At 38.1% G+C, this 423010-nt stretch overlaps 2 protein-coding genes across 8 annotated transcripts; one reads left to right on the top strand and one right to left on the bottom strand.

Annotated features, from left to right (window-relative positions):
• The first annotated feature begins 8825 nt into the window (after nt 1-8825).
• DBX1 (developing brain homeobox 1) lies at nt 8826-23136 on the top strand. 2 transcript variants are annotated; one of them, XM_007425292.2, is made up of 4 exons: nt 8826-15573; nt 16162-16263; nt 18790-18989; nt 21571-23136. In XM_007425292.2, the coding sequence occupies exons 1-4, from the start codon at nt 15198-15200 to the stop codon at nt 21949-21951; spliced, it is 1059 nt and encodes a 352-aa protein (XP_007425354.2). In that variant the 5' UTR covers nt 8826-15197; the 3' UTR covers nt 21952-23136. The 2 variants fall into 2 exon arrangements, with proteins under 2 accessions (XP_007425354.2, XP_088001958.1); XM_088145832.1 differs by having other exon boundaries at nt 15562-16263.
• An 11782-nt stretch (nt 23137-34918) lies between these two features.
• On the bottom strand, nt 34919-342737 carry NAV2 (neuron navigator 2). 6 transcript variants are annotated; one of them, XR_015797036.1, is made up of 39 exons: nt 341434-342737; nt 255473-255590; nt 241413-241465; nt 224119-224191; nt 220107-220392; nt 217658-217726; nt 214100-214257; nt 189162-190299; nt 187004-187122; nt 182664-182772; nt 179011-179400; nt 151430-151552; nt 105396-105534; nt 97930-98221; nt 94951-95653; nt 93018-93485; nt 90545-90610; nt 88778-88822; nt 85826-85986; nt 84294-84482; nt 81038-81090; nt 80009-80032; nt 78239-78313; nt 76208-76291; nt 74564-74675; nt 73259-73404; nt 70591-70763; nt 66535-66688; nt 64787-64946; nt 64162-64262; nt 62042-62137; nt 57238-57406; nt 53047-53282; nt 52118-52272; nt 49713-49981; nt 48791-48909; nt 42306-42509; nt 39633-41057; nt 34919-38272 (listed from the first exon to the last, which is right to left on the bottom strand). XR_015797036.1 is itself a non-coding variant. In XM_088145827.1 (38 exons), the coding sequence occupies exons 1-38, from the start codon at nt 341689-341691 to the stop codon at nt 40932-40934; spliced, it is 7413 nt and encodes a 2470-aa protein (XP_088001953.1). In that variant the 5' UTR covers nt 341692-342737; the 3' UTR covers nt 34919-40931. The 6 variants fall into 6 exon arrangements, 5 of the variants coding, with proteins under 5 accessions (XP_088001953.1, XP_088001957.1, XP_088001955.1 ...); XM_088145827.1 differs by having other exon boundaries at nt 34919-41057; XM_088145831.1 differs by lacking the exon at nt 341434-342737 and adding an exon at nt 290067-290281 and having other exon boundaries at nt 34919-41057.
• Between the last annotated feature and the right edge of the window lie 80273 nt (nt 342738-423010).

The raw sequence follows: 423010 nt of genomic DNA, 5'->3' as shown, positions 1-423010 counted from the left end.
TAAGAAAAACATTTTTTCCATGTAAGCTGCTTGGTGCTGATAAATGCCAGGCCCATGAGCAGCAAGACCTCTTTCATCTATGACTTGTAGATGAGCGTGCATGTATTACCAAGATTAGGTTGGCTGAAGCCTGAGATCTAGCATCCCAGATTCCTGCTCCATCAACAGCCTCAGTGCCAGAACTGTCATAGTGGGAAAGAGAAATCAAGCCAGTGATTGCTCACTTGTGGTGTGCTGCAAGATTTGGTCTTTCTCCCCTTGCTTTTAAATAACTTTACAAAGCTACTAGGAAAGGTCATCCTTTTATTCAAGGTACAAAACCGTCCAAATGTACACTACTACCCAAAACCTTACAGGAGAGGTTGAGAATGTCTCGACCCAGTGTTTGGAGTCTGTGAAGGTCTGGATAGAACAAAGCAGGCTAAAATTTAACTTAACCATGTTAGTTTGTTTATTGGGCTTCTCTGACATCTCCAGTGTTGTCTCTTGATGGGATAGGATTGCATTGCCTCTGAAAGAGCAGATTTGTGATTGAGAGTCCTCTTAGACTCAACAGCTACTGTTAGGCAGGTGGAGGTCATGACAGGTGGGGGGAGCTCTTTGTCCAAGTTCAACTGGTACATTGGTTGCTTACCTGGAATGTGAGGATCTTGTAACAGTAACTCAAACCTTCATCACCACCTGTTTGGACTATTGCAATGCAGTGTTCATGGAACTATCTTTCAAGATCATCCAGAACCTTTAATTGATCCAGATTGTAATAGCTCAGGTGCTGGCTGTCACATGCTGCTCTGGATTCTGTACCGGCTCTCTGTCTGCTTCTGAGTTCAATGCCTTTAAAACCCTGAGTTCGATAACCTTTAATATCCTGCATAGCTTGGCAATTGCAGGATCATCTTCTGCAACCAATCTCAATCTTTTAACACATATGAGAAATGAAGGTTCACAGGCACTATTTTTCTGTTGGTATGCCTGCACTTTGGAATAGCTTCTCCCCGAGAATTTAATCCATCCCTGAGCTTTTATAGTAGACTTTCCATAGGCTATTAAAAAGAGAGCATTTTCAGACAGCCTTCAAGATATGTCAAGATGTCTTTATATTATTCTGTTTTTTAATATGGATGTTGTAAACTGCTGAGAGTCTCTTCAATTGTGGCAGGGATAAATCTATAAAATAAATAAATAAAATACATTTTTCTGGTTTTGGTTCTTAGAATCATTCATAAATTCTTTGATTTTCCTGTTTTTAAACTTACAGAATTGGCTACTGGCAATGTTTTTAAAAATTGGTAAAGTTCCTCTATTTTTAAAAAAGATTATGCACCAAGACAATAAGCCTTATTAATACATAACTTTATTTCTCAAATTTATCAGTCTTCCAGCTACATTTCCAATGCATAACGCCAGGGACATCAGATGCTGTTGGTTGGTGCCCCAGCAACTGTTTTGGAAGGTTATGGGAAGTTTCAATTTGACTAGATTTGGAAGGTAGACTTAGGAAACTCATGAAGAATTCCCATTTTCCCTTATCCAAGGAGTAGCAGCACCATATCTTCTCAACTTCTCAGATTGTATAATATGATGCAGGTTCTGTGCTTTAACCTAGGCCTGGGTAGGTCTCAACAGCTAGTCCAACATCTCTATCCTTAGCGTGATAGTCTTTAGATATGTTGTTCTATGAGTTACAGTTCAATATATCTGCTAGTTAGGAAAATTGGCCAGCATTTTTTGTCAAATTCACAAGAAACTAGAAAAAAATTCTAGTTTTTATTTTTAACTCCTTTATTCTTTGGAGAAGGGGGGCCAGTAAAGAACAAATAATTCAGAGTTTCTACCCTGAATTGCAAATCCTAGTGGAAGTTGCAGAAGTGGCCAGCTTGCCTATGAAATAGCAGTGGTCCAAGGATGCTAGCGGCAAGGATGAAGGGAAAAAAGAACATAAAGAAGAGCTAAAGCTAAATATATTTGGTGCCTGATTCATTATCTTACAGCATCAGTGTATAATACTGAGACTCTTTTTTGACAGATGACATGCTAAAACTAGAAAAATTAGTCCAAGATTTGCCTAAGAGAACAAGGCTGGGATGGGATCTGATACAGCCACTCATCTCCATGTCTAATATTTAATGTATTTATGGGCCACAGTCATGATACTCCTTATAAAGGAGAGGTTTAGTTGGTTCTTAGTGTTTTCCTGATTGTGCTATATTGTTTAAATGCATGAAGAAACTAGATGTACACTATATGAAATCAATGAAAAATAATATCCAGAGCCATGGAAAATGGGGGGGGGGGACCCCTCAAAGAAGACAAGAGAAACAAGTGAAGAAGTAAAGGGGCAAATTAACCAGCCTTGCAGTTGGTCTAGCAAAGAAACAAGGACAAAACTCCAGTGAATTACTTTTGACCTGATCAGGTCCTTCTGCTCTGTATTTGAGAATATGGTCGTTCAGGGCTGGCCAGTCTGAATGGAAGGGGTGGAAGCATGTAACTCTCCACTCCAGGTTTCCTTTGCCAAGTCTCGTCTTTACTGTTCTATCCAAGATCCTGTCTTTCTTTGGAGCAGGGGGGGGAAAGAAGAAAAAACACACCACACAGTTAACCACCTGTCAGGGCTGAGGATACAATAAGGCAGCCCCCAAAAGAGCTTTTCATGCATGCGTAATATATTTGTTCAGCTATTCACTTAATGAAGCTGATAAATGTGATGCAAAACAATAGTCAAGTTAATCTATTTAAGTAAAATGTTTTGAGACTTTCAGGCAATGTTAAGGAGGGTAGTGTATGCAAGCCATTTTCATTTCAATGCACTCATCTCCCCACTCGCCTTGGGGAATAGAAGGAGGAGGGAGTAGATTCAGACAACCTATGTGAATATAATTTCTTATAAATGTGTCTTTAATGGGTTTAATTCACCCTTGCCAGCTGTTTTTAGAGCTAGTTTGAAAGAGCAAAACAAACGTGCCAGGTTTGGAAAGCTAGTTAAAATTAGTTTCGGTCATTGGGGCCAAGCTATATTTCCTGCAAACCATCTGCTTGATTGGCACAATAGAAGGATTTTCAAGAGGGAAGAAAAGGTGGAGGAGAAGGGGGGGAGAATCTAGCAAAGCTCTGAACAACCCAACAGTTACTGCTGGTTGCACTGCATTCTAAAGGTGAATGCCTTTCGTGTCTTAATATAACATGTTCCATTCAGGCTTTAGGCAAAGTCTATCAGCATCAGCAAGGATGCTTCCAAAGGTGTTAAAACATACAGAGAACTTCCGTCTTCAACCACTCAGGGAAGCAAAGAAAGATAAATGTGGCCAAAAGCCAAAGAAAAGCCTGCCATCAACTGCATGATACATAGATCAAATTTTTAACTGAGTTTGGTATAAAATTCTGGCAGGTTAAGAAAATAAGCAAAATGTGCCAAACAGCCTTTTTTTCCCCACATTACAAATGGGTAAAGCTTCAACCTATTCTGAAGTATGTTTAAATGGACACTTTTGGGGTTTTTTTTTTTTAGTCTCACTTTTAGCTCACTTACATGCCCATCCCTCCCAAATAATAATAAATTCAGCTCACCAGTTATTAGAAACACAATGATCTATATACATCTTAGCCTACTAAAGTCACTGAACAATGGAATTCCAGTCATGGTGTTTCATAATCCCCAAAATGGTTATGTTTTCATAATTATGTAGATTTTCATTCAGCAGTTAGATAACTTTTAAAATATTCTGAAAGTCCATAGAGGCAAATGTTGTATGAATTAATCTTGTTCCACTCACAAGAATGAGCTTGTACTGGGGACTTCCACAATGAGGGTTGCAAAACAAAAACATAACACAAGCAAAATGGCATGCACAACCATGGATTGAAGCCTTGCCCTCTACATGTGTTAAATACCATAGGGCTTTGACCCACAACTGCATTGACTATTTTGCACCCCATGCTTGTGACTTCCAAGCATCTGTACAAAGGTATTATTCTGAGAATAAATCCTTTGGAGCTATGAATAAACATACATAGAGTTGCCTCGTAGAAGTCTTTTTTTCATAAAAGAAAAGAGTTTTCTGTATAAGCATTTGAAGAATCTTTATAGTCCATTATTTTAATAAGGACAAATTTTGTGAACAGTCTTCTATGATCTAGATCAGTGTTGTCCAAACTTGGCCACCTTAAGATGAGTGGACTGGCTGTCTGGGGAATTCTGGGAGTTGAAGTCCACTCATCTTAAAGCTGCCAAGTTTGGACAACACTGATCTAGATCCTTAGTTGCTCTTAGCCTATTCCTCCCCTCTATTTGATGTGCTTTGCACCATATCCTTTACAACTCTCCAGCTCCAGGAGCAGATTTTCAGGAAATTGGAAATGGGAGAGGTCAGTAGATCCCACTTAATTGGGTATAACCCATGTTTACTCTATGGACAAATGTTTACTATTTTCACCTATCATGTCTCATCATGTCTTCCAAGGACATTCCAGTAATTCTTTTCATCTTCTCCATCACCATATCTGTTGTCTTACCCTTCTATTTTCCTAAACCTTGCCAAGGACAGATGTTTTTTTAGACCATCGGTAACTTGCACCATATGCCCAAAGTACATGGCTCTGTGCTGTTCATTGCCTAAAAACCATCCATTTTTATTTGCTCTAGGAATCTTTCTCCATTGCTCAGCAGAAGTGCTATTTTCCTTCCTTGAATTAGCAGAAAACTATACTAGCTTGAAATTTGCTATTCCTATTGTAGATCCCTATGTTCCCTATCACTTCCACTCACTTGATTTCCCTGCAAAGTTATGGGTGATGAGCTTAATAGAAGCTGTCCTTGGACAGTGTTAGAATAAGTAGAAAATACTATATTAATATTGGTACAGCTAAGGATGATTTTAAATAATCTTATTCATTGGTGATGGATGATGTGATGTCAGGTTCAGCCCAAAGAACTACACAAGACAGTACAGATACAGTTCTATTGCATTTATTAGCTTCCACCTACAAGACAGAATCTCGCCAGACTGAATCTAAGCTTCCCAACCCAGCAAGCAAACACTGCAAATTCCTTAGGGTGGTGCCAGTCTCATCCTCTTCACCTTCCCACACTTACTCTGGGGGCTAAGGAAATGCTTATCTCCCCGAGCACGGCCCTCACCAAACCATTCCATCACACACATATTTTCCTGGGATCACCTAGTAAAGAGATGCCAGAGTGGTCCCATACCTGCACCAAAGTACCTTGTCATACTTGGCTGACACCTCCTTAACTGAAATGTATATTTTTCCTGTAATTATGTGGCTATTGTGCAAACCCAAGAAAAAACACAACTTCTTTAAGGAACAGCTGACAGGTGCAGCAAGGTAACCATGCAGTTCTGAGCACCTTTCCAGTTTTGGATTGAAGCACTGCAAATTTCTAAAACACACCTTAGGATCCAAACGTATTTCTTTAATCATCCACCCTAAACACATTACATCTGCTATGGAAATTACTTTTCTTAATCCACTTAGATTTAACTAAGTTCTGAAAGTATGGCTACTTGTTTCACCTGAATTTTTATGTAATGCAGGTTTCTCTAATTTTGTCCTTTTCACATGAGTTGGAATTTCAGTTCCCAAAATTCCCAGCCAGGATGGAGGGCCGTAGATCAAAGATTTATCTAATGGATATGTTTCTCTTCATGAGTGGATGCCAAGACCATTAGAAGTACTATGAAAAATTTAAAAAATACAGTGCAGAATGGAAATAGAGAAAAATCTAGAAAATCCAGAGAACCCCAGACAAGTTAGTTTCAGAAGAACCTTGAACTCATAACTTGAGTCACTGAGGTTACACCTGCCAGACTAGAGTCAAATAAGCACCAGTTAGACTGGGTTTGCACATTATAACTAAGCCATGAACTACTTAATCATGGTTTACAAAGGGTTGGGTTCCTTCAGTAAACTAAACCAAAACCAAGTCTTATGAATGGTAAATAAGACATAGCCCCCAACTTTCTCTCATCTTGGATGCTTTGCTGCAGTATTTTTATCCCTGCCTATTTACAGTTACATACCTTGCAATTTTTGTAAGGTACTCTGTGATATGTAGCCATATTTATTGTTATAGTTAAATAAAGTTTGTAAAATGTAAATGTTTTCTAAATAATTGTCCTTTGGACTTACTTCATAAATCCCTACTTAGTAAAGTTCATACTACTGTCTAGCTAGGTTGATGTGCTTGGGTTTATACGCAGTTACTTCCCACCCAATCATTTTAAAAATCAGGCTGACTGATGGTAATTTCTCTTCATAGCATTTATTCTTCATTCATTTATTTAATGCATATAGCAGCATTGTGGGAAAGCATTAAATAAAGTTATATATCCTCTTTAATATTCTTCTGATTCACAATCCTATGAAAATATTCAGTCTGAACTAGGTTGTACCAAATTGCTGATTATTTCACAGCTGAACAATGACCATTTATTCCAGTTGTATTCTGAGACCAAGAGAGTGTGTGTGTGTGATTTTATTTTTCTTAGAAAGTGCTATTCTAGAATATTTCTTTAATCTCAGAAAATTCCAAATGGCTACCAACTACAACAGCTGACTCTTGTCTTTATGCTTCCCTTTTTTATCTAATATTCTACTGTTTCTGTTTGTGCGTCTGCGGCTTTGTGATGCTTTTTCTCTGAAAAGCGATTAATAAATAGAATAAGTAAATAAATCAAGTGCATTTCTACAGAAAACACTTTTATGGTGTAGGCAGTTCATTACCCAAGAGCTTGCTTTATGTAAGATGTAACATTTTAAATTACCCTTAAAACAAGGGAGAGTGAAAGAAGCCTGCTAAAATTACAAATTTTGTACACATCCAGAAGACCAGCAGGGGGCAGCAAAGAGTTGCAGAGAACTCTACTGCCATTTAGGGGTCATTCAGAGTTTTGCACCCCTGATATATACTTTTATGGTTGATCAGTTTATTGATCAAATTGATATCATAGAATAGTTAACTTCATGTTTGAAATACAGTATCAGTTAAAAGTATTTTGATTATGTTGGGTGCATTGTTGTGAACAATAACACATACTTTGATTCATTAATGTGTTAAAGAGAATTACAGTGCATTCGGAAAGTATTCAGACCCCCCTCACTTTTTTCAATTCTGTTATGTTGGAGCCTGATACTACAATTGTTCAAATTCATTTTTTTTCTCATTAATCTACACTCAGTACCCCATAATGACAAAGTGAACACAGAATTTTAGAAATGTCTGTACATTTATTAAAAAGAAAAAACTGAAACATCACATGTACTTAAGTATTCAGACCCTTTACTCAGTACTTTGTTGGAGAACCTTTGGCAGCAATTACAGCCTTTAGTCTTTTTCGGTATGACGCGACAAGCTTTGCACACCTGGATTGGGGGATTTTCTGCCATTCTTCTTTGCAAATCCTCTCAAGCTCAATCAGGTTGGATGGGGACCATCGAGAGGCAGCCATTTCCAGGTCTTTCCAAAGATGTTCAATAGGGTTCAAGTCAGGGCTCTGGCTGGGCCACTCTAGGACATTCACAGAGTTGTCCCTAAGCCATTCCTGTATTGTCTTGGCTGTGTGCTTAGGATCGTTGTCATGTTGGAAGGTGAACCTTCGGCCCAGTCTGAGGTCCTGAGCACTGTGGAACAGGTTTTCATTGATATCTCTGTACTTTGCTCCATTCAGCTTTCCCTCAACCCTGACCAGTCTCCCAGTCCCTGCTGCTGAAAAACACCCCCACAGCATGATGCTGCCATCACCATGCTTCATTGTTGGGATGGTATTGGGCAGGTGATGAGCGGTGCCTGGTTTCCTCCAGACATAACGTTTAGAACTGAGGCCAAACAGTTCAATCTTGGTTTCATCAGACCAGAGAATCTTGTTCCTCACAGTCTGAGAGTCCTTCAGGTGCTTTTTTGCAAACTCCAAGCGGGCTTTCATGTGTTTTGCACTGAGGAGATGCTTCTGTCTAGCCACTCTGCCATAAAGCCCAGATTGGTGGAGGGCTGCAGTGATGGTTGTCCTTCTGGAACTTTGTCCCATCTCCACACAGGATCTCTGGAGCTCAGTCAGAGTGACCATTGGGTTCTTGGTCACCTCTTACTAAGGCTCTTCTCCCCTGATTGCTTAGTTTGGCCAGGCAACCAGCTCTTGGAAGAGACCTGGTTGTGCCAAACTTCTTCCATTTGGAAATTATGGATGCCACTGTGCTCTTGGAACCTTCAGTGCAGCAGAATTTTTTTTGTAGCCTTCCCCAGATCTGTGCCTTGCAGTAATCCTGTCTCTGAGCTCTGCAAGCAGTTCCCTTGATCTCATGGCTTTTGCTCTGGTATAGTATGCATTGTCAGCTGTGAGGCCTTCTATAAAGAGGTGTGTGCCTTTCCAAATCATGTCCAATCAATTTAATTTACCACAGGTGGACTCTAATCAAGGTGTAGAAATAGCTCAGCAACAATCAAGAGGCACCTGAGCTAAATTTCAAGTGTTGTTGCAAAGGGTCTGAATACTTAAGTCAGTGTGATATTTCAGTTTTTCCTTTTTTAATACATTTACAGACATTTCTAAAATTCTGTTTTCACTTTGTCATTATGGGGTACTGAGTGTAGATTAATGAGAAAAAAAAATGAATTTGAATAATTGTAGTATCAGGCTGCAACATAACAAAATTGAAAAAAGTGAATGGGGTCTGAATATTTTCCGAATGCACTGTATATGCACTGGAGATTTTTATAATTATTAACAATGGAGATATAATTATTGTTAATATTGTTATGTTTTAAAATATTGAACCACTGCTTGGGTTGTATGGGCTGCTTGGGAGAAAGAGTGATATTAAATAATAACACAGTCATTAGCAAATAGCTCCAAGGGACATGAGGCATATAGAAACTGAATAATTACTGTATTGTTAAATAATAATAATCATCAGAATTCATATTCAACCATTTAAATCAGGAGCTGGCAACATTACAAAGTCTGGGAGCTACAATTCACCTTCTCAAGCTCCTGAAAGGCAGCAGGAGGCCACTAGTGATGTGGTGACATGGTGATGTCATTGGAAAGGACAAGGTTGAAAACAGGGAAGGGAACTGGAGGCAAATGGCTTAGAGGGGAATGTAAGGGTGGGGGAATGGCTTCCACCCTCAACTCTTCCCCAAATAGGCCAAAACCAGCCCTGCCCTCCAGTTGTGATTTCAAACCGTACTGGCTGGTTTGGGGGACTCCCATTCTTACATATAATTTGTAAAAAAAAAAATGGTGCCACAAAAATGAGTCATTTTACCACAAAGTTTCAGCAGTGTGATCTCAGTGGGGTTGGAAGAACCCAATAAACCAGGGAGGGCATGTAATCCATTCCTGGATTAATAAGTGGTCAGAAAGTCTCTCTGGCAACTCTGGGCAAGGACATTAAAAAGATCCCTCATGGGAGCAAAGTCGTTGGAAAGAGGGCAGTGCAGCAAAGGTGTAGCAAACTCAGTGCTTAATTATCCTACTTTGGAGATGTTATGCAAAGACCCAGCTCTCTGGAAAAGGCTCCAATGCTGGGAAAGGTGGAAGGAAGGAGATGAAGAGGACCAGCAGTGAGGTGGATGGACTGAGTTACAGTGGTGATGGGTGCACCATTGGAAGATGTGAAAGACCAGGTTAGGGACAGATCGTCATGGAGAAAATCTCTCTATGTGGTCGCTAGGAGTCCAAAACGACTTGATGGCACGTAATCAATCGAACAACCAATCTGGAATGAACAGGCACTGCTTTACCGGTTGGTTTGTGCTCAAGCCTTGAACAGATCCTTCCTCCATCCCCTCAACCTTGAACTTTTTTAAAGCCCAAAGAAAGGGGCAGAGAGGGACTGTTGGGAAATAAATGCGAAGGTAAGGGCATCAGGGTGAATGAGGGGATGTGCACATCCTCCTCCCCACACAGGTCAAACGCCGGCATTCGTCACAGGGTTTAGAGGGAAAATTCTCCTCCTCTGAACGCCCAGTATCAGCGCCTTTGAATGACGCGTCCAAAAGATTCGCGGGCAGGACGCGGGCGTTAAGACCCTTTTTGGCTCCTTCGCCTGGCCTCCCCTTCCCTGCAACCTCCCTTTCGCCTGGGCGCTTACCGAAGGCCCAAAAAGCCGGGGCCACGTGTGTGCCGCAGCGTGCGCTTGACCAAGGCCGCCGGGAGGCAAATAAAAGCCGCGTCTCCGACGAGCCCCGCGGCGCTCCGAAAGCTGCCCCCGAAGCAGCCCGCGCAGACATCCGCTTGGGGCCGGCGCGTCCGGCTTCGTCTCGCGCTCACTTTAATCCCCGGGGCGGGGCAGGCGTTGCATTTCAGCCCATTGCCGTCGCCTTGGCTTCGGGGCCTTGGATGGAAAGTGGCGGGTCACCGGATCCCGGTGGCGTAAATTCGTGTCCGCTGGGATCTGCGTCCCGCCTCAGCAAACGCCGTTGGAGGAGGTTGCCGGCACCCGGCGTTACGCAGGGCTTTTCAGAGAAGTTTGACGAATGGGCGCAGGGTTAGCGGGTTGCTCGTCTGCGGCATTTCAGTCCGGCCTTACAGGATCCAAGTGAGGAGATGGCCTGTTCATGCTGCAGTTGAGTCCGGCTTTTATGTCAGCAAAGCGGCTTTCAGAATCAACGAGGGACCTCAACCTTCCTCCGTTAGAAATGGACCATTTGCAAACAACCCGAGTTCTCTCTGGAGCTGAGCTTAAAGGGCGAATTGTTTAGAGCTGAGCCGCCTGACAGACCCTCGGTGCCAGAATCGCAGTTAACGTCAATGCTCATAAAGGCAATCTGTTAGACCCCAGTTACTATTTATTAAAAATCCTACAAAGTCTGCTAGACAGACTTTAAATGTCCCCCCTTTTCTGCAGTGGTGGAAATAAAACCAGCATTACTATCTACCAATGAATAGGTATTTTAAGCAATGCCTCTTCAAATGCTAGTAGTTATGTATGCCTTACTCCAGTTCCTTCATCAGTTAAGCAGTTCTGTCTCCATGATCCTTAATAAAGATGCCACCTTTTTAATTCTCATTTTGGACTGACTTTAAGATGCTAATTTGTAAATAGCAGGGAAAAAAAGCAAGGTTTTATGATTTTTTTTTCATGTTAGTTAATTTATCTTTGAGCCTGGAAGGTTTGTGTGCATGTATACGTGTTATTGACTAGGGAAAAATTACTCCACATTCTTCCCTAATTTCATTTAAGCTTAGCCAAACTCCAGTGGCCCTTTAGGGAAGCATTGGGGAAATTATTAACCCTTGCCCCATACATAGAAGAGAAACCATCTGAAGTAGGCTTCAGTGCTTGAAATTATAGAATGGATTGATATTTTTCACTAAAGATTGGAAAACATCATTCCAAGAGTTATTTCAAACATCTAGCCACTCTGGCTAGTACGCAGATAGGAGACCACCAGGAAATCCTAGGGTTTTTGACTAGACTAGGAAGACAAATAAATGAATATATCCCAGACGCAGTGCAATGGCAAATTGTTTCCATAATGTTTCCAAGAAAATAGGCCAGGGTTACGGGCATGTTGCCTGGAAGGGAGCTTTACATTACTCTTTTAGGTATTGAGCCAGTGACTTCAGTGGTCAAAAAATAATGGAGAAAAATACATTGGGATGTAATGCACGTGGAAGAAAGTGGGTAACTGCAGAGGAGGCATTCAAGAGACATTCACATTCTGTCTTCAGGCTTCTCAGACCTCAAAAGATCTGAAGTGAAGGCTTCCTTTCCCAGGTGCGTTCCTAGCCTTCCAGTCATGATTAATCCAATCACATAGAAGCCTGTTCCTTTTGATCTGCAGCTAGGAAAGAAGGCCATGTTTGTTTTAATTTGATGTTTGATTGTTTGAGCACAGAACTGAAATCTGAGATTTGTAGGAGACTTAAAGGCAAGACCTTCTGGTTGCCTCTCTGTGCTGAGTTCCATGATTTAAAAAAAGGAAGGGGTTAAGGAGTTTCAGCTTCCATGTTTTCCCCCAATAGAAAAATTGAGGAAAAGTGTTGTGAAAACTGGGATCAAACCGAAAGGCAGCAACCTTTGACTTCAGGATATTAACCTGGAACCCCTCTGGGTAAGTGGTTGCAGACCTGCCTTGCTTTAGCTCAGTTCTAAGTACACAAGCCAAGGCTCTGTCGAGGCATGCCTTAGGTGGGAGAGGCAGTGTGGCATAGTGGTTAAGGCACCCGGCTAGAAACCGGGGAACTGTGAGTTCTAGCCCCACCTTAGGCACAAACCCAGTTGGGTCACCTTGGCCAGTCACACTCTCTCAGCCATAGGAAGGAGGCAAGGGCAAACCACTTCTGAAACCTTGCCAAGAAAACCGCAGGGACTTGTCCAGGCAGTCATCAGAAGCCAGGAGTCAGAATCGAGGCTTCTGCAGGTGAGGCCCCACAGTTTTACCCACCTGATGTTTTTTGCAAAACCTGATGGAACTAGCTCACTGAGGCAGAACTTGTCTTTTTCTTTTCACTTGGTGATTTTGTAAGAGTTCCTTCAAACTTCCAAGCCAGGGAGCATTATCCCAGCACAAACTCTGGTCTTCTGCAAGAAACACAATTCAAACTTCAGTGTGTCCATTCAATCCGAATTGGCTTCCTTTGTGCACATCTTAATTCCCTTTCTGTTTAAACCAAGCTACAGCAGATTTAATACAGAGAAAGCACCTCTTAAATAGGAAATCATTCTATGGTTTCCTTTTGGCCCTGCTATTTTTTTTAAGCTCTCCAGCCACCCATCCTGAGTGGGGGAGTTGATTTGGCAGGGGGGGAGCAAGGGGTGGAATAGTCTTTCCTTGGCTAATTCCCTTTGCCTTTTCTCAAATAACTTTTTGATTTGAGTCAAGGGAGAGGTTGAACAGGCGTTCTTTCTCCTCCTAATGTGATATAAATCGTCAATGCACTTTCAGTTTTCTTTCCCCCACCCCACGCCTTCCTCTCTCTTTCCTTTGAATGGTTAAAGCACCGACATGGAGATCATGACCATTAAAAAAAATCCTATCGGAGAAATAAAGCTGGTTAATAAGATTTTTAGAAGGGAGAAAGCTTTGTGCTCCCAAGTAAAAAAGAAAAAAAAAGTGTGTGTGTGTGTGGCGAGGGAGAACAGCTGAAGGTGACAGTTACTTCATGCTTAATAGGATCAGGGCTGCTTGCCTTAGGCTGCACGCTTCTGCTGGCTAAAAGTTCACCCCAGAAGAGGATGAATTGCGGGCTTTTAAAACATATGAAGTTTTTAACACATCTGTTACTTTTTGCAAAGGAAGGGGATTTTTTTAAGCCTTTGCTATGATTCCATGCAACGTTTGCTCCCCTCCCCTCCCTTTCCTTTCCTTTCCTTTGCTCTGCACATTTTCTCCTTCCTCCTCCTCTACCACCACCACTATCATGTCCACCTTCTCTTCTTCTTCCTCCCCTCCTCTATTTTTTAGAGAAATGATCCCCTGCTGTGGTGGAGACTTTTCAGTGGATAGTTAGGATTAAATGGTGTTTTCAGAAATCCTGCTTTAAAAAGTCATTTAAAACCGAGATAAGCCAAGTTAACTTTTGGGCTTGAGTAACAGGTGCACTAGCGAGCCTGTGCATGTTGACAAAAAACTAAAATTGCTGGGGGGGGGTTCCGATGGTGCTTATTCCTGGGAGGTGTAAGCAGGGTTGCAGCCAAATTTTTTGTGGGGGTTGCCTATGCTTAAAAAAAACAAAACCCAGTGCTGAAAGCCATCACTTTGTGACCATGCATGAATTTAAGTCAATTTGGTCCAGTTAAGTGGAAGCAATTCAAGCAATGGGACTTGAATGTCAGTGGAAATAACGTACCTTCAATAACATACAAAATATTGTGAATTATTTAGGTCTGGAGTGCAAACCAGATAAAACTATTCTTGCAGTTTAGCTAATCTTTGCCTGGAATCTATTCTAATAGGTATTATTATAGTCCATATTTTCCATATTAAATATGGGGTAAAGTTAACTGGAGGCTATTTTCTTTTTCCAAAAAAGCCTGTTATTGTTATTAGATAGACCATGATTGTTATTGGATTTTATTCAATTACAAGAAGGTGGAATATGAATCATGAAATAAGATTTTGGTTTTCAAAAAATAGGTGAAATTTCACTTTTCAGAGTTGAAATAGAAATAAACTGGTGTATTCATGGTCATAATTTTCATTATATTTGGAGTCATTGTTACTTTGGAGTTTAATCCATACAATACCCAGGTGAAAATAGATTTATGTTCTGTAGTCTTTCCCCAAAGCCAACAAAACAAATATCTGAGCTGTAGCCACTGTCTTTCGCAGAACACCTTCAGTTAACAACTGGTTGCAGCTCAGGACCCTGGACAAAGGAACAGACCTGGTTCCTATATCAACCTCCTCATCCACAGCAGAAACCTGACTTCATCTTGCCTCATTTGTACTCTCCATTCTTTAGGAAGTGCTGGGATAAGATTATATGAATATTTATTGTCTAATTTCCTTAGACCCAGTAACAGCAGAAAGGAAAACAGCCAGCGAGTACAGATAAATGTAGTGTTCCGCTTTTCTTGAATAATTCCCCCCTCTTTTTTCGTTAGGAGGTGAAATTTCATTGGAAACTTTTAAAAAAGGCATTTAATTAGTTGGGGTGTGTGTGTCCGTGTGTGTGTGTCAGTCAGAGTGCGCTGTGCTTTGGAACAACACACTGCCGCCGGCCGCCTTTGGAGCGACAGCTTTCCCAACGAGGCGGTCAATATGCAAAATTGATGACCGCACCTTCTTTGTGGCGGCCCATTGTGCGTGGGTTGCTTATGAAGGCTAATCCAATCATAAATTGCACCCCCGGACCAATGAGGGAGCCCCGAACGCCCGATGAATGAAACTCAAGTGGAGCACCCCATTGTTAGAGCTGTCACTTTTGAAAGCGCCTCGGCGGCGCTGACCACTATAAAACCCACCGCGCCGGAGGAAGGGCCAGGAGACCCGGGCCGACTCGCGAGGTGGATCTCTGCCGAAGAGGGTGGCCGTCGGGCAGGCAGGGATAGGAGGGAGAAGGGGGAGGGCCAGAGAACACGAGCACCGTGTGGTGACGACGACGACGACGACTATTATTATTATTTTTTGCAAGCGAGGTCTTCCCTCCGTTTCTTGGCAAAGAGGTTCTTCCCTCCACCCTCGCTCGCTCGCCTGCCTCCCACTCTTGGCGCACTCCCTTGCCCAGGCCATGATGTTCCCAAGCCTGCTCGCGCCTCCCGCCGTGTACCCGAGTCTCCTGCGGCCGACCCCGACTCTCACGTTGCCTCAGACGCTACAGTCCGCCTTCTCCGGCCCCTCCGGCTTCTTGGTGGAAGACCTCCTGCGGATCGGCCGGCCGGCAGGTTATCCCCCCAGAGGAAGCGCCCCGCCGCCCAGCTTGTCTCCCCCGGTTGCGGGCGCCGGCGCCGCCAGGACTGACGCGGCGAGCGCAGCCGATCTGGGGACTGCCGATTCCTCCGGCGCCAGGACCAGCTGCTCCTCCCAGTCGTCGGTCTCTTCCAGCGGGGACGCCACTTTCCTGAAGTTCGGAGTCAACGCCATCCTGTCCTCACCTCCGCGGACAGGTAAGTGGCCAGCGCGTCAGCAGCGCCCGCCTCGGCAGCGGACTTTCCCCTGCCTTCTGCAAAGATTGTCGGGAAAAGGCGCCGAGGGCCGGGGTGGGGGGAAATCAGGTGGGTGGTAGATGGCAGTGAAGGACAAGGACCGGTCTCGTCGAACACGTCCTCCAAGAGGGAAGCAGAAGGAGGGACTCGCAGCGTCGCACGTCATCAACCAGGTGGAACTGGGGCTCGTAAAAGAGCCCGGCGCCACCAAAGAGAGCAGGCGCGCTCGTGCCTCGGGAAGCGGCCCGCCCACGCAAAATGAACCAGACCGGGGAGGGAAGTCAGGCGGAGAGAATCCAGGACCTGCCGAAGTCTGCCAAGGGCCCCCGAATGCCAGGCGCCCGAGAAGCAACCGTCCTCGCTCCTCTCCTGCTTCCCGCCAGAGCAACGGGCTGGCCAGTGAAGGAAGCGGGATCCAGTGCATTGGAGGTCCGGAGGAGCAGTTCCGATCTCAGCGTTTCGCTCGGTTCTGCAGGAGAGCGGGGAAACGTGGGCTTCCCACTTCAGAAGCTCCTCGGGTCTTTGCTAATCCTCCCTTTCTTTCCCCAGAGACTTCTCCCGCGCTGATCCAGAATGTCCCCGTCAAGACCTTCTCCTTCCCCTACTTCGAAGGCTCCTTCCAGCCTTTTATTAGATCATCTTATTTCCCAGGTAGGTTTTGGGGCCGGGCGGGACCGGCTTCCTCAGCTGCCCGTTCCTCTTTTCGCTGGTCTCTTCGAGCTATCCAACTGCCCGACGAGGCACGTAGTGGTCTCGGGGGCGGGGAGAGGCTTGCATATGGCAGAGGGTCTTCCTAGTCGGACCTTAACACGATGCAAGCTGACCCTGCTGCGTCTGACACGTCTTTCTCCTGATCCTGGATTCCTGCCCCAGAGTCTCGGCCTAATGGCATCCCCGAGCCTACTCCTTTTGTTGTGAGGATTTCTTGAAATCGGCAACTTCTCTCTCTCTCGGAGGGGTGGGGAGGGGAGGGGAGAGGAAGGGAGGACGGGCCTCCGGTTCAGAGGTTGGACGGGGTACAACATTCAAGAATCAGTCGCGCCAATTTGATGCCCTATTTAGCACAAGCGGCGACTGCGTGACATTTTCCTTCCCAATTCCTTCCCCCGCCTTTCCCGGGACTGCAAATTAGCCGGGATGGTCACGGTCCAAGTGTGAGGCGCTTGATTTCTGACTGAGCTGCTGCCGGCCTTCCTTTCGGGGCGGTGGTTTTCCCACAGAGCCGCGGGCTTTCCCCCCGGTCGTCAACAAAAGTTTCAGCACCATGACCAATTTGGTCAGCTCCCTCCGGGCAGCCACACACAGACCTGGCGCTGACTCTGCCGTGCTGCTGATAGACATTTACCAGCCATGGGCTAATTTCCCATTAAGGGTCATTCGCTTTGCCAACGGTTTCACAAGACCTCATGGGGCGCGCCCTTGTTTGGGCACTTCGGTGTGGCCGGAGCCAACCTTCTTCAACCCTCCCCTCTCCAAAACTTTTGCTTCAGCTGAGTTATCACATCAAAGAAGGGCTTGGAATTGGGGTTTGTGGCACTGCAGAACACTGTAAAGCCAAAGCATCTAGAGCGAGATATATCTATGCACTTCCACCTGAGAACTACCATTTGTCCTGATACTTAATGTTCCTGTACCAATACAGCTCCCTTCTCTCCACCAAAGAAATGGAAATGCCTTTAGAGCAGCTAAGACTGCAACAAAGCTGCTAATCCGTACTTGGAAAGGAGGCCACTAAGAACTCACCAGTAAGGCCCCTGCTATTTCTCCCAAGGTTTTTTTTTTTTTTAAAGGCTTGAGAGATTTAAAAGAGATGACTATAGAGATGTCCCAGAAGCAATATTAAATATAATTATATATAATTATCCTTACTGAAGGATGCTGTACTGTTTAGGTTTTCCAACTTTATTTGTAACTAGAAACACACAGAAAGGGAGAGCTAGATACAGGATCATTCTCATACACTTCATATTATACTTTAGTCCTCCAAGCAAGGGTCATAAAGTTGCTGAAAATTCTGTATCTGCAATAAACTAGTTAAATAGCCAAATCAAATTAACTCCAGATCTTAGTTTTGGAACTGAGTAAAATTACGACTAAGAATAGCAGTGTTAATAAATATTGCTTCAACTGCATATATTTTGTTCCAAAAAGCCAAGAGCTCTTCCATTCATTCTCTTGATAATAGAATTTGCTTCCTTTCTCCAGCCCTTGAATGGCCCAACAAAAACAACTTGAGCTTTATATATAGCTTTTCATGTCCATTTAATGAAAATGATTTGGGGAAAGAGAAGACTGTGTCATCAGTATTCTCCCCAAGCAGCTTGGCATGCAGTTGTGTTTAGTTTGAAAGTGTAAATCTCTTTTGTTCCAATAATATATGGCTTTAGCTGCTTGTCCTCAGTCTTTTTCTGTTAGTTCATTACTACACAATTACTATTCATGCTTCATTAGAATCTCTGTTTCTCTTTGGGAGTTTTTCTTTCCACTTAAAGGCAAAACTCTGCCCTTTTTATCATACCAGTTCCATTGGGAACCAGTCAATGTGCTAATTAGCTGTTACTTTTCATGTCTTCAGAATGAATTCTACAAGTTTTGTAAGGAAGAGGGAGGAAAGATTCATATTTTCTTTAAAAGGATGAATACCAATTGATCAAAACTTTTATGTAAAAATGAGGGTTTTGTCCTAGCTTTAAAAGAAGTCCTTTACTTTACTTTGGGGTTTAATGACATGTGTGGCATTAAAAAAAAATCTTTTAATAAAAGTAAACACTTTTAAAAATACCCTTATTTTCTAGGTCTTTTCTTTTCCAGCCTCATATCTTTGGATTTGGTAACAAAACAGGCCAGCTGTAAATACATTCACTTGCTCTATTAAATGAAATCAGGTTACGTTTACTGGAAAGAACAGCAAGTCTGTTTCATGAATTTAGATTAATAGTTGCTGATCTGCTTGACCCAGATAAGTATGTGTAAAGAAAAAGAGAAGAAAGCCACAATGAGAGAGAAGAAGGGAAAACTAGTGGCCATATCTTCAGGCATGCAAATCACAGGGAGATTTGTCACTGATTTGAATAGGATACAGATGAACTGTTTGGGAACAGGAATATCCTTGGCTCCAATTTTTTTTTCTTCTTCAGCTGATTTAGCCAATAATGCTTATTCTTCTTTTTCTCACAGCTTCCTCTGTGGTGCCTATCCCTGGCACATTCTCTTGGCCCCTGGCTGCCCGAGGGAAACCACGCCGAGGGATGCTCCGCAGGGCAGTCTTCTCAGATGTCCAACGCAAAGCCCTGGAGAAAATGTTTCAGAAACAGAAATACATCAGCAAACCAGATAGGAAAAAACTGGCAGCTAAGCTGGGCCTAAAAGATTCCCAGGTAATTCTTTATCCTTCTATCCAGCCACATGAGCAGATTAATCTTTAGGCAATCCAGGCAATCTGTGAGTTGCAAAGGGCTGTTTCTTAATTTATAGCCTAAACCACCCAATTACAACACACTGAGCAACAAATTAGCCAATCCAGTTTGGCCTGAGGTAAGGTGGAAACCCAGCCAATGAGGTTAGTTTATTATTAAATGTTTGTGTGAAACCAGAAATGAGTGAATGGAGCAACAGCTTCAAGAGGCTGCCCTTAAACGGTGCTTGGGATTTGCAATTAATGTAAAATAAAGCATCTGGTGGAATACTAACCCATGCAAGTACAGCATGCATGCGACATACTGAAAAGGCTTACAGGCAGAATGGAAGGTGTTCACATTATCCCTTAAAGCCCTTAAACAGGGTTAGCATGACCTAACTTTTCAATGGGGACAGCAGAAAATTTAGGATGAGAATATTTACCTCATTAAAGGAATAGTTTTAAAAAGGGGTTAGCCACAGAAAAGATGCTTATGGGTGCTCTCTCTCGCTCTCTCTCGTTCTCTCTCCCCACTCAAATTCCTACCCTAGGTGGGACAGAGATACAGGTCTTACTTTCTTACTTTAGGGAGTCAGCAGGATCATTATAGGAGGGTCTAGTCCCTAAGGTGAAGTGTAAGATGAACTGGCAGGTAAAGAAGGGGCCAAGAACCTGTGACCTTCCAGATATTGTTGAACTGGGATTCCCAGCATTCCTTACCCTTGTCTGAGAAGGTGGGCTTAAGGGTACTGGAATTACATAGTTAAGGATTAGAGTGCAGCCGCATGGGCTTGTTTCAGTTAGAGGATGTTCCAACACCCAGTCTTAACTGACAACAGCTGCTTCTGAATTTTAAAGACGAATTTTGGTTAACACTTAGAAAGTGCTTGCTTCTGTGCCTGATCTTTTGTGCATCTCACTGGATAAGCAGCAGCAGAAGCAAATGAGTGTTGCCACAAAGCTAGGCTAACATAGCTGATGACTAGGGGTTATGGGAACTATCGTCCAAAATATCTGCAGGACATTAAGTTGCCAGCTCAGATCGTTCCTCATACAAGGTTGAGAAGTAAGACAGTAACTAAAGTAAAGCTGGAGAAAACATGCTGCAAAGGAAATATTCAGTAAATGTGGAGGAGCTGTGGGTAAATTCTTCCTTCTGTATGAGAAAAGTTCAGGCCAATAACTACTTACCATTAGATTTAAAATCCAAGGAATTTCTTCAGTATTATACAGACCTCAAGAGGCTCTCTTGAAAGCCCAAAACAACGGAAAAGATTTGGGATATGAATTTCATGAATCAGCTTGGAACTTTTTGTGGCATAAAATTTAATTTAAATCTGTACTGGTAAGCCATTGAGACATGAGCATAAAATAATTCCTATATTGGTCAAAAATTATACTATATTAGTTAAAATATTTCTGCATTGTGTTTGAAGTGCTACAGTCAACTTAGTACACTTTATCATCTCTGTTGAGAAGGCTCATTGAATTAGACAATCTAATTTGTTTGAGGAAATCAGGAAAATTACCATACTATCTTTTGTAATTAATTAATCAATTCTACTATAAGTTTCTTGTCTTTATTTCCCCAAACATATAAACTGTTACAGCACAAAATATTCAATTTTTCTTTCTGTTATCTGTCACATTTGCTGTAGTAAAATATTTGAAATTAATATACAGTTTTCATTGGATCAATGATACTTAAAAAGTTGGAAATTGAATTGGCTGAAAAATTAATTCAACAGGAAAAGTTGTTGGTTTATTCAGTGTGAAAGATTATTTTTAATTACTTTTCAGTTATATTAATAATATATTTCCTACTAAAAATTATTTTCATCTATTCAAATGTCTTTGAATATGGGTTTTTAAAAATTTTCTCCTTAAAAAAATAAATGTACCCATACAGCAGTATTCCTAGGTTTTATACACAAACACACACACACATAAATACACGTGCACACACAAACATACATACACACACACATGCGCACACATACACACACACTTACATACACACTGCCTATTTTATTTATTTAGGTTTTTTTTTCACTTTCTCCACTTATTATTTTCTTATTATTACTGATATGTTTCTTTAATTGAAAAGAAGAAAAACTAGACATATAATCCTAACTTTTCCTTACATTTCAAGTTGCTGCCACCTTTAGCAAGATTACAAGTCTGGAGAGCCAAATAATTGTCAGGCCTGTTACACAGTGTCATTAACAATCTGTAATACAAAAATCACAATCTCTTACATTCAGCAATGAGATATGAACTTTTGGACCACTCTGATGATTCTGGAAGAATCCTATAGATTTCCACAATGCTTTGTTTATACTGTGAAGTCATCCTTGGTGTATTTTGGAGTTGGAATCTCCCCAAGGGTATTCATTTGTATCAATCTACTACTATATAATGACCCTTTGGAGCTTTGAAAGAAGGGAAGGATCTCACTTCCTGAATGGTTTGGCCTCAGAAGAGTATTTCAAGGTTGATGCAAGTCAGGTATATGGTTATCTTGATCTTGATCTACCTTCTTGTATCTTTAAAAATTCTAGGTGAAGATCTGGTTCCAAAACAGAAGAATGAAGTGGAGAAACTCCAAAGAGAGAGAACTCCTGTCATCTGGTGGCTGCCGGGAACAAACCTTACCCACAAAGTTCAACCCTCACCCAGACCTCAGTGATGTGGGCAAGAAAGGCACTGGCGAGGAAGAGGAGGAAGCAGTATCCCCATTGTACCCAGCTAGCCCAAGGCATTCCTTAGCTTACCACCAGTCCACAGATCATACACATCAGAGAGACAGGTTGGATTCCCAGATGCTCCCTTCCCCCACACATTCCAGCAGTCCCAGTAAGCCATCAGACTTTTCAGACTCAGAAGAGGAGGAAGAGGAGGAAGGAGAGGAGGAGGAAGATGAGGAGATCACAGTTTCGTAGAGACCTTCTCATTATGAAAAAAGAGGACATTGAGGGTTGTAAATAAACTAAGGGCTACTTGATTAAAGAGGTAATATTTTTCCACATCCATGCATTTCACATGGAAAATACAATGCTTGTCATTCATCTGTAAGATTTCTGCATGTCATATACTATAGCTATCCTAGTTGTAAAACCTCAGCTTTTATATTTGTTATGTTCTTTGTCTAACCAGCCAGCATTCCTATTTTAGACTGGAAATTATATTCCCAAAAATTATTTAAAAACCTACTTGTCATTAAGTCTATGTGGATACAATAAAAAAAAACTCAGTTGTAGGGTGATACAGTAGAGACAATTATTTTACCAAAGGATTGGGGTGATCAACAATTTTCCCTGTGTCTAATATATGCCTTCTAGAGGTGTTGGTCAAGTTGGTTGAGAATGATAGGGAAAAGTATCCAACAATTCTAGACCGCACCAAGTTGGGGGAAGCAAACTTAGTGAGTTGACTGCTGTACCAAACTGCTCTGTCAGTGGGGATAAATTATTGACAGTATACTTTTCAAGTGAAGGCAGTTTTGCTGGTATGTTCTCCCCCACCCCCCCACCCCCCACCCCCCACCCCTTCCCCCCATTTTTCTTGATTTTCCAAGTGTAAACAGTTCCATGTTTATCTGTGAATGTCACAGGTATTGTCATCAAACTTTCCCCCTCTCTTCCCCAGATCTTTGTCTGCTTTTCCTCTTGTGCCTATTAAACATGTACATGTGGGAATAGGGACACGGATTTGCCTCTTTGATTTTTTAAATCAAATTTTGCTGTCTTTGCACAGCAATTATGAACTGTACACTATTTTGTATACTCATGTTGTAGGGATGTTTTATATCAAAGCTATTGTGTGTTTACAGATAAGCAGAAAGCTTTGTGTATTTGATTGTATATGATGGGAGGGGAGGACATTGGTTGTATATATCTGTGCTTTTGTAATTTTTTTTAAACTCTAAGAGGAGCTTAGATTTTAGCCATGTAACTTATATAAAACATTATTTTGTATTCTTACTGTGTACAGATTTAAATATGTATATTTTACAAATGAAGCAAATGCCTTTTTAAAAAAGTCTGCAAGGCTGAAAATTTTGATAGAATTGGAATGTTTTTTTAAAAGCATTCATAGTTAAGTATTCGCATCCTGTTATTTATGAAGTATTTGCATGAAGGTGTGTCCAGGCATGCTTATGTGGAAGGTACACCCACTAAAATTTGCTGTGTTGAAACTTTGCACGTCAGTAAAAGCTACCCTATATGTCTCCAATGCCAGTTTACTTTAACAAGCATGGGCAAGTTACTGGCTAGATGGTGGGTGTCAGCTGCAAATTGACAACTTTATTTAATTCAGAATGAACCGTCTGAAGATAGCAGAAGATGGGATGAGCATCTTGAAGGTCACAAAGATTCTTGTACCAGTAAATACCACTTATCTGTAGTTTATCTGTAAGGATGCAGTTACCTTTCATATACACACACTCCATTTCACAGATTAAGAAGTGAAATAATTGTTTGGTCTTGTCCTATTTGAGGACGACTTCTTTCCTATGGAATAGCTGCTCCAGCAAGAGGCCTTCAGTTAGGAAGATAAAAAGGATTGCTGGTGGCCTTGTGAAATGCCAATTATTAGTTTGCCATTAGACCAGTTTTACAAAGCAGTAGTTTCCACCACTGTCATACGACTCAGCAAATAAGAGGGAGGTATTAATCAAATAAATAAATAATAAGTAAATATCAGCATTATTCCCTGATAGCCTCAATTATAGTGATGAAACAAAAGAAACTTCAGGGTCAGAAGTCTTTAATTCAAGCAAACCTCAGTTGGATCGCAGTCTTCTGATTAAAACATAGGGCTGTGCAAAGCTTTGAGGCAATGTTGGAATTCAACCAAGCTTCAGCTGAATCACCCAGTCAAAGCAGATGTGTGAACCAAAGCAGCCCCCCCCCCCCCCGAAGCAGTAAATTGAATCAGTGGCCTTTGGAAAACTTGTGCCTTTTGAAATACTTTGCAGCTTCTGTGGTTTCCCAGCTGCTTCTGGGCGGGTGTCAGAATCCCATACATTGTGGGGATGTTGTGGGTCTGAGGAGGGCTCTCTGACACTGGCATGAGTAGCTGGCCAATGAGTACCATACCTCATCTATTGTGTGTGGCATGGCTAGCACTGCTTTGGGATTCAGTGGCAGCTTCTTGACCGTGGCCAGCAAGAAGCTTCACTTGGTTCTCTTGTGTGCTAACGGGATACCCAGTTGAGAGTTCAACTTGACTGTCAGCAGTTCGACTATGAGTTCAAGACCAACCATTCTCATACTTGCTCTTGGGTCAAAACTTATTTTGAAATTCTATGGCTGGAGCAGGTTTATGCCTAGCAAGGAGTGAATGGATGCCAGCAAACACTTGCAGTTGCTGGCCCAAACATTTCCTGGTTTTAAAAATAGCGAATGGCAAAAGGAAGTGAGGAGCAGCTGGCCCTTTAAATCACAAACCAGCCAGATGTGCCCAGAGAGAGTCACTGGATAAAGAAAAAGAAGGGGGGCTGGTGTGGGTCTTCCGGGCTGTGTGGCCGTGTTCTTGAAGTTGTGGACAAAAGGGTCACATCACCCTGGGCACAGAGAGAACTGCTCTTGTCTGTGCTCCTGCACTCTGAAGATGCCGGTCACAGGTGCTGGCGAAACGTTAGGAAACAAAACTTCAAGAACATGGCCACACAGCCCGGAAGACCCACACCAGCCATCGTATGCCAGCCGTGAAAGCCTTCGACAATACAAAAAGAAGGGGGTTCTGCAGATTTGAGGCGGGAAGACATTGGGGGCTTGGGGGGAGTTGCCGGCAATCTCGGATGTGAGGATTACCTCAGGGAAGGCTGGAAACTGAGGAGTTTTGCTTAGGCTAGAATTGCATTAGAGTTTTTTATATTTCATTTTCTCTCTTTTTTTACCCCGTGTTTTGTGTGTGTGGAGCTTTATCTTTGTCAACTTTAATAAAGTTGATTTTTGTTTGTTTCGAGGGAATCCTGGAGTTGACCAGTTGCCTTCTAGCACCCACCTCAGCTTGGTTGAGCTACAGACTCCCAAAGTTTTGTTTTATTTTATTTTATTTATTTACAAATTTATATATCCCGCCCATCTCACCGTGCAAGCAACTCTTGTTCGGTTTCCGTTCCTGTAGTTTAGCCTTTCCCCCTTCAATTCTCTCTCAGTTCCCCCCAAAGGTCTGGTGGAAAAATGAGAAACTGGTTGTAAAGAAGGGGTAGAGGCAGCAAAGAGACCTAAATTTCCTAATTTTTCATGCCCTGGTGCAAGATACCTCAGAACTGAAGCGCCCAAAGGGAGGGGCTGGTTTCACCCCAAGAGCGCCTTCATTATTCTGCAAAGCTACGCATGCCGCTTGCTCTCTGTCTTTTTTCTCTGTGGCCTACCTATTTTTGTGGTATTGTAGCTCAGCTGGGGGCCAGACTATTTCAGTAACCTCTGCTAACTAATCGAGAGTATTGCCAGAAAACCGTCACCCTGATACATGACAATCACCCATAATGTGGCCACGTTCTGCATAGCTGCTGTGGATGTGCAGAAACAACTGACTATCGCACGTGGCTGACATCGTCTTATCTGATTCACGTATCTTCTGTTATATAAGATTGAAATACAGACTCCATTACTCTAAGTACCATATTTAATAATTATTTGAATACTTTGGATTATTAGAACTCAGAGTACATTCATACAAATATTCACCTTTTCAGTTTATGACACCTATATGGAGGGCTGGTTGGGGTTTTTTCCCCCTTTTTTCTTTGTTGTATTTCATTTATATATGTTCTGTTTAACTGGTCACTGACCAAAATAAAATATTCTCTCTCTCTGTCTCTCCCTCACAATGCTGCCTTTGATGATGGATCGTGGGCAACTCTCCCAAGCACCCAGAGAACCCAGTGATCAAAGGCAGAAAAGCAAGGTTAATCAGTGGCCATATACCAGTGATCTTGTCAAGCTTGGCATTCCAATAAAGCAAGTGGAAAAGTGAGAACTTACTTTTCACACCATCTGAACTTTTTATTTTAGTGGGAGTAAGATGCTTTCAGGTTGGTTCAGCACAAGTTATTTCTTTGCTGCATAATTAGGAAGCTACTGCTTTGTTTTTTCTTTATCCCCACAAAAGGATTACTGCCCTTAAACTCACAACAGATCCAGCCGAAACTCTGCAGGGTTTGTGTTCTCCTGAAGGGTTTATCATCCCAAATGTTTTCATCAAGTTGGTTTGGCCTTGAATCACAAACTTGACTCAGATCACACCATTTTCAAATCTCAGACCTATTAAAAAGTAGTCTATCTCCTACAAACTTGAAGCGCTCCTTGTGATGTGGAAAATAATGTTGGCAACAATCACTTGGGTGAACTGCCCCATCCACAGTGATGTTGAGCCAAACAGGAATGACACAGTCTGAAAGAGCCACACTAGAGCCTGATGTCTTGCTAGATTCTTCCTTCAGAAGCCAATTGCTCTTGCCAGGTAAAGACAAAGACCTTTGGCCACAAGTGTCTAGATGGAAAAACTCAGAGACCAATAAGACAAGTGAGTTCACACCCATCTGAAGCCCCAAAGAAGGCACAATAGGACAAAAAGGCAAACGAGCAGATGGAATTCATAGCCAGGTTCCACATTAGGTATTATTTACTAGGTATGTGGAAAGCATTCAGAAGAAAAGTTTAACAAAGTGTATGTTGTTTCTGCCCACCTCACCAGATCCAACAGGGTGGGCATGTTCCTGGTCCTGTTGATTAAACCAGGGTTCCTCAGCCTTAGCAACTTTAAGATGGGTGGACTTCAACTCCCAGAATTCCCCAGCCAACATGGCTGGCTGGGGATTCTGGGAGTTGAAGTCCACCCATCTGAAAGTTTCTGAGGTTGAGGAACCCTGGATAAAACACCTGGTGGGACCTAGAAAGCATGTCTTTCCAGTTGCAGCCCCTGGAACACCATATCCCCTGAGGCTCATGGAGCCTTGACCCTACTACCATTTCAGAAGTCCTTGAAGACCTGAGTGTTTCCTTGGGTGTGGGATCTGTACATCAAGTGAGCCCATCACTGTGAGTTTGTGCTTTGTAATGATTGGAGTTGGGTCTGTCCTCAGCTATCATTATTCTTATTGTTCATTTTGGTCTGGTTTTAATCCTATGTGTGCCACCCAGAATTGCAATTGTGGAATGGGCAGCTGAATAAAATGATTAAATAAATACATAGAAGCATTCCTCCTCCCAGCCTTAAAACAAAGGAGTCCTTGGGAGACTTGTTTGACTAGTTCCAGTCCCAGCGGGCAGGCGGTCCTCCACAGCAGCCCTGCAAGGTGGCAGAGAAGCAGGTGCTTTTATTTATTTATTTTGTTTAGCAAATTTATATAGCCACCCATCTCACTGAATGTGACTCTGGGCGGCGTACGACCAGCAACAATTAAAACAATCTCACAACCATTAAGACACATAAATACGCATAAAGAAAAATAAAGAAAAAGCAAAATTGCAGGAGAATAACAACCAGCTAGGCACAATACAACTACCTCATAGGCTTCCCATGGGATCTGCAAGGTTGCTGAGAAAACCACTTTTTTAAGGGCTTTCTGGAAGGCTAACAGGGTTGGAGGCAACCTCACCTCGGGGGGAATGATGTTCCAGAGGGCGGAAGTTACTGTCAAGAAGGCACCTCTTTTGGGTCCCATTAGATGGAACTCTTTAGCAGATGGGACCCACAACATAGCCCTCCTGCTGGACGTGATGGGATGGATAGATGTAATTGGGAAGAGGTGATCCCTCAAATAACCTGGCCCCATGCCATGTAGGGCTTTTAAGTTCAGTAACAGCATATGAATTACACCTGGAAGCAGACTGGCAGCCAACACAGCTCATAGAACAGAGGTGTAATGTGTGCCATCCTGGGAGTGCACATAACTGTCCATGCAGCCACACTCTGTACCAGCTGAAGTTCTTGGATGCTGTTCAAGGACAGCCCCATGTAGAACATGTTACAGTAGTCCATTCTGGAGGTGACCAGGACATGAGTAACTGTGAGTAGAGCCACATGGTCTTTTTAGCATTTTAGGGATGGGGGGGAGGACTTCCTTTGCACTATCATGCTTTGCCAAATGCTCCCTTTTGAATACTTTCCACAACCCCATCATTTGCCCTATGGTGGGATGATAGCAATATCAGAAATAGTTGTCAGACAAGTCCATTGCTTTACAGCTATTTTGGAAGATTGAATTAGCAGCAAGCAGCAGGAGTATCTACAGGGTACAGTTAAAAAAAGTCAAGATGGCGGTCACGATAATTTCATCAAAGCTCTACCTGTTTTTTATGTGTGACACACCTGAAAAACAGGCAAAGCTTTGATCTGACAACAAATCTTTAAAATTTTTTTGGGGTAGATGATTAAGTTGAACCATAAAGGAGTCAATTGGAAAGAATTACATAAAAAGAAAACAAACCTACATATGCAAACCCAAATATTTATCTGTTACAAGGAGCCTCTTTCTTAGAAAAATGTAACATGTCTCATAAGGAGTAGGCATTGTTTTCTGTACATCTGTCGCCATTACCCTGTGCCTCCAAATTTTGATCAAGCCTCATGAGTGTAATCTAATGGTCCATCTCTAAAGAATAGACAGATTTACTTAATGTAAATGTCCTTCAGAAATAATCTGGGGTGGGGGTAAAAATGTTTTAGAAGAACTGCAACATTGACTTTGTACTATATGGGTCAATATGGACTTGGAAACATTTCTTCACAATCTTTTTCTTTATTAAACTCACCTCTCCCAAAAATCAAAGTACAAATATCAACTTCATTACTGTCCGTGATAAGTGTCACATGACAAAATTAAAAGCAGAAGAGCATCATACAGTGTAGAAGTTAAAAAAATAAAAATAAAAACAGTCAATAAATACTCAGAAAGTAAATCATTTAATGAAGTTAGACAAAATTTCTTATGAGAACCTTTCTTTGAATCTTCATCAAAAGACAGCCCATTCAAAGAACAAAATTTAATGCCAGCAAAGCTGAAAATTTGAAATGGAGCTGTCCTTCCACTTTTGTATAATATTCTTAGCTCCAGCCCATAACATGTCTATAACTCTTGATACGTCACATGATAAGGTGTAGGCTAGGAGAACATAGTCACCTTTAACAAAGAGCAATACTTATGTTATTTGAATTTCAGACCAAAATGTCACAGGAGCTACATATTGTTTATTTTAGTTATTTTAGTCATTAAACAAATTTATATGGCCACTCATCTAACCAGTGGAATCTCTGAGTAGTTCCATCTGACTGGATGTAGTCAGAGTCCTATTTCAATTCATTTGTGTTTGCTACCATCTGGTGGCCGGTTTCAATTAATCTGCCTTGTTAAAAAAATCCTCTATGAAAGATGCTCAGACTTGTAAAATATAAAGAAATTGGTAGTTTGATACAGTCAACATTAGTGGTTTTCCTATTGTAGTGGCTTATTTTGTATATTGATGTTATGCCTAATTTAAATAAGCAGTTCCAAATAATCCAGCTATGGGAAAGAAGAAGAAAAAACAACTGGTTCTACACATCTGAAGAACTGAAGTCCGAGGACTTGCTATCATCTAAGAGCTCAAATTATAAGTATATAGTAGCTTATTCCCTCTAAGTGATAAATACCAGCTACTAGAACAGCCTGAGTTGTGGAGAATGGAAGACTTGCATCTTCATTCTCTGACCGAGGAGGAGTTCCTTTCCAGGCAGCTGTGCATGGTAACAAAACCATCAGTCCCTCTGATTGGTCTAAGATGCAGTGGTCAGAAATTATAACTGCAGGCACAAACATGGTTAAACAGTGTCTCCTAACTGCTGAAACTGTGTCTTCTATTTAGAAAAAACCTGTTGGTAATAACTGAAAACTCAATAGGCTTCTATATAGTATTCCTTAAATTGCTAGTTTAAAATGGAGGGAAACCCAAGGTTTCTATCAGAAAGACTCCTGAGCTTTTTGCTAATAAAGGAAGTCAGTGGAATAACCAGGTTGTGAGCGAACCCACCTCTTCTCAAACACATCAGCAGAACTGAGTGCCATTCCATGAATGCTTTTGTCAAAGGTAACAATATTAGCAAAAGAGATTGGCAACTGTGGAAAGCAATCATCTTCTAAATCTGGGATTTTCCATTCTTAATTTTGGTAGCACTTTCCCATTCAAGACTGGTGGCAACTGTGGCAGGTGGCAACTGTGGCCAAGAAGCCCTTTGCACAGCTCCCTCTGCTATGCTAGTTGTGCCCCTTCCTAGATTGAGAGGCCCTTCAGATAGTCACTCATGCCCTAGTCACCTTATGGCTCAAATTATTACAACCCACTTTATATGGGGCTGCCTTTGATGAACTCTGAAGGTTCAACTGCTTTGAATGTGGTGGCATGGACAGTGATGGCCATGCCTTGCTATGCCCATGTGACACCCCTGGTCCACAAGCTGCACTGGCTACCAGTTTGTTTCAAGGTGCTGGTTATCACTATAAATCCTTACATGGCATGAGGCCTGGTTATTTGAGGGACCACCTACCTCCCACTGTCTACCTGGCCATTACTGGCTGACAGAGTTGGTGTGGTCTGGCTCACTTCAATTAAACAGTACCATCTATCAGGATCCAGGAAGTGTGCCTTTTCTGTCACAGCACCTGATTTCTGGAATGAGATCTCTCCTGAGATCTGCGTGGCTCCCACTCCGATGGTGTTCCAGAAGGCTGTGAAGATTTGGCTGCTCTCCCAGGCCTTGGGTTAGGGTGGATGGAGCCCCTTGTTGGATGTTTTTGTACTGTATATGTTTTTTGTACTGAGTGGCTGGATCCTACCTTGTTTATCTATTTTGTATTTTTTTTATCTTGTTTTTGTTATATTGTGAGCCACTCAGACTCAGTTCTGAGTCAGGTGGTACCTAAATCAAGATCAGTCAATCTTTCTTGTAAGCCACTTTTATATTGCCAAATGTCTCAGGTATACTTGGAATTGGTACAAAGTACAATGATGACAGCAGTTTTTTCAAGTTTGAATGCCCACCTATTCCCCTAATGTTTTTCATGATGAAGACATTTTGAAGTCTGTATATCCATTCCATGTATTTCGAGACACTATTTAGACCATTGTTCCAAGAGCCATCAAACTGGCATAACTCCAAATCAGTCAATTGTACAGAGGCAAACAATTAGGATAATGAAAAGTCTGATAAAGTGACCTTGAAGAGAAAAGGCAAAGCATAATGTAAACAGCCTTTAAAATAATCTCTGCTTGAAGCTCTCCCTGAAGAAGAGACGCCAAAGAATTATTTCAGTTTCTTACCAAAAATTTGACAAGCTGAAATTCTATGCAGGATCAAAATCTTTGACTTGGCTACATATAGGTGTTGCTTCACTGAAAATCTTACTATATCCTAGTTTGCCAGGGCAGACAAAGAAGAGCTACAGTAGAATTTAACCCAAGAAGCTCACCTATTGACCAGACTGAGGAAATTTGCTTGGAGTGGCTGTTGACTAGTCCATCGAACTTTTGACTTTCCAGCAGGTGGAGGCAGGGTCAGAAATCCTAAAGCTATTTTAGAATTAAGTGGACTGCAGCCTGGAGTATAATCTAGAATATTCTTGCCTGGAGTTATCATCATTCATGATCTGACAGATACTTCTTGGACTGTCACTGAAAAAATCCAAGATGAATATTGCGGAGACTGCTGATACCACAGAGCCCAAGGCTCTTTATGTCATCATGATCTAGCTCATGACTTCTTTAGACCAACCAGTAAAGGATAATTGAGAGATAATCTCAATTGACTCACAAGATCTCTTCGATATTTGGAATATTACTTGATATTAAAAAGATACGATTCTACCCTCCTGTGAGTCATAGAGCACTTTGACCTCATATAAGAACCAGAGAATTTGAGGATGGGCAGCTAGTTTGTACACACCGTTTTTGTGTTGTACTTGTTGTAAGCTAATGCATCCACCAAGAATGTGAGCATCAAGTCCAACTCCAAACCCTGGTTTGATTTGGAATGTGTTGTAGCTAAAGTGCAGTCAGTAGAAATGTTCAGGGAGACTATAGAGCTAGTAAAGACCATCATCTGTGGGAGCTGGTGTGTGATTTGAAAAAGTCTTACTTATCCCTGTTAAAGAAGTAAAAAAGGCAGTTCAGTTGGAAACTGCACTAAGCTAGCCCAAATGGACAGAAATAACAATTCTTTAGCATTTTGGCATCTGGTAGCTGATTCCTTTCCAAAACATTCTGCTGGCCAGCTAGTTTGATTCTTCCTGAGGTCTCCGTGTTACTCAGTGATGATCAAAATGATTCAAATTTTCGTGGATTGTCCTTAGCTAACAGCCCAGAGTGGCCACCTGGGGCCCTTACTAAGATCCATAAACTTCTCCTGAAAAAAGAGTGAAGCAACTGAGGGATGTGTTACCCCAGCTGAGCTCTTAAAGACAAATACTGATTAATGGGCCTCAGCACTGCCTTTCTGTACACTTTTATTGAACCCTCTCTCCAGAGTCAGAAACAAAAATATTTACTCCAGCCAACTAACTGACCTACATTGTGTGTTTGCTGCCTAGGAGTCTTCTCCCTAGTAAAATTTAACATCATGCTTTCTATATTACTGGCAGGGAGATATAACTAAACCCTGGTTCAGAACTAAATATGCTCCTGCTAATTGATAACATTAAGTCTGTTACACATGTTTTAATGTATTTTCCTTCTTCACTGACTCATGCTTATACTTAAGATCTCTTTGACAGAATGGACAAGAGCACTGTTTGTCATCCTGTCATATGATCACCCACATACAACCTGGGGAGGGATCTGGGAAAGGAACAAAGTAAGTTTCTTTTCTCACACATAACCTGTGTATGGGAAGAAAGTTGAAATAGACTAGGAAACTGGGAATGGTGGAGAAAGGAGATGGTTGGCAAGCAAAGATGGGATTAGGCAGGGATGAAATTCTGAATAGATGTGGATTCCAGGATGACTCAAACCCACTGAAGTGGAATTAGCAAAGGGCAGTGTTTCTTAAACTTTTTTCTCTCAGTACCCCTTCTTTAAAACCCACTTTTAAAAATTATGGAGGACCCCAAAACAACTTTTGTTTGTACGGGTTATATTTATCAATATTTACTGTATTAAAAATTAAAATTGAAGCATTTGCTGCAACTATCACTTCTCATGATTGTTTGATGGGATTTTAATATTGTATTATTTTTCAGCATAGGCTGGCAAATAATTTTGATTTCATGAACCTCTGAGATGGTCTTGAGGGACCCCCCAAGGGTCCTAGGACCACACTTTAAGAAACACTGGCATAGGGGATTGCAATGCAAGGAGGAAGATGCACAATTGGATATATCTACAGGTAATCCTGGCATAATGACCACAATTGGGACCAATGACACATCACATGACCACCACTTGCAATTTTACTGCCGGCTTCTCCATTTGACTCTGCTCGTTGGAAGCCGGCTGTGAAGCACACAAATGGTGATCATGTGACCATTGGATGTTATGATGGTTGCAAATGCCTGCTGGTTGCGAAGCGCCTGAATCTCGATCATGTGACCACAGGGAGACTGCAAGGATGCATCATAAAATTACCTTTTCAGTGCCATCATAACGGTCAATAAACAGGGCAGTTGTTAAGCAAGGACTACCTATACTGTGTGAAAATATCCAGAGAGAGAAGACAGTTTCAAGGCAGAAGAAAGGAGATCCACCTTTTGGTAGCCATATGAGTTTGCCTGCTAAATTTTAACCCTTTATTAACTTTTTGGGAAATTTAATAGCAGGTACATTTTAGGACAGGCACACTGTCATGTTGCCAGAAACAGGACAATTGCTGGCAGAGAGAGAGAGAGAGTTAAAGATTTAAAGATTAACTGTAGCACAGGAAAGTCATAAAGTAATGTACCACATTGTAATTTTGAAAAACTGACACAAGAGGAAGGGAACTGCAGCGTCTGTTTGTATGTGTTACTTGAATTCCACTTGCTTAGTTTCTGGCTGGAAAAGTCAGTTCAATGTCCTTCTATCCTTGTTATGCTAAGAATAAAGAAAAAAAATCAACAAGGTTCACAAGAAAGACCTTGCTTGTCATATTTTGTCTGATAAATCCTGAGAATGAATGACAACTCCATGTTTTGTTAAAATTGCTCTGGCTGGTTAGAAGAGGAGAAAGTGCTATTCCTCCTGGTCAATGTCTATCCAATTGTTTTTATCTTTCATATTGTATATGTAATATACTTCTCTTATTTTTTGCATATATGAACCTTGCAGATCGAATATGTATAAATGGTTGAAAAGCTATTCAATCTGTCTACCTAACTCATAATGATATTGTCAGAAAAATGTTTTCATTTCTTCAGATACAAAATGAATAATAAGCAATAATAGCAATACTGACCAGACAGCGGAGGCGCAAATTGGGATCCTGCCCCCCCCCCGCCCCAGTGAGTGTAGAGTTTTAAATTAAGGTTCAGTAGTTGTCATCTGTCCCTTGCAGCTGGTCATCTTACAATAGACTTCTTCAATCTGGGTTCATATACAGTAAATGTTGCGTTTCCGTTCCCTCTCAGCCTACATAATTGTGGAAATGAGACCACTTTGAGAAACTTTCCCTGATTTAATTTCTGTTCAGAGATGACCACATAAATCCTGCACAGACCCCATCTTCCATACATGCAGATGTTTCTTGGTGGATAAGGACCACTTACTTAGCCATTTTGACATTAATAGGATCAAAATAAAAATACCTGGATTTAGAACAGAAAGACATTGTATTGATGAACTAGAGACACTGCTACAGTCTTTTGCATTGTCATTTATATTGTGAATGAGCTATGCAAAATATGTTTCAATCCCGATGTAGCTTAAGGCAATAAAAATGGCAGCAAGAGCATTACATCTGAATAAATAAGCATCAAATTTATTGAATCATGAATAATTTAAGACTGGCACAATCATTAGCTTTATTCTCCATGACACAGGACATGGGTGGGAGGGAAGGAAGAGGGAAGGGGAGCCCAAGGGTGGTATGATCCAAAACAGGCCAGTTGCAGATTCCAATCCTAAATGGAAACATAAAATTAAATAGAGAGGAGGAGGAAAGGGATCATACTGTACACAAAATACTCAATTCCTAGTTTTTCTCTTTTAAAAATGGCTAGAAAAAATTCATCAAAATGCAGCACTTGTAATCAATTATTTACATTTCTATGTTACAGTGAAAAAAATGTACATCTTAGAGAACTTTTCTCATAAATGGTTCCACTGGAAACAACTAGATCAAAACAGCAACCTTCCATTTAATAGCCACATTTTTTCTTTCATTTTCCTTAAAAGAGAATTGCCACATTTAGACAAAGTTCAAGACACAAAATAACCAAAAAAAAAAAAAGTATTAACAGTACAGTATTTTAGGGTTGGATTTTTTTTGGAAAAATATACCAAAACAGGAGGTTAGCCAAACCCTCCCTGTCTCTTCATCAGCTTAAAACCAAAATTGCATCTAACATATGACATGACTTGCACAATTCTAAACAGTTGTGTAGCAAAGAGAAAACAAAGCTTCCAATTTCTAACTCAATGCGAATGTTGCATAGTCTTGTACTAAAACAACAGGAAATCATGCCAGCTTTGTGCACTGGGACAGGGTGGGTGGGGGTGGGGGAATAAAGAAAAACTGGAAGCAATCCGGACGAAGTATTTTGTCATTTTAAAAGGAAAAGGTACAGATTCACCTCAACTGAGCTAGTTAAAAAATGTGCGTAACAGGCAACCCTGCTTCCCGAAGCTTTAGAAGTTAGTTTGCGATAACTAAAAAGAGCAAGATTCCACATGAATTATTTCTCAGTAATCTAAGCAATTTCTATTAGAGATCAAGAAAAGTTCAAATTCTTTTCTATTTATGGCAGCAGAACAGCCAGCAGTGTTTTAGACAGACTCAACTAAATGTGTCAATAAATGAGGCTCTGGGGCTGAGTCACCTCAGCTGCCAACCTGAGTCATAATTTGAATGTCATTTTTGTCAGTCTTAATTCGAGCAAGCATTTCTTGTGCCACTCGAGGTAGCCATATATAGGCAAATCTTCAATGCAAGACCATTTATCCAATCATTTCACTCCCATTTTTTTTTTTTAAAAAAGAGCTTCCCTTCCTTCAAAATGTTCAGTTGAACTCTTGCCCCCAGTATATGCAAAAGAGAGCATTCATGCACAAGGAACTGGCTGGATCATGATCAATATGCAACCATTTCTTATAGAAGACATTTTGCATATTTTAAATACATTTACAGGAAGTCATGTTGTCAAAGAATAAGTATCCACACATTGCATCTCTATGGAAATCACTTGCAGCAGGAACTGGAAAGAAATACATAAGAACGAATTCTAAATATTTGTTTCAATAGATTATGATACAGTCAGATTTATACTCACTCTCCTGGCCATCATACAAATGATGTAACTAGATTGTTTGCTTATCCCACAGGCCAGTTGCCATTTTGGATCAGATGATCAGACTTCCTGAGTGTTTCTATATACAAAGTTGCCAATATTGGCAAATTGGTGCTCTCCAGGTAGATTAGCGCTCCCATGTTGTGATGACTGGACATGCAGGTAAGCTCACTGAATTCTAACAGAAAACACCTGAGAGGCTTCAAGATATAGTCATCAAGGAACCTATTATATTACAATCCTAGATTTGTCTGGAACAAATAGATAAAATCCCTTTTCCTAGTAGGTAAATAGCAGGAAAATGACACCTGCGTAGATGCTCCATAGAACGTGTATGTAATGTGTGACTGCTGCTTACTGACAGCATGGCAGCTGGAAAACTGATCACCACAACAGTCTTGCTATGTCCCTTGCCAAATGAAACAGAGAAATGCTATTCTCTTCCACTATCCTTAGGGAAAGTACACAGGCCATCTTCCTCCAGTGGAGGATTTTTCCCTCCAAATCATTTCCATAGACGGCAATTTCTCTTCTAATGGAGGGTTTTTCTCTAGTGGACCACTTTAGAATATAGGTGGGTCTCATGCTTGAATGCTCATTCAAATTCTACAGATGGAAAGTGTTCATAAGGAGAAGGCTAGAAAGAGAATGCTCTCCACATGAATGGAAATCAACTTCCTGCAACCCTGGAATATTTGATCAAGCGTTTTCAAGTTTGCATCTCATAGTTCTTGCTAAGAAAGCAGGAGGAGGGTGTTGAAGAGCTAGCTGTGCCTAATATAATAGTTGGATCACTTTAGGATTATGAATCACTCTGGTCTATTTTCAGTAATCTGATTAGAATTAGCATTAGACTTTTTTTTTCTATTTTGTTAAGAAAAAAAAAAATTCAAGAATTCGCACTTGATTCAACAGTTAACGCCCACTGTTACTTTGTTATACTAAGAAACACATATATAATGCTAGCAAGGTCACAAAAAGCTCAAAGGACAATGGGTTGAGTTCACTAAAAGCAGAAGATCATGAGGTATAAGAAAAGCTACCCATTCAGTAAATTTGTCAAGGTAGCAAAACCTTGTGTCTGTTGCATCATATTAATCCTATAAACACTACCTTAAAAATTGTAGCAAATATTCTACCTGCATATTTTAAAACAAAACAAAACATTTTCTTTTAGTCGTGATGCCATTCAGTGCCACAAAAAAAGGTCTGCTTTTGCCTCGACTGGATAAACAACATCCAATTAAATGTTGCTTAAAAGTTGATGTAGAGATCTTAAAAAGCTGTTTCCCTCTTTCTGTATCTCTTCCTTGATTTTTGTTACATTTAGAAACAAGGGGTATCAGATATCTTATTACAAACAATACCCACATCACTGTATTCCAAGAGATGACTTCTATAGCCCTGTTTTGTTTAGTTCTTTAAAAATCACAATCTACAACACTAATGGAATTAAAATACAACCATAGAAAGTCAGTAAGGCATCACTTTTAAAAAATCAGCACCCAAAGATAGCTGAAAAGGCTTGCATGGGTTTGTGTTTGTGTGCGTGTGTGTGCGCGTGTGTGTTGTTGAGAACCTCGGTTCTAGTTTGAGGTATAGCCTGAGACAGCTGACATAATATCAGCTATTGTTTTTTCAAATGACACCAGTTGGTGTCCACATTTTTGTGAATTTTCTCGTTTCCCAGCAGGAGCACCAAGCTGGCTTTACCACCACCACCCCATGAACGTTTCTTCTGTGCATTCAGAGATGAGGAAGATAAGGAGGTCCACAGAGTCATCATGTTCTCTTCTTAGCTATTAGTTTAAAAACAAATAAAAAAAGCTTTATAGAAAAAAACTTTCCTTTACTTCAAGTTAAGTAAAGACTTAAGACTTTACTTGGTTAAGTAAAATGAAGTAAAAATCTACCAATTTTTTTTTAAAAAAGAGGCAGTTTATTATTGTGAGAGATTCACTCATGTTCAGTCCCAATTTTTATATGATGGTTGAAGATAGCTATTTATCCACCTGTTCACATGCGATGACTCTGACAAGAAGATATTGATCCATATCTTCATATGAGATGATTCTCAAGCAATACCAAACTTTGCCCTAAGGAATTAGCAAAACAATCCTGTCTTTTCAGAGAGCTTTGAAGTTTGAACCTAAGGCACCATTTTCAGCCTTGCTGAGTGCTTGAATGAGAGGAGCCATTTTCTGACTCTTTCTCCCTTGCTGGGTAGCTTTTTTTTCCATTTTATAAAATATGTCTGACTGAAACGAATACAAGGAAAGAAATCCACACCAGTTCCTGAGCTGGAGGAGATTAACAGCCAATCTGGGAACTTGGAGGGCTTCAAATGCAATGGATCTGCAGCCCCGCTTGGTGTGCTTCCCTGCTCCACCTCCAGCGCAGTGCAGGCTATCCTTTCTAATAACATATTCCTACACAGGCCTTAGAGAATTTGTGGGGCGAGGAGCTTGGATTTTCTCTTTTTTCCTTTCAGAAAGGGAAAATGAAAGAGTGCCACGGTCCTGGGTATAGAAAAACATAAGATTGTATTCTTAAATACCAAATTTAACAGGCACCACACCTGTCATTCAAGTATTCTCTTTATATGTAGGATGTGCCTCCTAGATGCATTCTCCAAGTTATCATTTCTCCCTGGCTCCATGCAAATGCCTGCACATTCAGTGCAATCTCTGACAAAGGACATCCAGAGATAATTTCTGACTGCCATTTGAATATAAAGATGTTAGGGAGACAGGACCAGTAGGGCTTAGCATGCTAGGTGGGTAGCTGTTAGATGTGGTCCTCATTTACCCTTTGTGCAGAAAGGATGTCTGCAAAGGACAAGTAAAAACAGATGCCAAATATTTCCAAATATTAAAACAGCTAAATACCAGTAACCCCAAGAGACTTTACACTGCTCAATAAAATGGAAGCCTCTCATGTCTCAAAGCAAGCCATTTAGAAGAATGGAACTTTAGGAATAGATTGCTCTATGACATGAGGTCAAGGGGATGAAAGAGTAAGAAACTGTACTGCACAGTAGAAGAACGGAATAATCTTTTCAATCCAGAGAATTGTCGTTTCCAAGCTTTGTTGAACATTTGATATAATTATGGAATGATCCCAAAACCTGAATGAATGGTTTGAGGAAATGACACCCACATGTTATGTACTTGAGGCTGGTATCCACAGAATAGTTGGGAATCCAGGGACAGACAGACTGGTGCGTTGTTTTCACTTTTTACAAAGCACATCTTCTAGTTGCAGAGAAAAGCTGATATCCAGGTTTAAGAAGAAACTTGTCTCTTCAGCAGTAAGAATTCTGAAGCAAATATGAAAACAACTTTTAGCAGCTTGTTTTGGTCTTTCTTATACGTGTTGTTCCCATACTTTGGATCATGGCTAAAATACTCCATGATTGTTGCTTTAATTAACACTGGCAGCTTCAGAGTGATTTTAAAAGGATGTGCAGCTGCTGTGCTCAGAGGATTGAGCCCAATGCTTGGTTCTATATAAACAAGTGAAATAATAATAATAATAATAATAATAATAATAATAATAATAATAATAATAAAAAAAAAGGGTCCAGGGTCTCAAATTGGAGAAGACCTCTTTTTTGCATGTGTATATGTGAATATTTTAAACTTCCCTGTTTCTCCTCTCTTTGCCTTTTATGGAATGTTATTACCAAGGCAAGTGATTATTACAGCACCAGAATTATCTGAGGTTAGATTGAAAAAAAAGATGACTTGGAAAAATCAGCCATTAGTGAGTTTGTACTGAAGCAGCATAGCTGAGATCCACTCCCTTTTTGGACATGAAGTGGCACAATGCTTCTTGGGTTCATAACTTCGATGGTGAATGTTTTTTTTCATTTATTGCCTCCAACGCACTCTCCCCAGAGATTGTGATAACTAATGGAGTACATCGTATGTGAATTAAACACAATTCTCTTGCACCTCAGGTTTTCCCCTGCTCTCCTCCCCTGCACCCATGTAATGAAATCTACTCCAGAAGTCCCTCTAAATACTGGAGCAGGTTTAGGGGTAGGCGGCAGGGAATCAGAGATAATGGGAATCCACTCCACAAGCAGATGCTGTTTGGTCAATGGACAGACACAACTAGATAAGCACCATTGTTTTTATGAAAATAATGTGTTCAGTGTCGTAGGCATGTGAGCTCACAGCAATGTAAACTACAAAACAAAACAAAAACAAAATAGTGCAGTTCTTATTAAGGAAAACAAAACACGAGATATAAAACATCGGCTGGGTTGCCTGCACCCATCTTTGACACTGAATGGGGGAGGCAGAGAGGGTGGAAGAGACTGTATTGTTCTTGCAGCTCTAATACTGAGATGTCCTTCTGGGCCAAGGATCAATTCTCTCCATGGCTTGGTGATTCATTTTTCTAAGGGAGGCAAAGGATGGATCACTGGAAGCAACCATTTCTAGTTCTGATTCATAATGTTGACTCCAGGGATGAGTCAAGGATATCATCATGATGGCTATTGCTGTTGGAGTCACTGTCATAACTCTGGGGACTTGAATAATTAGCTGCCTCCTGCAACCTCATCAGCATGTTCATCTGGTGAAATACAGAAAGAAAAATATTACTTGACCATCATGGTCAGTTATCTCTCTTGGGTAATTGAAGCAGACATGGAGTTCATGAACTGCCCCTGCAATTAGCAATTTGGGCTGGTCTCAGAGAATACCAGGTTTCTAAAAAGACTTCATACTGACTCTGCCCATACAACTGTGAGCCTTTAAAGCAGAATTCCTCAATTTGGTAGGACCTGCCATACTACTCAACAAGCACAGGGAAAGTACTATACATTCCAGATTAAAACATACTGTATGTTAATGTCACAGAGAAATAGTTCCCCCAGTACTGTTATAGAAAGTAAAGAGACATGGCTTTAAGATTTAGTGAGATCATTTACATTCCAGCAAAATTCAATGATAGATTTTTTTGCCATCATGGACTGATTTGCTCTACCCACATGACAAACAAAATAGACTTAACCAGTTCTTTCCTAGGGTATATTGACTTGCACTGTAATAGTGGGGATAACACTGAAGTTAGACAGTATGGAAGAAATTAGCACACATTGGAAATCCTGGCTACTCCTGGTTGAATAAACAATGAAATCCAGTACTGTCAATCTTACACTGGAGGATCCACGTTTTAATCTCATGATGACTTTTCTATTTGTCACACAATGTAATTAATACAAAAGAAACACCCTGTCATTCATTTCTGGGCTTCAAACAGTACAGCGGTTCCATGGGAAGCCACAGAAAAGCAATTTCTACAATGGTGCTGGTTATAACATAAAATAGCACCATATACATGGATCAAGAGAAACAGACATAAGTCACTGCCTTGTCATGGAGATAATAAAGCAGTGTTTTGTAACAAATATGCTTTCCTATCAATTTTCAGTGGCAGCTGTATTATGTAACCTCCCTGTCCTCAGTTCCAGTCAATACATTTAATGTAACAAACATATGCAATTGTCAAGCCCTAGAGTCTGGATGAGCATTCTGGAAGGATTCATTTATTATAAATTTGAGTCATTAAAATGCTTGTACTAAAACATGCTTAAGATCAGTATAAAACACAGTATATAGAGCCCCACAATAAGTTCATTTCCATCCAGCATAATTCTAAACTCCTAGCATAAATCACAAAAGACTACTAGGCCCATTCTGAGTTTACCTTTAGAACATTTTACAAATTAATTCGGAGAAATAGCCTTGATACTTCACATATTTAACAATTTATGATTTAATATAACTTATATGAATAGTATTGTGCTGATAATCTCACCAGAGGATCTCCCTCAGCATCACTCGGTGGAACCTGTTTGCTGGTTGAACCTTCCCGTGGCATAGAATAACCATCAAATCCAACATCTTCTGGCCGCAGTTGCAGCAAAGGAGGCCACTCATGATGTTGCGGGGAAGCTGCCCATGGATAAGTGTCCATCACCCATTTGGCAGGGTCCTCCCATGGTGCTCTTCTACCATACAACTGCAAGCAACAGCATGAACCCATTCTTAATAAAAATACTTGATATTAAACTTGTTTTTAGTCATATAATGTATTCTATAGCAATGCTCTCATGTTTTAGCACATGATCAACTCATCTGAGGAATCTTCCAATCTGGAAAAATACCACAAACAAAAGCAACCAAGGGTTCTCCACCCCTACATTTCCCCCCTTTAATCACAAAAAGTACATTGTATTTTGAGACAGCTGATTTTACATGCAAAATGAGCTGTGATCAATTTTGAAATATTTGAGACACTCCTAGTTAGGATATCTGATCTAGCGCTAGTTCTGAAAGTTTTCAGTAGACTTCTAGAAAACCAGCTGAGTTGTAATTAAAATAGTAATCTGGTGACATATTCCTTTCTTATATAATTATGGACATAAAATTTACAATTTTAGCCTAACCGCTCAACATTGGAAGAAGTCTGATAGCACCTTTTCAGACCAATGAATTTTATTTAAAGGCATAAGCTTTCATGAAATGTAGCTCACTCAGATGCATGGAGTGTTGCAAAGTTAACGGCAAAGCATTACAGTGGAACCTCAGTTTACGAACTTAATTCGTTCCGTGATTCTGGTCGCAACCCGAAGCAAATTTCCCCATAAGGTTCAATGTAATTACCGTTAATCCATTCTGGCGTGGAGGACAGGGAGGCGGCTATTGCTTGGAGGGAGAGTCCCCCTCCCTACGACCACGTGTCAGGGGTGGAAAAATGGCCGCGGACCACATGTCAGGGGCGGAAAAATGGCCGCAGACCACGTGTCAGGGGCGGAAAAATGGCCACGGACCACATGTCAGGGGCGGAAAAATGGCCGCGGACTGTGTTACAGGAGGGAAAATGGCCGCGTATCCTGTTCGTACCCCGAGGCGGAGTTCGCAAACCGAAGCAAAATTTTGCGGCCGGAGCTGGTCGTAACCTGAAAAGTTCGTTAACAGAAGCGTTCGTAACCCAAGGTTCCACTGTATTTTAATCTCCCAGGACGTTCCATTATGGATCTCAAAGTAACTACTCTAGAACGAAGGAACTTCACTAGCATAATTCAATGAAAGACTGCTGAACTTACATACTGTACATCAAAAGGTTTCAGGCTATCTCAGAAGGTCTTAACAAATACAGTGGGTTTTTACCAAATTACAAATGTTAATTGATAAGGTGCTTGTACTCTGTCTCTCATGTAATTCACATCTGCATAACTAACATTCTTTCCCATTTCTTTCCATCTCATCTCAATTTAAAGCTTATATCAGTTTAGCCGCTCCTTACATTTGATGAAGTGAGCTGTAGTTCACAAAAATCAGTTCTTTCTGACTCTTCATAATTAAGGTATACACACCATGTACATGGGCATTTGTAAGAAGAGGGGGGTAAATGATGATATGTATATCATGTATGTCATCATGGAAATGAAACAACTTATATATTTACATGAAATATCATGACGTAAGTACATAATGATATGACATCATCATTTAGCTTCGTGACAGCTTGTTATGGATGACACTGACCATTGCAAACCTCTTAAATAACACATCAACAAATACAACAGGAAATAAAGAATGAAATGTACAACTGTAGCAGATGAAATCCCTGTCTGCTTTGATTTTTTTAAATCAGTGGATCTGAGGCTTCTTGAAAATCTATTGGATCCATATCGTTTGCATAAACTTAGAAGCCTGTGGTGTGGTTACATGTAAAATTTCCAGTTTAAAACAAGTATTTTTCTCTTTGAATATCCACTGTACACCCCAAATGAGAAGGAACAGAAACCCACTAGCAGATTGTTGCAACTCTCCTTTGTGAGTGGGGCTCACTGTCTTACTTTTCTCATTATCCTTCTTCATTTTTCCATTCAGAAAATGAAGAATGCATGAAGGTAAATGTTTCTATTCCTTCTTTGTTTACAAGCCGAGTATTTTCACAGCACTGAAAATTTGCAATTAAGTTGTAATCACAATCCTAGAGCTGGAAACACAACCAAATTTGTATTTTTCTTAAGAAGGTGTACGTACTATTTGTCCAGCAACTACCAATCAATGTCTTTTTACCCAGATTTGGTGTTTCCTTTGGTATGACCAGTGAAATTCTACTTTTGATCAGTAGAAACTCCTATAATAGTAATACTTTATGAAACTCTCTGAACTTTTACAGGAAGTCTGCCATGTGATCTGCTGCACCACTGTTGAAGAAATAGAAAACTAGATCTTTTAGTAAATATCATCTAGTAGAACCTTCCCTAATCTAGTACTCTTCAGTAACAACCATTGAACATGCTGGCTGGAATTACAATAGTTGTAGTCCAGTGCAATCAAATCAGATGCTAAATAATGTGTTTAAATTAAAAATTAAAGCAGTCCCTGCCCATAACATTTAATCCAATGTTGTGCCTATAATAATGGAAACTTGAAGAAACTTCCTAATAGGAGGAAAATAAAAGATGAGAAAGCTGCAGTCTCCTTCTTCTAACCAGAAGGTCTGCCATGAACAGAAAGTAGCATGACAATGTGGAGAAAAAAACAGATCAGAGGGTTATTACTGGGTTTTTAAAAATCTAAATTACTGGGGGGTTTTCCCCTTTGACCAGAAGGATCTATATTTTTGAATCTCTCTTCATTCAAAAGAAACAGGGAGGAAGGAGTGTTAAATACATACTTTATACCTTCAGCTCCTGAACAAAACTGGGATATAAAATGAATGAGTGAGTGAGTGAATACCTACTGCATATACACAGCTTGGGGAAAAATACATTCCTTTGAGACTGAAGAACAAGTTGGCACTTTAGATCCAAGCCACAGATGATAACAAAACACACATTCCAGGAAAAAAAATACTTTGCTAAAAAGATATAAATACATTTGACCAATGATTCCAATGATATGGATTATACTCCAATATATAGGGAGGAAGATTCTCCTCTCCTACCCATATTCTTAGTAAAATGTACATTCTAACCTGACAGTGCAACAAAGGCTTTGTGAGCAAATCTGTCCACTAGGTGTCACCATATCATCTGAAAGCAGGGATACTTAATCAGAGAAAGCCACCAATAAATCAAAGATCTGATGCTTCTTGGGTGTCCAGCAATTAGTACAGGAGAGTGGGGGGAAAAAAATATAAAGGCAGCCTCCCCCAACTTGATGCTCTCTAGATGTGCTGAACCTCAGGTCCAATCACCTCCAAAAAATGAAACCAGTGGTCCACCTTTGCTGATTGGGCACTATATGAGCTGTAGTGCAACACATCTGAAGAACAGCTGCTAACAGCTGAGCTAAGGTAGACAAATTTAAAAAATGCTGCCCTGGCTCTTCCTCTTTTTTTCCCCTTCTTTTGTAATGTCCATTTTATATTATCAGCCAGTTTTAATATTGATCTTTCTAAGATGTTCTGGAAAATTTTTGGCTGAAGACCAACACAAAATGCGTTAAATAAAAAAGGTTCTTTATTCCAAAGGCAAAGGCTGAACCTGCTAAGTCAAGACATACTACATTCAAACCCATTTTTTATGGCTCTGTAACAGGACTGTGCAAAGCTTCAAAGGGGCCATTTCCCTCAGGCAAGTCACCTGGAAAGCTCACCTTTGAAGCTGTTTCCTGAAGCATTGGAGCCCATCCACCCTCCCAATTCTAAAGCAAAGCCAAATGGTCTTGTTGCTTGGCTTCCCCTCACTTCAGAAGCCTCCTCCAGCACCTCCAATAACTGGAAGAAGCTTCATCATGCAGATGAAACTTGGAGAGGATACAAAAGGTCCTGGCAAGGACAGTGGCTCCAAGTGTTGCCTCCTGCACCTTTACCCAGTAACATTTATCTTAAATTTATCCTCCCTTCACTCCTGAAAAAAAATGTTCTGGAAATGATTTGTTGCTACTCTGGATGTTGCCAAAACCACTTCTGGTGATCAGGTAGTTAGTCTTGTTACAAATAGCAATGAAAGGAGTAGCAGACTGTGGGACAACAGCAATTTTGGGTATCTCTACTTCATTCTCAGATATAAGGAATCTTCTGGTGCTGATCTTCCTAATCCAGTGCCTAATATAATTGGAACTACAACTCCCTGAATTGTAGGATTTTCAACATGGCTGGAGCACAGCAGCTGAAAAAGATTGTTTCGGTAGATTGCTCTAGAGTTGAAGTAAGACTGTGGAGACACAGGGTAAAGTCTAGCCTCACCTTAAGAAACTCATTGGGTGATTTTGAGCAAATCCTTCTCTCTCAGCCCAACCTACTCACATTATTGTTATTGTGGGGATAAAATGTCTGGAGATATTTCTACCTTGAGGCTATTTCACATATTGATCAGAAGTAAAATTGGTCTTATACAGCAAAAACTCAATAGCTAATCTTAGTTCCCTGTAAGGTGAATATATGTGCTTGCAGATAAATGTTTGATACATTCATAGTTTACATTGTTTGGTGTGCAGTTAAAATCTTCAATGAATCTCCAAAAATGGAATATGCAAAGAGATCCGAAGACTTATTGAATGACAGAACATTAATATACTCAGGGACAGGTGGACAAATATTGTATATATCAAAGTTGTAGCTATGTTACATTTGTAATTGATACACATGCAAATATTTAAAGTTAAACTCAGCACTCACAGACTTTTACTGCTTGGAAATAGCGAAAGGCATTATTTCCCACTCAGTTTCTCTATATTCAGAACAATATATAGTTTATTAATGTGTAAATCACTATTTAATATGTCAAGAACTAATTTCTGAATCATGGGAAATTAAAATTACATTATTTCTCTTGCCCCATCTCTGCCCATTACTAGTCTTCTGTCTTAGAATCACAAGGTGGTAGCAAGGATATTAAAAATAACAGAATAAATTTATTTGTGATTGATACGATGCAAGGTTGGAGAGATAATGGAGGAGTTGGCAGATAACCAAGGTGGAGCCCAAGTCAAATGTTTATTTAAACTTTCCAATTTTTGCATTTCCAGAAAAACTCAAACTGGAGCAAGTGGGGACTATCACAATGGTCTGTTCATGGCTCAGACAGGATTCCTCATGGCAAAGACTATGTTAGATTCATCCAACAGTGATGTGCCCAAGGAGTCACTGAGTGGACAGGAAAAAGGGTGGGTCCTGCTCTTCATTTCAAAGTACAAGGTCATAAAACATGTTTTAAACACAAAAACCCTGGAGAGAAAGAGAGAACTGCCAAATGGAAACGGGTGCCAAAGATAATATTTATTCATTTGATAGTGCTATAGAGGAAAGTCCCTGCGGCACACAGAGAACCAGATTCTCTGCATCAGGATTATCATCCTGCTGTTGATGCAAGCTGACCCCAACAAGACCCTGAAACATTTTTTACTCACATTTGGAAAGAGAGCTCTGCCCTAGGACATTTTTTTTGAAAACTGCAGTTGCCCCTGAGCATGGCCCCCTGTGTTGGTGCAACCTGAATGTCTTCAGTAGACTGGTTTTATAGACCATCCTTGGAACTACTATCAACAGTCCACACTTGGGGACTATTGGTTAGACAGTATCAGGATGTCATAGCTTATTTATTCCAATATTTCCTTACATATTAATAACAGTGAATTCATGGCCTCAACTGTCAGGCCTTATGTAGCTGCTCCATCTACACTGAAGAGGAAGGTATCAGCATGCCCAAGGTATCAGCACCCCCAAGATATGCAGGAGTCCAAAATGAAATTTTTGGAGAACAGCCCTCTAAAAGGGAAAGACTTTCTGAAAATGGGCCAATGAGGACTGAGAACAGTTACAAATCAAGAGCACCAAGTTTTTCTATGATTAATGAACTTGCAAAGCAAGAATGGCCACCTCTGAGAGGCACATGGCCCTTAAATAACTCATTAAGCCCCAGAGCCCTCTAAGCAGGGCTGATATTTTCAACTCCATTTGAGAGAAAAATGGGGGATTTTAAGGGTAAAAGGGTAACTCTTATAGAGAAATAGCAATCCTTAAAAAAACCCCAACCTCCCATTTTGGCAGGCTTAAAATGGCAAAATCAGTGCCTTAAGCATCAGCAATGAATTTCTGCCCTTAACTCTAAACAAAACACGGAAAAGCAGATCCAAAAATGTTTGCTCTGCTGCCTCTAGAGACATGACAATTTTACTGGCCATATTTGTGGATGCTTTCAAAAAGGACACAAAAATAAAGCGTGGTCCCATGCCTATCATCAGGGAATTTCAGGGTTTTGCAACACAAAACCACAACCAGCCTGGAATTGTGCACCTATTTGCCATATTTATATCTCGGCCTTTGTAAAATGCCCTTACCTGTAGCCCTTCTCTGACGGCCTCCAGAAGATAGGGAACAATGGAGTAGTTCCACAGGTCAGTAAACCAAACCCTTGACCCATCCACATCTAGAGGGCAAGAGAGAAAGAGCCGTGGACCTGTGAAAATTGGGAGAAACATACAATTACAAGCTGATTATTTTCAGTGAGGAGGATCTGATAAATTTATTTTAACAATAATGTCACAGAATGACAGGAGAAAGAGAAAAAAGGCAGGGAAGACAGGGGAAAATACTTATTTATTATGAGAGGGTACTTCAGTTATAAGAAATGAGCAAGTTACATGTATCTACACTAAGTAGGGATTTATCAATCAACTACATTTTCTCTACAGCATCTTGAATGAATCAACATTTAAAAGTGAGTTTTTTCTTAATAATCAGATGATCTCTGATTTTCTATGAAAGTCCATTCACATTTTCTGTTTAGAAGAAGCCTAAGAAAGATTAGGACCCTTATTTATCTGTCCATTCAATATATGTGGCTGCCTATCTCACCGTAGTGATTCTGGGGTAGCTAACTGCAGCCAAAAATAAAAGCAACAGCAAAATAAAATATATAACCGGCAGCCAAAGTAAAAATCAGTCAGGCGACAATTAAAGTAACCACCTCACAGACTCTAACTCATAATCTGACCTCCATATCTGGGAACACAACTCTGTCTTCAGGGGACTGTGAAAGGTCAACAAGTTGGGGCTAGTCTAATCTCTGAGGGAATGATGTGCCAAAGGACAGGTACCATAACAGAAACAGATCACTTTCTGGGTCCCATCCAATGATACTCCTTAATTGTTGAGACCCATAGCATCCCTCTTCTGTCAGGTCCAATGGGACAGGTAGAAATGATAGGAGAGAGGCAACCCCACAAATAATCCCTGCATAAAGAGTTTTAAATTTCTCACCAATAGTAACATCTGAAGAACTGTGAGCTTCCAAGAACTTGTTGAGATGTTGCCAAACCTTGGGAATCCAGTCTACAATCTTAATTAATTCTGCATTTCTCATCCGCCCACCAATTTCTGTTTCAATGAGTTTTCTTCTCAAGAATCGGCCAAGAAAGCCCTTGACTGGCTCAGTGTGATTGGCACACAGGACCCATCTAAAGTTGTGGTGCAGCTGAAGGTTAGGTGTGGAGGATGTTGCTTGGTTCATTGTTCCAATGATGTAAGGACTATAGGAAAAAGGTTAGCCAGCATTTATTTCTAGAAAGTCTTTTTCTTTTTTACTTTAAATTATCATCTCATGTGCTTTTTTGCTTCCTACTCATAAGATGTGAATGGATTCTATCCCAGAGTTGTTGTGATGCTGCCTCCTGTGCTGGCTGAATTTCTGGAATGCTTTAGAACATTTTATTTGCTCTGCAGTGAGATGATCAGTTAAACTTTTGAAAAACATTTTAAAAAACAGTGAGAGGAAAATTAAAATCCTCATATACAGATTTAAAACAGGAGGGTTTCTAGGAGGGAAAGACAGGAAAAGTAGTTAGAATGCAAAGCAAGAATTTGAGAAACGAGAACATGAATGAAGTCTAGAGCAACCTTCCCCAACCTACTGCCCTTCAGATGTCCTGCTCATGGTAGGATTGGATATCCAATCTACCTGAGAGGTACTTGGTTAGGAGGAAGTTGGTCTAGAGCAGGGGATAGGCAACTATCTTATATATTTTCAAATTACTCCAGCCATTCTGTGCTGTCAATGAAAAAGGTTTGGCTTTTTTAAAAGACAGAAGTTGGCAGAAAGGGGCTGACAAAGACTGGTGTTTTTTATCTCCCCAGAAGCCTCAGTTAATATTGAATCTTCAAGAAGCTGGAGAAGTCTACATTCAAGCATATGAATGTTTGTTTCAGGGATCACCTATTTTTGTAGACATAGATAAAATGTAAAGCCAGGAATTTGCTCTAGCTCTTTTATTTCTGTTTGCTGTGTCTGTTGTGCTCTTTATGTCTATCAATTATAGAATTGAATGTTTTCAATCAAATCTCAGGGTATGTTCGTAAAAAATATAATTTCTCTTTAAAATTTCTTGTGATCTGTAACCTCTGAAACCTCTCCAGTATATTGTCTGAGATTCTGACAAAAAGCTTTGCATTTGTAGTATATTGCTATTTTGTCTAGAGTACTTTTTCTTTTAGATTTTTTAAAAAACTAATTTGCAGGCTGCTGTATTATCTTCTTCCACATGGAAGGCCTGCATTTTATATTTAAAGGGTTTTTTTTTTACATTTTATCTTTTTTAAGATAAGATCTTATCTTGATTTTGTTTATCTTCTGTGAGATTTGTTTATCTCCCAAAAGGGGGAAAAGGCCACTACACTAGTCACTACACTGCTATGCTATTCTATGTCATGGTCAGGAGGTAACCCTATTTCAAAGCATTTTGACCTTTTTAATAACCAGAAAAGCAGTGCAGGCCATGAAACCCAATCTCTTTTGCACATCTGAGTTTGGGGCAGATGCCAGAAGCAGCATCCACTGGAAGATAGGTGATGTCAGTGGGACTTCCAAGCCACTACCTCAAAGGAGGAGACAGGACCAGGGTGTGAAGACCCCAAAGGCTTCTGGGGAAGTTTGGGACTTCCAGCCCTCCACCCTATGATCCTCAACAATCCAAGGGAAGGAGAAAGTTGAGGTGTTTTCTTTTTTAAACTATGATATACTTATTGTAGAATTTGCACAGCAGCTTTTACATATTTCTCACCTCAAAATAGCAGGAAAGTATGCTGTCAATGTTCAGCAAGCATGGTCTGAGGGCCATAAGACAAGACTAAGGGACTGAATGCAACTGGAGTAACTTGTTACCCATCTCTAGTCTAAAGGATAAAACCTCCAGTTATTGGCTAGAAAATAGTGGACAGACAAGGGAAGCCTGGGAATGATGGACAGCAATAAAAGAGCAGCACAGTAAAGGGAGTTGAAATACTTTTTCCTGTTAATTTTTAAAAATTAAATTACAAAAACATTACAATTAGCTTTTCTTTTTTAAAAAAAACTTATGAGCTTTATTAAATAATTCACGTACAGTCAAATCTTTGGTTGCAGGATTTATAAATGTATGTAGTTTTACTGGCTCATATTCAGATAGAAATCCTACATGTTCACTTAAGGGAAAACCTGAATGCTTCCTTCTGAGTAGCAGTTGAACTAAAAATCAGTAAAATTTTACTATGATTTGTTTAAATAAACAATAGTCTATTTATGGGCACTGAAATTAATTAAATTACGGTTAAATTAAGGTTCAGAGAATAAGTTTGTTGGTGGAAAAACAGACTTTCCATCATGAAAGGCAAAGGTAAAACAATATTGTTACCATTTGTGGTACTTGCAGTTCAAAAGCCCATTGAAGATCTCTCCTAGGGAGCTGACATGATGTAAATTGTCCAAAATGATTACAAGAGGCATCTCCACTGCATTATTTTCACTACTACATTGGTCTGCAAGGTTGGAAAGGTATTGCCGGAGTTCCTGTAAAAATAATGCAATAGGAAAAAACTGGCCTGTAATTATGGCTTGGAGGTGATGAAGGCTGTTTGATTCAATTGTAAAAAGTCCTTTGCAAGAATACAGTAACAAACCACACAGCCACACAGTTCTTTAAAAAAATATTTTGAATGAAGTCTACAAATAATTGTTCAGGTAAGCTGGTTATCTTGTCTGAGACAATGAACAGTGTTCTCTTGCTTAATCCCAAAATAGTGACTCTCAGAGCATGTAATTGCTTCTCTACATGGTGCTGGGTCTACCTTGATTTCATTACTGAATAGGAGGCGGTGTCTAAAGAGAGAGTAGAGCAGGGCCTATGAACAGCAGCAATTATGAAAAGTAAGCATTATATACCAGGATAAGGGAGGAGACAAAAAGAGAAGTAGCTTTGGACAGGCTTGGAATTCCAAAAGGATTAAGACGCCACCAAGACATTCCACTTCCCGGAATGTCATTGTGCAGGTGGGTTTTGTGGAGTATTAGTACAAATTATCATTACAGGAGACAGTAGAGGAAACCCAAGAAGGCATTAATTAGTAACTAAATACCATTTCTCATTATACAGAAGGATTCCTCTTCCAGTCTCTAAGGCATACCAGAAGCTGTATCAACCCACTATTCAAAGAAGTGTTATGTGTATCTCCATTCTGGGTAAGGTTTAAGGTATTTCATTTCCTATGAAGTGTTTGCACAGGAAGGCAAATTATTTGCAAACATAAACAATATTTTCCCCAATTCAGTATCTGTAACACTCACCTTACTGGACTTATGATCCACATTAAAAGTTGCAATAGCACCATCAGCCAGCTCCCTGCCCTCTCTAAGGACCATATACTCAGACAGGCGATTGGCTAAGTATGTCTTTCCAGTGCCACTTGGACCAGATAAAATGATTCTCCTATGTTCTATCAAGAGTGACACGTAACGCTGTAGTATTGGCTTTGGGATCAGGGACTCAAACACCAGACCATCCAAGCTATTCTCTACGATACCTGTAATAATAGAAAACTGCAATTTGAAACTTCTACTTGGTTTCTAAAAGATTTATTATGCCCCTTACACAAGAGAGAAGTGGTACTATTTTCATATGTAATATCTTTGAACCTCCCCATCCCCAAGCACTTTCAATTTGTAGTAACATTTGTTAAATAAGCAAAATACCATATAATTCTCAAATAACATTCCTTCTTATAGAAAAGGAATGGAAAAAAGAAGATAATGCAATACAGTGGGGTCCAATGGAAGAGATTCTATTCAGCATCAACATTTTGCAATAAAGAACTTCAAAAAACTGCCATCTTGTAAGCTAGTGAATTGAAAACTTTTTATTTCTAGGTCTGGCTAATAAAATAAGTAGTCCATTTCTGTTGTCAAACAGTTTTCCCACATCGTTTTTAAGCACCAGATAGAATTCTCATGTACACATTGGGGTTATTTCAAGTGAAAAAATGAATGTGCAATTTCTTTTCATGAATGGAGAAAATGTACAAATTGAAAGTATCCATATAAGTCTTTGCACACTGATAATAACCAAGTAATCTTGGAAAGCATGGTCTGATCAGATATACTTTGAACTTCTCCATCAATTTCCTAAGTTATCTCAAGGTTAACCAAAGTTGCCGTCTGAGAAATAAGTATGTTGACTACCCAATGTATGTGCTGTGATTATTGGCCTTATCCATTTCTAAACATTCTCCATCATTGTGAGGACTAGGCATGCTGACTATGTAAATCAGAATCTCCTATCATCTGACAGATGGAAGATATGATTTTCCTATCAATATGTAAAACTAACATGAGTTACAACATACAGGTAGTCCTCGCTTAACAACCACACTAGGGATCAGAAAATTGGTCGTTTAGTGGGGCCGCCGTTAAGCGAGGACTACCTGTACTTTCTTTGAAGCGCATTTTTAATTTCAGCAGAGAAAATATTTCACCATCACTCTTCATACAAAATACAAACTATTGAATGAATTTTATGTTGTGTTTTACAATAAAAATAATTGGAACATGCAGCAAAATCTTCTTCATTCAGGGTTTCATTCACCCAGCAAAGGCTCTAAAAGAAAAAAAAAATCATTGTTTCCACTCCATGTCTACACATGGGCCTTAGTTTTGATTAAAAAAAAAAATTGGGAGAAAGCCTTTCAGGATTCCACCCCCCACCCCCCGTTTAATATATTTTGCATGTCTGCAAACCCTGCTGACTGATACTTCTCTCTTAATCCTCACTGGCCGCCTACTCATCAATATACATCATCTCAGTTTTCTATTAGAAGAAGTAATATCTTTTTTGGCAGAAAAGCTTCCACATACAAAACATTATGCAAGGTCAGCAGGCACAGCTGGCTGACACAAAAGAGAAAGCCAGCAATTCTTACAGGCCAGCAGATGCAACTTATGCAGAATGATTGCATGCACATAGATGTTTGACACTCAGGCAAAAATTATTAAGATTGAGCATTAAAGGAACAGTTGTACAGGTAGTCCCCAGGTTAAGAACGACTGGTTTAAGGACGACCCATAATTAAGAATGGAGTCTATTGTAGCAAAATTTGAGTTCAATACTCAATGATTTGAGTTAAATACACAATGGTTTGAGTTAATTACACAATACTACTTACACAGTATTATACATGTTCTGTCAGAAATACTGTTCCAACTTACATACAAATTTGACTTAAGGACAGACCTTGGGAACGGAACTCATTCTTAAACTGGGGACTACCTGTATATCTGGAGGGTATAAATATTTTAACAGCTTACAAAAAATGACTGAAAAATCAGTTTAGACCTTTCTTACAAAAAACTATCCTATTAACATTAACTCAAAATTGGCTTTTTTTAAAAATACAAACTTTTAAGCCACATCAGAATTCGTTACAGAGCAACAAATCAAGAAAAACTGAATAGCAATGATCTTTAGTGGAGGCACAGCAAATAATTTCCTTTTTCCTTGGTGACCACTGTTGGTTCTTGAAGATACAATTGTTAGAAGGCAATAAACCTATGCATTTTATTGGGAGTATTATGCTCCCTTATTTGCCAATGTTCATCAACTGTTACACTCAGAAGGCCTTTTTTCAAGTAACCCAAACATCACAGCAATGATATACATTATATAACACTCACGCACGCGCGCGCGCACACACACACAATATATAAATGCAAAGCTGTACCACAAAGCTACCAGTAACACCTTCCAATTTGGGATGGGGGGAGGGGAGGAAAAGTTCTTCCTATCACAGATGGACCTAGACAGCTATGTCATACATTCACTCTCTGTCATAGCCTGCACATATATAACATAATCCCAGTTCTTGAACTTAAGCTTTGAAAATTTTAGCAAATGCCATCAAGGTAGCTTTGTTGGGTTGCAAATGTGGGTCCCAAGCTCTATTGTTTTTGTTTATTTGATGAATTTCTCTTGAAATAGAGAACATTTCAATGATAAACGAATTACACAGGCTATCAAGAGCTCTACATAAAAAGGATTGTTCCTTTCGTTTTAATAAGTGGAAATGTTTTGTGCAATATCTACATTATTTACAAAGGTGGCTCTTGTTATTTGTGGTTTAACAATCACAGATAACGAAATTGTGGATAATGAGACCTTGACAAAAATGTACACATAAAATACCTAAGAAAACTCCAGAAGTCTTCCAAACAAACCTATGTGCCCCAAACTGTGAATACAGGTAGTCCTCACTTACCAACCACTTGTTCACTGACCATTTGAAGTTGTGATGGCACTGAACGAGTGGTACTTATAACCAGTCCTCAAAGTTCCAGACATTGTAGTGCCCCCCAGTCACGTGATTCGATTCAGGTGCTTGGCAACCAGCTTGTACTTAACAATGGTTGTGGCATCTCACAGTCATATGATCCTCATTTGTGACCTTCCCTGCCAGTTTCCCACAAAGTCAATGGGGAAGCCGGCAGGGAAGGTTGCAAATTGCTCTGTTAAGCCGCCCCCCTGGCGCTTGCACAGACCCGTACCCTCCTTCCCTTGGCCTCCCTGCACTCATGTTGCACCACAGCAACCCCCATCTCAATTCATGCAGGGCCCCACCCACTCCCTTGCAGCACCCATAGCTCCTTACTTGGGACTCCCACCACTTCCCGCTTAACAGCCCACGTATACCTTAGGGTTACAATGGCAACCCAGACTGCCTGGATTTCCGTCACTAAGTGATGTGGTCATGTGATGTTGTGCTTTACGACTGCATCACTTAGCAATGGCAATCCTGGTTCCAATTGCCATCATAACCTGAGGACTACCTGTATATGAAACTAGGCTGCAGATAACTTCTCCCCCCAGAAGTGATTAGCTCCATCCCTCTTAACAATCCACAAGTCCCTCAAGACCTGGCTATGTAATCAGCCCCGGGGCTCCCAGGGGACTGGGGAGATTTTACGATGGCTCTCTTATTAATTTTATCCCCTCCTATTTTGTGTGTTTTTAAAGTTTTTTATTTGTAATTGTTTTTATGTATTCTTTTTAATTATTGTAGACTTGTGTGAGATGGGTGGCTATAAAAATATGATAGATAAATAGATAGATAGATAGATAGATAGATAGATAGATAGATAGATAGATAGATAGATAGATAGATAGATAGATGAGAGAGAGAGAGAGATATCAATCGATCTGGACTTTATTTACCAGCCATGAATATGCAAAACCATGGCTAATGGAACCATGGCTAATGAGGCCCACCTGTATAACTACATGAACAGGAAAATGAAAGATTCACAGGAATGTGATTGCACTTGAAATTTCATACCAATAGTGGTATGCAACTGAAGGAAAAACAACTAGCCAAGAAAGAAAGAAAAAAAGTTAATTACATTCTCTTATATCCCCTGAGATTTCTCCAATGCTGAAATCTGGCAAGCCTGTAATTTCAAAGGGTTGTAACAAATACGTCACCTACAATTTACCTTTGATTTTCACAGAGATGGTATTGTTTTCACCAACCAGATAGCCACAGGGTAGCAGCTCAGGTGTTTCTGTGCTATTTGTGCGAACAATTTCCCCAATGCTGTATCCCAGGACACTGTCCGAATTCAACCCAAGTTGACTCACAGGATCTACATGAATGATGTATTCCTGGAAACAGAGAGCAAAAGAGAAAACTAATATATCTTAAGGGGTTTTGGCTTTAAGAACAAAACTTCACAATCAAGTACAATTCTCCTTTCAAGACAAATTAATTCCCATTATAAAGAAATGATATTTAGCAGATGATATTTCGGAAAAAGAATCATGTGCCATCAAGTCATTTTTGACTCCTAGTGACCACATAGATAGGTTTTCTCCATGACGATCTATCCCTAACATGTTCTTTCACATCTCCCAACAGTGCACTCATCACCACTGTAACGAATCCATCCACCTTGCTGCTAGTAGTCCACTTCCTCTCTTTCCTTCCACCTTTCCCAGGATTAGAGACTTTTCCAGAGTTTTCTCATAATGGGTCCAAAGCAGGATAATTTGAGCCTGGTCTACATGGATGTATTGTGACAAATATTTCCCAGCCACTAGGACTGTGCAAAACTTTCTGAGTGTACCTCAAGTAAGAACTCTGGGCTGATCTGTTGGATGATCCATCGGTTTGTTTTCTTGGCAGTCCACAGTATTCTCAGGCGTCTTCTTCAACACTAATGTTCAAAGGCATCAATACTCCTCCTATCTTGCTTCTTTAAAGCCCAACTTTCACTTCCATACAGTGTCACAGGGAATACCACAGCTTGCATGATTCTGGTCTTTGTAGATATAGACACATTATGGCATTTAAGCATCTTTTCCAAGGTCTTTGTGGCTGTTCTACCAAGTGCTGGTCTGTGATGTATTTCTTGACTGCTTCTTCATTTATTGTTGATGGTTGATCCTAAAAGGCAGAAGCTACTGTCATTGTGACAAATATTTCCCAGCCACTAGGACTGTGCAAAACCTTCTGAGTGTAAAATGTTCCATGCTTGGAATGGCTATTTTGATTGTTCCAAGGCTGAAGCAAAGCATTTCATGTTCAGTCTTGTAGTGCGCTCAGGACTCATTGGGGCACTTCATTACACATTATTGCTTTGATTTAAAAAATCATCCCACCTCCTCCAATTCACAGAGACTTGGAGAATGCATTAGCCAGTAAAATAGAAGGCTGGAGCTAGCTGAAAGAGAAGTGGAAGAAGTTAAAGGAGAGGTGAAGAGTTAAGAGCTATTTTAGACATCAGAAAAGATCCTGTCTATCTTACCAAGTATGAACTGGTGTTTTTAAATCTTTCACTATGGGAAAGTTAATGCTCAATGGGTACAATGTAATGTTGCTAGCACTGTCTGTTCTATGTGATTTTGTGGAGTTCTTGGTGCTGAGCTTGGTTGTTTGCTTGCAGATGTTTCATTACCCAACTAGGTAGCATCATCAGTGCTGGTGAGTGTGAGATTTACTTCCTCTTCATATACAGTAGCTTGCCCTGCCAGTTTTGGTGGGGAGGTGTAGTATCCTCCTAGGAGGTTCTTTGATTATAATGTTGTTTTCTGCCTTGGTTGTCTGGTGTTAGATCCCTGCTTATCTGAGTGTTGGCTGCTGGAGGGGTTGTGTTCTAGTCTTTTTGTTTTCTTCCTTTCTATTTTATTGTCTCTTTTGAATAGTATATAAATGTGGCTTATCTCTATGTTCTGTTGATGGCTGATTTGTCTGAATGCCAAGCTTCCAGGAATTCCCTAGCATTTTTGGATTTGGCTTGGTCTAAAATGTTAATAGTTTCCCAGCTGAAACTGTGGTTACGTCTGTCCATGTGTGATGAGATTAAGGAGTTTTCGTCATGTCTTCTGACTGCTAGTTGGTGTTCATGGATGCATTCTTCTAGTCTTCTGTCTGCCCTACATAGTGGCTGTTATAGTCCTTAAATTGTATCTTGTAGATTACTCCTGTTTTTTCTTCTTGGACTACTGGGTTTTTGTGGTTTGCTTAAGATGTTTTGGACGGCTTTGGTTGGTTTGTGTGTACAGTGATGCTGAGTGGCTATAGTAATCTGTTGGTTGCTTCTGAAATGTTTTTGATGTATGGGAGTGTTATCTTTTTCATAGGTTGTACCAGTTGTCTTGTAGCAGGTTGCATAGTCAGGCACTTTATAATATAGATGCATGGGTATCCATTTTGTTGGAAGAAGTTGTATATGTGGTCTGTTTCCTCTTTCTGGCATTTTAGGTTGCTGCAGTATGTTTGTGATCATCTGAATAATGTTCTTACACAGCTCATCTTGTGGGAAGCTGGGTTGCTGCTTTGGTAGCTGAGCACTTGATGAGTGTGGGTTGTTTTCTGATAGAGTGGGTTTCTAATTTGCCATTGTTTCTTCTGCTGATGAGGATATCCAGGAAGGGTAGTATGGTGTTGTTTTCTTCCCTTGTGAATTTTATTCCTATGATGATGTTGATTGTCTCATGTGTCTTCTCTAGTTGTTCCTTTTTATTATGATGAAGGTGTCATCTACATAACAGATCCATACTTTTGGTTCTATGTGTGGGAGCGCTATAGCTTCTAGATGCTGCATCATGGTCTCTGCTATGAATCCTGAGAATGGTGATTTCTGGATGTTCACCTGATTTGTTGGTGTATCTGTCTAGGTAGTGTAATGGAATGTGTAGTAGAGGCAAAGGCTGATGCATTCCATGAGAGATTTTCTTTTCAGCCATATTGCCAAATGCAAATGTGCACAGTGCATGTTTATTAAAGTGTGATTGTTATGCTTGCAGGGTATTAAGCTTGCAGGGTGCCATATACATTGTTTTGTTTGCTGAATTTTGGAGGGCGATTGCAAAATGCAAAAGTTCATGTGCATTATGAAGAAACTTCAAACCTACAATTAAAGAAGTATATTTTAATGGACATTATGTTATTCATGAGATGGGTTAATTAATCCATTGCTGCTCTTTTTTTTTTGCTTGACTTAAGTTCTGTGGCTATATTGCACAAGCATTATAGCAAATATGGACATTATGGACAATAAACAAATTATAAGATTAATTAAAAACTGGTGATTTTCCCAATTTCTTCAAAAACTTTCAATCAAGAAGCTTAATTAGGCATTGTCACCAAAAGTGGTGATATGTACAATTTATTTACAGCTTTATCAACATAATCTAGACAGATTGTAATTTTGGTAGTTTAATTCTACCAAACTATAGTGTGATCTGTGCCCAGGTAGGAAGCAGAACCCAAACTCTGCAGGCTAGATTGGAATGCCACCCCTACCCAACCTCCAAATGTGGAAGAAGGCAATGGCAAATCCTGGAAGAATGAAACATATTTTTCTACAACCATTTCAATCAGAGTTTAGACTTGATTTTGGTACCCAAACTGCCTTGGTTATTCTGCTGGATGATCTTTGGTGACAGGTAGATGAGGGGAGTGCCACCCTATTGATTCTCCGGATCTCAGCAGCTTTTAATACCATCAATCATGGTATTCTTCTGGAGAGGAGGTTCAAGTTAGGTACGGATGGAACAGCCTTGAAGATTCTGTTTATACCTGGATGGCTATCTCCAGAAGATGGCACTGGGGAGTTTCTGCTCATTCTCAAAGTGTTTACCCAAGATTCCATTTTATCCCCATTTATGCATTTGTGCTCCAGGATGAAAATAGAGGTAGCAAGTAACATTATTCACTCAAAACATTTTGAGTTTTGTTCCACTGGAATATGGATTAGTAAAAATGTTCTAAAGGAATATTCCAGATTAGCCTGATTTGCTTGTTTCATGCATAGATCTCTACAGGTCACTTATAAATGTAGCAAGATGAAAGTATGGTACGCATTATATATGAGAGGCAATATACCCATGAGTATCAGATTTTGGGAGAAAAAACACAGGAAATTCTACAGGCATCTGAAACTATGTTTCTAAGTTGATGATAGATTAAGTAGCCTCTCCCAACCTGGTGACATTCAGATGTGTGGGACTACATCATCCTAGCCAGCATAATGGAATTTGTTGCTTAATACATCTGGAGGGCACCATCATTTTACAGGAAACTGTATTAGATACATTGTGATCTAATATGTTAATCATTTCAGACTTTGGCATAATACCCAAAGCCATAAGAGAATTCCATGGTCTTGGACACGAGGGAGACTGGAGGTATCAGAAGAAACACGCAGTACAATGTTAGAACCAAGATACCAGCTGTGCTTTTTTGGGGGGGGGCATTTTTTTAAAAAAATATTTGAAATAGATCAAGGAGTCTGAATTATAATAAGAGACAACTATTATGTATTTGGTCTGATTACCTAATTGTGATCCTACAATATGCACAATGTAAATATGTATTCCTAATCTAAACAGGCATTATTTATTACAGCTCTTCTTACTCCAGTCTCTTTCCAGATGTGTTGGATTTAAATTTCCATCATTCTTAGCTAGCATGACCACTGACCATGCTGGATATGGATTATGTGTGAGCTGAAGTCCAACACATCTGAGTGTCAGCAGGTTTGGGAAGGTTTGTTTTATTAACTTGGTTTTTAATATCAAATCATCTCAAGTGTAGTAAACTAGTTCTTAGGTAAACTTTGACATAAGCAGTGGTTCTCAAAATCTTCTAAAATTAATCAGAAATGCTTATTGATCCAATGAAGAATCTGTAAATTTTCTTTTAGGCCTCAAATAAGATTACATACAGAAAATACTGACAAAGCTTTCAAAATATGGCACTGTTGTTAGGAAACACTCAAAAATAACATTATTTACCTTAAATAGTCTTCTTACAACACCATCAAGAACATCCCATTTGGTTTTTCCACTCACTCCTATACAGCCAATTAGGAACAGGCGAGGCCTAGGATCCTAAATAAAAATTGAAGTATGTTAAAAGGAAAGTGTTCAAACAAGATAAATTGTCTTCAATATGTTCACAATATTTTACTATGATCCAGCAGCATTGCTCCACAGTCCTGAACCAAACACTAGTGTAAAATATATTCTTAAGATTGCAAGATCTTTATATCAGAAAATAACTAAAATGGAGAAGAATGTTTTTGTTTGCAAACAATATTGCACAATTTCTTGTACAATTTTACATATCTTTGGGTCTCTCTTGTTCAACAGCTCACAAAATACTGTCTAAGCATCCTTCACTAGCATATATCTAGAGCCAAGGAATTGCTATACCCTGAAATCAGCATTTTATTGAGACTGGAACATTAGACCAGGATAAAATACAGGCAGTCCTTGGCTTATGACAACAATTGAGACTGGAATTTCCATCATTAAACAATGCAGTTGTAAAGCACAACCGCATCACTTAGCAATAGCAATTACTGCAGTCCCGGTTCTTGTCATTAACTGAATCTCACAGTTGTCAGGTGAAGCAACTTCCTGCCAGCTTCCCACAACAAAAGTCAGTGGGGACGCCAGCAGGAAGTTGCAAGTCCCAGGCTGGCAGGCAGGTAAGTGGCTGCTGCTGGGTGGGGGAGGGAGTGAAGGTGTGTGTGAGGAGGGTATGCAGGGGTGCAGGATAGGTGCCGTGCAAGTCGGGAAGGGCGCATGGGGATGCAGTATGGGTCTGAAAGGGTGCGCAGGGGTGCACGAGAGCTACTGTGCAGGCCAGGGAGGGCACGCAGGAGGTGCAGTGTGGGTTGGGAAGCATGCACTCGGGTGCGTGAGGGGTGCCACATGGGTCGGGGAGGGTGCATGGGGGTGTGCAAGTGGCCAGCATGGCATGACTGCAAAGGGGCTGGGGAGGGCATGTGGGTGGGGGAGACTTACCCCAGCAACTTGCAACCTTCCCTGCCAGCTTCCCCACTGATTTTCTGGGGAAGCCAGCAGGGAGGATTACAAATGGAAATCACATGATTGCAGGATGCTTGGCAACCAGTCGTAAGTGTGAACAGGTTGCCAAAAGCCCAGATTGCGATCACATGACTGCTGCAATGGCTGTAACTTCGGGGACCAGTTGTAAGTCCCTTTGTTCAGCACCATTGTAACTTTGAACAGTCGTTGAACGAAAGGTCATAAGTTGAGGACTACCTGTACTACTACTTCTTACACTGAAATCTTTTTGACTTAAGTCCAAAATAAATAATTTAGCATAAAACAAGTTCTATTGACAGAAAAGTCCTTTTCCTGTCCCCTTACATCTGATCTAGGTGTTGAATCACTTTCCCCGAAAATTCTTTAAGTTACTTTATAACTAGAAAAGAGAAAAGTCAGAGGACGTTTTTCAGTGTGTACAAGACAGATCTTGAAAATCTTTCCACTCAAAGCTATGCACACTTGGTTCAATTTCCGTTTTATTTATTCCAAATTCCTGAAGCACTAGGAGGTTTGGACTTCCCAACAATTAAAACAACCATGGCTGCTGGCATTAAGTCTAGACTAAAAGTCCAAGCAAAATCATACATCAGTAGCAGCAATGAAAGAGGTACAGTATAAGGGGAAAAAACAGGTACTAGTGGAACCCAGATCAGAACTGGCCTTTTGATAACTGAAGCACTTCTGGAATTATGACCTTTTCTTGCAGAGCTTTTGGAAACTAAGAGTGATTCTAATAAAAGAAATATTCTCTCTTTCAATTTATGGAGGCCATGTAGCATGAAAAAGGTGACAGTGCACTCAAGAAGTACTTGAAAAAGTGCTGATATATACCCTCCTTAACATCTTTCTCCAGTTATGTTTTGAGCAAGGAGGTAAATCTGGTTCTGAGGCAAAATAGGTTTTCAAGACCCATTTCACCACTGAAACTGCCTGTTGAACTGCTTTGGGATCCCTGGATGAAAAATAGTCTATAATTTAAATAAACAAAACCATAGAAACTTTATTTTTCTTAACAACATGATAAATCATCATGGACCAAAAACATTTGGACTCACTTCTTTCCATTTCTCTTCATCCTGAAAGCTGACAACTATTTTAACATGCCTACCACCTTCTTTCCGAGAAGAACCATCACTGGGGTCATCCAGCAGCATATCTGTCAATAGGAAGCACAGATTCTATCTTCAAATATTGGAAGCTATTTTTGATTTGGTTTTTGAGACTTTGACAAGCATCTTGTTCTAGTCATGATTGCTACTACGCGGACTAGAAACGTATTTATAACAGAAAGTGGGAGGAAACTGAGATTCACAAAATGTTTAAAGTGCCAACTTTTGTATTTTCAAAATTATGAAGCAAACCCTTCCTTGAACAAATGAAAATTCCCTAGCAACTTCGAATAGTTCTATAAGAAACAAAGATCCCATAAATATTAATGCAAAGTCTTCTCTTGAAAAAACACGTAACTCTGCTAAATGTATGCAATCAGATCACCAAAGGGGATTCAGTTTAGCTGAGGTCATAACTAGAATGCTATGTTCATATTCAGGATACAGAAGAACTAGCTCTATTACAGGAGAAAGATTTACTATCCCAATTCTTCCACTTTACCATCTTATCCATTAATTGAATTCACAGCTACAGGAGAAAACCTGCCTACTGGCTTTCATACATACTCACCAAGACTAGCTGACTCTGTGAGGTTCAGACTGTGCTGGGAGAGACCCATAGATTGCCTTGGAGATGATGAAATGAAAACTTGAGACTGGGCTCTACTACAGCTGCCTTGATTTTCAGACTTCAGCCGGTCATTTTCGGCTTTTAATTTCTCAATCTCACTCTGGATTTAAAAAAAAGGCAAACAGACAGTGAAGGAAATAGAAATACAAATATCTTTTGTTATTTCTGAATGTGATCAATATGTCATGGAATCATAGAAACATAGAATGTAAGTTTTGGAAAAAGCCATAGAGATCAGCGGGTCTAAACTCCTAGTAAGTGTACTTGCTACTGTATTATCCCTAAAGATGGCCATCCAGCATCTGTATAAACACTTCTACCAGCTACTACCTCCATCTCAAGTGGAGATAAAGATAATTACATACATATATACATGCAATACACAGATTCTAGTTGAGATTCTGCTTCCTTCTTTTGTACTTTCTTTCATTGACCCTATCCCAATGGGCTTTTTATTCCTCACCAAAAGATAAGGTCCATCCTCTCACTAGATACAGAGCAAGACTTCATGTTGAGTCAAAATGATGTGCTGTGTACACATCAAAGCTCTTCAAAGTTTAAAGGAGACACATTCCCCAACCTCTTTTAAAAGCAGTGGGCCAAATATCAGTTTTATTACTCCAGGTGCATAAAGGTTTGCAGCTTTTTGCCCCTTGGCTGAGCTGGGTTTTTAACAACCCTGTAACAAAAGTGTAGCTTTCTCAGTTAAATTTAAACCTGACATACAGATTGTTAAAGGTAGTGGTCCCTGCCAGAATCAAACTTAGAGTTTGTTGACAATACTGAAGTCATGGTTTCTCCCAGAAGATTATTTTGTTGCATTTCTATAACATTTTAAACAGATCCAAAAGCACGGTATCTGGAAAAGAAACACTGTAAGCCTTTCTGAAGGGAAAATTGCCCACAGAGGATCACATATTATTGAAATCACGATAGGTGTGGCTTTACTCTGTGGAACATAAAACTTTTTATATCCAAACTATTTTTCTCTGTTGCAGTTATACTTTCTGATGTTACCAGAATGCCTATTTGGATGCAAATTTAATTGCAAATTGTACCAAATAAAACCAATAAAGACGGTAAGATTGATTTATGAAACAAAATTTTTAAAAAATGAATGAATGTATAAGGGTGTGAAACTAGGTAAAGGAGGGGGCATACAATGAGTCAGCCCCACAGCGTCTTCAGTCCTCACACATTCAGTTGAGAAAACATTAAGTACAACTTTCTTGAGTAATCCAGGTCCCTGCCTTATTAGGTTCCCAAAACAGCTGCACAAGCAAACCTGACTGCAGCTTTCCCCTTCACACCTTCAAGTGGAACATGTGAGAGTTGGAGAGAGAGGGGGTAAGCTTCATGCATATTCCATCTTCTACCCACTTCCAAGCTTTTATATGTTCAGGCAAACATCTGCAGAGCGCTCGAGAAACATGTAGATGTAGGAAATCTATTTTCTTAGAGTATAATTTTATCAAAGCTCTGAAGAGTCACAACCCCAGAGAACCAAGCAAACACTTGCTCCTTATGAACTTCTGGATGGCAATTAGTGGCAACTGCAGCTTAAGGGCCTTATGTTAGCATTTATTTCACCCCTATTATTTTCACTCAGTGAAAAGCATAATGGAATACCAATGTCTTACCACAGCAGCTCTACTTTCTGGCTTCCTGGGTGGACTGCACATTCCTACCTGCATCCTGTTCATAGCTTCCCGGAGCTGATCCAGTTGATGAGCAGAGCTGAGGGCCTCTAAACGGATATCAGTCAGCTTCATCTCTTTGTCTCTCAGCTCATTTCGCAGCTGCATAACTGTTTCAGCTTCACTATCAATGCACTCTGAAATTCTGGGAGTTTATTAAAAACAAATAAATATTGAGATAAGAAATTGGAAAGTTTGAATTATGCATATTAGTAAAATTAAAACTTAGTTCCCTAGGTTTCAACAAAGCTTTTTTTTTTTTTTTTTTAACTTTGTGCCAATGATAAGATCCAGTGGATGTGATTATTTGAAACTGATATCAGAGCAGGACACAAATTTATCTTTGTGATCTATTCTTTAGCGCTGTGTGGTGCTTTGGAGTCAGCTGGAAGAAGTGTTCTAGAGAACGTTAGAATGTGAAAGGAGCACCCACATACAACTCATTTCCAAGACTGCAAAGCTGTACGGAATCTCCCTTCAGCAGCCACATAATCTGGGGAAAAGATGTGACTGTTTCAATGAGTCTCAGACAGGGGCTGTATTTGCACTATTTGTTCTGATCCACTGTGACTATTTAGCTTCAGTAGGTAACTTGCTGTAGTGATTCTGTAGAAAATCCATTTCACTTGAAAATCCCAAGTACATTAAGGGGATAGAAAAGCAGCAGCAGTCACTTGGAGATTGATGGCCTTAAAGAAAGATTTAGACTCAGCAGGTGTAATGCATAGCTGGGCCTCCCTGTACAATTCTAGAGGGCTTTGGAAACATACACCTTTTCAGACATAAAACATTCCTTTGCACTCTATACTGCTCAGGTTGAAAAAGAAAAAGCACCCTTTGTTTTCCTGGTATCAGCTTTCTCTCTTCCCGTCTCCTTTTCTTGCCTTACAAAACTAAATTCAATTCCTTCTCAATACCTAAAGGACCAGGAGCATCATTTGCTGGCAGTTTTTCACATATGCCTTTTGCAAATCCCTCCTGTTCAGTTTCACTTCTTTTAACAAATGTACAGCAGGCAAGAAACAACAAAGCAAAGTGAGAATTCTGAAGGAATCCTGGTGCAATTCAAAGAGTTTGGAATGTAACTTTGAGAATTCCTTAAAACTGGCCATCAAAGGAGAGGTGAATTTTTAAAGGACCCAAATTCTCCTACTGGGGTTCAAGTCCAAGCTGGAGTAGAATTTGCAGCTTCCCTTTGAGCGTTTCTGCCAGTCCTCCTCTTTTATAGACAGGCTGCTCTTGGCTTCACCTTCCATATCTCTGCGTTGAAACTCTGACAAAGGCAGCAGTAGCAAAGGAGCAGCAAAACAAAAGTGGGGAAAAAAGCAAACTTTTTCCCAACTCCTTTCCTCTTATTTTGTTTCATGGACAATTCAGTTGCAGCAATCCATAGGTAAAATACATTGCGCCTAAGGCTTGATTCACTGTTATTCAGCACACTGTAAAGGCAGAAAGTTGCCCCAAATGTAACTTTTTTGCATTTCTCCCCTCCCCTCCCCTTTTAAAGTCAGAATTGCATTTTTTGTAAGAAAGAAGCAGAGGCAGGAGAGGTGAGAGCAGAGATTTATGCTCAGTGCTCACACTGAGTGCTCACACACTTTATGCTAAAAGCAGGTGCCAAATCTGAAAGGATAGTTGTTAGTACATGAGGTAGGTGAATCTGAAGGGAAGACGGGCAAGTATTTGCAATAATAAAATGATTCTTATTAATGTTTATTTATTATTAATAATAACTGCTGCAGACCACACATAACTATTCCAAGACCAGAGAAGCCACTTTCATTGTCAGAATGGCATTCTGGTTATATTACAAAATCAACTGCGTATTTTTTTTTTAAGTTGAGAGTCACTATTGGACTTTGAGTAGCTTGCCAAGAGCTGTCCTCCAATCAGCAGAGTGGACACACACACACACACACATCCTGAAATTCGATTTAATTTAATGACAATGTAAATAATATAAGAGTTCACTGTTTTTTGTGATCTGAAGTTCCTGATTAGTGCCCTATCCTTTGAATAGTAGGGCAGAGATTTGTTCCTTTGCCTGCGTTACTGCTGGTAAGAATTTATGAGTTTATATGTTAGCAGCCTCTAGGCCATAACCTATGAACGTTTTTATCTTCAGAGTAAATCTCATAATGGATCTTGCTTCTGACAAAACGTGCACAGGATTGTGCTAGAATTGTCTTCTGCAGGTAACTATTCTGGTCTAGCAGCATCTTCACCTCAGGCACTCCTGTCTGTCGGAGGGCTTTTCCTTTGATGTTAAAGAAGGGAGCATTGTAAAAAACGCAGCTGCCCAGAGCCCAAAGATGGCGAATGAAGAAATCTTGCAGAGGAACAGAAGCACTTGCCACAGACTTAGGTGGAAAGCTTCTCATTAAGGAGCAGAAAGTGTTTTAATGTCATGACGGTAAAGTGTCCAAAGAATTTTGCATTTCCCCTTTACTCATTAAAAAGTAGTGCTTGTTGCTCCTACTACAGTGATCTGACCAATCAAGTAAAACTTGTAGGTAGAAAAATGACTGAATAATAACCACACACACTTGATTTAAAGCACGACACATAAGTATATGTGTCAGAAAACTGTCTTTTTAATGTGATCTTTAGAACAGAAATGTTATGGAGGCTGAATCTGGGAATTATTCTACTGCCATTGTAGAACTCTTCTGTTTTCTAATAACAAAACCCAGAAAACAACTAAATCAGTGCAGAAGCTGCAGGCAACGTAGCACTGTGCAATTTCCTTCCTTAGCTCTCTGTTGGCTGTTGACTCTTCAGGCACTTGCCAAAACTTGTCATATTCCATCACAGTTGGACTGATGACAGGAACCATAATGGCTTTAAGCATTACCTAACATTTTGGACTGTATGGACAGGGCAGTTCCAAAGTGATGAAAGTGAGATTAAGATAATTGAGCATATTAAGCAATGCTGACTGAAATCATAGTTCCTTGATTTATGAATAACATATAAATTTGCCTGAATTTGAATGCTGCTGATATCCTTGGTTTTCCATTCCCTACTTTTGTTGCATTTTATCATTTAGAGTAACCAGTAACATGGAACCTTGTTTAAATAATAAATGCTATATATGGGGACAGTACTAAAGTTTTGGAAACTATTTATATTCAATCATTTTTCTTCATTCCCCGCAAATACTTTTAGCAGCTCATCTGTTCCTTTAATAATCTAAACAATAATCTAAAGTGGCTGTTGGAAAAAATGTTCTCTCATCACCTCAGTCACAATTTCAACTACTGATCTGGTAATTTAAGATATTCCCTGAGGGAGAAAACTCCACTTTATAATGAATAGTCAGGGCAAATAAGGGAAAAGTCAAATATATTTCCACTTTATATTTAGACTCAATTTCAAAAACTGACATGTATATTATTGAAATATTCTAAATAGGAGGGTGTCATTTCTAAAACTCATTAAAAATACATTCTGAATTTTAAAAGAGAGCCATTTGCAGAAGTTCATGATTTGTGCTTCAATGCATGAAATGAAAATTGCCCATTATCAAATACAGAAGATGTCAGCAACTTCTGTTCAAGAGTTGTTTGCAACTACAGCACAAAAAGCAGGCATTTTATCAACTGAGAAGAATAGTGGTAGAAAAGAAGTTAAAAAATGATTGAATTTACTTTAGCCTCACAGCAGTTCAAGTGAGAGGAATTAGGCAAAGATTGAAATACATGCATGCGTTCTTCCCTGAAGTTAAAAGGAGAGATTCTTATTAAAATATGGCAGTCTTGAATGCAGCAGTTTCTTTATAACAGCACAGAAAGGTGAAAATGAAGGCTAGTGTTTTAAAACTGAGACAATGGTGAAAAAAGAATGAAGGAGCAAATACCAGAAGAGATACAAGGTAGAGATACAAGGTGGAAATAAACTGATGTGAAGAAGCAAAGAACTTATGATGAAGAAAATCTACTTGAACCTTACAGAAGAATCTCCAGAAAGATGAGACTTAAATTTGGTATAATGCAATGTTACAATATTAAGAGGAATATGAGTTTTTCGCTGGCATATTCAACTCACAGGGAATTGGAATGTGAAGTTCTCAGTAATGGCGTTGATACCAGTGTGCCGTTGTGTGGCAGTTTCGGTGAAGAAGGCAATGAGCAATCTGTCATCTCCTCAATGTCCGAATGAGAAGATGCTGACTTGGGGGATTTCTTCTTTCCAAAAGCTTGCTTGAAGGAACTGCGCAACTGAAAAGAGAACAGCAAAATAAACATATAATGGATCTGGGGGGAAGTGCTTTATGACAAGAAATGAAGAACAGAAGAGAAAAGAGCTAACATGCAACACTTAAAAAAAAAAAGTTACCTATGTAATTCCATTTGGTAGCAATGCAAACTGAACAACAGAAGTAATTTCTTCCTAATTGCTTTATATCTTGTTAAGAAAGGGCAGGATCTGAGTTGCTTTGCTGAAGAAAGTGCTGGTGATGACAAGAGCTGTCTGGAAGCATCCCCCCCCCTTTTTTTTAAACAAGACCTATTCCAAACCAAATTTTCATTCCAAGGACCATTTTATTAAGATGTTATGAGAGGCTGCAGTTATGAGGTGATACGGCTCAGACAAACACTGATGCAGATAGGGTTAATGGATGAGTTTAGCTTATGTATTTTAGTACTTAAGATATATCTTCCTTACCTCATTGACCTGCCACAGGAAGTGCAAGCAGAAAGGGAAGGGGAAGGAAAAAAAGACAACTTTTAACAGATAAAGCCAAAGACAGGGAAAGCACTGGGTTGCTCAGATAAATTTACCCCTCTTCTCCCCAAAAGCAGGCAAAAATAATTATGCTAGTCAATCTTTTCCTCACATTTTAATGTATGATTGGGATGTTTTGCACACCTAAATAGTTGACGTACAGGTTATTGTCCAAATGTATACAGTATTCTGAACTTCACCAAATCCAGCACAGGAGGATGCATATATTTTTACCTAAAAGCCCTATTATTTTTTTCCCCAAAAATGATTGTGGGCTTGGAAGGATTTATGTAAGTGACTGGAGATCCTATAAGGTTGTAATGTAATGTGTGCAAAGTTGTAATCATGTTTTCTCCCACACTCACCATTAGTTTAATACACTGAAACTGAATGCTTCTAAAAGTGCAAGCTTGATCTCCTCCATATCTTGAGAGATGGTACGGAGCAGGAAAAATAGGATCTTTGGGGACCTAATATTATGTACAGCAAAATCAGGCCTACATATATATCCTTCCCATTTCTCCTCCCCAACCATTATGGAAGTTATTCTCCACTCTAAGACATTTTGTATTTATTTGATCTCCTTAAACCTAAGGCAAAGAAATAATTCAAGACATGATTTTTTGGTAAATCCAGCTTTAGACAATCCCAAAATCTCCAAGTCAAGTGCCAAAGAAGAAAATATACATAGTCTAGTGGTAAAAGGTCTTCAAGTTAATACCAAAATCACACTTGTAATATAACTATTTTGAAGACCAAATTATATTGATAAATTAATTAGTGAGCTAAACAGGCTCTGCAGAATGAATGTTATTCAATTCTTGTTTGGATTTTTAAATGCATTTGGGACAGTACATGGTTTATTTGGACACAACTCAGAATCCTAACGTTCAAAATGGATTATAGGAACTAAGAGCTTTAGTTCAAACTACAACTACTTTAAAGATAGATATTTTGGCTTCATAATTCTTACAATGATTGCTAAAATAGGCCCCATGGGAACAGTGAACATAACTAATACTTACTCAAAAGCTAAACAACTTTATTCAATAAACAGATATTCTCTTATTATCAGAGACTGGCTAATACAGTGCATGCTATATAACCCACAACATGTTCTTGAGGCCACAAAAAATACTAGCAAAATTAAAATGGCCAAAATCTCATGAAATCATAAAATCTCAGAAGGTTCCAGTATTTTTATCTAAGACTTTGGGCAAGGTCATCAATATATCTCAAATTAAAATAGGGAAATCCTGGCAAGATTCAGCAATCTCTGAAACTTTGTGTTCTTTTCATGGATGATTATTATTAACTTTGTGGGGGACTTTCATTATACAAAATTGCATGATGGTGTCCACCACCTGAAAAGCCTGTCAACTTTTGTCTTACGTGCCACATGAACTGTTGGACATTTATCTTAGCCATGATTACAAATTACAATCTGTGTGCTAGATTGTATCAGCTGATTTGCATTTAAAGCAAAATATCTTCCTTCCATCTTTTGTAACGTAAACTTTTGAGTGTCTATGTCTGGGCAACTCTTCTCAAATATGTTACAGAAATTTAGATTTTCAATTTACATGTCTTTAGATTGCCTGCCCCCTCTATCCCCCTTCCAGGCACAATATATCTGGAGCAATATGCATGCCTATGGTACGTGACTATGTGTTTAACTCTTCCTTCACATGCTTTGCCAATCAAATTGGTTCTCTCCTATAGGCTGCTTTTGCCCACAGTATATAAGAATACAACAACGTGATTACAGAAAAACAAAAGGAAACCCCAGATCAGAGATGCAATCCTGCCACAGTTCTTATAGATTGGATTCAGCTGACACATAGTAAAAGAATCTACTGAATGCCTCTAATATATCATCATGGCTCAGAACAAACTTTTACCTAACCTACTTGGCTCCTCATATAAGATCTTTTGGCATATTCAAGGAAACATGCTTTATTCATTGGAGGATATTCTTCAAGCATACCCAGTTTTTTCTCTTCTTTTTCTTAGAGTCACACTCTATGTTGCTCCCCACACTGGAATGACTAGTAGCACTGTTAATGCTAGAAACGCTGTCTGAAGAGTGTTGTCTTCGGATCCGCAAGTCAGCGGTCTGGGCAGTTCCGCTTCCTAGATATTAATTTAAACATAGTTATAGACATTTGGAAATGACATTTGCCCTTCTTCCTCTACTCTGAATGTTTTCTATTGCTGCCCCTTATCACCTTATCCTTATTGTTTATACTGTTTTCTTCATAAACAGCCAAGCAGCTAGGACCTTACATTGTACTTTTTCAACAGATATTTCTATATCAAACCTAACTCAATTCCTCATCCACAATTGTCCACAATAGACAGTTGCCATAGCTGGATAATGTCATTACGGTAATCATAGAAAAAGAACAGGCCTTTTCAGAGGCATCTGCAGCTAGCCACGATGAGTCCAAAACGATGAAATGTCCTTTGTGACCTCACAATGCAAGCCCAGCCCTTTCATTCTTGGGCCATGACATCACATGCAAGAGATGGAATTTGTGTTGTGACACACAGTTTCTCACCAGCCTGCCTGCCAGTGAATGCCATATGTTAGATTAGAAAAACAGTACTAATTAAAGCGAATGAAGAAAGAGAGCAATTCTGATGGCTGTATAAGATTATCATAGTAATGAAAGGCAAATGGCAGTGACATGTCCATGACAGACTGTAGAATACCAGGCAGATAAACATGGCAAAGAGCTGCAAGACAATTTCTAATTATCTCCCCCTTTTGTTTTTCTTTTTGCAGATGTTTGTAGTTTTAACCAGGCTTAGCACCTGTCTGGTATTAGTGCAGCTCATATATCTGAATACTGTCTACTGTTAAAACTATGGTTTGTTTTTTTAATCTAAAACTATTTAAAATTATGGTATACTAATAATAATGCCATGATTTTAACTCTTAAATAATTCCGCTATTCTTTTTAGTGTTAAAAGGTATTAAGTAAGAATTTAAAGTTAATTTAAACGTAAATTAAATTACATTTTACTTTTTATATCCTGATTTTGTTTTTTAATTTCGGTTAGCCACCTGAAGTGCTCAGCAGGGTAAGTGTGCGGGTATAAAAAAATAAAGATAATTACTGATTATTAGCAAAGATAGGCTTCTTATTTTATGAAAGACACTTCAAAAATTGTTTGATAATTATCTGTCTCTGGGAAAGAACTTTGCATCAGCTATTATCAGGAGGATGAACGTCCTCAGAGTGCTACATTGTTATTGAAAATAAAGATTGCATTTTTTATTCTTTACCTTTGCAGGTGAGCTCAGGTGTGTTAATTACTCCATTAATGGCAGCCTGAGCAGCAGCATTTTGTTTCTTCAGCAATTCAATCGTTTTTCTTAACTCATTCAATTCTGAATCCTGAAGCATGAAGAAAACAAGCAAACAAGTTAAAAAAAAACACATTGAAGGTTTCAGTAAGAACAATTGATTAGCTGGAAAAATGTTTAGCACTCTGGTAAATCTGCAGCTGGTACCTGAGAAATGCCAGCTATCTGAACATCTTTCCAAGTGGCTAGGGTTTGTTGGTATTTTGATCTAATCGATCAATGATGGCTAGAGGAGTACTAAAGTACAGTACTCATCTCACAGAAACAGTTCAATTTTACATCTGAAATTATTTAATAGATTGGTTTGGCCATTCCATTCCTTCAATAATCATATTGTCAAGGAATCTGGGCAGTGGATCCCCTATACACTTGGAGGGCATCCAACTGGGTAAGGCTGGTCTGTTATCCATTATATATTTCTAGTACTTCCCTCAAGGTAAAGTGGCTGGATTCTAGCATCTCATAATCTATATTTTTATGTATTGCCTTTCCTGCTTCATGGAGCCTGTCTCACCTCTTCAACCACAGGGTGTACACTCATGGCTTTTTGATCAATATTGTTTTCGCCATGTGCCCAATCCATTGGACAATATGCATTAATCTGTCAAAGGTATTTTGTTTCCTGCACTCACACTGAGATGGTATAAAATTCAGTAGCCTCAACATTTATAAATTATATAGATCAGAAGGCATTAATGCTAAAGCATTACTCAAGTTTAAACTTTTAGGCACTTTAACCAAAGCTAAGGCTTCTAAATGTGTTGTTGGCTGCAATCACCTATTTGTTAGCCTTTACTGAATTCAGGGGGACTTTACATCTCAGCTGATAAGTCTAGGACTGGATTAGATGATTCTATCTATTATCCCAAATGAAATCAGAAGGAAAAAAATTAACACTAAAATTGACAAAGGAGTCACTTCTGAATACATGTATTATTTTTTATTTTTATCTTTATGATAGATCCACTGTTCTGTAGAAAATACTCGTGATCTAGGTTTAAAACATCTGTTTCTATATGATATGAGCAGATACAGGAAAACACTTTTCAAGTATAATATTGGCCTGATATAATCATTTAGTGTTGGTGTATTTCAAAGATAAGCAGATCTCTTCGTGCAAACTTTCTGAATAAGAAGCCATCTGGGAACTGCCTATAAGCTATTTAGCTACAGTTGAATGGGAAGCAACTGCAACAAACAAATTTATTTTTTGCTTTATTATTAGCCTAATATTTTTGCTCCCTCTCTAATGTACACAAGTCCTGAAATTTAATTTTCTAGAAATGGAGAGAAAGAATGTAAAGGTTAAAATATGGATTGTAAAAAACTCTGTGAATGGAAATTAGGAACATGGTCAAAAATCTCCTTTGCTTTTTCTTCCAGAAAAGTTTATACATTGATTACTAGCAGAAGGGCAAATCAGAATCCTAACCTATGCTTAGGGAAATTTTATTTTGCTTGTTAGCTTGATCTCAAAGTCATCATTTACAATGAACTCAATTTCAAAAAGTTGCTTTTGGAATCATTGTTCATGGATAACATATAAGGGAATGTCAAACTTGCCTTCTGTTCTGCAGTCATGGTAAGGCTTTGCAGTCTAATGGTCATGTTTCCTAGGCTCTGCTCAAATGCTGCCACAAGGTGAGCCTGTAAATTAAATTATATGATCCAGATGGTTATGAGATTGTCTGCTGAAAAATTTGTAGGATATTGCACAGCACACATGATGATCCACAGATGGTCCCACTATGCTACAGCTGTCCTTTACAAGCCCACCACAGATACCTGAGATGTGGGAAGCAAAATCAAGTATCTCTTTACCAACTAGCTGTACACCTCTTGCATACACAGCACCACCTGATCAAGGAACAAGGTGTTGTAAGTTTCCATGATTCCTTACATAGAACTGTGGAACCTGTTCCAACTAATGAGAGCCTCAGATTATGCTGTTGCATAGCTACTGATTTGTGCAGGATGCTGATCCTGGGTGTGTTATCTGGGGAATACTGGGAGTTGAAATCCACAGCTTAAAGTTGCCAATTTGAGAAACACTAGTCTAAAGGATGGCAGCTTTTCCTCCACCACAGCAATTTTTCCTATGATTATGTGGTACAGTAAGTCTTCTGCAGTCATCTCATCAGCACATCCAATCTATCTGTCCTCACATTCACAGTGAAAACAACCATAAAGGAGATGGAAACATTGGGATATGTGGCTTTAATTCCTCTCTGGCCACTATAAAAACAAGCCAGACTGAGACTGTGAGAAAAATGGCAGAAAATAAAACAAGCTTAGCACAGAGTACATGTATTATAAAGCTGAAATGTTTATTTAAAAAATACCGGGGCAAATCATTCCTGTTTGAAAAAATGTGCCAACTATTTCAAGTACTAGCAAAAGCTTTCAGTTCAAATAAAGAGAGAAGTGGGGGAGAGGCATTTAAGATGAAATCAAATTTCTAATTTTCATGATGTGAAGCCTAAAATATGTTTACTATTGAACAATTATTCCACCTGTTCTTCAAAAAAAAAAAATCCAGAAAAGATGTTCACTATCTTTTGAATAGCAGAAAGCTTTCTTAATAAAACATTCCTACTTATATGCTAAGTACGTGACTGAGCCTTACACCTAAGTATTTCATAGTAATATAGCAGCCTCAGTTCTGGAAAGCAAGGCATCCATTTGGCAGTTTGTGGGTGTGTGGAGTTCATATCCCAGAATTCCAGAGCCAGCATGGCCACTGATGGGAATTCTGGGAGTTGAAGTCCATATACCTGGAAGCTGCTGAGGTTGGGAAACACTGGTTTAGTGCAAAAGAGGAATCTTTTAAATTCATGACAAATATTAATCAAAATTGCATTATTTGCAGCAATTTCCCTACATTTAGCCATCCTGAGTACTATATACATACTTGAGGGGCAGGATATATATTTAGAAACCTCTTTTTGGATGGGTTGGTTTCATTTCCACACTATTTTATAGTCAGTCCCTTGAGACTGACATTATAAATTCTGATGATACAACAGCTGCACCAACTTGATCAAAAACCTAATCATATGTGGAATCTCACCTCCTTTTTTGCGAAAGAAAAATCACGTAAGCATTTTTTTACAGAAATTATATCCAATCTGAGTTATGTATACAGTAATGCACAGAATGTCCCCTGTTCATTTCAGAAGGAGCTAAACCATCCATTTTTAAAAAAAGGGATGATAGGCTTCTTCCATTACAATGAAAGGAAGAAAAAAGAAGAAAGATGACCCCAAGATTTTCATGTTTGCTTTGGAGCTACAGCAGTTGGAATGCATACAACATTTAAGATTAAAGTCAACACACAAAAATGTGTACTTTGAAAAATATAGGCTTCATACTGCCTAAACCTTTGGAGCTGCTGAAATGTTGCAATACAATCCTCCAAAAATATATTTCAAAACAATTAACAACCTTAATAAAAAAATCTAAAATGAATGTTACTAGTCACTGAAGGAACTTTCATTTGTTTCTGTTACGAATATAGCTATCTAAAGCTATCTTGTATTCCAGATCATTCATTACCATCAATTATCAGTATCTGTTTCTCTGCACTGTACTCACGTTGGCAGTCAACTGGGTTGTTAGAGCTGAAACTTTCTCCTGGGATGCATCCAACTCCCTCCTTAGCTTGCGAATCTAAACATTATATTTCAAAACATGGTTTTGTTTAACAACATCTTCACAATCGATATTGAAAAGCTACATTTTTAAAAATGAGAGAAAAACCCCATCCCATACAAGCTGCTATTTTAGAGAAAGATGAGTGATACACACACACACACACACACACACACACACAAACAAACAAACCCTAAATAACTTCTGGACCAAACTGAAGACACAACATTGGCACAGTTATAATGAAACCCATCATTATTGGCTCAACTACTACAAATAGTGCCTTCTCAGTCATGGCATCTATTTTGTGGAATTTCTTTTTGATGGAAATTTTCCATATTCACGCTCCTGGTCCTCTGGGAAAGCACTTACAATTCAAGTTATTTTATATAACTGATTTCTACTGTTATTTATTCTGTTGCTGTTTGTTGTTCTCCACTTAATTTACTGACCTGGTTCAGACATAATGGTGGACTAAAATGTAGTTATTTGTTTTTGACTGAATGTGATTTGTGAATTATAAAACCACTATGGCTTTTTCTATGAACCATGATTAAACAAACTATGATGGGTACTACATTTCAGCACTTTTGTCCATTTACTGATTTGAATACTTGTTTTAACTTTTATGTAAGCTTTTATCCGTATTGCTGTTAACTGCTTTCAGAAATATTTGATCAGAGAAAGAGAGATAGAAGAAGAGTCTAGTTTTCTAAATACTAGGTAAATATTATCTAAGTATTAGCAAATTGCACTAGTAGATCTTCCTAAGAATTTACATAGGAGTATAGCCAGCAGAAAAATTAATCATTATGATTCAGTGGTATTCAGGTTAAATTACATCATGCACTAGATTAGATTAAAAGTACTACTCACTCTCAATTCAGTCAATTCATTTCATACAAAATACACTGTCTATTGGCAAGCAACTTCCTAGCAGTTCCCCAAAGCTGTTCTTTATTTAAAATGCAAAGATAACATCCAAACAGTATTTCTACCCAGTAATGACTAGGCCCATGTAGTTCAGATCAGATGACTGGATACAGAGCAAAATTTATTGAGCATTTGAAAAATTAAGATATTCAAGCAAAATACAAGAATAATACAAATATTACACTGGTGGGGATGTCTCTCTTCACAAGTTACCGATAAATGTAAGCAGGTGCTTAATTGCAATATAGGTACTAGCTTCTGGTGATTCTTGAAAGATGGTTTGGATCATGATTGAATTATTGAGGGAGGTAGGGAGGTTTGGGAAAGTTTCCAGCAGGGAAAAGATAACAGAAAGAAACAAGCCAAGACTGAAACAAATCTACGGCGAGCTATGAACTTTTCAGATGTAATGGCCATTTTGATGTCCAAGAATTTATTTTAAGTCAAAGCCAATGAGATATGACTGTGGTGAAGGATCAATAGCAATGAATACAAATATGCAAGAACGTTTTGGATTTGATCCAGTTCATTCCTGTCCTTGAATCATTTGTACATGCAGTCATTCAGCGTGTACAGCATGGTGTATGGAAGGTAGTCCAATAAAGTTGGTGGAAGAGATTTGCATAAAGAGGAGCAGTAACAAATACTTCAAGAGGGCACTACATTAACATCACTGAATTTTAAAAACGGAGTCATATCATGCCCTCAGTTTCCCAAATATTTAAAAAGAGCACCTGCCACTGAATTTAGTAATTTTAAGGAAAACAAAATTCTCCTTACCTCTGATTGACATTTTTCTTCAGGCTGTGGGGGAAAAAAATGAGACCGCTGTTTTGAAAAATGCATTAAAATCAAAATTAAAATTAGGATTCATTTAATTTTTCAGCCTACCGATAACCATTTGACTATGTCCTTTCACTCAAAATACCTGATTAAATCTTTTGAGTCCAAAACATCTTTTATTCAGCTATGTGATAAAAGATGTTGTCCAAACCACATATTTTATTAATGTAACATTTAATAACACTCATGATGTGCAGTTTTATAATCTGAAAACAGGAACATCAAAATATCAGTATAAATAAATAATAAATATTACTGTACTCTATTCCATGATGTCAGTAAATGCAGCAGGCACAATAAAAAAAATAATATAAATACACTGTTAGAATTTTTTTTTCCTAGTCTTCATCTGCAAAAACCTGAGTTCATTGTTCTTTGTCTTTTTTGCTGAGTTGTTCCATGATTAGTTATAGGAATTAGGGCTTATAATCTACCAAAAAGAAATGTTGATTATTTTCTGCTCCAGTTCTGCAGTTATAGATTACTCTTCTAGTAAAAACAGGAGCTTATCAAATGGGATATGTTCTTCCTGACCAGCTGCAAGTTATGCTACACTGCTGGCCAACTAGCAGTGCATTTCTCTTAAAGAATATTTTTTGTAAGCTAAATACATCCACTTTTCATTAGGTAACATTTTATTTGAAATTGCTATATTGTATAAAACAAATAAAATAACTTAAGTAATTCCCTATGTGACTTCTGCTTTGATAATTTGAAGCCCAAGAGGACTTGTATTTGGCAGTTTGTAAACCACAGCTTCCCCATCTCCTGATTTCACAAGAATCTCCACCCATCTTATAGAAATCAAAGGATAAGGAGACAATGAAGCATGGAAGTTCCTTGGAGGAACAGATATTCCATTGTTCGCCCTAGCTTGAGCACATCGTTCTATTTATTAATGAATTAAATTTGTTAAATTTTTCTGCTGCTAACTCCACACAGACTGATAGTGGCTATGACACTCACCGTTGAGTAAATAGATGATGTGCTTGAAACCAAAGATAGAGACGAACCATGCACTACAGGAAAAATAAACAAACAAATTATCCATCTGACTTTTGTGTATACGACACAGTAACAACAGCAGATTATTACATATGCAGTATACATACTACGGATGTTCATAAGGGCTACGCATTTCATCAGCAGCCTAGTTAAAAATTGCATCACCAGTCATGAACATATTTACTGAACATAAATCTTTGCAGACGTATCAGAGAGTAAGCTGAAATAAATGGAAGCATTATACAGACCATAGCCCAAAATGATCTCAAATCAAGCTTTTAAAAATCATTATTTGGATGTAAGTATTTGCCTGCCTGCTGTGTTTCAAACATTGCAAGGTTATGATAGTGCATGGAAAATGAAACAGAAGATGATGAGAAGCAGACAAAGTAAAGGTTCAACTGACCAGTCCAGTTTCACCATATTGTTGGCCTGAAGCATAAACAGTAAAAGGGAGTTAAAAGATTTCGTAAATAAAGAAGATTGAATATTTTGGTGTGAATAGTTTAGGTAAAGACTCATTTAATTATAAGTCAGCATTGTAAGAGAAAGAACATTGGAATATATTTTGATATTTCTTAGGGAAAAAAAACTAGGAAAAATACATTTTTTGTCAAATATATTTACGAAATGGTTTACAAAATGTGGTTTCCTTTAAAAATAGTGTTAATATCTAAATTTATTTATTTACACTTAAAAAGACAAACAGAATGATTTAAAATAAATTTATCCAGCTTTGGTATCAAAACCTACTCAGAGCTACATGGTGCCCAAACTCTGTATATGTCTACAGTTGAAAATATATTGTATTATTTTCCAGAAACACTCTGCCTTCCTATATTACTGCTTTTAAAATGGACAGTCCCCCAGTCCTTGAAGAATAAGGCTATCTGCTGAATGAGGCAGGAAGATACGCTCTTTCTATATGGTCCTCCTGACTCCTCGTCTTATATTTCAATAGTTTACATTGCCAAGAAGCAGAGGCTGCATAGATCGCTAATTACCGAATGGCACACCATTTTGTAGGATAATCATTGCAAACTAAGGGTGTTGCTTTCTGATTGCCTTCCTTCTAAAAACACCCCCAAGTGTAATAGTTTAATAAACTATTAAAATAATAGTACAATAGCAACATAGTTGTCAAAGTAAGGCATCTGGATTCCTCACAAGAATTGTACAGAGCTACATAGTTATAGCTCTTTAGGAACTCAGTTTTAAAGGCATATTCAATATTTCATATTGAAACTGAACAAATGTCAACATACTGTATATAAAATCATTGGATTGTTAGCATTATCGGACAATGACACATGATTGCTATAGAACTATTTATTGTACAATATGTAAATATTGTAAGTAAATTTAAAAATAAATACCACCTTCAGCAAACATGTAAATAAGGCTGCTATATTTTATAAACCTAGTTATATAATGTACTCAAGTTTGCGGTAGTGACTTTATTCTGGCATGTAAGTTTTTTGAAATGTGGTTTTATAACATTTGAATTCTGCTTCTAGTAGACATTCCTAAATCATTTTAAGGGAGGTTGTATGAAAATAAATCACCTGCTATTGTTACAAATTCCCAAAAAAGAACAGTGATTTCTTGTACTAAGCAGCTTACTTTTACATTCATCAAATACCAAGAATATTTTACAACCTCTTAGTTGACCGAAGTGCTTATGTGTCTGAAAATCTGAATACCAAGTGTGATGCTTCTCTATTACAAGATTGCATATTGAATTATTCTGCTTTGAGTCTGATATTATCCTTGGCACAGAAAATATTTTACATTTCACCTGATATGCTTTTCATTTTTTTTTCTTTTATTAAATTTACAATTCTCACAGAATGCTAATTGCCAAAGAAATTCCAGCTAAAACATAAATTAATGGTCTCTGCAGTTTGTGGAAAAAGGCAAAAAAGAACTGTTCCGACCCACAAAGGTCACAATTAAACATAAAACTTAAGAACTATACTAGGAAAAGTTTGATCTTAAATTAGGTAATTAAAATCTCAAATTATTTTGGAACCTTCACAATAATGTTTTACCTCTAACAGAAACCAGACACATTTAGTCCAGCAACTGGTCACCCAGGTGCTGAGCTCAGTGAACAAGATACCAGTTTGAGTCAGCAAAAAAGTTTTTTTTCCACAGCTAGTTTTTAGGTAGTATAGCTGTTTCAGAGAAAAATCTTGAAAAACTACTTTTTTCCCCCAAGTGAATCATTATCACAATAGTAGGCACAACCAATTCACATTCAACTGATAGCAGAAGAAAAAAAACTGGGAAGGGAAAGATCACTAACCTAGGAAATTATTCTTTGATCAGTAAGTTTGGGTAAGAGACAATTACTGTTTTATGTGTCTAACTCAATATTTCCATCCGGGCCTTTTTCTATGCTACCTGCGAGCTTCTGTTTTAAATGCCAAGAATCTTTGCTCCCTGTCACCTTTACTGTCAGGCAACGTGAGTTGAAGGCAACTTAGAGGATGCTGTTGCTTCAAGGTGCTAGGATGCTTGAAGTGGTGAATTCCCAGTGATCTGCACTGCTGGTGTATGAGAAGGAGTACAGGACATGCCTGGTTCTGGGTCCAGGAAGAGTGCCAGAGGCCTTATTCCCCCTAGTTTGAGCTAATGCTCTACCAATTGCCAACAAGTTGTTCCACATTCCTGACTACAGTATACCTAATTCAGACTTTGAGGCAAAAGAGATTTCTCTATCTCTGCAAGAGAATTTCTAGATGCCCTAAAAAGGTCATTATTTGAAATTAGTGATATTTAGGTAAGCTCAAGGTAGGGGTAAGCAATATGGGAGGTCTGTACACACTGAAAAAGAGGCTTTATGCACTCAACCTCAAGGGCAGCATTAGGCTTTGTGGAGTATTTTACAGAATTTGATATCTAAAAATTAGATTTTTAGCTTGTTAATGTTTTCATCATCTTGATTAATTTGAACCATTTTTCAATTCAAGCAAAACACTGGCAACTGATTCCTACCCCATTTCTGGACACTGAAATTTCTTGAATTCAAAGCCCACTGTGTTAATTAAACAAAGTTTTGAATATGTGTTTTGTTGCCTTTTTTCTTTTCCCCATTAACTAAATAAAAATTTATTAACAATTAATAAACAATATTTGTCAAGTTATTTATGAAGTTCCTTCCCATATGCATACATGATCCAACTTTTGGAAAAAAATTAATTGGACCACTTACCCTCTTCAAAGCCATCCCGGAATGACCCAGAACGGCTCATTGTCCTGCTCTTTTCATCCAGTGACATTGAGCTGTTCCGGAACCGGGTGTCATTGTAAGGATCATAAGGGCCATCTGCGTTAGAAAGACTGTGTGTCCGTAGCATGGTTGGGTTGGATAAGCTCATTTGGGCTGCTGTGGTGGGGCTCGCTAGAAAGCAAACCAGAGACAGGAAATTCACATACATGCTACGCTACCATCACAAATAAACAAACCAAACAATTACTATAAAAGCAAGGTAGCAGTCTCTAACTATCTCTCTCTGCAAATTTGTCCTAATAAGTCCTGCCTTAATCAGATAGGTAGAAAATAAGGTCATGGAAGAATCTTCCACAACCATGCTTACTTCCAACCATATTACTATCTTGATTCTGAACAGAAATGAAGATACCAGAAGCAACTAAAATTCTGGTAGCATATACCACAGAGTTGCCAGGCACAAATCCAGACATTATTAGAATATCAAGTCAGTTGGAGTCATTGGAGAGGACACTCCCAAAGCTAAAACTCCTTGGATCAGAATCTTCTTTTTCCGCAAGAAACTATTAGTTTGTACCCTTGGGACTTTGCAATCTTCACTATCAGATAAAGAAGACAGTGTACCCAGAAAAAATAACCAAGCAAAACTCCAGGGACAAGGCAAGCTTGTGGGTATCATGGTATCAGCTTGCAACTGTTCATCTTCTGATCTTATTTTTGAATCCTGTTCAACTTTACTGGTACTAGTTAATAGCGGCTAGGGCTGTGCAAAATTGTATTGTTTTGCTTCACAGAGGCTCAACTCTGATCGCTTGAGGAATTCACTTTAAAACATTACCCAGATTCAGAAAAGCAAGGCATTCCAATGGAAGGCATTGAGATGGGTCTCTTTATTTCACTTGGCTGCTTTGCTTTGGTGAAAATGTCTTCTACTGAAGGCCAATGAAACAAGCAATTCAGCATGGTATGGCAACACTCACACAGCATCTAGACGCAGGATGTGCATCAAGGGGGAAGTTCACTGAAGCTTTGATCAAAACAAAGAATCCCTTTGAAGTTTTGTATCAACCTAATAACTATTATTCTTATGACTCTATCAAGGCAAGTCTTTATGCAGTGGTTGCCAAAACGTCTTAGATCTTAAGCTTTATGTTCATTCATAGAAGATAAAATAAATAAATAATTTTTAAAAACTCAGCCATAATGTGCGATTCTTTTAAACCAGGTTAGTGAATAGAGTGAATAATTTTTCAGATATAGCATAAACCTTGCATGGCTATAAAAAATGTTACATGCAAAAGCAGAGGGAAAACAAAAGTGCAAACTCCTGTGACACTCCAAAGTTCTAAGTTAGAAAATTATGAGCATAATGCCCATACTGGTCTGGTATGTTTCAACTGGCATGCTATGTCAGACATATACCAACTTATCAGTATCAATCACCAACTAATTTTGCATATTTTCTAACCAGCTGTACTTTTCAGAGTTGAAAGAAAACATAAAAGTTCACTCACCAAGCTGGGAGAAGTTAAATCTAGTCCCAGATGGTGATGTGATGCTGGAACCAGAAGAAAATGGAGAATTGACCACGGTATCCTGAAGACCACCTGCAGAGTGTGAACGTAGCCATTCTTTTGCTTCCTCTTGACTGCGAAGTTGTGATGATGGTGTATACCTGCACAAATTAAAATCAGGATTTACTTTTTCTCAGAAAAATCTAGCTTGACCAAAATACAGAAGCATATGGAGAGAAAAGAGCAAAACTGAAAAGAAGTCTATGCCTGCCAGAGGACACTTTTTCATGTCAGTAGAATTAGTCTAGCTGAAAGGCTTGATTTTGCACACATGTATCAACTTATGTCTGTGCAAGGAACCATGAAACCTAATGTGTGACCTAAAGCCAGAGCACAACGGAGAACAGAGATCTTCAACTTGATGCCCCCTAGTTATGTTTAAACAACCACCAATATTCACATTCAACAAGGCCAACAGCCACTGCTGCCATTACACGCTAATTTTTAGAGTTGTCCCAACATCCCCTTCTCTGCCACAGCACTCAACCTGGGGAACACCATTCCCCCTGAGGTGAGATTGGCCCTAACCCTGCTGATTTTCTGGAAATCCCTTAAAACTTGGTTTTGTCAGCAGGCTTCGGGATATCCCATGGAAGTGGGAAGCCCATGAAACAGCTATATTGTACATAAGATATTGAAGGCACTCTCTTATGGTTTTAGTTATATTTATGTTTTAATTGTTTAATGGTTTTAAAAGTTTTATTTTAATTGTTCTGTTTTTATTGTATGCTACCCAGAGTCCCATTCATGAAATGGGCGGCTGTATAAATTTGATAAATAAATAAATAAACAAATAAAATTTAAAAAAATACTTGGAGGTTATCAACTTGTAGAAAGGTGACAGGGGAGGGGAGGGGAAAAGCCAGACCTATGTCACTAAAGTAGTGCTGCTCAAAGCCTAAGACAAACTGATCTGCAAGAATCAAACCTGAACACCTAGAAAAAGAACATCTACACGTGCCTATAGATTTTGTACATATTGGGTTCATAACCTCAGTGATTACCATCATTTGATAATGACCCAGCAGCCTGCCTCAACCTTTTGCACTCCAGATACATACCGTATATACTCACAGTTAAACCGAGAATTTTAGGTGCCAGAATACACCCCCAAAAATGGCTAGGCTCATCTGCGAGTATATATGGTAGGTTTCTTCCTCAGCTTTTTAAAAGTACCAGTATATCCCATATATATTTGTGGATAAGCCCATCTGCAGATAAACAGACCCTCAAATTTTTAACCAAAATACCATGAAAAATGTGCCATCTGCAGAAAACATACGAATATTTCAAGGGCTGGCTTATCTGCCGATGGGCTTATATGTGAGTATCTGGTATTCTGACCAATATACTGGTCAGAATACCAAATTGGTGAAGACTGGATTAAATACATACAGGCATCTCACTGACTAATGTGATAGGTATCATTTTTTTTTTCTTCTTCCCAGTGGTAAAAATAAAACAAGCACTGCCAGCAAATGAATGTACTCTTTAAAATACCTCCTCTAAAGCACAAGCAGTTACATTTCATGTACAGCAATGGTATTAATTCCACTTTTTAACTTTCATGTTCCAGAGTGATCTAGAGATGTTCATCTGTACTTGGCAGTAAAGAACTAGGGCTACTATCTAGCGACCATCTAGATTTTTGCAGTCCAGATCTGCCAACCCTATTAAAACTGAAGATTTTGCAGTTGTTATTTCTTATCAGTTGACCTCTATTTGGACATGCTGATAGTGAATATGGAAATTGTAGTCCAACACATCTGGAGACTGAGGAAGTCTATTTGAAAGTAATTGAGGATGCAAATGACAGCACTAGAAATAGCAGTCTTCCTGCCATTATCCTCTATTTTCAGTAAAAGTTTCTGATGTGAAAAGTTGTTCATGTGTATTAAGAAACTGGGGCCATAAAGAGGCACACAAATTTTAGCACAATAAGCAAATGAACAAACTACAGATACCTACCTCCTTGACATTTAAATGTTTCAAGCTTAAAAAATGGTCTTCATTAATAGCTGGAGACATTTGATAGGCAGAGAAAATATTACAAACCAATTAACTTACACAATCTTAGCCCTCCCTTATTTTACACAGTGCTTTTAGCATCCAGCTCAGTGAGGCAATCAAAGATGCTGCAAATAACAATGTGTTTATAGCACAGAATAAATTGCAGCTATAATTTAAAGTCATCAGTTCAGTGGTTGTAAAAAGCAGCAGCACAATCTAGTCTAAAGTTGAACCATTTCAAGTTCAACAATATCTGTGGAATTAGTTTAGAGCTTTCAATTTGTGACAATCAGATTAATAAATCTAGTAAAGTTGTAAGTCTTCATTGAAATAAGAGAGCATACATTTTCAGTGTAATTTTTCTTGATATCAAATTGTCTATAATACGTAATTTAAAAAGATATATTTATGGAACGTCTGATAGGCTTGATTCGATTCTTTTTTTTTTTTTTAAGTACAATTACAGCTTCAGCTACAGTATAGCAAAATCTGCACTTTTAATGACTTCTCAGTTCCTCTTGATCTGCATTTCAGAAGTTAACTGTGAGAATAGCATCATCCAGTTACTATTTCAGTCATAAAAGCTGCAAATTATTGCTCACAAGTCAAGCTCGGTGAGTTGGTTTTTCAAAAGCCAGCCAGCTATAGTTACAATCCCTGCTCAAGCTGAGAAGCTATGAAAAGAAGCATGTAGGTGGGAAAAGAGAGTAATGACCTGCTTCAAGAGGACGGGGGAGGGAGGACAGGGAGGAAGAGACTGCAGCCACTCACTGCAAAGCAGAGACCACCACCAGCGCTACTGACGGTCACGAAAGACACACAGGCAAAAAAGCTCCAAAAACCACATGGAAAACTACTTATGCTATATGGAAACACCAATACCTGAGTCCTTTCTTAGGCAAAGTGTTCCTATCAAGATGTGGGTCGCTGTAGAAAAGTTAAAAGAGAAAGAACTTCAGAGAAGAGCAAAAAGGGAATATAAAGGTCAGTTTGAAAGAGAGAAGAACACACTATTAAACAACTCTATCTTAGTACTAAAAAAAAAAGAGATGAAGGCCCCTGCCAAACCAACATGCAAAAGCCTAACCATGTTTAGACTCTGTTATACAGGACATGCACAAGGGACCATGCTAGATGAACTCAAACCCAAGACTTTGAGATCTCATAGCGCAATTCAACCTTCCCTAATTGGAGTCCTTCAGATGGAGATTTAGGAAAGGCAGTCTAACATATCTGGGGGACATCAGATTTGGAAAATGGTAAATACTTATTTTAATGCAACTTTTCAGGCTCATTTGGAAGTTGGACTGACCATTATTCTTCGCATTTCTCTTTCACAAAAGTAACTGGGACAGCTCTTTTCTTAACATGTACATACTTCGAATGAATGTTTCTGAGTAAATCTATACTAGTCATCTCTAATGATAATGTTGAAAAGTTGCCTTCAAAAATATATTAGTACAACGCTGTCCCTCAATTCTAGTATAAAATACCAAGAAATCTTCCAGTATCAGATTGGCATTAATAATACAATCTACATTTTTTTAAAGGTCAAAATGTGGATGTGTTGCATGAACTACCAAAGAGGCATTTGGACATCTATGAGGAAGATTATTTATTTACTTTCAGGGAATAAGATTATCATTGAAATAGGCTATATTCAGATCACACTTGACTGTCCTCAGAAGCATAAGTTCTGCACAGAAACAAACTATGGTTATAAATGTTCAAAAGAGTCTCGTTCTGAATAATATCTGCCAACACTACAAATACTTTTAGTTTAATGAGGGAGTGACTAATGTGTTGATCATATAACTAGATATTCTGAGATGGAACTTGAAATGAAGTGCATCAAATGAAATAAGTTATAGTCTACAAAAGTGTATGCCTGAAAAAAATACATTCACATTTAAGATCCCACAAGATTCTCTGCTATTCTTGTTCCAATAGAGTAGCAATCACCTCTCTGGAAATCACTTAAATATGTTGTTTGTTAAACAATTAAATATCTCTGCTAATGAATTCTGAAACTTAGTAAAAAAGAGTTTTCCCTGCACTAATACAATTCTAGTGCAGGAAATACAGAGAATTATATTCATTCTACCATTATAATCAGTTACTAAACATATGGTAGGAATAGCACTTCCAGTGTGCTTTACTACATACTGTTTCCTTATATTCAGTTTTACAAGGAAGCACACACAGCAATATATATCAAAAGAGCCAAAGATTCCCAAAATTGACACTGATGTAAGCAACTTATTACAGGGACTAATTTCAGCCACAACAGAAGAGTTGGGATAGGGAACCAAGACAAAAGGTGAAACATCTGAAAACATGGGGGAAAGCAGCATGCCACCAGAATGCAGAAATGCTAGTGAGAGTTTACACTTCCAGTAAAAAGATGCAGAACTGCATAAGATCGTTAACTCTGCATTGTTGGAAAAACCTTGCTTTTGTGCAAACCTTCCTCCAAAATAAACTGTGACATAATGCTGTTAAATATACTCTCACTGGCATGTCTTTGAGTGACAGTTAAACACACCCCAGTGAAATATACACAGTCTTGCACAATACACTTTGGCTTCTTAAGTGTCACAATGAACCCTCCTGGATCTTGTGCATTCTGCTACTCTGTGACAGCATTACCTGTCCTGCCTCCTGGGTAAAGTATTTCTGCAGAATTTGGGACTAGCAGCAGGGGAAGAGAGAGGGCTAGAAGAAGTTCAACAAGACAGAAAAACAAAACAACAACAAAAAGAGAGAGGAATATTAGCACAAAAGGAAGAAAGGGAAAGCTGTTAGAAAAAAAGAATCCATCAAAGGTTGGCAACAGTTGTTTTATGTTGTGAAGCCACAGATCATTAGAAGATTTTAGGAACTGCCTAAGTTATTCAGCACGGTCAGGTCACATCCAAAACATTTCAGAATGACCCTGGGATTTTCTCTGGAAGAGAATTTAAGGTGATTGCCAACATCTTCATCTTGTACTTTCCAAGAGGATGCCACGCTGGCCACCAAAATTGACTGTTATGTATAGAGATGATTACCTTGGCTATGAAATTTGTTTTATGATTTTATATGGTTTTGTGTTGTCTTTTTAATAGTTTTTCCTTCTTGTATTGGTTTGCTGTTTTTATACTGTTTTTTAATTGTTTGGGAGCCACCCAGTCTTGTATGGAGATGGGCAGCTCTATAAGTTTAATTAATTAATTAATTAATTAATGTCCAATGGAGATTAATCTAATGGAGATCCTGAATAAATGGTTAAGCTACTACCATTGCATGTAACTATACTACTACAAAATCAAGGCAGCCTATCTGGCGTTCATTTCAAGAATACAACTATCGGATAGTGCAGTTTTGAAGACCCATCAGGCAAAGTAGTAATTTAACTGAATTTGGTATCTGAACACTTGGATTTATCTCTTTCTGGGATGCATATGAAAATTAGAAAGGTCAGATCAAGAAATTATCACAGTCATCTGAGCCACAGAGTGGGCAGATGTCTATATTCTGCAGAATGCACAGCACTACATTTGCTAAGTAAGTAACTGAAGCCATAGGTACAATAGTGGATAATAAACATGTTTTCATTATAATCATTAATGTTTAACTTCGCAAAGGAATATTAAACTAAAAAGTGAACGTGTTTGATTCCAGTGCTTCCTAGACATTTGATCTTTTATTTTAGCATCCTCTAAATTTAGCACTATTTATTTTCAGCATCTGTTCACTTTAGATATAAAAACTAATATAACATAGAGAAAAATGGAAATAAATGAACAGTGACAAAATTAAGGTTGCTTATTTAGCAAGATGTTCACATAGGAACAATATATAAAAATATGATAAAAGCACACGTAAAATGATATGCAAGCTTCTTTACTTTTCACAGATTTTTAAAATACAAATTAAATGGCAGAAGGGATTAGAGCAAGAATTGAATGAATTTAAGATTTTTTTTTTCTTTTCTCTCCTAATGAAAGCTCTTCTTCTAAAACTGGTATTTGCTTTGGCATCAAGAGTGAAGCTCTCCACAGAACAGAGAGCAGTTTTGGAGGATGGGTTTTCATCAAAACTGCAACAGTGAAGAAAGATAATTTAATTATCACCTCTCCCCCCCGCCCAAACTGATGCAATGTGCATGTAAAATATCTGTGCATGATACATGTACTTTGTTCTCTAGTTTTTCAAAGTACATTATAGTTATTATATCAGAAATATAGGCCAATGTTGTTATACTAGAAATGAATGGCTGAAGTTCATAAAACTATGGCTTCCCTGATATTATTTCATGAATTTGTGGTGAAATGAGATCTGAATCATAGTCTTCTCGTCCTATACCTCTCTTTTGGCCATTAGGTTTTGTCTGTTCTTATGCAAAGGTGGACAAAGTTGATCCTCCCAACTGTCCACTTTGCTAGCAATAAAAAGGCTAATGCAAACTGTAGTCTAACAATAGCTAAAGGGCCATATATTGTTCATTCTTGCGCTATGAATTGATTTCAACTACAATATTTGAGATTTCATTAACCCAGGGCTAGGAGGTTACTGTATGAAGATACCCTGGATGGAATCCAAGAGGAAGCAGAATAGGAAACACATCTGGCTAACAGACAAGTCAGAGATGCAGTATGCTTTAAACTGTGCCTCAACATGACATAAAGTGTGTTTTTTATAATTATCACATCATTTTGCTATATATATCCCAAACTTGTTAATTTCTTCAGTTTACACTAAAAGGAATCCAAGTTGCCAGGGGGCAATTTTTCAAGTTGTGCAGAAAGATATAGAAGGGTTTTGTTTAAAAAACCACAATTGCTGGAAGACCTCGGTTATTTGAAATTTCCAAAATGATGGAGACCAAACGATGTTGACTTCCATTTGACTCTCTATATTACCATATGTTTACACAAAAATAAAACACCATCCCTTATTTACCAAAGAGAAAAGTCAGTCTGAATAATTATCAGAGATTGCTACCTTTAAGAAGACTTGAAAACTATTGGTCTTATTCCCATGTATAGCAGTCAGGTTAAGATTAAGCTCCTCAATATACAAACCACAAACCAATAACTGGGGAGACAAAAACTATTGCTATCTTTTGAAATTTTCTCACCTTTCCGACAAGGTTGTCTTAACACTGTTGGTTCTAACAAAGGGAGTCAGCGAGTCATCCTTAGAAGCCGCAATCAAGCCACTGGAAGAATTGTGGTTCAGCCCACTTCCACTGCTGAGAGAAATATCAATGGATTCACAACTGGTGTGCAGGCTGCTGACAGACTGGTATCCAATCCCATCCTTGCTTACAGCAGAAGAACTACTTGGATTAGTACCCCAGGTCAAGCTGTTGGAAGGAGCTGAGTGAGCTGAACTGGGACTAGATGCTAATGGAGACTGGTTTGTATCTGGATTTTTGCAATAAAGAGGGCTACTACCACCACTGCTCAATATGCCACTGCCAGAAGGTGATTCTGGATTTCCTTGCTGGTTCATGGTTGCATGTGGGTTGGAGATTACTACTGAATTTTTCATGCTTTCTGCTGTTGTGATGGGAGGTTGTTTACTTGGCTTTCCACCAAAAAGTCTGAGGAAGAAAAGAAAAATAAAGAAATCAGGTATATACTAAAAGGATATTGGACTTTAAAAAAGAAAGGCTCTAGCATATATGAAAAAATTATCCTTAATATGATTAACATTAAATTATAAATTAATTTCTTCTTCTGTAAACATACCTCCTTCCAGGAAAATCACAATGAGTGTGTTGTACTGTGCTAAATTCATTTGGACAGTACATATATTGTCTGAGGACCCCTAAATGGCAGCAATGAAAACCCTTTCCTGCCATCTAGCCATCATCTCGATTTTTGCAGTCTAACTACGGTAGTTTATGGTAAAAAAAGGTCCTGAGTGACCTTTTGAATGACCTGAACTATGGTAAAAAAGGTCCTGAATGATATGTGACAGTTTCACATTCCTTGCATTTTCTCTGCCCATGTTTAGCTAGTCAGTACAAGCAGAAACAGTCAAAAAGTGCTCCAAGATTTTCTCCTGTATTACCTAAATTTTCGTTTTGATATTGCTATGAGAAAAATACTCAGCTATTCGTATTTTAGTGGTACAGGTAGTCCTCACTTAACAACCACTCATTCAGCGACCATTCAAAGTCATGAAGGCACTGAATGAGAGGGACTTACAACTGGTCCTTGTAGTTGTGCTTGGTGACTGGCTTGCCATTATGACAACGCAGCATCCCGCAGTCGCGTGATCGCCATTGGCAACCTTCACTGCCAGCTTCTGATGAGCAAAGCCAATGGGGAAGCAGCAGGAGGTCGCAGATGGTGACCATGTGAGGTCGTGCTTAATGACCGCACGGGATTTGCTTTAACGACAGCAACCAGAAGTGCTGGAACTGCCATTGCTAAGCAGCGTGGTCACATGACATCATGTTTTGCGACTGTGTTGCTGGTCCCAATTACCATCGTTATGCAAGGATCACCTGTATATATTTTATAGAATGTGACTACAATGTTCATAATGTTTATTATGTATCCTATATACTGCCGGAGAAGCTATAACTGTCTTTTAAAAGAAAGGCAGCATTTACCTAAAAAGAGCACATACAGTCTTAACCAGAAAACTCCTGGGCTGATACTAAATTTCAACAACATCCCTTAATGGCTCTGTTATAGTTACAGGTAAGAGTGAGAAAATATCTAACAACAGACCTCTGCCCCCTCCCCCCAATTATGTTCCTAACAAAATCATTTTTGGAAGAGATGACCTAGAATAACTTGATGTTCCTCACAGATTCTTACAGATCCTAGCAATCATGCATCCTGGAAATTACCAGAATTTGAAGTCTACCATATTTGGAGGATGTCAGGTGGAAAACAGTGTTTTGAATAACAGGGCATCTACAGATTTTTATTGACTGAAGTTTTTCAAAAAAAGTGTTTCTCTTCTAGACTTAGACATCAAGGGTAACTTCCAGAATGACTTCTTTCCATCTTTCAAACTCAAACTAATTCAAATGAAAAAGCTATAAATACCTGCGCAGTGTAGGAGAGGCGACATCTGGGTACTTTACTGCTTGCTGGTGAGTACTCTGGGATGAATTGGATGTTGTCTGAGATGAAGGGTTTGCTTTAACTGAATTACAAGAGACCACACTTTCATTGTCTGAGGAGATCCCTTTCTCTTTATCGGTCTGGTTTATTAAGCCTGGCAGAGAGCTCCCAAGGGCAACTTTTGTTGGCTCTCTTATTTTAGGAACAGGCAGGCCTGCAGACTTGCTGCTTATGTTGGAGTCTATGCTGCTGGTGCTAGATCTATTGCCAGCTCCACTTCTGCTGCTGGATTTGCTGGGACGGGGTAAACTCCGATACTGAAGATTGGTTCGGGTAGTAATGGCTAAATAGCCATCATCCTGATTTTGTGAGCCATCAACACTAGTCTTCCGACCAGTAGACCTACCCATGAGTCCAGATGACTTGGGGATTTTGCCCAGAGTAGCAGCTCTACTAGTAATAGTTGCTCCACTAGCTGTAATCATGGTGACAGCTACAGCTGACCCACTCTGCTTTTTAAATCCAAACATGTTTGTATTAGTAGTAGCGGTTCTACAGTTATTTGCGGAAGGCTTTTTTGATTCATCCCCACTGCTTCGCCCAGCATCTGAAGGGGAACGTTTAATGTTTCCAGATTTGGGAGAAATTCTACCCTTTTCTGAAACCTTGGCATCATCAGTTTTTCCTAGAGGAGGAGGAGGAGGAGGAAGAAGAAGACAATTTCAAATATTGCATGACTTCAAATATTATGCAGTAACATTCCAATATTTTTAAAATTATTTGTAAATCGTTAATACATCTGAGTGCCAGGAGAACATACTTAATATATTATTAAGTTTAAAAACATAACCACTTGAATAGATTAATAGATGGGGAAAAGTAAAGCTTCCAGACACTTTTAATTGACCAAATGCATAAGGTTGATAACATGACCACAGGGATGCTGCATGGGTTGTAAATGCGAGGACTGGTTATAAAATTACTTTTTCAGCACTGTTGTAACTTTGAACAGTTGCTAAATGAGGTGGTCAATAAGCGAGGACTACCTGTATGGAGGTTATCAGGGAAGGCTGCCTTAAGAAGTGGATTCTTGGGGTAGAGCACTCTTTGAGTGCCATGATAGGATACAGACAGGTCTTTCTCATTTCTAAAAGAAGGATTAAGAAAACAATGGAAAACAAAAGCAGATTTTTCTCTTCTCTATGCTTTGTCTAAGAAGCATATTTCTACTTTCCATTTATCCCATGACAGCAACCTGCACACTGAGGATCTATACAGGTAGTCCTCAGGTTACAACCACTCAAAGTTATGATGGCGCTGAACAAGAGGGGCTTATAACTGGTCCTCAGAGTTCTGACCACTGCAGCATCCCCATGGCCAAGTGATTGAGATCCGGGCACTTGGGTGCCCAGCTCGCAATTACGCCATTGCAGCAAGCCGCAGTCATGTGATTACATTCCCTGCCAGCTTTCCACAAGCAAAGTCAATGGGGAAGCTGGCAGGAAGTCAGAAGCTGCTCCCACTCCCATTGCTTTTTTGCCCATCCACCCTCTGTAGTGCCTGCCTGCGGCATCCCACCCCCCAGCAGCACCCGTGCACCTGCCTGCATTCTGTAGTGCCTGCCCATGGCATCTGCACACCCCTATGCTCTGTAGCACCTGCCAGCAGCACCCCCCGTGACACCCATGCACTCATCTACTGGCCTGCTTGCTTGGAACTCCTGCCTCTTCCTGCTTAACAACCTGCGCAGTCCTGGGGTTATGATGGCAACTGGGACTGCTAAGCAATGTGGTTACGTGATGTCATCCCTTACAACCACATCACTTAGTGATGGAAATTCTGGCCCCAATTGCCGTCATAACCCGAGGACTACCTGTATTATCCTCCTTACTTTGTTTGAACTGCTGTTATGACAAGTAGATTGTACGTTAAAGATCTACCATATTGAGTGTTGATGAGGGATATTGCTACCTAACTACATAGAATTAGAAATGAGAGTAAAGAGAACTAAGAAAGGTCTCCCTCCTCCACATAACTTTCAGGAAATCTGTGGTATAATTTAGCTAGCAGGGAGTGTTGGAAATCTCCCTCCCTCCCTCCCTTGTAAGTCTCCCCCACCCGTGTGCCCTCCCCGAGTCCCTCTGTGCTCATGCCATGCCGGCCACTCTTGCACCCCTGTGCACCCTCCCTGACCTGCACCACACCCTTGCACACCCTCCCCAACCTCTGTTGCACCCTCAGACACCCTCCCTGTCCCTCAGTACACCTCTTGGTCACCCCCTCACTCATTCTCCCACCCAGAAGCAGCTACCTACCTATCTGCCTGCTGGCCTTGGACTTGCAACTTCCAGCCGGCTTCCCCGCTGACTTTGCTTGTGGGAAGCTGGCAGGGAGCATCAGCAATCACAATCGAGTTTAGACTTCCTGCTAGCTTCCCTGCTGACTTGTGGGAAGCTGTTAGAAAGCACTGGAAATGACAATCACGTGCTGCAGCTGACTGCAGCAGCACGGTGGTGCTGAAGTAGCAGCAGCGCAGCAACACTGAAGCGGTCACAACTTTCTCAAATTTCAATCCCACAGGAGTAATGGGTCCTGGACATTCTGTAAGTTAGTCCATTTGAGTACCCTGGTTCAAAAATTGTTGCCCTATGATGTACCTTCACCCAGTTGAAGGTTACAAACAGACATGAGAGTTTGGTAGTATATAGATACATTAAAATGCCCTATTGATAAACACATTAATCCATGCAAGAAGCATGCATTTTCCTGATCGAATCTCAGTTACCAGTATCCCTTTAATTTGGTAAAGACAATCAGGAAAGAAGATTTATTGCTACTTTCCATCAAAGAGCAGCACAGATCAAAATGCAGTTTGAAATCCTGGCAGAAGAAATGTATTTTTTAACTAACAGCATGTATTCTTGGCCTGCACTGCATGGCTTTTGGCTGTGCATTCCTCACCTGTTCCAGGTGTCTTCAAAGTTCCTGAGGTGGCTGCTGTTTTCATCCTCGGTGTGGTAATGCCAACTTGAGCTGACATGCCCCGTCTCCAGGATCCCGTCTGTGAAATGACGATGTTCTTCCTTCCAGAAGTGCTTTTATCAGATTCATCAGACACATCAGAGGGATTCCTTCTCCATTTAGATCCAGACTCCATTTTTACACCACTGTCTGAGCCTCCATCTGATTTTTTGATTTCATCACCAGACCACAAGGAATTCCGCTCCACTTGGGAATGCTTTTCAGCGTCAGTCTGTTGGAAAATAGAAATTAATCGACTTACACTGCAAAAATTTTTCCTCCCATGATCCAAAATCAAATATTTCAACATTTCAATAATTCATACAGATAAGAGTTCTGGCTTTCCATTTTTGTAAAGAATAAGATACAAATCTACAAACAGAAGATTAAGGAATCTGTATTACATTTGTAGCACACTTAAGTCAAAAAAAGCAAACAAATCCCAAACCATTCAACATTTCATGAAATGAGACCAAGGGAAAAAAAATATATTAAAAGACCTATCTTGATGTTGTGTAGCTTCCTTATCCCTGTATTTTGCACCACACCTTTCACTGCAAAGCACAAACTCCTTCACTTCAAATATGTGTTGAGAGATTCTTCCTTTGTTCTGCCTTCCTATCTCTTTGCCGGCAATTTGATCTGTGGAGCATGAAGAGGCAGCTTCTCGCAGCACTAAAGATAAACGAGGCTTTCTGTTTCAGTCTTGCCCAAACTTCATCATCAACTCAGGTGAGAAATGTTTATGAGTGACAATGATTCACAACTCCATCCCACTAAATTTAATCACCTAGATTGCCTATTTATTCATAATTAAATTTATCACTCTGAATTTATGTGAGTGATTAGAGAGTCCTTCAAATATAGTAACATTCTATTTTTTACTTCCTTATGATGGTTACAAGAGAGACAACGAGCTGGGCTGTATTCTGTATCTGCCCTCTTTGTTTCACTTGTACTGGCTTTATGAACTATCTGAAATCATTTGCAATTCAAATCCCTGACATGGAGACTAACAACTACCAATGCCAAAACTAATTGAAAAACTGTGAACACGCTTACACATATGGGAACCCAAAAAAGGAGATGCTGAGGGATCCATGCTGTGCACTTTTTCTTCCAGCCTGGTTTTGCTGGTTATCTTTTTAATACAAATAAGCAAAACCTTCTAATGTTCACGGATTTCAAAGTGCAAATACTGAATAATCAGGCACCACATACAATTACAGAAATCAAAGGTGATGCGCTTTAATTCTTCAAATGGTAAATGTTTAGTCAGTTTTAAATCCAGGGTTGCGCTGATGGTGCCTTCAAATTTTCATAGTTCATTTATAAACCACAAAAGTGAATGGGGGCATTTTCTATAATTCTCAGCAGGGGTGGGAGAGCAATGCGATTTTTTTCCCCTCAAGGGCAAATACAGTAGATTTACTTCAGTTTCCCCCAAGCCTGATCTCCTCTAGCTATGTTGACTTAATTTCCAAAATTTGGCCATTAAGGAAAATTCTGGGATCTAAAGTCCATGTATTTGGAAAGCCCCCAGTTTAAGGAAGGTTAATTTATTGGAAGAGCAGCACCTTTAAAAAAATCTTTTGCAAAACCGTTCCTCCAAGCAGCCTGACAACCGGGGCTTTGGTGTAATACCCCACTACTTTAAAAGCACTACACAATCATGTTTGGATGCTATTTCTTTGCCATCCTAAAAATGCATTTAAAAAAAAACACTATGTCCACAGTTCAAAGGAGACTTAATGGGGAAAATTTGGAAGAGTACTGTGAGATTAAATATAAAGTAAAAGAAACCTTCTAAAAAGAAAAGCAAGGGGGATATGTCATCATTCTTGCTGCTTTCCAGGTAAAGCTCTCTGCCTCTCCATGGACAAATTTCTTTGGGACTGTCAAAAACCCACAGCTCTCCTCCTTTGGGCCATGTAGTTCTGAAGTTTTACAAAACTGTTCAGAGCAGAACTATGTGTTCTTTCTACATTTAAAAACAAGCATCTAGAATCAGAAATACAATTTCCGGTATTTTGCCTGGTTTCTGTCCATGCGTAGTAACTAGTTGGCCTGTATAAATGAATGCCTCTAGTCCTTATTGAACCAAAGAGAAAAGGCGAAATATGCAAATGACATTTTGTCCAGTCCCCCTTCTATTGTAGCCAATGAGACAACTCACTGGTAAGAGTGACAGTGATTTCCAGAAAAAAAGCTAGAGTCACGCTTCAATTTTCCTGAGACAGAACTTCTGTGAGCATTGCTCCTAGAAAACAATGAAGAAATCTCAGTTAAGGTGTACCCATGATTGCACAGCTGCATGCCCAGCTGCAAGGCCTAGAATTTCTCTCTAAGACTTTTGTCATGGGAAAAATGTGAAAACCATTACTCTCATATTGCCGTTTAGAGGGTTTGGCTAGAAGGCTGTTTTAAAGCAATGCTCAAGTACAGCTTATTATATTACAAGGGGGCAGCTGGGGGTGAAAGTATACTTATAACTCTCTCACAGCATATTACACTTCACATAAAGCGGTCAGGCTGAGACTGAAAGTATAGCATACACCAGTGTTTCTCAACCTTGGCAACTTTAAGATATGTGGACTTCAACTTCCAGAATTCCTCAGCCAGCCATGCTGGCTGGGGAATTCTGGGAGTTGAAGTCCACACCACTTAAAATTGCCAAGGTTGAAAAACACTGGCATACACCAATCCTGTAGTCTTATCCCATGTTATTAATCCCACTTTAAAGTTGTACGAGGGCAGAGAAGGGACGATTACCCGGAAAAGTAGCCCATCAGGATTCTACAATATAGTTCACTGTTGTTACACCTTTACTGCAGATTACTGATAGGCTGCTTACAATACAATAGAGTCCTCTCTTAAAATTGCAAGGCAAAAGTGTGACTGAAGTGCAGTGAGATTGCTAGATAAAATTTTTCAATGGAGAACATTCCTAGGGTACAATTACTAGCCTATTTGCCTTGTCTAAATCTTCCCAGACCTATTGCAGCAAACAGAAACCTTAAACTCCATTGACTAGTCTGCAAAAGTCTTGAATTTCAAAATAATGAAAAGCAGTCATATTTTTCATACAAAATAAAGGTATAAATAGTAGTCAATCTGCCTAATATGTGTAGTGTCTAATATGTAAATTAATATGTCTGGATCTGGGAACTGAAACAGGCAGTCCTACAGAGAAAAAAACTACTGGATGACTGATCTGAAGCAGGGAAACTGCAGGTTCAGAAACGCCCGTACTTCTCCATTTCCAGTTACTCATCCCAAAAGTGGCTTTTCCAGTTTATAAAAGCTGTCTGGAAATTAATCAACATATAACATCTGGCTTGCCTCCAAGAAACGGGTATTCTAAAATCAAAACCAGTAATGAAGGATGCTATGAAAATCACAGCTCTCTGAGCGCACATAGTACAGCTATCAATTCAGCTCAATTAAAACTAAGATTTGCTTTGTCAGTGCTTCATTGGTAGATATTTGGAACATGATGTGTATGCTCCTTGACAGAAGAAAGATAAACGTGCTATAAACGTGCTAAATAAAATTGTAAAAAGACATTGCTGAAATCTCAGATTCCAAAACAACGAGGGTTATGCAAGGTCTTGGATTCCATTCCCAAAAAAACGCTTTAGAAGGCGTGAGAGTGCAACAATCATAGCACCTGTTGGGAATTCCTTAAAGCAGCACGGCTTTTTCCCAGGATCCCATCCTGTGCACCCCAAAGCACTTTTTGGAGATGGAATCTGAAGTGTCACTGAGCAGCACAAAGCAGGTCTGGAAAACTCCTTCCATCTCTTCCCCAGCCATTCCAGATATGGAGTTAAATCCAAACGTTTCCACCCATGGATTAAAATTCTGTTGAAGAAAGCATTCACAGAACAACTTTTCCAGAAATGCGGGCGCTTTCTGTAAAAGGGATGAAAGTATTCGATGCAACCTATCTGTTCATCCTAAACCACATAATACATCTATACAAATTAAGCAAACTGAATAAACATGGACAGTTGTACCAAAGATGAAGGAATTACTTTTGGTTAATTTAGGGGTTTTAAATACAAAATATGAATTATATTTTGGCAGAAAGGTCAGAATGGTCAGCATCCAATGCAATCACTCTGTGAAAGGAAGCTCACAGAAGGGTGCCTTTGGTGAATGAGGCTCTTGTTCTACAAACAGAAGCTCCTTCGATTCGTGGAGCAATTGCACTGGACTCCATCCAGTTTAAAAAGTCTCTCAATATACATTTTCTTCATAGACACAGATTATTGTGTGGTAAGGAAAGCAACCACCACGTCATACATACGCAAGCCTATTTAACATAGGGTTGTTCTTTTCTCCCAGCACTCCACAAGGGACATTTTAAAAGTAGCATACCTCAATATCTTTGTTAAATAATAAAATACAGAGAACAACTGAAAGAAAGCTTGTTGTTATAGACTGTGATTTTGCAAGAAATCAACCTACAGGCATAGGTCAATCACCTCATTTAATATTTGAATAATAATTTAGACACATAGACTGACTTTCTTTCTTGGTATTAGCAAAATACTTGTGACTTTTCAAATCTAGCACACAGAGTATATGTAAAATTGGATTTGCTCCAGCTTTTGAATTCTGCCAGAAAGTGAGATGACTCAGTTCATTTATAATTAAGGCACACACATACAAAACCAAAAAACAAACAAAAAAAATATTTATTCCTAGTCCATTGCATTGCTTTTCATTTATAAAGACTAGATGGGTGGAGGAGAAATTCATGTGATTCACATTTTGATGTTAATTTATCTAATTTGTACTTCTTGAACTAATCTGTGAGTCTGAAGCTGTGATGTGTTTTTCTGAATTTTGACATGTGGTCCTCAAAATAAAAATGTGCACAAAAATATGACTACATGGGAGATAGCAAACAAGTTACTGTTTATGTATATACTTGTTTGGAGGGAGGGTGAAGTAATCTTTTATATTTCTTTCTCTTTTATCTTTCTCTTTTTCTTTCTTTTCTTTTTATTTGTAGGTATTTCAGTTTTGTATTAGTTTTTATATATATAAACTTTAATAAAAATATTATTAAAAAAAGAAAATAGCAAACAAAAATGGACCATTTTAGGAGAAAATACTTGCAAAAGTATGTATATAATGGAAAGCGCATAATAAAAGGATAACAGGAGAAATGTGCCTGAAAATAAATTTTGTGTAGACTTTAATAAGTCTGGCAGCACTTTTGTGGCTAACAAATGTTATTAAAAAGCACAGGCTTTTAATAAAATATGTAGTCAAAAAGGTGCTACCAGAATCCCCTTGATTTTTTGCCACCAGAGACTAACATGGCTCTTCTCCTACAACTTCTCCTGCCACAGTGAGAAATAATCAAGATGTGGTAATTTTTCCAATAAAGCAGATTCATCAACTGGACTGGTATGTTAATCAGAAAAAAGCTGATACCTTTTAGGGGTTCTCCTCTATTTGCCTAGAAAGGTGTGCTGAGAATTCTGGGAACATTATTTTAATCTTCTATAAATAATACTTATGGGAGGAAACACAAGCTGCAGCTCTAGATTTTTTCAATGTACAGGGAGTCCTTGCTAACAACAGTTCATTTAGTGACCATTCGAAGTTACAATGGCACTAAAAAGTGACTTATGACCACTGCCTGAAGTTACAACCATCGTAGTGCTCCCGCGGTCATGTGATCATGATTTGGGTGTTTGGCAACCCAGCTTGCACTTACAACAGTTGCAGATTCCCCGGGTCATGTGACTGACGTTTGCAACCTTCCCGCCACCTTCTGGCAAGCAAAATCAATGGGGAACCACATGATCAATTTAACAACTGTGATGATTTGCTTAATGACCACCACAAAAAAGGCCATAAAATCAGGTCCAGTCACATAATTTGCTTAACAACCGCATCACTTAGCGACCTAAATTCCGGTTCCAACTGTGGTTGTTAAGCAAGGACTATCTGTATAATTTTAAGGAGTACTTCAAAACCAAGGCACAGAGCATCAAGTTTAGAAGGTAGCATTAGCAATTTCAAATCCAGGCAATGAAACCCCCAATTTACAAACAGAGGCAAAACTCTTTCATGCAACCATGGCTGGGCACTCTATGGCAAGCAAACAAAGGGTATTATGATCCCTGCATTGGTGTACAAAGGCAATTTAGCACTTCACGGCAACTCTATGATACATTAAAAACTATTATTAAAGTAATTTTTTGTTCTAGTAACAAGGGGGGGGGAAGGTAGTGAAGTAATAACAAAATATTTATAAAATAGTAACAATTAGAAAGAGTACCCAATTTGACCCCCATTTGAAAGAACCCCCAAATAGATCCTCCAAAGCAATTTGTGTGTGCGCGTGCGTGTGTGTTTAAGGTAGACAGATGGGGTATGTGTGCATGCGCATAAAATAATTATATGTGTTATACAGAAAACAACATAAACAGAATATATATGTTAATACTTCTGAGACAGAAAATTACTAAAAACGTCTAAGTGATCTAAAATTCTTTACCATGTTATCTGTTGGTTAGGAATACTGAAGGTTTGATGAACGTGAAAGAAACATTAGAATATAATTTTCTTGTGAAAAGCTGCCAAAAGCTCCTTTTAACTTGTAACAACATGCAGATTTGGAAAATCGGAATATACTTAATTAAATAGCAAGTGTTCACATTTCCACTGAGAATGTAATAACATTTAAGCTTTTGTGTGACCATAATTAGATTTCTGTTCCTTAATGAATATATGTAAACAGTATGGTTAGTTCTCAAATATGAAGTGTCTGTGTGAGTAGGACTGTACTGTATATTTGTAAAAGCATTTAACACCATATTACTGAACTTCAGACATACAAGTACTGCTAAACATCGTCAAACTCTGCTCTGGAGTGTCTCTGATTTTTTTTTTCCTAAAGATTTGAGGATACAAAGGAGGCTGTCTGAGAGACACAATCCAATTCTTTCTGCTGACAGATGGATAGCATTGGATATAACCCTTCTGAACATGAAGGGAGCTAGTGACAGCACAATTCTAGTCCTGTTTCCCCTTCAGTCAACAGAGCTAAGGCATTCAGTAGTTTCTCTCTAATCTCAAACCCCCATATCATTTATTCAAACTTCGTCACCTGTTACAGCCATATATCACACAGTTGGCCATGTAAGCACATCAATGGAGACATTTTACAGCATTAAAGCAAGGACATTAGCACGGATAATTCATTATTCTAATTTGTCCCCTTCCCTAGAAGCAAGCATCAGATTTTTATAACTATTGTGGCTACGCTCAATTAATAAATGTATTTAGAAGTCAGCCTTGACATTCTGCAATTATTTATTCTCTTTAGCGAGTGCCTTCAACATTAGTATAAATTGCCTGAAATCTAAGAGAAACCTTACCTGGGAATCTAGGTTTTTCCGCGAGGATGCAGGGGTGTTGGCATAAGAGCTGATGGAGGAACTTGTATTAATGTCATCAGTGCTGAGGTTATCTATGGTATCACTGATACCACTGCTGACAGAACTGCTGTCATCCCAGCTGCACAGAGACAAAAGAATTCCCATAAAGTTAATTCAAATACTGCAAACAACCATCAGTACCCCCAAAAAGCAGAACATATTAAGATCCCATTGACTAAGACTATTTTCAGAACCTTCCAACACAATCCAGGGATATCCCTAGGTAAACATCTTGGGTAACTGCTTTTAGACATAAAAAAAAAAACAAAAAAACAAAAAAACGTTGCTTTGAAAGAAACACAGAATCATGCTAATACAAAACCTGGATGGAACAACAGAAGCAGCCAAAATTTAGGGAACAGTGAACAAAACCATTCTGGATTTGAAAATAGCTATCCAGAGGTCATTATGTCCTTATAGTATTTAATGAATTCTTATTTTAATTACTAATAACCAATAGTTTCCAAACTTTAAAAGTGCTTTACAAGGATTCACTGCATTTCTTGTTCTCATATTTCTGTGTGGAAGGCAACCATTCTTCTCAACAGGGAACAAAATTATGAGTTTATCATCATCATCATTATCATCAGCAATCCTGGAACATGTGCAAACCAGCTGTTCACAGGCTTGTCTTTGAGGCTGGGCTTATATGGTTTGAAGTGGCTGAATTTCTTCTGTTTTTGGAGGGGGAGCATAGTTTAAAATCTCACTGCCACCCCCCTTCCCTATTTGGAGTTCTCATAAAGTTTGCTGCTCTCTTATCAGCTGTTTTCCTGCTATTGTTGTATCTTAGTTATACAGCAGTATGTCTTTTATTATTCAGAAGATCAATTGTCGGTAAACCCTTTAATATTTTATTTAAAGACTCCACGTATAAAAATTTCTATTAGGAGGTACATCGAATAACCTTGATGTTTATTTACAGAATAAGACTTTACTTTTTTATCTCTTCTTTTAAACTACCAATTGTCTGTTTCCTTTCTTTTCCCTCTCTTTACTGGGTGCTCTCTCCAATACAAATTCTCTTAGTATTCTGCACTGCCTTCCTTATAAGGAAGTGTCTGGTTAACCCTTTACTTGCATTCCACCAAACAACAATCTCTCATGTCATCATTGGTTATTTAATTATATGGAAAATTATGGAGAACATTTTCTCTGTCTCAGTTTTACCAATGTTTTAGAGAAGCTTCCCACAATATACTATTAAGATAAATATATAAAGGATCATTATGCACAATTGCCAAGTGTGTTTGGTGCATGAATACCCACGTATTAAGGTTGTGATATTCCCAACCAGTAAGCAGGTTTGGAAAATATCATATATAGCAGGGTGAAGTGGTTCTTAGGAACTGGATAAGTGTGATTGAGAAACCAGAAGCTATCAAATGAAGCAAACTTTGAACTGCTTCAAAGAGGAACCCATTTGTGTTCCTCAGGGATGCCCTCAAAGTGCAGCTGTGTGGAAACCACCTTTCATAGATGTCCCTGACAGGAGAATCTGCCTTTTCATCAACTTTCTCAATATACAGACTTCTAAATTCAGGTGCAGTTGGCAGAATGTAATGTAGGAGAAGAGATGTATCCAAAAGAAGCCTGCTGGCCCTAATTGCCAAAGTTTTAACCAATGAACAATCATATCCCTCAGCTTTTAAATACCCTATTTTTTTCCTACCAAGTACAAAGGCAGGATTAGCATGTTCAAAACTACAAATGCAATTTTTCAATCCCCTGAACATGTGAATGTAGCCCAGAAAGTAATGCACGTGCTTTATCAGTTGCAGTTTTCATATTACATGATGTGCATTAGATACAACTGCAAAGAGAAATGTTTTGAAAAAAGAATGTAATATTTATACATTTTTCAGAGGCAGCCCTAGGGAATTATTAGGCACTCACCCAGCTGTTTGCAATACATTCTGAAATGTAGCACATAAAGAATAGCCAGAAAAAATGAACTCAGAAGATATGATCTGGGATTGAGCTGCACCAATTTCAGTCAGGCTATGATTTGGGTCTGACGTACTAGTTCTATTACTGATTCAGAATGCAAGCTCCTCTTTCTTGCACAAAAAAGTTTCTTCTTTCCCTTCCATTATTTGTGTTTCTGTTATAGTATTTCAGCGGTGGCTCACAGACTGAATAATATTAGTAGTAGTAGTAGCAGTAAGTATTATTTTTATATGCCGCCTGACACCAACAACTCTATAAAAACTGGGCTCCCATGACCATTTGCCAGAGGTAGCATTTGATTTTGATTATTATTTTTTATTATGGCATATTTTGTCAATCAGCAATGCAGTAGATTAAATATCTCCTGATTAAACAGATGTTTCTCTCATGTCTTTGAATTGAGAGAGAGGTACAGAGATCATTTTTTTCCTTAAGCAGCAAGTAAATCTTTCTCTTGGTACTACAAAGAAAAACTTTTACTGTAATATATCCTACCGAAGCTTGTGGGAGGTACAGATGACAAGATGTATAAAAGATCTATGAAAGCACATTCTCATCTTTTCAGTAAATGAAATTCAAAATGGTTCTTTAGGTAACTTCATTACAAAAATTAGTGTTGCTACTTCCATGCATCAGTATTTCAGTGGTTAAATTCTAAAGGTAAGGACAGAAAAGGGAAATACAACAGCTCTCCTAACTCTTGCATTCTAGACTCTGTAAGCAAAGATAAAATCGTTGCAATTTAGCTAAGACAATTAAAAACTTAATGTCAGCAAAAATCTGTTCAGCTGTAACTTCCTTTTACTCACTTGACCAATCAAATGAAATGTAAGTTGGATGCTGGAAATCATGTGAGTATTTAAAGGCATCTTTATTTTGTCTCGTATTCCATCTTAATGGAGAGGACAATTTTAGAAAGACTGAAAAAAAATGTTGGGATATGTTCCGACATTAAACTGTGAGAGGATAGATACAGTTTCTTCAAATGAATGTAATAAGCCCTGCACAAACTGTGCAACGTTTTCCATTTATAATTTATTAAGGCTTGATGATTTTAATATACTTATTGTCTATAAACTGCCTTGAATCTGTATGGAGTCAACTCTTTAAAAATATGGCAAATAAATAAACAAATAACTGGTGTTATGAACCAGGAACATAAGAAATCTCTTTTCACTCAAACTCTGAAGCTGATGTCAGAAATAAAGAAAAGAATGTGTGGTATGGACCGGCCTAGGTAACAATGGGAAGAGTCACAGATTTACAGGATCCACTGTCCTTTCAGGTTTCTAGCACATTCCAAAATTGGATTCCTGGATCTAGCAACTTTTGACAACTATTGTCTACAAACTTTCCTCTTCAGGGAAGGTCAGTGAACCCGTGGAGGGGTACAGCTACAGAGTTCCCTAGAAGAAGCAGATTATATAGATCCTTGTCAGTCAGGATTCAAGCTTGGTTGTGGGGTCAAAATAGCTTTGGTTATTCTAGTGATAACCTTTCCTGGTACCTTGGATGGGGGTAAGGCACCCCTCCCAATCCTATTAAACTCTCAAAGGCTTTCAATCAGTTATGGCGTATTTTTGTACCACCAGAGAGGGTTAAGGCTGAAGGCACTGTTCTGCAGGGATCCGGCTCCTTCCTGAGAAGGCAGTTCCAATTAGTGGTTGTGGGGATGAGAGATTAGCCTGGTGGCCTCTCTCTTGTGGGTTATAACAGGGTTCAGTCCTTTGCTTTTTAACATCTATATGAGGCCATTAGGGGAGGTCAACTGGTGCTGTGGGGTAAATACCATCAGTATGTTGATGATTCTCAAATTGTACATAACCACGCTAAGACTGGCTAAAGATGCCATAGTAGCTTTGTCTTGGTGCCTGGAAGCTGCTAGGATCTGGATTAGACAAAATAGGCTACGTTGAACCCCAGAAAATGGAGTTGTTTTTGTTCATTCCAGTTTTCTATCAACTGGAGGTAGCAAGTTTGTAACTTGGGGGCCATCCTGACCTCCTAGCAGATGGAGGTTATGACTAAGAGGTCATTTGGCCAGCTCTGCTACTGTGACTCATGATCTCATCACTATCTTGGACTACTGCAATTCTACAGAGGCTATCTTTGAAGACCACTCAGAAACTACAGTTGGTCTAGAATGCAGTAGTCCACATGTTGTCAGGCACTCATCACTATGATCACGTGCCACTTGTCCTGCAGACCCTGCCTTCGTTGCCAATAGGTTTCTGGGTATACTTCAAAATGCTGGTTTAGCATAAACTCTTTAATGGCTAGGCACCTGGGTACATTTGGGACTACCTCTTCTAACCCTATTTGACCTGACCAATAAGTCCCTCTCTGGAGAAAGCTCTGATGGTGCCTCATTTCTGGGAAGTGGAGCAGTTAACACCAGGAAGCATTTCTTTGCGATGGTCCCAGTTCTCTGGAATAGCCTTCCTCTAGAGGTGAGATTAGCTCCATTTTTAATATCCTTCCAGAAGCTTATTAAAACCAAGATATTCCAGAGGGCTTTGGGGTGAATTAGGATGCTATCAGAGTCATGTGATTTGGTTTTAATTTTAATTGAATGTAGTTTTCATTGCATTTACTGTGGACATTTTATTCTTGCTCTTTGACTGCTATGAACTGCCAAGAGTCCTGAGATGTGGCAGTATACTTAAATCTAATTAATCAGTCATTCAATCAATAAAATCTTAGGTTCAATGAAAAAAATAAAAAAGGCAGTTGTGGTGGCAAAAGACCAGCTCCCTAACTTCTATTTGCTGCCATGAGACCACCAAGATGCCCAATTTACCAGAGCTATTAATGTTGGAGTGCTATTTTTGGGGAAGTAAGATGGATATTTCCAAGCTGGAGATACAAAGTAAATGAAGGAGTTATCAACCAGCAAAGACTCAATATGACACCTCTAGATCTTATTCAGATTACTGTATATCCTATTTTTGCCCAAGAGACTTTTAGGAATAAATGCTGTTTCTCTAAAGATGCTCAGAGTAGATTCATTATAGTTCCTGGGACTTCAGTTAGTAAGGATTAATTTAAATTCCACTGATTTCAATTAATCTATTTCAACAAGTTTATTTTAAGCAGATCTAGGGATACGAGATCCAATCTCTGCAACATTTCTTGCAACAGCATGCAACATTTCTTTAGTTTATTAATCCTGCTTTAACACCACCCTCTTTCATTTCTTTAAACAATAGTAATTAGCTGTTATCAACCTCACAATAATCCCGCAAAGCAAGATTCAACCTCAATACTCTAAATACTACACCAGCCTAGTTCTTTTCTGAAAGCTTAACTATATACTGATTAACTATATACTGAAGGATTGTCCTAGGTTGGAGCAAGTTTACTTTTCCCATAATTCAACAGAAGAGTAAATGTTGCTGATTATATTCAGAGCAACTCCACGTACACATATATAATCATGAAATTCTATAGCTGATGTGATAATATGTTTAGAACTATGATATGCAAAATACATATTTCCTATAACATACTTACAACAGTAATTTTCAAAAGTGCATTGTTTCACAAATTCAGCATTGCTCAGTGCAGCCAACCTCGGGAATTCAGCCTCTTTAGAAAAGTAGTATAACAAAACCAATGCTTTTCAAGAATGAATGAATGAATGAATGTATATATGTACGCATGCATGCTTTTCTCCAACAGTCAAATGTTACTGCTCAGCATTGCTCGGCTATACAGAATTGTCAAAAGTAAACTTAATATTGCAAAGTCTCATTGTTATTTCTGAGAAATATCATTATTCTAATTATTTCTTTGAATTTGTCTACTAGAAATAGTCAGGTATATGTATTTTTCAGAAATTCTTCTCAACCAAGAGTGACATTCACGTGCTTTTAAGAGGCCTACTGAACTGGAAAGAGGTAGAAGGTATTTTCCTGTGTACCAACTAAGTAATATATTAAGAGTTTGAGTGTAACTCTCTTTGTAGTTTAAAAAAAAAACCCACAAAGGTTATCTTTCATTTCAGAGGGGAAGGCCTTGTGGCATTTACACTGGTAACTTTCTAAATCCCTTCTTTCTAAAACGGTTCATGCGGCATTTCAAACTGGGAATTTTCTTGCTAAATTCCCTTTTTCTAAAACATTAGCTATTAATTTCTTTTGGTGTAGAAACCAAACATCACAGAACAAAAGAGAATTCTTAAAGGAAGGAAAGGCCACAGAGCATGTTTAGTTGTACCATAAAACAACCCAGAATAGCTCTTTCCATTTTGTCCCTTTGGGGCTGCATCAAATACTGACATCATGGTATTAGGAATTCCAAGAACGATATGCAGCAATTGCATGGATTTATTATCAATACTGCGTCATCAGCCTGCAGGATAAATGAAGACAAGCTGCTACATGTTGAAAATATAAATTAGAGGCATAATAATTTCATCTCTTAAACCTCTGCATTGCCACAGTTTTAAAACCAGAAGTCCTACTTTGTTACCTCCCCCTATTTTATTAAAGTGTTTATTTTTTTTTCAAGCCAAGACTCAATTGATACACTTAATTAATGAAAGCTTTACAAGTGACAATCAACAGATGAACATGTAACAGCTTTTACATCACGCTTCTTGATCCTATTGCAAAAAGAAGCCCTTTTCCACTTTGGCTCTATATTGGTATTGCAGATCTTGAAGTAATAAACCCATCCCCAATATCACCACCCCAGTGATGGATCCTTCTTTCTGAGGTTTTCCTCCCAAAGAATTATTTGATCATCATGATTTAAGCATCTTACTCTGTCCAGCTATCTCCTCCTTAGTCCACTTCACCAATACATTGAATTTTGGTGTTGCCTGTGACAGCAAATGGTACTATCAACCCATTCATGTCTAAGGCTGATTGAAATGGAATTAAGATGGACTTTATCAATGAAAAGTGGATTAGAAATCCTACCTAAACTCACTCACTATGTACTGGATTGTGGACTATCTGCTACAAAAATGTAATGCTCATAGAATATGTTTCTTTTTTTTCCAGTTTATTAAGGAATTAATTCAGGGTGTTTAAGAAGAAACTTTTAAAAAAATCCAATAAATGAAGAATGCATTTGAAAATTGCTGAGTAGCAATAAGCTATTATTTTCCCCCATTATAATTTATAGTACAGTAAGTCCTTGATTACAACTCATTTATCAGCTGTCTTTTTGAGACCTCTTAAATCTTGTTCAGCCATAAACAAAATTAATAGTCTAAATGATATAATCTACAACCCAAAGCAGGACCATAATAAATAACAAGGAAGTGTGTTTTCACATATTTTAATCAATTAATTAATTAATTTTTATCTATTTTAATCATTATTTATTCTACTTTTGCTGTAAACCGCCCAGAGTCATCCCACAGTGAGATGGGCGGTGACAAATTTGAAAAATAAATAAATAAATAAGTAAAAACATAAATATAAAAAAAACAATAACAGACATGCCTACAGAAAAATTGTGACATTTTTAATGGGCACTTTTAAAAAAATGAAATGAGGACTGTAATGCCCTAAAATCTTTGATTAGAAGATGTATGTAACTCCCATAAGTGCCTTAACTATATTATACTGCAAATACCTATTAAGGGAACTCACTTTTAACAAAAATTAGGTGAACTCTGTTGGACTACAACTCCCATTATCCCCAGTAGATATGGAAGGCTAGCCTAAGAAATCAACCCCTTTAAAGGACAGGGAATAAAGCAAGTAAAGAAACCCAGGACCCAGCACTTTTGCAATCTCCAAGGCACTCCAACATCACACTTCTGAAATGTATTTGCAGAATAGCCATTATTTTATCTCTGCCCCTTTTAACAATATATCTGCATAACCACAACATCTCCTGCATTCCTTGGCAGTCAACCAACCAACCAACCAACCAATAAATAAATAAACAAATAAACAAACTGGTTAAAGTGTGGCCCTTGGCTGAAAAACAGGTTTCCCACTGCTGAGATATATAATGTCAAATCAAAAGATAGAATGAGCACAAAGCAACTGAAGAGAGATCAGAGCAATATACAAAGAAATCTTATCAATGTCATGGTAGCCATACAATTTCAGAACATAATTTAACAAAAAAAAACAACATACATACAAACTTAACCATCATGTTAAGGGCAAGCAACATTATATACAGAAAAAGAATGGAGACAGCAAACAAAGAAACTGAATACAGGATATAATAGAAAAGAAAATGTGACTATGTGATTTATAGCAACATCATTTACTCTACATCCTCATACCTTTCTTTCTTCTTCACTTTCACCATGTTCATAAATCCATTAATATAATGACTTCTGTTCTTTAAACTTCTTGCTTCTCGCTTGAGGATCAAATGAACTCCATTTAATTATGACTTCTTCAATTTCCATTCCTCTTGACCCATTCACAATTCTTTCACACAAGGGAAATTTGTCTTGTGAGTTGCTATTTAGTCATTCCCTTAAACCACCTCAATGCCATTTCCTTAACACTAGTCACTTATTTTTGTATTAAATCCACATTCATTCATCCATCCATCCATCCATCACCTATTTACTCCTGACCCGATCACATCTTGCTATTAGCCTTGATAGCAGGATGACTACTTCTGAAAGCCATCTGCTGGAGACTAGTAGGCTTCCTTGTGCAGTTGGTCAGCCACTGTGAGAACTGCTGGACTAGATGAGCCAAGGGTTCGATCCAGCAAGGCTTATGTTTTTTTGTTTTACTGCACACACTTAAGTAACCCATTCCCATATTACAGTGAAATCAATATGTTTTAAAGGTAATTGTAAACCTTTACCTGAATTTTTTATTTGTGAACCACCCAGGGTCATGGGGAGCCAGGTAGCATATACATTTAAATCAATCAATCATAAATATTTATCACTCTGCCCTATAACAAAAATTATTACCATTTTTTATTTTTAGAAAATAATTCAAAATAGCTAGCAAACAATTTCCCAAATAACAATGAAGTAACTGAACTATGGTATTTCACACCGTTAAAAGAAAGCAACAATAACTCCATTGATACAAGCTTAAAAATACGTTTCAGACCAGTGAAATAATATGAAAAAAACATGCCAAATATCCAGACAAAGTAACTTAAAAGCACTATTGAGCACTGCTCTCAATTGAAGTTTTTGTTGCTTTAAATTCCATCAGCAAACCAAATAATTTTAAAGTTGTACAAAAATAAGATTCATAATTACCCATTTATTACTGCCAAGACATTTCTCATTTTATACTATGTACTCCCTACAAGAACAACTTTTGCTTTGTTAAGCCTGATTGTCATGTTCAGATTTGCCAATCTTCTTCAACCTCTAAGCCTTCAGATGCTTTGGACTTCAATTCCCATAATTTCCAGGCAGCATAGTCCAAAAGATGGAGAGAGAGCAATTTTGAAAAAGCTGTGCTAATTTCACTTTCATTTATTTTTCCAGTATCTGTTGATCTATAATTATATCACAAGCAGTGGCCCTCCAACAACGTCCTAAAAGGTATATTAAGGCTATAGAGCATTAGTACCTCATAAGAGAAATAATTAAAAAATCTAGTTCAGATGTGCTTGGATTGCATCTCCTAAAATTTATAGGCAACCATGATCATGCTGGGTGGGAATTCTGGAAAGCATAATTCCATTTTGTTTGTAGGATGTCATATTAGGAAAGCTGGTTTAGATTAATTCCAGATTCCATTAAGCCAGTGTCATTGTGCTATACCTTTAAAATACTTATTTGGACATTGTAAGATTCTGTAATAACAGAAAATCCACTGCTATAATATCTCCGATAGGTATCCATCAGGCTCCTGTTTGAAAATCCGTAACGGAGAGTCTGTTACATTCCAAGACAGTGTTCTTCTGTCAAATGTCTCATATAATCAGATAATGTTTTTATTTGTTACAAATTTTAACTTGCTTTTCCTTTAGGAGCTCATGGCGCCATAAATCAGGAATTTTCAAACTTTTTCAAGCTGTAGAACTTGTTAATTAAAAAAACAAGCAAACCCTGGAACCCTGATCAAGGGGCAAACTTTAGAGATAGAAAACCATCTGAGTTTGGGTGAATTTTTTTTTTTTAGTTTTCATGGAACCTCCATCAAGATTTTGCAGAACCCTAGAGTTCCACCGACACTGTTTGAAAACCCTAGCACTGAGAGTTCTTCCCAGCCTATCATTTTCTCTAAACCAGTTCTGTAAGTTAAATATAAACAGGTTAAGTTGGCACGTAAAGAATGAATCAAAACAAGTACAGCCCCATTGGGTCAGCCCAAGACCCATCAAGTCCAGCATTTTGTTTCTTACAGCAGCCAACCTGATGCTGAGCTCTTGACCTGAGTCTCCTCAGTTCCATACCAATACTCTAATCATACTGGATGTATTCACATGGTATGCTAAAACAGACTAAAAGAGATTGAATAACTTTTCTTTTAGCATATTGTGGGTGCACAATGTCTTAGATTAGGGGTCGGCAAACTTTTTCTGTAAAGGGCCAGATCCCGTCTCGCCTCCATGGGTGCACTGGCAGGTCTGCAGGCCAAAGAGCATGGCAGCCATTGGATGGCACCTGCCCGTCAACAAGGAGGCCACTGATAGGCTGCTGCCACCACCCAGGAGACTCCAACCCCGGCCCCGGCTGGATTCGCTCGGCTGAGGTTGGAGCCTGGAGATTTGCTGCCTGCCAATTCTTAGCTTGTGGGCTGCACAAAAAGAGGCAGTGGACTGGATTTGACCCATGGGCCATAGTTTGCTGACCCATCTTAGTTGTTAGATGCATACAGCCATCACATTAAAGTATACTATGGTGTGTTTATTTGTGCATGTTACAAAAGGAAAGCAGTTTAAGTTTAAAAGATAATGTTTAGTCAAAATATTCTAGAACAGCATAAAGTTCTTTTATCTATTTAATAACCCTATGCATATTTGGACATGGCTGTAACACCTCCTGTATAGGCTAAACAGAGACAGCTTCTCCAGCCTTTCAACATAGGACTTAATCTCCTGGTTCTTCATGATCTTTAGATCAGTGTTGTCCAAACTTGGCCACTTTAAGATGCTCTCAGAATTCCCCAGCCAGCCATGCATCTTAAAGTGGCCAAGTTTGGACAACACTGCTCTAGATGCATTGTAGTTTGTTGATATCTTCTTAAATTACAGTGCCCAGAATTAAGCACATGCCTCACCAAAGCAGAATAGAATTACTACTCTGAAAAGCTTAGGGCCTGACTCTCTGAGGGCTTGCCTCTCTCCTATGAACCTGCCTATTTATTTAGATGAGCAAGAGGCACCCTTATGAAGATGTCCCCACTGCTAGAAGCTTGACTACCTAAAGTATGGGAAATGACTGAATAAAGGAATGAAAGTTCTTTTCTTGTGTGGTTCTGAGGCTATGGAATGCTTATTCCAAGAAAGTGTTTGGCTCCCAATTGCCCAGTATTTAGAAAAATGGCAATGATCTTGCTTTGCCAAGGTTCAGATTTTAATGCTAATTTTAACTGCACTGGCTTTACTTGGGTGTTTTATATTTTGTTTTATTCCCATATTATATAAGCTATATTGAATGCTTATATAAGAAGGAAGGAGAAAAGGAAGGACACAATTTGGACACTACATAATGTAGAATCACCTTACCCTTTTTAAGCATACTAGTAGCTGGCTTATGTTTTATGGTCGATTAAAACACCCACCTTCTTTTGACATATGCTGTTATCAACCAAGTATCACCCATCTTCAATTTATTCTTATTTTTCTTCTATTTCAATGCACATTTTACATTTAGTTCTGTCAAATTTGATTTTGTATGTTCTCAAATATATTAAAACTTGTTCTATCTTCTAGGTAATTAATTCCCCCAGTTTCGTGTAAATTACAAATCTGACAAGCATCCTTTCTACTCCTTCATCTAAATCACTTATAAGAATAAAAGCATTAAGCAAAGAATGAAATCTTGTGATATTCCATTTGTTAGTTTTCTCCAGATTGGCAATGAACCATTGATGAACACTTCTGGGTATGATCAATCAACCAGCAATAAATCCACTTAATAAAAGCATTGTTCAACCTAAATTTATCCAACTGCAACAATACTATGGGGGAAATACCAATTCTCAGTGGCTTGATATTTGATATAATCATGCTATTAAATTAGCTCTTTCCTTTCCGTATCATTGTTTTTTGTAATATGGCTTTCAGTGATGAATAAATTACTCGGTGCCATGACCACCCCCCCCCCATCCCTCAAAGACTCTATTAATTTATATGTTGACCTACAGTTTCACTTTGGATGACACTCTCATCTTTCTAATGGAAAGGACACACCAAAGGATTCCATCTGAATGAAATAAAGATTTCCCTCCAGCTACCATAACTGCTTACAAATGGAGGCATCCTCTTTGTATTACACTAAGTTTCTCAGACATCCTATGTCACCAGTCAGGATCTTCACACACATTAAACATACTATGTCTTCTTAAGCCAATGTCCAGGACTCTGTTCTCAAGAGTGCAATTACCTCAAAAGGGAATAGCATGAGGAGTATGTATGTACATATAAGTAGTGGTGGTAGGCCAAAAGTTCTATTTTGGTGAGAGTTTTTGTGTGTGTGAAAGGTTCTAAGCCACAAACACCTAATCCATACAATGAGGATAAAACTTCCTAGAGATAAAAACACAGAGACTAGTCTACTGTGGTTGTCAGAATAGGATATATCAATTTAAAAAAATCTTAAGAAACAGAACATTTCTCCAGCACTAAATAAGAATAGTGTACTAGTATTATATTATCCCCAATCCCAGAATGCCCAGGGATTCCCCAGCCTTTTTTCATGCTTCTGCTTTTCATACTTGTTGGATTAATCTTTAATTTCTACACCATCCATGGTATTACACTACAGGTAGTCCTCGTTTAGCAACTGCCTTGTTTAGCAACCATTTGGAGTTACAATGGTAATGAAAAAGTAACTTTATGACCAGTCCTTACATTTATAACTTTTGCAGGTCTGTAAAACAAAGGAAAGAGGAAGTATGATGATAAGCACAGCCACAGTCTCACTTCGCAACCGCTTCACATAATGACCAAGTTGCCGGTCCCAATTATGGTCGTTAAATGAGGACTACCTGTATAGAGTAAAGATCCTACTCGTGAAGAAAAAGATTTTCCAATGACCTAATGGCTAATAGTTGGAACAACTGAATCCCAGAAACTCTAGCTTTATAAGCTTTTGCTTCCTAATAATCAGTGACCAAACAATGTCTATCTCAGGCTCTGCACTGTGAACCAGATTCTCTTGATTAGTGAAAACACTATCTCTTGATCCTCAAACTCACTCTGTAATTCACCTTTGGACTCTGTTTCTGATCTTTTGGACTCTGATTCTGACTCTATTTTCAGTTGCATGTGAACTGTTGGCTCTTTTGCAGCCTCTGATCTTGCTATCAGCTAGATTGCTATATTACATTGTTGCCTCTGAGAAAGGACATAAATACCTCTATGTGATTCAACTATATCCCCAAGGGGGAACAAAGACAGTCTGAAAGGTGCTTCTGAAAGCATATGCTAAGGCTGGGGATAAAATGCTTCCAATTGATTCTAGCCCTTGAAGTTGTATAGTTCCAGTGGCCATTACTGTTTCCTGGTGCCTTAAGAATACTTAAATGCACTTCATGTGTATTATCAACCACCATCAAGTTGGTTGCCTATAAAGAGACATCTAAAATGTATCACACAGAAATGTACACCACATTCCTGTGATGACAGATGTACTGCAGTTTCATGAAGTATAAGCCAGGAGTCATGATGAAGCTTCTAGAGGGTAGTAGCTAAGATTCAAATCTGAAATACATTTGTAAACAGTTTCTGGACTTTAGATCAGAGGCTCAAACTGGCCTTAGTCATGTCTGCCTGAACATTCCCTGAAGCAATGTGGAGAAATTCAGCTCGCCAAACAAAATGAAAGTAAAAGAATGGACAAATATGAGCATAGCTCATGTTTGTTCTCAATGTTATCATTCATCACAGGGCCTGTGAGACTGCATTCGGATGCCAAGTGCCCATCAGTCTGGAAAACAAAAGATACCCTGAACTCTTCTATAAGCTCAGCACATTTTCTAAGTATGCAGAAGTGTGTGTGTGTGTGTGTGTGTGTGTGTGTGTGTGAGAGAGAGAGAGAGAGAGAGAGAGAGAGAGATTGAGGAGAGTTTTAGACATGTTTAAAAATAAAACAAAACATACTGCTCGGAATTTCCAGGATGGGATAGACAATATGATGCCCACCGACACTTTTAATAACACACGCCAGTCTAAATACTTGGGTGGTGCAATGCTTTGGACTCAGTCTTCCAAAGGCAATTTGGAACACACAGAAGCACATATGTAGCCTCTGTCTGCAACACCATAATGCAGCAGTTCCTTTTCCTGGGATTGTGTGGCAGCTGTGATCCCAGAAAAAGATCAGGTGTTCTAAGTGTTGCAGACAAGTGTTTTGTGAGCTTCCTCACACACTCTGAAGCACCTTTGGGAGACTGCATAAGCACTGTATAACCCTACTATGTACTACCCTGGTTTCAGTTGTGTTCATGTTATTTTAATTATAACAAAAAAGGGAATGAAGATATTAAATAGGAATCCTGGAAGCTGCAAAGCAAAAAAACCATGTCTCTGGAACCTATGTAAATGTTCTTATAAAATAAATACAGTGTTCTGCTGCAGTCTTCTTTCAAAGTCTTCCCATCTGTCCAGAAACTAGACAAAGGAAAAGACTTGATTTGTATTTGGGACAGGCGGCTTCTAGGAAGTCCTAGGATTCTAGACTAGACGGGAAAGTTCAAAACATGTCCCAGAAGAAGACAAGGGGCAATCATTTCAGCATTACTGCCATGAAAACTGCATGGCCATGTGGATAAAGACACCAAGAGTAGAGCTTAAGTCAAAGGAGATTTTACCTTTAATGTGAGCTGGCCTGAAGCATTCTAGAAGGCTAGAAAGGACTGTAGGAAGCAAGCTCACCTTCAGTTGTCTATTCTTATTCAGGACTTCCTGAAATCATAGAGGTAAGAATCATAGAGATAAGAAAATATTAAAGCAACCCATCTGTCATCTGGAGAGGGAATTCAAAATCTGAAATATATTCTAGAGGGTCACTCCTTTTTTTGTTGCTATTTTATAGATACTTGTGCATGTGTCTAGTGATCTATATGCTACTGTCCAATCACACCTATACTAAAATCCTGGAAAGTGAAAAATGCACAGGAAGGTTAAAGAAGTTCAAGCCCATAATGTAACATTTAAAGGGAGGCAGAGGCTCAGATGATTCTAGCAATTAAGGAGAAATTGACACCTAACCAAGACTCTACTCCAGTTCTGAGTGGACAGAAGAATGAGAGGGGAAGGAAAATAATTCATACAAGCAAGCTGAAAAACTGAGTAAAATAGTAAAAGTAGGTATAAATATAGGCAAAGGAAGAAAATCAGGAAGGCTTCAAGAGAACTGTAACTACACAACTATATCAGGGCAGAAATAAGCCTAGATTAAAGACTGCAAGAGATCCAGACTAGAAAAAGTAAACAGTGAAAGAGGAAAGTCACGTTTTTGATCTCCACTGGCAAAGCTTAGATTAGTTTTTGATACTTACTAACTAAACCTAACTTAGCTGGAGACACTATTTCTTTTTCCTATTATTGGCTCATACGTTAACTGTTGAAAAGGATCTAAAATCGCATCCCTTTCTATAGAGATCTGCTGAATAATCTTTTTACAATTATTAATATTATTTAATATTAATATTTCTTTCTAAATCACTAAGTACAACCAAATGGGTTTTTCGAAAGAAATCTGCCTGAGGCTTGATTCGTTATACCATACTCCTCTAGGGCATTTTTATAGAAGTAGCCAAGAAATACAAATGTCCACCAGATGGCAGACATGAGGTGAGAAGGAGGAAGGGTTAAGCTGTTGCTTGCCTCTCTTCACCATGCGGAGATGCACAGCTTGCACTGTCACCAAGGGATGGCTCCAAGCTTTTTGTAGCCAACAGATAATTGTAGAGCCTCCAGCTTAGTGCACAAAATTGTACTTTCTGACTTGGAATATTCTGTTAATGTAGCTTTACATAAAGTAGAATTAGTTTATCTGGTCGTGTTTCCTGTCTGGTCTACCTGGTAAAGCCGACATCAATCTTACAAGTTTGAAAGTACAATTCTCCCACTGTCTCCTTTACAGTCCGAGAACTTAGAAAGGGTCCCTTCTGAGGCTCTTGCTCTGCCGACTATGCAGCTGCGGGCTATGCTGTCTCTTATCTAACCATTCCCTAGGCAGCATCTCTTTGCCCCATCTCCCAAGGTCTTTCTCACATACCATTACAATGGGTCCCAAAGGCAACAGGATGGTTACACTTCTTACTGACATATCATAAAGCATGGTTGGTGTCCTCAAGCACAACCGGTCAAGATGTATGGTGGTAGAATCAAACAGATTTGTGGATATTCAGAGAAGAGCCCAGTAAGGTGGGTCAGCATTTTCCAAAGGTATGGATAATTTTATATAAATATAGAATAATTAATCAGCATCAAATCCATTAAGCATTATAATAATAACAACTGTTTTATAGGATACTGACCCAGAAGAACTTTGATGGATATTTATTAAGTCTGAGGCAACTATTACAAAAAAGAAGTTTACTCAATTGCTTTATGGTACACTGAGGTCACTTCAACCTATCCTGAAGTATCACTCTTCTATTTTTCACTCCTTTTATTACAGTATTTCTATATTAGCAGTGTTCACTAGATTGCCAAGCTCATTTCCACACACCCTTACATTTCCCCATCTTTGCTTCATCTACATAAGCAGCTACCTCAATAATTTAACTCCATACTTTTTAAAGGCCTTCCTATCACACAACCATGATGTCCAATTCTCAGGAGGACACATGGAGCCAACCTGAGGTCTGACGATTATCCTTGAATTAAAATGTGGAAACAGTGACATAGCTCCTGCCAGAGATCACCACAAATCTGTGACCAAGAATCCAGACATAGATACCATATCACTGTATTTTCAATGGCAAGCTGAAAGATCTGAGCAGGATAGATAAAGCAAACTGTAGTGGAGGAAAGCAGGTCTTAATCTCAGAGAAGGAGCTGTATAATGGAATGCAGCATAGTTTGAAAAACTGAAGCAAAAAAAAAAAAAGTCTAGAAGTGGCCATATTCCTATTTATCGCAACTGTTTAATTTGCAAAGTCTGTGCTATGTTTGTCATCATTTCATCACTTCTTCAGGACCACACAATAAATCTGGCACCAGATTTGTGACTTGAAATTAAAGTTGTAGCATCAAAAAACTACCTAAATAATAATCATGATATTCTGCATAATGTTATATATTCATGTGTGCTGATGATAATACACACATTGACAGACAACTGCAGAGTTTTCCCCTGGATTTGTAAATAAAAATTACTTATAATCAAAGTATCTCTGTTAGGTATGTGAACAAAAAAAGAAAAAGCACAGAATGTAAAAATATATTTCAACATATATTTGAAATTAACTTGCAGAAAGCAATGTGCACTTAAAGTATTTAAAAGCATACATGTCTCCCCAACTGCTGCAGCTGAGAGGAGAAAAATCATCACAGTGCAGATAGATGAGCTCATTCACATAAAAGTAAATGTTCAGAAACATAAAATTTAAAACAGGACATTTACTAAGCAAGGCAGAACTTTCCAATACAGATGAAAGGGATACTAACAATATACTTAAAAAAAATAAAAACTACCAAAACAAACCAACAAGTTGTTCCTTATGTACATACATTCAATTAGAAATGCAGAATGAAAGAAATTACAATGAACAACACAGCTGCCATTTGCTAAAGAAATGCACCTATCTCCTAAAACGTGTTATCACACTAGAAATAAAAAGAGTAAAAGTCAGATTTCATACTCCGGCTTAATTTCAAATCACTACAGATGTTTGCAGCCCTTTGGTGGGGAATTCTTATTTCGGCGTTGCTAGGATATGAACACCTAGAAACCTCTCCATGTTCTCCCTTCTCCCTTACTTTCTGCACGTTGATTTTACTTTCGGTAAGCCAACGACAGTCTTACCTTGCCGGGTCTCTTGGCCAAAGCATCTCTCCACTTTGCTGCCCATGAAGAACCCTAGAGAAAGGGGCCAGGTTTATTTTATAAGTTGACACCTTCATTGGGGTGCCATCAAAATACTCCACGCGGAGGAAGTGACAGGAATGAACAAGGCAAGTTTTCTCAATAGCTCACTCAGTGGCTCTGGAAGAGGCTGGGAAAAAAGCAAGCCAGCAAGAAGGTGAACACTATAAACAGCCCAGAAAGTAATTTGATCCCTCTGTGAAATTAACCTGTAAAGTGCCGAAGGAGAGTGAAATTAAGCCATTCTGGCATTAGGTTAGCTGGGAAAGCATTCCAGCATCCTTGGTTGTAAAGGGAAAGGTTGTGCAAAACTTTCAGATTAGATAGTTGGAAGGCCACAACACAAACAACCAGTGTTGTCACAACTGCATACCTCGGGCTGCTGGAAACCCAGTCATATGAACTCTAACCTACTTTGAGACACTTTTTAACACTTTCTGTTCATTTTATCCACTGCTTGCAGCACAGTGCATTTCCTTCACTTACACACCTATATTCACACTCACATGGAAAAATGATTTTGGATTTTTTTTTAAAAGAGGTTTTCTAAACAGAGACCAGATTGCTATCTTTGAATTCTCATTCTTTAGAATATACATTGCCCAAGTGATTTGAATCATGCTGTGTGCTCACCTTTTGTAAACACAATGTGTTACAGAACACATAATTATTAATTAAGAAATACAAACTTCACTATACAGAAAAAGAATGCTGACTTGATTTATATCAGGTTATGTATGTTTACAGGCTGGGAAAAAATGAGACCTAGTTTAAATTTGTTAACTTGCCATTCTCCTTATAAGTTGTTTTTTTTTTTTTGCTGGTCACATCAGCCAGACATTCAACTATAGTAAGAATTAAACCTATACATAAAAATCTGTTTCCACAGAGAGGAGCTTTTAGAAGTTCTGCTCAACAGAGAGTATCCACTAGAATTAATTTTATCAACTTAAGATAGAGGGATTCTATGTACCATATGTGTTCTCCTTCTGCATGAAGATACTAATCTGAATTTCTTTCCTATTAAATATAGCCCAATTCACTGTTTCTCTTGATGGAACAGTCAAATAACAACAAATTGATATTGATATGTTATCACCTTTAAAGATCTACATGGCACGGGATCAGATTATCTGTAGGACTGCCTCTCCCTGAGTGTATCTGACTGTCCCACTATAGCAGATAGGGCGGGTACGCTCCAGGTCTCTTCTTTTAAATATTGCCATCTTGTGGGTCCTCAGAAGAGTGCCTTCTCCACTGCAGCCCTGCCCTATGGAACACCCTTCCCCGGGAAATCTGACAGGCCCCCACCCTCTTAACCTTCAGGACAGCACTTAAGACCTGGCTCTTCCCCCAAGCATTGGGATAGGGTGAGGTCAGAGCAGGATGAGAATGTTGCATGTGGGAAGTGTGGTTGTGGCACCAGGTTTTTCTGTTTTTGGTTTTATAGGGTCTTTTGAGGGGCAGGGTGTCATTTTTATTGCTGTATATATTGTTTTATTTTTGGACTGTAAGCTGCCCAGAGTTTGCTTTAAGATGGGTGCCTATACAAATGTGTTAAATAAATAAATAAATAAATAAATAAATAAATAACAAAGATTCTATTGAAAATAAAACACAAGATAACAAAACACTGACTCTATCCATCAGTAACAAACATATCAAAAGAAAGCAAAGGTCTGGGTAACTGGCAAGCTAAATGACAAAACAGAATGATTGAAAATGCTGAATGTAATTTCTAAAAAGTTCCACAATGAGGATGACACAACCGAGAAGGGTAATACTCCAATAATAATCCCCATCTCAATTATTGCCCTTTTTCCCAGCCCCTTGCTGGGATTTTAAAAAAGAAAGAAAGAAAAGGAACAAAGCTTTTGTTTGTAGAGTGATCAAATCTCAGAATGAAGCAGCTGCAGGCAGAAGATTTAAATCTCTTCTCCCTTCACACAGTGCTCCCAACCCTGACCAAGCACTACATGCTCATTTGTGAGTAAATAAAACTAGAGGAAGAGCTTGATGAAAGTCTAAATGAATTTAAATGCACATGCAGAGAAATTCAGAAGACACTCAGCATGCAGGCGCAAAACATTATATATTGACAGTATAAATCCAGCTCCGATCTGAGGGACCTTCTTTTCTAAATAGAGTCTGCCTAGAAAAGCTGATGGGCCCATCCCTTCCCTGAGAGAAGTTAAGGTGACTTGACCTGAGTGCAATTGTTTTCTGCAATGGCGGTCTGGAACTTCTTGTTCTCACATGGCATCCTCCCTGTTGGTCTTCAGAAGGGACAAGTCTTCAGAGGCTCATAATTGTGGGATATTATGGATGGCCAAGTTAGTTCCTTAATTTGTATTATTTTTTATGAGCTACTAATAATATCCCACAGTCATTCGAGCTGAGTGATATGGAACTAGTTGTGATAAATAAATAAAATGTCACTTGAAGAGAGATGCTCCAAAATTAAAATTCAGTGCATAATTTACAACAATATTTTGTATTTCAGATATAAATCCCAGATCACCCACCCACCTGATATAACCTCCTGTCACACCATTCCACCAAAGAGAAATTTCAAAAAGATGGTAGTTCCTTAAATGCTCGCTTTAATATTTGCTGTTGCCAAGCCCTATTAATAAATCACCTAAGGCAGGTCCGCACAATTCCTCACAGAGTGCTAAATACAGCTACTGACCACGTGTTACAGTCTACTAGGTAATTGAAAATCTCCCTGTTATTGCAGCTTAGGACACAAAACAATTGAAATAGGTTTCCTGGGCTTCAAGCAGTTTTCTCAGCCACCTTACAATAGGTTGGATTTGAGCTGTCAGGTCATAAACTGCCCAGGGGAGACTTAAAGTACATTATAAGGGCAGGTAAAATATGATCTAGAGATGGCAGTACTATTTTTGACTTGAGTAGCAACAGCCTTTCACTGTAGAACAGGGGCTTTATGGGGAGGTCACAAAAGTCAAGACAGGGACCACAATCGCATGATCAAAGCCCTTTTTCCTTTTTACATGTGTAAAAACATGGATGTTTCCAAATGGAAGTTTTCTGAAAAAAATTAAAATAACTGAACTAATTAAAATAATAATGACTGCATTTAAACAAATTAGGAGGGGAAAAAGGAGTCCGGTCTCTGTATATGACTACATGGATTGTTGCCAAAAGTCAAGAATGAGTTGAAGGCATGCATACACACACACATACAGTATATAAAAAGCATCGATTTGAGAGGCAGGAAGAAGACAGACTTTTGTGGACTGGTTTGGTAGAAAATGAAGCTTTCAGAGTAGATTAAAATCCAGGCAGAGAAGAATTTGGAATCTTTAACTGTTGCCTCATATTCAAGGCATGCATTGTAAATTTCCCAATCTTGCATTTCTGTGCTGAAGCCAGAAGTCCTGGTAACAACAATACATGTACTTACAACTGTGGAATATTCCCCTTCTATTTTTGTAGGACTACTTTGTATTTATAGAATGTGGATGAGGGAAGACTAATGGCAAACTCCAAAACTTTAGGGAGATAGGCTATTACTAAAACTGCAGGAACCAAGGATTTTTCCTTTAATATTTTCTTGAAAAGACCAAATAACCCAGCAGTTTTTCTATTTTCTAACAAGATGTTCTGGAAGGGAGGGAGGGAGGGAGAGTTTGATTCACTATGTTCCCATATATTATTACTATAATCTTAAAGGTTGCTTTTACTCCCTTCTATTATCTGAAACTATAATGTTTGAACTGAATGCCTTAGGCTAGGATTAATAGTTACACTGGAAAATAAAGTGTGAATGCCAAAGCCTGATTCATCATATAGGTCAGAGAGCCGGGACTGGCTGTAGTTCTCCAGTGACAGTACACTGTACAGAGCCATCTTTACTCATTCTCAAAAGAGCCATGTGTTTTGCACCTATACTTATTAACAACACTGATGTGTTCTTCAGCTTAATGGTTAAAATGTAAGTTCTCCAATGGGTTAAAAAATACAGACTTTGGAGAAAAATGTGCTCCCCAACCCCTTATATAGGTAAGCGGTCAAATCCAGCACTTGCTTTTGCTTTCCTGCAGTCTATACTTTAGTGGCCACTGGGTCACCATAGCAACACGAAAGACTGCTTATTTAGAGGATGGTGGATGTGACAATTTGCTATTTTTGAATAAACAAAACAAAACAGAAAATCATAGACATTTAGAAAAGCCTCATTTAAAAACAGATGATTGTGTTTTTAGGATGAAAAGAGAGAGTGCTAATGAAATTCCTTCCTGCAGCTGGAACCATTATCTGCATTAAACTAGATTAGCAGTGTATATATAAAGACAAGTGCCGCAGCCTCCTGCCACAAATTTGGATAATGACAGAACTGGAGACCTTGTTAGTTGGGTGCGGGTGAGATGGGACAGCTATCAAAAGCACATTTTGCATGGTTGTGGAACATGTAAAAAGCCTTAGGTTCAATCCTGGGCGCTTTCAGGCAGGGATGGAAAAACCCCTGCCTGTAACCTTGGAGAGTAGCTGCCAGTCAGGGACTACATTTGCATGTATGCAAAACCCAATTTCTTTTAAACATGGCTTAAGGGCTGGGTTCATGCATAACCTTCAGCTATAAACCAGGGTACACATTTGCCTCATATATATGGCTTTCGCTTTACAGTCTTTGGGGGATTGGGGATTTAATTGATTTAATCATCTTGATGTTATTGTCATGTACTGCATTTTGTTTTAACTGTTGTAGGTGGCTTTGAGTACTTAAGTAGAAAGGTGGAATATAAATTGGATCTAGTTAAGCCTTGCAGGGGCTTAAAGCATTCACTGAACCCCCTAAAGCCTCTGGCGCCTCTCAGGAACGTATTGTTGATTTACCCACTTTTGGATGTTCACTCTTCACATGTTGTCAAAGCCTGGGGCAGCCCTCAAGCTGATGAAAGTTGCACGCCCCTGCCAAAAACCATGACTTACAACCCACAGCACCTGGATTCATACAACCAAATCAAACCACTTTATTGCATCTCATGAGATGTGAATCCAACAAGTACCTTTAAAACAGCTAAATGGATCAATGCTCTAATTCAAGGTCTTTTCCCAGGTTCCTAGCAGCTGCTCCATTCAAATTTGTTTTTACTATAGAGAATAATCTGTGTGCAGGAAACCTTGCAGGACAACATCCCCCCCCCCCATCCAAAATACACAGAACGGGCAACTAGTTTTGTGTTCTGGATGAGATAGCATGCCCTTCAAAGAAACAACTGTGTAGGGGAGTGCTCTTGATTTCAGTCTTTCATAGAAGACTTCAGAGGCAGCAAAGGCCTATTTCCAGTTGCTGAGTCAGCAATGGCTCTAGATGGACCAGTGATCAGTGCTCAAATGCCCACAATGTTGTATTAGTGCAATGGACTCTGTGTGGGGCTACCTTGAAAACAGTCAGGAATCTGCAACTGGTGCAGAATACAGCTGCTCAACTGTTAACTGGAGTGATTAAATAGGATTACATAATTCTGGTCATGAAGCAGTGCCCTGACTAACTGTACAGTGCTGGACCCAATTTAAGATGCTAACATTATTCTACAAAGCTTTAAACATCTTAGGACCCAAATACTTAAAGGACAGCCTCCCCAATACCATCCAACCCATACAATAAGAACTGCTTGTGGTTGGTTCAGATTACTGTGCAGAGGCCAGAAGTAGGGCCTTCTCAGTGGCAGCACCTCAGTGATGGAAATCTCTGGCTAGCCTCCACAGTGTCTTCTCTTAGATGACAAAGATGCGTATATTCAACCAGGCAATTATAGGATAACAGAAACTCCAGTACAGGATTGCCTTTTAGACTGAAGACTGCTTTTTCTCCAGATGAACTTTTTACATTTTTTGTACTTATTATTTGCAAAGACTGCTAGTTTTAATGCCAATGTTTTTTTAAAGATTGTTTAAAGATGTGTGAAAAGAGTGCTGATAATTAAAGCAAGATTTGTTGGTGGACTTTCAGAAAAGGGATGAGGTCTTTTCAAAGGAGTCCCATGTAAACAAGCTTTTAACTGTTGTAACAATCAAAGTTTTATCAGGAACATTCCAAATATTTATTTGCAATGCTCGTGTACCACCATAATTGGGAAATTTTTCTGTAGTAGAGTTTGCGTAGAATAGGTTGAACCACTTGAAATGTTTGAAAATATTTAAACTCACAAAATCCAGAAATGCAATTGTTCCCTTTCTAAAAAAGAAAAAAGAAAACCTAAAATGGAAAAAAAAATCCCTTCAGAATTATATTTGCAGGACCACACAACTAAGGAACAACAATAGCGGTAAAAGCAATCTGTATTACTGAAACTCTTCAACTACCTTCAGTGACAAAGCAAATTAGAAACAGCATCTTACTTACTGAAAATAACTGCATTGTTCATTTTGTGCCAGCCTCAAAGGCTGTCAAGCACAAACATAGGTTGGAATAATTCTTTGTTGGCTCCAATGAGTTTATTTTCTTTGTATTTATCTGAAGTTTGATTAATTTTTTGCAGTTCTTCAGTGCACAGAAAATAAACACTAACTTGATTTATCAATTTTGCACTTAATATTACACTAATAAGCTTTCAGAATCTAAGTGGGATTAGAATGCAAGATATATTATGCACTTCTTTTTTAAAAAGTTGAAATAGTAATCTAGCAAGATAAATTAATAAGTTCTTCATTAAGGGTTTGTTTCTGGATTTAAAATGGTAATCAGATTTAGAGATTTAGATTTAACATCATATATTGATTTACCTAAAGAGCAGCTGTTAGAAAAGGCTTTATATTGTGTCAAACATATCCAGTTGTAATGAAATCACAGTCAAATCAAAGAATCCTTGGTTTACCACTTAAATCTCTAGTCTAAGAATGTATTCAGCTCTTTGAAATGTTAATGAGACATGGATCCAGACTGCAGTGAAAGGAAATTGTAGCCCTTAACTTTATACCATTAACATAAAAAGTCAACTTAATACTTTAATTTCTATTGCTAAACTACAATGTTTAATGTCCACATGACGCCTGCATCGCAATCACATGAGGCTGTGAGAAAGAGATTTTTAATTTGCTATATTCACTTTGAGTTGTAACTTTTTTTAGACTACAGTAGTCCCTAGTTTAAGAATGAGTTCCATTCCCAAAGTCTGTCTTTAAGTCAAATTTGTATGAAAGCTGGAATAGTATTATTTTATAATATTGTATAAGTAGTATTATGTAATTAACTCAAACCATTGTGCATTTAACTCAAATTATTGCGTATTTAACTTGAGTTTTGCTACAAAAGGCTCCGTTCTTAACTATGGGCTGTCTCTAACCCAGGCGTTCTTAACCTGGGGACTACTTCCATCTAAATTGGCTTGATAATCCCACTGGATAAATCATAATACTTATTTGTTTATAAATGAGACACCATGTAGTACTGGGCTTAAGGTGTTGGACTAGAAACTGGGAAATACAGATTTAAGTCCACTCTCAGCTATGGATATTCACTTGGTGACTTTGGGTCAATTACTCTCTCTTGGCCCAACCTACCCTACAGAGTTGTTATTGTGGGGGAGAAATGGAGATGGGAATACAATTGCACATTGTCTTGACCTTCTGGCAAAAAGATGGGATATAAACTCTGAAAATAAACAAAAAAAGAAGTACATCAAGGAAACTTAGAAAAATAACTGGAAGACTATGTGAAACATGGATTACAGATTAATTCATGTTACTATTGCTGGCTAGGAATACCTTTTATGGGTTTATATTTAATCAGAACTACACAAAATTACACTAACCTGGTTAGACTGAATAAGGGAATCTTAAAATGGCTTGTAATTGTCAACTGGCACAGAAAGAGTGACATTAGGATAGTGGTGAGATACAGGGATTTTTAAAATACGCAACTGACACTGAGTAAGTTGCACTGTCTATTTGTTTCTGGATTCAAATCAAAATGCTTAAGTTCCCACAAGCAGCCTATATTGCTTAGGACTAGGCTACCTGACGGGTGGTCACAAAGTACAGGTCAATGATAATTTTTCTGTTGTGCATAGGACACAAATAATAGATTTAAATTACATGAAGATTCCAAATGAATATAGGAAAAACTTATCCACAATAAAAACAATTTAGGACTTGATCTCATATCAACAGAAGTGAGGGTCACTTTGCTGGCCATGTTCTATCACAGACTGGCCAGCTGTCTGTAGAGGTGCTTTAATTTGCATTTCTTCAGGGAACTAGATTCAATGGACTAAGTTACCCCTTCCAACTTTCAGACTGTATGCTTGCACTGAAATGAACTTCTACAAGCTTTTACAAATAAATATGCCCAAGCTTTAAAATCAGCATCTGAGATCTTGTTCACAGGCCTGCTCCCAAGATGCAAAATGAAACGAATCATTATTATTGTTCTTAAGCAAAGAAGAAATAAACATATTACAAACAGATAAGCAAATAACCAATATGTTCAACATACCTCACAGCATGGAATCAAGCTAGCTGGCACGGAAGCATCAACTAATGTTATTTCCAGTTGCCTATATCAAATGTCAGATTTAGTGAAAGAGTAAGAGTTAACAACGGTCAAATCCCTGTATCACTGAAAAGTAGTCAAAGAGCAAAGAGGGTGCTACAATAGTTTGAACAATACAAGAGAACATGACTCACTGCTTCAACTTCCCCCGTTCCACATGGGTGAAGCTGCTTGCTAACAGGAATTTTATGATAGCTTCCCTCAACACTGCTGAAGGGAGGGGACTGAAATGAATCAACGTCCACATTCTTTGTTCTTTCAAAGTCACAAGTTTACTCAGGCTTGTGAAGATTCAGAAACCCTTCCAAAAAGTTGATCTGACAATAAGTTCAATTGCAATTGCTGTTTGGTATCAAAAATATCCAAGCATTGTCATCTCATGTATAATTAGGAAATGAAGGTTTTCCAATCAGCCAATCAGCTGATACCAATTGAAATATAAGTAATAATAATTGTTGTTTTATTGCTATTTTGAAAACTGCTTTAAGAATATCTTCTACTTGGGATGGAACTTTGTTCTGAAAAAAGTACGGACACTATAAATAAATAAAGCAAACTGCAATCTTACACACACATTTACCAGAGAGTGGGGGGGGGGGGTTCATTGCACTCAGACATTATGTCTATAAAAATACCTATAGGTATGTGCTGTCAACCACTCAAAGGAGGTTAATAAAGGCTGCAGGTTGCTCCTTTAAAAAAAAAACAAAAAACCAAGGGTCATGATTGGTTTTTTTAGGGGCATACCTTTAGTGGCATTTCAAAAAGTTGTTGAAGCTACCACACTAATTAAATATAATTTCATTCAATTTTCATTTACATTTAATCATTAAATATATTCCCTCAGCAGGCCCTCACTCCCAGTATTTAGAATAGTTATTGTGTAGTTCTTTACTCAAGGGCAATGCCAAAGAATGCTCAAACTATCACACAATTGCCCTCATTTCACAGGCTAGCAAGGTTATGCTCAAAATCCTACAAGCTAGGCTTCAGCAGTATGTGAACCGAGAACTACCGGATGTACAAGCTGGGTTTCGAAGAGGCAGAGGAACTAGAGATCAAATTGCCAACATTCGCTGGATCATGGAAAAAGCACGAGAATTCCAGAAAAATATCTACTTCTGCTTCATTGACTATGCAAAAGCCTTCGATTGTGTGGATCACAACAAACTGTGGCAAATTCTTAAAGAGATGGGGGTACCAGACCATCTTACCTGTCTCCTGAGAAATCTGTATGCAGCCCAAGAAGCAACAGTTAGAACCGGTCATGGAACAACCGATTGGTTCAAAATAGGGAAAGGAGTACGACAAGGCTGTACTACTGTCACCCTACTTATTTAACCTATATGCAGAGAACATCATAAGAAATGCCAGACTGGAAGAATCACAAGCCGGAATTAAGATTTCAGGAAGAAACATCAACAACCTCAGATATGCAGACGATACCACCCTAATGGCAGAAAGTGAAGAAGAACTAAAGAGCCTCTTGATGAGGGTGAAAGAGGAGAGTGCGAAAGCTGGCTTGAAACTCAACATTAAAAAAACTAAGATCATGGCATCTGGACCCATCAATTCCTGGCAAATAGAAGGGGTAGAAATGGAAGCAGTAACAGACTCCATTTATTTGGACTCCAAGATCACCACAGACGGAGACTGCAGCCATGAAATTAAAAGACGCTTGCTCCTTGGGAGGAAAGCTATGGCAAACCTAGATAGCATATTAAAAAGCAGAGACGTCACCTTGCCGACAAAGATCCACATAGTCAAAGCTATGGTTTTTCCAGTAGTAATGTATGGCTGTGAGAGCTGGACCATAAAGAAGGCTGAGCGCCGAAGAATTGATGCCTTTGAACTGTGGTGGTGGAGAAGACCCTTAAGAGTCCCCTGGACTGCTAGGAGGTCAAACCAGTCAATCTTAAAGGAAATCAACCCTGATTGCTCATTGGAAGGATTGATAATGAAGCTCAAGCTCAGATTCTTTGGTCACCTAATGCGAAGAGAGGACTCTTTGGAAAAGACCCTGATACTGGGAAAGATTGAAGGCAAAAGGAGAAGAGAACGGCAGAGGATGAGATGGTTAGATAGCATCACTGAAGCAATGAACATGAAACTGAGCAAACTCAGGGAGGCAGTGAAGGACAGGAAGGCCTGGCGCGATATGGTTCACGGGGTCACGAAGGGTCAGACACGACTTAACAACTGAACAACAACAACAACAGTTCTTTACTCAAGCCTTTAAATAGTAATAGTTTTAATATTTGTGTTTTAAATTTGTATTTCCTTTTCTTAGATACCTATACCAAAGCACAACATAAATTAAGTAAGTAATAGACTGAGTCAACACACAAATGAGAATGGCAAGGCAGCTTTTTTAAAAAATGAGGGATCTGAAAATCAATCATCCAAAAACAATATCTGATATATTTATATCCTGCTGACAAAACAAAAGTTGGAAGAATCACAATAGTAATGATACTATAATGTCCTTCCTTTGATTGCATGAATGGAAATGTATCCTGAAGGAGAAGAAAAATTACCCAGGAAAAAAGATTTAAGTCCAGAGGCCACAGTAAACACAACATAGTGAGGACAGCCATACTTCCAGGCAAGGGTTCCCAAGCATGAAAAGACCATAGTTTATTACTCAGAGCTTCAGAAGAAAAGTGAAGCTAATTAAGTGGTGTATCATAGAATGATATATTTCTCTTTCTTCACTTTGAAATAGAATTGCTTCTCCCAAGAGCCTGAAACTAAAGCAATTTCTTATGAGATGAAGATGAGAAAACAAGGAATTGGGCTCCATGATTTGTTCAAAATTTATGGTGGTTTTAATTGTATTCCTTTTGATGTGGATAACAATATAAGGAAATTTGTTCTTTTAAAAATCAGGACAAAATGTAAAGATTTATTCATCCAGCCAAGCACTCAAACTTGAAATGGCATTTGTAACATTATTTGTTTATACTATTCCCACTTCAGGATTGAAAAATTAGGCAGACCTATAAAATGTCAGACAATGGGTTAAAAAATCTTCCTATTGTATAAAAAAACTAAATGTATAGTACACTATAAAGTTTTATGTTCCTTTTTTTTCAAAATTCCATCTAATATTCTAATTCTTCCACTTAAAATGGAATTGATACCTAAGATGTAATTAGCTTACATTTTAAACTGTTTAATAAGTTTATGTTATGCACATTATTAATGATGGATTTCCAAATTAATTATCTTGTATAGGGAGAAAAATGCTAATCTTCCAATTAACTTAGGACTGTCATATCTAGGCTGCAAAATCTGGAAGACCTCTAGACACCAACATAGCATGATGGCACGATGCAGATCTTTGCTGCCAGATATAGTAGCCCTAAATCAAATATTATTCTCACGCCTTACACAGCAACAATCCCTTGCCTTCTGTAGGTGTTAATATTGAATTACAGAAAAGGTTAGCCAAGCAACATAATTCTCTGCTTTTGCCTTTTGTTTCACCAATGAAAAAGTAGGTGGGACATATAATTAACATATATGTTATATTACATTATTGAACATATAGATTATCTAAGAAAGCAGCCATCTAAACCTGAACAGTCATAGACCATTGTGACTGCCTGCATTTGGGATAGAGTTTGGATTCCAGTGAAATGGTCTACAATAGAACTAAAGTATTCATAAAACTATCATTATTTAACAAAATGAAGCAGGTCAAAGAAAATTCATAGGGACTCATACACAGAGCTTTCTTTTGGAAATGAACTTTTTTTTTATTATGTCTAATCGCAACCACTCAGCCATGTGCTCCACAGATAAAAAATAGTTTCAATATTTATTTGACATTTTAAAAAATCTGCAGGATTCTCACATATCATACTATGCCTTTTTAATTTTTTAACAGATATTAGACTCCATCAGCTTTTGCTAACTTAAAGTTGTCCTTGGACACGATGGAATTCTAAAGGTTTTCCATATAATAAAAAGAATGCTGAAAGTATTTGTGACAGAGACATACACCTCCTACCCCACAAAATGAACATGATCCCCATGTATCCAGTGGGCATTAAAGATGTACAGATGTGTACACAATAGAGGTATATATTCATATGACAGGCATTCTTCACTGGAACCCAGTTTTTTTATACATGTAGGAAGATACATACCTACTTTTGGTTCTTTCATTTGGCAATGTGGGACTATAAAATTTGAACCTGCAGCGATCCATACATTTTTTTCAACCCATGAAAATGAGGATTGAGCAAGCCTTACTACATCCAGGTACCATCTTTTTCCCAATGTACAGTGAAGCCACTTTCATGTGAATCTAAAACAACTTTTGATCATGCAGAAAAATTAGGAGTTTGCACATTTTTCTTCTTTAAAAAGTTATATCACTACTTCTACTTTTCGATTTGAAGCAAGATGAAAAATGTATAATTCAAGATTTTGGATAGCTTCATTTCCTCCCTGTTAGCAAAATTCTGTCATGTCTGTACATGATATTTCCTTCTCAATGATACTGTTCTCACTCAAATTCTTTTGCAAGGTAATTAGTTTGAAACAACAGCCTTTTCATTTTGTCTCGGTGTCTTTCCTAGAGTTTTAGCAACTTATATAATGTTATATCTGTCCCTAACCTTCCGGTGGTTCAAGTTCTTAATGAAAGACTCCCAAATTCCCTACATATACCACAAGAATTGAAAGGGCTGCTTTAATATAACATCTTACATGAAACATACTAGCACTTACAGTATCAGTGCCATTTTGACATGTATGAATTGTCACAGAGAATCCCAGTCAATAGTCTCTGCTATTAGAGAATATTAACAGCCTTATAAGAATATCAACTTCATGGAGTGCTACTGGAAATATACCACAGCCTACAAAAATGATAGAATCAAATGCCTCGAATTTTCATTTCATGGTCAATAACTTCTTCATTTATTCCTTTGCACTAAGAAGAACCCTCTTATCAGGCATTCACATACCTTGTTTGAAGCCCAAACTGGCACAATTGCCATATATATAATTAGAAGAAAACACCTAATGGTAAATTCTGCAAAAATTCTGCAAAAAGTAAATGTCATAAATAAGATAAAAATAGCTAGTTTTCGAAATTTTCAATATTTCAGAACTCCAGAGAGAGCGCAACATGCAAGGTTCCAGCTGGACATCTCCACTGGTTTAAAAATGCTAGTTGTCATGCAATTTATGCTTCCACATCTGAAAAGAAATTTAGATATAATATCGCTGTAAAAAGGCCCACTACTGCAAAATTAATAAGGTAGAACTGATTGGGAAGATTGTTAGTGAGCTTCTTCCCAGGTATTCTACAGATAAGGAATAAAGATTTCTTTCAGTATTAAAACACTGGAAGATATCCCCTAGTTTCAACACAATTTATTATTGGCTTAGCAAAGTATAGCCCAGCAAACATGTTTTTTGTAACTTTTGTAATGCAAGACAACTTTTTACAGGTATCAGTTTATTTCCCAGAATTAAATGACAGTGCAAATCCACAGCTGTATTAAAAATAAACCTTACTTCATTGTTCTTTAGCAGTTGGAAAGAAAAAGGAATATCATTGTCACAGCAGTCAGACTAATCACTCTGGTTCAGTACAGGAAGAAAGAATTTAACAACTGAATGTTTATAAATAGACACCCTATAATAACAAAAGCTACTCACGCACCACAAAATTATTTTCTTAGTAATGTGAGAGATCTGCACTGGCCTATTTTATATCTAAATCTTGTGTATATAACAACGCTGCTTATTTATTCTGTTGTGTTTTTACATGATTCCTTGACCAGCTAGTGCCTGGAGGATTTAACTTGTTAACCTGATTCAATGTCACCTGACCTGCAAAATAAAGTGAACGTATCAATTATTTACCTTAGGAATGGAGTTAAATGTTTACTTTGGATTGCTGGGAGATAAATGTCCACCCCAAGCTACTCTCCCTCTTACTCCTTGTTAAATTGTTCACTCAGGCTTTTAACAAGTGCCATCATTTTAACCAATGGAAGCAATATGGTATTTGGGAAATGCAATCTGATAAATCTTAAAAGAGGCCAGGTAATCCAAAAGCCACTTGCAAGAAAATAAATTCACAATAATATGGCCGCTGTGCATATCAGTGCAGTACATTTCTCCTGAAACTTTTTGGGGTTTTAAATGGATTCAGTCCTGTTTCAGCAATTGACAATTCTGAGTTTTTATTAAAGCTCAGAAGGTTTAAGAGGTAGAACAGGTAAGTGCTCATCCCAAACTGCATTTTCCTTTAGTGTTTCGAGAGAAACTTTAATGAAACTGATACAACAGGGAGGCAAGCTGGCAGCGCTTTTTCTCTGTAATGATCCTTCATGAATGTGAAGAATTCTACTTCAACCACAATGTTAAAGCAAATGACTTTCTTCTTAAAGTGAAGGAGATATTACTAATACAGTATGTTAATTATCGACTCAAGTGAACATCACATTAGTCAGTAATAATAGGTAGCCTGAGAATCTATGCTAATATCACTTCTTGCAAATCAATACAATACAATACTTCTTGTTGGGATTATTATAATGAGGTGCCTCTCCTCTAGATCAGGCTCAAGACCGTCCAAGCATGGCTCCTACCTTCTGTGCTCTGCTTCAAAGTCTGCCATTTCCAGAAACTGTTGTTTTCTTCCACACTGGTCCCTCTATTGGATTAGTGGAAGAAGACAGTTAAGAAGGACCTTGTATGACACTTAGATAGGCAGGGCTCAATTTAGCAAAAGTTCAAGTGGGCCTTCCACTCATTGATGCACTTAACATTTGGGAAGATTTATACGTCATGTATACATTATCTGCATCTAAAATCTGCATTCAAGGACAGGGGGAAAAGCTTCATTTCTTTCCTTTCCTTTTTAAAACTCCTTTTTAAGGCTTAGTCTATTCATATACTGTAGTAGCATGCCAGGCTATTTAAAATTTAAAAATAGGAATTTTACTCTCATACTTGTAACAACTTCTGGGTCCCTTACCCATTGTTGAGGGTTGTGGCTTCAGAATCAGGGTGTACTTATAAGCAGATCAGAACTATTTTTTAAAACAACAAAACAAGATTCTAATGAAATTAAAATGCTTATATCCTGGCAATAAGTATGTACAGCAATGTACACTCAGAAAACAAGAAGGAGATATCCTTCTTCCTGGAATAAGACATCATGCCTGCTTCAATCTTGTGCACCCTTAAATCCACTGATTAAATAGCTTTATTTTGCCCACAAGGCAAAACAGAGCCACTATCTTATCATAGACAGAAACCAGAAAATAACAACTGTCCTGGAACTGGGAAAATTAGAACATTTGTAAAGAATGAAATGGTAAAACTTTGAGCTGATGGAGTGGACTATACCACTTCAGATGTAAACAGGAAGATACAATTTAAACTGACCTTTATAGGAGGATGGCTATCCTAATGAGAAGTAGGTTCTAGGCTTGATAATTTTCTACTTTTTAATAGTAATCTTCATTACATATGCCACCTTCCATTTGAAATGACAACTTTACTTTACAACTTCCAGATCTAAACTTTCCCATTTTGCAGCTTGATTTTGAAAAAAATCAATACATTTTTAAATTCCTGGTGGGTAATACATAATCAAATAAAGATGCTCCTATCTCTGCTTCTATTTGTAAAACATACTTTGTGTTTGATTTTGACAACTTCTGAGCAGAAGGAAAATTTTCCACGGAGGAGGATCTTGCAAAATTGTTCTTCTATTCTGGTCTTCTGTTGGTGGAAGACTACTAGATGCGAGGACCTTCAAAAAAAGGAGCCCTTTGTTTGTAAAAAAGATGCATGCTAAGCGCTGTTATTATATTTGAACGAATGAAGCCTTTCTGTTAATAAATACATATAGGATTGTTCTGTTAAGCTCAAGCTTTGTTATTTAAGGTTCTCAGGCAAGAGAGCCTAATTAGCATTCTGTAGTGTCACTTCATTGCTACAATACCTCTCCATTCTGAAATTTAGGAAATATCATAGACACTAATTCTGAGAATACAAAAAAAGCACTTGCTACTGTAGATAACGTATTTTATATTTGCAAAATGTCTGCACAACCTCCATACAAAAATGTATCAAGTTTTTAGTGCACAGATTTTGAGCAATATTTTTCAGCATTTTAGTCCTATTAACAAATAATTCCATATACTGGCTAAGGCCATCAGAGGAAGTCTGATAGAATAGTTATTAAAATAATAATGACTGAATTTAAATGAATACTATTTTGTTTCTGCTGACATTAGATTAAGTATCCTTGTTGTGCAGTGTCCAGTATCTTCTCTGTTGGGGTGGGGACAGATTTTGTAAAATAAATAATAAACTACTAAAAGTCTTAATACATAGTCAAACAGAAAGGATAATTTTGTGATTTCAACCCTAAGTATCTTGACAACTGTGTAATGGACCCATACTATTGAGAGTTACTTATATGTAACTTTGCTTACACAGAATAAATCTCACTGAAATCTGTAGGAACATCTTTAGAAGCGATATGCTTAAATTTTAAAGATTGGAAAACCAGAATTGTTAATTTCTTTGCCATTTTAAAAATAATGCCAATTTAATTTTAAAGGATTCAAGACAATATCCTTACTTGTTTTGTCATGTTCTTGGATTGGTTAATTTTCATACACACACAGTTCATATTCACATTTTAGTCTGAAATGCAAACATTTTGTTTTATTTACTGTTAAAATCTAAAAAACCTAAGAACAAGGGATAAGTATCATTAATACAAATTAAATCCATTAGTTATTGATTAATGTTTAGGATTAATTACTAACTTTAGTAAAAATTCTTCTTGTATGAAAATTATTAACAGTTTAGGTATAAAACTAATGTAAGTGCACTGAAGAAAGGGGAAGGAAAGGATGGCATGCAGTGAAACCTTTCCCATTCCTTCCATCCAAACTATTCCAATTAACTAGTTAATTCAAACAGAAAATAATTTATAAGATTATATCATTAGAGATGCTGCAATTGAACTGTACATAGCTTAGGAAAATAAAACAACCCCAAAGTGTACAAGTTACAGAATAGAGTAAAATTCTTTAAACTGAATACCACACCTGATCCCCAGGATATTCTAAGTACTGACTGAAATAACATTCAGTTTAAAACCTTACTCAAGTGCCAGAATGGCTTGCTCACTTGTCACCTATCAAACTATTCATTGACTATTCATATGCTGATATCAGTCTAGCCGACAGCAGTGTGATCATTACCAGAATGTCAGTAGATCTCAGTAGTCATTGCAAATATATCAGTCACAAGAGAAGTGGCCTCCTTTCATTCAACCAAATATCACACATGCTTTCCTGGAAGTTTCTGTCATGAAACCCTAGGACTAAGCAACCACCCTTGTCCCATTTCAGGATTCATTGATGCATATTCTCAATATGAAAAGTTGTCACACAAATGGAAGTCCACGGAATGAGAATTTGTAGGCTAGTGCTGTTCATATTCACTCCCTTTAATATTGCACAGCAATTCTAATAAAAAAGGCCTTAACTCCCACCGAAGGATACATTTGCATCTTTAAAATTCATCCTTGCATCCCATTAATTGCGACACATGTCATGTGGTCCAAGGAAGCAAAATTAAACAAAACTGCTTTATATTTTTCTCCCTCAGTATGTGGTAGGCAAGACCTAGCTGCAGGATTGGTCACAGTTAATACTTGGATAAAAATAATCTGGGAAGCTCAGGCCCATGGGCTAATGTTAAGCAGCTGCTCACAACCAAAAGAGCTAGGTTTTCATCATTCCATAAACTCAAAGTGAAAAAGGGGGGCTAGGTTGTAGAAATCTTGGCAAGTGGATATGTTTACTTTAGCACCCCATTTATCTCTTACAGGCAAGGATTCCTTGATCCTCTGGCTAACTACATACAGAGCAGAAATGGCTGTTTTCCCAATAAGGAGGAAATGTGCAGGTGTTCCACATTTGTAATAATTTGCAAACCACCATTCTCTTTCCCTGGCTCTGGCAAATCTATGAGAGCTAGATTGGGAAGTCAAAAAGCAACTCAGAAAAAGGCAATGGCAAAGCATTTCTGCATCATGCCAAATTAACTAACTACACAGGTATGTTCATATTGGTCAACCTGAAGGATTAATAACTTTTTTCCCTGCTTCCATCAGGAGATAAAGAAAAGGGTAACCACAGGAAGGAAAGAAACTTTTCTTTAGCCCAAAAGTAAGCTTCACAAGATTTCAAAGAGCTGTATCCTTACCCTGTTGGGAAGGTCAATATATTTTAACTAACTTGAATTTTTGGAAAATGTAAACTATCCTTGGGCCTTGAGGGAGAAAGCACAGAAACCTTTGTTTGCTCATTTTCTATCCCACCTTATCTCAAGCTGCAAAAGTCACACACACAGTACTCCCTCTTCTAGAATTTCCCCACAACAACATCCCTGTGGGGCTGAGAGACACCAGAAGCTGCCATGCAATTATGGGATGATCCCTGACCCCTTTTGCAGTCCCAATGCTGAGAGATAGGTTGGAATTTATCTTGCCCATGCCAGGAATTCCAGTCAACATAGAACAAAGAATGGGTTGGTACAGTCAAAACACACAAAAATCCCATTCATAAAATTAACAGTATCTTCTATTACTGTATTTCTAGTGCAGTAATTTTCAGGAACAGAAAAGGGTTTTTTATTATTATTATTGTTCTTTTGGCATCTGATTTTCAAGGTAAATGTTATCTTGCAAAGGCAGAGAAGGATTATCTCCAGGGCCTGAAGAAAGACCTATGTCTTTCTTTGGGAGTGGGGTTGCTTTTTGAGCTTGCTGATAAAAACCGAACCAGGCAGCTAGCAGAGGAGTGGGATTTACTGGGTTGAACATTTAAGTGGCCCTTTGATTTTTCTATTACAGGAACTCTAAATATTCATATAGTACAGTTTGAGTAGCTAATTTTGGATACATGTACTTTCCCAAGGACCAGGGTGTCAACAAATACTTGGAGACAAATGCCAGAAGAGTGGCCATGTTAATTTGCAAGAGTGAAAAGACAAGAAGTATTCTAGCACTTCAGAAGCTACCTAGTTTTAGAGCTATTTGGTTTTAGCCATCTGGCTTTCTTCCTCCATCAGAAAAGCAGAAATAATTTAGGGTTACAGTATAGTCTTGTTGAATTCATGGACCTAAGCACACTTTAAATGATTATATTTAAATGATGTTTATGTGGTAATGCTCTTTATTCTGACTAAATCTCGGTTATATATATTTTATGCATTCGGTGCATTTGTATCCATCTTTCTTTCATCATAGATCTCAAGGCTGCATACAAGCTATCCTTGTAAGTAATTCATCCAGATACTGATTAGATCTAGATTCTGCTAATTTACAAAAAGCAAAATATACCTTGCACCTCAAATGATCCCTCAAGATTAAACATTATTTTGTGTGTTACATTTAGATACTGTTCTTTTTCTAATCAGAAGAATGTAGATGGTCTCCCCTGCTCTCATTTTATCTGCATAACAAATGTGTATAAATTGAGAGAAATTTATATAGTTATACAGCAAGAGCTGCACAGTAGATTTGAATCTAATTCTTCTGATTCTTAGCCTGAAACTCATCCCGGAGACAGGCAAGCTAGTGTTCATTAAAAGTTTGGACTTCAGTTCCCATCTGCTCCAACCAACCTGACCAATGCTGAAGGAATGTATGCAGTCCAAAACATCTAGAGCAGAACTTGTTTTTTTAATTTGACAAAATTTGTGTGCATGTACAGTATATATTTAATAAACATATATGTTGTCCCAATCACAAATCTTGACAGGTTACATAATAAGACTGTAAACATAGTAATGATAAAAACAACCTACAGCAGATCAGAAAAGAACAAAGCAAAAATCCAATAACAGTCAAGACAACATTCTAAAGTAATATCAGGGAACCTTATCCCAAGGTTTTACATTTCTTAGTCTTTTCCAATTCAACATTAGGGATCATGAAGTAAGAACTAAAACAAGGGCTATGCAATATTTCTGATTCAATTTAGAAGAGCTATTTTGGAACATATGGAAACACAAACCCAGCTGTTTAATCCTGGAAAAAGATGTGGCTTCTTTAATAAGTTGTATACAGGTGCCACATTCACAGCATGTCCCAAGACACCTCTTCTGAATTGAATTCAACGCATCACATAGCCTTCTAATCGTTACTTATTAACCAGATGTTTATGCAGAAGACATATCTGTTTACATAAAGATACCTTCTAGTCTTTATTAGTTCCATAAACTGGTTGCTTTTGTAAAACTTATCAGAAGTATTTGATCATTTCTTTAGATGTAAAATTAAAAGAAAATGTATCATAACATTTTGAGCCGCAAGAATTAGTTTCACAAGTCTACACGATAACATGGTGACATGAATAAGAGTTGTTTAAATGAGCCCTACACATATCGCATATATTTTAAAATAAAGACATACTACTAAAGTTATTTGCTACATCCTCTAAGCTATAAAGATATGGACAACTTAACCTATCAGTTAGGATAATAAACACTTCCTGTCTTAAATCAGACCTGTAATTGCCATGATTTCTAAGGTCTTGATAGCTTTGATTTTACAGAAAATGAAAACTCTACTGTACAAGCTAACAATGCTGGGACGATCAACTAGTCCAAATGCTATACATTCCATTCCTTTGTCTGCATCTTGTTTGTGGATCATCTGTCTGCTTCACCTCACCCTGCTCTCTTATAAATGTTAATCATCTGTTGCTAAGTGGTTTTCATTGGCACTTTTCTAATGCAGGATCTTTTGTAGGCCATGCCCTGTCTCATTTAGATAATCATTTTCTCTCATGGAGGGATGCAGGCCTCCTAGAACTCCAAACCATGAAACAGTTTTCCAACTGCATGGTTATACCCATGTGGTAATTAAAAAAAAAAAAAGTTCAAACTATTTTTGGCTACTTGGCATCCTCTCAACTATAAACAATAAAGTTAAGTTTAAAAGGGGGTTCAGATACTAACCACTGTGAATGGCATGCATGCTTGCACACACTAAAAGACAAATGAACTACGGAGCTCAGCTGTTTTTGTGATGATCCCCATTAACCTAACAATCAGGCATTGAACTGATTTTCTACTTTCAGAGCTCCTGCTCTGCTGTAGGGAGAAATGCATCTTATAGGGGCTATGTTGGAGGCTAATATGATTAATAGCGAGAAATCTTCATTCTGTCTGCAACTTACAAGCTAAGTTGTAGCTTGGACATGCAAGCTAAGCAGTTGGAAACACTGCAGAAACTTCATTGCAAATATCTTAGCCAAAAATATTTTCTTTGTTACTGGGCAATGTAAGTCTTGGATTGTGTCTATCTTGGGGCATGTAGATTTATAAAGGTTTAAAAGTGGATGAAATATAATCTTTTGAAAAAGGTGAGGCAACCTGTTGCCATTTAGCTCTTTGAACTATAACTCCCCAAAACCCAAAAAGCTCTGTAGGAGTCCTGTGCCAAAACATCTTGATCAAGGGAAGGAAGCTCGAGGACATATTTGTCACACCTGGAATACTCTGACTACAATTACTTAAAATTGGTAACAGAGTTCCCTGACTTTTTGTGGTGGGAAATCAAAAACTGTACAGGAAGCTCTGAAATACATTTAAGCATTGTTAACACTAAAAAGTCCAAAATCCCACCTCCCAAACCCAGGACATTAAAACACACACCTACGCAAAATGATGGGGAAGGAGCTGATACATCGACATTGCCCACCTATGGTGGGCCTTAGGTTTTCCAAATATCTTAAATATGCCTCTAGAGAAGATAAGGATGTCTATTCTTTCTCAAAAACATTTTGCCATAATTTCAAGCACCTTCTCTCTTAATGCTTTATCTTGATCAGGAACATTGCTCTGACCTCATTCATGTGGAAAATTAAGTTGACTAATTGATAGTTTGCAGGGCTGGAAGTGAAATCTTACCAAGTTGATTGGAAGTGCAAGTATTTTTTTTCTTGGAAGTCCCTGGACATATTTCCCCTTTCTGACTGCCCTTTCACTTTATCATAGTTATTATTTTCTTCTTCACCTGTTCAGTGCATTCTGCACCTAATTCACCTAGAATAAGACAAGTTATTTCAATATTCAGTTTCCTCATTTCTTATTTGATTGCAGAAGGGCAATAAGTAGAGAGTGAGGCCCATTGATTGGTGGGTGACTTTACAGATGCCCAGAAATTCTGGCACATAATGCCAGCCCTGATAACAATATATGGCCTGCTGTTATAGAAGTTTAAAAATGTAGCCAAAATACCACTGAATAATAATTCAGTATTATTATAAGATCATTAAATGGGTGGGGAAATAAAATGAGAGTTGGAGCAAGGGATAGTTTTTATTACACCATTAAATGCCATTTTATTTATTAAAAGATAAGCATCTCCCAACATAAAAATGAAAGTTTTTTTTCCTTTGCCCCTGGAATAAAGCAAAAGTAGCCTAGACTCGTTTATAGTTCTTTGACAATTCTTTATAAATTACTTTTCAAATGCAAAATATTTTGTGCAAATGCACAATATGTATTGAGATGTTGAGTAGAGTGGACAACCTAGAAAAGGTGTTTTCAAAATTTTAATGCTGTGGAACCTGATAGTTAAAAAAAAATCACAGAGCCCTTGATCAGAAGACAAAGCTCTAGTGGTAGAAAATTGGCTCCATTTGAGTGAACATTTTTTCCCCTCTCACGGAACCCCATCAACCCATCCTTACGATATCCCACAAGGAAGCAATTTCTCTTCTGCTGCCACTGGAACCAGCTGCTATGGAAGGAATGGAACCATTGCAAAACAGTGCCTCCAATCCCCAATCCCTGCAGAAGGTGCAGAAGGAAACCACAGTTGATTGTATTGAAGGCAACTGAGAAGTCCAAAAGGATCAAGACATGTGCACTAGTCCCATCTAAGCCTCAATAAAGGTTATTCACTAGAGTGACCGATGCTGTCTCTGTCCCATGCCTGGGCTTGAACCCCCCTATAAAGCTGCAGATAATCTACTTCCTCTAGGGTGCTCTATAATTGGCCCCAAATTAACATCTCAACCATCTTGAGTGAAAGTTGGAGGCTTGCCTAAGTGGAGTCCAGACTTGAATTTGAGCTACTTTACCAACAAAATATTGTGCTAACTAGTCATGATGGCTCTTAACCAAAAGGGAATTAGCCACCCGAGGAATGGCTGCTGCATGTTAACCTGCCATTGCAATAAGGAAGGAGAAGAAAAATGCTTTGCTTCTCTTGTCACCATGGATTAGGCCCAAACCTGGACACATAACCATGCTCACTCAGATTCAGTATTCATCATTCCCACCTGTACTCCAGGAATTGCTTTTGCTATTCATTTTCCGGAGGTTCTCCAAAAATCAAGGAGCCCCTCAGGACTGGCAACAGGCCTTTCATCAAGGGCCTAAGACATTGCCCCTTGTCAATGGTGAACCACACCCTCAACTGCCTCTTTTGCCAGATTGTCAGGGAAATCCCCAAGCACCCACCAGAAACCAATTGAAGCAGACCATCTGAATGGGGGTCTGGCCCTATGGAGGGAATGAGTGGCAGTCAGTCACATGTGGACCAGGAAGTGATCTGACCATAACAAAGGGAAGATGGTAATTCCCCCCACATCCAGATCATATAACAGCTGCTGTGAGGTAAAGACATGGTAGAGACATGTAACTGTGTATAAGTGTTGGACCTGAGATTCCCTCAGCACAAGGTTTCTAGGGAGGCCATGAATTCCTGGGCTCTACCAGATCTGACACCTCCCACATGGAGGATGAAGTCCATCAATACCAACATGCGGGGGTCTCCACCACCAACTTGGCAACCAGATCAAGCAGCCCAGGGAGCGATCCCAAAGAACAGCAGGGCAGCTAGTACACCAAAAGCATATGATCAAAGTTTGTGCACTAATGAATCTTGAAATGTATTGCATCTCCAATATAGGAAGGCTATAGAGGTGTCTGCAAAAGGGGCGTCAAAAAAGTCAAATCGGTAGGTCAATATGTGACTGAAGCCAGCCCCCACCCCCGCTTTTAAATGCCTTATTCACACTATAAAAGGGGGCAGGTTTTTAATCACACAATTGTGTCTGCCATCTTGAGATTTTTTAATCCTTCCTGAAGACATCCCTCTGGACACCTCAAATTGCTTTTAATAAACTCAGATAAACCCAATAAACTCCAAAAGATCTTTTCACTAATTAATCTAGTTTTTAAATCATAAGAAAGATACTTAATATCTCTCAATACCTGAGACCATTGATTTAGTAATATGGGATACTTAAAATTGTCTATTCCAAATTTCTTGTAAATTATACAAATTTATTTTTGTCTTTTACTGGACAGTTGGTTTAGCCTCTATTAAAACCTTCAGTAGATTCAGAGCCACTGGGGTTTCTTAAGCTGCCAAAGCAGCTGGTCCACAACCTAGAACAGAAAGCAGCTTCTTTCTTGAAGTGGTTTGGGATCGGAATTTAGTTTCATACTCGGAGTCTTATGCAATGTTCTAGAATTAGGGAGGTATGTTTTCACACTCTGGATGTGTATTGTCATATGTGTAAGCCATGTGGACTCTCTTCCAACTTAAAACAAAGTCTCCTTTGAGTCAATCCCAGTGATGTCACAGACATGTCTGTGTTGTTTTCTTGGCAATAATTCAGAAGTAGTTTGCCATTTCTTTCTTCCAGGATGGCTTAGGACTTCCCAGTCTGGCCTACAGCTTTGGCTGTCTTGCAGTCAGCTATTAATCAGGTCTGTTCCTGCTTAGCTTTTTGAAATCAGCCACGTTCAGCTGAACGTCACTGCATTTAACTAAAAAATACTTGTACTTTTTCCGTTATGCTTATTGGAATTCTGATTTAATGTATCATAGTGGAATTAAAAGACTAAAAAAATCTCTCCTCTTCTATCAAAACATCATGAGGCTTTATACAAGCTATGGCCTTCTTGTGCACTAATGTTTACCTATCTTACCCTATACAAGTAGTTTTTAACTTATGACCATTCATTCAGCAACCATTTAAAGTTATAACAATGCTGAAAAAGGAGACTTACAACCGGTCCTTGGAGTTACAGCTGTCTCAGCACCCCGTGGCCACATGAACACGATCTGGGCACTTGGCAACCCATTCACACTTACGACTGGTTGCCAAGCACCCCACGATCATATGATTGCCATTTGCAACCTTCCCTGCCAGCTTCCCCAGAAAGTTAATGGGGAAGCTGGCAGGGAAGGTTGCAAGTCGCTGGGGTAAGTCCTCCCCACCTGCACACCCTTCTCAGCCCCTCTGCGCTCATGCCATGCTGGCCACTCACTTTACAACTGCATCACTTAGCAATATAAATTCCAGTCCCAAGTGTCATTGTAATTTGAGGACTATCTGCTTTTCTCAGCCTGGTGACTTCCATATGTTTTGGACTTCAAATTTCCAGCAACACAGAAGGCAGCAGACTGAACACAGAATGATTTAAGTAAACTCTGCTGAGTGCATTTATCACCATAATCATTTGAGCAATAGAAGTGCTAAACTAGGTAATCTACATATCCCTCCATTGCAATCCAAGTTAAATCTGCAATATGTGCATGTATTGCTCAATTGATTTATGTATACCATATGAATGCTTCTTATGCTACTCTGGTTTCTGCTATGTTCCATGAGAAATATATTTAAATAAGGCCTAAAATTGTACAAGAAACTGAACAGAAGTTTAGAATTCAAAAGGGTATTTTTTCCCCTCAACACAATTTTAAACTTCAGAGTTTGCATAGGGTTTTTCTGGCTTGAAACTAACTAGTAGCAATAGGATTTTCTCCCCCAACCAAAACAACTTCAGCACAATTACAATAAACCTTCTTATCTGAGTGTACGTGCAACTTCTGATGCTAAACCAACATCATGGATCAAACCTTCAAGTTTGTATTGTCTCTCCCCTGCCTCCTTCTTATTTGACTTACAAAAAGTAGATAATACATCTCCTTGTCTGCTTACATTCCAGCTGCAAAAGTTGTGCAGAAATCTTTCAGTAAATGTATTGGCTACATGAATAAGCTCTCTACTGACAGCTAATATTTGCATTTCACCCAACACCTTGTCTATGGTAGTATAAAAAAATGCCCATCAGACAAGAATAGATGTATTGGTGGATTAAATATGCTTTTACAACATGCAAGAAAACCACATGCTAATAAGGTTTTGTATCCCACAAAGCACATGACTATTATAAGAGAGGCCGTAGATTGATAAATGTTTTGCACACAAGTCTCAAATTCCATACAATTTCCTCAAACAAAACAAAATGCAAAACAAAACAAAAATCTTAGGCCACAGCTTTCTACAACCTGGCCCTGTCCAAATATATCAAACTACAATTTCCATAATTTCCAGCCTGGTCTCCCCTCACTGAGAACTACAGAGGTTGCAGTTCAACACAACTGGAGGACACCAGATTGATGGGGGCTGCAGTAGGCAAAGGTTTTACCTCAGTCCTAAGAGTCTAGAGGCCTGCTACTAATCAAAGGGAGCAATGCTAAACTAGACCAAGAAAGCAGCTTCATTTGTAAGCACACCCTGATGAACAAAATGTTTGTTATTTTTAATTAACTCTGCTCATGTCATGAATTCAAGCCCTCCTATACTAGCTGAATGTATTACTAATATGTCAGTCACAGTTAAGGCTTAATCCACCATTATGTATTTATTCCATGCCAGTACTAAACTGGAATTACTTTTGACAGGTACTAACCTATTATAATGAAAACAACAGAAAACCTGGATAGACTTCAAGGAATTTTGAATTTACAAAGGCAACGCCACAGTATTTTAAAATGGAAAAGGACTGTGTAAATTAACTCATTATGCAATAACTGACACACTTTTTACCCATGATTTGGTAAGACACTGATACATGTTCATATTAATTCTCTGATCACTGGCATGGGGGAGTAAATTTCCAAACATATAACTTATTTTTTTCCTGCTAGTCACGTCATCCAATCCAACACTTTTGTTGCAATTACATCTTAATTGCTTAGAATTTTGTTCTATTAGTAGTGAATTATGAACATGAGTGTTCAGTTGTGCTATTGTATAAAATATACTTCTGTTCGACTCCACTTGCTGTATCATGGTTCAGTTCCCATCAAAATATCTCAGCCAAACAGCAGAAACATTTGGAGTTCAATTCTGATGCCTTGCAACACTATTTTTGAAAGACACATTTTTGTTTTGTATCTGCAGTGAAATACATTTCAGACTGAAAAAAAATAAGAGAAACAGATCAGCCTACCTGTCTGCATCACCAAGACCCAGTGAGGTGTTGCGTTGCAAAGTTTCCCGTACAGCAGCCATTCCATCAGGAAGTCTATTTAATCTTCGAGTGTAAAGGCCCAATCCACCATCAGTCATGTAGCTGTAAAATAATAATAAAATAATAATAAAAAATAATAATAGCCTAAACATCTGGCTGACGTTGCAACCAACCATAATAATTGTAAAAAGTTAAGGAAACAAATAGACCAAAACAACATATACAGATCTAAATACTGTGGTTTATGTTGTACCACCTACTTAGGCTAACTCTGGCACAAACTGAAACACTGTTCTATTAGTTACTGTATATTCATTGTATAAAAATCTGTGGCTGAAAAATGAGAGTACAGCAGGATCTATGTTATCAGTAACATTTCCTACCAGGGAATGGGTTAGTGATTTTTTGCTTACTGTCTTAAGTTTGATATTTCCCTTCATAAGTAAAGAGATAAGAAATTTTACTTTTAGGTGAGATTGTTCTAGTATTGCAGATGTATATAAATTGGATTGTTAAAGTTTCCGTGGTAAACCTGCTTCTATGAAGTACAATATCTATCTATCTATCTATCTATCTATCTATCTATCTATCTATCTATCTATCTATCAAATTTATATCACCGCCCAACTCCCCCACAAGGAGGGACTCTGGGCAGTTCACAACAAAACAATTTAAAATCAGTAAAAACATAAATAATACAAATATAAAATACAATTATTAAATACAATAAAATCCAAGAGATGGTGATATTATTTCAGCCCGTGACCAGATAATATCGGTCAAAGGTAAGACTAGGGAACCAGCCAACCCCAAAACTGATTATTCCCATCCCCACCCCATGCGTGATGACAAAACCAGGTCTTCAGTTTTTTTCTGAAGTCTAAAAGTCTAAAACCTCACTTCTGGGGGAAGAGTATTCCAAAGGGCAGGGGCTACTGCAGAGAAAGCTCGCCTCCTGGACCCCATCAGATGAAATTCTCTTGCAGACGGGGTCTGTAGCATGCCGTCTCTGCATGACCGGGTGGGAGGGGTTGATGTGATGGGGATGAGACGGTCCTTCATATGACAAATCATTTCTCCTTGTAATAAAATAATGGTTATAACAGGGGCAATCAACTGGAAGCATTAGTGTTGAATTTTGCTGCAAAGGAATTATATGGTTGTTTTCTCTAATTTGGCTTATCTGTTTTAATTAAGATACAGCGAGCATTTTGCTCACAGTTGTAGCTGAAAGGAACTAGCTTCCAAGTTACTATTAAACCTCTTACTTGAGCACTGTATTCAGTGCCTCAGCTAATGGACATTTGGAAAATCAGTAGTCTCTGCTTTACTGCACTGCCTCCCTTATTGTTTCCAGATAGAGAAATAAGCACTGAAAAAGGCAATAACCTCATATTGTTTGAAAGAACCATTTCCATATGAATACTGGGTTACTAGGTTGTACTGATATTATCTGCAGACTCTGATCTACAAGAGGCTTTGGTTGTAAAATAGATAGATAGATAGATAGATAGATAGATAGATAGATAGATAGATAGAAAGAAAGAAAGAAAGAAAGAAAGAAAGAAAGAAAGAAAGAAAGAAAGAAAGAAAGAAAGAAAGAAAGAAAGGTGCCTGCCTTCCAGAATACTGTCTGGCATGTAGAAATTTAACAATCCTGGCCTAGGGGACACATCTCCCCAAAGGCCACTGAATGCAAACCACTCAGCCTTACCAGAACTACTGTTTACTTCTGTCAACAAGAAACAGTTCTTAGCAACTTAGCAACTCTTCAAAGAATTTTATCTCTTGTCTGCAGACAGCAGATAGGTGTAATTCCTCTAGAATGAACAAAAATAATGCCTTTTATATGTGAGTGTACACATACTTAACTCTCCCAATAATTGTTTAGTGCTACCCACTAGCAATTGTGGGTAAAACCAAACCAACTTTAACAAGAAAATGCTCTCACAGAACACTGATACTGGCTACAATTCCCAGTGAATTCCAGAAGTATCAGATACTAGTGGTATCATAGAGTGAAAGCCTCTTGAGAATTATAGAAGATCAGGAAATACATCAAAGTGGTTTCAAAACCTACTACATACAGGATTTTCAAGCCTGCTCTGCTAGAATTTGATAATAGTAAACGGAATATGTAACCCTACTGATATCTTTAAAACAATGGGCTACACAGAGTGGTTTGCTAAATCATTATATTTTGCTAATTTAATCTCTGATCTGTTTAAGTTGCTTTGTAATGTTACAGAGAAGATGAACCTTTATAGAAACATGTAGTTTATGTTTTGTATTTTTGTCAGCATGGCAGTTTGACTCAATTATCCATTTTGTTCCAGGAAAGGGGGAGTTTAAAGGCCCCAGGAGGACAGAGCCCAAGTTGGAGGAAAAAGTAGTATGTCCCTATGCTATATATGCCTTGATTGATTAAATTAAGAGATGACACATGGCAAACTCTATCTACATGACTTCAATGCAATTCATGGAAGTCTTGGCAGGAATTACAATCCAATTCAAAAAATCCCATCAAAACATAAATCAAATTAAAATATTAACTGTGCCCTCCTTTTTATAACTTTCTGCTGTAGTATAGCTTCCATAAAGCCTAACCAGATACCCTTAATTATTGTAAGTAGGCAGGAATCTCTATGACGTTCCCTATAGTTCCCTACCACCAATCCAGAGTTAGTTTATTTGTATGCTTTATTTTGTAACTCACTGAGTGAGTGAATAGGAAGAACATACAAGAGTTTGGCAACCCAGTTGGAAGAGGCAGACACAAGAGGAAGAGCCAGGGATGGGAAGATTGCTGATTGTTTACTAATGATAATTCATTGCCAACTGCTGCTAACAATTTCCTGAAAATAGGAAGTAATTATTCCATTCTACTTTGCCCTGGCTAGACCCCTTATAGAATACTGTGTCCAGTTCTGGGCACCATAATTCAAAAAGAACAGTGACAACTGGAGCAAATTCAGAGTATGGCTATCGAGAAGGTGAAGGACCTGGAAATGAAATCCTATGAGGAACAGTTAAAAGATAAGGATATGTTTAGCGTACAGAAGAGACAGCTAAGGGAAGCTACAATAGCAGTCTTCAAATATCTGAAGGGCTATCAAATGGAACAAGGGTAGACTTATTATTTCCTGTCCCAGAGAGCAGGTCTAGAACCAAAGAGTTGAAAGTACAATCAAGTAGGTTCAAGCTAGATTTCAGGATGAATTTCTAGACTGTACAAGCTGTCAGCCAGAGAAACATGAAGTGATTGTGAGGAGGCTGAGAAAGAAATGAGAGGAATTTTAGACAAAGACAACCAACAGATGGGAGATGAGTTTGTTAGTACTTTATTTCATAGGTGGCAGGGTTAATCTGGGCTGCAAAAAAACTAGGAAGAAGAGATTCAAAGAGATTCTGCCTTAATGAACTCACTAATGAAAGAGGGCAGGAGATTCCTATTGCATTTCCAAAATTCTGGACGTTATCTCTAATTTGTTCATTAAAACCCTTTATTGAAATCTGTGTGATTCTTGCTTCCTTGCTTGTGCCCTGAGGTATGGGGCTTGACAGAGCTCTGAAGCTGAATAGTCATGTATCAGAAATGGTGTAGTAGACCCAGCCCTGAGCATTAAGTTAGACTAGATGATCTCTAAGTTACTTTCCAATTCTTCTCTTTCTGTGAACTTATAACTACCCTCACATTTGAGGATTCAGTATTTTCAGTATCCCAGTTCATTCTGAGCTTGGCTCATAAATTGTTCTTTATGTCCTTTCCATTTCTTACGCTTTGGTTCCAGCACCAAAGTTCTATTCTCTTTTCCATCTGCGTCTGCTTGTTACTTTGTTTCCCCATATAGATCCGGATACAGCTTTCCTTGCTGATGAAATAATTACAAGCCTCTCTAGCTAGTCCCATATGTGGCAAAGCTAATATTAAAGTGCAAGCTTCAAGTATTGTGTTTTGCACGGAAAGTCCTGGATAGAGACTTGAGCAATAAAAAATAAAAACTGTTTTCAATAAACCCTCTATCCATTCTCACACCTTAGCGTGCACAAACCACTAAAAACTGGTGATACAGGATAGAAAGCAGTAAGAAACAGAAAACTCAGCAGCTCAAGTTAAACCAAAGGCCTACTGCTATTTTAGAAATAGTAGAGAGTTTTTCTAGATATGAACTAGAGAGCGAGCACAAAACCACTCCATCTCATTTGCAGATACACGTGTAGGACAGCTGCCTTTCTTCCTAAGAAGAAATGTATTTATTTTACTTTATTTTTATATAGCATTTTCAAGTGTGCAAAGTCCTTGACATTTTCCACCATTAGATAGGACTCCTGCGATACACTTGACTTCTTTCTTGTTGCCTTTTCAGCCTTCTCTTTATGGTGGGCTTCCTATCATTTTAAAAAATCACACTATAGTCTCGCTGGAATCACTTGAATTATTCAAAAAACAACAAATAGCTCCAGTTTTAATAGGACTAATAGTTTCATCAGCATTAAAATATAACTAAATTAGTCTAGATCCAATTATTATTGTTTAAGCAGCATAGCTTCAACAAATGGAGCTCCCACAATTATCTTCAAGTTTAAAAAATTTCACAGGAATGATTAGATAAGTTCATATTTCAGAGTAAAGGATAATAGGTCATTTCCTAATTCATTGCAAAATCCAAGCAGCAGACACTTTTCAGTGCCAATATTAATACTTGGGAATAGAGTATTTCTTACAGAATAGTTGAAATAATTAGTGACCTCTTTCATTATTGAATATTTTCACTTTTTTTTTTTTTTGAAAAAGCTCATCTGAACATGTTTGGAGTTTATGCTTCTCTATATTCTCTCAGATATACTACCCCAAAACCATATCAGTATTTTTAGCATATGAAGGTTAACAGATTGTAAATTGCCATCGTGCCAAACTTTTGAATGAAGTTTTCATCTTAAAAATAAAAGTGGAAGAGTAAAATAAAATATAGACAATTAAACAGACAATGAAAGAGAACTGAAAAGTTCTGAGAAGCTGCATTTTAGAGGCATTTTAAGTAATCTTAATAACCTTTATTCACACACGGTTTAAGAGATCATATGAAACTAGGTAGGCTAAACATGAAAAAAATGAAGTCCAAACATATAAATAATAAAATATTTTTTTAACTTATGCACATTTTTCTTAAATAAATGTTACAGATTTTAAAATCAACTACAGTTTAAATGACTATCGCCATAGACATTTAACAAAAAGATCCCTAAGCCAGCCTTCCTCAAACTTCCTGGGGCTACAAACTTCCCAAATGCATAGCCCAAAGAGTTTACAGTAGAATCCCACACTGGTCAAGTGCCAGATTGGGGAAAGCGGTTCTAAGTATACAGTATGGTGAAAATGTCCCGCGTGTCTCTGAAATTTGAATTCCCCCTTCTCTTCTGCTAGATTCTGTACAATTCAACAATACAATCCAACTATGCAACAAGCAAAAAGGAAAGAAAACAGTGAAGTTGATACCTTTGGCAAACGTTCAGTAAAATAACATACTTTACTAAGTCATGAATGAAGCGTTATTTCCTTTCAATCTTTCCGTTGCTGGTCTGAAAACACTGGCCAAATTATCTGAAGAGTCTGAAAATGCTCTTCAGTTCTGTAAAGTTCACTGCCATTTACTGACTTTTCTTTTAAAGACTCCTCTTTGCCAATGAGGACAAGGAGGAGGAAGAAAGAAGGTTTACTGTCAGACAATTTAAACACTGTAACTTCTATGCTGATCTTCTTGCAATAACTGGAAAAAATGGTGCTTTGTCCAGCATTGACCCCATTTCTACCTTTAAAAAAAAAAATCACTGAATTACACTGTCAGCTATAATAGATAACCTCTAACTATAATGCCCAAAACAAGATATAAACGTCACATGCAACAAGGAGGAAAAAGGAAAGTGCAATGGATGTAAGTCAGCTCTGAAAGTCTCTACTGGTGCAAGAACAATAAACAATTGCCCCTCTGGGGCTTCACAAAGAGGTTGCTAAGCTAGTTAAAACTAGGGACGGGACTATTCTCAGTTCTGCTTTGTCCATGGGGACAAGACACAATACTTTTTTCTCAACCGCATAAACAAGGAGTTCAGTTTCAATGGCAGTGACAGAAGCAAGTCTCAAATATTTCATTTATTATAACATTTGTTTGCAAGACATTACAGACATCAACCTTAAAATGGGAAAAGTAAATGCAGGCATTATGTAAGAAACAAGTATTTTTCAATGTGATTTTTTTTCAGTAAGAGAATAAACTTTAAAAAAGGATGGGCTAGTGAGTGTGTGCATGTGTGTGCATGCATGTAAGTGTGTACAGAGAGACACACAGACATTCCATGAATAGATTTGCTACCATCACTATATTCAACAGAGGTCTATAGTGAATCCTGACTCTGACAAATATCCTTTTTTGATAAACAAACTTTTCAATGCCTGTTTGTTGTAGTCAATTCTTACACATGTAGAAGCTGATACACTTAAAGTTCTTAGAAATGTAGCTCAAATATGGTCACAAAATTGAAGCAAATTAAATATTTTGAAACTCCATTAATTTTAGTACAATAACTAATAATATACCTTTCTCTTGAGACGTGTGGGTAGATTAGATAATGACAGAATTGTTCCTGTAAGATAGCATCTCCTAACATGATGCTAGGTTGTGTTAGACTCCAACACCCATTATCCCTATCAGGGCATTGGGTAGGGGAAGGTTGATACCATCTATGCAGCCATGTTATCTAGCTGGTTCAGACCAGTCCACACAAACTCCCTGTTAAATGTGCAGTGTCCTGCTGTCCTCCTTTTTTCTTCTTTCCTTTCTCTCTCCTCACATCTGCTATCTTTATGTTCTCCAGCCTTTCCCAATTTCAGACAAGAAGGTACAATGTGGTGCTAAAACAACCCCGTCCCTACAGCAGAAAGGTGGTGGTGGACATTCATATTTCCAAGAAGAGCATGTTACAGGTTCCGTCACCTAGGGAGCTACATTTGGCAGGCCCCAGGTCCCTGCGCTGTGGAATCTTCTCCACCCTGAGGTGAGATTGGCTTCATCATTGTTGAGCTTCCAGAGGTCCCTTAAGACTTGGTTATTCCAGCAGGCCTGGGCACACCCGGGGGCGGGGAAATTAGTGAGGTGGCTCCCTTATTTTTAACATCCTTTTATTCTCTGTTTTATTTTGCTTTTCATACTTTTAATGTATTTATTGATTTTTAGCTTTGTTGTACGCCACCCAGAGTCACCTGTGGTTAGATGGGCAGCTATATAAATTGGTTTAATAAATTAATAAATAAATGAGTCCCAGAGGGGTCTAGCAGACACAGGGAAAACAGACCAGATAAGAGCAGCATGAGGAAGAGCAGATGAATACACAGGTAGGAGCCAGCAATAGGAATTCAGGGAAGAGGGAACAATTTGGGTTCATGGGTATCTAGTGTTCTCCCTCCCCAGTGCAAAAATACAGTAACACATGTCACACAAACAGAGTGCCAGGCAGCCAAAATAAACTCTGTGCCTTAAAGCATCTCATAATAGCAAAATATGGGGCCTGAAGATTGGAGTAATGAACAGCTCTTGCAGGAGCAAACTCCTGCATGTGTACACCAGACATGACTGTACTCAGACTAGTACATCAGTGTGTACACAACAAAAGCTGTGTTCACAAATCAGAACTGGGTTGCTCCTAATTTAGATAACAATCCTTTATCTATGACAGAATCTTCTGGCCAGTCAGTTTATACATTACATGTATTAAAAATCTGGGGATGCAAAAAACTCCAATGAAGTGCATTTCTGTCCTGCCCTTCCCAGTCTAATAGGCAGATCATGTTCTATTATGTTATGCACTGAAAATATAATACTAAATTGAAAATTAATGCTGGATAAGTTAACACTGTGGTACAAAAGTTAATATCATAAGACTGTATAGTAGCCTTAAAATGACTTTTGGAGGAGTAAACAAACACTGAATTCAGTGGGACTTAATTTCAGAGAAGACAAAGATGGAATTCAATCCTTTAAATTTTTTCCTTTGTAAACATTTGTTTTACTTCATATTTTCCAAAGGTTACTAAAAATCATGGGTGGAGGGGCTTTAATGTAAACAGAATAATCATATTTTAGCAAATGACAAAGTTATCATTATTTGATTTGGGTTCTTGGTTCACCAGTCTGAGAATGTTAAGGATCAATTTTTAAACTATCCAGTCTCCAAGGAGTCAAACAGCAGCCATCAGCTATAATCTCGCACTCTCAAAACACTGTTCATGTCCCAAATATTAATTAAAAAAAACTCTCTATGAATAATATACTTTTCTATTTTTTTCCCCAGAACAAAGCCTCTGTGTATGTGTATGAATGACAAATGTTTAAGGAAAATAACAGTTGCTGAAAATGTTAACACAAAAGTCAAGAGACTTAAAATTCTAAAACAGGTGATAGGATGACATTGGATCCTGTTTTATATTGTATATATTATTATGCTACCATTTGTTGAATATTGGCTGTTCTGCTACCATTGTCTTAGGTTACAACACAGATAAAACCATTTGGAATTTCTAATATGGTACTGTATCATAATACATGGTAACAATTTATAATATAGTAAATTATCTATCTATCTATCTATCTATCTATCTATCTATCTATCTATCTATCTATCTATCTATCTATCTCTAAGAAACAATACAGGAAAGATTTCATATATAAATACAAATAAAGCAACATATAAATTCATGCTGGCCTGAGGAGAAGGGAAGATTTCATCCTGTCCCCTTTCCTAGAGGGAAGAATATTCACATTCATTCATTTGCAAATTGTATGAAACAAATGTGTGTTTTCCTGAGGAAATACATACTTGAAAGTATTTCTTCAAATGCCAGATTCCACAATATCATGCAATCACCTGTTTAACTGTTGTATAGAGGGAGTTCCATAATTTGGGTACAGTGACAGAAAAATCTCCTCTCTTAGGTGCCTATTAAATTAACTACAGGTAGTCCGCAGCTTATGTCCATTTGTTCAGTAAGCATTCAAAGTTATGGCCATCGCAGCATCCTCACGGTCACATGATTATGAGCTGGACACTCAGGTTCCTGTCTCACAATTACAATGTCACAGTGAGCCACAGTCACATGATCGCCATTTGCAACCTTCTCTGCCAGCTTCCAACAAACAAAGTCAGTGGGGAAGCCAGCAGGGAAGGTCTCAAGTCACTTTGGTAAGTCGCTCCTGCCACTTTTTCTCCCACCCACAGCACCTCCCCCACTTGCATGTAGCCTGTACCGGCCGTCCCAAGGCCTCCTCCAACCTGTGCACAGCCTCCCCCAGCCCTCCCAAGGTTTCTCCAGACACACGTGCAGCATCTCTGTGCTCCTTGCCTGGGACTCCTGCCTCTTCCCACTTAACGACCTGCGTGTCCTGGGGTTATGATGGCAATTGGGACTGCCCAGGATTGTCATTGCTAAGTGATGCAGTCATGTGACATCATACTTTACAACCACATTGCTTAGCAACCGCAATCCCAGGGAGTCCCAGTTGCTGTTGTAAGCCAAGGGCTACCTATACTTTAGATGATGGGACATAGAACAGGATCTTTTAAACTGTTCTTATAACTATGGATATTTTCCTATAAGAGGAAATGGATCTTCAGGTATTCTATTTTGGCTTGTTTATTTTGTCCTCTATTCTTCACAGCATTGTTGAACCCATGTGTGCCTCTCTGCAGATGTGTCTTCTCCAAGTTACCGATACTTATTTGTCTGTTCATTCATTCATCTTCTCCCTTCCCTCTCCTTATTCCTCCCATTTCCATTCTGTTATTCTTTCTTTGCATTTACTCAGGAGGAATCTGGTAGCACTTTCTCCAACTAACAAATGTTATTAACAGGTGTAAGGGTTTGTGAGCTGCAGCTACCATAGACTAATATAGTTCTCCTCCTACAATGTCTGTTTACTCAGTTTTCTTCCTCTTCCTTCTCCTACCTCATGTCATTCCACTGTCTTCCTTTTCATTGAATTCGGCAGCAACAGAACAGAAGCATTTCATCCTGACAGCTATTCACACAGCATAAGACAACTAGCAGCTGTATCTTGCAATGTAGATGGAATACTGTACACTGTAAAAAGACCCTTCTTGCCGGTGTTATATGGCCTTAGCAATTCCTATCAAGAATTGAGGAAACACCACAGACAATGGGTATATGAATGGACCAGAAACAAACAGGAAACCATGAAGGGAGCAGATGCAATAATGAAAATGGAGAAAATGAGTTTTCCATATTCAAAAAAGGGCATCCTTCAGTATAGTTCTGAAACAGACTAGTGCTATGATAGCAGTAAGACAGAATATACTCCACTTTCTTGGGGGAAAAAACTGTTCCACAAAAACACAACTGGAAAATTTTACCTGTGCTTTTCTTAACCTTGGCAGGCCTGCTAGAACAGAGATCTGTGAAATTCTAGTACAACTTCAAGTTCCAACAAGTACTGAAGAGGACAGTAGTTCTACATTTACTGCATTGTGATACAAGTTCCATGAAATCCTCAGTCACTACTATAACACACCATTCACAAAACTGATGTTAATTGTCAGTACAGGTGGTGGTCATAATTTAGTGCATTCCTGCGAATATCTAGCCTGCTTTATTTCTTTTACTCTTCCAGGTATGTGGTTGTAATATGCCTATAACAAACACAAACCATTCAAGGATAACATGAAATGCAAGGTTGTCAGTTTATTTTTAGCAGCAAATCAATGTGCAGCAATTAACATGTGATACTCATAACACTTTGTTTAATTTCTTGCTTATGTCTTCACTGTGTTGTACCCACCCAGAATCCACCTGGATCAGAGTAAGCTATAAATATTATAAGATAAATAAATAAAATATAATTATTATCTAGTAATTGCAGCAGAAAAAGATACTTCAGTAGTCAGTAAACAACTTCAAGAAACAGTCAAATAAATAAAATCATGATTTACAGATAATCCCCCAAAGAACAAGAAATGTAGCTTGACACACTGAGGAATTTTAATTAAAATTTGAGGGACTAAGCTGGTTAACACTTGTTGACATCTAGGAAATGTATACATTTACAGCTCCTCAAGATAGTTAAAATTTGGAATGGCTGAAAGCAACAGTTGGAGTTAGCTACCATTTCTTGAGTAAAACTGAAAAATTAAAATGATAGCCATTAATTTTAAAAAGTTCTGATTCGCTTTCTCTCAAATTATCACTCCAAATTTTATTCAATGGCTGTAATGAAATTCATTTTCTTACATTCAGCGTACTGTACAAATTTGGTTGATTCAATTGCTGTTAAAGCATTAAAAGGACACAAATGGAAATTCAACAGAATAAGCGCTAAGGAAAAAAAAATCAAGAGCCTCATTCCTAACCACAGGTCCGTTTTATTAGCAAAAGCCAACTGCTTCCGAGTTCCCTTGGTAACAAAAACTTTTGAACCTTTCTCCCATTCTGCCAACTGCTAGTGCCTTAAACATTTTGTTCCTTCCAAGCCTCCTTTGTAAGCAATACTATTTCTCATTATCATCATTCAGTGGAAAAGAGAACCTGAACAGAAACCTTTTCAAAAAAGAGATGAGAACAGAAGTTAGAATGAACTAGGCCTTCTCTTTAAGGATTATATGCCTTATGGAAATGTGTGGAGGATCCTTTGGTGGCCTATTGGGTGAAACTTGCTTTTTTCCCCCAGTTGCTACAGCACTTGAGTTTTGATTGATTGATTATTTATTTATTTATGGCCCTGTTGAGTCAGTCTTGACTTTCGGCAACTGCCTGGACAAGTCTCTGCAATTTTCTTGGCAAGATTTCAGAAGTGATTTGCCCTTGCCTCCTTCCTAGGGCTTAGAGAGAGTGACTGGCCCAAGGTCACCCAGCTGGCTTCGTGCCTAAGGCAGGACTAGAACTCACAGTTTCCCAGTTTCTAGCCTGATGACTTAACCACTATAACAATCTTACTAATTTATTAGTCACCTTTTTTTCTTATTATGTGTATTTTAACCATTTATGTTATACATAAAGATGACCATCCCTAGTACACTGAACAATGTCTACTGAATGTTGACATTGCTTTGCATTGTTCTCTCAATTGCTTTCAATAAGCCCTGATGCCAATTTTCAACCTCTGAACATCACTGATAAAACCATGTTGGCATGGTTGGCATGCTTCTTTGAAAAAGGTAAGTACATAGCTTAAGTAGTTGTAACTTAACTTCTTATAATAGAAATTCAAAGATAGAATGATTGAAATTTGGAGCAAGTAAATTAATTCCACTTATCAACTTCAGATTATAGCTCACAAGTTCCGAGGCTAACATAACCATCCAATGCTTAACTATTAGCTTGAATCATTTTATTTTCTGTTCACCTCAAAACATATTCAAGCAAAACAGTGGAAAACTGTTGGAAAGTCAGGGACCTAGCAAGGAGGAGAATATATGAAAATACTAGTCACAATGGCTAAGTATTACTCCCAGTATTAGAAAGCAGTATTCCTCCAAATTTATTTATTGGGAGATGCAGTACTTCACGGACATCCTGTTTATGGATGGAGGAACAAAATGATATGCTAGGTCTTATCTAGTACAATAGTAAAGTTAGCACCCTAGGATAGCACTACCTATACACTTCCTCAAAGAGATCATAACCACTGTGTCCACCTTAACTGTCTAAACAGTTAACACACACTATGCAATCTTATGTCAGATTATTATACTGTGTTGGGTTTAACTCCAAGTGACTGTGTGGTCAAATGCTTGCCATCCTGACCTGTTTTTTAAATACTGCCTTTTAACAGCCAGTTGACACTTTGTGCCAGCATTTGGGGGTGTCTCTGGCATTGTTGCCATGCTTGGACTTGAACAGCACTTACATGGAAGCATCATCTACATGAAGCAGCACCCCAGGCAGGGACTCCATGGTTAAGTATGAATCATGGTAGCTTGTAATGCACTCGCTCTGATGGCACAAATTATAGTGGCCAAGTATATATTACACACATGGTGAGAAAACACTAGGCTAAATAGACCATGATCTAACATATATGTTTAGTAGGATTAAAGTAGTCTTTGGTAGAGCTATTTTAGGTCATAGCTTTTAGATACTTATGTGTGAATTCATTTGGTTTCACAACTGGAATGCAAAACAACTTAATTTTAGTTTGGAAAATATGTGAGAACTTTATAGCAAAAATATATACTGGCTCTTAAAGCATCAGCATTTAAGAATTACGGTGTTAAAATACAGGTTAAGAAATAAGAACAAAGAACCATAATTTCTCTAGTGAAACTTTAGTTCACTACAGATTTGTTTTTCTAGTTTTTCTTTCTCCTAGATTAATGGTAGTCCCAAACCATGCATTTTATTCCCCTATTCTGTCCACCCATCAGCCTTAATTGACCACCATCTCTTGTCAATTTGATCTTTCTGGTCAAAGACTGAAATGCAAAGTCTAACCACAAGCCCTGCCTTTCAAGAGAAAACAAAGAAATGAATAACCAGTTAGCTAGGGTCAATTCAAGTTTCAGTCTGCACAAACTTGAACAGATGAGTGAAATCAAGTCAGGGTGTAACTCAGTCATAAGCTCTTATGTTGTGTTTTGTTGTAATGCAGCCAAAATACTCAATTAATGCAAGTGACTTTTTAAAAAAGATATATATGAACTCAAAATATCCTGAACATCAACTTCCCATCTGATTACAGTGTTCGGTACAATCAAACCATGAAAAAACCAACATGTAGTTATATTAAGCATGTTTAATGACACATTTTTTAACACATACATTCTCAAAAGCAGACTCTCTTTTGGAAAGGAGAAGCCTCTGAGGAAAGGAATGAGCAAAAATGGCTCACTAAACATTCTGATGGAGATAAGAGTTCTACAAGTTCCTTACATTTTCGGTGGGGCAGTCCCATTTCAAGCCAGCTCTTGGAAAACATTCCTGAAGCACTCCACACCTCCACTTTACAAGTATCTTAAATTACATAGGACTACTTGCCTTCCAGTATGAATCCAGACAAAGAGACAGCAAGCATGACTATTAACCACAGAGCTCAACAGCAATTTGGATTTGAAAGGGGAAAAATGATTTGGAGGTAACACACCCTACCTGTTAGCAACACCTTAAAGAAGCCACATTTGATTTAAGCAGTCATCAGCAAGTATGATGGGCATATCTACACTCATTCTGAATCACCTACAGTTTCACTGGCAAGATCAATTCTACTTAATTGGTTTCTATTCCAGCTATGAGGTTGGGCTCTCACATAACTGGACTAAACATATCCCTTAGATACATAGTCTCTCAAAATGGAGAAATTGCTCCCTTGCTATGTGTAAGATATCTCAGGGTTAGTGATCAGGGTTAACTCAGCGATCAGGAACAGTACTGGAAAATCAACAAGGTGATATGGACGTAATTATGTTTCCATAGTTCATTTATCACAAGAATTCTGTATATGAACCCAAGATGATCTTAGTTTGGTACTCAGTCTAACAATGTTTCTAACAGAAGCTGAATGTTGAAAACAATAGCATTTGGGAGCTAGCTTTTATTGATGCATTAAATATACACTAATGCATACATAATATAGAGATAGCTAGCTTAAGAGGAAAAATGTTAAAATATGTAATTAAGAAATATAGGCTGGATTCACAAATTGCAAATTGAAAATGTGGTTTGCTTTTTATGGGTTGGCATGTTTGATCAACATAATCATTATGGACCATAGAATCAAAGGTATTACTTACAATATGTTGTGTGAACTCATACATTATAGTTATTTAACAAGCCATGATGCAGTGTGTGGTTTAGCATAATGTATGAACTCAGTCTAAATACTGAAGTGAAACTTCTCTAAATTTTTCACTGAGTGCTATTATGTGATAGAGGCTAATACAATAACTTTGTCTAAAGTAAGAGCAATTTCTACATTTAATAAGAAATTTGAGCTAACAGCTTGCAAGCATATATAGCTTAGATGCAAGCTCAAACTTGCATCTAAGCTATATATGCTTGCAACCTGAAGACATCAGGTGTGGGCTGGCTAGCCCCTTAGAGGCCTGGCGTTTGCTGCTCTGAACCATTGACCTCCTGGACTCTTTCTACTTTTTTAGGAATTGTTTTGTATAGGTTTTAGGTTTTATGCAACTGTATTTTTATTTATTGTTTTAGTGAGTTGTGAGCCGCCCAGAGTCCCCCATTAGGGGGAGATGGGCGGGGATAAATTTAATAAATAAATAAATTAAATAAATAAACTTCAATTAAACTTACAAGTAAATAAGATGAGCTACAAAACCCACATATCCCAAATCCACATGGTACTTATTGCACGTTATCCATAAGTATGCTATGTCAGCTTGTGGCTTCTACTTAATATCCAATAGAAAGTAAATAAAAACATAGCGAACCTAAAGAATGTAGTACTTATGGCTGAAATAAAATGTTCACTAAATTGCAGAGCAGCCAGTGCAGTTAAGATTAGTTAGGGAGGAAAAGAACGTTAACATTTATAATTTTAAAGCTGATTAAAGAATGTGTTCCTCTCCCCTTTTAAGAGATGCACATGGGAAGATTAGGGGGGGAAAACTGAAATTTGTTCAGAGGCAGGGTTATATTTTCACACCCACTATCTTGCAGATTGCTTAAAATGCGAAATGAAGAGAATAGAAACTATTTCCACCCATCCATCTCTTGAATGGCTGGGGGCAAATAAACTTGCAGTGACCCTGGATAGAGGGAGGGAAGGGTTTTATCACATATTCATGGCTAAAGCACAGTTGAAATCTTAGGTATGCTAAAAAGGAAATAAGCAGCCTGGAAATGTTGAATCTAGTAAGGTATGCATTCAGCCAAATTTCACTGACTTAAGAGCTCTTGATCATATTTCCCTCTAGTGGACAAATTTAATATGCAATGGATAGATCTTATATACAAAATATTTTATATACAAGGCAACAGTTTAAGTCTGATACATTTCTTTTCTACAGAGTTATCCCATTGTTCCTACCCACAGAAACACATCCTGAAATTCCACAAACTATGCTCATGTCATCCTCAGTACATACTCCAGTTATTTTTTACTACTAAAGCATTCAGCATTTCCAGCTGACAGAGGTCTACCTGTGCCGGATACATGGGTATTATAGTTTCAGCTTAATTGAAGATTGTAGCTGCTTCCCGATATTGGAAATCCATGAAGACATTTGGGGGCACTATGCTGGAGAAGGTGATAGTACATACATAACTATTACTTAGGAGGAGGAACTATGTAACTGTGGAACTAGTACTACATAAATTGAAAGCTTCTGTAAACTTTATAGAAAATGGAGGGTGGTAAATTATGCCTACTTAACAACATCATTCTGGGGTGGTTTAGCACTGAGAAAAATCAGTTGGTGTTCTGCTTCACTATTTGCAAAATTGTAACATTCAGTATATTGGAACAAAATTGTCCTTCTGTTTGCCTCAATAATACTGAAAGCAGTTCAAACAAAAATCAGAAGAGATAACTTATAATTATTACTAGTCATCTTGAAATCTGGTAAAGTAAAGGTTTCCATTTTCTTCATTATTCAACTGGACCAAGCTGTGTTAGTATTCAAAACCAAGTTATATAATCTTACTGTGCTTTCTGAAGTGACCAGAGTTCATTTGTTTTTAAAACTCTTTAGGCCCTCTAGAATAAAAGCTGGAAAAGTTACAAAATTCAGTTTGGATTTGAATTGAAAATCCAGTTCAGCTTTCACTCAGTGTGGTGAACTTGTTATACCAGGAATGGTTACATTAATAATTGAAGTATGGATTTGGGATTAAAAAGGATAATACAGGAGTGAGCAATTTATACTTCAGGACTGCATGAAACTTCCAGTCCTTTTTTTTTTCTTCTGAAATTCAGAAGTGCAGCATGCAGAAATCAGATCATACTGTTCTGCTATTTCCTGGCCATACACCAAGCAGGAGGCACCTTTAAAAAAAAAAAAGCCATTTTGAGACACAAACATTGTAAAAAGTAGAAAAACTGCGTCCCTGCCAAATCTGTGGAAAAAAATACTGCTCACAATGGACCCACCATCTATATTATTTATATGATAACTCTATTTATTGTGACCCTAAACACCTCCCCACCATGATAATTGTGACTCTCAGTCATGAAAATATTGCCCACCAGAAATTAACTGAACCAAGTTAGTGGGGATATGAGTTTGTCTTTTGACTTAGAAAATTCTGCAATAGCCTTTCCTTTAGGCCAGAATACTTTGGGGTGATGATGGGAGTTTCAATCCAAATATCTAGGAATGCACAAGATGATTTTTAAAATATATGTAATAATTATTAATAACAATAAGATGCAACAATTAAATACAGTGTAATCATGGTATGTGCCTGACTTACTATCAATAATGTCATTGATATCTCTTCTCTTTTAAAATCCGAAGTAACTTGTACCAATTTCACAGAATGACCAAATGCATAAAAATCGATGCACAAATTTTTGCCCCAAGTGAAGAAAGATTATAGGAACTCTCAATCATAAAAAATGTACAACAAAATTTTCCAGACAAAATTCACAAATAGCACTCATCAATAAAGGCATTAAATACACATCAGTATCTTGTCATATTACACAATGCTCAAGAAAATCGATGCTCCATCTTGTTCCACTAGCCTTGCTGCTGTCTTATCTTCTAACTTATTTAGCCTTTAACTTATGACTAAGGTCAATAACATTTGCCCATTGACAGGACTCATCCTGTAGATTTCTGACAGAAGAGAGAATCATCCATCTAAAAATGAATGGGAAAAATATAACAGGTACAAGGCTGTCCACAAATATGCACTTGCAAATCCTTAAACAGGAATTCCCAGGTTCTTCAAAAGATAAAACAAACCTTAAACACAATTTAAACTATGTTAAACAGTCAAGACAAGTCAATAGCATTTTTCTGAAAATTAAATTGTCAGGTAAGTGAAGACAGTGGGAAGCAACTTACTAAATGGCATCACATGTGAGACTGAATTAAGAAAGTGAACCTTTAAACATTTCAATTTTACTTACTTCTATCCACCCAAGGAATAATAATGAAGCAATATACCATCTGAGAGCCAATCAATAACAAAATAAATTGGGAAAAAATTGAACACTTTTATCAGCTGAGCAGGGAAATAAGAAAACTGGTTTCTTCTTTTCCCCAAATAGACAAAAACTCTGATAATCTTAACAAAAATACTATCCACATTGTTTAAGAAATCAAAAGTCATCTAGAAAATTTGGTTACCTATCCATTTAAGGAATATCAATTCCGAATTTGTACCAAATCCATTAAATATTTAGGTATGTGTAGTCCTTGCTTAATGACCATTCATTTAACAATGGTTCAAAATTACTAGAGTCTCAGAAAAAACGTTGCGGCGCCCCCCCCCCATGTGGCCACATTTCAGGGACTTGGCAACTGGCTTGCATTTATGACGGGTTGCCAAACGCCCTGCGATCATGTGATCGCCATTTGCAATCATCTCTGGCAGCTTCTCCATTGGAAGCCAACAGGGAAGGTTGTAAGCAGAGGGGACGCAGCAGTGTGCAGTTACGGAGCTCAAATCTTCAGGATTTACGGTCCCTAGCTTCACACCACTGCGAGGTTTCCTCTCCCCTCTCAGCGCTGCACAGTTACAGACCTCAAATCTTCAGATGCTCCATTCAGCGCTGAGAGAGGGGAGGGGAAAGAGAATGGAGCGAAAGAAAGAGGACAGAACGAAAGAGTGACAGCTCTTTCACTCCTTCCTCTTTCGCTCTGTCCTTGAGTGCCTGGATTGCAATCGTTGGGCAAAGCAGTCACATGGGCATCTCGCTTAATGACCACTTCGCTCAGCAACTGAGATTCGGATGCCAGTTGTGGTCGTTAGGCAAGGACTACCTGTATCTTTACAGAAAATATAATTACCAATTAATGAGAGAGGATTCAGGTTTACGAATCTGGAGCTTTATCATCAAGCTTATCTATTGTCAAGTATTAAATACTGGAAGCCAACAAGTGGCTTAATTTTGCCGATTTGGGCAATGTTGGAATATACATATATAGCACCTTTAGTTGGACAGACACTATTAGGATCTAAATACAGTAGAACTCTAGTATCTGTGAAAAAGATAATGTCAGTTAGAAAGCTATGGAACGTAATTTCTACTAAAAACATTCTATCCTTTTTCCCATGCTAAACTGACTTTATGGGGAAACCCAACATTAAAAAAAACCCCAACATTAAAAAAGATGGTGATATGGAAAAATTGGATGGAAGGTGGGATATTAACTTTGGATCAACTGATAGATGATGAAGATGAATTGTTAACATATGCTGTGTTAAGAGACAAATATCATCTACCAGGTGTAACCCAATGGCAATATTAACAGCTATAATATTTAACAACATTGTTTGGACCAGCAGCATTTCAGCTTCTGAGACACCTTTTTTCGTTATTATGATAAAAGAAAAAAAAAAAGAAATCAAAAGTTTGGATTTTCTCTATATCCTTCAATTTTTCAGGACAATGCTTCAAAACATATCCTCAGACAAGAAAACTGCTTAGAAAATACAGTCCAACGAAGCATTCTTGATCTTCAAGAGAAACAACCAGACCTTTACAAAGCTTTTCTGCAAATATTAGAACACTCGATGTAAGAGGCAGTCAACTGATAGCTAGAGTTTAGGCGCTGAGGCAAGGAAGCACAGGTAGTTACCACCACTTGTTCAGCAACCGTTCAAAATTACGGCAGCGCTGAATGACGGGGACTTATGACTGGTCCACAATGTTGTAGCTGTCACATCTCCGCAATCATGTGACCATGAGCCAGGCACTCAGGTGCCTGGCTCATGATTACGATGTTGCAGCGAGCCACACTCACGTGTTTGCCATTTGCGACCTTCCCTGCTGGCTTCCCACAACCAAGTCAATGGGGAGGCCGGCAGGGAAGGTTGCAAGTCACTCCTGTAAGTTGCTCCTCCGCTTTTTCTCCCGAGGAGCTCTGCTATGGAGTATGAGTTCCCAGCAATCCTGTATTCTATAACACCCCCTGCCTGCACTCTGTAGCATGTGCCCGCCTGTACCACCACCCTGCCCATAGCCCTTGCCGGCCTGCCCTCACTCCTTATCACCTGCCCACCCCCCCCCGCCAGCCAGCACACACTGTCTATCACCCACCTACAGCACCCCCCCACCTCCTTGCCTGGGACTCCCACCTCTTCCTGCTTAACGATCTGTGCAATCTTGGGGTTACGATGTGTTGGAAAGAACATACTCATTTTATGATATTTTCCCTCACTCTTCTTTTCTCACAACTTGCCAGCTTTTCTCCATGATGCAGAACGTAACTGATCAACCATCTCTTTATTGGTTGGGCTGTGACTACACATACTTGTTAACATTTTGTTTAAAAATGTATTATTTTGCTTTAATTAAAGAATCTAATTTCATATATCTAAGACATCAACAAGGACCTCAGGTCTTAAAGGCAGAGACTTTAGCAGAGACGGCACCCAGTCTGCAGCTGGGGTGATTATACATTCACCCTTAACTTTTTCAGCTTCTAAGGGCTGTGGGATGATTGGTGCTGATCCACTGACTTAACCAGAATGGGGTGAGAAGAGATGAGAAGGGCATCAGGATGACACAGGGGCATAAAGCCTTGCAGATCTTTTTGAATATGCTCTTCACTATGAAAAAAGGAAGGGTAATATGCTTTCAAGTTGTGATTGGTGCTTGGTGACTACATGGAAAAATGGCAGTTTTCTTGGCTGTAGTATATTGGCTATTGTCATCTTCTGGGATGTTTTTGACTTCCTAGTCGAGCTTATAGTCCTGATATTCCCTGGTAACCTCCCATTAAAGTGCTAACTAGGCCTGATCCTCCTTAGTTTTCAAGCCTAGACAAGATTAGTGAGATGCTGCCACCTGCTGAGACATTATGAAAAGCAGATTCAAAAATTTACAAAATGAATTAGTACCCCTATTTTGACCATTATTTAAGAAAATTTTCAAAAAGAAAATTGCAATATCCAAAATCGACATTTTTATTATTGAAGCTTGGTGGTAAAATGTGGGCACTGCAAATTGGATTCTAGGGATTCAGGTGGAATTTAAAATCATAAATAACCTGTCCATAGACTATAGGAATTTGATATCATTTAGATATGGAAATCACCCTTATATTTTACAGGCAGTTCAGCTGCCCAACAGGCAGTTATACTTAGCTTTGTACTGAAGGACTAGCCTCAGTGTAAGAATGAATAGCCTGGCAATTAACTATACAGGTGAAACTTGAAAAATTAGAATATCGTGCAAATGTTCATTTATGTCAGTAAGGCAACTCAAAAGGTGAAACCAATATATGAGATAGACGCATTACATGCAAAGTGAGATATGTCAAGCCTTACTTTGGTATAATTGTGATGATTATGGCGTACAGCTTATGAAAACCCCAAATTCACAATCTCAGAAAATTAGAATATTACATGACATCAATAACACAAGGATTGGAAATAGAACAATATCGGACCTCTGCAAAGTATAAGCATGCATATGTACTCAGTACTTGGTTTGGGCCCCTTTTGCAGCAATGACTGCCGCAATGCGGCATGGCATGGATGCTATCAGCCTGTGGCACTGCTGAGGTGTTATGGAAGACCAGGATGCTTCAATAGCGGCCTTCAGTTCCGTTGCATTGTTTGGTCTCATGTCCCTCATTTTTCTCTTGGCAATGCCCCATAGATTCTCTATGGGGTTCAGGTCAGGCGAGTTTGCTGGCCAATCAAGCACAGTAATCCCATGGTCACTGAACCAGGTTTTGGTACTTTTGGCAGTGTGGGCAGGTGCCAAGTCCTGCTGGAAAATGAAGTCAGCATCCCCATAAAGCTTGTCTGCAGAAGGAAGCATGAAGTGCTCCAAAATCTCCTGGTAGACGGCTGCATTGACCCTGGACTTAATGAAGCAGTGGACCAACACCAGCAGATGACATGGCTCTCCAAATCAACACAGACTGTGGAAACTTCACACTGGACTTCAAGCATCGTGCATTGTGTGCCTCTCCATTCTTCCTCCAGACTCTGGGTCCTTGGTTCCCAAATGAGATGCAAAAGTTGCTCTCATCAGAAAAGAGGACTTTGGACCACTGGGCAACAGACTAGTTCTTTTTTTCTGTAGCCCAGGTAAGATGCTTCTGACGTTGTTTGTTGTTAAGGAGCGGCTTGACAAGAGGAATACGACATTTGAAGCCCATGTCCAGGATCCGTCTGTGTGTGGTGGCTCTTGATGCACTAATTCCAGCCTCAGTCCACTCCTTGTGAAAGTCCCCAACACTTTTGAATGGCCTTTTCCTGACAATCCTCTCCAGGCTGCGGTCATCCCTGCTGCTTGTGCACCTTTTTCTACCACACTTTTCCCTTCCACATAACCTTCTATTGATGTGCTTTGATACAGCACTTTGGGAACATCCAACTTCTTTTTGCAACTACCTTTTGAGGCTTTCCCTCCTTGTGGAGGGTGTCAATGATGGTTTTCTGCACAACTGTCAGGTCAGCAGTCTTTCCCATGCTTGTGATTCCTACTGAACCAGCCTGAGAGACCATTTAAAGGCTCAGGAACCCTTTGCAGGTGTTATGGATTCATTAGCTGATTAGAGTGGGACACTTTGAGCCTAGAATATTGAACCTTTTCACACTATTCTAATTTTCTGAGATTGTGAATTTCATAAGCTGTACGCCATAATCATCACAATTATACCAAAGTAAGGCTTGACATATCTCGCTTTGCATGTAATGCATCTATCTCATATATTGGTTTCATCTTTTGAGTTGCCTTACTGACATAAATGAACATTTGCACGATATTCTAATTTTTCGAGTTTCACCTGTAAGTGAAAAAGAATTATAAAATGAAGAGGAGCCATCTCGCATTCCATGTTTTCTGCAGCTACCACGTGGGCCACCAAGAAAGGTAAACCTTCCTTGTACTGTACTGAAGAAATGCAGTAGGGAACTAGAAGGGAAACACTATTCGCTGCCAACACTTTGCACTTCTAGGTGAGGAGATCATGTTTGTGTGTATCTACCCCAATCTATATTCACATGCAATCAATTGTGACAGCTGAATTTGTCTCAGTGCTAAAGAGAAAATTGAGATACAGAAACATCTTTATAATCTTTATGTAGGATGACTAATTGTGTTGGTCTTCAGTATCCATGATAAGATAACTCTCCAGGGTGAGTTAACTGATTTCAGGACAAGCACCTAAGCCTATTACATCTTTCAGAGACACACAAGGTCACAGATATTTCAGATAGTGACAAGCCAAGAAAAGAATAATTATTTCTAAACTCAAGATACCCTACAGGGCTGACTGCCAGAACTTTGCTTGGATAGACCTGGAAGTGAAGTTTCTACAACATTTCCCATGACCCAACATAGATGGGGGAGGTATAACAGTTTGTCTTGGCCACTGGATTTGTTGTGGCTGTAACAAATATTTTGGCTCTCTTTTCTATCTAATTGCCAGTAAAAATATAAGAGACTTACCATTCAGAAAATGACAGCGGAACACAAGTCAGTTAAACAAAGGGCATTCATACTGTAAACATATTATATTCTGAACACCAAGACACAGCCAAGAGTTGTTCTGCTGCTGCCTATCCTGAGCAGTTTTCATAAAGCACTTCCCCTCACTTTTTAAGTGCCGATGTCAAAGTGGTAAATACCACATTCAAAAATAAATTTAATTAGTCTGAAAAAAACTGGGGTAATTTTTTTTTTGTTCTTCACTTTAATGCAAAATGTTTCTGCAAATTCTCCTAGGCTAGGGTGTAGCTTCTTCTATCCTTTAAAGTAATGATTTATTGCGGCTCTTGCTTCATCCACTTTTCTCACAAGATTTCTAACAAATGATAACCACACATTTTCCCAGCTTAGAGAATGAGTTGGAGGTCAGACAAGGTATGTTAGTTACATTAGTAGATGGAGGTTGTTACCACTTTGTTTTCTTTCAAGTAATGTGGAACTTGTCACATAAATGGTCTTCTTTTGAACAAAGAGATCTCTACCTGTTGTGGTACACATGTTCTTTAACCATGTACATTATGAATCATGTCCAGAAGGAAGACAGTAAATTTGGAACCGAATAAAGATGAACAGTTGATATGTGTTTGGGGAATTACTACTGAATAGATAAAGTTTGTTCTGCATCTAAAGAAGGTCCACCTAATTCTGTATCATGTTATCAGTTGTGTCCCTACTTTTTCACCCGTTTTTTTTACCCACTTTTTAAAAATGTGAGGGTCAGGTAATTTGCTTTTCATTATTTTGAAAAGTATAGCTGTTCTACTGAATATTGATAATGTAAAGTTGGGAACTACTGAAGGCTACAGAAACAAAAACAAGGCCAAGAGCCCTTTGTACCCCAAATAGTGCAGGGCTGCTCATCACTAAATCTTTCTGGAAGATATATTTCTAGAGAAAAGAACATTATGCAACTTTCCAGGAGGAGTCATTTCTTCCTATTCTCTTTGAGTATGACATGTTAGATATTTTGCAAATGTATTTGCTGCAAAACAACAACAACAACAACTGTAAAACAGCTCTACACACGCCTAGGATTGTTTCCTTAACTACATTTAATTGAAAAGATGACTGCTGCCCAAATTAATTCCACCACAGTAAGAAATGTGGCTTCCTCATTTTCTCTTGTTTTAAATTATGGACATCTGGAAGGCATGAATCATAAAAGTGATGTTACAAAAACATCTGTTTGTACTGTGTAGACACTAGTCCAGTGTGATTAGGTGATTGCATTGTTTAGTACGTTAACTCCCTTTCCCTAGAGGCAAAACAGTTTATGTCCACATTAAATTTTGAAAATCAGCCAATGCTATCTTTACAATGACAGTAGCAGAATGCTGACTTCCTTTGGGCAAACATTAATATTAGTCCATACTCTAGTTATACAATCTAAAATCAACATTGCAGAATTTAGTTTTTTGTTCCACTACAAAATGTTTATACCATTGTTTGTAAAGAAACCTCACATTCAGGAATTCATCTTGACAGACAGAAAAGACTTGCCTATAATAAAGAACCTGCAGCTTTCTAAGGTAAATTGTAAATCCAGCCAGAGAAAGAGAGAATGAATGGCAATGAGCGTTATATTTCCTTGACCAGTTTTCCCAGCCAGCCAGATGTGCGGACTTCAACTCCCAGAAAGCTCCAAAGCTGAGATAAATCCTTTGGCTTGATCCCTGGGAAATTTTTGAGAAATGTATAGGCTAATACTTAACCCCTCAATCCCTTTCATATATGCATGGGATAACTGATGAAAGCTATACATTCTATTGTACCCAGAATAGCGTTTCTATCTAACCCACTCACAATCCCCCCCGAATAAAATAATATGCAATGTTCAATCATATAAGCCACTCTCATATCTAAAGTAACATTGTTACCTAGAATGGCAAAGGGATGCTTTACAATAATTATGTTTTTTGTGACCCTCAAAGATGTTGTTGGACTCCAAAACCTACTAGTTATTGTGGCCTACAATTATTATGGCCATTAAGATCAATGTGTTTTATAGTCTAACATCTATAAGCTTACAGGTGGCAATGTATATTTTATTCACTTTGCCTGAAAAAACAAGTTGTCTTTTCATTTTTTCATGGGGGTTAGGTCTGTTCAGGCCTATTAAGTCTTGAAGATTCAATGTTACTTATAAGTTAGGTACAACACGCCTTCAAATACCAGGTGCAGAGGAATAAAAGCAGCAAGAAGATATGTCTCCAGTTCATACTTGTGAGCACACCAAAAACTCACTGTGGCTGGCCACAGTGAGAAACAAAAGGCATCAGCCTGATCTAGCAGGACTTTTCTAATGTTCAAATATGTCAGCTATTGGATTTTACTTCTATCTAGTACAATGCTTATAGTTCCTACTAAGGAACTATACTAGGTGGAATTCAGTCATTAAAGAATAGGCTTAGTTATAAATGCTGTTTATAAGTATGCCCTGAGGACAGTTCGGCCATTTGTAAATGTCAGCAGCAACCTTCTTTTCTTGATTATTTCAATTTTTACATGAAACTCAAAGACAGAGATTCCATTCTGCCCTATTTCTTCCTAGCATTTTCTCCCACATGTGCAGGGTCCACTTTTTTCAGATCATCCAAATGTTGATCCGTTGGTTATGGTAGGAATTGACCAACTGGCTCGTCACCCAAGCCTGACATTGTGGGCTGAGAGAGAGTGACTGGCCCAAAGTCACCCAGATGGCTTTCATGCCTAAGACAGGACTAGAACGCAAAGTCTCCTGGTTTCTAGCCTGATGCCTTAACCAGTAAACCAAACTGGCTCTCCCCATTCTGCCCTACAATAACGGTTAAACAGAAGGAAATTCAGGGTTCAATGATGCAGGTCTATTAAGGAAATTGCTCACCACTAGATGGAGCTACAAACAAATAAGAATTGCTATAAAAATTAGAAAAAAGAACAAGAAGACCATAGGCAAAGATATCCTGAAATATAAAAGATAACCAACAATAAAAAAAAATCAATTCATCCATTCCTATTCTGATAGGAATATATCAGAATAGGAATGATAAAATAATGGAATTGTGTCTTACAAGGTTCCATTATATCATCTTATCCAAAATGGATGTGCACGTGACAACTTTACAAGCAAATGTTACAGCGCAGAATACAATAGAATGAGAGATAAAATATCTGTAATTCTGAAAAAAACCAAAAAAATTAAAAATGGTCCATCTTTAATAGGACTTCAATATTTCTGGCAATTCATATCACATCTCTCAGGGATCGGTTTTCTTCAGCTTATCCCTGTTCAAACAAGCCATTAATTTGTCCTATTCCCATGCATGTTTCTTGATATCCCTAATATTTCTAATGGGATATATTTAATACATACACACAATTTGGAAAGCAAATACACTCTGGATTACATAGTTTGTAAGAAACAAAATACATGAATAGTTTTTTTTAGCATATCCAGATATTAGACTATAGACAAAGTGATTCTTTGTTATATCTCATATTCCTCATGTGAATAGCTTTATTCGTGAGCTGAAATTTCTGCTGGAACTTGGATCCTAGCTCTTCCAACACCTAATATGTGCAAACACAGCTATTCTTTGATCCAAAGAATGGAAATATCTAGGAAAGAGGAGCCCATTACTTCTTTGGGTGCTAGTTTCACTATCATATTGCTCAGCCAAATATATACCTTGCTACAAAAGTCTATATGAAAAACTATTTTTATTCTGTTATCATCACAGCTGCTTTTTCTGATCCTTACTTCTGGAACCTAAAACCTGGACTATCTCATCAATAATCGTAAGGAGCTACCATATATTTGTCCAATATATTCTTAATATACTGCACCATTTTAACTATGTTTAATTGAAGGAGCTAATTTTGACTCAGAAGCAGAGTATAAATGTGATTTAAGTGACAAATAGCTTTGATTGTACTCACCCACTTGTAATATCATCAGTCCTTATATTTTTCCCAAGGACATCTCCATCACTCATATAACCTGTAGCATCCATGTTGATTCCTTCAAGATCTACTTCATCACCTCCTTTGTCTGTGATATCCATGTGGCAAACATTATTGTCCCGAGATGCTGGCTGTCTTCTCAATGGTGCTGAATACATGTAACGCCCTGGTTCTGCATTGATGAATCGGCTGGCATTGGCTCTCGGAGGATATCCATTACCCACTGATGGAGCATCGCCTGCCTGAAGACGGGGACTGGACTGCCCAAGTCTCCAAGATAAGGGTGTTGGCCTACCTGTCAAACTGAGGATGCTGCGTCCGCTTATTTCAGTGGTGACATTAGTATCAAAGGTGGTCTCCAAGGTGCTTAAAATAAGAAAAGATTCAAGGTATAATAATTTCAACAAATAACTGGATTTATGGAAAACGCTAGAAATATTTTATTTAAATACTAGATGTCTGCAATGAAAGAAAAGCAAGACAGTTTTTGTTTGTTTGTTTTCATCTTACTAATAAACTATGGGGCAGAGGAATATTAAACTTTCACTAAGGTAGGCAACACATTTACTCAAGACAACCTGCAGAGCTCTATTTAATACACTTGTATCCTCTAGATACAATCGTGTTATAGTACTTCCTTGATGAGACCATTTTTTAAAATATTTTTTTAATCCCACCTTTATTATTTTTATAAATAACTCAAGGTGACAAACATACCTAATACTTCTTCCTCCTCCTATTTTCCCCACAACAACATCCCTGTGAGGTGAATTGGACTAAGAGAAAGTGACTGGCCCAAAGTCACCCAGCTAGCTTGTTGAAGATGTCAACCATAACTACTCATTGTTAATAATTGCATTATATACCTATGCTATATAACTTTATGACTTTGTGGAACTCCAATGAATAAACTTATCAAAGTGCTCTCTGTTAGGCCTCTGCTGTCTGACAGGGCTCCAGCTTTTATTCAAGGGGAGGGGAGTAATGAGGTGTCACACAAAAGCATTTACAGGCAGTCCTCATTTAGTGACCGGCAACTCAGTCGTTAAGCAAAGCAATTGCTAAGTGAAACTGCAACTGTACTTATAATCTTACTTAGCTTTCCTTTGTTTTACAGACCTGTGAAGTTTGTAAATGTGAGGACTGGTTTGCAAACTTACTTTTTCATCACCATCGTAACTGTGAACAGTCACTGTATGACACAGTTGCTAAATGAGGACTACCTATACTGGTTTGGTCTGGCACAGCCAGAGGAGGCCACCTCCTCTTCCTGCTACTGGAGGTATCCTTTTTGCATCTTCTTTTGCCCAGAAGATCCTACGTCATCGCAAACCACCATTTCAGGTCATAGGCTAGGCCTAGCTCCAATGCTGTCCTGTCACTGTTTTGGCAGTTTTATCCATATAGGAGTGGTGGTTATGCTGGTGGAGAAGGTTGTCCTGCTAGCTTAGATTCTCCCTAAATGGCCAGCTTGGGGTAGAAACTGGAATACCCCCTTTGAAATGAGCAGGAGTGATGCTGGTGGTAACTTAGCACCAGGAAATTGAGACATCAATGGCCAGAGATCTGCATCTGGATACAGCAGGAATTGTATTCTCTCATTTTTTATATTGCAAGACACACTTCATTCCCTGCCAAGTTTGCTGTGGTTGAGCAAGACAGGTCACTGTTCCCTATCTTCGTCCCTTTTCTCTGAATCAGCCATTCTTTTGCAACCTAATGGCTGCCAAACACATGGAAGCCCCAAGTGAAGCTAGTCTCACCTCACCTGCTGTTCACTGGGGTAGGCAGAAGCAAGCTACTGGAAATTAATATAAAGGCAGTAGGGAGAATGAAAGAGGTCAGCCTGCATAACATGGAAGTACTGGTTAGTATGACCAGTGAGTGGGTAATAAAGCAGTGAAGACTCTGGAACAAGGAATGTTGGAATAGTCAATCTTGCAGCCACCCGTAGCAGCATGAGTAATGACAACATTCCAGCTTTGAGTGTACAAGTCTGCTTTGCAAACACATAGCTGGATTAGTGACTGACTGCTCTCTCTCTGTCTGGACAAACCAAAAGTCACCTTGTTCAGCCAAGGGAGTGAAACCCTCAATTTTTCTTGCAACCCCCCCGAGGGGTTTGAGACACATAATTTAAAATTCCTGCTTTACAATATTGCAGGTAGCATTTTCATGTCAATATGGGTGGATATCTGTTACGGTCCTAGTTATCTTCTGAGAATGGTCTTATGTGTGGTATTGAATGTTGAAAAACCGAATATTGAAAAAAAAGCCTAACAAGCAGAAGATATAGTTGACCAGTTGATTCTGGTTTATATTATTATGAATCCTAGCATTAGTAAAATCTTTAAGAAGGAACGCAGCTGCACCGAACACCACTTGCCTTGAGTATGGTAAATCTGGAACACTTTTCTTATAAAGGACATGCTCTACTAATACATTTCAGCCTATTATTTGTTTAGATTGACTGTTGCAACACCAGAACTTTGGTAGGCCTCTGAGTGAGTCTAATGATCCCATGATAATGATCATTAAATCCAACTGATTCCAATGTATTAAAATTTAAGGAATAACATTCCCATGCTGGAAGTTTATAACTTAACTAGGAGCTGAATTAACTGAAATTGTGATGAAGCCTTTCAAATAGTGAATTTATTTTAGGCTGGGTCTGAAGTCTAAAGAAGCTTCTTTTCTTAATTTTTTTGTAGTTATGGCAGAAGGCATCTTTGGAAATATCTTTCCTGAGAAATCCATTTGGCTTTGTGCTTCCAAGTTTTAGGTGGGTCTTAAGGACTTTTCAGTTGTGTCAGGCCCTTGTGTTACATTACTGATGACTTTTTTGTATTTTGTCTTTTATTTGTACTTCTGGAATTTATTCTAGTTTTTTAAAAATTAGCATTTTTTAAAAACTAGGAGGGCTTGAGTGAAATATGTGCGTTGGTGTAAGTATAACTCCACAGTTAAATTATACTACTTCTTTGTTGTGATTTCTTCCCAAGCATTTTGCTGATTGCCTAAATTGGTAATTTCATTATGTTCCATAATGTAACAATAGACAATTTTCATTTCTATTTGAAATATTACTAATAAAACTTTTGCACTGCTTTAAAAAAATATGACCATGCACAGCTCATTAATAGAATTATAAGGCTTTGTTTATCCAAAGGCCAGGTAGGAATTCAAGTTATGTGCCTTATCAAACAGGTCAAATGCAGTTCAGCTGCTTGTTTAAAGACAATAATGTAGATCTGGTTAAAATACATTAAAAGACTTTCAGAAGTAAACCTAGGTAACATTTTAAATAGCAACCTTTGCACTTTTGTTTCTATTCAAACATCACCGAAAAAATATTTAACAAATATTTTTCCAAGGCTCAGCTTTTATATACAGCCCTCTCTGAAATGGTTTCTTCCACTACCTAAACTTACTCTTCATTAATCTCAGTAATGCCCTAATAAGGTACAGATTCTAGTTTTTCACATTAAAAAAAAATAATAATGAAGTGCAGTGCATAGTCAAATTAATCTTTGCCATTAGTGATTCATAACAATCTCTCAGAGGCAGAAAGAGTCAAGGATAGGCAACATAGTTCTATTCCTTGTAAAGAAACAATTCATGCCTCTTACCTATGGGAGACCTGAGTTCCTCGTAAGCTAGACATGGTCTCTTCTAAGTTTTGCCGAAGATCAGCTATATTCTTGACAGTTCGTAACCTGCGGGTTTCTGGATCCTCCCCTATGGAAAAATGTAACTTTTAGGTAGAAGTAACTAGACTTTATCAGTACAGAGCACGCACACACAGACGCACGCACACTTCACAATTCCAACTCAAAAATAATTTTCTATTTTTATATTAACTAAGACCCAGACTCTTTTTTTTGTTTTAACTGTTTTTCGCTAGCTGTTGCTTAATCTTGGGCTGAATGAGACATGATAGTGTATTATCCATCTGATGAACATAGGTATCTCTTGTACACTAATCTGAATGATGTTTAAAATCCAAAATCATTTATGAATGTATTAATTTTATCTCTCTTTCACTATCTCAAAAGCAATCTCAGCCTCTCACTATTATGTTTGTATCCTAGTCTTATAATCAGTATATAGAAGTTCTAGAGGTCAACATAGGTTTGAAAAATCCTGCACATTCTCTATTTAGATTCCCATCTCTCCAAACACACACTTTCATTATCTCTGGAGATATCCAATGTACATCTGAAACAAATAAATCTCATTGTTTCTGAAGGAGTGGCTTTTTTAAAACAAAAGAGTATCTCTTAAACATCTATTAAAATCTACTAATCTTCATGGCAAAAACACGCACTGATTAAAGCTAGCTTTTAACATTCCAAAACCAAGAATGATCTTCAGGCAGTCTTATACTAGAATACAGGGCTCTGTAATTTCAGGCAGATTGGAATTTAACATTTAGCATAAATTTGAAATGGAAAATTATGTTATCTACCAGACTGCTTCCTCAATAGAAAAGTACTTGGGAGAACATAGAAATATTGGAGTGCAACAATCTGATAAGGATATCATATATGAGCTCTCTAGAAAATGAATGAACAAAGGATATCCATTTTAGAGTGAGGAATAGTGCAGGAATTATTTTAGTGCACCACTTAAAATTTATTTTTGAAAGGTACCTGCATGTTATAATCCCAGAAACAGATTACAGCAATTGTTCAATTTTATGTTTCCAAAGGGAGAACAGTCCTTGCTCCTTTACCTAAATATGCTTTAGTCACCTTCAGATCAAAGCATATCTCTGTCAGAAGTTTCATTTCATTCAAGAAGTTTCCCTCAAAGGTAAGCATGCACAGAGTAATAAAACCTTAGTCTACAAAATCTTTTTGAGTGATCATCATAACAGGCAAGTCTGAGCTCTGCATGCTTGGAAAAAACTCTTCTCCATACCACTTATTTCAATATATTTTATTTAATGTATTTTACCCTGCTTTTTGTGTGTGTGTATTTAAAATGCACTTAAAGCAGCTAACAGAAATAGAATACATTTTAGACATCAGTCAATCAGAAGTGTCAGCACCAATTAATAAAGCAACTGAATAAATCCAGCACAAGGCAGAGGAAAAAAGCCACAACTGCACCTGGAAATGGAAAGAAATGAGGCTAGATGAAATTTGGGCCACAAGTAATTCTACAAAGTGGGAGCAGCCAATGAGAAATCTACCTTCTGTGAATATACTGGCTTGGCTTCATAGGATCCAGGTGGGACACAAAGACTTGCAGACTAACCTCTTCTGCTCCTCTAATAGATTGAGCAAATTTGTGCAGGTGTAAGGATTCTTAAACACTTTGTTAACATTTGTCCTACATCCAATTTTAAGAAGAATTTTGTGAAACTTGAAAGGGCCCTTTGTGACCTTAGATTTGAAATCTTAGTAATGCTTTATTAAAAATGTTAATATCTCTCTTTTAAAAAAAAAAAAATCTAAGATTACTGCAGAGGAGACCGATAAGGAAAAGTTATAGTAAAGATATATTTGTTGGCAAAAATAGTTGCCAGTTTGAATGTGCTGATACAGTAAGTGCATGGTAGATTTCCGCTCACTTCTTCTGACTAAAGATACTTCTTTTTTTAAAAAAACAAAACTTTCTGGGATCATAGAAACTTTAAACTCAGTTTACATTCTATGCAAATTAGCTCTGCATCTTATAAAAATTAGGGATTTTCCTCCCTTGGCAACAAGAGCAAAGGGGTACCTGCTTGTTTTGCATTATTTGTATTTTATCAGTTGTCATGGTGCCTCAAAAGAGGAAATCAGATGGATATTTGATTTAAAAAGAAACCTAGAATAACATTTTCCAAACCTAGGAGTTTTACTTATCTCACTTGGAAAAATATCTTTGAGTTTAAAATTCCATAGTATCTCCTAGTCTTGGGAGTGGGGAAAAATATTCTTCCTTATTACATAAATATTTTCCATACCAAAGTACAAGACTTCCCTACTTTGCTTTTGTACTTAAATGGAAGCATCAGCAGGAGGTGGCTCTTGGCTGATTAGATACTAAGCAGGTTTGTTCCTGATTAGTAACTGGATGAGCACAATCTGGGAAGTCCAGGTTTGCAGGCTAGACTCAGGAGTTGAAAACGCATCCCAGAAGAAAGCAGTTGGATATCATTTCCACATCATGCCATTAAAACTGCATGGATGCCTCCATGTTACTCCATAGGAATCAAATTTGACTTATAGATGAGTGTTTTATAAAAAATAACTTTTGAACAAATACATCTTTCCAACCACTGAAAAGAAATATTATTGAAAGTCACAACTAGAGGCTCATGTAGTCATTAACTTAGGTCCATGTAATTCTCAGTCTAATGCCCTTTAGATATGTTGAAATGGCAACTTCTAAAATTCCCAGGGAATAGTGATATAACTTAATTTGTTGAATGTATCTCTTGTCATAGTTGGGTCAGCTGTAGAAACACCAAATCTCATTTGTTACCTTTAACTGCTTCTTCTATATTCATACATGTTTTATTAAAAGTTTGCTATTTAGAGAACTGCTGAATAGCACTAGCCACTTGTCTTCATAAAAATATTGTTGTTCAGACTTAACATTTGGCTGAATAACAATCTGTAGAATATTAAAATCTTTATTAGTGTTTATACATTTATAACCTGAGTGGATGATAAATTAGGTGCAACTATACAAAAACTGAACACTAGGATAAATAACTTATTGGATGGAGGATTAATTGTGAGAACAGAAATTGTTGGAAACTTTCCAAAATCTGTGTATCTTCTAAGCTACTAACCAGTCTCCTAAAGATGGATCACTCTAATTACCCAAACATGGAAAAACTAGTTATTAGAACGGCAAAAATAATCAAGTGAATATCATATGAAACAAACAGAACAATTCTGAATTTCCAGGCTAAATAACAAAACCAACCTTCTGAAAAATGCTCAGCACCAACTCTGATAAAAGCATGTTGAATAATTACTGTCTTTCCATGACTTCAGATTCAGAGAGTGCTGTAACTACCTTAAATTCATGACAAAGCATGGGGAAATGTACCCTCTAAAATATGTTGAGCTGAAGATACTTAAGAGTTTAGAGGTGTACAGATAAAACCTTGCTTCTACATGGCCACTTAAAGTTTAAATGTATATGACATTGCAGCCAAGTGAGAATATACTGCTTATAGCTTCAATAATTTTAGACTATTTAGACATTTCAGGACTTATGTTTATGATGGAAAGATATAAACTATTGCCATCATAGCTGCTTTTTTTCAGCATAAGAACTGTATTGAAGGAATATGAGCAGTTAGCATTATACAGTATATGGATTTTTAGATATACAGTAAGTTTGTAATACTTTTGTTATAAATGCAAAGTTTATAGTTAACTAGTTTCAATATAACATACGTACACTCATTTTAAGAATCCTTCACAGTATTAGGCCTTTAAAAACACAATTAACGTTTCAAGAATCCAAACACCTTAAATAGAATACACTATATAGACTTAAATATTGGAAGTTCAGGCAATGTTTACAGCAAGAGCCCAAACTCACAGATTTTTGTTGTTTTTAATTTTTTAAAAATAATTAAATAAAGCATTCTGAACATTTTACATGGAATCCACAATATTTATTCAAGGTAGAATTGACATTTAAAAGAAGTACAAGTGGGCATTTTCAAAAAGTTAGATATAAAGTTAAAAAAAAAAAAGCCCATAGAAAGAGACTTAAGTAATCCCGAAACAAATTCTATACACAAAATAATGCTTCCTCTTTTGACTTTCCTGAGTAAGAATCTGAGATTAGCAGCATCTGCAGTGAAGATGCTGAAAAACTCACTAAAATGAAACACCAGGAATAAATATGCATGCTGTCCTCACTCTCATGAAAGAAACTGAATCTCACTTAGCATCTTTTTTTATTCCTCTGATTCAGAGAGCCAATGCACTCAACACATCTTATCTCTTACCAGAAAGATCTTCTAAAATAGGCTGTCCAGTTTTTGTGCAGGGAGCAGATTCCATGCTTGTGCTCCCTCCTCCAGTACCGGACTCTGCTGTTACATTCCCCTCATTGTCTGTCTGGGATCTGAAGTGCAAAACAGAGGTAAAGAAATAGGAAAACACATTCATTCATTCGTTCATTCATTCATATGCCAAAAAGAATTCTGGCATCAATATAACAATGCTTGCCAGTCATTGTGTCTTCTCCACAGGATACACTAGCAGACTGACTGTACATAATTCATTAGTCCCACGTTGTGCTATGTCCTAGAAATGGAAACAGGCACTGAACTGTAAAAAATATGAAATATTTGCTGTCAAAAGGCCTTCAACTGCCATTTTGAATAACTTCTGTTCTAAATTAAGTTTTCAATCAGATCAACAGTCTATACTGGTGGCTCATCATCCAACCATTGTTGAGGGCAACAAAGTTCAATGGGATATAAATTATTAATGCTGGCTATTCTTTATATATACTTATTTATTTCATCTCTAACATATCTATTAGGGAAAGATAATATTTTACAAAAATTGCATGAAATTCTGCACCAAATATATGATTTGCAGATGGTCAGAACAATTTTCTAATGATTCTTTGAGAAATTAAGTGAAATGGAATATCATGAGAGATATTGAACACTGATACAAACTACCTTTTCACTGATTCATACCTCCCTACCCATTGGCTTTATAAACAAACAAAACTGAGTATGAATTTTCCATGTTCAAACCTGCATGCTGGATTTTATATTCCCTTGGGTGGCATTTCAATAATATAGTGGTGCTCTTATTTTCCCACCATGTGTAGTTTGGGCCATAAACACCATTCTTTCACAGAAATAGGAAGCTTCAATGCATACTTTTTTAGGAAAGTGTAGATAAAGAACACGAAACAACTCTAATCATATCATAGTGAAGGACCAATACCACTGTAGCTACTTGCATAGGAAATAGAATCACATGGCTTTTCATCTTCTATTTCAATACCATTTTGGTAGAATGTGTAAAAGATGACTATGGATGTATTCCTGTTTGTCTATGCTACGATGTATTAGTGGCTACTAATGATGGATAAAACTGGGCCGATTAAAAAAAGTGTGGGGTGAGATTTAGATGGTATTAAGTAATAACTAGTCTCTGCTGAAAATTAAGCTCTTATGATGGTCTTTTTTCCCTCTTAGAAGCATCTTGCATGCTATAGGCATAATATTTTTATTCAATCATGTAATGTATTGTATTAATTCATACCTCACCTCTTTGACTTTCTCCTTGTACATTTTCCCTTTATTCCCAATTATTTTTTTCTACCAAAAAATATCTACAAATACATGATGCCTCAGGCACACCAGGCAGGACTGAATGCATTTTTTTGGCCTCCAAAAATGTTGCCCAGCTTATAGCTTTGGTTGATGCTGGAATGTGGCAATTAACTGATTAGTTGATTCTCCTTGAATTATGTCAATGAAACCAGTGAAGCTGGCATCTACTTTTGACAAATGTATCAAGCCAGAATATCTCTATATATACACTATATAATTACAAAGAATGATTTTTAATTCTGAACCCAAAGCAGTTCTATATCATTAAGTTCTGGCACAAAGATAATTAAACCATGATTTTATAACATGAAATTATTATTTACATCATACATTATGGATGTTCTCTTTACCTATCACTTTATTATCTTTTTCATCTTATTCTCGATTAAAAGCAAAAAAAAGTGCAGGAAGAGCAGAAGCAGGAAACCTTTCTCTTATGTATAGTACATTACCCTCAGCCAAATGGTGCCATGTTTTCTCAGGTTGAAAGCTACATGTAAACTTTGACTGTTATGCCAAGGTCATGTTACAAACAGTAGCAGAGCTACAACAAAGATTTAGTTGGGTTGAGGTAAAAGCTAAATATTATATGGGGCTGTGATCAGCCAACTTTCCAAGGGCTGCTTGCACTCCCATGACCTCAGAATATGCACTGTCGCCCAAGGCTGTTTAAAATAAATAGCAACAAGCAAGTAAGCAATTATTATAGTTTTCATAGCCATCCTTGAAGACAGATACGCCAGAAAGGTCTGGTTACACTAGAAAAGTCAGACTTGACAACTCAAGATTAAAAGTAACTCCTTACCTGTACATGAATGGAGCTACTGTGGCAGTATTTGGATGGCTGTATTGCTGTTGCGGATGAGGTAGCTGAACACTCACAGTATTGCTTCCTGTTGTCTGGGTGGTACTATTTGTTGGCCCATTGACAGCATGACTGCTGCTGCTGGAACTTAAAGCTGACCACCCTCCCATTCCTCTCCCATCAGTGGAAGCTAAACTTGATGTGGAACTTGAATTCTTGCTATCTAGCTGTGCTTTTTGATGAGAGAGGCTGGAGACTGGCTTTGCGCTTCGGCTTCTTTCACCTTCCTTTGCAGAACAACTTGGGGCACTTGAGGATTTCCCTGTGGTGTTTTTCATTCCTGGTTTTGGTATTCCACTATGTGAAGGGGCAGCTGCTTCTTTCTTGGCACTATTGAGCTTTCCTCCTTTTGGGATAAAGCTTGCAATCTTGGAGGATTTTTTTGGCATTTCATTTACAGCAGGAGGGACCTGTTCTTCCTTTAGCTCCTCTTTCATGTCAGCTTTTTCTATCACAGAAGTTCTCTTTGTCACATCTTTGTTTTTTTCCTTTTCTTTCTCCTTCTCTTTTTCTTTTTCTTTCTGTTTCTCCTTTTCTTTTTCATTGCCCTTTGGGGAACTCTTTTTATTGGTCAGAGCTCGACTAAATGTTCGTTGTGCAATTCCCTTAAGTGCAATTTTGGGACTATTTGATGTGGGTCCTGGGGTGTTTAAGTTCCGATTTGCAGCCTCCATCTCTTCATTTTCTTCAAAATTTGAGAGGCCCTCTAATCTTTCACAACTAGTGTCCCGAGACCCTGGACATTCAAGAGATGACCCTACTGCTTTGGAACCCCCTTTTGTATTGAAGAGTTTCAACTTCTCCAGCATCGATTTCTGACCATTGGGAGTGGTTTTGATCATCTCTGGGAGAGGTTTGGGAGATTCCTGAACCTGCTGTTTTATAGTTAATATGGATGATGTGGTTGTGTGCTTAGCACTCAGTGATTTGCTGCGCCAAGGTTTAACTGCAGAATTGGGTTGGGGGATGGCTGAAGAGTTATTACAACTGGCAGCATTGTTGCTACTGCTGTTTTGAACCAAAGGGGGTCCATTTTCATTCATTCCTGTGGGTTGGGGGTCTAAACTGTCTGCTGGTTCTGGGGAGAGAAAAAAACAAAATGCAAGGTTGTTGACACTTTGGATTTGGACAAAACCTTCAGGTGAACATGATCTGCTTTCACAGTAGTTCAGTATTTAACGTATTTCAAAAATATAGAAATTACATTTTATATTCTATTATCTATCGATCGATCGATCGCACTTGAAATAATATCAGTTTTGGGGGGAGAGTAATATAATCAACTCCCTGGCAATTAAAATTGCTAAGGTTTTATTTTGTTTTTAATTGTAAGACTACTGGAGACTCCGTCTCTTTCTTACTACTCTGGATCACCCAATTTACATTTAGGCGTTTACCCAATTAGAGTGACATAGTTTGAAAGCTATCTAACCAAAGCTATACTTTAAAAAACAACAACATGAACTTAATGTGTACAGAAGCATCCAGCCTGACAATCCTGAAAAATGATTAATCGAAGAAACGGCATCTTGACACAATTCCAAATATAACAAGAATCAAACAAAACAAGACCAACGTTCACATACCACAATCGCCAAAAACAAAACAAAGCCCCACAACAACCAAACTTCAAATATCCATTAGATAACAACACATTAAATTTCATTTCTTAATCCACAAAACTAAAATTTGTTATACCTTTATTCTGACAAGAGTTTGTATGTGATCAATTTTACCCTAAACTGACAGCAGCTGCATTAAAAAGATGCAGCTGAAAATGTTTCCTCAATGAGTTAAAATCTCTTCTATGTTCCATTTCCTTGAAAGCATTTCATTCTTTTTTTTTTTTTTTTTTAGAGAGAGCGAGCTTAAAAATCACCCTTACTCACCTCTGGAGAGCCTCTTCTTTTCTAAAGCTACTCCTTGCAAACTTTCTCTTCTGGAGCTCTTACATCCCAATTACTGCAAATATGTCTTCTGTCAGACTGCTGATGCTTCCAATTAACTTTTGTCATCTCTCACTGTTAGCCTGCCCTGCAGCTTGCTGGGGATTAACGGCTTTTACCTGCTATCCTGGATCCTTTAGCAATAAACGGCAAATAGAGTTTCCTGTGTTTTTTTTTTAACTTAAAAATAAACAGCAACTGGCAGTGAACGTTTGCAGCAGTTTGGAAAAGAACTGTGAATGTCGTTTTCTGAATCACACACTGCTGAAGCCACAGAGTCTCTTTGACTTCACTTCCAACTGCTCATGGAAGAGACAGCTCTGTTAATCTCACCAGTATGATCTGCACCAAACTGCTTCATATTTCCAACACACCCATCTTCCTTACTTAGCAGTGATTTGGATTTTTAAGAGATTTCTCTTGCAGTCAGCCTACACTGTCCTAACTGAAACAGATGTATATGCTCATTTTATAGAGAGCAGGCATTGCTAGGATTGGAAGATTTCCAGAGTGTCATTAATTATAAATGATTAAACTAGATAATCTCTATTGCACTTTTTCCCTCCCTCGCCCACCCATCCCTTAAACTCTTATGCCAGAAGTTGGAGAAGGGAACCAACTCAGGTCTAAATGCCTCACAGCATGAACTAGATTTATAGATTTCTTTCTTTTTTTTTTTTTTTGGTATTAGTTAAATACCTAAGCAATCCCTTTTTATTTTGCAATTGGAACAGAAGTTCAGAGTCCACCAAAGGTCTGAATACACACTGCACCACGGTGCAGTCAACACATACAAATCAGTTCATAAGTTATGCTAAACATATCTGAAGAGCCAGATCTTAAACACATGATTTTGTACCCAACTGTATGTAAACATTAAACCACCTGTACAGATCAAGGAATTAATTCAATTCTGAAGCATCAATTGCAGCAAGGAAGAATTATTGATTCATTGATTTATGCAAAGTTCTGTATCCCATCCTTCTGATGCATATGGATCACTCAGCTACCTATGGAATTAAGATATTAAAGACTGGTTTGAACATTTCCAGAAAATGCTAAAATCTTTAGTCCTATAATTTTTTATTTGGTGTGTTATAATCAGTGGTGACTCCTGGTGACTGCCTGGACTAGTCCCTGCAGTTTTCTTGGCAAGGTTTTTCCGAAGTTGTTTGCCATTGTCTCCTTCCTAGGGCTGAGAGGGACTAGTCCAAAGCCACCCAGCTGGCTTCGTGCCTAAGACAGGACTAGAACTCACGGTCTCCCAGTTTCTAGCCTCGTGCCTTAACCACTACACAAACTGGCTCTCTTAGTCCTATAATACTTGTGAATAATTCCCAATTACCCCACCCCATCATACCTTTTATTATACAGTACTGTAGAATGTTAATTCCTTAAAACAGAAAAAGTTACATTCCCTCAGGGTTATTTCTGTGGGAAGCTCATGGTGATGGAGTTGCATAAAGAATAGCAAAGGCAATGCCAAATGCGAGGAGAGGCATTCATTTTTGGCATCCACTTCTCATTCTCCTAAATCACAAATTGCAGAAGTAGTAGTAGTATCTAGATGCCTGAAATGACTGATTGTACAGCACTTTTGAAATTAGACTGAAGATCATGTGCAACCAGGTAAGAGCCATATACAGCCCTTGGCAGAAAGTACCTAACCCTTACTTAAATAAACCCCCTATGAGCTGCATGTGGGAATCTGATAGCTCTAACTACAGATGGGATCCACAAAATGGAACCCATCCCTTCTCTGCCTCATTTCCAAATATGAATGTGGGACATCTTCATAGATATGGAGGCTGCAGAGGCGTCAAATGAAAGTTGACCTTTGTTATGGGTAGACTGCAAAACTTTACAGATAAGGCATTCATCTTCAGTTCCCAGTCTGGAGTTCCTGGGAGAGGAAACCCTTGTGTTAGGATTCTACCATGTACCTCCCTTATGACTGAATAAATGCTGATTATTATTTATAATGCTTTTTCTGGTCATTGGTCTTGGTCCTACCTCCGTGATTAAAGCATTTCATTTCCTAAAGTTCATTGCGCAGCAATTTCTTTCACTGTGTTCATCGTATCATCTCCTTTTGCAATGAGTAAAATTAATTCCCACCTGTCATCTTCCCTGAGGCAGTTTTGTTTCTTCAAGAGTGTTTGCCGACTTTAATCAACAACAAGTGAGACATGTTCAAATTCAAAATATGGTTAGGCTAAATAACCACTTTCTCTCCTCCTTTCAAAGGCAAGTGCTCAGCTTGGAGTTTATTTAATTCCCAGTGTTTCTGTTATAGATATGTTGGTGGTCCTGTTTGAATGCCAATGCACACTGTACCACAGTTAGCTTCAATTTCATCAGCTTCTGTAATATCTTCAAGCCTAGCCATTCACAATGAAACTATGTCAATAGTTTAAATTGTTCAGTGAAATGTTTGCGTTTGCACTATAAGAAGCACTGGAGAAAACGTATGTAATTTCCCATCATTTGTCAAGTTAAATCTAAACACAGGCTGCTTACTTACAGTTACCATTAGCTGTAGAGTTTTGTCAGAAATAAAGAAAATTAGTTTTAGAACATAATTCTAACTAACGTTAGTCATTGGAAAGAGTCAAAAATGAGTTTATAAACACTAGGGGATGAGGAGGGGGGGGCGGTGGGGAGAATCTGTGACCTCCCAGATAACAAAAGTTGGGAGACATTCTCTCCCTGCCCCCCACACAGAATCAGAGCAGGATGAATGGAATTAAGGACCACCCTATGACCAACATTTGCAAGTGTCAGTTAAATGCAGCTGGTCTGTCTGAGAGAAAGCAGTGGCTTCTAAACCTGCCTTAGAATCATATGTATGTATCTTCTCCTGGAACTATTCTCTTAAAGGCCCCAGAGTTATAATGAATCAAGGAACTGCAGTAAGTTTGCCTTTTTTCCTAAACGTGGTACTATATGACAATCTCAATCTGTATATGGTGCATTTGCATCCAAGAATAAACAGACTCCACATTAAAAATTTTGAGAATTCTCAGTTCTACAAATTTTATCTTACAGCAGTGAGACAGTGAGGGGTCTCCATGATGCTCCATGTAGCCTGTCAGTGTCCATGAAGAGTATGTGTGTGCCCTGGCCTCTTTCTGGTTGGTCCTGGAGACCAGGTGCCAAAAATGTGGGTGGTGTTGAATACTAGGAAAATCATGGATGAGGGACCACACAGTCCTGCCTAAGTGTATGGAGGCTGTAGGGGTCTGGATGGGGAGGAATAGCTACCTTGGGCAAGATTGAGTGGCTATGGGCTTGGGGACCACCTGATTTCAGAGATTTTCCATATATAGTTCTGGGTGGGGACATACTGCCCCAGTCAGAACTGGTACACAATCTGAGGCTTCTCTTGGACTCATGACTTCTGCTTGAAGAAGAGGTAGCAGCCCATGGTTAGGAGGTCTTTGCACAAATTCATCTTGTGTACCAGTTGGAACAGTCACTCATTCTTTCACCTGGATTGATGCACAGTGCTCCATCAAAGGCTCTCCTTGAAGACCATTTGTTTTGGTTTTTTTGAGGTATGCTCAAAATCAAAATGTTGCAATGTTGGTTTAAACTATTCTTTAATGCACCACCCAGAGACATTGAGAGCTTAATTAATAATTAAATTATTATTTTCTTTGACTAAATGTATAGTTTTAATGAGATGGAAGTTGCTTTCAAGTCCTCACATTCACTGACAACAACTGAAAAAAGTACTGAGGCAGAGGGGGAAAATGCACTCATTCTGACAGGGCAATTTGGAGCTAATATATTAAATCTACTAAAACATCTGCATGCATTTTACATGTATAACTTGGACCTGAGCTGTTTATTCAGAAAAAAGTAACCTTCATTTCGTTATCAGATAGGTTAAAAGGGTCTGGCCCTTCCAACAGCACTGCTTCTCTTATGTCCTTGCTGCCTGTCATAGTTGAAGAATGTGTCTGTAGAAGAAAACCTAAGTACTGAAGTTGTCCTGGCCCCCATTATACAATCTTGAGCTCTTGTCCCTTTTTTGCTCACCACTAGTGTTAAAATCTCATGTCCCAAATGTGTTTGTCCTCTGCAGACATAATAGATTGCTGCAATATCCTTGTTGTCATTACAGTATGCGTACATACATTTGCAGAGGTAAGTGTCAATCATCAAGGGATAATCTTATCCTCTAACTCATTTGGCAGGAAAAAAGTGTGAGACAGCTAAAATAAGCAGACGTGTGAAACTCATTGGTGGACAAAAACTTTTTGGCAGGCAAAATGGAACAAGAGCCCAATCTTGTTCAGGAAAATCTGATTAATTGCATATGAGAGAAGCAAAACAAGGGTGCTGAATTCAATATGACTTACATTTGTAGATGCACCCTGCAGACCATTACTGAAGATTCAGCAAAAGGGTTACAGCTACTCAAACAAAATAGCCAGTTGGCTTGCTTCTGCACCATCAATAGGTAGAATGGTCTTCTTGGCATAATACAGTGAGATGGGTGGCATATAAATTGGATTAATAAATAAGGCTTGACAGTATTCCATCCCCTTCATGGATCACTGCCTTGTCGTGGCGAAGGGGCTTGCGTAACTCAGTGAAGCCATGAGCTATACCGTGTAGGGCCACCCAAGACGGACAGGTCATGACAGAGAGTTCTGACAAAATGTGGTCCACTGGAGAAGGAAATGGCAACCCACTCCAGTATCCTTGCCAAGAAAACCCCATGGACAATGTTAAAAGGCTAAAAGATATGACGCCGGAAGATGAGCCCCTCAGGTCGGAAGGTGTCCAATATGCTACTGGGGAAGAGCGGAGGGCAGTTCCAAGTAGCTCCAGAAAGAGTGAAGCGGCTGGGCCAAAGCCGAAAGGACGTTCAGCTGTGGATGTATCTGGAAGCGAAAAGAAGGTCCGATGCTGTAAAGAACAATACTGTATAGGTACCTGGAATGTAAGAACTATGAACCAAGGCAAGCTGGATGTGGTCAAACATGAGATGACAAGTTTGAACATCGACATCTTGGGAATCAGCGAACTAAAATGGACGGGAATGGGTGAATTTAATTCGGGTGACCATTATATCTACTACGGTGGGCAAGAAACCCTTAGAAGAAATGGAGTTGCACTCATAGTCAATAAGAGAGTGGGAAAGGCAGTAATGGGGTACAACCTCAAAAACGACAGAATGATCTCAGTGCGTATCCAAGGCAAACCATTCAACATCACAGTCATCCAAGTCTATGCCCCAACCACTGATGCTGAAGAAGCTGAAGTTGACCGCTTCTATGAAGACCTACAACACCTTCTAGAACTAGCACCAAAAAAAGATGTCCTTTTCATCATAGGGGATTGGAATGCTAAAGTAGGAAGTCAAGGAGTAATCGGAATAACAGGCAAGTTTGGCCTTGGAGTACAAAATGAAGCAGGGCAAAGGCTAATAGAGTTCTGTCAAGAGAACAAGCTAGTCATAGCAAACACTCTTTTCCAACAACACAAGAGACGACTTGGACATGGACACATGGACATCACCAGATGGTCAATACCGAAACCAGATTGATTATATACTTTGCAGCAAAAGATGGAGAAGCTCTATACAGACAGCAAAAACAAGACCAGGAGCTGACTGTGGCTCAGATCATGAGCTTCTTACTGCAAAATTTAGGCTTAAATTGAAGAATGTAGGGAAAACCACTAGACCACTCAGGTATGACTTAGATCATATTCCTTGTGAGTACACAGTGAAGGTGATGAATAGATTTAGAGGATTAGATTTGGTAGACAGAGTGCCTGAAGAACTATGGACGGAGGTCCGTAATATTGTACAGGAGGCAGCAACTAAAACCATCCCAAAGAAAAAGAAATGCAAGAAAGCAAAATGGCTGTCTGATGAGGCTTTACAAATAGCTGTGGAAAGAAGGAATGTGAAAAGCAAGGGTGAAAGGGAAAGATATAAGCAACTGAATGCAGATTTCCAGAGAATAGCAAGGAGAGATAAGAAGGCCTTCTTAAATGAACAATGCAAAGAAATCGAGGAAAACAATAGAATGGGGAAGACTAGAGATCTCTTCAAGAAAATTGGAGATATGAAAGGAACGTTTAGTGCAAAGATGGGCATGATAAAGGACAAAAAAGGCAGGGACCTAACAGAAGCAGAAGAGATTAAGAAGAGGTGGCAAGAATACACAGAAGAACTATACAAGAAAGATCTTAATGTCCCTGATGTCCACCCTGGTGTGATCACTGACCTTGAGCCAGACATCCTAGAGAGTGAAGTCAAGTGGGCCTTAGGAAGCATTGCTAACAACAAAGCTAGTGGAGATGACAGTATTCCAGCTGAGTTATTTAAAATACTAAAAGATGATGGTGTTAAAGTGCTGCACTCAATATGCCAGCAAGTTTGGAAAACGCAACAGTGGCCACGGGATTGGAAAAGGTCAGTTTATGTTCCAATTCCAAAGAAGGGCAATGCCAAAGAATGCTCAAACTATCGCACAATTGCACTCATTTCACATGCTAGCAAGGTTATGCTCAAAATCCTACAAGCTAGGCTTCAGCAATACATGAACCGAGAGCTACCGGATGTACAAGCTGGGTTTCGAAGAGGCAGAGGAACTAGAGATCAAATCGCCAACATTCGCTGGATCATGGAGAAAGCACGAGAGTTCCAGAAAAATATCTACTTCTGCTTCATTGACTATGCAAAAGCCTTTGATTGTGTGGATCACAACAAACTGTGGCAAGTTCTTAAAGAGATGGGAGTACCAGACCACCTTACCTGTCTCCTGAGAAATCTGTATGCGGGCCAAGAAGCAACAGTCAGAACCGGTCATGGAACAACTGATTGGTTCAAAATAGGGAAAGGTGTACGACAAGGCTGTATACTGTCACCCTGCTTATTTAACCTATATGCAGAGTACATCATGAGAAATGCCAGGTTGGAAGAATCACAAGCCGGAATTAAGACTGCAGGGAGAATCATCAACAACCACAGATATGCGGACGATACCACCCTAATGGCAGAAAGTGAAGAAGAACTAAAGAGCCTCTTGATGAGGGTGAAAGAGGAGAGTGCAAAAGCTGGCTTGAAACTCAACATTAAAAAAACTAAGATCATGGCATCTGGACCCATCAATTCCTGGCAAATAGAAGGGGTAGAAATGGAAGCAGTAACAGACTTCATTTATTTGGGCTCCAAGATCACCGCAGACGGAGACTGCAGCCATGAAATTAAAAGACGCTTGCTCCTTGGGAGGAAAGCTATGGCAAGCCTAGATAGCATATTAAAAAGCAGAGACGTCACCTTGCCGACAAAGATCCGCATAGTCAAAGCTATGGTTTTTCCAGTAGTAATGTATGGCTGTGAGAGCTGGACCATAAAAAAGGCTGAGCGCCAAAGAATTGATGCCTTTGAACTGTGGTGCTGGAGAAGACTCTTGAGAGTCCCCTGGACTGCTAGGAGGTCAAACCAGTCAATCTTAAAGGAAATCAACCCTGATTGCTCATTGGAAGGATCAATAATGAAGCTCAAGCTCAGATATTTTGGTCACCTAATGCGAAGAGAGATCTCTTTGGAGAAGACCCTGATGCTGGGAAAGATTGAAGGCAAAAGGAGAAGAGGACGGCAGAGGATGAGATGGTTAGATAGCATCACTGAAGCAATGAGCATGAAACTGAGCAAACTCAGGGAGGCAGTGAAGGATAGGAAGGCCTGGCGCAATATGGTTCATGGGGTCACGAAGAGTCGGACACGACTTAACGACTAAACAACAACAACAAGTATTCCATACCAATTATTACAGATGAAATTTCCATTCAAATGAGAGCTCCAAAGAGACCAAGAGAATCCAGGAATATAGGATGGTCATCTTAAATTCAGGCAAATTGGTAGAAATAAGCTGCCCTGAAGCAAAATCAGCATGGATTCTCCAAAAGTAAATCTGCCTCACTAACCTTCTAGAACTTTTTGAGAATGTCAGCAGACATGTGGATGGAGGTGACCCCCCTGGCATTGCCAGCCTGAATATTTAAAGGCCTTTGACAAAGTTCCTCATCAAGAATTTTGAATAAACTTAGTAGTCAGAGTATAAAAGAACTTATCCTTTATGGATCGCTAACTTGTAAACATCAGAAAGCAAATCACCACCCAGAGTCACTTTTTAACGAGATGGATGGTGATAAATTTGATATATAAATAATGTTTTTAAAAAATAGCAGAAATAAATGAGTAGTTTTCTCAGTGAAGGAAAATGGTAAGTGGAGTCCTTCAAGGATATCTCTCGGGTCCAGTGCTTTCATATAAATAAATACGTTCTATGTGTTCTAGAACTGGGAAAACCTACATTCAAGTCTACCCTCAGCCACAGAAACTGACTTAGTAACTTTGGGCCACTCTTTCACAGCTCAACCCACCTCACTGGACTGCTGTTGTGGGGATAAAATGAAAGGAAATTGCCATGTAAGCCTCCCTGAGCTCTTTCACAGAAGATGGAATATACTTCTATAAACTAACAGGCAGACAAATAAATAATAAACCAGTTTGCTTCTCACTCTTCCTACAACCTGAGTTTGCTATCATACACAAGGGCAACTAGCTTTTTTCATTCCATCTTTTTTGAGGAAGCCTGCAATATTAATATCTACTCATTTATTACATAAGTTCAATACCAGTGGCCTAGGCCCATAAAATCTCAAAGTTAAACATTTATTGTTTCACTGATAGCAAGTTACCTCTTTTGTAAAGAAAAACTGAGAGAGAAATGCATTTGTTGGATAGTAAAATAATTTGGCATTACCAAGGACTATTCTTTTGTCTGGCCAAGTCAGAAGAATTCAAGTTTCCTTCTACAGCTTTATGTCTGGCATGGTTCATTCAGCAATAAAAAAAAAACTTGACCAAAAAAAATATCAACCTGCAACATCTGCTGCATTACCAAGTGATAAGTTAAGGCTGAGTGTAATTTGCATCTATATCATATATTCAGACATACCCAAGAATTTATTTATTGACTTGGACACCACCTGACTCCCATCACTTCTGGGCAGCTCACAGAATAAAAACCAACAACAATATACAAGCCAGATAAAATACAATGAACTGGCTCTTCTTCCAGGCTTTAGGCTAGGATTTCTAGGAGCGTGTGTGATGCTGTTGGCAAATCCAACAGCATCACACACGCTCCTAGAAATCCTAGCCTAAAGCCTGGGAGAAGAGCCAGGTCTTTAAGGTCCTCCAGAACACCATCAGGGTGGGAGCCACCTGGATCTCAGGGGAATCTCATTCCAGAGGGCAGGTGCCATGACAGAGAAGGCATACTCCTGGGTCCCAACAGATACTGCTTGATCAAAGGAACCCAGAGCATGCCAACCTATCAGATCAAACCAACTGGGCTGATACCACAGGAGATAGGTGGTCCCTCAAGTAACCAAGCCCTATGTCACATAGAATTGTTTTGGGAGAACCTAAAATAAATGTTACATTTTCAGTAAATAGGATGCCTCTTTTCTAATCATCAGATTCATCACAGTTGTAATTGCTTAAAGTTAACTAGTGTCAACATTAAGAACCGGACTGGATCAAAGCTCTACCTAGTCCAGTATTTCTCACATACAGATGTCTATGGGAAGCCCAGAAGCAGTGCATGAATACAACAATGCTTATTAACTCCTCAGAGAGTACCTCTGATCCTGAAGGTGATATATAACTACCCTAACTAGAAGCTATCGACAGAAGCTATTCTCCATGAATTTGTCTTTTTCTCCTTAAAGCCATGCAAGTTGGCAGTTATCACTGTATTTTGTTCTAGCGATTCCTGCTACCTAAATATGGACTTTGATTGCATCCAGGTTAGATATTACAGCATGTTTTTCATGAGAGTGCCTCTGAAAAGATTATTTGAACATTTCAGGTTCTGTAAACTGCTGTAACTAAAGTCCTGCCTAAGAATTTCTTTTTACATAACTCATTTTGACTTTGATTATAATACTCACTGGTTCTTGTCTATTTCCAAACCCATTTCAGAAATGCTGGTCATTTAAAGCCCTAAATCAGAGGTAAGCAACCTATAGCCTGTAAGCCATATCCCACCTTCCAGCATCCCATTTATAGCCCCATAGGGTCTTTATTGTATTTTGGGAATTGAGGATTTTTGGAGCTAAAATAAGTGTCTTAAAACCTTGCAGAACCTTAGGGCAACCACAATGTCAGGTTTTGTAACAGACTTGTCTGTAAATCTTGGTTCTCCTAACACTTAACCCATTATTGAGTAATTGGATTACTCAGGAGAAGGTTCTTAGACAAAACTAGACAACCCATGACCTGTTGGGTCATCGTTTCAGAGATATTTCGTTACCTAAACAGAGAAACAGAATGACCAAGGACAAAAAAGCAGTGGGAGTGGGAGCGACTTCCTACTTCCTGCCAGCTTCCCCATTGACTTTCCTTGTGGAAAGCTGACAGGGAGCATTGGAAATGATGATCACATGACTGTGGCAGCGCGGCAGCACTTAAGCAGTCACAACCTTGTCAAATTTAAATCACACAGAAGTAATGGGTCCCGGATTTTGGATGCATTCTGTAAGTTAGCCCATTTGAGGTACCTTGGTTCAAAAAATGTTTCCCTATGATACACTGTTTTGCCCAATCAAAGGTGACAAACAGACAGGAGAGTTTTAGTGGTATATAGATTCAGCTGAATTTCTTTTAGTAAAAACGTCAAATTTATAGAGTGTGTGTATGACTTCATTCTTGTCCACTGCAGTAACAAAAGTCAAAACCTTTACTACAGGGTTTAAGTTATACTTTTTTTCTCTCATGCCTTCCTGAATCAATGGATACGTGGCTGTTCTCTTAATTTTGGCAGACACCTGATCTATGATGACATTATGGTTCTTTCTTGAATGGGAACCATTGGTTCCTATTTACCAGCTTCATTCCTTATACCACTTCTTTATTTTTTCCCTTGAAATGGTCTTCTACATTTGGAGGTTACTTTCTTTCTCTTTTTGCTCATGCTTAGTTTAAGGGATCTGTCCGCTCCCTGCACTTCTAATTTTTCATTGGCCTATTTATCCCTCTTCCTGACACTGGGTGGCAGAAAGATGGGTGGGGAGAGATTTTTCTATCTGTTCTTCATCAGCAACTTCCACATTCCAGAATCCTCTCTCATATCTTCAGATTGGGTATCTCTGTATATCTCTCACTCATTAGTTGTGTATATCTCCCCCTAGTCAGAACTTTTGGGGAACAGAAGCTTGGTTTTGTGGTAAGGACAGGTGGCCTGAACTTCTGGAGTACTGCAAATGGAATTGTTGAAGATGTGGTACATCAGCATCTTCTGCCACTTACAAAGAATTGTTTGTCTTTTCAATAATTCAAATGTTCCAGTTAATAATTAAGGAGGGGCTGAGTGGCTTGAGATTTTGGGAGAAAATGGAAGCCTCTGAAGGGGGGAGGGTCATGAAGCATTTGGCAGCAGATGCAAGTTGTAGCCACAGGTGGCCTCAAATAGCAACATCTATGTAGAGGCAAGAACTGTGTTATAAGTGAATTCAACATAGGTAAAATATGCAAATTGTCTTCCTGACACGTCTCTGCTTTGCTATAATTCCTTTGTATCTAATCAGACCTGTGTTAATGCTGACAATCTCTGGATGGCCTGATGAATGGGTTAATCCTGTATTTCATCTGATACCTTTGTTTGAACTGGTCAGTTAAGTCTTTCATTCCAGCCCACCTCCTGAGCTAATACCTAAAACTGAAGCGGAATATTCCTATACTGAACACATACTTGTTGGAAGTGATGGATTTACAGTAGGCTGCAATTTACTTGATGGGATCCTCAGTTAGCCCTCAGTAATAGCACAAAATTAGGGCAGTTATAAGTCTGAATCAGAAGAGGGATTGCCCATTTTATAGCCCCCACAATCATTAGGCTAATTATAAAACTTACTAAGATTCAGTGAGTGGGAAATTGATCAGATCTCAAGAAATAGTTCAAATTGAGCAGGGAAAGAAATGCTTGTATTTAGATTCTCATTTTATTTGTCAGCTAAGGAGGCAGGATCTTGGACTTGGACTGATACGGGGACCAGCAGTTGTGGTATATTCTGTCTCGCCTGCTGATTTGTGATCTGGGATAACTGGTTCACCTGAGTTGCCACTTGATTCTAATACTGGAGCAGGGCACTGATGATTAATCAGCAGTTACCAGATCACAAAGGGTCTATAGCCATAGTTTAATCCTTGGTCTCTAAGCAAAGACCTTCCTCCTATAGTGATGTGAGTAGGAATAGCCAAATCTAGCTGTCAGGCCTCACACAAGGCTTGGCTGTAAATCACCAGACTCTTAATTCAGGAATTGGGTTACTTGGCAGACATGTCTTGTTTACAATAGTCTCTTTGTTGTAGACAAGAATAAAGCTACATGCACATAGATGATTTGCCCTCCAGTGGTATACAGAATCAAAGTTTTTATAAAGTCTGTACTCTAAGATTTACACTCTATCTTTTTTTTTCTCCCACATTTCTGATTCAATGGATACTTGGCCATTCTTTTGATGGCTTTAGAAGGCACCTAATTTATGTTGATGTAAGAGTTCTTGCTAGCCTAGGAAGCCCTGGGCCAGCTTAATTTCTTACACGTAACCCTCCTGAAAACTCAAATGTCCCTGAATTTTTCTCCCCCAATCCTGTTCTTTAAAACCAACCCTGGGTACCAAAAATCAAAGAAGCAACTCCAGAAAATTCCAACCCTGATGATGCTGTAACATCCCAAACCATGCTCTTTGCAGCCACTGAACAAAGCAGAAGGAGCAAATATAACCCAGAGACATAAAAGGATGTTCAACTTGGTCTTAAACTGTATATTCTTTTCCCACCCACACATTTAATCGAGAATCGCTCAGTGTAGCTGGTGGATTCACAGGAAACAGCTTGCCCAACAGCTTCATTTGCATCTTCTTTTTTCCTCATGTTATATGCACATAAAATAACAGTGAAATTATCTGCAGTAGGCTTTGTTTGGCAACTGATATATTAATGAAGTTATTTCTCTAGTTTTAAAATTTGTTCATTTGTTATCCTGAAGACAGATTATTTAGAAGAGAAAGGGAGAATCTAAATTGCTCTGCCTGTATGTGTACATCAGTAGCCTACTTTTCAGCTTCTGGGGTGCTTTTGAGTAGTGTGTATGTGTGTGTGTGTATGTATATATACTTGGCGATGTATGTATGTATGTATGTATGTATGTATGTATGTATGTATATACTTGGTGATATATATATATATATCACCAAGTTTTGGTAGCTTATAAATCTTTATGCATCCCATTCTAAAGATTTAGTTTTTCAGTCTCCTTTGTGGTCTTTTATAAGTTGTTAAGATGATGGCAGTTGAGAAAATTTCTGTTTCTTGACAATTGCCAGTCTGTTGAATAATCACATTCAAACATAATTTTGTTTTACTTTAATATTCCTTCAAGTTCATACCTAGTATGGTAGTCTTCCAATATTTCAGTTGCTATTGAAACGATAGCCTTTCTGTGTTTAAATAAGATGTCGAGGCATGATTCAAATGCCAAATTTAGCCTATTAAAAGCAACATAAGATTAAACAGCAGATGTACTGCTTGCTGTTTAATCCTGTCCACTAACTACATTGGGCCTCTAGATTTACTGTGCCCTGTGGCACATCCCCAAAACAAATAAACTTAAGTCTGACTCAGACAAGCCAACTGTGCTCATAAGACATGGCAAGTTTCATTTAAAAAAAACCCTGATAAATAACATAGAATGGATAATTGCATTTTTCAGCAGCTGATCACAACTGATCAACTTTTCTTTAAGGTGTCTTTCAGCTAATTATTGAGGGCAGTGGCCCCAAACCGCCCTCCATATAAGGATAAGGAACCTGACGCCTCAGGATGTTGTAGAAGGATAACTCCCTGCATCCTTCATCACTGGCTTGGACTATGCTGATTTGTAGTTCAGCAACATCTGGAGAGCCATACGTTCAACATGTCCTCTCTTTAAGATAGCTTCATGTTGTCTTCTCAGACAAAACTGAGGTCCCCGAGTTGTTCTGTGGCATTATTTAGGCTCAGTTCTGTTAATTCGAAAAGTAGTGAATGAAAATAATAAAAATTAGGAAGTTATCAGAAAAATATTTTTCAAATGGGAATTTTGACTGGAATACCTTACATACTATAAACTTTCCATATCAGAAAAATCAAGAAAGGTTCCCACTTTAAGGTTCTGGAAAACCTTTAAGAAAGATACCTCTGCCTATTTTGTTCTACTCTTTTTAAATACGGAAAACAGTCTGGTACATTTGAATTATTTTGAGTCCACAAAAATCCCCAATTTAAATCGTACTTTCTACAACCTTTAAAGTACATTATGTTTTGATGTTCGTAAGAGTAAAAATTTGTAGTCCAGTTCTACCACTTATCAAGTTGGTAGCTTCAGAACCAAAAATGGGGTTCTGAAAACATTTGAGGCTACTTATCTTGCTCATACAAGTGGTATTAAAAAGGAAAAAAACCTTGCATTTTAGATAACCTGTGACCCATTGGGTCATCATTGCACAGGTATTTCCTTTCCTAAACAGAGAAATAGAATGACCAAGGGCAAAAAAGCAGTGGGAGTATGAGTGATTTATGACTTGCTGTCAGCTTCCCCATTGACTTTGCTTTTGGGAAGCTGGCAGGAAGCATCAGAAATCTTCCTTCCTTCCTTCCTTCCTTCCTTCCTTCCTTCCTTCCTTCCTTCCTTCCTTCCTTCCTTCCTTCCTTCCTTCCTTCCTTCCTTCCCCCTCCCCCTTCCTTCCCCCTCTCCCTCCCTCCCTCCGTCATATAATAAAGGCTTGGGCCATTTGCCCTCCCCTCACAACCCTCAGGAGAGCCCCAGTGAAGCCACCGCCGCCTCCTCCTCCTCCTCCTCAGCTCACCTGCAGAACTGCCTGCCACAAAGGGAGCCATGGACCAGGAGGAAAACTGCACCCCCACTCCCCATTCCACCATGTCCCAAGGGCCCCCTCCCTTGAGGGACGAAGAGGGCTCACCCACCCACCACCCCCATCCCCCAGTCAGCCTATCTCACCAGTAGGCATCCAAGTTGCTCCCTCATCCTTCCCTCAACACCCACCGCTGTTAAGAGATTTAAAATAGTGGCCTCAGTTTGAAAGCAACTAATCGACACTCGCCCATTGGGCCTTGCTGCCAGCCCAGTGGGCACAGAGGAAGGCAGGAAAGAGGCCAGGGATATGCCCATGACAATCACATGATCTGGGCTGACCATGGTAGCACAGCAGCGCAGCAGTGCTGAATCAGCCACAAATTTCCCAAATTTCAACCCCATGGGAGTAATGGGTCCCAGATTTTTGATGTATTCTGTAAGTTGGCCCATTCGAGGTACCTTGGTTCAAAAATTGTTGGCCTATGACATACTGTTTCACCCAGTTGAAGACATCAGAGTTTTAGTGCTGTATGGATAGAGAAAATATTTACATTCTACTTTCCAATTTTTAGCACCAAGATTGCTGTCGAAAGACATTTAAATACAAATTGTTCATGGTCTAAATAGATTTTAGTTATTTACCAAATGTATACACGATCTCAATCAAAGACTGTAAGCACCCTTCTCAAATATACTTGAGAGCAAAGCTAAATACAGGCAATGGGGGTTGAAGTTATATAAAGCAATATATAAAATTATAATTATATAAAAACTTTTTTCTCTTGTATGGGTCCAGCTGAGGAAGATTTTATTATGTTTAGTGTTTTGGAAAAAAATACACAAGAGGAAAGGTACATAAAGCATATCCTTTAAACAACATTAACTTGTATGCCAATAAATTAGCAGATCTGGCACTTGCCTTCATCACAGTCTTATCCAAGACTGGTTTCAAAGGAATACTGTTCAGAGGGAAGTACTGTATGTAATGTCCACCAACTCTAAGGTTTCTCACTGATTTTTTTTCCCCTCCCATTGAAAGAGCCAGGTTCCATCCCAATATAATGCTGCCTGGGTAATGATTGTGGCATTTGGATCTTTGTGCACAAAATCAGTACATTTACACTGGAGACTTTAAAACTAGTGGGTCTTTTTGGCTTGAGAATTCCAAGGCCTGGAGTCTCAACACATCTAACAGGGTATACAGTGGGGAAGGCTGATTTTTGCGATGATGCTCCAGTGAAATTCCATAATCAGACTTCATATACTGTACACATGAATGCGCACAGAGTTTTGTATAAAGCAAATATTTTAGTATGAAATATTTTAAAAGAGCCAGACTACAACTGGCTGCACAGTTAAGAGCTACTTAACTCAGCTAGAGAGGCTCTTTTAAAGACTTCTCTGATTGCCAGATGCTCAACCATCTAGTATGCGGGAAAGGCCTTCTCCTGTGTGTTCTGCTAAGGAGAGGCATTTGGCTCACCCTCTCTCAACATTTAGGAAGAGAGAAAAAACATACATCTTCCGCCAAGTGCTTAATTTTTAATTTATTCCAACATGTAATTTAAATTCTGGTTTTAACTGTATAGCATTGTATAATTGATTTATTTTTTATTGCTCTAAGCTGCAATAAAAAAAGCTGTAGCTGGATAGAGTTTTGACAAGATCCTCAGAGAGAGAGGTGAGAAGTTTAAAGAACAAATTGCAGTGCGTAGAAGTGAGGATGATGTGCAAGGATAGAAAAGGATGGAAAGGATGACTGATGCCTCTTTCCTCCTTTCTTTTCCTCTGCCATGGTTGTCCCTTTGTCTCGTGCTGTTTTTATGTTTTCTGTATTGTTCTTTGTTTTTTAAATGTTTTAACAAAAGTAAACCCCCCAGAGTCGCTAGGTGTCAGCATATACATTTAATAAATTATTATTGTTGTTGTCGCACAGTCAGCCAGAAGTTTACACTGGATTTGGCATTTTTATCCACCTATTGAGTCCTTTCCAAGGACCTGAGATAGGCAGATGTTGTTGTTTGATGGGGTTATATTGTTGTTATTATTAGCGAATGGTGTTGTAAACTAGGTTAAACTATGTTTCCTTTCCTTTTTCTTATGTCGTGCCTTTAATTTCTTTGGTTACTATTTCTTACTCTTTTACTGTGTTCTCCATAATGTTGCTTATCTTGAAAAGACATAACATAATACGTATGTATATGTTACATTCAAAAATATCAAATTAATATTTACAAGTTTTCTAGTTTGTATTCTTTATTACAAAGGTTCCCCCCACCTCCGCACTTTCGCAGCACCTGAGCAAAAAAGTTTCACTCTGGAACTGCTGCTAGCTTTCTTCTCTTTGCTTCCAAAGCAGTGTTCACCGATAATGAACCTGAGCTTTATTTCATAGGCTTACTGAGTTTTGACAGTTGGGCAAACTATAGCTAGCTAATCCCTTTCAGTTACTGGGAATTTACTACCACCCCCTTCTTCAGCTAACACACTTGGCTTCAGTGCTACTGAATTTGGCACAGTCAAAAATCAAGTTTACTGATGAGCCGGCAGTTGGTCCAGAAAGGGTCACTATCTTTTCAAGATAAATTAAAGCATATCAGAGTTTTTGCTGGCAAATCACGTTAATGGATAGAGCACACAAGAGATCCTAATAAAGCTATCTATCTTTACAATTAACCATTTATACCATATATTTTAGGAAGAACACATGTATTTATCATGCAATTATGCCAAAAATCTTTTCTGGGAAAAAGTTAGGAAAAGATCAACAAAACCTGGTTACCAATCCTGAAAAATACAGCCTGCAAAAGGTCAACAAACTCAGCTCAACCACCAGGACACGTGAACAATTCACACAATGAACATGCTAATCACCCTCAGCAGCCACTCATTAACAACTCAACAGAAAAAAACCTGCCTAACCCCCAGGAAGGTACACACACATTCTGACACCAAAACAAGTAGCCACTCGTTAACCCAACCCCCCAACCCCCCCCTTCAGGCACCCTCACTGATCTCTATAAATACCCACAAAAGGGTCACCTCATCCTGGGCACAGAGAGAACTGCTCCTGTCTGTCCTCCTGCCCTCTGAAGATGCTGGTCACAGATGCTTGCGAAACGTTAGGAACCAAAACTTCCAGAACACAGCCACACAGCCCGGAAGACCCACACCAGCCATTAGGAAAAGATGTTAAAACATAGTGTAAAGCATACATTTTACATATAATGTATACATTATAATGCATATACAGATGGAGTTGGATGAAATAATCCTTGAATAAAGTTTAGTGAATTGATATTATTTCCTAGAGAAAAACACAACAGAATGGGATATATCCCTTTATGTGATATGGATATTTAAAAAAACAACAACAATTAGTATGGTATTTTTATATCTAAAGCGTAAAAAAGTCCTTTTGTACGGTGTTCTGAGAACTACAAATAGGGGGCAAGGGAGAGAAAGAGTGGATGCAGTCAGTACTGAACTTATTTTTTAAAAAAATTACTTAAGTTTCATATGTATTTGAAAATAAATTGTAATGACTGACATGATTCAAACTTACACTTACACTTGGGGTTGTACTGTTATGAAATTGTGAGTAAACTATTTGTGCATATTTTTATATTCCAAATTCTGGTTTTCAGAATATGAATGAACATATTCTGACCTTCAAAATTGTATAGGGGTATAAACTGGGCCATTCTTATGGCAAAGAAAGAAAACTAAGTACATTCTTCAAACACCAGTTTTCTCTCAGAAAACTGGTTGTGGATGGGAGGAATCAAACATTGTGAATAAAAAATATATTTGCATCAAAAAGATTGCAAGACTCTTTTATGTCTGTTTACGTGCAATTCAGAATTTTCCCAACTACATTAAAAAAACTTTAAAATTAATTGAAAGATACTATGCAACAGAATGGTATCTTAGAAAACAATTAAATACACTACATTGTCTTTAATAACTTGGTGTCCTCCAGAAATAATTTTGATACAGCTCCCAGAATTCCAGATGAAAAGGTCTTTGTCCATAACTGGGAATTCTGGGAACTGTTATCCAATACACTTGGAGGACACCAGATCGAGAAAGTTTGCCCTACACTGACTGATACAGAATTGAACTATTTCTCCAGATGTATACTGCCACCTGCAGGATTATTTTCAAGTCCAGATTATGAAGAGAAACATTCCAGACAAAATAATATTCCTCTGTTAAAGAACATTACAAGGACTTGTAACATCAGATTAACAATATGATTTTATGGTTAAGGGAAAAGAAGGGCTGGGGCACAACCAAACCAACCAATTATTGTAATTAAACAGGTAAACCAACTGGTCAGAATAAGCTTAAAACGGTTGATTTCAAAAATGATGTTTGTTAGTCCAGTTGAATGAAATATTTGGACATGCTATTGAGTTGTTTTGTAGTGCTTCGTTAATTTTTAATTTTGCTACAGTATTCCGAGAGGCACTTGTTCTGCAACTCAAACTATGAAAGGAACAGTGTTTCATGGGAACATACTTCTGAGATTGGAACATTTCTGTGTTTATTTAAATGGTTATATACATTCAGTGAGAAAAATCCAGTGAGACATGAGACACAAGGAGTTTTAAAGATAAATGTACCCTAAGAGATATAGTACAGAATGATGAATGTAAGGCTTCTGTACAGATAATACACGTTTATTAGATTATACAGAAATGTTTCAAGTAATTAAGAAGACTCCAGCATGGCCTTGTCCGAGGGCAGAAGTTTATGCCACAGTTTATTCACAGAAAACAGAAAAGAAAAAAAAACCCCAATGGATACTTTAGATAAGGATGCCTAAGTGGTAGTGACAATTCAGAAGTGAAGTGCAATGTTTAATTACACAGAAGCTGAAAGGCTGCAGCTGACATTGTAAGCCTGAATGCTTCATCATTTTCTTTATAAACCCAAGTGACCAAGATGTCATTAGAGCTGTGTTCAGTTACTGCCAATTATTAAAACAAACAAACAAACAAACAAACAAACAAAAACTCTTTAACAGGCCAAAACGTTCAACAGTTCACATCAGAAACTCAGTGGTTGAACTGCCCATTATTATTACAAAACCATTAATTATAGTGACAACGAATAGAACATTAGAAACTAAGGCAGGCTATGATATTGATAAGTTAAGAAATCAGTGCATTCAATTTCTACTCACTTGAATAGTGAGCAGTAATATAAGAGATGAATGCATAGACCACACTGAGCACTCACAACATTTTACTTCTAGCAAGATTTCAAGCAGTAAAGAGATAAGTTTTTCAGATGCCACTGTGTCATTTTTGTTAGGTTGTTCTTAGCCATGATGGTTAAATGCTGCATAAGCTAACAATTTGGCCTCATAGTTTAAGGAAGAATGACAAACTTCTGGTCCTCCAGTGCTTCCCACCCAACCCATAGAGCTTCTGATCTAGGCATATACCTTTTCTATTGCCACGCCCACTTTTTTTTTTTTAACCTCTCCATTCTACTTTTATTCTGACTTTTTGGTCTCATCACTGCTTTTATTTCTTTTTGAAGCTATATCAGGGCTTTTCATTAAGCTCCAGTAGTCTTATGGAACTTTACGCTGTTCCCATTATCACAGACAAAATCTACTCATCTAGAATTCCCATGTGACTAGAAGATACACCTTGACTGAATAAAAAAGATTAGAACAACTTTGTTACATCTAGGTAGAAATGTGTTTCACACTTTCTTTGTTATTTCTGTGTGCAATAATAATGCCTTTCTGAAAATTACTTCCAAATAGGCATGCATAGGATACTTTTATTTTTGAAGGTAACTATCATTGTGTGAGTAACTTTTTCAATTGTGTTTAATAAAACAGAAAGGGGGAAGATAGAAAGAATATATGCACATGTCGCCAAACCCAGTTGGGCAGTATTTGTATGCAGGCTAATATCTCTTTGTTATTAATGTCTTGATGAGTATGAGTTCTTCCAGAATTGCAACAAAAGCATTACCAGCCCAAGTACAAAGACACAGAAAATAAGAAAATAGAAATGATTCAATAGGAAAGAAAATCTGGCCTGAGAACACACAAGCTGAGAAGTTATGAATATAGATTTGTCAGGAACATATAACTTTTCAGTCCCACCACTGCTTTTACATCATGATAGTTATGAGTTCATTCTCCATGCTGGATTTTGGACCTTAATTTGGATGTTTTTGAAAATCTCATTTTATTGTATTGTATTGGTATTTTAATGAATTTGCTTTATTGTGAAAATCATTTCCAGATGCTTTGTGAGATAAATACATTAAATAAATATCTTTTTGTATCCTTTGAAACTACCATTATATCAAAGTTTATAAAACACTAAATCATATTTTACTATCCTTTTAAATTAAGTGAAAGGACCATTTTCAATAAGCTTAATACAACAGAGCACCTCTTAAGAATACATATAAAATCTGCATTCATGATGAGTTCTTCCTTTTTATGTAACAACAGAACACATTTACAGCTATCAACCCTGTACTCAATGATCCTTGAAATTAAATTTAAATCATGTACATTCAGAATCCTTCATCCTCTCCATGGAAAGTAGGGAGTAGAAGTCAACAGGCTGATTTATTATACGAAAACATTAGAGATGCGCTTGAGATGTTTACTTTTGTGGCTGCTCTTAATCAAGAATATGCAACTTCAAAGGGATGGATTTTCAGCTCCTACTTCCCTGGGGCTGATACTATTTTCTAAACAACAAAACAAAATTATATGGATGCCAGGGCAACACTGCTGGTGAGAAAGGTTACAGACTAACAAGGAATCTGCTTCAGTCATGGTGAATTGCAGCCATGGTTTCAAATAGAAGATGTTATATGCAGTGCATACCATCTGAATCTTCACTTATATCTTATTTTCTAGTATAAAAATAGAGCGCATGTGTAAAACAAAATCCAGAATTAGCAGGGCTAAGAATAGGAATAATTCCTTTTTAATCCCTTTAATGGAATCTCTAAGAACACTAACATAAGGAAGGGGTGCTTTCCTGTTCATTTGATTATATGAATTAGGCATTAATTTTAAATGCAAGTAATTATTCTCAATAGGCTCCCTTTTTTTGACAAAACAGCTTCTGAAATATGTAAATGAGGTTGCACATGTTTTCTATGCAGACCATCCCAGATGCAAGTTTCAGAATGTCCAGATAAGATTGGAAAACTTTCTAGCTAAAAACCTGGAGAAGTACTGCAAGATGGATTAGACAGAGCAAAGCTCTACCATGTTCGTTTAAGGCAGTTTCCTATGATCCTATATACTCTTTTTCCCAGTTGATACCCCCTCCCCCCGCACATGGCCCCCAAAACACATGCTTATTGTTACAAACTTTTGTTTTGAGTCCAAGGGGTTGTGATAATGTGGAGTGGAGAAGTATTCACCATGGAAGACAAAGACTGGAACAGAATACCCTATAAAATGGCCAGAAAGTAGATGTCATACTTCAAGTGGGAAAGGGCAGTCAATCAGGGAGAAGCAACTTCATGTCATTCTTCAATGCAGTGTTTCATTCTACATATGCAGCCAAATTCACCTAGTTGATTTCCTCTAATATAGATTAGAAGCCAACATTCCTTGATCTCTCAAGTTTTTGTACAGTCCCAACATCTTCAACATATGTGAAACATGTATAATTCAGTTCTAAAACAATACCTATATGGCAAATGTTGTGCCATCTCCTTCCTTATGACAAACAAACTTTTTAAACAAGAAAAATGAAAACAGGAAAACATTTAGAATTTCCACAATACCACATAAAGAAGGGCCTACTGGCAAAATGCAGTCAAATTAAGTTGTATTTTAAACATACTTGAAAATGATTAATTTTGGCTGAATCATGTCATTTATTTACAACCATTCAAAAAATCTGGTCAGATTTTTATTCAGTGATTGGGAATAGCATGTGTAGTGTATTAACACAAACTTCAGTTCACTCACCTTTCTCACTGCTACTTGCTAGAAGGGATGGTGGGCTTGTGGGTTTGGATTTGTCATAGTTGTTAAAGCTCTGGCTGCGCCGATTGTTCGAACTTGCTGGACCACGGGTTTTTACTTCGCTGCCTGCAGCTGAAACCCTCGTGGTAGGACCTGGAAGCCTGTTTTCAGGGTAAAAAGAAATAAGTAAACATGCTTGCTCTCAAAATGTAAATGGAGCTGATTTAAGTTCACGTCAAATTGGAGGGGGGCTTACCTCCTTTACAAAGACACCTGACCAAGTAAAGAGCTTATACTCCTGTATTTCTATGCAGTTCCAGTGCAAAGCCTTCCGTAACTAGTTAGATGGAGTCAGCATCCATGTCCATGCAAGGCATATATACCTTTTTCCAACCATAGGGGACCAGTTAGCCTTTTTCTGTCCATGTGTTATTGGTACTTAACATTTCACTGAATCACTAGGCATCAAAACATTTAAATCTAAATGTTTGATTCTGTCGTTATTGAAATATTCTGCTTCAAGGAGCCCCAGTTCTAAATAATGACAGTGATCACTAACTGATTTTAGTCTCCTTGAAAAGATCTTGACTTTGCCATATCACAGCTGGATTTGGATGGTGTGCCTATTTCTCATACGTATACATATATGCATGTGTGCGTGTGTATGAGTTTATTAGTGAAAAACTATAAATCATATCTTCAGAGACTGTGTTTCCTCAGTTTCTCTGTTCTAGTTATGACACATGATTGATGCACTAGCTACAAAACCTTTCCTGCACTGAATCCCAGAGAGAGGTATAGTTTCTGTATCTGGCTATGTAGGCTGCAACATGCCACACAGTCTTTAGTTACACTGATTTCTTCTCAACCTAAGTATATGCTAGATTACAAATGCAAGCGACAACTGAAGGAATCCTTATGTAAGTTTATATACCTATATGAACATTAACCAAAGACATGATGGATTATGTTGTCTGACTCAGAAATACTGAGGGAGAGAGAGATTGAGATTGAGATTCTGCCCCAAATACTAGATTCTAGAGTTGATATTCAGGGCTCTCGATTGAAAATATGCAGCACAATCCTTGGCAATTTGCTTTGGAATAAGCCACACTCAATTTGGTGTGATTCCCAAATATGTGTATTTATGATTGATGCTTTGATATTTGCACGCTTAATGTTCATGTTTTTAATCAAGTTACATAGAACAAAATGAAATGAGCAATATAAATCATGTTTGGTGCAATGCATCTAGAATTTCTACTGCAAAGGCCTATTATATAATTTCTATGTAACTCATCTTCATCTGGCAACAGCTTGGGTACTGAAGTTTCCAGCAGTTGATGCCTTTTTAGCAAGAAACAACTTATGTGTCAATGTTCTCAGGTATTAAAATAGCTTACTACATTTTTCTTACTTAATACAGAATGCAATGTTCTTGAGATATACCATAAAACCATCTGATTAGCACATTACAAACCTTTGTTACTCCAATGGCACTTTTATGACTCAGAAAAAGAAATGTTGGCAAGATTTCCTTCCCAACAGTTTCTAGAGTGTCCAGGAGGTGGAGAGGAGAGAAAAGGGAGGTAAGAAGACAGGTCAGCCTTAGAAGATGCATGCACATGCTTTCAAAGCTTACTGATTACATGTTCAAGCACAAATCAGCATCTTTAGCTCTCTACTTCCACTGACTACTGAAACATAAAACATGAGGCTTGCTTTTACAAAGATGAGCTCTTCTGTTTTCAAATGCTTCTGAAGAAGAAGCCAAAGTAAGGACAGTAAGACAATCATCAGAGAATTGTACGTGGCAATCATCCCAAATGCACACATGTAAACAGCCTTGGATACAGGAGACCCAAACAAAAACTACAATGGCGGAGTCAGAACAGACTTAGAAGGAAAGGAAAAGAAAAGAAGGCATTATTTCACTTTGCATGCTTTTGTGGGACTGGCATTGACAGAGCAAAAGCATTCATGCAGAGCTAGCATTGGCTGAAAGGAGAACAGATATTAATATAGAACTTATATTTATCCACCTGCCCATTATGTCTGTTGGGTATCTGAGAATACTTCTCCCATATCTATTTCTAATCATATGAACAGAACAAAACTACACAAGATATTCCTCCTCAAGGAACCCAAACATGGATAACCTCAAAAGACTGATATGCAGGTAGAAACACTGCCCAGTTTTGTTCAAAATTTCTACCAAAGTTTTCATTCTTGCTGTGGCTGCATTTCAGTTAAAAGAAAAAAATATTTATCAGGACCATTTCTGTACTCTCATATCATGTCCAATTTGACTCTAACTGAGCAAGACGTTTTGTATTTACAGAGCAGATAAGTATAATGGCAGTGAAGCAAGACTGATGAAGGAATGGATCACTTATTGTAAAATACTGCAATTTTCTGCACCAAAGAGTGAACAGACAGCTGAGAGGAAGGCATGTAAATTACAGAACAAAAGTAATGTCTTGCAGTTTGTGGACAAAAAGGCACAGCGTAATAGTGCATTCTATGATACAGATTTATGGAGCATTTCTATTAAAGTTTGTCACCAGAACTTTAATCTGTGATAAATAACATAGGCATTTCTAAAGATTAGAGACAAATCTTAGAGACATATGAATGGACTGAAAACCTTATTACTCATTCCCAGGCAGATTAGAAGTTTGCTATCCAGAAGACATCCAGAAAAAAAGATGACATGTATGACACTGTGTTCCATCACTTGACATAGGAGATATACTCACTGCTATTTGTTAGTGTTGAGGAAACTAATTGGATGTTAAAGGCATCAGCAATAAAGAGTAATTAGAAAGAAAGTTAAAACAGAGGGAAGGGTGAGATTAACAATTTTATGTCTTTTTCCACCATGGAAAATTGACAGCATTTACTTTGTCATTTAAGCCTGTTCAGGCGTAGATGATATGGCCTCCATATATTTGTGCCTTGGTGAGGGCAACTGAAATGCTAACATCTAGCTGTGTGGGAGGAGCTGCACATACATAAAAAGTTCCATGTGTTTGGGACTCCCATGGAACCTGACAGTGTGGAAGCATACATTGTGCCTCGGCGGTTCAAGTACCGATATCAAAGAAGATCCCAAACAAGTGTCTAATCCTGGGAATGGAACTAGTAGTGTGCCCATCCCATTTTAATAAGCTGAAACACAGATGTGAATCATATTTGACATAGACTGTTGTGTTACTGTTATGAATAGTTTTATCTGTCATCAATTAGATCTACCCATTTTCAAGCTATTATTAAATCTGCTCAGTATGTATTTATTATATTTATTATTTATAACTTAGTTTCTGAGATACGGATCAATAGAGACAAGATGCCAACAAGAACCCCTCTGTTCAGAGGAAGGGGTACGAGATTAAGGCAATCAATTAATCAGCTAGTATTAAATAAAAAGAGTTCTCTCAGGTTATTTTTAATATTTGGTTTAAAATCAACAGATAAGCATTGGTGAAGCCTGAAACATGCAGACTGGGATTTTTGCAAATGGGGTTATCCATGCTTTACGTCAGAGGAAGAAACGCTAACCTAGAAGTCTTTTTCTGACCGAGAGTGAATCGGATGATTTTGCTTTGAGATGAATCCCTGGGTGATGCACTGTACAACAAGAAAGGAAAAAAAAATTGGAAGATGCGAGTGAGTAAAGAAAAAATATTAATATAGAAAGCCACTGAGCTAAAAGATATGGAGAAACAATTTATCCAGATGTTTCCAAAGGAGAAAATAATTTTGCTCACCCCAGTCAAAGGTCTAGACATGGTACCTACTATAAGCTTCTATTTATAAAAGCAACGATAGTAAAGAGTTAGAACATGCAAATTTTATCACAATCAAATAAACTTTTTGCAAAACTTCACAGGTGAATGTACTTTCTGTTTTATACATTTCTAAAATGGTAAAAATCCCACAGGATGATATGATGAGACATGCCCCATATAACTGAGTACACTTTGATGCTTATATGAGAATAAAAATTTTGTTATTGTGAGAAATACCAAATTTCACCACATGAGGGTGCATGCTAAAGAAAGCTTCATCAAAAGGAATATAGAAGAGGAAAACCTCACCATGAAAAAAATAAGGAAAGCAATAGCATAATTCAATATTTATGATCCTCATATTTACTGAAACACACACACTTATTTTCATCACTTGCATTTTACTTTTTTTAATGACAATTTAATCAATAGAAATAGAATAAACAATCTGTAGGCTGTAAAGAGGTTTTATGGCTTAGTGTTTTTTTGTTACTGACAAAAATAGATATTGTGCTGTGCTGAAAATAATGCTAATTGTATTCCTTGTAGGAAAGTTTTTCTTATATGAAGACATACTTTGAATGTTTCAGAGGGATGGTACATTAAAAAAAACTACTTCCAGTGACCCTATTACAAGTATGTGTGAATGGGTGTGTACACACACACACACATCCATCAGGATCCTTTTCTTGAAAGATTCACCACTGTTCTCCAGTTAAAAAGGCAGGTATCCCCATGTTCTACACTTCGCTCTCCCCAACAAAGCTCATAGCTGTTTATAGGGAAAGGGAATGAGGAAGCAGCATGGGGCTACCATTCTTCCTTCTGTCTTGGCAACTGCTGTAAAGCATTAAAAACAATATTGAAAAATCCAATCATCTCCAGTCACTGGAAGATCCAATTACCTGACTTTAATGATGGCAAAATAAAGCATACACAGTTGTGTAAAGAATTTAACAAGGAATTCTCTTGTCAGTAACTGCAACCATATTGGAATTTGCATATAGTCATTCCAGTCCAATTAAGGAATACATATTTCTGGAAAGCAATTTCTGCACCTATTTCCATGACTGGAATCCCAGGCACATGTGGCTTTTGTGCATACAGGTCCTTCCCCTACAATCCAGTTGCCAAGACTGCACAAATGGAGCTCACTTGCAAAACAATAATTGCATGATCAGCTGTTCAGAGGGCAGGCCTGAATGTAGTTCTTCCCACCCTGCTCAATTGCTGAAAAGCTGACAATGTGATCAGAGTTTTTCAGTCTTCTAGTATATATTATTTTGCTCCATCTCCTTGCAAAATTGATGTGGTTTTCAAACTGACTGCCAGGATCAGAAATTCAGGTACTACTACAGTCTCCATGAGCATGATGGCACTAAATGATCCTTAAGGAGTATTTGAAATCCTCAGAATTACATACATTATTGTATTTAAAATAGAACATTCCACAACTTTAAAAAATTTAAAAGAACAAAATTAAAATGGTAACAATGGCTGAAAGTTCACAAGATCATCCTAGATCATGGAACTTTGGTATTCTTGCCTGAGACCACATAAATCTCATACAATAAGACAGAATATTCATGCAATCTCATGCTGAGATTTTTCAGGATTCATCAACCTTTTGAGATTTCTATCAGTCTGCATACTAGCAATTACAGGTGGTCCTCGTTTAATACCCACTTGTTCAGCGAATGTTCGAACTTGCAACAACGCTGAACGAGTGATACTTATGACCAGTCCTTGAAGTTCTGGCTGTCGCAGCACCCCTGCAGTTACATGATGACAATCCAGGCACTTTGCAACCAGCCTGGATTTCCAACCATTGCAGCATCCCACAAGCAAAGTCAATGGGAAAGCCAGCAGGAAGTTGGACATAACAGTCATGGGAGTTCTTGCTTAATGAACTGCACAGTCCTCACTTAACGACGGTAACCAGGGACTGGCACAACTGCCATCACTAAGCGGCACAATTACGTGACATCATGCTTTACAACCACATAGTTTAGCAACAGAAATTCTGGTCCCAATTACCGTCATTAAGCGAGGACTACCTGTACATGAACTCGTAAGACAATGGGCAGAGCTTGAAAATAATGGCTGACCCCCTTCCTTCTTATTAGGGGCATCTACTGTAGGTGCAAATGTACCCAAATAACTTGCTGTGAAACTCTTGGCATTTGGAAAAGGAAGGGGGGTTGAAGAAGGCCACTCACCTGGACTGCATTTCTGGTTGTGCTTTTAACTGAAGCTGTGGTGCTTGTGGGGGGTGCTGGCACTGAGTCTGAGGTGAAGCTGGCACCGGTGGTTGTGGCTGTAACTGCTGGTCTGGTGGTCCCACCTGGCTGGGGGAAGGAGAGCCTGCTTGCTGGGATGAGGTGGGCGGTTGCTGGGACGGAGAATGCTCTGAATGTTGCTTTGGGGACTGCTGTTGCTGCTGCTTGTAGCGCGACAGACTAAAGAAAAGGCCCAAGATGGCCTTTAAATTCCCATTCCTGATCTCTGAAAGGCAATTTCAAAAGAAGTATTTATATCAGCAACCAAGGCACTTGATTCATTTGAACAAATGTTTTGTTCAATATCAACTTTCTTTATTCAGCTCAGGCTCCCTGAAGACCCAACTGATCAAAATAAAATCAAAGAATTGATTAATTAAATTAGGTGTGCTGTCCCTTGCAGAAACAAAAGAATCCTCCAAGAAACTCAACCTTTCTTCTTTTTAGGTAAAGGGAGATACCAATTGCTTCTCGTGACCATGGTCCTCCAAGTAGCTTCAGTTCAGGATCAAGGCAAATAATTGTACACTCAATGAAAAAGTCAAGGAAAGTAAAAATCAGTGACAGAATCTGGTGTTAGGAAATAATGAAGTGCCATTCAAATTCTTGCCCATTTCTTTGTTTCCTTTGAGTCTTTTGTCTGGGTTATTTGTAGTTCCTAACTTACAGAATACACTGGGGAGCAAATGCCCTGGCCTACTGAAAACACACCTGGGGCAGCTGCAGAGTTAAGATCCCCACATATATGGAAGCCAAATAAAGCCACCCTGTGAGCATCAAGACATATTCTCCCATGACTGTATTCACCTCATACAAACATGCCACTGCCGAATGGCAAGGCCTGGTGTGTCTCCGCAGCAGGAGTGGGTCAGCCATCATGACCTTTTCATGCATACTTTCAACATGTGAGAGGGGTCATGTAAACCTCCAATAGTCTGGGGCTTGACTGTACAGGAAAATGCCATTAAGGACAAACGCAATTAAAAGCCTCAGTAACTTGACTCTTCAAAGGTATTAATAATAAATTTGATACCCCAAGATGGAAAAAGCAATCCGTTACTGGACTTTGTTGTGTGCTGGTTTCAGTGCTTCCAAAATAAACCATAAACTCTGCTTCCAATGAACTCTACAAATGTATTTCTTCTTCTCTTATCTCAAAAGATGGGCTGAGGTAATTTACCTGGCATCTTGCAACTGGACTTTGTACACAGAGGGCTCATCAAGCATGGTCTGAATTACTTCCTCCTACTACCGCCTTCTCCCTTTTAGGTCTGTTTAAGTACAGAGGCTCCAAGTTTCAACCCTGTGAGTGTATGACCTAGTCATTTCCATTCCGGCCACAAAAAAGGATTTGTTTTTTTGTTTAAAAAAGCTGAAAACAAAATACTGCCAGATGTCACAGTTTTTAAGGCACGGAGGGTTTCTTTTCAGTCTGGAGTTTGAAAACTTCCATGCTGTGAAGTTTCTGTTCTTTTGGTTACTTTGATTTCCTTTACCCCATTTTTAAATTTTAGTATTTGTTTTCTCCTTGAGGTATAAAACCACTCAGCTCTCAAGCAAGAGAAAAGGAAGACATGCAGGAAGGCCAATGGAGAAGCACAAGAGAGAGGTGGAGCAACCTGAACACAGAAGCTGTGCAGGCTTTGTTCAAAAATCTCTGCAACTACATTTGTGTCATTTTGCATTTAACCCCAAACAGAACGCTCGCCTAACAAACCACTCAGCTGTGAGTCATTAGATTCTGAGAATATAAAGACAAGTATTAATCAGGCTTTACTGGAAGCACTTGATCATTCTCCAAAGAGATGAACTTCATAACTTATTCAGAGAAATACAGAAATCTGTATCTTGTCATTCTAGGCTACTTTGAATGTAAATTTGAGAATCCAGTGCTATCTGTCCTTTCTGCCCACTCAGGATTTTTCCTTCATGCATAAATACAATCAACCAGAGTGGAAGACAGCTAGAAAAACAGTATAATTATCCCCAGTAATCATAGAGTTAATGCTCAGAGGCAAAGAATTCTGTTTGCAGGCTACCAGAGTGCCACAACCGAAAAAATAAAATCTCTATCAGCTGGGAGGACTTCTCTGAGTTGTGGATCTTCCCCTTAAGCATTCTGGCAGCTGATACCTACAAACATTCTTTCAAATTCACTAAGCTCAAGTGGCTGTGTGAACTCAATGGTAGAGAGGCTGCTTTTACTGTCAAGGAAACTATGCTACTAGTTTGGAAGGTAAAAGTGTATGGTTTGCAGAGATATCCATATCTCATGCAACTTGTCTCACAGGTAAATGACCAAGAAAAAATAGTCTCACCTTGATTTCCAAATCCAACCACTCCGAGATTAGTGAGAGAGATGTGAGGTAGAACATACAACAACAGATTTTACTGCCATTTAATTGAAGGGTTTTCTTTTAAACTGGTTTCCACTTACAAATATGCAAGTGAAAGTAAAAGTTCACCTTGGAACTGAGATACACATGCAAATACTTTTCAGTGTCAGCCCAATCACCTTCTGAGTACACAAAGCAGTCTAGAAAAACAAAAGCAGAGATGCTGAAAACTTGGGTAAAAGCCAGAGAATTTTACATAGAGTAAACCAGCCAACCAACCAAAGCAAAATATAAATTAAATTACCTTCAAAGTACAATGCATTTCTGGACCTAGATTATCTATGTCGGTGTAAACAGCCATTAATTTTGTCAAGGCAACATGGCATTGCATTTACAAAAATAAAACCAGCCCCTACTTACACCCATTATTAAAACTGATAGAAATAGGACTATATTAGATCCCAATAGATCTGAAGGTATTTTTAAGAAAAGGAAGCAGTAACTCTTCCCTGGTATAAATAAAAGGAAGAAAACAATGAAAGGACAGAAGTAGAATAGAGATGGAACAGAGTGAACTTATACCTTTTAATTAATGTGCATTCCAATAAGTTTAAAAAAACACACTTGTTATATCCAGCAGTCTTATCTAGTAAGAAAGAATGGGTGGGTCATAGCTCAGGGGTACAGCACAAGTTAGATTATATTTCTGTTTAATCCTGGCATCTACAAGTGGGGCTGGCAAACACTGTGTTCTGAAGACTACTTCAGACAGTTATCCCTAGTCACCATAGAAGATAACACTGAGCTGAATGGATTAAGATTTAGTATGAGGCAGCTGTTCTTATGAATGGCTTGGGTTTCTTCATTGGCAGAAAGTCCACAAATTGTCTTGTCTAAGTAAAATAAGGTAATTTGACCATTACTTAACATATTCCTATTGCTTTTTCTTCTACAAATAGTTCTTACATGGCTTCCTAGTCATTTTTTTTCTTATACAATAATTTCCCCCTTTTTGGCTTTTCATTGTGAAACATTTCATCTTATGATTTTCCACTGTTGTCATCTCAAAACCATTAGCCTCTTCTCTTGCCCTGACCATGTGACCGTTCCCCCTAAACGTTTATATCTCAAGATCTATGATGAATTTCTTGCACTTACCTTCAAAGCTTTTTTGGATTTTTTTGCTATTATATTGTAATCAGATTTGAATAGTGTGCCTGTTCAAAATCTTTCTCTAATCCAAACTTGAAGCCTTGAAACTAAGCTTTAGAAAAAATGGCCTGAATACACAGTCCTCCCATGTTTACTTAAATCTTCATCATGCTTTCCTCCTTCTGTTTCCCTGTGATGAATGTTGGATTTTAAATCCATTAGGGCATGGACTTCTTGCTATTACTATATAACACATTGATGGTGAGGATAATTAATAGCTATTATGACTTATATTATTATCATTACTATGATTTGCTAGTGTTAATCAGCATAAACCAGATTTCCCTCTATCTCATTAATTTTATTGCTGTTGGAAATCACTGTATGTTTTGAATCCCAAACAAAAATTTGCAGATAGAAAATTTCCCATAAAATAATAAAATTCACTATGAAATTAGACTTACCTTCTGCAGATAGTCCCTGTATGTTTATTCCTTTGGCAGCCAGAAAACTCAGGCACACATCTATGTTTTCAATCTTAAAAGGTCAGGGGTAGGGGAGGAGAGAATTTTTTAAAATGTGCTGTAATCAACTTGTATTTTCATTAAGTAGTGTACAAGAAATTAACTGGCTATGAAATGTTCATGCTGAGAAATGTTGCAGGAACAGAATTCTATTTGCATAATGGGATTCCTTATCTCATTATTGTTCTCCTATATCTACCAAAGTTGTTCTTGAAGGTTCAACCAATCCTTTGGAGCAGAGATGGGGAGAACAAGGACAGCAGTAGGCAGAGGAAGAATCCCTTATGCTGATACCATATGCACTTGGATTTTGCCTGTTGGCTACATATACTTAACATTTTGTTATTACATTTATATCCTCTTTTTAATTCCAAGAAACTACAGTAGCACAATATTTCCTGAATAGTTCACTGCTTACATTTTTGTGGATCAACATTCTTGTGCTTTGTTACTCATGCTGGAATAGAATCCATGTGTAAAACTTCTTGTAAATTGGATTGTCTTAACCACTATAGCTAAGGATTTAATTTTTGATGGTTTTCATGATATGGGAAGAATTGCTTAGCATGCACAGATTACTTCTTCATAAACATTCCTAGCAGTGCCCTACCAGCAGTACAATGGTACAAGCATAACCTTTCAGTGTTTCATGTCACTGTTTCCTGAAATTAAACAGTAACTTCATATTAGTTTGATATGAAAAAAATCACCATTACTCTGAAATAAAACATCAAGTAAAAATTTCTAGAAGTCATAAAAGAAAACAATAAAAACTGAACCAGAATCCAGAACATGTTTACCCGCCCAGCTGAACAACTGTTTACTCACACAATTATTGAAAAGCCAATTACTATTTCTCAGTTTGGATCTCCTTCACATCTAAGATGAACAGACTCAAATGGTTTATGTAAAATTTTAGAATTTTCTCCATGAAAACAGCAATGGAGAGGATTGTTTATACCTACTTCCTCACAGTGAAGAGTGAAAGACTCTTTTCCCATTCGCTTTTTTCTTTTGAAAAGGCATAACACTTCCAGTACCAGGTTTCAAAAAATGATTCTGAGATATGGTTTAAAATTGTATGAAATAATTACAACTTCAAATCAAAGACCAAAGAATGAAACAGAATTCACTCAACAGTCTTCTTTGATCGATTATCCAAACATGACTAGAACTATAGTAACACTTTGCTTCCTACCACCATGTAAATAACCATGATTGGTGAGGTCAAGTAATGACAGGCTGCAATCATATAATCCAGTCCACAGTGAAGCTCCTTCACTAGAACTACCAAGGCTGTTTATGTTCCATAACGTGATCAGAATCAAGGCTAAAATATATCCAAATTGGTTTAAAAATCTGGAATTGAAAATCTGTCACCTTATCTAGAACTTTGTTTAAACAGGAAAACTGGAAAACATTGATTTTAGGAATATGTAGGAAATGGAAAGTATGCTTTGTTTCAAACCTGAAACAGAAATCACATATTGGAAATTCTGTCCAACCATTTTTATTCAAGCCTGGTTAGGCAGAAAGAAACGTTTGGTTCTTCTGGGTTTCAGCCAAAACAAAATATAGGGGGATCCTAGAGTGATTCTTACAGGATGAGCAGGGCAACACTGCTGTGCCTCATCCCTCTCTTCCTTCCTCCTCTGCATGGGTTGCTAACTGGCCTGAACCTACCATCTTCTCAATGTTTTCCCTCTTCCTGCTCCCCCCGTAGCCACTGTCACCAATGTCATAATTCAGCATATCCCACGGGCCCACCCTCCCTGCACCTCCCCTGCACCTCTCCTTGTCTCCCCTCAGTTGCTGCTGCCACTAGTAATATCCATGCATGCTACTGCCTAGGAAACTCTTCAGCCATTGCTTTTTCTCAGTCTTCCCTCCCAAACTACCTCTGCCCAGAACAATCATATTTCAGTCTATATGGGGAACAAAACAATCCTGTTTCATTCAGTATATGGACCCAAATGTGCATATTTCAGTTTAGACCTCTCCACCAACTGTTTCACACATGGAACAGTTCATGCACATAAAGTTTTGCGGACCCCTTTGAATCCATAGCATTATTCCATAAGTCACATTACTGCCTTGTTGAGGACAGAAGGGGCTGACCTCTCCCCCCAAAAGAGGCATTATCTACTCAGACTGCTAGGACCTGTCTCCAGTAGGAAGCCATTGTGCTTAGTGACTATTAACAATTGTTATTCTTCTCCTATAGTTGCACAGAATCAGAGATGGACTGGACCATTTAGCCCATGCCCAGTAGAGGAACCCAAAATAAAGCATCTCTGACAGATGGCTGCCCATCCTCTTCCTAAGTCATCCAGTGGAATCCACCACTTCCCTGGGTAACTGGTGCCACTGACAAACTTCTCTTATTCTTACGAAGTTTTTCCTAATGTTCAATCAGAATCTTCTTGTGTGTAACTCAAGACTGTTATTTCATACCTGATACTCTGAAATGATAGGGAACCAGTCTTTTCTCTCTTCTGCATAGCACTTTTCTTTAAAAAGTGTTATCTTACCAACACTCATCTTTTCTCAGTACTATCTATATCCAGTTCCTCAGTCCCCCGGTCTTTCTCATTGCCTTTCACTGCATCTGTTTCAGTTTTTCTGAAAATACGGACATAGTTGAAGTGGGATTTGATCAGTGTAGAATACAAGGGAATTAATATTTCTGATGATTTCAAAATTATATTTTGATGTAGCATAAAATTGCATTTGACTTTTTACAAGCCATGTCACACCATTCATTCATTTTCAGCTTGTAATAACATTTCCAAGAACTAGTTCATGTGTGCTATTACCAAACCAGATAACCTCCACTCTACTCTTGTGCATTGAATTTCTACTTTCTAAATGAAAAAATTAGCAGTTGTTTCTATTAAAGATAGAAAAGGGGTATTAGCTATCTCACTACATTTTATTTCAACTGCAAATCTGATAAGTATTCACACTACTCCATACCAAACAATTAGTAAAATGTTAACTGAACCTTGCGGCATCCCAAATAATATTCAGTCCAGTTTGGTAAGGAACCACTGATCACCTGTTTTGTTTTCAAACCAGCTGTGGAACCATCTAGAGTGATAGATATGCAATCCATCCCATACTAAACTTGCTTGTGTAATCAGAATGTCATGGGATGCATTGTCAAATACTTGCTGAAATCAAGATCCATTGTGTCCCCATTGTCCTCATAATCTACTGAAAAAAATTACCTGATACAAAAAAATAAAATAGGATAGACAGACAAAACTTATACTTGATAAATCCATGCTGATTTCTAATTATCACGGTATGTTTTCAAGATATTTATAGATAGAAGGTTTTATGGAGTCCTTTGCGCCCTCTGAGCTTGGTTGTTTGCTTGCAGATGTTTCATCACCCAACTAGGTAACATGATCAGTGCTGGTGAGTGTGGGGCTTGCTCCCTGTTTATATACAGTAGCTTGCCCTGCCAGCATTGGTGGGGGTGTGGTTTTCTCCTTGGTAGTTCCTTGATTCGGGCATTGTTTTCTGCTTGTTTGTTTGCCTGGTGTTAATCCCTGCTTATCTGGGTGTAGGCTGCTGGCTACACCCTATCTGGGTGTAGGCGACACCCTTATCTGGGTGTAGGTTAATGGTTTTATGATCTGTATTACAGTCTTCTCATGTAGCAGTAACAGAATGTTAGGCCTATAGTTTCCAGGGCTCTCTTTTTTTCTGTCTTTTTTCAGAGAGAAACATTTGCCCTCCTCCATTCATTCCAAGTTTTTTTTCCTCCAACCCACACAGGATTCAGTTGAAAATCCTCTTTATCATATTTGACATGTTTGGGCCACAAGCTTTCTAGACTGAAGTAGTGCAGCCTATTCATTTTTACCTAATTCTGCTGCAAGTGCAGACCAGAATTATATCTTGCAGAATGCTGAATTACATCACTACCATTCTTCACATGATTTGGGGGGGGGGGCATATAGTGACCCAGCTTAACAGATCTTAACATAATGTTTTAATGCATTTTAAAAACACCCAACACTCTACAAATAGCCTGAAAGGACACAGTACAAAACTTGATCACCAAATTCTGAATTATATGTCAACTGACCTTCTTTTTTAGCTCCTTTTGATATGAAATAAAAATGCTATCTCTGAAGAAAGAATATTTCTTCCTGATGGCAAACAGGAAAACATTCAACTAAATGGTTTTTAGTTGTTCTACACAAACAAGTTCTTTGTTCTACTCATCTTTATCTACATGCACACAGGGATAGATTGTGATTGGTCACTTATAGCAAAGTTTCATCATTCAATATGTATTTTGTTACTGGCTAAAATTATATTTTGTAAAAAATGGTTTAATAGCAAACCTGGTTTATTAGCTTATAATGATAAGCTTATAATGATAATGATTAGCTTATAATGATAATAATAGTAACCTATAAAGATCTGCATTGGGAAAAACAATGCAAAATCTTTCTAGTTTAGTAAGTACATCTGGTAAATGCCACCAAAAATAAATAAATAAAGACTGGTTCAGGTCAAGCCAACATTATGTCAAAATATTAACACGCACACAATGACATCATGATGCAAACTCCATCCTTATATCCATGTCTCACCCAAAGACAAAAGTGGCAGGTTTTGCCTCATGATGCTTATTTCATTCCTTGCCTCTGCCACTAAAGACGTCTACAGTATTGGTAACTTCTTCAATCTCAGCCTCATTATTCATTCTCTTTTCTCATATAATTTTCTAGCACCTAAAACATGACAACTATAAAAGTCTCCTTAGAGTTCAGGTCAACTCCTGGTGCCTACATGGACCATGTAGTTTTCTTGGCAATGGTACCAAAGGGGTTTAACAGTCTCTTCTTCCAGTATGCTTTTTCAACTATGTAGTTTAGCCTAAGCCTTGAGGCTTTTTGTTGTCTCCTACCCACATGCTGACCAGGGCCCAGCTTGCTTAGATTTTTTGAAATCAGCCAAGGTGGAATAGAAGGTGCTACCTGCTGTTACAGAGGCAAAAAGACAAATTACTAACTGCAAAAAGAGATTGCTACAGAATGTTAGTATTGGCCGAGAAATACCAGGGTACAGTGGCATGCCCCAATCTTTATTCACTAACAGTCTATTTAGGGTCATCCTGCGCTAGGAGGAAGGGACTGCAGTAAAGGCCATCATCATCTATAACACATGGAAGATCTGCAAAAGCCATTTCTACAGTAGCCACCTGTATCTCTAGCACACTTAGAACACCATGCAGATCATATACAAGTCTCTTCCTGCCCTCTCCAAGTGTCAGGTCGTGACCTCATATGTTATATACCCTTCATAGCTATGATATTTCCCACCTGACATTGTGTTCTAATATGCAGTTTTGAATGGAACACTCTAATCAGAACATTACCTGGTTGTTTTCTTTTCATCCACTGAATGAAAAACAGAAGCAATTCTCAGACCTACCACTAACCAGAGAGCCAGTTTGGTCTAGTGGTTAAGGCGCCAGGCTAGAAAGCAGGAGAACGTGAGTTCTAGTCCTGCCTTAAGCATGAAAGCCGGCTGGTGACTTTGAGCCAGTCACTCTCTCTCCACCCAGCTCACCTCACAGGGTGGTGGTTGTTGTGGGGAAAATAGGAGGAGGAAGGAGTATTAGGTATGTTCACCGCCTTGAGTTATTTATAAAAATAATAAAGGTGGGATTAAAAAAGTATAAAACAAACAACCATTCATTAGTAGTTTAAGGAGATATGGGAATCTTTACAGAGTATGCAAATAAATTCAGTCCGGATACTGGTGAAGAAATTAAGAAAAAAAATTCAGCTGACCCAGAATGGGATACCATAGCAGCGTTTTAGATGATGAATTGGTGGTGGTGAATTAACTATTTCAAAATACAAGAACAAAGAATGTACTGGTGTGTATGTGTGTGTGTATATATTTGCATGTTCCCAAATATTTAATAGTTATAAATAGTACAAGTACACTTGGCTGGAAATTTAAAATTAGCATTTAATTTTGTGGTTGATATGAAAAGTACTGATTTATGTATTTGTAACTTTCAACCCCTCTTCAGAGTAAGACGTAAAAGCTAATTACTAAATCTTACCATCACATTTCTTCCAGGCACCCTGTTTTGGTTCATAATACTTGAGTGGAGCCTCCAAATACTTTATAAATCTCAGAAACACAGGACATCATTGAATGTTTGCTCTGTATCTTAGAGACAGGAAAAATACTATCTGTTGTAGCAGTTGTCATGATATCATTTTCCTAGGAATATCTAGCACAGCAACTTCATGTAAATTATCCCTGCTGAAGTAGGGAGATGAGACAATCTGATGGCTGCCTCAGGCATTTCACATATAACAATAGCAGCATTAAAGGTAGGAGTCTGAAATATGAGCTTTATTTATTCACTGTTTTCTGTATACAAAAATAATAAAAGTAATAATAATAATAATAATAATAATAATAATAATAATAATAATAGCCACAGAACAAAGAATTAGAATCACCATTAAACAGTTCCTGGCATTAATATTTTCATGTTTTAGCTGCAGTTCATAGCACAGAATGGAATTAAGATATGCCAAACAAAACTTTTTTTTCAACTCTAAAGCCTGAAGCATTAAAAAAGGTATAAAGCTGACTTGATCAGCCACAATGAAGAATAATTACCTCCTTTCAACAATCTGATGGCCACAAAGTCTTCCCAGATGATCTTACTGGGGAGGGAAACATCTTACTAATTAAATTACAACTGAACATTGGTTGCTGAAAACAGCAAAGTTTGTTTTGTCTCAGAGCCAGGCAACACTTTTGAATCTATCCTCCTAAAAGTGGCAATAGTGAAATACCACTGGCAAAAATATCTTTGTAGTTTGGAAACAGCTTGTGTTTATGATATGATATCGTTTAATGTCCCTTTAGAGAAAGAAAGAATGAGGTTGTTCAAGAGCTTTCTCTTGTTTCACAAAATTAAGTAGGATACCAACATATTAATATATTACTAGAATGTACATTATATAGAAAGAGCACAACATGGCAATCTCCAATTTGTGTCTGTTCATATTACCACTGATCTGTGGGCCCCTGTCAGTTAAACCCATATAGAGTTGTCATTACTGATATCGAGCACCAGAAGGCAGTACATGACCAGTTTCATCCTTATTTGGAACTCATCAAGTATACAGTATGTACAGTAGCTATACAGCCACTCCAACCCCTAGTGGTCAGCAGTGTTGCACAAAGGGGTGTATATGATCTGTATACACAGAGAAATGTAAAGAAATTCCCTTCCCTGAGAGAGGGAATGGAAGTCATAATAAACTTCATAAATAAGGGCATGACATATTTAACACCTGTACCTTCTGGTCTGAGAGCTTAAGAAAAGGAAGCAGGACCATTCTGCCATTCTAAAGATAGGATTATCATTTACAGTTGGAGACTCTCAAAAATCACGGTCCACAGCCATCTGTTAGGGATGCTGTAGCATTGGGTTCTTGCCCTGGACAAAGCATTTGATCAGATGGTTTCCAACATTACATTTCATGAGTGATTCGGTGCTTGTTCAGATGAATAATGCCCAGAGTCATTGAGAGTTGGGTGGCATACAAGTTTAATAATTATTATTATTCTCATCTATATACTACTAAAACTCTCATGTCTGTAACTTAACTGGGCAAAGCAGTGCATCATAGGGCAACAATTTTTGAACCAAGGTACCTCAAATGGGCTAACTTACAGAATGAATCCAAAATCCGGGACCCATTACTCCTTTAGGATTGAAATTTGGGAAATTTGTGGCTGCTTCAACACTGCTATGCTGCTGTGCCACCATGGTCAGCCCAAGTCCTGCCTTCCTCTGTCCTCTGCACCCAATCAGCTGGCAGCAAGGCCTGACAGGTGAGTGGTGATTGGCTGCTTTGGAAACAAGGCAGAAATTTGAAATTTTTTAGAGGCAATTTGTGTTGAGGGAAGGATGAGGGAGCGACTTGGATGCCTGCTGGGGAGGTAGGGCTGGCTGGGGGGTGCCGGTGGTCAATGGGTAAGCCCTCTTCCTCCCTCAAGGGAGCGGCCCTTTGGGACATGCCAGAATGGGGAGTGTGGGTGAAGTTTTCCTCACAGTCCATGGCTCCCTTTGTTCCACCTCCTCCCAGCGAAGTGGCAGGCAGTTCCACAAGTCAGCCAAGGAGGAGGAGGAGGAGGCGGTGGTGGTGGCAGCTTCACTGGGAGTCTCCTGAGGGTTGTGAGGGGAGGGCAAACGGTGCAAGCCTATATTATATATGGAGAGGGAGGGAGGGAGGGAGGGAGAGAGGGAGGAAGATTTCTGATGCTCCCTGCCAGCTTCCCACAAGGAAAGTCAATGGGGAAGCCAGCAGCAAATTGTAAGTCACTCCCACTGCCACTGCTTTCTTGCCCTTGGTCATTCTGTTTCTCTGTTTAGGTAAGGAAATATCTCTGAAATTATGACCCAATGGGTCACAGGTTCTCTAGTATAACACAAAGTTCTGAGCATACCCCAGTAATTGTCGTCCCACTGTGTATACTATGTCAACAGTGTTTAGAGATGAAGGTTTAGGGACTTTCCTGAGGCTCAACAGCAGCGTTTTTCAATCTTGGCAACTTTAAGATGTGTGCCCTTCAGCATGCTGGCTGGGGAATTCTGGGAGTTGAAGTCCACACATCTTATAGTTGCCCAGTTTGAAAAACACTGCTCTACAGTATCTGAAGGAAGGGGAATCTCTGCTGTTTAGCCATTGCTCTACACCAGCTCATGACTTGATTGTAGGCAAGATTTTTTTACAGCAGGAGTATGAGAAGTACAGTTGATCATCTCTCTAGAATTCAGCTCTCTTTTAAAATGTTATTTGGGATTGAGGGGTAATTTCAGGAGCAAAAGGGGTACCAACCAATCCCAAACCTTCCAAAAATCAGGCATACTTGGGTCCTGGTCCCACCTACTTTTGAAATACTGCCCCTTACGTGCTATGCAAAACTTAATGCTGGCTTTGAATAAATGGAAGTTGTGCACGCCTGTCTTAAAGCTACATATGCTATGTGTTTTTGCAAGAATGTGAGTACGTGAACATCAGTAATTATACCATTTTTATACTTTTTTTTTTTTTACACATCTGAGGAAAAAGTTCATGAATTATATGATTCAGCCACTGGTAGCGGAAAGCTATACTTAAAACTTACTCTGTTTACAATAATGTTAGTAACATTTCTAAAGTTTATGTTTAAGCCAAGTGAGCACCTGATCCAAAACAAATACAAGGAAGTTTGGTGATTTGCCAAAAGGAGATTCTATGTTTTCCTTTGTACAAATCTGGCAGCTTGTCCTGATTTTCAGCCACCTTTCTCATGTTCTTCCTGTTGCTGCTGAGGGCAACTTTTTAGGCAAAACAGAGGGAGAAGGAGAAATGTGAACTGAAATCAAAGATTTTATCCACACATAAATGAAAATGGCATCAAGGAACATGGAAACAATCAAAAGATGACCGGAATCAACAGGTTGTTTTGAATTTCAACACAGTACAAATCATCCTGATGCAGAACTATAAGCAGGTTATAATATCACAAGATACCAATGTTGACAAAGCTTGTAGTCTGCAAATGTTTTTAAGTTTCTAACAATTTATTTATTGTTTAAATCATCTCAGGAAAGTTGTTATTTATTTATTTATTTATTCAAATTTATATATGCCACCCATCTCACTGTACAAGAGTTATAAGAATTAAATACTGATCTGACCTTGAATATTAATGGGTAGCATTGGCATATAATTTTTTAAATAAAACTATTAGAACATCATCCAGTAGGATATATTCTTGCATGAGAATGAAGAGCACCACATTATTTGGTAGATTATATTCATGTAAAGTATGTCAAGGAGAATTTTCCAGGGGAATAAACTTATTTCAACCTGTCTCAACCTGGATCTAGAGCTAATACAGCTGTTTGCACTATAGCTCCCACCATGCATAAATGGTTGACTGAACATTATGGGAGTAGAAGTCTACATCCTCAGGGAAGAACAACTGTAAGTTGAGGAAGGCTTCCTGATCTGCAAAGCCAAACACCAAGTGCTAGCCCAATCAGAAATAACTTATGAATGATTCACAGAACCACTTACAACCATTGGTATAATAGACTGGATTCACTTTTTCAGCGTCCAAAATATTTTCCCTTTCTCCCCAATATCAGTTTGGTCTAGTGGTGAAGGCACCAGGCTAGAAAGCAAGAGACCGTGAGTTTTAGTCCCGCCTTAGGCATGACAGCCAGCTGGGTGACTTTGGGCCAGTCACTCTCTCTCAGCCCAACTCATCTCACAGCGTTGTTGTTGTGGGGAAAATAGGAGGAGGAAGGGGTATTAGGTATGTTTGCCACCTTGAGTTATTTATAAAAATAATAAAGGCAGAATAAAAAAATCTTTTAAAAACCCCAAAACCACTGGTTTACATTTGGAGAAAAGTGATGCTAAAATAGTAGAAGTGATTACCTCATACAGCAATCTAGTACATGATCAGGACAATGCCAAAAAAGAGAAAATATTCCTTTTCCTATTTTTCTTGTGAACAATTGTCCAAGGCCGTCCATCACTTCTAGTCCACAGACAGAAGCTACCCAGAAATAAGCTGCCACACACAGGTTGAAATTGGTTCAGAATTTCAGCTTACCTTTTAACCAGCCACAAGGTGAAATCCTGTCTCTGCTTGCCAAAGCAATCAAACCTGCCCATAGTGAATGAATAGCTGCCATGGCATTTCAATATGAATATAAATCTAACTTAACCTCTATCTAACCTCTAAGTACTTTTGAGAAATACTCTCCCAGATTTAGCCTGGGTTTCTATGCTCCCCTCTAAGAAAACAAAGTATACCTTCTTCAGTGACTACTCTTTGCTTCCTAGAACCAGGATCTCCGCACTTCCAGTCCAGCACTTTAACCATCACACCACACTGACTCTCTTTAAATTCTACGTGGTTATGAAATAAGTGCCAGAATATAATTCTGGCTGGAAATTCTGGATTCTTAATCTTGGGCAGGATAAATGATTCCCATTAATGCTTAAGCTCTGATTTCTATCTCCGATTACTCAACAAGGTGAAAGAAGCATATAGTTTCTCATGTAACAGAGCAAAACTGTCTCTTCAGCAAAATGTAATGAACTGGGGCTGAGGACCTGCCACTGCGCCCTGCTGTCTGGCTTACATCACTATTTCCTGACATGACTAGCTGGTTGGTTCCACCTGGTTTCTTGGTTGCTGTGTTGTTTTGGTAGCTGAGGCATTTGCCATTGCAAGGAAGTGACTAATCATGGCTGGGTTCTGGACTGCCTGCTCCATGTTTGACTGCAAATAATGGGGAAGGAGTTCTTCCAAGCAAGATCTTATGTTCAGTGTGGTCTGGAAATGCTTGCACTGATGCCATTTGTTGTCGAGCCTGGGGCCCTGGATGTGCGGTTGAGCCCATATCATGGCTGCGTGAATTGTTGCTACTTGCTTCCTTTCTCATGTAAGTTATTTATGATTTTGTTATATTGTTTATTTAGTTTATAAGCATTGTTTGACACCCAGAGTCTTGGTGGCCAAATCAATTGAATAAATAAATAATTTTTCCCACAGTAGCAATAAAAATGACATAAACCAGAATGGGTAAACTTGTAGTCCTCCAGATATTTTTGAACTACAAACCCCTAGCATACCTCATCACTGTTGGAAACTGCACTTCAGCACCATCCGAAAGGCCACATTTTCTGTATCTAGGCTTTAAATAGTATTTACTACCATTGCATCAACAGCAGTCATGCTAGCAATACATAGGGCCATCCTGCGCACAATACCTGATTTTGAGAAAAGACCTACTGACTCTGAAATCTGGGGCGCGGGGGTGAGTGGGCACCACATTGCTACTGTTCATCTAACTTCAAGGCAATAATTTAAATGTAAGCCAGGGCCCACCTACCTCGGGAAGTACAGTCCATAAAGATTATGATTATGATTTTCCTTGTTATGCATTTCTACAGAGGGTTTGTATAAAAGCAAGGCCATAAGATTTTGCTGATATAAATCCAACAAGTTCACTTGCTGGTAGCATCTCTTTTAGAAAAAGCATGGAAAAATACCTGGGCTTATACAGAGCTTGAGCCCTTTCCTTTTATAACAAGAGACAAATTATAGGAAAATGGGATGGAAAAATAAATAAGCATGAAACTAAAATAGGAAGAAATGTAGGAAATTCTCTTACAGTAAGTCAGACCATGGTATGTCTAGCTTAGTCCTGTTTACTGTGATTGGCAGCAATCCTCCTTGGCCTTGGCAAAAGTCTTTTCCAGCCATGAACTGAACCTGGGACCTAGTGCTTGGAAAACCTGTGTTCTGGCACTGAGCTATGGAAGCAAATGTGTCTTCACATCATGCAGTAGACATGTTTCAGGGAGCTTAGTTCTTCAACTCATGCCCCAGAGTCTTTGGAGACACATCTTCCTTTCATCCTTTCCATTAGCTAATCTGGACTAGTCCCAGAGTAACTAGCCAGCATGGTCATTGGCTGAGAATTCTGTGAATTGTAATCCAAAATGCAACACCTCTGGACAGCACTAAGGTAGACGCCTACCTTAAATGTCTGCTGCAACAAATATTAATTAAAACAGATGGCATCTAAACTGCTGTATAAAATGTAAGAAACATTTTAAATTTAAAATGGAGCTCAGAAGATTTCTGTTATATGCAGAGGGGGCATGTATGTTTTAATATTACTTACATCTGCGTAGGAACACAGTCTTGGATGTATATAAAATTCCAAAAACTTTTGTCTGAACTTTATTTGACTATTTAGTAAGAAGGAAAAGCCAAACAAAATTTTATCCAACCTTCCAAAAAAAGTTTGGGAAGAAAAATGTATTATTTCTGCCTTCATGAGAATACTTTCTCAAGAGTGACTCACTTTGAATATGCAAGTGTGAACAGTGTCAATACTGAGTATTCTAAAAATAGAGGGATATTTAAATAATCACAGCACCCTTGGTCAGAGAACCAAATGGTTTTGTATAAACAGCTCTGCTATTAAATCAAGTTTCCAATGCAGGGTGAATATTCACCAGCCATCTCATTGTAGATTGCTAATGGACACCAATGGTCATACAGTTCCCATTATTATAATCCATAAAGTAAAGCACCCACTCTGAATTTTTAAAGACTGTTCTAACTGTGTAATCATAAACCACTATTCCTTGTAGTTCTCTTGAAATTACAAAGAAGTGCAACCTTCACCTTTGTCAGAAAATGTACAAGTTTGAGGTTATGCTTGAATTCCTGTATATACTACAACTGTTAATCCTCTCGGTGCTTCCACAGGGTTAATTACTTTGTGTAGGATGAGACTGTAAGTCACAGAAATGGTAGCTGATCTGCTGCATTATTAAAAACAAGTTGAGAGTCACAACAGTGCAACCCACACATGCTGAAGAATTCTACCTCACAGATGGACATCAGAGGTCCTTTCTGCATTATTGCTGAAGTCTACTGCAGTCAAAGAGACCTCCAACGTAGAGCAAGAATGATTTGGGTGTTGGAAGCCACACATTTGTAAATTACAAACCATGCAGAAGAAAGGTGAAAGTTCTAAGTCTTTTCAAAGAAAAGATTTCACTTTTTTCCATCCAATTTTATACCCATTACACTTTACACTTAAGAATCAGTTCAACCCATATTTACCTACATCTCTTTATCTGAATTCTTAAGCATCTGTAGAAAAATGATTATGTATAGCCAGAAAATTCTACAGATAATTATTCCCCTTCAAGATAGCAAACATCATTCATACTATGAGGGAATTTCATAAGATTCTGGGCACTTCAACCCAACATTCTGATCTATGCTGAGCATTTTATCTGATAATTATATAGCTTAGATGGGATTTATTTAAAACAAGAGTTTTGCATGATGCCCAGAAACAAACAAACAAAATGAAAATAGGATAGTCTAAAAATTCTGCTGTTGAATAGTCCTTAATATAAAAAATTACTAATAACTTGCTGCCATCCCACTGCAGCAAGATCCCATTCAAGTGCAGATCCCATTCAGGTAATTTTTTAATAATATTTTAAAAGGATGGCTTTCCAGCCAAATTGAGATTAGCCCACAAAAGGCAGCTTCATACAAGCAACCTTAAAAGTCAGACACTCTGCAGAGAGTATGTCTTCTGAATAGCATATGAAATAGATAGTATTTTGATTCAGCACCTGTAAAGTAAATTTATCTACTGCACTACACCAGCATTTGTTGAACCATGGTTTTTTGAACCACCAAATCTAGGCTGCAATAATCTGAAAACCACGAGAAGGCAGTACAGAGATACAGAAATCTGTAACTTTGTGTCCATCCAGTGGTTGTCCAATTTTTTGCGGTCCAGATCTGGTAGACCTACTTTACATATAATGCTAACTATAAACTACTACATCTGGGTTCTCATAGCACACTAAACTAAAATCAAACAATCTACATTTGGCTTCATAATGAACTCAGTATGAACTCAGCCAATACTTCAAGGATTGTTTCTCTTTTCAAAGATTATTTAGTTGTATTTTCAAAAGACTATTTAAAGATCTCTGATAGTAGCTACAGATGTCCTCAATGAATTAAACATCTACAACATTATGATTTGTGAATTTATCCAGAAAGGAATCCCATTGAACTAAAAGTATAAATGCAAATAAAACTTCAAATGCAAGTCCCACTTCAACTGGTCCAGTTCATTGCTGATAGTGTTGATGGAAACTTTGTATCATAGATGCAATACCATTACTATTTAAATCTGCAGTAGTTCCGGATTTGTTCAATTTCTAAATGATGATCTTTTACCAAAATACGTAGTTTCCTTGTCCAAAGGGTAGTCATGTAACTTGGTCTGCCTATTCAGAATTTATCAGAAGATTATTCTCTGGTCTTGCCATAGGCAAGATACAGAACTGATCGCACAGCATCTTCTCTGTGGTGGCACCGAGGCTTTGGAACTCTTCCCTTCTGAGGGCTCGCTTAGCACCTTCCCTCCCAGTATTCAAAAATATTATTAAAACAGTCTTATTTGAACGTTTTCTTCATGCCCTTATTCCAAGACTCTTAAGCTACAAACTTTTCTGTTTAATGTTGTTTTTTACACTGAATTTCATTATGAACTGCCTGGTGGGCACCTATATATTACATATGCTGGTCTATGACGGTAATAAAGATTTGATTTGATTACATACATTAATAGTGCATTATATTATCTTTTAATATATTAATATTTAACAATTTAAAATATATTAATAAAATAATTGTATATATGAAGAATAGAAGGAAATTATATTATCTAAGACAATTGCTAACCACAGATTTAAAAAAAACTATTCTAAAGCTACATTTTTAAATATAACATCATGCATTTTTAAAACTATTTCTGCATGGAACCTGCAGTGCAAAAATGGCTGAGAGATTTGTATGTGTGTAGCTTCTTAGGTTGCCCAACAACTTACAAAGTCAGCTAAAACCTTGGTGTTAAGATGGCTTTTATTCTCCAATCTGAAATTCTCCTGAGAAAGTATATTTCAAAGGTTAATCCAGCTGGCTGCATTTATTCATGCTAGCTCTTGAAATCATTTCCGTGTTACATTTCAAAACATCCAAGATGAGATTAAAGCAAATAAATCTAGATGGAAATGAGAAGCCATAGAGAAGCCAAAGGCACCTTTCAGGACATCTAAGCCCAGCGCAGCACACTTTAGATTTGCCAGTTCACCGCAAACACCATGCAGCTACCACAGTTATTTCCTGTTCTAATGATAAGATAAACTTGTGGTTTCTTTGCCAAGGCTACATTTCTTCCTGTCTGTCTGATATTGTTACTTGGATGTCCCACTACTTCCTTCAGCTTCTTGTGGCCAATTGCTGAGCTCCTCCTTCTAATGCAGTACCGTTTATTCAAACTGTTTGATTTTGATAGCAATTGCATTGTGCTACCTTCTTTCTTTGTGTGTGCATGTGAGGTGGCACACACGCTTTAAATTACATTGTCTTAATAATATTGCCATTTTTCAGTGCACTACAGTCAAGGTAGAAATTGCTAAGACAGTGAAACCATTAGCTGAAGCCACTGAAAATAAGCACTGTTTGCTTTAGCTAGAACACCTCTGTGGGTGATTTACCAGAAGATGTTCCTTGTGACATTCTCAGCACGTCTGTATAAAAAACATATGTTGTTTGATAAAACACAAATCTGTGCATCACAGCCCTGATCTTGATCACACCAGCATGCACTTGCACTAGGATAAAATAAATCTGGATGGTTTGCATGTAATACACATTTCAAGGGTTATGCACTTGGCCTTTCTGTTAGCTTTTTAGAAATGGTACTTGCAGCTTTTGCAGACTTTGTGTGCAATATTTCCATGCTATTTTTAAATAAAATGCCTTCTGTGGCCACTTGGACATGTTCAGATTGCAACATAAGCAGTCCTGACATTGCTTGCTTTAAATTGCAATCAATTTATGAATGCTTTAAATTACAATTCTATGCTTATATGCTCAGGCATATGTTATTCTAAGCCAAATGAGATTTACTCCAAAGCAAATTTACAAAAGTTCTCAAAGTGTGCAGAGTTTAATAAAGACGATAATTTGCTATTGATATTTGGGAAATGTTTGGCTCTACTTATCCATTTACCATATTTTTCTAAATGTCAGAGCCTTATATTTACATCTCTTTCGTATTAAATCACATACATAAAAAGCTGAACTAGTACTGCATTTAACATTGCAACAAGTGAATATTATGAACATATCTATATCTATATGCATATTTCTATATATGGGTAACTATATGAATTAACAGATGTAAAATTTAGAGATGTTATAATAAACACATAATATGGCAGGAGTTGAGGCTATTTTGTCCTTTACTATAAACTGGCAGTTGCTATTTTTGTTGTTGGTTTTTGGGTATCTTTGAAGGCTGTTTCAGAAAGAAATATTGATTTATTAACTGTTAAATAGCATGATTCAGAACTAAATTCCACTGAGCTTAAACTAATTATATACTCATAATTTCTTCATGAGTATATTTATAATTCAGGAAAACTCAGCACAACCATATCTAATTTTACATCTACTGATGGCATTCTACAGTATTCATCAATCCATTTGTCACTTACCAGCAAAAAAGGGAAATTAAATTATAAAACAAAGAAAAATCTTACCATTTGAGATCTATTCTTTGGACAGCCATTGATGTCTTCAATCTTCTCATTTGCTAAAAATGAAAAGAAAAATAACATGAACAATACATGCGCACACACACCTACACAGAAACGAAATCTGTTTTAAAGACATCTGGTGCAGTTATTCAAAGCACTTGTTGCAACTAAACCAAACAGCCTAGAGTTGTGATTGCCCAATCAAAACAAATGTGTTAAACACCAAAAGTCATCCGGCTGAATATTTTCTCCTGAACCATTCCTCCTGAGACAGCTGGGGAAGGTCACTGCCATCTTAAAAGGAGACAACTGGGCTGACAGTTTTTCTTAAAGTGATGGGCAATCTTTAGCAGCCTGATATTTCAAATCTGAAAGCCACGTGCATGAGTGCAATGTGGGATTTTTATTTAATAAACTATAGATGTGTATAATCGAAATAACATCCAAAATTTACTGTATATGGTACTGACATTTCTAATGAAACATCTCCAAGGCTTCTCTACCAACCCACACATGCAAAGTGAAATGTGCAAATATAGTCCTGTGCTATGTAATATCATTGTGTGGTGCTCAGAATTCTGATTCAAAGGGATCCCATTTTCTCTAACCCAGCAGCTGTCTTAATTACTTTGCAGTGTTATATCAAGTTATTTTGATACTGCCTCTGCAGTGAAAAAGGAGTACCTGAATGAATGAATGAAAATAAAAGTTCATAAACAGAGACTACCCATTAGATCAAAGATCCAGTGCCTTGGCTGTCAAGACGTTGCTAAACTACAATTTTCAGCAGATCTTGCCTGCATGGCCAGTGATGAGGTATACTAGGAGGGCAGTACAGTAATAATTATGCAGAAAGTCACAGATTCCTCACAATACATTAGCCTTTAAAAACTCATCTAAGGCATTGCACATTGAGGAGCATTCATGTAAATTACAAGTTCATTGAAGACATGATTGCTGTTGCCTTTACAATGCTGGCCATATTCATGGATGGGTGCATACACAGATTTAGTAAGAAAAGAATCCTAGTACTCTGTATATAGGGCTCCTCTAGGATTTGGCAAATTTGGCTAATCAGGGTAACTCATTGAATTGAAATACCCAGCTACCTATTGTGTGTAGTCAGAGGGCTTGCTGGATTTAAGGTATAGGCCACTGGGAGTGATCCCATTCATACGAACACTGGCTGATTCATTTGGAAGGCTTTTGCAGGCCTCCTGTGGCAAACCTAACAGCTCAGCCAATAGCATCAAGATTATCAGAAAGGCAAACAGAGAGGCCAAAATGGAATTTCCTCATGACATTGGCTTCTACTCCTCAATTCCTCCAAAATGTTTTGAAGATCACTGCCTGATTAATTTTGCTCCTGTTAATCTTGGAATATTGAGAGCAGCAGGGAGCACCATCAACCAATCAGAACTCCCACCAGCTGACCAGTAGGAAAGTAAAAACATTATTTAGTCAGTGACTTGCCTCATGAGCTATGACAGTTCCTGGAGTAGCAAAACTCCCTTGCTCCCAACTTTTCACAGAAAAAGGAAATACAGGTAGTTCTTGACATATGACCCCAACAGGGACTGGAAAATTCATCATTAAGCAGTGTGGTTGTTAAGCAAGGCATCAAGTGACTGCACCCGATTTTGACTTTTTGGGGGCAGTTGTTAAGTGAATCACATGGTTAAGCAAATCACTGCAGTCATTAAGTGAATCATGCAGTTCACCATTGATTTTGTTAGAAGCCAGCTGGAAAGATCACAAATGGTGATCACGTGACCCTGGGATGCTACAATCGTAAATGCACACTGGTTGCCAAGCTCCTGAATTTTTAACATGTGACCACAGGGACACTGTGACACTCATAAGTACAAGGACCAGTCATAAGTCACATTTTTCAGCACCAACATAACTTCAAACGGTCACTAAACAAATGGTCGTAAGTTGAGGACTACCTGTAATACATTACTAATACCCCATCTCTCATATTCTCAGTACATGTTATGTATATTTGGTTATTTTGCAAAAAAAAAAAAAAAGATCCTAAATTGCTAGGAAAGAAAATCTGGCTATCAAGTTTTCATTTTTCCTGAATATAAATTGTCACTGAACTATGTGATAATAGCATTGCATCATAGTTTTGCAGCCTGGCACTTTTGACAATGGTTACAACCATGAGTATAGGCTGCAATATAGTGTCTCCATATGTGTGAGAAGAGAGGAAGAGAATAACTAAAAGGTGTGAGGCAAGGAAAGTCAAGTCAGGCAGTGCTGATTAACACAGTATAAATCACTATTATTATAAACTATAATAAATTAGGTCAACACTAGAATCTATTTTCTAATCAAACTGAAATATAACTCTAAACATTTAAAAACCCAAATTTAGGATGTAGTACAAATCCATAAAGTAAATTATAATCCAAGAATGCTTTCTCGTTAGAACTGAACTAAACTATTTACTTTTCTAATATGAAGTTATTTTGGACATCAAAGCATAACCCCATAACTTAATTAGCCATTTTCACAAAGAAGGGATTGAACAGCTTTTCAAGACAAGAGTTTGGTGCAAACTGCTTGTATAAGCAAGGAAAATCAAATCAGGCCGTCTTTTTCTTGAGGTATTCTGAAATATGGTAAAAATTGGCTAGAAGAATTCATTTTGAGTTTGCTGCTAAGATTGCTCCTGAACTTATCAAACGAATCTGAGATCCAGTAAGGAAAGGCAAGAATTGGCCATTTGATTTGTAGTTGGCTCAAACAAAATCATGTGGCTACCCAAGGAGGAAGACATTTGAAGAACACAACAGGCATCAGTGCAATTTACCACAAATGCCACAGATGGAAGGGCTTCAAGAATGGTAGGAATACTTACTCCAGTTAAATTGTAGATTTGATTTGAACCCTAGCCTTTAATGTGGCATTCCACTGGATGGCGCACCCTGTTTATTACTTTTACGAGAATCAGATAAAAATGTACAATACACAGTCAGAGCAGACCTAGTCTGTAGCTTTCAAACAGTCAATCAATATTATTATTTTGGTCTTTGACCAAATATAAAGTACAGGCCTATAAAATTGCAATACGCTTTTAAAAGAAAGATAAAATCTAAGCCTTTAAAACTAATAGTTAATTAAAATCAAGCTAATAGCTATGAGCTATAGTAAAAATGATAGAAAAACTACAATGGTATTCTATGTTCTTCACAGAACTAAAAAGCCAACTGAAACCTAAAAACAATTAAACTAAATATCAAAAACTAGAGCTAAAATACGATAGATTGTTTCAGAGCAGATTAGTGCTACTAGTCAATTCCTGCTGAGTTTTACATGCTGCCGAGCAGAATTTGACAAAACTGTAAATTACGGATGAGTTGCTTTCAAAAAGTGGAAAAGAAGCACAGAATTGATCTGTATAGCTTAGTAGTCTAAACCATGGCTTTTCAAACTGTACAAGAACTTGATGGGGTTCTGTAAACATCAAGGGGAAAAAAATTAAAAAGTTCATTTAAATGCAGCCAATTTTATATCACTAGAGCTTTGCTTCTCGGTCAGGGGTTCTGAGAATTGTTTAAATAACAGGTTTTGTAGTCTGAAAAAGTTTGAAAACCCCTGGTCTAAGTAAAGGGAGTAAAGGGAGAATTAGAAGGCTACAAGAGCCCATTGAGCAATCAAAAATGATGAGTTCAGCAGTTTCAAGTTTTCCATCATTGCAAGAATACAAATGTTCTAAAAGAGTTATCTGTATCTTCCACTAGTACTACCAATAGGAGATCACTGGAGTGAGCCAAAATGAAAAGCCTTTTATGTGGAGGTACTTCCAACAGCGTAAGAAGCAAGGTACATAACTACTGTACCTGTATTATACAGGTACAGTCATACCTATAACTGTGTACCTCAGGCTTCCACTGATCAGAAGATCTGACACAGATTTTGGCCTAATTTTATGCAACCCTCTAATTTCAGATTTCCTCTGCAAATAATTTAGATTTTTCACAAGTATAATCTGACCTTGCCTATTGAGTGCTGGGAGACAGGGAAGAGGAGGATAGAGAAGGAGGTGCCAGAATGAGAAAAATGAGGATATAAAAAAGAGAAAAAGGTAGATGTCAGAAAAGGCAACAAATTATTTCTGACCCTGGCTCTATTTACTCACACACCCTTGACATATGCCCCACATACAAGGAAATGTGGTCTTCAGTATTTTTTTAAAAATTGTTTGCTACTCTTAGTGTTAAGCTTCATACATCCCATTTGCACCATAACATAACAAAACAAAACAAAAAAACCAATGACCACCTTTAGTATTCAACTGAACAGAAAGACAGGACATTAATTAAATTTGAACAAACAAATAACACATACATAGATCCATACATAATGTTTGACCAACGCTTTGGTCTCCTACCACACTACATGCTACATAGATGCAAGCATAGTATCTGATTTAAAATATCTATTGACCAAAATAAGTATTTTTAAAACAGTAATTCCATGCATTCTCTGAAGATGAGCTTCTTGCTTCTTCCTCTTCCATGTCAAGGGAGCAAATTACATGGCTTAACTCCATGTGAAAGCAGAATGTGGAGTGCCATAACATTTACTTCTTCTGTATGGGCAATTTCAAAACTGGAAGTCAGCCTAAAGATTCTTGGTGACAGATACATTCCAAGACAACTAGCTTCTACATGGAAACACAAAGTATTAAGAGTCAAATGTATAGGGTAGAGCAAGAGAACTTTTTCTCCCCCGCAAACTACAGTAAAGTATTCCTTAAATATCTCTGCTGGGCAGCTGCTGGTTTACCAACTTATATATAGAATTCAAAGTTACCAGCAAACCAAATTCCTTTCAGCATACTGAAAGTTCAGAGGGCAGCAATGTCTATTGGTTGATATGATAGAGATCCTTTTGTAATGGGCACATGTCAGTAGCAGCAGCAACCTATCAATCCAGAAAGTGTGAGCAGCCTCCCAGAGAAAGAAGGCACTTTGGCAAATGATTCAATTTCATATTACACCTCTTTGTGGCCTATGCAGGAATTAAAGACAAGAGATCCAAAAGAACAAAGAATGAATAGTAAAGACTCCAAGACAAGCCAGTCTGCTCTGATAATACGCCTTGAATCTGAAAATATAAATAATAATATGCCATAGATGTAAAAAGAAAAACTGCATGAGCCAAACAGTGTGGGAGCTGCAAAGTCAGATAAAAGGTAGAGCTATCTATAAACCATGATTAATACTGCCCTGCTGGTTTCAATAAAGGTTGATAATAGCACATGCCAACGCTTTGAGACGTGGTAGCAGCTGAAAGCTGCCTTTTAGGTGTTCACCATTGAAAAATAATAATTACACCAACAGATTGGATTTCTTTCACCTCCCACCACTGTTTTTTCCCCTTTTTTGCACATTCATTTAACAATGTATGAATCAGTTAATCTATCTACCCTTGCATCCATCCATTCACCAAAGTGTCTGCTTGCTTATATGCACAACTTGGTCAAGACATTTATAATCACAATCTGATCCAGCCATACCATTGTTAAATTATTTTGAGAATAATTGTGGTTTTCATTTATAAACCTGATGAATCCAACAGGAATCCTGTTTCCCTGAAGTGACCAACTACATTTCAATGGGAAACCTACTAATGTTGCATTGAATCTTCTCATTGTCTCCTACTTTCACTGTTCAACAAAGTGGTATTTTGAGGCATCCTTTATTTGATGCTAGAGACAATATTTAGTCATCACGGCTTATAGCCATAGATGGTTTCCTCTTTCTTAAAAGTATCCTATTCCTTTTCCAGTCAGTCTATTGTAGTGAATTCCATATTTTAATATGTATTGGGTGAATATTTCGGTTATATTCCTTCTTCCTCCATTCAGCTGGCCTCACAGGTTTTAAAGAGGGAATAATATAACAGATCTTAAACATTTCTACCACATTATGTATATTTGAGATACTTCTATCATGTTCCACACTTAGTTACTGTAAACAAATCAACAATATTATAATCTTTCTTCATAAAGAAGTAGCTCCACAACTCTGATCTTTTAGAAGGATTTTCCAGGATGTATTGTCGAAGGCTTTCACGGCCGGCATACGATGGCTGGTGGGGGTCTTCCGGGCTGTGTGGCCATGTTCTGGAAGTTTTGTTTCCTAACGTTTCGCCAGCACCTGTGACCGGCATCTTCAGAGTGCAGGAGCACAGACAGGAGCAGTTCTCTCTGTGCCCAGGGTGATGTGACCCTTTTTGTGGGTATTTATAGAGATCTGGGGGGGGGGATTGGGGGGGCGTGGGGGGGTTGGGTTACTGAGTGGCTGCTTGTTTTGGTGTCAGCTTCTGTGTGTATCTTCCTGGGGATTAGGCAGGGTTTTTTCTATTGAATTGTTAACGAGGGGCTGCTGGGGGTGATTAGCAAGTTCATTGTGTGAACTGTTCACATGTCCTGGTGGTTGAGCTGAGTTCGTTGACCTTTTGCAGGCTGTATTTTTCAGGATTGGTAGCCAGGTTTTGTTGATTTTTAGACTCTCCTCTTTTTTATTGAAACTGTGCTGGTGTTTGTGAATCTCAGTGGCTTCCCGGTATAGCCTGGTATAGTGGCTGTTGGTGTTGTCCAGTATCTCTGTGTTTTCAAATAGGATTTTGTGTCCAGTGTGCTTGAGGGCATGTTCAGCTACTGCAGATTTTTCTGGTTGCTGTAGTCTGCAGTGCCTTTCGTGTTCTTTTATCCTGGTATGGATGCTGGGTTTTGTGGTCCCGATGTATACTTGCCCGCAACTGCATGGTATGCGGTATACTCCTGCGGCGGTGAGGGAATCCCTTTTGTCTTTTGCTGATTTTAGCACTTCTTGTACTTTTCTGGTGGGTCTGAAGAGTGTTTGGAAATTGTGTTTTTCCATCAGTTTTCCCATGCGGTCTGTGACCCCTTTGATATAGGGCAGAAATACTTTGTTGGTGGGTGGCTGTTTTTCTTCTTCAGTCGCATGTTGCTTTCTTGGTTTGATGGCTCTTTTTATTTCATTTTTGGAGTAGCCATTCGCTTGTAGGACCCAATTAAGGTGGTTAAGTTCAGAGTTTAGGAATTGGGTTTCGCAGATCCGATTGGCACGATCCATGAGGGTTTTGATAATGCCTCTTTTCTGACGTGGGTGGTGGTTGGAGTTTTTGTGCAGGTACCGGTCTGTGTGGGTGGGTTTTCTGTAGACTTTGTGTCCTAATTTGAGGTCTGGTTTGCGTATGACCAACATGTCTAGAAATGGAAGTTGGCCGTCCACTTCTTTTTCCATGGTGAATTGTATATTGGGGTGGACGCTGTTTAGGTGGTTCAGGAACTTCTCTAGGTCTTCTTCATCCTGACTCCAAATTGTGAAGGTGTCATCCACAAATCGGAACCAGACTGTTGGGGTAATGGGTGCGGTTTCTAAAGCCCGTTTTTCAAAATGTTCAATTTATAGATCTCTATAAATACCCACAAAAAGGGTCACATCACCCTGGGCACAGAGAGAACTGCTCCTGTCTGTGCTCCTGCACTCTGAAGATGCTGGTCACAGGTGCTGGCGAAACGTTAGGAAACAAAACTTCCAGAACACGGCCACACAGCCTGGAAGACCCACACCAGCCATTTTCCAGGATCTTTTAAAATTTTACAACCCTATATCCCATTCCCATTCATACTTCCAGCATGATACAGATATTAAGATTAACCATAGATCCAGGAAGACAAATGTAAATAAATTGTTTTTCTTAAAACAGATTTCCAATATAAAATCTTTCGGTAATGTTTAAAAATCCATTCTCTTTTTCCAATCAGAATCTGGCATCTGATGATATTGTGGAAGTCTTTAAAAACGTGACTGTTCTCTCAGGCCGTGGGGGAGGGTAGCTCTAGAACCCCTATCAGTTGTGTTTTACGGTATATAGACTGTGGTTTGTCCAGGCCCACATTAAAAAAAAACAATAAGAAAGAAATATAATCTGTTTAAGCATAAGCTACCTAGAGTCACTCTGGACTTGGGCAGCATCTAAAATTAGTATTCTTTTAAAAAGATTTGAAATTCTATTTTCGCTCAAGACGTAGCTTCTCATAGATATATGCACATGACATAGATGCCATGAGAAAGGTTCAAAGAAGATTTCAATGTCATATGTTGAAGAAAGTCAAAGAAATTATTGTTCAGTGGTATCTGCCATGCAATGTAGCAAGAGGAAACACAATGGGAAATGTGAGTAAATGCCAGTATAAGTCTTAGTAAAAACTGAAAACCACAATCAGAAGGCATACTGAAATGTTCTGTACACAAATTTTCTGCCAGTACTAACCCTTAAATAACTGTAGTCACGTATATAATTTTCTGAGAAAATCAAAACAAACCTGATTTATTTGAACACAAAGAAAGCTGTTCATTTAACATTAAAATATGTTGAATGGTTTTTCTTTTTATCAGGATGCTTTCAAACACTTGAGTAAATATAGCTAAAGCCCATTTCAATAAGACTGTACAGTATTTGTTTATTTAAACATTCCTGTACCCCTGTATACAAAGAGGAAAACACAGATCATATATAAATGAGAGCTCACTGTACTATGAGTTTAGTTGTTATGTTAATGACTGTCATTAGCATGCAAGTGAATTGAGCACTGATGTGGTAGAGGCCAAACTAGATGCAACACCCATTTGCACAATTAGCAACTGCATGAATGCTTTTTTAAAAAAAGTAAATTGCAGATGCAAGGAGCTCAGTCCAGTTCACGACCATGACATGAGAAGTGGGGGGGAGGGCTTTCATTCATAGCTAGGCTGTTACATGCATTGGGAAACAGATCTTTATTTGACCTGATATCACAATCTGTATTCACAGAAAATAGCAACAGTAATGTGAAAACCATGTATCTGTAGCACCTTAATGTTTTACATTGGTTTCTAAATACAGAATTAGGTCACTTTTTCCCAACCCTCCTGCAACCTTCCAGGTATCTTGGATTACCACACTCATCTACCTTTATCCAGTCTGACTAGAAATAATGGGACTTGTAGTGCAAAGGATCTGGAGGGTAACAGATTGGAGATGGCTGGATTAGACCCTAGCCAGGAGGATGTCAGAACTACTGGCTCTCCTCTTAGGTTCCTTAAGAAGGTGCGATGTTCTGATTCCCATTTTATCAGTTTCACAAAAGCTGCTGCTGCTGTCAGCATGTTTGTTACCAGTTCAGAAGTGGCAATGAAATTCAGTGTGCCTAGGGCTAGTACATTTGGGATGCAAATGACTACAATTGTTTGAGTGCTAATTTTGGAGATTAAAATAGGAGCAGGTGTGTTTAAACAGGGATTTCATTTTAAAAGCATTATCAGGCAGGGAGGGGAAGCAAAGCAATCTTAACAGGTTAACTGTTCAGAGCAGCTACACCCAACAACAGTAGAAAGCAGATTAACCAAAGAGAATCAAATCAAGTAGGCGGACCACTTCTGAAATCAATTTCTTTCACATCTTTGCTGTCTTGTTCGTTATATAAATTATTTATAGATTTAATAAAAATACAGTTTCATAGTACATAACTTGCCATAATCGTAGGATATGGAAGAGTTATAATTTGAATATTTGCATGTTATTTCCACACATGCACAAATACAACATTTATTTACATGTATATCTTACAAAGTAGTTCAGATCAAAGCAGTACAGGTAGGCAATCACTGTCCAGGGGTTATAGAAGGCCCCAAGTCCCCTCTCTCTGGCCCTCCAAGCCCACTTCTGACCATGACTGCTGAAAACTGATGGCACAGCTTCTAACCATTTTCAGAAGAAACAAATGAGGAATGTAGTACAAGCCCTAAAACATGCATAGAGATAGTTTGGTGTAGTGGTTAAGACGCCAGGCTAGAAAGCAGGAGCCTGTGAGTTCTAGTCTCACCTTAGGCAAAAAGCCAGCTGGGTGACCTTGGGCCAGTCACTCTCTCTCAGCCCTAGGACGGCAAACCACTTTTGAAATCTTTGCCAAGAAAACTGCAGGGACTTGTCCAGGCAGTCACCAGAAGTCAACACTGACTCAAAGGTACCGTGTAGATAGATAGATAGATAGATAGATAGATAGATAGATAGATAGATAGATAGATAGATAGATAGATAGATAGTGTGTGTGTGTGTGTATGTGTATTTGTATGTATATACATACATACACACACATACATATCCATGCATATCATTATTGACAAACAAAGAACACAATTCTTCCCCAGACTCCAGCCCTGCCCTGCCCACATGTGTATTCTGCTCCTCCAACCCTAACTATGTTACTTATTGCCCTTGACTATGAAAAGGTTGTACAGGCCTGCTGTAGGAGTTTGAAAGTTAATAACTAATGCTTTGCATTTCTCCCAGAAACAAAGCACAGTCTATGTAACACTTTCAGCATGGCATGATATAGTCTCTTTGAGTCCAAACTGGCTTCTGAGTTTTTTCCAGCTGAAGTTTCCAGACCAGATACAGACTCAAGCAGAATGTGTTCTAATGTTATATAGGTCACCCATAAATAACAATTACTTCTAAAACATGTCAACAGAACTTTACAGATTTGGGCCATGCACCACAGAGGGAAGAGAGAATCAAGTTGCAAAGGGCCATGACAGTGCATGAGGTCTTCCTATTTCTTTTTATGACATTTATGTGCCATAAAAGAAAAACATTAAAACTCTAAACAATTTGGAGCAGAATTCCCTGAATGATCATTTCCATTGTTGTCCTATTGATACTCCCTCTCCAAATCAGGAGTCTGGTAGTTCTTTTTCTCACCAACAAATTTTATTAAAAGACATAAGCTTACTTGAGTTTATTTCTTTTGATAACATCTGTTGGTCAGAAAAGGTGTTACCAGACTCCTGATTTTTTTGCCCCCATAGACTAACAAAGCTCTCCTCCAACAATCCCTTTTCCAAATGCTACCATTAAAGGCAACAACAAAGATAGAATCTTCTATGGAAATTTCTCCATTAATGATTAGACAACTACTTTACACTGTTTTCTGTGCCAGGCAGACTCGTTTTAAAGTTCCTCATCTTTCCAGGTTTTTCTTTTTTAAAATGACCTTTAAAGTCATTTGTACTGCATATTAATAAATTTAAAGTACACCCTAATTACAGGAGCACAGAAATAACATTTCATGTAAAAATCTGTTCCACAATTTCATTTCCCAAATCATTTACAGAAGAAATTGCACGTGGTGGATTGAGTGGGCATAAGAAAGGAAGGATTCAAATCAATTTGGCTTGTCCCATGTTAAAGTTCCTTCTTCTAGCTTTCAAGTCTGTGTCCAATTCCTGTCTCCTATTCATGACCTTCTGCAGACTCAGATATTTTTTTTAAAAAATGTTTCTTCTTCTTCTTGTGCCAATGCATCCAAATCGCTGTATAAAATGAAATCGCTGAATAGATCTGCTCCATTCATTTAAGCTTGTCTTAAGACGGAATAGTTCCTAGCTAATTTCTTGGTGGGATGATCAGGAAAATTAAAAGGATCCAATATGTCTTGTATCATGGATCTCTCAAATTAGACAGAGATTCTTTAACAAAAGCACTTTGAAAAACTGTAGTTTGTGTGCATAATTTTTTTCATTACAAATATTGATCACTTGAAATTATGAGTACGGTAATTAATCTATTATATGTTAGTAAATTTAAAAACTTGTAATAGAGAAAGGATAGTTAAAATGCTACTAATGTTAGCGACATTAGTTGCCGGTTCAGCCATGCTACCTTTCCCCAGGTCTGAGAAAGAAAGCAAGGAAGAAGGTCAAGATATGCCTTTCTGTGTGCTTCTGGCAGAAAATGTCAAAGTTCTTCCCTTGTTTATCGTTATTCATACTAGTGGACATTTTGGATATATAGCTTATTGCTATTAACAACAGCATATGGATGAACTACGAAAAGAGATAATTTATTTGACAAATTGACTGGTAAGAGGCCATCGCGTTCAAACCCTCAGGCTCAGTGCAAGAATCCAAATTAAACAATCCAGTACTGAGCCTCCACTTGAGCATATCCAGAAAAGGGGAGCTGATTCCTTCACTGAATGATTAGTTCCACTGTCAACTGTTCATATCTTTAGGAAGCTTTTCCTAACTTTCAATGAAAATCTGCTTTTGTGTAACTTAAATCCATTATCCAGCGGTCACATTCTGAATCCTGGTTTTCCACTGCCTCTTAGCTTGGCCATGATAAGTGCCCAAGCTAATTTAATTGATTTAGTACTTAAAGAGTACTATCATATTTTCCCACACTTTTCTCTTGCTACACTTTTTCTTCATAGGACATGGGTTTTTAGGTCCCTGCTTATCCTCAGTGTACTTTTCTGAATTTGTTCCTGTTTCTCTGAATCTTTCTCAAAGTGTGGTGGTGGTAGTGGGGTATGAATATTGTAGAATAAAGTGGAAAACTCTTAATTTACATCTTTTGGAAATCATACTTTTGATGATGCAGCCTATAACAGTATCAGATGTTCTTTTCTTTTCGCAGCCACATCACTCTGTTGAATCAACTCAATTTGCAACTGTTATTCCAAGACCTTTTCAAAACTACAAGTATCAGATGAGATTATCACCCATTCTATTCCTGCACATTTGATTTCTGTTCCGATTTTTCCCTTTCTGAACTCTTTTCCCCTACAATTTCAGGTTAATTCTACTTACTCTTTCTTAGCCGCTGCCCCCCCACCCAACGTTCAGTATATATTGGTTTTGTTTCGTTCTGTTCTCATATCTCCACTAAGCCACATTCTTCTGCTATCTTCCTTTATTTTCTTATTCAAATTGCCACAGAATCTACTTATTACTGTTCAGAAATTATTAAAATACATTTGAAATCTAAGATACAGATGACCACACTGAACTTTCGTTTCCTGTTAGTCTTCTTAATATTAAGAACTCCAGTATTATATGGTCACTTTCACTGAAAGTTCCCACTAGTTCAAATCTAAAACATATCACTTTTAGTCTGAGATGCATACTTGCTCTCAGATATGTAACTGTATTAAAGGTAACAGATTTCTTGGCCTTTTGTAGTAAAAAAAAAAGTTACATAAAACTATGGGGAGTCTTTAAATAAAGAGTAGATAAGGTATTCTCACAGACTTTTATATGCAATGCAAAAAGGAAAAAAAAGACATATTTTATCGCTCCCATATATATCTAAGACACAGTCATTCTGATTTAGAGACTTAAGACATCAAATCCACCAAATCCAATGAGAAAATTCTTTGATACTTGTAAACTGTAATTTTCAAATGTAACTCATTAGAAAATAAGAGGATCAATACTGCTGTGTGAAGCAGTGAGACTAATCATATTAACTGCATAATTCATTAAATTAAATTTAAATCTAATGTAAATGAAATTTAAATGAAAATGAAATGAAATCTTGTCCTTGCTCCATTGCTCCATTACTTTATCCTGATCCCATCTATTTTTGGAGTACTGTATATCTCCTAGCATGCAACTCAAAAGATAAGCGCCTTACCTTCAACAACAACAAGAATGAAAAGTTATGAGGCCTCAAATCCATCTGTAGTGTCTGACTGTAGCCTTGAATCCATATCCCTAAAGCTCTTCACATTTGTTTCTCAAAGAAATGATTAGGACAGTTACTTTAGCAGTAAAGTATTTTTAAAAAATCACTAGCTTATGAAAGCTGCATTCTCAAAGCCTGCACTTTATCCCTAGTTTCTAAAGTCAAGACTTCACTTAGGTAAAACATGAATGATTTCAGCTTCAATCAAAGGGAAGAGGAATCAAAAATAAATACGCAACACTGGGCAGTGTTAAAAGCCACACTGGGCAGTCGAAAAAAAATGTTAGGTAAAGTTTGTGGATCCTGTAATTGTTCTCCATAATACTCTGTATGATCTTTTAATAAACTTACAGGAACAACTATACCCATATATTTTTAAAACTCAAACAATTACAGGTTATATGTAATGTTGCACCTAGATGTACTTTAGTTTTTGGTCTGATAGAAGACAGCCTTGACAAAAACACTGCAACTATGCTAAAATAAAAGGTATAGTTACTCACCTACAACCTGGATGATTTCAGCCAGTAAAACTCCATCAGTCACATCTTGCTGCAGATCCTTTATTAAACGTTTATGGCCAGATTTTGCTAGATAGTGATTGGCCCAATCTGTATAAATCTGTGAAAATGAAAAGGAGAGCCAGGGTTACATATTAGGCACTCTGCTTTTTAAATCATTAATTTCTCACTTAAAATTAATGAAAGCAAGCCCCAAGTTTGGCAGTCTCTGGAACAAGTGGAACAAAGTGTTCCTCTTCTTTTCCCAAACCAGTTTGAAACAAAGTTAGCAACATTAAAATTCAAGGCATTGTGCTGATCAAGTATTCAGCTTATTATACCAGGGCTTTCTTGTATAGAGAAATTTGACATCAGAGCAGGAGGAAACTAAAGAAAGCTTCTAAACATGCTACAGTCTGAATGAATAAGTTACCAGACATGGAACTAAACAGTCTGCATAAGAGACTGGGCTGGATTTCTCTATTGATTCAACATTTTCCTTTTGTAACCCTACTGAGAAGCCATATCGATATTGAAACTTATGCGTGTGTGCATGTGCATGACGGTGCACATGTTTACGCCAAGTTGTAGATGTAAACAATTAGGGTAATTTAAATGGATACATTCTTTTAAATTGTAGTTAACAAGAAATGTAAATTACATTATCACTACCACATAGCTCCAGTTGACAACACTTGTAAAATGGGTATTCAGAGTAAGGTTTGTAATATGCAAAGTGTTTTCTTTCCAGAACAGCTTAAAAAGTCTATGTATCTTGACAATTTCTCCTCTGACAGTGTTTCTAAAGGAGGTGTACACACATACAAATGTGCATATATTTATACACAAACAATGTGCACGGGCATATGATTTCTACTTGAAGTTCGAATTCTGTAATACTTGTGTCAAAGCTGTGTTCCAACTTGCTTAACTAAATATAAAACGATGTTCTTAGAAACAATTAAGGGAAGCTAAAAGCACCCTCCTTGTATCCCTGAAAGCATCAATGCACCTAGAAACTCTGCACCCACTTCTAACTGAAATGGCAAAGGCTAATATCTTCATGCAAACAATTTGAAAGTAAACCCTACCATAAGCAATGAAAAGAGATTCTAAATAAAAATATGCGTAAGAGCAGCCTGTTTATGTCCTTACCTAGAGCATTTTCTCTTACAGCCATTCATTTTAGCATCTCAGCCAGTGCAAATATTTTGAAAAGCGTGCTGTAATTCTCACTTTAGATTACATGTTAAATCCACTTACTTTATTTATGACTTGTCAGCAACACACTCAATACACAGCTACAAATATTAGAAAATAGACTTCATGTAGCATGCACTTAAGTGGGTCAAAGTCCTGCACTAAAATGTGATACAAATTTTATATTAGAAACGTGAGATGGATCAAGCTGGATGTCACAATTTTTAAAAAATGCAATTCTTCTGATGGTGCATAAACTCCTCTTTTCTGATTTGTCAGTTACAGTTCTAGTCTGTGATTTCTATGAATATTACCAGACTGGAGTATTACCAAATGCTATAGAGAAATGTAAATATAAATACTCTTTAGAACCTTTAGACATACACTGGAGAACAATGACTCAATAACAAGTCATAAATTGGAAAGAGTTGAATGGATGAATGGTGTTTTCACTTGTGTTTTCATTATATTCAGTTATTACTTATTATTTGTTATATTTATATCCCATTTCCCTCCATATATTCAAGCTGATGTCCCATTTTTTACATTATCTCTCATTATCACTGTGTGAAGTGTCCTCTTGACACACCACTTTTACATCATTTTGGTATAAAATAATTGAAAAAATTGCAATGAGCACTTTTACCATCTAGTTAAAATCTCAGAAAGATAAATGCTCAACTGGTCAATTATGTTGCTTGGCCAAAGCAGAAGAATGAAAGAAGCAAGATGAATGATGATAAACAGATATGTTTTAGAAGTAAGATGTGGAAAAAGCAGCTTCTTGATATCTTTGAATATCAAAGATGTCATTACTATAATACATTTGCTGAAAGCAACATTACTCCACCATATGTTTATTTGAACCTGATAGAATTATATGTGCTGAAAGAAATAAATACACCCTGCATTTTTGTTTTCTTGCTCAATATTATGAATACTAAATTAGCAAGGTCATTTCTCATTTTAATAACTTCTTACTTTATATTCATTGCCAGGCCCCTTCTTATACATCAAACTAATTATGGAGCACAAACAGAAGGCTCCTTGCTGCTAGGGGTTGTAACTGCCACCTTGAGCTTTCCTCAGCTTTGCTTTTCACACCTAGGAGTTTCAACAGTATAGTCCCAACCCAGTTGTTTGAGATGGAAAGTGACAGCATACTGTGATTTCCAGGGTTCCCTCTTCCTCTAATAAATGAATCAAAAGCTACCTAATGTTTCAAGGGGCCTGCAAGATCAAACCAGCAGTAGAAGATAGTAACAGGTTAAGGAAAATTGCTATGTTGGTTTTCTTTAATATTTTTCCTTCTTGAAGCTGTGTATCTCTGAGCAAAAATATGATCTTTTGCAGAGCTCATCAGCATATGAAGTTGCCCCATAATGAATGACACTGTAAGTTTGTATCCATAGAAACTCTCTCTCTCAGCAGGCAATACTCCCTAAGTTTTCAGGCAGAAAAGTTTTCCAATAGTAGAAGCAGATGATTTTCGAATAAAACACATAATAATAAAATCTAGTAATTTTGCCTTACTAGATATGACAAAAGCAGTTCCCACTTACGGCTTGTCCCCCCCCCCGCCCCCATAGTTTCTTTCCTCAAGTGCTGTTCTCCATCACAATCAAACTCTGTTGATGAAATCATCCTCAGCTAGATTAGGAAGTGCTTGGGCAGAAGGGTGATAATTTGTGTATAGGGGGAGGCACAAAAACTAGAATTGTATCCAGGAGTGCTAGCCGGTTTGGTCCAGTTTGCAAGGACGGTTGTTATTTATGTATTTATTTTTTTAAACAGGATAAGGTCCCTCTCCACTCAACCTTGGCTAGGATGTGGCAGGCAACATGTTTAAAAGAGTGCAACAGCAGCAGCAGCAGCCCAGCCAAAGGCCCCTAGTGATGTCAGCCCAGAAGTGCTGGGAACTAAGTGTAAGGAGAAGTCCCACCCATCAGTGCCTGGAAAGCTAAGTGAGAGGAGGGAGGATTGGCCTTCTGTGGGAAATATCTCTCAGCACTTTGGTCTAACTGGCTCTCCCACTTACTTGCTCATGAACTGGTCCTTTCATTTAGAGGACTCTCCTATCTGTATCTCATGAATGCTACTGTCTGGTTTTGTATGAATACATCCAGAGATTTGAGGGTTTTTTTTTTCTTAAATTGGTAAAATAATTATATTTAAGAATTAGAAAACTGCTACAAGATCACAATTGCATCTAACAATTGCACGACGACTATTTTATATACAGACTTTCACATGCACTTTTCATATTTCAGATGTGAATTCAGGGCGTGACACATCAATACTGCTTTTGCAAATATAACCCAGCATTTTTCAGTTCATTGCTGAAACACTAAAGGTGGAGCAATCAAGGTTTTGACAGATGTCTTTGCAAAGTTAATACAAACAGGACATTGCCTGCAAGGAAAGAAAATAAGACCTGAGGAAGTAACTCTTTTCTAAAATTAGGAAGCTTAAAAACACCACAGTGAGGAAAATATGCAACTGTACTTATCAAAAGTGCAGTGTTGTCAAAAGCTTTGACAATCCAACGCCCACAGTTTGTGAACCCAGACTATGACAGATTAATTGACTTATTCACAAGAGGCAAGGAGGAGTTCTGTTTTGTGTGTAAAAGTTCCCATTGAAATTTGCTTACTAACCAAAACTTTTGTATGCACAATTTTGGAAAACCCAGACACTACCAACAATACAAGAATGGTTGCTAAAACTGATGGAAATGGCAGAAAATGATAAACTGACTTGTTTATTAAAAGAAAAATCAAATAATTATTACCTTAAGGAATGGAAACCATTGATGGACTATTTGCAAAATGCAGGCGGGGCGAAGCTTACATGGGGATTTGAAGATTAGATTATAAATGTAATGGGATATGTTTTGACAAAGAATTATTCCTATTTAATGCATTAAAAACTAGCACCTATGACATTCTTACTATTCTCAAGACCAGAGATAGATTGGAAGCTATCTATTTTTCATGCCTTTCTTCTTTTCCTTTACTTTATCTCACGTTTTCTTTTCCTTTTTCTTATAATTTGTATTTTTCATTTTCTTTTTCATTTCTGACTTTTAACCTTGTAATTTTAAATTTTTAATAAAATATTATTATTGAAAAAAAAGAAATTTGCTTAGCAACCACGGATATTTATCCTTGGCTTCACCATCTGACAAACTCATTAATTGGAATTTGAGATAAAATTTATTTGATTTAAAACTTCAGCTAGAGTGATTTCATAAATAGACAAGGAATCTGACAGCATAACATTCCTAAATATTAAATATATATCACTGTTGAGATCTAAATCGTTATGAAAAGGAGCAAACCAAATGATCCAATATGGCAAGAAATACTGCAGGTATAAATCCGACTCATGCATTGGGAAGAATAAGAGGTAGAACCTGGACTTAAAAGAATAATACAAGCAAATTCAAACATGCACCCCATTACATGCACACCTCGCTCTTAAAAAGCTGTCCAGCTGGGCTTCTAATTTACTAGTAAATTTTCAAGTGATGCTTATAAGCCAATACAGTTGTTTTGTTAAAATTTTAACAGTAATGTAAAAAACAAAACTAAAATAGAATAATGCATCTTAAACAATATTATTTAATGCTGTTAAACATATAAAGGGATAGTGCATATATAACATTCTCAGTTCTTCAACCCATGATTTCACATTTGGAGTTAAACAGCTATCCTTAACTATGGAATTTAGCAACCTGCCAGTATAATGGAAAAGACCCCTAAAGAAATGCATGCAGCTAGGCTTGGGGGAGAGAAGCAGGGAAGAAGACTTTCCCTTTTCTAATCCTCACTCCTGGAGGACCTGCTGGCGTGACTATAAATAGCCAGCCACTCCCTTTATTGCTTTTTTGGAGCACAAGCAGGAATATCAACCTTATGGAAGGTCTTCCAGAATACTGATATTCCCACAACTGGGAAAAAACAGTCTGCTGGGAAAGGTTCCATTTTCCTCGGTAGCCAAAGCAGAAATGGAGGTATAATGTTCTGTGGCCAGATGGGAGAAGTGAGTCCTGCCATAGGCCAATTGTAGCTCTGAAGGTCACTGATCTCCCTTGAGATCTTACTCCATGCAACACAGAATGTTCACGCAGATGACAGCTTATTCTATTTTCGGAGGAAAAACCCTAATTTCCTACTGTATCATTTTGATATGGCTTCATCCTGCCTCAGTGGCAGGTTGGCCTTCAGATGGAGGCTCCAATACGAAGACATGTCCTCAACAAATAGTAGGGGAATATCCTGGCATTGGGAATAAGAGGGTGTATGGACAAAACCTGACTGCTCGTTGGAAGGATTGATAATGAAGCTCAAGCTCAGATACTCTGATCACCTAATGCAAAGAAAGGACTCTTTGGAAAAGACCCTGATGCTGGGAAAGATGGAAGGCAAAAGGAGAAGGGGACGGCAGAGGATGAGATGCTTAGATAGCATCACTGAAGCAATAAGCATGAAACTGAGCAAACTCAGGGAGGCAATGAAGGACAGGAAGGCCTGGTGTGATATGGTTCATGGGGTCACGAAGAGTCGGACACGACTTAACGACTGAACAACAACAACAACATGGACAAAACCTAAGTGTTACAACACCAGAAGACAATATTGTGCTCATGACAGCATCTACATAAAAAACTCATAATTTGACCCTTTAAAAATAACAAAGCCAGCTGTTAAAAGCAGCAAAAAGGTTATTTTAAAAAACTCATAGAAAACCTTTGTGTTCACACACAACAGCTACCTCTAATAACATGCCCAAGTTCCTCACTGCACTTGTTTCACTGTCTGTTACTTACAAACAAAGCAGATATCTTTCTGCTGCTCTTCTGAACATACACTTTTGAAAATGAATCTGTGTCTGATGATATGGCTTAGGGAAATACTACAGTAACAGCTGGATGGTATATTTTTGGTTGCAAACACCATAATTAGAACTGGCCAAAGAGTATGCTTTTGAAATCAGCCAGAAGAAGAATCCCCCTCTGCATACTTATAGACAATCCATACGCTAAAATGCCATGCCTCTGATCTTGTTATCCAAAACCACCAGGGATTTTTGATATTCACACATATTTAAACTTAGCATCAGCAAGCTGAGGTGAACCTCACAAGAACATTCACATTTGCTGCTTGTCACAATCCAACCAAGCAAAAAAGTAACAAATAAGGGTATTTTTCCCACCATAGTTATTGCTTTTAATTCTTACTTTTTCCTAATTAATTTTTATTAATGCATTTTAAATTAAGTAAAATGCCTTGTGAAAGTACTGCAATGATTCAAAGGTAAGAGTTAGCATCATTTATATTTTTACAAGTTAGCAACTAACATCACTGAAGCAATGAGCATGAAACTGAGCAAACTCAGGGAGGCAGTGAAGGACAGGAAGGCCTGGCGCAATATGGTTCATGGGGTCACGAAGAGTCGGACACGACTTAACGACTAAACAACAACAACAAAACTATGGACAAATGATAAAAAATCAAGATAATGTCTTATTACTACATAGGACCAGCGTATTTTTATGGGCTAAAAGAGATTCCTGGGTATATAGTCTATACAAGCATTAGATGCACTCATTTCAAGCTATCATGCGGATGGTGTATTACAAAACTAGTAATTATTCTGACACGTCATAACTTATCTCCAGTAAAACAGGAACCTTTCAATGTAATCATATCATCCCAGAGGGCATATTTCCCTTCCCCTCAAAAAAACTTGTTACTGACATTGTTAATACAAACCTTCACTCTTCTGTCTTTCTATATCTTGCAATCTTTTCTAATTTCATAACTTGCATGCATTATAAAATAACTATAATTCAAATGTATTTGATAATATTTAAATAAGGAATTTTGGATATGTGTATCTAAGATGTATATGTACACATACCAAACACTGAAACATTTACAAAGGTTTGTTACTGAAATATAGAAATAGTTGAAGCAAACATCTTAGATCAGTAACAGCAAAATACTTACCTGAATAATTATTTCCTTGATCTTTAACAGCCTCATATGTTATGTATTTATAGCCTATATATTTTAAATGCAGCTTTAGCCCTTAAGTATCACACTGTAAACAAAGGAATCATCTGTAAAGATCAAGCACCCAAGCCACAAAAACTAAGATGCAAACTCTAAGAGCAGTCAATTGTGTAGATAGTAGCACTGCAGTAATCAATAAGAAAACATAATTGCTTACTCTCTTATACTGATCATAGGAAATTTTACTTCGTTCACAAGCTGGGACCCGGAAATTCATATTTATTGGCATAATCTCTAAAGTGAAGATAGAGCAGACTTTGGCGATGCAGCTTGCTCTCCTCTGTTAGAGGAGACACAGCAGAGGGCAAAATATATTCCAGCATGTGAACCTTGGTAGTTAATTTTAGTGGAGGTCATGCATGCACTCTGGTCAGATCTTCTTACCCAGGATGAGGAATGCCTTGCTACTTTTGCACGCCCACCCTAATACAGGTCACACATGGCTCCAATACCTCTGTCACCTCTTTTTCTGCTTTAGTATACAGTAATCCTGAGCCCCTTTTAAAGTTCACAAAACGTCAACAGTTTTGAGAAAGTATACCTAGGAAAGTAATAATTTCATAGCTTCAAACTACTATAACAAAAATATAAAGGATAGAAGCACCAAGATGCTATTTGAAAAAGCAGGACCTATTTATTTATTAAATTTCTATTTTAACTTTCCTCTCAAAGTGCAAGGCTTTGCATATGAAAGTCTCCCCTCATTTCCTCCTAATAGATATCATCCTATTAGATTGGTTCGGATGAGGGATAATGACCAAGATAGTCTGAGCTCTATGATCAGCCAGATATTTGAACCTGGCTTCAGTTCTAGTCTAACATCTTAATCACAAATCTATACTATGCTTTAAAAATGGGGGCCGCAAAGTTTATTTTGTTTCAGCATAGTAAGCTAGATTCACTGAGTTTTTCAATACAGTAATAGGATTTTATATATCCATCATTAAATCTGCTTTGTCCTATTTCCTAAATGCATAGCACCTTGCTTTACTCTACTGTACTCCCCCCACACTTGAAACTATCAGCAGAACAGCAGAATTTTCTTGCTTACAACTGAGTGTTCCCCAGTGACAGTAGAGTGATGGTGTTTAACATTAAGTGGCCACTTCAGTTGCCTGATAGCCAGAATACATTGTGTCTTCTATAAAATGCACAATATATTTTGAACTTTGGTGTTGGAGAAGATAATCAGGAAACAACACCAGATAAACTATCAAGGAAGAAACAATACCTTAATCAAGAAACCACACCACAACCAAGATTGGTAAGGCAAGCTGCTATATACAGTATGAATGACCAGCAGAATCCACTCTCCCATGTACTGATGTTACCTTGCCTAGTAATGAAACATCTGCAGGAAAGCAGTCAATCTCAGAGAATGCCAAGAACCCAATTAACCCAGTTAATTTGGAATGGGGTATGGGTTCTTTTGTTCTCGCTCTCCGGAAAATGATGTTTCTTGGCATCTGCCTCAGAACCAGGCATTCTCTGAGACAGTATGTTATAAGTAGCTGGGGCTGGCATTTAACTGATTTTCTTGTCACCTGAAGCTCAATAGGAGCTATCAGTATAGGAGTCTATCAATATAGGCCACTTCCATCAGACACACAATCTTCCACCGAAAAGGCCTCAAACCAGAAAGTTGTGTAATAAAAAATGGATGCAGTATATTCCCAGTGCAAGGAGATTATGATTGCCCTAACCACATAAATCATTCTACTAATCCCCATTCAAGAACAGGCAGAATCTCTATGCTGCTGTTCATAACCCACAACCATGATTTTGTCTTTAAAAATGTAGACAAAACATAGCCATATTTAGACACTTAAAACTGTCATTGAAAACAATGGGTTTAAAGTGCTCTGATTTTAACAGCAATATCAATAGTAATATTAAGAGTCAGCCAAATACTTCTAATACATATGAGTAGCTAATTGATTGCTTGAAACTGAACCTATTGTTCCATGTAAGTATCATTCTGAACACAATCTTAATGCTATTAATGCTAAGAATTTGTTTAAGTGATGATGTATGAATCTAGTTGTTCATCTTTGTCTAAAAGTCATTTGCATTTAAAAAGCTTTTAAAGATTATTTGTTCTAATTCAAATAATTTGCAATTGTCTCAAGGATGAAATTGAAAAATTTAAAACTACTTGTGTTTAAGCTTTCTCTGTGACGCTTATTACTATAAAATTTTAAAACAGAGTTTTGGGGTTGAACTGAGTTAAAGATATTATCTTCTACTGATAACAAAAACTGTAAAAAAAATCCCGTTTTACCTAACACATAAAGTTTAATCATTAAATAGGCATTACCATTTGCTTCTACAAAATGAAAGTTACTCCACAAATACGAACATGTAATTTAATTACTCTTCATTACTGATAGAAGATAATTGGACTATACTTTGAATGATGTGTCATATTCATTAAATAGATATATAAAACCTATCAACAGGTTATATAATGTCATTCAACATTTGCTATATTAGATCCATCATAAGTGCTACATAAACAGGTACTTCCATATTTTACCTGTATAAACATATCCTTTATACAGCAAACACTCAGGATTCTGGCCAGAAATATTATACTAAAATTGAAAATGTAATGTAAACTGCCCTTGGAATTAAAGAGATGGTGACTAAAAGAAAAAAAAGAAAAAGAAATCCTTTGGAATAAATTACTCGGAACAGAGAAACAGGGAAAGAGAGTGGTGCTTCATCCACCTCTAATTACATACCTCAAGTTCCAGGTCTCTTACAGCTGATTTACGTTTTAAAACAAGAAAAATACACATCATGCATAATCTGTTCTTAGAGTAAAATAATGAAAGGTTACTAGGGGAATGAAAATATACAAAGGGAAATTCTTTCAACTCCACCATGACAATGTATGGATATAACCCATTATAGCACGATAATGTGGGAATGTTAATTTAAGGAAATCCCACAGAATTTATCAAAATATAGAAGTATACATTGCAGCATTTGTATGAATCATGTAGGATAACCAGCACATTGATTTAAGTCTGGAAGGCAACAAGGATTTGGGAAAGATTTTGAAGCCTTCATCAAATGTAACCCAGGAAACTCATCTGATTAAATTGAGATGTTCAGTTCCAATCCAAGCTTCAAAATCTCATACATACCTCCTAAAAGTTCAGTAAGCAAGAAGGCTATCATCTTCAATATTACAATATTCCATGTAATATGAAGAGACATAAATTCTGCTTTCAGTCCAGATCAGCTCTTGGTGATTTCCTGAGAACTACCTTGACCACAGTAGTTTGCCACTGCTTCCCTCTGGGATGTTTTTACTTTACAGTAATTATTTTAACCTACAGCCCTGGTATTTCATGGAAATCTCCCATCTAAGTAATAAACAGGCCCAATCCTGTTTAACTTCCCAGCCCACCAAGGTTGGTCAGGTAGTACTACCTGAGACATGCAAGTACAAATGCAATTTCTCAATATTATGTTGCATTTGATCACTGTAACAATAACTGAATATTCAGTAAATCATGGCAGAGCTGAATCCTTGGAAAGGCTTGTGTGCATGCTCATATATGGCATACACCCTAAGTGCTTGGTTAAACTTACAAAACTAGTTTAATGAAAAGCAAGGGATGACTAAATGTTTCATAATGACATACGTTTAACAACAGAAACAAAACCCTCCTCGGGACATAAGTGGCATCAGTTCTACTGATGCAGTTACACTTTTTACACTTTGCATCCATTAGATACATAATTTGATACATCCTGTGTGTTTCTTAATTTTACATCAAAGAACAATGTTGCAGTCATAAATCTCTTTAGTTAGATTGTATTAGGTATGTCACACAAGTTTTAAAATAACGAAGTGCTAAATTAATTCCAAAAGTATAAAAGAAGTAATCAAATCAACTTGTCTTTGGCCATCTGTTTCAGAGATGTCAACCAAAACAAATAATCTACTAACTGATAACTTTCTAAATTAATAGTCTATTGTGACCCTGTTGTCAGCTCAGCTGTCCTACCTTCTGTGTAGAGATTTCTAAATGTAATAAATATCTAGCAGAAGTCTCAAATACAGACTGATGTTGTTTGAACACCACAGCTAGTGGCTTAAAAAAACAACAACAACAGGACTAAAGCCATGAAGAAAGTTAGAAAGTTCTCCAAATCTGGCAAATGTTCCCCAAATCACATTGTTAGTCGAGGATGGAAAAAACTTCTCAAACTGTATCCATTCATTATAGGTCAACTAGACAACCTGTGATCCATTGGGTCATCGTTTCAGAGATATTTCCTTATCTAAACAGAGAAAGAGAATGACCATGGACAGGTAAAAAAGCAGTGGGAGCGGGAGTGACTTCCAGCTTCCTGCCAGCTTCCCCATTGACTTTCATTCTGGGAAGCTGGCAGGGAGTGTCTCTTTCTTTCTTTCTTTCTTTCTTTCTTTCTTTCTTTCTTTCTTTCTTTCTTTCTTTCTTTCTTTCTTTCTTTCTTTCTTTCTCTCTCTCTCTCTCTCTCTCTCTCTCTTTCTCTCTTCCTTTCTTCCTTCTCTCCCTCCCTTCCTCGTCCTTCTTTCCTTCCTCTGTTCCTTCTTTCCTTCCTTCTCTCCCTCTCTTCTTCCCTTCCCCTTCCCTTTCCTTCCTGGTAAGTCTCCCACACCCGCGTACCCTCCCACAACTGAGTTTAAACTTCCTGCCAGCTTCCCTACTGACTGGTGGGAAGCTGTCCGGAAGTGTTGGAAAGGAGGATCACATGAGCACGGCTGACATGAGCATGGCAGCACTGAAGCAGCAGCAGCAGCAGCATGGCAGCACTGAAATAGCAACAACTTCCCCAAATTTCAATCCCACGGGAGTAATGGTCCTGGATTTTGGACACATTTTGTAAGTTAGCCCATTTGAGGTACCTGGGTTGAAAAACTGTTGCCCTACGATGCAGAGTTTCACCCAATTGAAGGTTACAAACAATCAGACATGAGAGGTTTAGTAGTATATAGATTATTTTACTTGTTTATTTCCTTTCAAAGAACAGTGGTGCTAATAGCTTATATTGGAATAATTTGAGAAAAGTGAGAAGAAATTATTTATTTAAGGAAATAAGCTGAAAAAGAAAGAAAGGTGTAAAAAAAATAATGAATATTCCTGAGGGGGCCCTGCAGAAGAAAAAGGCTGGTTGAACATTATTCTGCTCAAGTTGCTACCAATTAAAAATAGCACCTGCTTTAGCATAATTTCTGTTATAAAAGATAAACTTCTCCTAGATTATACAAGTCTTTTCCTTTTACTGTATGATAATGTTTTGATTGTGTTCTTCCCAGCATAAGTATCAGGAAGATACTGTCAGTTTGTTCTCTAAAAATCTAGGTTTTTATTCAGTTGTCAAAGTTTCAGAATAAGAAGGCTCTTTGGGAGCTTTCAGGACAGATACATACATATGTTACATGCGCATCAATATGCAAAATAGATCAACATACAGTAGTTGCCTGTATTTCTGGACTTGCTTTGGGGAGTTAGAACTTTCAAGGGAAGTTCCTGCACTTCAAAATTCTCAGGGAGGGAGGGAGGTCAGAAGGAAGGAAGGGCCTGCCTAACAGCATCCAAACACAAGTCCCTGATTATCTCTCTCTCCAACCATCCCCTCTGCATGAATTCTGAACACATGTTGAAACCAAAAACTCATTCAAAAATACAAAAATAGCTAGTTTAGCTAGGCTGACTGAGTTAATTTGGAATCCCCTGTGATAGTTTCCTTCTCTTCTCTTCTTTTGTATTCCGTCTTTCCCAATAAACTCTCTTTTATATCTAGACATTTATCTTCATTGGTTTAATAAGGGAATTCCTCATTAAAACCTTCCACATACATATTCAGGAAATGGTGTCCTGAAGATGTATTGTATTGTATTGTATTGTATTTATTTATATTTCAAATTTAGATACCACCCATCTCACGAAAAAGTGACTCTTGTATGCCTTGTTCACACAAAATCCTGATAGCACTATTGAGAAGAAGTCATGCCAGGACCTTTCTCAATCTTCTTTTGCTATGGAGCCTACATAACTATAGATTCCCATCTTTCTTGATGCAGTTCAGGATTCTACAAAATATTCCATTCACATCTCCTGATACAAGTTCCAACCTCCTGATTCTAAATGTTTTTCTCTCTAAATGTAGGGTGTCACTGAGAGTTGTGGTCTGTACAAATGATGTTATCATAAAGACTTAATAAAAAAGCAATATAAGCATTAAAAACCCTCTAGTTTTGAAAAAGGGTAGACTATTATATACCTTAAGACTGTATCTTATAAAAATAAATCATTAATCAATGTTAATCCATAGTGTTCAGAACATATACCAAAACTAATAAATTTTACTATGCCTCCATTGTCAGAAGCAAGCCAGTAATTCTTTGTAACCTAACAGTTACAGTACATTGCATAAAAAAAGTTGCTCATAGTGTTCTGTCACTCTAAACTTATGTTGAAGAATGAAGCAAACTTTTAAAAAAGGAAAACAAAACTAGATAAAATGGTATGCAAGACAAAAACAGCTGCCCAAAGGATCACAAAACAACTATTTGAATGTGAAATCCATACAAGTACAGAGAACAAAAGCTTGGTCCATTAAGCACTTAGGAGTCTACACTGATGACACCACTTAAAGGCTTTTTGTTGCTACTTTATAAAGGGGAATAATTCACTTTTCAATTAACAGGACTTGCTGTACATTTAAATAGTGTTTGGGACTGACATGGATATATGTAAACTTGCATGTGTAACAACAGCCAGAGACAGAGCTGTATAAAGTGACAGCAACAGAAGAAACCCATTGCATTATTTCCATTGTCGGTCTCCATTGCTCTACTTCTGCGATAACAGGTGTGTGCCTCAAATTACTTCGCACAAGTTTCATGAAATCAAATATGATACAATTATTTGTTTATTGATTCTAAAAGGAATCGCAAGGCTGAGCATAATTTTGCATGAATGAATGCCATGGTAAGCTTGTGATCTATGCAGCAGTTGTATGAACAACCAAGCAAATCAGTTACCCCCTTACCACAAACCTGGAATATCCTGGAATGCCTGCACTAAATTAAACGTATGACTGAGAGGAGTGAAGATCCCCATGGGAAAGATGAGCAAGTTTTAAGAGGAGTGTCTGTACAAAGAAGCTGGAGGAACTGAGCCCCCTCAAAGTCATTATAACAACTCAAGGGAATGAAGAAGGGGGGAAACAAGACATTAATATAAACTGAAATCATCCTCATCTCTGAGGAATTCTTTTATAATCACTATGGGTTTTGAACATTCAAAGTATTTCCCCTTCTCCTTTTCACACGGGCACTGCAAACAATAGCTTGGGGAAAAGAAAGAAGTACCCAGACATGACAGTCATTTTCATTTTGTCACAACTACTTCTTTCATGACCTATTCACTGGAAAGCCATAGCTTTACGTATAGAAATCATTGTGACTTAAAACAGTAGTAACTACAGTCTCACTGATTTCAGTGGCTTTATTTTCCCTATGACTTGTATACATATTACACTTATAACATAGTATATAGCTAATCCAGATGTTTCAGTAAACATGGACAAAGCCTCAGAGTTGTGATCCAGATTACATGTGCACTGAGGAGCTTTAATCCTTGTCTCGCCTAAATGCAAATTAATATCATAATGATTAAAAATTGCTAACAATTGAAGAGACATTGAGGAGTGCCATAAGAGGTATCATATTTTTAAGTGACTTCATAATAGGGCAGGAGTGAAAGCTTTTGGACATATACAGCAATCTATAGTGCCCTAACAAATGTATTACTAACTGGACATTTCTTACTGTAGAATGACTTTCTTCATCTGCTCTCTCTCTTAGAAATACCGTACCTCAAATTCCCATCATCCATAACCAACATACCTGATAGCAATGATGGGAGTTATAAGGCAACCTATTCAAATGACACTAGCTTGGGGAAAGGCTGGAATGGATACAGATCCAGATCATCACAGAAAACAATCTCATTCATCAATCAGTAACCGGATGCCAATAGCCAAACAGTGGATTCTTTATTGCTTAGAATTGTATATGGCAAAAGACCAAAAAAGATAATGAAGATGGAGTAAAATCCTTACTTTAAAAAAGGATGGTGGGGTAAATTTATAATTAAATCATTAACGTGTTTATCAACTTGGTAAATATGGAGAAGAATGTTACCCAGTCTAATTTAGAAACATCTTACTTTTTAAAGTAAATACTTGAGTGTGCCAGACAATTAAGCTGAGAAGGGTTATACAAACACACACAGTTGTTTTTTCCTATGAAGAAAAAAAGATGAACTGATAGAAACTGAATTCTGTCAATAATAGGACATCCCAATATTTATCTAAGCAGTTACAGTGTTTTTGGCCATGGGTGGCATGGCCAGCTGCTCTGAAATGACACAAATCAGTGATCAAAGCTGAAATTATTTTGGGAGCCAAGTCTTTTTTCAACTTTTAGATTGTTATCAGATGAGGAAGGGGGAGAAACAAGCTAATTTCCACAAGCCTAAAATCAGGAGGACAACAAAACAATGTTTATCCCAATCTGCATTTCAAAAGGAATTAAATGCCTATTTTCACATAAATGTAGGTATTTCAGAGCTAATACCAAGGTTATGAGAAGTGACGTTTTCAGCTTCTATGACAATATATATGGAATAAAGCTGTTCCAATCTAACTATGCTGAAGATCCCTCTCTCTATATAAAGTTTCTGTTAAAGCTGTTATAAGGCTTATTTTGAATGCTGCTACTAATGTGGGCTGTAGAGTCATATAAACCCAAGGGTTCAGTACAGCAACACATACTTAGCATTCCTATAAAAGGGTGGACAAGACAGAGACATTGATTTCTGCCCTAAAAGTGTCTAATATCATCTAGCTAAGTAAATATTTGAAAAATGTTTAGACCTAACAAGAGGCCCAACTGCAAGGCATGTAAATTATCAAACTGTATGACAGGCCCAGGAACAACATTAATGCTCTTTTTACTACCCTCTGTAAGGATCCAAGGAGCTGCCTTATAACTTCTTACCTGGGAAAACACCAGGGAAATTCTGATTTTTTTTTTAATGTAAAGTTATCAGATCAGTATCATTTAATTTCCTTGAACATAGCCAAATTTTGTTACGCTGCTTGTAAAATTAGACATACCTTGTTGCCTCCCAATAAGCCCATCACCAATTTAATATGCTTATCCTGTTTTGTTTTTATTTTATTGATGTGTTTTATATGTACCTCTGATCTGTGACCGTAATAAAATTCTCTCTTTCTGCTCTTTTTACCATTCAAGACGGATAGTCCACAGTGATCAAGAACCACCCAACATTTTCTGAGGTAAAAAGTGAGGTCACCTTTGAGTCCAAGTTCACTTCTCATGCCTTACGTGGATACATTCATGCAGTTTTCTTGGCATGTTAGGCAAGTGCTTTCACACTGCCTACTTCCAGGACTTTTTCACTTCCTACTGTAGCCTATATTCCTCAGATTTCCTGGTGCTTTTCCATCCCAGCTACTTTGGTTAAAACCTAAGCAAGATCAGACCTGCATACTAGCTGGATGGGGACCGTTAGGTAATTCAAACCTATCAGCTAAACTCCAAAGTCAAAAAAATATCCTGGAAGAAGGCAATGGCATGCCACTTCTATATTATGGCCAAAAAATCTACATGTATGTGTCCATGATGTCACCAGGGTCAAGCTCAACTTTTAGTGAACTCCCACATGTCCCTTTCCGTTTTCCTTTAAACATTTCTATTATGGAACTTGGAAAGACCCAATTCTTTATTAGAGATGTGCAGTCTCCTAAGAATGAGCAGAGAATTGGATTAGCAGAAAGCTATTGCTGTGCATTCAGCTATAAGTGACAAATGTTGTAAACAATGCTTATTGGCAGCTGGACCAACCGATTCCTTAGGAAAGGATTATGTACAATTAGCATCAGTTGTTTCTAAATAGACCAGACAATGGTCTGACAACCACCAATTGCACAGTGGTAACCAGTGTGGCATCTTTCCCCCTACCCTTAGTGAACACATTTTCCCATCAAGTTCACCGCCTTGGTCATTCACCAACAATAAAAGCAGCTTCATTAACAAAATTTAAGATGGAAAGAGAGAGCTAATGTCAGAGAAGCCCAACCATCTAAAGCCTTTTCATAGTCTTTCCCTTGCTATTAAATACAAGTAGAAAAGTCTTCACATTAGTCTTCCTCCTTTAAAGTGACTCTAATTTAATAGAGTCTTAATCTTAATAGGACTCAGAGGTGGTATTTGCAGCCAGCATTCAGTATGAAAAATATCAAAAGATTATTCTCAAACCGAGGATGTCAACCTGGTATTCTGTTTATAACTCTTTATTAAGCATATAACTACAAAGTCTGCATTCTGTTATGAAAAGTTAAGAGACTCTTAATATTACAGAACATTTATTGAAATATTATCAAATATATGCATGCTTTAACAGAAGTATAAGAGGTAGGAGGCAGTACCGTATTCTAAAATGACCAGACAGACCATTCCTAGTATTCACCAACTTAAACAGTTCACAACTTCAAAAAGGAAAGAAGGGAGGAAGGAAGGAAAATCGGCACTCTCAAAATAGACTGCAGTGATAATGCAGAAAGGCCTTCTCTTCTGATCCATAAATCTTGTCCTTTGGTAATGAAGTAAAGAACGCTAGGAAAAAATCCTTCTTCCATCCACACAAATACCAAACCAGCAAAACCAGTTATCTGCTACACAACTTCCCTTTATCCATTTATTTTGGGTTAGCAACTGAAGGAACCAAGGGAAACTGCTCAGAAACCAAAGGCTTCAGCTGCTGAACTTTTATACACTGAGCACTTGACCAGGATCTATTTTACAGTGAAAGGAATATCTATTGCCTCAGAAACACCAAACACTGATGCTCACTTCCTATGTTATCATAAACACTGCACCAGAGTTATTAAGCAGTTGAGGAAAAAGGATACCCATTGGCAAAACTACTTTGCTTGATGGTGGTAAAAGAGTAGTGGAAAAGCAATTAGGAGGAAAAAGGTGAAAGACCAGCTTTCACTGTAAATGTATCTTAACAAACAATGTGCAGTTTGGCCATTAATGGTTAAAAATGAACAAGGACAGGCAAGCTAGGAATTGGTAGGCAATTTTGCATTCCCATCTGTGTAGGTTGAAGACATATACCCATTTCGCAACAAAGAAGAATCAAGACTCGCATGCAATTAAGTAAAAATTAATTCAATGTTTTGAAACAACCATTCAAAACAGCTATTGACAAAGATGATTTGGGGTATCATTTTCAGAAGCAATGTAAGAAAACACAACAGGGAGCAAATTCTCTTCTTGCAATGCAGGCCAATAGTAATTTGTCATAAAACAAGAGCGGATGAAGTAGCACATAAAGCAAGAGAGACAAATAAGGCAAAACCCTGTTACAGCAGATAAAGTGGTTTATTAATCTCTGTAGGAAAATTCTTTGACATAAGTAATGTATCGTTTCTGGCAAACTGTTCAAGTTCAACACTGCTCAAGAATGTATTTCATGTCCTACTTGTAACAGTTCTCACTAATGCATATTTCTATGTGTTTAGTTGAAAACATGCCTTTTAAAAGCTCCACTATAATTAACCATATTAATGCCAGAATAGCATTAAAGTAGAACTATTCTACAATCTACCTCTCAAAGGACATTAAGGAAAAAAAACTCAATCGTTCTTAGTGTTCATATATATAAATATAGTCACAAAATCATGTAAAAGAGCCTTTTGCAGGCAGGTGGTTTATTTGCAATTATGGGAATTAAAGTCAAGATATGGATGGCACAAAATAGGGGGAAATATATTTCAAGTGCTGGAAGAAGAATAGCCTATCAAGGAAGGTGATTCTGCAACCCTGGCAATGCTTGCTCATGAATTCACCTCCCAAACAATGTTCATCCAGCTACCAAATGCATGTGAGAAATCTGTCAGGGGAAAAAATGATTCATCAAATCCTAAATATTCCACACTCCATAATCTTTTAGCCTCTTGAATCAATTCCTCTCTTGCAGTTTTAAACTTTGGCGGGCAAAGTCGTATTTAAATAGAACCATTACTAAATGATTCTTTTTAAATAGAATAATTATTCCTAAATAAGCATTCCTTCTTTGCAAGTTCTCCTCATTAACCCAGAAGGCTGATATATAAGTAAATTAGTGACATATTTTGAGCAGAAACGGTAGTCTTATATAACAGATCCCCCAGCTGCAGCAATGTAAAACTTTTCACACTGTTCCCAGGGAACATTCTGAAGTTCTGATTTGTATGAACAGAACTTAGCACTTTTTAACATAGGAATATAAATTTCCCTACTTTATGTATTCTGTCAGGAACTTGGGGTTCCAGCAAACAGAATGCATTTATTCTTAAACACAACATGGACTGTAGTGATTCCATGTGAATGGTATATGAAAATGCTTGCAATGGATTATCTCTTTAAAAATACACAGAGTGCAGCATTCTTTCATGACCCTGGCTGACATCCATGTGTAATCCAGACTTCTGTATTATTCCTCATCAATTAAGAAGTGATTTAATTCATGCCCTTACATTGCTTGAATATGCCATATTTAATTACTGTATATTTAGCAGCAGAAAAATGTATGACCCAATTCTACTGAACAGCACTAGAGGTAATGTAGATAAATATAATATATATACCACATAATAAATATTATTTAAATATTATACGGCATTACATATAATAACCCCTTCAGCATGCTAGTAATTGCCTGATGTTGACCATGCAATGATTAAGCAATGCAGATGCACCTTTGAACCAAAGCTATTTTTAGTGCAAGGTAGATTCTCTGTATCTATTTCATGATACAGATCCCTGTGTGCAAATCTTATTATTCTTTTTTCCTGGTAGGACAAAATAATCACAAGATATGACTAATGGTAATTCATCATTTTGCTGTACTTGTAAAAATATAAAGGATAACTAATGAGCTAAACAATTAATACTTCATCATATGGCTGAAGAAAGGCAAAAGCTATAAAACAACAAGGTAAGAAGACAAGCCTGCTTTCTATTCTTCATTTGGTGAATCTGTGGGTAATACAAATCCTGTCCCCTTAGTCCAAAATATGAATCCCCACCCCCCCAAAAAACCCCTTGGCTTGAATCATGCATTATCTTTTCACACAGAAAGTGAATCATATGGATAATTTGCAGTCACTGGGTAACTGTAGAAGGCTAATGTAAGAAGAAAGCTTATTTTCTTAAGAAAAATTGTTTCAGCTTTTCAGGGACTTTTCTAGATCCTGCTATCAGAATTTACTTACAGCTTCTTTGTCCCAATGTTCACCAGTTTTCCAGGGCTGTGATGTGTCAATCATTTCCATTGCATTTAGTGCTTACTCTCATGACCTGTCTCACCCATAATAGCTGCTTAAATCCATCACCCATTTTAGAAGGCTATGTTTCTAGATAAAACTTTACTCAGTTGTAAAGGCGCACACTGCTTCTCACCCTTATCATTTTCTCAGAAAGCTGATTTGGTACAGTAGAGAAGTTTCCCTATCCCTGGAGATTCTCATGATGCTAAAAATCCTTAAGAAATTGAGGATTCTGATACGGGGAATCTCAGCAGATAAAGTTCTCTGCTGTACAGTGCCTCTGTCCAAATGTATAGAGTGTATCCAAAGAACAACAAAGGGGATAATTAGTGCACAGAAATTGCAAACAATTCTCATAAACTAGGCTATATAATATGGTGCAAAATACCACACTGTGAATTGAAGATGAGAAGGAAACTGAACCCTAATACATAAAGATGAGTTCAAACATTTTGTTTATTTATACTGGACAAGCATATGACTAGCTCTAAAACACAATGGAAGAATTCAGTTGTTAGTCTGTGTCAACTAACTCCGCTTGTGCAGAGCAGCACTGAATAGCTCCCCAAAACAAATCCCATTTAAAAAAATGTGAGCAGGAGATAAATGATTGTATCTGGCAACAATTCATAAAATATATGCCAGAAATCACAACAATGTTCTGGCAACAGTGGAGAGATTCCAGTTTTGCTACCACAAGAGTTCACAGCTGAACAAGTTCCAACTTCATTAAAAGGAGAAATAGTTTCCTTTTTAATAATCATTATTCCTTAGTTAGTCCACAATAGCTTTTGCTGACAAACCAATTTAGTTGTAGAAAGAAACCTAATTTTGATATGAGCCATTGGCAAATCTGGCCAATCCCTTTATTCATAGCCCTCATAAGAAGGTGGAACAAGTTGTAGCATCACAATAGGAGAGATTCTCCCTTTGAAACCAAAGGGAAATAATTTCCACAGCATAGTTTTACTAGGGAAAATAAACCAGGAACCCATGAGTAGTTATTACAACACTTCTTTGAAAGTCAAACCATAAAAAGAGTAAGGATGCTGAGACTTGTAGCTTAGCCACATCTGAAAAACCACAGGTTCCTCATCCCTGATCTACAGGATTTTAAAATTCAATTGACTGAATACAGTTTACTACTAGGTATATGAGTTGAGTACTACAATGTTTCATTTACTGAAATGATCTCAGTTTCTCAGTACTGTATCACTCTTTTCCTTGTAGACTCAACAGATTAGAAAAAAAACAAAGCAGAAAGGGTTATCTGATACTTATTATATCCAGTTACATTAGTCATCACTCTTTTACTGATGTCAATGCACAGGGTTAATCAAAAAAGGCACAGGATGAGTTTCAGATTTCATGACTATTAAACCTTGTATCAAGAGAACAAAAGATCAGAAAGTTATTTACAGAAATATTTTACATCCAACACTGAGAAAAACAACACCCAAATAACATGTCATTCTTTGCAAATGTTCAAAGCAGAGGTCATAGCAACCTTGTTGTGGTCACACTAAAAAACAGAAAAATGTTGTTAAGAAGCATGTGGCTTAGATGGAATTTTTGACAGGGCAAAAGAGAAATTTCAGGTTTGGGTTGTCAGAACCCTTCGAAGCCACAGAGAGATAGGAAGTTTCCACCACTGTGGCAGGGGACCCTGCCAAGCACACCTTGTAGGGTCAGGCCCATGTTCTGACACCTGCATAAACAAGCCATCATAAGGGAAATGGGAACATGAAAACAGAATCCTGGGCTGGCAATATTCCAGGAACAGATTACACCTCCACAAAATGACTTGCGGTTGACAAACAGCCTGAATTTCAAATGAGTGTAAAACTATCTGCCTTATTTTGCTTAAAGAAGAGGAGCTTATTGTGCCAAAGAGCTCTTAAAACAGAAACAATTCAGCAAAAAAAGAGGGGGGGAGGGAGAGAGGGGGGGAGGGAGGAGCTCAAGATTACTTGCAGGACCACCTGCTCTGACAGTCTGCCCTGCCCTCAGAGATCAACAGGACTCCTTTTGCAGGCCTATCATGGATACATTCAACATCAGTAGCTTCATTCTGCTTTTTCTATGATTTTTCCCTATATTGGCTTAGGAGGAAGTTTAAAATATTTATTTCTACAAGGTCTCTTAGCTGGTTTGTTTTGTTTGAGATGTTACTATGCATCAATGTTTGCAAATGGTTTAGTACCGCAAGAAAAGGAGTGTGCACCATATACATTTTGAAATAAATAATGCAGTGCCGTTTTGTGAGCAGACTTAAGCTAGTAGAAATGGTCAAATTTCAGAGGCTATCAAATTATTACAAATAATTTGGACACTGCTGTGGAAGACAGAGCATTAAAATAGTATTTGTAAAGTGCATATAAAGATATATACAGTGCATTTGGAAAGTATTCAGACCCCCTTTCATTTTTTTCAATTTTGTTATGTTGCAGCCTGATACTACAATCATTCAGATTCATTTTTTTTCTCATTAATCTACACTCAGTACCCCATAATGATAAAGTGAAAACAGAATTTTAGAAATGTCTGTAAATTTATTAAAAAGAGATTAATGAGAAAAAAAATGAATTCGAATGATTGTAGTATCAGGCTGCAACATAATAAAATTGAAAAAAGTGAAAGGGTGTCTGAATACTTTCCAAATGCACTGTATACTATACTGTAAATAAGGGATCTGAGCTGACAGTAATTGGGCAAGAAAGATGTTATGGTTGCGATGCATACAAACATGAAAGTTCATATTAGAGGTATTTAGGCATCAAAAGCATAACTGCCAATATCATAGTGCCATTCCACAAATATATTTAAACCCTGTAATGTGAATGAAACAATTTCTAGTTTGTTTTTCTATTCATGAAATGGGAGAGATAAGCAGGAGTAAATGACCATGCTGATTATTCATTTGTGACTTATTAAGCCAGGATTTGTGGCTTAACATGTTTCCCAAAGGAAGTATTGCCCCTTTTAGATAGAAAACAAATCAATAGCATAACAAAAGTGATATGCTTTAAACAAACAAAAACCTTTCCTACTGATTTTAATTAAAGTTAGCACACCTTGGATTTGACCTTTTCACTAGTTTAATTTGTATATTAAACAAGTCACAGAAATGCCTTTCAAATTATATTGAGCTTAGACATAAGTGACATCAAGAGAACTTCCATACCACCACCATTCCTATTTCCCAGTCCTTCAAAAGTAATTCCAATTGTTATTTATGAAAATGATTCATGATTCTCATTCAATTTCACTGACCTAAAAGTAAGGAGCAAAGAATGTTTTTGAATCATTGCCCACCCTCACAGGCTTTGGAGTAACAAGAAATACAATCACCTTCACTGCATAAAAAGGGGATATAAAATAAATGGCTTTACCTCCCATCTATATCCTTATTTTACATTGTCTGCATCTGTCTGGCCATGTGGAAAAAATCTCAGCTGTTATAAGAGGCACTGTAGTTCAAAAGGTGGTTACCCCACCTTTGAATGACTTGAATCAGGAATTGTAGTAAGGCAGGAATACCTGAGATCCACAGAATCAAAGGGTGGGGGGGGGAATTACTAGTTTCGCTGCAAATGCATCACAGCTGAACTAGAAATAAATCAGCCCTGCAGCTGATATTGGTTGACACAATGAAATCACACAGGAGCAGAGCAGATTCTGGAGTGATGCAAAGAATCTGTGTTGAAATCTCTTAAGTCAGTCCAAATCAAACCTTTTTGAATCCACACAAAAGTTTTCTCCTGTTAATTTTTATATAGAAAAGCAGTCTTGACTTGTGATTTAGATGGGGAGTTTTCTGTTAACATCTACAAGCCCCCAAATAACTAAAACCTAGACTCTTGCCATTTAGCCTAAAGATTAGTCAGGAATTGTCAGCCTTGTGAATTAGACAAGACAGGAAACATGGCCAGATGAGCTAGTTCTACTTTATTGTAAGGTTATATTAACAAACTTGCAAGTCTGAAAGTATGTATCTCCCCCATCCCCTTTACAGCCCAAGAAACTAGGGACGGTCTCTTCTGAGCCTCTTGCCCCACCCACATTCCTGCTGTGGGCTTAGTTGCCTTTTATCTGACCATTCCCTTGGCTGCATCTCTTCAACCTGTCCCCCAAGGTCATTCCCACATACCATTACAGGAATACTACTACACTCCTGCCAACATATACTGTCATGGCTATTTGTGATGTAAGAATCTGGGATGAAGGGCTAATGTTTTTTTCATTTACAAAATGCATATGTGTGCACATATAACTCACTGCATATGTATTTTCAAATAATCAAAAAAGAATTAGTAAATTCAGAAATATTTTAAGCAGATACATACTAAACTGCATGTGCAACTGGGAATTATGTACTTTGTACCTGTCCTTAAGTACAAAGTAAAAAATGAGAGCTGGCCTTCAGGAGAAGCTTCAGTGTTAATCACCAAAGTCCTACAACATAAAGTTCTATTATCTATTTCACTAGTTCTTACTGTGAGACTCGGTATACATCTGAGAAGATCATCCTAACATCTTGACCAAAATACGTTGTCTTTTCAGGAAGACTGTGTGAATGAAGAAACTATGAAAGCTGGAAACCAAAAGTCTTCACTGTAGTTTGCTATACTATCTGCCTTTATTGCAATTAAAGTCCTTGACTTGTAAGCCCTTTGTCCCCATTGATTTAAGAGAAGTGCCATTTCTTCAACTGGCCACTCTATCAATTACCACTTTAAATCCATTGATTAAAAGACTAAAATTATCAATTTAGTCAAGAGCAACCTAAAGTGGTCAAGCTCAAACATGGTAGGAAATATAGCCCAGTTCTAAAACATTCTCAGATGTTCACCAGGGTACCATTTTTCTCCACCTAATCATCTCTTTGAAGTATAATTTTTACACTCTAGTGCCAATTCAGAAATGGACAGATAATTCACTCCAGACTTATACGGAATCCACTGTTTAGCCTCTTCTTGAATATAATAGTTTTTCTCTCCTTTGTGCTTTCAACTGCTGCTCAGCACACACACACACACAGATGTCTTGTACACTCAGATGGGGGCTTCATTCCCTGAAAGGTGCTGAATCCTGTGCTCTGATGGTATGGATTCCTGAAACACTACTACCTCACATGAATTGCATGTCATAAGGGGACTAAATAGGAGACTTCTGCTCTGTGCTCTGTTGTAGGTCAGTGGGTCTCAGTGGGGGTCATTGAACTCAGTGGGGTGCCTCTTGGAACTACACAGCAACAAAATCTTATATGTGAGGGATCATTTTTTAAAGCTGGGAAATCCAGGCTGTGATATTCTTATCCTAGGATTTATGTCTATTATCTACAACATTCTATCCTTCTTTTGCTCTCAAAGTTCTTTCCATGTTTGTTATTTTCTTGGCATCACTACCAGTGTTCTTCGTTTCAAATTTAGGCAGGAATTAGTCACTCCATCATCACTTTGCCCACTGGCAATGTTGGCCATAACAACCTTTTCCCAAAAGGATGCACTGTTCACATTGCAAAATCAGTATCCAGGATAGCATCTGAGTTTCTCAGTAATTGTGACAAAGACTGAAACAAACCTTTTATATTCCTCCTGTTCTAAACTTGAATAAATGTACTTGCTCTGCCTTCTTTTGCCTGATATTGTTCCATGTCTCTATCTACTTATTGTACCTCATCCCTAATTCTGTGCCACTACATTACTCTTGTAGTTAGGCCATCAAAGGTTATCTAGGGTTTGCTCCACTCTTTTAACAAATCATAAAATCCCATTTCATCTTCTTTTGTTCTGTGGTTGGTATTAGGAAAAGTCACCAGTCCTGAGTTAGGAGATATAATGCTAATCAATCGTTCTTCTCTCTTATAAAATTAAATTTTAAGAGAGTTATGACTAATAGGTCTCATTGATTTCAGTGTACCTACTTTATACAAACCTATTATCTGGCTCCAATCCATTACATTAACAGCTTAAAATAACCTTACCATATCACTTTAATGGAGTAAGAGCTGAAATGCACATTCACAAATTTGACAAGATTTCAGGGACTATGTGCTGTTGTGTGATGTTCTCTGTATGGATATTACATTTACTGTGCAAGAGTCTAACTAGCATTACATGACACAAAGTTGACTTCTGGGAAAATGCATCACAAACTTCAGTAAATATGCTGTACTAAAATGGAAGATAGTAAGGGGCAGTAATTGTAATGATTCACCTTGATGTCCTTTGGCAGTAGACTTTATTCTTAGCCATGAGCTGTACAAACTCCACAACTGCTGCCTCCATATTTCAATTCTTGTGCTACTTTTTAGGTAATGACATCCTTCACTTTTTCTTGGGATTTCAGAGTTATTTGAGTCAGTTCAGATTCTTGGGTAGGGACCCTTACATTTTTGTAAATAGAATTCTTCTAGTTAACTTACAGTTCAAGTGTGAAATTGTGTTGTGAGGCACTTTGAAAATAATTTGACAAGGTGCTTTGTACATATGGGAATGAAAACATAGCACCTGTTTCCAAATCTTTAAAGCAGCTATGTCTTTTCCTGAGATCACAGAGCTCCCTTCTGCAGCTGACACACAATGATAGGACAAGATACAGCTGCTTTAAATAGTTGCAATTAGATACAAAGTTTGTATCTGTGCCACCATGAAGCACCTTTTGAAATCCAAACTACTGAACCAGCATTAATGCACCTGTTAGTGTAACTGCCAACAGTACCAGGCCTTTAAATGCCCCAAACTCTACATACTTGCCAGCTAATCTTAAATTGGGTGCTGGCTATTTGGCTATCAGGTTATTTGTGTCTCCAAACAAAAGCTTTGGAGAATTTGTACATACTCCCAACAAGCACATAGTATAACAACTTTGGAATAATTTTCACAGTCAAATTTTCTGAGAGGAGGATAGTTTATTAAACGACGAGAAAGCAAGCATACATTTTAAGGTTTTTTGCCCTGTGCCCCTTGTATTTAAAAAAAAATCTTTTAATATTCAGTCAATAGCAAAATGCTTACCAAAATTATTGACATCAATAAAGCATGGAAAAAGCTGCAAGTGTATGCTCATATATATGTATAGCTAGTTTTGCTATTATCAGTAGTAACATTTTTGTTAAGACTGTAGCTCTTCATTATCCTTACAGAAGTACACCAAACAGAGCTACTCTGGGGGTGTTTTGTGTGTTGCAGTCAGCTGTTGTGACTTAACACATTCTCAGGACCACTTAGAAAAAAGGTGCAATGTAATGTATAACCAAAATTATTTTGCACAGAAAACTGAACTAGATCTGGGGGCTGAGAGAGGAGGAAAAAACCCCTTAGCACTGAAGTGGTACTTCTGCCACTGGAGCAGCTTGGCGGGAATCCACCTGTCCAGCTCCTTTAGACTTGCTTTCTATTTCCCAACTACCCTATAGAATTCTAAGGTTTATGTTAATGTGGGATAAGAAGATTCCAGACTGAAGAGGAAAGCTTGCTGTGCTCATTTGCATGTCAATAAACCCAGCTTGATTTTGCTTCCCGGTTCACAGCTAACTGCGAGCCTTGGGAACAAACAGAAAGGACTTGTTTCGCTTTGCTGCTACCTTGATCTTTGAAAGATAGAGGTTTCAATGGCAAAAGAAGAAAACAGTTTGCACCTATTTCCATCATACTTTTTGGAACGTGCCGTGCTATTAGCAGTTGGGGAAGAAGCCCAAGAGTAATTGCATTTCAGAGGGAAGCATAAATGCAGTGCTGTCTATGAAAATAGCAGGTTATCAGTATGATTAAAGGTCAGTTCCCTTTTAAAGACATTTATAGACACAAAAGGATCATTAAGTTTGCCTTTAGAATTTCTCCTAACCCCACCACCTCTTTTTTGAAAGCTTATCTTTCAACATGTAAGCTGATACAGATGATAACATGAACTGTGATTAATGTATATTTCAAAGGAAATGTGGCGCCTCTATACTCGAATCAATGTAATTATTTCTGCATTTAATTACATCATTTTCTTTAAATGCACATTTTAAATCACAAGATTTACAACAGAATATGAGTATGTAGAAAGAATTAGAATGTAGTCAGGATCAGAATTAACAACAGCATCAATAAGCTGCTAGCACTCATTGTTCATATACTGTTTTTTTTTTTTACACAGCCAATGACAAAACAATTCACAAAAACAAAAAGAAATAAATGATAGGTATTGTTACATAAATAGAATTGGGGAGGTGGAATGGAAGGTGTAGAAACACATAATTATTGGTGCTTGAAAAGGAGGATATGAAAATTCACAAAGAGTAAGTCTATTCAGAAACAATCTGCCATTGAAAAGTAGCTGCTGGGAAGAGACAACAGGAATGGAATTTGGCCCTCATACCCTGTTCTTGGCTTCCCAAGGCACCCAGATGATCACTGTGGGAACACGATGCTAAATTAGCCTAGTTTTTAATCTAACAAATGGACTCTTTAGTAGAATTCAGTAGAAGAAATCCAAAGTTAAAAGGAAAATCAGATCAATCAAAGCCATGCAAAAGTATGTTTTTTCCCTCCCTGACAGTCATTAGAACCAATTAAAAATAGGTCAAATCTTGTAAAAATACCACCATCACCGTCTTACCTATGAAGGATGCGATGAGAGCCATGTGATTGAATCCAAAATGTTGCATGACTAACAATCTCCCAAAAGCAATTTGTCGGGTGTAGCAGTATCAGTACAACTTCTGCTTGTAATACCTTAAAGCAACAGTACCTTTTTCTGAGATCACACTGCTGCTTTAAGGTGCAGGAAAAGTTGCTATTTTCACGCTTCCATGCGCCTCCAAAATACATTAAATCCAAAATGCTACACAGCCCTAGTTATTATCACTGTTAAACTGGGCTGCTGATTGACGCATTTATCACATGCATACAAATAAGACATTAAGGGCTTTCTGTAGCTCCCTATTCATTGCAGCATGGAGAAGAATTCCTAGGCTGCATAATATAGCTCTGCCTCTTACACAAGTGTCCATTTGGAATATGTTGAAAAGTGAATTGAAGTATGTATTTGAGTTGCTCCAAACAACACATAAGATGTGACCCTTGCATGGAAAAGTTCCATGTGCATACCTTGGCACAATCTTCGTAGTCCAGTATGACCTTCAAGAGAAGTCTGAAATCAGCTACTGTACTCAACATAAATTGTGATATTCACTATATAGAGATGATAGCGGATCAGACTTTCCTATGAAGGTCAGTGGAGGACTTTGAAACAATCACTGGCTTCCTTTAGATGCAACAGTTAGGTTTTGAATGACAAATACAAGCTTAAGAGAACTTCAAACTCATTCTTTTATTTTTTCCTACTGGCATGGTTGTACTTAAGAGTTTTCTATCAAGTTTTGACCCATCATTGTGACAAACTGAGATCATGAACATAGGTTTGAAATCAAATCATTTCCCCAATCAGAGTTACCAAAAAAAGTGTTTCATGTGATTGAATTTAACAAATTATCATGATTAATTATAATGTAAAATGCAAGCTTCTGATCTCCCCTCAGATGTATTGGAAGAAACCAGCAGAATTATAGAATCACGAAATTAATTTTAAACTATAATTTAACAAAATGGGAATACCAGGCCACTATTAGTTTATTTTGCTTAGTAGGGTTCTACTGAGGATAAAACAAAGTGTAGTGAAAGAGGGGAACCTTTTTATGCTGTCTTGATCTCTTTGGAAGCAAAGCAGGCTGTATATGTAATAAACAAAGTACAAAAAGAAACAAGATATTCAAATTAATAATATTTAATTTTTGTATCTGTTTTTTAAAAATTCAGAGAGAATTCTTGAGTAATGATCTAAGCAGAAAAATGGGGTAAAAGTTGCAAAAATAAAAAAGGAAAAACTTTTTAAAAGCAGAGAAGAGAGAAATAACAATAAATAGTCAATGATCTTGAACTCTTTTGAAAAATCAGTCTCCATAAACTGTCCTGTGATTACATATACCACAGTTTTTCTTTTTCCTTCTCTTGCTTCACCACTGTCTTTTTTCTGGAACCTGTGTTCCTCTTTCCTAGATATTTTTAGATGGAGAACAGGGTGGTAAACATAAAGGATTTCTCACTGTTTAAATGGTACAACAGTAACAGAAGTAACTCAGCTTCCTTAACTTACAGTGCTTAATTTAAATCTTTGCTTGATTTAGATGCACAAAGTTCTATGTGCATGATTTAAAACAAGCATTCATTATTACAAAAATAAAGCCTTTTCCCTAGAACATCCAATCTTTATCACCCACTAATGCTATCTACTTACTAAAAAGTGGATGGAGAAAAAAAAAATTCCCAAGGACTCCTGCCAAAGACTGCCACCAACACACTTAATTCTACGGTAAATCATCCTAGACAAGCACACCAGGTGCAACAAACTGTAGAAAGCATTTCTGTGAGCTTCTAGTTTCTCCTCTGTGCCTAATAAAATGAGAAAAAGCTGTTTACAACAGATAGAGCACAGTCAATGTGAAAGAGAAAAGGGACAGCAACACATTGCAATTTTCATTAAGACCAATAAAACTTTATCAAACCAACACTAGGTGGAATATTCACTATCCAAATACAAATGCCTGTAAGCTATTCAAAAGTAAGTTGTGTCTATGCACTATGTGATTCAGGAATGAGATATAAATTGAATAAATGAATGACCAAAAAAAAGTTTGTTTTTTAAGAAAAGAGTTAGCTGACACTCAGACTACCACTGGAGCTTGTTCATTGAGCTGATATGATGCCATGCAATGACCACAAATATTTTAATTGCTGGGCTTGGACGTAATGCTTTGGTGCATGTGGCTTTTTTCCACCTTTCTAAAAATGCAAAATAACTTCAGATATCTACTTCTAGACATGGAAGACCAATGAGGGGGGCACATGGAATCATGCACTGTTCATTCTTTGAACAATCATAGTTCCCTGTGGCTGATTTTCATTTTCAGAAAAAAAGCTGACTTATATAATCTAATTTACCCCTCAGAGAGGGAACATGAAATATTACCAGATAGTTTTCTTTGATGGAAATAAGCAGTCAATACAGCTGGATCTAAAACAGAACAATGGGATAGACAGAGTTTTAAAGAAGAAAGATTCTACAGGGACAATCTTTATATATTTTGAAAAAAAAGGTCTATGACCCCTTGCTGCAAAGCAAGGATGATTTGGAAACCAGAGAATTATAAACAGAAAATTCAGGAATGGCTACGGGATCCTTTCAAGATGCCTGCTGTAGTTTTAGAACTTTCATAGATGGAAAAATGCCACTAGATGCAGTCTTACCAATAGAAGAGAAGATGCAGTCTTTCCCATCACTTTGATACTGCGATGGAAAAAGCCACATGGTGATTTTTTGTTTTCCTATACAAATCAATATGAAAGTCCTTCCACAAATTTGTTCTGCAGAACTAATGAAATCCAATGGCTGGAAATAATAAGACAAACCAATTAGCTGGTCCAAACACGCTCACTTCCCTGGACATGAGACGTAAGCATGGTGGGCAGCAGCATCAGATGCTACACTAACTTGCATCTTTTGTGGCACTTGAAGTCTAGTGAGAAAGGTTGGCTGCTCAAGTTCTTCCATGTCATGTCCTTCTTAGATCCTTGCCCTAGGTGCAAGCTTTCATTCTTAGAGCTTTCCATGTTGCTGAGCTTGGTAAATATAGGATGGATAGCATCTATTTATTACTATCAAAAGGGATGAATCCATTATACCTACTGAGTTTACAGAACCCCACACAAAGACTAAACCAGTGCCTATTAGATATAATAAGCATACATGCACTGTCCTGTGACTTAGTACATTTTCTGACAGCAACAGCCTTAGATGATGATGATAATAATTTATTAAACATATATGTTGCCCAACTCTGGCCAGTTTACAAATTGTTAAAAACATTTAAAACAAGAAAACAACACAAAGCAAAATAGAGCAAAGATGGCAGAGATAACAAACCCTGATGGGAACAAAGAAAAAGAAGAAAAGGGGGCTTCAATCACGTTTGCCAAAGACTTAGGGGAAGAGCCAGGTCTTCAGGGTCCTTCAGGACACCATAAGATAGGGGCCATTTGAATCTCAGGGGGAACCTTATTCCAGAAGGCAGGCACTGCTACAGACAAGGTGCACATCTGGGTCCTGATAGGTGACATTGTTTAATTGAAGGAATCCAGAGCATGCCAACCCTGCCAGATCAGATCTATGGGAGACAGGCGGTCCCTCAAGCAACTTTGTTTTTTTTAATTCCAAAAGAAAAAAAACAAATTACAAAAACATAGTCAACAAATGAGCAACAGTCAAAAAATATGAGAGGAAATTTTCTTGCATCCTCCAATTTGCTTGTCTCTATTATGCTGCAATTACAGCCATTTGATTTATAAGTAAGCTCTATGGAGTTCACTGAGACATACTTTCAAGCTAACTACTTGTAAGTGTGCACTGTTACTATTAACAATCAGATCCTCAGATTGATTAGTATAATTTCACCATCTCTATGAGGTGTGATCTTAAGCATGTGTTTTTTGATCCCAGCTATTCAACCAAAACATCAAGAGGAAAATTACTGGCATTTTACCCACCTTTTAAAGCTTGTATCTCCCTGCTCCTTTAAAAAAAAAAAAAAAGCTGGCTCAGTTCCTTCTATGCACTACATGAAAATTCACCTTTGTTTGGGACCCATTCAAAAGTGACTGAGATGTTTATGTTTGCAAGAAAGGGCTTTCTATACACCTGCAGAGCCTATTCTCTCTGCTTCCTGATTTCCGGAACATAAGAAGGCCAACTACTGGAATAGCAGTCACCTCTCATTTCAGCATTCATAGGAACAGTTCAGTTCATGCCTGGATAACCCCCATGCTTAACATGCATCCTTTCCTGCCAACTCAAAAATTCAATTTTCCAAGAGGCACTCATGCATGTTGAATAAAGGCATCTTGATCTCCCAACCAGCTGTTTTATTCAGCAGTATCCTCCATACACTGATGCCTGTCCAAGTAGGACAATATTTTATAGAAGACAATTTTGAATGACAGCCATAGTTACACCGTTCAGTTAATACCCAGAAAATTATTTTAAGGTGCAAAGGATTCAACGGATTTCCCAGGCATTAAAATTTAGAGTCCCCTGACACTCAGACCAAATCCTTGCTATTGTATTTCAACCTCATCAGAAATGTATTTTAGAGCAAATGAGCACAGGAGTGCAATTTCCATTGTTTAAAAAATAATCCAATATATGGGTTAAACACACACATACACACTTCTTCAAAACAGAACAGTTGTTGCTGGCTTGTGTTTGGAAATCAGGTTTCCAAAAGGCGCTAATGTGCAGGTTCTCAACATGTTTAACCCACAATTGCAGTCTTGGCCTGGTTAACAATTTCAAAACACAGACAGATGTGGGAGTTTCCTGATGTGATTTGTGCTGGGGAATGGGAAACCCGCACACATTTGCCTGACCCAGGAGCTGCAGGTTCTTTCTAAAACTTTCCGGGCAACATGAACTAAGATGTCTGAAAAAGCAAGCAAGAAAAATTAGGCACCAAATCCATCCACAAGGCGGGTACCCAAATAACTGCGCCTATGGAATTACGATGAGAGGAAGCACGTGGAGGGAAAGCTGCAAGGGGAAAGAAAGAAGAAAGTCCGCGCAGTCCCAGCTACGCTTTGCTTCAACCGAGAAAGCTCCCGGCACAGGCCCAACTACTTAACCCAAAGGAGGAGCTTCGAGGAACCGGCCTCCGCTCCTCCGCTCCAGCTTTGGTGCTTACCAACTTCGTTACAGGCGCGACGCCAGCGGGAGCCGCGCTCCGTCTCGCGAGGAGCGCAAGCCGAACGCCAGAAAGGGCGCTCAGAGGCGAGCTGCTTTTGCCGTCCCGCCGCGGGGATCCTTACCAACTTCATGGTCAGGTTATTCTGCTCCCAGCGCCACAGCATCACACTCATTTTCCTCCACCAGAGCGCCGGCGAGCACCTGCCGAGGGCCAGCTAGGCTACAAGCCCATCAGCTCCAGGACTGCGTTGCCAACTCGGCCCCCCCTAATCCGGCGGCTGCGGAGAGCATCTCTGCCTCTTGCGCGAAGACCGACCTCCTCATCTTGGCCGTCTTTGGCGACTTAGGGCTCTTCCTCGCCGCCCATAGCCGGGCCTTTGATACGCGCGCGCCCTCCTTGTGCTCCCGCCGCCCTCTTGAGAGGCGCTCGGGAGAGGCAGCGGGACAAGGAAGTCGTCTCCCTTCGCCGCGGCCGCCAGCGCCTCGCAGATTGGGCACTCCTGACTCAATGGGCCGTTCACGGGGTCTGAAGAGAGTCGCGTTTAACCATTTCGGGGGCGGAGCCGGCCCGGGAACAGGGCGATCCTTGCAACGCGACCCGCCGCCATCTCCGCCACGGGCTCTTGCTACACAAGGTGCAGCAGGTGGAGGAGTTAAAGGCTTGTGGGGCCCGGCAGACATTCGTGCTTCAGCTGCATTGGATCGTGGACTTGGTCATTTCCAACCAGCATAATGGAAGCTGTAGTCCCAAGGATCTGAAGGGAGCCTATTGGGGAAGGCCCTTGAGGGCTGACCGGACGGAAAGGAAAGCTGGTGGGTGTGTAAAGGCGAGAGGAGCTTCACCTGCTTTCCTGCGTGAATATAGGCAAGTGGTCGGTGCTATCATAGCCTTGATCCATCTAACCCAGAATTTGTCTATTCCAGCCTTCCCCATTCTGACAGCCTCCAGATATGATGGAGTACAACTTCCATCATGCTAGCTGGAGATCTTGTCCAACACATCTGAAGAGCACCAACTTCCCAGAATCTCAGACAAAACTCTTGCCTCTTTTCTGTCTTTCTTTGCATGTAGCTTTGCTTGTTTGGTCAAACTTAAGACAGAATATATAGAAATACTACCACATTTCATTATGCTGTCTGATTTTTTTGTGGCTGAAAGCTCTGTCTTTTATTCTTAGGATCAGAGTTATATCTTCAGCAACAGTCCAGGTCTAAACACCTGTATTGCTACCAACAGCTGGCAGTAACCTCTCCCTCTGCTTTGGCTTTTAACATACACTGGCCCTGCCTGTGCAACACACTCACTCGTACTGACTTACTGAATTGCCTGATTTTGCAGGAGACACTGAAACATAAAAAACCCCTATGGCCAGATCCATACAACATACTGAGCCACAAACTAGCCAGTAATATTTTAGCTTAGCATGTTACATGAATCCAGATGTCCAGAATCTCAACTAGGGGAAGGTAATGTCAGAAGGGGGAGGACATTACTCAGGAAAACAGATAGGTAAGGGAATGGTTAAGGTTCGGATTTGTTTGTTTTTTTCCTTTTGGTATTGTTTCTCCAATACAATTCCTCTGGCAGAGTGAGTGCTTAAGTTTGAATTTGAGGCCTTGTCTGCTCCAGCCTTTGCACTGACAAAGGTCAGCTTTATACTTGCATGCAGAAAAAGAGAAGCACAGATGCCAGTACAGCTTATAGACGGTTTATCCAAGGGTGCAACAGATATAAAAGAGGTCAGGAAAGCATGCAGAGCGTGACTTGTGCCATTTTTTTCCAATCCCAACAGTGGCCAAAGGAGACATCTCTCTTTCCTTCTATATACATGTGTGCATGCATGCACATACAGGCATTTCCTCCCCAAGGACTAGTCAGAGTGTGTGCATCTGTGTTGCCTCTACATGTATGTATGTATGTATGTATGTGTTTGAACAAGACAGGATCTAATCCAGAAGGATGTGTGCATTATCTCTGTATGTGTATGCGTGCTGGGAAGCAGAGGGCAGGCTTTGCTCTGCTCTGGGTCACCTAACCTGAAGGGAGAACAGCAGGGGGCTGGATGGAGCGGTTGGCAGCATTCGTAGCTGCTCCCCAGCTGTCTCTCTCATAGGGGTTCACTGGGAAATTAATTTCCGAATATTTTTTCTTAGGTGGCCTGCAATCAGATCAAGCCCATTTTTTACTCTGATCTCTCTTTTGCTGGCTTCTCCCACCACACCAAACTGGGTTCCATTCTGGTTTGTTTGTTTTTTAGACAGTTATTCTGTTGATGGACAGACAGAATTCCAAGCCCTTTTACATCATTTCTTTCCAACATTCTGTTGGATTGGGGAGGAGAAAAAGAGAAAATCATTCACACTTCATCCCCATTATCCTTGCAAAGCAACCTTTAATTAAACTTTGTGGGAGAAAAATAACATTTTGCTTTTGGACACCTATGTTCCTAATCTAGTCATTTTCCATTTGCACAATGTTTCTTTCAATAAATCTTTGCACAACATACACAAACTGAAAAGATGTTGCTTTTGGTCCAACTTAGAATACACCACAGCAAGTGGCACAAGCACATGTCATGTTATGCTGGATTGAATGATTAGGTTTGATATTCCAAAGGGTAGAAATTATTGCCCTACATCCTACAACCATCTATACTTTCTTAAGATATATTTCAAGAAATGCACTTCTCTGCATCCTTGTTGCAATGCTTACTAAGGCTCCACGGAACTGGCAGGAAGTTTTTGATAAAGAATTAGCTAGAGGTCCATCTTTATCCAGAGCCATTAGTCATCTAGTTTTTGCTTCATCAGAGATTGCAATAGTTAACATAATTTATCCTAGAATACCTGAAGCTGATGCTGGTTCAGTACACATTCCAAAATAAACATAGCAGGAAGCTACCAATGGTCTTTGAAAGTATGGACCTTCTTTGCATGCCTTGGTCTAGCATTAATGTAGAAGGACATTCACCAGTTCCATAACAGAGCTGCACATGATGGCTTACATACAACAAATACTGGATTTACACACACCAAACCAAAACCAAGCAAACTGTGTTATAGCTTATTACAATGTGGACCTAGCCAATACAGGTAGTCCTCACTTAACAATGGCAATTGGGAATAGCCACTATGTTGCTAAGTAACATGGTCATAAAGCACAATGTCAGTGACCATGCCAAATTACGACAGCAGATGCAGCAGTCCTGGTTGCCGTAGTTAGGCAAATCCCACAGAGTTGCAGCATCCCACAGTCATGTGATCACCATTTGTGACCTCCTGCCATCTTTCCCATTGACACTGCTCATCGGAAGCTGGCAGTGAAAGTTGCAAATAGTAATCACATGTCCATGAGATGCTACAACGTTGTAATTGAGAGCTGCTTGCCAAGTGCCCGATCGCAATCACATGACCGCAGGACTCTGTGACAGCTACAACTACAGGAACCCGTCATAAGTCCCCCTTGTTCAGTGCTGTCGTAACTTTGAACGGTCGCTGAACAAGGACCTGTATTTTACTTTCAAAGGGTCCGCTGATTAGTTTAGTAAGCAAACCTTTTTGCAGCACCAGAGATAAGTGATTTTGTAGTTACAGCTTTAAATATGCAATGATAAATGCAGCACAAATATATCAGTGCTTAAATACAAGAAATCACAGTAGACTATTAATAGAATGACCTTTTTTCCCCAAGAAGAAAGATGCTTCAGTGACAGAGAAAACCCAACCCTTGCCCTCCAAAATTTTCCTAGTTATTTGGTACCTGAAAGACCACATTCAGGACACTCAACTACTATGAGAAAGGGTTGCTGCAAGTTGGCAGGCTTGTAAATTAGATGCATGACTTTCAGAAGGGTCAAAGGTAGCTACAATGAGCCAATGACAAATGAACACATAAATGAATGTGTGAGAGAGAGAGAGGGAGGAAGGAAGGAAGGAAGAATAGCTTGGATGAAAGGCCAAGTGGATTTCTAAGGGACTTATGTAAGTTCCCTTAACCACTGCTTACATAAGCTGCCAGGGCCTTTAGAGCTTTTTTGTAGCTGAATTTAACTTGTCCCTTCCACTCTGCTTTGGAAATGTGACACCAGTTGTTTCCGTCAGCTCTCTTGGTCCTGCATTTGAGATTCCCAGTTGTGCCTCAAGAAGATGCAGGCCAGAACACATATTTAGGAAAGGATGTGGTTCAGAGTTCTAAGCTATATTGTTTCTGAAGTCTTAAAAGTAACTCTCTGGAATTAACAGATGAAAGGAAGAGTTGGAATTGAAACAAGCTGGGTTCTCATATATACTAAATCATAATCTAGTTTGTCTTTGGCATAGCATATTGTGTGAACCAAGGAAAGTATGTAGACATAATGGCTTAGCTGAATGTGGGAACCATGTTTTTGTCTCCCTAAACAGACACCAATTCTATTACCAAGTCAGGCATAAATAATTAGATTTTATTTTGTCAGGTCTTTCCCCTCTATTTTCACCTATGAATCCCTATATGGTTTCACATGTCATGCTAAACTAAAGCTTAACCATTTTAATACAAATAGTCCCCAGGTTAAGAACTCCCGGTTTACGAATGACCCATAGTTAGGAACAGAACCTATTGTAGCAAAATTTGAGTTAAATACACATTGATTCAAGTTAAATACACAATGGTTTAAGTTAATTACACAATACTACTTATACAGTACAGTGGTACCTCGGGATACGAACTTAATGCATTCCGTGACTCTGGGCATATCCCGAGTTGGTCGTAACCCGACGCAAATTTCCCCATAGGGTTCAATGTTAATCCGTTCCGCCCTCCGAATTTGGTCGCACCCCGAAGCAAATTTTCCCATAAGGTTCAATGTAATTACCGTTAATCCATTCTGGCGTCCACGGACCACACGTGAGGGGCGGGAGAACGGCCGGGCGCCGCGCGGTGCGGCGGGAGAGTGGACGGGTGTGGCGCGGTGGGACAGCGGCCGGGCATGGCACAGTGCGGCGCGGCAGGAGAACAGCCGGGGGCGGCACAGTGGGGCGGGAGAACGGCCGCAGGCCACGTGTCAGGGCGGAAAAATGACCATACCCCAAGGCGGAGTTCGCACATCAAGGTAAATTTTTGCGGCCGGAGCTGGTCGTAACCCGAAAAGTTCGTTAGTAGAGGCATTCGTATCCCGAGGTACCACTATACAATACATTCGTATCCCGAGGTACCAGTATACAATAATACTGTTCTGGCTTCCACACAAATTCAACTTATGGACAGACCTTGGGAATGAAACTCAATCTTAAACTGGGGACTACCTATATACAGTGGTACCTCGGGATACGAACGCCTCTACTAACGAACATTTCGGGTTACGACCAGCTTCGGCAGGGAAATTTTACCTCGGGTTATGAACTCGCCTCGACTTACGAACCGGATCCGCGGCCACTTTCCCTGCTGCCACGCGGTCGTGGCTTCCTGTGGGCGAGGTTGTGGTAGCAAGGAGACATTCGGTGAGGCTTGTGGTGTGTTTTGCGGTGTTTTGCGAAGGTTTTTGGTTTGCGTGTTAGCATGGCTTCAAAGAAAATGCAGAGCAGGCTTGGCGGGAGTCAGGCTCTGAAGAGAAAATTGCCTCGGGTTGCGACCAAATTCGGGCGAAGGGCGGAACGGATTAACCGGATTTACATTGAACCCTATGGGGAAATTCACCTCGGGTTGCGACCAAATTCGGAGGGCGGAACGGATTAACCAGATTTACATTGAACTCTATGGGAAACTTTACCTCGACTTGAGACCAACTCGAGTTGCAACCAGAGTCACGGAACGGATTAAGTTCGTATCCCGAGGTACCACTGTATTCGAAGAATATTTTTTTTATTTATTGTGATTTTGCTTGCACGATCAGAGGTGTATTTGTTTTTTAATCTTCTGTTGACCTTCTACTAAATAAAGCATGTTCTCATGGAATCAATTCAGACAGACAGCTAGAAGTTATTGAATATGGAGTAACCAGCTCAAGTTTTACACACACACACCCCTAAAATTACTCCTGGAGAATTACTCCTGAAGTTCTTAAATGGGTTCTCCATCACTGGAGTCTTTTTGGTCTGGGATGGCCTGAGGATTCCTGCTGTGTACAAGGGGCTGAATTAGAAGACTTTCAAGGTCCCATCCAAGACTCTGATTCTGCATGACAAAAATCTGTAGACTGCTAATATTGTGGTGCATAAAATAACAAGCATGCAAGGCGTAGTGAATTGGATATAGCAAAAAGAATAAACTATATAAATCCTAATTTGCATCTATCACATTTTAAAATCGGCAAGGTTAGCATCCCACCAGCAAAACGGAGTCTGCTTTGGCCATATTAATTTAATGGAGATATTTGAATTCAGCTGTATTTTGACTTGAAGAAAGCTTTATTCTAGGAATCCCAGTAACACTGCCAGATGTAATTTCCTTTCCTTTCCTTTCCTTTCCTTTCCTTTCCTTTCCTTTCCTTTCCTTTCCTTTCCTTTCCTTTCCTTTCCTTTCCTTTCCTTTCCTTTCCTTTCCTTTCCTTTCCTCTCCTCTCCTCTCCTCTCCTCTCCTCTCCTCTCCTCTCCTCTCCTCTCCTCTCCTCTCCTCTCCTCTCCTCTCCAAGCCATACTGCTGTGAAGTTCTTTTCATCTTTGTGCAGAACTTCCCTTTTAAGGAGCTCCTTGAACAAACTGAGAGATAAGATTGAAAGGAGAGTTGGCAAAATCCTTCCTCTGACCTTTTGCCTCCTCCGTAAGCAACCTTTGGACAGCATTTACTTAAATGTTGGCTGTGTTGACTGTACAGAGACAAATGGCTACCATCCAACTTTACTTTAGAAGGGTAAAGAAATATAGGAATTCGCATCCATACAATTCTTTGAAAAATAAGATTATGCATGGATTTCACAATTTCTTAGTTCTAAAGTACTGATGCAAAGCAACGGGGTGGGTGGGGGTTAGTAGTGGGAGCTTTTTACCAGTATATGAAATGCATGTCCGGCTAAAAAGCCTGTTAGAGGTCCTAATGGGATGTTAATGGGCACTTAAATGTCCCAATTAATGTGCAAAATAATGCTCTTCTTCATTGATGGGTCTTCAGTGACACTGAAAACAGGTATGATTCCTGCATTCACTACCCTAATGAATATAATTTGAGCTCCCAAGGCACAAAGAATACTGTTGAGAACACAAGAGGAAACAGATGTTGGGAAAATTATGAATGAATTCAGAGTGCACAAACATTGTCAATGCATCAATTGCTACAGGGAAATCTCAGGAAAATCCATTAACCATTGAGCACTAATTCATTGTGTTGCCCTGGAAAATATGCATAACAACTACAGACTGGATGGCATTTCCCTGATCTTACTGGATTTATTACAATTAGTATGCCTTGTTATCACTTGAGTTCTCTAACTCTACTGCAGTTATTCAACAATATGCAGAACATGTTAATAGACCACTTTGCTGCTCATACTTGTTATGTGCTGGTGTTGATGCTATAGAATGTTGTTCTAAGCAACAGCATGTGTTTCTGAGAGAAAACTGGCTCTTTAAAACATTTATGGTAGTATAAAGCCTCCATATGTGTTTGTCCCATGAGAAGCAGCTAAAAGCTTATCTATATGACAGCTATTGTGTGTTTGTGGTGATGGTGGCAGTGGTGGTCTGGGTATTTCATGCAGAAGAAAAAGAGATGATTTAGAAAAATTGCCTAGAGAAGCATGTAACTAAGATTTTATTCACAGTCCCTGCTAAATGGGAAATATAAATTCCTTTTGGTAGATGGGTGGTTATATAAATTTGACAGATAGACACACAGACAATCTTTCTTCTGTTGTTGTTATCAACTTTCAAGTCAGTCTCAGCTCCTGCTGACTACACGGACAGATCCATGTGGTTTTCTTGGCAAAGGAACTTCTTCCTTAGGGTAGGAGAGAATGACTGGCCCAAAGTCACCCAGATAGCTTCATGCCGAAGGAAGGACAAGAACCCACGTTCTCCACTTCTAGTCCAGCACCCTAAACCACTACACCAAACTGGGTGAAAGAAGGATTTTCCCATTCACTTACAAGATGAATTATATATGGTAGCAGAATAGGCAACGTTTCAGTGGCCATGGGGATGCATATAATCTTTTGAAAAAAGCCAAGGGTCATAGTGGGTGGAGCAGTGCAAAGGTAAAGGATTGCATCATACGTAAGGGTGAAGCCAGGTTTTCTAGATACGTATGGGGGAAATCTTTGTTTCTTAAACTATAGTCAATTTCTATATACTATATACACAACAATTTTCAAAACAGTAGGGAACCATGCCACTGGTTTCAGGTAACTGGTCAGAGGGGCTGTAAGAGTCCTTGATCGCCTATTCTTGCACAAAAGTAACCAATATTAATAGAACCCAGTTGAAATTGTGATCCATATCCCATTTAAAAAATATCCAGTTAGGATTAGATTTCTCTGTTGCTGAAGAAAATGCCAATTCCTTAGGCATTAATATCTGCATTTTGCAGCACTCCAGGCGTATTGTCACTGTTAATTTCAATGAACTGCCAAAGCTAGTTATAGTTTCAAGAAATATTATACATTTAAAATATTGCTTCCATAGTAGATTTTAGGTTATGAATTACCAACTCTCTTTCCTGTCCTCAAATCTGGTTTCTCAGCATTCACAATATAAACTTGGAGCAAGCAACAAAATAGAATGTTATAGATGATGGATAAAGATCCAATAAACTATGTCCCAATTGCACCAAATACATAGTTATTTGCAAGCAATATTCTAAGGGAAATGTATCTGCTCTACTGGTTATACACACAGTTAATGGAAAGGTTGATTTATATGACAATTATAGCACTTCATGGCATGGGGCCGGGTTATCACATCAGCCCGCCCCATTAGATCCGGCAGGGAAGGCCACACATTCCAACGGCTGGGGACTTGCATTTGGTGGGTCCCAGGAGGCGGGCCTTCTCTGCCGTGGCTCCCTCCTTGTGGCACATTCTCCCCTCTGAAGTGAGGCTTGCCCTTTCCCTGCTGTCATTTAGGAAGTCTTTCAAGACCCAGTTATGTCATCAGGCCTGGGGGACTTTGGGAACCAGAGACATTTTTAGATGGCTCCACTGTAATTGATATTCTGCTGTCTCCGTGGGGTTTGTATATTTTAAAATCTAATTTTTTAAAAAATTGTTTTTATTTTAATAACAACTTTTTACCTTTTCATGTTTGTTTTTATCCACTTGTTATTTTATTTAATTGTTATACACCGCCCAGAGTCATTTTGTGAGAGAGGGGTGGCTATATAAATGGGATATAGATAGACAGATAAACAGACAGACAGACAGACTTTACATTTTGGGGAATGTGGGGCATTCCAGCTTAAGAGAACTCAGAGGACATGGGACATGATGGCTTTAAGTCTGTGAGCTGGACAGAGGCAAAATGCTAACCAGCTGAATTGCTGTAATTTGTTTTATATGGGGTCGCCCTTGAAGGCCTTCAGATGGTACAAAATGATGATGTGTTTACAGAACAGTTAAGGTATTATACTGTTTGCCAGCTGGTTTGCAGATGCAATTCAAGGTTCTAGTTCTTAAGTTTAAGTCCTATATTGGCTTGGGTATCTAAAAGATCACCTTTCCCAGAATGCCTGCTGAATGTTGCCTCTTATCAGGAAGTTCAGTGTGGATGGGGACGATGATTGTAGTTCTCTATGGGAACATTTTGCCCTCCAAAGTGTGGACGGCTCTCAGATTCGCAGTTTCTAGAAGTTTGTAACATTTTAGCTATTTCAGAAGGCTTTTGATGATTGATTAGTGTGGGGATATCAGTGCAAGGTTATTTAGATTCTGTATCACTACTAGTTGTAGTAGTAGTAGCAGTACATAATTGTTCTAACTTTTGCTTGTAAGCTGCCTAGAAACCTACTAGGACTGAGGCAGCAGATACATTTCCCAAATAAATCAATGAATAGCTACAGTTCTTCAAAGGACGGGAGGAAATTTAATAAATAATAAATAATTTAATAAATACATAATACATAATAAATAATAAATAATAAATAATTTAATAAATAATTTAATAAAGGAAAAAGGAAAAAGGAAAAGATAACAATTTTGGTGAGATGAAAGTACTATCATGAAAATGAACTTAATTCTCAGAAGAGTTGTTGGATGGGTGCAGGGCAAAATTTGGATAAATATATAAATGAATAAGATCAGTACTTATTTTTAAAATGCAAAATATTACATGCACATTATTTAATTTTTATTTTCTAGGTTTATTGATTTGTTTTTCTGCCTTATTCTATTTAATTTCCTTCAGAGATAGATACTCATATAGGAATAATTGTTGCAGCGTACACATGCCATTTTCCGTCCTGAGTCTTCCCTCATGCCATTCATCCTTATCTCCTTAACTCTCATCTGCTGATTGACTCCAGAGATGCTAATATTTACATGATGGTGTTGGATTTGAAAAACCTCCACCTCCCATTGAGTTCAACTGAACGAAAACAAAATAATACCTTTTAACCTTGGTGCATTCAGACTTCTGAATAGCAGACACCACTCCTTTCAGTACAAAATGTGATAGTATGATTGTAAATGCCATACCTTAGTACATAAGAATCCAGCATGCAGGACCAGGGAATTTGGTTTAATCGCATAAAAAAGGCAAAAGCATGCCTCCTTTATTCACATGCTTGCTAAACGCTTTGCAGAATTTGTCTTTTTCTCTCTCACACTACTTTGCCAGAAGTACTGATCAAAAAAGATTTCTTTGAGCATTTCAACATTTCTTACAAGCTGAATAAAAAAGGTGTAGCTAATTCAGGGCAATTATAAGCAGAAGATGGATTTTTTTTTACATGTGATAAAATGTAAATCAATGCAAATAATGCACAAGTTATTCTGTTTGACAGAAGACATACACATCTTAAGAAATGTTCTCAACGGTTTAAAATTTAATGCTGGAAATTAAATTTAATACTGGGAGGTATGAAAAGTGATGGGAGTGAAGAACAGCAGGGTGTGTAAAACCAACCAATTTAATGCAGTCCTTGAAGGTAACTCCATGCAATTTCTTGCATTAAGGAAAGTTATAGGAGAATGATTTGAGTTATTGCCAATGTTGAGTATCAATGCTGAAGGGGATGGAGAAGTGTGAACAAATCAGCTTGATGAGTGTCCTTGTTTGTTGACAAAGCTTCTGAGACTGCTTGAAAGGGCACTTCTAATGAATCAACAGGGCTCCACATCTGTTTTGATGTCTCATCATGGCTGAATCAGCTTCTGTTGTTTTGATGGATTTTCAGGCCATTCAATTTATTTTTGGTTGTTTATTAAAGCATTGTCTTGAAAACAGTCAATGTTCCCTTGGCCTTCTTATTATGCAGTAGTGAATCATCAGATTTAATTACTCTTATCATTCAGTGATTCTTGGGATGACATCAGCATCCTGCAAGCTGGACAGTTCCATTCACTTGACTTCAAAGATTTTTCTTCCTTGCTTCTTCTCATCTATTTCCATATTCAAAGATTACTCAGAGCTGCTGGTTGACTACGATGCATTTGCACAGTATTCTCACCCTCACTCCCATGGAGCAGATCTTTATGAAGATACATCTGAGACTTAAAAAAACCAATTACACCATAAAAAAGTTTGGTTTTGGAAGAAACAAGCCACTGACATGCTAGTAAATGATAAGATTCAAAATATGGTATCCTATTAATTTAAAAAATATATACTGATGAATGTGTACTGGGCCAAGATGTTAGTAAACACAGATGGATAAGAGGAGTATATTAAAAGTTTCATATCTTTGGGGTAATTATTGACCAAATTGTGGGCATAGGATCATAAAATTAACATCACTATCATTATCATAATCACACTCCACTTCTCTTTCTCCTCCAAGACAGCATGTATGAAATTTTCCCATTCTCTCATCAATTTTCATAGCTGTTTTGTGACATAAGTGGGTAATGGAGACAATGAATAACCAAGCTGCACATTCACAAATGTTTCAGGGAGCAGTGAAATCACACCCATTAGCTACTTACCTTGTATATGAACAACACAATCTGCCAATAATTTGTTCAACATCATAATGAAGGGTTTCTACATGTGTAGGACTCTTCCATGTGAGAGAGATCTTTGATTCAATGAAGATTTTATATTTGGCAGATTAAAGGGATTTTTGACAAGAGCAAAGAATAATTTTTAAACGTTATGTAAATAAAATATAGCAAAATACAGTTCTACCCCTTAGGTAACTTGAAGGGATTTGAATCTCCTTTATAAATAGAGAAGTCATCCTCCTCAAGTCATAAGAGAATATAGCATTCAGTTTCTTGTGAAGGGAAAGCAAAATATGTCCAAATAAAACTGAACATATGCCTACTGTTTCTCTTCTTGTCTGTGTTTTCAGCAACAAGGAATCTTAAAAGAAACTACCACAAAAAGTGCCCAGTATCTTTCTTACAGTTGTAATAGATTATTCTTAATATTTTACCACTGCCAGATACCTTCTTCATTTTTTCATTGTGCATGTTGAATGGTGGTGGGGCCACAATCCTGCCCTTGGATAGGATTAGGTTCTCATCCCCACTTTATGCTTATGTCCTGATCCATTTCAATCAGACAACATGCAAATTGCATATAAATAAATAATGCATAATAGACTACAGCAAGAGTAACACATAGGAAAGTCCTGCCATATCACCAAAAAGCCACTTGCCTATTTCTGGATCCAAGCCAATGTAATTAAGTAAAAGCAACTTCCAGAAACTTTAAAAAATATTTCAGAACTATTAGGAGGATTCATTTTATTTATTTAGAGCTTTATCAGAATCCCTTTCTTTCAATTCATGCTTAAGGTGGGCAGTAATTTAATACTGGCAGATGCTAAAAACCAGTTGCATTCTTCTTAGCCTTAATTAAAGAAACTCAATTTAAATTATCTTAAAAGCAAAATCACTTTCTTCCCCTCTGAAATAGTTTGCCCAATTACCTGACTATCACCTTCTCTATGTTTTCTTTTGCTTCAATTATATTCTGACAAAGCAAAGCAATTAATTCTAGCACGGCTAGATACACCATTACAGCAGTTTCAAACTATGTAACCCACCCTGCCTATTATCTGCCTTCATCCCCAAAATAAGCTTCTATCTAGAAACCAAGCATAAAACAAATATTTTGAGTTTAATCATTGGCAAGAGAATTTATGGGATCCTTTTAATGAACAAGATGGAATGACATAAACTGAGTGGTTAATATGACCTGATGATCAACATTTCATCAGGGCTGTCTGTCAGTAACTGCTTCTTTGAGCTCTTGTCAACTCAGGGTTGTGTCATCAGTGATAGCATCCAGCCACCTTGTGTTATAGCTACTATAGTCTTGTTCAAAGAATTCTGTCTGGGAAAAATAAATAGAGAAATAGTGTTTGGTGTTGATGCTGTTCAAGTAACAAACATATCTAGAACAGATTGCATTATAGGAAGAAAACACTGTTTTCATATTTCCAAAATACTTTCTTTTAGTCTTGATTAAATGTTGATGGTTAATAGTTAGGATTCAATGACTGTAGAGTGGGAGACAGCTATGAATTCTCTCTCCCTCCCCCTGTCTCTCTCTGAATGGAGAAGGGAAGTATGCCCCCCACGTGCACTATCAGGCTGGTGATAGAGACTTCTTTCACCACCACTCTCACACACTTAGTGGTTTGGCAATGGAAAGAACTCAAAGGATGCATTTCAGATTTGCATGGTTTTGGTGAGACTTTGGATCAGCCCAAACTCACCTTCCTCCCTAGATATGGCTTTTAAGTGAGGTAGAAAAGTATACACCTGAAATCAGCAGACACAACAAGGTTGTTGGAAGGCAGAGGCATTTGGAATGGAATAGAAGACCTTTTGCTTCTTGTGTTAGTCCAGAACTTCAGATCTGGGTATTCTTCTTTCAGGAATTTTCTCTCTCCAACCCCAATCTGCATTTGGCCTATAAGGTAGAAAGTCGATCCATTCTACAACTCTGGCTAAGGGCTGTCACCTTCTGCAGAATATCTTTTCCACTGAAGTGGTATAACTTTTTGTTGCTATTGCTGGTCTATCAGTTAAGGGGCTGGAAAAAGAACACTTGAGGAACCAAGGTCATTGTTGTTTATTATTCCAGTTTCTCTGATAGCTGCCAGAATTTCATTCTCACTGGAAGTAATAGGTGTGGAGAAAACAAATAATGGAATCTCCACTTTCCAATTTGGCTTGTACCAGGCAACAGGTGCCGAGAAAAGAATTTTATTTAATTTATAAAATAATTATAAACTATCCTATCCTATGTATGTAATGGATACATTCAATAAATATAAGAAAATAAGAAAAAGAAACAAGAAAGGTTGCTTGGAAGTGTGTGTGTGTGTGTGTGTGTGTGTGTATATATATATATATATGTATGTATATATATGTGTGTGTGTGTGTATATATATATATATGTATGTATATATATATATATATGTGTGTGTGTGTGTGTGTATATATTTCTACTTCAGTCATTAGAAAAATATGTATCATGCAATCATCTTTTCCACACAGGATACAAATAAGGAAGGAATATCCTTATATTTATCTATAAGATTCAGTAGCTGATTTTCATTATAAATATGATCATCTCAAAGCACACCATACTCACAGGCTACTATTATACTGTGCTTTATTTATAAGCTAATGAAAAATCAGTATAAATGTTTTTCTAAATGCATATTATTATTGTCATTATTATTTTAGCACTGATCTGCACCACTGTATTTCCTCTCTTTTCACTGACTATGGCAATATGGCCTGCCTTATGTTTCTTGCATTCTCCATTTTCAATTAAGCACAGGATTCAGAATCCCAAACCCTGAATAATGGTAATTCATAAAATATGATTTAAAGTTGTCATATACAGTTTGAATATTCAGTTATGGTAACTCAGAATGGATGCATAAGCCACATCAGAAAAGAAATGGAAAGCTGATAAGTTCGAAATTGGTTCCAAAAACTATAGACCATACTTATTCTCAGGTCTAGATATATCTATTGTATCAATAAGCAGGTAGATCTTCAGCTATAAAAAGAAAGACAAGCCAACTTATTCCACAAAACATCCACTGTAGCAAAGGTAGGTTGTCATATATCCCAAATTTGTATCGCACATAATATATTCTTTTAAGTTGTAGCACGTTTTTAAAATGAGTAGCAAATTCAAAAGTTAACAAAAAGAGGAACAGATCTTGTGTTTAATTACCTAAATATTCACTATAATTTATATTAGTAATATAAACTTTTATTTTAAAGATTAAAGATTAAAATTTCAGCACAATTATCTTGTGATTAAAAGCACGTCTCTACAAATTCACAGACAGAATTCAGTTTTTCAGAACAAGCTCATTTGTGGGACAGTCTAATGGTTTGGCAAAGCAACAAAGTCAAAAGACTGTACTTGTTCATTGCTAAAGCACATCTATGAATTTGAGTGCCCTGAGCTTAAAAGCAAGTGTGTTATCTATCATTCTGGATTTTCTTCCACCTCCTCAAAGCTTTCCAGCTGAAAAGGATTAATTTACCCTATTATCAGTGTCCTTTTTGCATTACAAAGCCAATATAAACTTCTAATTTAAATTGCAATGAGAAAAAGTGAATGGCCTCATATCCTGCTAATTTTGAATATAAAAGATTAAATTATAGGTATTAACTGAGATAAATAAATCCACTTGGCAGAATACAAAATCAATTTGTGTTGAATTTTAAAAATCCAACACAAAAACCATGAAGACAGGATTTTAAATTCACATCGGGAGAAAAAGAGGCCTATTTATATGCCTTTTGTTTAGATAAGTACATTATTACTACTCCCCACCCCGAATTAAAAAAAGAAAATTAAAAATAAAATACAGTTTCAAATCAGAATATGCCACTAAGATGAAATTAGTGATACTAAGATGTCACTGTTTATCGATTCACAAGCACTCTGTGTATAGAATCCCTATAGTTTCTTTCTGATCCAGCATAATTTGAAGTATTAAATTGAAAAACACATATTACATATGTAGAGATACTGCCATAACTAAAGGTTTTATCATTAGCTCCAACTATTCTGCTTTCTCAGTGCTCTGTAAGGAAAACCACTTTGACCTTCACAATTTACCAGATAAAGACAGCATCCTGTAACATTTAGAGAATCAGTTCAGAGAACAATTAAGCCTAAATTTGCACAGTACCCTAGGGCAAAAGTAAAACCATATTATGACTTAATACAATATGTGAACCCAATCATTGTGGTTTATAAACCACAGTTTTATGGGAAGCATTGGAACCTGATGTAGCCGCTAACTCCTTTTTTATGGCCTTAGAACTTCTCCAATTATAGTTGCTTGCTGTTCTTAGATGAAAAACATATATCAGGATGACTTTGGTTGCCCTGATGGATGAGCTGTTAAGGGAATGCAATGGGAGGAGGTATTTCCCAGATCTCTTGGTAGGTTAGGCTATTGATCATGGTATCCTCTGGATAGCCTAAGGGAGTTGAGCATTGGAGGCATGGTTTGACTCCTATCCTGAGAGCCAGTTTCAGATGGTAGTTTGGGGAGTGCAATGCTCCTTCCCACACCTGTTGGACTGCAGAGTGTTCCAGTGCTCTATTCTTGTGATGGAATGGAATTATGAAGGCCAGGCTCAGGGAGATAAGTGTGTTCTTAGTTCACCGGAGGAGCGCGGGAAGTTCAAGAGCATGAGGCTGGCACCTCCCTGAGGAATTCACGGTGTTGTGGCTGGCTGGCTTGGGAGCTAGGTTTCAGTCTGGGGAGATTTTCTGTCTAGAGGTTGTAGCTAATAAACACAGTAGAACTGAATTTGCATCATCTCTTGGAGTTCTTTGGGCTAAACCTGACAATTCTATACCCATTACTTTTTAATATCTCTACAAAGCTGCTGGGAGTGTCCATCAGAGAGGGTGCAGCTGAGTGACAACTTTATGTACATGACATGCAAATCTACTTCTCATTTCTAAAATGTGTGTCAGTCTCTGTGGTATGTTCTTGCCTGGACCTGATTGTGGTCAGGATGACATGTAACACAATAAAGCTGATTCCCATTCCTCTTTAAAGACCAGACCTGAAGCTTAGGGGGCTCCCTACATTCTTCTTGAAAGTTCAGATGAGTGTCGTGGCAAGCGACAACTTCTATCAGCTGCATTTAATTTACCAGCTTGCCCCTTTTGGTTAGGGCCAACCTGCCTTCTCCTCCTGAATAGATTACTGTAATGTATTCTGTGTGAAATCCTTTGAGGGAAACTCAGAAGTTACAGTGAGCAGGATTGTGGTGAGCATGATTCTCTTGGACGGAGCATGTGACACCAGTCCTGGCTAAGCTTACTTCAAAAACCCACTGTTTTCAAGCCAAATGGTGGTTCTGACATATAAATCTATTTAACTGACTCTCCCTGCACTAACTAGGAGCTCTGTTCATCAAATCAGGGTCTGCTAAGGGTGACAGCCACAATATGGCTCAGCTATAATCCCCTAAGGCCAGGCTCTCCTCTGTGTCCCAGCCCCAATGCTAGGGAACTTCCTCCTCACTGCTATACTCTCTTTACCCTTTAAAAATTTCTGGTACGTGTAATTTGAAAGCTTATTTTAGAAGCCAGCATTTCTGTTCCTGAAGTACACTTAATGTTTTGTATTGATGTTTTCACAATATGACAATGATTGTATTGCCATTTATTGATTGGTTTGTATGTCATAATGAGAAGTTTTATTGTTGTGGTTGCAGGTTGGCTTTGCTGGGAGTGTGTGGGTACAGATTTGAAAAATAAACAACTCAATAATAACGGTGGTATAAGCCCTAAAAGAGATTTCATATAGTTTTGTTTTTTTTTTTTAAAAAAACCTCAAGTTTCTCCCCAAACCGTGCCTTCCTCAAAAATGTCCAGTGCAACTCTTGAATTCAAAAGGTTGCCCTCCCCTGGTTTATGGTTTAGCATGTTTTACAAAGCCAGTCAGCTGTGGTTTATTTAATGAACCACAGTTAAATAAATATTCAAAGAGCTTGTGCAATGAATCAGCCTTATGGCTGACTAGCCTTCCAACAATTGAGGCTAAGTACAACCACTCTGGAATCTCGCATATTGCACTAACTACTCAGAGTAAGTTGCTAGTTTTGAGTTAATGGATTCTTTTGGGAGGCCTGGATCTAAATGTTGTGTTGTCTGAATGTGCTTAGCGCTGCTAAAGTTCACTGTATATTTACTAAGGGGACATAGATCCATCTCTCAAATACTGTATCACAGAGCTATTCACAGATCTCTGGATTGGGGCTAATACCAGCAAAGCATTAATCTGAAACCTGATTTAAATAGACTAATTGGTGAAAGAGTATGTCTGTTTTCAAACCTGATGTATCAAAAACTAAGTCATCCTACTAATTTTACATCATTTGCATTATTTCTGTCATTTGTGTAATGACATAAATCAATAGAAATGATGTCATATACATAATGTTTTCATCATACAGTTGATGCAAATGACATCATTGGAGTAAAGTCATGATGTCACAGATTGTGGAATTTGCAGCAGAATTGCGCATAGCATATGAGATCAGTTGCCCCAAGGCATAAGTTTCACTGTGCTGTTAATGCACACCGAAAGAAGTTTCAGCCAGATGTCACATTTGTTCTATGAGCTTCATTCCAGAAACATGTTGAAGAATTTGAGTGAAAATGTTGAAGAAATTTGGGTGCATGTACAATTTCTGCCACCTATAGCTAACCAAGGGATCAAGTTCCTAGAAACATTAATAGTTGCTATCTGTAAAGATATTATATATCTTAGTAAACATGCAACTAGCAACAACACATCAGCTATGTGTTCTGCCTCCTTGCTTAGCTCTCTTTTCAGATGAACTATTTTTCTATTTTCTTTTCCTGGGGTTATATTCCTAATCTCCACAAATAATTAAGATAATAGATTACTGATATTATAAGCTATGACATTTTTTAAATCCTCTTTTCATTCTGTTTTTAAATATAATTATCTTAAATAATACTTGACGTATCATTTTATGTATTTACTGTTGAAAGTATCATCACATTCTCATAAAGAGTTTTAACTGGAAATATTCAGAGCCATTTTATGTCACCAATCTGGTATCCTCTGGATATTCAAACTACTGTATAAACCCCATTATCCTTATCTTTAGATAGGATGGGAGTGGCAGACAACTTACCAAACTGGGAAGCATATCAAACTGAGGCTGTGTTTTGCCGCATATACCAGAACATAATCTTGCATATATTCGCATTCAGACATTTATTTTTTCCTACCAGAATTTATGGGTATATGATATTCTGATCTCATCTCTTTGATTTTGAAAGCTACACTGTTTTTTTTTTTCTGTTCTGACTTTAACTCATAAAAGCATTAAAGAATTAGGATCTGGCTATGGGAGAGGACACCTCTTTGCTATGAACAGCCCCAATTTTTGAGATCTCCTGGAAAGGTTCTTGTCACATGTCACTCACAAACAGTAGAACACATGCCCATCAGAAATGCAATGGGCTTCCAGGCATTTTACCTCTCTGGAGAGCACCAGACAGGCCTTTTCAATCTAGACTTTTAAAGTGTTGTTAGAGTTTCACCAAACACGATTGTTTTAATGTTTTATTGTATACATTTTTCAGAATTGAATACTATTTTGGTTGTTAAAAAGGCACATAACAATAGTTCAATTAATTTAAAAAAAAAACCATAAACGTTCAACAAGAAATAAAACATACTTCAAAAATTCATATTAAAAGATAGTTTGACATGCAATGGTGACCCCTTGTTTGCCCTCAAGTTGACAACTCCTGCTTTAATATATGGAAGATGTGTGAATGGACATATTTCTATTGAGCAAAGAGCAGGATTACGGCTTTACGAGGAATTATCATGGCCCAATGTGAGGAGGTCAAGGAGAAGTAATTATGCCTATTCAATTTTCAGCCATGGCTTATTCATTTTGGCTGTTCTGCTGGCCTTTCCTTGTGATTTAACCATTTGTTTCCATTGGTGCAAAAGATGCTGAACAGGGCCAGCGGAAGGACTTCCGCTTATTATTATACACCAGAAAGAATGTTGCTTTTGAGCACAAGGGGGACTTATTTGGGATGAACATAACGGTCACACACTCTGGGTGGCCTAATGCAGATGGCAGGGAGAAAAAACAAGAGGTGAACTTCAATTATCTTTGCAATTTCTGCAAGGAGATCAAGGCTGCCATCTCATGCATTGTTAGGCAGCTCAGTTCCCAAATGTATCAATGAGATTCAAGGAAACTGAGTTCAGAACAGCAACTCTTTATTTTCATGAAGCAGCAATGAAAATACAGACAGCATTAGCCCTATAATTTAAATGACAATTAACAGGAGGTGCCTATAATTTGCAGAATAGATTTCATTTCTGCTCATGAAAGTCAGCGTTGTCCATTTCATATGGGCAGTGCCCTTTCTTTCTACAATGTAGAAGCTATTCTCTTTGCCAATATTTGGTATTGGTCTGAATGTCACTGCATCCTTCATTTTGCCTTCTTGCTGCCATTTATCTAGTTACTGTATGGCTTATTAAACTGAATTTTAGTGCTGTAATCTGTATTTTAATGCTCTATGTCTGCTTCTTTGAAGCCTGTGCCAAACAGAGCATATAAATAACTGTTTAAGTAAAGCCAGACTTACTTGCTGGCATCACATTCCAGTTGGAGCTAACCAGAAATGATAGCTGCAGTACAGTCACATGTCACAAACATGGTTAAAGATGGGAGCCAGAAGACAATGTGTGTATGTTCATGTTAACCAGGCAGAGGGGTTTAACATGACATAGAAACATGCTCACTGAATTATTAGGGGCATGTAATTAATGCACAATAGGTCTCTTTGCTAATAATGAATAATTTATAAAATACATATGAATAAAACACAAAATAAAATATCTCCTTCTCCCCACCAAGCTATTCAAGCACTTTTGCTTTATAATATGCTAAAAAAACTCTTCTTCAAGAAAACTCACAATAGTTATTTATTGTATTTATATACCATAATTTCCCAATATATTGTCAGCAGGTCTGGCCCAAATGTAAAAATCATCGTGAGCATGTAATATATATAGTTGCCATGGGTGTAAGAAGGTGTGTAGTCCACATACGGGAAAATATATATATTTATTTATTTATTAAATTTATACACCACCCATCTCACTGTATAAGTGACTCTAGGTAGCTATAAGCCACTCTAGAAACTTGGAACATTACTGGCAATATAATGAGTGGTATTTTATATATATGAATATGGGATTGCAGAAATAATATTTGACGAGTACAATTTAATTTATCCTAAGGATATATAGTCCATGAAAGGAGGTTTCTGCTGGTTTATTCTTGCTTTACCCATTCTCAGAAAACTTTTCTGACAGGATATAACATGATTCTCTCAAAGCCACAGCTATGTAAAAAAAAAAAGAAAAAAGGTTCAAATAACACCACAATACATGAAACAATTTTAAAACTCCTTCTGCCCACTGTCTTCACTATTCAGAAAAGTTAAAATAAAGAGAATAAAGCTGAAAGGAAAAATACAGGATAACACAACATAAAACAGCATTAACATTAATGCTAATGCTAGTGACATGCTTGCATTTTCAACAAAAATTCTCATTCCATTGCCTTAGATTTTTAGAATATATAAACAAACAAACAAACAGTAAACCCATGCTTGCTACCAAGTTAACCATGATCCACACTCAAAACATTTAGAATGGTTACTGTTCTCATGAGGCAATGACATCAAGCAGCTTGAAATGCAAGAAGCAAATAAGAAAGAATGGATGTTTATATTGTCTAGGCTAGTTTACTTTTACCTGCGATGGACAACAGCTCAGCTAGCACTTCCATTTACAATGTCTGTGATGAACAGTATCACCTGCACAGTTCTTGGTCTGTTGCATTCAACCTCACTGCTTACCAACTGGCATCCCGTTCTTCCCCCACTGAGAAGAGAGAGCATGCTGATTGTGGCCCATTTTTGCAGATGTTTTTGGTTCTTATATTTTGAGAGAACAGAGACCACATAGAGTAAATAAGAAGGCTGTGGGTCCGTAAGCAGGCTTAGGGTTAAATGAGGCCGCTTGTCAGCGTTCTTGGTTTTAAGAAGCGCAACTGTTACTGTGACAACATTTCACATCTTCAGCTGTTAGCTAGTGAACATTTATTCACATAAGAAGTCTTTGATCATGACAGTAACCATTTGTCTCTACAAAGGGTTCGGGTCTGACTGTGGCAAGTTTATACAACGGGTACACGTAATGAGTCTTGAGAAATATAACCTTTTGCAGTTCTTTTTGCCTCCTGGCCAAGTTCTCTCGCCAACTATCCTGAACTTGCTGTACCCTGTAAAAGAATGGAGGACACTCATCCCACAATAAACTGTTAGGCTGAGACAAATACAAGTTGAGTTTGCTGTACTTCCTTTGGTTCACTACAAATTGTACGCTGTTCTGAGGAATGCAACTTGTATAGCATAGTCTGTAACAATGCTGTTCTAGTCAGTTTTAAGAACAAATATCTTTTGGATGGAATGGATGGAATGGATGGAAAGATGAACTGTCACGAAGCTACTTTGATATATAATGCAATAACTGATATGTTACACAAGGGAGAGACATAGCTTGTCTCTGTTACAGCATCCCTTCAAAATGTGAGGAACTTGGATTGTCTATAAATGGATGGAATATGTTTTCTTTTTTCATATTCATGACAACCCTCGAATAACATAAGGAAAGGAACTGTGATATGCCCATAGGCTCACAGTGAGCTTTATGTCTGAATGGAGACATGAATCACCATCTTTCTCTCCCATGCCATGTTCTCCTCCACCGCGTTACACTGATGCAAGTGTAGAAAAAACATGTTCTATCTCAGGCTATTTCAGCAGAATTGTTGGAATATGACTGATCTTTGTATAAAGTTATACTTCTTGGTGTTCCCCAAGATGATTATTTTGCTCCCTTAAAAGTATCTAAAAAAGCTTCTGAGAATGTTAAATACAGCCCCAGGGAGAAGAAAGGAGGGATCTGAAAACTAGGAAAGATATTCAGTTTTGGGGTTTTGCTTTTTAATGGTAAAGAATAATGTATGTGGGAAGTTGCTATTCAAAATTAATCAGTTGCGATGGATCAGTTGAAGGATTCCAGCAAACCACATCTCAACTGAGCCTCCCAACGCCCCTAAATCATGGGGCCAAAATCAAATTCTCCTTTTTTTTCCCACCCACAATTTCGGCAATCACTGGCTATCCTCCAAAGAAATATAGACTGTAACTTCTTTAATATGTCTCATTTAAAATCCAGGACTGCAATCAGATAGCTGGAAAAGAAACTTAACGTAACAAAATAGTTTCTGTGCAATTTTTCCTAAACCCACCAGGTGGCATTAGCAACCAACTTAACCAGAATCACACCCCTTCCTTTGTGACCTTATCCTCCTTTAGCCCCATAAATATCCTGGATAAGGCTCATTTTCATTTTCTAACAGTTCAATTCACAGGCAGCCTAATCATGTGTAAACAAAGGAATCTATATGGCTGTTTTCTTAGCACTTGGGATTCTATGGCAAATACAATCTCAGTGAAAGTATTTATTGTTGAAATAGAGTGTCAGGTTTGAAAAAAATCATTATTATTTTAGTTTGAGCCCAGAATATCCAAAGCACACTGGTTTTTACAAAACAAAAAGTAGTTCTGTTGATTTTTCTGCTGAGGAATTCATGAAGCACCATGCATGGCCACCAGGAATCCATATACATATAATCTAAGCTATATTAAACAGCATGCTTATGCAAAATCATTCCAAATGATTTTGCACAGCCCTACTAAATAAGTGTATATCCAGCATAAACCCGGTTTTCCCCTGCACAGTTTAACTTTCATATTGTGGAAGCATCACAGTTCCTGAAATGGTAGATCTTCTTAGTCTGAACAGGGTCATGTTCTGCCAGAAGGAAGAGATCCAGATCCAAATATCTCTCTAGTTTCCCACATTGAGGCAGAGGCTCAGAAGTATTCAAGCTTCACTCGATATGCCAACTGCATCCCTTCCTGAAGAAAATAATCTTAATACTGTGATACCAACACTAGTAATTTATGGGTTTGACTACTGGAACAGCCTCCTTACAGGGCTATCTATGTGCCTAATCCAGAAACTCCAGCGGCTACAGAATGCAGCAGCCAGCCAGGTCTCTGGAAGAACATCAGAGATGATATTACAACTGTGCTAGAAGCACTGCACTGGCAGCCAATTTGTTTCCTGGTGAAATACAAAATAAAAAGTGCTGATTATTCATCTTTAAAAGCCTTATATGGCTTGGCTTTAACCACTTGACTTGAGAGAATATCTCTTTCTAAAGGATCCCCCCCCCCCAAACAAAATCTGAGATGTGTCTACAATGCAGTCACTGCTGACTCCAGCTAACCATTGAAATACATTCCCCCGCTGAGATGTGAGGTCTAAGTTTTGTTTTCTGTTCAAGATGTTCTATAAACAAATCTTTTAAATTAAGGTTAGAACTCTTCATTTTACTCGGTTTAGATTGTCATTTTTAATTATTTTAATCTCTCTGGGTTTAAATACCATTTTATTATGTTTTATTTTTAACCACAGAGAGGAATAATATTGTAACAAACCAACATGACCTGCTCAAAGGCTGTTTGTCATTTCATACCTTTCTTCAATTAGCATCATGTATGAACACAACTGATGAATATTACTGCCAGATAAATATCTGAATTAGTAAGCCTACTGTTGAACAAGATTTGGGATGCTTACTGCTACATCTAAGGAACTGTTCTGATGTGTAGGGTTTTTAATCTTCATATTTTCAGAGTAGCAATCCTATGAAAGATATACACATGAATCTCTCTACTAAATTGATGTCAACATTCTGAAAGGCTTAATTTCTATTTCAACAGATATATATATATATATATGTTTGTCTCGTCCATGCAGGACGAGTACCAGGGCCTGAAGGAGAACTAGAGAGGATACAGAAAGTAAAGGCCAAAGTGGTCCCAGTGGTGGTAGGAGCACTCAGGGCCGTGACTCCTAAGCTGGGAGAGTGGCTCCAACAGATCCTGGGAACAACATCAGAGCTCTCTGTGCAGAAGAGTGCAGTGCTAGGAACAGCTAAGATACTGTGCAGAACCCTCAAATTCCCAGGCCTCTGGTAGAGGACCCAAGACTAAGGAAGACACATACCACCCATAGGGGTGAGAAGGATTATTTGTTTGCACATTTTTTCATGCTTGATTATAATTCTTGGGCCTTTTCCCCACTATTGAGTTAAAGTGCTACCCATCCCCTCCTTGAGTCAGCAGAACCATAAATTGGCATGAAATTTGCTGCGCCATTGCTGATCTCTACCTTGCCCCTCTTCTTACTTATGGCCAAAAGGGGCCTTTCTGATTTTGTGATGTGGTGATGAGCAAGCAAGACATCCTCCAGATGTTAAGACTACAACTCCCAGAATCTCCAACCAACATGTTATTCTGGCCTGGAAAAAGAGCACCACATAGCTAGGCACAACAGACATTACTTGGTCTGTGTTTTGTTCCTAGCTGCCTGACAATCGTCTTACTTTTAGCATCTTGAGTGAAAAATCAGATGCTCCACCACGCTGAGTAGCTGGCCCTGCAAGCAAAAGGTCACAGAATTGGAGCTTTACTTGTTGCTCAGCACAAAGTCAGCCTGCAAAGCACAGATATGTGTGCCAGTTTGCTAGGAACAAATCCTATTTTTAAACTCTCACAGCAGTGGGAACTGCATAAAATTACCAAGTTCAGCCTTTACCAACCATTTACAGTATTATATGTCTAAATTAATGGTCACCCTGCACTCTTTTCCCCTTAATATGGCCCACCAAGGAATGTGCTCCACAGAATAATTTCAAAGGTTATCCTCCTCACTATCACTATTCCCCATTTTCCTTGCTTTTTACCAAGTGACAGTATCAAAAACTGAGATTTCATTATAGCTTCCAGAAAACGTTTCTGTATAACTGGTGATTATGTGGCCTAATAATTGCAGGATATCCTGCTATTTTCCCTTATGGTGATATTCTGCCTGTGGGCAGATGGCAGCAAAGCAGAGCACAGATGGTAACCCAGAGTTCACAAACTCCTCGTCACTGTTTCAAATTCTGTACACAGGCCATTTTGATTGTGTATATTATTCCAAGATGTGTGTGTGTGTGTGCGTGCACGCGCACCTTCAAGTCAGTTTTTGCAAGATTTCTGTAGTTTGCTTGGCAAGATTTCGGAAGTGGGTTGCCCTTCCCTCCTTCCTAGGGCTGAGAGAGAGTGACTGGCCCCAGGTCACCCAGCTGGCTTCATGCCTAAGGTGGGGCTAGAACTCATGGTCTCCTGGTTTCTAGCCTGATGTCTTAACCACTACAACAAACTGGCTCTCTCCAAGAATTAGATATGTGCAATATTGCTTTTTTATAAAGAACAACAAGAAGAAGAATTGGTGGAATATTGAAAAAGTAGGCAAGAATGAAGAGTTAAGATCCTGTGGGACTTCCAAATACAAACAGATTAACATTTAGCCCATAACTAGCCAGACGTGCAGTTATGAAGAAACAAGTATGGATAATTGACATTGCAGCAGCTGGAGACAGAAGCGTCAAGGAGAAAGAATTAGAAGAAATAGGGAAATAGAAAGACCTTCAAATAAAGACTGAGAGAATGTGGAAAAGGGAAGTAATCGTGGTGCCAATAGTGGTTGGGGCATTTGGTGCCATTCCAAAAGATCTGGAAAAACACCTGGATGCAATAAGAATCTCAACTCATTCATTGCAAATAGTAGCATTACTTGGAACAGCGCATATACTGCAACCCTTTAACTACCCTAGATCTTTGGGAAGGATCTGATAGGCCACAGTACCACTTTGTCAGAACTATCTGGTGGACTGTGGGTAAATAACAGTTACGTTGGTTTTGATGTCGGTTTATTTGTTTATAAGAAAGATTTCTAAACCACCCTTGGAGGACTTGAAAAGAGCCTCCGAGACAGTTTCTAACAATAATAATCATACCACATTTATTAATAAGAGCAGTCAATTCTACAGCAATAACAACAACTGGTAAGATTAACACAGATTGAAAGCCTGCCAGAATAACAATGTCTTAAACTTGCCCATTGAAAGACGTATGTGAAATAGCTACCCTAATTCCTCTAGAAGGACACTCCACAACAGAAGTGTTTTACCAGTGGTGGGAATTTTGTATTTGGCCCCTGGACAGGAGAAAGGCGAAGGGCAGGCTACAAACCTGGTTTGCCCTATAAAAGCCAGAGACAGATATTTTAAAGCTCCCCTGCCATGCCCGCCTTTTCTCACTTTTAAGCAGTAACCTCCATCTCCCAGACTCAGGATGGAAAAACCTGGTTTCTAAGTTAACAGACCCATTTAGGAACTTTTCATTAGGATTTGTACAATTTCTTCTGTCTAACTTCCTGGGCTCAAATACAGTGGGGCAAAAAAGTATTTAGTCAGCCACCAATTGTGCAAGTTCTCCCACTTAAAAAGATGAGAGAGGCCTGTAATTTTCATCATAGGTATACCTCAACTATGAGAGACAAAATGGGGGAAAAAATCCAGAAAATCACATTGTCTGATTTTTAAAGAATTTATTTCCAAATCATAGTGGAAAATAAGTATTTGGTCACCTACAAACAAGCAAGATGTCTGGCTCTCACAGACCTGTAACTACTTCTTTAAGAGGCTCCTCTGTCCTCCACTCGTTACCTGTAGTAATGGCACCTGTTTGACCTTGTTATCAGTATAAAAGACACCTGTCCACAACCTCAAACAGTCACACTCCAGACTCCACTATGGCCAAGACCAAAGAGCTGTTGAAGGACACCAGAAACAAAATTGTAGACCTGTACCAGGCTGGGAAGACTGAATTTGCAATAGGCAAGCAGCTTGGTGTGAAGAAATCAACTGTGGGAGCAATAATTAGAAAATGGAAGACATACAAGACCACTGATAATTTCCCTCGATCTGGGGCTCCACGTAAGATCTCACTCTGTGGGGTCAAAATGATCACAAAACGGTGAGCAAAAATCCCAGAACCACAAGGGGGGACCTAGTGAATGACCTGCAGAGAGCTGGGACCAAAGTAACAAAGGCTACCATCAGTAACACACTACGCTGCCAGGGACTCAAATCCTGCAGTGCCAGATGTGTCCCCCTGCTTAAGCCAGTACATGTCCGGGCCCGTCTGAAGTTTGCTAGAGAGCATTTGGATGATCCAGAAGAGGATTGGGAGAATGTCATATGGTCAGATGAAACCAAAGTAGAACGTTTTGGTCTAAACTCAAGTCGTTGTGTTTGGAGGAGAGAGAGAATGCTGAGTTGCATCCAAAGAACACCATACCTACTGTGAAGCATGGGGGTGGAAACATCATGCTTTGGGGCTGTTTTTCTGCAAAGGGACCAGGACGACTGATCCGTGTAAAGGAAAGAATGAATGGGGCCATGTATCGTGAGATTTTGAGTGAACACCTCCTTCCATCAGCAAGGGCATTGAAGATGAAACGTGGCTGGGTCTTTCAGCATGACAATGATCCCAAACACACCACCCGGGCAACAAAGGAGTGGCTTCGTAAGAAGCATTTCAAGGTCCTGGAGTGGCCTAGCCAGTCTCCAGATCTCAACCCCATGGAAAACCTTTGGAGGGAGTTGAAAGTCCATGTTGCCCAGCGACAGCCCCAAAACATCACTGCTCTAGAGGAGATCTGCATGGAGGAATGGGCCAAAATACCAGCAAGTGTGTGAAAACCTTGTGAAGACTTACAGAAAACATTTGACCTCTGTCATTGCCAACAAAGGACATATAACAAAGTATTGAGATGAACTTTTGATATTGACCAAATACTTATTTTCCACCATGATTTGCAAATAAATTCTTTAAAAATCAGACAATGTGATTTTCTGGATTTTTTTCCCCATTTTGTCTCTCATAGTTGAGGTATACCTATGATGAAAATTACAGGCCTCTCTCATCTTTTTAAGTGGGAGAACTTGCACAATTGGTGGCTGACTAAATACTTTTTTGCCCCACTGTAGCATGCTAAGCTATAATTTGTGTGACTTGATCTTACCAGATCTGTAAATCATATGTAAGTCTCCCTGCTGTGACGCAGCCAACAAGCTACAGTTCAATAACTGGCTTAGCATGATATGTGATCCCATCCTTGAACTGAGAATGAGCCTGAAGTCCATTTCTTCAAATAATAAAATTTTGTGATAGCAAGTTTTTTTTTTTAAAGTGGGGGAGTGACAGAAGAGAAGAATTAGGAATTAGGAACCCCTTTCCCTAAATGCAATGGTTGGGATTGGAATAACTCCTTTAGAGGAATGGGGAAAAAGCCTCCATCATATCTCAGTTTATATATTATTTAGTTCAGGGGTCACCAAACATTTAGGGCCCATAACCTCAGTGAAATTTTGAGCAGAGAGGGATGTTCTCGCAAAATTCCTCGGGGGGGGGGTCATTTGCCCATTTCTAAAATAGTTGCCAAGACCATTCCGTTGCCACAAAGCAACGGAAACCCCACCTCCTGCGCTCGTCAGCTGAGCTCTGCTAGGAAGGAGGCACTGGCAAACTACTTCCGAAACACCTTGCCTTGAAAACTGCAAAAGGACTCGTCCAAGCAGTCACTGCAGAGTCGGTAACGACTGAGCGCAGATAAAAAAAAAAAAAAAAGTTGCCATGATGGTCTTAGCTAGCCACAAAGTATTTATCAATTTAGCATGATAAATCATATCATGATTTTTGCCATCCCTTCTAGTCTCTCTAGACCAGTGTTTCTCAACCTTGGTAACTTTAAGCTGTGTGGACTTCAACTCCCAGAAATCCCCAGCCAGCATTATTCCCCATGCTGGCTGGGAAATGCTGGAAGTTGAAGTCCACATAGCTTAAAGTTGCCAAGGTTGAGAAACACTGGTCTAGAGGCTCTCTATAGCTTACATTCGCCTTTTCTGACCAGGTAGACAAATTTTCAAAGAAGCCACGCATAACTTTTAGTTTGTACAAGTGCTCTTATAAGATATCAAGTCATTATGGGATAAAAAGGATACTCCAGGTTCCCACATTGTGCTCCAGTATGCCAGCTGCCATTTTTTAAAAAAATTAAAGAATCTAAAAGCATTTTAAACAATTAGATTGGGCAGACAGTTTGAGGGGTGCCAAAGCAGGCACAATGATGCCCAGAGTCACATTGTTTTATACATTGTGAAAACAAACAAGCAAACAAATAAACAAACAATTTGGCCTTGATGTAGAAAAGTCTCTTTTTCAGAGAAGAAATTGAAGGACAGATTTCAGCACAATATTAGAAATAGCCAGCAAGAAATCCATCTGAAATGAATCAGAAATAGTTCTAGAATGCTTGTTTAAAATCTAGAATTTGCACTGGAGAAATTTTATTTTCTGAAAAACCTCTTTCCTTTTTTTTTAAATGGCATTTTGACATAGTTAATATTTAGTGGATATATTTGTCAGTGGGCCTGGAATTTCATATCTATCCTTCTTCTCACCTTCAAGAGGGGCATTGTGTCTAAACTGAAGCTGCCTGAGAGATAAGCTTCATAGCTAGCAATATTCTTATTGTCAATAAGTGTGATATAGCACTCAGTTTAGAAATAAAACAAAGACATGATACAAACTAGGAAATCAAAATGTCTTTAACTTGAGTTAGCTGGCACCTGGTTTCCCTTAACTCTAAATAATTTAATCATTTCGCAGTCTCATTAAATGCAGTCCCACCATGGGTATGAAGACTAATAAACCCATATGGAAATTTATTCATGCGTGTGCAAGGTAAGGTTCAAATGACAGACTGTCTCTTCCATGAAGGTCAATTTATCTTTGTGCCAGTCAAAAAGATTTTTTAAAAAACCAGTGATCACCAGGCACAGAGAAAAAGAATTTACGAAGAACAGGAATATGAATTTTGTTTTCAATACTGTAGTAAAACATGCATTAAGAAAGAGGCCCATTAATTGTTTATCAGAACCCCTGAGGAAAGCATAGGAAAATAAACTGACATTATGCCTAATCCTCTAACATTTGAATTTCTCTGTAGGGAAATGGTTTTATGATTCCTTTCACTGGCTATGACCAAGTAGGAAGAATCTGCTTCCATCCATTTTAGAAACAAAATGGATACTGAATCCAGTCTGCTTTATTTTTTTCCCCTTAATTCCCCAACTGTTTATAAAAGGAAAAATGTTACCATGAGCTAGGGAAAGTTAAGGTTAGGGATAGGGCTAAAATGATGATGACTAAGAATCCTTGTTCCAACCATGGAATGACTTAACCAAGGCCCTTCTTTCCTTGTTTGTTTTTACTTTCCATCACAATGCTTTAAGGAAAGATGGAGAAATATTTTGAACTGTTGATTATTTATGGTTTTGTTAGGCTGGATTGTATTGTTCTTAAATGTTCATAAAGCACTTACAGCTATGGGATTGTGAGGCATATAAATAATGTGCTAGGGAAAGTTAATTGTGGAAATTCAGACAAAGTTATACTTCTCAGCTCTGAAACAAAGAGGAGGTTGGACTTTCCATCCCCCGAACAGCAGTTGGCCAACTCTGGCTGTTCTTGGAAAAAGATAAGCAGGATCAGCCCTGGTTAGTACTTGGGGGAGAGACTACCAGAAAATCCCAAGTTAGAATGGAATATTGAAAAAACATCCTTGAGGCTAAATGTGGTCCACTAGAATTGCCAAACCAACCTGCTAGACCTTTCCCATGCCATGTTCTCTTTCTGCAGATTACAGGCCTCTTCAGAGCTATATAATGGGCTGGAAAAAGAGCATAATTGTCATTAGCTATTGAAATAGTGCAAGTCATTAATTATTGGAAGAATTCAGATTTGTATGTTACATAGCCAAGTCACTGTATGCGTACATGCATGTCTGTATATACATGCATGAACACATATGCATACATCTGTGTGTGTGATATGTGTGTCCATATCCATAATACACGGAAATCATGTAATCACAACATATGTGTATGAAAACTGAGATTCCTTTCTTGTTGCATTTGTTAAGTAAATTTGTATATAATCATTGTCTCCCAAATGTTACCAACCTATTGCTGATTAGAAAGTTGTTTGAAAGACTTCCAGTTATGCCCTCTACAACTTGCTTTTATGCAACTTGTTTTTATGCAAAAATCCAGAGACCTTATTCATTGTGATGGAGAAGCTTAGCTTAAGTTAGGCCTACCTATGACTGCATGAGGTGGCACTGTTAACAGTAATCAATAATTTTGTATCTAAAGCCTGTACACTTGACATTCCTAATAAGTGAAAGTAAAAATCAGCTTGCCCATAAACTCCCAACAAAGTACAGCAAGAGAGCCTCTGGAAATGTGTGTGGAAGGAATGATATAGGTTGCAATATTCTAAAAATTATTTAAAAGACTATCCTCATTGACTGTTCCTCATCAAAGAACTATTGAAAAAAGTCATACTAAGATGCTATGATATGTCTAGTACCATAATTCTAAAATTCATGACCTAATTCAGCAATCGTTTTTAGGAATCAAGAGCTTCAAGGAACTTATACAGACACAGATTCAGCACAAGATTTTCTATCTAACATATATTCTCAGATACCTCCTCAAGTCACACTGCCTTCCTGTCATGGGAAGTTACTAAGAAAGTAGACATTAAACTCTTTGTCACTGACAGATCTGTCCTAATTGTGGGCTGGGCTGGGCCGAAAGCAAATTCCTTTATCCATAAACTCTTTATTTTCTCACTGTTACAATATGGGCAGAGGAATGCAAAGAGCTCTGGACTTAATCACAATTTATAGATGTGGGAAGTATGCTATCTTCATGTACTTTAATTGAAATTCAAAGCTAAGTCAGAGTATCATATTATTTGTCTAGATCTTTATATTGGATTGAGATATAAATTCAGTAAACATTAAAGGCACTGGGAAAATATATTGTAAGAGGAACCAGTGGAGGATATTATACAAAAAAGCTAATTATATGTCAGCAGTTCACTGTCAAACACTGTTGGCATGAATAGTTTCAGCTTTCTCCACTGGTGCAGAAATTAGTTTCCATATATCAAGTTCTCCCCAGTTATGCTGGTCACACATTGAAATAATGCATTAGATAAGAGTAGGACCCCACCAAAAGAAACTTCATCCTGCCTTTTATACAGTGACCAGCCTGCCTCCTGGCTTAAGAGCACACAGTTTGAACATTCTCAGAGAAAAGAGCTTGTATGCTCATATGTAAAAGCTTCTGTGTAATCATGATCTTGTATTAGTCCAAGTCATGGAGAGGTTTTCTTATCCCTACTCTGCATACATAGATGTCAGGGCATAAGACTAATTGTGTACAATACTTGTATAAATTGTGTGAACCAGGTCCCTTATGATGCACTTCTGCATATGAACATTTCTGAATAAGGCTATTTTTTTAATGTGTAGAATACTCAAGTGTACAAATCATCATCATCATCTTATGTGTTGGATGTCTTCTGCACACAAGCCATGTCTGTCAGCTATGGAGATGGGGAAATGCATAATACACTTTGCAACTGCAAACCTGCAGATACATATACAGACCAAGAGAGGGTGCTGAGAAGTAAAAATACAGTACTGGCAAACCTTATTCCACTCTGATCCCCTTAAATGACTAATCACATCACAGCTTGCCAAATGCTCTTGATCATGGGCCAAAATCAAAGCTGCCATGTAGCAGTTGGCAAACAAGATTTACTGTACCGCTAGAATCTACTGACACTGGTTACCTAAGGGCAAAATCTTAGTGATATGCCCTGATAGCCACACAAACCACACAAAAACCAGTCTCCTGCTAGCAAGAATCACATTATCCTCTGTAAAAAGGCACATCCTCCTTCTGTACCTCTTCTATAAAATTTTGTGGCCTTCCAGCTCCCATCAGCCTTAGCAGCACAGCCAGTAGTGGTGCATGACTGGATTTGCAGTCCAACAATATGTGGAAGGCCACACAACACCCATTCCTGCAGTACAGGAATGCTTTTCCTGTTTGTACTTTACCTCCCTAAGTCAAGCTTCTTGCATTTCTATGGGTTTTGTATTATCTTCCAAGTTGCAATATTCTGAATGGTTCATGATAGCAGGAGAAGAAGAATGCAAATAGGAGAATCTCCTCAAGATGATAAAAAGTGTTTCTGTTCTTGAGAATTTTTTTTTCAAATGCACCAACAAGAAATGATGTCTCTGATGAACTTTATACGGTGCTTTGCATATATCAAATCTGTACATGTCCATTACTTTTTGAACTTCAGGTTGTTCTTTTTTTAAGTACCTGCATTCCTTTCCTGCTGAACATATACAGACTACACATGGAGATCAAATATTTTGCTCCAGTACTGAAAGGAGGGACGATGCAAAATCCTATCTTATCATCTAAACAATTAGAGCTATATGTTTCATTTGCCATACAAATCCATAAAATGTTTGGCCATGTTTTTGTATTACATAAAGAATCATTTATCCATTGTATATTATGTGGCATAGTCGAATGACAGCTTGTTCCCAATCTGGGGTAAGAAAACGCACACATACTGCTGTCAGGATTTATTTATTTATTTATTTATTTGTGGATTTATTACCTCAGTCAAAGGACTTAAGGTGATGTACAGAACCTAATTATAGAAAAATGGTATAATACAGTAAGTATTGATTAATGCAATTAATACTAATTATATAAAATTATTCTTGCCACTGTTTGGTGCATACAGAACCCCACACCCCCACCCTAAAGCCAGGTTTTTACAAGCTTCTGAAAGGCCATGAGTGTGAGAGCCACCCTCACCTTGGGGGGCAGGCTGTTCCAATGGAGGAGAGCACGCCCTCTGTGTCCAGAAAATATTTGTAATACTTGCTTAGCAGCTCTCACCCACTAGCAACCTGGCCACTGCACTTTGGACCCACTGAAGCTTACGCATTATTTTCAAAGGTAGCTATCTGTAGAGCACATTATAGCAATCTAATTGAACGGAGATAATGAGGGTTTGAGTCATTGTTACCAAGGCATCCTTGTCCATTCAGATAAAGCTATAACTAATACGTAAGACTCAGAAGGGTGAAGAGCCTCCTGGCTGTGATTTCCATCTGCTCTTCCAGCAGAAGCCACAAGTCCAACAGGACCTCCAAGTTGCAGACCAGGAAAGAACAACTCCATCCAGAGCTAAAGCTGAAACCATCATGGAAACAGAATTCTTATGAACTACGGGTACCCCTGTCTTCCTGGGACTGAGTCCAAACATATTTCTTCCCATCCAGGCCCTCATGGCCTCCAGGCACTGAGACAGTACTTCTATAGTTTATTTCTCATACATCTGGAGATGTTACCTCACCTCAAAGTAGTGTATGAACTTACCCAGTGGCTTCATATAGATGTGAAAGAAGAGTGGGGTGACAGCTGAACCCTGTGGAACCCCATGCTGGAGTACCACCAGTTCAACCACTTCTCCCTCACCTTTACTGATTGAAACAGCCAATTAAGGTAATGCCAGATTTTTCTTTTAGAAGTCCCAACTGGAAAGAGTTAATCCAAAGTCCATGTCTTTCAGAGCTGTAATCAGTAATATTAATTAGAAAAAAGGTTAAGGATACAACCATTCCAACAAGTACTCTATTTTCAGATAAGCAGCCGATATATAGGCAATTTAAGGTGGCAAAATCTATATGCACTTTTTATGCTTTTTTGGTATAAAGGGGAGGAGACTTGTCTCTTTTATGAAATTTGGTAGACTGCCTCCATTGATTGTTTTGGAAATGGCTAGTACACTTCTTACCAATGTGAGACCCAGCTCTCACAAATACGAGTGAAACCACTGTAAAACAGTGCCTCTAACTCACAATCCCAGTAGATACTCCAATAAATACTATAGTTGATAGTATCAAAAGAGGTCTGTTAAGCCCAAGAGGGATGTAATCCCAGACACAAGGTCCCAAATTAGGTTATCCACCAGAACATGACTAGTCCAGGATCCAGACTGAAAAACAGCTAGATCTATAGCTGAGATACCACCATATTCTCTACAACCATTCTAAAAAAGGAGGTTGGAGACAGGATGATAGTTTTCAAAAGCTGGATTAAGATATTGTGCTTCAAGAGAAGGGCACCACCACCTCATTCATGACTGGTGGCATCATGCTTTTTTCATAAGCCACTTTTGAATCCAGCCATCACAATTCCCTTCCTGCACAAAGGAACTAGGAGGAATATGGATCAAAATCACAGTCAGTAGCATTCATACTGCGGTGACCCCTGTTCATTTCCTTGCTTTCCACAAGCTTAAATGAATCTCACATGTCACAAGATGTTACCCCATTCATCACACTAGATTCTGCATCTAACACCAAATGAATATACTGTAAGTGATGTAGGGAAAGTATCACAGCAGCCATTCAGAGCAGTAACCATTAGTAACCATTGTTTCTTCCTAGAAGAGAGTGAGTAATCCTAAACAAAGCCACGCAATCTATGGATGCAATAAGGGCAGAGAATCAGTCCTGTTCGCCACCCTAACACAATTCTAAAACCCAATCACACCAATAAGAGGAAGTTGCTGTCTATAAGCGATCTAGCAGACCTACCCTCACTTCCAATCAACCAGCTATAACCTCCACTTCCATATGACTGCAGAATGTAACCATTAGTCTGCTGTAAAACTATAGCTATATTTTCTACACCAGTTAGAATTAGCATTCTTATCAATGAATAGAGCATGATGGGTAGGTTAGAATCTGGGCAGTTCTTGCCACTCAAGGAAGGAGCCAACAGGCACAAACAAAGCATTAGCAGAACACATGTATTTCTAAGCCATATAACAGCTAACTATGTCATGCCAACATGCCCTATGACTTATTATGCCTACAGAGAATATGATCTCAAGGTTTCACTTTTGATGGCAGCTCTATGCTTCAAGGTTTTTAAAATCCCTTACATGAATAGGATTATATATAAGGAATTTATATAACTGCAGCAGACTCACTATTGCAGATGTTCACCCTTCATGTCACAGAGGTCAATGAAGACAGTAATGGGAGCAGTAACATGGAGGCAGGGAACCAATGTGTTATCTTTAATCCACTCTTTGTTACAGGACTGTAATTAGACAGAGTAGTGGAATGCCCAGATAAGGGGTCCTACGTTGGTTACAAATTGTAATGTATAAGTCAGTTGTTTTCAAACTTTTCTTCTGTGGATGCTTCATAATTGCTGGAGTCTTGTCAACTCACTTAATAAATTATTTTTCTTTGTTCTACAAATTAAGACACAGTCATACTATTCCACGCTACTATAGCTTGACTTTCTAATACAACTGTGCCTGACACTGATGAGAGCAAAAATTTTCAGTGAATGTAAATCATGGTTTAAAATTTTCCAGTTTAAAATTTTCCATTGTAGTTCTGCATCTAGAAGAACTTACAAGGGGGTGCAACATTGTTAAGTATTTAACCATACATTCAAAGGATATAACCACTAGAACATGCAATTCAATGCCTTACGTTTTCTAACTTTCATGTGAAGAAAAGAACAGGTCACAAGTAAGTTCTAGCATGGCATGGCTTTATTGATTTCTTACATTCCTGTTCAAATCACACCAAGGGACTAGTCAAAACCTGAAATTCTGCTCTAGGTCAAGACAGCTAAAGAAATAATTACCTGGCTGGCAAAGCAAGCAGCATCTCACTTTTTTGATGTGAAGTTGATATCTGAGGAACAGGTTCTATTATGAACTTGTCCAAACATTAGATCTGTAGGAGATGCCATTCTGAAGATACCTTCACTTTCAGCAGCGTGCTTATGGAGAATATGGCTATGGAATATATTCTCTTGGGAACTGCCTTTAGTTCTCACTCTGTCTGCCTTTAGAAAAAATAGCCAAGATACATCTTTTTTAGTAGGAGTTTGGGGTTTTTTTTCTTTATTTTATATTCTGTATTTTCATGACAGTTACCTATCTGCTGGAAAGAAAGATTGGTTTATTAGGTGCCATCAAGTCATTTTCAACTCCAAGCGACCACACAGATAGACAGAATATGAAATGGGTGAATAAATAATTGCTTATGTTTATTTTTTATGCTTCATAAAAAGTATGAAATCCTTTACCTGAACATGGTACTGGAGTTTTACATGAAGCACATCTAGAAAAAGAACTTTGCAGATTTTTCATCCTAAAACCTCCAATCATAATTAATTGAAGCCTTGTCTGATTTACAAACACATCTCGTAAACCTGCCCTACAGCATTCTTAGCACTGGACAGACATGATGAAATCTTCACATGCAATAAAGCTTCTGTAGAAAATAACTTTTGACCATTTTGATCCCTCTGCAAGAATCTAATATTCTGATAGATGTAATGTGGGAATCATTATTTCTCTGGCCTGGATCTAAAGGGATTTGTTTGTAGCACAACCCTTTAATGTTAATGCAGGCAAATATAGAAAAGGAAATGATGCAGATGATATAGGAATATCCCTTTAATGTTTAATTCTGTTTTCTAAATACACTTGGAAATTTCTCCCTTCAAAGATATACTGTACAGTGTTGGATCCCAAAGCTTCAGGCACACATCCTGCATTTCCTACATTGGATGGCTCTACCACAGGCCATGTAAAATAAAATTCTTTAAGGCTTCATTTGACTTCTTCTTGTGTTCTGAATGCAAATTAGAAAAGGGAGCACTTTTAGGCCAGTGGATTCTGTCCTGAAGTTGGCAAGTGTACATGTTTGTCATCCTTGAAAATAGTTTACAACTCTACTCTGAAAGTTACTTCACAAGCTAGACCTGCAGTTAATCAGCACTGGCTTAGCTGCAGACATTATGGTGATTAATGAAAATTAGTTGAAGCAATAAAACATGTAAGAGTAACTTTTAATTTATATTGATGAAAGACAGAGTCTCAGAGACAATTACTCCCCTAGTCCTTGGGGATAATAATTGCATGCAAAACAATCATTACAGAATTTAATGGAATTGTGCATACTAAGTCCATTTTTAAATGTTCAAGTTGCTTATCTAGGCTAAAATCCAGTGCCCCCACAGCTGTGGGGACACTTAAGCTCCACTGAATTAATTGAAAATTGATTTCCTGAAAGTGAAATTCTCTTGGGCTTGCTACATCACATACTTCTTGGCATCTGCAAAATGGCAATTGTGGCAGCTTCACTTTGAGAATTCTTGTAGGAGAGACATTGAATACATTTGCTCAGAATCTTGGATGCAACTGCATATATTATAAGAACAGATATAATATAATGGCTGATGTAAAAATGTGAGGCAGGAATCTGTCTAGGTTCAAATCTTCAACCCTGTGACCTTGGGCAAGCTACTGTTCTTACTCTTTGTACCACAAGGTGAGAAGTGGGGCAGGTAGGTTATATTCAGGATTCAAGTAGGCAGATGAATAGGTAGGCAGGCTAAATATGATATCAGTAGTTTTCCTTGGCAGTAGAATCAGAATGAAGAAAATAATTTGCGGAGCAAAACATAATATGCCTGTAATTCCATGATTCTCTAATCCCCTTGTTGGCACTTTGACAGCTCACTTGAGAACCTGAATTTTACTTTCCCAGCCAGCTCATTTTTGTGGCAATATGAATAACTGGGGACAAGTCTTCCAGTATCTTTGATTCCTGATGTTCACAAATGACACTAGAATGAGATGTCAGTCTGGGCCACAACAGCATAAAATAGCTGCCTCAGGAAACTGAATTGGGGTGTCATGAAAAGATGGTACAATTTTCAAACATGTAATATTATGTTATTGTACAGATACTGCCATGAAGAGGGAGAGAAAACTGGGGCATTTTATTTCTTGCATTCTAAAATAACTTGGCCAGCCTGGGGCAGTTTGACTTGCCGAGTGAGACATTTGCTTTAGAGAAGTGATACCCTTGGAGATGAAGGGTTGCTTGCAAAGTTAAGACAGGCAGACACAATTATGTTACCTTCTTAATGAACATGTTCTTGACCTGTAAAGCCGTATGTGGCTTGGCACCAGGCTATCTCCAGGACTGCCATCTCCAGAACTGGTCCATTCAATGTGTGTATCAGAAAAAGAAATTCCTAATAATCTCCTATCCCCATGAGACAAAGGGACAGAGGCTAGGAGACAATGTTCTACTTTCACAGCACTAACATTGTGGAACAGAGCCAACCTTGAACATGAGATTAGCTCCCACTCTGTCAGCCTTCCAGAAAGCAATAAAGACCCAGCTATAGATAGCTTTATTTGGTACTTGATTGCCATCCTGCTATTATGTCGGGCGAATTATGTGCTGTTTGTATATTGCCTTAGAATTACAGTATTGCATTTAGGAACATCACTGATTAATTGGAGTGATAGGATGCACAATGCTCTTGTTGCATTGTTTGCCATGGATGTTTTAGCTTATTGATTACTGTGGACATTTTAATACTTTTATATACTGTGGACATTTCATTGGTTTATATTTGCCAAGGATATTTTAATCGTTGTAAGCTGCCCTGAATGGAAAAGAAACTGGAGGCATACTCATCTGACTGATAAATCAATCAATCAATCAACCTGAATTGGTGCTTGGGGCCCAGCAGGGAAAATCCTCACACAACAGGGATGCAGAATATATAATGAAGTGACATCAGAAGCAGAAGAAGCTGAGAGTCAAGAAGCTTCTGGGGGACAACAATGGGTGGACCTGTATTTACCATGATCTGTTCTTGTTTTAAAATTATTAGTTTTATTCTTTTTTTATTTTATTGTATTTACTCAATTTATATAGCAGCCCATCTCATTTTAATATGACTTATTTGTTACAATAAAACAAATAAAAACACAAAATATATAATAGAAAACAAAAATAAAAACATGTAGCAGCCAGACATGATCTAAACTATCATCCATACAACCAAGAGAGAGGCTCTAGCCTATGCCCAGAGCCCCAGGTTCAAGCAAAAACCAAATTTTTGAGGCCTTATGAAAGGCCAACAGGGACGGGGCCAGTCTAATCTCAGGGGGGAATGATATTCCAAAGGCTATGGCAGAAAAGGCTCTCCTTCTGGGCCCTGCCAGCTGACACTCCCTAGCTGATGGTACCCAGAGCATGCCCTTCCTGCCAGATCAAATAGGACAGGTAGAAACAATTAGGGAGAGATGGTCCCATAAGTAACCCAGTCCTAAGCCATGAAGGGCTTTAAAGGTGACAACCAGCACCTTGAATTGCACCCGAAAGCACACCAGAAGCCAATGCAGCTCATGGAGCAGTGGTGTCACATGTGCCGAGTAACTAGTACCAGTAACTGCCCACACCACCACATTTTGCACCAGTTGAAGTTTCTGGATACTCTTCAAGGGCAACCCCATGTAAAGCACATTTCAGTAGTCCAATCTGAAGGTCACAAGGGCATGAGTGACTATGAGCATGGCCCCCCAGTCCAGGAAAGGGGCAACTGATGGACAGCCCTAAGCTGTGCAAGGGCCTTCTTAGCCATGGTTGCCATCTGCTCTTGAGCAGGAGCCATGAGTCCAGGAGAACCCCCATATTGCACACCGGGTCTGTCTGGGTCAGTGCCACCCCATCCAGAACCAAAGATGGATGGTCCCTGGAACCAGGAGGTCCAAAAATCCAGAGCCACTAGTCTTGCTTGGATTGAGCTGAAGCCTGCTGTGCCCCATCCAGGCCCCCACAGACTTCAGGCACTGAAGCAGAACTCCACGACATCACTCAGGCAGCCCAGGATGGAGATGTAAAGCTGGGTATCATCAGCATGCTGATGATACCTCACCCCAAACCGTCGGATGACCTCACCCAGCAGCTTCATGTAGATATTAAACAGGAGGGGACACAGTACCAAGCCCTGAGGCACTCCACAAAGAAGGGGACACCAGCTGGATCTCTGTCCCCCTATTTTTACTACTAATAATAATCTATTGAAAAGAAAAATAATAGACAACATGAATGACAGACTTTTTGGGCTGCAGTGACAGGTTTATAGCTTTTAATGGCTTTATTATTTATTGGTTTTATGAATAGATGTCACAATCGTATTTTTTTTAATCTCATATGTTATAAGCTGCCTAGAATTCGAAGAGCAAGTGGTATAAAAATGTTGATAAATAAATAATCAGGAGTGCAGGTATCTGCATGCACATGCATGTGTGTGTTTGTACAAATATAATACATATACACCGTATATATACGTAGTCTTGAGGAAAATACTGCTGTCTGGCTGTTGTCAATGCATGATGTCATTTACTCCTTTCAGTTAGGCATATTTCTCAGTGCATCTCTGTACTGGTATGCTTTTCTTTTATCGATCTTCACTTCAGAATTGGACTATATCTGTGATCAGGGAAGTGGATGTTATTCGCCTCATAATCTGAAATGTGGCAGGCCTGGAAACTCAAGAGTCCAGCCCAGATCAGGGGTTGATGCTATGTGTCCCTGACATTAGTGTCAGGGCAAAGTATGTGATTGTCCCATGACTGGATTGGTGTCCTGTTACCTCCAAAGAGCAGATCCTTATCCTCATCAGTCCCGTGTAATCAATACGATTGTGCCCTGCCCATCTAGTCAACTTCAAGAAAATGCAATGGCTCCTTTTTCTGCACATTTCCTCTTCTCACTCCACCTCCCCCCCAGCACATCCTACACTAAGACTATTAGTACAAATCAAGTGTTACAATTGCTGCCCTCTTGCAGCTGACAGTTAGCTATTGTTTCTCTATCTCTTCGCCACTTTTAAGGTGCAAAATTAAGTGAGAGTTTAGAACAAGACACAAATCAAAATGAAGTTAATACCTCTTGGGAATATTTAATATGATTTGTAATAATAAAAATAGCAAATGAAAATGTAGGCAGAGCATTTGGTTCGCTGTAGATTTGTTCATCAATCATCTGACATCTTTCAATTTCCTTTGAGACCAAAACTGGTCTTAGAGTAGCTAATGATTAGGGCAGACCAAGGTCATTTTCAAAATTCATAGTTTTCCAAATCAAAAAGTGTGTACAAAAACATGCAAGTTAGAAATAAGTGCAAATATGCATGTATTAGTGAAAATACATCCATTATATTTGCTTGAAAAAAGCATCAATCTGGATGCACAAAAATGCATGTGACTTATTCTGCAATTTTTTTTAAAAAAGTGCTCAAGCTAATGGAACAAACGAAATTTAAGAGTTCAAAATAAGTGAAACTGAATGAAAGTAACATTGGTAAATTTATTCATTTCTAACTGTAATCTGCTTTCATTTTTAAATAGTTGAATGTATAACCCATAATAACAGATATAATAATAATAAAAACAAATATCTTAGTAAGTGAAGCAGTGTGCTGTGATCACCATGTAATTGCAAAAATGCAGTGAAGGGAAAGCTAGATTCAGCAATTTTATTTCCCAAACAAGCCAACATTCACAAACTGATTCCGAAGGAATGGTTTTTCAGATTACCTGAGAGACTTGCCAGATAAGTGACAAGTGTTTGACTATATTCCAGTACATGGTAAACGGAAAACCAGCAGCTTCCTGTTACAAAATGTACCAACAAGCCATGCCTAATAATACACACTGACACTGGCAATTTATATGCTTGATATATAACATTTCTAAAAATAATATTAGACCAATATATTTTTAGCTAGGTAAACAATTCTGAGTTGGAAGATTGGTTTCTTCTTTAGTTCAGTTCAAGAAGAGGGGTACAGCAGGCTAGACTTAAAATGCAGTTATTGGAGTGAAAATTCAGCCAAGAGTCAAATGGATAACTTCCAAGAATTCTCTTCTGATCCCTCTTGTGGGAAGTCTCTTGTGGCTATGGAGTAGAGTACATGGTGGTTATTCTATGAGACCTTTCAATGAGTTTTGACCAGCTTGCCCATACTCTGGATGTTTTGATTTGAGATTGATTTGATCTGGGTCTAGTGTTAGAGCACAATTATACCTTGTGCAGCTCTGAAGGCAGAAAGGCCATTCATAGATATGTTACAAAAAGAAATCAAAAGAAAGAGAAGAATTAGGAAAAGGCAAGAACTAATCATGGTGAAGGGGCTTTAGCGCCACAGTTTCACTGAGCTCAGCAACAGAGACATGGATCTAGAGGTTGGATTTCAATTCTGTTCCTAGATGATAACAGATTGCATACTGAGCACACTAGGCAGAGAGATTAAGTTCAAAAGCCTCTAACGAAGTACCAAGTTGTCACCAGAAGCAGCAGTGTAGAGTAGAAACAAAACTCCTATCATCTAGGAACTATACTTCTGAGAGGGTAAAATATAAATGTACAGTGGTACCTCGGTTCACGAACTTAATTCGTTCCATGACTCTGGTCACGAACCAAATTGGTCGTGAACCGAATCAAATTTTCCCATAAGGTTCAATGTAAATACGGTTAATCCGTTCTGACCCCTCCGAATTTGGTCGCCAACCGATTTTTGATCGCGTCCTGAATCAAATTTCCCCATAAGGTTCAATGTAATTACGGTTAATTCGTTCTGAACCATATGTTGTTGTTTTTTTAAACCGCAAAAATATGACACAAAGTACAGCACGAAGAGAGAGAAAGCTAACCTTGCTCAACGCGACTTCTGGCGTGGAGGACAGGAAGCCGGGTGGGGAGGTGGATATTGCTTGGAGGGAGAGTCCCCCTCCCTACAGGAAGCCGCGACCACGTGTCACAGGAGGGAAAATGGCCACGGATTCTGTTCGTAACCCGATCCGGCGTTCGTGAACGGAGGCAAAATTTTGCCACCGGAGCTGTTCGTGAACCGAATTGTTCGTGAACAGAAGCGTTCGTGAACCGAGGTACCACTGTACTTGTAACTGTTATTAAGAAGACCGGAAGCTCCTTTGCTTTCTTTCTCTTTTCTTTTTTTTTTTTTGCACTTTTGTTGCATTTTTTTGCACTTCTTTTATTTTCCTTACTTTTTTCTTTTGAAATCTGTATTGTTCTCATTCTTTAAAATTTTTCTTTAATAAAAATTCTACAGAGAGAGAGAGAGAGAGAGAGAGAGAGACTTTTATCATCTAGGAACTATACTTCCAATGATCTTGGAGGCAGCCACTATAACTGTTATCTAGTGAGGTTGGAAAACCTTTGTCACAGAATCTTAGAATTGGAAGAGACAATTTAGGAAATTGAATCCAACTGCTGCTCGGGAATCCAAATGAAATAATTCCTGGCAAATAGCTTTCTAGAACACATCTAGCGGAAGGGAGCCTACCACATCTCTGGGTAATCCATACCACTGTCATTTAGGATTTTTTTCTAACATTCAAACAGAATCTATCCTCCTATAATCTAAATCCATTTTTCTGTGTCCTGTTCTCTGGAATGTTGGAAAATAGATATAAGTCTGGTCCATGCCTGCCTGCCTGCTTGCCTTTTCTAGCACACTACCAACTCATCTTCAGTTTGCAGCCAACTAATACTATTCCAAGTTCCTTTCAATTACCAGGACAGGTATTTCCTCTTCTATTCCTGTGGTGTTTGATTTTTGTTTCCTAAGTGGAAAAAATAAGCATATTTTTCTATCAAATTTCATTCTGTTATTTTCAGTACATTTCAGTACACAAACATTCTGAATTTTATTTCTGTCTTCTAGGATATTTATTATCCCATCCAATTTTGTGATATTTGCATATTTGATAAGCACTCCCTCCACTTCTTCATCCATGTCATTAATGAAAATGTGGGAGAGTACAGATGAACCTTGTGGCATTCACTCAGTTCTTCCCTTTGATGAAGAAATACTGGTTAGAACTCTATGGGTATGATTTTGTATCCACTCAGCTATCATGCTAGCCAACTCAGTTAACTAGTTTGCTAATCAGAATATCGTGCTGTACTTTGCCAATGCTTTGCTGAAATCAAGATATATCACATTTACTGCATTCTCACAATCTACTAAAGCAGTTCTCTGATTAAAACAGCTAAGATTAGTCTGACAACACTTGCTCTTGAGAAATCTATGCTTAATTCTGGTCACTGTGACATTGTTGCATATAGATTTATATCTTTATAATCTGTTGTAGATTATTTCCAGGTATTGATATCAGAGTGACTGGTCTATAGTTCCCCAAATCTTCCTTTCCTCCATTTTTGAAAATAGTGATATTTTGCTTGCCCTGGTTGTATGGCATTTCATTAGTTCTCTAGGATTTCTCAGAGATAGTACATAAAATTTCAGTCAGTTCATTACCATGTTTCTTCAGTTCAGCAGGATGCAATTCATTGGGCTCTGGTCGTTTAAATTCATTTAAAGAAAATAGATATTGCCTAACCATATTTCTATAAATCCAACTTGTAACTTACAGACTTCAGAGGGGGTCTCATAAAATGGACTTTTGGTTTACTCTTGTAGAAGGGAATTCTCTTGTGGATTATTGCACAGTAGCATAACATTATAAAATATTATATTGGGGGTTATTGCTTCAGATTTCTTATCACAAAATAGCAAATAATGCAACCAGAGCAGTATTAGCTTGTAGGAACCTTCAGATTTTATAGATGTAGCATTTTAATGGCTACCATGCTTGGAAACCAAAAATCAGCTGGAATCTAGATCTAGACTGCAATGGAGTAGTTCTGCTTTTTATTTTATGGGGAAAAGGGGATAAACGTGACTATCTTTAAAGAAGACAGACAGACATGCTGCTCATCTAATCCCTTACTCTCACTGGAACTAAGGTTGTGTGTGTGTGTGTGCGCGCGCGCGCTAAGCTAATGAATTTATCAATTCTCTTCTTGTGACATTTCTAAATAAATGTGTGGGACCATTTCAGTGTTGATATGGGAGAAAAATATAGAGGGGAACTAGTCTCAAAAATTTGTGTCAAACAGTGAAGCAACCTTTCAGAAGTAAAAGCATTCCTGGATCAGTTTTTGTTTGACATCTGTTGATTTACTGCTTTGTGTTCCATACTTAGATATAAATGTAAAATAAATAAATAAGTTATTATCCTGTTGGCAAAAAATAATATCCATTGTTCTTGCGCCAGAATCAATGCTTGGCATCAGTGGACATCTCCTGATTTTATTGCCTGTCCTTCTTGTTGATGCTTCCCATGAGCCATAGGGAGTTACAGGATAAAAGAATCTAATCTCTGCAACTCTTTAGCTATGAATTAGCGTTAAGACAAGCAAATAGGGCAAATGTTACAGCAGCAGGGACGATTTATTAAGGAAAGGGTCCCCATAACAGCAACTTAACCAAAGGTCTTCTAGAACCTAGAACCAGCACTACTTTTCCACCCATACCAGATTCAATAGGCAACCACAGTCCTGAATGCAGCATATAAAAGAAAGAGGGGAGTATTAAACTGTTGGAAGAATTGAGGAGAAGCAGGAGGCTGCACAAAGGGTAGGGAGGTATAAGAGCCTGAAAGGAGCAAGATTATGAAACTATTGGGGACCAGAACAGTACTAAGTCAACTAGGTGCAAGGGTGGTCTGTTTTTGGCATCAAAACTATTACTTCAGGCACCAAAACAATCTTCCACTCTGACCATAATAGAACAACTCAAATCAGAAGGGTCTATTTCAATAGAAGGGGGACAGCAAAGCTACTTCCTTCAAAACACAAGGGTTTCAATTTCATCCCTGTACCTATGCCAACATGTAATATAGAGGTAGTCCTTAACGACCACAACCGAGACCAGCAACTCCATCACTGAGACATCACATGACAACAGTTATGACCTCACTTCCACTGCAGTTGTTAAGCGAATCACCTGCAGTCATTAAGCAAGACATCATGTGACTGTGACTTGTGATTTTACTGCTGGCTTCTCCATTGACTGTGCTTGTTGGAAGCCAGATGTGAAGCACACATATAGTGATCACATGACCACAGGACGCTATGATGGTTGTAAATGCCCACCAGTTGCAAAGCACCCAAATCTCAATCACATGACAGCAAGGACACTGCAATGGTCATAAGTGCAAGGACAGGTCGTAAAATTACTTTTTCAGCATCGTCGTAACCATGAATGGTCACTTCTCAGGGCAGTCATTAAGCGAGGACTACCTGTATAAAATAAATGCACTAATTATCCAATTCATTCTCAAGTGAAAACTAGTGGCCAAAGATGGCCATAGCAAAACACAAGATTATGTGACTCATCTCCTGCTCAATCCAAGAAATCATGAACATAAAGTTCAGTGAGAATACAGAAATGTATATTCAAGTGAATATCTAAGATCAGATATCTGCTTTGGTTGCAGCTTATTATTGTAAAGGAGGAAATACTAAGGAGAATAAAAGAAAAAAATTCACTAACCAGATTCAGAGATTTCCAGCAGTTATCTTTGTTATCACTTATTGTTTGTACATTTGCACATACAGGTAAGTCCCCAGTGAATTTGGATGGAAGCCAGAACAGTATTATTGTATAATACTGTATAAGTAGTATTGTGTAATGAACTCAAATCATTGTGTATTTAACTTGAATTTTGCTATAATAAGCTCCATTCTTTACTATGGATTGTCCGTAAACCAGGCATTCTTAACCTGGGGACTACCTGTATACAAGATGTTTTGCATACAGATCCAGTCCTAGACATCTTCTCTCAAAAGGGTCAGGTTGCACGTGATAGGAGCAATCTCTGCTAATGAAACCGGAGAGCCACTGTTCCTCGAAGCAGAAATGGCGAACCCAGGGGAGAAATCGTCTGATCTGCTACAACACAACTGCTTGTGTTCCCAAGCTGCTCATAGATTCCGGAACATTTAGCAACCTCTCTTCTTCAAGGCCCAGAAGCATGCCTTCCACCATCCTAATAACTCTGCATCTATTGATGCACATATGTTTCTGAAAGAAACTCAGTGGTGAAGGGTCATTTTTTTCCACTTGTCAAACTCTTTAGCTGCTTCAGTCCAAAATGCAATTGAACTGTGAAGATGAGCTCAAGGCTGGTCTTACTATAGTCAAAGGACTTGGTAAGTGCAGATAGTCCTTGCCAGTAACTTATGCATCAGTTCTATCATCCAGCTGAAACATTTATCTCATGACCAACATCCTCTCTTCCATTATAAGACTTCTACAATTCACGGTTATACTCAAAAATCAGTGATCTATATTCTAAAGTATACTCTAGAAACAAGATGAGATTTAAGTATAAAAAACTTCATGTTGGAAGATTTTTTTTTCATATTCCACTCTTTGAGTAGAATTTCATACTAAATTCAGAATGTATGGCTAATGTTATTTATGATGTGAAAGCAGATGAGCAAGGAAAAAGAATAAATTATGCAACTGGTTGGATAACCATGAAGGTACTCACAATGCAAATGACTTTGCCTACAAAATTAATTTATTTGTAGAGTTCCCATAGATGATTCCAGGCTCATAATAATACTAGTACTTATTTAATACCAACAGAACACATAGCTTATACATTCCGGTTGGCTTACAACTTATTTAACGCGATCAACAGAGGAACACATTTTTGGTGAAAGAGAATATAAAGAATGACTAACTGAAAACAGATTGTCAAGAACTGACCAATAGATTAGACCAATGGCTGAAATTAAGAATTTAATATTTCTATCAGTGAGGATACACTAGGACTACTCCAGAGGCTGGCTGAACTTCAGTTAGATAAAATGCTACCACAATGTATTGTGATTTGCAAATGTGAAATGTTTCCCCAGGCACTGAGTTATAGATCTGGCATACAAGGTATCCTACTTGTTTCACCATCCCAATCTCACAACAAAGAAAAAACCCAATTAGTACTAACCGAATCAATTTTGAACTCCTAAAATATTGACCATATAGTGGTTCAATGCTCAGCATGTATTACACCACCAACAAATGCCCAGTCAGCTTTGAAAGCCTTTACAAGAGTCATCATCTCATTGCTCATCTCAGTATCATATCATATTCACCTCACTGGACTCCCCCCCCCTTTTTATTTTTAGAATGAGATTGTCCTGATGATTTCAAAATGAAATATGGAAACTTTCAAAAGAATTTGGATTTTCTTCCAGAGTGTGATATGATGCAAAGCTTGTCTGTTACTACTCTGACACTCTCACCTCTCCCTCCCAATTGTCAAGCCCTCAGGACCTGCTACAGCCTCACAAACTGAGCTCAATACATCACTTTATCTGCCAGCATGGAAAATGCAGCATTTCCTGAAATGCAGGACAGGAAGCCATGCTAGGGTTAACAGCAGGCAGACTCGTGTTCCTCAGCAGGACAGGTTCTGAGGTTGCCATCTGCAAAGCCTAGACTGGCAAGATTGACCGACCCAGTATTTCCCATGGGAGGAAAAAGGCAGCAATATAATTCTTCTTTAAGCATGCAACTTCCCACCCCAACATGGCTGTGCCTCTTGTGATCAGGTTCAACCAGCCGCAGAATAGGTTTGCAGCACACCAAGCAGACGATCTGTCTGCATGGCAATCTCAGTCTAGCTAATATTAATTAGTCACCTTGGTGGCAGTAGACCATCTGCTCTGCTTCTCCAGTAGTATGTTAGCATTTACTGTCTGCTTTCACTGTTCTTGAGCCATATTCAGCAGCAATCAGAGCCATGCTGAAAATACTAATACACTTGTTAAAATAAAACAAGCCGGACACGGAGTATTGCAGTCTCTGTAATGTAGAGCAACAGCATTTAAAGAGGCACCCAAATATGGCTTCAAGCAACACTGCATATTAGAATCAATGTGTATACACACACACACATATATTCTCTTGCTTGCTTTCTCTCTCTCTGTCTTGCACACACATGCAAGCACCCAAGGCATGGACAACATCCCTGTGTATTTGTGTATGTACATATAGAGGCCTTTAAGTGCATGAACATTCAACAACATATTCATTGTGGCTTCGCCCCACAAATGATTACTGTATGTGTAAGTGTGCAGGCAGCAATCTCAGCTACATCCTTGCAGGGCTTGCCCTGCTGCATGATGCTCAGCTGCATACATCAGAACCACCACACTAGGTAGCTGCTCCAGCAGTTCTCCAGGTGTTCACAGGGAGATGCACAAACACACCCACTGCAAATCATTCTCCAACAAGCAGCATTTGTATATACTGGCCTCCCAAACAAAGCAAACAACTCCTTTCAGTAATCCAGCATTACTGAAAGATTTAAGCTCCTATAAATAAAAGTACACACCCCTGAGCTAAGATAAATCACGAGAATATTTAGGAACAGCCAGTTCTCTTTTCTACAGTTACACATTAGAGAAAATACCATTCCCTTCATTGCTTCTGTGTCCACCAGAAATACAATTACACTTCCCCATCACAACCTGCATTTTCAATAACCATGCACACACTAAACAGAGTTGTATATAATACAGCCTCTCCACCCATCCTCTCAGCACGCTAGAACCATTTTGCTGACCTGTGTGTCAAAGCCATTCTCAATGGAGCTACTCTTCTTTCGAAGGAAGCCATCTCCTGCGTTCTCATGACCATTCTGGGATTTGAGGGGGATCTGGCTGGCATAGGATGACTTGTTCACCTCCACCTTGTTCCCAAACTTCAGGTAACAGGGCTGTGGGACGGTTCTTGCGGCTGGAATGTGAACAATGGGACTAGCACTATGGACAGGTTTAGGTAGTCCAGATTTCATTTTGGAGGCTACCAGGATGGCTGGCATTTTTTCTCCTTCTGCTTTGTTAATGTGTCTCTGTCACAACAGCAGCAAGCAAGGAAGCAGAGTGAAGACAGGTTTTGCAATCTGTCAGGCTAGCTTCCCCACCTCCCACCCCCAAAAAGAGCAGTGGAAAAGGAAAGAAGGGGAGATCTCTCTTTAAAAGGTCACTTCTCTTCCTGGGCTGCCTCTGCCTTTCCACCTGTTTCCTTGGATTGATGTAGCTGCTCCCTCAATTCTCAGTCAGTGTCCTTGTTCCCTCCTCCTCCTCCTCTTCTGCAGCTGTTTAACTTGCAGGTTCTTTTCAGCAGCCACTTTATTTGTGCCCCCTCCCCCCTCCTTGAAGACTTTAACTTGATTCTCTGGTCACTGGAACTGAGAAAAGGAAACCACCCCCTGGATTCCTGGCTTTCAAAGAACCTGCTGCGGCATACGCGTGGGGGGGGGGGGGCTGGCTGGGTGTGCGCGCGCCCCAGCCTAGCAGAGAGGAAGGATTTTCAGACTGAATGTGCCTGTCTTCAGTCTTCGTCCAGAAGCAGATGGAGCTCAGTTTAACAGCAGATGAGGATGAGGATGATGCCGCCCTTGGGTACCAGCCTGAGAGAATCCGAGTTTCTTAATCTTAGTATCTGTGCACAAGAGCAACCGTGCCGAAGCAGAGAGCGAGCTGCCCATGGATGACATTTAGGTCGTTAAGGCTGCTGGTGGCAACGACATTTCCCGAGCGGCGATGCTGCTGCTGCTGCTGCTGCTGCCCGTAAAGCCCTAGGATGGGAGTGCGGTGGCTGTCAAAGCGTCCATCTCATGTTGACCATCGGCGCCGGAGCGGGGTTCAGAGCCGGGCGGCCACCCAGAGCGCGCGTTCGGTGCTAAAGAGCAAGGGGCGCGTGAGCCGAGGCAGCCGGCGGTGCGGACGGCGCCGAAGAAGGCAGCCCAGATTGGAAGGAGCGGGAGACGGTTGCAATCTGACAGCACCGTAAAAACCCTGCGTGGCCTCTGATTGGTCCTCCCCGCTCAAATCAGAAACAAAACAGCTCTGCAAAAGGGGCGGCGCGTCAACTCCAGCGACGGGCACGAAACTCTTTTGCCTCCGATCGGTGGGCGCTCTGCGGCAGCGCGGAGGGTGTTTCGGCTAAGCGTAAAGGATGCGCAGGGGCTACAGGGAGGCACGGAGTGGGGGGCAGGCGCCGCGGAGAAGGGGAAATTCCCCACCGTCGGTCTTGTCTTTTGCTTGTTGCTCGAAAGGAAGGCACTTTCGAATCAAAACACATGAGGGTGAATCATGGTTCCGTCCTCACTGGCTAGTCATACAGGAAAACTCCCACTGAAAATGCCAGCAGCCCAGCCTGTGAGTAAGTGCTGAGCAATTTAACCCAATCAAGTCAGAGATGAAAAAGAGCCGTTCTCTCTTTACCTAAAACGGGTGTTTCTAATGGGGAAAAAAAGGCTGTTTCAGTTATTTAACATGGCCACAGCTAAACTGGTTTTTTCCCCCTATCTTGCTATTTAAGACAAGCACAATACATACTTTAAAAATGCATGTATTTTACAACCACATCATCTCCCAGAGAGTTAAGACTGACCACTGCTTCTGTACCATATAGAATTTTATATCAATGGAGTTGTAAGGCAGAATAATGAAAGATCACTATCTGCTAACAGTTGCGATAACTATAAGGAGCCTCTGTTGAGTGTTGGAGACTGAAGAACAAAGGTTGCCTTCAACTAAAGTTGCTGGAAAGAACATTCGTGTAGCTGGACTTTGGTCTGATCCAACAAGGTTATGCTGCTGATCATAATTAATCTAATACTCTGGCATGTGCATAAGGGAGTGAAAACCACACTGGCACTGAATAGCAATGCCCAAATAAAATCCTGGCCCAGAACTATCATAAGAATACAGATGCATAGCCACACCTTTTGTAAACTCCCATGAGCTATTTTTATAAATCCTTTTTTTTAAAAAAAAAACTCATCACCAGAGACAAAAGCTTTGCTCTTGTTTTTCTGGGATGAAAGGTCTGATTGTTGCTGACAGTTGTTGATTTATTGAGCCCACTTAAGTTCAGATTTATCTTTGGACATAAAAGCAAATCAGTCAGATGATGTGAGCAGATTTCAGCTATTGCTCTTCCTAACGAATTCAAGAAAATACAGTATGTCTGTTCTAGCAAAAATGATAACAGTCATCACAAACTCAAAAGATTGTCACAGCCACAACACAAATACAACTCCCAGCATCTCTCACCATTGGCTATGACTCTATATTTCTTCAGATACTCAAGGACCTGGGGAGCTTCCAAGACTGCTGATATGCCATCCTGAAGGCTTGGATGCAAAAGGGAATAAGTTATGTCAAAGTATTTAGGTATTCAGAAGCCACCAGGATATGAGCTGGGAACCTCATTGATCTCTTTTCCTCTGGGTGAACATCCGAGCCCAGAAGGAGAAACTCCAACAATGAAAAGGAGGTCCTAATACCCCAATTAAGGGCCTTTTTCCCCTGTACCTAAAATGGATTTACAAATATGTCTTCTCCCATGCATTTCTTCCATGAACCTTTTTTCCTGGCTTGCTTTGGACTCAGATCCTGATTTCTTCACTAAGTGGAAAGAAAAAAAAAGTTGGAAGAAGCAAGCCATGTCAGAGCTGTATTTCCTTTTAGCACAGTGAGGTTGCTAATACGACTTCTCGGTGTTCTGGGACTCAATAGTTCACACATTGCTTCTCTTATTATTTTCAATGAAAACCAGAAGTAGTTTACAGTAAAACACAGTGACTTCTATCAGTTAAAAAATGAAATATAGCTAATACATTTGTGAGGGTCCTGATCATCAAGGAAATGCCCAAGCAAACAAATCATGTACTGAATTGTCACTAGATCTCCATGACAGGAGCCCACCTAATCCCAGGGAATTTATTCCCCCATAATGAGTACCACAATGGACCATGCCCTATTCCACTTGTTCAGTGAGCACCAGCAATATGAGAAAACAAAAGCAAACAGAACTCTTAAGCTCTTCTCTATGGCACTTAAAAGATCTGAAAAGCCTTCCTAAAAGAAGAGGATTTCTCAGATGTTATAAATATGCACACTTCTTTACAGAACTGCTTTTTCCTTGCTCTCAAACATATGATAAATCTTCTTGGCTCTCCCTCAATTGGCAATACAACTTTTGCAAATATTTACTAGCTTCAGAGTTGCTTAAACAAATACTTCTTTATGTAGATGTTATGCACAGTAGCTGTTTATACAACAGTTATATATTTATATTGTTTGTTCCCTCCTGCTTAGGTTGGAGACATGATAATTTTGTAGATATTATAGCCATTTGGTGGTGGTCTGCAAATATCAGCAAAGCTGATAAACCTGTTTTAACAGAGATAGCTGCATGAAAAAATAAATTAGCAGTTATGCATGTTGAAGCACTGTATATGTTATTCTTTCCTCTGTTTTCTGTCTCCACCTCTAAATTATCTGCGGACTTTTCATTTGACATGCATCCTGGTTCCTAATGCCAATTTTCGCACCAGCTCAGTTGTTTGCCCTGCATTATAGTTAAATAGGCAATTTTTAAAACAAGAAATGTGCTTTTCCTTGGGCCATCTTTATTCACTAATCCCAGATTACAAAGTGTTGTTCTTTGTTTTTCCATCTCATTGAGAAGGATCTGGTGTTTCCTTTTCCACAGAGTGAAATGGACCTTTAAACTAGCAATGATGGTCGACAAACATTTCAAAGCCTTAATAAACTCAACAGGTCTGTGCCAGATTTTGCCTGATGAAAAAAGTGGCAGAGCTGAGAACTCGGCATATGTTCAAGAGTTACTGTACTTTGCTGCTTTCTTAGACTACCGGTGAAAAATTCTAGTCACCACATCTCAAAAAGGGAATTGTAGAACTGGAAAAAGTGTAGAAAAGAGCAGCCAGAATTATTAGAAATCTCCAGGAGGTTTTCTATAAAAAAAGACTCAGGGTTTCTTGGAGTATCTTCTGTAGGAGATAGGAGTTTCTTCTATAGGAGATAGGTATGGGAAAACATGGTAGAGGCATGTACATGGAAGATATAGAGTAGTTCTCCTGTGAAAGGCTTATTGTAAAACTGAGACCAGGTTTCTCTGCCTTAACCTAGTTTGAAAGCATTTATATATTCATTATTTTCAACAAGCTTCAAGATGGTTTACAGCAGTTAAATATTATGCGTTAATAATTTTAAAGAATGACTAGAAAAACACAAAATACAGAACACAAACCAGTAGCAAGCTGAAGCATAGAACACAAAACACCAATAAAAACACTGAAATAGTAGAAACCATGATCACTTAAAAGAAAACAAGTAAAATTATACAGAAGACATTCATAAAAAGGGATTTCCTCTTTCTGGAAATGAGATGGTAACAGAGTAAGTGGAGCACTTGTGAAGCGCGTAAAAAACTGGTTGACTATTTCTCTTTCATAACCCCAAAGCTGTAACACTATGCAATAACATACAAATACTCAACAGATAAGCCAGTCAGCTGCCAGTGAAACTGGAAAATAATAGGTTGTATCCAATTGTTTCAGGAGCCAAAAAGGTTTCTACAACCCATTCTTTTCCTGTGCTGCAACTCCATCATTCAGTAAGTAGTATTTTGAAAGTTCAGATGCAGTTCTTCTGAATAAGAGGAGCTGTTCTGAAACTGGAGGACACAGCCCTTGAAATAAATTCTTTATGGCAATGCAAAACATTTAATTATTGCAGTGGAATTATATTTATCATTATCACTTTTTTCTCTAACATTGCATCCTCTTGATGTGTCTGGACAAAAGCTTTAATCATTACTCAGCCAACGTGACCACCCTGGTTGGGGAATGTTGGGAGCTGTAGTCCAAAAGATCTAGAACACAACAGGCTAAAGAAAACTGTCTTATACAGTGTACAAGAAAAAAATTAGGGTTGCATCCCTCCTATATTCATTCTAAGAAAGTCGTGGCACAAATTCTGGAATCTGCTATCATTTAAGAGTGTGTACAAAAAGGAAGTGTGCTTTGTTTCAAATTTGAAACAACATTTGTGGCTCAAAACTTCTGGGCAGATCATGGTTTCAACAGAAGAGAACTTATGATGTTACCTAGTTGGGTAGTGAAAAATCTGCAAGCAAACAACACCACCAAGGACTCCACAGATTATGGGTTGACCAAATTGAAACCCAGAACACTTTGGGGTTTCAGTTTTGGTTCAAACAAAATCTGGAGAGGTTTAAGCCAAAACAAAAGCCAGAGATGCCTTAAAACATGAATAGGTCCAGGGTGATGTGCCTTATCTCATTCTTCCTTCCTCCTCCATTCTGCCCACTGATTTTCCCAGAGCTTCCTTTTCTCTATCTTCCCTTAGCTGCCATGTGCCTCCACGCTTGAAATAAAGTATGGCATATCCAGCAGGCCCATCTGTCCCTCCCTTGTTCTTCCTAGCACTTTCTTTTTCCTAATTTCTCTTAGCTGCTATTGCCAATGGCCTTAAACCTTTCTATCTCTCTCTACCACAAAACACTTCTGCCCAGAATATATACATTTAGATCCATGCCAGGGCCAAACACATGTTTCAGTCCAGACATGGACAGGAGGTACACAGCGTGTGGGTGGCCCAAGAATGTCAAGATGGCAGCCGCAACCATGGGGTGGGCTTCAATTGCAGGGTCACAGCTGCCATTTCGGCTTTTTCAATCCCTCCTGCAGCGGGCCCCGGGGGCAAGGGTTTCTCCCGAGAAATTTCTGTTCAGTTAATACTAAATGGAATTATATTATTTATAAATCCTGGTGAAGAAAAGGAGCAAGGTAAGTGAGGAGAGCTGGAAAGAATACAGGCCGAGTGTGTGGCTCTCTATGGTATACCTGGGCAGGAAAACAGACATTTTGGTAAGGAGATCTTGAAATATGAAGTTCAAGGTGAAGGAACATTTTCTGACTGGCTTTTATCCTTTCCAAGTTGCTCTTTCATATATATACAAATATACAGGTAGTCCCCAGTTTAAGAACGAGTTCTGTTCCCAAGGTCTGTTCTTAAGTTGAATTTGTATGTAAGCCAGAACAGTATTATTGTATAATACTGTATAAGTAGTATTGTGTAATTAACTCAAACCATTGTGTATTTAACTCAAATCATTGTGTATTTATTGAATTTTGCTACAATAATCTCCATTCTTAACTATGGGTTGTCTGTAAACCAGGTGTTCTTAACCCGGGGACTACCTGCATATATTTTTTATTCACAGTTTTAAACAAACACTTCTTTATTGTTTTACTAACTGTATTAGCTACTTGGAGGAGATACTGAGAGAAGGAGGGCAGAGATTGTTCTCCAGGAGGCATTCCAAAAAGCTTTGGGGAACAAGAGAGAAAAGAAACATCTCCTTGCAGCTAGATGGAGATTCTGACCATTAACACATGGCCTGTTTCTTCTGATCTTAATGAGGGACACACTGTGTCAAAGTACAGTTCCTGGCAAAGAATACAGATCATGATTCCTGCTGACCATGGTGTGATGGGAGAAATCTGTCAAATGCATAAAGTTCTCCCTTGACCTTCTGCTTTTATACTTGCAAAGACAGAACACAGTCAAGTGCATCCTGGGCTTTCTGAAGGGAATTAGTTCAGCTAGATACTTGTGGTCTGCACACCCTCCTCATCTCCTTGTGTATTTCCTTTTTATAGGATGAGAGAAGATTAAATTCCTTTAAAAGGATCTGGCATAGCATTTTGCTGCTAGTTTAAGCTTTAATAATTAGCTTCATCTCTTCCAGCAGATGCTGCATGTAACTGCTTTAAGTTAAGTGGTTTTGCTTACTTTGTTTTATTACAAGAGCCAGTTGCTGCTCTTGTTTATCAAGGAGAAAGTATGGGTGATGGCAAGGCTACTCTCAATATTTTAATTAATATCAAAGTGGTTCTCCTTCTCGTCAACCTTACTCTAAAGTGCTGTATTTGATCTGTCTTGTTTTTTCTTTTGCTTCAGTACAGAATATACAATGCCCTCTTTATTACCAGGATGACATACCTGTACACTGGTCTGGATCTTATTGTAATGCCAGTTCACCACATCATAGGCAGGGAACACGTACACCACATATGACAATGTTTAGAGAATGGGCCTTCAACAATGGAAATGGTAGGATTAGTAATAATGAGCTGGCAGTTATAATAGGCCAGGAACAATGCAACAGCATTCAGTGAGAAATATATGTCTAGATCACATTAATCATTGCATTTATATGCTGCATGAAAGCAAAGATGGGAGGTAGGCAGATCATGCTGCACTGGTAGATCATGGACAACTTCTGGTGGCCTATCTAATGCCTACAAGTTGATGAGATCCTTGGAAAGAATGCCTGGATTAATGGGCTTCAATTTAATTCAGCAAAAATAAGTTTTCAGGTTTGTTTAATGGTAGCTAAAATCGACAGTAGATGATAGAAGCTGGCCACCTTGGCTAATGTTGAAAACCTAAACAGAGTCTTACTAGGTTAGTATTTGGATGGAAGATCCCTAGGAAATCCCAATATTGGAAACTGGACTAGGAAGTTAAAAAAAAAAAATTGCAGGAGATGACAGTGGGAAACAACTGCCATATTGTTGAGGGGAAGAAAAAAAAACATATATGAGTCCATGTAGCCACCAGGAGTTGAACTTGATTCTAGATAGATTTTATCTTTTAAGCTAGGTAAAAGAATGCTTTAAAACACACGACTGTACAATGAACATGGTATAAAGCCATTATTTTTCAGCACAAAGGTGAAAACATTTTTGAAAACAATACCAAAGAGAAGCTGAATTTCTGAAGCCCAGTGCTCTTAACTCGTACTTCAGAGGGTAATTCTAAAAGCTTACCATGGTTGATGGCACTGGAAGCTGATATAGGTCTTCCCAGCTGAGTAATTAAGATAATTTTAATACTAAAACCAGATCAGAAATCCAACTGAAATAGATCTAGATAGTGTCATTCAAGGACCTTACCCCAAAGTACATATTTGCAAAGGGCTAGTAGTAATAAAAACCATTCTGGTGATCCAAGATGGCCTTTTTCAGGCATAGCCCTCTCTTCCACTTAGTCAAAAAGTTGCTTAGTATCTCATTAGCAGTATCTTTGAGATTTGCAAAGGTCAAGCTAAGCAAGTTCAAACTGCACTCTTTTTTCAATGGGCCTGGCAGAAACTATAATGAAGTTATTTCTGGTACCTCTGTTTTGTGTGTGCTCTTGGTTATCTGAGACAAGTCATTTCCAGAACCATGTGGAGAGCAATCAGTGAGATTGGTGACAGCTTGTTTTAGGCATAAGATGCTCTTTAATAGGAAGTTATTAAATAGAAACAGCTGTGTTGATTTCAGCTCCATTCAAAACACAAGGAAAGGAAAACAATCAAAGTCTGACTAATAAAAAGCACACAATGGACTGAGATGAGACTTTAAAAAAATTTCTTTATTTCCTATTTTACACTTTGAACACTTGATTGACCTTTTACCTACACTCTGGTACATCTGGAACAGATCCATTGCATTGTCTTCTTAGAAGTCTAGAAAGAATTGTTTTGCTAACTGGCTTGAGAGGCATCCATTTGCACTTGTCCTAATTAGATGTCCAAGTCCTTAACTAATATTAAGGTACTAGTATGCTAGAGGATATAAAATTACTTAATCCAGTTGATTTTGACTTGTTCCTCATCTATGGAGGATCCATGGGATAATAGACTGCACTAAAGTTTTTAGATTTTTCACTTTCACAACTTCTTGTAAGATATTTCAGGAGGTTTCCTAGTTCAGATGTCAAACTGAGGTTTAAAAAGAGTGTATGGCTTAAGCAAGCAACTTGTATGGCAACTTGTATGGCAGAAAATTGTTCTGTACAAAGAGCTCCCACATCCAAAGCCAGCTTTCTGTCACCTGAGCTGAATTGACCAGAGGTCACAAACTGTCATAGATCTTGCCCTTTCTTCAATTTCCCACATTTCTTCCCTCTTTTCAGATGAGGAAAAATGAGCAAAATCAGATTATTTTACAACCAAAACAGGTTTGACAAGCACTCAATACATCTAGATACACTAAATTCTGGGCTGATCTCCCTGGCATATGGACCTTTGGTGGGCATTTCCACACAGGCACCACTTTTGTCTCCACACCCTCTGCAGCATTTTTATATTGTCCACATGCCATCACTTTTGTCCTTTTCATTGTGCTTGGTTCTTCTACTGAACTTTTCAGTTTGGAAAGAGCCTTCATTTCAGGGATTAGGATTTTTGTTCCCTTATCTTCATCTTCTGGAAAGCTGACTAGGAGGATTCAGAATGGTTTGGCTTATGACTTCCAGACCAAGTTACTGACTCATTTCTTATGTGTGTCTCTGGCTGCGTACAACCCTTTTTGGACTTAGACCTCAGAATGTGTAACTATGATCTTGCCTCTTTCAATATCTAATCCAGATCGAGGAAAGGATTTACCACCCAGAAAGAATGAGTGGAAATGACTGAGGGAATCATACTGTATGTTTATGGATCATTAAAGCCTTTTTTCTCTCACAAAGTAATCAATTAGCACTGGAAAACTTGGCATTTTTAATGCATGTCTTTAATCTCTCTTAATTTTCTCCATATAAGTTCATAGTTGCACAAATTGTTCGTCAGAATACACCTTTAGTTTATGTGTTAAAAGTTATCTCTCACAAGAGACAGATAAAAATGTTTCTGGGTGATAAACTACTACTTCCAGCCCTATACGATAAGAAAAGGCTGTTTCTATTCCTAGTTTTATAGAGTGAAATAGTAAATATGACAAGTTTTGTGTTTGTTTTAAAAAGAATAAAAATGTGACCGGTGCAGAATTATGGTGTAGAAAGCTAGAACAGGGTTTCTGTATAAAGAGGAAATATGGGGAGGGGGGGATTCAGAGAGACATAACCTTAAAATGTCACCAGCTTTTGATTTCACAGAGTTGAAGCACTTCCAAATCAAAAGAAGAATTAACATTCTGTACAGAAAAATGAAGAGGATCATCAAATAACAAAACTTTAACTTTACATTAATGCATGGTTCATGCTAACACAGAACTCTAAACTGACCCCTGACACTCTCTTTGAACCTTTGGGATTTTTGTTGCAAAGAAGAAAATTCAAGACCTGCTAACAATGACCTGAAAAGCAGCTTATGAAGGCAAAGCATTACTAGTACTCAACATTTGGTCTATGCATTGCTGTGAAAATAATTAAAGGATCCATTCATTCAACTTCATGTGACTTTTTTTTCAAGCTTGCACAGGAGCATTGGAAAAGAAATAAAGAAAAGGTTAGGAAAAAAATGGAAGTGCAAGTGCAATCAGGAAAGTGCTGCTAGATCAGCTCATATGGGGTGGGGTGGGGGGAAGTATGAGTAAGACATGACCTGTACTTACAGTAACTTAATGTGCAAACCCTTCCTGGATTTAGTGTTTGTTATTAGCCTAAATAAGGACAGGTGTACACCTCACCCTAAGATTTAATCATGCTTTTATATTGACTGATGGTTTCTCCATGAAAACCTGCTGGTCCTGTCCTACCTTCTCTCCTCCTCTCTTTTTAAAGCATCAAACTGAGAAAGGACATGTCCTTTACCCAAACATTTTCACAAAGCAACCAAAATTTGAACATCTGATCAAACTGACTCTAGGACAGGCTTTTCCAACAGAGTGATAAGCCAATGGGGAGATTATGGGAGCTGTCCTTTAGTTACTCTAAGGTATGTGCAGGATACCTTCTGAGTGGAAAACTATTCTTAAACCGAATTCCAGGTTACTGGCAGCTTTTTTGAAGCAAAAACAAACAAATATCAATATAGCATTAATTAATTTGGTTCATTTTCTCTAAGCTGATTTGAATCCTCCCATGGCATGTCGATCTACATATCCAGTAAGGAGGGAATCTCCTTCCATAAGTGGGTCTGGCAAAGAGGAAAGAATTTGAAAGGTCACATTTCTTTGGTTGCACCCTGCATGGTAACTTCCACTAGGAAGCAAAGGATCTCCTTGCACTAAGGCAGATAGCTCAACCTATTAACCCTGGTGTGGTTTTAAGGAATCAAAGAGTTTTAAACATTTGTTACAGGTGCTTTTCTGAAGCAAAATGCTCATTTCTAATGCCTTGAATTTTGCTTTGTTCCTTAGTATGACACTGCAAGATGTGGCAAGCTATGGGAAGAAGAGGATATTAAAGTATCAGTGCTAATGTAAGAAAATAAAGATAATGTTTAGAATGGTTGTATCAAGTCAACGTGATATGGTTGGTTTTACAAAAGAATATTGTAGAGAAAAAAAGGATTGCAAAAAAAGAGAAATGTCAGAGTTGGGTTTTCCAGATCACAGAGATCAAACAGCTCTAATCTGCGAATGTGTGTGGGAATTAAACAGGGAAGGACACTAGAAAGTCGTGTCCAGTCTAGAACCAAAGTCCCTGTCTCTAGTAGTCCATGCTCCCAATCCCTCTGGGATGAGCACAATGGTTTAAAAGGGATTTCTTGGTGCCTATGGCTGAGTGTGTTAACAATCAATCTTATAAGTAGGATCCCTGATAATGCTATTGATTATCTAACAGAACATGAACAACAGAAAAATATTGTTTCTTCTCTTTCACAGATAACATACAGGACTGTCATGCTTGATATATAGGGGAATCTTCTCTTGTTTCTAACAGTTATACCAAATAATACCTTTGGTCCATCTGGCTCAGTACTATCTAGGGACTCTATAAGTGTTTTAGACACACATATTTTCTAGACCTGCCTGGAGATGCCAGGGACCAAATTTGGGATTTTTTACATGCAACAATGCACATCTGTAGGCTTCCCCCTTCCGTATGCTGATAGTTCAGGTGTATTCAACCCAACTTGTTCAAATCAGGTTCCTGGCAGTGAGATTGCCTTTGAAAGCACCAGACTCACTGTAGTAAAGATACTACTGGCACCAAAAAGCTAATATTTGTAAATAATTGCCACAAATCTGGGTATGAGTTAATGGCTTGTGTTTTTTGCATCTGATATAAATCCTCAGCAGAGGTGCCTAAGCAAAGGTGATTGGATATCTGGCCCAGGCAACTATGTAAAAGGTAGTGGTGGTAGTTACACAAACACTTATTAATATCTGATCCCTGGTGCAAAAGCACAGCAGGAAAAAGGGGTGGGGAATTAAAGCCTGCCAAATGGAAAGACACCAAAGTCATTAGTGAGAAAAAACATGGCCCAGCATCTGAGAGGGTGCTATAGCCAATAAAGAGCAAAAACAAATGTATAAAAGCTATATAAAACAGCTTTACCAGCTGCCTCTTTTCATGTGGAAATCTGCCTTGATGGGGTGCTTAATGTTTAAAAGGGAACCGAATCACAGACAAACAAGATGAAAATGTGGAAATGTCGTAAAAGTGGCCCTGATGTGGCCATGAAAAGCAAAAGGAAATTGTTTGTTTTTATTTTAACCCCATTGTGTGTTCAGCCCCCACCCCAAGTGGGGCAACAGGAAAGGTCAAATCTGAAATGTCATCAATCAGTTTGCACAGTGGCATGCTTCAAAACAAGTTTTGTTTCAATAGCTGCCACCCCCTTTAAATGCCACAACAGGTATCAATTATGCTAAGCATAGCTGGTTGCAACTATGTCTGAAGCTGTGTGTGTCACCCAGCCATGTACCAAAGCAGTGGAATGGAGCCAGTGAAAATTAATCTGTACTTATAATGAACTGGAAGGCACCCCTTGCAACAAAGAGCCCCAGCTGATGTGTGGAAAAGGACCCTTGGAAACCAGGATTCCACCCAGCTTGAAAGCTATCTTGCATGTTAGTACAAACTAAGCAAGCAAGAAGAGAAACGAGAGAGGGTTTTGCAAGTCTGTGTGAAGGCATTAATCCAGAGAGGGCTTGGTCTTGGCTCCCACAGTTTATGAGACTTTCCATGCACGACTGTCCTGATTAGCCTCCATAGCATTGGATTAACGTGTAATCCAAAGAGTGCTGGATCCCAACCCGGCAAGTAACTTATTAGGAACCGAGGAACAGCACAGCACACCTCCTGAATGGAGTGTGATAAGAGGACTTGCCTCATACAGATGCCACTGTGAAACAGTTCTTCCCCCGTGGCCAGAGAGACTAGGAAGAGGCACCACTTGAGGGGAAGTGTTGTATACTATAAATACACAAACATAAGATTAGAGGCAATTATTAGGACAGCAGTCAGCTTCCCCTGTCAATACATGAACAGATAAAATAGGCACCAAGAGTTCAGAGTCAGCTAGGAGTAGGATTACTGGAGCAATAATACTTTGTACTTACATTATAACTTTCATCACATGGTATCAAAACAGCATTTGGAACACCCAGTGAAAGTATAATCCTTTGCAAGTCGATTAAGTTCAAAGAAAAACTTCAGAAAACTACAGGATGTGTTAATTATTCATTAGACATATCCCAAATACAGCCCCAAAGCAAATGAGGTACTAAGGAGACTAATAAGTTTGCAGCAAATGTTCTATCAAAAACATTCCATAAATGGTCATGGCAATTTTTCAGAATACAGAAATTACTTGCAGAATGTTCAATATTTCAATATGTGAAATGTATGGTAAAATGTTTAATATTTTTAGTTGTCGTTTAATACTGCATACCTGACATGCAATAGTGTTTCATATTTATATTCATTGTATATTGTTCACTTGTTTTCAATCAAACATGTATTATGTTCATCTGATTTTTATTTATTATGTTTCTCTCTCATTGTTGCTATAAACATTTGAGATGGTAGAAATAGAAATGTTTTTATATCATTACCACAACTGAGAGAAAGTGACTGGCCCGCGGTGTCAGCCTTGTGAGCGCACCCAGAAGTACTAGCTCTAACTTTATTGTAAAGTTACATCAACATAATCTTGCAAGTCTGAAAGTACATCTCCCCCCCCCCCGCCTTTACAATCCAAGAAACTAGGGAGGTTCCCTTCTGAGACATTTACCACGCCCCCCCCCCTTCCTTCTGCGGACTCAGCTGCCTCTTATCTGACCATTGTCTAGTCTGTGGTCTTCCTCCTGTCTCCCAAGGTCATTCCTATATACCACCAAACAAGGTAACCAGTGAGGTTCATGACTGAATGCATCTTCATATCTAGGCCAAATTATTACATGAGTCCACAACAGTGTTTCACAGTAACATGTAGATATTTAAAATCTGACAACTGTGACGGAAGAACCTCACAACAACATCTGATAGATAACATGCAATGACATGCAGTACTTCACAACCGATTTTCCAAAGCTAATCTGTATTGTCTTCCAAAATGAAAACAAATAGTAAAATTTGAAATGAATTTCACTGTAACACTTTCACACAGCTAGTATGCACATTTCTATGTATGTGTGGACTGGATTCCCCCATTTGCAGGACATCTGCATCCATACGTGAACATATCAGTCCATACCTTCTGGACTGGAGTAAGTAACTCTAACAAATTATATCTGCTTCAGCTTGGCACTCTCAATAAAATCTTATCATTAAAGCAAGAGAGCCTGTATGAGATTTTATTTCCCAATCTGATGGCAGCCAAAAAAAGCAAATCCTAAAGTCGGCCCGATGGAAGTCATGGGCGGAGCATGTATAATTGAAGACGAAGCTACAGCTGACCTTGACAGTAGGGAACTTCAAACATCTGAGCCTCAATTAGCTGCTTACGTCTTAGGCTGTATCTTAAACACCCTACAACAACAGCACTAATGAAAGAATAATACGTGTAAGATCTTAGAAACTGCTGAGTGCAAAGCATGGGATTGGTACATCAACTCTAAGTGCCATAAATTAAAGAATGGAAATTGAAAAGCTCTTACACAATGCTTTCCTAACACAGCTACTATACTTCAGCCAGGATATTTTCTGTTGAAGAGAAAGGATGTTATTATCATAATGTCCTCTATGTGATTTTATAGTTACTGTTCCTGCATTCATATAGATATTTTACTTCACTGAAGGAAAAAAAAAATACTCCAGACTCACAACACTGTGTGAAACAAAGCATTGTCTTAGTTTTGTGAGACCAGGTAGAAAATTTCAAATGATGTATATGTTAGATTAGTCATATATTGTAGGATCATTGTTAGTAGTTGGGCTGCTAAGATACATCCCCTGCAATCTGGCCCCAGTAGTGTGAATGGTTTCAACTTCTCAGCATTTCCTTCTTCACGTTCACCCTCTAGCAAGTTTCAGCAACCTCAGCATTTAATAAATTAAACCTCAACCATTTGTGGTTGTGGTACTGCCTATGCAAGGAAGTGATTTGGAGCAATTGCCTGGAGTTCCAAAGGCCCCCAATCCTCTGGAGTGGATAGGGGAATTTTGGGAAATTGTTGTCTGTTACTAAGAGAGGCCTCTATTGGCTCAAAGATTGTTCTATGAATGGAGTTACGCCAACTATAAACAGTCCATGATGTTTAAATGAACTGTGAATTCTGGCCCCTTTGACTCTTTCAATGCAATGCAGGAAACATTTTCCAAACTGCCGTGGTTTAATAGTATCCACAGATGAAGATACCTTTGTGAGCAGACCCCTGAGGGCACAGCGACTGGTCAGCTACCATTTGCCAGATCACTCTGGTCAGTACTGCAGGCACTTCTGAATTGTTTGGGAGTCTAGCAGGCGTTCCTTCCCTCCCTTCTAAAAGCTGAATAATCAAGTACCCCCTTTGGGTATCCAGTTCATCCCCCACACGCTCACAGGTGATAAAAATAAAGCTAAAACAGGAGTTCAGCTTTGTACCCTTTCCTGCCACCCTACTGTACGTCCAGAAGTAGGAAAAGAGAGCGGACAAACATCCAACAACACGCCAGCTGTTCTGTGGGGCATTCTTAGAGAATGAAACTGATAAACTGATAGAGGGCTGCTGCCTGGCGCTTGGTTTGGAAGTCGGTCCTGCCAGACAGATAACAGAAGGGTAAATTGAGGCAGTAGTGTACATCCTGGGAACCATCTCATCAATTTGCCTTCTGGTAAATGATTGTGATACACTGTACCTGGTTATGCCCATAATGGCAGCCATTTTGTGAGAGTACCCATAAATATTCCAGATAGGTTTACCATCTCAAAAGTTTTGGGAACCCCAATACTAAGCCAAATTATAACATGGCTCACAGCCTTGTGCAAATGCATCCCTATTTTGAAGGATAAGGGAGACTGGCTATGCCACTTAAGATTTTATGATATTTTATTCCTATTCTTACCTTCATTCAGAGTTAAACATACTGTACTAAAACACTTTAACCAGGATTTGTTAATCAAGCCAGAATGGCTGTGTTCTCATATCATGGTAATTCATAATCCATAAATTACAAACAGTAATGTAATTGGTTTGGTTTTGGCTCAGTGAGATGAATCCACTTAGCCATTGCTATTGTCAATCATGGTTTACCTGACATGTAAACAGACTTGCTCAACAAAAAAAGATTAAAACAAACCTTGGTTTAGCAAGGTGTGTGAATTCAACCTATACATGCAATAAGAAAGCACTACATCAAAGCATCCCACTTGGTTTTTTTGGAATATTTTCAAAATACCTTTGAAACAATTTTTTTAAAACCTTTTTCCAAGAAAGCCCTAAGGAAGAGGGTTGCCGTACCTTCCATTATAAACCTATTATCCCTTTTTTAGGCAACAGCTAGCAGAAAGGAATGTTCCTTTACAGCTCTCTTCTCTTCCCACCCCATCCACTTCACCTGTATGTATGTATGTATCTCTAGTCTCAAATATTAGGCAGGCTTAAATCTGCTAAGTACTTGAATGGGAGATCATCAGAATATCTAAGGATATAAACACTAGACTGGGAAGTCAAGGGGAAAAAATCCCAAAAGATCCTGGCTGAAGCCTTCTATGGATTGAAATCCAATATATTAGGAAAGTACTGAATTGGAAAAGGCAGAGATATGGCTGACTTAGCGCCAGGACTTGTTAGGCCCTGGCACCCACTTTTCTTTCCAGGGTCTAGGAAAAAACTGAGAAAAGTGCCAGGACCCTTTAAAATATTTCACAACTGAATAAATATAGGCAGCCTATACTCATCAGGGATTAAAAGAATTAAATAAAAGTACTGGTTGAAGACAAACATAAACCAAGCATCCATCCATCCACCCTTCTCTCTCACTCTTTCAAATAAGCATTGCTTAAAGTGAGAGTGTAGTTCCATAGCTTTGCTGTGATTTGAATAAATGCCCACACTTCTTGTCCCTTTAATGTAGGCAAATACAATATTGGCTACTCCACAACCTGGCAATGCCTGTCTGGGCTCTTTTTTCCCCTTTTTCTTTTCACAAAGAAAAGGCAATTATGGATGGAACATTGATGTGAAGGAACCACAAAGTGTGGAATACAGGGCATCCTGTTCCTGAATTAACTGTGTAATACCTGAAACAATTTTTAGAATAATAGCAAAGTGTTAATTTCCATCACTGTTGATATACCAATTCCAGGTTACTTGTAGTTAATTCATACATTACATTACTGGGGCAATTTCTGGAAGCAAAAGTGACCTTTTCCCACCATAACTAATACTGAAAATTGAGCTTCATAGATTTCAGAGTATTGTTAAAGGAACAGGCAGCATATAAATACTCTAAATAAATATATAAATGGGGTTCTTTTGAGCCTCATGCTGACAGATCCACCAGAGGTCTGATTCTCATTCTTGTGAATCAGAAATGCAAGAACTAGCAGGATTTCCCAGTCATGCTTTAAGTTATGGCATGAGGCTGGCCCTATGGCAAATCATACAGCTGATTAACTAGAAAAAATGATTGATGCTGTCATTTTAATTTCAATGTAAAAAGAAGGAAATTTGGAGCTTTTGCCAACCAAGAGAGAGTATGAAGGACTTAGGATGGGAAGATGTATTAATAAAATACTGTTGAAAATTATTGAAAGATAATTCAGTATAAAATATAGCCATCTGTGTTTTCCATGAATGAAGCTCTGCATTTATTTATTTATTTATTTATTTATTTATTTATTTATTTATTTATTTATTTATACATCACGTTTATATTGCCGCCCATCTCACAAAGCAACTCTGGGTGGTGTACAACAATTAAAATAAAATAGCAAGTGAATAAAAGCAGACATTATGCAAAGATAAAAAGTTATTATTAGAATAACATTATCACAAATTTTAAACAAGATTAAAAAAAATAGATTTTAAAATATACAAACCCCATGGAGAGAGCAAGAATATCAATCACAGCAGAGCCATCTAAGTATATTTCTGGCTCCCAAAGACCCCCCAGGCCTGATGATGCAACTAGGTCTTGAGGACTTCCTAAATGAAAGTAGGGAAGGGGTGAGCCTCACTTCAAGGGGGAGAATGTTCCACAAGGAGGGAGCCACAGCAGAGAAGGCCCGCCTCCTGGGACCCACCAAATGCAAGTCCCTGGCTGATGGAACGTGTAGCACCCTTTCCCTGCCGGATCTAATGCAATAGGCTGATATGATCGGGAAGAGGTTGTTGAACATATATGCCATGCTACCATCTGCCTTGAAAGCAAATACAACCCATGGTTTTACTAACAATATTAGATGTATTTTATGACTCAATTCAAAATGTAAACCTTTGATGTGAGGTGATCACATCTTTTCATATGACATATCTATGTTTGTTTAAAGTGACTAATGGTATTATGTCTACCAACCAGACTTCCACATGTTGATTCAAAGCTTGAGCAAAGATAATGTACATTATCTTATGATGTGCACTTGAGGATTCTACCTTGTCCAATGCTTCCAGTCACATGATGGAAACTTACACATGTATAATTTGTCTTTAGATTCTATTCCAAGAATAGGCCAGGGGAGGGTTACATGATCTCCACTACACAATGTTTATTTATTTATTTATTTAGATAATTTTATATGAAAAAAGAAAAGAAATAAACTAAAGTTATGAAATATGATTTCCAACCTTCTCTTCAATAGATAATTACAATCTTATAAACCCTCCTACCTCTTAGATGTTATACAAATCCCTTCAGCCCCTCACTTAATCCACATCTTTTTTAATCCTCAGACCCATAAATCATTATATCATTTTTTTCTTCTTTCAGCAAAAAGTCCATATAAGGTTTCCAGTCTTTCAGAAAAGTTTTTGTTGTTTTTTTCTTTGACCAAACAGGTCAGCTTTGCCATCTCAGCAAATGCTAACATTTTCACAATCTATTCCTCCAACTGTAGGAATTTCATTGTTCTTCCATCGTTGAGCATACAATGATCTTGCTGCAGTTACCATATACAAATCAGCCTGCCATGAGTCTTTTTTAATTCACTGTCTATAAATCCCAATAGAAAGAACTCTGGTTTCTTCACAATATTTATCTTTAAAATTCTTAAAATCGTTGTATGAAATGGTATCCAAAATTTCTTAGCTTTCTCACAAGTCCACCGTGCATGATAAAATGTCCCCTCATGTTTTTCACATTTCCAACACTGGTTTGTACATTTCTGATAAATTATCTGGTGCCATAAACCAACAATACATCATTTTATAAAAGTTTTATCTTAAATTATGACACAATGTGAATTTAATACCAGTTACCCACATTCTCTTCCAAGTGTCTATCTGTATATTATATCCAAAATTAACAGCCCATTTTGTCATGCATCCTTTAACCTGTTCACTACCCAACATGTTGAGGCACACCTAGGTTACCATAGCCTTCAGGCATAAGTCCCTTCTGCTTCCCCTTCAACAAAAGACTACACTGAGTCCTGAGTCCCTTCAAGAGCAGACGGGGGGATATTTTGGGAGAATCGGGTCTTTGGGACAGGAGAGATCTAGCTACTGATATTAAGTAACAGGTTTAAGTTACAAAGAAGTAAATTTCAGTTGGATAGCAGGAAAAACATCCAAACTATAAGAACAGCTCCAGAAGGGAAGAGGCAGCCTCAGGAGGTGGTCGACTCTTTTTTGCTAGACGGGTTTCAAAGAGGTTTGATGGGCTTTTGTCTGGGATGCTGGACTAGTGGATCCCTGCGCCCAGCAGCAAGTTGAGCTAGGCAATCTCTAAGGCTGCTTCAAGCCCTATATTCTGTGATTCTAGATATTATTGACAATTAAGTTGGAAGGAAGGAAGGAAGGAAGGAAGGAAGGAAGGAAGGAAGGAAGGAAGGAAGGAAGGAAGGAAGGAGGGAGGGAGGGAGGGAGGGAGGGAGGGAAGGAGGGAAGGAAGGAGGGAGGGAGGAAGGAAGGAAGGAAGGAAGGAAGGAAGGAAGGAAGGAAGGAAGGAAGGAAGGAAGGAAGGAAGGAAGGAAGGAAGGAAGGATGGTTTTCTGTATTTTAGAGAGTTTTTAGAGAGTTTTTAAGCCTTCTGGTGATGGGTGCATTATGATTCATAGTGGGACCAGTTTACCCATTCTGGAAAAAACTCTTGGTAATTCTTGTAGAGAGTAAAGATAATGTCAGCCCTTCAAAGTAGACCAGACTAGCAAACCAAAGTCATGCAATATTTTCATTATAAGGTTATAGTAACAGATTCTTACAAGTCTGAATGTGTTTTCCCCCTCCCTCCCTTTGTCTTCATGAGAATTAGGGAGGACCTTGTCTCAGATGCTTTCTCAAGTTACAGTTCTGGCCTGTACTCAAGATTTCTTTTATCTGACCATTGTCTTGGTTGCAGCTCTTCCTCCTGTTCCTCAAGGTTACTCCTTCTTTCCACTACAGAAGATGACCTTGACAGAGTTATGCAGGAGCTATGACCCAGGCAAAAGGGGCTGAAATATTTTTTAAGTCCGGAACAAAAAGATAACATTAGGAAATGGCTCAGACAAACACTTCCCTAATTTACTGAACTATATGAAGGAAGAGGAGGTACAGCACAACAAGACTTGCAATATTCTGTTATTATAGCCAATCTCAATAAAAATAGTTTTAGCCTTCCCAATTGTAGCCTTACAATAAAGTTGATTTCCTGGTCTGGTCTACCTACTAGAGCTGACAATTCTCCATTTCTCTGAGATAAGGCGAGAGCAAGGCTAAGATGTTTGTTTCTCCATTATAGTACATTATAGTACTAGTACTGTGGAACAAGCTCTCCCTGGAAATTAGTCTTGCCCTACTGCTGACTGCCTTCTTGAAGCTGGTAAAGACAGAGCTTTTCTGGAGGGCTCTTGATTAAATGTTACTGTTGTGATGCTCCAGATTTATTAATAGCTTCAATGTTTTCTTAAGTGTTATTATTGTGGACATTTTAATTTCATTGATTGAATTAATTAATTATTAATGTTGGTTTCCTGTGGATGTTTTAATATTGTGGTGTTGTTAGGTTTGGGACAAGAGTCCACTGGGAGTCTTTGTGAAATATGGAGGTATACAAGACTGATAAATCAATACAACTTAGAAAGTGAAGAATAACTACTATACATAATTGGTCATTAGAGTATATAAAGAAAACTTCACTGTTTTAAAAGATAAGGAAAATATATGCAACTATTTTCCTCCTTTTTCCTTTCTCTGTTATCTAATGCATGAGTCTAAAATATATATATATATATATATATATATATATATATATATATATATATATATATGGATTATCCTACCTCTTATCAACTTGCCTGCTGCAACTACCATTTGCAAATTTCTTTCCTTGTATATGATTTTAATAACATTTCTACTGAAACACTCCTTGCCTAAGCTATAATATAGTTCAGCTAATTTTGATTTAGTGTAATATGTGAACCCAGCCAGAGTGGCTTATCAACCCTGGTTTACAACAAGGTTATGTTTAAACTTGGCCATTATGATTTCATCAACAAATCATGATTAAAACATAATGTGATTTACTTAATGGATGATCCTAGGCACAGTCTTATATTTTAGGATTTACTCAGTTAAATGGAAGACACTACTGGATTCAGTTCTTAGTTCCTAACTTCACCATTGACAGAATCCCACACTTGAGAAGAGATCAAGGCTATGATAACAAAGTGCTCCAAGAACAGCCTTGAAGAACCCATTCAGTGTTCACTGATTTTCTGTTACACTTTTCTGATTCAGTCAATCAGTCAGTCAATGCCTTAACTTTTCAGATTGGCCTTTCATTTGCTTGTTTTAATTATACACAGTTACTGCTGCAAGTAGGATTAATCAATCTTTACCTATCTCACTCTTCTGCCCTTTGACTATACAAGAGATAGAGCAAATGAGTACAGTTGGGATTGTGGCTGCTTGTACCAACCTCCCTGTTGTGCAGCAACATCCCTGCCTTGATCTCACTGCCCCAAGGCAAGAATGTTGCTGCACAACAGGGATGCTGATAGTTGTTGGGGGTTTAACTAGTCCACAAATGGCATTGAGACAGGGACAGCTCAGGAGTTCATGGCCACCATGGACCTGACCCAAATCACAGAAGGCCTGACACATATCGGAGATTAAATCTTAGATTAGCTTTTTTTAAAATGTAATTTTATTAAAGATTTTAAGAAAGAAGATAAAAACTAATAGAAACTAATATGGAGTAAGAAAAAGGAAATAAGAAAAAAGAAATCAAATAGAGAGCTAAAAGTGCAAGAAAGAAAAAGTACAAAGAAAAATAGAAAAGAAAAAGGATACAAAGGAGTAGTAGTAGTACAAGAGTAGTACAATCTTCTTTACAGCAGCTATAGGTACAATTATAAGTTTACCTCTTGCTCTATGGTTACAGTGTAACTCTCTTTTTTCTATAATCTTTATTTTAGATTAGGTTTCTGTCTTGGGACAGTTAAGACAGGGTGGAGGGCATTATAATCAATCCATTGTCATGGTTGTATGCCTCTCTGATAGCTTACTGGTGGTCCCCATTCCCACACAGAGAGAGAATCTGGAGGGGTTTCAGAGGGAACTTAGCACTTTTCTTAAGGACATGGTGGCTATTCATCTGAGGCCTCAGTTTCTACCTGGAAGGGGCAGGTGATGAGAAAGCTTAGATCAGATTTCTCCTAGGCTTCTTGCTGTCTGTCAGTTTGAGGGACCATTTGTCTCCCGTAGTATCTGTCCATCCTTTATGATCCAACAGAGTCAGCTTGCTTTGGGTTCATCTAGCAGACCTAGGAAGTGAGCCTTCTCTGTTGTTGCACCTGCCCTCTGGAACAGCTTTCCCCCAGACGTTTGTACAAATGAGCCTTAAAAAACTGGCTGTTCCCTCAGGCCCTGGGTTAGTGTGTGGTCAGGCCACTTCAAATTGAGAGATGGAGTGGGCGTTCTTTTTGATCTGGTCTGTCCAGGCAGCTGCTATGCATACATGATACTGTTTTCTATCTATTTTTAATTGTGAAGAGTCTTTCTGGAGCCAGGCGGCCTAGAAATTTGACAAATAAATGAATAAATAAAGTTTATTTACCATAATTCTTGCCAAGGGTAAAGGATTCAGAGTACATAGCTGCTTTGCCAGAAGAAACTGACAGGCTTCCAGCTGTGCAGTTGAAAGCTTAATTTTCAGAATGAGATGGATGGAATTCTCACGTTAGGTTAAAAAGCCAAGTTGTAGAGTAAACTGGCTTTCTGAGCCTCATGCTTTCCTAGCATACATGTAAGAAAAGGAAACAGCAAATGCTGTAGAATGGAAGCATCTTAAAGGGGATCACAAAGATTTCAGAGCATATAAAATTGAATTAAGTTAATTCAGGAAAATATGTAGGCAGTAATAGAAATTAAATGCATACATATCAGTCTGAAGATTCACCCCTACTAATAAACATAATTAGCCTCCGCAAAAAAAAAAAAAGGCAAGTACAAACAAGCAAAGAACATGGAGATAATTAGATACTAGTGATCACTTGTGATATAAAGAGGATTAAATAAAATATAACCATGATTTTTATAATTTGCATTATAAGAATTAGCATAAGTATTATTATGAAGAAGATTAAACTGGAGTTATGAAGATTTTTTTTTCATGTCTCAACTTTCAGTGGTGCTTAAGAGTACATGAACCCTTTTGAATTTTCAATATTTCCACATAAATATGACCTAAAATGTGATGTGTTTTCCCCACAAGTCCTAAAATTAGATAAAGAGAACCCAATTAAATAAATAAGTCAAAATAATATACTTGTCATTTATTGAGGAAAATTATCCAAGGCTACATATTTGATCCAGATAAAGTATATCTGGCATATACTTTAATACTATGCAACTACTTCAACAGAGAATTTTACAGAACTCTGAAAGGGAATGTAATCATTCTAAGACTGCATTCTTATGTCTCTTGGGAAGTCCTCTCTTTTAGGTAGGTGAGAATGCTAATAACATTCAGTGATGATCAGTGAGGCAGAACCTGTCAGACAGTACAGGCTAGCAATGAAATGGGGGGAATCCCTGCGTTTACCATTTGGTGCCCGGAGCAGCAGTGGAGGAGGGGCAGGGGGGATGCCCCAACCCCCACCATGCAAGTTCAAGACTGCTGAATGGATAGTTCTTCCAGACAATGGGCAGAGACTAATGTAATTAGGTGAGCTGGCCCATTGATTCAGCAACTATGTGCTTGCACAAAGCTGATTATGGTTCTGCCCACTGCTGCCTATTGAGGCTAAAAGCTAAGAGTGAGAAAGGCCCTGCTAATTCTAGGACTACACAGTGACTGTCTCTTGCTGGCCATCTCTCTTAATGTGACATTTTGCAGCAAAAGCAAAATGCAGAGGCAGTTCACTACAAAACAAGTTATGCCTTTGGGCTGTATGCTTTGTGGCCAAAAGTATAAATAAATCTCAAAAGTCATCCTTTCTTCTGAAATGCAGATGAAAGATATTTTACACATAAATATGCACTGTAAAGGATTAAGCATCTTCCTTATCCCTTTTTTATGGAAAGTTGCCCATGTCCACTCATAGTGAATCTGTGTTTGCCATGTAACACGTTGTCCCTCGTTCTCACATAATATGCACACGCACACACACACAATATAATCTCTCTCTACAATAGCCAAGTTCAGCATTTTCTGACATAGTAATTAAATAATAATGATAGACAACTATAAATTACATGTGAAAAAGTACCCCAAAGTACCATCCAACTGTAATCATATTACATACAGTTGGTTTGTGCCCAATGATTCCATCACCCTTAATTATATTTCTGTGGCTACAATATATTTTTTATATTTCTGCAAATTTAAATAAAAACTCTCCTGGAAGACTACTTAAGTGAATGTATGCTAGAAACATCTGAGAAAACAGGCCTGTAAATTCTCTGATTCCTCAGATGAGTCACTGCATGATGGGCAAAAATTCTTTTTTTTTTTTTTTTAATGAAATGCAAAAATTGAAAATGCTACAGTAAGAAAAAGAGAGCCAGGTTGATGTAGTGATTAAAGGTCCTGGGCTACAAACCAGGAGACCTTGAGTTCTAGTCCTGCTTTAGGCATGAAACCAGCTGGATGATTGGGGGCCAGTTATTATCTTTCAGCAAATAGAAGGCAGCAATGGCAAACCACTTCCAAAAAAGGTTGCCAAGAAAATTTCATGGACTTGTCCAAGCAAAGTGAGGAGGTCAACAGTGATTCACAGGCACAAAAAATAAAACAAAAACAAAACATTAGGGAAAGTAAATTGAGGGTTGATGCTAAAAGGTATTAAGGTATTGATATGACCAACAGCTAGGGGAAAAAAAGTAAAACTTGTTTGAGGATCTCCCCAAATTCTGAGCGCATGAGGATCCTTCTCTAGAAAAGTGAGACATCACAGAAGTGCTGATTCTTGCCCTTTTAATAAATAATGTACATTGACATTATTACAATTAACTTCACATTGAGGTTATACTGAAACTTAGAGGAACATTTTCATGTAATCCATTGCTAACTTGTTTTAAGTGTCCTTAGAACCCTCTGAATGAACCACTGAGAAAGATAGGCATCATGTAACTGTGCTCTATAATAAGCCAGGATTGCCAAGTTAAAACACTTGCTGGGAATCCTGGGTTTGTCCTGCATCATCAGTGAAGGGGCCCTGATCAGAAATGTTTCTGAGCAATATAGCTTATTTAAAATGTATCCACTTGAATGATAATTCCATACCTTTATTGAGAAATTGTTTCCTTCATGCAACAAATATTGGCATTGAATTTGTTTCTGAATGGGTAATGAAACAGGAATAAAAGGTGGAGTGATTGGGAGTCACAAAACTTAAAATCAAGGTTAGGTCTGAAACCTGGAAAAAAAAAACAAGATAGGATCTGAGGACAAGGTGCAGTCATCAAGAAAATGGCCTGCTATATCAGTCAGAAATAAAAAGTGATTAGATGAAGCCAAAGTTATTCTCTTGCACTAATTACTGATGACCACACAGGTTTTTATATAGCAGGCCAGGAATCACTCATGGCAATCTCATTACTTCCTAGAGAACATTGTTGTCCCTTAAGGCAAACTGGTCTAAGCACGCCTGTTGCTGTTCCATAGTATTATGAAAGACTACTTGGATATTCAGTCTTCATGCAGAATAAGGAGGGCCAGCCTTAAATACCATCTACTATTATTCACTGCAGCAATCTATGTTGAAAGTTTTACAGGCCAGATAAATCATCTCCAAAATGCACTGCTGTAAATTATACACAAGAAGAGACATGGGTGACTCAGCTAATAAATGAATCCAGAAATGGCTACCCAGATCTTCTACCACCTGACCCAAGAACAACTTACCAATGCCCATCTCTTACTTGTGAATCATCGCTCTGTCCATGCTCTTTTCTCTTACTAAGCTCTCTTAGTAAATGTAGATGTTGCAACTCCCTAAACTAGGCACAGCAATTTAGAACATTTGGTGATACGGCACCATCAGTTGCTAACAGCCATACTAGAAATCACTTAAATGAGATACAAATTTTCAGGATTAATCAAGTCAGGCAGAGGAACAATTTCCTCTCTGAATATTTCCTAAAAGACCAAATAAGAAGTAAGTAAGAATATAAAGCAATAAGGCTTCATATCAGCCATTGGTTATGATGAGTATTCTAGTTAGGCTGCTTCCTTTAATGCTGTAGGGGAAGTGGGACATTCATTTATAAATAAACAATTTAATTATGTCTCTATTCATATGTTGCTTGTACTGTAGTAATTTTGTTTTTAAAAATTAAGATAAAAAGGTAAGCATCAAAATAAAATGACTATACAGTAAATAAAACTACAGTACAGCTTTTATTTTAAAAGTTCACCATCATTAAATAGAGGTATTGCAAACCAAACAAGGGGATAATTCAAAATCTCTCTGGAAGACCCCCTTCATCCAATGGTTCCCCAGTAAAATATAATTCTGATAGGCTGCCCCACAGTCTGTTCAGCAGGGAAGCTCTTAGCCCTTCTACTCAAGACTTCTTCCTTCATTCTAGCTGTAGAAAAAGAGAAAGGAGGGTATTTTGGAACTTCCTATCCAAAGACTAGAATAATAGAACAACAAACCTTGTGCCAGTCCTTAAACACAGTGGGTAGCTATGTACCTTGCAGTGTTACACATGGGGAAGGTTTTCCACAGAAATTTCCTTATAAAACCAATGAAACAAATCTATAGATATAACAAAGAGTTTATTAGGGAAAGGGAAACAAGGGAAGGCAAACAATAACACACAAAGTTCAAACAAAACAATACAGGCTAGTTAATGGTCACTAAGAGTCCACATCAACTTGATGGAATGTAATCATCATCATCATCACCGGCCAATTAAAATAGTTACATACGACCTCCCTAAATAAACTCCCGGATTTCAATCCATGTTCATTGCAGGGAGGATGGTTGGAAACAGATCTCTGAGGCCTTGTGCTGTTCATAAGCAGACTTTCCTTGTTACTTCCTTCCCTTGTTCTCTGACACTTCTCCCTAGTTGAAGGTCAGTCTCTTTAGGAAACTGACTAGTGCTTTGCCCAGAAGGACAATGCTCCATTGGTGATGTTCTAGGTCTAGCCAGCAGATCAGAAATTATCTAGAGGCTAAAATTACCTTCCAAACAACCCTTGATGGAGTTATAAAGGAGGAGTCTGGTTTTCACCAGTGCTCTCTTTGTATAAATGGGATTACATGGAAGAGGTTCTACAGGGAAATAAAACAAAAATATCCTCTAGGATACACTAAAGGTCTGTCACATAAAACTATGTTGAATCTATCTCTATCTAACCTTTAATGTTTTTGTAGCACAGATGATAGTACACTTAAGGGAAGTCAAATTTGGTACTAACAAAGATATATTTTGCCCCCAAAAATGGAGATGTCAAATTTCTGTTCTTCTGCCTTTCTGTAGCTGTGGAGAACAGCATGCAGGTAGACTTTAGATGAAGAAGTCAAAATGTTTGAGAGGCTGAAGAGACTGGCTGTTTATGAGAAAAGAATGCTAGTTCCATTCTGGTTTTTATTTACGTTAGGATTGATTATTTTTAATTTGTGTATACTCTTGCTTTTATTTTAATGCATTTTACTTGTTTGCATTTTGCTGACATCAGAATGACTAGATGGAAATACAATCTATCTATTGTTCCCAAACCAGAGTACTTATATAGGTGATCTGCAGGGAAAAAAACCAGACCGCTGAATTACACTGGCAAAACAGCTACTGCTTAATTGAAATGGTGTCGTTAGAAATCTTAAATCACTGTCACTTAATTGAGCATGATATTTACATTACGTATTATTTACTCATCACCAAAGAGAAACTGAAGACAAACATCAGTTAACATAAAATTAGCATATGTCTGTATCAGCTTTAGAAACAACAATGAATTTGAACACCAATACACTTATATCTAAGCACAGGAGTCCTGTGTAACTGTGCAGTCTACAGCCCAATAATTATTGACAAGAATTCCCCTCCCTTTATCTAAACTGGACAGCCTTCAAACAGGGCCACTTAACATTACTCAAAATCTATGAAAACTAATGTTGCAAACCAATTTAAAAGACATATCATCGCAAAGAATAAATAAAATGACACACATGAAATTAATTCCCACAAATTCACAGTATTTTTTTCACCTAATTTTGCAATAGTTTTTGCCTACACTTCAGCAAATTTGCTTGCAACATATTCATCAGGCAGAATATATAAATAACCAGTAGACTCTCAATAATTATAGCCAAATGGATGAATTAATTTTATGACACAGATCAATAAGTAGCAACTCAGCACCAATTCCCAAACTACAATACAAAAATGTCCTCTTTATCTTTTTTTCCCTAGTTGAATTATGTGATGGTTAGAAAACCCTATTACAACCCTATTACTTATAGTAGTACCTGGAACAGATCTAATTTTCAGATGGAGAATGTCTGAACATTGGATAATACAGAATGTCTCAACATGGATTATTCAGTTTAATGGACTCTCTTGCTACAGAAAACTAATAAATGGGATTATACAAGGCACAACTTTATTGGAAAAACACCATACGTTCAAGCAGCTAATAGAAGTGTTGATCAGATAGTCTAACCAACTATGAGATGCTCAGGGATCCCATGATGGCTTCTTTCTGCTAATTCAGTCTCTGTGTGAGGAGAGAGAATCTATTTCTCTTGAGGAATGAGGCAGGGACTATTAAATAACATAATTCTGAGACTGCATAGTAAATTGTCTGAGTTTATGAGAGTTGTAGTCTAAAACATTCGTAGGGCCTCTTTATCAAACTCCTCTGATGCAAATGTACCACTCGTAACTTCTAGAAGTCATAATTTCATGAAAATAATCAACTGTTCATTTTAGATCCAAGTGCAGCGCATCTCCACAACCTGAGACAGGAGCATACTTTGAGCTAAACCAGCATTGTGAATATCTGCCTGTGAGATGAGATGGACCAACTGGCTATTTGCTTTTCACCAGGTAGGGAGTAGTTCTGTGCAGCCTGAGCCACACTGTAAATTCTGTGTTAGATATCCAGGCACCAAGTATAGCAGGCACCAGTGGTTTACAAAAACACCTTAGACGTTTTTTTCACTAGCAGTTTTTTATGTTAGGCTCTTTCTTGGTTCACTTGAACTTGGCTGAATCTTCCCAGTAACTCACTATAGCACAGCTAGTAACAAATCTCTATTGTACACCAGAATTTTCTGAGAGGTAAGGCTGCCATCTAAATGTTACAACTTCTTCAATTTAAACTTGATGCCTTGTCCTCCCACCCTTCCTACACCTTAATGGGGACCCTGCTTTATGCTTCCTGTGTTCTTTCACAGAATCATAGAATTGTGAAATTGGAAGGAACTGCAAGGATCATCAAGCCCAACCTTCTGCAATATGCAGGAAAATTAAACCATCCTTGAGAACTGGCTGTCCAGAGATGGAGAATTCACAACCTCCATAGGCGAGACTGTTCCACTGTCATACAGATATTCCAGTCAGGATTTGTTTCTTTATATTTAAATGAAATCAGGGTGGCTGCAACTTATGCCCATAATTTCTGTCGTAGTTTCTGTGGCAATGGAAAATAGTTCACGTCCATCTTCCATACAGCATCTTTTCTTTGCTAGCTGATAATTGGTTATTGTTATTTTAGGGATTTCCTGGGAAACTTTACCTCCCAATGCACCTCCAAATCTTATGTGGTATTGTTAGGCAAAATACTCCATGTCTCTGATAAACCAGATTAAGCAAATGCAGCCAAAATATGCTGCGATCAAATTCAGTGTGAAATGTGGTACCATTAATTTTTCTAACCATTCAGCAAAAAGGTTATTCAAACCTTGCAAATGTGTACTAAGTACAAATATATTAATGGATGTACATGTGTTTTGTTGCTATTCTGAAATCTGAAATACTGAAAAAAAATCAATGTTTTCTTTCTTTCTTTCTTTCTTTCTTTCTTTCTTTCTTTCTTTCTTTCTTTCTTTCTTTCTTTCCCTTTTCACATGATTCATCTATTTCTTTCCCTTTTCACATGATTCATCTATTTTTCTGTGATAAACACAACACAAGTCTTGTGGAAACTGACTGATTGAATGACCTTGGAAGCACAGGTATCAGGGAGAGGGAGAGAAGAATGAATAGATGAGATTCCATTTTTGGAAATGACATGAGAGAAAGATCACCTTCAGGAAGAGAGAAACCTTTTGAAATTTCCAAATCTGGGAAATGGGATGGTTTCTTAGGAAAAATCTTATTTTCTACCACTAGGAAAGACATGGGGAAAGGACACAAAGATGCATATTGGACAATATTGGCAGCATCAACAGAATTCATACATTTTGTGTAAACAAAGCTTTCTGATACTATGGAAAAATGGTTGTCTGGAAGACCTCAGTGACTCCTAACAACTGAACTGAGCAGAAACTGAGCTATCCTGAAGTATGTCTTAAGGAGGAACATAAAGTACTGCAGTGTATTAAGTCAGACCATATTGTCCTTATATCCCAGTGTTACTATTTCAGACTAGGAATAGCTCTTCAGAATCAGACAGAAATATATTTTCCCCACTCCTTCCACCTGAATTGTTTCTTAAAAAAATTTTTTTTTCAAGTAGAATGAGTGCACATTACATGGATCTGCTAGTTTTCATGGATATTTTGCACCAAACACATATGGAAATAACTAACCCCCAATTTCCCAGTGCTCTTTTTAACAGAGAACTTCATTCACAACATGCAGCATTTTTATCATTTATATTTTCTCTGCTATTTCCTTCTTTTATATATTGTATTTGTTGAAAGCTGTGAATAAAAGGAAGTAAAGACCCAGCAAATGCTGCTTAATCCCCTCTAGCTTTGGAACAAATAAACTGCAGACTAACCAGTATGCATCTCTCAGGATTCAGTTGTCTACTCCAGTGAGCTCCCCACTGATTTACTGACCTGTATCCTAACGACAGTCTGCCTTAATTCACATTTTCAGAGAATCTACTTGATTGACAAGTGAGACATCTGTCTTGGAGCTGAAGAATGATCACATCCCACTGTCTGTAGCCTTGAATTATAGGTGAAGACACAGGAAGACCCTCATGGATTGCCATGAATGTCAAGTTGGCCCAATGGCTGCCCTGATTTGTAACCTAGAGTAGAATATTGATGCCTTTCCCTTCATCTTAATAAACATATCAGAAAAATCTATGGCAAACAGAGCATTGAATGTGTGTGTGCATGTGTGTGTGCCGAAGGCTGAATAAATGGGCCTTTTGGAATTACTGCATGTGTCTATATATTGTTTATTTTTCAGTCTAGTGGGCAAAATAACCTTTTATTACAAATCCAACTCAAATTCTATTTTCTTTAGAAACAAATAAGACCTGCAACAAAATTTTGACCAACATTCTAACCCACCAAAGGGATCTTTAGGAGCAAATGTCTTTATTGTTTTATTGACTGATTTATGATACATTTAGAAATCTTAAGCCTGATAATAATTTCCTATTGCCCATGGACAATGCCAGGTTGGAAATATAAAGCCTGGAATCCTTATTAAAAAAAAAAGAAGGAAGAAGATGATAAGGGGTGGTTTGGGATGAATCCACTGTATGAATATTCTCCCAGAGGCATATGATTAGGCATTATATGCATTGCATAAAGGCTGTTCTGAGAAAAGGACCTTGAACGTTTAGAACTTAGAGAAAGGCTAAAAAGCCGTTGTTTTGCACTTTATTTTCACAATCAAGTCTGTTGGGATAAATTTAGGCCCAATTTTCTACAAATAATAAACAAAACAATCCCAAATATTCCTTGTTCATCTTTTTTTTTCCTTTGCCCTCTGCTACCACCACAGTGCCATGTCAAAAACCACTTATAAAGCTCTCGCTGGGTGATGGGGTCAGGTCTGATTATTATGTGGATGGGAAACTACAGGGAAATCTAAGGATAGTAGAAAAGACTGAGAAGTGAGATATACAGATGTAGATAACACACACACACACACACACCAATGGCAAATCTCTTTGGTATGATGATAGCCCTTTGGTATGAAGTTAGTTAAAAGAACAGCTTATAATACAAAATGCATGACTCCTCACTTGGGGTAATCTGTAATACCCAACTTTCAGGGTTATAAGCAGGATCAATGTTTTCTTCAAGAAATGACAGAATGGATGATACTTTGTCAGCTTCAAGTGCAGACTAATCCCTGGACAGTTTTGCGCTCTCACACAGAATAGTATATCACTGCTCCAAGGCCTAAAGGGAGGTTGACAAGATCTGAAATGAGGTAAAATGTAAATAAATTGGAGCAAATTTGTTACATTTGATATCCAGCCAGGGTATTCTTTGGGTAGAACTAACCCACACGCTTTCCTTTGTTAGTGACTTCAGAGGCACAGTATAGATCAGGGCGACGTGGTAGAGCAGTAAATTCTTTCACACCCCTCTTTTCCTAACCTATACAGTTCCACTTGCATATTTATGATTACAGATACGTACCTGGAGCCCCAAGGGGATGGAAACCATTTAGGAAAGTAAGGTGGGTTCAGCATTACGATTCCTGTGCCAAGAGTTTTGTTACATGTGCTTGCAGGTAGCTTGTAATGCTGCACTGGACCTTTTTCTGGTTCTCTAAAAGGAAACCAAATCTTCCCAGACTTGATTTTTGACCGATGCTTTAGCAACAAGGCTGCTGGCTGCGAGTGTAGCTCATGGCACTGACTGGATTCAAAAAGGGAAGGGGGCAGGCAGTGAATGGCTGGTGCGACTGGCTTTGTAGCCTGAATGTTTGAGATTTCTGATTCACATGCTGAGCAGCCTTAATCTTTTTCGCTTGTGAGAGCTGACAAGAACAAACCCCCTTGTTGTTATGGCTGCGGGCATAATTTGAATTTGGGCTATTAAAAATTGAAAAGCCTCCCTTCAGTGTGTTCACTGGCAAATCTTGACTGGAAGCCTTTAACACTGCTTAGTGTATAGTGAGCTATTCCCTGGAAGCTCTTCCTGACTTGGGTCAAGAGTGGTGCAGTTCATCTTTTATAAAGGAGGAGGACTATACAAAGTGAGCCCACTGGCTTGAAATAATTATCATCTGTAATGCTTGGCTGAGGTATCCTGGGACGTTTATACAATAGGTAGAAATCCCATGCTTTGCTAACCCCCATACACGTCTATCAGCACCATCAGAAATGCTCAAGGGCACGTTAGGTGTATGTCAACATGCAAAAAAGGTAAAAGTAGGAGGGAAGTGGAAAACAGTTTCTGTTTATTGTTCTCTACTATATAAAACAATATTCACAGAAATGAATGAAAGAAACCTAACTTGCTTCATCCACAAAGGGACAAACAGGGAGTAACACCTGCTATCTTGGTAGATCTTTCCTGGTATGAAAATCAGGAGAACCCCTACTTGCTCATTGTTCAATTTACTTTTCCCCCCCCTCTCCTAGGATCTCAAGGGGGCATTTCCTTCCCCTATTTTTCCCATAACAGCAAACCTGAGGGGTAGGTGGGGCTGAGAGAGAGAGAGTGGCCCTAAGTCACCCAGGGAATCATGGCTGAGGGAGGACTTGAAATTGGGACTCCCCAGGGCCAGTTCACCATTATGCCACCCAAGGAGTGATGTTGACCTGAGCCTGTTCTTTCCATTTCTGTGCACTGCAGCCCCACAGAATGCCACACTGGGGTGCAAGAAGAGCAAGAGTGTGCAATTATGGCAATGGGAAACACTAGCTTAATATGAGGCTGCAGCAGAAGCTGGGTTTCAAAATGTTGCTGCAGCTGAGTTAGCTATGCTTCATCTATCTTCTGTTCACTGCAGGAGACAGTTTAAAACCATGCAACCTAAGGACCACTTTTTTAAAGCATTCAGCAGAAAATTAACTTAAAATTAATTCCAGAAAATTAACCTATCAAGTAATAAATGCAATTGCTTATTGAAAACTAGGGTTTAGATTAATACCTGAGTCTGCTTCCTAAGATATAAGATAGACAACTTTAAAAGCTGACAATGAAAATATAGGTGTGCTCTTGCTCAATATTCCTCAATAAACTGTCCAAGATTCAGGTAAGGAGTTTCAGCCCCTTTTCTGTCCCCGCAATTTTATTTATTTTTACACACACACATTCACACACACTCTGTGGTGTTTGGGAGGGTTTTTAAAACTTATTTATTTAAATATTCTTTTAAAATTATTCTTCTGTAAACTTCAAGGTTCTCCTGAGCATGTCAATAGCACCTTAATTGCCCCGTTTTTTATTCCAAATTCACAATTTGAATGGACTTTTAGGTAGAACAAACTTTCCTTCTGGTTGTTTAAGAAACAAGATATCTTAATTTAATCTCCTAAAATTAAGTGGATCACATTGGGCCCTGCCTACATGGCAATTTAAAGATGCATGTGTGTGTGCCTTCAAGTCAGTCTTGACTCCTGGCAACTGCCTGGACTAGTCCTTGCAGTTTTCATGGCAGGATTTTCAGAAGTGGCTTGCCCATTGCCTCCTTCCTAGGGCTGAGGGAGAGTGACTGCCTCAAGGTCACCCAGCTGGCTTCGTGCCTAAGGTGGGACTAGAACTCACAGTCCCCTGGTTTCTAGCCTGGTGCCTTAAGCACTAGACCAAAGGAGCTCTATTTTAAAGATAGGGAAAAAGAAAAAGGAAAATATTTCCCAGACCATAACCTACTATGCAGGCTGCCCAACCAACCATGGTTCAGAACGATGTCCTTTGCAAAGTCATCCTGGTTAGTATACATTAAGGATCTTTGTCATACAATACTCTTTTCCTATAGTGTTCAAGTAGTGCATAGTTGATTGGCACAACCATCCAAGGGTACCTAAATGGCAGGCACAACTTAGAGCAATGCCTCTTTCCCCTCCATGTGTACACACTGACACAAGTGCAAAGGGGCAAGGCTTCAATCCATGGTTGCATTCGTAATTTTGGTCCCCTTGGCTCCCCCTGTTGAGGGCAACTGTGTTGATTGGGTCTCTTTTCCTGTCCAACTAGCCATATGGGGGCTGAGGAAGCAGAACACTCTATTTTTGCTTCAGCGACCTCGATTTGCCCGCAGACTGGATATGCTTTAAGCTAAGGAAGTTGCAAAAGCTTGCCCCGCAGTATTGTAAGTTGTCTAAACATTTTTGCCTGTGAAAAGTAGATCAATCCAGTTACACAGATCTGACAGGAAGACAAACCTACATTTTTTTCTTGCTCTTCCACATGGGCAAACATAGGAGAAAATCTTTACTACGGTCAATGACCAGTACATAATAAAACTCAGTAAGACAAATATACCTTCCTAATTTACCTAATAAGAAAGTACATGCTCTAGAAAATCATCAGAAGCACCTGAGATTAGTTTCACATGGGTAACGCAGCCATTTTGAAAAAGAAGAAAAAAGCCCACAAGCATTTGAAAACTATTGGGTAAGGTGACGTTAAACATCTTGTGTGCTTACAGCTCACTTTAAACCATCTATTTTGAGAAACAGGTCAGAAATGAAGTTCTGCTCCAACCTCCCTTTTCAAAGAGGATGCAAGTTTGGTACATAAGAGAAATGTTTACGTCTTTCCAAACGTTGCTGACTGCAGCGGCAGTGAATTTTGCTTCTTTTAACATTTGTTCTTGTTACCGGAAGTTTACTCCCTACTGAGCATTAACAATAGGAGCTTTACCTGTCAAGTAGATGTTATGGCTGTACTTTTCTAAATAACACCAGCAGAGAAAATGTTCTTAAAACAATGAAGCAAAGCAAGAAGAGGTCAGAATTAATTGGGGGGTGAGGTGTCCTATGCAGTTTCATGGTTTACGCAGTGGGCTTCGTGCTACTTTCCATATCCTTAACATTGTGAGATTGGTGTTTAATTCTACAAGGAAACTTCTAAAAATATTTTTGTAAGCTGTAGTCTGAGACTTTAAAAAATGCAGGCTTATATTTTTTTAAAAAGTAGGCATAGTATTTAAAGCCATCAAAGCATATACTGCCCACCACACTGTTCTGACTGATACAACCTGACAGTCTCCGGGTAGTTTAATTAGGTAACATTGCTGGGTGATGCCTGCTTTATAGGGTGATTGTAACATTATAGTGCAATCTCTGAGTTTGACCAGGCTTACCTCCAGAGAAGTAAGTACTGGTTCAGAGCCTGAGAGCAGCCCATATTGCACCAGCTGTGTACCATTGTTGATCTCAATCAAAATGATGCAATGATTCCCCCAAAGCCTACTTTGCAGCATATAGTAACTATGTCTTCTATTCTAGTCAGCTCTGCTTACAAGAATCAACCCTACAAGCTCAAAAAAAGTCCTGTAGGTCAAGGATAGGAGTTCAAGGTTAGTACAGCATGCTGCACTAAATGAACACAAATTACATCTTTTTCCTTGCTTCTGCAAAATGTCTAGATTCTAATTAATCTGTTTTACAGGCAAGGTTCCTATCCCATCCATACCAGCCTTTCATTAGGGTTACAGGGGTATCAGTCATCTTTGCTCAAAGCTCAAGACACCCAACTTCTTGAACTTCTCTTCTGATGAGCACTGAGTATGATTTTTGAGGCAGCTATATATTCGCATAATTGTTATGCCATGCAGGCCATGCTCAACTAGCTTGCTAATCAGCATGTTGGAGGATACTTTGTCAAATGCTTTGCTGAAGTCAAGATATATTATCCTACACTGTTCCAACAATCTGTTAAGGAAGTTACCCAATCAAAATACAATATGATTTGTCTGGCAAGTTTATATATGTGTGTATGTGTGGTATAATATATATTACCACATTGTTTCCAGATGCTTCCAGACTGTTCTCTCTCAGATCTGCTCTGCTTTATGAACTTCCAAGGAATTGATGCCTGATTGGCCTATAGTTCGTTGCATCTTCCTTTTCAACTTTGTTATCTCTTTATCCCAACCACAGATATATTAAGAATGGGCAACAGTTTCTGATCAAGAAGGAAGACCTTTCGTTCATCTGTATTTCAGTAGGACTAAATTTTAAACATTTAGCATAAATATCTCTAAGGGCAGCTGAATTATGTTTCACATTAATGATAAACAGAGTTTTGGATAAGTGTTCCTGACTCTTAAGAATATATATGTACTAGGTTTAATATATTGACAGAGGTTTTCTCTTTTTCCACTTTTCCACTTTTTATAGTCCATGTAAGTCTTAGCAACCTAAGACTTAACCTTAATACATCTCCCCTTATGGTACCCATTTTTAAAGTGTAAAGTTGAAATACTGTAAATTAGTTGCAAATTCTAACAATATCAATATATGTTGATATATGAGAAAAGAAGAGAATAGGAAATTGGCAAGATGGAGAAAAGAGGAGGAGTGGTAGAGCTCGTAGGGAATTTCTGGTCTTTTGACCATAATTAGGTGACCAGGAACACAATGGGTGCACTGGGTCTTAATGTTTTTAGTGCACATACATATTGTAAAAGGCAAAATGCAAACACAACTCATATTATCATACATTAATTCTGAAGGGCATTTTCATAGAAGTAATGCAAAACTGGCTAATAAGTCACCTGCTTCTGTGATAGTTATTCAGTGATATTTCAATACAATAATGTAAGATTCCAGTTTGTAAGGAAATTCGATTAAGATTTTCTTTCCAAACTTTTTATCATGGTGATGTGTCTGAATACCACTTAAATTAAGGTACATTTCCAGCATCAACTCATAAATGCTTTTTAAGTGCAACCTGTCAAGATCTTTATTTAGCCGGCATATTGAAAACTGGGTTCATGATCTCAACAAAATGGGTTATAACAATATTGGAGGAAGGGTCTCCTTGGAACAGACCTAAAACAGAGCTCTAGAAAGCTTTATGCGCTATCCCAGCCATACCTCAGACATAAAGAAAAACATCCTTATTATGGAATTAAGAAATGTGCATGAGGATTTTGGAAGAGGTATAAGTAAGCAAGAACCAAGTCAGTCATACAAATACAAATATAAATATACATATCCACACATATTCCAGTCTATCAATCAAACATTTATTAAAAACAAAATTGTTGGTATTATTACCAAGGATTTATATGGGCGTAACCATAAAGTTACCAAGAATCCAGTTCAATTCAAAGGAGTCCTTACCTATGCAATCCTAGAGAATGCAAATTATGAAAGCTTGAGTAGTATTAGTTGTGATACGTATAAAGAATGTTACTCTTTAGACTATGAAGACTTTTCATATTTCAATATCGTAAACTAAAGAACTACAAATTAGTATTGTAATATTTACAAGCAAGCAAAAATATCCTTGGAGTGATCTACTTAAATATATATATAAAACACCAAACCAGGGAATATGTTAAAGACTGACACAGATGACCTATTTTAGTGCATTAATAATTAAACATGCTTTTTCTTTTTTCTTTTCAAAATATTCACCAATTAGCTAAGAGTGCAGAAAAAGTTACACATGGGTGAGGACCAAGGGAGATCATTCACACTTGAACCATTGAAGTCAGTGGGATTTCAATGGAACTAGGCCATCACAAATAACTAATTCCATCACTTCTGAGCATAAGTACTCTATCCTATTTTTTGAAGAGCCTGAAATACTTACTGGAAACTACACATATACTTAAAGAATATTAATTCCCTGTCAGCCTTACCAAGTAGATCAGGCAGGAAACATGAGCAGATGAGCTAATTCTACTTTACTGTAAAGCTACACTAACAGAACCTTGCAAGTCTGAAAGTACAATTCTCCCGCCATCACCTTTACAGTCCAAGAACTTAGGAAAGGTCCCTTCTGAGCCTTTTGCTCTCCCCACTATACAGCTGCAGGCTATGCTCTCTCTTATCTGACTATTCTCTAGGCAATATCTCTTCACCCCATCTCCCAAGGTCTTTCCAACATACCATTACATTCCCATAGGGCTACAAGATCTGGGCTGCAAAACAAAACAGATAAACACTAGATGGCAACAGACAAATTAAAACATCTTTGCTGCTATCTAGGGTCATCCAGATTTCTGCTGCCTAGATTTGGCAGTCCTCAATTTTTTTAAAAATGAAATGCACCTAAGTATGCATTTTAGGTGTCAATGATTTAAAATAAGTCAGAAACAAAACTAATTTTTTTCACAGTTGCATTCTAATAATGCTTGCCAGCTATTTGCTTCAGGGTCGAACTATATCCTATTTAATCAAAACTAAGCTTGGGAGTCTATTAGCTACCTTGTTAAAATAACAATTAGTTTGACTTTCAAACTATGCTTGTAGCCATGTATTAATAAACTACATTTAATCTACATCTCACATTATCTTTTTAGAGAAGCAACTTCTGAATTAGGTGAGTTTACGAATTCACCAATTCAAATTCAGGCTTCAACATGAAATGGTTATTTGCCTAACCATTTGAACAGTAAGAATTGAAATGGCATTAGGCTAATACTGTATCTGCCCAGTAAAGGGATTATTGTTCTATAGTAATGTTTAAATAGTGTTTAAGAAGCCTTACAATGTCTTTCTTTTGGGGGGGCAGGGAGTTGCTTATCATCTATTGAATCAGATATCAAAGGCTTAGATATTAACTGCTAGACAATGAAAATGCCTATGGTGTGCTTTCAAACACCTTGTGATACAAAACTGGAAGACACACTTTCTCAGCCAAGTATATAGTAACCTGGAGGTCTGAGCTCCATATCTATATCTGAAAAACGTTCTGAGAATCTTAACTGGGGACTTCTTTATCGTTACTGATATATTGAAGAACATTACATGAATAGGTGTCTAAGGTTAGTTGCCCTTCCTTCCTTCCTTCCTTCCTTCCTTCCTTCCTTCCTTCCTTCCTTCCTTCCTTCCTTCCTTCCTTCCAACTTAATTATTACCACTATTATTAAATTGTATGTATGCTTGTGTGTTGGAGTGAGACAGAGACAGATAGCTGGGCCAGACTTTTAGAGATTCCTTTATTTTATTAAATGGCATCAACCCATGTACAGATGAGAAAAACCCTTCCCACAAATATCATGGTGGTTTCCCAACTCCACCAGCAATCTGTCAGGAATATCCAGATTGATTTAAAGTAAGCCATCATGTTCCAATGGTTATGATCTTTATTCCATGAATATCGAAAGAACCTATGAATGATAAACTAAAGCTGACAAGCAGCCAGGCCTCTTCCTGCATTCAGCTGCCTGAACCTTTCAATCTGATGTTATTTCAAAAGGAGAAATGTAGCTATAAATCTACTTGTTTTTTTTCAAGAAAAGAGAATTTTACCCACTTTTGTACTTTAAAGTCTGTTCTACATTTTGTTACAGTGCCACTCATTCCCTCACCAGTTTATTCCTGAGATTTACAAAAGATGGCTGCTTGGACAAACTGGAAATCACAGCCTTGTGTCATTTGTTAATAAGAGCCACATGTGAAAAATAAATCAGTTTAATTTCCTCTGTATGGGTTAACAATTATTACTTGGGTGGTCCATCGTCCCCTGGAAAGATCTGTCTTTGATAGACTGAGTGAAGGTTTCTGCCTCCTTCTGTCAACTTTGCTTTGTCTTCCAAAACCAGCATTTTTCAACCTGATGCCTTCCAGATGTATTGGGTTTCACCTCCCATAATCCCCCAAACAGCATGGAAGAAGATCTTGCTGGCTGGAGATTGCAGGGAATTATGGGAATTGAAGTCCAACACACCCAGAAGGCATCAGGAAAGGCTTCCTATATTATACCCCAGCCTGTTCAGTCAACTTCAAGCCAACAAAACAATCAAGATGGAGACCAACCTCCTAACCCAGTGCCTGGGAGAAAAAGCTAAGTGGTTTAATTTGAGAATTTCTAATGACTTTTTGAATAAGCAGTTTGGCCAAGACACTGATGACATAAATCCTGCTGTTAGAAGACAAGTTGCATTTGCTATACACTTAAACAGCTGAAAGAGGCTGGCCGCATCTTCTCATTGTGAGTGGGGAATAAATAAATGATAATAATTATTCCACGAACAGAGGACGTTATTTATTTTCAGACATAGCTATTAACAAATGTGACAACGTGTCACTTGAGATCTCCTTAAAAAGAGGATTTTAACTTTTCTTACAGACTGCAACTGTTGTTAGTGTTACACCTCAATCTATCTGCTTTGGGCTTCCTGCTTAGGGTTTTTTTTTCAGCTAAGTAATACCAAAAATTCCTGTTCCTTTATTGCTCTGGAGATTATTTACATTATGCAACTTGCTGTTTGCTATCATCCACGTGAATTCATTGTTTAGTAGTCAGTGACTATCAGTTTCCTGAAAAACACAACCTACTTCCTCCTCCATCCTGCTTTCAATGGACGTAATCAATGCTGTTATTTACAGCAATAACCAAAACAAAAAAGCTCTTGAAGGTTTTCCCAAAGCAATATGTTTATCAAGTGTGCTTAATGGATGATTATCCATCTACTATCTGTATGCTGCTATAAATACAAAGTTGATTGATTATGTGCCATCAAGTTGGTGTCAACTCTCGGCAACCACACAGATAGATTTTCTCCATGACAATCTGTCCCTAACCTGGTCTGTCAGGTCTTTCAATGGTGCACTCATCACATCTTGCTGCTGGTCGTTCTCTTCTCTTTCTTTCCACCTTTCCCAGCATTTGGGCCTTCTCCAGAGAGCTAGGTCTTTGCAATAATGTGCCCAAAATAGGACAATTTAAGCCTGGTCTTTTTTGCCTCAAGAGAGAACTCTGGATTGATTTGTTCAATAAACAAATTTTTGTTTTCTTGGCTGTCCAAGGTATTCCCTGGAGTCTTCTTCAATACCAAAGTTCAAAAGCATCAACACCCTTTCTAGCCTGCTTCTTCAAAGTCCAACTTTTGCTTCCACAGAATATCACAGGGAAAACCACTGCTGGCACATCACGGCATTTGAATATCTTTTCTAAGACCTTCATGGCTGTGCTACCGAGTGCTAGTCTACAGTGTACATCTTGACTGCTTATTCCTTACTGCTGATGATTGATCCTAAAAGGCAGAAGCTATCCACCACTTATACTGTCTTCATTGTAAATTCTAAGGCTGCTTTTTGTACCTGATATCATTAATTTGATTTTATGTTTAATTTAGTCCCATTTTTTTCACCATGTTCCTTGACTTTTATTACTATAGCTTGCACATTCTTTGCATTTTAAGCTATCAGAGTAGTGTCCTCAGCCTAGCACAGGTTATTGATGTTTCTTCCTCCAATAAATACAAAGTACCTTGTTCTTTAATAATATATATTTTTATCTGCACTCGTTAGCATATTTAACTTCACAGCATACAGCAGTTACTAGTGACTTATTTTTATCCATCTTATGCTAGATATATTGGGAGATTAGTATTATGATTAGTTTAATTAGCACAGCTCTTCTATTTTCTTTCCATTGATCCATGCGTTTGGAAAAGGATCTCACTGAGAACAGGTCAGTGTTGTGAGTGTGCATCCTTCTAATTCACTTGATGAAAATTCTACTGTATCAGTGAGACTTATTTTTTAATGTTCTCTGATTAGCTTTTTATTTCAGGCTTTCTGTTCTCTCCCTTTTGTTGATCCATTGGGATTACCCTACATATTAAAATGGAGGAAAATTTTGTATGTGCTATTTCCACCCCTCAGTACATTTTGTAGGGTGAGTACTGAACCCAAGTACAAGGCTATCCTATAACTATCTACTTAGAGGAAATTTCCATGGACTTCAATAAAATTTTCTCTCAACAGTCTTATGATTGCAGTTTTAATGTGTGCTTCTATAGTATTATTTTTAACACAGATCTTCACTGCTTGACATGAATTTTGACACAGACTTTCACACTCAAGGTCTTTTATGATAAAACAAGGTGACAGAAAAGCTAAAGGACCATATCACAATAAGATCTCCATTTTATGACAGTGGAAAGTTGAAAGTCCTTTTTCTAAGGTGCCAGCTAGTATTTTGAAGCAATCACTCAAACAGCCCCATGCCCAGTCTCCCAGAAGAAGCTGGACGCAGAATTTCCTTTTAAACAAAATACTATAAAATGCCTTCTCCTTGCCCCAAGCATCAGTCCCTCACAAGCACAATCCAAATGATATTTAGGTGAGACACAATGGACTCTAAAGCAATAGGATATGTTATGGCTGCTGCATAGCTACTACTAATAGTAACATAAACAGTGGCAAAATCCCCTCACTAAGCAAGCAGTTTTGTTTAAAGTATACACATAAGGAAAACTGTTTTAACACCCATGGTACAATTATGGTGGGAAAAAATTGCTAATTTTGAAAGTGTTTCTCAGTGCTGAATCCTAATTTGATACCAAGGGTTACTACTTGAAATATAGTTCTCCATTTAAGAAGTGCTTATCTGGGCAATTTATTTAGGTATCATCTCTTGCATTTTTCTAGAAGTTAAATAAAGTTTCAGATAGGGCTGCTCTTAACCCAAGGACACAAGGAAGGGCTCAGCCATAGACATTTTAAGGAAGCATTTTGCTATTGCTATTCTTTTCTGTGCTGTTTTACCCCTGCCAATAATTTTTTCTTCCTATGGCCTTAGTATTCTTTCAAAAGAAAAAAAAATGGATCTTTTCTAAGATGATGTCAACCAATCAGGGATCATAGAGGAAATATATTGGATCATATATTGGTGGTCAGAAATACATTAGTTATGCAATGATGTAACAAAAGCCAAAGGAGAGTGAAGATTATGCTTCCTGCGCTTACCGTAAATCACTGGAACAGAATGAAGACAGAATGCATTCAACTAAAATAATTTCTGTTTCTTGATCAATATATTCAAACAATAAACTATAAAATATGAGAGCTAGTTTAGGGTAGTGGTTAAGGTATTGGACCAGGAAGCAAGAGATCATGAGTTCTATTCCATTAGACATGGAAGACAAGTGGGTGATTAGGGGCCAGCCGTTCTTTCTCAGTCTAGCCCACCTGAAAGAGTTGCTGTTGTAGGAAAATAGGAGGAGGGAGCATTATGTACATTGCCTTAACTTGTTCAAAATAAAGATGAGATATAAATCTAATAAATAAATATGCTGTATGGGATAATATGGGGACCTGAAAGAATAGTTTAGGGATAGATTGTCATGTGGTCGCTAGGAGTTGAAAATGATTTGATGGCACATAATCAACCAATCAATGTGATAATATGCATATATTTGATCATGGTAAAAAAATGAACATACTATAGCATATTTACAATTTCATGTTAGTCCTTAGTGCAACCCATAAAAATAAATTCAATTCTATAAATAATGGAAATTATCATTTTTATCTGATTTATGTATTCATTATAGCAAATAAAGGCACAATGTAATATAAAATAGCTGCCTCTGTGCCTGGTCTGAAAGTTCAGGAAAGGCAGAATGTGGCAGCCAGGTGGCTCAGTGGCACATTGTCCAGGGATATGTTGCACCTTTACTAAAATGATGACCCTGGCTGACAATTAGCTACTGAGTCAGGCTGAAAGCTTAGGAGTCCATAGGTAGAACAAGGGGCCAAGCAATGAAGCATGCATCATGAGATCATAATGGAAATCTCATGATTTGCTCAGTTGCACTGATGTCATCATGCAAGTATGGAAGGCCAGGGTTTGCATTGTGATCTTGCAATGCCCTTTTCATCATTTTTCATCATTGTGGATGCCTATGTCTTATATTGCTTTTGACAACTTGAAATCAAAATACCTGACAGATCACCTCTGCTCCTACAGATTACTGTAAGATGATAGATATTATCATCTAGGGAAGTCATGTCCTGCCTAGGTGTCTGCAGGACCATCTTCTCCAACCAGAATTGGTCTGTTCCATATGTTTGTCCAGGAGATCTTTGTGGTAACCCATTTTTATTTTAATAAGAACTTTGTTAAGTTTCAACAAAGAATAAAATACAAAGAAACAAACCAAAAAAAAAAAGGTTTGAAAAAGTAAGAGATCAGAAAAAGAACAAAATTTAAAGTGCAGAAAAGAAAAAGAAAAAAGAAAAGGATAACTTCTGACTTTTTTTGGTACAGGTACAAATATATAATATATCCACCTCTTACTCTAAAGTTTAAACTAATACACAGTATTTCTATATCCATAAAGAATATCAATCATCAAATCCCAAAATTAAAGTTTCATTTCTTTCAGTTTCAAACAAGAAGTCCAAAAGCAGTTTCCAAGTAGAAACCAAGTCAAAGTCTTTTCTTTAATCAAAGTAGTCAATTTCAGCATCTCTACCAACTCCATCAACTTCACCATCCATTCTTCAGTTGCAGACATTTGTGGTCCTTCCATTTCTGTGCATATAAGAGTCTTGCTGCTGTTATCATATAAAAAATAAAGTCTCGTGTTTTCTTTCAATCTATTTATCCATCACACCTAAAAGAAATTTTTAAAATTCTCTAAATCAAAATACATATCACATCCCAATATTTCTTAGCCTTCTTACAAGTCCACCAAAGATGATAAAAAATACCTTCACACTGATTACACTTCTAACATACATTTGACACTTCCTTATACATCTTAGATAATTTATCTGGTGTTAAGTACCAGTGATTCATCATCCTATAAAAAATAACTTTCAAATTGTAGTTAAGTGTAAACTTCAATCCTTTATTCCACATATTCTTCCATTGATTGAGCAGTATATTATATCCATTTTTTTTGCCAACTTAAGCATACAATTTTTAACATAGTCATCTTCCATATTCATTTTCAACAAAAGCTTATACATCTTGGCAATAACATGTTCATCATTAGTACACAAAGCCAACTCAAAGTCAGTTTTCTCATATGTAAAATCATAACTCTTCTTATCCAGTTTAAATCTTTCTAACAGCTGGGCATAAGTAAACCAATGGCAAGTATGACCTTCCAATTCCAGTTTGGTGGTAACCCATTTTTGTGAAGTTAGAGGAACCAAAGCCAGGAGGCATTGCTTTCCTGTTGCAGCTCTGGCCATATGGAACAGTTTCTCCTTAGAATTAAGACTTGCCCTATTTTTTATAATATTCAGGAAGCTGGAGCTCTTCCAGAAAGCACTTGGTAGCATTCCGACATTATTTTTTTTTAACATTTGTTTGTTTATATTGTTACTTTAGTCAATGTCAGTTATTTGTGGGAGGTTTTCTCAATAGTGGTGCCTACATTCTACAATGTTCTCTCCCCCTGAAATTCATACGGCACCCATAATTAAATCTTTAGGTATCTTTTGAAGACTAACCCTATTAACCTGGGCCTTCCCTATTCATGGGGTTTATTTCATTTTTGTTTTCCTTCTCTCCTGTTTCAAATTGGTTGAGAAGCTTTCATACCATTTTAATTTACTATTTCTATTTTAGATTTTAATTGTTAATTGCAAACCACTTCAGAGATTTGCAATAATGGGAAGTGTTATATTTTAACAATCACCAACAGGTCACAATAGTTTGTGGTCAATTTATTTTTTATTTAGTTATTATTAAATTTGTATGCCGCCTATCTCCCCCAGGCAGCTTCCACTTCCCTATACAGTGCCAGCAGGGGAAGGCAAGAGAACATAGGCAACATTAGCTGCAGTTGGGTACATAATGCATCTGACCTGATGAGGCCATTGGTGGTGAACCATGCAATATATCAGTTGGCAATCCCCTCCATCTCTCAGTGATAAAAACTGATGATGATCTGAGTCAAAATTTGCGAGACATTTTTCCCCCTGGAGTCTGGGTGTAATGAATAAACATTCTCAGTTTGGTTGCATACAGAAAATACCTATCTCCCTTTAAAATTACTTAAATGTGAGTTTTAAGAATGTTCTGCATTAAAGCTACCAAATCAGGACTGAAAAAGTCCACAAACCTAAGCAGAGCAAAGAGATAACTTTTTTTTTTTTTTTTTGCTGCCATCCACCTGAATTTTTACTGCCCAAATCTGGTAGCCCTAACACGCATATATGGAAGAAAATCAGTGTTTAACGTAATATTCCCAATATGTTCTTTCTTAAGCTTTCATGTCAACTTGAAAGCACATATTGTTTGGAGAAACACCACTTTTCTCACCATCAAAACCAAAATTCAATTTCCTCAAGGCACAACAACAATTTAACATCAAATAGTTTTTTTAATAGTTTATTTTGACCACCGTGTCCAATGTCCTATTAGACTTAGGGTTAGAGTTAGATCTACTCTGTCTGCAGTAGACAGTGCCACAAATTGAGTAGATGGTGTCCTATGCTTCAGTCTTAAAATGTTATTTCACAGTCTTTTCCACTCTTTAATTGGCCCAATATAATAAGAAGCTCCAAAGAGAAAACACTCAAAACAGAGTTTGTCAGCCTTTCCTTTGCTGTAAATATTTTTTGAAGTAGCAAGCTGTCCCAACAATTTGTTTTAATAGCTACTAGTAGTTTCCAAGACAACATTTGTTCAAATATAAGTTCTAAATTAATTATCTTACTTGACCAGCAAGCAATCACTTATTTGATAGAATCGGTAAACAAAAAGCAATTAATTCCTCCTTTCTAAAAAGGAAACTACATTTAAGCATCATCCTTTTAAAGGTTATCATATTTAAGGAAAACAGGATGAAGTCACTGGCATAAAAGAAAACTGATGCCATTTTTCTCCTACTGAAAATGGAAGGAGGATGTTTCTGTAACCATGTTATTTACATTGAATTATCCCAACCCTCAAGCTGGTACACTTATTTTACACCTATTGTTACCCAAAGTACTTGTATTAAAATGCCATTAAAATCAACCTTTACTTTAATGCTAATATCATAATATTTGTTTGAGCCAAAGCAGCCTTTTGTCAATATTAGTGGCAGCCAATATATGCCATAAATATGTTTACCAGACGGAAGTCTGAAATAAAATCAATAGAGTGCAAATATATGTTTCTTGTGGTTCTTTATTTTATTCTGTTTTCTTGAAATGTTTATAGGCTGCCTTTGAATGTAAAACTCCTTTAAAGCAGCTTACAATATAAATAACATGAAACTAAAGCCAGAATTAAAAGCCAACAATAGAATTAAAACCAGCCCACAAACAATACTTTATATATTTGGAAAGTAAATGGTGGAATATATTAAACTAGTCTGTCGTGTCAGTCCTTCCTAAAACTATTCTGTCCTTCATTAATAATGACATTGTTGTAATGTGAGATATGCAGCTTCTAAAGAAGGAACTGAATATATAATTTAGGTACAAAATCCAGGAGAGTGATAAGAATATAATTCCCTAAATCAAAAGGCTTGTCTTATTTTATTTATTTATTTATTTTATTTATCATATTTTTATAGCTGCCCATCTCACACATGTCCCTCCCCCATATTGACTCAGATTTGTCTTTCTTAGAAACTAGTACAAATGTTAAATTTATGTATTGTATTAATTTTGCCAATCAGAAACTAGGTCATTTTTTAAAAACCTAGAATTTCCCTATCCATAAAAATGACGTCAAATTCTTAATTCTGAAACATAGGTGGCCATTTGGGCAGATCAATGGGTGGAGCTACCTTTATGTACCTGGGTATCCTTGATCTGTCTCCGAAAACGTTACAGTGGGACACCCATGTTCCAGCCATTTTGGGTGCTTTGTGAATAAATTTCAAAGCTGCAGTCTTTAAAATTCAATGTTGTCAAGGACAACTTTTCCCAATTATTGGAATTCTTGTTTAATCTGACTGAAGAGGACTTAGTCTTCTTGAATAATTTAGATAGCTATTTCTTTTATCAGAGTGCTGAACAAACCAACTATACTAATTGGGGTAGTTTTCATTTGTGAACCCTGTGGTTTAAACAGCTTGTTGTTGTTCTGTTGCTTCTCATTGTTTTTGATCCAATGGTTGTCATTTCACCAGGACTGTTCTGTCAGTAACTACATATTTGAGATTTTTTTAAAGCTCATGCTTGTGCCATCATTGATAATGTCTAGCCACCTTGGCTTCTGTCAGCCCCTTTTTCATAATTTTTTTCCAAAGGTCAGAGTCTTCTCCAATAATACTTATCTTTGCATTGTGTGTCCAACATAAAGTTTTAGCTTCATTATTAGTGCTTCTAGTAAGCAGTCTGGTTTTACTTCATCCAGTATTAACTTCTTTGTTCTTCTCAACCATCTTCTCCTGCACTACAATTCAAAAGCATCCATTTTTCTTCATTCAGTCTTTCTGAATGCCAAGGTTTCATAGCCATAGGTTACTACTGAAAACAAAACAAAACAAACCAAAACCTGGCCTTGACAATAAACGCATTTGTTGTCAGTGTAGTGTCTTGGTAGTATATTTTGTCTAGATATGTCATTGTCTTTCTCCCAAATTGCATACAAGACTTCATTTCATGGCTACAGTTACCATACCTATAAAGTTTTGAGATAGGAAGATAATTATGTGTCCATAAATGTTTGAAACATTCTCCACAAGTATTTCTTTTATGTTGGAATGTATTTTGAAAGATGGTATAAGATATTTTTCACCCTCAGCATCCCTTCCTTTTTAGCAATGACATTAAATCAGAGTAAGTACAATACTTTCCTCACTCACTCAGGTTATTTCACAAAAATCTAATGCATTTTGCAGTTGTTTTACAAAACATGTGCCTCCCCCATATTGCCTCAATTGTCAAGCAGGATATCAATCCTGCTTACAAGTAATTATAATCCTATTTTGTCTCATACCGGAAAGGCAGATTCAGTAATTGTAACATTTCAAGTCTGATCAAAACAACCATCAATTTTCAGCTCTATGCTTTCTTCTCACAAGACTCTAAATAGATTTCAAAGAATTAGGAATACACATTTTTAAAAAAACTGTAAAAACTATCTATCTTGAATGATTAAGCAATACTTAACACTGTAAAATAAAATTATATTTAAATGTACCTAAGAAATATTTCCGTTTTTCAATTGCCATGATCTAGATCTGTGATTAAGTTAAAACTAAACTTTATTCAAGAAAATCATGCAAGCATTTAAAATTTATTTTGATCCACTACAATCCTTTGTAACAAAAGATAATAAAGGACAAAACTTAATGTTAATGGCCGTTTCATATACAATTTTTCCTTTTTTACCTGCTTTGTAGTCTTTGGCTAGATACATTTTCATTATTGAGGAATATCTTCATTTCTTTACAGAATTACATTGGCTTTACCATTATATTAATTTTATTTTTTTTAAAAAAAGGTATAATGAACCAATTGCCAGTTAAATTACCTAACATATTTAAAAGAAGAGAGGGCTTCATGCAATTAGATTTGGAAATGCTGAAAGAACAGCCCGTATAGCTCTCCTCTGCCTAGAATTATCAGTCAGATTGGAATGGAGTCATGATACAATGGTACTGCATCTTCCACCATAGCTTGGCAACTCAGAATGACTGCCAGGAATGGAAGATTTCTTAAACAATTGACAAGGTAACAGAATAGTAATCAACCAGGACAATTGATTTTTCTCTCAAATCCAGGCTTAAAGCCAGATTGCTAAAATTCTAAATAATCAATTTCATCCAGAAGACCCTGGAGCTGTCTGTAGTTAGTTTCATAATTCTTAGCCAAGAGAGCAGAGTTGAATGCAGTGTTGTTTGGAACTAAAGACCATTATTCTCTGTGCTGATGTTGATTCTCTCTTGTGGGTGTTCTGTCATCCTTAGCCTATTCTGTACTCCAAGCACTGCCAAATGTGAAGAGGAAGGAGGGGGAAGTCTTTTATAATGATCTTCTGCCTTCCTGAATGAAGTACAGATTTCAGCCTTGTGCTTTTCAAAAATTGAACAGTTTTTAATATGTGAATATTCATTTATTCATCAGAAGCCAACTTTCTTGGAAAGGGTATTATAACTGGAGCTTTTCATTTCTATTGAATGATATTCCAAAAGAATAATTAAATTGGTTGAAGAATCTGTCCATTTTCTAGAAAAAATAATCATCCATGCACAACCAAGTACTGGAGTGGAGTGGGTTATACCCATATAAAGGGCCAGGAAAGCTATCTAAAATAAGGACATATTCCAAGTCAGTGAAAACCTGCTGGGTAAGATTTCTGAAGAATCAATCATCTGTTTAATGTAACCAGATGTTTCCCTTTAGCATTTGTATTTTAGGGTATCCGATGCTTATGAGCAGAACATTGGAATTTACTCAAAGCAGATTCTCAGTGTAGTATGCTTGTATTTGCAAGAGATATAGAAGAATAATCACTGTCATGGACCACACTCTGCTGTTCCTATTCAGCAAGCATGAGCTACCTGTAAAAACTGGTTTATTATAATATACTGCTGTTACTTCGCTTTGCTGCTAGTATTATTGTATGATTTTCATGTACACACATAAGAAGTTTAGTAAAAAGATTAAAAGGTTATGGAAACATAACTTTTTTAAAACCCTATCATAGGCTATCATGAAGGCTTATGATGGCTAACAAATTTTCAGGAAAATATCAGAATAATATTAAATAAGTCAATAGGAAGCACTGAAATATTCCCAAACAGCAGCAAGAAAAGCAACAGCTAGATATTCATCACACTATTCCTTTTCAGAGGAAGAGTACAGAAAGCAAATCAGTAAGCCAAAGAAATTAAAAATTGGAGAAGAAAAAGAAAAGGAAACATAGGTAAAAGTAGTATATATCAAGATCATTTATGAAACCTTTCCATACCTTTCTATCCTTCCAAACTATTCTTGTATCCACTACTCTATACACTGCTTCACCACTTCTTTAAACTTCTCACCTCCCTTTTTTGAGATCTCATCAACTCCATTTAAACATGACTTTCTTAGTCTTGCCTCTCCTCTCAACTTATTCAATTTACTTCATATATTTGTTTTGCAAATTGATCCCATTCATTCTCTCTAAACAAGTAAATAGCTCAGTGTACTTCTTTAATATTAGTCACTGATTTTTGTACACAATCTCTCTTTATTCAGCACTCATATATTTTTAACTCTCTTGATTGACCACACAGATATCTTAAGTATTCAATTCATGGGAGCAAATATCAAATGCATGACAATAACTTCATGCAAATGCCATGAACACCATATTTATATCAGCCATCAAAGCACAAGTAAGTAATGGTAAGATTTGTGTGATGAGGTTATCACATACATGTCATCACTTTGACATCACCTGCAACAAACTGATGCCATTCTCACTGCATTTAGGTTGGTTCTCCTGACACCCCCATTTCCATATAGCAATGTGGGCAGGCACATGCTCTTCTACCCAGCATTTTCTCTTCTTTCAAAAACATTCATTCCTTGCAACAAACACTACCTTTCTACCTCCATTTGTATATCTGAACATTTCTCTACCCATTCCCCCATTTTGAATAAACATTCTACTCTCAAAGGCAAAAGACACGTACGCTAACTTTCCAATATGTATTTTTTGCTGAACTCTACTGCTTTAAAGTGAAAGTAGGGAACTGAAAAGTATAATCACATGGCTAAAATGTTCAAAACTATAAAAAGAATTGAAGGAATATGCACAGAATAGCCAAAAGAATATGAAACTGATGATGATGAAGACGTCTTCATGGACTCAATCAACATGGACAGGGTCAGGCTTCTGAGAGAAGCTCAGTTAAAACAATACCTATTAACAGAATCCCCATTACTTATAAGATAGTATGCAAGTCAATTCCTGGCAAATAGAAGGGGTAGAAATGGAAGCAGTAACAGACTTCATTTATTTGGGCTCCAAGATCACCGCAGACGGAGACCGCAGCCATGAAATTAAAAGACGCTTGCTCCTTGGGAGGAAAGCTATGGCAAGCCTAGATAGCATATTAAAAAGCAGAGATGTCACCTTGCCAACAAAGATCCGCATAGTCAAAGCTATGGTTTTTCCAGTAGTAATGTATGGCTGTGAGAGCTGGACCATAAAGAAGGCTGAGCGCCGAAGAACTGATGCCTTTGAACTGTGGTGCTGGAGAAGACTCTTAAGAGTCCCCTGGAATGCTAGGAGGTCAAACCAGTCAATCTTAAAGGAAATCAATCCTGACTGCTCATTGGAAGGATTGATACTGAAGCTCAAGCTCAGATACTTTGGTCACCTAATGTGAAGAGAGGACTCTTTGAAAAAGACCCTGATGCTGGGAAAGATTGAAGGCAAAAGGAGAAGAGGACGGCAGAGGATGAGATGGTTAGATAGCATCACTGAAGCAATGAGCATGAAACTGAGCAAACTCAGGGAGGCAGTGAAGTACAGGAAGGCCTGGCGCAATATGGTTCATGGGGTCACGAAGAGTCGGACACGACTTAACGACTGAACAACAACAACAAATGCAAGTCAATCTAATAAGTAAAAGTGACTATAATATATTGAAGTCTAATTCAGACCTGTGCCACCAACCATGCACCTAAAGTCATATAATGAGGTCACAGTTGCCACATTAGATGGTAATGAATTCACTTAGAAATGGAAAGTATTATTTCCATATAATACTAAATTGGCAAAGAACTATCCTTGGCTTAGAAACATCTGAAAAGTTACAAATAATTTGCTGAGTTGGCTATCTTCATGGTTAAGCAGACATAAAATGTCTTTCATGATATTGGGTGTTTTCCAAAAACTTATCATATTTCTCTTAATAGACGTATACAACCAGTAGTACATGCTATGAGAATTATACCAGTAGCTTCACAACAAAATTGAAAGTAGAATTGAAAACAAGAATTATTCACCAAACTGAAGAACTAAATAAATGAGTTCATTCCATGATTATACAGTAGTTCATCAGAAAGACTGAAGTCAGAAAATATTTCTGGACGCCAAAGACTTAAGTGTATTCAAAAAGACCATTATCACATTCTGATCTGAGTGAAACTCTTAACAGAACTGGCAGGTGCAAGATATTTGGCACATACCACAAGATGAAGAAAACACATACATTTCTACATTTGATACACCATAGAGTCAATACAATTTTAAACACATGCCCTTTAGGAGTATTTTTCTACTCCTAAAGTGTTTCATCGTACCATGACGGAAGACATTCCAGGAACCATGGTATATATGGATGTCATACTTGTACGGGGCAGCACAGAAGAACACAACTGATTATTACAACTGGTCTTCAAATATTAAACTGAACAAAGTTCAAGAAATGCAGTTTGCAAGAATTATAACAAAAGACAGTGTTACATTAGACCAGGCTAAAATAAAGGCAATTGTAGATATATCAAAATCAACATGTCAAAAAGGGGTTCAGGGTATCATGGAAATTATATCATAAAATTCATTCCCAACCTGGCTGCCTTCATTACCAACCTGAGATCATCACTATGCAAAAACACCATCTGGCGTTGGTCTTCAGCACATGACAAGGACATAAATTACATAAAGAATATTATGAATACAGCACATGCTCTGCAATTTTATGAACCTTCCAAAAGAAGCAAATTGTCTATAGATGCTTCCAAGGTTGGTTTGGGTGATCTTTCATTCCAAGAACATGATGGGTCATGAACTGCTCTTGCAAAAGCATCACATATGTTGACCCTCACTGAACAAATGCATGCTCATATAGAAAAAGGTCACTTAGATTGTTGTTTGAATGCAAACAGTTTCACCTTTATCTGTATCTGTATGGAAGGACATTTATAGGGAACCTGATCATAAATCCCAGATCATCATACTGAACAGAAACTTAATTAATATTTTATTTGACTGTTGCGGGCACATCAAAGGTATGATTTTGACCTCAGTTTAAACCAGGGATAGATTTAATAATGGCAGATGTTCTACCTTGATCATACGTCACATATCAAATGGCAAGTTTCAAAAAGGACTGAGATCCTAAAATTAATGTGAATGGCCTTCCTGTGAGCTATTACATATTGCAGAAAATCGCAGAAACCAGGAAAATAGATGAAATTCTTAAGGAGGTTGTTCAGATAATTGGAGGACATGCACAGTATCTAGATATGTTTGGTTTCTCCTGCCTGCACTTCTGAAATATAAAAGCTTGCTTCTCAGAGATCATCCCATTATCATACTTACCCATTGCAGCCCTGAGGGATTGAGAAGTCCAAAAGATATGACAAAGACACTTTGCACTGGCTTACCGTCTGGTTCAGCCCAAGAACAGTGAGACAGTCCAGAACATTTTAGATCCTTTATTAGCTTACTGTGATGGAAGGCATGAGCGAGGAGGATCCTGGAATGGAGCTTCAAGGTTACAGGGAGGGGGAGACACATTCCAAGCATCTCCTCAGCCCCCAGCCGGAGCATGTGAAAGAGAAGAGAAGGAGACTGGCCCCTCCATAAGGGATTCAGGGTTATAGTTGCTGTCGTTGGGGGTTAGAGTTAGTCTGGCGAGATTCTGTCTCACAGGTGTAAGCTAATAAAGTATCTGAGCTGTTCCTGGATTATCTCGCTGTGGTTCTTGGGCTGAACCTGACACTTACATCTAACAAACAGAATTTCGCCAGACTAAATCTACACCACAACAACAGTAACTATAACCATGAGACCCTAGGGAGGGGCCAGTCTCATTCTCTTGGCTTTCCCACACTCCGGCTGGGGACTGAGGAGGTGCTTCCCCTGGAATGTCTCTCCCCACTCCTGGCAACCTTGAAGCTCCATTCCAGAACCTTCCCCGCTCATGGCTTCCATCACACTTACTAAAGTGTGGATTGCTTGGTATAAGGTTTGTCAGACATATACTGGCTTGCCAGCCAAACCCTTGAGAGAGAAAGAAAAGGTAACAATTGATTTGTTCACACTACATGTTAAAGACTATGTTAGGAAAATGAATGGCTTTTCAAACTACCTAGAACTAGTCCAATTTGTCACTACAATTAATTTGGCCACACATCAAAACTGCTAGATATCTGTTGTGATAACAGATAATGGACCTAAACTTGCCGGCATGAAGTTTAAAAGTTTGGCCAAAGCACACAGATTTGCCTATGGGATATAATGATCCTAGCACCCATAGTAAAATGGACTTGCAGAAGCCACTGCAGGGATTGTCAAGATTCTCCTGAGAAATGTTAGAGATGCTAAAGAATATCCTTGTTTTCTTCTTATAACCATAGGGTATTTCCTTTGCATTATGGAAAAACCCAAACTAGTCTTTCCTTTGGGAGAAACATAGTGATACATTATCCCATTATAAATGAAAGGAAACCCTGACGACAGGAATCTGTGGTATTGAGCAAAAGACTCAAAGAAAGACACTTACATAATTCTCATTATAATGGGAATTGTCTTTCTGTCCACTCCTACCAGATGAAAGTTACAGAATAAGAGGTCCAAAATATTGGGGAGGTTGACACAAAGGGATATTTCAAAGCTCACCACAATCTTGTTGGTCAAAACAGAATCAGAAGAGATTCTTCAACCTAATGAAAGGCATCTTCTTCCAGTTCCTTCTAAAAAGAAAGAAAACAGTCTAAAACATGATCAGCAGAAAGTTTAGAACAACTGCGGGTGACAAAGAATATCCAGATGCTACTATATAAGCCAATGTATAACAAAGAGGCCAAACAGACTAACTGAATAGTCTGAATATTGTGTGAATAGGTTACGTATTTTATTTAGAAAGAGGAAGTTGGTATTTACCATGTTATGGGGAGCAATGGTGTGTTCCTTGCAATATGTAAGATCCTTTTTCTTCCAGGTCAGAGTTGAGTCCAAGCTGATCCTACTAAATATAGTGGGCTCATAGGTTATGTCACCGCCTCCTTATGAATAAACACTGCCATGATACAAGAGCAGCAGTTACCAAAACAGCACACAGATGCAGACTACTCTGCCTTTACAAAAGAGGCAAGCCTCCTTCCTTCTATATTGAAAAGGCAAGCATGTATGTATGTAGGTGTGCCTATCTAACTATCTATAATCTATCCATCCATCCATCCAAAGAATGCTTATATAAGGGTGTCTCATTTGAAAGTACTCACTGGAATTCTTGTATTATGACCTTAATTTTGCTTCTAATAAATGCTATTAATCAAAGCTCTTGTTCCTAGGATTTTTCCCCATCCAGAGGAAAGCTTGACAAGTGAAATCTAATAATTAATGTCAACTTGGAACTTAATGTAGTGACTTAATTAGTCATTAAGAAAAACATGTGCCTCTATCATGCACAAAGTGTACTATTTATTTATTTATTTATCAAATTTATACACTGCCATCTCATTGTATAAGTGACTCTAGGCAGCTTACAAGTAAAAAGAACTATAAAATCTTTACCAAAATATACAGAGCTAAAAGCTAAAAAAGTTAAAGTTAAAAACTAACAATATTACAACTAAAAAGGCGGAGAGAGAGAATCCTCACACTACCAACCACCCCCAGTGCTGCGAACCCCCTATATTAAAGGTCTTAAAGTATTACTTCACTTGATTTCAAATGACAGAACTTCTGCAAATGATTTGCCAAGAAAGTTATTTTTTAAAAGTCCAATTGTTAAAAAAATCATGCTGATTTGAATGTTTAATTGGTTTTCACTCCGAACTCTTAAGAGAAGCAAATGTTTTCTGTAATATCAGAAAATCTGCATAATACTTGAATTACCTAAATCCTGTACTCAGAACACTGCTGACCTACTTCTGCTTTAAAAAGAATTTTATCCATCAGCCCTGAGAGTTAACTCTAGCATAAATTCAAGTCACCAGACATCTCAGCCAGATGAATACACTTTTGCTATTAGCCCTACTTTATGTTTCTATAGCAAGTGCTAAATTGAACTTTGTGAAACTCCCCCTTGAGTAAAAAAATAATAAGTGTATTTATTTATTTATTTAAAAGATTTATATGGCCACCCATCTTGTAGCACACAACTCTGAGTGGATAACAACAATAACATTACAAACAATTAAAACAATTAAAACAAACATCAAGAAAAACCAGATGCACAATCTATCATCTACATCTGTACATCAATATAATGCCCAGGTGCCAACCTTATTATTCCAACACCTGGGGCAAAAGTCAGCTCTATGGCTTTCTGGAGGGTTAAGAGAGTGGGGCATGCCGGACCTCAAGTGGAGGGGTGTTCCACAGGGCAGGGGCTGCTACGGAAAAGGCACAAATTTGATTTTTGTTCATTTTCAATCTGTCATCATGAAAATCACTTTAACCAACAGAACATTAAACAACCACCATGTGACTTAACAACCAATCAAAATACTTAAAACTGTTTTGCATTACAACAAATTGTTGTTGTTATTCCAAGGATCCAGGTGAGAACATGAAAACCATTGTTTAATCCACAGTATATTTCAAACAACATTTCCCAAATTCAGGTGCTATAATACCACAAGCCCTTTTAAATGAACAAGTTCAAGAATTGTGCTATTTGCTGAAGAAACTTTTATATAATTATGCAATAGACAAAAATATTGCTGTAAAAATTATTATAGAAACCTGGCTTCTAGTATGCAATTTTCTGGAATTTGAAATTGTGACACATATATCTTCAGGACTGATAGTAAATCTAATTCCAGTGATAACAAAATTATATCTGAGAAAATATTCTTGTTTGCCAGTATAGTCCCCGACAGATTGATTAATCTTTAAAATGCTGTAAAACATTTCTTACTTTTTGCTTATCTAAATAATATGCACCATTTACTGAATTTAACTTTGAGGCATATTCCACCTTTCAGTTAAAAGTTTATCATGTGGTGATAACATACTCCAATAGTCATAAAAACAACAGCAACAACTAGCAATGATCAAAACTAGCAATAATAACAAATAAAACAGTAAGAGCAGCAGTGATGCCAGCAAGGAATTAATAAAACCAGTGGCAATAATACAACAATGTTATTGTACAGTAAAAGTTTATAAGCTGTGCAGATCAAAGTTGGCATATTTTTCGAAGGGCAAAGGGCAAACAACATTTACCTCCAACATTTACCTCTTTAGACCAAGCAAACTGAGCACTGAAGGTCATGTTTGCATGACATGCCAAATGTAGCTTTACATCACTGTGGGTAAGGAATTTACCTGGAGAATATGCTCTAGAAAGCCCAGTCAACTAACACCCAGGCACTACCTGATTACAGTGCTTTTCAAACTTTGACCTGGCTTGCATATCTTGGTTGGTTCTTGTGCAACAGTGGGCCAACTAGGGACATAGTAAGGAAACCCACACTGACCCACACCATAAGTGGGGTTAAGGCACAATCACCTTTTGATCTATGGTTTGAGTTTGAGTTTAAGTTCAGACAATGCTTTAAGCCATTGACTTAGTTTGATGTGCAAACAACATCTCACTATAATATCATGAATATAGGTTAGGATGATGTCAGCCTTCCCAGGCAGACCAGACAGGAAACATGACCAGAGGAGCTAATTCTACTTTATTGTAAGGCTACATTAACAGAATCTTGCAAGTCTCAAAGTACAATTCTCCCACTGTCACCTTTACAGCCCAAGAAACTAGGGAGGGTCTCTTCTGAGCCTCTTGCTCTGTCTACTATGCAGCTGTGGACAATGCTCCCTCTTATCTGACTGTTCCCTAGGCAGCATCTCTTTGCCTGGTCTCCCAAGGTCATTCTCACATACTGTTACAGATGAAAACTACAGAAAGCAAAGTCCAGTGGTCATTCAGCTTGAAGGTGAGTGATTGAGCAAGGCACTAGCTTGAAACTAGTATACCTGATAAAGTGGCAAGAATAAATATGGATAAATCTGGGCACCATGGAGGAATGGAAGGTACACCAGTTTGATTAACACATAACCCAGTTAGGAATCTGTCATTCTCAGTGTTTTTGGCTCAGGATGTTGCCTTTGGAAATAAAATTCCTCCCTCTTTCATAAAACACTTGTTTAACTATTTCTTGTGTAACAGTATCAATTTCAATTATTACTCTTTTTTTGTGCCGTTTCTTTGTAAATAAGGACATGTGCTTACTACAAAAGAAAGTGGGTGTACTGCCATGCCTTCAGTCCAAACAAAACAGTGACAAAAGGATGTGATTTTTTTCCAGAACTTATTTAGAAATGGATGTAATAGAAATGAAAAACATTTTGCCACGGTGCCACATATTGAAATACTCTGTCTAATTAAAAGGCTTTCAGCACATATGGGATTTTGTCTTTTGGGTACATGTACTAAAGGATGTATTCCAAAATGCAGGCACAACAGAGAATACAGAATACAATGCAGCTTTAATTAAACATGTTTTATTTTATTTTCAGTCTAAATATTTAGCAGTTAAAACCATTTTGCAGCAGGTTGAATTGTGCCGAAGGGTGCCAAACTGGGTAATTACTTTCTTGGTGAATGCCATTTGGACTGCCTGCAAAATGTAGAGGCTCAGAACAATGGAATCCAGAGCCCTTCTGTTTAATGTTTTTGTTTGTTGGGTTCGTTGAAGGAAGTGTTTAAAATTATCTTCTATAACACAACTCCCCTGGAGCTGTAGAAATCCCTTGAGTGCTTTATGCAAAGCAAAAGCCAATATTTGGGTAGAAAATCCCATACGTCACCTACCCACATTTTTCCCTGTCTTCTGAAGTAGAGCTGTATCATCTCTACTGGTCTCTTCAGGAAACAATGTGAGTAGCTGCTTCTTCTGATTAAGTATGGAATCACCTCTATCATATAAAAAAGGCATTAAATGATTACTAAAATGTTAACCAATAATGCCTTCTCCCATATAGTCTCTTGCAGATATTTGTTTTCTTCAAACCAAGCACACTACTTGATGTGGAGTAGGGAAAGGACTCAACATTCTTCATCCATCCATTTCCTTGCCTCTAGCTAGCAAACTGCAACCCCTTTTCTCCTGCTTTATTGAAGCAATTCCAAATTTGAGTGCAAGGAATTGCTATTATTGCCTCAAATTTCATCTGAGGAATAAAGAACAGTTTTTGAGCCTCCCATTGATTCTTCATCACTAATCTATGGTCCATAAAGACCCAATATTAATTTGTGGCCATATCACTGTTACAGACTGGGCTGTCCATTGCACAATTGCACAATTTAGGTTTTCTAAGACCAGTTTGACTTTAGTATTTCTTACGTTTACAGCCTGATTCTAAAGACAACAATTTCACACTAAGCAACATAGAAGTGCCCAGTATTACCATCTTAAGTTCCCTACTTCATATAAAAAGCTTTAACCTGTGCCACTACTTGAATGGGAAAGACTAGACCTGGTTCAAGTAGCCCATTTCTTCCTTCTCCTTCTCCTAACTCATTCTGTTACTCTTAAGGCAGGATTGCTCTGTATGAGGACTGTTCTGTCAAATCTTATGCTTTGGAATAAGTTCTCCATAAAACATGCACATAGTTCATGGGCATCTCCCCGTACAAAATTGCCCATTATGAGTATGTAAAATTTCCTTTTGTAGCAAACCTGCAGAGAATGAATTATTTCTGACTTTCCACATACTAATCCATAACAGAATAACAGTTGAAATGCTGTGCCATCGATTCATTAAATGTGAACAAATGTGCTAAAGAGCTGTTATTTCTGAAATCTCTCTCTCTTTTTTTTTTTGTATGTATGTATTCCAGTAAGATAAATAGAATCCCAAAGAATTCCCAGTTGTTGTCCTCTGAATTATAAAGCACCCATAGCTGTAGAACATCACCTGGAAAGCTCAATTGGATTTTTTTTTTTAATACTGTTTTGCAAGAAGCCATATCTTCCTACTCAGATAGTTCTTGGTTTTATTGGACAGATATGTCTTTATGCCTCTGCTTTCATATGTTGCACCTTTCTCTGTTTTAATTTATTGCATATTTTTCATGGTTTAAAGCACTTTATAGTATACTATTGTTTGTAAAAGTTATTTGCTAAATGATATGCAAGCACCATCTTGGAAGGATATAAATGTCTGTATAAAGTAAATAAATGGATTACTCACTAGCACTAGACACTCTGTTGAGAATACAAGATTTAAAGAGATGTAACAGTTTCACCCAAAGGAACTAACATAACAGATTCAGACCAAAAATCTTTAATTTAAAACAGGAAACAAAATGTATAAATCTCAGCTTCAACTTAACTTTTGATGCTTCAGGTCTTGTCCTAACCCTATGATTAGTACTGGAAATCATACTTCCATAAAATGAATAAATATTCAAATAGCTTAGACCATTCTTTTAACTTCTACACAAACAACCCTCTTAGTCCAAATCCATGTCACTATTTTTAAAAAATCTATTTGAAACAATTCAAAAATACATCATTGAGCTATTTAATGATATGTAAAAGGAAAAACATCTCCTTGGTGGCTCTGGGTCTCCAGACTGGCACAAAACTTTTAGAGTTCTGTTTATGTGAAATCTGAAGACAATAGTAGTGATTTACTAAATAGGGCATAGAGAACCTGCTCTCCACAAGGTGTTCGCTTCACCAGTGAAATAGAAAATAATCTCATTAAGAGATTAAGCAGGCTGAGTGCCCAGGCAGTGTAATAAACCTGATGGATGCCAATCATTTTAAGTCAACCAAAAGGGCAAACCAACAATCAAGGAAACCAAATCATACTGAACATCCGATTTGCTAGCATGAAATATCTGCTGTACATGGATTTTATTATTGTTTAAGTCTCTGGTTTACTTCAATTCCCCAACAACCCAAAGACAGAAGAAACTTTGTTCTGTATTTAAGCTGAAATTAAACAAAGTGGAAAGCTAAGTCAACTAACAACTATCAGCCTTTAACAACTGAGATCTACTATCATCCCACCCCACCCATACTTATATACTAACACAAACACACACCACAAACTATATATGCTTTGGAAAAGATTTGTAAATGTTTCCACTGCGTATTGCTTGTAAAATTTCACACCCTGGAAAGGTGCCCTGGATACTGTGTTATTCTGTGTGCTGCCAGAGGCAGAAAGAAAGAAAAGCTAATAAAATCCCTGTTAACAGGAGAGCACAATGGGAGAGGCAAGGTCTTAGCAAGAAGGGCAAAGTTCATAGTTTGGAATCCATCTTCAAAAGAAGGAAGGGTGGGCATGTTGGAGAGCAAAAGAGAGCCAGGCAGCCGTTCAAACCAGCTTTCTGCAACCTGGTGTCTTTGGTATGAGACAGGAATGTAACTCTCAGGCCAAGCTGGTTGGGAATTGTATGGAGGGCATCAGGTTGGGGAAAGCTGTACTGAACCATTTTACCCATACCTTGAAAGGACTTACATCTGTCCCTGACAATGAGACCAGAATAATGGACAGCAACAGAGCTACCATTTGGGATGTTCGGCTTGGCCTTTGGTGTGATCCATAAACTGATAAAAAAATGAGGATCTTTTCACTGATTAAGTAATAAAGTTATTCTGCTTAATATCATCCATTTGATAAATTAAAAGGCCATTCTTCAAGACAAGAATCCCAGAGGATATACAGTAAAAGCAATTTAATAAACAACTCACAACATCAGCAAATCCCTAAAATTACACAAGCCAGAAAAACACAACCAACCCGGTAGCAGACAAGCACCTTTGGGGAAGACATTCCCTTGATGGGGCACCATGGCCAAAAAAGAGCCCACTTCTGTCACCATACACCAAACTCCACATCAGGGTTTGTGCCAATGGTGAACAAACATCACAGTTTGCCATTTTTTCTCCCAATTTTGTGTTCGCGTTGACAGGTGACTAAAGGAAAAACTGACTGGCAATTTCCAGTGGGACTCAGGTACCTGAGAGCATCAGCCACTATTTTCAGGAAATACGGTTTGGGAAATCTGGGAAACAATTGTAGCCATCAATGTACAATGTGGGAAGCAAATTCCAAATGCTTGGAATGGCAGATGATGCTTGGTAGCCATCAAAAAATGTTCTATTGTAAGTTCACCCTTCCATTTTTTCTCCAATTTCATCTGTTCCACAAAATCATCCTCCCAGTTCCCACCATGCCTTTCCACTGTTATTTTGTATGAAAAGTTTGAAGCTCAACTTTCAGGAAACCCAGGTTTGAGCAAGTACATGCATTCAGAGGAGACCCTTCAGCTTACAAAAAGGGAAACTGTTGGGAACTGAAATTAACATAAGCCCTATTCATAGAGTGCAATAAAACTGCACTGAGAGATGAGTTCATACAAATAAAAAGCATAACATCTGAAAGGATCTGTGCATGCACATATGATTTCCAACTGCATTTGTACTCTGATTTTGCATATAATATTGAATAGCCAGCACATGCATAGGTTCTTTCAAAACCACAATGAATTAATTATGAGCCAAGAATAAGGAACGTAAGCTCAGTCCTTCTCTGTCCTCTTTGCACATGTATTGCTAACATCAGTGCAAGTATGGAGAAACCTTTTGTCAGTATAAGCCCTCCCTGAAACACAAAGGAATGAGTCTTCAGCCTCTGCCTTGAGGCTTTAGGGATTGGATTCCAACTGCAGTGAAACTGACAAAAGTTATCTGAAGACATTACTGTATCTCCAAAAGAATCAGTCTCAATTCACCCAGGAGCTTTTTCTTTCCAACTTGACCATGCACTGAAATGCATATTATCTAGCTTTGATAGTATTTTTTAATAGTTTTTTTTTAAACCAACCCACTCCACATCTGGGGGCTCTCAGTAGTGTATAATAAGCCAGAAGAATGGATATGTCTGTGTGTTTGCGCGTGTGTGTAAGAGAGACAGAAACAGCTGGAAGGGGAAATGGTCTCAGAAATGATGCTACATACACTCACAAAGCCCATATCAATGGATTTATATGCTTTCTTGTATCTCTATTGTCTAAAATCAGGGGTCAAAAACATACTTTGGAAGGGATTATGTGTATTATTATTTTAAATACTAGGTCTATATTTGCATTTGGGCAAAAGATGTCAATTTAAAAAATAAATAAATCACAGATATATATATACATATTAGCAAGCAAGTCTGTATATTATCTCTGGGCCCAGGCATATTAAGATTGTAAGGGCCTTTACTAAATTCCATACTCAGATATTTGACTGAGGACACCCTTTTTAGCTGCTGCAGAAACTTTGTTACCAGACTTCTGTAATATGAGAGGGAGGAAAGGAAACTTGATGGAGCAAATTGCAGAGACAATGGTTCCAGAGTTTTGCAAGCATACTCTGAACCAAGGGTAGATCTATACCAGCTCTGGAGGTGGCACATGTAAATCTCCCCTCACTGATTGGAATAGAAATTGTTCACCATCAAGAAAAACTGGAAGAGGAAAAAGGGAGAAAAATGCTGGCTCTTCCTTTCTGCCATCTAGTTGGTATGAGTCTGGCAAGGAGGCAATTTATTTACCTTTCAATGTCCCTGATGTGGCAGGATAATTTCAATTTTTATGTTGGACAGCTCTTAATGTAATACTCAATGAAAGAATTGGGTAGGTATATATTTGCATTAATAATCACTTGCTTCTTTTTGATTTTTGAAACTCTTTCATTTACTATTTGCCTCTAAAGAGCTATATGAAATAAAAATTTACAAGGACATAAATGCTTTGAGACATCATAACATAGAGGAAAATCTTACAAACAGATAATCTTAACAGATGATGTACAACTAAGAAACAGCCTGTAAGGTTTATTATTTGAAAGGCTGGAATATCCATCAATCTTTCACCACTTTGGATTTGGATTTAAAATAATTTTGTTTCTGTTTCTGTTCCTCAACAGAGTATTTTTCTTGCTGTTAAATCACTTTACAAGGCTTTTGTGTTATCTCCTAAATTTCCAGGTGACATCCTTGAAGATGCTTTGTCAGGTTAAATATATTTTTATTCTCACTCTTGACATGAACATTTCTCACATATTAAAGATTAATATTCCCTGGGAGCTAACTGGATGGCATGTGAAAAAAAGTGTAACTGCATGTTGATAATCCACATAGATCGAGAGGATCTGTGTATTACACAATTAAGCTTGCAATTCTATGGTCCTTGTCCAAGTCTGCCTTTAGAAAGGAGAACTGACCTGAATACTCCCTTTAGGTTGTCTCTGGAAACCTCTGAGGGTCTAAGTCAGTAGAGAGGAAAAGAAGATTGCAAATCAAGATGCCTGTTGTGGATTCCTGGTCTCTTGACATAGCTTCAACATGAAAGCAGAGAATTGTACCTGTTAGTTACAATATGAGGAAAATTGCTGAGAGAAGAGGGGGAGGGGGAGGGGGAGGGAAGGGGAAGAGGAAGCTTTCTCTTCCCTCCCTTCTGCCTTGTTATGACGCTGGCCAGGTTTTGGAAGAGATTATTTCCCCACTGTTGTATTATTCTCCTCGGTGCAGCTGAGATGATTCTTCTGTAGATGTAGTACATCAGCCTGCTTCAAAAAAACAAGCAGTCAAGCTCAGTGTCTAATCTTTGAAGTTTCCTTGGAGTTGATTTCAGACTACCAATGTAGTTTTTTGGGCAAAATATGGAAGTGATTTGCCATTTTCTTCTAGGGCTTTTTGTTTTTTTACTTCTTTATCTAGCATATAGACCTGATGTTTTCTATGGTCTCCCATCCAAGTACTACCCAGGTCCAGCCAATTGTTGAAGTATACCATGGTTAGCTAGGTGCTACTAACTAGCTAGATATAATGAAAAATATTTAAACATAAATAGAATATTTAGGTGTTCTTCCATATAGGCACTGCTTTGACCTATATTTCCTTGGCTTCAATAAGGCAACAGCATCAAGTGTCTTCAGACCTACATCCTAGGACCATTAGGCCATCATCAATGGATGATTAATCAGAAAGAAGGTTAGTTATCTTCTGTATTGATTACAAGTTTGCTGCAACTGTCTCTGATTGGTATGGATTTGAAATAAGCTTATCCACAATATACATAATTAGCTTATGTAACTAATAACTTCAAGCCTATCTCACCTTATCATTGTGATAATGAACAAAAGCAAATAACTTGATTTTTATTCTTTGTAATATTTTTAATCCATTATTCATGTTTCCAGAAAATACTGCATGAGTAAAGAGCAAGAAAGTGATACTCATTCTTGCTTGAATGCTGTTGAAAAAGATATAGATACTGACATCTGAAGCATAGCATGACAAGGAGGAGTGGAAACCAAGAAAAATCAACTTGAGCCCAAGTCTTAATAGGCCAAAACTCAATCCAAAAGCTAGCTCCCAAAATAAGCATAAAGGTGAAGACTTATCTGAGCCCTTGATCATATTATCTTTATCTTATCCAGAACAATTAAGAAAATTAAGCCCATCACTTCCATCTACCACTGTGATGCTTTTGCAGAACATACATTTAATGCATGGGGTATGCTTGGTGCTTTATTAAATATAGAAAAGACTCAGTCATTGCCCTGGGTACTCTGTGAAGCAATACAGAGAAAGGAACCGGAACATAACATTTCTATTTACCCTTTCAGTCAGGGATTGAAAAATCTATTGTTTGGTCATATTAGCATCAATAAAACCGTATCCTTCTGCTACACTGCACTGGTAGCATATCCAGCTGTGTTATCCAGAGGAGTTGGAAGGCTAATGAAGTCTGTTTACGATCCCTTGGAATATCTATATTCTACGTGACATTTGTGCAGACACCTGGAGGATGAAGTCATTCATATCTATTTTAATTTAGAGCTAAACTGAATGATATGATATGAAAATGTAAATTGTGCAGATTCCTTTCTATTTTTTATTTTCTCTGTTGTAAATGTATGGTAGCCTGATTTGAATCAGATCACTGCACATAGAGAAAGGTCATCCTATTCTTCTCCTCTGAGTTCTTTATTTATTAAAATCCTGTATTGCTGCATGATTATTTTTTTTTTAATTTCTCTCCTGAGGGATGGGTAGAATTTTACCATAAAAGTGGTTGATGGAAAGATCATGAATCTAATCCAGACTGGGGACCTGGGCATGAACTCTAAAAACAAAATAATGTGGATGAACAATTATATAATATACCATTTATATATATATCACACTCCTTAAATAGACAATACATAGAGTCTATTTAAACCTATTTCATATTTGCCTGAATGAGTTTCATTTGGCTTCACCAGAAGACATAGAGAAAATGATGAAAGCAGTCCATACCATGACCAGTTCTCTAGATCTTTATCAATCTGCTTTATAAAATTTAATCCCAAATAAATATGAAAAGGCATTAAATTCACTTTGAAGAAGACAGAGCTGATGATAGTAGAAAAATCAATAAACAAATGTTGCTCCTGGAATTCTGATACTGGCTATAGAAAGATTATTTTTTTTTTGTTACATTAGCCATGATCTTGGTTGAATTTATTAATGGAAAATCCAAACCTGCCCCTAAAGTCATGTTTGGAGACTTCCACATTCCACATTACTGCAATGTGTTTTCATGTGGCTGGCCCTGAAGATAATTCACCTAGTGCAAAATGCAGCCGGTTTGTTAATAGATGGAGATCAATGTACCTATCACCTATTTTGAAATATCAATAAAAATGTCCTCCTATAAAAGCCCCCCAGTCTTTGAGGTAACTTTGGTCTGGACTCCATCTTTAGAGAAACTTCATATTCTCCACCAGAAGAAGTGCCTTTTCTGTAGAGGACCAGTGCTTTGGAATACCTATAAAAGTGCCTCACTGCTGTCTTTCCAAAGATGTATATTTTTTTTTCCTCTTTCAAGACAGCATTTGAGAACTGTGGATTGACAGCTGCCATATTCTCGATTTCCTGGTTTGTTTTTGGTTTAACTGCTGGTGTTTAATTATTCAAGGAACTGAGCTTAGTTTATGCTACACTAGATTATTTTTATAGCTGTTGGAGAGGGAGGGAATATGTTATTAATTTCTGCAAAATATTGTGAAATTGAAATGGAAGTTGTTACAAAATAACTGAATAGTAAAACCAGCCCTTCTGCATATTATCTGGCTTCTAATAGTTGAATTATCCCTATAATTTTCAAAAAACCCCAAATTCTATTTGGCATAAAATCTCAGCAAATATACATTCAGCATTACAATATTACTTTTAGATGGCAGCCCTATCATTCTATAATTAATCTGATAGGACGCCTGTCCTTACAATTCACATCAGAGCCAGCTATATGGTATAAAACTGAGAAATTTTACCTTCAGCAGTTTTGTCTGCTAGTATGGTATCTGATTTCTCTGGCTATATTTGAAAGACCAACTGTAACTTCATGCTAACCAGAAGTCAATATTTGAAATCTGAAATAGCTGACCCACCACTATGGCAGAATAAACCATCATGTTGGTAGTATGATTCTGCAAAGATCTGAGCACTCAACCCTACACCTTTCCTCAGGTTTTGGGTCTTAGCAAACCTAAGAGCACAAATCCTTTCACAGCTTTTATCTGTGTGATGCAACTAAGTTGGTCTGCTGTTTCATGACAAACTATCTGACCTTTCTCAGATTGGATTCCTGCCCCCATCAGCATTCAGTAAAAACACCTTATTCTTACCCTTTAAAAAGTCCTCATTTACTTCCCATTCTGTCCTGGTTGTGATCTTCACTCATCCAAGCCTAGCACCTTCAGCTGCTAGAATTTTTCTTTCTCTAAAACACAATCCTTCCCCCTGCATTGTCAACTGTATCCATCTCATGAAACAGTGGCCTCTCTCACTTCCCTGGTGAAACCCTCCCTTGAAACACACATTTCCCCTTAAGTCTTCATTTTACTCCTAATTTCTAACTCAAATGAAGTTCTATGAATAATTTCATTGTGAGACAATCATCCTCTGTGAGCTATTTTCCTTTGCTTCCTTTCTCTTTAGCTGTTTCTCATTCTTATTGTATTTGCTTGTGTTACTCTTGATAGCGATGGTGATGCCTTATCATTCTCTTTAACAGCTAATTTAATCTCTCTATATCCATAGCAATCAAGCCAAAACGGAGCCACAGAGAAACGGGTAAGAGGTATCCTCAAGCTTAGCAGGATCCCTAGGTCAGAAATACTAAAAAATGATTTTTTCCCCAAGAAAATAGCCAAATGGGGATTGAACATTTTCAGTAGTCACCAAAAACTAGAGTGCCTCTTGCCTCTGTTAGAGCAGCACCCTTTGCAGGACTGAAAGAGATGGCTGAGACTGAAGTGAAGTAGCTGAGCCCACAACAGTTACAATATCTCTGAAGAGAACATGTTTGGAACCCTGAAGACTTCCAGATGTGTCAGCCTTACCAGGCAGACACAACCAGATTAGCTAATGCTACTTTATTGTAAAGCTACATTAACAGAATCTTGCAAGTCTGAAAGGACAATTCTCCGGCCATCTCCTTTACAGCCCAAGAAACTAGGGAGAGTTCCTTCTGAGCCTCTTGCCCCACCCACTATCCAGCTGCAGGTGATGCCCTCTGTTATCTGACTGTTCCCTTGGCAGCATCTCTTTGCCCTGTCTCTTGAGGTCTTTCCCACATACCATTACAAGATGTCACCCAGCCACAATACTCAGCAGCTTCAATCAAGCAGTTAAGAGATGGTAGGAACTGTAGTTCAGCAGCATCTGAAGATCTGAACATTATACATCTATTGGAACATTTTATTGAAGGTGCTACTTTTGCACCTTGGTTTCCTATCAAAAGGCCATGGAGTGTACCTGCCCATTTTATAGAATGCAGCAGGACAACAAGTACCCTGATGAGTGCGTGGCTGCTCCACAGTGTGCACACACCCTAAGATTTTAACGCAATCTCTGGTAATTGCATACAAACAGAGCCAGCCAGTGTGGCTTTTGAAAGCAGAGAGACTGATAAATGATCCCAGGTATCCCTATCCTCTTTATATCTCATTGTAAAAAACTATCCAGAGTCATGTATTTGAGATGGGTGTCCTTATAAATCTAATAAAGAAATGTGATAAATAAATAAATAAATAAATAAATAAATAAATAAATGTACACATTTCAGAACTGACTGAGGCACAAAATGGACAAGGTGTTGAGTCTGGATCAGAAAAAGCTGGATTCAAATCTCCTATAAGCCATATGATAGAATTGGGGATATCATTGTCTCTTTGCCTATCCTATCTTATGTGGCTGCTGTGAGGGAGAATTTCCACTCCTGACAAACAGATTATGATTTGTATGTGGGAATATGGAATAACATTCCAAAATGTTTAATTGAGGCTGTAATTTCCAGTTATGCAATTAGGATCTACTTTATGCATTGATTTATCACTTTCTCCTGCTACAGATAGGTACCTACTTGTCAAACTAGTGGTATAAATATAGCTACAATTTTCAATCATACGTAGCCATAGTATCACAACATCATCAACTCATCAAGAGTAAGGGGGGGGGGAAGTCCAAGAGCATTTTTAATAAAAGGAAGTCTTTAATCAAGAAGATGTTCCTAAGCAAGAATGCTAAAGCACTGGAAAACACAGCTTATCTCACATGGCACGGCTGGTATTACATTTTTAAAAATAAGGAATGAAATATATTATGGACCCCCCTCTGGATGTCAACACAGCTTTTCAGTTCTAAAAAATTAGAAATATTTCAACTCCAGGAAGAATAGAAAAGAATATTTCTCATGATCAGCAACATCTGGCAAACCTAATTCTCATTGGAGTGAAGGAAAGCTAGTAAATACCAGAGCTAGTTTAAATGAACAGAGTCAATTTGTATGTGGGACATTTTGTGGAGCATTACATTTTCCAAGCCAGAAAAATAAACACTCCATCATCCTCTTGAAGTCTCCTGTGCTGGTGGTGTGGGTGGCCCACAAGGTTTAAAATCTGACTCCTAAAGATGACAGTGGGGGACTGAATCATAGATTATGAATTCATGATGAACTCTATACAATCTCTTTTAAAAATGCATTCATCATTTTCACTGAGGAAGGTGGAAAAGATCCAGGATCAAATTGAAGAAGAATTGAAGAAAAGATGACTTTGGGTTCCCTGCAAGGATTGGCAGAAGGGATACATTTTTAACAGCCCCAAATGCTTTAAGTACTCTGCTAGAGAAATTATTTAAGAACCTTAATGTAAAGACTACAATCATTTGCTAAATTATTATATAATAAATAGCTTGCAAAAAGTTCTTAAATGAATTGTCCAGTGCATTGAAAGGTAATTGTCATGGGTCAAATATATTTTGGAATCTTACATGTGCAAATGTAATATTAATGTGTAACCATGCTACTTAAAAATACACTTCATCTTAAAAAGACTGACTTGGTTCATATACTGTAACATACTATGCCATTATACTATTTCTCTAGTTTGGGCGAAGGATATTGTATGAACCCAGCGCACATTGTGTAAAGCCATGGTTTCTTTTAACATTGGTTATGCCTAATGGCTGGGTTCACAAGCCAAATCAATACTCCATCAGTCTACCAGTTTCTTTAACTATGGTGCTAAGTAAGTAGTTTCTGGGAAGTCCACAAACATAGCTTAAAAGCATCAGCCCTCTCCTGCTGCTGAAGGCTTTAGCTATTGCCCAATGCTTTCCAAGTATTTATATCTAGAACTCACATATAGTCATCACAAGTAGCCATTAAAAGATCAAACAACCATTAACTTCTCCTTTCCCCTTCTGATGAATCTAAAGACTGAACGGCATCATGGGTAGCAAGTATGGATTGTTATAAGCTGTATGTGGGTTGTTTGTCTTCTTTTGAACTTTTAGCCCTTTAGTTTCATGGGCTGGTCTCAAATTCTAGTTTTATAAGAAAAGGAGAAAAAAAAACTTCCCATGTACTTTGCCTGTGCCATGTAGGGATATATACCATGCCAAATCCACTTTTCATTTTCTTCCTATAAACTAAAGGGTCCAGTAGTTGTCAGTTGTTATTTATTCATTTAATTCATTCATAGACCACCTTTCCCCTCAAAACCTCAAGATGATCGTTCATGGGAGTGCTCCTGATTTCAACTCCACAGCCTGTGAAGTAGACTCAGGTGAGAAAGGGTGACTCCCTGGTCCCAGTTATTACCACTAGACCATGTTGGCTCTTGCTCTGTGTAGGTGAATTGCTCCAGTCCCTGATCATTTTGGCTATCCCTTTTTGCACCTTTTCTAGCTCTTGTCTAGCTGTAATACAGTAGATTTATCAGTAATCTAAAAGATCCATTGATACTACATAAAGCAGGAGACTGCCATCACTCACTCAATGGATTCTGTACTTAGTTAAGAAATAATGAGAAGCTTTAGGTGGTCTGTGCAATGCAGTTACTTCTCAATAGTACCTTTGTTCTTTATTCTAGATGACTCAAAAATTATCTAGTAACAGTATTAAAAGAAGATGAAAAATGCAAACAGAATTATGGCTCATTTATATTTGTTCTTAGCTCTGGGGTCAGACTTAAACATGCTTTAAATCAGTTGCTTTAATATATGAACAGGTCCCATTCTCAACTGCTACATTTATGTATAAAGCAAAGGAAAAATAATAATCCAGTCACCTTCTCAATCACTGCATAAGTACATAGCACTTATATGTTGTGTGGATATCATCATGTCTTTAACTCAACATTGATTTGTATCCCAGTGCAATGAAGAAATTCTGCATGTGCATAACCTGCTGATTCAGGAGCTGTGGATGCATACTAAATGTGTATCCAAATGCACATCTGAAGGCAGACATCATCCTTGAGCAATGCACTGCTTTCAAGTATATGCACATTTGAAAGTGCATGATACAATCATCAGCACAGAAGCCAATGGAGTCCTTGGGGTTCTCTGAGCTTGGTTGTTTTCTTGCAAACATTTCATTACCCAGCTAGGTAACATCTAGCTAGCACTGAAGATGTTACATAGCTGGGTAACGAAAAGTTTGCAAGAAAACAACCAAGCTCAGAGAACCCCAAGGACTCCACAGTTCAACCCTGAGCTACACTTATTCACTTCTATTGGTACAGAAGCCAATCCTCATCTGTATTACCCTGTATTTTATTTTTATTTATTTATTCAATTTAGGCACCACCCAACTCCAGACTGATTCTGGGTAACTCACATAAAACTAAACAGGTAGAAAGTACAAGGTAAATGGGAATGTAAAGAAAAAGAAAAATAAAGAAATAAAGAACAAGGTGGGACCAGCCAATAAGTCTCACACTATATGTCCAGGAGGGTATCTTTGGAAGCACAATACATCAGTACATCAGCTCTGCACAAATTAGAGAATTAGAGAAATTAGCTTTTGGTTGTGGACTTCATTAGACACTGAACTTGAGTACAGACCATAATGTTTTAACTTTTTTAAAGAAAAGGCAACCTCTTACATATAAAGGTTTATGAAAAACAATCCACAATTATACTTGTTAAACATTTACAAATAAGTATATTCTTGCTTTGAGGTTTTTTTAATTGAAAATCAAACATGAAATAGCATTTTACAACACCAAAAGCTTTCAATAGGAATGAAATTTCTGTTGATACAAAGTTCATAGCCAAAACTTTAATATACCATGGATCAAAGGAAACCTAATGTTTATTTTATTTTATTTATTTATTTATACATCACATTTATATAGCCGCCCATCTCACAAAGCGACTCTGGGCAGCATACAACAATTAAAATTAAAATTAAAACAAGTGAATAAAAACAGGTATTATAAAAAGATAAAAAGTTATTATTAAAATAAAAACATTATCACAATTTTTAAAAAAGATTTTAAAAAAGACTTTAAAATATACAAAACCCCATGAAGAGAGCAGAATATCAATTACAGTGGAGTCATTTAAGAATGTCTCCACTTCCCAAAGACCCCCAAGCCTGATGACACAACCAGGTGTTGAGGGACTTCCTAAATGACAGCAGGGAAGGGGTAAGCCTAACTTCAGGGGGGAGAATGTTCCACAAGGAGGGAGCCATGGCAGAGAAGGTCCACCTCCTGGGATCCACCAAATGCAAGTCCCCAGCTGGTAGAACGTGTAGCATACCTTCCCTGCCAGATCTAATGGAAAGGGAGAGGTGGTCCCTCAGATAACCCAGCCCCATGCCATGAAGGGCTTTAATGGTCAAAACCAGCACCTTGAATGGACCCGAAAGCAAACTGGCAGGCAATGCAACTCTCGAAGCAGAGGTGTAACGTGTGCTCTTCTAGGAGCACACATAACTGCTCACGCTGCTGCATTCTGCACCAGTTGAAGCTTCCGGATATTCTTCAAGGGTAGCCCCATTACAGTAGTCCAATCAATGTTGTCTTTTCCTGCTTCTAATCTCCTTCATGTTCCCAATAGTCTAATTTTCCTGAAAATATTTTGGTTAATCTTTTCCATCTAAATGACCTGCTGTAAACTGAACAGACTGCTAATCAGATAGAATGGAAGGATTTTTTAAAATCAATATAACCATACCATACACCAGTCAGAAACACATAGAACAGAAATCTGTATTTTGCAATGCATGCCCACAACAATGGAATGGATAAGAGATAACACATGACAAAAAGTCTTTAGGACAGATCACCAGAAAGTAGAAAAAAGAACCATGTAGACATTCCATAACTTCTCCCCTTCTTGCCTAGAAAGTATATAATGCCATATTGCTCTTAAGATTTTCCAAATCTCTCTTCAAATCCACTGCTTGTGTGAAACCTTTCACACCTCCTAATCCCAATATTGAAAAACTGTGTCATCCAAGGACATATTTTGTTTCGATGCATCCCTTGATACTTCTTTGGTTTATCTTCTGTTAAAATTTAGATTAACACCAGCTCTGGTCTAGGATCTAGGCTTTATTTATCAGTTGTTATCATGTACTTTGATGGCATAGAAATAAATCCCCAAATCCTTTTTTTTTTTTTTTTTTTGAAGAAGGATTAATCTTTGAGTGAAATCTAGTGAAGTTTTTCCATTGGTGGCACGAGAGGGAATGTTTTCCCATCCCCTCTCTACCCTCCCCCTGCTCAAGCTGTCCAAAGCAGATTTGTAAAATGTACTGGGCATCACTGCTACTGCAGCCAGTGAAGGTTTCCTCTGTCAGAAGGGAGTGCTCAGGAGACAGCCCACTAAAAATTTATAAATGGGTGGAAATCCACCCTGCATCAGATTGGATTCCAACCCATCTAATTTGTCAGCGCAGAGGCATCTGCAGGATCAAAGATTTCCAACAAAATGAAAAGCAACATCATGCCATTGTAATGCAAGCTCCTCCAGTTCCAGACATGGGTGCAATATAATGAAACATGCATAAAAGTTATGGAGCTCATGTTGAAACAGTGCAATACTGCTTTAATCATTTGCCCCCTTGCTGCTGTTTTCATAGACATCTCTGTGTTGGTGAATAATTTTTTTAATAAACCACCGGAAAATCTGCAGTTGTCATCCACATTTTTTAAAAATACTTTCTTGATACACACATACTGTTCCATGGACCTTACTTTTCAATGCCAATAGGTATTTGTTTCAGTACAACTACTCCAAGACACACCTTTTTTGGCATAACATGCCTTAATGTAAAGCAATTTTCCTGAATGGATCCTGATTTTATTACTATTTTAAAGCTAAACATAATGGATGATAGCAGACACCATTTGGTTCACCTATCGATTCATATCAAGGAACAATAAATTTTCTGTTTCTCACTCACTTTGCCCTGGAACAGGCAATCAGCTCTGCTTGGCAAGAAGAACCTCAATAATTGTCCCATCATTTTTTTTCTTAGATGCTAAAGGCAAATGACTCAAACGGGTTCAGATGAGCAAGAATCAAACACAGTATATTTAAATAACTAAATAAGAAGTACCATCAGTTACTTTGGGTTTCTGAATAACAACTGGAATAAACCAATATAACTAAACTGAAAATTATTTAAACAAATATCCAAGATCTCTCCCCATATAAAGTTAATCTCCTAGTTTTGTATTTGAAAAAGGTTTTAAAAGATGGGCAATGATTGGTATAAATTTAGACTTTACTAATCTGAAAACCTATGATTACGGAGGCTGTAATCGTTTTTCCCTATCTGGTTGCTTTTGAATGCTATTGTTTCTTATGTGCTGCATTCTTATTGAAGCTTCAGCCGTCCCAAGTATTAATTACTGCCTTGGAATGAAAGGCAGGGGAAACAATAGTGATGAGAGGGGGAAAAAATTTCCCAAAGTATAACAGACTTACTGCATGTACTTTACCATCTTATTTTTAACCTATCTGCATATGGTAAAAATTAGTAGTTTGTCTGAGTTGAAATCAGTAAATGCTTTCTTTTATCAGTTGTGAGAAGCTTGTCTCCTTCATTTTTTGCATGGCAGTAGCACTGGTAGGAGACCAAAAAGGGGGGGGGGGATGAGTAACGGGAGGCTATAACTCTAAATTAGCCTTCTGAAAAGTTATAACTCATGCTACATTCCACCAACTGGTTTTAAGTTAAATTCTGAGGTTGTTTTAATAGTGAAAACACAGAATAGACATTTTATAAATCACAATTTTTAAAGTTTAAAATTTGTAAAAGTTTCCTTTAAATTTAAAAATGTTCCTTTAGTTGTAGTTTTCTGCGATCTCCTTCCATGTGGACATTTTTTAAAAAGGGATTACAAAGGCATTGCCAGACGAACTACAAGCAGTCCTCAAACAAAGCAGAAATGGTGTGTTGTAGAATCGGTGTGTTTATCTGTGAAAATTCTACATTTCTTGATAAAGATGTTCACATACAAATACTATTTCCAGTTCTCTCAGCAGTTAGAAACTGAAGGTCCCTGAGACACTTGATAGTGTAGAGCAGTGTTTCTCAACCTTGGTGGCTTTCAGATGGCTGGCTGAATTCCTTGCTGGCTGGGGAATTCTGGGAGTTGAAGTCCACACATCTGAAAGCCGCCAAAGTTGAGAAACACTGGTGTAGAGGTTTAGAGATACATAGTCCTTGAGGCTTTTCCTGATGCCCTGTGGGACATCCAATGGTTCAGTCCTTACCAGTATACTGAGGTTCTAGTGCAAGTATCTTATACAAAGAAATCTGGGTCCTGGATTTCATTGCTATTTTAGAACTGATTATACTGCCCAATTTCAAACAGCTTAACCAATTAATCTTAACAATTATGGCTCATATGAAGGAATTCCAATCCAGTAAATCACTGTCTTAGCACCTTGAGTACAAGCCTTACTAGACAAAATATTTTCTTTTCTTTTTTCTTAATATTAGCAGGATAGGAATTTTCAGTAGGAACCAATGCGTTTTTAAAGCCTCCTAAAAAGAACAAGACTGAAAACAAACATGAAAAACTTTCCAGTGTTTGTATGCATTTTACAAACACATTGATCAGATGCCAGAGTGGCAGCTGTGATCTTACAAAATTAAGTCCAAAGACCAATATTGCTTTTGCATTGTAACTGTTTTATGGTGATAAACCACAGCTTGCTTGGTGACTCTTGAAATTCAAGATAGTTGATTATCTCAAATTTATATATCCAAGTGTTAGAATAAACACTGTAAGCTTTCATTTTTCAGATCAAATAATATGGCCCCCAGGGTATCAGCTGTGATGGTGTCATGCTTTGGAAAGAATACAAATTTGCCTATTTGGGTCTTCTAAATGTAGATGTATATATTTATATGTTTATGTGTGAATGTGTGTGACTTGGGAGGGACAGAGAGAGAGAAAGAGAGAGACAAAGAGAAAGACCTTATATACTATATACAATACTAAGGTAAATAGAACAGTATGATTAGGCATCTTAGGCATATTTAATAATGTGGAAGCAAGGGGATCCCAATGCATGGAAAATCAAAGGCAATCCAAAAAGAGGCCATCAGAAAAAAGGTGGTTCAATACTATCATTGATGACATAATCATGACCTTATAAGGTCTCAAAGTAGTAGTTACTAACAGACCATCCTAGCAAACTCTTTTCTAGTAGGTCATGAAGATTGATCAGTGACTGAGTGTCTGAACAATCTCAAAATGTTTATTACTGTTTTTTATATTGGTTATAAATGATAGTTATACCTTTTTATTCTATGATACCATGACACTGTATGCTGTATCTAATTCAAAAAAGAAATATCAGTATGCATCCCAGTCAAATTGCATACAGTACTTAAAGTGCCATAGAATTATAGAGCTGGAAAGAGACATACAAGTCATCAAGTCAAGCCTCCTACTTGGTGCAGAAATCCAGATTCCGGCATTCCTAATCAATGTTTATTTAGCCTCTGCTTGAAGACTGAGCCCATCACATCTCTAGGGAACTGGTTCTACTGCTGAAGGAAGTTTTTTCTAATATTCACCCAGAATCTGCCTTCCTATAAAACTTTTTGCCGTTGTTCCATGTCCTGTACCAATGGAAGACAGAGAACAGAATATAGCCTTCCTCTATGTGACATCTCTTCAGGAACTTGAAAAGTGCTCAGTTTTTTTTTTTCTTTTTAAGACTAAATTTATATAGTTATCTCAATGTTTTCATAGGCCTTAAGTTTCCAGCCCCCTATTTATCTTCATAAGTCTTCTATACAGCTGTTCCACTTTGCCTGAATTCTATGTTAACTGTGGGACCTAGGACTGGACATTCAAGGTGGGGTCTAACCAATGCAGAATAGAGTAGATTATCCCCTTTGATCTGGAAACTCTATTTATAACCCTGACATTTTTCTGAAATTCTCCACTCTCCCAACCAATGCTAAGCTACTGACCTGAAAGCATTTTACTTCTGCTGCTACTGCATCCAATTCATTCCCTTCATATTTGTGTGCATATCCTTATTCATTATTTGGATATTTCCAGAGGCTTTGAGAAGAAATAGTTTGAATTAAATTGGGATGCAGACATTTTTCTTAAGTTTCATTCAACTTCCTAAGCAAAACATTTGGAAGACTTCAAAGCAGATGGAAGTCACTTTTGAAAGAGCTACATACCCCACTCCATGAATACAAGTTGCCATCTTACAGAGCAGTCTATCTTTACCCAAAACTCAGTCCCACTAAGTTCAAGGAATATAACCTCGTCTACAATAGTTTAGGATAGCAGCCCCAATGATGCACAGATTTTATTGTTATAGCTGAGTTGTAGTTAGTGTCTCTCAGGAAATTCCACTAGAAAACTGCCTTAACAATGAAACTTTTTCTAACTGTAGGCATTCCTCCCACCAAATGGCCTTAAATTGAGATATATTTTATGAGATATGAGATATTATATCTCACATGACATTTTGGCTTTCTTATGCAACACAGAGGAATCTCATGAGATTCACAGTCTATGAATACATTGGTAAGTTTTTTACAGTATTTTAAAGTAGTGTAATTTTAATTTGACTTTGAGGAGTTACATTGACTGCTGAGGAAGGTGACAGGCACCCTAGTGCTTATGGGTGCTATACAACTAACCCCTACTTTTTATGATGGGGAGAAGCTCACTATGGACATTCTCTTTTTGATGAAAATCGTGTACACTAGAGCTTCCTTTTACCATGCATTTCAGAATCTCTGATAATATTATGCCTATAATAATAGCAATTTCCACTCTCTTAAAAGCAGATAAGAAGATTCATAGACCTTCACACAAATATATAGATATTAAAGAAGATTACTTCCTTTTTTGCAAATGGCATTGCCGGCTACTTAAAAGCTGTTCTCCCAACTGGTATGAATCCTGATGATAGTGACATTAAGTCTGAAATCTAAAGAGGCAGAGAGACAAAAAATAACTCAATATGAAGCAGGTTTCTTCTGTATCTTCTGTATTTTGCAGCCTATTATATATTATGACATCACAATAGTGTTGAATGTATTCAGGAATATTGGGAATTGT

The sequence above is a fragment of the Python bivittatus genome, unplaced genomic scaffold (genome assembly GCF_059951505.1).
Source record: "Python bivittatus isolate LINGU-HERP-01145 unplaced genomic scaffold, Pbiv_v1 ctg000480_np1212, whole genome shotgun sequence".
In the NCBI taxonomy this organism is placed as follows: Eukaryota; Metazoa; Chordata; class Lepidosauria; order Squamata; family Pythonidae; genus Python; species Python bivittatus.
Note: the sequence above shows the minus strand (reverse complement) of the source record. Positions and strands in the feature narration are given on the sequence as shown.

Excerpts from the sequence above, each read along its gene's own strand:
- NAV2 (XM_088145827.1), bottom strand. The coding sequence starts at position 341,691 with ATGCCAGCCATCCTGGTAGCCTCCAAAATGAAATCTGGACTACCTAAA. Across the intron at positions 179,401-182,663 it reads GGAACTCAGGTCTCCCATAG|CACCTTGGAGACCACCTTTG; the intron begins GTAAGAGGCATG and ends TCTTATTTTAAG. Across the intron at positions 48,910-49,712 it reads TTCTTCAGATGTTACTATTG|GTCCACGGCTCTTTCTCTCT; the intron begins GTGAGAAATTTA and ends CAATTTTCACAG.
- DBX1 (XM_088145832.1), top strand. The coding sequence starts at position 15,693 with ATGGCAGTGAAGGACAAGGACCGGTCTCGTCGAACACGTCCTCCAAGA. Across the intron at positions 16,264-18,789 it reads TAGATCATCTTATTTCCCAG|CTTCCTCTGTGGTGCCTATC; the intron begins GTAGGTTTTGGG and ends TTTTTCTCACAG. Across the intron at positions 18,990-21,570 it reads TGGGCCTAAAAGATTCCCAG|GTGAAGATCTGGTTCCAAAA; the intron begins GTAATTCTTTAT and ends TAAAAATTCTAG.